The 576,716-nt window shown below is 36.8% G+C and overlaps 2 protein-coding genes, 1 long non-coding RNA gene and 2 other non-coding genes across 5 annotated transcripts; 3 read left to right on the forward strand and 2 right to left on the reverse strand.

Moving 5' to 3' along the window:
- The first annotated feature begins 224,779 nt into the window (after window positions 1–224,779).
- On the forward strand, window positions 224,780–225,854 carry LOC128295311 (uncharacterized). Its single transcript, XR_008285670.1, has 2 exons — window positions 224,780–224,854; window positions 225,668–225,854. It is a non-coding gene; the product is annotated as an uncharacterized LOC128295311 (long non-coding RNA).
- A 53,812-nt stretch (window positions 225,855–279,666) lies between these two features.
- Window positions 279,667–279,774, forward strand: LOC128296153 (small nucleolar RNA R71). Its single transcript, XR_008286701.1, has one exon. It is a non-coding gene; the product is annotated as a small nucleolar RNA R71 (small nucleolar RNA).
- A 25,329-nt stretch (window positions 279,775–305,103) lies between these two features.
- Window positions 305,104–306,830, forward strand: LOC108469560 (F-box protein At3g07870-like). The gene has a single exon (XM_017770444.2). It carries the CDS (start codon window positions 305,404–305,406, stop codon window positions 306,676–306,678), a length of 1,275 nt encoding a protein of 424 aa, XP_017625933.1. The 5' UTR covers window positions 305,104–305,403; the 3' UTR covers window positions 306,679–306,830.
- A 67,749-nt stretch (window positions 306,831–374,579) lies between these two features.
- LOC108476363 (uncharacterized) lies at window positions 374,580–375,788 on the reverse strand. Its single transcript, XM_017778564.1, has 3 exons — window positions 375,599–375,788; window positions 374,853–374,995; window positions 374,580–374,768 (listed from the first exon to the last, which is right to left on the reverse strand). Exons 1-3 carry the CDS (start codon window positions 375,786–375,788, stop codon window positions 374,580–374,582), a joined length of 522 nt encoding a protein of 173 aa, XP_017634053.1.
- A 56,469-nt stretch (window positions 375,789–432,257) lies between these two features.
- LOC128295801 (small nucleolar RNA R71) lies at window positions 432,258–432,364 on the reverse strand. The gene has a single exon (XR_008286350.1). It is a non-coding gene; the product is annotated as a small nucleolar RNA R71 (small nucleolar RNA).
- Window positions 432,365–576,716: the final 144,352 nt, after the last annotated feature.

A 576,716-nucleotide genomic window follows, 5' to 3' on the forward strand; every position in this document is an offset into this window, starting at 1 on the left:
GAAAATATGCTTTTAAGAATTTACATAACATAAATCGCATATTTCATATATCACTTGTCACGTATCATCATTTTCTTGCACTTCATGTAACATTCTTTCATGTCATATTTCCACATCATAAACACCATTCCATCAACTTTTCCAATATATTAAATCATGCAATATATGCAATAATAGTAAGAATATAATTCAAACATAACATTGCATTATTATTATCATACTAACTTACCTCGATACAAAATATTAGCAATCGGGCCTATTCCTTGTAAACTTTGTTTTTCCCTCGATCACGACTTGAATCTCATTTCTCTTGATCTATAATACCAACTTAATTTATTTAATACATACATTCATCAAAACAGCCTTTAATACAAACTTTAGCAAAATTACCATTTTGCCCCTAAACTTTTGCATAATTAAACTTTTTCCCCTAGGCTCGGGAATTAAACTTCATCCCTTATTCTTATGTTTTATGACATGCTGATCATTTTTCCCTTCTATGACAACATCAAATTCTCACTCTAACATGCACTTATGACTATTAGGTATTTTTACCGATTAAGCCTTTTTACTCGTTTTCACTTAAAACCGAGTAGCACAAGTCTAACATAATTTAAAACCTCATATTCTATCATAAAACACCAAAATACACAAATTTCACCTATGGGTATTTTTCCAAATACGAACCCTAGGTTGAATTATTGCTAGCATAAGCTTAATCAAGTTACCGGGATTCCAAAAACGTAAAGAACTTGAAAAACGGGGCTAGAATGGACTTACTATTGAGCTTGGAAAGCTTGAAAACCCTAGAAATGGCTTCCCCCATGCTAATTTCGGCCTCCATATGGAGAAGATGACCATTTTGTGTTATTTTTCCCATTTTATTTCATTTAATATACAAATGACCAAAATGCCCTTACTACTTAACTTTCAAAAAAATTCCATCCATGTCCAATTTTTGTCCACAAACTTCAAAATGGTCTAATTACAATTTAAGGACCTTTTATTTAAAAACTCATAACAATTAAACACTTCTAACATGTAAAACTCAACTTTTGCACTTTTTACAATTTAGTCCTTTTGACCAAATTGAGTTCCCAAACGTCGAAATTTTTGAACGAAATTTTCATGAAATCATTCCGTGAAATCGTAGACCATAAAAATATAATAAAAATAAAATTTTCCTCGTCGAATTTGTGGTCCTGAAACCACTGTTCCGACTAAGCCCAAAATCAGGATGTTACACAATTTGGGTTTTTGAGTTAATTGTGAAAATAAGCCTATTTTGATATTAGGGACTACATTATGTAAAAGTGTAGGGCAATTGTGTAAAAATTTCATATAAGAAGTGATATGCTTTAAATTAAATTGTTTTAAAATGATTAGGGCTGATAATTGAAATAAAATATCGTATAGATCAAGAACTAGTGGAAAATCATGGAAAAGGGAAAGTTACTGAATAGTCCCTAAATTTTACTATCTCTGCAGTTTAGCCCTGGTAAGTTCATACGATTTAATTAGGTATGATTTATAATATTATATTGATTTCTGAGTTGTGGGATGTTAATAAATATATAGATGTCATTGAATTATAATACATTGGTTCAAGGTGAGAAAATGAACTGAATTATAAATTGTTATACGATAATGTATATCGAGCTTGGATAAACATAGGGTAGGATACAATTGGCATGCCAATAGGTTATATTACGCACTGTATAAGTTAGACTTGAGATGAAATAATGATTCCAAATTTACTCTTGTTCACTAAATTTACTATCGTGATATATTACAGTGTTTCTGGTGTGTTACTGGGGGTGATGTAAAGCCTTCGGGCTTGGCACTTGGTGTCGAGGTGTGTTGTAGAGGGATGTTAGCCTACAAGCTAGGCGGTGCCAAAGTGTGTTCTCGATTGGTTCAGCTCATATGAGCTTTCTGGCATGTTTCGGATAGATAACCGTGTATCCATATCAGTTTATACCGTTCATTGGGCTGAATTTTTAATGGTTAAATGACTTAATTATGATATGTAACTATTATTTTCTTATAATTTCTTTTGAAAGACCTGTGCATGTGTTCATGATTTTCGATATTATATCGTGACTTGATTAAGGTTGATAGTTTATAAATGATGTTATTAAATAACTCGTATTTACGAAACTCGCTTGTTGAATGGCTGTGATTGATAGAGTTAATGTTAGCTATTGTTTTTGTTAATTATGAAACTGTGATTATATAGTAAGTTATAATGTTTCAACCTGTGAACTTACTAAGCTCGAAAAATGTTACTTGTTTCATTTTCATGTTTCATTGTACATAACATTTTGCGGAATCGGGCAATTGGATCAACGCGAATACTATCTAGATTCTTTTTGGTAGATGTGAAAATGTTTAATTTAGGTATATGTGGCATATAATAGGAGTATCTTGTATATGTTTTTAGTATTTATTATAAGTGGTATGTTCTCTACTTCTTTGATGAATATAGGCCTTAGTTAATAATGTACTAGTTCGTGGTTTGGTATGAAAATTCAAATATGGTGTGGAACTTCACATGTAATAGGTGAAATTTGTATATGTTCTAATTGTGTATTATATGTGGTATTGGCTAGATTGATTAAGTGATGCTTATGTATATAACTAGTTTATATGTGATCATGTTTTCGAGCTTGGTAGGTCTATTGTAACACCTCTCACCCGTATCCCACACCAGGATAAGGTTCGAGGCATTACTGGGGCTTTACACTTGTAACACACTAATTTGGGTCACAAATTTTCACTCAAATTTAAAACCTTTCAATCATGAATATCTCGTCCCTTGTATAGGCCTTTGAGGCCTAATACATACCTAGAGGCAGTGCGAGACAAATTCGGGTACGTTCGATAAACCTTGAGCTCCTTAGAAAATTTCCCTTATCTTAAAGTGTCACACGTCCGTGTAGATGGGCCGTGTGGACTCACACGCCCGTGTGGCTTGGGGCACGCCCATGCCCTTTAGCCGTGGGTGAAACTGACTTATCAACACGGCCATGGTACACACCCGTGTTGCTGCCCGTGGACGACACTGTCTTTTTAACACGGTCATGGCACACGCCTGTGTGGCATACCCGTGTACAACTTTGAGCTAAAATTTTAAGTGCAAGGGACATACGGCCATAGCACACACCCACGAGAGGGAGCCGTGTGTCACACACGGCCTAGACACACGCCTGTGTCACACACGGCCTAGACACACGCCCATGTGTCTAACCATGTGGAATCTAATAGACTATTTTCCAAGCCTTTAGTCACCCCTTCCTACTACTTGTGCTTAGTGGTTGCTAAATTCAAAGTAAAACACAATGATACACTTGTAAATGATCTTGATAAAACTAGTTGTATGAAAACCTCATATCATTGGTTTCATACAAGATAGGTTATTTCCCATTTAGTGTTTATGGGCTTCTATGTCACTTTAATTCATCCGAAATTGGCTCGTTCATGTGACTCATTGCCAATTTGGTAACAACCCATCACTTGTAAATAAAACCATACATAAATTCGTAGGTCATAGCCTACTTCAATTAAGCCAATTTTTGTGGCCATATAAAAAGAGATAAACATATTTTTACATGCCTTCATTTGGCAAATCAAATGACACATATAACAAAATACTTAAAAATACTATACATGCCATTGAACAAAATAACGAAGTCTTTATACCAAAGCTTGTCTAGTTGATAGTGTGTTGACTCTCCAATCGTCTTCCAATCCTTTTGAATCCTCGAGCTTTGTGAGTCAGGGAAAAATAAAGGGGCAAGTATTTTCATGCTTTGTAAGCTCGAATAACCGGAAAGTAACTTACCGGGTAATTAGCATACATCCATATTTAAATCATGAAATCATCAATTATGAAATGATTCCCTATCACATGCACTCGATCAATGAGTTAGTCACATAACAAAGCATCATGTAATTTATGTAGATGAGCTTATCATTCATCGTCTTATTGACATATACCTCATGTCAATTTCATTGAGTTTCTAGGAAATCTTGATGGAATGCCCATTATTCGTCAATTCTTACGAATGATCATTTCACATATATGCACTCCCGCGAACCTCACATCTCAAGGCGGGATTACCAGTCCAGGCTAAATCCCTCATATCATGAACTTATAAGGTGACATCGGGATTACCAGTCCAGGCTAGATCCCTTATAGTGACAAACACCCTTAATGAGCTTAGACCTGAATTACCAATCCGGGCTAAATTTAGACCCTAATTAGATTACCCATCCGGGCTAAATCCTCAATGCACATATATTCTTCGGGAGGCTCGATCATTCAAGGAACACCTGTCCCGGCTAAATCCTTACTGCAACACATGCAAGATCTCAGTTCACATGTCAATCAGGGTTTGTTCATCAAATTCCCTTTTTCAACCTCAACCGAGACATTTTTCACATGTTAGTCATCAAATATGCATTTCTATGATATTTCATGCCAATAATAAATGCAATCATCATGAATTCATAAATCATTCAATTATGCATATTAGGGGTTTACTTTCAATTATCCGAACTTACCTGGTATTCTTTTCGGAGTTGTGTTTCGATTATTCCGAAACCTTGCGTTTACCACGATTGACTTTCGAAATTTGTTCCTCAGAGTCTATAACAACAAAATTATATCATTAATACCCCACATTATACATTACAAGTTTATTATCTACCCCCAGTCCAAATGACCGTTTTTCCCTTAACCTTTCACATTTTTACGATTTAGTCCCTAAGCTGGTATAATGAAACACATGGACTCTTTATCTTACCCAAGCCTAGCCGAACACTTTTCCTTCTTATGGTAGCCCACATTTTCCATTATTTTCTCATTTCTACCACACATTTACATATTTTGCAAAAATAGTCCCTATAAGGGTTTTTCATAAAAATCAACTAGGAAAAGATGTTTAATACACATTCATCTTTCATATTCCTCCATAATACATCAAGATACAAGCAACTCATGCATGGGTAAATTTTTAAACATGAAACCTAGCATGAAATATGGGTAGAAATGGAGAGAGCAAGCTACCGGGATTTCAAAAATACAAAGAGCACGAAAAACGGGGCTTGGGAGCACTTACTATTGAGCTTGGAAAGCTTGAAAACCCTAGCTATGGAAACCCTTGAAATTTTGGCTGGACAAGGAAGAGAATGGGCTGATTTTGATTCATTTTTCCCATTTAATTTCATTAAAATACCAAATGACCAAAATGTCCTTATGCCCTTTCCTTAAAATTCCATCCATGCAAGCCCATTTTTGTCCAAAAACTTAGAATTTGGGAATATTGCTCTCCAAGACCTTTTAATTCATAACCTAAAGCAATTTCATACAAATTGCTTCTAAAATTAAAGTTTTTCAATTTATTCAATTTAATCCCTAATTTCCAATTGAACACCTTACTCAAAGAATTTCTTCATGAAACTTTAACACATGCATATACTCATATTCTAGGCCTCACGATAATCATAAAATAAATATTTTGATGTCAGATTTGTGGTCCCGAAACCACCATTTCGACTAGGCCCTATTTCGGAATGTTACATCTATAGTCTTGATATGCTATTTGGTCACTTGATTAAACTCTTCAATGATATTGGATTTGTGGAAAAAATGAATGTGGTTGGATGAGTAAATGACATTATTTGATGAGTTAATGTTTGGTTTTAAGATTAAATGTGAAATAACTGATACATGATTGTGTCATGAATGTATATGCTTGGTTTGAATTTGTTTGGTATATGAATTGAGGTGCCAAATGAAGGCATCTTGGTTAGGCTTAGAATGATTGAATTTAGCATGTTTTAGGTGTCTTTTTCAAGTGTTTATATGCATGTAGAAATAGGTTGAAATGGTGTGTCACCTTGATTTTGTGTGTAGGATTTTCCACACTGCATCAGTGAGTTACATGGCCGTGTGACCCTATATACACGTAATCAGTATGTTATACGGGCTATGGGCATGTAACATCCCAAATTAGGGTTTAGTCAAAACTATGGTTTTGAGATCACAAATTCAAAGTAAAAATAATTATTTTATGATTATTTGATAATCCATGATATGATTGCATGTTTGTGTGAAATTTTCATGAAGAACTTTTATGCCTAAAGTGTCAAATTTGAAGTTAGGGACTAAATTGAATAAGTTGCAAAACTTGAGTTCTAGAAGCTTTTAGCATGAAATTGCTATGAATTATAAATTAGAAGATCTTAAATAACAATTTAGCCAAGTTCTAAAATTTTGGACAAAAATGGGCATGAATGGGAAAAATTTGAAAGAAAAGCCTTAAGGACATTTTGGTTATTTAGTAATTAAAAGAATAAAAGGGGAAAAAGAAGAAAAATTCATGTCCATCTTCTTCCCTAAGTGCCAAAATTTAGGTGGTCTCCATAGCCAGGGTTTTTCAACTTTTCAATATTTTGTATTGAAGTTTTTGATGATTTTGAGTAATTAGGACTAAATTGCAAAAATATTAATTTGATGGACTAACATGTGAAATAAATGAATTATATGGGCTTGTATGAGCAATAAGAACATTCTACCTAACATGGGTATTTTGAGATTTTGCATATTTTGTGTTTTGTGCAATAGGAACTAAATTGTAAAAATTGTAAATGTCAGGGGTAAAATGGTAATTTTCCCATTTATGTGTTTTTGGACTAAACTGAATGAAAATATGTTTGAATGAACTTAATTTGTATATGTTAGATCAAGAACCAAAGAAATCGAATTTGGATCGGGGAAAAACGAAAGTTGTCGACTAGTCGTCCTGTTCCGTTTTACATCGTCTGAGGTAAGTTTATAGGCAAATAGACGTGTTTAATTGTATATAAATGTTAAATATATATGCTGGTATGAAAAAAATATGAATTTATACATGCTTATGCCGAATGTGAATAAGCTTGGTAGCCATGTTCAAGTATTCATTTTGATCGAGTTACGATGTCCGAAAACCCCATATGAACCTTAGGAATAGTTAGGATACATATGTCATGACATAGGATTTTGATAAGTGATGTGCAAGTAAGACCATGGCATCGATATGTGACTCCGATATATGTGTACGAGTAAGACCCTGTCTGGGACAGTGGCATCGATATGTGCTTGCATGTAAGATCACGTCTGAGACGTTGGCATTGTACAATATATATGTGATTATCCAAGTGTCCTATCCAATTCCGAATGGTTCAACGGGCATCGATAAGTAGTGATCAAATGTGCAAAAGTGAGCTAAAATGATTAGGTATGAAATGGTTTATTACATATTTGAAACAAAGTGAGTAAGTTACTTAATATTTGTTGCAAAACATGCTTGAAGTAAAGTAAGAATATATGTGAATGTGAAAAAGGTATTCGGCCTTGTAAATAAATAATATGAACATTATCGAAATTATTTGTGAATATATGCAAATGGTGGTATATTCGACCATAGATAAATATATATATATGATTGTAATACTTTGACTTACAAGTATATGCATAAAAATGTATGAGTATTTGGTATGATAAAGATGTTTTGGCTTAGTCATTGAATGAAAATTTGTTAATGTACCTTTATATATGAAAGTGTTCATTCGATAATTGCTATGCTTATGCATAAAAAGCTATATTTTGATTCATGAGTACAAGTATATGTGTTCACATAATGATATTTAGCTTTGAAATTGGAGGATATTTTGCATATATATATGTGTGTGTGTGTGTGTACTCAGCCATATAATATAAATATGAATGTGATTATTATCCTTTGACCTATGAATTTATGCATATAAGAGTTTATGTACTAGTTATGATAAAGATATTTTGGTTTGGAAATTTAATGATAGTTTGTTAATATATATATATGTTCATTCGGCCATAAGTAATGTACATGTGAAAGTACATATAAATTACATGAAATTGAAAGCTTAAGATTTAAAGTAACTATGATAGTATAATCTGGTTTAGTTTAAATGATTTGATTATGTAACTAAGTTGTTTATTTGCTTATGACTTACTAAGCTATGAAAGCTTACTCTGTGTGTGTTCATGTTCACCTCTGTTTTATAGATTTTGGATTCATGTTTCGAGCTCGGGAATCGTCAGAGAAGCTTATCACACTATCGACTGTCTTCGGTATTTTATAAGCTGAATTTTCAAATATATGGCATGTATAGGCTAGATTATAGTTTGAAAGAAAGAATATTGGTTTTGTATAATTTAAGCCATGCGAAAATGGCCTAACTTCATTATTTAAATTCGGTTTTGTTTGTCTATGGTTTAGGTTCATTTTGGTTATTATGCTATTTGTTATGGATGAATATTATATGTGTTTGGGATATCTCTTTTGTGCATTGAAATTTGTCGATGATCTTAGATGTGTGTATATGATTAACGTGCTATATGTGATTTAGCATTAAAGGTTATTTGGCTATGTCCGAGCATGATATAAGTTTGTCTTGATATGTTCATTATATGGTATGGGAGATTCATGTTTTGAATACATATCTATTTGTAGATAATAACTTACTCTAGTGAAATATAAATTGTAGTATGAGTTGGTTTGGAAATTATACTATAATGTATTGTAAATTCGAATATAAGATAAAGGTTTATGAGATGGTTATGACTAAATTGTGATTCGACATTTGTTTATATAAATATTTATGCATATGATGAATTAACTTAATATGTATCTCATCTTGAGGTATATATGTTTATGTTGGTGTTGAACATGTGTTTCGGTTATGAGTTAATAGGGGACGTGTAACGTGTTATAACCGGTTATGCATTAGTAAATTAAAATGCATGTTATTTATATGAGATATATTCGGTGTAAGCTTATCAAGTTTAGTAAAAATGGGTATTGACTTATAAAGTGATTGAATAAAGTTAGAAGTGAACAATTGCTAAAGTATATTTGTTCAACACATTTGTATTCGGCTATATGCATTGAAAAACGACCAAATGAATAGTAACTTGTACAATATTAAATTATGAAAATTATATGAGTTTATATGTGATGTATAAATATCCTACTTGATAATAAATGAATGTCAAGTAGTATGTAAGTTAGTCCTTTAATTAAGGTTATAAGTTGACTGAACATGCATTAATATAAAAGTGTCGAATATGATATGGTCAAATTGAAATGATTAAGTGTACCTGTTTTTGTGAGTTCTATCTATATATGAATTGTTAGTTTGAAATCGAAGTATAATATAGTTTGTATGTTTGTGCATTCTATAAGTTGTATCCAAGTTATACTCAGCTATGTAGTTTTGAAGAAAAAAAAAAGAGAACTAAAAATTAATTCGACTATTTATATTAATAATTGATTGGTATAAAAGTTAGTGCAAGTCTATCTCTATGATTGTTTCAATTTGTGTCATGACTGGTAATACCTCATAACCCCAATTCGGTGACGGATATGGGCTAAGGGTGTTATATTTTATTGGTATCAGAGCTATGATTTAGTCGGTTCTAGAACTACTATAGTGTAATATCCCGAATTAGGGTCTAATCAGAATAGTGGTTTTGAGACCACAAATTCAAGATAGAAATAATTATTTTATTATCATTTTAAGGTCTATGGCATGATTTCATGATTGTGTGAAAATTTCGTTTAGAAATTTTATCGATAGAGGGTCCAATTTGATATTTAGGACTAAATTGCAAAAGTTGTAAAATGTGTGTTCTAGTTCACAAAGGTACAAGTACTTGTGAGTAATGGGTTTTCAAAGTGGAGGTCCTTGGATAGTAATTAGACCATTTATACTAGTTTGGATAAAAATACCTAAAGGAAGATAAAACACCATAGTTTTTAATTAAGGGAATTTCCGTCATTTAGTTATTAAAATGAATTAAAAACAAAATTGAAAGCCAATTTTTGTCCATCTTCAACCCCTTGGCCGAATTTCACATGAGAAAGACATAGATAGGGTTTTTCAAGCTTCCAAGCTCTATTGTAAGTCCATTTTAGCCCCGTTTTTAATGTTTTTTACGTTTTTGGAGTCCCATTAACTTGATTAAGCTTATTCTAGCAATAATTTAACCTAGGGTTTATATTTGGAAAAATACCCATAGGTGAAATGTGTTTATTTTGATGTTTTATGGTAGAATATGAAGCTTGAAATTGTGTTAAACAACTTTTGCTAAGCTATTTTACGTGAAAACGAGTAAAACGACAAAATCAGTAAAAATACCTAATGTTCATAAGTACATGTTAGAGTGAGAGTTTGATGTTGCCATAGAAGGGAAAACTGAGCAGCATGTCATAAAACATAAGAAAATAGGATGAAGTTTAATTTCCGAGCCTTGGGGAAAAAGTGTAAATATGTAAAAGTTTAGGGGCAAAAATATAATTTTGCCAAAGTTTGAGTCAAGGACTGTTTTAATAAATGTGAGTATTAAATAAGCTAAATTTGTTATTTTAGATCAAGAGAAACAAGATTCGAGTCGTGATCGAGGGAAAAATAAAGTTTACAAGGAATAGGCTCGATTTCTAACATTTTGTACCGAAGTAAGTTCATGTGTAAATGAGGTAACATAATTGACATTTTAAGTAACTTAATGTTATTTATATGATATAATGATTATTATCATGAAACATTATGCTTTGTGGATTATTATTTAGTAATATGCAAATTATGTGAGCTACTTGATGAATATGAAATGCTATCAAGTATCTGTTCCGACATTCCGTGGAAGACAGGAAAGATGTGTGATTGAGGAAAGTCACGTTTGAACCCTGGGAATAGATTAGGATACAAGTGACATGTCACTAGGATATTTGAGTTCTGAGCTTGTTGATTTGAGTCCGAGTTCGTGGGATGTAACTAGGCATCCGAGCTCATTGAGTTGAGTCCGAGTTCGCTTATGGGTGGGTTACATGGTAGCTTGGCTACATAATTTCTGCAGGCTATTGAGTTTGTCTAGCTGCGAGTATGGCACTTATGTGCATGCAATCCGTGTATCCAAATTATATTCCGATGTGTTCAACGGGTGAATCTTAAGTGAATAAGGAGAATACTTAAGACGAAGGTGACATGTTGGTAAGTGTGGTGAATGAGAAATTTGGACAGGTATGCACTTAAACCCTCGGGTTGAGAACTTGGTATGATGTTTTATGTTGGATTGCATGATTATGTTACTTGTTATTTACATGTGAACTTACTAAGCAATTAAACATACTCCCTCCTTTCCATTCTTTGTAGTTTTGACAAGCTAGTTTGGATATTGGGAACAGTCGGAGGCTCGCTCACACTATCCGTGGACCATTTTGGTATAGCGGCTTGTATATTTTGAGTATGGCATGTATAACATTATAATCATTTTGTGTATATGATCTTATGATATGGCTATTGGGTGGTAAGGAAATTTTTGGTAATGATTAGCCATTGGAATGGCTAATCAAGATCATATTTGGTGTTATGTATACTTAATGTGCTATCTAATCCATGGAAATTCATAAAAAGGTGAAATTTTCTATAAAACAATATCATACAGCAGCAATGATGTGAGTTTGAAAAATCTTTAAAAATATTAGAGATAGAATTAAATGATGAATAGAATATGAAATTGAAGCTTATTGAGTCTATTTTCATATGGTAGAAACAAAACAGGTAAATGAGATGTATTTTAAGAGAAATGTGAGTTTTGGTGTAATATGGTCAGAGTAATTTCTGAATCCCCTATTCTGACTTTATAAATTCACTAAAAATTGTACAAAATAATTAGAAGTCATACTTTATATGTATAGATTCCATATTGAGTCTAGATTTAAGGGAAACAAATGCCATAGTCATTTGAATTCTGTACAGAGAGAAAAATGATTCGTAGTGAACAGAGATCAGGGTAGTCGAACACTAAAATAGGGGAAACTTTAACTAATAAACTGTACTAATTGGCCCAACCAAAAATTCTGGAAAAAAATTAGTAAATATATATATGAGTCTAATTTTAGGGAAAATTTACGGATTTTAATTTCGAGTTTTGTAACTCGATATATAAATTTTTTTAGCTACAGTGACGAAGATGGGCAGTTTATTACGAAAGGTGAAAGAAATAGTTTGATATTGTTTAAGTGATAGTTTAAGTCTGTTAACACCTCGTGCTCGACTCCGACGACGGTCCCGACTAAGGGGTGTTACATTTGGTGGTATTAGAGCTACGGTTTAGTCGGTTCTCGAACTAAAATGGCGTATGTACGGGTTTTGCTATACATGTCATATATATATTGTGATAGTGTGACGACTCCTGACCTTTAAAATGATTTTTTTTTATAGTAAATGGATCCCGATCCAGCCATGGTCGATGATGTAGAGAGCAATGTACCAGCTCCTACTAAAAAGGCGGTGTCGACTGAAAATCGACCTCCTACTATTAGTCAAGGAGGAGGAGAAGGGGCTCGGGAAGCCTTTCTCTAGATGTTGAATGCATGGTACACCGAGTTCGTTCGTACGAACCTGAATCCTCAACAACCTCCCCCACCTCCCCTGATTCCTCAACTTGTATCCTCGATGCCTCAAGGTATGGATTTGATGAAATTTCATGGAGCCCCAGTTGATAGAATTCGCAAGCAAGGGGCTGAAGAATTCAAGGCAAATGTTGATGATGATGCCGGGAAAGCAGAATTTTGGCTTGAGAATTTTATTCGGGTATTTGATGAATTGTCTTGTACACCTGAAGAGTGTTTAAAATATGCTATATCCTTGATGAGAGATTCAGCCTATTATTGGTGAAAGACATTGATTTTAGTGGTACTGAAAGAGAAAGTGACTTGGGAGTTCTTTCAAGAAGAATTTTGGAAGAAATACATCAGTGAAAGATTTGTTGAACAAAAGCGTAAAGTGTTTCTCGAATTGAAACAAGGCAACATGACAGTTACTGAGCATGAAAAGGAGTTTGTTCGATTGAGTAAGTATGCTAGAGAATGTATTCCTTTAGAGGCTAAAATGTGCAGACGATTTGAAGACGGACTCAATGAAGACATCAAAGTATTTGTGGGAATTCCTGAGTTGAAAGAGTTCGTAGTACTTGTTGATCGGGCTTCCAAGGTTGAAGAACTAATTAAAGAAAAGAGAAAGGCAGAGGCTGAGACTAGAAATTTGAAGAAAAGACCGATGAGCAGTGCATTCCCACCGTAATCTAGAAAATCTAGAGATATGTATTCTCGTTCTCATGTTTCGGCCGGATATTCGTATGGGAATCGTAAGAAGAAAAATACGGGTTTTAAATCTCAAACTACTTCTGTGGCTAGTGTGGGGGATTCAAGATTTGTTAAACTTGAGTGCCAACGATGTGGTAGAAGTCACCTTGGTCCATGTAGAACTAATGAATGTTACCAGTGTTCTCCAGGTCATTTTATTAGAGACTGTCCCGAGAGAATTGAGAAAGAAAAATTTCAGAGTGCAAAAACTAGTGGTGCAGTTTCGAGAGAAAGATCTTCAGGAAATGCTGGGAATGAGGCAAGCTGCAAGAATGTAGTCAGAGATTCAGTGTTTAAATCTGAAGCTAGAGCTCCAGCTAGAGCTTATACCATAAGGGCACATGAAGATGCTTCATCTCCCGATGTGATCACTGGTATTTTCTCTCTTTATAATGTTAACATTATTGCTTTGATTGGCCCCGGTTCTACTTATTCATATGTGTGCATGAAATTGGTGTCTAATATGAGTATACCTGTTAAGTCTACGGAATTTATGATTAAAGTGTCAAACCCGTTAGGCAAATGTGTTATAGTTGATAAAGTATGCAAGAAATTTCCTTTGATGATTAGAGGTCATTATTTTTCGACCGACTTGATGTTGTTGCCGTTTGACGAATTTGATGTTATTTTGGGTATGGATTGGTTGACATTGCATGATGCTATAGTAAATTTTAAACAAAAGGTTATTGAATTAAAATGTGAAAATGGTAAAATTCTGCGGGTTGAATTAGACGAATCAGAGGCATTGCCTAGTGTGATTTCTTCGATGTCGGATCAAAGATATTTGAGGAAGGGTTATGAAGCTTATTTGGCGTATGTGTTCAATACAAAGGAATTTGAGAAGAAAATTGAATCAGTGCCGATTGTATGTGAATCCGCGGATGTATTCCCAGAAGAGTTGCCAGGTTTGCCTCCTGTCAGAGAAGTAGAATTTTGTATTGAGTTGATACCGGGAACAACTCCGATCTCGATTGCTCCATAGAGAATGGCAGCAACGGAGTTCAAAGAATTAAAGTCGCAGTTGCAAGAGTTGACTGACAAAGGCTTTGTGAGACCGAGTTTTTTACCTTGGGGTGCTCCTGTATTATTTGTAGAGAGATGGTTCTATGAGATTGTGTGTAGACTATCGACAGTTAAATAAGATAACAATCAAGAACAAGTATCTGTTGCCGAGAATTGACGATTTGTTTGATCAGTTGAAAGGAGCAACATGGTTTTCAAAGATTGAGTCCGAGATTTGTTAGATAGTATGAGATTATAGAACATATCAGGTCGGTTGCTTATAGACTATTATTGCCACCTAAGCTAGAAAAGATTCACAATCTATTCCATGTTTCAATGCTTCAAAGATATCAATCTGATCCCTCACATGTGATTAATTTGTCCGAGATTGAGATTAAGTCCGATATGACATACGAGGAAGAATTGATTTTTATTCTAGCTTACTAGATTAAAGAATTACGAAATGAGAAAATTTCGTTACTTAAAGTTCTGTGGCATAAACAGAGAGTTGAAGAAGCAACGTGGGAGCCAAAAGATGCAATGAAAGAATGTTATCCGAGCCTATTCATCGGTAAGATTTTCAGGGACGAAAATCCCTAGGGGGAAAGTTGTAACAGCCCGATTTAGACCCTAATCGAAACGGTGGTTTCGGGACCATAGACCTGAGTCAGAAAAATATTTAAAAATTATTTTCTGTATTTATTTTGTGTGAATTTATATCTGTGAATTTTTCGTGATTTAATTTTGTCGTTTAGATACCCGATTAAATAAAAGGACTTAATTGCGTAAAATGAAAATTGGGTCATTATTTCTAAAGAGGGCCTAATTACTATTGGCTTTATTAGTGGAAGCCTTTATGTTGCAATTAGCCCATTAAAAGAAAAAGTGGACGGTAATAGACAAAGACATGTGTTATATGATTTTTATATTATTTCATTAAAATTAATTTAATAAACTAATATAATATAACATATATCATAAAATAAAAAGCCATGTTCACTCTACTCTTTTTAACTGAAACTAAAATAAAGAAAAAGAAAGAAAACCAAGCTAGGTTTCGGCATGTATTCAAGCTCAATCAAGGTTCGTTTTTGTTCGATTTTTGATAATTTCTACGTTTTTGAGATCGTTGCTTAGTAATCTTCAAGACCCATGCTTTAATTTTTTATTTTGATGAATATTTTGAGTTGTGCCATTATTGATAGCTTGTGATTTTTGTTGTTTGATGATGAAATATGAAAGATATGTTTTAGATTAACATATTTTGTATTGGAGTTTTTGATGATTTTGAGTAATTAGGACTAAATTGCAAAAATAATAATTTTAGGGACTAAAATGTGAAATAAACGAATTATATGGGCTTGTATGAGCACTAGGAACATTTGGCCTAACATGGATATTTTGAGATTTTGCATATTTTGTGTTTTGTGAAATAGGGACTAAATTGTAAAAATTGTAAATGTCAGCTGTAAAATGGTAATTTTCCCATTTATGTGTTTTTGGACTAAATTGAATGAAAATATGTTTGAATGAGCTTAATTTGAATATGTTAGATCAAGAACGAAAGAAATCAGATCTGGATCGGGGAAAAACGAAAGTTGTTGACTAGTTGTCCTGTTTCGTTTTACATCGTCCAAGGTAAGTTTATAGGCAAATAGACGTGTTTAATTGTAGATAAATGTTAAATATATATGCTGGTATGAAAAAAATATGAATTTATATCAGCTTGTGCTGAATGTGAATTAGCTTGGTAGCCATGTTCAAGCATTCGTTTCAATCGAGTTACGACGTCCGAAAGCCCCGTATGAACCTTAGGAATAGTTAGGATACATATGTCATGACATAGGATTTCAATATGTGATGTGCGACTAAGACCATGGCATCGATATGTGACTCTGATATATGTGTGCGAGTAAGACCCTGTCTGGGATAGTGGCATCAATATGTGGTTACATGTAAAACCATGTCTGGGACGTTGGCATTGTACAATATATGTCTGATTATCCGAATATCCTATCCAATTCCGAATGGTTCAACGGGCATCAGAAAGTTGTGATCAAATGTGCAAAAGTGAGCTAAAATGATCAGGTATGAAATGGTTTATTACTTATTTGAAACAAAGTGAGTAGGTTACTTAATATTTGTTGCAAAACATGCATGAAATAAAGTAAGAATATATGTGAATGTGAAAAAGGTATTCGGCCTTGTAAATAAATAATATGAACATTATCGAACTTATTTGTGAATATATGCAAATGGTGGTATATTCGGCCATTGATAGATATTTATATGATTGTTATACTTTGACTTACGAGTATATGCATAAAAGTGTGTGTGTATTTGGTATGATAAAGATGTTTTGGCTTAGTTGTTGAATGAAAGTTTGTTAATGTACCTTTATATATGAAAGTGTTCATTCGGTCATTGCTATGCTTATGCATAAAAAGCTGTATTTTGATTCATGGGTATAAGTATATGTGTTCACATAATGATATTTAGCTTTGAAATTGAAGGATATTTTGCATATATATATATATATATATATATATATATATGTGTGTGTGTGTGTGTACTCGACCACATAATATAAATATGTATGTGATTATTATCCTTTGACCTATGAATTTATGCATATAAGAGTTTATGTACTAGTTATGATAAAGATATTTGGGTTTGGAAATTTAATGATAGTTTGTTAATATATATATGTTTATTCGGCCATAAGTAATGTACATGTGAAAGTACATATAAATTACATGAAATTGAAAGCTTAAGATTCAAAGTAACTATGATAGTATAATTTGGTTTAGTTTAAATGATTTGATTATGTAACTGAGTTGTTTATTTGCTTATGACTTACTAAGCTATGAAAGCTTACTCTATGTGTGTTCATGTTCACCTCTATTTTATAGATTTTGGATTCAAGTTTCGAGCTCGGGAATGTCAGAGAAGCTTATCACACTATTGACTATCTTCGGTATTTTATAAGCTGAATTTTTGAATCTATGGCATGTGTAGGCTAGATTATAGTTTGAAATAAAGAATATTGGTTTTGTTTAATTTAAGCCATGCGAAAATGGCCTAACTTCATTATTTAAACTCGGTTTTGTTTGTCTATGGTTTAGGTTCATTTTGGTTATTATGCTATTTGTTATGGATGAATATTATATGTGTTTGGGATATCTATTTTGTGCATTGAAATTTGTCGATGATCTTAGATGTGTGTATATGATTAACGTGCTATATGTGATTTAGCATTAAAGGTTGTTTGGCTATGTCCGAGCATGATATAAGTTTGTCTTGATATGTTCATTATATGGTATGGGAGATTCATGTTTTGAATACATATCTATTTGTAGATAATAACTTACTCTAGTGAAATATAAATTGTAGTATGAGTTGGTTTGGAAATTATACTATAATGTATTGTAAATTCGAATATAAGATAAAGGTTTATGAGATGGTTATGACTAAATTGTGATTCGGCATTTGTTTATATAAATATTTATTCATATGATGAATTAACTTAATATGTATCTCATCTTGAGGTATATATGTTTATGTTGGTGTTGAACATGTGTTTCGGTTATGAGTTAATAGGGGACGTGTAACGTGTTATACCAGGTTATACATTAGTAAATTAAAATTCAAGTTATTTATATGAGATATATTCGGTGTAAGCTTATCAAGTTTAGGAAAAATAGGTATTGACTTATAAAGTGATTGAATAAAGTTGGAAGTGAACAATTGCTAAGTATATTTGTTAAACATATTAGTATTCGACTATATACATTGAAAAATGACCAAATAAATAGTGACTTGCACAATAGTAAATTATGAAAATTATATGAGTTTATATGTGATGTATAAATATCCTACTTGATAATAAATGAATGTCAAGTAGTATGTAAGTTAGTCCTTTAATTATGGTTATAAGTTGACTGAACATGCATTAATATAAAAGTGCCGAATATGATATGGTCAAATTGAAATGATTAAGTGTACTTGTTTTTGTGAGTTCTATCTATATATGAATTGTTAGTTTGCAATCAAAGTATAATATAGTTTGTATGTTTGTACATTTTATCAGTTGTATCCAAGTTATACTCGGCTATGTAGTTTTGAAAAGAGAATTAAAATTTAATTTGACTATTTATATTAATAATTGATTGGTTTAAATGTTTGTGCAAGTCTATGTCTATGATTGTTTGAATTTGTGTCATGACTGGTAATACCTTGTAAACCCAATCCGGCGACGGATATAGATTAGGGGTGTTACATCAAATCACTCAAACCGATCCCTTAACAACTCAATTCAAATTCCCCTCAACCACTTTAGTATTTCGGTCAAACCACAACACTCCCATGGCACAGCAAAAAAATAAAACACTCCACTAGGTTCACCAGGATTCGAACCTCAATCCTTTGGCATAGATAACACGCCACTTGCCCCCTAGGACAGCAGGCCTATTCTGTCATGTTTTACCCATCTTTATTTAAAAGCCTACTGCTTAGAGACAGTGCTTATTCCTTTAAAAATAGAACTTTTTGCACCGGCCTAGGCTTGAACCCAAGACTTCTTAGACACTTCCCAAAACACTTAGCCACTGAAACAGATACACAGTTGTGTCACTTTCGTATACAACTAAACATTTATGTGAAGCTTCCTAACTGTTCCCATGCTCAAGACCTAATACTTCTAGCCCCAAAATTCGAGCCCTTACAATAAGTGAAAAGTGAGGGGTAAAAAGGTAATCTTACCAAGGTATGTATTATGGGTCATTCGAATAATGTATGTATTAAACAACTTAAATTTGACATTATAGATCAAGAAAAACGTGATTTGGATCTTGATCGGGCGAAAACAAAGTTTACGAAGAATAGGCTCATTTTCATCATTTTGTACCGAGGTAAGTTCATGTACAAATAATGTGATGTTATATTATATTTTCGATGCTTGAGTATTATGTGAATTCAAATTCTTTAATGCTATTATGAGTTATGCTTTGATTGTTCCATGAGTAAGTGATTGGTATTATGCACATTGAGATCGACATTACGAGCAAGCTCGACAGAGATGTAATATCGAAGAATCCCATTTAAACCTTAGGAATAGTTTAGGATACAAGTGACATGTCACTAGGAACCATGTGATTTATGAGTTCAAGAGATATGTGATATATGTTTATGTAGTTTCGGGTGCTAGTCTTGTACGTCATACCAGTGGCTAGGTAGTCCGGCATGTGTTACGGATACCTGACAGCTTGTGTGAGCAGCCCGTGTAGCTACGTCCCGACCGATAGCTTATGTGAGCAGACCCGTGAGTAGCTCGAGAATGAGCTTTTATGTGTTATGTGATATAAGGTAGCTTTAGCTACGTATGTGGCACTTATGTGTGAGCCTTCTGTGTATCCAATAGTATTTCGAGTGTTCAACGGGTAAATTATTGAGAAACTTGACAGAAGACCTAAGGGGTAAGTCAATGAGAAGAATGAGTAAGAGATTATGTTATAAATTGATACAGGTATGTATACCGAACTCATGAGTAAGGCCTTGGTATGTAACACCCCTAACTCGTATCCATTGCCTGAAATGGGGTTACGAGGCATTACCGATCATAAAACAATTCATAACAAACTTTCATTACAAGTTAGTCCTATAATATTTTTTTTAAACAACCTAACTAACACGTTTTGTTATTCCATATATCTTGTTAACTCAATATAAACATATAACTATAAAAATCAAATGCTTAAATTATAACCCACTATACTTCGTTTCATAAGTACATTACCAAACATTCCACACATATATATGTCTAAGTATATTCATATATACATATCAAAATAACCGAACCAATAAATTACTCACGAACCAATTAAACATGATCATATTATTTTGACCCAACCAAACATATATGTGTAACACCCATAACCTATAACCGTCACTGGATTAGGGTTATGAGGCATTTCTAATCAAAAACACAATTTCAAAACATTTATTAATATATATATCACTCAAGTCAAACACATTTATAAATAAAAATAAAATCCACTCACAGTTCAGAACATACATCGATTTACACCTTACAGATACAGGTTACAACAAATTTCAACTTGTTACTAACAGCATATAATGCATTTTGTAATGCCCCAATTTTCAGGTTTTCTGTGTTTCTGTGATTTTTAAAATTTGTGTGTGTTCTGGTTGGTTAAAATATATATTTTAGTAGGTTAATGGGCCTTTGGAAGGGCCAAACTTAAGTTAAATCCGTGGTAGTCTTCGGAATTTTAATTTTATGAACAGGTGATGCAATTTGCGTTTGGGCTTTTAAGAGTAAAGGGGTAAAAGATGTCACAAAAAGGAGTGTGGTGTAGTGGCAAGGTGGCGCCACTTAAGGGACAAGGAAGTGACTCCATAGAGGAAGCAAGGGGTCTAAGGTTCAAGTCTTGGCTCTTGCAATATATTTTGGTTTTTCTTTTTAATAAATCTGGAGGCAAGTAGGTGCGCTTTAAAGTTTAATGTGTTGGATTTATGACACAAATGAGTTGATGGCCTAGTGGTGGTAGCGTGAGTTGGCATGTGAGAGGACTTTGGTTCAAATCCCTTGGCACGCAAAGGTTGATTATTTTGCTATGTTGGGACGGCAAGAGTTGCTGTTGGTTTTAAACTCTGGTGATGAAGGGATCCCATATCAAGAAGCTAACATAAGAGTAGATGGAGAGCTGGCTTTAAATAGAGCAAACCATGAGGAGAGTAGGCATACCCTTCTTGTAGGATTATCGCGTGGGAGATATCGTCATCAATCGTCATCAACCAGGTGTGTAAACGGCACCTTCCCTTAGACTGAACCGGTAAAAGCTGAAATACCTAAACGTTGGTATTTTGTGAACTCGTGAGCATGCGAGCGCTCATGAGATAGTTGTTAATGAATATGGTGCATTTGGATTATTAGAGTGCAGAGTGTGCATTTTTGTGCACAACGGTATTTTTGGGCTTAATGGACCGAAAACGGGCCAATGGGCCAACGGGCCCACTTTGGTAAAAAGACGAGGTAAGTACTTCTGATTACTTGGTAAATTTTAGAATGAGCATGAAACCTTAACAATAGGTAATAATTACTAAAATACCCTTATGCATGTAAAATTACGATTTTACCCTTAGGGTTATTTTTTCCGAAAAGCATGATGTTCTATTTCTGTATACGTATACGTATGCCATGACATATTATTTCTGTTGCATGGGACATGGGTTTATATTGATGGAGGAAGCGTTACTGGCGACCTCATTTGCAATCTGGTGGCCTCGCCACATATATCTGATACGGTGACTTCGTGACCCAAAATTGACCCTAGTCGGAAGTGGTTTCGGACCGCCAAACCGAGGTATAAAAATAATCTAATATTCATTTTGATGCCTATAATATGTGTTAATTCGTGTGTGACATTTTTGATGTTTTGATTTAGGGTTTTAAATGTGAATTTCACTAAAAAGGACCTAGTAGTAAACTTTGAAAATAGGATAGGGAAATGTGTGATGACTAGTTGATCATGCATGCAAAAATGAGGGGTTTGCATGTCAAATTTCCCTAAACTAAAGCCTAGTGGCCGGCCATGACAAGGAAATATGGGCAAGACATGTCATGAAACATGTTTTGTAAGTGCATTATGTAAGGAGAAATAAAATAAGATGCATGGGTAAGAAAAAAATTAAAAAAAATTTGTGTGTGAAGGCTTCTCCCCCTCCCCATTGCCGTGAGTAGAGGAAAAGAGAAGAAAAAAATTGTTGTTCATCTTTTTTTTCATTTTCTTTGAGCTGAAATTCTAAGGAAGAAGGAAGGGGTTCTTGCTTCATGCTTGGTTTGGAGGGGGATTAGGAGGAAGTTTGGCCATACTTGTGTCAAGATTAAGGTAAGGTTGATGTTGTGCCATGAGACTCATGCATGTTTTTTTTGTTAGCTTGAGTTCTAATTAACCCATGGTTCAAATCCTTGCTATGTCATGGGGATGATATTCAGCCAAGGTGGATTTTGTGTTAATGCCTTTGCATGCTAAATATGAAGCTTGCTAATGATGCATGTGAAGGTGGATTGATGGCTCTTGGACTTTATTTTTAGCATTTTTGAGTGAGGTATTAAGTTCTTGTTTCAACCATGGCCAAAATTATAGTGTTGTGATGTATTCGGCCATAGTACATCCATAAGTATGATTTATGCTCATTGCATGATAAGTAAGATTTGTGTTTTGGATTTATGCTCATGTTTAGTATAATCAACTTGAGATTCGGCTCTTGCACATATGTATACATATATGATTTCACATGATGCATTAGTATGACATATATTCTATCTCAAGGTATATATTTACATATGATGATGTGTCGGTTATGAAGTAAATGATTGATGCGCATTGAGTTACGATATGTAATGCGTTAGTTAGTAAAATGTATGCTGTTTTTTTTGTGTGGTACTAAGTGTATAATTGGCCTCAACATGGACATGCATATTCAGCCACATGAGGGGAATTGGTGTGCATGCATTCAGTTAGAGGCAAGCATATTGATGCCTATTCTTGGCTTAGAAAATTCGGTTAAGGAGAGTACTAACTAATGTGTTGAGTTGATTCATGATTTCCGCACATATGTGCCTTTAATGTCTAATGAAAATATGTGGGCTAAGTACCTTGAATTCCTCTTCGATGCTTAAATGATTAAATCGATTTATTTGTTAAATTAAGCTCAAGAGCAAAGGGGAGCTAAATCTGATAAAGGGAAGGAAAAAGTAGTCGAATAGCCGTCGAAATCGTTCGACCACGTCCGAGGTAAGTCTTCGAGTAATGACCCTACTTGAATTATATTGAAATGATTTGTCATATTATGGCAGACAGCCGAATGTGCGTAGGGACTAAGTTATAAAGTCAACTGAAATCATGCTCTTTGTGTGTGGCTATTGAGCCGAAATTGAAAAGGTTTGATAAATGTTTTGTGTTTGAGCCTTAGTAACGAGAATGAAATATGGATGTGTTGTGATTATTGATATATGTGTACATGAGCATTTGAATGATACCCGGGCTAAGTCCCGAAGGCATTTATGCTAGTGATTATATCCGGGCTAAGACCCGAAGGCATTCGTGCGAGTTGTTATATCCGGGCTAAGACCCGAAGGCATTTGTGCAAGTTACCAAATCCGGGTTAAGACCCGAAGGCAATTGTGCTTGTGGTTATATCCGGTTAAATTCCGAAGAAGCTCGGTTGAAGGTGAGCGTTTTGGTGCTGTAATAAATTCAATTAATACGCTCGAAAAACCCATACGATAAGGTATGTTTACATGTGCATCGGAAAAGTCGATCCGTTTGAAATAGTATTCGTTCAATCGACTAACGAACTTTCGGCTCTTAGATAGGTTAATACCTTGTGTGTATATGTTGATGAAGTGTGAAGTAAGTATCATTATGAGAATGTGTATTAATAAAGTGATTCATTTAGCTATGTGAATGTAATACTTTAGTCAAAGCTGATTTCTTTACTTGAGACTTACTAAGCATTAAAATGCTTACCCCGTTGCTTTGGCTCTTTGTTTTATAGATTTTGCTCGTTAGCTATCGGATTCGGGATCATTGAAGTCGAAGTCATCCACACTATCAAAGCCCCCTTTTTGGTACAAATTTTGGTTGAACTTTGAAATGGCATGTATAGGACTACCCTTTTGTTGTAGGTCATGTACCTTTCGGTTTTGTGTAAACTTGGATAGCCATGCGAAAATGGCTTATATACGTTTTTAGCATAGTACTATAATCGTTTGTATGTTGATCATTATGAGGTATGGAATTGTTTTGAACGATTAGCCATTGGAATGGTTAATCATGATCACACTTTGTGCTATGTATGCAAAAAGGGCCAATGGAATCATGGAAATTATGAAATAGGTAAAGTCTACCTTAAAGGCAGATGCTGTCAGCAGCAGTGGTGTGGATGTGAAAAATCACTAAAAATAGCAGGAGTGGAATAAAGTAGTGAATAAATTATGTAAATGAACCTTGATGAATGTACTTTCATATGGAAGAAACGAAACGGTCATATGAGTTGTATGTTAAGAGATATTTAGGTTTTCGTGAGACAGGGCCAGAACGGTTTCTGGATCCCCTGTTCCGACTTTGGAAATTCATTGTAAATTAACCAGGGATAATTAGGAGTCATGCCATATATGTATAGATTCCTCTTTGAGTCTAGTTTCTATAGAACAAACGGCATCAGTATTGAAGCCCTGTACAGAGAGATATTCAAGTTGTAACGCGCGAAGGTCAGTGTAGTAGACCCTTGTCACTTGGGAGACTTTAACTAATAAACTGTACTAATTGGCCAGACCAAAAATTCTAGAAAAAAATATGTAGATGGAAATATGAGTCTAATTTTAGGGAAAAATTACGAAACTGATTTTCGAGCTTTGAAACTCAAGATATGATTTTTAAAGTGACAGTGACGCAGTAACCAGCTTGTCTGGAAATTTTTAAATGGACTGTGAAAATGATTAAATTGAGTTGTGTGCACCTTGTGTTCGACTCCGGTAACGGACTCGGGTACGGGGTGTTACAATTTTATTGGTATGAGAGCTACGGTTTAGTCGATTCTAGGACTACCGTAATGCGTTTGGGTCTAGCTATACATGCCATTTTATGTGATTATTTGATAGTGTGGTGATTTCTGACGTTTGAATTTGTGTTTATTTATAGTAATGGATCCCGATCCTAACCGAAGCGATAGCTGATGATGTGGAGAGTGTGGCGCTGCTCCCGCACAAGGGACGATCTTGGCGGACTCTCAACCTGTTGCTAGCAATCCGAATGATGAGGCTAGGCAAGCTTTCTATAGCGTGATGAATGATTGGTTCAACCAATACATTCGAACTAACACGGCTGTTCCACAACCTCCATTCCCGACTAATACAACCCCCGCACCTACAATGCCTCCTGTAACTGACCAAATAAGGTCGAATAAGCCCCCATTTGATAGAATCCGAAAACATGAGGCTACTAAATTTAAAGCTACGGATAGCGACGATGCCGAGCAAGCTAAATTTTGGTTGGACAACACTATCCGGGTACTCGATGAGCTATCTTGTACACCCGATGAATGCCTAAAGTGTACTATCTCCTTGCTACATGATTCTGCCTACTATTGGTGGAGCACTCTGACTTCTGTTGTGCCCCGAGAGCAAGTAACTTGGGAGTTTTTCCAAACTGAGTTTCGGAAAAAGTATATCATCCGATATTTGTTGATCAAAACGGAAGGAATTTCTTGAGCTTAAGCAAGGTTCTATGTCGCCATCGATTACGAGCGAAAATTTGTTAGACTTAGTAGATACGCCGGGAATGTATTTCGTCCGAGGCTACCATGTAAACGCTTCGAGGATGGGCTGAATGAAGATATAAAATGTTCGTTGGCATTCTTGAAATACGAGAGTTCGTAGTACTTGTCGAGCGAGCTTGTAAAGTCAAGAGCTTAGAAAAGAAAAACAAAAGTTGATGTGGGAACCGGAGAGTTTCGTAAAAGACCCTCGGAAAGTCTCTTCTACAGCATCAAAGAAATTTCGTGATGATGTGGGCGGTCTAGAGGCACTTCGGGCCTTTTAGACGAGATCGTGATCGACTTCTGTGGGTACACGAGGCACGATGCCGCCAGTGTTGGGAATGAACGTCGAGATAGAACGGAGTGTCAGCATTGTGGCAAATGGCATTCTGGAAGTTGTAGATTCCGTGACCGCTCCTGTTACAAGTGCGGATCAGTTGACCACTTCATTAAAGATTGCCCGAGGTTGTCTGAACAGAATGTAGATCAGAGTGGGAAACCGGGTGCTACCACTGCTCGAGGGAGACCATCTAAAAATACGGGCAATACTAGTGGTGGTCAGAGAGGATCTAGAGATGCTACGACCAGATCTGAGGCTCGTGCTCCTGCTAGGGCTTATGCTATACGCGTACGCGAGGATGCTTCCTCGCCAGATGTTATTACCGGTACTTTCACTCTCTTTGATACTAATGTGATTGCTTTAATTGACCCTGGTTCTACTCACTCTCATATATGCGAAACCTTAGCATCCAGTAAGACTTTACCTATTGAGTCTACTGAGTTCGTAATTCGGGTGTCAAATCCCTTGGGTCGTTACGTGCTAGTCGACAAAGTGTGTAAGAAATGCCCCCTAGTAATTCGAGGATCCTGTTTTCCGGCGGACTTGATGCTTCTGCCGTTCGATGAATTTGATGTTATTCTTGGGTTGGATTGGTTGACCGTGCATGATGCGGTTGTGAATTGAAAAAGCAAGACTATTGATTTGAGGTGCGCAAATAACGAAATGATCCGAGTTGAGTCTACGGACTTGAAGGGGTTGCCAGCTGTAATATCATCAATGTTGGCCCAGAAATGTGTAAGAAAAGGGTGCGAAGCATACCTTGCATATGTACTTGATGATAAGGAGCTAGAAATAGAACCCGAATCTGTGCCGGTGGTTTGTGAATACCCGGAAGTTTTTCCGAAGAATTACTGGGTTTGCCACTGTTCGGAGATAGAGTTTGGTATTGAGCTTGTACAGGACCACACCGATTTCGATAGCTCAGATCGTATGGCACCAACGGAATTAAAGGAGTTGAAAGCTCGGTTGCAAGAGTTGGTGGATAGAGGTTTTGCTCGCCGAGTTTTTCACCTTGGGTGCACCGGTGTTGTTTGTGAAAAGAAGGACGGAACCATGAGGTTGTGCATCGACTATCGTCGACTTAACAAAGTGACAATAAAGAACAAATATCTCATATCACAGATCGATGATTTGTTCGATCAACTGAAGGAGCCTCGGTGTTCTCAAAAATAGATTTGAGATCGGGCTATTATCGATTCATGAATCCGAGATTCAGACATACCCAAAACTGCCTTCAGAACAAGATATGGTCACTACGAGTTCTTAGTGATGCCGTTTGGGCTCACTAATGCCTCTGCGGTATTTATGGATTTGATGAATCAGATCTTCAGACCGTATTTGGATCGGTTTGTAGTTGTGTTTATCGATGATATTTTGGTCTATTCGAAAAATGAAACCGAACATGCTGAGCACCTGAGATTAGTGTTGCAGATTCTACGGGATAAGCAGTTATATGCTAAGTTTAGTAAATGTGAGTTCTGGTTGAGAGAAGTTAGCTTTTTGGGGCATGTGGTATCTCGTGACGGGTATTCGAGTTGATCCAAGCAAAATTTTAGCCATACTTAGCTGGAAGCCTCAGAAATATTTCGAGGTTCGAGCTTTTGGGACTTGCGAGTTACTACCGACGGTTTGTAAAAGGATTCTCGATGATAGCCACACCCATGACGTAAACCGCTTGTAAAGATGTCAAGTTCGAATGGACGGAAAAGTGTCAGAAAAGTTTCGATCAATTGAAAACTCATTTGACGGAAGCTCCAGTATTAGTGCAGCCCGAATCTGGCAAAGAGTTTGTCATCTATAGTGACGCCTCCCTACTTGGGTTGGGCTGCATATTGACGCAAGAAGGTCGAGTTGTGGCCTATGCGTCGAGACAATTAAAGCCACATGAGAAAAATTATCCGACCCATGATCTCGAATTGGCCGCCATCGTATTCGCCTTAAAGATATGGCGACATTACTTATTTGGTGAGAAGTGTCATGTGTATTCGGATTACAAAAGTCTCAAATATTTGATGACTCAAAGAGACTTAAATCTGCGACAAAGACGTTGGCTCTAGTTGTTAAAAGATTATGAGCTTGTCATTGATTATCACCCGGGAAAGGCTAATGTGGTTGCGGACGCCTTAAGTCAAAAATCACTGTTTGCTTTACGAGCGATGACTGTACACTTGTCTATTCTACCCGACAATGTGTTAGTAGCCGAATTAAAGGCCAAACCATCATTGATTCGTCAAATTCGTGAAGCTCAGAAAGTCGACGATAAGTTGGTTGCAAGACGGGCTGAATCTGTTCCGAATGTGGAATCAGAGTTTCAAGTTGATGATGACGATTATTTGAGGTTCAGAAATCGTTTGTGTATTCCAAGAAATTCAGAACTTATTTCGATAATTCTGAACGAAGCCCATTGTAGCCGAATGGCAATCCACCCGGGAAGTACGAAGATGTACAACGATTTGAAACGTCGATTTTGGTGGCATGGTATGAAACGAGACATCTCCGACTTTGTTTCGAGATGTTTAATATGTCAACAAGTGAAAGCAGAACATCAAGTGCCTTCAGGATTACTTCAGCCGATTACGATACCCGAGTGGAAATGGGATCGAGTCACAATGGACTTTGTGTCCGGACTGCCATTGTCAGCAAGTAAAAAGGATGTGATTTGGGTTGTTGTTGATAGACTGACTAAGTCGGCTTACTTTATCCCCGTACATACGGACTCTTCATTGGATAAACTTACTGAATTGTATGTTTCTCAGATTGTGAGATTACACGGGGTACCTATTTCTATCGTGTCGGACAGAGATCCGAGATTCACCTTGCGGTTTTGGAAGAAATTGCAAGAAGCTTTGAGTACCAAGTTGCATTTCAGCACCGCCTTTCACCCTCAAACCGATGGTTAATCCGAGCGGATAATTCAAATACTTGAGGATATGTTGAGATGTTGCATCCTCGAGTTCGATGGTTCATGGGAGCGGTATTTACCTTTGATTGAATTCGCCACAACAATAGTTTTCAATCAAGTATTAAAATGGCGCCTTACGAGGCCTTGTGCGGGCGTAAATGTTGTGCACCATTGTTTTGGACCGAGCTCGATGAAAGTAAAATTTTGGAGTGGATTTGATTAAAGATCTGAATGAAAGTAAAAGTAATCCATGAAAGTCGAAGATAGCCTCCGATCGTCGAAGTCGTGACGCGGATCTGAAACGAAAAGACATTGAGTATCGTGGGAGATAAAGTGTTTCTTAAAGTTTCGCCTTGGAAAAAGATACTCAGATTTGGCCGTAAAGGAAAATTGAGTCCGAGATTCATCGGGCCATATGAGATATCCGAACGAGTCGGTCCAGTTGCGTATCGCTTGATTTTGCCTCCTGAACTTGAAAAGATTCACGACGTCTTTCATGTTTCGATGCTTTGACGTTATAGATCTGATCCATCGCACGTGAGTTATGAAGAAGAACCGATTCGTATCCTAGCTCGTGAAGTGAAGGAGTTGCGAAACAAAAGGGTTCCGCTAGTGAAAGTGTTATGGCTCAAACACGGGATAGAAGAAGCTACCTGGGAACCCGAGAACTCTATGAAAGAGCAATACCCAAACCTATTTACCGGTAAGATTTTCGGGGACGAAAATTTCTTAAATGAGGGAGAGTTGTGACAGCCCAAAATTGACCCTAGTCGGGAAGTGGTTTCGGGACCACCAAACCGAGGTATAAAAATAATCTAATATTCATTTTGATGCCTATAATATGTGTTAATTCGTGTGTGACATTTTTGATGTTTTGATTTAGGGTTTTAAATGTGAATTTCACTAAAAAGGACCTAGTAGTAAACTTTGAAAATAGGATAGGGAAATGTGTGATGACTAGTTGATCATGCATGCAAAAATGAGGGGTTTGCATGTCAAATTTCCCTAAACTAAAGCCTAGTGGCCGGCCATGACAAGGAAATATGGGCAAGACATGTCATGAAACATGTTTTGTAAGTGCATTATGTAAGGAGAAATAAAATAAGATGCATGGGTAAGAAAAAATAAAAAAATTTGTGTGTGAAGGCTTCTCCCCCTCCCCATTGCCGTGAGTAGAGGAAAAGAGAAGAAAAAAATTGTTGTTCATCTTTTTTTCATTTTCTTTGAGCTGAAATTCTAAGGAAGAAGGAAGGGGTTCTTGCTTCATGCTTGGTTTGGAGGGGGATTAGGAGGAAGTTTGGCCATACTTGTGTCAAGATTAAGGTAAGGTTGATGTTGTGCCATGAGACTCATGCATGTTTTTTTTGTTAGCTTGAGTTCTAATTAACCCATGGTTCAAATCCTTGCTATGTCATGGGGATGATATTCACCAAGGTGGATTTTGTGTTAATGCCTTTGCATGCTAAATATGAAGCTTGCTAATGATGCATGTGAAGGTGGATTGATGGCTCTTGGACTTTATTTTAGCATTTTTGAGTGAGGTATTAAGTTCTTGTTTCAACCATGACCAAAATTATAGTGTTGTGATGTATTCGCCATAGTACATCCATAAGTATGATTTATGCTCATTGCATGATAAGTAAGATTTGTGTTTTGGATTTATGCTCATGTTTAGTATAATCAACTTGAGATTCGGCTCTTGCACATATGTATACATATATGATTTCACATGATGCATTAGTATGACATATATACTATCTCAAGGTATATATTTACATATGATGATGTTTACATTATGAAGTAAATGATTGATGCGCATTGAGTTACAATATGTAATCGTTAGTTAGTAAAATGTATGCTGTTTTTTGTGTGGTACTAAGTGTATAATTGGCCTCAACATGGACATGCATATTCGCCACATGAGGGAATTGGTGTGCATGCATTCGGTTAGAGGCAAGCATATTGATGCCTATTCTTGGCTTAGAAAATTCGGTTAAGGAGAGTACTAACTAATGTGTTGAGTTGATTCATGATTTCGTACATATGTGACTTTAATGTCTAATGAAAATATGTGGGCTAAGTACCTTGAATTCCTCTTCGATGCTTAAATGATTAAATCGATTTATTTGTTAAATTAAGCTCAAGAGCAAAGGGGAGCTAAATCCGATAAAGGGAAGGAAAAAGTAGTCGAATAGCCGTCGAAATCGTTCGACCACGTCCGAGGTAAGTCTTCGAGTAATGACCCTACTTGAATTATATTGAAATGATTTGTCATATTATGGCGGACAGCCGAATGTGCTAGGGACTAAGTTATAAAGTCAATTGAAATCATGCTCTTTGTGTGTGGCTATTGAGCCGAAATTGAAAAGGTTTGATAAATGTTTTGTGTTTGAGCCTTAGTAACGAGAATGAAATATGGATGTGTTGTGATTATTGATATATGTGTACATGAACATTTGAATGATACCGGGCTAAGTCCGAAGGCATTTATGCTAGTGATTATATCCGGGCTAAGACCGAAGGCATTCGTATGCGAGTTGTTATATCCGGGCTAAGACCAAGGCATTTGTGCAAGTTACCAAATCGGGTTAAGACCCGAAGGCAATTGTGCTTGTGGTTATATCCGGTTAAATTCCGAAGAAGCTCGGTTGAAGGTGAGCATTTTGGTGCTGTAATAAATTCAATTAATACGCTCGAAAAACCCATACGATAAGGTATGTTTACATGTGCATCGGAAAAGTCGATCCGTTTGAAATAGTATTCGTTCAATCGACTAACGAACTTTCGGCTCTTAGATAGGTTAATACCTTGTGTGTATATGTTGATGAAGTGTAAAGTAAGTATCATTATGAGAATGTGTATTAATAAAGTGATTCATTTAGCTATGTGAATGTAATACTTTAGTCAAAGCTGATTTCTTTACTTGAGACTTACTAAGCATTAAAATGCTTACCCCGTTGCTTTGGCTCTTTGTTTTATAGATTTTGCTCGTTAGCTATCGGATTCGGGATCATTGAAGTCGAAGTCATCCACACTATCAAAGCCCCCTTTTTGGTACAAATTTTGGTTGAACTTTGAAATGGCATGTATAGGACTACCCTTTTGTTGTAGGTCATGTACCTTTCGGTTTTGTGTAAACTTGGATAGCCATGCGAAAATGGCTTATATATCGTTTTAGCATAGTACTATAATCATTTGTATGTTGATCATTATGAGGTATGGAATTGTTTTGAACGATTAGCCATTGGAATGGTTAATCATGATCACACTTTGTGCTATGTATGCAAAAAGGGCCAATGGAATCATGGAAATTATGAAATAGGTAAAGTCTACCTTAAAGGCAGATGCTGTCAGCAGCAGTGGTGTGGATGTGAAAAATCACTAAAAATAGCAGGAGTGGAATAAATTAGTGAATAAATTATGTAAATGAACCTTGATGAATTTACTTTCATATGGAAGAAACGAAACGGTCATATGAGTTGTATGTTAAGAGATATTTAGGTTTTCGTGAGACAGGGCCAGAACGGTTTTTGGATCCCCTGTTCCGACTTTGGAAATTCATTGTAAATTAACCAGGGATAATTAGGAGTAATGCCATATATGTATAGATTCCTCTTGGAGTCTAGTTTCTATAGAAACAAATGAAATCAGTATTGAAGCCCTGTACAGAGAGATATTCAAGTTGTAACATGCGAAGGTCAGTGTAGTCGACCCTTGTCACTTGGGAGACTTTAACTAATAAACTGTACTAATTGGCCCGACCAAAAATTCTATAAAAAATATGTAGATGGAAATATGAGTCTAATTTCAGGGAAAAATTACGAAACTGATTTTCGAGCTTTGAAACTCAAGATATGATTTTTAAAGTGACGGTGATGCAGAACAAATTTTGTCTCGAAATTTTAAATGGATGTGAAAATGATTAAATTGAGTTGTGTGCACCTTGTGTTCGACTCCGGTAACGGACTCGGGTACGGGGTGTTACAATTTCATCACAATATCTGGCAGCCTCGCTGCAATGTGGTGGCTTCGCTACATATATATATATATCTGTTCTGGTGGCCTAGCCACAATATCTGTATCTGGTGACTTCGTCACAATATTTGGCAGCCTCACTACAATTTCTGTGGTGTGTAGCAGTTGGGTGGGTCGAGTAGTCTCCCCACATGGTGTAAGGCTGGTACGGGGGTGTTATGGATGGCTCTGGGTTGGGATTTCTGCATTCATGATATATTTGTTCTGTATCTGCTATGGGCCTATGGGTTTCATTCTAATTTCTGTACTAGGCCAAGGCCCAGATAAGTCTGACTTTGAGGTTTGATCTGTTTTGGGTTATGGTTGGGTTATGTTACACACTGAGTTTACCGAACTCACCCTTTATTTTCAACTCTGCAGGAAATCCCCAACCATAGTGGGCTTGGAGCTGTGAGGGTTTCGGAGTGGCCACATCATCTGCAAAGTTGGATTTTCTAAGTTAGTTTATTTTTATTATTTTATATTCTGATTTAATTTTGGGTTTTAAGTTGTAATAAGGCCGCTATTTAAATTTCTTTTTCCGCTATGGTTTTATTTTCTGATTATATTTATACTATGTCGAAACTGCTAGTGTTAGGCTGTGCGGGTTTTCAAAATTAATGAACGTTTTCCAAGACTCAACAAGCATAACAAATGGATAGCCTAAAGATTGATAAACCGGCTTTTCATTCAACCGCTGTTTTTACAAAGACCACCCCAATCACTTAAACCAACAAATGCATACTAAGTCGTAAGTCTATGTGAAACGTCAGATCTGGCCATAACGTCTAGGCTGGGTTTGGGGTGTTACACATTTAATTGAACAACATTTTCTATTACCAACATGGTTAAACATACTTCCATTACCACTTATGTACTTATGCATATAGCCACTAAATAATGTACACATTCTTATAATTTAATAAGCCATAATTCACATCTTAAACCACTTACTTATACGGTTTGGATCATAAGCAAATTAGTCTTGCATGTCTTTCACTTAATACTAATTAAAGCATTCATAAGGCAATAGTCTTGCATTTCTATATACTTTATTAAAAGTTAATAATCATTAATGTCTACATATACCATTTAATCATTAGATTTCTTTTTATGCATTTAACCTTAGTAAACTTAAATATTTTAAGCACACATCATAAAAAGGTACACTTATTACATATATTAGTTAATATCTCTAAATTTACTTACATATTAACAAAATGTTAGTCATTATTCAGACATCTTAAACTTTTAATCACATATTATCATTCTTGACCTAGCTCATACAACAATCTCATAGTAACCAAGTTTACACATACAAATATATTAAAGAATCTAATAAGCAATCATATATGTTTAATTCCATTATACCATAGTTGAACACGTAAATGAAGTACATATATAATATATACAAATTACCTAAAACAAAGGCCACATTTAACATGAAATACATACCAAACAATCAACCATATTTATCCATGAAGCATACACAGTATTTACCAACGATCAAGCTCAATGAATATTTAATCAAGTGCATATAAAACCGAATTGAGACATAACAAGAAACCATTTTTCAAAACACATAGTACTTAACATAAACATTATACATACATGGCACGTAACTATAAACCAAAGTGAACGTAAACCAAACTTAACATAACCGAATTTGAAAGATAAAAGTTTAGCTATTTTCGCATGGCTTATATACATAACAAACATTCAGCATTTTCAAAATATATTCCAGCCTATACATGCCATAATTTAAGTTTAGCTAATAAGGTACCAAAATAATAGATAGTGTGATGAACTTGGCTAACAGTCCCTGAGCTTGTAGCTTGACTCCAAAATTTATAAAACAGAGTAACATAATACACAGGGTAAGCTATCACAACTTAGTAAGTCATAAGCAAATAAACAACTTAATAATATATTCAACTTGTTTAAGCTAACCGAATTAAATTATCATTATCAATGCTTAACCTTATACCTACAAATAAGATAAAATAATACATTTCCATGCACCATTTTTACCTTGGTTGAATGCTCACCTAAATTAATTAATCAAATGTCATTTAACTTTCAAGCCAACATATCACTATATAATCACACATGCATATATACATTTAAATAAGCTCAAGAATCATAATATGACATTTTGCACACATATTTCTTATTTGGCCAAATATATACAGTCACACATATGTATATACACATAGTTAAAAATCACTTTAATGAAACTTAAGTTACTTATCTTCAAGGTCGAATTCATATACCATATTTGCACATATTCATTATTAGTTTCATACACAACTTGTAACATACATAAAATAGCTTACTTACTTTATTTCAATAGATAACAGACTATTTCATACCTGGCCCATCAGTTCAGATTTCGTATTTATTCACAATTTATCGTTGCCCGATGAACCATTTGGAATTGGGTAGGACACTCGGATAATCACACATATATCGTACAATGCCAACGTCCCAGACGTGGTCTTACATGTAATCACATATCGATGAATTATCCCAGACAGGGTCTTACTCACACACATATATCGGAGTCACATATCGATGCCATGGTCTTACCCGCACAATATATTGCATCCTATGTCATGACATATGTATCCTAACTATTCCTAATGTTCATATGGGCTTTCAGACGTCGTAACTCAATCGAAATGAATGCTTGAACATGGTTACCAAGCTTATACACATTCGGAAATTACATGTATAAATTCATACATTGCATACCAGCATATATATTTAGCATTTAACTACAATTAGGCACATCTGTTTGCTTATAAACTTACCTCAGCCGATGTAAAATGGAACAGGGCAACTAGTTGATGACTTTCGTTTTTCGCCGATCCAAATCTGATTTCTTTAGTTCTTGATCTAAACATATTCAAATTAAGCTCACTCAAACATATTTTCATTCATTTTAGTCCAAAAACACATAAATGTGTAAATTACCATTTTACCCCTAACATTTACACTTTTTACAATTTAGTCCCTATTGTACAAAACACAAAATATACAAAATTTCAAGATGCCCATGTTTGGTTGAATATTCCTAGTGTTCATACAAGTCCATAAATTTCATTTATTTCACATTTTAGTCCCTTAAATTATTATTTTTGTAATTTAGTCCTAATTACTCAAAATCATTAAAAACTCCAATACAAAATATGTTAATCTAAAACATATTTTTCATATTTCATAATCAAAGAACAAAAATCATAAGCTCTCAACAATGGCATAACTCAAAATATTCACTAAAATCAAAATTTTAAGCATGGGTTTTCTAGTACTCGAAGCAATGATCTCAAAAACGTAGAAATTATCAAAAACAAAGCTAACCACATACCTTAATCAAGCTTGAGAAGTAGCCGAACCCTAACTTTCTTTTTTATTTTCTTTTTTTTTAAGTTTCGGTCATGAAGATGATGATATAAAACCATATTATAAGCTTTTATGTTTTATTATACATATATTATTTCATGTTTTACTATTTTAACCTTTTATAATTTAATTAAGGAACCATATATATCATGCCCATTACCGTCCACCTAAAAACACAATGGTATAATTGCATTATAAAAACCTCCACTAACAAAGATAACAACAATTAAGCACTTTCACATTTAACTACCAAATTTTCATTTTACTCGATTAAGTCCTTTTATTTAATCGGGCACTCAAACGAAAAAATTAAACCACGAAAATTTTACAGATATAAATTCACATATAATAAACACAGAAAATAATTTTTAAATATTTTTTGGACTCAGATTTGTGGTCCTGAATCCACCATTCCGATTAGGGTCTAAATCGGGCTGTTACAACTCTCCCCCCTTAGGGATTTTCGTCCACAAAAATCTTACCGGTGAATAGGTTCGGATAGCATTCTCTCATTGCATGTTCTAGATCCCACGTTGCTTCTTCAACCTCGTGTTTATGCCACAGTACTTTAACTAACAAAATTTTCTTATTTCTCAACTTTTTAATCTCACGAGCCAGAATTCGAATCAGTTCTTCCACGTATGTCATATCGGGCTTAATCTAACTCAGATGGTAACAAGAGTCTGTTAGCAACCCGTCCAACATGCTCTATAATCTCATACGGCCTAATAAACCTCAGACTCAATTTGCCTTTGAGAACAAATCTGAGTATTTTTTTCCACGGTGAGACTTTCAAGAAAACTTTATCTCTGATCTGAAACTCTATATCTTTACGTTTCAAGTTTACGTATGATTTCTGATGATCTGATGCCGCTTTTAGACTTTTACGGATCACTTTCACTTTCTGTTTAGTTTCTCTGATCAAGTCAACTCTGTGTATCTTATTTTCACTGAGCTCAGTCTAGTACAACGGTGTACGACATTTATGACCGTACAAAGCCTCATAAGGTGCCATTTCGATACTCGACTAAAAGCTATTATTATATGCAAATTCAATTAGAGGTAGGTATCGTTCCCATGTACCTTCGAACTCGAGTATGCAACATCTCAACATATCTTCAAGGATCTGATTATTCGTTCAGACTAATCATCTATTTGCGGATGAAAAGTAGTGCTGAAATTTAACTTTGTACCTAATGTATTTTGCAGTTTCTTCCAAAACCACGATGTAAATCTCAGATCTCTATCCGAAATAATAGATATAGGCACACCATGTAATCTCACAATTTGAGAAATACACAATTCAGCTAGCTTATCAAGAGTGTAGTCTGTACATATCAGAACAAAATGAGCTGACTTAGTTAATCTATCCATAATAACCCAGATTTCATCTTTCTTGCTAGGTGTCAACGGTAAACCAGATACAAAATCCATAGTAACTCTGTCCCATTTCCACTCAGGTATCAAAATCGACTGAAGTAATCCGGAAGGTACCTGATGCTCTGTAACACCCCTCACCCGTATCCGATGACGGGATAGGGCTCGAGGCATTACCGGGATTTCACATTCATAAACATATTAAATCAAGTCACTAAGTTGAGCTCTAATTTAAAACTTTTCAAATATTTATATCCTTTCCCATAAACAGGCCTTCGAGACCTGAAACATGCCTTGAGGCGGTGTGGGACAAAACCGAGAATGTTTGATAAACTTTGGGAACCTTGGAAAATTTCTTTCAACTTGAAGTGTCACACGCTCGTGTGACTTGGGACACGCCCGTGCAATTACCCGTGTTCAAGACTTGAGCATTCTGTTAAATTCACACGGCCAAGGAACACACCCGTGTGTCTAGCCCGTGTTCATTTAACAGACTTACCATTTCAGATGCAGAGGACACACGACAATGCCAAACGCCCACGGGTGTGGCCCGTGTGTCACACACTGCCTAGGCACACGCCCGTGTACCCAACCATGTAGACCCTATTAGGCTATTTTCCAAGCCTATGGTCACCCCCTTTTAATACTTATACTTAAAAAATATTAAAAACAAAGTAAAACATAATTGTGCTCTCATAAATGATCTTTACAAAAACTCATTGCATGGAAACTGTAACATCCTGATTTTTCGGATTTATTCGTGGTTTGCAATATTTTATAAAGACTTTAAAATTTTGTATTTGAATGTGAAATTAATATTTTAAGTAAGTAAATGGGTTTGTGGAAGGCCCATGAGTTGGCCAAAACCCTGTTGAATTTTTGAAATTTTGGACTTTGGAGTTAGGGGTTCTGGCTAAGAGGCCTTAAGTAGAGTTGTGGGTAAATTGCATCACAAAAAGAGCCTTGGTAAAGTGGCAAGGGTGACGCCACTAGGCTCCTAGAAAAGTGGCGTGTGGAGCAGTGGGGAAGGCATGGGATCGATTCCCTGTGTTGACAAATATATGCATTTATTTTTAAGTGCAGGAGGGGTTAGTGTTAGAGTTCAGGTGGATTCTGCTAGAAGAGAGTTGGATCAGTTTAAATGCTTGGATTAAGGAGGGATAAGGGGAGAGATTTAAGGGATTTGGATGAGGCTAGGAGTTGGCCGAATTATGGGAATTGAAGAGGGAAAATCGGCAGGGGGTATTAGGTTGGATTTCGGCACTTAGGGTATTGACGGTGCCGTTTTCTTCTGCTTTTACACCTTAGGATTGTTCTTTTCTCTCTTTTTCCTCTCTAGCAAAACTACCACCTCCCTATTCTTCTTCTTCTATTTTTCTACTTCAAAACTATTCATCAAACACCTTATCATCAGCACCTTTGCTAAAATCAGAAAAGCCGAAAACCTGTGATCACTGCTTGTGTCGATTTCTTCAAAGCCAAGTTTTTTTTCTATGTTCTTTGTTTTTATTAATCTACGATTATCTTTTCTTAATCCTAGATACCTGACAGCAATTTTACTTCGAGGTTATAGCCCCACATTATCATCTCCTTCACCACTCAAAAGCTGAAAGTACCATTGGTTTAGGGACTTATTGCCAAAACTTCTTCAAACCCTTGGATTCGGGTTTGACCATTGTTCTAAGGTTAGATCTGCACCGGATTGTGAGGACATCAAGTAGGAGTAAGGGGTAAGTACTTATCATCTCAGATCTGTTCTTATTTTGCAAAGTTAAGAAAAGCCGAAATCCCTAAAATATAGAGAGGCTGTCGAATTGGGCATGTGGCTCTAAAGGTTTTTAACTGACGTTTTCTGTCAATGATTAGTGTCTTCTTAAGTATTGGATTGAAAGCGTGAATCATTGGAGCAATCAGATTCGGAGCTAGCTATCGATTTTGGCAAAAGGTAAGATTTCAAAGGCTTTGTAGGGACATGGTTCGATCATGGGTGAGTAAGTTTTGGGGTTTAGTGATTATGGTTTGTAAATAAGCACTATGCTAATCAATTGTAGGATATCGGAAGAGATCTCAGTAGCAGTCGTCACAAATCAGGTGTGTATCGAACACCCTTCCTTAGTTCAATTCGGCAAAAGCCGAAATGCCGAAATTCCGGCATTTCATAGGCTTGTGAGTATGCGAATGCTCTCAAGACATAGAGTAATTGTTAGATCTAGCACCGCAAAGTGGTAAAGAGGTTCGTGTGACATTTTAGCATATTTCGAAAAAAGGGGCCTCGATGGGCCAAAACTGGGCCCAATGGGCTTACGGACCAATATGGGTAAGAGATGGGCAAAGTAGCCTGTCAGTTAGAGGGTAGAATCAAATTGCATAAAATTGTTAAGAATTACTGGAATAGCTTATGTAGTTACGTAAGTTACAAAATTACCCCTCAAGAGCATAATTACCGAAATACCCCTAGGGTTTAAAATGGCTGAAATGCATGAATAATTGATCTTGTATTTTGCATATTATTCTTTTATTGATATCTCATTGCATGGGATTGGGGTATTGATGGAGGAATCTTGAAAGTGGTTCATCCACGTCTTGGAGGCTTTGCCTCAACTTATCGATATTTGAGCGTGCGTTCGCCACTATGGAGTGTAGAAATTTGGGTGGGTTGAGATATTCCCACATGGAGTGTAGGGCTAGTACGGGACCGTGTAGCGATTGGTGGGTTGAGTAGTCTCCCGGATGGGTTTGCATGCATTATTACTACTGTTACCTATGTTATTGGGCGGGCCTATGGGCCACATTGTTATGTAAAAAGGGCTAAGGCCTTGCTCATCAGATTCAAAAGGGCTTACATCCCTTGTGTAATCGTTATCTGAATAGGGCTTAGGCCCAATGGGCTCGAGCTGATTTGGGCTTTGGATGGGCTTCAGATACACCGAGTTTTCCCAAACTCACCCCTTCCTCTTCCATTCTTGCAGGTGAGCCCTAGTTGGTGGACTTGGAGCTGGGCGGGATTCAGAGTGGCCATGAAGATTGATTGCCGATTTTAAATAAGTTTAGCATTTAATTTGGATTATTTTTATTGTGCTCAAAGTTGTAATAAGGCCGCTCTTTTTAATTAATTTTATTTTGGGGATTATTAAACTAGTTAGCACTAGGGTTCGTTTTATAAAAACTACTTGTTTTTAAAAGATCACGATGACGCACAAAGTTTCCGCAAAGTAAATATTTTCCAAGAGAACAAATATTTTAAGCGAACGTTTTTCAACCTTAATCATTTTCTTAAGATGGGCATAATCACACGGTTTTCGCAAAAATTATACGAGATGTTAGAGTGTGGCAATGACGGTGTGCATGTCTAGGATTGGATCCGAAGGGAGCTTGGTACTTAAGCAGTCCGACGGACTCAACTCCTCTTCTTCCTGGTTTCCTACCTGGTGCACAGCTTCCGTTCACTTTAACCTACTTTTAAAAGTACCTTTTACAACACCAACTAAGTTTTTTCCAAACTAAGTAATACGGAATGTTTTGAACGCTTCGATGTGGCGCATCAGATCCGGTCATATCGTCTAGGCCGGGTTTGGGGTGTTACATTTAGTGGTATCAGAGCCTGGTTGCAACAACTCGGCTGTGGATCGGGTCCGAAAATCTTTTCAAAAAATTCAGGCCTAAGAAGGGTATTTTTGGAAATGGTAAGTTTTTCAAAGAATGTTCAAGTTTTTCCATTGTTAAACAGGGTTAAATCAATAGTTTTAAAATGAAAGTGTTTTCAAATGAAATCTTTTACTTTCGGTAAACAAAACATGGGTTTTTTATGGACTGATAAGGAAGTGGCACACTGAATCCCCGGCACCAAGTCTGTAAGTGTTCTTTTTCTACTTTAAATATTTATATGGGGCTGGATGGAAATAATCATGTAGATAATCTTGAGCCTTAGAGATAGTGCTATTGATAATGTAGTATTAGGGCTACAAAATGGGGACCGTAGCTAAACTGTGATTGCGCGAAAATAACTCTGAAACTCTATCTGTTCATAAGACATTCTGTAATAAATAGTGAAACCAGTAAACTAATGTCATAAAATTTGTAATCAGATAAATCGTTATGAGTACAAGGGCTACTCGAGGAAGAGGCCGTGGTCGAGGCCGAGGTAGCACTCAAGCTGGATCTGTGTCATCTGAACACATGCCAGCTGGCGTGGTATGTCCACCACCGGTTAATGAAAATGGGCCGTATGATCAGGCCGCAGGGGATGACGCTTTGTCTCAGGCCATGTTGAGGGTTTTGGAAAGGGTGGCCGGAGCTAACGTCGGGCCCATGAATAGGGGGTCCATTTCTGAACGACTTCGGGCCAATGGAGCTGAGATTTTTAAGGGCGTATCTAGAGTGGCCCCAAATGTGGCTGAGTACTGGTTGGAAGCCACAGAGCGGATCATGGACGACTGGACCTTTCGAGAGAGAAGAAGTTGAAAGGGCGTGTCGTTCTTTGCGGGATGAAGCGTATCAATGGTGGATTACTGTGAGAGAAGGTACCCCAGCTGAGAGGGTAACATGGGAGCTGTTCAAACAGACCTTTAAGGCAAAATATGTTGGAGCTAGCTATGTGGATGCACGCAGAAAGGAGTTCTTGAATCTGACTCAGGGAAATAAGACCATTGCTGAATATGATGCGGAGTTTTTATGATTGAGTCGGTACGCTAATGGCATCGTTTCTACCGAATACGAGTGCAGCGTTTGTTTTGAGGATGGCCTCAGAGATGAGTTAAGGGTGCTCATAGCTCCGCAAAGAGAGCGAGATTTATTTGACTTGGTAGAGAAGGCTAAGATAGCCGAGGAGGTGAAGCAAACTGAGCGGAGGAATCGTGATAAGGATCGAAATCGGTTCGGGAGGGATCTTTGGACCAGTGGTCTTTGCAAATCGAAATGTTAAGAGAGCTAGGGTGGAGGAACGGTTCGGCAGTTCAGTGAACACGGGTAGACCGCAAGTTTGTGGAGATTGCGGCGAATGCATCAAGGAGAGTGCTGGAAGCGGTCTGAAGCTTGTCTTCGTTGTGGGTCTAAGGAGCATAGGATTAAGGATTGTCCTAGGAGGGCCACTCAGGCTCAGGGGGCCGAGCAAGGGGCTGTGCGATCGGCTCAACCTGTAAGGGATGGACCACCGCTGCCAAGAGGTCGTGGACAAGGTCGCGGTGGTAATGGCCGTGGACGTGGGGCACCCGGCAGGGTATTAAAACGCGAATGCTCGTCGGCCCACTTTGGTGTATCTTGCTCGTCATGCATGAGGAGGGTGGCCTTTTGATGTCATAACTGTACGTTTTTATCTATGGTGTACCTTATATCGCTTCGATTGATGTGGGATCAACCCATTCATATGTGGCATATAACATTTCTAAGGCCTTTGGGTGTGCACTTGAGGAGGCTGTATGTGGGGTGTCGTGATAAGTCCTTTAGGTCGATCGGTTAAGGTAGAGAAACTCTTCAAGAAGGTGCCTCACGGAGATTCAAGGCAGGGTGTTCTGTGGAGATTTGATGGAGTTACCATTTGAAGAATTCGATTTGATACTAGGGATGGATTGGTTGACCGGGCATAAGGCAACTTTAGATTGTGCGACTAAGAGGATGGTGTTAAGGACGGCAATGACGAAGAGGTAATGATTATTGGAGAACGAAGGATTACTTATCCAATGTAGTATCGCATTGAGGGTCGAGAAACCGATGCGCAAGGGTGCGAGGCATATCGGCTTTGGTAAGCCAAAAAATCGAGGATCGATTGTGGAGACCATCAGAACTATTAGGGAATTCCGGGATGTTTTTCCGGAAGAGCTTTCTGGATTACCTCCGAATCGGGAAGTTGAGTTTGGAATCGATTTGTTGCCTGGAACAGCTCCAGTATCTATTGCACCCTATAGGATGGCACCGAAGGAGTTGGTAGAACTGAAGGCTCAAATTCAAGAGTTGTTAGATAGAGGCTTCATTAGGCCTAGTGTGTCTCCTTGGGGAGCACCGGTCCTGTTTGTGAAGAAAAAGGACGGAACGATGCGCATGTGCATCGATTATCGCCAGTTGAACAAACTGATGATTAAGAATAAGTATCCACTACCAAGGATTGACGATCTATTCGATCAACTGAGGGGAGCTTCGGTATTCTCCAAAATCGATCTTCGTTCTGGATACCATCAGCTAAGGGTAAAAGAAGGGGATATTCATAAGACAACATTTCGAACTCGATATGGACATTATGAGTTTGTGGTCATGCCGTTTGGGCTGACGAACGCACCTGCAGCTTTTATGGATCTGATGAATTGAGTATTCCAACCTTACTTGGATCGGTTCGTAGTCGTCTTTATCAACGATATCTTGGTATACTCTGAAACGGAGGCGAAGCATGATGAGCATCTCCGTATTGTGCTGCAAGTGTTAAGGGAAAAGGAGCTCTATGTGAAATTCAGCAAGTGTGAATTCTGGTTGAAGGAGGTAACTTTCCTAGGGCATGTGGTCTCTGCCGAGGGGATTAAGGTGGATCCTCGTAAAATTGAAGCGATTCTGGAATGGAAGCCATCTAGGTCAGTATCAGAAATTCGGAGTTTCCTAGGGTTGGCAGGTTACTACAGAAGGTTTGTGGAGGGTTTCTCGGTGATGGCGGCACCCTTAACAAAACTCATAAAGAAAGGAGCACCATTTGTCTGGACCGAGAAACAGCAAAAAGCTTTTGATTGGTTGAAAAAGGTATTGACATAAGCGCCAGTATTGATTCAACCAGTGTCTGGGAAGGACTTTACTGTATACAGCGATGCGTCGCATGTGGGGTTAGGTTGCATACTGATGCAAGAGGGCAAGGTGGTCGCTTATGCATCGCGACAGCTTAAGGCTCACGAGGTGAATTACCCTACGCATGATTTGGAGCTAGCAGCGGTGATTTTTGCGTTAAAAATTTGGAGACACTACTTATATGGGGAAAAGTGCATCATATACACAGATCATAAGAGCTTAAAGTATTTGTTGACTCAGAAGGAGTTGAATCTTAGGCAACGAAGATGGGTGGAGTTGCTTAAAGACTACGACTGTTCGATAAAGTACCACCCAGGAAAGGCTAATGTGGTGGCGGATGCATTAAGTCGAAGGGTAGTTACTGATTTGAGAGCCTTGTTCGCACGATTAAGTTTGTACGACGATGGAAGCTTGTTGGCAGAACTGCAAGTAAGGCCTACTTGGACCGAAAGCGAGTTAAGGAAAAGCAGTTGAAGGACGATTCATTAGCTCATCGGTTCCAGCAAGTTAAGAATGGTGAGAATGAGGATTTTGGGTTGAACACTGAAGGAGTTCTGTGCTTTCGTAGAAGGGTTTGTATTCCAAAGGACCCTGAATTGAGGTAGTTAATTCTGAAAGAGGCTCATGGTGGACTCTGTGCCATACATCCTGGAGGGAATAAGTTATATCGAGACTTGCGAGAGATGTACTGGTGGCTTGGATTAAAACGAGAGGTGACTGAATTTGTTGGGAAATGTATGACGTGCCAGCAGGTTAAGGCTGAGCACCAATTGCCTTCGGGATTATTGCAACCTGTGAAAATTCCGTTATGGAAGTGGGAAAGAGTAACAATGGACTTTGTGAGTGGGTTACCTTTGACACCCACCAAGAAAGATTCGGTGTGGGTAGTTGTGGATAGGTTAACAAAATCGCTCATTTCATACTGTTCGCACCGACTACTCACGCAAAAGTTGGCCAAGTTATATGTGGCGGAGGTAGTGCGACTGCATGGGGTGCCTGTGTCAATAATTTCTGATCGAGACCCTAGGTTTACATCTCGGTTTTGGCGGAAGTTGCAAGAAGCGTTGGGTACACGATTGGATTTCAGCACTGCTTTTCACCCACAGACAGATGGACAGTCAGAAAGGGTTATTCAGGTTCTGGAGGATATGTTGAGAGGATGTATCATTGATTTCCGTGGAAGTTGGGAGGACTACTTACCATTGGCGGAGTTTGCATACAATAACAGCTATCAAGCAAGTATTCAGATGGCACCATATGAAGCGCTTTATGGGCGAAGATGTCGTACGCCGACGTGTCGGACAGAGTTGGGTGAACGACGAGTGCTTGGACCGGAATTGGTGGCAGACACTGAAAGCAAGGTTAGGCTGATAAGGGATCGGTTAAATGAGGCATCCGATAGACAGAAGTCGTATGCGGATCTGAAGTGCAAAGAGATTGAGTTCGTTGTTGGGGATATGGTTTTCTTGAAGGTTTCCCCTTGGAAGAAAATTTTGAGATTTGGAAAGAAGGGTAAGTTGAGCCCACGGTTCATTGGGCCTTACCGAATTGTTAAGCGGGTTGGACCGGTGGCTTATCAGCTAGAGTTACCACGTAAGCGCATCGTATCCACGACGTTTTCATGTATCCATCTTTGGCGGTATCGATCGACCCAACTCATATCATACCGATTGCGTAAATCGAGGTACAATCGATTTAACTTTCAAGAGGAACTGTGCAAATACTTGATCGTGACGTCAAGATGTTGAGAAGGAAATCAGTTCCACTAGTGAAAGTACTTTGGAGAAACCATGGCAAAGAAGAAGCTACTTGGGAGACTGAGGAGGCTATGCGTCAACAGTACCCTCAACTGTTCTGATAAGGTAAAATTTCGAGGTCAAAATTTCTTTAAGGAGGGTAAAGTTGTAACATCCTGATTTTTCGAATTTATTTGTGGTTTGCAATATTTTATAAAGACTTTAAAATTTTGTATTTGGATATGAAATTAATATTTTGAGTAAGTAAATGGGTTTGTGGAAGGCCCATGAGTTGGCCAAAACCCTGTTGAATTTTTGAAATTTTGGACTTTGGAGTTAGGGGTTACGCTAAGAGGCCTTAAGTAGAGTTGTGGGTAAATTGCATCACAAAAGAGCCTTGGTAAAGTGGCAAGGGTGACGCCACTAGGCTCCTAGAAAAGTGGCGTGTGGAGCGATGGGAAGGCATGGGATCGATTCCTGTGTTGACAAATAGATGCATTTATTTTTAAGTGCGGGAGGGGTTAATGTTGGAGTTCGGTGGATTACGCTAGAAGAGAGTTGGATCGGTTTAAATGCTTGGATTAAGGAGGGATAAGGGAGAGATTTAAGGGATTTGGATGAGGCTAGGAGTTGGCGAATTATGGGAATTGAAGAGGAAAATCGGCAGGGGTATTAGGTTGGATTTCGCACTTAGGGTATTGATGGTGCCGTTTTCTTCGCTTTACACCTTAGGATTGTTCTTTTCTCTCTTTTCCTCTCTAGCCAAAACTACCACCTCCCTATTCTTCTTCTTTTATTTTTCTACTTCAAAACTATTCATCAAACTCGCTTATCATCAGCACCTTTCTTTGAAATCGTAAAAGCGAAAACCTGTGATCCTTTGCTTGCCGATTTCTTCAAAGCCTTTTTTTCTATGTTCTTTGTTTTTATTAATCTACGATTATCTTTTCTTAATCCTAGATACCTGACAGCAATTTTACTTCGAGGTTATAGCCCCACATTATCATCTCCTTCACCACCCAAAAGCCGAAAGTACCATTGGTTTAGGGGCTTATTGCCGAAACTTCTTCAAACCCTTGGATTCGGGTTTGACCATTGTTCTAAGGTTAGATCTGCACCGGATTGCGAGGAAATCAAGTAGGAGTAAGGGGTAAGTACTTATCATCTCAGATCTGTTCTTATTTTGCAAAGTTAAGAAAAGCCGAAATCCCTAAAATATAGAGAGGCTGTCGAATTGGGCATGTGGCTCTAAAGGTTTTTAATTGACGTTTTCTGTCAATGATTAGTGTCTTCTTATGTATTGGATTGAAAGCGTGAATCATTGGAGCAATCGGATTCAGAGCTAGCTATCGATTTTGGCAAAAGGTAAGATTTCAAAGGCTTGTAGGGACATGGTTCGATCATGGGTGAGTAAGTTTTGGGGTTTAGTGATTATGGTTTGTAAATAAGCACTGTGCTAATCAATTGTAGGATATCGGAAGAGATCTCAGTAGCAGTCGTCGCAAATCAGGTGTGTACCGAACACCCTTCCTTAGTTCAATTCGACAAAAGCCGAAATGCCGAAATTCCGGCATTTCATAGGCTTGTGAGTATGCGAATGCTCTCAAGACATAGAGTAATTGTTAGATCTAGCACTGCAAAGTGGTAAGGAGGTTCGTGTGACATTTTAGTGTATTTCAGAAAAAGGGGCCTCGATGGGCCAAAACTGGGCCCAATGGGCTTACGGACCAATATGGGTAAGAGATGGGCAAAGTAGCCTGTCAGTTAGAGGGTAGAATCAAATTGCATAAAATTGTTAAGAATTACTGGAATAGCTTATGTAGTTACGTAAGTTACGAAATTACCCTTCAAGAGCATAATTACCGAAATACCCCTAGGGTTTAAAATGGCTAAAATGCATGAATAATTGATACTGTATTTTGCATATTATGCTTTTATTGATATCTGTTGCATGGGATTGGGGTATTGATGGAGGAAGTACTGAAAGTGGTTCATCCACGTACTGGAGGCTTTGCCTCAACTTACTGATATTTGAGCAGCGTTGCTGCCACTGTGGAGTGTAGGGCTGGGTGGGTTGAGATATTCCCCACATGGAGTGTAGGGCTGGTACGGGGACTGTGTAGCGGTTGGTGGGTTGAGTAGTCTCCCCAGATGGGTTTGCATGCATTATTACTACTGTTACCTATGTTACTGAACTGGGCCTATGGGCCACACTGTTATGTAAAAATGGGCTAAGGCCTCTTGTATTCGAAAAGGGCTTACATCCCTTTGTGTAATCGTTATCTGAATAGGGCTTAGGCCCAATGGGCTCGAGCTAATTTGGGCTTTGGATGGGCTTCTGTATACACTGAGTTTTCCCAAACTCACCCCTTCCTTTTCCATCCTTGCAGGTGAGCCCTAGTTGGTGGACTTGGAGCTGGGCGGGATTCAGAGTGGCCATGAAGATTGATTGCCGATTTTAAATAAGTTTAGCATTTAATTTGGATTATTTTTATTGTGCTCAAAGTTGTAATAAGGCCGCTCTTTTTAATTAATTTTATTTTGGGGATTATTAAACTGGTTAGCACTAGGGTTCGTTTTATAAAAACTACTTGTTTTTAAAAGATCACGATGATGCACAAAGTTTCCGCAAAGTAAATGTTTTCCAAGAGAACAAATATTTTAAGCGAACATTTTTCAACCTTAATCATTTTCTTAAGATGGGCATAATCACACGGTTTTCGCAAAAATTATACGAGATGTTAGAGTGTGGCAATGGCGGTGTGCATTCTAGGATTGGATCCGAAGGGAGCTTGGTACTTAAGTAGTCTGACGGACTCACCTCCTCTTCTTCCTGGTTTCCTACCTGGTGCACAGCTTCCGTTCACTTTAACCTACTTTTAAAAGTACCTTTTACAACACCAACTAAGTTTTTTCCAAACTAAGTAATACGGAATGTTTTGAACGCTTCGATGTGGCGCATCAGATCCGGTCATATCGTCTAGGCCGGGTTTGGGGTGTTACAGAAACCTCATATCATTGGTTTTGTGCATGCTATGTTATTTCCCATCTTGTATTTATGTGTTGTCATACCACTTTAATACATTCAAGATTGGCTTGTTCTTATGACTCATTGCCAATTGGAATTTAACCATTGCACATAATTATAAACTTGCATGGAAATTTTGTAGATCATAGCCTACTTCAAAACAAGCTGATCTCTATGGCCATAAACAAAAAGATAGATTTATCTTTAAAAGCCTTCATTTGGAAAATCATTTAACAAAGTACTTAAAAAACCTATACATTCCATTGAACAATTTAGAAATGTCTTTATACCAAAGCTAGTCTATTTGATAGTATGCTGACTCTCCAACCGTCTTCCAATCTTTACAAGTCCTCGAACTCTGTGAGAGATAGGGAAAATAGAGGGGTAAGCATTTTCATGCTTACTAAGCTCGAATAATCGGAAAGTAAACTTACCAAGTAATTAGGATGCAATCAAATTGGGCAATAAATTCAATGAGCATAGGATGGCTTCCCTATCACTTACACTCAATCGATGAGTTTGTCACATAACAATGCACTATGAAAGTTATCTTAGATGAGCTCATCATTCAACATCTCATTTGTATATATATATCACATTAATCTCATTGAGCTTCTAGGAAATCTCGATGGAATATCCAATTACCGTCAATTCGTACAATGATGGTTTCAGATATGCACTCCCACGAACCTCACATCTTATCGCGGGATTACCAGTCCAGGCTAAATCCCCCATTTTATGAACTCATAAGGTGATGTCGGGATTACCAGTCCAGGCTAAATCCCTTATAAGAACAACACCTTTATTGAGCTTGGATCTGAATTACTAGTCCAGGCTTAATTCAGATCCTAATCGGATTACCCATCCGGGCTAAATCCATAATGTACACATATTCTTCGGGAGGCTCGACTGTTCAAAGGAACACCCGTCCGGGCTAGATCCTTTTTTAAATGAGATCAACGGATTACCCCTCTGGGCTAAATCCTTACTGCAACACATGCAGGACCTCATTACACATGTCAATCACGGTTTATCCATCGAATTCCCTTTTTAACCTCAACCGAGACATTTATCACAATTCATACTTAAACATGCATTTCATAGAATTTCATGTTATTAATAAATGCAATCATCATGCATTCATAAATCATATACTTAGGCACATTTGAGTATTACTTTAAGTTATCCGAACTTACTTGGTATTCGTTTCGGTGTCGTGTTTCGGTTATTTCGAAACTTTTTGTTTTCCTCGATCGACCTCCAGAATTTGTTCCTCAGGGTCTATAACAATAAAAATAAATCATTAACACTCCACATTATGCATTTCAAGTCTAAATTCCACCCCCGGTCCAAATGATCGTTTTACCCCTAACCTTTCACATTTTTATGATTTAGTCCCTAGGCTCGTATTGTGACAGCCCTAAAGTGACCCTAGTCGGAAAGCAGTTTCGGGACCGCTAAACCGAGTCACCAAATTATTTGAATATGATATTTATTGTCTAAAATATGTGAATATGAATGTGTGAAAGTTTTAAGCTTCGATTTAGTAAATTGCATGTGAATTTAGTCAATAGGACTTATGTGTGACACTTTTGAAATGTGATAGGTTAATCTATAAGGATCTATTAGTGCATGTAATCAAAAGGGTGGACTTGCATGTCAATTTTCCCCCCCTAATTAGTAGTGGCCGGCCATGAGCATGAGGGTGGACAAAATGTTATGGCTAAAAAAACATGTCATGAACATGTTGGGTTAATGCTTTATGTTAGGAAAAATAAAATAAGGAGTATGGGCAATAAAATAATAATGGGAAGGTAAATGATGATGAAAAAAGAAAAAAGAAAGAAAAAAAAAAGCTCTCATGTTGTTCTTGGCCGAATAGAAGAAAGAAAAAGAAAGAAAAAAAAAAGCTCTCATGTTGTTCTTGGTCGAATAGAAGAAAGAAAAAGAAGGAAAAAGAGCTTTGAGGAAATCGGCTATGGTGGTTTGCTAGACTAAGGTATGTTTAATGATGTTCCATGAGATGCATGCATGTTTTAGTTGTTAGCTTGAGTTCTACCTAGCCCATGGTCTAAATCTTGCTATGTGATGGAGATGACACTCGGCCATGGATGTATCATTCGTGCTTGGTGTTGATGTTGTGTTGATGAGATATCAAGTTATTTTTGTGACCCAAGTTGAGATTTGGATTTTGGAATGAGTAAGGTTTTCGGCTATGGTAATTATAAGGGTGATGGATGTTATTTCATGCTAAATCTAGATGAACAATGTTAGTGCTTATATCTCGATATTTATGAGTTTCTTTCTTGGTTTTACCTCAAACCCATGAAGTATTCTCAATTGGTGTTGTTAGAGGTTTCGGTCATGGGATTATAAGCTTGTTAGTTTTGATGGTGAAATTTATGCCTTGTAAGGGTAAATGGTTCAAAGGAACATTCGGCCATGATGTAAAAATTATGGTGGAGTGATGTTAAATGCTTTGAATATTGAATATATATATATTGTTATAAGTTGAATTTAAGGTTTGCTAAATTGTCTTTGTCATTGCGAATGTGTGTATAGTTAAAGAGAATTTGTTTAAGTGCTTAGTTAATTGATATTGAGTTAATGATATGTGTATTCGGTCATAAAGTTGCACATGAAGAAATGTTAGATTAATGGTATTAAATTGCTTAATGTGATTAAAAATGCGTATGACCATTTTGTATTTGAGCTAAAGGTGGCCATATGACCTATCAAATTCATTGTCATATTCGGCCATAAGCTAGCATAATGAGACTTTAATAAGTTAAAATTGTTTGAATTAGCTCAAGAGCTTAGAGGACCAAAGTTGGATAAGGGAAAGGAAAAAGTGATCGAATAGCCGTCGAAATCGTTCGACAACATCCGAGGTAAGTTTTCGATTAATGAAACTTAGATTATGATTCGATTAGATTATGTTATAAGCAAATCAAAATCATGCCCTTTGTATGTAGCTATTGAGCCGAAAATGATAATGCTTGATAAGTGAATTGTGTTTGAATTCTAGTTATGAAAATGAAATATTGATGTGTCATGATTTATTGATATGTGCATGGATATTCGGATTGATAACCGGGCTAAGTCCCGAAGGCATTTGTGCTAGTGGCTAATTCCGAGCTAAGCCCGAAGGCATTTGTGCGAGTTACCATATCCGGGCTAAGTCCCAAAGGCATTTGTGCGAGTTACTAGTTCCGGGCTAAGTCCCGAAGGCATTTGTGCGAGTTACTAGTTCCGGGCTAAGTCCCGAAGGCATTTGTGCGAGTTACTATATCCGGGCTATGTCCCGAAGGTATTCGAGTGAGTAGCTATATCCGGTTAAATCCCGAAGGTACTTGGCTTGGGAATGAGCGACCTTGCTATAATAGTTTCAATTAATACGCTCGTAAAATCCTAGCGATGAGGTATGTTTCGTATATGCTTTGAATTAGATGATCCCTTACAAATAGTATTCGCTCAGTCGATAAATGAGCTACCGGCCTTTGGCTAAGTTGATCTTTTGTGTATGAATATAAGGGTTGGTAATGTGAAGTAAGTATGATATTGAGAATTTGTGCATATGAAATTATCCATTTAGCCATATGAATGTTACACTTTAGTTGTGTCAAATTTTATGGCTCAAAACTTACTAAGCATTAAATGCTTACTCCGTTTCTTTTAATCTCTATTTTATAGATTTTGGTTCATCAGCTATCGGACTCGGGATTATCGAAGTCTAAGTCATCCACACTATCAAACCCCCTTTTTGGTACACTTTTGGTTGAACTTTGAAATGGCATGTATAGGACTACCCTTTTTGTTGTTGGTCATGTACCCTTGTGTTTTGTATAAATTTGGATAGCCATGCGAAAATGGCTTAAATATACTTTGATCATAACATTATAATCGTTTTGTATGTTGTTCGTTGAGAGGTATGGAAATGTTTGGTAACGATTAGCCATTGGAATGGTTAATCATGATCATTTTGATGCTATGTATGACAACCTCTAGTTGATTCATGGAAAACCATGAAATAGGAAAAGTTTACCTTAAAAACAGATGCTGATAGCAGCAGTGGTGTGGATTTGAAAAATCACTAAAAATAGTAGGAATGGAATTAATTAGTGAATAAATTATGTAATCGAACCTTGATGAATCTATTTTCATATGGAAGAAACGAAATGATCATATGAGTCGTATGTTAAGAGATATTTAAGTTTTTGTGAAACAGGGCCAGAACGATTTCTGGATTCCTTGTTCCGACTTTGGAAATTCATTATAAATTAACCAGAGATAATTAGAAGTCATGCCATATATGTATAGATTCCTTTTCTAGTCTAGCTTCTATAGAAACAAACAGAATCAGTATTGAAGCCCTGTATAGGGAGATGTCCAAGTCGTAATGTGTGAAGGTCAAAGTAGTCAAACCCTAAAACAGGGGAGACTTTAACTAATAAACTGTACTAATTGGCTCAACCAAAAATTCTAGAAAAAAATTTGTAGATTGATATATGAGTCTAGTTTCAGGAAACATTTACGAAACTGGTTTTCAAGTTTTGAAACTCAAGATATGATTTTTAAGGTGACAGTGATGCAGTAACCCGTTTGTCTGGAAATTTGTTTTAAATGGACTGTGGAAATAAATGTATTCTGTCTGTTAGCACCTCGTGTTCGACTCCGGCAACGGGCTCGGGTACGGGGTGTTACACGTATAATGAAACACATGCAATTTCTACCTTGCTCAAGCTTAGCCGAACATTTTTCCCTCTTATGGTAGCCCACATTTTCCATTATTATCACATTTCTACCACACATTTTACAACTTTTGCAAAAAGGTCCCTTTAGGGGTTTTTCATGAAAATCACCTATGAAAAGTTGTTTAACACACCTCAAACTTTCATTTTCCTCCATAAAACATCAAAATACAAGTAACTCATGCATGGGTAAATTTTTTAAACATGAACTCTAGCATGAAATATGGGTAGAAACGGAGAGAGTAAGCTACCGGGATCTCAAAATTACAAAGAACATTAAAAACGAGGCTTGGGAGCACTTACTAATGAGCTTGAAAAGCTTGGAAACCCTAGATATGGTGGCTTAGGAATTCTGGCTGAACAAGGGAGAAGAATGGCTGATTTTTGCCTTCTTTTTCCCATTTTATTTCATTAATATGCCAAATTACAAAAATGCCCTTAAGCCCTTTCTTTGAAATTTCATCCATGCAAGCCCATTTTTGTCCAAAACTTAGAAGTTGGGAAAATTTCTCCCCAAGACCTTCTATTTTATAATCTAAAGCAATTTCATGCAAATTGCTTCTAGAATCCAAGTTTTACAATTCATTCAATTTAGTCCTTAATTTTCCAATTAGGCACTTACTCCAAGAATTCCTTCATGAAATTTTAACACATGCATATTTTCATATTCTAAGCCTCGTAATAATTAAAAATAAATATTTTGATGTCAGATTTGTGGTCCCGAAATCACTGTTCCGACTAGGCCCTATTTTGGGATGTTACATTTCTCCCCCCTTAAGGACTTTCGTCCTCGAAAGTCTTACTAGTGAACAGATTTGGATATTGGCTTCTCATGGTTGCTTCTCATTCCCATGTAGCCTCTTCTACACCATGACGATGCCATAAAACTTTTACTAAGGCCACATCTTTATTCCTCAGCTGTTTAACCTCACAAGCCAATATCTTAACTGGTTCCTCTCCATAGATTATGTCCGGTCGAATTTCAATCTCCGTTGGTGAAATCATGTGAGAGGTGTCTGATCGGCATCGCCTTAACATAGATACGTGGAACACATCATGAATCTTTTCTAGTTTAGGTGGCAATGTCAGGTGATAGGCTAACGGTCCAACTCTTTTAATGATCTCGCACAATCTGATAAATCGCGGACTCAGTTTACCTTTCCGGCCAAACCTCAACACCTTTTTCCATGGAGACGGTTTCAAGAATACTCTATCTCCAACTTGAAACTCAATTTCCTTTCTTTTCAGATCAACATATGACATTTTCCTATCTGATGCCACTTTCAAATAGTCTCGTATCACTTTAACTTTCTCTTCAGTTTCTTTAATCAAATCTACTCCGTGAATCTAATTTTCCTTAAGTTCTGTCGAGTACAATGGAGTTCGGCACTTCTTGCCATAGAAAGCCTCATAAGGTGCCATATTCAAACTTTTCTAAAAACTGTTATTGTAGGCGAATTCTACTAGCAACAAATATTTTTCCCAGCTACCTTGAAATTCAAGGATGCAACATCACAACATATCCTCAAGAATCTGAATCATCCGCTCAGACTGACCATCTGTCTGAGGGTGAAAAGTTGTACTAAAGCTTAACTTCGTACCGAAGGCTTCTTGTAATTTCTTTCGGAATCTCGAAGTGAACCTCGGGTCTCTATCAGAAATAATCAACAGTGGTACCCCATACAATCTTACAATCTTAGAAATGTACAAGTCAACCAATCTATTGAGGGGGTAATCTGTCCTTACTGGAAAAAAATGAGCCAACTTCGTCAACTTATCTACTATGACCCATACAGCATGTTTTTTCTTCAGAGTCAATGGCAATCCTGTCGCCAAATCCATAGTAACTCTGTCCCACTTCCATTCGGGGACCATCACAGGCTGTAGAAAACCTGAAGGCACTTGATGTTTAGCTTTAACTTGCTGACATACTAGGCATTTCGACACAAATTCAGAAATATCTCTTTTCATGCCGCTCCACCAGTACATTTTCTTCAAATCATTGTACATCTTGGTACTTCCCGGGTGAATTGACAAACGGTTGTTATGTTCTTCTTGCAAAATTTTTTGAAGAAGTTCATTGTTTTTGGGTATACAAACCCTATCTCTGAACATCAAACATCCATCAGAACCAATCCGAAAATCTGATTCAATACCTGACTCACATTGAGTTCTTTTATCTTGCAAGTCATCATCATTAGTTTGAGCATTATAGATTTCCTGAAGGAATGTTGGCCTAGCCTCTAGCTCAGCCAAGACTAAACCATCATCAAGCAATGCCAAACAAGCATCCATGGCCCTTAATGAAAACAAGGATTTTCTGCTCAACGCATCAGCGACCACATTCGCCCTTCCCTGGTGATAGTCAATAATCAGTTCGTAATCCTTGAATAACTCTAGCCACCTCCGCTGCCTCAAATTTAATTCTTTTTGAGTCATCAAATACTTCAAATTCTTGTGGTCAGTGAATATGCGGCAAGTCTCACCATATAAATAATGCCTCCAAATTTTCAACGCAAAAATGATGGCAGCAAGTTCTAGGTTGTGTGTAGGATAGTTCTTCTCATGCGGCTTCAACTGTCGTGAAGCATAGACTATTACCTTGCCATCTTGCATAATTACACAACCCAGCCCATTTGAGGATTCGTCATTTTAGACTATAAATTCTTTTCCCGACTTAGGCAATACTAAAACAGGAGCTTCAGTTAACAATGTATTTAACTTCTCAAAACTTTGTTGACATTTTTCCGTCCATTCAAACTTAACATTTTCTATAATAATCTCGTCATCAGAGTTGCTATCTTGGAGAATCCTTTCAAAAATCTTCGATAGTAACCGGCTAAGCCCAAAAAGCTTCTAACCTCGGTTACATTTTTAGGTGGTTCCCAGCCAATTTGTTAACATACCACCGAGCCATTTTTTATTAACATAATGACACCGAGCCCTTATTGTAGCCCGCGCCACCGAATCAGCGGCTTTATTTTTGGTACCAACAATTAAGAATTGTTTTCCCTTTTCGATGATAGCAGATATCTTACTTGGATCGACTTGGATGCCTCCACCTAAAACAATATGACCCAAAAATCCAACTTCTTGAAGCCAAAACTCACTCTTGCTAAACTTAGCATACAGCTGCTTTTCCCGCAAAGTCTGCAACATAATTCTCAAGTGCTACGCATGTTCTGATTCATCTTTGGAATAAATCAAGATGTCATCAATGAACACAACGACAAACTTATCCAAATATGGTCGGAAGATCCTATTCATTAGATCCATGAATATGGCTGGTGCATTTGTTAACCCAAATGGCATGATGAGAAATTCGTAATGACCGTACCTTATTCTGAAAGTTGTCTTAGGTACATCCGATTCTTTAACTCGCAGCTGATAATAGCCAGACCTCAAATCTATTTTAGAGAACATGGTAGCTCCTCTCAACTGATCGAATAAATCGTCAGTCCTTGGTAAAGGTACTTATTCTTGATAGTTACCTTGTTCAGTTGGTGGTAATCTATACATAACCACATCGAACCATCTTTCTTCGTTACAAATAGATGGGAGCACCCCAAGGTTGTAACACCCCGATCCCGAGACCATCACCAGTGTCGGACACGAGGGGTTAACAAGTCAAGTCCACATATTTTGCCCACCAATTTGACATTTCCAGTCGGGCCGGAAAACTGCGTCACTGTCGCCTTAAAAATCATATCTCGAGTTTCAAAACTCGGAAACTGGTTTCGTAAATTTTCCCTGAATTTAGACTCATATATCCATTTATAGATTTATTTCTAGAATTTTTGGTCGGGCCAATTGGTACAGTTTATTAGTTAAAGTCACCCCTGTTATAGGGATCGACTGCTCTGACCTTCGCACGTTACAACTTGAATATCTCTCTGTACAGGGCTTTAATACTGATTCCGTTTGTTTCTAATGAAACTAGACTCAAAATGGAATCTGCACATATAAGGCATGACTCCTAATTCTTTCTGGATAATTTATAGTAAATTTTTAAAGTTGCGACAGGGGACCCAGAAACCATTCTGGCCCTGTCTCACAATAGCTTTAATATCTCTTAACAAGTAACTCCTATGACCATTTCGTTTCTTCCATATGAAAATAGACTCATCAAGGTTCATTTACATAGCTGATTCACTATTTAATACCATTCCTACAAATTTTGGTGATTTTTCACATTCACGTTACTGCAGCTGACAGCATCTGTTTTAAGGTAGGTCTTACTTATTTTGTAGTCTCCATGAACCAACTAGTCTTGCCATACATAGGTCCACATATGATCATTTTAACCATGCCAATGGCTGATCATGTGACCAACATTCCCATTTCCAATTCATAGTCACATCATGACACCATATATATATATACAAACCGCAAATAGTCTAAGTTCATTCTTCACTTTTACGAGCCGTTTTCGCATGGCCGTACACATATACATCACCACATTTTTAAACCAACAAGGGTAGTCCTATACATGCCATTTCAAAGTTCAACCAAAATTTATACCAAAATAGAGGCGTTGATAGTGTGGATGACTTCGACTTTAATGATCCCGAATCCGATTGCTATCGAGCAAAATCTATAAGACAGAGAGCCAAAGCAACGGGGTAAGCATTTTTATGCTTAGTAAGTCTCAAGGAATAAAATCAGCTTTAATTAAAGCATTACATTCACATAACCAAATACATCATTTCACTAATACACATTCACATAATCATACTTACTTCACCATCCCAACTCTTAGGTTCATACACAAATAACGGCTTCGTTAAGGCCGATAACTCGTTCCATCATAGGAGCGGATATGCATACGCTCTTACTCCTAGCGCGCAAAGCACACACCACACTTACCTTGTCATTGGGAAATTTCACAAGTGCATTAGCTAAAATTTTCCAGCAAGCTTATAATTTTCAAATCACATACCTTGAGTTTAACCGGATATCGCTACTCGTTCAATCGCCTTGGGACATAGCCGGTTATGGTAACCCGCACCAAGGCCTCACGGGACTTAACCCGGATATCACGATTTGCACAAATGCCTTGGTCTTAGCCGGATAGAATGACTCATACGAATTCCTTGGTCTTAGCCCGGATGTAGCCACTAGCACAATTGCCTTCGGGTCTTAACCCGGTTATAATTTCCAGCATAATTGTCTTCGGGGCTTAGCCCGGATATCATTCAATTTCTCATGCACACATACATCAATAATCATTGGACATACATATTTATTTTTGTTACTAAGGCTCAAACACAATTATAATCACTAGCATAATCGCCTTCGGGACTTAGCCCGGGTATCATTCGAATACTCATACACACATAAATCAATAATCAATACATCCATATTTCATTCCACATAATTCAAGTAAGGTCACTTCTTGAGGACTTACCTCGGATGTTGTCGAACGGCTTTTACGGCTATTCGATTACTTTTCCTTCCCTTGTCCAATTGTGGCCCTCTAAGCTCTTGAGCTAATTCAAACAAATTCAATTTATTAAAACCTCATTGTGCTAGCTTATGGCGAATATGACAAGGAGTTTAAATGGTCATATGGCCACCCTTTAGCTTGAATACACAATGGTCATGCACATTTTATACTACATCAAGCAATTCAATACAATTCATTCGAGCATCAAGGAAAAGCTAAGGCCATCAATAGGCTACCTAAGGCCGAATATACTTGTCCATGTTGAGGCCAATTATGCACTTAATACCACACAAAACAGCATGCATTTTACTAGTTAATGCTTTGCATATTGTAGCTCAAAACTTATAATATAGCATCAAGCACTCATATGTGTGCTAGGCGAATGTGCTTGCAATTTCACAATCATTCTTCAACATCTTCTTCTTTAAACAAACATATTCATCACTTACTTCATAACCAAAACATCATGTGCAAACATATATATACATATATGAGCATGGCCGAATTTCAAGGTGTCCATAGCCATCCAAAACACACACATTTTAACTAACATGCAAGAAGCATGAACCATGCTCATGAATGCATCATGGCGAATATGACAATCATGCCCCTTTTTCAACTTCAATCATGGTTAAACAAAAAGAAAACTCAAAGTCTTACTCAAGATGGCTACAAAGAAATCTCAAGAGTAGACAATCCATCATTGCATGCATCATCATCAAGCTTCACACTTAGCATGCAATGGCTTTATCACCATAACAACTTTGGCCAAATACCATTTCCATGGCATAACAAAGATTTGAGCCATGGCTAACATGCACATCAAGTTAGCAACCCAAAACATGCATGAAACTCCTAACACAACCTCATACATACCTTAATCTTGATGCCAATTTAGCCAAATCACCTTCTAGATCTCTTCTAAACCAAGCATGAAGCAAAAATCCTCTTTCTTCCTCCTTATGATTTTCAGCCAAAAGGATGAGAAAGGAAGAACACAACAAATTTTTTTCTTCCTTCTTTCTCAACTCACGGCAAGGGGGGGATTACCACACTCACACACATTTTTTTTTTTCATTTTTTTTATCACCCATACACCTTTGTTTATTATTTCACCCTAATGCACCAACAAAACATGTTTCATGACATGTTTAGCCCATCCTCCCTTGTCATGGCCGCCACCACCTATAAAGGGGAATTTGACATGCAAGTCCATTATTTTGCATGCATGCTTTAATTAGTCATCACACATTTCCCTATCATACTTTCAAAGTTCACTACTAAGTCCTTTCTTGTGGAATTCACCCTTATAACACTAAATCAATCATCATAAAATGTCATACATGAGCACACACATATTATAGGCATCAAAATAAATTTTAATTATTTTTATGCCTCGGTTTTTGTGGTCCCGAAACCACATTCCGACTAGGGTCAATTTTGGGCTGTCACAACTCTCCCCACTTAAGAAATTTTCGTCCCCGAAAATCTACCGGTAAATAGGTTTGGATATCGCTCCTTCATAGAGTTCTCGGTCTCCCAAGTAGCTTCTTCTATCCGTGCTTGAGCCATAACACTTTCACTAGCGGAACCCGCTTGTTTATAACTCTTTCACTTCTCGTGATAGGATACGAATCTGTTCTTCCTCATAACTCATATTAGCTTGAATTTCAATTTCGATGGACTAATCACGTGCAATGGATCGGATCTATCGTGTCGAAGCATCGAAGCGTGAAAGACATCGTGAACCTTTCGAGTTCGGGGCAAAATCAAGCGATATGCCACCGGACCGACTCGCTCGGATATCTCATATGGCCCAATGAACCTCGGGCTCAACTTGCCCTTACGGTAGAATCGAGTATCTTTTTCCAAGGTGATACCTTGAGAAACACTTTATCACCCACGATACTCGATATCCTTACGCTTCAGTCGCGCACGACTTCGACGATCGGAGGCTATCTTGAGACTTTCACGGATTACTTTCACTTTGTTCAGCATCCCTAATCAAATCCACCCGAAAATCTTGCTTTCACCAAGCTCGGTCCAAATCAATGGTGTACGGCATTTACGACCGTACAAGGCCTCGTGAGGTGCCATCTTAATACTTGATTGAAAGTTTGTTGTTGTAAGCGAATTCAATCAACGGCAAATACCGTTCCCATGAACCACTAAACTCGAGGACGCAACATCTTAACATATCCTCAAGTATCCGAATTATCCACTCGGATTGACCATCGGTTTGGGGGTGAAAGGCGGTCTTTGAAATGCAACTTGGTACCCAAAACTTCTTGCAACTTTTTCCAAAATCGCGAGGTAAATCTCGGATCTCTATTCGACACGATGGAAATAGGCACCCGTGTAATCTCACAATCCGAAAGCGCACGATTGGCTAATTTGTCCATTGAAAAATCCGTACGTACGGGGACAAAGTGAGCAGACTTAGTCAATCGATCTACCACGACCCAAACCGCATCCTTCTTACCTGCTGACAATGGCAGTCCGGATACAAAGTCCATTGTGACTCGATCCCATTTCCACTCGGGTATCGTGATTGGCTGAAGTAATCCTGAAGGCACCTGATGTTCCGCTTTCACTTGTTGACATATTAAACATCTCGAAACAAAGTCAGAGATGTCTCGCTTCATACCATGCCACCAAAACCGACGTTTCAAATCATTGTACATCTTCGTACTCCCCGGGTGGATTGCCATTCGGCTACAATGGGCTTCATTCAGAATTATCGAAATGAGTTCCGAATTCTTTGGAACACACAGACGACTTTTGAACCTCCAACAATCGTCATCATCAATTTGAAATTCCGAGTCCTTGTTCGGAACACACTCAGCCCGTTTTGCAGCCAACTCGTCGTCGACTTTCTGAGCTTCTCGAATTTGAGGTATCAATAGTGGTTTGGCTTTCAATTCAGCTACTAACACACTATCGGATCGAACAGACAAGTGCACGTTCATCGCTCGTAAAGCGAATAATGATTTACGACTCAAGGCATCCGCAACCACATTCACCTTTCCGGGGTGATAGTCAATGACCAGCTCATAATCCTTTAACAGTTCAAGCCAACGCCTTTGTCGCAGATTTAAGTCTCTTTGGGTCATCAAATATTTGAGACTTTTGTGATCCGAGTACACATGGCACCTTTCACCAAATAAGTAATGTCGCCAAATCTTTAAGGCGAACACGATGGCGGCCAATTCGAGATCATGGGTCGAATAATTTTTTTCTCGTGTGGCTTCAATTGCCTCGACACATAGGCTACAACTCGACCTTCTTGCATCAATATGCAACCTAACCCAAGGAGGGAGACGTCACTATAGATGACAAACTCTTTTCCAGATTCGGGTTGCACTAGAATTGGGGCTTTAGTCAAATAAGTCTTCAGTTGATCGAAACTTTTTTTGGCATTTCTCCGTCCATTCGAACTTAACATCCTTTTGGAGTAACCGTCATCGGCGTGGCTATCGTTGAGAAACCTTTACAAATCGTCGGTAATGACCAAGAAGCCCAAAAAGCTCGAACCTCAGTAATATTTCTGGAGGCTTCCAATTAAGTATGGCTGAAATTTTATTGAATTCGACTCGAATACCCGATGCGATACCACATGACCCAAGAAGCTAACCTCTCTTAACCAGAACTCACCCTTGCTGAACTTAGCATATAATTGCTTATCCCTTAAAATTTGTAGCACTAACCACAGGGGTTCAGCATGTTCGATCTCATTTCTTGAATAGACCAAGATGTCATCAATGAACACGACTACGAATCGATCCAAATATGGTGCGAAGATCCGATTCATTAAATCCATAAATACCGTGAGGGCATTAGTGAGCCCAAGCGGCATCACTAGGAACTCATAGTGACCATATCTCGTTCAAGGCGGTCTTGGGTACGTCCAGAATCTCGGATTCGCAATTGATAATAGCCCGATCTCAAATCTATTTTCGAGAACACCGAGGCTCCCTTCAGTTGATCGAACAAGTCATCGATACGTGGTAGCGGATATTTGTTCTTTATCGTCGCTTTATTAAGGCGACGATAGTCGATCTGCAACCGCATGGTTCCATCCTTCTTTTCACGAACAACACCGGCGCACCCAAGGCGAGAAACTCGGCGAGCAAAACCTCTATCCACCAATTCTTGCAACCGAGCTTTCAACTCCTTTAATTCGTTGGTGCCATACGATACGGAGCTATCGAAATTGGAGTGGTACGGTACCAATTCGATGCCAAATTCTATTTCCGAGCAGGTGGTAAACCGGCAATTCTTGAGGAAAACATCCGGGTATTCACAAACCACGCAGAGATTCGGGTTTCTTTTTCGATTCCTTGTCATCGAGCACATACGCAAGGTACGCCGCACCCTTTTCTTACATATTTCCGAGCCAACATTGCTGATATTACAGCTGGCAACCCCTTTAAGTCTGTAGACTCGACCCGAATTATCTCGTTATTCGCGCAGCTCAAATCGATAGTCTTGCTTTTGCAATTTACGACCGCATCGTGCATGGTCAACCCATCCAAACCAAGAATAACGTCAATTCATCGAGCGGCAAAAGCATCAAGTCTGCCGGAAACAAGAACCTCGGAACACTAGGGACTTTTCTTGCACACTTTGTTGACAAGCACGTAATGACCCAAGGGTTTGACACCGAATTACAAACTCATGAGACTCAATAGGCAAAGTCTTCTTTGGATGCTAAGGTTTCACATATATAAGATTGAGTAGAACCGGGGTCAATCAAAGCAATCACATTAGTATTGAAAAGAGTGAAAGCACCGGTAATGACATCGGAGAGGCGGCATCCTCGGCGTCGCGTATGGCATAAGTCCTCGCAGGAGCACGAGCCTCAGATCGATGGTAGCATCTCTAGATCCTCTCGACCGCCATCGACATTGCCCATATTTCTAGGTGGCCTACCTCGGCGATGGTAGCACCGGGTTTCCACTCGACTCACATTCATTCAAGCATCCTCGGGCAATCCTTCATAAAGTGGTCGGCCGATCCACACTTATAGCGGGAGCGATCACGAAACCAACACTCCCGAATGCCATTTGCCACAATGTTGACACTCCGCCCTCTCTCGGCGATCATTTCCACCATCTGGCGATCGAAGTGACTCGTGTGGTCACAAGGGTCGATCGCGTCCTCGTCTAGAAAAGCCCAAAGCGCCTCTAGACCGGTTCACATCATCTCGAAATCTCTTGATGCTGTTGAAGAGACTTTCCGAGGACCTCTTCGAATTCTCCGGTTCCCACATCAGCTTTTTGTTTCTCCTTTCTAAGCTCTTGACTTTACAAGCTCACTCAACAAGTACTACGATCTCGTATTTCGAGAATGCCAACGAACATCCTTATATCATCATTCAGCCCATCCTCGAAGCGTTTACACATAATAGCTTCGGACGAAATGCATTCTCGCGCGTATCGGCATCATCATCATCCGTAGCTTTAAATTCAGTGGCCCCATGTTTTCGAATCCTATCGACTGGGGGCTTACTTGACCTTATTTGGTCGATTCTCGGAGGTATTGTAAGTCTTGGGGTTGCATTTGTCGGGAATGGAGGTTGTGGAACAGCCGTGTTAGTTCGAATGTATTGGTTAAACCATTCGTTCATCACACTATAAAAGGCTTGCCTAGCCTCATCATTCGGATTGCTGGCCATAGGTTGAGAGTCCGCCGGCGCTGTCCCTTGTGCGGGAGCAGGCGCCACACTCTCCCCATCATCAGCTATTGCTCGGTTGGGATCGGGATCCATTGCTATAAACAAACTCAAAGTCAAATTGTCAGAAATCACCACACTATCGATTCATCATTTAATGGCATGTATAGCTAGACCCCAAACACCTCACGGTAGTCCTAGAATCGACTAAACCGTGGCTCTGATACCAATAAAATTGTAACACCCCGATCCCGAGACCATCACCGGTGTCGGACACGAGGGGTTAACAAGTCAAGTCCACATATTTTGCCCACCAATTTGACATTTCCAGTCGGGCTGGAAAACTGCGTCACTGTCGCCTTAAAAATCATATCTCGAGTTTCAAAACTCGGAAACTGGTTTCGTAAATTTTCCCTGAATTTAGACTCATATATCCATTTATAGATTTATTTCTAGAATTTTTGGTCGGGCCAATTGGTACAGTTTATTAGTTAAAGTCACCCCTGTTATAGGGATCGACTGCTCTGACCTTCGCACGTTACAACTTGAATATCTCTCTGTACAGGGCTTTAATACTGATTCCGTTTGTTTCTAATGAAACTAGACTCAAAATGGAATCTGCACATATAAGGCATGACTCCTAATTCTTTCTGGATAATTTATAGTAAATTTTTAAAGTTGCGACAGGGGACCCAGAAACCATTCTGGCCCTGTCTCACAATAGCTTTAATATCTCTTAACAAGTAACTCCTATGACCATTTCGTTTCTTCCATATGAAAATAGACTCATCAAGGTTCATTTACATAGCTGATTCACTATTTAATACCATTCCTACAAATTTTGGTGATTTTTCACATTCACGTTACTGCAGCTGACAGCATCTGTTTTTAAGGTAGGTCTTACTTATTTTGTAGTCTCCATGAACCAACTAGTCTTGCCATACATAGGTCCACATATGATCATTTTAACCATGCCAATGGCTGATCATGTGACCAACATTCCATTTCCAATTCATAGTCACATCATGACACCATATATATATATACAAACCGCAAATAGTCTAAGTTCATTCTTCACTTTTACGAGCCGTTTTGCATGGCCGTATACATATACATCACCACATTTTAAACCAACAAGGGTAGTCCTATACATGCCATTTCAAAGTTCAACCAAAATTTATACCAAAATAGAGGCGTTGATAGTGTGGATGACTTCGACTTTAATGATCCCGAATCCGATTGCTATCGAGCAAAATCTATAAGACAGAGAGCCAAAGCAGCGGGTAAGCATTTTTATGCTTAGTAAGTCTCAAGGAATAAAATCAGCTTTAATTAAAGCATTACATTCACATAACCAAATACATCATTTCACTAATACACATTCACATAATCATACTTACTTCACCATCCCAACTCTTAGGTTCATACACAAATAACGGCTTCGTTAAGGCCGATAACTCGTTCCATCATAGGAGCGGATATGCATACGCTCTTACTCCTAGCAGCAAAGCACACACCACACTTACCTTGTCATTGGGAAATTTCACAAGTGCATTAGCTAAAATTTTCCAGCAAGCTTATAATTTTCAAATCACATACCTTGAGTTTAACCGGATATCGCTACTCGTTCAATCGCCTTGGGACATAGCCGGTTATGGTAACCCGCACCAAGGCCTACGGGACTTAACCCGGATATCACGATTTGCACAAATGCCTTGGTCTTAGCCGGATAGAATGACTTCATACGAATTCCTTGGTCTTAGCCGGATGTAGCCACTAGCACAATTGCCTTGGTCTTAACCGGTTATAATTTCCAGCATAATTGTCTTGAGGCTTAGCCAGGATATCATTCAATTTCTCATGCACACATACATCAATAATCATTGGACATACATATTTATTTTTGTTACTAAGGCTCAAACACAATTATAATCACTAGCATAATCGCCTTGGGACTTAGCCGGGTATCATTCGAATACTCATACACACATAAATCAATAATCAATACATCCATATTTCATTCCACATAATTCAAGTAAGGTCACTTCTTGAGGACTTACCTCGGATGTTGTCGAGCGGCTTTTACGGCTATTCGATTACTTTTTCCTTCCCTTGTCCAATTGTGGCCCTCTAAGCTCTTGAGCTAATTCAAACAAATTCAATTTATTAAAACCTCATTGTGCTAGCTTATGGCGAATATGACAAGGAGTTTAAATGGTCATATGGCCACCCTTTAGCTTGAATACACAATGGTCATGCACATTTTATACTACATCAAGCAATTCAATACAATTCATTCGAGCATCAAGGAAAAGCTAAGGCCATCAATAGGCTACCTAAGGCCGAATATACTTGTCCATGTTGAGGCCAATTATGCATAATACCACACAAAACAGCATGCATTTTACTAGTTAATGCTTTGCATATTGTAGCTCAAAACTTATAATATAGCATCAAGCACTCATATGTGTGCTAGGCGAATGTGCTTGCAATTTCACAATCATTCTTCAACATCTTCTTCTTTAAACAAACATATTCATCACTTACTTCATAACCAAAACATCATGTGCAAACATATATATACATATATGAGCATGGCCGAATTTCAAGGTGTCCATAGCCATCCAAACACACACATTTTAACTAACATGCAAGAAGCATGAACCATGCTCATGAATGCATCATGGCGAATATGACAATCATGCCCTTTTTCAACTTCAATCATGGTTAAACAAAAGAAAACTCAAAGTCTTACTCAAGATGGCTACAAAGAAATCTCAAGAGTAGACAATCCATCATTGCATGCATCATCATCAAGCTTCACACTTAGCATGCAATGGCTTTATCACCATAACAACTTTGGCCAAATACCATTTCCATGGCATAACAAAGATTTGAGCCATGGCTAACATGCACATCAAGTTAGCAACCCAAAACATGCATGAAACTCCTAACACAACCTCATACATACCTTAATCTTGATGCCAATTTAGCCAAATCACCTTCTAGATCTCTTCTAAACCAAGCATGAAGCAAAAATCCTCTTTCTTCCTCCTTATGATTTTCAGCCAAAAGGATGAGAAAGGAAGAACACAACAAATTTTTTTCTTCCTTCTTTCTCAACTCACGGCAAGGGGGGGATTACCACACTCACACACATTTTTTTTTTCATTTTTTTTATCACCCATACACCTTTGTTTATTATTTCACCCTAATGCACCAACAAAACATGTTTCATGACATGTTTAGCCCATCCTCCCTTGTCATGGCCGGCCACCACCTATAAAAGGGGGAATTTGACATGCAAGTCCATTATTTTGCATGCATGCTTTAATTAGTCATCACACATTTCCCTATCATACTTTCAAAGTTCACTACTAAGTCCTTTCTTGTGGAATTCACCCTTATAACACTAAATCAATCATCATAAAATGTCATACATGAGCACACACATATTATAGGCATCAAAATAAATTTTTAATTATTTTTATGCCTCGGTTTTGTGGTCCCGAAACCACATTCCGACTAGGGTCAATTTTGGGCTGTCACAAAGGTGAAAAGCTTGGCCTTACAAAACCTTTATCCGTCAGCTCTTGTAACTGTGCTTTCAACTCTCTCAGTTCCGTTGGTGGCATCCTATACGGAGCAATTGAAATAGGAGCTGTCCCTGGCACCAGCTCAATACCAAATTCTATTTCCCTTTCAGGAGGTAATCTGGGTAATTCTTCTGGAAATACATCTGGGTACTCACATACTATAGGTACAGACTCAATCTTCAACTCTTTTTCCTTAGTGTTCAATACAATTGAAAAGTAGGCTTCATACCCTTTTCTCATATATCTCTGAGCAAACATTGCCATGATCACAACCGAAGGCGTACCCAACTATCTTGAATCAACCCTTAGAATCTCACCATTCGGGCATTTCAATTTAATATACTTACTACCACAATTTACAATTACATCATGCAGTGCTAACCAATCCATACAAAGTATTACATCAAATTCACCAAATGGTAACAACATAAGATTAGCCGAAAAACAATGACCTTGAATCGTCAAAGGACAATTCTTACAAACTTTATCAACCATGACTGATCTGCCTAGTGGGTTCGACACTTTAATAATAAATTTCGTAGGCTCAATGAGTATGTTCATTCTAGATACCAAGCTCATGCAAATGTATGAATGCATCAACCCAGGGTCAATTAAGGCAATAACACATGTATCGAAAAGAGAAAAAGTACCCGTTATAACATCAAGAGCAGAGGCTTTCTCTCGGGTGCGTATCGTATACGTTCTTACCAGGGCTCAAGCCTCTAGTTTTGTAACATCTTTAGCTCCAACTCGACTGCCACTAGCACTTCCAGGATATCTTGGAGGTCTACCTCGTGAAATGGGAGTACTTGACTTCAGGGCTACTTTCGCTTCTTTCTCGACTCCCTCTGGGCAGTCCCTGATAAAGTGGTCAATACATCTGAAACATGCACCGCTCTTAACTTGGCATTCTCCATAGTGAAATTTTTTGCAAGTCTTACACTTCAGCTTTTGAACATCTACACTTCCCAAACTAGTTACCATCGGGGAGTAAGAATTTTGGCTTCGTCGGTTAGAACCTTTCGCTTTACCCGAATACCCTACTGATGAAATGGAGCGTTCATGCTGGCTCCTTAATTACTTTGTGGGAAACGAGAGTTTTTTTCCACTGGACCACTTCCTTGCGACTCGAGCCTCTCTCTTTGCTTGCTTTCTCTCGTTGTTAAGCTCCTCGACCTTCTTGGCCCGATCAGCCAATGCGGAAAACTCCCGTATTTCTAGGATCCCAATCAATAACTTAATTTCCTTATTCAGACAGTCTTCGAAGCGTTTACACATTTCTGACTCAGATTGGACCCATTCAGTTGTGTACTGACTTAGCCTCACGAACTCTCATTCATATTCTGCTACAGTCTTGGTCCCTTGTTTGAGTTCTAGGAATTCCTTTCGCTTCAAGTCTAGAAATTGTTGGCTAATGTATTTCTTCCTAAACTCTGCTTGAAAGAAATCCCAAGTGATATTTTCCTTTGGCACTACCGTGGACACAGTCTTCCACCAATGATACGCAGTATCTTTCAGGAGGGACACATACTTCAAACACTTCTTAGGTGTGCACGACAAATCATCTAACACCTCTGTAGTGTTCTCGAGCCAAAACTTGGCTCTTTCAGCATCATCATCAATTTTAAAATTCCTCAGCCCCATACTTTCTAAGCTTACCAACAGGGGCTTTACCAATTCTTACCGGTGCCATACCTCGTGGCATATCCTCATCAGGTTGGTCAGGGGGCGGGGGAGGACTTGGCATGTTTGGGCGATATCTCAGGTAATCCCCAAACTATTCATCCATCATATCAAAGAAGGCAGCTCGGGCCTCTTCCGGCCTTCAGACATAAGCCTTCTACTACTACTAGATACAGCTCGTCGTACGAAAGCTGGAGCATGGCTCTCGGCTCACTCGGACTCATCTTGTGCTTGATTGGAAGACATTTACTATATTCAAAACAATTTGAACAGTCAGGAGACATCACACCATCAATATTCGAATAATGGCATGTATAGCAAACCTCAATACTCTCTACGATTGTCCTAGAACCGACTAAACCATAGCTCTGATACCACTAAATGTAACACCTCTCACCCGTATCTGATGCCGGGATAGGGCTCGATGTATTACCTGGATTTCACATTAATAAACATATTAAATTAAGTCACTTAGTTGCGCTTTAATTTAAAACTTTTCAAATATGTATATCTTTTCCAATAAACAGGCCTTTGAGACCTAAAACATGCCTTCAGGAGGTGCGGGACAAAATCGAGAATGTTTGATAAACTTTGGGCACCTTGGAAAATTTCTTTCAACTTGAAGTGTCACATGCCCGTGTGACTTGGGACACGCTCGTGCAATTACCTCGTGTTCGAGACTTGAGCATTCTGTTAAATTCACACGGCCAAGACATATGCCTGTGTGTCTAGCCCGTGTTCATTTAACAGGCTTACCATTTTAGATGCAGGGGACACACGACCATGCCACACGCCCACGGGTGTGGCCCGTGTGTCACACACGGCCTAGACACACGCCCGTGTACCCAACCGTGTAGACCCTATTAGGCTATTTTCCAAGCCTATGGTCACCCCCTTTAACACTTATACTTAACGAATATTAAAAACAAAGTAAAACATAATTGTGCTCTCATAAATGATCTTTGCAAAAACTCATTGCATAGAAACCTCATATCATTGGTTTCGTGCATGCTAGGTTATTTCCCTTCCTGTATTTATGTGTTGTCATACCACTTTAATACATTCACGATTGGCTCATTCTTATGACTCGTTGCCAATTGGAATTTAACCATCGCACATGATTATAAACTTGCATGGAAATTTTGTAGATCATAGCCTACTTCAAAACAAGCCGATCTCTATGGCCATAAACAAAAAGAAAGATTTATCCTTACAAGCCTTCATTTGGAAAATCAAATGACACATATAACAAAATACTCAAAAGACCTATACATTCCATTCAACAATTTAGAAATGTCTTTATAGCAAAGCTAGTCTATTTGATAGTATGCTAACTCTCTAATCGTTTTCCAATCTTTACGAGTCATCGAGCTCTATAAGAGATAAGGAAAAGAGAGGGGTAAGCATTTTCATGCTTAGTAAGCTCGAATAATTAAAAAGTAAACTTACCAAGTAATTAGGATGCAATCAAATTGAGTAATAAATTTAATTAGCATAGGATGGCTTCCCTATCACTTACACTCAATCAACGAGTTAGTCACATAACAATGCACTATGAAAGTTATCTTAGACGAGCTTATCATTCAACATCTCATTTGTATATATATATCACATTAATCTCGTTGAGTGTCTAGGAAATCTTGATGGAATATCCATTTACCGTCAATTCATACAATGATCGTTTCAGATATGCACTCCCGTGAACCTCACATCTTATGGCAGGATTACCAGTCCAGGCTAAATCCCCCATTTTATGAACTCATAAGGCGATGTCCAGATTACCACCAGTCCAAGCTAAATCCCTTATAACGACAACACCTTTATTGAGCTTGGATCTGAATTACCAGTCCAGGCTTAATTCAGATCCTAACCGGATTACCCGTCCGGGCTAAATCCATAATACACACATATTCTTCGGGAGGCTCGACCGTTCAAAGGAACACCCATCCGGGCTAGATCCTTTTTCAAATGAGATCAACAAATTACCCCTCTGGGCTAAATCCTTACTGCAACAAATGCAGGACCTCATTACACATGTCAATCATGGTTTATCCATCGAATTCCCTTTTTAACCTCAACCGAGACATTTATCACAATTCATACTTAAACATGCATTTCATAGAATTTCATGTTATTAATAATGCAATCATCATACATTCATAAATCATATAATTAGGCACATTTGAGTGTTTACTTTAAGCTATCCGAACTTACTTGGTATTCGTTTCGGTGTCGTGTTTTGGTTATTTCGAAACTTTTTGTTTTCCTCTATCGACCTCCGAAATTTGTTCCTCGGGGTCTATAACAATAAAAATAAATCATTAACACTCCACATTATACATTTCAAGTATAAATTCCACCCCTGGTCCAAATGACTGTTTTACCTCTAACCTTTCACATTTTTATGATTTAGTCCCTAGGCTCATATAATGAAATGCATGCAATTTCTACCTTACTCAAGCCTAGCCGAACACTTTTCCCTCTTATGGTAGCCCACATTTTCCATTATTATCACATTTCTACCACACATTTTACAACTTTTGCAAAAAGGTCCTTTTAGGGGTTTTTCATGAAAATCACCTAGGAAAAGTTGTTTAACACACCTCAAACTTTCATTTTCCTCCATAAAACATCAAAATACAAGTAACTCATGCATGGGTAAATTTTTTAAACATGAACTCTAGCATGAAATATGGGTAGAAACGGAGAGAGTAAGCTACCGGGATCTCAAAATTACAAAGAACATTAAAAACGAGGCTTGGGAGCACTTACTAATGAGCTTGAAAAGCTTGGAAACCCTAGCTATGGTGGCTTAGGAATTTTGGCTGAACAAGGGAGAAGAATGGCTGATTTTTGCCTTCTTTTTCCCATTTTATTTCATTAATATGCCAAATTACCAAAATGCCCTTAAGCCCTTTCTTTGAAATTTCATCCATGTAAGCCCATTTTTGTCCAAAAACTTAGAAATTGGGAAAATTGCTCCCCAAGACCTTCTATTTTATAATCTAAAGAAATTTCATGCAAATTGCTTCTAAAATCCAAGTTTTACAATTTATTCAATTTAGTCCCTAATTTTCGAATTGGGCACTTACTCCAAGAATTCCTTCATGAAATTTTAACACATACATCTCATATTCTAAGCCTCGTAATAATCATAAAATAAGTATTTTGATGTCAGATTTGTGGTCCCGAAACCACTGTTCTGACTAGGCCCTATTTTGGGATGTTACATGCTCGGCTTTTACTTGTTGACAGATTAAACATTTCAAAAAAAAGTAAAAAATGTCTCGTTTCATACCATGCCACCAATAAAGTTGTTTCAGATCATTATACATCTTCGTGCTACTTGGGTGAACAGATAACCGGCTGCTATGAGCCTCATTAAAAATCATCTAAATCAACTCCAAATTTCTTGGGATATATATTCGATTTCTGAATCTCAAACAAATATCAGCATCAACTCTGAATTCTGAATCAGAATCTATATTACACTGAGCTCGTTTTGCTAGTAATTCATTATGAACCTTCTAGGCATCACAAATTTGTTGAACAAATAATGATCTTGCCTTTAATTTAGCTATTATTGAACCATTATCAGACATAGCTATATGCGCATTCATTACACGCAAAGTAAGTAGTAATTTTTGGCTTAAAGTATCAGCAACAACATTAGCCTTTCCCGGGTGGTAGTCAATCACAAGCTCATAGTCTTTTAGCAATTCTAGCCATCGACGTTGTCTTAAATTCAAATCTTTCTGAGTCATCAAGTATTTCAGACTTTTATGATTAGAATAAACAAGACATTTCTCACCAAACAGATAATGACGCCATATCTTCAATGCAAATGCAATAGCTGCCAATTCCAAGTCATGTGTCAGATAGTTCCTTTCATGTGGCTTCAATTGTCTCGAGGCATAAGCTATAACTTTGCCTTCCTGCATCAAAACACAGCTCAACGCATTCAAAGATGCATCACTATAGATAACAAATTATTTACCCGATTCTGGCTGAATTAACACTAGAGCTTCGGTCAGAAGGGCTTTCAACTGATCAAAGCTTTTTTGGCACTTTTCTGACCACTTGAACTTAACATCTTTCTGTAATAGCTTCGTCATCGAGGCTGCAATCATAAAGAAACCTTTCACGAACCGTCTATAATAACTAGCAAGTCCTAGAAAGCTTCAGACTTTAGAAACATTCTTCGGAGGTTTCCAATCAAGTATAGCTGAAATTTTACTCGGATCAACCCGAATACCTGATGCTGATACCACATGACCCAGAAAACTGACTTCACTTAACCAGAACTCATATTTACTAAATTTCGCATACAACTGCTTATCTCGCAAAGTTTGTAGCACAAGTCTCAAATGTTTGGCATGTTCAGTTTCATCATGAGAATAGATCAAAATATCATCTATGAACACAACCACAAACTGATCCAGATACGGTCTGAAGATTCAATTCATCAAATCCCTGAAAACCAGCTACATTAGAAAGTCCGAATGGCATAACCAGAAACTCATAGTGTCCATACCTTGTTCGAAAAGAAATCTTTGGCACGTCTAAGTCTTTAACTCGCAACTGATAATAGCCTGACCTCAAATCTATTTTTGAAAACACTGTAGCCCCGTTCAGTTGATCCAACAGATCATCAATCTGTGGTAATGGATACTTATTTTTATAGTCACCTTTTTAAGCTGTCTATAATCAATGCACATTCTCATGGTTCCATCTTTCTTTTTCACAAATAGTACTGGTGCACCCCAAGGAGAGAAACTCGGTTGTGCAAAACCTCTATCTGTCAACTCTTGCAACTGAGCTTTCAATTCTTTTAATTCTGTAAGTTCCATTCTGTACGGAGCAATGGTTATCGGAGTTGTCCCAAGCATTAATTCAATTCCAAACTCTACCTCCCGAACAGGTGGTAAACCCGGTAATTCTCTAGGAAATACATCTGGATACTCACATACAACTGGTACTGATTCAATGTTTCTTTCAGTCACTTTACTGTCAAGCACGTAGGAAAAATGTAACATCCTGATTTTGGGCTTAGTCGGAACAGTGGTTTCAGGACCACAAATTTGACGAGGAAAATTTTATTTTTATTATATTTTTATGGTGTACGATTTCACGGAATGATTTCGTGAAAATTTCGTTCAAAAATTTCGACATTTGGCCACTCAAAATGGTCAAAAGGACTAAATTGTAAAAAGTGCAAAAGTTGAGTTTTACATGTTAAAAGTGTTTAATTGTTATGAATTTTTAAATGAAAGGTACTTAAATGGTAATTAGACCATTTTGAAGTTTGTGGACAAAAATTGGACATGGATGGAATTTTTTTGAAAGTTTAGTAGTAAGGGCATTTTGGTCATTTGTATATTAAATGAAATAAAATGGGAAAAATAACACAAAATGGTCATCTTCTCCATATGGAGGCCGAAATTAGCATGGGGGAAGCCATGGCTAGGGTTTTCAAGCTTTCCAAGCTCAATAGTAAGTCCGTTCTAGCCCCGTTTTTTAAGTTCTTTACGTTTTTGGAGTCCCGGTAACTTGATTTAGCTTATGCCAGCAATAATTCAACCTAGGGTTCATATTTGGAAAAATACCCATAGGTGAAATTTGTGTATTCTAGTGTTTTAGGATAGAATATGAGGTTTTAAATTATGTTAGACAACTTGTGCTACTCGGTTTTAAGTGAAAACGAGCAAAAGGGCTTAATCGGTAAAAATACCTAATAGTCATAAGTACATGTTAGAGTGAGAATTTGAGGTTGCCATAGAAGGGAAAAATGATCAGCATGTCATAAAACATAGGAAAATAGGATGAAGTTTAATTTCCGAACCTTGAGGAAAAAGTGCAAATATGCAAAAGTTTAGGGGTCAAAATAAAAATTTTTAAAAATATGATTTTTGGACCCGTATGAATAGTGTGACTAATTATTAGGCTAAATGTGATATTATAGATGAAGTAAATCGAGATTCGGGCTTAAATTGAGAAAATACAAGGTTATGGACTAAAATGGTAAATTGCTTTTTCTGGATCGAGGTAAGTTCGTATGATAATAATAATGCAATGTTATGTTTGAATTATATTTCTTACTATTATTGCATATATTCTATGATTTAATATATTGGAAAAGTTGATGGAATGGTGTTTATGATGTGGAAATATGACATGAAAGAATGTTACATGAAGTGCAAGAAAATGATGATACATGACAAGTGATATATGAAATATGTGATTTATGTTATGTAAATTCTTAAAAGCTGATTTTCTATTTGAGTTGTGTCTTATTATACTATGAATGGACAATTGGTACTATGGATAGTAAGATCGACACTTCGAGTAAGTTCGTATATAAATAATCTATCGATTCTTTTTATGTTAATATATTTTAATATCATATGAAATGTGGCTGCCTATCAAATGATTATTTGATGTAAATTATGAATTTAAATTGATTACGGACAATTTAGTAAAATGTTGAAAAGTGAGGAATTTCTCGGTTGAACCTTCGGAATAGAAATGATACGAATGAGCTATTGTGAGGTCACGTGTGTAGTACTAAGTGCAGGCTACTACGTGAACCAGATAATTGGTCGCATGTGTAGTACTAAGTGCAAGCTACTATGCATACCTGATAACTTCGATCATGTGTGTAGTACTAAGTGCAGGCTACTACGTGTATCAGATGGTTAGGTCACGTGTGTAGTACTAAGTGCAGGCTACTACGTGTACCGGATAATTGGTCGCATGTGTAGTACTAAGTGCAGGCTACTATGCATACCAGATAGCTTCGGCTACAAGTGTGGAAATGATAAAATGTGCAGGCTATTGTGTATCTGTTATTATTCCAATGAGTTCAACGGGAAATCGATTTAGTGAAAATAAATGTGAAAGTGATTATGTGATGTGTAACACCCCAAACCCGGCCTAGACGTTATGACCGGATCCAGTGCACCACATTGATGCGTACAAAACATTCCGTATCACTTAGTTTGGAAAACCTTATTGGTGATGTAAAGATACTTTTAATATAGGTTAAAGTGAATGGGAGCTGTGCACCGGTAGGAAACCGTAAAAGAGGAGGTGAGTCTGCTTGATTTGCTAAGTACCAAGCTCCTTCGGATCCAATCCTAGACATGCACACCGCCATTGCCACACTCTAACATCTCGTGTAATTTTGAGAAAACCATTTGGTTAAGTCCATCTTAATAACGTGATTAAGTTTGAAAATGTTTGCTTAGCGGAAGTCTTACTTGTAATCGAGTTATTTTGAAATCACTTAATGTTTTTGGAAACGCGTCCTAAAGCTAACCCATTTTCCTTAGTTATCATAGTTTTTTTCATCAAAATAAAATAAAATAATAAAAGTAAAACAAAACCATAAAAATAATTAAGCAGCCTTATTACACTTAAAACCCAAAACCATAAATGAAATTAAAAGGACGTCCAGTTCACCAGAAAGAAACCAGGTTCGTAGAAACATGTGGCCAGTCCGAATCCCTCACAGCTCCAAGCCTACTATGGTTGAGGATTACCTGCGAGGATGAAAATAAGGGGTGAGTTTTGGGAAACTCAGTGTGTAATTCAACCCAACCATAGCCTAAATCAGTTCAAACTATAGAGACAGAATAGTTGGCCTCAGCCCAGAACAGATATCAGAATAAAGCCCATAAGCCTAGAACAGATATATCATGCTTATGCAGAAACCCAACCATATCTAACCACATACACCCCCGCACCATCCTTTCACCATGTGGGAGACTACTCGACCCACCCAACCGCTACACATACGTAAATATGCAGCATGGTGCAGATCTGAAAATGTGACAGAGTCACCAGATCTGAGATATTTTGTGGCGGTGCCACGTATCAGATATATGTGGCGGGGCCACCGAGCAGATAATTTGTGGCATAGCCACTGTATGCTTCCTCCATAATATAACCCATGTCCCCATGCAATGAGATATACATTCATGGCATACATCATACAGATTTAATTCATCATGCTTTTCAGACAAAATTAACCCTAGGGGTATAGAGGTCATTTTGCATACATAGGGGTATAATGGTAATTTTGCATACATAGGGGTATTCTAGTACATCTAACTATTTCTAAGGTTTTCATGCATATCGTAGCCATTACGTTTAGCCAGAGACACTTGTTTTCATGCATATCGTAGCCATTACGTTTAGCCAGAGACACTTACCGAGTGTTCTTACCGAATTGGGCCCGTTGGCCCATTAACCCAGTTTTGGCCCATTAACCCAATTTTGGCCCATTAACCCAGTTTTGGCCCATTAACCCAGTTTTGGCCCATTAAGCCCAAAATATCAAAACGCACGAAATCGCGCGTACTGTAGTTTTATTACTTTCTAGTACCAGTAATAATTACCCATACGTCTTACGAGCATTCGCACACTCACAAGTGCCCAAAATAACGGCTTTTAAGATTTCGCTTTTCGCTTTGCCGATCTAGCCTATGAGAGGGTGTCAGTTACACACCTGTTTTTGGGATTTCCTCGACGAGATCTACACACGAACTGCCTACAATTGAATCACTTAATATTACTCCAAATATCGAAATAAGATTGAGTATATAGTCCCCTACCACATTCGGCCAAACATGCCTAACACCCTTATTGCTCTTACCTTACTGCCGAAAGATGGTTAACTCCAAAGATCCGATCGTTCCACCTGTCCAAGCCCTTGATCAACCGCCTCTAAATCACGCTATTACCAAAACAAAATAGTTATTACGACCCCTCAGGGTTACAAGTCCAAATCGACAACCTCCCTAACTTTTAGGGATTTCGGCTTTTCCTAAAATATGTAAGAAGACTAAGTTTTGGAGAAGACTTACCACTGATTCCCTAGTGAATGATTCCAATGAGTTTCCCACTCGATCCCGATGTAGATCTAAGCCCTCAGATGATAACAAAAGTCGAGCTTTCAGTGACTCCAGTATTCGGCCAAGTCCCTTTTAATGTGGGGTTTTCGGCTTTTTGCAACTTTTGTTTAGAAAGGTAAAACGAGTGGGTTTTGCTATGGTCTTGTCGTCAAAACTTTAGGTTGTAGAGGGCTGGTGAATCGGCCACAAATGATGAAGAGAAGAGATGTGGTTTTGGTTATAAGAAATCGGCACAAAAAGAAACAAGTTTTCAGGATTTCGGCTTTTTATGGCCAAAGGCTATGAAGGTTTTGAAACGTCTGAAGGGAAGGATGGAGATGAATAAAATAATGGAAGGATTTGGCTTTGGGGAAAGAATAAGGAAGATAGATGGAGAGAAAAAGAAAAGAAAAGAAAGGAAGAGAAGGAAGAATAGTCAGAAAAGAAAAAAAAACGGCACAACACTCCCAAATGCCGAATTTATACCTAGCTTTTGACCTAGCCGAAATTTACCCCCTAAAGAAACCCTTGGTCGGCCACCTCTTGTTCCTTGATAAGCTCCTAGATTTCCTCCTTTATCTGCTCCTAAATCCTATCCCTTATCAGCTCCTAAATCCTCTCCTGACAGACTTTCACTTCAGTTCCATTACTTACCTTTTCCATTCATAAAAATTAATCCCTTATTTGTTGTCATTGTGACTTGAACCTGGGTCCTCCCAATCATCCACACGCCACTTATAGCATTCCCAGTGGTGTCACTTAGCCACTTTACCACATGCTTCCTTGTGATTTATTTTACACAATTAATACCTAAAAGCCCAATTAACCAGAACCCCTTTTCTCTTATGGAATTAAAATTAATTAAAACTATCGGGTTTTATTCTAAGCTTGGGCCTTCTAGAAGCCCACTATCACAATTAAACCTACACTTAACAAGCAGAACACTGAATTTTTAATTTTACAAACTTTTACAGAATTCTCGAAAATTTGGGGCGTTACAACTCTACCCTCCTTAAAGAAATTTCGTCCTCGAAATTTACCTGATCCGAACAGATGAGGGTATTGTTGTTGCATTGCCTCCTCTGCCTCCCAAGTAGCTTCTTTCTCGCCATGGTTACGCCTAAAGCACTTTCACTAATGGTACAGATTGCCTCCTCGTAACCTTAACGTCTCGATCCAATATTTGTACAGCTCCTCCTCAAAGGTCAAATCAGTTCGCACCTCAATTTACGAAGCGGCACGACATAAGGTGGTCGAACGATAGCGCCTTAACATGGAGACATGAAAAACATCGTGAATCCTGTCTAACTCTGAAGGCAATTCCAACTGATAAGCCACTGGGCCTACTCGCTTCAAAACCCGATAAGGCCCAATGAACCGCGGACTCAACTTGCCCTTCTTACCAAACCTTAGTATCTTCTTCCAAGGTGAAACCTTCAAGAAGACCATATCGCCCACTGAGTATTCAATCTCCTTACGCTTCAGATCTGCATACGAATTTTGCCTATCAGACGCTTCCTTTAACCGATCTCTAATTAACCTGACCTTATCCTCAGTATCTGCCACCAACTCAGGTCCAAGAACTTGTCGCTCCCCCAGTTTAGTCCAACAACTAGGTGTTCGACACCTTCGCCCATACAGTGCTCCATAAGGTGCCATTCGAATACTCGACTGATAACTATTGTTGTATGCAAACTCTGCCAAAGGCAAGTAATCCTCCCAACTACCTCGGAAATCAATAACACATCCCCTCAACATGTCTTCCAGAATCTGAATAACTCTTTCTGACTGACCATCAGTTTGGGGATGGAAAGCCGTACTAAAGTTCAATCGCGTTCCCAACGCCTTATGCAACTTTTTCCAAAACCGAGATGTGAATCTAGGATCTTGATTAGAGATAATCAAAACCGAAACTCCATGCAGTCGCACAATCTCCGCCACATACAACTTGGCTAACTTCTGAAGAGAAAAGTCTGTGCGAACAGGTATAAAATGAGCCGACTTGGTCAACCTATCCACAATCACCCATATCGAGTCTTTCTTCGATGGTGTCAAGGGTAGCCCACTCACAAAGTCCATGGTTACCCTCTCCCACTTCCAAAGTGGTATTTTTACTGGCTGCAATAATCCAGAAGGTAACTGATGCTCAGCTTTCACTTGCTGGCATGTCAGACATTTCCCCACAAATTCCGTTACCTCTCGCTTAAGTCCAGGCCACCAATACAGTTCTCGCAAGTCATGGTACAACTTATTCCCTCCAGGATGCATGGCACAAAGTCCCCCATGAGCTTCCTTCAAAATTGACTGTCTCAAGTCAGAGTCCTTCGGAACACAAATTCTACCTCGAAAACACAGAACCCCATCATCATTTAACCCAAACTCAGAAGTTTCCCCTTCCTTAACTTGTTGAAAATGAGGGACCAAAGACTCATCTTTCAACTGCTTTTCCTTAATCTGATCCACCCAGGTTGGCTTTACTTGCAATTCAGCCAACAGACTTCCATCATCATACAAACTTAGACGAGAAAACATTGCTCTCAGATCAGATACAGCTCTACGACTTAGAGCATCGGCTACCACATTAGCCTTGCCTGGATGATATTCGATTGAACAATCATAATTCTTAAGCAGCTCGATCTATCTCCTTTGCCTAAGGTTCAGTTCCTTCTGAGTCAGCAAATACTTGAGACTCTTATGATCTGTGTATATGATACACCTTTCCCCATACAAGTAGTGTCTCCAAATCTTAAGCGCAAAGATCACTGCTGCCAACTCCAAATCATGAGTAGGATAGTTCCCTTCATGAGGCTTAAGTTGTTGAGACGCATAAGCAACCACCTTACCGTCTTGCATCAACACACAACCCAAACCTACGAGTGATACATCACTGTACACAGTAAAATCTTTCCCAGACTCTGGTTGAATTAACACAGGTGCTTCAGTCAAAACTTTCTTCAACCTCTCAAAAGCTTCTTGCTGCTTCTCCGTCCATACAAACGGTACTCCTTTCCTTATGAGTTTTGTGAGAGGTGCTGCCATCACAGAAAAACCTTCCACAAACCTTCTGTAGTATCCTGCCAACCCTAGGAAACTTTGAATTTCTGAAACCAACCTAGGTGGCTTCCATTCCAAAATTGCTTTAATCTTTTGAGGATCCACTCTAATCCCCTCTGCAGAGACCACATGCCCCAAAAAGGTTACCTCCCTCAACCAGAACTCACACTTGCTGAACTTCGCATAAAGTTCCTTCTCCCTTAACACTTGCAACACAGTGCGGAGATGCTTATCATGTTTTGCTTCGGTCTCAGAATATACCAGAATATCGTCAATAAAGACGACCACGAACCGATCTAGAAAAGGTTGGAACACACAATTCATCAGATCCATAAACGCTGCAGGAGAGTTTGTTAGTCCAAATGGCATAACCAGAAACTCATAATGACCATAACGAGTCCTGAATGCTGTCTTATGAATATCTGCCTCCTTGACCCTTAACTGATGATATCCAGATCAAAGATCGATCTTGGAAAATACAGAAGCTCCTTTAAGCTGGTCGAACAGATCGTCAATCCTTGGCAGAGGGTACTTATTCTTAATCGTCAGTTTATTCAACTGGCGATAATCAATGCACATGCGCATCGTCCCATCCTTCTTCTTCACGAATAGCACCGGTGCTCCCTATGGAGACACACTTGGCCTAATAAAGCCCCTATCCAACAATTCTTGAATTTGCGCCTTTAACTCCACTAACTCCTTCGGTGCCATCCTATATGGTGCAATAGACACTGGTGTTGTCCTAAGCAACAGGTCGATTCCAAATTTGACTTCTCGGTTGGGAGGCAATCCCGGAAGCTCCTCCGAAAAGACATCTTGGAACTCTTTTACAGTTCTAACCTTATCCACTATCAGCCCCTCTACATATGTTTGACTTACAAATGCCCATAACCTTTCCGAATCCACTTTTCAGCCCTCAATGCCAATATCACATTAGACAAATAGTCCCTTCATTCACCTATCACCATAACCTCATCCCCTTCCGTGGTCCTTAGCACCATTCGCTTAGCAGCATAGTCCAGAGTCGTCTTATGCTTAACAAGCCAGTCCATTCCCAGAATGAGATCAAACTCTCCAAACGGCAACTCCATTAGATCGCCAGGAAAGATCTTACCTTGAGTTTCAAAGGGTACATCCTTATACAGCTTGTCTACCCTAACCGAGTGACCCAAGGGACTTAGCACAGATACCCCACTCACTATCTTCTCATAATGCACTCCCAAAGACCCAGATATGGCACACGCAACATAAGAATGAGTAGATCCAATATCCACCAAGGCAGTATACGGCATATTAGAAACTAAGAACGTACCAGTTATGACATCAGGTGCATCGCCCTCCTCTCGACGACAAGCTGCATACACCAACGCTGGCTGTCAAGCCTCAGCATTTCTGGCTCCCCTACCAGGTGCCCCTTGACCTCGACCATTTCCATTCCCATTTTCGCCCCTACCTTGTCCACGTCCTCTCGGTGGTTGTGGTCCACCTCTCATGGGTTGAACAACCCTCAGACAAAGAACTCGAGCCTGATCACTCTCCGTGGACGATCCTTAACTCGTGCTCCATAGATCCGATTGAAACAAGCACCGTAACGCTTCCTACACTCACCTGTGTACCTTACCATAGTCCCCACAGATTGGCGGCCTAACCACATTCATCGAACGGCTCGAACTGGCTCCTCCACTCTCGCCCTTTTGGCATTCTTGTTTGCTCCACCAAGGTCCGAATCCTCCAAAGCAGTTCCGATCTTTCTCACGGTTCGCCTCAAGACGCTTTTACCTCCTCGCGATCTTAGCTTTTTCCACCGTAACATCAAGTCACGCTCCCTCTGCGGAGCAATCAGACCTTAAGGTCATCTCGAGTCCATCCTCAAAGCAAACGCTACGCTCATACTCGTAGAAACTATTCCACAAAGATACCTACTCACCTCGAAATTCACCTCGTACTCAGCAACAGTTTTGCCTCCTTGGACCAGATTCAGGAATTCTTTCCTATGAGCGTCCACATAACTTGCCCCGACGTACTTTCCTTTAAAGGTTGTCTTAAACAGCTCCCAAGTAACCCTATCCGCTGGGGTTCCATCCCTCACGGTGAGCCACCACTGATAAGCCTCATCTCGCAGCAATGATACGTCCCCTTTCAGCTTCTGCTCCACAAAACAGTCCAAGTCATCCATAATTCGTTCCGTGGCCTCCAACCAATATTCCGCCACATTCGGGGCTACACCAGATACACCCCTAAAGATCTCCGCTCCGTTAGCCCAGAGTCGTTCAGAAATCAATCCTCAAATTCCGTTGCCCGAACTTGCCCCCACAACCCTTTCCAGAACTCGAAGCATTGCCTGCGACAGGGCTTCATCCCCAGACCATGATCATGAGATTCCACTTCCGTTGCCGAAGGTACCGGTGCTTCTGCCGCTGGCATATGTCCTGAAGACGAAGATCCCGCTCGACCTCTTCCTCGGCCTCGTCCATGGCCTCTACCTCGAGCTGCTCGCGTACTCATATCGTATTATTTTATTACAAATTTTATACATTAATTTTAGCATTCCAGTGATTATTACAGATGTTTTATGATTCAAACAGTAATTCAGAGATGGTTTTCGTAGAATCGACATCTAGCTACAGTTTCAGTCTTTTAGCAAGCTTTTCTAGGGTTTCAGTAGCATCCTATCTAGAGTATTCTAGTAAAGTTTCAGTACAGACAGATAATTCAGAATATATTCAGAAAAATTTAGAATACTTACAGGCTTGGGCTAGAGATTTGGAATGCCACCTTCAGAAGTCCAGATTTAAATACCAATTTTTTTTTTGAAAATCTTCGTTTTTGTAAACCCATTCCACAGCCGAGTTGTTCCAACTTGGCTCTGATACCACTAAATGTAACATCTCAAACCCGGCCTTGACGTTATGACCGGATCCTGTGCGCCACATTGATGCGTACAAAACATTCCGTATTACTTAGTTTGGAAAACCTTATTGGTGATGTAAAAGATACTTTTAGTATATGTTAAAGTGAATGGAGTCAGTGCACGGTAGGAAACCGTAAAAGAGGAGGTGAGTCTATCGAATCGCTTAAGTACCAAGCTCTCTTCGGATCCAATCCTAGACATGCACACCACCATTGCCACACTCTAACATCTTGTGTAATTGTGAGAAAACCATTTGGTTAAGTCCATCTTAATAACGTGATTAAGTTTGAAAACATTTTCTTAGCGGAAGTCTTACTTGTAATCGAGTTATTTTGAAATCATTTAATGTTTTTGGAAACGCGTCCTAAAGCTAACCCATTTTCCTTAGTTATCATAGTTTTTTCATCATAATAAAATAAAATAATAAAAGTAAAACAAAACCATAAAAATAATTAAGCGGCCTTATTACACTTAAAACCCAAAACCATAAATGAAATTAAAAGGACGCCGATTCACCGTAAAGAAACCAGTTCAGAGAAACATGTGGCGATCCGAATCCTCACAGCTCCAAGCCTACTATGGTTGAGGATTACCTGCGAGGATGAAAATAAGGGTGAGTTTTGGGAAACTCGGTGTGTAATTCAACCCAACCATAGCCTAAATCAGTTCAAACCACGAGATGTAATAAGTTGGCCTCAAATTCGAACAAATATCGAATAAAGCCCATAGGCCCGTAATGCACTGTAACAGATATATCATGCTTATGCGTAAACCCAACCATATCCAACTACATACACCCCGTACCATCCTTTCACCATGTGGGAGACTACTCGACCCACCCAACCGCTACACGCCACAGAAATATGCAGCATGGCTGCCAGATACAGAAAATGTGACAGAGTCACCAGATACAGATATTTTGTGGCGGTGCCACCGTATCAGATATATATGGCGGTGGCCACCGTATCAGATAATTTGTGGCATAGCCACCGGACGCTTCCTCCATAATATAACCCATGTCCCCATGCAATGATATACATTCATGGCATACATCATACGATTTAATTCATCCTGCTGCAGACAAAATTAACCCTAGGGTTATAAAGGTCATTTTGCATACATAGGGGTATAATGGTAATTTTGCATACATAGGGGTATTCTAGTACATCTAACTATTTCTAAGGTTTTCATGCATATTGTAGCCATTACGTTTAGCCAGAAACACTTACCGAGTGTTCTTATCGAATTAGGCCCGTTGGCCCATTAACCCAGTTTTGGCCCATTAAGCCCAAAATATCAAAACGCACGAACTCGCGCGTACTACAATTTTATCACTTTCGATTACCAGTAATAATTACCCATACGTCTTACGAGCATTCGCACACTCGCAAGTGCCCAAAATACCGGCTTTTCGGCATTTCGGCTTTTCGGCTTTTGCCGATCTAGCCTATGAGAGGGTGTCAATTACACACCTGTTTTTGGGATTTCCTCGACGAGATCTACACACGAATTGCCTACAATTGAATCACTTAATATTACTCCAAATATCGAAATAAGATTGAGTATATAGTCCCTACCACATTCGCCAAACATGCCTAACACCATTATTGCTCTTACTCATCGCCGAAAGATGGTTAACTCCAAAGATCCGATCGTTCCACCTGTCCAAGCCCTTGATCAACCGCCTCTAAATCACGCTATTACCACAAAATAGTTATTACGACCCCTCAGGGTTACAAGTCCAAATCGACAACCTCCCTAACTTTTAAGGATTTCGGCTTTTCCTAAAATATGTAAGAAGACTAAGTTTTGGAGAAGACTTACCACCGATTCCTTAGTGAATGATTCCAATGAGTTTCCCACTCGATCCCGATGTAGATCTAAGCCCTCAGATGATAACAAAAGTCGAGCTTTCAGTGACTCCAGTATTCGGCCAAGTCCCTTTTAATGTGGGGTTTTCGGCTTTTTGCAACTTGTGTTTAGAAAGGTAAAACGAGAGGGTTTTGCTATGGTCTTGTCGTCAAAACTTTAGGTTTTAGAGGGCTGGTGAATCAGCCACAAATGATGAAGAGAAGAGATGTGGTTTTGGTTATAAGAAATCGGCACAAAAAGAAACAAGCTTTCGGGATTTCGGCTTTTTATGGCCAAAGGCTATGAAGGTTTTGAAACGTCTGAAGGGAAGGATGGAGATGAATAGAATAATGGAAGGATTCGGCTTTGGGAAAAGAAGAAGGAAGATAGATGGAGAGAAAAAGAAACGAAAAGAAAGGAAGAGAAGGAAGAATGGTCAGAAAAGAAAAAAAAAACGGCACAACACTCCCAAATGCCGAATTTGTACCTAGCTTTTGACCTAGCCAAAATTTACCCCCTAAAGAAACCCTTGGTCGGCCACCTCTTGTTCCTTGATCAGCTCCTAGATTTCCTCCCTTATCTGCTCCTAAATCCTATCCCTTATCAGCTCCTAAATCCTCTCTGATGACTTTCACTTGGGCCCATTACTTACCTTTTCCATTCATAAAAATTAATCCCTTATTTTGTCATTGTGACTTGAACCTGGTCCTCCCAATCATCCACACGCCACTTATAGCATTCCCAAGTGGCGCCACTTAGCCACTTTACCACATGCTTCCTTGTGATTTATTTTACACAATTAATACCTAAAAGCCCAATTAACCAGAACCCCTTTTCTCTTATGGAATTAAAATTAATTAAAACTATCGGTTTTTATCCTAAGCTTGGGCCTTCTAGAGGCCCACTATCACAATTAAACCTACACTTAATAAGCAGAACACTGAATTTTTAATTTTACAAACTTTTACAGAATTCCCGAAAATTTGGGGCGTTACATGATGAACAAGTGCAAGTATATGTTTATTTGAATTTATGAGCAATATGCTCGATATTTGAGCGAACCTTGGTAAAATGAAAGGGATTAAGTGAAATTGTGCAAAAGTGAACTTTAGTAGTAAAATAGCATTGGACAGCAACAGTGCATGAATTTGAAAATTTACCAAAAATTGTGTAAGTTGAATTAAATTTCAAATAAAATATTTAATTAAATTTTATTGAGTCTATTTTCACATAAAAGAAACAGGGGAAGCAAAAGAATTACATATTATGTGATATTTGAATTCTTGTGAGACAGTGTCTGAATGAATTCGAGATCCCCTATTCTGACTAGGAAAAATTGTTAAAAATTATATAAAAATAAGTTTTGGGTACAATTTATGTGCCTAGAATCTGGTATGAGTCTACTTTTAATAAAAACAAACGAGAACATCATCCGAGTTTTGTACTATGAGATAAATAAATTTTAGTGAAGAAAGGTCGAAGCTGTTAAACAGCAAAACAGGGGAGATTTTGAATAATAAAATGTACTTATTGGCTGGACTAAAAATTCTGAAAATATTATGGTGGAAATATATATAAGTCTAGTTTTTGGGAAAATTTACGGATCTTAATTTTAAGTTCCGTAAGTCTAAATATAAATGATTTAGTGACTATTACTCAAGAAAACAGGTTAACCAGAACATGTGTAAATGTACAAATGAGTTAGTTTTATTGTGGGAAGCATGTTAGTAAATTGCTTATTATTATTTCCTGTGAGCTTACTAAGCATAAAGCTTACCCCCTCCTTTCTATTTCTTTTGGTGTTTTCATGTTAGCTCAGGGTTGGAGACCGTCGGAGGCAGCATCACACTATCAAGCCAACACCTTGACAGTATAAACACATATGCTAGATTTATCAAGTGAGTGGCATGTATAGGGACCTAATTTTATAACATGTGTTATTATTATTTGGCCAAATATATTGGTCTTTAGTAAGCTAATGATTCTGACTTTTAAATCTAGCTATTTATGTTATGTTTGATATTGGTGATGTGCATATGCTTGGTTGTCATGCATGGTTGGTAATAAGTTGTTTAAGTTGTTTAATTGATGAATTAAGTTTAGTAACACTTCGTGCTTGACTCCAGTGATGGTACCGGGTATGGGGGCGTTACATTTAGTGGTACCAGAGCTATGGTTTAGTCAATTCTCGGACTAATCTAGCATGTGTAAAAGTCCAACTATACATGTCACCGATCCGTGATAGTGTGATGTCTCCTGACGCGTATGAGAGCCACTTTGTTTAGACAAAGGTACTCTCCAACCGAGCTACACCGACCATGTTGAATGTGATGCTAAAATATTCGAGTAAAGAATAGTCATGATGAACTGAAACTTGGAAAGGTACGAATGAGGATTCATGAAATGTGTACATGGTGAAATGAGTTTATCTATGATTAATAGATAATTCCATGATGTATATGATGGATTTATTTGAACAAATGCATGTGTTTGAGTAACTTATCAAAAATATTGATGAGATGAATATTCATATATATTGGTTGGGATGATTATGATTGGTAAGCTCGTATAACTTGAGTAAATGTATTAAATTGCTTGGATTGATATATATATAATTGAATGATATGTATATGATGATGTGTAAGATAAAAATTTAGATTGTGATATACTTATCCATGTTTGTTTGGCCCTTATATGATATTATGTGCTTGACTTGTTTGATTTAATAAATGAATAAGTAATATTATCTAGGAAACATTGAAATACATGTATAAGTACACTTATTTAAATGAGATAACTAAAAAGTGAGTGTAAAATCAATATGAATGTTAGTTCCTCGAAATGAATGACATGATTGCTATAATGAAAACTGTGTTACATTTGTATATGAGAGTTGAGTCAGAGGCCCTACGACCCCTCCCCCTTACCAAAGTGGTGTTTTATAAGGGAAATTCCTGAGATTTATGTTGAATGAGTTTCCAGGTGAGAAACCAAAGAGTTCAATGATGGAATGGTTATAAGTATGATTAGAGATTGAGAATGGGTTGATAAGTACATACATGAGCTAGAAAGATATCGGATTGACCGAAAGATTGTTTAATTTTCGCAACATCCCAGTTAGTGGAAAAGTTAATTTTGGTAAAACGATCTATCCTAGTATGATGTCTAGAAATGTATTGATTGAAATTCCCCCATGAACTGGTTTTCTTAGTGAAGGGAATATTATGGAATTTGGGATGGTAGAAATAGTTAAAGGAATAATGTTCGAAATAAGGAAATGTTCCCTGATCTTAACGTTAGATGAATGTGTTGTTAGTCTAATTGAATTATAATCTACATGGTTCTGTTTTTCTCTAGTATTTTGTTATATTCCGCCTATTGGGAATCAATGAGAAATTGTGTATGGTGCCATGATTCTATTTCTACCGATCATTGCTCTGATTGATTTTATATATATACGAAAAGCATATAGTTCCGGTTGTATTTGTTGTCAGTGGTTTGGAATGATGTTATTCTGGATTTCTTTTCTTTGAAAAAAAAACTATTGGGGACTTTCATATTTTTATGAGTCCGGTTCTCGGTCTTCCGATGCAAAGGTCTTTGTAAATTGGATTCTCGTATCATGGATTTCTTTATCTTGGATTTCTTTATTCTTGGCTTCTCTGTTTCAGAATTCTCTATCTTGGTTTTTCTGGATATTTTATCTTGTAACTTGTTGATCATGGCTTGCATTTAGAGCATGTCCTTCAGCTTGTGATTGATGTATATAAAGAACAAATATGACTATACCTCTGAATTGATCCTGATAATGTGGTGAATTTTCAAGTTCCAATGTGTATGGTGAATTTCCTTTTTCAAGTAAGTTAATCAGAGTTAATGTATTCAGTTGAGGTATCAGTATTACTTATGCTAATGCATTGGTTATGGTCTTCGATTAGCATGATGAGTGAATTTGGAATGATGTATGTTGAATCGTTCTGTTGACTAGAAGAGAGAATTTCTTAAAATATCAATTACGAATGAATAAGGTCGACTTGATTGTTCAATCTGTATGGAGTATATGTCTAGAACTTAATGAGATGTGCATACTTGAGAATAATAAGATCTGATATTGATAATATGAAGATAATCTGGGTATAAAAAAAATGCTGAAAAGATCATTGTTTATCTTTGAGTACAAATTCTTGAAATGTTGAAAGTTTAAAGATGTATACTAAGAATCATCAGAATTATTTTTACCGTCTGGGAATTAGAATGGAAATAGAAAAGGTTAATATGGATTTTCTTATATGAGTCGTTCCTGTCCTTGAAAGAGGAAAGTAATATGTAGTTTTGTTAAACGTTATGAGATATGCAAATTATGTTGGTATACCCAAATGTCTACTCACCAGATTTATAGTATTTCATGTCTTTATGAATGTTAGATATCATGGAATTTTAATCTCCACTAATCGGATTGAGATCCGAGTTTCATATCATGATTTCTTTGGAATGCCAGAAGAGGCTTGAAATAAAAAGTAACTGAGGGTTGAATTGACAAAAAATTGGACTGTGTGAAATTATAAAGAATATGAGGTCGAGATGAATTGACTAGTTTTCTATTTGAATCCGAAAAGATTCTGGTACGAATGTATATGTAACATAATGGTATGGATCGGACATTTGAGTACATAAGATTTTTAGTAGAGATTAAGTTTCAGAAAAAGTATTGTAAAGTGAATACCACTTACGACTTTTGTTTGTAAAATTTAAAGAGAGAGGTAGTAAAAGTTTAGCCTAAGTGAAAGTTCTTTAACATCGATTATAGGATTGAGTAATCCAATTGAAAAACCAAAACCACTTTTTTTGGTAAGATTTTCGGGGACGAAAATCCCTAAAAGGGGGGAGAAATGTAACATCCTGATTTTGGGCTTAGTCGGAATAGTGGTTTTAGGACCACAAATTCGATGAGGAAAATTTTATTTTTATTATATTTTTATGGCCTACGATTTCACAGAATGATTTCGTGAAAATTTCGTTCAAAAATATCGACGTTTGGGCACTCAATTTGGTCAAAAGGACTAAATTGTAAAAAGTGAAAAAGTTGAGTTTTACATGTTAGAAGTGTTTAATTGTTATGAGTTTTTAAATCAAAGGTCCTTAAATGGTAATTAGACCATTTTGAAGTTTGTGGACAAAAATTGGACATGGATGGAATTTTTTTGAAAGTTTAGTAGTAAGGGCATTTTGGTCATTTGTATATTAAATGAAATAAAATGGGAAAAATAACACAAAATGGTCATCTTCTCCATATGGAGGCCGAATTAGCATGGGGGAAGCCATGGCTAGGGTTTTCAAGCTTTTCAAGCTCAATAGTAAGTCCGTTCTAGCCCCGTTTTTCAAGTTCTTTACGTTTTCGGAGTCCCGGTAACTTGATTTAGCTTATGCTAGCAATAATTCAACCTAGGGTTCATATTTGGAAAAATACCCATAGGTGAAATTTGTGTATTTTGGTGTTTTATGATAGAATATGAGGTTTTAAATTATGTTGGACATGTAACACCCCAAACTCGGCCCAGACGTTATGGCCGAATCTGACGTGCCACATTGGAGTTGAAAACCCACGTTTCGTTTTTAGTGTTTTAAAACCATATATTTTGTTATACATACGAAGTGTATGGAAGCTGGGCACCAGGTAGGTATCCGAGATAGAGGAGGTGAGCCATGAAGGCTGCTTAAGTACCAAGCTCTTTGATTGGATCCAATCCTAGACATGCCCACAACCATAGCCACACTTTGTTATATCGAGTTTAAATTTGTTTAAGTGAACGACTTTGATAAATCGATTAATCGTGGTGTTGAACTCTTTTGAAAACAAGTATCGTTTTGAAAACACGTCCTAAGTCTAGCCCATTTGAATAATTATCAACCAGGTTTGAAGTTATTAAAATTAAAATAATCCCGAAAAGAAATAAAAGGAAAGTTAAAATGGCCTTATTACAACCCAAAAATAAATAATAATTAAAGGGAAACTAATGAAAACCAACGCTTATTTAAAAGTCCAAAGACGATCATCGTGGCTACTCTGAATCCCCTCCGGCCCAAGTCCCCACATCAAGGCTCACCTGCAAGGTTAAGGAAAGGGGGTGAGTTTGGAAACTCAGTGTGCAACAAGCCCCTTTTAGAGCCCAAAACAATAACAGCCTGTTGGGTCTAAGCCCAAAACCAATCTCAAACATGTATCGGGCCATAGCCCTTTTATATTTCATAATTCATAACACCGGGCGAAGCCTTTTCATATTTCATATTATGGTCAAGCCTTTATCAGAAATGGTACGCCCAAAGGCCCATTTTATGTCACATGTAATGTCAATGAAAGAATGCAACCTATTTGGGAGGCTACTCAACCCACCATCCGCCGCTCTCCACCCGTACCAACCAACACACCATGTGGGATTAACTCGACCCACCCCGCCATAACTCTCCATGGCGGCAAGATAGTTGCTTTATCATATAACTAGAGGCCTAGCCTCTTTTAATAACTGGGCAAAGCCCTTTTTAATAATCTGGGCATAAGCCCTTTAATAACTGGGGCATAAGCCCTTTTAATAACTGGGGCATAAGCCCTTTTGCACTTCCTCCATCTGTATAAAAACCCAACCCAATGCATTTACGAACATCTCGTGTGCATATCATACATATCATGTGCATATCATACATGTCATGTGCATATCATACATATCATGTTTATCAAAATCCCATGCATTAAGTTCATATATAAACCCTAGGGGTATAATGGTCATTTTTACCTAGGGGCAAAACGGTCATTTTCATATTATAAGGGTAATCTTGTAATTTTACCAAAAATTAGGGTTTTCATGTTCATTAACGGTTACAAACAATGGTGCAAACAGTGATTCTGGCCCATTTTTAGCGAAAACGAGTTATTGGGCCAAAAACCCCTAATGGGCCCTACTTAGCCGATTCTGTCATCTAGGCCCATTTAGCCTATATCCATAACAAGATAACAGTTTTAACATGCAATTTAATGATTTCCATTTCCTACCAAATTTACCCAAATGGGCCCGAAAGCCTATTGGGCCCTAATTTAGCCCCTCGAGGCCCAACTTACCGTGAACGCCAAAAACACGTCCTTACCGTTTCCATTATTCCCTATCATCATCTCATCGATTCTAACTAACTAGTGAGCGTTCGCTTGCTCACAAGTCCTCGAAATGCCAGAATTTCGGCATTTCGGTATTTCGGCTTTTCGGCATTTATCGCTTTAAGCTATGAAAAGGGTTCGTTACACACCTGTTTGGCGATATTCCTCGACGAGATCTCCTACACGATTTCTCCTATAATCCATCATTAATAAATCAGCTTCCCATTAATTGAACCAAACCTTAAATCATCTAATACTAATACTTACACATTCGGCCACCATCCATAATGGCCTTAGGAATCTTACCTTTGTCGCGATTGATGACTAGGTTTAGCCACTCCGGTGATCCAAGCTACTCCAAGTCGACACTACACCTTGCTGCTCCTTCAATAAATAAACCAAAAATATTGAAAGAAGACCCCATAAGGCCTACACCCACATTCGGCCACCTCCCTAAACTAGAGGGGTTTCGGCTTTTGGCCAAAGTTACACTAGGAATTGTGTAGATTTTGAACACTTACCACAGTCTTTTTCCTCTTGAATCGAGATGCCTAAAAGGTAAAGGAATTGAATGCCAACTATTGAAAAGGAAAGAAAAGGGTTGCTGGTCACAAAGAATCGGCACCCACCTATCTTCACTGATTTCGGCTTTTTATGTATTTCGTGAAGTAGAGATTAAAGAAAGAAATAATAAATGAGTAGAGGAAAGTAATAGGCTGGATTTTGAAAACGAAAAGGAGAAAAGATGAGAGGAAGGATGGTAGATTCGCTAGGGAAGAAAAGAAGAGAAAACTAAAACAAAGGAGAAAACGGCACGCACTAAGACCCTAATGCCGAAATTACTAACCTAATACCCTTCGCCGAATTCCTCTCTAACCCCTTCCAAACGGCTAAGCTCTATCCTTCTCTCAAATCTCTAAAATCTCTCCCCTTATCCCTCCTTAATCCATGCGCTTGACTTGATCCAACTCTCCTCTTACAGAATCCACTTAGGTTCCAACACTTACCCTTCCCGCACATAAAATAAATACTCTTATTTGCCAACACAGGAATCGATCCTGTGTCTTCCCTTATGCTCCACACGCCACCTTTTTAGGAGCTTAGTGGCGTCACCCTTGCCATTCTACCAAAGCTCTTTTTGTGATACACTTTACCCACAACTTAATATAAGGGCACCTAGCCAGAACCCCTAACTCCTAAGTCCAAAATTTAAAAATTCAACCGGGTTTTGGCTAACTCATAAGCCTTCCATAAGCCCATTTACACACCCAAATTATGAATTCCATAATCACATACCAAATTTTAGAAAATTACTTAAAATATCAGGAATCGCGAAAAACCCAACAATTAGGATGTTACAAGACAACTTGTGCTACTCGGTTTTAAGTGAAAACGAGCAAAAGGGCTTAATCGATAAAAATACCTAATAGTCATAAGTACATGTTAGAGTGAGAATTTGATGTTGCCATAGAAGGGAAAAATTATCAGCATGTCATAAAAGATAAGAAAATAGGATGAAGTTTAATTTTCGAACCTTGGGGAAAAAGTGTAAATTTGCAAAAGTTTAGGGGTCAAAATAAAAATTTTTAAAAATATGATTTTTGGACCCGTATGAATAGTGTGACTAATTATTAGGCTAAATGTGATATTATAGATGAAGTAAATCGAGATTCGGGCTTAAATTGAGAAAATACAAGGTTATGGACTAAAATGGTAAATTGCTTTTTCTGGATCGAGGTAAGTTCGTATGATAATAATAATGCAATGTTATGTTTGAATTATATTTCTTACTATTATTGCATATATTTTATGATTTAATATATTGGAAAAGTTGATGGAATGGTGTTTATGATGTGAAAATATGACATGAAAGAATGTTACATGAAGTGCAAGAAAATGATGATACATGACAAGTGATATATGAAATATGTGATTTATGTTATGTAAATTCTTAAAAGCTTATTTTCTATTTGAGTTGTGTCTTATTATACTATGAATGGACAATTGGTACTATGGATAGTGAGATCGACACTTCGAGAAAGTTCGTATATAAATAATCTATCGATTCTTTTTATGTTAATATATTTTGTTATCATATGAAATGTGGCTGCCTATCAAATGATTATTTGATGTAAATTATGAATTTAAATTGATTACGGACAATTTAGTAAAATGTTGAAAAGTGAGGAATTTCCCGGTTGAACCTTCGGAATAGAAACGATACCAATGAGCTATTGTGAGGTCACGTGTGTAGTACTAAGTGCAGGCTACTACGTGTACCAAATAATTGGTCGTATGTGTAGTACTAAGTCCAGGCTACTCTGCGTACCTGATATCTTCGATCACGTGTGTAGTACTAAGTGCAGGCTACTACGTGTATCAGATGGTTAGGTCACGTGTGTAGTCCTAAGTGCAGGCTACTACATGTACTGGATAATTGGTCGCATGTGTAGTACTAAGTGCAGGCTACTATGCGTACCAGATAGCTTCGGCTACAAGTGTGGAAATGAGAAAATGTGCAGGCAATTGTGTATCTGTTATTATTCCGATGAGTTCAACGGGAAATCGATTAAGTGAAAATAAATGTGAAAGTGATTATGTGATGAACAAGTGCAAGTATATGTTTATTTGAATTTATGAGCAATATGCTCGATATTTGAGCGAACCTCGGTAAAATGGAAGGGATTAAGTGAAATTGTGCAAAAGTGAACTTTAGTAGTAAAATAGTGTTGGACAGCAACAGTGCATGAATTTGAAAATTTACCAAAAATTGTGTAAGTTGAATTAAATTTCAAATAAAATATGTAATTAAATTTTGTTGAGTCTATTTTCACATAAAAAAAACATGGGAAGCAAAAGAATTCCGTATTATGTGATATTTGAATTCTTGTGAGACAGTGTCTGAATGAATTCGAGATCCCCTATTTTGACTTGGAAATATTTTTAAAAATTATAGAAAAATAATTTTGGGGTATAATTTATATGCCTAGAATCTTGGATGAGTCTAATTTTAATAAAAACAAACGAGAACATCACCCGAGTTTTTTACTATGAGATAAGTAAATTTTAGTGAAGAAATGTCGAAGCTGTTAAACAGCAAAATGGGGAGATTTTGAATAATCAACTGTACTTATTGGCTGGACTAAAAATTCTGAAATTCTTATGGTGGAAATATATATGAGTCTAGTTTTTGGGAAAATTTATTGATATTAATTTGGAGTTCCGTAAGTCTAAATATAAATGATTTAGTGACTATTACTCAAGAAAACAGCTTAACCAGAACATGTGTAAATGTACAAATGAGTTAGTTTTATTGTGGGAAGTTAGTTTTATTGTGGGAAGCATGTTAGTAAATTGCTTATTATTATTTCATGTGAGCTTACTAAGCATAAAGCTTACCCCCCTCCTTTCCATTTCTTTTAGTGTTGTCAGTTTAGCTCAGGGTTGGAGATCGTCGAAGGCAGCATCACACTATCAAGTCAACACCTTGATAGTATAAACACATATGCTAGATTTATCAAGTGAGTGGCATGTATAGGGACCTAATTTTATAACATGTGTTATTATTATTTGGCCAAATATATTGGTCTTTAATGAACTAATGATTCTGACTTATAAATCTAGCTATTTATGTTATGTTTGATATTGGTGATGTGCATATGCTTGGTTGTCATGCATGGTTGGTAATAAGTTGTTTAAGTTGTTTAATTGATGAATTAAGTTTAGTAACACTTTGTGCTTGACTCCGGCGATGGTCTCGGGTACGGGGGCGTTACAAAAAATAAGCTTTACACCCTTTTTCTCACATATTTCTGAGCTAGCATCGAAGAGATTACTACTGGTAACCCATTCAAGTCATTAGATTAAATCTGGATAACCTCATCATTCTGGCACCGTCAATCAGTAATCTATCTTTTGCAGTTTACAACAGTATCATGCAAAGTCAACGAGTCCATACCCAAAATTATGTCAAACTTATCAAATGGCAACAACATCAAATCAGCTGGAAAGCACGAATCTCGAACCATCAAGGGGCAATTTTTACATACTTTGTTAACCATAACACACCGGCCTAAAAGGTTTGACACTCTAATCACAAACTGAGTAGACTCAATAGGCAGGGTCTTGCTAAATACTAATGTCTCATACATATAAGAATAAGTAGAAATAGGATCAACCAATGCAATAATATTAGTATCATAAAGAGTGAATGTACCAGTAATAACATTTGGGAATGAAGCCTCCTCTCGCGCGCTAATAGCATAGGCTATAGCAGGTGCACGAGCCTCAGATCTGACTGTTGTATCTTTAATTCCTCTCTGGCTACCACTTGCATTACCAGTATTTCTCGACATTCTACCCTGAGCCGCAGTATTACCTGATCTCGTGTTTCGCACTGGATTTTCTTCAGCCAACCCTAGGCAATCTCGAATGTAATGATCTGTCAATCCACATTTAAAGCCGGCCTGATCATGCAATCTGCAACTGGCGGGATGTCGTTTACCATAGTGTTTACACTTAGGTTGATTTGATCTGACATTCCCCACACTAGCTACTGAGGTAGCTCTCGAGCTCGCAGGTGATCTATTCTGATCCCGTTTGGAGTAAGCCAAAGTGGCTCTAGAACGATTGAAATCATCTCAGAACGATTGAAATCATCTCAGAACTTCTTTGGTGTAGACTGGACTGACTTATTGAATGATCTCTTACGCAAGTCTCTAGCTTCAAAATAGCTTTTCTCTTCTCTTTCCTGAGCTCTTCAGCTTTGCAGGCTTGCTCAACCAGTACTACGAAGTCTTTTATCTGAAGTATGCCAACTAACAGTTTAATGTCTTCATTCAGCCCATCTTCGAATCTTTTACACATTATGGCTTCGGTAGAAACACATTCTTGGGCATACCGACTGAGTCTCACAAATTTCCGCTCATACTCTGTCACGGTTATTCGACCCTGTTTCAACTCCAAAAATTCTTCTTGCTTCTGATTAATAAATCTCTGGCTGATATATTTCTTACGAAACTCAGTATGGAAGAACTCCCAAGTCACTCGTTCTTTTGGAACCACTGATACTAGGGTATTCCACCAGTGATATGTTGTATCTCGAAGCAATGATATGACACACTTCAAACATTCATATGGGGTACAGGACAACTCATCAAACAAACAGATAGTATTATCAAGCTAGAACTCAGCCCACTAAACATCACCATCATCAGTAGCTTTAAACTCTTCAGCCCCATGTTTTTTGATTTTATCAACATGTGGCTTATACGATCTCAACAAATCACTTACTTGAGGTACAACAGGTATCGAAGATGGATTAGTCGGGGGTGGAGGTTGTTGTGTAGCTAGGTTAGTCTGGATATACTGAGTAAACTAGTCATTCATCATTTGATAAAAGGTTTGTCTAGCCTCTCCTTCCTAGTTAATCGAAACCGGTCGAGAATAAACCAGTGCTGTCCCTTGTGTGGGAGCAGGCGCTACACTCTCGACATCATCAGCTACAGTTTTGTTGGGATCCATTTACAATATGAAAACATATTTCCAATGTCTAAAGTCATCACACTATCGCAGTATATAATTATAGCATGTATAGCTAGACTCACACACACTACGTTAGTCCTAGAATCGACTAAACTATGGCTTTGATACCAATAAAATATAACACCTCTATTCTATAACCGTCGCCGAATTAGGGTTACGAGGCATTTCTGATCAAAAACACAATTTCAAAACATTAATTAATATATATATAATCACTCGAGTCAAACTCATTTATAAATAAAAATACAATCAACTCATAATTCAGAACATACATCGATTTACACCTTGCATAAACAGGTCACAACAAATTTCAACTTGTTACTAACAGCATATAATGCATTTAATTGCACAGCATTTTCTATTATCAACATGGTTAAACATACTTCCATTACCACTTATGTACTTATGCATATAGCCGCTAAATCATGTACACATTCTTATAATTTGATAAGCCATAATTCACATCTTAAACCACTTACTTATACGATTTGGATCATAAGCAAATTAGTCTTGCATGCCTTTCACTTAATACTAATTAAACCATTCATGCGGCAATAGTCTTGCATTTCTATATACTTTATTGAAAGTAAATAATCATTAATGTCTACACATACCATTTAATCATTAGAATTTTTTTTTATGCATTTGACCTTAAAAAACTTAACTATTTTAAGCACGTTATTAAAAGGTAAACTTATTACATATATTAGTTAATATGTCTAAATTTACTTACATATTAACAAAAATGTTAGTCCTTATTCAGACATCTTAAACTTTTAATCACATATTATCATTCTTGACCTAGCTCATACAGCAATCTCATAGTAACCAAGTTTACGCAAACAAATATATTAAAGAATCTAATAAGCAATCATATATGTTTAATTCCATTATACCATAGCCGAACCTGTAAATGAAGTACATATATAATATATACAACTTACCTAACACAAAGACCACATTTAACATAAAACACATACCAAATAATCAACCATATTTATCCACGAAGCATACACAGTATTTACCAACAATCAAGCCCAATGAATATTTAATCAAGAGCATATAAAATCGAATTGAGACATAACAAGCAACCATTTTTCAAAACACATGGTACTTAACAAAAACATTATACATACATGGCACGTAACTATAAACCAAAGTGAACGTAAACCGAACTTAACATAACTAAATTTGAAAGATAAAAGTTTAGCCATTTTCGCATGGCTTATATACATAACAAACATTCAGCATTTTCAAAATATATTCCAGCCTATACATGCCATAATTTAAGTTTAGCTAATAAGGCACCAAAATAGTAGATAGTGTAATGAACTTGGTTGACAGTCCCTGAGCTTGTAGGTTGACTCTAAAATCTATAAGACAGAGTAACATAATACACAGGGTAAGCTATCACATCTTAGTAAGTCAGAAGAAAATAAACAGCTTAATAATATATTCAACTTGTTTAAGCTAACCGAATTAAATTATCATTATCAATGCTTAACCTTATACCTACAAATGAGATAAAATAATACATTTCCATGCACCATTTTTACCTTGGCCGAATGCTAACCTAAATTAATTAATCAAATGTCATTTAACTTTCAAGCCAAAATATCACTATATAATCACACATACATATATACATTTAAATAAGCTCAAGAATCATAATATGACATTTTGCATACATATTTCTTATTTGGCCAGATATACACAGTCACGCATATGTATATACACATAGTTAAAAATCACTTTAATGAAACTTAAGTTACTTATCTTCAAGGTCAAATTCACATACCATATTCGCACATATTCATTATTAGTTTCATACACAACTTGTCACATACATAAAATAGCTTACTAATTACTTTATTTCAATAGATAACAAACTATTTCATACCTGGTCCTTCAGTTTAGATTTCGTATTTATTCACAATTTATCGTTGCTTGATGAACCATTCGGAATTAGGTAGGACACTCGGATAATCACACATATATCGTACAATGCCAACGTCTCAAACGTGGGCTTACTCACACACATATATCGTAGTCACATATCGATGCCATGGTCTTACTCGCACACATATATCGGAATCCTATGTCGTGACATATGTATCTTAACTATTCCTAAGGTTCATACGGGGCTTTTGGACGTCGTAACTCGATCGAAACGAATGCTTGAACATGGTTACCAAGCTTATACACATTCAGCAATTACATGTATAAATTCATACATTGCATACCGACATATATATTTAGCATTTAACTACACTTAGGCACGTCTATTTGCTTATAAACTTACCTCGACTGATGTAAAACGAAACAGGGTAGCTAGTCGACGGCTTTCGTTTTTCCCCGATCCAAATCTGATTTATTTAGTTCTTGATCTAAACATATTCAAATTAATCCCACTCAAACATATTTTCATTCAATTTAGTCCAAAAACACATAAATGGGCAAATTACCATTTTACCCCTGACATTTACACTTTTTACAATTTAGTCCCTATTGCACAAAACACAAAATATACAAAATTTCAAGATACCCATGTTTGGCCGAATATTCCTAGTGTTCATACAAGTCCATATATTTCATTTATTTCACATTTTAGTCCCTCAAATTATTATTTTTGTAATTTAGTTCTAATTACTCAAAATCATCAAAAACTTCAACACAAAATATGTTAATCTAAAACATATCTTTCATATTTCATCATCAAACAACAAAAATCACAAGCTCTCAACAATGGCATAACTCAAAATATTCACCAAAATTAAAATTTTAAGCATGGGTTTTGTAGTACTCGAAGCAACGATCTCAAAAACGTAGAAATTATCAAAAACCGATCTAACCTCATATCTTAATCAAGCTTGAGAAGTAGCCGAACCCTAATTTTCTTTTCTCTTTTCTTTTGTTTAAAATTCGGTCATGAAGATGATGATATAAAACCATATTATAAGTTTTTATGTTTTATTATACATATATTATTTCATGTTTTACTATTTTACCCTTTTATAATTTAATTAAGAAACAATATATATCATGCCCATTACCGTCCACCTAAAAACACAATAGTTTAGGGTTTACCCTAATCCGATGACAGAGATAGGTGAGGGGATGTTACATAGCTAAGTATCCAAATTATGTTATTATAGTTCGTTAAGCCAACTATCAAAAGAAAGTATATTGATTGACTTCGAGAATTTTAATTGATGAACTTACGTAAATGATGCGTATGTGTTTAATTTTTTTTTGAAACAATATCAAAATGACTGAAAAGTTTATAGTTTATGTGTATGAAATGGTTTATTTATAAATGTGATATGTTGTGACAGAGTTATATGCTTAAAAGAAACGGTATATGATTGTTAATTTATATTGACATGATCAATTGGTTAATTTGATTCAAATGTTGGATCTTTTCTGTTGAAAGATGCGAAAACATGTTATACTGATTGATTGAGAGATTATATGATTGATACATGAAATGTTACCTTGTTGTTGTAAATGTCTTAACAGAAAATCGTATTAGATTAGTTACATTTTGTTTACTTATTTGTAAATTGAGGTAAGAATTTTGTCGAAGTACTTATGAACTTACTAAGCTATACAAGCTTACTCTGTTTCATTTATTACTTTTTGTAGTTGACGTTTTACGAAACTAGGAAATCGGATCAACTTCAAGGCTCACACTATCAAGCTTTAGTATTAGTAGTTTCGACTCATTTATTTCGATTTTTTGACATATATATATGTTAATTTGAGTTGATGGTTTGAAGTTATAAGTTTAAGTTTTAATGTATTTTAATAGTTGACATGTAATAAGTTGAATATAATGGTTAAAATGGTATGCATTTCTGGTATATTGATGAAAGCATGTTTGGAAATAGTATGCTTGGTCTTAGATTTAAAGATGGTTGTGTAATGGTTAAACTTGGATGATATGTTTGGTATATGTGTTAATTTATACTTGTAGTATATGTAATTGTGGTACTAAGTTGTTTTATAGATTGGCAAGTTGTGATTATGGACCAACGTATTTGTAAGCTTGAGATTTGTTTATGGATAATGCTGGTATGATTTAAAAAGGTAAAGTTTGGATTGTATTTATGATAGAATGCACAATGGGGTTTATATATGCTTGTATGGATGGTTATGTTGGATGTCTTGTAGTGGTTTTGATGGTGCCAAAATGGCACATTGGTTAGACCCTTTTAGGTTGGCATGTACCATGTTCTAGTTTGATTAGTTTATAGATGATTGTGAATTGAACTAGGATATAGGTTTGGCATGTAATGAACTTTCAACTTGTAGTTTTTCACTATCTGAGAAAAAAGTATTGATATGTAGAACCTAGAGTATCGATACTTTACCAAATGAATATTTTTCAAATTGCCAGAATATAGATTTGGTATCAATAATGTTTTCGTATCGATATTTGTTAGAAAATATTGATACTTCTTTATTCAATATCGATACTTTATCCAAAGTTTTAAATTTTTATAATGAGTCCTTATTTATGTTCAATTCTAATTTTAAAGTGCTTTAAAGGTAAATTTAGTCATGTTTTCAATTGCTATAGTATAATGTGTATATGAGTATGATAAATCAACGTTTCAAATAGTCCTTGTATTATTTTCATGATTGTTTTTATGTTCTCGTAAGCTCGATTAACTCCGATCATGTGTGAGTAGCATGTTTTTGATTAAATGATTGATTAATGATTATGATTTAGAGAAATATGAATTGATATAGCATGATTGTAACACCCTCATCGGTATTCGTCATTGAAATAGGGTTACGGAGCATTATCGGACTTATTATACAATCAAACATTCATTTCTCATACAATTATTAAATTCAATTACAAGTCATTCATAATCATTCATCAAGCCCCTAATACGAGCCTACGAGGCCCAAAACATGCTTTAGAAGTGGTTCGGGACTAAGCTGATAACTTGGGAAACTTTTAGAAAACTTAGGAAATTTTTGAAAATACAGGGGACAGATGGCCAAAGACATGCCCATGTCACAAGCTGTGTGGACATTCGAATTGGGATCACATGGCCATTTCCGGGCCCATGTCTGACCTTGTGTAACTCTCTAACCTGGGTCACACGGCCAACTACACGCCCATGTGACTAGCCTTGTGCCCTTCGAAATAGCCTCACACGCCTATGTGCCAAGCCGTGTGATAGGCCGTGCCAAACCTGTAGGGTTTACTGACTTATATCACATGGCTAAGGCAAACGCCCGTGTAACATCCTGAATTTGGGGCCTAGAAGAGTTGGGTTTTGAGTCTGGGATTGAATAGAAGAAAACCGAATAATTAGGAAGTTTTAAATATTATCGTTTAGAAAAAAAATTATTTTATTAAATTACCACTAGAAAATTTTTATGTATTTATTATTACGGATATTTTAAATTTTATGAAATTTTAATTAGTATTATTATTATTAGAAAAATATTATCGTATGTATGTTTGAAAATTTTATGAAAATTTTTATTATTTACTGTATTATTGATATTTGAAATTTTTATTATTAGATATATTTATAAAATTATTATTATTATCGGAAAGGAAAAAAATATATATATTAGTTGTAATGCCTTGATTTTCGGGATTTTTTTGGGTTTTTGTGATTTTTAGTGAATCTTGAAATTTTCATGTTCTAAATATTGGAATTATGTTTAAATGTGTTAGTAGACCTTTAGAAGGCCCAAGACTAAGCTAAACACGGTAAAATATCAAGGTGGGATTTTTAAGTGAATAGGAGATTTGGTTAAGTGGGCTTTTAAGAAGAACTGCGTAAGTTATGACACAAATAAGGCCTTGGTGAAGTGGCAAGGTGACGCCACTAAGTTCCTAAAAAAAGTGGCGCCTGGGAAGGAATTGGAGGTCCAGGGTTCAAGTTGTAAGGTAGGCATATTGTTTTTCTTTTAATTTTTAGGCATGTACTAGGCATGTGATCACACAAGTAAATTTCGACAAGGGCCTTAGAGAGATGGGCCGATTGCTCTAATTTAATATTAGGGTTAGGTTCTTTTCTTTTCTATCTTGGAGAATTAGGGTTAGCCACCTGAAAGCTTTCTTTCATCTTTTCGAATTCTCACAAAAGCCGAAAACACAAGTCTATTTCTCATTGTGCGAATTTTCTTCTTCTCTTTTCCTCCATGTTTTCTCTTCCTTTATGCTTCTCCTTCTAGCTGAAACCTTCTGGCCATCTTATTCACCTTCTTTGTCGATCCCATCTTCCATTAAACCTTCATCACCAATCGCCATTAAAAGGTCGAAATCTCAAAACTCACTACTTGTGCCGATTTCTCCAAAGCCAAATCCTTCAGATTTTTGTTCCTTGTGATCAACATTCATCTTCTCTAAACCCTTAATATCCGTCTGCAACGTTACTCCAAGGTTATAGCCTCAAACCATCATCTTCTTCATCACCTAAAAAGCCGAAATACCATAGATTTAGGGACTTATAGCCGAAACTTCAGATCTTCTAGATTCGAGTTCTACCATCGTTTAGAGGATAAACCTGCATCAGATCTACGTAGAAATCAAAGAGGAACAAGTGGTAAGTGCTCATCACTTCAGATCTAGTCTTATTTTACAACTTCGAAAAAGCCGAAATCCCTAAAATCTAGGGAGGCTGTCGATTTGGGCATATGGCTTTAAGGGATTGTAACTGATGTTTTCTTTCAGTTATTAGAGTCTTCCTAAGTGTTGGATCAAAAGCGTGAATCATTGGAGCAATCGGATTCGGAGCTAGCTATCGATTTTGGCAAAAAGGTAAGGTTTTGAAGGCTTTTTAGGGATATGGTTCGACCATGGATAAGTAAGTTTTGGGGGTTTAGTGATTATGGTTTGTAAATAAGAACTGTGCTAATAAATTGTAGGACATCGAAGGGATCTCGTAAGCGATCGTCATAAATCGTGTGTACCGAACACCCTTTCTTAGTTCAATTCGGCAAAAGCCGAAATGCCGAAATTCTGGCATTTCATGGTCATGTGAGTATGTGAATGCTCTCAAGTCATAGGGTAATTGTTAGATCTGGCACCGCAAGGTGGTAAGCACGTTCGCGTGACGTTTTAGTGTATTTCGGAAAAAGGGGGCTCGACGGGCCAAAACTGGGCCCAATGGGCTTACGGACCAATATGGGTAAGGGATGGGCAAATTAGCCTGTTAGGTAGATGGTGGAATCAAATTGCATAAATCTGTTAAAAATTACTGAATTAGCTTGTGTAGTAGCGTAGATCACGAAATTACCCCTAAAGAGCAAAATTACCGAAATTACCCCTAAAGAGTAAAATTACCGATATACCCCTAGGGTTTAAATTGGTGAACGCATGATTGATCAATGTTGTATTTTACATGATATGCTTTTATTAATATCATTGCATGGGGTTGGGGTATTAATGGAGGAAGTCTTGAAAGTGGTTCAACCACGTCTTCGGAGGCTTTGCCTCAATCGACTGAAATTTGAGTGCGTTCTGTCAACAACTGTGGTGTGTAGGGTGAGTGGGTTGAGATATTCCCCACATGGTGTGTAGGGTTGGTGCAGGCGGTGTAGCGGTTGGTGGGTTGAGTAGTCTCCCGGATGGGCTTGCATTCATTATTCTTGTTGTTACTCATGTTATTGAATTGGGCCTATGGGCCACCTTGTTATGTAAAAAGGGCTAAGGCCTTGCTATCGTGATTCGAAAAGGGCTTGACCATCTGTATCTTGTTATCTGAATAGGGCTTAGGCCCAATGGGCTCGAGCTGATTTGGGCTTTGGATGGGTTTCTCAGATACACCGAGTTTCCAAACTCACCCCCTTTCCTTAACCTTGCGGTGAGCCTTGATGTCGGGACTTGGGTAGGAGAGGATTGAGTGGCCACGGTGATCATCTTTGGGCTTTTAAATAAGTGTTGGTTTTCATTTAATTTCCTTTAATTATTATTTATTTTGGGTTGTAATAAGGCCAATTTTAACTTTCCTTTTATTTCTTTTTGAATTATTTTAATTTTAATAACTTTAAAAATTGGTTAATAATTATTCAAATGGGCTAGACTTAGGACGTGTTTTCAAAATGATACTTGTTTTCAAAATATCTCAACACCACGATTAATCGATTTATCAAAGACGTCCACTTAAACAAATTTAAACTCGATATAACAAAGTGTGGCTATGGTTGTGGGCATGTCTAGGATTGGATCCAATTAAAGAGCTTGGTACTTAAGCGACCTTCATGGCTCACCTCCTCTCTCGGATACCTACACGGTGCCCACTTCCATACACTTTGTTAACTCAATAAAATGTATGGTTTTAAAACACTAAAACGGAACGTGGGTTTTCAACTCCAATGTGGCACGTCAGATTCGGCCATAACGTCTGGGCCGGGTTTGGGGTGTTACAGCCCGTGTGTTGGGCCATGTGAAGCATATTGGCTTGGTTTCTAATTAAACACCAAGGGACACACGGCTGAGACACACGTCCATGTCTCTGCTAGTGTGGACAAAAATAGGCTATTTCCCAAACCATTTTGTTCACCCAATTGTCATACACCTACACCAAACCAAATGGCACAACACAAAGCATAAATAGGCATTTAAACCAAACATAACCAAGCCTAATTCATGCTAAATCCATACCATCAAGCATAAGACACTTATGTGTCAAGATAAGTCATACACTTTCATACCAAATTCACATTCATAAATCACCCTAATGGTTACTTTCAATTAAACATCATTGTACGTAAAACCACAAGCATACCAATCTCAATTTATCAAACATTTGATGATCAAACTACCAATTCACAAGCAACCAATCATAACAAGCATTCACATGGCAATTACCAAACTCATAACAAAGGCCATTTACACATATACCAAATTAAGCCAAATCACATGGCCAAAAACATAACAAACCATTCATCATTTACAAGCCAACTCAAATGGCTAAATCCATTACCAAACTATACCAAAATGACCATAACTCCTATACATGCCATACAACCAAAACATATGCTCAAAAGTACCAAAGTAAAAGCTCGATAGTGTGATGCAATCTCTGACGACTTCCAATCTAAGCTAGCTTTGAAATTCACTATAAAACATGGAAAAGTAAATAAAGAAAGCAATAAAGCTTAGTAAGCTCGTATGCTAAATAAGTAAACTTACCAACCAAAAATTCAATAACATAAATATCAAACTTACCAACCAAAAATTCAATAACATAAATATCAAACTTGCCAACCAACAATTCGATAACATAAATATCATATATAATGCACTTCAAATTTGAAGCATAACTAAACACATGAATTCAATCCAAGGATTAAACATAATTTCCATCAACTTCTTCGATTTTATGATTGTATAGTTCACATACATACCTGTACAAGCTGGTATCAATCTCATACTGATCTATATCTTTAATATACCCATTGAACCATTTGGAATACTATCAGATACTTGAAAAATCTTGCACCCTAAGTGTCAATACATAGCCGAAGCAATCTCAATCTCATTTCACATATAATGCTCACTCTCGAGCTATCAACGGGTCTACTCACACAAGCTGACGGTCATGACGTTGCTACACGGTGCTGCTCACACAAGCTGACGAGAATCCGCAACACATGCCAAATAACTCAGCCACCGGTAGGACATACGAACCAACACCCAAATCACATAACCCCTAATGACATTTCATTCATATCCTAATCTATTCCTAAGGTTCAACTGGGATTTCTTAATGCCGAATCTTCGTTGAATATATCTGCAAGGTCGTATTCACAAATAATTCAATAATAAAGCATTTAAAACACAATTATATCAATGTTTACTAACATATGAACTTACCTCGAATGCAAAAATGATGAAATCAATCGATTAGTCAAACACTTTGTTTTTCCCCGATCTAAATTTGAACTTCACTTTTCTTGATCTATATATAATCAAATTTAGCTTATTTAATTATCATTCTAGTCAATTTAGCCCAAATTGCATATTATGGCAACTTTACACTTTTGCCCATAATATTTCAACATTTTTACAATTTAGTCCTTAGCTCATAAAAATAAAAATTCATGCAATTAAGTCCCTGCCCGTGCTAGTCAAATTTCATATAAACCCATAGCAACCGATATTTTTCATTTATTTCACAATTTAACCACAAAATTTACACATTTCACAATTTAATCCCTAATTGACAATTTTACTAAAAATCACTTTACAAATGTTGTTTATCTAACAACAACCATACATTTTCTACCATCAAACATCAAAATACACCTATATTCATCAATGGAAAAACCCAAAATCTTTAAAAAATTTCAAATTAGTCCCTGGGCTAGCTAGATTAAGTTACAATGACTCCAAAAATATAAAAATCATTAAAAATCGAGTCAAAATCACTTACATGCAAGCTAGGGAAAGTGTCGAAAGCTTCAAGCTATTTCAATGGATTTTTCACCCTAATTTTCAGTTGTAAAAATGGAGAAGAAAGATGATATCTTTCTTTTGTTTTATTTAATTCATATTGTTTTATTCATTTACCAAATTAACCTTTATTATAAACCATTAAAAACACTTAAAAGATGTCCATCTTTGTCCACTCATATTAATCATGGTCTAATTGCAACATAAGGACTTATAATTTAAGGTTTCATAGCAATTTGACACCTTTAACCAATAGAACTCCACTTTTGCACTTTACGCGATGTAGTCTTTTTTATCAAATTGACCATTCAAATGATAAAATTTCTTCACGAAATTTTCACACCATCACACTATCATGTTGAAGACATTAAAATAATAATAAAATAAATATTTTGATCTCATATTTGTGGTCCTGAAACTACTGTTTTGATTTGACTAAAAACGGGTTGTTATAATTATTCTGTTTTGTCATCTGTTGTACCATCCTTAACCTAGTCCGATGACAGGGACAGGTGAGGGCGTTACATTTAGTGGTTTCAGAGCTACGATTTAGTTTATCTAGGACTAACGTAAAGCGTATTGAGTCTAGAATATACATTCCATATATACCTACAATGTGATGCTTTTGATCCAATCTGACCTTATTTTCTTTTGATCTAAAAGATGTTTGCCAGTCCTAATTGTGTCGTTATTCATGAAATCAAAAGTAATGTTTTGGATCCTAAGCAAAGAGTGAGTATTTAGTGTGCCAGTTCCGTAGATGTTCAAAAATGAGCTCAAAATGTTCTTTTTTCTGATTTAATAGGCTATTGTATTAACGAAACTCTAGTAAGTTAGGTCTGTGGCTCCACAACCTCTGCCCCCTACAATGCCTACCCGACATCCTCTGGTCCTCAAAATTCCACTCCCGTATGTGTATATAGACTTCCCATAGATAATATTCATAAATGTAGGGTCAATGAGTTCAGAGACAAGACAAATAACGATGCAACTAGAGTGGAATTCTGGTTAGAAAATATTTAGAGAGTATTTGATGAATTGACATGTTCACTCGATAAATATTTGAGATGTGTCATATTACTGTTGAAAGATGAAATGTATCAATAGTGGTACGTTATTAGCTGTTGAATTGAAAGAGAAAGTTAGTTGGGACTTTTTTCGAGCTAAATTTAAAAAAGAAATATGTTACCAAATGGTACTTGGATATGAGAAGAAAGAGTTTCTAGAGTTGAAATAGGAAAACAAGTCTATATTAGATTATGAACGAGAGTTTGTACAACTTAGTTAGTATACTTGCAAGATTGTACCGACTGAAAAAGAGATGTGTGTTCGTTTTATAGATGGATTGAATTATAAAATTTAAATGTTGGTTTAAGCAATCGAAATATTAGAATTCGTAGTTTTGTTTGATTGACGTAGTAAATGGAAGTGATTTGTAACAGTAAGAAAAAGATTGAAATGAAATTTTTTTGACTCTAGTAAAAGAAATGTATCTAAATCATTTTCAACTCCACTCTCAAAGAAATTGAGATACTTTTAGTTACAATGTCACGTCATCTGGATTCATAGGAAGAAATAAGTCGAGATAGAATGATTCAAGACTCTAGTCGACATTGGTAGTCAGTATTGACAATATCTATAATTATGGTAAATTTGTTTATGGTCATTGTGGAAAGTTTTCCAGGGATGTGTGTAAAGTTATAACAAGGCCTGTAACACCCCTAACTCGTATTTGTCGCCGGAGTAGGGTTACGAGGTATTACCGATCAATATACATCATTTAACTTACATAACTCATACATTTATGCATTTATACTCATAAATCATTCAACACAATCATATTGTCCCTTATAAGGGCCTACAAGGCCTTAAACATGCTTTAGAAGTGGTTCAGGACTAAACCTGTAACACCCCGAACCCGAGACCGTCGCCGGAGTCGAACACGAGGTGTTAACAGACTTCAAACCACTTATTAAAAATTTCCCAGACAAGCTGCCAATCTGTGTACTAGTCGCTTCAAAAATCATATCTTGAGTTCTAAAACTCAAAATCCAGTTCCGTAAACTTTCCCTGGAACTAGACTCCTATATCTATATGGTAGAATTTTTGTAGAATTTTTGGTTTGGCCAATTGGTACAGTTTATTAGTTAAAGTCACCCCTGTTTCAGGGTTCGACTACTCTGACCTTCATGCATTACGACTTAGATATTTCCCTTTACAGAGCTTAAATGCTTATGCCGATTGTTTCTAATGAAACTAGACTCAAAAGGGAATCTATACATATAAGGCATGACTTCTAATTGTCTCTGATTAATTTATGGTGAATTTCTAAATTCGGAACAGGGGATCCAGAATTCGCTCTGGCCCTGTTTCACAAGAGTTTAATTATCTCCTAACATACAGCTCATATGGTCGTTTCGTTTCTTCCATATGAAAATAGACTCATCAAGCTTCGATTACATAATTTATTCCTTATTTAATTCCATTCCTACTATTTTTAGAGTTTTTTTCAATCTCACATCACTGCTGCTACCAGCATCTGTTACTAAAGCAAACTATGCCTATTTTGTGATTTTTTTCTTAAACTAACTAATAATTCATCATACATATCATGAATTTAACACCGAGAATAATCAGCCATGACAACATTATCAAACCAATTTTTACTAAGACTTATGACGAAGTATCATAGGACCAAAATTCAACTTAATATTTATGCCATTTTCGCATGGCTAAAGTTTACATACCAAAGTTCAACAAAACATAATAGCCTATACATGCCGAAATGTTCTCCTAGACCAACTAAGAAGAAGATACCCCAAAAAGTTGCAATCCGTGTGATGACTTAGATGACGGTCCGAGCACGCAAAAAAGACGAGTCCAAGGAACCTAAAATAGGTGACAAGCAAACACCGAATGAGTATATAACTCAAGAAGTCATAAGCAATGCACTACCATCCATTAATAACATTATCACAAGAGGAAACAAAATGGAACGAGGCTAATTACTCCATCCAAACCGAACTATACCATAGTTCCTTAGACCTTCGATTCAATCTCATACCAAGTTACACATTCACATTCCATATACTAATCAATAGGATATTTGAGGCATTTTATACATCATTTTGTTTTCGTTACAATCATACAACTAAATGACCTTTCACTTATTCCACGATAATTCTTATGTACGTGACTTCAATTAAAATTGTCACATAGGTTCAAAACTTACCAAGCTCAACTCCAAATATAAACATAGCGCCTATTAGCCATGAACTCAAGGTACTTACCCGATCCGCTGTCCGTGATCAACTCAATAATGTCGCACACTCAGTGTCAATAGTGATTGAAAAGCATATAGTGAGTCCGCACACTTAGTGCTATATAATCAACTCGCACACTTAGTGCTATATAATCAAACTCGCACACTTAGTGCTGTACAAATTTTAAACCCGCACACTTAGTGCCAATCTCATGATCATAAATGTTTATACCCGCACACTTAGTGCCGAAATCAACAACTCAATACATCTCACCTCTTTTCTTTTCATTCAATACTTTCATCACCACATACATACATGTATATAAATTTATCATTCCTTTCGGCATAATTACATAGACATTATGTCTATTTAAATCAATACAAAATATATGCTTAGTGACCTACCTTGTGTTGGGTAAAATAGTTCCAAGTCGGCTACTCGATGACCTTCGTCTTTCCCTTGCTTGATTCTCCTCCTTTAACTCCTTGAGCTTAATCAATAAATCAACTAGTTTAACCATCTTGCTAAACATTCATAATTCAATTACACATGCATATGTATGTTTGTATATTCGGCAACCATCCTCACTAATTACCCATTTAGTTGATTATACACATAATTAAAGGTAACATCACGAACGGGCATACTTATGTATATTTATATATATATATATACACTTCCAAATGGGCATCACAATTAGATTTAACACCACCTTCATACTCAATTAGATGGCCGAATGTATGTATATATATACAATGTCAACTATAACATCTTTTAACACCTAATTTCGTCTCATGAACACTTAATCAAATTTTCCTAATCTAGCATATATTTTCACATCTATTTGTAACATCATGTAAATTCACATATAACTACATTTCTTAAGTTCTACATCTTAATGCCAATTATAGCCACTCCCATGGTCTAAATCTAACAATCGGCAACACCTACCTTTTCACTATGTTAGTCGAATACTCATTCTCTTCTTAGTCCTAAATTCGGCACTTCCAACAAATTAGCTTAACAATTCCAACTTTCATGCTAACATCCCAAGCAACTTAACACATCCATATAACTAGCATGCTAATAGCATCAAGGTATCAACCAAAATTTTTAGGCTCCTTAGCCAAATTCTAACTCTCCATCAACCCCAAATCCAACCATGAGATAGATAGAATTTAGACTCATCACCCAAAGGTTGTATATACTTCCAAAGATACCCTTGAACATACCTTAATCTAGAGGACCACCTTGGCCGAATCTTCCTTCTTCCCCTTCTTTCTTCCCCTTCCTCTAGTTACGGCAATTGCAAAAGAAAGAAAACATGAACACTCCTTCTTCTTCTCAAGTCACGGCAATGGAGAAGAGAGATGAGCATTTTTTCTTTTCCTTCTTTACTAACATTATTTTATTTCCAATAACCCAATTTCTTATTATAATATCTAATTAAACATATGTATTGCCCATCAACATTCCATCTTGGCCGGCCACTATAAAGAAATTGGGCAACTTGACATGCAAGTCCACCTTTGTGTTAACATGCACTAATAAGCCATTTAAAATTAGCCTATCATATTTCACTATGTCTCATATTGATCCCTATTTAATAATTTCTCATGCAATTGGCAAAATTAGAGAATGAAACTTCCACATACTCATGTACACACATAATAAGCATACAATATAGCAATTAATTAGTTTTAGGACACACTGACTTGTATCACATGGCCAAAGACACACCCGTGTGCTAGACTGTGTGAAAATTGGAGGGTATACTGACTTATGCAACACGGCCAAGTTACACGCTTGTATGCTAGACCATGTGCCAATTAGGGGGTATACTAACTTGTACCATACGGCCTGACACATGCCCGTGTGTAAGACCGTGTGGAGCATACTGACTTCAATTTAATTTCAATACCAGGGGACACACGGCCGTGTAACCTAACCGTGTCTCACACACGGCTGAGACACACGCTCGTGTCTCTGCCCATGTGGACAAAAATAGGCCATTCGTAAGGCTAATTTGCCACCCTAACTTCAATGTACCTACACAAGATAAAATGTACCATTTCCATACACAAAGGGGCAGCCAAATCAATCCCAATTCATGCATAATTCATGCAATACAAATACAACCATATCACTTACTCAAATACGTACCAAAACATACCAAAACATATACATTTACAAACCATTTCTAATAGCCAAACACACATCAATATTGACATCATTTACAAGCCAAATCTCATAGCTATAATCACAACCAAAATACCACATCTAGCCTATACATGCCATATACCATAAATGTATAATCCAAAAGTACCACCTTAGATGTTTGATGGTGTGATGATGTTCCTCACGATTCCCGAACCCTAGCTAGCCTTGATTTACTATAAAACATAAAAAAAAATAAACAAAGTAAGCTATTAAGCTTAGTAAGCTCGTATGAGATAAACTTAATACAATCACATAAACATAAATCAATATGTTCATTCATTAACTATCAAACCTTTCAAGTACTCATTCACAAAACTATATACTCTCATCATCATTTCTTCGGTTCAAGGCTAAAATGGTTTATTCACATACCTTACCATCTTGTACCAATCTCATATACGTTCTCATCTTTCATTTACCCATTGAACCATTCAAAATAGAATTTGGATACTCAAGGGTCTCATACAATAAGTACCTATACCATGGGCAGAAGCCAAATCAAGGTAACTTATACAAAATTCAAATATCATGGCCCGAAGCCAAATCAGTCGATATGCATGGCCCAAAGCCAAATTGGTATCTCTCGTACCCAAAGTGCTATATCATGGCCCGAAGCTAACTCAATTATACCTAATGACATGTCACTAGCATCCTAAACTATTCCTCAGGTTCAACCGGGATTTTAACTGTCGAATCTTTGTCGAATCATTTTCGAACTTGTCCGTAATCACAAAATCACAATTCATACTATATCAAAGCACATAAAATACTTTAAAATGAAATTATAACATACGAACTTACCTCGTATTCGGAATTGACAAATCGGATCGACTACTCGATAACCTTCCTTTTTCCCCGATCTAAATCTGAATTCTTTCTTTCTTGATCTATATGAATTCAGAATTAACTTATTTAATCAACCATTCATTCAATTTAGTCCAAAACATAAATTTAGGCCTATTTCACATTAACCCTTAAACTTTCACATTTAATCAATTTAGTCCCTATTTCACAAATACACAAAATTCACACAATTGAACAAAACCCATGCTTGGTCGAATTATATATAGGTCCTTAGTAGCTCAAAACTTTCATTTATTTCACATTTCAACCACACAATTTGCACATTCACAATTTAATCCCTATTATGCATTTTTATCAAAAATCACTTTACAAAGCATGTAAAACTGTCAACAAACTTTCATATTTCATCTTCAAACACCAAATAACAAATAAACTTATCAATGGAAACTCTTAAAATCTTTAATAGTTTTGAAATTAAAGGTACGGGCTAGCTAGATTGAGCTGCAACGATTACAAAAACATAGAAATCATTAAAAACTGAGTCCAAAACACTTACAATTGAAGCATGCATTAGCCGAACCTTCAAAGCTTATCGATGGCTTCTTTCTTTCTTAATTTCGCTTAGGAAGAAAGATGAATGACATTTTTTTCTTTTGTTTTAATTATTTAACCTTTATTTAATGAATTACCATATTAACCTTATAAAAATCATTTAAAACACCTTAATATATGTCCATATATGTCTACTCATGCTATTAATGGTCTAATTGCAACATAAGGACCTTAACTTAAAGGTTCTATAGCTATTAGATACTTTTACCTAATAGAACTCCACTTTTACGCTTTACGCGATTTAGTCCTTTTTATCAAATTGACCAACTAAACGATAAAATTAGCTCACGAAATTTTCATACATATCAAATAACATGCTGTAAATACCGAAAATAATATTAAAATAATTTTCCAATATCATATTTGTGATTCTGAAACCACTGTTCTGATTTAGCCAAAACTGGGTTGTTACAATGCCTATTTTAAAGGCGGATATACTGAACATTTAATGAAAGATTGGCTAAGAAAGTCAGGAATTAATGAAAACCATGTTGTTAGGCAGATGTCTGTTTCTAAGAGAGGAAGAAGACCAAGAAAGAGCGGTAATGCTAGAACTACTCGAGGTAGAACAAAGGATAAGACATAAAGATCTAAGATTAAAGCATCTTCTAGACACATTGCTGAAAGAATCAACTTAATCTGATTAACAAATCTCTATTAATTTTAAAAACAAGTGTTTTAAGGACCACATTGAAAGAATGAAAAATCTCAAAATAAAAGTATTAAAACATTATCCATTGATTTACAAAAGTAGACATTTAAATTTTAGATATGTATGTTTTCCAAAGCACTTTATTGTATGTTTTAGGGACCACATTGAAAGAATGAAAAATCTCAAAATAAAAGTATTAAAAAATTATGCTTTGATTTACAAAAGTAGGCATTTAAATCTTAGATATGTATGTTTTCCAAAGCACTTTATTGTATTTTAGCCCCTAATTCATTGCCTAAAACTTAGGACTAAATTGTAAAGTTAGAAAAACAAACCCAAAACAGAAAGTATGTCACGTCACAGCAACACGACTTACCACATTGCAACAAGGCCTGAAGAAGCCACCTCATCACGACGATGCAATTTGTAGCGTCCCAATGACGTCCGAACATCGTCACTACATCACCTATACTTTTCTACAGAAACAAATTAAAATTTGTAGCTTTTAACTTTGAACATTACCATACAGACTATTTTGTACATTTAAGCCTATTCCTCATTTCTAACAAGACATATTTACCTCAAAAACTATTTAAAACATGCTCAAAAACATACTATACCATTCAATAGCATAATTTGACACCTCAACTCACCTCACATTCTAGCAATCAAACCATTAGACTCACAATTCATTTACCAAGCATACCATATCAACATATCTTAGTTTTCTAAGGATTCTATATGTTATTTTTGAACAATTTTGTCATTTTAAACATGCCAAAGTTTCAAAAACCAAGTTTAGCCTATGTTGCCTTTATTTAAGGTTCAAAAACAATATCACCTACTCAAACACTTATGCCTTGTAGGATCACTTCGCTTGCCCACTTTGCACTTCTCCATAGCATTATCTCTCTGCAAAACATTCAAAACATGAGTGTGAGCTTAACCAAGCTTAGTGAATATTCAAAATCACCAAAATGAATACACAACATTAAGGGTTAAACAAAAGCATGCTAAAGACAAACACTCATGACACATTTAAGCATAATTTCATCATTTCAACATAGATATATTGGCTCCTTCAGATTCATATAACATATATAAACACAATATAACACATTGGATAAACGAATCTCCAACATACCAATCATTCAAAGAGTCTATCATGTCCCGAATAAAGTGAAGCATTAAGCTAACACTCTCCAACACAGCAATCATATCCCGATGAATTGATTTTAGCTCAACTTTCCCTTATCTTTCTAACATATCCCAGGGCCTCAACACCCATACAAAAAGAACATATACGAGTACTCGATCCTATATCATGATACTTTATCCAATGGTTTCAGAAAAATCATAAGGCCAATATATCCACATTTACACATGATTTGTTAATATTTTGTGCACATTTTCTCTATCTTTCACACATCACTATCACATTCATTCATGATGCACTAACAAGTGGCACTATAATGCTCAATGAGCCATAATCATTTAGTTCACATAGGTGTGCATTAAACCAATTAATTTATTATCACATATTGACATATTATATATGCTCACTATATTATCACATGAACAATATTTTGCAAATTAATGCAAAAGTGAATAAGGAGGCTTCAACTCAAAACTAAGGATAGGTGTTTAGGCTAACCTAAGTTTCTTATTAATTAAATAAATCATTCATACAAGCAACTACTCTAAAACATTCAATGAATCATCATTCGCTTGCTTTGAAAGCTTAAATGGGCTTCACCTTACCTTTCGCCTTACTTGTAAAGGGCTCTAATGGATCCGAAACTTCACATGCACATTACATAAAATACAAAATGATTATTAACACCCACAAACACATAAGAAACTCAACAAAAATGTAGATCCAAGCTACTCTCTCTTAAACTGAAAATCTAACTAGATTAGTAAAAAAGCTTAGATTTCCTAATCAATTCTTGCTTCCTCAGATTAAACCTAATTCAAATCATCTTGTTAATCAATTTAGATTAGATCTAACTCACTTTGAACACTTAAAATCTTAAATTCAAGTTTTCCAAAAAAAATCGTTACATATAAACATTTGAGAGAGAAAATCATCAAATCTCTAACATCTCGTAATAATTTGTTAAAATAAGATTATAAATCTCTTAATCATATCAAAATAAGATGAATAATGCTTAGAAATAAAGATTTAACTTAGAAATTTGAATTTCACCATCTTCTATCTTAATTTTAGCTTAAATATTTAGATCCATAAAATCTCATTTTATAGGATCAAATTTTGATTTGAAATAGCAACATGTATGGAAATATAGTCAAGAAACAAAATCTCACCTTGATTGGAGAAGAAAAATGAACTAGAAATTTTGACTTCTTAAAAATATTTTTAGAAAAGAATGATAAAATTGGTGAAGATTTTGAAAGATTTCTTGACAATTAAGAGTAGATTTGGTGTTCTTGAGGAGAGGAAATCAAAGAGGTTAGTTTGTTTGGAGAGAAAATGTATGAATTTCTTTTTTTCAGAATTTTCAAATGTAGAGAATGAGGGAGGGAAGAACGTGACTGGGGTTTTTAAATCTACAAGGAAACAACGAATTTTAAAAGAAGGTATATTTTCTTTTGGGAAACACTCAAGTTTGACCCTTTTACAAGTTAGTCCCCCTTTCTAATTAAAAGCCTTTCTTTTCTAATTCTTTTTAAAATCTAATTTATTTTTAAAATCCATTTTAAGGTAACTGATTTTCGGTCACTTAATTCTAATTTCTTGAACCTAATATTAGGCCCACAATTTTTGAAATTAATTCTGGGATCCAAATCGAATACCCAACCCACTAACTTGAATGTACTAGACCAAATTTTAGGGTGTGACATATTTAGTTGGTATGTGAATTAGAAATACATTATTTGGAAATGGTTGTTACTTAGTTCAAATGGTATATCTTCTTGTTATGCTTGAGATATGTACTAGTAAATTACTTAGTTCAAATGGTATATCTTGTTGTTATGCTTGAGATATGTACTAGTGAATGGTTCATTTGGCTAATGATTTATGTATTAAAAGTGTTGATGAATGAATTTTGTAAGCATTGAAAGTGAAATGACATGTCTTGACAGATTTGATATTGGTAAGGTTAGGCATTTGAATATTTTTGTTGATATTCCTAAATGGTTTTGAAATGCTAAAGTTTAATTGGTGAAAATGTGTTGAACATCTTTTTATGAAGTTAATTATGGGTGTTGAGCTTGTTTGGTATGTGCTTAGTGTTTTTTTCTTCTAATGAATTTGGTAATTGATGCATAAATTGATAGGTTTTGTAACACCCCTAACCCGTTTCCATCGCTGGAATGGGTTACGAGATATTACCGAAGCAAATACTTATTCGTAAAATTTCCATGCATTTACTTCTATCATCTTCATTGCGTTAAGTTCATCTATAATAATGCATAATTCATTATACTACCATATACGATCCTTATTCATACATAGCTGGAACACATAGTTAATCATTATCAAGTTCAATCAAAACTATTACATAAGTTTACATCATATAACAACCATATCATACGATTGCATGTTATGTTCAGACATAACAAGACGACCCATTATGCTATCTCAATTTAAATACTAAGATCATATACAATAGCCAAATTGCAATTAATCACTTATATAAATGTGTCATAATCGAACCACCCCAAAAACACATAGTCAAGATTTCTTAGCATTATCAACCCTCAAGCATATGTATAATTTTTATAGATATATATATTTATCATTCATTAATAGCATTAAACATTATAGCCAAGACAAATTATACCATGATTAAATATAACCAAATTCAAACTTAGTATTTAAGCCATATTTGCATGGCTAAAAGTATACATATCAAAGTTCAAACAAATACATATTAGCCTATACATGCCGAAATGTTCACTTAGACCAACTAAGAAGAGGGTACCAAAATGTTGCAAGCTGGTGTGATGACTTCAACGATGGTCCCAAGCACACAAAATGGATCGAAGAAATCTAAATAAAAGACAAGTAAACACACCAAATGAGTATCCAACTCAGTAAGTCATAAGCAATATAATACATTCCATTGATAAAAGATGATAAGAAAAATAATGTAAGATCTATTACTCCATCCATACCGAACTATGCCATAATTACTCAGATTATTGGTTCAATCTTAAGCTAAGTCCTTCTATCCAATCAAATATCAAAATAACCCAATTGATCTAGATCCATTTCCTCAAAGCATGAAACAATGATGCACTAGATAAATTCATACATATAAATTTCATGTCTCAAATTTGATATTTTAGTTAATAGTTCTATCACTTTATTCTTTTCCTGCATATATTATATTATCAACCGAATTCGCACACATAGTGCTAATAAAGCTCGCACACATAGTTCCATACTAAACCGCACACATAGTGCTTGAAATTTTCACTCATGCATCGACATTCAAATCTGTACACATAATGCCATTTAATTCCGCACACATAGTGCCAATGTTAACTCCTTATAATAAGGCAATTTACTTAATTCAAATAGCATATAAAATCTGCACACAAAGTGACATTTAATTTTGCACATAGTGCCAATGTTAACTCATTATAATAAGGCAATTTACTTAATTCAAATAGCATATAAAATTTGCACACAAAGTGACATTTAATTCTGCACACATAGTGCCAATGTTAACTCATTATAATATGGCAACTTACTTAATTCAAATAGCATATACGGTCACATTAATAATATATATATCGCTTCAAAAAAACACCTAACAAAAGGTATTCTTTCATGATTCACTAGTATTATTTATGCACAAACTAATCAACCTTACAAAATGCTTAAGGACTTACCTTGTGTTGGGTAAAACGGTTCCAACTCGGCTACTCGATGTTCTTTGCTTTGCCCTTGCGTGATTCCCCTCCTTTAAGTTCTTGAGCTTAATCAAATAAATTAACTAGTTTAACCGTCTTGCTAGATATTTATATCAAAATATTAATGATTTTATATCATAAGAAACACATGGTAAAATTTTATCTTTCTACCTTATGCTTTTGAGCTATTCGGCTAATAACCATATAATATCACCTTACTATCAATAATCCAATTACACATACATATATAACACATATATATTTGTATATACGGTAACCACCCTTGCTAATTACTCACATATATAGTCTAATAATTTTCATTACATTTTACAACCGTAATTGTTCAATACATTAAAACTTCAACAAATATTCATCTATTACCTTGAGGCCGAATGCATCGTCACTTCTCAACATAACATTATCTCAAACAGGTTTACATTCAAATATATATATAATCATGAATCAAACTCAACTTATAAGCCAACATCACTCATTTAGTCGATTATATACAATCAAAGGTAATATCACAAATGGGCATACCTATATAGCTGAATGTGCAAAAAAAATTAAATTCAACATCACCTATGTACTTAATTAGATGGCCGAATATACAATATCAATTATAATATCATTTTTAATTCATTTACACACATAGTTTCATCTCATGAACACTTGACCGAATTTTTCCTAAACTAGCATAGCTTCACATCTATTTATAACATCATATAAATCCACATATATCTACATATCTACCCTAATTTTCTTTCACCTTTCTACTATTTCCATTCACAACATCAAAAGCACCATACTCTTAGCATTTACCTCCCTCTAACCGTATGCCATTTAGTCACCTATTTAGGTAGAAAATTAACATATGGGATATAATAAGACATTGGCTACTAACTAGATTTTCACAAAAATTTAATAAAATTAACATGAGTCCTACCTTAATCAACCCCTTAGGATGGTCGAATGTCTTAGAAATTTTCCTCCTTCTTTCCTTAGCTTACGGCATTTGCAAGAGGAAGAAGATGAATACTTTCTCTCCCTTTCTTATTTTATTCATATTTTTCCTATTAATTCCTTTCTTTAATTTATTTTAACCATTAACTAATATAAAAAAAATTACAATAAAATTCAACTTAGTGGAAGAAGCATCATTGCTTGGCCGGCCACTACTTGAATTTTGGGCAATTTGACATGCAAACCTAAGCTTTCTCACCTTGTTGTTATTTGATCCTTACGATTTACCTATCATCTTTTCTAAGTTTCTCAACTAAGTCCTTTCAAGAAAATTCACATTCCTAAGACTAAATTAAAACATTAAATTTTCATACACACACTATCACACATTAAATATATGCAATAAAAATTAAAGTAAATTTTTATGACTTGGTTTTGTGGTCCCGAAACCACATTCCGACTAGGGTAAAATTAGGACTGTCACAACTCTCCCCCACTTAAAAATTTTCGTCCCCGAAAATCTTACCAGCGAATAAATTCGGGTAACGTTCTTTCATAGATTCTTCAAGCTCCCCAGTAGCTTTTTCAACCCCATGTTTAAGCCACAGTACCTTCACTAATGAGATTTTTTTATTTCGTAATTCTTTTACTTCACGTGCTAAAATGCGAACCGGTTCTTTTTCGTAACTCAAATTAGATTGAATCTCGATATCAGATGGATTAATTATGTGCAATGGATCGGATCTATAACGTCGAAGCATCGAAACATTAAAATGTTGTGAATCTTTTCAAGCTCAGGGGGTAAAATCAATCGGTATGCGACTGGTCCAACTCGTTCGGATATTTAATACGGCCCGATGAATCTCGGACTCAATTTGCCCTTACGGCCAAATCTGAGCACCTTTTTCCAAGGTGAAACTTTAAGAAACACTTTGTCTCCAACCTGATATTCAATATCTTTTCTTATTAAATCCGCATACGACTTCTGACGATTCGAAGCTGCTTTCAAACTTTTACGGATCGCTTTTACTTTCTGTTCAGCATCTTTAATTAAATCAACCCCGAAGATTTTACTTTCACTAAGTTCAGTCCAAAACAACGGTGTACGGCATTTACGACCGTACAAAGCCTCGTAAGGTGCCATCTTAATGCTTGATTGAAAACTATTGTTGTAAGCGAATTCAATCAAAGGAAAATACCTTTCCCATGAACCACAAAACTCTAGGATACAACATCTCAACATATCCTCGAGTATCTGAATTATCCGCTCAGATTGACCATTAGTCTGGGGATGAAAATCGGTGCTAAAATGCAACTTGGTACCCAATGCTTTTTGCAATTTCTTCCAAAATCGCGATGTAAATCTCGGATCTCTATCCGACACAATAGAAATAGGTACTCCATGCAATCGGACAATTTGGGAGACATATAATTCTGCCAATTTATCGAGCGAGAAATCCGTACAGACAGGGATAAAATGAGCAGACTTCGTCAATCTATCAACAATAACCCAGATTGAGTCTTTCTTACTCTGTGTCAACCATAAACCAGATACAAAGTCCATCGTTGCTCGATCCCATTTCCATTCGGGTATCATGATCGGCTGAAGTAATCCTGAAGGCACTTGATGTTTTGCTTTCACTTGTTGACATATCAAACACCTTGAAACAAAGTTAGAAATATCTCATTTCATACCAGGCCACCAAAATTGACGTTTCAGATCATTGTACATTTTTGTACTCCCCGGGTGGACTGACATTCGACTACTATGAGCCTCGCTCAAAATCATCAAAATAAGTTCTGAATTTCTTGGATCACATAATCGACTCTTGAACGTCAAGCAATCATTGTTGTCAATCTAAAACTCTGAGTCTATATTTGAAACACATTCAACTCGTTTAGCAACCAATTCATCGTCGACTTTCTGGGATTCAAGTATTTGATGAATCAATAATGGTTTGGCCTTTAATTCTGCTACTAGCACATTATCAGATGAAATGGACAGGTGAACATTCATCGCTCTTAAAGCAAACAGTGATTTACGACTTAAAGCATCGGCAACCACGTTAGCCTTTCCCGAGTGATAATCAATGATGAGTTCATAATCTTTCAACAACTCAAGCCAACGCCTTTGTCACAGATTCAAATCTCTTTGAGTCATCAAATATTTGAGGCTTTTATGGTCCGAATAAATATGACACCTCTCTCCAAACAAGTAGTGTCGCCATATTTTCAAGGCGAATACAATGGCCGCTAATTCAAGATCATGGGTCAGATAGTTTTTCTCATGCTTCTTTAATTGCCTCAACGCGTAAGCCACAACTCGACCTTCTTGCATCAACACACAACCCAGCCCAAGTAAGGATGCATCACTGTAAATAACAAACTCTTTATCGGATTACATTTGTACAAGCCTTTGGAGCTTCAGTTAAGCAGTTTTTAATCGGTGAAACTTTTTCGACATTTTTTGAGCATTCAAACTCAACATCTTTTTGAAGTAGTTTCGTCACCGGTGTAGCTATCATCGAAAAACCCTTTACAAACCGTCGGTAGTAACCAGCAAGTCCCAAAAAGCTCCTAACTTCAGAACATTCCTGTAACACCCCAAACCCGGCCCAGACGTTATGGCCGAATCTGACGTGCCACATTGGAGTTGAAAACCCACGTTCCGTTTTTAGTGTTTTAAAACCATATATTTTGTTGAGTTAACAAAGTGTATGGAAGTCGAGCACCAGTAGGTATCCGAGATAGAGGAGGTGAGCCATGAAGGTCGCTAAGTACCAAGCTCTTTAATTGGATCCAATCCTAGACATGCCCACAACCATAGCCACACTTTGTCATATCGAGTTTAAATTTGTTTAAGTGGACGTCTTTGATAAATCGATTAATCGTGGTGTTGAGATATTTTGAAAATAAGTATCATTTTGAAAACACGTCCTAAGTCTAGCCCATTTGAACAATTATCAACCAGGTTTGAAGTTATTAAAATAAAATAATCCCAGAAGAAATAAAAGAAAAGTTAAAATGGCCTTATTACAACCCAAAATAAATAATAATTAAAGGAAATTTAATGAAAACCAACGCTTGTTTAAAAGCCAAAAGACGATCACCGTGGCTACTCAATCCTTTCGCCCAAGTCCCCACATCAAGGCTCACCGCAAGGTTAAGGAAAGGGGTGAGTTTGGAAACTCAGTGTGCAACAAGCCCCTTCAGAGCCCAAAACAATAATAAACTGTTGGGTCTAAGCCCAAATCCAATCTCAAACATGTCTTGGGCCATAGCCCTTTTCATATTTCATATTTCATAACACCGGGCAAGCCTTTTCAAACTTCATATTCTTGGGCGAAGCCTTTACAGAAACAGTATGGCCCATAGGCCCATTTCAATATCACATATAATGTCAATGAAAGAATGCAAACCCATCTGGGAGACTACTCAACCCACCATCCGCTACTCTCCACCCGTACCAACCAACACACCATGTGGGATTAACTCGACCCACCCCGCCATAACTCTCCTTTGGCGGCTTAGTGCTTTATCATATAACCGAGGCCTAGCCTCTTTTAATAATCAGGGCAAAAGCCCTTTTTATAATCGGGGCATAAGCCCTTTGATAATCGGGCGTAAGCCCTTTTGATAATCGGGCATAAGCCCTTTTGATAATCGGGCATAAGCCCTTTAATAATCGGGGCATAAGCCCTTTTCACTTCCTCCATTCATATAAAAACCCAACCCAATGCATTTATGAACATCTCGTGTGCATATCATACATATCATGTGCATATCATACATGTCATGTGCATATCATACATATCATGTGCATATCATACATATCATGTTTATCAAAATCCCATGCGTTAAGTTCATATATAAACCCTAGGGGTATAATGGTTATTTTTACCTAGGGGCAAAACGGTCATTTTCATATTATAAGGGTAATCTTGTAATTTTACCAAAATTAGGGTTTCCATGTTCATTAACGGTTACAAACAATTCATGGGTGCATACAGTGATTCTGGCCCACTTTTAGCGAAAACGAGTTATTGGGCCAAAAAACCCCTGATGGGCCCTACTCAGCTGATTTTGTCATCTAGGCCCATTTAGCCTATATCCATAACAGAGATAACGGTCTTAACATGCAATTTAACATATTTCCATTTTCTACCAATTTTACCCAAATGGGCTGAAAGCCCAATGGGCCCCACTTCCCTCGAGGCCCAACTTACCAAGAACGCCAAAATCACATTCTTACTGTTTCCATCATTCTCGATCATCGTCTCATCGATTCTAACTAACTAGTGAGCGTTAAGCTTGCTCACAAGTCCTCGAAATGCCGAATTTGGCATTTCGACTTTTCGCATTTTATCGCTTTAAGCTATGAAAAGGGTTAGTTTACACCGATTTGCGATATTCCTTGACGAGATCTCCTATGCGATTTCTCCTATAATCAACCACTTATAGATTAGACCATGTTAATATTAAACCAAATCGAAAACTACCTATTATCATCACTTATACATTCGCCACCATCCACAATGGCCCTTGGGTTCATACCTTTGCCGAAGTTGATGACTAGATTTAGTCACTCCGATGATCCAAGCTTTTCACACACTCCTCGATCGGTAGCTTTTAATCCTCACTAGTACCAACAAACCAAATAACACCAAAACCCTTTTAGCCTTAGTCGACGGAGGGTTTTCACTTTTCTTAAACCACAAGATACAAATGGAAAGAAGGTTGAATACTTACCAAGAGATCTACTCGTTGAAGAACGTTCCAAATACCTTCCTACCCCATATCCGTTGTGAATCCAACTTAAAGCGTCGTGAAAATAGATCTAAATATTAATTCCGAATCACTAAAATATGAAGCTTTCGGCTTTTCATCAAATATTAATCTAAGCTATTACGAGGGTTAGTACACACCTGTTACGGGTTAAAGTTGAAACGTTTCCAAAATCAATCGCCTACGATAACCACCACCTGTCACTCAAACTTAACTAATCCAATATCAATATATGTAAATCCTAAGCACATTAGTCATACAAAACATAAGGGCATATTCGTCATTTTACTATACAGGGGTATTACGGTCACTTTACCCTACAGGGGCTTTACGATCTTTTTACCTAATAGAGGTATTTTAGTCATTTCATCCTACAAGGGTGTTTTGGTAAATCTACAACTAAGGGTATTTCAGTAATTTTGTAAACCAATGGTATTTCTATAATTTTTAGAAAGTCAAGGGTATTTCTGTAACTTTGTAAATCAGGGGTATTTTGGTAATTTTACAAATTGAGGGTATTTCGATAATTTCACAAACTAAGGGTATTTTGGTAATTTTAGAAACTAGGGGTATTTTGGTAATTTTACAAACTAAGGGTATTTTAGTAATTTTGTAAATCGAGGGTAAAACAGTAATTCTATAAATCAAGGGTAAAATAGTAATTCTATAAATCGAGGGTAAAACGGTAATTCTGTAAATCGAGGGTAAAACGGTAATTCTGTAAGTCGAGGGTAAAACGATAATTATGTAAATCAGGGGTAAAACGGTAATTATGTAAATCGGGGGTAAAATGCTAATTCTGTAAATCGGGGGTACTTTGGTAATTTTACAAGTCGAAGGTATTTCAATAATTTTACAAATCGAGGTATTTCAAAGATTTTTACAAACTAAGGGTATTTGGTAATTTTAGTAAACTTAAGTATTCTAAACATGGATAACAATACTAATGGCTCTAAAGCCCATTCTCTACCAAATGGGCCCACACTCGTGTGGCCCTTTTAGCCCAAATCGCCACAAATATTAGATTCACCTAGCCTAGCCCAATATTTACTACACAATCAAACAACTTATCCAATTGGGCTCAGAGGCCGATTAGGCCCACATGACCCCTTTCGCCCATCGCGTTCAAGTAGCCATCCTACACTAGAGTAGTAAGAAATACACACCGATAGGAGATGGAATTAATCCACGCCCGAGCACTCTTAGCCGACGCCCAACCCAAACGAGCACGTCATACAAAGAAAAGGGATCACCAAGAAAGGTACATTTACTCTCTTCATGGTTCCTCTATTTAAAGCCGACTTCACAACCACTCTTATATTAGCTTTCGATGTGGGATCCTCCAACATTAGAGTTTAAATTCAACACCAACTCTTGCCGCCCCCTGTTAGCAAAATAAATGCTCCTTGCTTGCCATGGGATTCGAACACATGCCTCCCCTTAAATGCTCCACAAGCTACTTGCCACTAAACCACAAGGCTTTTTGTGTCATATTTTATCCCCAATTAATTATAAGGTCTAGAGGCCAAAGTCCAGGTTCTCTTTAAAAAGCCCAAAATAAATTGCAAGAGCCAAGGCTTGAACCCAGGCTCCCATACAACCTTAATGACGCCACAACCACTAGACTACAAGATTCCTTGTGTCATTTATTTAACACAATAATTTAAAAACCCTCATCCAAGCATCCGGTTTTTTCACTTAATACCAAAATTTTGCTAAAGCCCAAGTTTGAACCCAAGATTTCTCTAACACTTCTCAGGGCCATTAACCACCAAAGCGGACATTTAATTGTGTCATTTCATTACACAATTAAATACCTATATAAAACCTCCTTACGGACCCACACTCAAGGCCCAATACTTCTAGGCCCAAATTCGGGGTGTTACAATTCCTTACAGGCTTCCAATCGAGTATGGCCGAAATTTTGCTCAGATCAACTCTAATACCCGATGCGGATACTACATGCCCCAAAAAGCTAACCTCTCTCAACCAAAACTCGCATTTACTGAATTTCGCGTATAACTGCTTGTCTAGTAAAATCTATAATACCAATATCAAAATTGGCATGTTCAGTTCCATCTCGTGAATAAATCAAGATGTCATCTATAAACACAACCACAATCCTGCCCAAATATTGTCTGAAAATTCGATTCATTAAGTCCATAAATACCGCAGGGGCATTAGTGAGCCCAAATGGCATCACCAAGAACTCGTAGTGACCGTATCTCGTTCTAAAAGCAGTTTTGGGTATGTCTGAGTCTCGAACTCGCAACTGATAATAACCCGATCTCAAATCTATCTTCGAAAATACTGATGCTCCCTTTAACTGATCAAACAAATCATCAATACATGGTAACGGATATTTATTCTTTATTGTTGCTTGATTCAATTGACGATAGTCGATGTACATTCTCATGGTTCCATCTTTTTTTTTTCACGAATAATACTGGTGCACCCCAAGGTGAGAAACTCGGTTGAGCAAAACCTCTATCCGTCAACTCTTGCAACTGAGTTTTCAATTCTTTCAATTCTGTTGGTGCCATACGATACTGAGCTATCGAAATTGGTGTGGTACCAGGTGCAAGTTCGATGCCAAATTCTACCTCTCGAACGGGTGGTAATCCCAGTAACTCCTCAGGAAAAACATCTGAATACTCACAAACCACTGGTACTGATTCAAGTTTCTTTTCTGACTCTTTGCTATCAAGTACGTACGCAAGATATGCTTCACACCCCTTTCTCACATATTTCTGAGCGATCATCGAGGATATTATTGCTGGCACTCCCTTCAAGTCAGTAGACTCAACTCGGACTATCTCATTATTTGCACACCTCAAATCAATGGTCTTTCTTTTGCAATTCACCACTGCATCATGTACGGTCAACCAATCCATACCAAGAATAACATCAAATTCATCAAACGATAAAAGCATCAAATCAGCCGAAAAACAGGAATCTCAGATTATCAGAGGGCATTTCTTACAAACTTTGTCAACAAGTACATATCGACCCAAGGGATTTGACACTCGAATTACGAACTCAGTAGACTCAACGGGTAGAGTCTTACTGGATGCTAAAGTCTCACATACATATGAATGAGTAGAGCCAGGGTCAATCAATGCAATCACATCAGTATCAAAGAGAGTGAAAGTACCAGTGATAACATCAGGAGAGGATGGTGCACGGATGGCATAAGCTTTGGCAGGAGCACGAGTCTCAGATCGAACAGCCGTATCAGAAATCCTTCTCTGAGTACCACCCCTACCTCCTGTAATTCTCGGTGGTCTTCCTCTAGTTGTTGTACCACTAGGTCTCGCACCTTGCATCTTATTTTTATCGTCAAGTTTCATGCAATCTCGAATGAAATGATCCTTCGAACCGCATCTGTAACAGGCTCTGTTAGTAGACTTACCCCAACATTCACCTACGTGTCGTCTTCCACATTGTGGACATTCAGGTTTTTCTTGGCGATTGTTACCTATACTAGCAACCGAAGTAGCTCGAGAGTCCGTTGATGGTCGCTCTCTAATAGAAATTCCTGCAATCGTCTTCGATTTATTAGTATCGTCCTTGAACTTCTTTACAGCCGAGAATGAAGTTTTACCCGCCGATCTTTTACGAAAGTCTCTAGCTTCAAATTCAGCTTTCTTTTTCTCCTTTCCAAGTTCTTCAGCCTTGCAAGCTCGTTCAACTAGTATTACAAATTCTTTTATCTCTAAAATACCCACTAGTAGCTTTAAATCTTCATTCAATCCTTCTTCAAATCTTTTACACATTGCAATTTCATCAGCTACACACTCTCGAGCATATCGACTGAGTCTTACAAACTCACGTTCGTATTCGGATACTGTCAAACAGCCTTGTTTAAGCTCCAAAAATTCTTTACGCTTTTGATCGATGAATCGTTGACTAATATACTTTTTTCGAAACTCCGTCTGAAAGAAATCCTAAGTAACTTCCTTCGGGACAATAATAATCAAGGTTCTCCACCAATAGTAGGCTGAGGCTCATAACAAAGATATGGCACACTTTAAACACTCATTAGGTGTGCAAGACAGCTCATCAAAAATCCGGATGGTGTTATTGTAACACCCCGAACCCGAGACCGTTGCCGGTGTCGGACACGAGGGGTTAACAAGCCAAAACCACTTATGGCACCGACCAATTTGACATTCCAGGCAAGCTGGAAAACTGCGTTGCTGTCGCCTTAAAAAAAGCATATCTCGAGTTTCACAACTCGGAAACTGATTCCGTAAATTTTCCCTGAATTTAGACTCATATATCCATCCACGGATTTATTTCTAGAATTTTTGGTCGGGGAAATTGGTACAGTTTATTAGTTAAAGTCACCCATGTTACAGGGGTCGACTACACTGACCTTCGCGAGTTACAACTTGAATATCTCTCTGTACAGGGTTTCAATACTGATGCCGTTTATTTCTAATGAAACTAGACTCAAAAAGGAATCTGCACATATTAGGCATGACTTCTAATTCATTCTGGATAATTTATGGTAAATTTTCAAAGTCGCAACAGGGGACCCAGAAACCGTTCTGGCCCTGTCTCATGATAACTTTAATATCTCTTAACACGTAACTCCTATGACCGTTTCGTTTCTTCCATATGAAAGTAGACTCATCAAGGTTAATTTACATAATTCTTTCACTATTTAATACCATCCCTACAATTTTTGGTGATTTTTCACATTCCCGTCACTGCAGCTGGCAGCACCTGTTTTTAAGGTAGGTCTTACCTATTTTGTAGTCTCCATGAACCAACTAGTCTTGCCATACATAGGTTCACCTATGATCATTTTTAGCCATTCCAATGGCTGATCATGTGACCAACACTCCCATTTCCAATCCATAATCACATCATGAAACCATATATATATATACAAATCACAAATGGTCTAAGTTCGTACTTTACTTCTACGAGCCATTTTCGCATGGCCGTACACATGTACATCACAACACATTTGAACCAACAAGGGGTAGTCCTATACATGCCATTTCAAAGTTCAACCAAAATCATACCAAAATGGAGGCTTTGATAGTGTGGATGACTTCGACTTCAATGATCCCATATCCGATCGCTAACGAACAAAATCTATAAAGCAGAGAGCCAAAGCAACGGGGTAAGCATTTTTATGCTTAGTAAGTCTCAAGCAATAAAATCAGCTTTAACTAAAGCATTACATTCACATAGCCAAATGAATCATTTCATTAATACACATTCACATAATCATACTTACTTCACACTTCATCATTGTATACTTTCACAAGATATCAACCAATTCAATAGCTGAAAATTCGTTAGTCGATTGAACGAATGTTACTCAAACATATCGACTTTTCCAATGCACATATAAACATACCTTATCCTTTGGGCTTTTCGAGCGTACTAATTAAATTTATTACAGCAACCAACGCTCACCTTCAGCCCAAGCTTCTTCGGAATACAACCGGATATAACCACATGCACGAATGCCTTCGGGTCTTAGCCCGGATAGAACGACTTGCACAAATGCCTTCGGGTATTAGCCCGGATTTAACAACTTGCACGAATGCCTTCGGGTCTTAGCCCGGATTTAGTCACTAGCATAATTGCCTTCGGGTCTTAACCCGGATTTAACTACTAGCATAAATGTCTTCGGGACTTAGCCCGGATATCATTTAATTGCTCATGCACACACATACATCAATAGTCATTACACATCCATGTTTCGTTTTCGTTACTAAGGCTCAAACACAAACATATCACTAGCATAATCGCCTTGGGACTTAGCCCGGTATCATTCAAATACTCATACACACATAAATCAATAATCATTACACATCCATATTTCATTTCACATAATTCGAGTAGGGTCATTTCTTGAGGACTTACCTCGGATGTTGTCGAACGGCTTCAACGGCTATTCGATCACTTTTTCCTTCCCCTTATCCAATTGTGGCCCTCTAAGCTCTCGAGCTTTATGTTAACAAGTAAATTGATTTAGTCGTTTGAATATCAAAGGGAATCCAAGGTACTTAGCCCTTATAAGGCAGCACACAATTATATTCACACACTTGAGCTCATTAATTATAACATAGCATCAAGCACTCATATGGCCGATTATACTTAGTCATACTTGCACCAAATCAACAATAATTTCAAGGTTTTTCATACTATACATGCACTAGGCCGAATGTACATGCAAATTTCACAACCATTCTTCAACAAATTTCTCCTTTAAAGAAACATATTTATCACTTTCTTCATAACCAAAACATCATGTGCAAACATATATACACATATAGGTGTAAGGTCAATTTCAAGGTATCCATAACCATCCAAAACACAAATTTTAACTAACATGCAAGAAGCATAAACCATGCTCATGAATGCATCATGGCGAATACATCACAATCATGCCCTTTCAACTTCGGTCATGGTTAAACAAAAAAACTCAATGTCTTACTCAAGATTGCTACAAAGAAATTTCAAGAGTAGTCAATCCATCATTGCATGCATCATTAGCAAGCTTCACATTTAGCATGCAATGGCTTTAACACAATAATAACCTTGGCCAAATACCATTTCCATGGCATAACAAGGATTTGAACCATGGCTAACATGAACATCAAGTTAGCAACCAAAACATGCATGAATCTCATGACACAACCTCATACATACCTTAATCTTGATGCAAGTTTAGCCAAATCTCCTTCTAGATCTCTTCTAAACAAAGAAAATGAAGCAAAATCTCTTCTTCCTCTTAAGAATTTCGCCAAAGGAAGGAGGGAAAAGATGAACAAATTTTTTGTTTTTCTTTATCACCTACACGGCAATGGGGGATGCTACACTCACACACATTTTTTTTTTGTTTCTCTTCCCACATTTTAATTATTAATCATTTCTCTCATGCTCCATTAACAAAACATGTTTCAACATGTTTTCTTTGCCCATAAACCATGTCATGGCCGGCCACCACCTATAAAAAGGGGGAATTTGACATGCAAGTCCATTGTTTTGCATGCATGCTTTAATTAGTCATCACACATTTCCCCATCATACTTTCAAAGTTTACTACTAGGTCCTTTCTAGTGAAATTCACATTTATAGCTCTAAATCAAAACATCAAAAATGTCACACATGAATACACACATATTATAGGCATCAAAATAAATTTTAGATTATTTTTTATGCCTCGGTTTTGTGGTCCTGAAACCACGTTCCGACTAGGGTCAATTTTGGGCTGTCACAGTTATCAAGCCAAAACTCGGCACTTTCAGCATCATCAGTAGCTGTGGCTCAAAATTCCTCAGCCCCGCGCTTCCTAATCAAATCCACAGGAGGTTTACTCGGCCTCACAAAATCAATAATTGGTGGTATTATAGGCACCTGAGGCAGATTATTTAAATTCGGGAATGGTTGAGCAGCCGGGTTAGTTCGGGCATATTGTGCGGCCCACTCGTTCATCATGGTAAAGAAGGCTTGTTTTTCCCCATCATCTTGATTATTCACGGATGATTGAGGTTCAACAGGCGGTGTCCCTTGCGCAGGAGCAGCCGCTACACTTTCAACGTCATCCACTAAGGTCCTCTCTAAATTGGGTTCCATTTACTAATCAAAACAATAATTCCAACCGTCAGAAGTCATCACACTATCAAATACTAACATTAAGGCATGTATAGCTAGACTCATACGCGCTATGGTAGTCCTAGAGTTGACTAAACCATAGCTCTGATACCAATAAAATGTAACACCCCTAACCCGTTTCTATCGCTGGAATGGGTTACGAGATATTACCGAAGCAAATACTTATTCATAAAATTTCCATGCATTTACTTCTATCATCTTCATTGCGTTAAGTTCATCTTTAATAATGCATAATTCATTATACTCCCATATACGATCCTTATTCATACATAGCCAGAACATATAGTTAATCATTATCAAGTTCAATCAAAACTATTACATAAGTTTACATCATATAACAACCATATCATACGATTGCATGTTATGTTCAGACATAACCAGACGACCCATTATGCTATCTCAATTTAAATACTAAGATCATATACAATAGCCACGTTGCAATTAATCACTTATATAAATGTGTCATAATCGAACCACCCCAAAAACACATAGTAAAGATTTCTTAGCATTATCAACCCTCAAGCATATGTATAATTTTTATAGATATATATATATATATATTTATCATTCATTAATAGCATTAAACATTATAGCCAAGACAAATTATACCATGATTAAATATAACCAAATTCAAACTTAGTATTTAAGCCATATTCGCATGGCTAGAGGTATACATATCAAAGTTCAAACAAATACATATTAGCCTATACATGCCGAAATGTTCACATAGACCAACTAAGAAGAGGGTACCAAAATGTTGCAAGCTGGTGTGATGACTTCAACGATGGTCCCGAGCACACAAAATGGATCGAAGAAATCTAAATAAAAGACAAGTAAACACACCAAATGAGTATCCAACTCAGTAAGTCACAAGCAATATAATACATTCCATTGATAAAAGATCATAAGAAAAATAATGTAAGATTTATTACTCCATCCATACCGAACTATGCCATAATTACTTAAATTATTGGTTCAATCTTAAGCCAAGTCCTTCTATCCAATCAAGTATCAACATAACCCAATTGATCTAGATCCATTTCCTCAAAGCATGAAACAATGATGCACTAGATAAATTCATACATACACATTTCATGTCTCAAATTTGATATTTTAGTTAATAGTTCTATCACTTTATTCTTTTCTTGCACATATTATACTATCAACCGAATTCGCACACATAGTGCTAATTAAGCTCGCACACATAGTGCCAATGTTAACTCATTATAATAAGGCAATTTACTTAATTCAAATAGCATATAAAATCTGCACACAAAGTGACATTTAATTCCGCACACATAGTGCCAATGTTAACTCATTATAATAAGGCAATTTACTTAATTCAAATAGCATATAAAATCTGCACACAAAGTGACATTTAATTCTGCACATATAGTGCCAATGTTAACTCATTATAATATGGCAACTTACTTAATTCAAATAGCATATACGGTCACATTAATATATATATATATATATATATCGCTTCAAAAGAACACCTAACAAAAGGTATTCTTTCATGATTCACTAGTATTATTTATGCACAAACTAATCAACCTTACAAAATGCTTAAGGACTTACCTTGTGTTGGGTAAAACGGTTCCAACTCGGCTACTCGATGTTCTTTGCTTTGCCCTTGCTTGATTCCCCTCCTTTAAGTTCTTGAGCTTAATCAAATAAATTAACTAGTTTAACCGTCTTGCTAGATATTTATATCAACATATTAATGATTTTATATCATAAGAAACACATGGTAAAATTTTATCTTTCTACCTTATGCTTTTGAGCTATTCGGCTAATAACCATATAATATCACCTTACTATCAATAATCCAATTACACATACATATATAACACATATATATTTGTATATACGGCAACCACCCTTGCTAATTACTCACATATATAGTCTAATAATTTTCATTACATTTTACAACCGTAATTGTTCGACACATTAAAACTTCAACAAATATTCATCTATTACCTCGAGGCCGAATGCATCGTCACTTCTCAACATAACATTATCTCAAATAGGTTTACATTCAAATATATATATAATCATGAATCAAACTCAACTTATAAGCCAACATCACTCATTTAGTCGATTATATACAATCAAAGGTAATATCACAAATGGGCATACCTATATAGCCGAATGTGCAAAAAAAATTAAATTCAACATCACCTATGTACTTAATTAGATGGCCGAATATACAATATCAATTATAATATCATTTTTAATTCATTTACACACATAGTTTCATCTCATGAACACTTGACCAAATTTTTCCTAAACTAGCATAGCTTCACATCTATTTATAACATCATATAAATCCACATATATCTACATATCTACCTTAATTTTCTTTCACTTTTCTACTATTTCCATTCACAACATCAAAAGCACCATGCTCTTAGCATTTACCTCCCTCTAACCGTATGCCATTTAGTCACCTATTTAGGTAGAAAATTAACATATGGGATATAATAAGACATTGGCTACTAACTAGATTTTCACAAAAAATTAATAAAATTAACATGAGTCCTACCTTAATCAACCCCTTAGGATGGCCGAATGTCTTAGAAATTTTCCTCCTTCTTTCCCTAGCTTACGGCATTTGTAAGAGGAAGAAGATGAATACTTTCTCTCCCTTTCTTATTTTATTCATATTTTTCCTATTAATTCCTTTCTTTAATTTATTTTAACCATTAACTAATATAAAAAAATTACAATAAAATTCAACTTAGTGGAAGAAGCATCATTGCTTGGCCGGCCACTACTTGAATTTTGGGCAATTTGACATGCAAACCTAAGCTTTCTCACCTTGTTGTTATTTGATCCTTACGATTTACCTATCATCTTTTCTAAGTTTCTCAACTAAGTCCTTTCAAGAAAATTCACATTCCTAAGACTAAATTAAAACATTAAATTTTCATACACACACTATCACACATTAAATATATGCAATAAAAATTAAAGTAAATTTTTATGACTCGATTTTGTGGTCCCGAAACCACATTCCGACTAGGGTCAAATTAGGACTATCACAGGTTTGGTTGAAGAGTATGAAGTAGGCATCAAATGGTTCATTTTTACCAAAAATAGGGGTCAGTCGCAACCTCAAATTTTGGACGTCGCAACGTTCCCATGATAATGGGTGACGTCATGGCGAGATAGGGCTTGTTGTCGATGTAACATACTAAGATTTCCACATCATGACGAGCACCAGATGAAGTCACAACGTCTATCCATACATTTTGAAAACTTTGCAGTTTGGTCCTATATCGTACTTGGGCTGACTAAGAGGTTTCGTAAGCACAATTAAGGATAATAATTGTTTATTTAACCTGAAATGAATGTGATTGAAAATGAATTACATGTTTAAATGGTTGTTTTAATGTGAATTTGATGGTACTTGCTCTTACAACGACTGTAGCGTCATGTAGCTTGAACCCGACGATTGGGTCGGGCGAGGGGTGTTACAATGTCATTCCTTCAAATTTAGTTTCGCCATTTATTTACCTATTCATGTCAATTTTTCTTATCTTAGTTCAACATTTGCATATCTAATCATTTTGAGTATCAAGAATCCATATGACCATGAAAAGAACCAAAGCAACCATAACTTTAACATGTGTTTCAAGCATAACCGTCAATTTTAACATATTACAAGCCATTTAGCAACCTAACCATTCAAACTATCATACTTATAATATTTATCATGCAAAACCTACCAATTGAGATCATTATGCATACAAGCATCACACAAGGTCAAAACATGCATCATTTTGATCACATACTAAACCTATTACACAAATCTAACCATTTTCACATTCTAACAAAGACATTAACTCCAAATTGACCATTTGCACAATCAAGGTCCTTATGTACATACCACAAAGTCTAGACTTAAAATGAACATATACTTATCATCTATTGGTAGTGTGTGTTTCTTCATTGATCCAACTCGGTAAGTTCTACAAGGGAATGATTTATAAGGAAATGAAACAACTAGAATAAACATTGGGAATGCTTGGTAAATTAATAATGGAAAAGCCATACTTACCTTAATCATTTAAAATCATATCATCAAAAATCATTTTGACATTCAACATGGCTATCCTTGGTACACAATGGATTAACTAGACACATATCAACATTTCCAATCAAGCATGTTAGTCATGTTTACATATCATGAGTAATATAACCAACATTAAGGAATTCACATATCATACATCAACCTATAAGCATATACTATTTCATTTCCATTTTATCTTCAAGTTTTTCCATTTCAATATTATTGAATATCATCTGATGGAACTATAGTAAATGAAATTGGATACACGGGTGAATAAGTTTATCACACAAGCTAACATTATATTGAGGTTACCTATTTTATCTAAACCTATTATATATATAACTTGAGAATATACAACAAATGCTAGACCTCATTATAACATATTGTAACACCCCTCACCCGTATCCAGCTCTGGAATAGGGTTCGAGGTGTTACCGGACTTAAACATTCACAAACATACAAAATCGGGTCACCAAATTCGCCTAAAATTAGAACTTTTCAAACACATGCATATCATCCCTTATACAGGCCTTTGAGACCTAAAACATACATCAAGGCGATTCGGGAAAAAACCAAAAACATTCGATAAACTTTGGGTAACTTAATAAATTTTCTTGCTGTAGAGAGTTACACGCCCGTGTGTGTGGGACCGTGTGGTCACACACGCTCATGTGGCTTGGGACATGCCCGTGTGGCTTAGGACACACCTGTGTCCTCAGCCCGTGTAACTCTCTGTTTATGATGTCAGCAAAATAATTTATACCACACGGCTAGGCCACAAGCTCGTGTACTATGCCGTGTCTTCCACACAGTTGAGACACATGGTCGTGTTTGTGCCCGTGTGGCTGACACTTAGGCTATTTTTAAAGCCTTATGTTGACCTTATTTTTCCCCCATACTTTTACACATCATAGGCACAAATTATAACATCAATTTAATGTTTAATCAACCTTTGGTGAAATTCAATTAAATAATTTGCATGTTGTCATACATGTGTTTATTACCCAACACTTAATCTCTAGACATTCAACAATTGTCCATGTTCAATCATTATCATCTTACTATCATGCCACACATTCACTCTATGGCCACGACCATCTCAAATGGTCCTGGGGCATTCATCATGTACATGTGCCATATACTTCTCATACATAGTGAGCAAGCATAATCACATAACCACATCATGTGACAGCCCAAAATTGACCCTAGTCGGGATGTGGTTTCGGGACCACAAAACCGAGGCATAAAAATAATTTAAAATTTATTTTGATGCCTATGATATGTGTTAATTTGTGTGTGACATTTTTGATGTTTCGATTTAGTGTTATAAATGCGAATTTCACTAGAAAGGACCTAGTAGTGAACTTTGAAAGTATGATGGGGAAATGTGTGATGACTAGTTGCTCATGCATGCAAAAATAAGGATTTGCATGTCAAATTTCCCCCAACATGAAGTGGCCGGCCATGGCAGAGAGGATGGGCAAAACATGTCATGAAACATGTTTTGTTGGTGCATTAGGAGAAATAATAAACAAAGGTGTATGGGTAAGAAAAGAATGAAAAAAAATGTGTGTGAGTGTGGTATTCCCCCATTGCCGTGAGTTGTAGAGAAAGAAAGAAAAATTTTGTTCATCCTTTCTTTGAGCCAAAACTAAGGAAGAAGGAGAATTTTGCTTCATGCTTGGTTTGGAAGAGATCTAGAAGGAGATTTGGCTAAGTTTGCATCAAGATTAAGGTATGTATGAGGTTGTGTTAGGAGTTTCATGCATGTTTTGGTTGCTAACTTGATGTGCATGTTAGCCATGGCTCAAATCTTTGTTATGCCATGGAAATGGTATTTGGCCAAAGTTGTTATGGTGATAAAGCCATTGCATGCTAAGTGTGAAGCTTGATGATGATGCATGCAATGATGGATTGTCTACTTTTGAGTAAGATTTTGAGTTTTCTTTTGTTTAATCATGATTGAAGTTGAAAAGGGCATGATTGTCATATTCGCCATGATGCATTCATGAGCATGGTTCATGCTTCTTGCATGTTAGTTAAAATTTGTGTTTTGGATGGCTATGGACACCTTGAAATTCGCCATGCTCATATATGTATATATATGTTTGCACATGATGTTTTGGTTATGAACTAAGTGATGAATATGGTTGTTTAAAGAAGAAGATGTTGAAGAATGATTGTGAAATTGCAAGCACATTCGCCTAGCACACATATGAGTGCTTGATGCTATATTATAAGTTTTGAGCTACAATATGCAAAGCATTAACTAGTAAAATGCATGCTGTTTTGTGAGGTATTAAGTGCATAATTGGCCTCAACATGTACATGAATATTCGGCCTTGGGTAGCCTATTGAAGGCCTTAGCTTTTCCTTGATGCTCGAATAAATTGTATTGAATTGCTTGATGTAGTATAAAATGTGCATGACCATTGTGTATTCAAGCTAAAGAGTGGCCATATGACCATTTAAACTCCTTGTCATATTCGCCATAAGCTAGCACAATGAGGTTTTAATAAATTGAATTTGTTTGAATTAGCTCAAGAGCTAAGAGGGCCACAATTGGACAAGGGAAGGAAAAAGTGATCGAATAGTAGTAAAAGCCGCTCGACAACATTCGAGGTAAGTCCTCAAGAAGTGACCTTACTTGAATTATGTGGAATGAAATATGGATGTATTGATTATTGATTTATGTGTGTATGAGTATTCGAATAATGCCCGGCTAAGTCCCGAAGGCGATTATGCTAGTGATTATAATTGTGTTTGAGCCTTAGTAACGAGAATGAAATATGTATGTCCAATGATTATTGATGTATGTGTGCATGAGAAATTGAATGATATCCGGCTAAACTCAAGACAATTATGCTGGAAATTATATCCGGTTAAGACCAAGGCAATTGTACTAGTGGCTACATCCGGCTAAGACCAAGGCATTCGTGCGAGACATTCTATCCGGGCTAAGACCAAGGCATTTGTGCACATGGTTATATCCGTTATATTCAAGAATCTTGGGCTGGAGGTGAGTGTTGGTTGCTGTAATAAATTCAATGAGTACACTCGAAAAGCCCAAAGAATGAGGTACGTCTATATGTGCATTGAAAGTCGACATGTTTGAGCAACATTCGCTCAATCGACTAATGAATTTCAGTTATTGAATTGATTGATACTTTGTGAAATTATATAATGATGAAGTGTGAAGTAAGAATGTGTATTAATGAAATGATGCATTTGGCTATGTGAATGTATTGCTGTAATTAGAGTTGATTATATTCCTTGAGACTTACTAAGCATAAAATGCTTACCCCGCTGCTTTGGCTCTCGGTTTTCTAGATTTCGTCAAGCAATCGGATTTGGGATCGTTGAAGTCGAAGTCATCCACACTATCAAGCCTCCATTTTGGTATAAATTTTGGTTGAACTTGAAATGGCATGTATAGGACTACCCCTTGTTGGTTAAATATGTTGTGATGTATATATGTACGGCCATGCTAAAATGGCTCAAAAAGGAAGCATGAACTTAGACTATTTGTGGTTTGTATGTATATATTTGGTGTCATGATGTGGCTATGGATTGGAAATGGGAATGTTGGTCACATGATCAGCCATTGGCATGGTTAAAATGATCATATATGAACCCATGTATGGCAAGACTAGTTGGTTCATGGAGACTACCAAATAGGTAAGACCTACCTTAAAACAGATGCTGCCAGCTGCAGTGACGTGAATGTGAAAATCACCAAAATTTGTAGGAATGGTATTAAATAGTGAATAAGCTATGTAAATGAACCTTGATGAGTCTATTTTCATATGGAAGAAACGAAATGGTCATAGGAGTTACATGTTAAGAGATATTAGGCTATTGTGAGACAGGGCCAGAACGGTTTCTGGGTGCCCTGTCGCAACTTTAAAAATTTGCTATAAATTATCCAGAAAGAATTATGAGTCATGCCTTATATTTACAGATTCCATTTTGAGTCTAGTTTCATTAGAAACAAACGGCACCAGAATTAAAGTCCTGTACAGTGAGATATTCAAGTTGTAACGCGCGAAGGTCAGAGCAGTCGATCCCTGTAACATGGGTGACTTTAACTAATAAACTGTACCAATTGGCCCGACCAAAATTCTAGAAATAAATCCATGGATGGATATATGAGTCTAAATTCAGGAAAATTTACGAAACCAGTTTCCGAGTTTTGAAACTCGAGATATGATTTTAAGGCGACGGTGACGCGGTTTTCCAGCCTTACTGGAAATGTCAAATTGGTGGGCAAAACATGTGAACTTGGCTTGTTAACCCCTCGTGTCCGATAATCGACGATGGTCTCGAGTTCGGGTGTTACAATTTTATTGGTATCGAGCCACAGTTTAGTCGATTCTAGGACTACCGTGATGTGTTTGGGGTCTAGCTATACATGCCATTAAATGATGACTCGATAGTGTGGTGATTTCGACAATTTGACTTTGTGTTTGTTTATAGCAATGGATCCCGATCCCAACCGAGCGATAGCTGATGATGTGGAGAGTGTGGCGCTTGCTCCGCAAGAAGGGACAGCGCCGCGGACTCTCAACCTATGGCCAGCAATCCGAATGACGAGGCTAGGCAAGCCTTTTATAGTGTGATGAACGAATGGTTTAATCAATACATTCGAACTAACACTACTGTTCCACAACCTCCATTCCCGACAAATGCAACCTCGCACCTACAATACCCCGGTGATGACCAAATAAGGTCAAGTAAGCCCTCATCGATAGGATTCAAAACATGGGGCCACTGAATTTAAGGCGACGGATGATGATGATGCCGAGCGAGCTGAATTTTGGTTGGATAACACTATCCGGTGCTCGATGAGCTATCCTCAGACACCCGATGAGTGCTTAAAGTGTACCATCTCCTTGCTACGTGAGTCCGCCTACTATTGGTGGAGTACTCGACTTCGTGGTACCTAGAGAGCAAGTGACTTGGGAATTCTTTCAAACCGAGTTCAAAAAGTATATCACCGAGATTCATCGACCAAAAGCGAAGGGAATTCCTTGACCTTAAGCAAGGTTCTATGTCGCCATCACTACTAACGAAAATTTGTGAGGCTTAGCCAGACGCAGCGAGAATGCATTTCGTCCGAAGCCATTATGTGTAAACGCTCGAGGATGGGCTGAATGATGATATAAGGATGTTCGTTGGCATTCTCGAGATACGAGAGTTCGTAGTACTTGTTGAGCGAGCTTGTAAAGTCAAGAGCTTAGAAAGGAGAAACAAAAGCTGATGTGGAACCGAGAATTCGAAGAGGTCCTCGGAAAGTCTCTTCAACAAGCATCAAGAGATTTCGAGATGATGCGAGCCGGTCTAGAGGCGTTTGGGCTTTTCTAGACGAGGACGCGATCGACCCCGTGACCACACGAGTCACTTCGACGCTGCTGGTGGAAATGATCGCCGAGAGAGGGCGGAGTGTCCACATTGTGGCAAATGGCATTCGGGAGCTGTTGGTTTCGTGATCGCTCCTGCTATAAGTGTGGGTCAGCCGACCACTTTATGAAGGATTGCCCGAGGATGCATGAACAGAATGTAAGTCAGAGTGGAAACCCGGGTGGTACCACTGCTCGAGGTAGGCCACCTAGAAATATGGGCAATGTCTGTGACATCCCTAAATTGACCCTAGTCGGAAAGTGGTTTCGGGACCACTAAACCGAGTCATAATAATAATTAACCATCATAATTGATGCTCATTATATGTATATATGCATGTGTGAAAATTTCATGTTTGGATTTTGTTAATTGTAAGTGAATTTTTATCAAATAGGACTTATGTGAGAAAATTTAGAAATGTGCTAGGCAAATGTAAGGTGGCCTATTAAAACATGTGGGAAAGTGTTGTCCTTGCATGTCAAATTAGCCAAAATGAAGCATGATGGCGGCCATGCTATGGGTGGAAACATGTCTCCAACATGTTAGACTAGTGATGCATGTAGGAAACAATAAACTAAGAAAGTTAGCATTAAAGAAATGGAAAAAGAAAATGATGATAGCAAAAAAAAAAAAAAGAGTGTGGATGCTTCCCCCTTGCCGTACATGAGAGAAACAAAACAAAGAAAGAAAGAAAAAAAAGTGTTCATTCTCTCATTTTCTCCTTGCTTGGCCGAATGTACTAAGAAGAAAGGGGGAAGCTTGAGAAAATCAGCCATGGAGTTTGCTAGACTAAGGTATGTTGATGTTATCCATGAGATTTATGCATGTTTTTAGTTGATAGTTTGAGTTCCACCTAACCCATGGTCTAAACCTTTACCATGAAATGGGGATGATATTCGCCATGGGTGTTGTCTTCTTGGTATCATTGATGTTTGATGTTTGATGTTGTGGTGGTGAGGCATGAAGATGAGTTAAGGTTCAACTAAGGTGGATTTGTGGATGTTATTTGCATGCTAAAAGTAAAGCTTGTAATGATGCATGGTATGGTGTTGTATGGCATTTGGCCATGGTAGGAAATAAAAGGAAACTATGTTCGTTGTTCATGTCATTTGAATGAGAAGTGCTAGTAAGGTGAAGTACAAATGTTAGTGTTTGATTTACTAGTGTATATATGCATACTAGCCTAGTTGTGAACTTGAATCAAATTGGTGTTAAGTCGATACAAGCGACCTTACTTGTTGAATGTATCAAGTGTGGAAATCGGCCTTAACATGAATGTGTATGTTCGCCACATGAACGAATACATATGTTGATGTGTATATTCGCCTTAGGTAGCCTATTGAGGGCCTTAGCTTTTCCTTGATGCTTGAATGAATTGTATTGAATTGCTTGATGTAATATAAAATGTGCATGACCAATGTGTATCCAAGCAAAAGGGTGGCCATATGACCATTTAAACTCCTTGTCATATTCGCCATAAGCTAGCATAATGAGGTTTTAATAAGTTAAATTTGTGTGAACTAGCTCAAGAACTCAAAGGATCAAAGTTGGACAAGGGAAAGACAAAGTAATTGAATAGCCATTGAAAACGCATGACAACATCGAGGTAAGTCATTAAGCATATATTTGGTATTGATTTAAATGATCATAATATATATGCAATTGTGTTTAATGAATTGATGTGTAAATGAAAATGTATGTGTATGGAATGATGCCATTGTTGAATGTATAAAGGCAGCAAAATGCATAAGGTATTGGTCACGGCACTAAGTGTGCGGGTATAAATGGACACGGTGACAAGATTGGCACTAAGTGTGCGGGTTTAAATTGTACAGCACTAAGTGTGCGAGTTTGATTCTATAGCACTAAGTGTGCGAGCTGAAAATATATAGCACTAAGTGTGCGGATTCACTATATGCTCTTGTATTACAATTGGCACTGAGTGTGCGACATTATCGAGTTAATCCGGACAGCGAATCGGGTAAGTACCTTGAGCTCATGACGATTAGGCAATATGTTCATGCTCGGGGTTGAGCTTGGTAAGCTTTAAATCTATGTGATGATTGCAATTGTGTGATTGTGGTGAAAATGAGTTAGTGTGTGAAAATGCCTCAAATATCTTATCGTATAAATATGAAATGTGGATGTCTGGCTTGGTATGAGATTGAACCGAAAGGTCCGAGGAATTATGGTATAGTTCGATATGGATGAAGTACCTAGCCTTGTTTCATTGTTTCACTTTGTGATGAATTTAGCTAATGGATAATTGTAAAGTGCTTATGACATACTGAGTTATAAACTCACTCGGTGTTTTCTTGTCACCCATTTTAGGTCTCTTGGACTCGTATTGTTGCGTTCGGAACCGTCGTTGAAGTCATCACACCGCTGAAATATTTTGGTATTGTCTTCGTTGTTGAAGAACATTTGGCATGTATAGGCTATTATATTTTGTTGAACTGTGGGTTGTAAACTTTAAGCCATGTGAAAATGGCCTATGTGGTCATCGAGTGGGATGCTAGAACCTATAGCCACGAGTCTTAGAAACTTTAATTTTGATAAGGTGGCCATAATTTGTGTCATGTTTGATGGATGATTAAGGCCAAGGAAAGATTCATGAAATTGGCATAGTCTACTGCAGTAACTGTTGCGGACAGCAGCAGTGAGGTGAGATTGAAAATCACTAAAATAGTAGAAGTGTAATTAAATAGTGAATAAATTATACAATTGAACCTTGATGAATCTAGTTTAATATGGATGGAACGAAACAACCATATGAGCAGTATATTGAGAGATATTAAAGTTCTCGTGAGACAGGGCCAGAACGGTTTCTGGGTCCCCTGTCGTGACTTTGAAAATTTACTATAAATTATCCAGAAAGAATTAGAAGTCATGCCTTATATGTGCAGATTCCATTTTGAGTCTAGTTTCATTAGAAACAAACGGCACCAGCATTAGAGCCCTGTACAGAGAGATATTCAAGTTTTAACGCGCAAAGGTCAGTGTAGTCGACTCCTGTAACATTGGTGACTTTAACTAATAAACTGTACCAATTGGCCCAACCAAAAATTCTAGAAATAAATCCATGGATAGATATATGAGTCTAAATTCAGGGAAAATTTACGGAATCAGTTTCCGAGTTTTGAAACTCGAGATATGATTTTTATGGCAACAGTGATGCAGTTTTCCAGCCTGTCTGGAAATGCCAAATTGGTTGGTACCTTGAGAAGATTTGGCCCATTAACCCCTCGTGTCCGACACCGGCGACGGTCACGGGTTCGGGGTGTTACAATGTCAGTGGCGGTCAGAGAGGATCTAGAGATGCTACCATCAGATCTGAGGCTCGTGCTCCTGCAAGGACTTATGCCATACGCGCACGTGAGGATGCTGCCTCTCCAGATGTCATTACCGGTACTTTCACTCTTTTCAATACAAATGTGATTGCTTTGATTGACCCTGGTTCTACTCATTCATATATATGTGAAACCTTAGCATCCAGTAAGACTTTGCCAATTGAGTCTACTGAGTTTGTAATTCGGGTGTCAAACCCCTTGGGTCATTACGTGCTGGTCAACAAAGTGTGCAAGAAAAGTCCCCTAGTGTTTCGAGGTTCTTGTTTTCTGGCGGACTTGATGCTTTTGCCGTTCGATGAGTTCGACGTTATTCTTGGTTTGGATTGGTTGACCATGCACGATACGGTTGTAAATTGTAAGAGCAAGACTATCGATTTGAGGAGCGCGAATAACAAGATAATACGGGTTGAGTCTACGGACTTAAAGGAGTTGCCAGCTGTAATATCAGCGATGTTGGCCCAGAAATATGTAAGAAAAGGGTGCGAAGTGTACCTTGCGTACGTGCTCGATGACAAGGAATCAGAAAAGAAACCCGAATGCGCTGCCGTGGTTGGTGAATACCGGATGTTTTCCCAAGAATTGCGGGTTTACCACCGTTCGGAGATAGAATTTGGCATCGAATTGGTACTGGTACCACTCCAATTTCGATAGCTCCGTATCGTATGGCACCAACGAATTAAAGGAGTTGAAAGCTCGGTTGCAAGAATTGGTGGATAGAGGTTTTGCTCGCCCGAGTTTTTCGCTTTGGGTGCGCCAAAGTGTTGTTCGTGAAGAAGAAGGATGGAACCATGCGGTTGCAGATCGACTATCGTCGACTTAATAAAGCGACGATAAAGAACAAATATCTGTTGCCACGTATTGATGACTTGTTCGATCATACAGGGTGCCTATTTCCATCGTGTCGGATAGAGATCCGAGATTTACCTCGCGATTTTGGAAAAAGTTGCAAGAAGCTTTGGGTACCAAGTTGCATTTAGCACCACCTTTCACCCACAAACCGATGGTCAATCCGGCGGATAATTCGGATACTTGAGGATATGTTAAGATGTTGCGTCCTCGAGTTTAGTGGTTCATGGGAGCGGTATTTGCCGTTGATTGAATTCGCTTACAACAACACTTTCAATCAAGTATTAAGATGGCACCCTCGAGGCCTTGTACGGTCGTAAATGCCGTACACCATTGTTTTGGATGAGCTCGGTGAAAGCAAGATTTTCGGTGGATTTGATTAGAGATGCTGAACAAAAGTGAAAGTAATCCGTGAAAGTCGAAGATAGCCTCCGATCGTCGAAGTCGTCGCGGATCTAAAGCGTAAGGATATCGAGTATCGGTGGGTGATAAAGTGTTTCTCAAGGTATCGCCTTGGAAAAAGATACTCGATTCGGTACGTAAGGGCAAGTGAGCCGAGGTTCATTGGGCCATATGAGATATCCGAAGCGAGTCGGTCCGTGGCATATCGTTTGATTTTGCCCCGAACTCAAAAGGTTCACGATGTCTTTCACGTTTGATGCTTGACGCTATAGATCCGATCCATCGCGTGATTAGTCCATCGAAATTGAAATTCAAGCTAATATGAGTTATGAGGAAGAACCGATTCGTATCCTATCACGAGAAGTGAAAGAGTTGCGAAACAAGCGGGTTCCATGGTGAAAGTGTTATGGCTCAAGCACGGATAGAAGAAGCTACTTGGGAGACCGAGAACTCTATGAAAGATCGATATCCAAACCTATTTACGGTAAGATTTTCGGGACGAAAATTTCTTAAGTGGGGAGAGTTGTGACAGCCAAAATTGACCCTAGTCGGGATGTGGTTTCGGGACCACAAAACCGAGGCATAAAAATAATTTAAAATTTATTTTGATGCCTATGATATGTGTTAATTTGTGTGTGACATTTTTGATGTTTCGATTTAGTGTTATAAATGCGAATTTCACTAGAAAGGACCTAGTAGTGAACTTTGAAAGTATGATGGGAAATGTGTGATGACTAGTTGCTCATGCATGCAAAAATAAGGGATTTGCATGTCAAATTTCCCCCAACATGAAGTGGCCGGCCATGGCAAGAGAGGATGGGCAAAACATGTCATGAAACATGTTTTGTTGGTGCATTAGGGAGAAATAATAAACAAAGGTGTATGGGTAAGAAAAGAATGAAAAAAAAATGTGTGTAGTGTGGTATTCCCCCATTGCCGTGAGTTGTAGAGAAGAAAGAAAAATTTTGTTCATCCTTTCTTTGAGCCAAAACTAAGGAAGAAGGAGGATTTTTGCTTCATGCTTGGTTTGGAAGAGATCTAGAAGGAGATTTGGCTAAGTTTGCATCAAGATTAAGGTATGTATGAGGTTGTGTTAGGAGTTTCATGCATGTTTTGGTTGCTAACTTGATGTGCATGTTAGCCATGGCTCAAATCTTTGTTATGCCATGGAAATGGTATTTGGCCAAAGTTGTTATGGTGATAAAGCCATTGCATGCTAAGTGTGAAGCTTGATGATGATGCATGCAATGATGGATTGTCTACTTTTGAGTAAGATTTTGAGTTTTCTTTTGTTTAATCATGATTGAAGTTGAAAAGGGCATGATTGTCATATTCGCCATGATGCATTCATGAGCATGGTTCATGCTTCTTGCATGTTAGTTAAAATTTGTGTTTTGGATGGCTATGGACACCTTGAAATTCGGCCATGCTCATATATGTATATATATGTTTGCACATGATGTTTTGGTTATGAACTAAGTGATGAATATGGTTGTTTAAAGAAGAAGATGTTGAAGAATGATTGTGAAATTGCAAGCACATTCGCCTAGCACACATATGAGTGCTTGATGCTATATTATAAGTTTTGAGCTACAATATGCAAAGCATTAACTAGTAAAATGCATGCTGTTTTTGTGAGGTATTAAGTGCATAATTGGCCTCAACATGTACATGAATATTCGGCCTTGGGTAGCCTATTGAAGGCCTTAGCTTTTCCTTGATGCTCGAATAAATTGTATTGAATTGCTTGATGTAGTATAAAATGTGCATGACCATTGTGTATTCAAGCTAAAGAGTGGCCATATGACCATTTAAACTCCTTGTCATATTCGGCCATAAGCTAGCACAATGAGGTTTTAATAAATTGAATTTGTTTGAATTAGCTCAAGAGCTAAGAGGGCCACAATTGGACAAGGGGAAGGAAAAAGTGATCGAATAGCCGTAAAAGCCGTTCGACAACATCCGAGGTAAGTCCTCAAGAAGTGACCTTACTTGAATTATGTGGAATGAAATATGGATGTATTGATTATTGATTTATGTGTATGAGTATTGAATAATGCCGGGCTAAGTCCCGAGGCGATTATGCTAGTGATTATAATTGTGTTTGAGCCTTAGTAACGAGAATGAAATATGTATGTCCAATGATTATTGATGTATGTGTGCATGAGAAATTGAATGATATCCGGGCTAAATCCCGAAGACAATTATGCTGGAAATTATATCCGGGTTAAGACCCGAAGGCAATTGTACTAGTGGCTACATCCGGCTAAGACCCGAAGGCATTCGTGCGAGACATTCTATCCGGGCTAAGACCCGAAGGCATTTGTGCACATGGTTATATCCGGTTATATTCCGAAGAATCTTGGGCTGGAGGTGAGTGTTGGTTGCTGTAATAAATTCAATGAGTACACTCGAAAAGCCCAAAGAATGAGGTACGTCTATATGTGCATTGGAAAGTCGACATGTTTGAGCAACATTCGCTCAATCGACTAATGAATTTCAGTTATTGAATTGATTGATACTTTGTGAAATTATATAATGATGAAGTGTGAAGTAAGAATGTGTATTAATGAAATGATGCATTTGGCTATGTGAATGTATTGCTGTAATTAGAGTTGATTATATTCCTTGAGACTTACTAAGCATAAAATGCTTACCCGTTGCTTTGGCTCTCGTTTTCTAGATTTCGCTCAAGCAATCGGATTTGGGATCGTTGAAGTCGAAGTCATCCACACTATCAAGCCTCCATTTTGGTATAAATTTTGGTTGAACTTGAAATGGCATGTATAGGACTACCCTTGTTGGTTAAATATGTTGTGATGTATATATTACGGCCATGCGAAAATGGCTCGAAAAAGGAAGCATGAACTTAGACTATTTGTGGTTTGTATGTATATATTTGGTGTCATGATGTGGCTATGGATTGGAAATGGGAATGTTGGTCACATGATCAGCCATTGGCATGGTTAAAATGATCATATATGAACCTATGTATGGCAAGACTAGTTGGTTCATGGAGACTACCAAATAGGTAAGACCTACCTTAAAACAGATGCTGCCAGCTGCAGTGACGTGAATGTGAAAAATCACCAAAATTTGTAGGAATGGTATTAAATAGTGAATAAGCTATGTAAATGAACCTTGATGAGTCTATTTTCATATGGAAGAAACGAAATGGTCATAGGAGTTACATGTTAAGAGATATTAAGCCTATTGTGAGACAGGGCCACAACGGTTTCTGGGTGCCCTGTCGCAACTTTAAAAATTTGCTATAAATTATCCAGAAAGAATTAGGAGTCATGCCTTATATGTACAGATTCCATTTTGAGTCTATTTTCATTAGAAACAAACAGCACCAGAATTAAAGTCCTGTACAGTGAGATATTCAAGTTGTAACGCGCGAAGGTCAGAGCAGTCAATCCCTGTAACATGGGTGACTTTAACTAATAAACTGTACCAATTGGCCCTACCAAAAATTCTAGAAATAAATCCATGGATGGATATATGAGTCTAAATTCAGAGAAAATTTACGAAACCAGTTTCCGAGTTTTGAAACTCGAGATATGATTTTAAGGCTACAGTGACGCAGTTTTCCAGCCTGACTGGAAATGTCAAATTGGTGGGCAAAACATGTGAACTTGGCTTGTTAACCTCGTGTCCGACACACGACGATGGTCTCGGGTTCGGGTGTTACATCATCAAGACATTATCACATACCATGGACAAATAGACTTACAAGCCAAAATCATTATAAGCCACATCTCATGGCTATTTAAAATGAATTAATATAAGCCAAATTCTTGGCCAAAACATAAAACCACATATCAACAATTAAGTCCCTATATATGCCACTCACTTGAAGAAATTAAGTTTCAACAATACTCCAAAGATGGTAGCTTGATAGTGTGAAGTTGCCTCCGACGATCTCCAACCCCGAGCCGACCTAAAGACACTAGAATAAATGGAAGAGGGAGTAAGCTTTACGCTTAGTAAGTCCATATGAATATAATAAGCATTATAACAACATGTTTCCTTAGGTAAAACAACTATAATTACACTTTTATTCATATTTTGGTCAAGCTATCTACTCGAGTCATAGTTGATAAATTATTTATATCTCGAGCTAAAGAACTCTAAATTAAAATTTGTTAATTTTCCCTAAAACTAGACTCATGTATCTTATTACTGTAAAATTTCCAAAATTTTGATCTATCCAATAAGTATAGTTTATTCTCTAAACTCTCTCATATTTTGTTGTTCAACAGCTTCAATCTCTATCTACTTAAAATCAAATATCTCATAGTACGAGACTCAGATAATGTTCTTGTCTCTTTCTCTTGAAAATTTACTCATTAAGAATTTTATTCATATGAATTTTAACTCATAATTATTTTTTACAATTTCTAGTGATTTTCCAAAGTTAAGCAGAGTCTAGAATCACTCCAACTCTGTCTCACAAGAATTCAAATATCTCATAATAAAAAATTCTTTTGCTTACAGTTTCCTTTATGTGAAATTGGACTCATTAAGATTTAATTTCATATATTATTCAGGCTGTAATTTGACTTACACCATTTATGGTGATTTTTCAAAGTCGGGCTACTGCTGCTATTCAACACTGTTTCGGTGCAAAATCACAATAGCTATCATAATTTCATTGTCACATTGATTATGGACTCATTGTTTCATAAATCTCATATTCAATTACACAATGTAAGTTAACATGATATTGCAATACAATTCACAATCATAAGCATAAGGATGGTTTGTCTTTCAAATCTTTTCACTTGTTAATCATGTATACACATACATATGCATAAATTTGCTTACTCATCATTTATCATATTTCAATAAGGCATCACTTATGAGTATAATGTACGTACTTGTACATATCCATAGCATATCGATTAAATTTACCTTTATCGCCACGCCCATCTCGAGACTTTCATTGCATTATTCATTATAATACCCGTTGAATTTCTCAAAAATCTCGATGGATAATCCATTTACTGTCAAGTCATACAAGTGATCATCTCAGGTACACACTCCCACGAACCTCACATCTTACGGCGGGATTACCAGTCCAGGCTAAATCCTCCGTAATATAAACTCATAGAGTATTGTCGGAATTACCAGCCCAGGCTAAATCCCCTACGATGACATATACTCAAATGAGATCAGATCTGAATTACCAGTCCAGGCTAAATTCAGATCCTAATCGAATTACCCATCCTGGCTAAATCCTTCATGCACACATATCCTTAGGGAGGCTTGATCAATCAAGGAACACCCGTCCGAGCTAGATCCTTTTCTATATTTGAGATCAATGGATTACCCGTCCGGGCTAAATCCTTTTCTGCAACACATACAGGATCTCAAGTCATGTAAGCCATGGTTTATCCATCAGATTTTCCTTTTTATTCAACCGGGATTTTTCCCTTTTCATCAAGTATCTTGTTATGCATAGTTGATCATGCAATGTGCATCCAATTCAAAAATTTCCATGTATATTTAGACATTAGTCCATGAAATAAACATGGTATTGCATACAATTTTATTTAGGCATTTGTTACAATATATAATCTTTATATCAACTAAATAAATATCCATCACACAATGCTAACACATCAATTTAAGTTCAAGTATGAACAATACTATCATTTCATTATCATTGACACATGAACTTACCTCGGTTTGAGTACGACTATTTATTTCGAGTTTGTGCTTAAACTTGTTCAACCTCGTTCTAAGCTTGAATCTTGTTTTCCTTGATTATTGAGCTTGGAAGCTTGGCCAAACCCTAACCATGGCTGCTCTTGGTACATTCGGCTGAAGCAAAAGAAAGAGACACATTTGGGTTTTAAAATTTGTCTTTTAATTCATTTTACCATTAAATGACCAAAATACCCTTTTTACTATTCTTTCAAATTTTACCCAACCAAGGCCATTTTTGTCCAAAAAGTTATACAATGGTCTAATTACCATTTAAGGACCTCCCATTTAAAATTTCATAACAATTAGACACCTCTAACATGTAGAACTCAACTTTTTCACTTTTTACAATTTAGTCCTTTTAAACAAATTGAGTGCCCAAACGTCGAAATTTTTGAACGCAATTTTCTCAAAATCATTCCGTGAAATTGTAGGCCATAAAAATATAATAAAAATAAATTTTATTACGTCAAATTTGTGGTCCCAAAACCATTGTTCTGACTAGGCCCTAATTCAGGATGTTACACATATAAACTCCTTGATCAGGCGTGTGTGTAACACTATTGGCATGCTAAACGTATACTAGCCTTTACTAAGTTCACATAGGCATCATTTCAATATATATACATCATTTCAAATCTCTATACCTAATCACGTAATTCATTTACATGTCCTATAATCAATCAATTTTCACATCCGTACCTTTAACTATGACATACTAACCAATAATCATATGTCATTTCAATTTAAGGTAACATTTTGGTTGAATGTGTTATTTTTCATGCTATGAAACATAAAATAAGGGCATTGTGGGATCTATGGCTATCAACCTTGACCATATTTAGGTTTATGATAGATTTGATTTGGGCTTTCTTGGTTAATACTTAAGGAAGCTTGGCTTATGCGATCTTTTTATTATTATTTTTTTTTGTTTAAAGAACCACATAATGTGTTAGAAATGTTCAGTTTTCGTTATGGTGAATGGAGTACAAGGTGAAGAGTTCTGCCCAATGGGTCTTGAAACAAGGCATTCCACTTTCTCCTATATTTTCCTATTTGTTGTGTTTTTCTTATCGACATTTTTTGTTTAAAAGGTGGTTCAAGATAAGCAATTTAAGAGGTTGAAGATTAATTATTCATTTCCATCTTTTTATCATCTTTTCTCTACTAATGACTATATTATCTTTAGTACAACTACTCAACAATGAGAAAAGTCGTTATGTTTAAAAAATTATACAAGCTAATAAATTACACCACCATAGTATTGTTGGATTCGTTGCCCTAAGTGTAGTGTTTTCATCTATGTAGACTTGTAATTTTTTGAATAGATTGATTAATAAAACTATTCATGGATTATATTAATATACTTTGTATAATGTCCTCATGTGGTTTTTGCATGTAAAGAAAAATACAAGTAAATGTTGGCTCACTAGTTGTCAAATGTTTAAACTAATACTACGTTGTATTACGTGGTCGGATCGTAAAACAGAAAGACAACTTGTATTAGTTGACGAAACTAAATATGTCCTTAGTCTAACCGAAAATGAGAAAACTGGTTGAAAGACTAATATTTCATTTATCAAGTTCAATTGGGGAGATGCTTTGTGATATCCCAATTAGGGCCTAATTAGAATAGTGGTTTGGACCACAAATCGAGATAGAAATAATCATTTTAGAATTATTTTTAGGTCTATGATATGATTGCATGATTATGTGAAAATTTCGTGAAGAAATTCTATGCATAAAGTGCTTAATTTGAAATTAGGGACTAAATTGAATAAGTTGCAAAACTTGCATTCTAGAAGCTTTTAGTATGAAATTTCTTTAGAATATAAATTAGGAGGTCTTAAATAGCAATTTAACCAATTTCTAAAATTTTGGACAAAATGGGCTTGTACATGAAAAATTACAAAGAAAGGCATTAAGGGAATTTTTGTCATTTAGTAAATATAGTCATTAAAAAGGGAAAAATAACACAAAAATGGACTCATCTTCTCCATAAGGGCTGCCAAATTTTGCTTGTCACCATAGCTAGGGTTTTCAACATTTTCAAGCCTTGATTGTAAGTGATTTTCATGCCTGTTTTAATGCTCTTTTCGACTTTAAAATCTAGAAAGCATGTTCTATCATTTTCTAGCAATATTTTGAGCTAGGATGCATTTATGAAAATTTACCCATGTGTGACATAATTGTATTTTGATGAATAATGCAGGAATATGATGGTTTGATGTGTGTTTAATAACTTTTACTTAGTAGTTTTATGTGAAAACACCTAAAAAGGGACTTAATTGTGAAAAAGGGTAAAATTGATGGTGAAACTCTATTTTTTGGTGTGAAATATGGGTTGTTATGGACACTAGGAAATTCGGCTATGCCTAGATGTCATGGGTAATGCATGTAACTCATTGTACAAACTTAAGGACTCAATTGTAAATAATTGAAAAGCTAGGGGTAAAATGGTAATTTTATCCAAGCCTATATTAGGGGCTATTCTGATGAATGTGTATATTGAATAAATTAATTTGGTATTTTAGATCGAGAGAAACGAGATTCGAGTTGTGATCGAGAGAAAAATAATGTTTACGAGGAATAGGCTTGATTTCTAACATTTTGTATCGAGGTAAGTTCATGTGTAAATGTGGTAACATAATTGTCATTTTAAGTAATTTAATGATATTTATATGATATGATGATTATTATCATGAAATATTATGCTTTGTGGTTATTATTGAGTAATATGCAAATTATGTGAGCTACTTGATAAATATCATTAAATTTATGAGTGACATAAAAGTTTGAGTTCAAATAAACAAGCAATCGAAAGTGGTGCATTGGATATACAACTTCAGTAGTATGTAGCATCATTCACAATAATGGAATTCATTGTAATAGCCCGATTTTTGACCCTATTCAAATGGTGGTTTTGAACTACAAATTTGAGTCAAAAAATATTTTTATATTATTTTATGTGTTTATTTTGTGAAAATTTGCATGTGTGAATTTTTGTGAATTAATTTTGTTGTTTGAGTGCTCGATCAAATAAAAGGGCTAAATAGAGTAAAATGAAAATTTGAAGGTTAAATGTGAAAGTGCCTAATTGTTGTTGTCTTTATAATATGAAACATTTATAATGCAATTAAACCATAATTATATGTAGTGGACGGTTGTAACCTTATGATATAATGGTTTCATAATTATAATAAAGGTTAAATATGTAAGTTAAATAATATGTTAATATATTTTATAATATAAAATAAAATACAAAAGCCATGCATCATTTTTCTTTAAGTCAAACTTCAAATAAAAAGAAAGAAAAGAGTTTGAGACATTCGACCATTTGAAAGCTAAATCAAGGTATGTTTTATTTTCAGCTTTTGATAATTTTACGTTTTGAGATTGTTGCTTTGAATACTACTGACCCATGCTTCAATTTCTAATTTTGATGAATATTTTGAGTTATGCCATTGATGAATAATTGTGTTTTGTGATGTTTGATGATGAATTATTGAAGATATGTTTTTGGTTAGTATGTTTTGTATTGGAAATTTTGATGAATTTGAGTAATTAGGGCTAAATTGCTAAAATGTGAAATAAATGAATTGTGTGGGCTTGTATGGGCATAATGAAGATTTGGCCAAAGCTTGATATGTGTAAATTTTGTATATTTTGTGTTTTACTTAAATTGGACTAAATTGTAAAAAGTATGAAATATCGGGTAAAATAGTATTTGTCCATTTATGTGTTTTTGGACTAAATTGAATGAAATTATATTGAATTAGTTTATTTTGAATCATTTAGATCAAGAACCAAAAAATTGGATTTTGATTGGAGGAAAACTAAAATCGTCGATTAGTCATCCCATTCTGATTACCATTGTCCGAGGTAAGTTTATAAGCAAATAAACGTAGTTATTTTTTTAAATAAAAATAAGTTACATGTGCTGAATTGATATATTGGAGAATGTATAAATGATAGCCAAATATGTGTACACTTGGGAACTATGTTTACGATTCGATTCGACCAAGATTCGACGCCCAAAAAGCCAGTACGAACCTTAGGAATAGCTAGGATACATATGTTATGACATAGGATTTCCGATATGTGTTCTCGTTTAAGACCACGTTTGGGACGTTGGCATCGATATGTGATTTCGAGTAAGACATGTCTGGGACATCAACATCGTAATTGTGATTCGTGTAAGACCCTATCTAGGACAGTGGCATCGACATGTGATTACATGTAAGACCATGTCTGGGACGTTGGCATTGTACGATATGTGTTATAATTCGAGTATCCTTTTTAATTCCGAATTGTTCAACGGGTAAGGATAAGTTACGAATGAATGTGGAAACAAGTTAAAGTGAATAGGTATGTGACAATTTATTACCTTTTTGGAAATAAGGTAAGTTGATTATTTGATATGTGATACAAGTTATAAATGACGTAATGGTAGTGATTGTATATATGAAAATCTATATGTGGATTAATGTATAAGTATGTGATATTAATGTTTGATTTTTGAGCTTATATTCGGCCTAATGTTACATGAGGAATAAATTGAAATGTGAAATTCATATTGATATTAAAGGAATAAATTTGAAATGTGAACCTTGAACGTGTTTATAGGGAAGTATATATATTCGCAAAATAAGGTTTATGTGTTATTAAACATGTTAATGAATCAATGTGTGTTTGGAAATGTTATAATTTATGTATAGATAAATGTTTGGTAATTAAATTTCATAAGTATGGCTTGGTTATGCCTTAATAAATTATCAATGCCATTGAGATAATATATGAATTAAGAATTGAGCTATGAATGAAGTGAATGAAATCATATGTTTAAGTATATGATTGGTTATATTTGGTTTAATGTTATATATATATATATGTATGATATGGAAATGTCAATTTCATACTTATGCCAAAGGTTATATGTGTATTTGTCTATATGGTAATTGAATGTGAAATTATGACTAAGGAAATGTGAATTGTATATATGTATTATAATAGTATGTATTCGGACAAGTGAAATTTTTATTGATATTGAGTATGAAAGATGATTTTGGATAAAGAACGAATGCATGTTTGGACAAAATTTAATTCATTTTTAGTTATATGTGGATATTTGAATTTACAAGTATGGTTTGGTTATGTCTTATTAAATTATTATTGTTATTGAGTTAATATTTGCTTATGACTTACTAAGCCAAGATAGCTTACTCTGTGTGTGTGTATTTTTACTTCTATTTATAGATTTTGGAGACTAGTTGCAGGCTTGGGGATCGTCAGTGAAGTCTATCTCACTATCGACTGCTTTTGGTACTTTTAAATGTTGAAGTAGAAACCTATGGCATGTATAGGCTATAATACTTTTCGAATATGGTTGAAGTTGTATATATATGTATAAGCCATGCAAAATGGCTTGTCCATTTGTTAATCTTGGGATTTATGCTTTGGCTTGATGATTATGTTTGGTTGGACTAAATTGAATAAGTTGCAAAACTTGCATTCTAGAAGCTTTTAGTATGAAATTTCTTTAGAATATAAATTAGGAGGTCTTAAATAGCAATTTAACCAATTTCTAAAATTTTGGACAAAATGGGCTTGTACATGAAAAATTACAAAGAAAGGCATTAAGGGAATTTTTGTCATTTAGTAAATATAGTCATTAAAAAGGGAAAAATAACACAAAAATGGACTCATCTTCTCCATAAGGGCTGCCAAATTTTGCTTGTCACCATAGCTAGGGTTTTCAACATTTTCAAGCCTTGATTGTAAGTGATTTTCATGCCTGTTTTTAATGCTCTTTTCGACTTTAAAATCTAGAAAGCATGTTCTATCATTTTCTAGCAATATTTTGAGCTAGGATGCATTTATGAAAATTTACCCATGTGTGACATAATTGTATTTTGATGAATAATGCAGAATATGATGGTTTGATGTGTTTAATAACTTTTACTTAGTAGTTTTATGTGAAAACACCTAAAAGGGACTTAATTGTGAAAAAGGGTAAAATTGATGGTGAAACTCTATTTTTGGTGTGAAATATGGGTTGTTATGGACACTAGGAAATTCGGCTATGCCTAGATGTCATGGGTAATGCATGTAACTCATTGTACAAACTTAAGGACTCAATTGTAAATAATTGAAAAGCTAGGGTAAAATGGTAATTTTATCCAAGCCTATATTAGGGCTATTCTGATGAATGTGTATATTGAATAAATTAATTTGGTATTTTAGATCGAGAGAAACGAGATTCGAGTTGTGATCGAGAGAAAAATAATGTTTACGAGGAATAGGCTTGATTTCTAACATTTTGTATCGAGGTAAGTTCATGTGTAAATGTGGTAACATAATTGTCATTTTAAGTAATTTAATGATATTTATATGATATGATGATTATTATCATGAAATATTATGCTTTGTGGTTATTATTGAGTAATATGCAAATTATGTGAGCTACTTGATAAATATCATTAAATTTATGAGTGACATAAAAGTTTGAGTTCAAATAAACAAGCAATCGAAAAGTCGGTGCATTGGATATACAACTTCAGAGTATGTAGCATCATTCACAATAATGGAATTCATTGTAATAGCCCGATTTTTGACCCTATTCAAATGGTGGTTTTAACTACAAATTTGAGTCAAAAAATATTTTATATTATTTTATGTGTTTATTTTGTGAAAATTTGCATGTGTGAATTTTTTGTGAATTAATTTTGTTGTTTGAGTGCTCGATCAAATAAAAGGGCTAAATAGAGTAAAATGAAAATTTGAAGGTTAAATGTGAAAGTGCCTAATTGTTGTTGTCTTTATAATATGAAACATTTATAATGCAATTAAACCATAATTATATGTAGTGGACTATTGTAACCTTATGATATAATGGTTTCATAATTATAATAAAGGTTAAATATGTAAGTTAAATAATATGTTAATATATTTTATAATATAAAATAAAATACAAAAGCCATGCATCATTTTTCTTAAGTGCTCAAACTTCAAATAAAAAGAAAGAAAAGAGTTTGAGACATTCGCCATTTGAAAGCTAAATCAAGGTATGTTTTATTTTCAGCTTTTGATAATTTTACGTTTGAGATTGTTGCTTTGAATACTACCTGACCCATGCTTCAATTTCTAATTTTGATGAATATTTTGAGTTATGCCATTGATGAATAATTGTGTTTTGTGATGTTTGATGATGAATTATTGAAGATATGTTTTTGGTTAGTATGTTTTGTATTGGAAATTTTGATGAATTTGAGTAATTAGGGCTAAATTGCTAAAATGTGAAATAAATGAATTGTGTGGGCTTGTATGGGCATAATGAAGATTTGGCCAAAGCTTGATATGTGTAAATTTTGTATATTTTGTGTTTTACGCAAATTGGACTAAATTGTAAAAAGTATGAAATATCAGGGGTAAAATAGTATTTGTCCATTTATGTGTTTTTGGACTAAATTGAATGAAATTATATTGAATTAGTTTATTTTGAATCATTTAGATCAAGAACCAAAAAATTGGATTTTGATTGGAGGAAAACTAAAATCGCCGATTAGTCATCCCATTTCGATTACCATTGTCCGAGGTAAGTTTATAAGCAAATAAACGTAGTTATTTTTTAAATAAAATAAGTTACATGTGCTGAATTGATATATTGAGAATGTATAAATGATAGCCAAATATGTGTACACTTGGGAACTATGTTTACGATTCGATTCGACCAAGATTGACGCCCAAAAGCCAAGACGAACCTTAGGAATAGCTAGGATACATATGTTATGACATAGGATTTCGATATGTGTTCTCGCTAAGACCACGCTTGGGACGCTGGCATCGATATGTGATTTCGAGTAAGACATGTCCTGGGACATCAACATCGTAATTGTGATTCGTAAGACCCTATCTAGGATAAGTGGCATCGACATGTGATTACATGTAAGACCATGTCCGGACGCTGGCATTGTACGATATGTGTTATAATTGAGTATCCTTTTAATTCAATTGTTCAACGGGTAAGGATAAGTTACGAATGAATGTGGAAACAAGTTAAAGTGAATAGGTATGTGACAATTTATTACCTTTTGGAAATAAGGTAAGTTGATTATTTGATATGTGATACAAGTTATAAATGACGAATGGTAGTGATTGTATATATGAAAATCTATATGTGGATTAATGTATAAGTATGTGATATTAATGTTTGATTTTGAGCTTATATTCGCCTAATGTTACATGAGGAATAAATTGAAATGTGAAATTCATATTGATATTAAAGGAATAAATTTGAAATGTGAACCTTGAACGTGTTTATAGGGAAGTATATATATTCGCAAAATAAGGTTTATGTGTTATTAAACATGTTAATGAATCAATGTGTGTTTGGAAATGTTATAATTTATGTATAGATAAATGTTTGGTAATTAAATTTCATAAGTATGGCTTGGTTATGCCTTAATAAATTATCAATGCCATTGAGATAATATATGAATTAAGAATTGAGCTATGAATGAAGTGAATGAAATCATATGTTTAAGTATATGATTGGTTATATTTGGTTTAATGTTATATATATATATATGTATGATATGGAAATGTCAATTTCATACTTATGCCAAAGGTTATATGTGTATTTGTCTATATGGTAATTGAATGTGAAATTATGACTAAGGAAATGTGAATTGTATATATGTATTATAATAGTATGTATTCGGACAAGTGAAATTTTTATTGATATTGAGTATGAAAGATGATTTTGGATAAAGAACTAATGCATGTTTGGACAAAATTTAATTCATTTTTAGTTATATGTGGATATTTGAATTTACAAGTATGGTTTGGTTATGTCTTATTAAATTATTATTGTTATTGAGTTAATATTTGCTTATGACTTACTAAGCCAAGATAGCTTACTCGTGTGTGTGTATTTTTACTTCTATTTATAGATTTTGGAGACTAGTTGTGTGCTTGGGGATCGTCAATGAAGTCTATCTCACTATCGAACGCTTTTGGTACTTTTAAATGTTGAAGTAGAAACCTATGGCATGTATAGGCTATAATACTTTTCTAATATGGTTGAAGTTGTATATATGTATAAGCCATGTAAAATGGCTTGTCCATTTGTTAATCTTGGGATTTATGCTTTGGCTTGATGATTATGTTTGGTTGTGGTTTTGGTTGATTTGGTTTTGGTATATATAAGTATGGTTATGTTTGATATTTTACTCATGAGTTTATTGATTCAAATATGTCTTGTATATGGTTTTATTGAGAAATGGGATTTTGTGCATATATGGCTAAAACTTTGGTTTTTATAATGATAGGTATAAAATTTGATTCATAGTGTAATTTCATTGAATAGCTGAATATAAAATAACTTAATATGGTCTTGTGATTTTGAAAAGGTATAATTCCTATATGTATCTTAAAGCATATGAATTTAACTTATTTATATTTGGCAATTGTATTTGGGTTTTGACCATTTGAATAGTAAATTTGGATGTTTTGTGGTGTGTTTTCAAATCATGTTAGTTTATTAATAATTATTGTTATGTAAGAGATATATGTTTAAGACATGATATTTATATATAATAGATGTGTTAGCTTATTAAAATTCTTTCATTAAGTAAAGAAATGGTTAAGAATTATGTTGGTAAATTAATCACAATTTGGTAAAAGTACATGAAGTGATGGGCTGATTTATATATAATTGTATGTGCTTAGTTGAATATGTATTTGTTGAATTGGTCTTGAATATGAAGTTTGTTACATTGCAAATACATAGTTGTAATTTTCTTAATGTGATATGAAAATTCGGATAATGTTTGGAATTAGTTCTATGTAAGAATATACGCTTGTAAAGGGATTTTATAAGTTAAAAGTGGACATTGAAATATGCATTACTATATTCGCTAAGGTTTTGTAAAGTGACTAAATGAATAGTGTAACACCCCAAACCCGCCCGAAGTTTGGCTCGAATCAGATATCACATTGAAGTGTTTTTCAAAACCATGTTTCCATTAAAACCCTTCTTAATAATTAAAACTTATACCCTTTTTAAACCTTGTTAGAAACCTCAATCAATAACATTCTTAACAACTTTGTAAAAATCTTGGCGCTTCGGAAGCTTGATTTAAAAACAATTGCGGATATGTGATGTTTTGAACAACAAGAGTTGCTTTGGAAAACCGTGTTCTAATACTAGAAATTATAAGAACAATAAGTAAAATTTCAAATTTGAAATCCGAAAATTACAACGGCTTTACTACAACCCACATAAAACATTTAAAAGTAATAATCAAAATTATAAAATAAACAAGTGTGTGGCTTCCTCCGAGCCCCTCGTAGTCTCGATCCGCCTAAGGTGGAAATTACCGAAGGTTAATAAACGGGTGAGTTTACAAAACTCTGCAGAAATCCCTACTATAAAAAGGAACAATACCATATAATAGAATTATAAGTCCGCCTCACCTTACTTACAGCCAGATCAATTGGGCCTTAGCCCACTATAACAGAATACCAGATGGGCCTTAGCCCATTACGTATCAAGAAACATTATCCGAACTAGAATCAAAATGAGAATCGTAATCGTAATCAGTGATGTAATCGTAATCGTAATCGTAATCGAATTAGGTGACGTAATTAGAATCGTAATCGATCGTGTAATGTAATCAAAATCGAATGTGAATGCAATCCCAACCCAATCCACCGTATACACCCCATACTAACCTTACACCATGTGGGGAGACTACTCGACCCACCCAACCGCTACACACCACAGAAATTGCAGAGAGGCTGCCAGATATTGTGACGAAGTCACCAGATACAGATATTGTGGCTAGGCCACCAAAACAGATATATATATATATATATATATATATATATATATAAATATATATATGTGGCGAAGCCACAAGATTGCATCGAGGCTACCAAATATTGTGACGAAGTCACCAGAACAGGTATATGTGGCGAGGCCACAGACAAAATGAGGTCGCCGTAACGCTTCCTCCATCAATATAACCTGTGTCCCATGCAACAAATATACATGTCATGGCATACAACATACAGAATCGTAATATCATACCCATATTTGAATCAAACAATACAAGCCAAGTCATTCAACTCACCAATATATATTCACAATCAAATCCACAACCACACAAATTAAGTCACCACTTGCCCACAAGGGCAAAACAATCATTTAACACCCTAGGGTAAAATGGTAATTTTATAAATTGAGGGTAAAACGGTAATTCTGTAAATCGAGGGTAAAACAGTAATTCTACAAATCGAGGGTAAAACGATAATTCTGTAAATCAAGGGTAAAATAGTAATTTTGTAAATCGAGGGTAAAACAGTAATTCTATAAATCGAGGATAAAATAGTATTTTTGTAAATCGAGGGTAAAACGATAATTCTATAAATCGAGGGTAAAACAGTAATTCTATAAATCGAGGGTAAAACGGTAATTCTATAAATCGAGGGTAAAACAGTAATTTTGTAAATCGAGGGTAAAACGGTAATTTTATAAATCGAGGGTAAAACGGTAATTTTGTAAATCAAGGGTAAAACAATAATTCTGTAAATCAAGGGTAAAACGGTAATTCTATAAATCGAGGGTACTTTGGTAATTTTACAAGTCAAAGGTATTTCAGTAATTTTACAGGTCGAGGGTATTTTAGTAATTTCACAAATCAGAGGTATTTTGGTAATTTTACAAAATAGGGGTATTTTGGTAATTTTACAAACTAGTGGTATTTTGGTAATTTTATAAACCAATGGTATTTTCGTAATTCTACCCTACAGGGGCATTTCAGTAATTCTACCCTACAATGGTATTTCAGTAATGCTAGCCTATAGATATGAGATTCACATAGTCCAACCCAATATTTACTACACAATCAAACAACTTATCCAATTGGGCCCGTAGGCCCATTAGGCCCACATGGCCCCTTTCGGCCCATCGTGACCCAAAGTAGCCATCCTATAGCTAGAGTAGTAAGAAATACACACGATAGGAGATTGAAGTTAATCCGCCCGAGCACTCTTAGCCGACGCCCAACCCAAACGAGCACGTTATAAAGCGAAAGGATCGTTAAGAAAGGTACCTTTACTCTCCTCATGGTTCTCTCTATTTAAAGCCACCAGATCCACTCTTATGTTAGCTTCCCGATGTGGGATCCTCCATCACCGAGTTTAAAGCCAACACCAACTCTTACCGTCCCAACATAGCAAAATAAATTCTCTTTGATTGCCATGAGTTTCGAACCCTGAACCTCCTTGCCAACTCTATGACGCCACCTTCCTGCCTCTTATGTGGCGCTACTTTGCCACTAGACCACAAGGCTTTTTGTGGAACAATTTCCCCAACAATATTCTTAAGGCCAACCTACTACACCCAGGGTTTGATTCACCTTAAACCAAAATTTTGCTAGAGTCCAGATTTGAACCTGTGACTTCTCCAACACTTCTTAGCACACTTAACCACTAAAACAAGCCTTCATTAACTAAATTTACATGCACAACAAAATGTTATAAGCTGCCTTCAACCGCTCCCATGCTCAAGGCCCAAAACTTCTAGGCCCAAATTGTGGTGTTACAACTCTACCTCCCTTAAAGAAATTTCTTCCGAAATTTCCATCTAACAGTAGTCGTAACATCTACCCACTACGCTATTGTCACAAGACTCGATCCTACTATCACTATCACACTTCAACTAGAACTTGAAACATCTCATACATACAACACTTATTCTCCCAAGGCACACATATTTATCACACATATATACAATTTCTATATCCAAACATCACATCCACATAAAATAAATACCAAATTTAAATTCGCACCAATATCTAAAGAATCCACAGATTTCAATTTCTAAACAGACAAAAGTATTCAAGACTTACGGATTCTGGCCGAGACTCAGTGTGCCACACTTTTAAGAGAAATACTTCAAACCGACCACGTGGTTGAAAGTAATTTTCAAAATTCAACCTTTGAAAACCCAATCCACACCGAGTTGTTGCAACTTGGCTCGATAACACTAAATATAACACCCCAAACTCGGCCCGAAGTTTGGCTCGAATCAGCATGTCACATTGAAGTGTTTTTCAAAACCATGTTTCCATTAAAACCCTTCTTAATAATTAAAACTTATACCCTTTTTAAACCTTGTTAGAAACCTCACTGAATAACATTCTTAACAACTTTGTAAAAATCTTGGCGCTTATGTAAGCTTGATTTAAAAACAATTACGGATACGTGATGTTTTGAACAATGAGTTGCTTTGGAAAATCGTGCTCTAATACTAGCAATTATAAGAACAATAAGTAAAATTTCAAATTTGAAATCCAGAAAATTACAACAGCTTTACTACAACCCACATAAAACATTTAAAAGTAATAATCAAAATTATAAAATAAACAATGTGTGTGTCGTAATATCTCGAATTAAGGCCTAATCGGAATAGTGGTTTCGTAACCACAATCCGAGATAGAAATAATTATTTTATAATTATTTTGATGATTATGATATGATTGAATGATTGTGTGAAAATTTCGTGATGAAATTCTATGCCTAAAGTGCTTAAATTGAAAGTAGGGACTAAATCGAATAAGTTGCAAAACTTGCATTCTAGAAGTTTTTAGTATGAAATTGTTTTGGAATATTAATGAGGAGGTCTTAAATAGAAATTTGACCAATTTTAAGTTCATGGAAAAAATTAGGACATGGAAGGAATTTTTGGAAAGTTTAGTAGTAAGGGTATTTTGGTCATTTAGTTATTAAAATGAATTAAAAACAAAATTAAAAGCCAATTTTTGTCCATCTTCTTCATTAGGCCGAAATTTCAAGGGTTCTCCATAGCTAGGGTTTGTTTCAAGCTTCTAAGCTCCATAGTAAGTGATTCCAAGCCCGCTTTTAATGATTTTTACGCTTTTGAGATCCCAGAACTCGATAAAGCTTATGTTAGCAATAATTTAACCTAGGGTTTATATTTGGAAAAATACCCATAGGTGAAATTTGTGTATTTTGATGTTTTATGATAGAATATGAAGTTTTAAATTATGTTAGACAACTTGTACTACTCGATTTTAAGCAAAAACGAGTAAAAGGGCTTAATCGGTAAAAATACCTAATAGTCACAAGTACTTGTTAGAGTGAGAATTTGCTGTTGCCATAGAAGAGAAAAGTGATCAGCATGTTGTAAAACATAAGAATAAGGAATAAAGTTTAATCCCGACCCTAGGGGCAAAAATGTAAATATGCAAAAGTTTAGGGGTAAAATTGTAATTTTTCCAAAATTTGAGTTAAGGATTAATTTGATAATGTGAGTATTAAATAAGCTAAATGTGTTATTTTATATCAAGAAAGACGTGGAATCGACCTCAATCGAGGAAAAGAAAAGATTGTGGACTAAATTGCAAAATCTTTGTATTTTGGTACCAAGGTAAGTTCATGTAAATAATGTAGCATAATGGTTATTTTAAGTTATTGATGTTAATTATATGTTATGCTGAATTTTATTATGAAATAAATAATATGTAAATTATGTGAACTACTTGTTAAATATAATTGTTACCGAGTATTGATTTGGCATTCTACTAAGATGGCAAGGATAAATGTTCGAGGAAAAGCCCGCTTGAACCTTAGGAATAGATTAGGATACAAGTGACATGTCACTAGGATGGTTGAGCATCCGAACTCGTTGAGTTGAGTCCGAGTTCACTTATGGATGCGAATGTCCGAACTCGCTGAGTTGAGTCCGAGTTCGAGAGATGTAACTAGGCATCCGAACTCGTTGAGTTGAGTCCGAGTTCACTTATGGATGCGAACGCCTCAACTCGTTGAGTTGAGTCCGAGTTCGCTTATGGGCGGTTACATGATTGCTTGATTGCATATATGGCACTTATGTGCAAGTTATCCATGTATCCAATTATATTCCGATGTGTTCAACTGCAAAGTTCTACTCAATGGAGGAATATTCGAGATGTAAAGAGAAGTATTGGTGAGTGATGTGAAATGGTTATTTTGGACAGGTATGTATTTAACCCTCGGGTTGAGTATTGATACAACCACTATAAGGTAATAAGATGATGAAAATGATCGAGATGTGATATGTGTTTTGGTGATGTATGCTAATGTTGATTGGTATAACTGCTTATTATGTTACTTATTATTTGCATATGAACTTACTGAGCATTTATGCTTACTCCTCCTTCTTACTCATTGTAGTTTTGGACAAGCCAGCTCGTGAGTCTGGATAGGTCAAGGCTCACCACACTATCCTAAGACTTTTGGTAATGGCTTGTAAATTTAAGTATGGCATGTATAGCAATATACCTATTTTGTGTAAATGATCTTATGGTATGGTTGTGGAATGGTTGAGGAAATGCTTGATAATGATAAATTATGAAAATGGTTAGTGTAGATTATGTTTGATGTTAAGGAAAACTATTAAGATACTTAGTGCATAAAAACTCATAAAAAGGATGAAATTTGCCATAAACAGAATACTGCAGCAACACTGACGCGAGTTTGAAAATTTACTAAAAATCATAGCAATTGAATTTGGTGATGGACTACATATAAAATTGAAGCTTATTATGTCTAGTTTCACATGAAACAAATGAAACAGGTAAAGGAATTATATGTTAGAAGATATTTGAATTTTAGTGAAACAGGGTCATAGCAGTTTTTGAATCCCCTGTTCCAACTTTAGAAATTCATCATAAATTATAAAGATATAATTAGGTGGTATATTTTATATCCTCAGAATCCTTATTGAGTTTAGTTTTAGTAGAAACAAATCTCATAGTCATATGAATTTTTTACAGAGAGAAATGTGGTTCGTAGTAAACAGAGGTCAGACCAATAGAGTCCTGAAACAGGGGTAACTTTAACTAATAAACTGTACTAATTGGCCCAACTAAAAATTCTATAAAAAAATTAGTAGATAGGTATATGAGTCTATTTTCAGATAAAATTTACGGATCTTGATTTCGAGTTTCGTAACTCGAGATATGATTTTCTTGTGACTATGATGCAAGTAGCTTAAAAGCTGTGAATGCGTAAACAATAATCCAAAGTTCTAAAATGTTAAACTAAGCTTAGTAACACCTCATACTCGACTCCCGATGGTCTCAAGCGTGGGGCGTTACATTTAGTGGTATCAGAGCAGGTTTAGTTGGTTATCGGACTACGTGTTGTATGTACGGATTTTGCTATACATGCCATATGTATGAATTGTGATAGTGTGACGACTTCTGACCTTTTTAAATGAATTTTTTTATATAGTAAATGGATCCCGATCCAGCTGTGGTAGATGAAGTAGAGAGTAATGCGCCAGCTCCGGCTGAAGGAGCAGGGCCGAATGAAAACCCACCCCTACTGTTGGTCAGGAGGAGGAGAAAGGATCGGAAGCCTTTCTCCAAATGATGAGTGCATGGTACATCGAGTTCATTCAGACGAACCCAAATGTACGACCTCCCCACCTCCCCAATTCCTCAACCTGCACTCGATGCCTCAAGGTATGGATATGATAAAATTTCACGTAACCCGGTTGATGAATTCGTAAACAAGGGATGAAGAATTTAGAGCAAATATTGATGATGATGCAGAGAAAGCAGAGTTCTGGCTTGAAAATTCTATCCGGGTATGTGATGAATTATCTTGTACACCTGAAGAATGTTTGAAATGTGCTACATCTTTGTTGAGAGATTCAGCCTATAATTGGTGGAAGACTTTGATTTCGGTGGTACCGAAAGAGAGGGTAACCTGGGAATTCTTTCAAGAAGAGTTTCGGAAGAAATATATTAGTGAAAGGTTTATTGATCAGAAATGTAAAGAGTTTCTTGAGCTAAAGCAAGGTAATATGACAGTCTCAGAATATGAAAGAGAGTTTGTTCGATTGAGTAAGTATGCCAGGGAATATGTTCCTACAGAAGCCAAGATGTGTCGACGATTTGAAGACGGGCTCAACGAAGACATTAAAGTATTTGTCGGGATCCTTGAACTAAAAGAAATGGTAGTACTGGTTGATCGAGCTTGCAAGGCTGAAGAACTACTTAAAGAAAAGAAAAGGTAGAGGCCGAGACTAGAAATTGGAAGAAATGACCGATGAGTAGTTCATTTTCACAAAGAACCTAGAAAGTCAAGGAATATGAATCCTTGTTCCCAAGCTTCACTGGACAATCATATGGGAATTATAAGAAGCAAAATGTGGGTCCTAAATCTCAAAATACTTCGCAGCGGTGTAGGGAACTCGAGATTTGTTAAACCCGAAAGTGCCAAAGAGTGGTAGAAATCATTTTGGTCCGTGCAGAGCAAATGAATGTTTTCGATGTGGTTCTCCTGATCATTTTATTAGAGACCCAGAGAGCCGAGAAAGAAAAATTTCAGAATGTAAAAGCTAGTGGTGCAGACTCGAGGGTAGGTATCCAGAAAAGCTGGAATTGAAATAAGCAAGAAGAATGTAGCCGTGGATGCAACGTTAGACCTCAAGGAAGGGCTCCGGCTAGAACTTATGCTATTAAAGCGCGTGAAGATGCTTCCTCACCGATGTGATTACCGTACATTTCTCTCTATAATGTTAATGTTATTGCTTTGATTGATCCGGTTCTACTCATTCATATGTGTGCATGAAATTGGTGTCTAGTATGAATATACCGTTGAGAACACGAATTTATGATTAGAGTGTCGAATCCATTAGGCAAATGTGACTGTTGATAAAGTATGTAAGAAATGTCCTTTAATGATTCGGGATCATTACTTTCCGCCGATTTGATGTTGTTGCCGTTTGATGAGTTTGATGTTATTTTGGGTATGGATTGGTTGACATTGCATGATGCTAAAATAAATTGCAAAGAAAAGGTTATAGAATTAAAGTGTGAAATGGTGAAACTCTCATGAGTTGAATCGATAAATCGAGGCATTGCCTAGTGTGATTTCTTCAATGTCGGCTCAAAGATATCTGAGAAAGGGTTATGAAGCTTATTTAGCGTATGTAATTAATACAAAAGAAGTTGAAAAGAAAGTTGAATCATTGCTGGTTGTGTGTGAATTTGCGGACGTATTTCCAGAAGAATTGCCGGGTTTGCCTCCAGTCAGGGAAGTAGAATTTGGTATTGATTTGATACCGGGAACAACTCCGATTTCGATTGCTCCGTATAGAATGGCACCAGCAGAGTTGAAGGAATTAAAGTCACAGTTGCAAGAGTTGACTGATAAAGGTTTTGTGTAACACCCCGAACCCGAGACCGTCGCCGTGTCGGACACGAGGGGTTAACAAGCCAAAACCACTTATGGCACCGACTAATTTGACATTTCCAGGCAAGCTGGAAAACTGCGTCATTGTCGCCTTTTAAAAGCGTATCTCGAGTTTCACAACTCAGAAACTGATTCCGTAAATTTTCCTGAATTTAGACTCATATATCCATCCATGGATTTATTTCTAGAATTTTGGTTGGGCCAATTGGTACAGTTTATTAGTTAAAGTCACCCATGTTACAGGGTCGACTACACTGACCTTCACGCGTTACAACTTGAATATCTCTTTGTACAGGGTTTCAATACTGATACCGTTTGTTTCTAATGAAACTAGACTCAAAAATGAATCTGTAAATATAAGGCATGACTTCTAATTCATTCTGGATAATTTATGGTAATTTTCAAAGTCACGACAGGGGACCCAGAAACCGTTCTGGCCCTGTCTCACGAGAACTTTAATATCTCTCGGTATACTGTTCATATGATCATTTCGTTACTTTCATATGAAAATAGACTCGTCAAGGTTCGATTGCATAATTTATTCACTAATTAAAACCATTCCTACAAATTTTGGTGATTTTCCACATCCACGTCACTGCAGCTGGCAGCATCTGTTTTAAGGTAGGCTTTACCTATATTGTAGTTCCCAAGGACCAACTATAGTCTAGTCATACTTAGGTCCAACATATGATCATATTTAGCCATTCCAATGGCTGATCATGTGACCAACTCTCTCATTCCAAACCATAATCACATCATGAAACCAAATATAATTACAAACCACATATGGTCAAATTCCATACTCCACTTTTACTTAACCATTTTCGCATGGCCGCACACATATACATCACAAGTACTTAAAACAACCGAGAGTAGTCCTATACATGCCATATCCAAAACTCAACTAAAGGAGTACCAAAAAGGGCTTTGATAGTGTGGTTGACTTCAACTTCTATGATCCCGAATCCGATCGCTAACGAGCAAAATCTATAAACAGAGAAACAAAGAAACGGAGTAAGCAATTTATGCTTAGTAAGTTTCGAGCCATAATATACACACAACCAAAGCATAGCATTCAAGTAGCTAAACAATAATTCATATGCACAATTTCTCAAAGACATGCTTACTTCACAATCCCAACTCTTATATTCATACACTAATAACGGCTTAGTCAAGGCCGATAACTCATTTATCATCGGAGCGAATACGCACATACACTTACTCATAGTGTGCAAAGCACACACTAAACGCACTTTGTTGTTGGGAATTTCACAAGTTTATTAACTGAAAATTTTTACAGCAAGTTCAAAGATCTCGAATCACATACCTTCGAGTTTATCCGGATATAGCTACTGCTCAAACGCCTCGACATAGCCCGTTATGGTAACCCGCACAAAGGCCTTCGGACTTAACCCGGATATCACAATTTGCATTAATTGCCTTCGGCTTAGCCCGGATATCATAACTCGCACAATTGCCTTCGGCTTAGCCCTGATATCACAATTTGCACAATTGCCTTCGGCTTAGCCCGGATATCACTCTAACATTCATACACATCTTTGTTTCAATTTCATAACACAACTTTTATGCACAATTCACTTAGCAAAATATCATTTCGCTCAATGGCCACATACAAGGGCACAAATTGATTGCTTATTACTTCATTCAATCGAATCAAAATCTAAGTTTCGATATCAAAACTTACCTCGGACGTGGTCGAACGATTTCGACGGCTATTCGACGACTTTTTCCTTCCCCTTATCGGATTTAGCTCCCCTTTGCTCTTGAGCTTAATTTAACAAATAAATTGGTTTTATCATTTGAGCATCGAAAGAGGAATTCAAGATACCTAGCCAATATCTATGCTCATTAGGCATCAAAGTCACATATGTACGAAATCACTAATCGAACTCAACACATTAGTTAATATTCCTCTTAGTCAATTTTCTAAGCCAAGAATAGGCATCAATATGCTTGCCTCTAACCGAATGCATGCACACCAATTTCCCCTCATGTGGCCGAATATGCATGTCCATGTTGAGGCCAATTATGCACTTAATACCACACAAAAACAGCATGCATTTTACTAACTAACGATTACATATTGTAGCTCAATACACATCTCTCATGTACTTCATAACCAAACATCATCACAAGCAAATATATACCTTGAAATAGTATATATGTCATGCCAATACATCATGTGCAAACATGTATACACATATAGGTGCAAGGTCAATCTCAAGGGGTTCATACCCATCCAAACACAAATTTTTACCAATCAAGTAACAAGCATAAATCATGCTCATGAATGCACCATGGCCGAATACATCACAACCATACTCTTTCAACTTCAGTCATGGTTAAACAAAGAATTCAATGTCTTACTCAAGATTGCTACAAAGAAATTTCAAGAGTAGTCAATCCATCATTGCATGCATCATTAGCAAGCTTCACATTTAGCATGCAATGGCTTCAACACAATAACAACCTTGGCCAAATACCATTTCCGTGGCATAACAAGGATTTGAACCATGGCTAACATGAACATCAAGTTAGCAACTAAAATATGCATGAATCTCATGACACAACCTCATACATACCTTAATCTTGATGCAAGTATAGCCAAAATCTCCTTCTAGATCTCTTCCAAACAAAAAAATGGAGCAAAATCCTCCTTCTTCCTTAGTTTTGGCTCAAAGAAAGGATGAACAAAATTTTTCTTTCTTTCTCTACAACTCACGGCAATGGAGGGGGAATACCACACTCACACACATTTTTTTTTCATTCTTTTCTTACCCATACACCTTTGTTTATTATTTCTTCCTAATGCACCAACAAAACATGTTTCATGACATGTTTTGCCCATCCTCTCTGCCATGGCCGGCCACTTCATGTTGGGGGAAATTTGACATGCAAATCCCTTATTTTTGCATGCATGAGCAACTAGTCATCACACATTTCCCCATCATACTTTCAAAGTTCACTACTAGGTCCTTTCTAGTGAAATTCACATTTATAACACTAAATCGAAACATCAAAAATGTCACACACAAATTAACACATATCATAGGCATCAAAATAAATTTTAAATTATTTTTATGCCTGCTTTTGTGGTCCCAAACCACATCCCGACTAGGGTCAATTTTGGTGTCACAACTCTCCCCACTTAAGAAATTTTCATCCCTCAAAATCTTACCGTAAATAGGGTTGGGTATCGCTCTTTCATAGAGTTCTCGGTTTCCCAAGTAGCTTCTTCTATCCCGTGTTTGAGCCATAACACTTTCACTAGCGGAACCCGCTTGTTTCGCAACTCTTTCACTTCACGTGATAGGATACGAATCGGTTCTTCCTCATAACTCATATTGGCTTGAATTTCAACCTCGATGGACTAATCTTGTGCGATGGATCGATCTATAGCGTCAAGCATCGAACATGAAAGACATCGTGAATCTTTTCGAGTTCGGGGGCAAAATCGATGATATGCCATCGACCGACTCGCCGGATATCTCATATGGCCCAATGAACCTCGGGCTCAACTTGCCCTTACGGCCGAATCCGAGTATCTTTTCCCAGCGTAAACCTTGAGAAACACTTTATCTCCCACCGACACTCGATGTCTTTTCGCTTTCAGACTGCAGACGACTTCTCGACGATCGGAGGCTATCTTCGACTTTCACGGATTACTTTCACTTTCTGCTCAAAGATCTCTAATCAAATCCACCTCAAAATTTTGCTTTCACCGAGCTCACCAAAAAATGGCGACGGCATTTACGAATCGCATAAAGCCTCGTAGGGTGCCATCTTAATACTTGATTGAAAACTATTGTTGTGTTTAATTCAATCAAAGGCAAATACCGCTCCCATGAACCATCGAACTCGAGGGTGCAACATCTTAACATATCCTCAAGTATCTCGAATTATCCGCCGGATTGACCATCGGTTTGGGGGTGAAAGGCGGTGCTGAAATGCAACTTGGTACCCAAAGCTTCTTGCAACTTCTTCCAAAATCGCGAGGTAAATCTCGGATCTCTATCCCACACGATGGAAATAGGCACCCTGTAATCTCACAACTGAGAAACATACAATTCGCTAGTTTGTCCATTGAAAACCCGCACGACAGGACAAAGTGAGCCGACTTAGTCAATCTATCTACGACGACCCAAATCGCATCCTTCTTACTTGTCGACAATGGCGGTCCGGATATAAAGTCTATTGTGACTCGATCCCATTTCCACTCGGGTATCGTGGATCGGTCAAGTAATCCTCAAGGCACTTGATGTTCCGCTTTCACTTGTTGACATATTAAACATCTCAAAACAAAGTCGAGATGTCTCGCTTCATACCATGTCACCAAACCGACGCTTCAAATCGTTGTACATCTTCGCACTCCCGTGGATTGCCATTCGGCTACAATGGGCTTCGCCCGTAATTATCAAATAAGTTCAATTCTTTGGAACACACAGATGACTTTTGAACCTCAAACAATCGTCATCATCGATTTGAAACTCCGAGTCCTTGTTCGAACACACTCACCCGCTTTTGCGTACCAACTCGTCGTCGACTTTTTGAGCTTCATTAATTTGATGTATCAATAATGGTTTGGCTTTCAATTCAGCTACTAACACATTGTCGGATCGAATGCATAAGTGCACATTCATCGTCAGAAAGCTTAATAATGATTTACGACTTAAGGCATCCGCAACCACATTAGCCTTTCCCGGTGATAATCAACGACGAGCTCATAATCTTTTAACAACTCAAGCCAACGCCTTTGTCGCAGATTTAAGTCTCTTTGGGTCATCAAATATTTGAGACTTTTGTGATCCGAATACACATGGCACTTCTCACCAAATAAGTAATATCGCTATATCTTTAAGGCGAATACGATGGCGCACCAATTCGAGATCATGGGTCGGATAATTTTTCTCATGTGGCTTTAATTGTCTCGACGATAGGCCACAACTCGCCTTTTCTTGCATCAATACGCAACCCAACCCAAGTAGGGATGCGCCACTATAAATGACAAACTCTTTGCCCGATTCGGGTTGCACTAGAATTGGGGCTTCACCAAATAAGTTTCCAGTTGATCAAACTTTTTCGACATTTCTCCATCCATTCAACTTAACATCCTTTTGGAGTAGCTTCGTCATTGGCGTGGCTATCGTTGAGAAACCTTTCACAAATCGTTTGTAATAACCCGCCAGCCCCAAAAGCTCCAAACCTCGTAATATTTCTGAGGCTTCCAGCTAAGTATGGCTGGAATTTTGTTCGGTCGATCGAATACCCGATGCGCAGATATCACATGCCCCAAGAAGCTAACCTCTTAACCGTAACTCACACTCTTTCAACTTAGCATATAATTGCTTATTCCGTAAAATTTGCAAAGACTAACCTCGTGTGTTCAAAGATGTTCGGTCTCATTTCTTGAATAGACCAAGATGTCATCAATGAACACGACTACGAACCGATCCAAATATGGTCTCAAGATCCGATTCATTAAATCCATAAATACCGCAGGGCATTAGTAAGCCCAAACGGCATCACTAGGAACTCAGAGTGACCATATCTCGCTCAAGATGTCTTGGGTACGTCCAATCTCAATTCAGAATTGATAATAGCCCGATCTCAAATCTATTTTCGAGAACACCAAGTTCTTCAGCTTGATCGAACAAATCGTCGATACGCTGTAACGGATATTTGTTCTTTATCGTCGCTTATTAAGTCGACGATAGTCGATGCACGCCTCATGGTTCCATCCTTCTTTTCACAAACAACACCGGCGCACCCCAAGGCAAGAAACTCAAGCAGCAAAACCTCTATCCACCAATTCTTGCAACCGAAGCTTAACTCCTTTAATTCGCTGGTGCCATACGATACGGAGCTATCGAATTGGAGTGGTACCAGTACCAATTCGATGCCAAATTCTATTTCCGAACAGTGGTAAACCCAATTCTTCGTGGAAAACATCCAGTATTCACAAACCACCGCATCGATTCGGTTTTTTCCGACTCCTTGTCATTGAGCACATACGCAAGGTACGCTTCGCACCATTTTCTTACATATTTCGGGCCAACATTGCGATATTATACCGGCAACCCTTTAAGTCCGTAGACTCATCCCAAATTATCTCGTTATTTGCGCACCTCAGATCAATAGTCTTGCTTTTGCAATTTACAACCGTGATCGCATGGTCAACCAATCCAAACCAAGAATATCGTCAATTCGCCGAACGGCAAAAGCATCAAGTCCGCCAAAAACAAGAACCCTAATACTAGGGACTTTTCTTACACACTTTGTTGACAAGCACGAATGACCCAAGGGTTTGACACCAATTACAAACTCAGAGACTCAATGGGCAAAGTCTTATCGATGCTAAGGTTTCGATATATAAGAATGAGTAGGACCAGGTCAATCAAAGCAATCACATTAGTGTAAAGGAGAGTAAAAGTACCGGTGACAACATCCGACGAGGAAGCATACTCACGCATGCAGTATGGCATAAGTCCTAGCAGAGCACGAGCCTCTGATCCGATGGTAGCATCTCTAGATCCTCTCCGACCGCCACTAGCATTGCCCATATTTCTAGGTGGCCTACCTCGAGTTGTGGTAGCACCCGGTTCCCACTTTGATTTACGCTTTGTTCAGATAAACTCTGCAATCCTTAATGAAATGATCGATCGATCCGCACTTGTAACAGAGCGGTCACGGAATCTACAACTCCTGTAATGCCATTTGCCACAATATTGGCACTCCGCTCGTCTCAACGATCATTGCCAACACCGGCGATCAAGTGACTCGTGTGCCCATAGGGGGCCGATCGCGTCTCGCCTAGAAAAGCCCAAGTGTCTCTAGACCGCCTAAGCCATCTCTAAATTTCTTTGATGATCGTGGGAAGGGCTTCAAGACCTCTTACTTAAACTCCCTTGCTCCCACTTCACTTTTCTTTTCTCCATATCGAGCTCCTCGGCTTTGCACGCCGCTCGACAAGAGCCACAAACTCTGATTTCCAAAATGCCAACATACCGCTTTATATCATCATTCAGTCCATCTTCAAGCGCTTACACATCACAGCCTTCAAGAAATACATTTCGCTGCATCGCCAAGCCTCACAAATTTTCGTCAGAGTCGGAATCGACATGGAACCTTGCTTAAGATCAAGGAATTCCTTTCGCTTTTGGTCCATAATCTCGATCGATATACTTTTTTCGAATTCAGTTTGAAGAACTCCAAGTTACTTGCTCTCTAGACACCACAAGTCGAGTACTCCACCAATAGTAGGCGAATCGCAGAGCAAGGAGATAGTACACTTTAAGCATTCATCGGTGTACATGATAACTCATCGAGCACTTGATAGTGTTGTCCAACCAAAATTCAGCTTGCTCGGCATCGCCGCTATCCGTAGCTTTAAATTCAGAGCCCCATGTTTTCAATTCGTCGATCGGGGCTTACTTGACCTTACTTGGTCAGTTACCGGAGGTATTGTAGGTGCGGGGGTTGCATTATTCGGGAATGGAGGTTGTGGAACAGCCGTGTTAGTTCGAATGTATTGGTTAAACCAATCATTCATCACACTATAAAAGGCTTGCTTAGCCTCATCATTCGGATTGCTGGCAATAGGTTGAGAGTACGCCGGCGCTGTCCCTTGCGCGGGAGCAGGCGCCACACTCTCCACATCATCAGCTATTGCTCGGTTGGGATCGGGATCCATTGCTATAAACAAACACAACCTCAAGTTGTCAGAAATCACCACACTATCAATTTATCACTTAATGGCATGTATAGCTAGACCCCAAACATATCACGGTAGTCCTAGGATCGACTAAACCTAGCTCTGATACCAATAAAATTGTAACACCCCGAACCCGAGACCGTTGCCGGTGTCGGACACGAGGGGTTAACAAGCTAAAACCACTTATGGCACCGACCAATTTGACATTTCCAGGCAAGCTGGAAAACTGCGTCGCTGTCGCCTTAAAAAGCGTATCTCGAGTTTCACAACTCAGAAACTGATTCTGTAAATTTTCCTGAATTTAGACTCATATATCCATCCATGGATTTATTTCTAGAATTTTTGGTCCGGCCAATTGGTACAGTTTATTAGTTAAAGTCACCCATGTTACAGGGGTCGACTACACTGACCTTTGCGCGTTACAACTTGAATATCTCTTTGTACAGGGTTGCAATACTGATGCCGTTTGTTTCTAATGAAACTAGACTCAAAAAGGAATCTGAACATATAAGGCATGACTTCTAATTCATTCTGGATAATTTATGGTAAATTTTCAAAGTCACGACAGGGGACCCAGAAACCGTTCTGGCCCTGTCTCACGAGAACTTTAATATCTCTCAGATACTGTTCATATGATCATTTCGTTACTTTCATATGAAAATAGACTCGTCAAGGTTCGATTGCATAATTTATTCACTTAATTAAAACCATTCTTACAAATTTTGGTGATTTTCCACATCCACGTCACTGCAGCTGGCAGCATCTGTTTTAAGGTAGGCTTTACCTATATTGTAGTTCCCAAGGACCAACTATAGTCTAGTCATACTTAGGTCCAACATATGATCATATTTAGCCATTCCAATGGCTGATCATGTGACCAACTCTCTCATTCCAAACCATAATCACATCATGAAACCAAATATAATTACAAACCACATATGGTCAAATTCCATACTCCACTTTTACTTAACCATTTTCGCATGGCCGCACACATATACATCACAAGTACTTAAAAACAACCGAGAGTAGTCCTATACATGCCATATCCAAAACTCAACTAAAGGAGTACCAAAAAGGGCTTTGATAGTGTGGTTGACTTCAACTTCTATGATCCCGAATCCGATCACGACGAGCAAAATCTATAAACAGAGAAACAAAGAAACGGAGTAAGCAATTTATGCTTAGTAAGTTTCGAGCCATAATATACACACAACCAAAGCATAGCATTCAAGTAGCTAAACAATAATTCATATGCACAATTTCTCAAAGACATGCTTACTTCACAATCCCAACTCTTATATTCATACACTAATAACGGCTTAGTCAAGGCCGATAACTCATTTATCATCGGAGCGAATACGCACATACACTTACTCATAGTGTGCAAAGCACACACTAAACGCACTTTGTTGTTGGGAATTTCAAGCGTATTAACTGAAAAATTTTACAGCAAGTTCAAAGATCTCGAATCACATACCTTCGGAGTTTATCCGGATATAGCTACTGCTCAAACGCCTCGACATAGCCCGCTATGGTAGCCCGCACAAAGGCCTTCGGACTTAACCCGGATATCACAATTTGCATTAATTGCCTTCGGCTTAGCCCGGATATCATAACTCGACAATTGCTTCTTGCTTAGCCCGGATATCACAATTTGCACAATTGCCTTCGGCTTAGCCCGGATATCACTCAACATTCATACACATCTTTGTTTCAATTTCATAACACAACTTTTATGCACAATTCACTTAGCAAAATATCATTTCTACCAATGGCCACATACAAGGGCACAAATTCAATTGCTTATTACTTCATTCAATCGAATCAAAATCTAAGTTTCGATACTCAAAACTTACTCGGACGTGGTCGAACGATTTCGACGGCTATTCGACGACTTTTTCCTTCCCCTTATCGGATTTAGCTCCCTTTGCTCTTGAGCTTAATTTAACAAATAAATTGGTTTTATCATTTGAGCATCAAAAGAGGAATTCAAGATACCTAGCCAATATCTATGCTCATTAGGCATCAAAGTCACATATGTACTAAATCACTTAATCGAACTCAACACATTAGTTAATATTCCTCTTAGCCAATTTTCTAAGCCAAGAATAGGCATCAATATGCTTGCCTCTAACCGAATGCATGCACACCAATTTCCCTCATGTGGCCGAATATGCATGTCCATGTTGAGGCCAATTATGCACTTAATACCACACAAAAACAGCATGCATTTTACTAACTAACGACATTACATATTGTAGCTCAATACACATCTCTCATGTACTTCATAACCAAACATCATCACAAGCAAATATATACCTTGAAATAGTATATATGTCATGCCAATACATCATGTGCAAACATGTATACACATATAGGTGCAAGGTCAATCTCAAGGGTTCATACCCATCCAAACACAAATTTTTACCAATCAAGTAACAAGCATAAATCATGCTCATGAATGCACCATGGTCAATACATCACAACCATACTCTTTCAACTTCACCATGGTTAAACAAAGAATTCAATGTCTTACTCAAGATTGCTACAAAGAAATTTCAAGAGAAGTCAATCCATCATTGCATGCATCATTAGCAAGCTTCACATTTAGCATGCAATGGCTTCAACACAATAACAACCTTGGCCAAATACCATTTCCGTGGCATAACAAGGATTTGAACCATGGCTAACATGAACATCAAGTTAGCAACTAAAATATGCATGAATCTCATGACACAACCTCATACATACCTTAATCTTGATGCAAGTATAGCCAAAATCTCCTTCTAGATCTCTTCCAAACAAAAAAATGGAGCAAAATCCTCCTTCTTCCTTAGTTTTGGCTCAAAGAAAGGATGAACAAAATTTTTCTTTCTTTCTCTACAACTCACTAAGCAATGGAGGGGAATACCACACTCACACACATTTTTTTTCATTCTTTTCTTACCCATACACCTTTGTTTATTATTTCTTCCTAATGCACCAACAAAACATGTTTCATGACATGTTTTGCCCATCCTCTCTTGCCATGGCCGGCCACTTCATGTTGGGGGGGAAATTTGACATGCAAATCCCTTATTTTTGCATGCATGAGCAACTAGTCATCACACATTTCCCCATCATACTTTCAAAGTTCACTACTAGGTCCTTTCTAGTGAAATTCACATTTATAACACTAAATCAAACATCAAAATGTCACACACAAATTAACACATATCATAGGCATCAAAATAAATTTTAAATTATTTTTATGCCTCGCTTTTGTGGTCCCGAAACCACATCCCGACTAGGGTCAATTTTGGGTGTCACAACTCTCCCCACTTAAGAAATTTTCGCCCTCAAAATCTTACCAGTAAATAGGGTTGGGTATCGCTCTTTCATAGAGTTCTCGGCTTCCCAAGTAGCTTCTTCTATCCCGTGTTTGAGCCATAACACTTTCACTAGCGGAACCCGCTTGTTTCGCAACTCTTTCACTTCACGTGATAGGATACGAATCGGTTCTTCCTCATAACTCATATTGGCTTGAATTTCAACCTCGATGGACTAATCTTGTGCGATGGATCGATCTATAGCGTCAAGCATCGAACATGAAAGACATCGTGAATCTTTTCGAGTTCGTGGGGCAAAATCGATGATATGCCACCGACCGACTCGCCGGATATCTCATATGGCCCAATGAACCTCGGCTCAACTTGCCCTTACTACCGAATCCGAGTATCTTTTTCCCAAAGTAAACCTTGAGAAACACTTTATCTCCCACCGATACTCGATGTCTTTTCGCTTCAGACCGCTGCATTTACTTCTCGACGATCGGAGGCTATCTTCGACTTTCACGGATTACTTTCACTTTCTGCTCAAAGATCTCTAATCAAATCCACCCCGAAAATTTTGCTTTCACCGAGCTCACCAAAAATGGCGACGGCATTTACGATCGCATAAAGCCTCGTAGGGTGCCATCTTAATACTTGATTGAAAACTATTGTTGTGCTTAATTCAATCAAAGGCAAATACCGCTCCCATGAACCATCGAACTCGAGGGTGCAACATCTTAACATATCCTCAAGTATCCGAATTATCCGCCGGATTGACCATCGGTTTGGGGTGAAAGGCGGTGCTGAAATGCAACTTGGTACCCAAAGCTTCTTGCAACTTCTTCCAAAATCGCGAGGTAAATCTCGGATCTCTATCCGACACGATGGAAATAGGCACCCCTGTAATCTCACAACTGAGAAACGCATAATTCGCTAGTTTGTCCATTGAAAACCCGCACGCACAGGGACAAAGTGAGCCGACTTAGTCAATCTATCTACGACGACCCAAATCGCATCCTTCTTACTTTCGACAATGGCGGTCCGGATATAAAGTCTATTGTGACTCGATCCCATTTCCACTCTGTATCGTGATCGGTCAAGTAATCCTCAAGGCACTTGATGTTCCGCTTTCACTTGTTGACATATTAAACATCTCAAAACAAAGTCTGAGATGTCTCGCTTCATACCATGTCACCAAAACCGACGCTTCAAATCGTTGTACATCTTCGTATTCTCGTGGATTGCCATTCGCTACAATGGGCTTCGCCCGTAATTATCAAATAAGTTCAATTCTTTGGAACACACAGATGACTTTTGAACCTCAAACAATCGTCATCATCGATTTGAAACTCCGAGTCCTTGTTCGAACACACTCAAATTTCGCTTTTGCGTACCAACTCGTCGTCGACTTTTTGAGCTTCACGAATTTGATGTATCAATAATGGTTTGGCTTTCAATTCAGCTACTAACACATTGTCGGATCGAATGCATAAGTGCACATTCATCGTCAGAAGCTTAATAATGATTTACTTACTTAAGGCATCCGCAACCACATTAGCCTTTCCGGTGATAATCAACGATTTAGCTCATAATCTTTTAACAACTCAAGCCAACGCCTTTGTCGCAGATTTAAGTCTCTTTGGGTCATCAAATATTTGAGACTTTTGTGATCCGAATACACATGGCACTTCTCACCAAATAAGTAATATCGCTATATCTTTAAGGCGTAATACGATGGCAACCAATTCGAGATCATGGGTCGGATAATTTTTCTCATGTGGCTTTAATTGTCTCGACGACAGGCCACAACTCGCCTTTCTTGCATCAATACGCAACCCAACCCAAGTAGGGATGCGCCACTATAAATGACAAACTCTTTGCCCGATTCGGGTTGCACTAGAATTGGGGCTTCACCAAATAAGTTTCATTGATCGAAACTTTTCTCGACATTTCTCCGCCCATTCAACTTAACATCCTTTTGGAGAAGCTTCACATTGCGGCTATCGTTGAGAAACCTTTCACAAATCGTCAGAATAACCGCCAAATTTCAAAAAGCTCCAAACCCTGTAATATTTCTGAGGCTTCCAGCTAAGTATGGCTGGAATTTTGTTCGGTCGACTCAATACCGATGCGTATATCACATGCCCCAAGAAGCTAACCTCTTAACCGTAACTCACACTTGTCTGAACTTAGCATATAATTGCTTATTCCGTAAAATTTGCAAAGACTAACCTCGTGTGTTCAAAGATGTTCGGTCTCATTTCTTGAATAGACCAAGATGTCATCAATGAACACGACTACGAACCGATCCAAATATGGTCTCAAGATCCGATTCATTAAATCCATAAATACCGCAGGGCATTAGTAAGCCCAAACGCATCACTAGGAACTCAGAGTGACCATATCTCGCTCAAGACAGCCTTTGGGTACGTCCAATCTCGAATTCAGAATTGATAATAGCCCGATCTCAAATCTATTTTCGAGAACACCAAGCTCCTTCGCTTGATCGAACAAATCGTCGATACGCTGTAACGGATATTTGTTCTTTATCGTCGCTTATTGTCGACGATAGTCGATGCACAAACCTCATGGTTCCATCCTTCTTTTCACAAACAACACCGGCGCACCCCAAGGCAAGAAACTCAAGCGAGCAAAACCTCTATCCACCAATTCTTGCAACCGAGCTTCAACTCCTTTAATTCCGCTGGTGTTATACGATACGGAGCTATCGAAATTGAGTGGTACCAGTACCAATTCGATGCCAAATTCTATTTCCTAACAGGTGGTAAACCCGGCAATTCTTCAGGGAAAACATCCAGGTATTCACAAACCACTGGCACTGATTCGGGTTTCTTTTCTGACTCCTTGTCATTGAGCACATACGCAAGGTACGCTTCGCACCATTTTCTTACATATTTCTGGGCCAACATTGCTGATATTACAGCTGGCAACCCTTTTAAGTCCGTAGACTCATCCCAAATTATCTCGTTATTTGCGCACCTCGGATCAATAGTCTTGCTTTTGCAATTTACAACCGTGATCGCATGGTCAACCAATCCAAACCAAGAATATCGTCAATTCGCCGAACGGCAAAAGCATCAAGTCCGCCAAAAACAAGAACCCTAATACTAGGGACTTTTCTTACACACTTTGTTGACAAGCACGTAATGACCCAAGGGTTTGACACCAATTACAAACTCAAGAGACTCAATGGGCAAAGTCTTACCGGATGCTAAGGTTTCGATATATAAGAATGAGTAGGACCAGGTCAATCAAAGCAATCACATTAGTGTAAAGGAGAGTAAAAGTACCGGTGACAACATCCGACGAGGAAGCATACTCACGCGCGCCAGATGGCATAAGTCCTAGCAGAGCACGAGCCTCTGATCCGATGGTAGCATCTCTAGATCCTCTCGACCGCCACTAGCATTGCCCATATTTCTAGGTGGCCTACCTCGAGTTGTGGTAGCACCCGGTTCCCACTTTGATTTACGCTTTGTTCAGATAAACTCGGGCAATCCTTAATGAAATGATCGACCGATCCGCACTTGTAACAGAGCGGTCACGAATCTACAACTCCTGTAATGCCATTTGCCACAATATTGGCACTGCTCGCCTCAACGATCATTGCCAACACCGGCGATCAAGTGACTCGTGTGCCCATAGGGGGCCGATCGCGGTCTCGCCTAGAAAAGCCCAAGTGTCTCTAGACCGCCTAAGCCATCTCTAAATTTCTTTGATGACGTGGGAAGGGCTTTCAAGACCTCTTACTTAAACTCCCTTGCTCCCACTTCAGCTTTTCTTTTCTCCATATCGAGCTCCTCGGCTTTGCACGCCGTCGACAAGAGCCACAAACTCTGATTTCCAAAATGCCAACATACCGCTTTATATCATCATTCACCCATCTTCGCGCTTACACATCATGCCTTCAAGAAATACATTCGCGCTGCATCGCCAAGCCTCACAAATTTTCGTCAGAGTCAGTAATCGACATGGAACCTTGCTTAAGATCAAGGAATTCCTTTCGCTTTTGGTCCATAATCTCGATCGATATACTTCTTTCTAATTCAGTTTGGAAGAACTCCCAAGTTACTTGCTCTCTAGACACCACGAAGTCGAGTACTCCACCAATAGTAGGCGGAATCGCAGAGCAAGGAGATAGTACACTTTAAGCATTCATCGGTGTACATGATAACTCATCGAGCACCGGATAGTGTTGTCCAACCAAAATTCAGCTTGCTCGGCATCGCCGCTATCCGTAGCTTTAAATTCAGTAGCCCCATGTTTTCAATTGCCGATCGGGGCTTACTTGACCTTACTTGGTCGGGCCATCGGAGGTATTGTAGGTGCGGGGTTGCATTATTCGGGAATGGAGGTTGTGGAACAACTGTGTTAGTTCGAATGTATTGGTTAAACCAATCATTCATCACACTATAAAAGGCTTGCTTAGCCTCATCATTCGGATTGTTGGCAATAGGTTGAGAGTACGCCGCGCTGTCCCTTGCGCGAGCAGCGCCACACTCTCCACATCATCAGCTATTGCTCGGTTGGGATCGGATCCATTGCTATAAACAAACACAACCTCAAGTTGTCGTAAATCACCACACTATCAATTTATCACTTAATGGCATGTATAGCTAGACCCCAAACATATCACGGTAGTCCTAGGATCGACTAAACCTAGCTCTGATACCAATAAAATTGTAACACCCCAAACCCGAGACCGCTGTTTGTGTCGGACACGAGGGGTTAACAAGCTAAAACCACTTATGGCAATCGATTAATTTGACATTTCCAGGCAAGCTGGAAAACTCAATGGGCCGTCCGAATTATCGAAATAAGTTCGAATTCTTTGGAACACACGATGACTTTTGAACCTCAAACAATCGTCATCATCGATTTGAAACTCCGAGTCCTTGTTGAAACACTCGCCGTTTTGCGACCAATGCTCGACTTTTTGAGCTTCACAATTTGATGTATCAATAATGGTTTGGCTTTCAATTCAGCTACTAACACATTGTCGGATCGAGCAGACAAGTGCATTCATCGCTCGTAAGCGAATAATGATTTCGACTTAAGGCATCCGCAACCATTAGCCTTTCGGGTGATAATCAACGCAGCTCATAATCTTTTAACAACTCAAGCCAACGTCTTTGTGAGATTTAAGTCTCTTTGGGTCATCAAATATTTGAGACTTTTGTGATCCGAATACACATGGCACTTCTCACCAAATAAGTAATATCGCTATATCTTTAAGGCGAATACGATGGCGCATAATTCGAGATCATGGGTGGATAATTTTTCTCATGTGGCTTTAATTGTCTCGCGCGCAGAGCCACAACTCGCCCTTCTTGCATCAATCGCAACCCAACCCAAGTAGGGATGCGTCACTATAAATAACAAACTCTTTGCCCGATTCGGGTTGCACTAGAATGGGGCTTATCAAATAAGTTTCGATTGATCGAAACTTTTCGACATTTCTCCGTCCATTCGAACTTAACATCCTTTGGAGTAACTTCGTCATTGGCGTGGCTATCGTTGAAAACCTTTCACAAATCGTCGGTAATACGAGCCCAAAAGCTCCAAACCTCGGTAATATTTCGGAGGCTTCGTTAAGTATGGCTGGAATTTTGTTGAGTCATTGGAATACCCGATGCAGATATCACATGCCCCAAGCTAACCTCTCTTAACCGAACTCACTTGCTGAACTTAGCATATAATTGCTTATTAGTAAAATTTGCAGCACTAACCTCGGTGTTCAGCATTTCGGTCTCATTTCTTGAATAGACCAAGATGTCATCAATGAACACGACTACGAACCGATCCAAATATGGTCTGAAGATCCGATTCATTAAATCCATAAATACCGCAGGGCATTAGTAAGCCAAACGGCATCACTAGGAACTCGTAGTGACCATATCTGTTCGAAGCATCTTGGTACGTCCGAATCTCGAATTCGTAATTGATAATAGCCCGATCTCAAATCTATTTTCGAGAACACTGACTCCTTGATTGATCGAACAAATCGTCGTCTGTGATAGCGGATATTTGTTCTTTATCGTCGCTTTATTAAGGGCGATAGTCGATCACAACCTCATGGTTCCATCCTTCTTTTCACAAACAACACTGGCGCCCAAGGCAAGAAACTTCGGCGAGCAAAACCTCTATCCACCAATTCTTGCAACTGAGCTTTCAACTCCTTTAATTCGTTGGTGCCATACGATACGAGCTATCGAAATTGGAGTGGTACCGGTACCAATTCGATGCCAAATTCTATTTCAGACAGGTGGTAAACCCGAATTCTTGGAAAACATCCGGTATTCACAAACCAGCGCGATTCGGGTTTCTTTTCGACTCCTTGTCATTGAGCACATCATAAGGTACGCTTCGCACCATTTTCTTACATATTTACGGGCCAACATTGCTGATATTACGGTGGCAACCCTTTAAGTCCGTAGACTCATCCCAAATTATCTCGTTATTTGCACTCGGATCAATAGTCTTGCTTTTGCAATTTACAACGCATCGTGCATGGTCAACCAATCCAAACCAAGAATATCGTCGAATTAGTCGAGCGGCAAAAGCATCAAGTCCGGAAAAACAAGAACCTCGGAATACTAGGGGACTTTTCTTACACTTTGTTGACAAGCACGTAATGACCCAAGGGTTTGACACCGAATTACAAACTCGAGTAGACTCAATGGGCAAAGTCTTCTTGGATGCTAAGGTTTCGCATATATAAGAATGAGTAGGACCGAGGGTCAATCAAAGCAATCACATTAGTGTAAAGGGAGTAAAAGTACGGTGACAACATCGGCGAGGAAGCATACTCACGTGCGCGTATGGCATAAGTCCTAGCGAGAGCCGAGCCTCGGATCGATGGTAGCATCTCTAGATCCTCTCGACCGCCACTAGCATTGCCCATATTTCTAGGTGGCCTACCTCGAGTTGTGGTAGCACCGGGTTCCCACTTTGATTTACGTTTTGTTCGGATAAACTCGGGCAATCCTTAATGAAATGATCGATGATCCGCACTTGTAACAGAGCGGTCACGGAATCTACAACTCGAATGCCATTTGCCACAATATTGGCACTCGTTCATCTCAACGATCATTGCCAACACGGCGATCGAAGTGACTCGTGTGCCCATAGGGGGCGATCGCGATCTCGTCTAGAAAAGCCCGAAGTGTCTCTAGACCGGCCTAAGCCATCTCTAAATTTCTTTGATGATTTGGGGGGAATAATCACAAATACTCTTTCAACTTATCATGGTTAAACAAAGAATTCTGTTTTGATTCACAAAGAAATTTAGAAGTCAATCCTCATTCACATCTTGAAGTTACATTTAGCATGCAAGGCTTCAACAAATAACCCTTGGCCAAAACCTTTCCTGGATAACGGATTTGAACCATGGTAACATAACTCAAGTTAGCAATAAAATTGCAAATTATGACACAACCTCATACAACCTTAATTTATCAATTAGCCAAAATTCCTTCAATTCTTAAACAAAAAAAGGGCAAAATTCCTTCTTTTATTTTTCAAAGAAAATCAAAATTTTCTTTTTTCTAAACTACGGCTGGGAATACCACCTACCACTTTTTTTTTTTTTCTTTTACCCTCCCTTTGTTTATTATTTTTTAACAAAAAAAATGTTTCATGACATGTTTTGCCCACCCTTCTTGCCATGGCCATTCATTTGGGGGAAATTTGACATGAAATCCCTTATTTTTGCATGCATAGCAACAGTCATCACAAATTTCCCTCATTTTCAAAGTTCCTTAGGCCTTTCTATAAACACATTTATAACACTAAATGAAACTCAAAATTCAACCAAAAAAATATCAAGGCAAAAATAAATTTTAAATTATTTTTATGCCTCTTTTGTGAAACCAATCCCACTAGGGTCAATTTTTGGGTCAACCCTCCCCACTTAAAAATTTTGTCCCCCAAAATCACCTAAATAGGGTTGGGATCGTCTTTCAAGATTCTCGTTTCCCAAGTAGCTTCTTCATCCCTGTTTAGCCATCACTTTACAGCGGAACCCACTTGCCAAATCCATTCAGTGATAGGATGAACGGTTCTTCCTCATAACTAATTGGCTTGAATTTCAACCTCATACTAATCTTGTGCAGGATCAATCTTAGCTCTCAACAAAAAATGGAATCTTTTCAGTTGGCAAAAAAGATGAACCCTTTTCCCTTTCCCAACTCAAGGCCCAATGAACCCCCCAACTTCCCTTACCCAACCGATATTTTTCCGGCAAACCAAAACATTTTTCCCAGAACCATGTTTTTCCCTTTGCCAGGTGACTTCAGTGGGAGGCTATCTTATTTCACGGAACTTTCACCTTTCCATCTCTTTCAAATCCACCAAAATTTTGTTTCACCCTTAAAAAATGGCCCATTTTAACCAAAACCTCTGGGGCCATCAATATTTTAAAATATTGTTTGGCGAACAATCAAAGGCAAATACCCTTCCCCACGAATAGGGTCAAATCTTAACATATCCTCAAGATCTGTTTCCCCGGATTCCATCGGTTTGGGGTAAACTTTAAATAACGGACCCAAAGTTTTCAACTTCTTCCAAAATCCGAGGTAAATCCGGTCTCTATACCAATGGAAATCACCCGTGTAATCTCCAACGAAAACGTCAAGCATTTGCCATTGAAAAACCCGGCCTGGGGACAAAGTGGCCGACTTATCAATCTATTTGAACCCTCCTCCTTCTTCTTGCGAAATCTCCGAACAAACTATTGTACTCGATCCCTTTTCGGGACGTGATGGGGAATCGAAGGCACTTGATTTCCGTTTACTTTTACAATTAAACATCTCAAAACAAATCGAATTTGTTTCCCAGTCCCAAAAGGCGTTTCCTTTACCCGTACCCCGGGGGTTGCCATTCGGTAAATGGGTTGTCGAATTATCAAAAATTCTGAACTTTGGAACCCGGGTGACTTTTAACCTCAAACAATCCCATCATCGTTTGAAACCCGGTCCTTTTGAAAAATTTCCCGTTTTGCCCAACTCTCTCGCGGTTAAATTTGATTATCAAAATGGTTTGGCTTTCAATTAGCTACAAACATTGTCGGACGAGCAGACAAGTGACATTATAAATTAAATTTGCGAAAAATCCTTTTAACCCAAGCCAACGTCTTTTCCGATTTTCCTTTGGGTATCAAATATTTGAGACTTTTGTTCCGTCATGGACTTTCACCAAAAAGTAATTCCTTATCTTTAAAAGGCGAAACGTGGGAATTCGGAATCGGGTGGATTTTTCCATTGGCTTTAATTGCTCGGATAACAATGTTTATTCGAACAACCCTGGGATGCTACTAAAATGCAAACTCTTTGCCCGATTCGGGTTGACAAATGGGGCTTACCAATAAGTTTAGTTACGAAATTTTGACATTTTCTCCATTCAACTTAACACCTTTTGGGTAAGTTTTTCGTGGCTATGTTGAAAACCCACAAATGTCGGTAATAACGGCCAGCCCCAAAAAACTCCAAACCTCGGTAATTTTTGGGCTTCAAATATTGGAATTTTGTTGGTCGATAAACCCCCAAATATAATAATAATCTTTAAAAACTCACATTCGAATTAGTATAATTTTTTCCGTAAAATTTGCGCATAACCTTGCCTTTGCTCATTTCGAAAACCAAGATGTCATAATGAAACGCTCGCCGATCCAAATATGGTTTCAAGATCCGATTCATTAAATCCATAAAAGGGGCTTAGTAACCCACCATCCTGGAACTTAGTCCAATCTCTTCGAAAGTCTTGGGTCGTCCGAATCTGTTAAATTGATAAACCCATCTCAAATCTATTTTGAGAACAGAAGCTCCCCGTTGATCGAACTCGTCGATACCCGTGGGATATTTGTTCTTTATTCGCATTGGCGCGATAGTCGATCAGCCTCATGGTTCCATCCTTCTTTTCAAAACAACACGGCGCACCCAAAAGGCGAGAAACTGGGCGGCAAAACCTCTATCCACCAATTCTTGCAACCCCCTTTAATTCCGTTGGGCCATACGATGGAGCTATCGAAATTGGAGTGGTACCGGTACCAATTCGATAAATTTTTTCCCGACATGGTAAACCCGCAATTCTTGGAAAACATCCGGGTATTCACAAACCAGCACGTTCGGGTTTTTTTCGACTCCTTGTCATTGAGCACATCGCAAGGTCGCTTGCACCTTTTCTTACATATTTCGGGCCAACATTGGATATTACGGCAACCCCTTTAAGTCCGTAGACTCATCCCGAATTATCTGTTATTTCGACCTCGGATCAATAGTCTTGCTTTTGCAATTTACAACCGCATCGTGCATGGTCAACCAATCCAAACCAAGAATAACATCGAATTTGACGGCAAAAGCATCAAGTCCGAAAAAACAAGAACCTCGAATACTGGGGACTTTTCTTACACACTTTGTTGACAACCGTAATAAAGGGGTTTGACACCGAATTACAAACTCAAGACTCAATGGGCAAAGTCTTCTTTGGATGCTAAGGTTTCATATAAAGAATGAGTAGGACCGGTCAATCAAAGCAATCACATTAGTGTAAAGGAGAGTAAAAGTCGGTAACAACATCGCGAGGAAGCATACTCACGCGCGTTGGCATAAGTCCTAGCGGAGCACGAGCCTCGGATCGATGGTAGCATCTCTAGATCCTCTACCGCCACTAGCATTGCCCATATTTCTAGGTGGCCTACCTCGAGTTGTGGTAGCACCCGGTTCCCACTTTGATTTACGTTTTGTTCGGATAAACCCAACCTTAATGAAATGATCGGGATCCGCACTTGTAACAGGCGGTCCGGAATCAACTCCCGAATGCCATTTGCCCTATTGGCACTTGTTTTCTCGCGATCATTGCCAACCTTTGGCGATCAAGTGACTCTGGGCCCATAGGGGGCCGATCGGGTCTCGTCTAGAAAAGCCAAGTGTCTTAGACCCTAAGCCATCTCTAAATTTCTTTGATAGTGGGAAGGGCTTCCCAAGACCTCTTCTAAACTCCCTTCCCCCACTTTTCTTTTCTCCATCTTCTTCCCTTTGCCCTCGCCCGGACCACAAACTCGGCAAAATGCCAACATCCGCTTTATATCATCATTGTCCATCTTGAGGTTTACATCACACGAAGAAATGCATTCCCGCCCAAGCCTCACAAATTTTTTCGTAGCAAACATGGAACCTTGCAAGATCAAGGAATTTTTCATTTTGGTCCATAATCTCGAATATTCTTTGAATTCGTTTAAGAACCCCTTACTTGCTCTTCCCACGAAGTCGAGTACTCCACCAATAGGCGAATCGTGAAGGAGATAGTACACTTTAAGCATTCATGGTGTACATGATAACTCATCGAGCACCGGATAGTATTGTCCAACCAAAATTCAGCTTTCGGCATTGCGCTATCCGTAGCTTTAAATTCATAGCCCCATGTTTTCGAATTCGTTTGGGGCTTACTTGACCTTACTTGGTCTTAGGAGGTATTGTAGGTCGGGGTTGCATTAGTGGAATGGAGGTTGTGGAACAAGTGTTAGTTCGAATGTATTGGTTAAACCAATCATTCATCACACTATAAAAGGCTTGCTTAGCCTCATCATTGGATTCTGGCAATAGGTTGAAATGCGGCCTGTCCCTTGCGGGAGCGGCGCCACACTCTCCACATCATCCTATTGCTCGGTTGGGATCGGGATCCATTGCTATAAACAAACACAACCTTTGTTAGAAATCACCACACTATCAATTTATCACTTAATGGCATGTATAGCTAGACCCCAAACATATCACGGTAGTCCTAGGATCGACTAAACCTGGCTCGATACCAATAAATTGTAACACCCGAACCGAGACCGTTCGGTTTGGGACACGAGGTTAACAAAAAACCACTTATGGCAGCCAATTTGACATTTCAGGCAAGCGGAAAACTGCGTCATTGTCGTCTTAAAAAGCGTATCTCGAGTTTCACAACTCGAAAACTGATTCTGTAAATTTTCCTGAATTTAGACTCATATATCCATCCATGGATTTATTTCTAGAATTTTAGTTGGGCCAATTGGTACAGTTTATTAGTTAAAGTCACCCATGTTACAGGGGTCGACTACACTGACCTTCGCGCGTTACAACTTGAATCTCTCTTTGTACAGGGTTTCAATACTGATGCCGTTTGTTTCTAATGAAACTAGACTCAAAAAGAAATCTGCACATATAAGGCATGACTTCTAATTCATTCTGGATAATTTATGGTAAATTTTCAAATTCACGAAAGGGACCCAGAAACCGTTCTGGCCCTTCTCACGAGAACTTTAATATCTCTCGGTATACTGTTCATATGATCATTTCGTTACTTTCATATGAAAATAGACTTATCAAGGTTCGATTGCATAATTTATTCACTTAATTAAAACCATTCCTACAAATTTTGGTGATTTTCCACATCCACGTCACTGCAGCTGGCAGCATCTGTTTTTAAGGTAGGCTTTACCTATATTGTAGTTCCCAAGGACCAACTATAGTCTAGTCATACTTAGGTCCAACATATGATCATATTTAGCCATTCCAATGGCTGATCATGTGACCAACTCTCTCATTCAAACCATAATCACATCATGAAACCAAATATAATTACAAACCACATATGGTCAAATTCCATACTCCACTTTTAACCATTTTCCATGGCACACACATATACATCACAAGTACTTAAAACAACCAGTGTAGTCCTATACATGCCATATCAAAACTCAACTAAAGGAGTACCAAAAGGGCTTTGATAGTGTGGTTGACCAACTTCTATGATCCCGAATCCGATCGCTAACGGAAAATCTATAAACAGAGAAACAAAGAAACGGGTAAGCAATTTATGCTTAGTAAGTTTGAGCCATAATATACACACAACCAAAGCATAGCATTCAAGTAGCTAAACAATAATTCATATGCACAATTTCTCAAAGACACTTCCACAATCCCAACTCTTATATTCATACACTAATAACGGTTAGTAAGGGATAACTCATTTATCATCGGCGAATACGCAATACACTTACTCATAGTGGCAAAGCACACACAAACGATTGTTGTTGGGAATTTCGGCGTATTAACTGAAAATTTTTACAGCAAGTTCAAAGATCTCGAATCACATACCTTGAGTTTATCCGGATATAGCTACTCGTTCCGCCCTCGGGACATGCCCGGTTATGGTAACCCCACAAAGGCCGGGACTTAACCGGATATCACAATTTGCACAATTGCCTTGGGCTTGGATATCATAACTCGCACAATTGCCTTGGGCTTAGCCGGATATCACAATTGCACAATTGCCTTGGGCAGCCCGATATCACTCGAACATTCATACACATCTTTGTTTCAATTTCATAACACAACTTTTATGCACAATTCACTTAGCAAAAATATCATTTCGGCTCAATGGCCACATACAAGGGCACAAATTCGATTGCTTAACTTCATTCAATCGAATCAAAATCTAAGTTATATCAAAACTTACCCGGCGGGTCGAACGATTTAGCTATTAATTTTTCCTTCCCTTATCGGATTTAGCTCCCTTTGCTCTTGAGCTTAATTTAACAAATAAATTGGTTTTATCATTTGAGCATCGAAGAGGAATTCAAGATACCTAGCCAATATCTATGCTCATTAGGCATCAAAGTCACATAACGAAATCACAATCGAACTCAACACATTAGTTAATATTCCTCTTAGCGAATTTTCTAAGCCAAGAATAGGCATCAATATGCTTGCCTCTAAGAATGCATACACCAATTTCTCCTCATGTGGCGAATATGCATGTCCATGTTGAGGCCAATTATAAATACCACACAAAAACAGCATGCATTTTACTAACTAACGATTAATATTGTAGCTCAATACACATCTCTCATGTACTTCATAACGAAACATCATCACAAGCAAATATATACCTTGAAATAGTATATATGTCATGCCAATACATCATGTGCAAACATTAACACATATAGGTGCAAGGCAATCTCAAGGGGTTCATACCCATCCAAACACAAATTTTACCAATCAAGTAACAAGCATAAATCATGCTCATGAATGCACCATGGCAATACATCACAACCATACTCTTTCAACCGGTCATGGTTAAACAAAGAATTCAATGTCTTACTCAAGATTGCTACAAAGAAATTTAAGGTTCAATCCATCATTGCATGCATCATTAGCAAGCTTCACATTTAGCATGCAATGGCTTCAACACAATAACAACCTTGGCCAAATACCATTTCCTTAGTTTTGGCTCAAAGAAAGGATGAACAAAATTTTTCTTTCTTTCTTACAACTCCGGCAATGGGGGGGAATACCACACTTTTTTTTTTCATTCTTTTCTTACCCATACACCTTTGTTTATTATTTCCCTAATGCACCAACAAAACATGTTTCATGACATGTTTTGCCCATCCTCTCTTGCCATGGCGGCCACTTCATGTTGGGGGGTTTGACATGCAAATCCCTTATTTTGCATGCATGAGCAACTAGTCATCACACATTTCCCATCATACTTTCAAAGTTCACTACTAGGTCCTTTCTAGTGAAATTCACATTTATAACACTAAATCGAAACATCAAAATGTCACACACAAATTAACACATATCATAGGATCAAAATAAATTTTAAATTATTTTTGCCTGTTTTTCAAACCACATGACTAGGGTCAATTTTGGGTGCACATTTTGTGGGATTTTTCACCTTGGGGTGCTCCTGTTATTTGTGAAAAAAGGATGGTTCTATGAGGTTGTGTGTTGATTATCGGCAGTTAAACAAGGTGACAATCAAAACAAGTATCCGTTACCAAGAATTGATGATTTGTTTGATCCTAAAAGGGCGACATGGTTTTCAAAGATTGACTTGAGATCGGGTATTACCAACGGGTAAAAGAGTCGGATGTGCCTAAACCTTTTAGAACAAGGTATGGTCATTATGAATTTTTAGTTATGCCATTGGATTGACAAATGCTCCTTTGTGTTTATGGATTTAATGAATGCATATTTGCCATACTTGGACAAATTTGTTGTGGTGTTTATAGATGATATTTTAATTTATTCAAAAGATGAGAAGGCATTGAGCATTTGAGGATAGTTTTGCAAATTTTGAGAAATAAGCATTTGTATGCTAAGTTTAGTAAAAGTGAATTTTGGCTCGGGAAGTTGGATTTTGGGTCATATTGTTTCGGGTGATGGTATACGGGTTGATCCTAGTAAACTTTCACCATTGTTGATTGGAAACCAGAAAAATGTAACGGTTAGAAGTTTCTTGGGGCTATGGGTATTATCGGCGGTTTGTAAATGGATTTTCTATAATTGGATCCTATAACTAGATTCCGAAAGGATGTTAAATTTGAATGGAAAAATGTCAACGAGTTTTGAAGAATTGAAAAGTTATTAACAGAGGCACCGGTTAGTGCCCGAATCGGGTAAAGAATTTGTGGTGTATAGTGATGCTTCTTAAATGGTTTGGGTGTGTGCTCATGCAAGAAGGAAAAGTGGGGCATATGCTTGGAGTTGAAACCTCATGAGGGAATTATCCTACCACGATTTGGAATTGGCTGCGGTGGTGTTTGCTTTGAAAATTTGGCGACATTATTTGTATGGTGAAAAATGTCGGGATATCGACCCAAAAGTCTTAAGTACTTGATGTCACAAAAGACTTGAATTTGAGACAAAAGATGGTTGGAGTTGTTGAAAGATTACGAGCTTGTTATTGATTATCATCCGGAAAAGCAAATGTGGTTGTTGATGCTTTGAGCGGGGTTTTGTTTGCTTTGAGAGTTATGAACACTCGGTTGAAAGTGTCGATGATGGTTCGATTCTAGCGAATTAAGAGCAAAACCAATGTTTTTGCAAGAGATTTAAGCTCAAAAGATGATCAAGATTTGCAAGCCAAGAGAAACAGTGAAGTTGATCGAGTCGATTTCAAAATGGGTTCTAATGGGTGCTTAATGTTTAAAGATCGGATTTGTGTAAAGAATGAAATTGATTCAAAAGATCCTAAAAGAACATAGTGGTTATTTTATTCATCCGGGTAGTCGAAAATGTATAATGACTTGAAGAAAATGTATTGGTGGAATGGAATGAAAAGAGATATATCGAGTTTGTGTCCAAATGCTTAATTTGTCAACGGTGGTGAACACCAAGTGCCTTTGGGATTACTTCACCTATTATGGTTCCTGAATGGAAATGGGATCGGATTACTATGGATTCTTTTGGATTACCATTGACCCGGAAAGAAAGATGCCATGGGCAATAGTTGAATTAACTAAGTCGGCTCATTTTATCCCAAAGTATGGATTATTCTCTTAACAAGTTGGCTGGTATATTAGAGAAATTGTTAGATTACAAATACCATTGTCGATTATTTCGATAGAGATCCAAGGTTTACCTCGCGGTTTTGGCAAAAGTTGCAAGACGCTTAGGTACAAAGTTGAATTTGATCGCTTTTCATCCACAAACCGATGGACAATCGGTAATTATTCTTGAAGACATGCACAGATGTTGTGTATTGGAATTTCAAGGAAGTTGGGAAAGATATTTGTTGGTAGAATTTGCTTACAACAATATTATTGAGGCTTGAAAATGGCACCTTATGAAGCATTGTATGGTCGTAAGTGTTGAACGCCTTTTATTGGATGAACTCAAGGAAAATCAGATTTATGGAGTTGATCTAATAAAAGAAAGAAGAAAAGTGAAGGTAATTCGAGATTGCTTGAAAGCGCGGATAGCGAAATCTTATCGATTTAAAAGAAAGGACATTGAATTTCAAGTTGGTGATAAAGTATTTTTAAAGGTGTCTGTGGAAGAAAGTCCTTAGATTTGGAGAAGGGCAAATTAAGTCCGCGTTTTATTGGGCGTATGAAATAATTAAAAAGTTGGGTAAGATTTTCGAGGCGAAAATCCTTAAAGGGGAGAAGTTGTAATATCCCAATTAGGGCCTAATCGGAATAGTGGTTTCGTAACCACAAAGAGATAGAAATAATTATTTTATAATTATTTTGATGATTATGATATGATTGCATGATTGTGGAAAATTTCGTGATGAAATTCTATGCCTAAAGTGCTTAAATTGAAAGTAGGGACTAAATCGAATAAGTTGCAAAACTTGCATTCTAGAAGTTTTAGTATGAAATTATTTTGGAATATTAATTAGGAGGTCTTAAATAGAAATTTGACCAATTTTAAATTCATGGACAAAATTAGGACATGGAAGGAATTTTTGAAAGTTTAGTAGTAAGGGTATTTTGGTCATTTAGTTATTAAAATGAATTAAAAACAAAATTAAAAGCCAATTTTGTCCATCTTCTTCATTAGGCCGAAATTTCAAGGGTTCTCCATAGCTAGGGTTTGTTTCAAGCTTCCAAGCTCCATAGTAAGTGTTTCCAAGCCCCATTTTTAATGATTTTTCGTTTTGAGATCCGTCTCGATAAAGCTTATGGTAGCAATAATTTAACCTAGGGTTTATATTTGGAAAAATACCCATAGGTGAAATTTGTGTATTTTGATGTTTTATGATAGAATATGAAGTTTTAAATTATGTTAGACAACTTGTACTACTGATTTTAAAAAAAGGTAAAAGGGCTTAATCGGTAAAAATACCTAATAGTCACAAGTACATGTTAGAGTGAGAATTTGATGTTTCCATAGAAGAAAAAGTGATCAGAATGTTGTAAAACATAAGAATAAGGAATAAAGTTTAATCCGAGCCTAGGGGCAAAAATGTAAATATGCAAAAGTTTAGGGTAAAATTGTAATTTTTCCAAAATTTGAGTTAAGGATTAATTTGATAATGTGAGTATTAAATAAGCTAAATGTTTATTTTAGATCAAGAAAGCGTGGAATCGACCTCAATCGAGGAAAAGAAAAGATTGTGGACTAAATTGCAAAATCTTTGTATTTTGGTACCAAGGTAAGTTCATGTTAAATAATGTAGCATAATGGTTATTTTTAAGTTATTGATGTTAATTATATGTTATGCTGAATTTTATTATGAAATGTATGCTTTGTGGTTAATTTCAAATAATATGTAAATTATGTGAACTACTTGTTAAATATAATTTTAAAGTATTGATTTGGCATTCTACGAAGATGGCAAGGATAAGTGTTAGGAAAAGCCCTTTGAACCTTAGGAATAGATTAGGATACAAGTGACATGTCACTAGGATGGTTGAGCATCCGAACTCGTTGAGTTGAGTCCGAGTTCACTTATGGGCGAATGTCCCTCGTTGAGTCCGGTTCGAGAGATGTAACTAGGCAGAACTCGTTGAGTTGAGTCCGAGTTCACTTATGGATCGAACCCCGAACTCGTTGAGTTGATTCCAGTTCCTTAGGGGGTTACATGATTGCTTGATTGCATATATGGCACTTATGTGCAAGTTATCCATGTATCCGAATTATATTCGTGTGTTCAGGTAAAGTTCTACTCAATGGAGGAATATTCGAGATGTAAAGAAAGTATTGGTGAGTGATGTGAAATGGTTATTTTGGACGGGTATGTATTTAACCCTCGGGTTGAGTATTGATACAACCACTATAAGGTAATAAGATGATGAAAATGATCAAAGATGTGATATGTGTTTTGGTGATGTATGCTAATGTTGATTGGTATAACTATTTGTTATGTTACTTATTATTTGCATATGAACTTACTAAGCATTTATGCTTACTCCCCTTCTTACTCATTGTAGTTTTGGACAAGCCATTTAGAGTCGGGATAGGTGAAAGTCCACTATTCGGAAGACTTTTGGTAATGGCTTGTAAATTTAAGTATGGCATGTATAGTATACCTATTTTGTGTAAATGATCTTATGGTATGGTTGTGGAATGGTTGAGGAAATGCTTTATAATGATAAATTATGAAAATGGTTAGTGTAGATTATGTTTGATGTTAAGGAAAACTATTAAGATACTTAGTGCATAAAAACTCATAAAAAGGATGAAATTTGCCATAACGAATCCGGCAACAACGCGAGTTTGAAAATTTACTAAAATCATAGAAATTGAATTTGGTGATGGACTACATATAAAATTGAAGCTTGTTATGTCTAGTTTCACATGAAACAAATGAAACAGGTAAAGGAATTATATGTTAGAAGATATTTGAATTTTAGTAAAACAGGGTCATAGTAGTTTTTGAATCCCTATTCCAACTTTAGAAATTCATCATAAATTATAAAGATATAATTAGGTGGTATATTTTATATCTTCAGAATCCTTATTGAGTTTAGTTTTAGAAAAGAAATCCCATAGTCATATGAATTTTTAAGAGAGAAATGTGGTTCGTAGTAACAGAGGTCAACCATCGAGTCCAAACAGGGTAACTTTAACTAATAAAATGTACTAATTGGCCCAACCAAAAATTCTATAAAAAATTAGTAGATAGGTATATGAGTCTATTTTCAGGAAAAATTTACGGATCTTGATTTTGAGTTTCGTAACTCGAGATATGATTTTCTTGTGACTGTGATGCAAGTAGCTTAAAAGCTGAATGGAAACAATAATCCAAAGTTCTAAAAATGTTAAACTAAGCTTAGTAACACCTCATACTGACTCGTGGTCTCGGGGGCGATAGTGGCTTCCTCCGAACCCCCGTAGCTCGATCCATCTAAGGCTGGAAATTACCGAAAGGTTAAAACGGGTGAGTTTACAAAACTCTTAAAATCCCCTACTTAAAAGGAACAAACCTTAATAATAAATTAAATTTGGAACTTTTAAATCAATTGGGCCTTCCCACAAAAAATAGTAAGATGGGCCTTAGCCCATTCGAATAAACATTATCGAACTAGAATCAAAATGAGAATCAATCGAATCGGTGATAGAATCGAATCAATCAATCGAATCAAAATCGAATGTGAATGGAATCCCAACCCAATCCAAATACACCCCTACCAACCTTACACCATGTGGGGAGACTACTGAACCCAACCCCACACCAGAAATTACAAAGGTTGCCGATATTGTGGAAGTCACCAGAATTGAATATTGTGGCTAGGCCACTAGAACAATATATATATGTTATATATTGGGAAGCCACAAGATTAAAATAGGCTACCAAATATTGTGAAAGTCACCAAAAAGTGAATCACATGAAATTTTATCTAACTCCATAGACCATATAATATATGTGGAATGTATGAAATATGAAATGTATGACGAAAGAAGAAAAATTATACTCAAATTTTAATTTATATTTATAACAAAACAGTTAAAAAAATTGGTAAATGCTATTTAGGCATGGAGTTTTGTTTTTTAGAATATAAAAATAATAATTCAATTTCTACCATTATTATGATAGTACATACCAATCCGATTATGTGGCGAGGCCAGGTTAGGGGTAAGCCCTCCATCAATATAACCCGTATCCCATGCAACAAATATACATGTCATGGCATACAACATACATAATCGAATATCATGCCCATATTTGAATCAAATAGTCACATCAAGTCATTCATATCACCAACATATATTCCAATCAAAAACAACCACAATCCAAGTCATTTGCCCACTAGGGCAAAACAATCATTTAACAAGGGGTAAAATGGAAAAAGGGTAAACGGTAATTCGTAAATCAAGGGTAAAACAGTAATTCTATAAATCAAGGGTAAAATAGTAATTCGTAAATTGAAGATAAAATAGTAATTTTGTAAATCGAGGAAAATAGTAATTCATAAATCGGGTAAAACAGTAATTTTGTAAATCGAGGTAAAACGATAATTTTGTAAATCGATGGTAAATTAGTAATTTAAATCGAGGTAAAATAGTAATTTTGCAAATCGGGGTAAAACGAATTTATAAATCGAGGGTAAATAATTCTATAAATCGGGTACTTTGGTAATTTTACAAGTCGAGGTATTTTAGTAATTTTACAAGTCGAGGTATTTTAATTTCACAAATCGAGGTATTTTGGTAATTTTACAAACTAGGGGTATGTTGGTAATTTTACAAACTAGGGTATTTTGGTAATTTTATAAACCAAGGGTATTTTGGTAATTCTACCCTACAAGGGTATTTCAAAATACTAGCCTTGAATGAGATTCCATAGTCCAACCCAATATTTACTACACAATCAAACAACTTATCCAATTGGGCCCAAGTAGGCCCATGGGCCCAATGGTTTTCCCCAGCGACCTAAAGTAGCCATCCTACGAGTAGTAAGAACTACACACCGATAGGAGGGAGTTAATCCCCGAGCACTTGCCGGCCCCCAAACGAGCACGATAAAGCGAAAGGATCACTAAGAAAGGTACCTTTTTCCCTCATGGTTCTCTCTATTTAAAGCCAGCATCCCTCTTATGTTAGCTTCCGATTGGGATCCTCCATCACCGAGTTTAAAGCCAACACCAACTCTTGCCCCCAACATAGCAAAATAAATTCTTTGATTGCCATGAGTTTGAACCCGAACCTCCTTGCCAACTCTATGCGCCACCTTCCGCCTCTTATGTGGGCTACTTTGCCACTAGACCACAAGGCTTTTGTGGAACAATTTCCCAACAATATTCTTAAGGCCAACCTACTACACCGGGTTTGATTCACCTTAAACCCAAATTTTTGAGTCCGATTTGAACCCGGACTTCTCCGACTTCTCAACAAACCACTAAAACAAGCCTTCATTAACAAATTTACATGCACAATAAAATATTATAAGCGCCTTCAACGCTCCCATGCTCAAAGCCCAAAACTTCTAAAATTGGGTGTTACAAATAGTACTTTAAGTTATAAGGAATTAAGTTTGTTATTTTCTAGATGGTGCCAAATGGAACTTGCCAAAAATGAGATGTGTTTGAATATCTTTATTTATTATGTCTTATATATGTGTTTATACATTGTAGTATTATATTATATTTATGATATGAACAAATACAATGTGATTAAATGATATGTTGCTTATTGCTTATGAATTATAAATCTAATTATGTGTTTTGAAAGTACTACAATATGATTTGCAAAGAGATCAATTTAGTTTTATTTATATTAATAATTATGTGTTTTAAGAGTTTCAATAAAATTACATATGATTATGGAATTATGTTTTGGTGGTAATACCTTGTAACCCCTTTCCGGGAGATCGGGTTAGGGGTGTTACATTTTATTATACTAGGGCTATGGTTTAGTCGGTTCTAGGACTACCATAGCATATGTGAGTCTAGCTATACATGCCATATTTAACTTTGCAATAGTGTGATATCTGACTGATGAAAGAAAATGTTTTGATGAGACAGATATGTCTTCCAAGAGCTCATTCTAATAGTATATAATGTGTATTCAAATGTTTGAATGAAAATATAAATATGTGATGAGTTGACACTCATAAAGGTATGGGTTAAAGTATATGACATTTTGGTTATTGATAAATGTTATAATTATATGAGTATATGAGTTATGACATTTGAGTTATGATGCTATATGAAAATTTCAATTGTGAATTAGTGATTTGAGTTGGCATATGAATTATTTGTTAAGAACAAAAGTGAATAAAAGCAAATGTTTATTAAATGTTTTGAGAATGTGAAATTAGAAATGAACTGGTTATTTGTGAAAGTATGTGTTATGTGCATTTATTGCAAGTTAAATTTGAGGCTTTACTACCCACCCCCTTATTAGTGAAAGGTTATAATGGAATCAAAATTTGAATTAAATAAACTCATGAGTGTAGACTTACAAATTCGGAAGATTAATAATGTGATCGAAAAGTGAATGAATCAAAAATGAAGGCGGATTAAAAGAGATATTGGATAGTTTTGAATACTATTCAAATTATGCAAAGTCATTTTCGAAGAAGTATCAAATTATGATCAATTCGGTATGTTATCTAAAAAAGTATCAACGGAAGCTTTTAAATTTACATTAGTGAAGAGATAATGTGAAAATTTCGATGGAAATTAGCTTGAATAGTGTTTGAATTGTATTGATGGTGGTCGATGATAATCGGGGTTTTATGACTTCTTCGGGTATTCTATTGTATATTTATCCTCAAAAGTATAGGTGACTATTTAATTACGAAAGGAATTCTTATCGTATGAGAACATTAGCTAAAATACTAATAAATGAAAACATCATTGGTTTGTTTGGGTTATGTTGACATTGTTCTATCTTTCTATGGTATATTATTCCCTTGTGAATATGTAAGGTAAAGTATGCCCAAGATCAATCATGGGATGGTTGTAATAACATACTTGATTTACCATGTTTATTTGTAACACGAAACTCGGCCCGGACATTATGGTTTGGATCCGATGTACATTGAAGTTTTAAGAAAACCCATGCCTCTTTCAACGTCCTTCTTAGTGTTTTAAGTACCAAGCTCTTGATTGGATCCAATCCTAGACATGCCCACAACCATTGCCACACTTTGGTGCTAGGTTAGGTTTTGAGAAAACGAGTTGGAATTCATTTAAGTAGATATTTTGATAAACCGATTAATTGTATCGTTGCATTATTTTGAAAACAATTATCATTTGGAAATGCACCCTAGGTCTAACTCATATTGTTTTAGAAAAATATAGGGTATAAAATAAAATAATCCCAAAAATAATTAAAATGGCCTTATTACAACCCAAAACGAAATAATAATATTAATAAGATAAAACTTATAAAGAAATAAATTGGCTTATTGCAATGAAAAGAAAAGAAGTATGGCCATCTCCGGTCCCCAGCTCCAAACCATCTAAGCTTAGGGATTACCCCGATTAGAAATAGGGTGAGTTTACAAAACTCATTTAATAATAACAAACAAAATGAAAACAAGTCGACAATTTGGGCCAAAGCCCATTTAGTCTTGAATATTTTAAGCCTTTTCATAAATCATATCATGGTCAAAGCCTTTCGAAGCAAATGGCCCTTAGGCCCATTTCAATATCACATGTAATGTCAATGGATGTATGCAAGCCCATTTCAATATCACATGAAATACCAATGAATGTATGCAAGCCCATTTGGGGACTACTCGACCCACCATCCGCCTCTCCACCGTACCAACCAAGCTCTCCATGGGGAAAACTTAAACCCAACCAAACTCTCCACGGGCATTTGCTTTATCATATAACCGAGGCCTAGCCTCTTTTAATAACGGGGCAAAGCCCTTTATAACGGAGCCCTTTTAGAACGGGGAGCCTTTAGCACTTCCTCCATCAATATAACCCATATCCCATGCAATATGTCATGTATCCGAATGTTGCCCATATTTGAATCAAACAATCACAGTCAAGTCACTCATATCACCAACATATATTCACAATCAAACACAACCAAATCAGTCACTTGCCCATAAGGGCAAAAAGGTCATTTTCATATTATAAGGGTATTTTTAATTTTACCAAACATCGGGTTTTCCATGTTCATTACAATTGTCAATATTTTAATGTTTAAACAATGATCTTTAACCCACTTTATCAAATTAGGGCTTTTGGGCCCAAAACCCTAATGGGCCCCTACAATCTTGATTTAGCCTACTTAACCCAAATTTTACAAAATACAAGTGTTAACGGTAACTTTTCAAATTCCATTTTTTATCAATTCTACCCAAATGGGCCTAAAGCCCATTGGGCCCAATTACCCATTTTAAAACCATTGTGCACAAAATTGAGTTCTTACCTATTCCATCGATCCAAAACCGATCTTATCGTATTTATGCATCTATACCCAAACGCAACATTACAAGTTCCAAATAGTGGTATTTTAGCATTTACTTCAAAAAATATTAATCTAAGCTATTACGAGGGTTAGTACACCATTACGGGTTAAAGTTGAAACATTTCCATAATCAATCACCTACGATAACCACCCCATCACTCAAACTTAACTATTCCAATATCAATATATGTAAATCCTAAGCACATTAGTCATACGGAACATAAGGCGTATTCATCATTTTACCATACAAGGGTATTACGGTCACTTTACCCTACAGGGGCTTTCGATCTTTTTACCTATTAGGGGTATTTTAGTCATTTCATCCTACAAGGGTATTTTTAAATCTACAAACCAAGGGTATTTTAGTAATTTTGTAAACTAATGGTGTTCTTATAATTTTTAAAAAAGTCAACGATATTTTTGTAATTTTGTAAATAAGGGTATTTTGGTAATTTTACAAATTGAGGATTTTGGTTTTCTCAAACCGGGTATTTTGGTAATTCTATCCTACATGGGTATTTCGTAATTTCACAATCGAGGGTAACGGTAATTTTGTAAATAGAGGGTAAAGTGGTAATTTTGTAAATCGAGGTAAAACGATAATTTTATAAATCGAGGTACTTTGGTAATTTTACAAGTTGAGGGTATTTCGGAATTTGGTAAACTAAAGTATTCTAAACATGGATAACAATACTAATGGCCCTAAAGCCCATTTTAAATGGGCCCCCGCTCCTTTTCCCAAATCTAGCCATAGATATGAGATTCACCTAGCCTAGTCCAATATTTACTCGGGTCAAACAACTTATCCAATGGGCTGGCCCATTGGGCCCAATATTTTTCCCATGGAAGTAGCATCCTCTAAAGTAGTGAAATAAACCATGGAGACGGGTTAATCCATGCTCCAGCACCTTAACCCCCCAAAACAACGCCATACTGAAAGGGATCGCCAAGAAAGGTTTTACTCCCTGGTTCCCTCTATTTAAAGCCACCAATCCACTCTTATTTAGCTTATGTGGGATCCTCCAACATCGAGTTTAAATTCAACACCAACTCTTTGGGTTAGTAAAATAAATACTCCTTGCTTGCCATGGGATTAATCCATGCCCCCTCGGATGCTCCACCCCTTGCCACTAAGCCACAAGGCTTTTTGTATCATATTTTATCCCCAATTAATTATGAGGTCTAAAGACCAAAGTCCAAGTTCCAAAAAACCAAAATAAATTGCAAGAGCCAAGGCTTGAACCGGGCTCCCATACAACCTTAATGCGCCACAACCACTAGACTACAAGCTTCCTTGTGTCATTTATTTAACACAATAATTTAAAAGCCCTCGCCAAGCATCCGTTTTTTCTCTTAATACCAAAATTTTAGCTAAAGCCTAAGTTTGAACCCAAATTTCTAACACTTCTCAAAGCCATTAACCACTAACAAACATTTAATTGTGTCATTTCATTGCACAATTAAATACCTATATAACCTCCTTACGGACCCACACTCAAGGCCCAATACTTTAGGCCCAAATTTGTTTTATTTATAAGGTTGCCATTATTATTTATTTCTTTTTTGTGTATAAATAAACTTTTTATAATAATTCCCGGAATAATATGATTATTCTTAAAAGGTCCTTAGTCAAGTATTATTGTTGACTAGGAAAACAATAATGCATTAAGACTAACATGTAGTTGGTTGATGATAAAGAGTTGTCATTGATATGGAGTGTCGAATCAATGCATGAATATGTGTGTTAGAGAACAACATATTGGGTGACCCACTATGGATTTTTATTATTAAATTGTTTTCATAGTGATTAATATTATATGATCCTCGGACTTGAGATCGTCATTATCCCAACATCGTGAGTTGTATATTCGATACAATCAAACTACACCATAAGGTTGATTTATAAAGGGATGTTTGATATACCACAATCTTGTAGAGGATATGGTTGATCAATATAGGATAAGTCCCTCCTACATAATAGGAGTAATATCTTAGGCCACTTGATTGAGTGAGACTAGAAATGCATGGCCATGCTCAAATAAATTGATATGAGATGTCATACTTATTTGTGTATCCAGTCTACTCAAGGTATCAAGAAACATGGGATGGACTATGCAAGTGTGACTATCCCATGACTTGTGTCCCAAATAAAGGACTTAAGGATTAATGCATAAAAATTAATCACAAAAGGTTATGTCGAATCATGACTTCTTGTAACTTAGGTAGCAATGATGCATTGCTAGATGCCACTCATTGTTTGTAACATTAGAATCGTTCTAGTATTACTAACGTTACAAGAACCTGGGTCACACCTATGGTTGAAATGAATGGAATAAAACATAGTTGGTATTGTGTTTGGTTGTCACATGAATTAAATTAATTATAGAATTAATTTAATTGGGCAAAATATCGGACATATTATATGTACAAGGATGTTGTACACATAAGGAGAACATGATTCTATTGATATATGAATTTGGTTCTTATATAAATTTAAATAAATATAGTTTAAAATATTTATTATAATTAATGTAATTATAATTTTCGATTAAAACATTATTATATTTATTTATTTTAATTATGATTATTATTTGGATTAAAATTTAATTCATATACATACCAATTATAAAGGAGTTATATTTAGAAAGGAGAAAAACCTAAAAGTGAATATATATATAAAAACCGAAGCTTTGCTATTAGATCTAGCATCCAAGCAAAATATCTCGAAAATAGTTTTTGGGATTTGTCCATTCTTTGTCAATGGGTGGATTGCGTAAAGGTCGGGATCATAAGGATTGCGGCTTGGATTGAAATCAAAAGTATTCTCATTGCCAAGGCTTCCTTGTCTCTCAGTTAAAATTTTGGTAATTTGAAATTTTCCCATTCATTCCACCCCATGGATCCATGGTTTGGGGAAAATTTTAAAATTTTTTTTTGGGGGGAAAATAATTATAAAATTTTTATATTAATGTTTATTTGAAATTTATTAAAAATTTGTATGATTGGTGAGAAACAAATATGAGCAACTAGTGTTCATGAATCCTTACTTTCATTACGGATCGAGATATGTTGGGAGTATGATCCTTTGGTAACTTATAGTTATTTCATTATTTATATGTGACTTAGTAAGCTTTGTGCTTACTTTCTTCTTCTGTTTCCTTGTAGTGCCGCCAAGTTAGTCCATGGATCAAAGAACGTCGAGGCCTTGTTCACACTATCATTTGAAGCACTTGGTATAGTTAGTTCTTTTATTTTGATTATGGCATGTATAGGATCTTGTCTTTGAGTTTTGAGTCATTGTTATTTGGCCAAATGTGTTAGCTTGGTTGAAACCCTTTATTTTGTATAAGACCAAGGATAATGGCTAATTGCTATCATGATTTATATACAAATGATGATGATTTCATAGATGAGTAAATTACATGACTAATCAAGTACTTGTTAGGTTGTTAAAGTGTAATATGGTTGTATTAGATATCTTGTTGTGGTTGAATTGGCTTTGTGTTGCTATGTGGCTTGGTGGTATGAGTTGTTTGGTAGGTTGATGTAAGTAAGGGTGGCAAAAGGCTTGGTAGATAGCCTTTTTTGCGACACGGCTAACATACGGGCTGTGCCTGGGTGTGACACAAGATCAACTTCATGGGCGGTTGTTTTGTTCCCACCTCAATTTGCAAGTCAAATGCATGGTAGTAAACACCGGGAACCATTGTCTCGCCTGTGGTGGACACGGCCTTTAGCCAGGCGGTGCCTTGGTGTGTGCCCCTAATTAGTTCTTGGCGGCAGAATGTCAAGGTTTTTACACAAGGGGTATAAACAGGCGCCATTGGAGGGCGTGGACTAGCCGGGCGGGTTGTTGTGAAATCCCGTAGGTTAATTAGAAAATAAATCCACGGGTAAGAGACACGATCATGTCTCCATTTTGCCCGGGTGTGAGTCACCGATCTTCAACTCGGCCATGTCAAAATGGTCCACGGCGCCCGCCGTGACAATTTTCAAAGTTTTCAAAGGTGTTGGATTAAACCCAAATCATTTTGTGTTTTGGGCCTCGTAATATTAAAATCTATAGTTTAAGAGTAAAAAGTTTTAAATTTGATCCGGTTTTGCAACTAAATGATTGTATGCATGCTTTAAGTCGGGTAATGCACGGTGCCCATCCCTCGGACTTGGGTAAGGGTGTTAATTTAATGGTATCGAGTTATGGTTTAGTTGATTCTAGGACTAACCTAGCGTGAGTATGAGTCTAGCTATACATGCCATAGTTGTGTATTGATAGGTGAGACTCTGAGATAAATTATGTTTTTATAATAGTAAATGGATCCTAATGTGGCTCCGGGATGATGTGGAAAGTAATTGTTGGCTCCCACTAAAGGGACTACCGGTAGATAGTGGGCTGTGACAATGAGTTAGGCGGAAGGGCTAAGAAGCTTACCTCCACATGATGGATGCATGGTACCGAGGTTTGCAATTTGAACACTCCACCTCCCCCCTCCTCGATTCCTCACTGGAATATGGCTCCTCATGGAGTAGAAATGGTTAGGAGAAAAACCCTTAGTGGATAGAATCAAAGCATGGCCCAAGGAATTCGGAAATTGATGATGACCGGAGAGGCGGAGTTTTGGTTGGAAAATACCATTAGGGTATTTGATGAGCTATCGGCACCGGAGGAGTGCATGAAGTGTGTAGTCACTCCATGAGACTCGGCCTATCAATGGTGGAATACTCGTGTCGGTGGTACCAAAGAGAGTAACTTGGGAGTTCTTCTAGGAAGAGTTCCGGTATATTAGCCAAAGGTTTATTGATCAAAGAGGAAAGAATTTTTTGAAGCAAGGTCATCGACAATGAGATCGAGCATGAGTTTGTGAAGCTCGCAAATATTTTGGAGTGCATATCTATAAAAGCCATTATTGTAAGAGGTTTGAGGATGGATTAAATAAAGACATCCGACTATTGGTTGGCATTTTATAGTTAAGAGAATTCGTGGTACTTGTTGGAGAGCTTACAAGGCCAAAAATTAGCCAGGAAAAAGAAGAAGCGGACATTGAGTCCCATGACTCAAGGAAGAACAGATGGGGAAGTCATGGACCTCATCTAGAATATCGAGAGAGTTTTTGCTCGATCAAATGCAAGTGGGGTTCTTGAGCAAGAGTAAGAATAAGCGTATGTGGTGACAAAAGCCCAAACCACTTCTATCGCGAGTGTTGGTAGGCTCGGGATCGACAGTGTCCTCGTCGGAGACATCATCTGGTGAATCCAAGAAGTGAAAAGGTTGTTTCAAAATCGGGTCCTTGACCATTTTATCCGTAGTTATCCGGAGATGGGCGGAAAAATAGGGATCGGGCTATGAGATTAGGTAACGCTACTTGAGGGGTAGAACGGAAGAACTTGAGAAGTGGGTCTAGTAGTAGAGGTGCACCAGATCCCTTGTGAGGTCAGGGAGCACCTACAAGGACTTAAGCCATTGCCCAAGAGGAGGCGAGTCTCCCGGTGTTCTGGTACCTTATCTATCCATGATATATTCGTTGTTTGATTGACCCGGGGTCTACCCATTCTTATATTTGTATGGAATTGATACCCCAATGAATATGCTAGTCAGTCCAAAATTGTGGTAAAAGTGTCCAACCTATTAGGCAAACATGTGTTAGTTGACCAAATATGTAGAAATTGTCCTTTGACAATTAGAGGTCATTGTTTTCCAACTAACTTGATGTTATTGTCATTTAATGAATTTGATGTAATCCTTGGGATGGATTAGTTAACTTCTCATGGTGTTGTATTTTAGAAGACAAGTTATCCAATTAAAATGTGGGAGGGGGATGTTCTTTGTGGATGTAAAAAGTTATCGAGTTAAAATGTGGGGCGGGGATGTTCTTGGGTTGAAACGGGTGAATTAGAAATTTGCTGTAGTGATATCGTCCATGTCAGTGAGATATTTGAAAAAGCAAAGCTTCGTGCTTTTGTATTGAATACTCAAGTATCTGAATTGAAGATCGAGTCATTACGGTGGTATGTGAGTTCAGATGTGTTTCGGAGGAATTACGGATTGCCTCTAGTAAAGGAAGTTGAATTTGGAATTGAGTTAATCCAGGGCACCCATCTCGATTGCTTTCGGATGGCACCAATAAATTAAAGGAGTTGAAATCACTACAAGAACTAAGGATAAGGGCTTTGCAAGACCAGCTATTCTCCTTGCATCGGTGCTTTTTGTGAAAAAAAGGCGGGTCGATAAGGCTATGATAGACTGATACCTTAACAAGGTGAAAAGAACAAGTATCCCTTGCCAAGGATAGATGATCTGTTTGGCCAATTGAAAGGAGCGACCTTGTTTTCCAAGATAGACTTAAGGTCCGTTATTACTAGTTTAGAATAAAGGAGCAAGATGTCTTGGCCTTTTAGGGCGACTCGACTTTCTTGTTATGCCTTTTGGTTTAATGAATTCCCTCGGTGTTTATAGACTTGATGAATCGTATTTTCGGCGCATTTGGATAAATTCATAGTGGTCTTTATCAATGATATATTGATTTATTCTAGAGATGCGGAACACGTAAGCATTTCGAATTATTTTGTGATTGAGGATAAAAGCTATATGCCAAGTTTAGTAAAAGTGAGTTTTGGTTCGAAAGGTGGATTCTTAGGACACATAGTGTCGGAGCGGAATTAGAGTTGACCGAGTAAGATCTCACTATTGTTGAGTGGAAACCGGGGAATGTGTCGAGATTAGAAGCTTTCGGGCTTGGTAGGGTACTAAGATGGTTTGTTAAAGGGTTTTCGATGATTGCTACTTTGATGACTAGACTACTACAAAAGAGGTCAAGTTAGGGAATGATAAGTGCCAGAGTTTTGAGACATTAAAGGCTTTTTGAAGCCTGGGTTTAGTGCAACTAGAGCCGGAAGGAATTTGTTGTATATAGCGACGCCCCTTGAATGGATTGGGGTGCGTACTCATGCAAAAGGAAGGTCATAGCTTATGCTTCAAGACAATTAAAGCTATAAGAAAAACTACTAGGACGATTTAGAGTTGGCTACCATTGTATTTGCATTGAAAATTTAGAGACACCACTTGTATGGTTAGAAATGGAGTGTTCACCGACCATAAAAGCCTCAAGTACTTGATGACATAGAAGGGTTGAACCTACAACAATGGAGATGGTTGGAGAATGACCCAAGGGTTTGACACCGAATTACAAACTCGAGAGACTCAATGGGCAAAGTCTTCTTTGGATGCTAAGGTTTCGCATATATAAGAATGAGTAGGACCAGGTCAATCAAAGCAATCACATTAGTGTAAAGGAGAGTAAAAGTACGGTAACAACATCGGCGAGGAAGCATACTCACGTGCGGCGTATGGCATAAGTCCTAGCAGAGCACGAGCCTCGGATCGATGGTAGCATCTCTAGATCCTCTCGACCGCCACTAGCATTGCCCATATTTCTAGGTGGCCTACCTCGAGTTGTGGTAGCACCGGGTTCCCACTTTGATTTACGTTTTGTTCAGATAAACTCGGGCAATCCTTAATGAAATGATCGACTGATCCGCACTTGTAACAGGAGCGGTCACGGAATCTACAACTCCCAGAATGCCATTTGCCACAATATTGGCACTCCGTTCTGTCTCAACGATCATTGCCAACACTGGCGATCGAAGTGACTCGTGTGCCCATAGGGGGGCCGATCGCGGTCTCGTCTAGAAAAGCCCGAAGTGTCTCTAGACCGGCCTAAGCCATCTCTAAATTTCTTTGATGATGTGGGAAGGGCTTCCCGAAGACCTCTTCTGAAACTCCCTTGCTCCCACTTCACTTTTCTTTTCTCCATCTTGAGCTCCTCGGCTTTGCCTTTCGCTCGACAAGAGCCACAAACTCTCGGATTTCAAAATGCCAACATACCGCTTTATATCATCATTGGTCCATCTTGAGCGTTTACATCACGACTTACGAAGAAATGCATTCAGCAGCGTCTGGCCAAGCCTCACAAATTTTCGTTCGTGAGTCGGTAACCGACATGGAACCTTGCTTAAGATCAAGGAATTCCTTTCATTTTGGTCCATAATCTCGATGATATACTTCTTTGAATTCAGTTTGGAAGAACTCCCAAGTTACTTGCTCTCTAGACACCACGAAGTCGAGTACTCCACCAATAGTAGGCGAATCGCGTAGCAAGGAGATAGTACACTTTAAGCATTCATCGGTGTACATGATAACTCATCGAGCACCGGATAGTATTGTCCAACCAAAATTCAGCTTGCTCGGCATAAATCGCTATCCGTAGCTTTAAATTCAGTAGCCCCATGTTTTTGAATTCGTCGATTGGGGCTTACTTGACCTTACTTGGTCGGCCACGGAGGTATTGTAGGTCTGGGGTTGCATTAGTCCGGAATGGAGGTTGTGGAACAGTAGTGTTAGTTCGAATGTATTGGTTAAACCAATCATTCATCACACTATAAAAGGCTTGCTTAGCCTCATCATTCGGATTGCTGGCAATAGGTTGAGAATACGCTTGGCTGTCCCTTGCTTGGCGGGGCAAGCGCCACACTCTCCACATCATCAGCTATTGCTCGGTTGGGATCGGGATCCATTGCTATAAACAAACACAACCTCAAATTGTTAGAAATCACCACACTATCAATTTATCACTTAATGGCATGTATAGCTAGACCCCAAACATATCACGGTAGTCCTAGGATCGACTAAACCTGGCTCTGATACCAATAAAATTGTAACACCCGAACCCGAGACCGTTGCGGTTGTCGGACACGAGGTTAACAAGCCAAAACCACTTATGGCACCGACCAATTTGACATTTCCAGGCAAGCTGGAAAACTGCGTCATTGTCGTCTTAAAAAGCGTATCTCGAGTTTCACAACTCGAAACTGATTCTGTAAATTTTCCTGAATTTAGACTCATATATCCATCCATGGATTTATTTCTAGAATTTTAGTTGGGCCAATTGGTACAGTTTATTAGTTAAAGTCACCCATGTTACAGGGTCGACTACACTGACCTTCGCGTTACAACTTGAATCTCTCTTTGTACAGGGTTTCAATACTGATGCCGTTTGTTTCTAATGAAACTAGACTCAAAAAGAAATCTGCACATATAAGGCATGACTTCTAATTCATTCTGGATAATTTATGGTAAATTTTCAAATTCACGAAAGGGGACCCAGAAACCGTTCTGGCCCTGTCTCACGAGAACTTTAATATCTCTCGGTATACTGTTCATATGATCATTTCGTTACTTTCATATGAAAATAGACTTATCAAGGTTCGATTGCATAATTTATTCACTTAATTAAAACCATTCCTACAAATTTTGGTGATTTTCCACATCCACGTCACTGCAGCTGGCAGCATCTGTTTTAAGGTAGGCTTTACCTATATTGTAGTTCCCAAGGACCAACTATAGTCTAGTCATACTTAGGTCCAACATATGATCATATTTAGCCATTCCAATGGCTGATCATGTGACCAACTCTCTCATTCCAAACCATAATCACATCATGAAACCAAATATAATTACAAACCACATATGGTCAAATTCCATACTCCACTTTTACGAACCATTTTCGCATGGCACACACATATACATCACAAGTACTTAAAACAACCGAGTGTAGTCCTATACATGCCATATCCAAAACTCAACTAAAGGAGTACCAAAAAGGGCTTTGATAGTGTGGTTGACTTCAACTTCTATGATCCCGAATCCGATCGCTAACGAGCAAAATCTATAAACAGAGAAACAAAGAAACGGAGTAAGCAATTTATGCTTAGTAAGTTTCGAGCCATAATATACACACAACCAAAGCATAGCATTCAAGTAGCTAAACAATAATTCATATGCACAATTTCTCAAAGACATGCTTACTTCACAATCCCAACTCTTATATTCATACACTAATAACGGCTTAGTCAAGGCCGATAACTCATTTATCATCGGAGCGAATACGCACATACACTTACTCATAGTGTGCAAAGCACACACGAAACGCACTTGTTGTTGGGAATTTCACAAGCGTATTAACTGAAAATTTTACAGCAAGTTCAAAGATCTCGAATCACATACCTTCGGAGTTTATCCGGATATAGCTACTCGTTCAAACGCCCTCGGGACATAGCCCGGTTATGGTAACCCGCACAAAGGCCTTCGGGACTTAACCCGGATATCACAATTTGCACAATTGCCTTCGGGCTTAGCCCGGATATCATAACTCGCACAATTGCCTTGGGCTTAGCCGGATATCACAATTTGCACAATTGCCTTCGGGCTTAGCCCGGATATCACTCGAACATTCATACACATCTTTGTTTCAATTTCATAACACAACTTTTATGCACAATTCACTTAGCAAAAATATCATTTCGGCTCAATGGCCACATACAAGGGCACAAATTCGATTGCTTATTACTTCATTCAATCGAATCAAAATCTAAGTTTCGATACTCGAAAACTTACCTCGGACGTGGTCGAACGATTTCGACGACTATTCGACGACTTTTTCCTTCCCTTATCGGATTTAGCTCCCTTTGCTCTTGAGCTTAATTTAACAAATAAATTGGTTTTATCATTTGAGCATCAAAAGAGGAATTCAAGATACCTAGCCAATATCTATGCTCATTAGGCATCAAAGTCACATATGTACGAAATCACGAATCGAACTCAACACATTAGTTAATATTCCTCTTAGCCGAATTTTCTAAGCCAAGAATAGGCATCAATATGCTTGCCTCTAACCGAATGCATGCACACCAATTTCTCCTCATGTGGCCGAATATGCATGTCCATGTTGAGGCCAATTATGCACTTAATACCACACAAAAACAGCATGCATTTTACTAACTAACGCATTACATATTGTAGCTCAATACACATCTCTCATGTACTTCATAACCGAAACATCATCACAAGCAAATATATACCTTGAAATAGTATATATGTCATGCCAATACATCATGTGCAAACATGTATACACATATAGGTGCAAGGTCAATCTCAAGGGGTTCATACCCATCCAAACACAAATTTTACCAATCAAGTAACAAGCATAAATCATGCTCATGAATGCACCATGGCCGAATACATCACAACCATACTCTTTCAACTTCGGTCATGGTTAAACAAAGAATTCAATGTCTTACTCAAGATTGCTACAAAGAAATTTCAAGAGTAGTCAATCCATCATTGCATGCATCATTAGCAAGCTTCACATTTAGCATGCAATGGCTTCAACACAATAACAACCTTGGCCAAATACCATTTCCTTAGTTTTGGCTCAAAGAAAGGATGAACAAAATTTTTCTTTCTTTCTCTACAACTCACGGCAATGGTGGGGGAATACCACACTCACACACATTTTTTTTTCATTCTTTTCTTACCCATACACCTTTGTTTATTATTTCTCCCTAATGCACCAACAAAACATGTTTCATGACATGTTTTGCCCATCCTCTCTTGCCATGGCGGCCACTTCATGTTGGGGGAAATTTGACATGCAAATCCCTTATTTTTGCATGCATGAGCAACTAGTCATCACACATTTCCCCATCATACTTTCAAAGTTCACTACTAGGTCCTTTCTAGTGAAATTCACATTTATAACACTAAATCGAAACATCAAAAATGTCACACACAAATTAACACATATCATAGGCATCAAAATAAATTTTAAATTATTTTTATGCCTCAGTTTTGTGGTCCTGAAACCACATCCCGACTAGGGTCAATTTTGGGCTGTCACATTTTGTGAGACTGAGTTTTTCACCTTGGGGTGCTCCCGTGTTATTTGTGAAAAAGAAGGATGGTTCTATGAGGTTGTGTGTTGATTATCGGCAGTTAAACAAGGTGACAATCAAAAACAAGTATCCGTTACCAAGAATTGATGATTTGTTTGATCAGCTAAAAGGAGCGACATGGTTTTCAAAGATTGACTTGAGATCTGGGTATTACCAACTGCGGGTAAAAGAGTCGGATGTGCCTAAAACTGCTTTTAGAACAAGGTATGGTCATTATGAATTTTTAGTTATGCCATTCGGATTGACAAATGCTCTGCGCTGTGTTTATGGATTTAATGAATCGCATATTTCGGCCATACTTGGACAAATTTGTTGTGGTGTTTATAGATGATATTTTAATTTATTCAAAAGATGAGACAGAGCATGCTGAGCATTTGAGGATAGTTTTGCAAATTTTGAGAAATAAGCAGCTGTATGCTAAGTTTAGTAAAAGTGAATTTTGGCTCTGGGAAGTTGGATTTTTGGGTCATATTGTTTCAGGTGATGGTATACGGGTTGATCCTAGTAAAATTTCAGCCATTGTTGATTGGAAACCACCGAAAAATGTAACTGAAGTTAGAAGTTTCTTGGGGCTAGCTGGGTATTATCGGCGGTTTGTAAATGGATTTTCTATAATTGCTGCTCCTATAACTAGATTACTCCGAAAGGATGTTAAATTTGAATGGACGGAAGAATGTCAACGAGTTTTGAAGAATTGAAAAGTTATTAACAGAGGCACCGGTGTTAGTACAGCCGAATCGTAAAGAATTTGTGGTGTATAGTGATGCTTCTCTAAATGGTTTGGGGTGTGTGCTCATGCAAGAAGGAAAAGTGGTGGCATATGCTTGAGGCGTTGAAACCTCATGAGAGGAATTATCCTACTCACGATTTGGAATTGGTGCGGTGGTGTTTGCTTTGAAAATTTGGCGACATTATTTGTATGGTGAAAATGTCGGGTATATACCGACCACAAAAGTCTTAAGTACTTGATGTCACAAAAAGACTTGAATTTGAGACAACGAAGATGGTTGGAGTTGTTGAAAGATTACGAGCTTGTTATTGATTATCATCCGGGAAAAGCAAATGTGGTTGTTGATGCTTTGAGCAGAAAGTTGTTGTTTGCTTTGAGAGTTATGAACACTCAGTTGAAAGTGTCAGATGATGGTTCGATTCTAGCAGAATTAAGAGCAAAACCAATGTTTTTGCAAGAGATTTGAAGCTCAAAAGATGATCAAGATTTGCAAGCCAAGAGAAAGCGATTGTGAAGTTGATCTGAGTCGATTTCAAAATGGGTTCTAATGGGTGCTTAATGTTTAAAGATCGGATTTGTGTATCGAAGAATGAGGAATTGATTCAAAAGATCCTACAGAAAGAACATAGTGGTTATTTCTCGATTCATCCGGGTAGTACGAAAATGTATAATGACTTGAAGAAAATGTATTGGTGGAATGGAATGAAAAGAGATATATCAGAGTTTGTGTCCAAATGCTTAATTTGTCAACAGGTGAAAGCTGAACACCAAGTGCCTTTGGGATTACTTCAGCCTATTATGGTTCCTGAATGGAAATGGGATCGGATTACTATGGATTCTGTTTCAGGATTACCATTGACTCCAGGAAAGAAAGATGCCATCTGGGCAATAGTTGACAGATTAACTAAGTCGGCTCATTTTATCCCAGTACGTATGGATTATTCTCTTAACAAGTTGGCTGAACTGTATATTAGAGAAATTGTTAGATTACACAGAATACCATTGTCGATTATTTCAGATAGAGATCCAAGGTTTACCTCGCGGTTTTGGCAAAAGTTGCAAGACGCGTTAGGTACAAAGTTGAATTTCAGTACTGCTTTTCATCCACAAACTGATGGACAATCAGAGAGAGTAATTCAGATTCTTGAAGACATGCACAGATGTTGTGTATTGGAATTTCAAGGAAGTTGGGAAAGATATTTGCCGTTGGTAGAATTTGCTTACAACAATAGTTATTAGACGAGCTTGAAAATGGCACCTTATGAAGCATTGTATGGTCGTAAGTGTTGAACGCCTTTGTATTGGACTGAACTCAAGGAAAATCAGATTTATGGAGTTGATCTAATAAAAGAAACTGAAGAAAAAGTGAAGGTAATTCGAGATTGCTTGAAAGCTGCTTCAGATAGACAGAAATCTTATGCAGATTTAAAACGAAAGGACATTGAATTTCAAGTTGGTGATAAAGTATTTTTAAAGGTGTCTCCGTGGAAGAAAGTCCTTAGATTTGGACAGAAGGGCAAATTAAGTCCGCGTTTTATTGGGCCGTATGAAATAATTAAAAAAGTTGGACCGGTAAGATTTTCGAGGACGAAAATCCTTAAAGGGGGAGAGAGTTGTAATATCCCGAATTAGGGCCTAATCGGAATAGTGGTTTCGTAACCACAAATTCGAGATAGAAATAATTATTTTATAATTATTTTGATGATTATGATATGATTGCATGATTGTGTGAAAATTTCGTGATGAAATTCTATGCCTAAAGTGCTTAAATTGAAAGTAGGGACTAAATCGAATAAGTTGCAAAACTTGCATTCTAGAAGTTTTTAGTATGAAATTATTTTGGAATATTAATTAGGAGGTCTTAAATAGAAATTTGACCAATTTTAAATTCATGGACAAAATTAGGACATGGAAGGAATTTTTGGAAAGTTTAGTAGTAAGGGTATTTTGGTCATTTAGTTATTAAAATGAATTAAAAACAAAATTAAAAGCCAATTTTTGTCCATCTTCTTCATTAGGCCGAAATTTCAAGGGTTCTCCATAGCTAGGGTTTGTTTCAAGCTTCCAAGCTCCATAGTAAGTGTTTCCAAGCCCCATTTTTAATGATTTTTACGTTTTTGAGATCCCGGTAACTCGATAAAGCTTATGGTAGCAATAATTTAACCTAGGGTTTATATTTGGAAAAATACCCATAGGTGAAATTTGTGTATTTTGATGTTTTATGATAGAATATGAAGTTTTAAATTATGTTAGACAACTTGTACTACTCGATTTTAAGCAAAAACGAGTAAAAGGGCTTAATCGGTAAAAATACCTAATAGTCACAAGTACATGTTAGAGTGAGAATTTGATGTTTCCATAGAAGAGAAAAGTGATCAGAATGTTGTAAAACATAAGAATAAGGAATAAAGTTTAATCCAGAGCCTAGGGGCAAAAATGTAAATATGCAAAAGTTTAGGGGTAAAATTGTAATTTTTCCAAAATTTGAGTTAAGGATTAATTTGATAATGTGAGTATTAAATAAGCTAAATGTGTTATTTTAGATCAAGAAAGGCGTGGAATCGACCTCAATCGAGGAAAAGAAAAGATTGTGGACTAAATTGCAAAATCTTTGTATTTTGGTACCAAGGTAAGTTCATGTGTAAATAATGTAGCATAATGGTTATTTTTAAGTTATTGATGTTAATTATATGTTATGCTGAATTTTATTATGAAATGTATGCTTTGTGGTTAATTTCAAATAATATGTAAATTATGTGAACTACTTGTTAAATATAATTGTTACCGAGTATTGATTTCGGCATTCTACAGAAGATGGCAAGGATAAGTGTTCGAGGAAAAAGCCCGTTTGAACCTTAGGAATAGATTAGGATACAAGTGACATGTCACTAGGATGGTTGAGCATCCGAACTCGTTGAGTTGAGTCCGAGTTCACTTATGGATGCGAATGTCCGAACTCGTTGAGTCCGAGTTCGAGAGATGTAACTAGGCATCCGAACTCGTTGAGTTGAGTCCGAGTTCACTTATGGATGCGAACGCCCGAACTCGTTGAGTTGATTCCGAGTTCGCTTATGGGCGGGTTACATGATTGCTTGATTGCATATATGGCACTTATGTGCAAGTTATCCATGTATCCGAATTATATTCCGATGTGTTCAACGGGTAAAGTTCTACTCAATGGAGGAATATTCGAGATGTAAAGAGAAGTATTGGTGAGTGATGTGAAATGGTTATTTTGGACAGGTATGTATTTAACCCTCGGGTTGAGTATTGATACAACCACTATAAGGTAATAAGATGATGAAAAATGATCAAAGATGTGATATGTGTTTTGGTGATGTATGCTAATGTTGATTGGTATAACTATTTGTTATGTTACTTATTATTTGCATATGAACTTACTAAGCATTTATGCTTACTCTCTCCTTCTTACTCATTGTAGTTTTGGACAAGCCAGCTCAGGAGTCGGGATAGGTCGAAAGCTCAGTCACACTATTCGGAAGACTTTTGGTAATGGCTTGTAAATTTAAGTATGGCATGTATAGCAATATACCTATTTTGTGTAAATGATCTTATGGTATGGTTGTGGAATGGTTGAGGAAATGCTTTATAATGATAAATTATGAAAATGGTTAGTGTAGATTATGTTTGATGTTAAGGAAAACTATTAAGATACTTAGTGCATAAAAACTCATAAAAAGGATGAAATTTGCCATAAGCGAATCTTGCAGCAACACGACGCGAGTTTGAAAATTTACTAAAATCATAGAAATTGAATTTGGTGATGGACTACATATAAAATTGAAGCTTGTTATGTCTAGTTTCACATGAAACAAATGAAACAGGTAAAGGAATTATATGTTAGAAGATATTTGAATTTTAGTAAAACAGGGTCATAGTAGTTTTTGAATCCCCTATTCCAACTTTAGAAATTCATCATAAATTATAAAGATATAATTAGGTGGTATATTTTATATCTTCAGAATCCTTATTGAGTTTAGTTTTAGTAGAAAGAAATCCCATAGTCATATGAATTTTTTACAGAGAGAAATGTGGTTCGTAGTAAACAGAGGTCAGACCAGTCGAGTCCTGAAACAGGGGTAACTTTAACTAATAAAATGTACTAATTGGCCCAACCAAAAATTCTATAAAAAAATTAGTAGATAGGTATATGAGTCTATTTTCAGGAAAAATTTACGGATCTTGATTTTGAGTTTCGTAACTCGAGATATGATTTTTCTTGTGACTGTGATGCAAGTAGCTTAAAAGCTGTGAATGCAGAAACAATAATCCAAAGTTCTAAAAATGTTAAACTAAGCTTAGTAACACCTCATACTCGACTCCGGCGATGGTCTCGGGCGTGGGGGCGTTATAGTGGCTTCCTCCGAACCCCTCGTAGCTCCGATCCATCTAAGGCTGGAAATTACCTGAAAGGTTAATAAACGGGGTGAGTTTACAAAAACTCAGTGTAAAATCCCCTACTATAAAAAGGAACAGCCAGTCATATAATAGAATTATAAGTCTGGCCCCAGCCTTACTTACAGTTTCAGTATCAATTGGGCCTTAGCCCACTATAACAAATAGTACCAGATGGGCCTTAGCCCATTACAGAATAAGAAACATTATCAGAACTAGAATCAAAATGAGAATCAGAATCAGAATCAGGTGATAGAATCAGAATCAGAATCAGAATCAGAATCAAAATCAGAATGTGAATGGAATCCCAACCCAATCCAGCCGTATACACCCCCGTACCAACCTTACACCATGTGGGGAGACTACTCGACCTACCCAACCGCTACACACCACAGAAATTACAGCGAGGCTGCCAGATATTGTGACGAAGTCACCAGATACAGATATTGTGGCTAGGCCACTAGAACAGATATATATATATGTATATATGTGGCGAAGCCACAAGATTGCAGCGAGGCTACCAAATATTGTGACGAAGTCACCAAAACAGGTGAATCACATGAAATTTTATCTAACTCCATAGACCATATAATATATGTGGAATGTATGAAATATGAAATGCGTATGAACGAAAGAAGAAAAATTATACTCAAATTTTAATTTATATTTATAACAAACAGATACAGAAAAGAATTGGTAAATGCTATTTAGCCGCATGGAGTTTTGTTTTTGTATAGAATATAAAAATAATAATTCAATTTCTACCATTATTATGATAGTACATACTCCAATCCGATTATGTGGCGAGGCCACCAGATTGCAGCGAGGCTGTCAGAACGCTTCCTCCATCAATATAACCCGTATCCCATGCAACAAATATACATGTCATGGCATACAACATACATAATCAGAATATCATGCCCATATTTGAATCAAATAGTCACAGTCAAGTCATTCATATCACCAACATATATTCACAATCAAATCCGTCAACCACACAGTCCAAGTCAGTCACTTGCCCACTAGGGCAAAACAATCATTTAACACCCTAGGGGTAAAATGGTAATTTTATAAATCGAGGGTAAAACGGTAATTCTGTAAATCAAGGGTAAAACAGTAATTCTATAAATCAAGGGTAAAATAGTAATTCTGTAAATTGAAGATAAAATAGTAATTTTGTAAATCGAGGGTAAAATAGTAATTCTATAAATCGAGGGTAAAACAGTAATTTTTGTAAATCGAGGGTAAAACGATAATTTTGTAAATCGATGGTAAATTAGTAATTCTGTAAATCGAGGGTAAAATAGTAATTTTGCAAATCGAGGGTAAAACAGTAATTCTATAAATCGAGGGTAAAACGGTAATTCTATAAATCGATGGTACTTTGGTAATTTTACAAGTCGAGGGTATTTTAGTAATTTTACAAGTCGAGGGTATTTCAGTAATTTCACAAATCAGAGGTATTTTGGTAATTTTACAAACTAGGGGTATGTTGGTAATTTTACAAACTAGGGGTATTTTGGTAATTTTATAAACCAAGGGTATTTTGGTAATTCTACCCTACAAGGGTATTTCAGTAATACTAGCCTACAGATATGAGATTCACATAGTCCAACCCAATATTTACTACACAATCAAACAACTTATCCAATTGGGCCCAGCCCGTAGGCCCATTAGGCCCAATGGCCCCTTTCGGCCCAACGCGACCTAAAGTAGCCATCCTACAGCTAGAGTAGTAAGAACTACACACCTGATAGGAGACTGGAGTTAATCCGCGCTCCGAGCACTCTTAGCCGACGCCCAACCCAAACGAGCACGTTATAAAGCGAAAGGGATCAGCTAAGAAAGGTACCTTTACTCTCCTCATGGTTCTCTCTATTTAAAGCCACAGCATCCACTCTTATGTTAGCTTCCGATGTGGGATCCTCCATCACCGAGTTTAAAGCCAACACCAACTCTTGCCGGCCCAACATAGCAAAATAAATGCTCTTTGATTGCCATGAGTTTCGAACCCTGAACCTCCTTGCCAACTCTATGACGCCACCTTCCTGCCTCTTATGTGGCGCTACTTTGCCACTAGACCACAAGGCTTTTTGTGGAACAATTTCCCCAACAATATTCTTAAGGCCAACCTACTACACCCAGGGTTTGATTCACCTTAAACCCAAATTTTCGCTAGAGTCCAGATTTGAACCCAGGACTTCTCCAGCACTTCTCAGCACACTTAACCACTAAAACAAGCCTTCATTAACGAAATTTACATGCACAATAAAATATTATAAGCTGCCTTCAACCGCTCCCATGCTCAAAGCCCAAAACTTCTAGGCCCAAATTCAGGGTGTTACAAATAGTACTTTAAGTTATAAGGAATTAAGTTTGTTATTTTCTAGATGGTGCCAAATGGAACTTGCCAAAAATGAGATGTGTTTGAATATCTTTATTTATTATGTCTTATATATGTGTTTATACATTGTAGTATTATATTATATTTATGATATGAACAAATACAATGTGATTAAATGATATGTTCAGTGCTTATTGCTTATGAATTATAAATCTAATTATGTGTTTTGAAAGTACTACAATATGATTTGCAAAGAGATCAATTTAGTTTTATTTATATTAATAATTATGTGTTTTAAGAGTTTCAATAAAATTATGCATATGATTACTCGGAAGTTATGTTTCGTGTGGTAATACCTTGTAACCCCTTTCCAGCGACAGATACGGGTTAGGGGTGTTACATTTTATTGGTACTAGGGCTATGGTTTAGTCAGTTCTAGGACTACCATAGCATATGTGAGTCTAGCTATACATGCCATATTTAACCTGCAATAGTGTGATATCTCGCGACTCTGATGAAAGAAAATGTTTTGATGAGACAGATATGTCTTCCAACTGAGCTCATTCTAATAGTATATAATGTGTATTCAAATGTTTGAATGAAAATATAAATATGTGATGAGTTGACACTCATAAAGGTATGGGTTAAAGTATATGACATTTTGGTTATTGATAAATGTTATAATTATATGAGTATATGAGTTATGACATTTGAGTTATGATGCTATATGAAAATTTCAATTGTGAATTAGTGATTTGAGTTGGCATATGAATTATTTGTTAAGAACAAAAGTGAATAAAAGCAAATGTTTATTAAATGTTTTGAGAATGTGAAATTAGAAATGAACTGGTTATTTGTGAAAGTATGTGTTATGTGCATTTATGTGCAAGTTAAATTTGAGGCTTTACTACCTCACCCCCCTTATTAGTGAAAGGTTATAATGGAATCTGTAAAATTTGAATTAAATAAACTCATGAGTGTAGACTTACAAATTCGGAAGATTAATAATGTGATCAGAAAAGTGAATGAATCAGCAAATGAAGGCAGTATTAAAAGAGATATTGGATAGTTTTGAATACTATTCAAATTATGCAAAGTCATTGTTACAGAAGAAGTATCAAATTATGATCAATTCAGGTATGTTATCTAAAGAAAGTATCAACTGGAAGCTTTTCTGAATTGATTTCTGTTAGTGAAGAGATAATGTGAAAATTTCTGATGACAGAATTAGACTGTTGAATAGTGTTTGAATTGTATTGATGGCTGAGTGCAGTAGTGATAATCGGGCAGTTATTATGACTTCTTCTGGGTATTCTATGTGTATATTTATCCTCAAAAGTATAGGTGACTATTTAATTACGAAAGGAATTCTTATCGTATGAGAACATTAGCTAAAAATACTAATAAATGAAAACATCATTGGTTTGTTTGGGTTATGTTCGACATTGTTCTATCTTTCTATGGTATATTATTCCCTATGTGAATATGTAAGTGTAAGAGTATGCCCAAGATCAATCATGGGATGGTTGTAATAACATACTTGATTTACCATGTTTATTTGTAACACCTGAAACTCGGCCCAGACATTATGGCTGGATCCGATGTGGCACATTGAAGTTTTTAAGAAAACCCATGCCTCTTTCAACGTCCTTCTTAGTGTTTTAAGTACCAAGCTCTTGATTGGATCCAATCCTAGACATGCCCACAACCATTGCCACACTTTGGTGCTAGGTTAGGTTTTGAGAAAAACGAGTTGGAATTCATTTAAGTAGATATTTTTGATAAACCGATTAATTGTATCGTTGCATTATTTTGAAAACAATTATCATTTTGGAAATGCACCCTAGGTCTAACTCATATTGTTATTAGAAAAATATAGGGTATAAAATAAAATAATCCCAGAAAAATAATTAAAATGGCCTTATTACAACCCAAAACGAAATAATAATATTAATAAGATAAAACTTATAAAGAAATAAATTGGTTACTTATTGCAATGAAAAGAAACAGAAACAGTAGTATGGCCATCTCCGAGTCCCTCGCAGCTCCAAACCATCTAAGCTTAGGGATTACCTGCACAGTTAGAAATAGGGTGAGTTTACGAAAACTCAGTGTGTAATCCCAATAACAAACAAACAGTGAAAACACAGTATCAGTACAATTTGGGCCAAAGCCCTATTTAGTCTTGACATATACTGGGCCGAAGCCTTTTCATAAATCATATCACTGGGTCAAAGCCTTTACTGTAAACAGTATGGCCCTTAGGCCCATTTCAATATCACATGTAATGTCAATGGATGTATGCAAGCCCATTTCAATATCACATGAAATACCAATGAATGTATGCAAGCCCATTTGGGGAGACTACTCGACCCACCATCCGCTACTCTCCACCAGTACCAACCAAGCTCTCCATGTGGGGAATAACTTAACCCACCCAACCAAACTCTCCTTTGGCAAGCATAGTTGCTTTATCATATAACTTGGAGGCCTAGCCTCTTTTAATAAGCGGGCAAAGCCCTTTCGATAAATCAAGCGAGCCCTTTTACGTAAAGGGAGAGCCCTTTAGCACTTCCTCCATCAATATAACCCATATCCCATGCAATATGTCATGTATCCAGAATGTCATGCCCATATTTGAATCAAACAATCACAGTCAAGTCACTCATATCACCAACATATATTCACAATCAAATCCGTCAACCACACAGTCCAAGTCAGTCACTTGCCCATAAGGGCAAAACAGTCATTTTTCATATTATAAGGGTATTTTCGTAATTTTACCAAACATCAGGGTTTTCCATGTTCATTACAATTGTCAATATTTTCGAATGTTTAAACAATGATCTTTAACCCACTTTATCAAATTCGGGCTTTTGGGCCCAAAACCCCTAATGGGCCCTACGAATGCTGATTTAGCCTACTTAACCCAAATTTTACAACAATACTAACCGTGTTAACGTGTAACTTTTCCAAATTCCATTTTTTTTATCAATTCTACCCAAATGGGCCTAAAAGCCCATTGGGCCCAATTTCAGCCCATTGAGGCCCAACTTACCATTGTGCACAAAATTGAGTTCTTACCTATTCCATCGATCCAAACACTGATCTTATCGTATTTATCGCATCTATACCCAAACGCAACATTACAAGTTCCCGAAATAGTGGTATTTTAGCATTTCGGCTTCTCAGCAAATATTAATCTAAGCTATTACGAGGGTTAGTACACACCTGTTACGGGTTAAAGTTGAAACATTTCCATAATCAATCACCTACGATAACCACCACCTGTCACTCAAACTTAACTATTCCAATATCAATATATGTAAATCCTAAGCACATTAGTCATACGGAACATAAGGGCGTATTCATCATTTTACCATACAAGGGTATTACGGTCACTTTACCCTACAGGGGCTTTACGATCTTTTTACCTATTAGGGGTATTTTAGTCATTTCATCCTACAAGGGTATTTTGGTAAATCTACAAACCAAGGGTATTTTAGTAATTTTGTAAACTAATGGTGTTCTTATAATTTTTAAAAAAAGTCAACGATATTTTTGTAATTTTGTAAATAAGGGGTATTTTGGTAATTTTACAAATTGAGGGTATTTCGGTAATTTCTCAAACCAGTGGTATTTTGGTAATTCTATCCTACATGGGTATTTCAGTAATTTCACAATCGAGGGTAAAACGGTAATTTTGTAAATAGAGGGTAAAGTGGTAATTTTGTAAATCGAGGGTAAAACGATAATTTTATAAATCGAGGGTACTTTGGTAATTTTACAAGTTGAGGGTATTTCAGTAATTTGGTAAACTAAAGTATTCTAAACATGGATAACAATACTAATGGCCCTAAAGCCCATTCTTGGCCCAAATGGGCCCACACGCTCGCGTGGCCCTTTTAGCCCAAATCTAGCCATAGATATGAGATTCACCTAGCCTAGTCCAATATTTACTACGTAGTCAAACAACTTATCCAATCGGGCCCGTAGGCCCATTGGGCCCACATAGCCCCTTTCGGCCCATCGCGGCCCGAAGTAGCCATCCTACAGCTAAAGTAGTGAGAAATACACACCTGATAGGAGACTGGAGTTAATCCATGCTCCGAGCACTCTTAGCCGACGCCCAACCCAAACGAGCACGCCATACAGCGAAAGGGATCAGCCAAGAAAGGTACCTTTACTCTCCTCATGGTTCCTCTATTTAAAGCCGACAGCATCCACTCTTATGTTAGCTTCCGATGTGGGATCCTCCAACATCGAGTTTAAATTCAACACCAACTCTTGCCCCCGTTAGTAAAATAAATACTCCTTGCTTGCCATGGGATTCGAATCCATGCCTCCCCTCAGATGCTCCACACGCTACTTGCCACTAAGCCACAAGGCTTTTTGTATCATATTTTATCCCCAATTAATTATGAGGTCTAAAGACCAAAGTCCAAGTTCCCTTAAAAAAAACCAAAATAAATTGCAAGAGCCAAGGCTTGAACCCAGGCTCCCATACAACCTTAATGACGCCACAACCACTAGACTACAAGCTTCCTTGTGTCATTTATTTAACACAATAATTTAAAAGCCCTCGTCCAAGCATCCAGGTTTTTTTTCTCTTAATACCAAAATTTTAGCTAAAGCCTAAGTTTGAACCCAAGATTTCTCTAACACTTCTCAAAGCCATTAACCACTAAAGCAAACATTTAATTGTGTCATTTCATTGCACAATTAAATACCTATATACAACCTCCTTACGGACCCACACTCAAGGCCCAATACTTCTAGGCCCAAATTCGGGGTGTTACATTATTAATATAAGGCGTTGCCATTATTATTTCAGTTTCTTTTTTGTGTGTATAAATAAACTGTTTTATAATAATGTCCTGAGAATAATATGATTATTCTTAAAAGGTCCTTAGTCAAGTATTATTGTTGACTAGGAAAACAATAATGCATTAAGACTAACATGTAGTTGGTTGATGATAAAGAGTTGTCATTGATATGGAGTGTCAGAATCAATGCATGAATATGTGTGTTAGAGAACAACATATTGGACTGACCCACTATGAGTATGTTTCTTGGATTATTATGTAATTGTCACAACATTACTCATAGTGATTAATATGTATATGATCCTCAGACTTGAGATCGTCATTATCCCAACATCGTGAGTTGTATATTCTGATACAATCAAACGTACACCATAACTGGTTGATTTATAAAGGCTGATGTTTGATATACCACAATCTATGTAGAGGGATATGGTTGATCAATATAGGATAAGTCCCTCCTACATAATAGGAGTAATATCTTAGGCCACTTGATTGAGTGAGACTAGAAATGCATGGCCATGCTCAAATAAATTGATATGAGATGTCATACTTATTTGTGTATCACAGTCTACTCAAGGTATCAAGAAACATGGGATGGACTATGCAAGTGTGACTATCCCATGACTTGTGTCCATTCCAGAGATAAAGGACTTAAGGATTAATGCATAAAAGATTAATCACAAAAGGTTATGTCGAATCATGACTTCTTGTAACTTAGGTAGCAATGATGCATTGCTAGATGCCACTCATTGTTTGTAACATTAGAATCGTTCTAGTATTACTGCTAACGTTACAAGAACCTACAGGGTCACACCCTATGGTTGAAATGAATGGAATAAAACATAGTTGGTATTGTGTTTGGTTGTCACATGAATTAAATTAATTATAGAATTAATTTAATTGGGCAGTCAAATATCGGACATATTATATGTACAAGGATGTTGTACACATAAGGAGAACATGATTCTATTGATATATGAATTTGGTTCTTATATAAATTTAAATAAATATAGTTTATAGAAATATTTATTATAATTAATGTAATTATAATTTTCGATTAAAACATTATTATATTTATTTATTTTAATTATGATTATTATGTTCGGATTAAAATTTAATTCGATATATACATACCAATTATAAAGGGAGTTATATTTAGAAAGGGAGAAAAACCCTAAAAAGTGAATATATATATAAAAACCCGAAGCTTTGCTATTAGATCTAGCAGCTGTCAAGCAAAATATCTCTGAAAATAGTTTTTGGGGATTTCGTCCATTCTTTGTCAACTGGGTGGATTGCGTAAAGGTCGGGATCATAAGGATTGCGGCTTGGATTCGAAATCAAAATAGTATTCTCATTGCCAAGGCTTCACTGTCTACTCAGATTAAAATTTTGGTAATTTCGAAACTTTTTCACCCCGATTCATTCCACCCACATGGATCCATGGTTTGGATCGCTGGAATGTATATATATATATTTTTTCGCTGTGCCATGGGGGTACCGGCGTTCCAACAGTAAGTTGACGGTAAAATTTGTTTGATATTAATAGTATGGCATATTATGAAATGTTAGTTCAAACCAATGTTGTATGATTGGTGAGAAACAAATATGAGCAACTAGTGTTCATGAATCCTTACTTTCATGTACAGATCGAGATATGTTGGGAGTATGATCCCTTATGGTAACTTATAGTTATTTCATTATTTATATGTGACTTAGTAAGCTTTGTGCTTACTTCTCTTCTTTTCTGTTTCCTTGTAGTGCCGCCAAGTTAGTCCGCGGATCAAAGAACGTCTGAGGCCTTGTTCACACTATCATTTGAAGCACTTGGTATAGTTAGTTCTTTTATTTTGATTATGGCATGTATAGGATCTTGTCTTTGAGTTTTGAGTCATTGTTATTTGGCCAAATGTGTTAGCTTCGGTTGAAACCCCTTTATTTTGTATAAGACCAAGGATAATGGCTAATTGCTATCATGATTTATATACAAATGATGATGATTTCATAGATGAGTAAATTACATGACTAATCAAGTACTTGTTAGGTTGTTAAAGTGTAATATGGTTGTATTAGATATCTTGTTGTGGTTGAATTGGCTTTGTGTTGCTATGTGGCTTGGTGGTATGAGTTGTTTGGTAGGTTGATGTAAGTAAGGGTGGCAAAAAGGCTTGGTAGATAGCCTATTTTTGTCGACACGGCTAGACATACGGGCGTGTGCCTAGGCCGTGTGTGACACAAGATCAACTTCATGGGCGTGTTGTTCGGCTGGGTGTTCCCTGCACCTCGAATTTGCAAGTCAAATGCATGGTAGTAAACACACGAGCAGAGACACGGCCGTGTGTCTCAGCCGTGTGGTGGACACGGCCTTTAGCCACGGGCGTGTGCCTTGGTCGTGTGCCCCTAATTAGTTGCTGACGTCAGAAACAGAATGTCAAGGTTTTTACACAAGGGGTATAACACGGGCGTCTCATGGCCGTGTGAGGGACGTGGACTATAGACACGGGCGTGTGCTTGGCTGTGTGAAATCCCCTGTAGGTTCGAATTAGAAAATAAATCCACACGGGTAAGAGACACGATCATGTCTCCATTTTGCTTAGGCCGTGTGAGTCACACAGATCTTCAACTCGGCCATGTCAAAATGGTCACACAGGCGTGTGCCCCTGCTTCAAGTGACAATTTTCAAAGTTTTCAAAGGTGTTCGGATTAAACCCAAATCATTTCCAAAGTGTGTTTTGGGCCTCGTAGGCCCATATTAAAAATCTATAGTTTAAGAGTAAAAAGTTTTAAATTTGATCCAGTTTTTGCAACTCGGAAATGATTGTATGCATGCGTTTAAGTCAGGTAATGCCTGGTGCCCAGTCCCGGCCTCGGACTTGGGTAAGGGGTGTTAATTTAATGGTATCAGAGTTATGGTTTAGTTGATTCTAGGACTAACCTAGCGTGAGTATGAGTCTAGCTATACATGCCATAGTTGTGTATTGATAGTGTGACGACTCCTGAGATAAATTATGTTTTTATATATAGTAAATGGATCCTAATGTGGCTACGGCAGATGATGTGGAAAGTAATGTGTTGGCTCCCACTAAAGGGACTACGCGGTAGATAGTGGGCCTGTGACAATGAGTTAGGGCAGAAGGGCTAGAGAAGCTTACCTCCACATGATGGATGCATGGTACTCGGAGTTCGTTTGTGCGAATTTGAACACTCCACCTCCCCCACCTCCTCTGATTCCTCACTCGGCCAATATGGCTCCTCATGGAGTAGAAATGGTTAGGAGAGAAAAACCCTTAGTGGATAGAATCCGAAAGCATGGCCCAAGGAATTCCGGGCGAATATTGATGATGACCTGGAGAGAGCAGAGTTTTGGTTGGAAAATACCATTAGGGTATTTGATGAGCTATCGTGCACACCGGAGGAGTGCATGAAGTGTGTAGTCACTCCTATGAGACTCGGCCTATCAATGGTGGAATACTCTCGTGTCGGTGGTACCAAGAGAGAGTAACTTGGGAGTTCTTCTAGGAAGAGTTCCGTAAAAAGTATATTAGCCAAAGGTTTATTGATCAAAAGAGGAAAGAATTCCTTGAACTGAAGCAAGGTCATCTGACAATGACGGAGTACGAGCATGAGTTTGTGAAGCTCAGCAAATATGTGCTGGAGTGCATATCTATAAAAGCCATTATGTGTAAGAGGTTTGAGGATGGATTAAATAAAGACATCCGACTATTGGTTGGCATTTTATAGTTAAGAGAATTCGTGGTACTTGTTGAGAGAGCTTACAAGGCCAAAGAATTAGCCAAGGAAAAGAGAAGAGCGGACATTGAGTCCCATGACTCAAGGAAGAAACAGATGGGGAAGTCATATCAGACCTCATCTAGAATATCGAGAGAGTTTCTTGCTCGATCAAATGCATTAGTGGGGTTCTTGAGCAAGAGTAAGAATAAGCAGTATGTGGTGACAAAAGCCCAAACCACTTCTATCGCGAGTGTTGGTAGTGCTCGCCCGGATCGACCAGAGTGTCCTCAGTACAGAGACATCATGCTGGTGAATGCCGAAGAAGTGAAAAAGGTTGTTTCAAAATCGGGTCACTTGACCATTTTATCCGTAGTTATCCAGAGATGGGCGAGAAAAATAGGGATCAGGCTATGAGATTAGGTAACGCTACTTCGAGGGGTAGACCACAGAAGAACTTGAGAAGTGGGTCTAGTAGTAGAGGTGCACCCAGAGATCCTACTGTGAGGTCCGAGGGCAGAGCACCTACAAGGACTTAAGCCATACGTGCCCAAGAGGAGGCAGAGTCTCCCGATGTGATTACGGGTACCTTATCTATCCATGATATATCTGTCGTTGCTTTGATTGACCCGGGGTCTACCCATTCTTATATTTGTATGGAATTGATACCCCATATGAATATGCTAGTCGAGTCCACTGAAATTGTGGTAAAAGTGTCCAACCTATTAGGCAAACATGTGTTAGTTGACCAAATATGTAGAAATTGTCCTTTGACAATTAGAGGTCATTGTTTTCCAACTAACTTGATGTTATTGTCATTTAATGAATTTGATGTAATCCTTGGGATGGATTAGTTAACTTCTCATGGTGTTGTAGTGGACTGTAGAAGACAAGTTATCCAATTAAAATGTGGGAGTGGGGATGTTCTTTGTGGACTGTAGACGAAAAGTTATCGAGTTAAAATGTGGGAGCGGGGATGTTCTTCGGGTTGAAACGGGTGAATTAGACAATTTGCCTGTAGTGATATCGTCCATGTCGGTAGTGAGATATTTGAAAAAAGCGTATGAAGCTTACCGTGCTTTTGTATTGAATACTCAAGTATCTGAATTGAAGATCGAGTCATTACCAGTGGTATGTGAGTTCACAGATGTGTTTCTGGAGGAATTACCCGGATTGCCTCTAGTAAAGGAAGTTGAATTTGGAATTGAGTTAATCCCTGGTACGGCACCCATCTCGATTGCTTCGTACAGGATGGCACCAATAGAATTAAAGGAGTTGAAAGTACAGCTACAAGAACTAACAGATAAGGGCTTTGCAAGACCGAGCTATTCTCCGTGGGGTGCATCGGTGCTTTTTGTGAAAAAAAAAAGACGGGTCGATAAGGCTATGTATAGACTACAGATACCTTAACAAGGTGACAGTAAAGAACAAGTATCCCTTGCCAAGGATAGATGATCTGTTTGGCCAATTGAAAGGAGCGACCTTGTTTTCCAAGATAGACTTAAGGTCCAGTTATTACTAGTTTAGAATAAAGGAGCAAGATGTACTGAAAACTGCTTTTAGGACGACTACGACTTTCTTGTTATGCCTTTTGGTTTAATGAATTCCCCTGCGGTGTTTATAGACTTGATGAATCGTATTTTCTGGCCGCATTTGGATAAATTCATAGTGGTCTTTATCAATGATATATTGATTTATTCTAGAGATGCAAGTGAACACGTAGAGCATTTGCGAATTATTTTGTAGACCTTGAGGGATAAACAGCTATATGCCAAGTTTAGTAAAAGTGAGTTTTGGTTCTGAAAGGTCGGATTCTTAGGACACATAGTGTCGGGAGACGGAATTAGAGTTGACCCGAGTAAGATCTCAGCTATTGTTGAGTGGAAACCGCTGAGGAATGTGTCAGAGATTAGAAGCTTTCTGGGCTTGGTAGGGTACTACAGATGGTTTGTTAAAGGGTTTTCGATGATTGCTACTTTGATGACTAGACTACTACAAAAAGAGGTCAAGTTCGAGTGGAATGATAAGTGCCAGCAGAGTTTTGAGACATTAAAGGCTTTTTTGACTGAAGCCTCAGTTTTAGTGCAACTAGAGCCTGGAAGGGAATTTGTTGTATATAGCGACGCCTCCTTGAATGGATTGGGGTACGTACTCATGCAAGAAGGTAAGGTCATAGCTTATGCTTCAAGACAATTAAAGCCGTATAAGAAAAACTACTAGACGCACGATTTAGAGTTGGCTACCATTGTATTTGCATTGAAAATTTAGAGACACCACTTGTATGGTTAGAAATGCCGAGTGTTCACCGACCATAAAAGCCTCAAGTACTTGATGACATAGAAGGAGTTGAACCTACAACAATGGAGATGGTTGGAGTTGATAAAAGACTACGAGTTGATAATCGACTACCACCCAGGAAAAGAAAACGTAGTCGCTGATGCTCTGAGTAGAAAGTCATTATTCGCCTTGGGGTCCATGAGCACTCAGTTTTCTGTGGCTAATGATGGTTCTGTTCTAGCAGAACTGAGAGCTAGATCGATGTTTTTTCAAGAGATCTGTGAAGCTCAGAAGGGTGATAAGGAATTACAAGCCAAGATGACTCAAAACAAGACAAATTGTGAATCATGCTTTTGAATTGGTACCGATGGGTGTATAATGTTCAAAGATAGGGTTTGTGTACCCAAGAACAATAAACTTATTCAAAGGATTTTATGAGAGGCACATAGTGGTTACTTGTCTATCCATCTGGGTAGTGTGAAAATGTATAATGACCTGAAGAAAATGTAGTGGTGGTTGGGAATGAAAAGTGACATTTCAGAGTTTGTTTCTAAGTGTCTAGTTTTTCACCAAGTGAAGGCTGAACACCAAGTACCTTTGGGTTTACTTTAACTTGTGATGGTTCCCGAATGGAAATAAGACCGTGTAACCATGGATTTTGTGTCAGGGTTGCCTTTGACACCAAGGAAAAAGGATTCCGTTTGGGTTGCTGTTGATAGGCTTACCAAGTCGGCACATTTTATACCGGTGCGTACCGACTATTCCCTTGAGAAATTGGCTGAATTGTATGTTTTCGAGATCATGAGACTTCATGGAGTATCCTTGTCGATTATTTCGGATAGAGACCCAAGGTTTACCTCACGATTTTAGAAGAAGTTACATGAGGCATTAGGAACAAAAGTGAATTTTAGCACTGCATTTCACCCGCAAACCGACGGTCAATCAGAAAGAGTGATTCAGACCTTAGAAGACATGTTGCGATGTTGTGTTCTCAAGTTTCAAGGCAGTTGGGAAAAGTACTTACCATTGGTTGAATTCACCTACAGCAATAGTTATCAATAAAATCTGTAAATGGCACCTTATGAGGCTTTATATGGACGCAAGTGTCCGACACCCTTATATTGGACCAAACTTAAAGAAAATCAGATTCATGGGGTTGACTTAGTCAAAGAAATCGAAGAGAAAGTTAAGGTGAGTAATGACTGTTTGAAGGCCGCTTCGTATAGACAGAAGTCCTACGTAGATTTGAAAGGAAAGGAAATTGAGTTTCAAGTCGGTGACAGGGTGTTTTTGAAAGTATCCCCATGGAGGAAAGTCCTCAGATTCTGTAGAAAAGGCAAGCTGAGTCCTTGTTTCATAGGACCTTATAAGATCATCGAGAAAGTAGGGCTTGTTGCCTATCTATTGGCTTTACCCTCATAGTTGGAAAATATCCATGACGTGTTTCATGTGGCCATGTTATGTCGATATAGATCAGACCCTTTGCATGTGATTGCGCCAACAGAGGTTGAGATTCATCTGGACATGACTTATGGCGAAGGGCTAGTTAAGATTTTGGCTCGAGAGGTCAAACAATTGAGGAATAAAAGTATAGCACTCGTGAAAGTTTTGTGGCATAGACATGGAGTCGAGGAAGCCACATGGGAACCTAAGGATACCGTGAGAGATCAATACCCCAACTTATTCACTGGTAAGATTTTCGGGGACAAAAATCCCGAAGGGGGAGAATTATAACAGCCCGATTTTGGGCCTAGTCAGAAAAATGGTTTTGGGACCACAAATATGAGGCCAAGAAATTATTTTTATTACTATTTTGGTTTCATAGTATGATTATATGAGTGCATGAAAAATTTGGTGAGTGAATTTTAGCAATTGCATGCTTAACTGTGAAAAAGGACTAAATCGCATAAAGGACAAAAGTCTTATTTTACTAGATAGATATACCAAATAGCTAGAGAACCAAAATTAAGGGTCTTTAAAGTGAAATTAGGCCTTTAAATGAGTGATGGTCGGCCATGAGGCAAGAAATTAAGATAGTCAAATGGTTAGATGAATTTTTGGTAACCAAATTGACTAGAAATACAATAAAACAAACAAAGAATGATATCATCTTTTTATCATCTTCTTCTTCATCAAAATTTCCAGCTATTCTAAGGGTTTTGGCAGCTTGAAACTTTCAGCCACTTATTCCTCTCTCAAGTAAGTGAATTAGATGGTTATTTTTGATGATTTTTGTGTTTTTAGAACCCCTAAAGCTTAATCTAGCTATTGAGGGGACTATTTTGCAAAAGGTTTGAGAGTCTAGGGTTTTTTCATGAAATCATATGTGTTGTTAACTGAAATTTTATAGAAGAATATGAGTTATGGTTGTGAGATAAACAACATTTGTAAAATGATTTTCATGGAAAACACCTAAAAAAACCATTTTTGTAAAAGTTACAAAATAGGTTGTAATTGTTTGAAATAGTGGAAATTTAGGGTTGTCATAAGAGTAATAAATGGTCGGTTAGGCTTGGCTAATAAGGAAATTAGATAAAACTTGATTTCTGGGCCTAGGGGTAAAATGGTCATTTTGTGCAAGTCTAGGGGCAAAATGTTCATTTTAACAAAAACGTGAATTTATGATTACCTAAATTTATTTAGTGGTTAAATGAGTGAATTTTTATTATTTTAGATCAAGAAATAAAAATCCGAACCTAGACTGGGGGAAGGCCAAGCAAGTAGATTAAATCGACTAGTCACCTGCGTTTTGAAATCTGAGGTAAGTTGTATGTTAATAATGCAACTATATTGTTATGATGTGTAATTCAATTGATATTGCATAAATTGTTTTGATTGTGAATATGAGTATGCATGTTGAGAAATTAATGTAATAAAGACTCTCGGTTGAACATTAGGAATAGATTTGGATATTCATGCCATGACATTAGGTGATATGAGTGCTAGTGTAAGACATGTCTGGGACATTTATCAGCCTTGAGATATACCAACCAGTGTAAGACATGTCTGGGACATGCATCGGTATTGAGACGAGAGCTAGTGTAAGACATGTCTAGGAAATGCATCAGCCTCGAGATATACAAGCTAGTGTAAGACCTGTCTGGGACATGGCGTCAGCTTGTTGAGTGTTTGTGTAAGACCTGTCTGGCACATGGCATCAACATTGATAGATGAGAGCCAGTGTGAAACCTATTTGGGACACAGCATCAGCCTCGATATATGAAAGTTAGTGTAAGACCTATCTGGGACATGGCATCGACTTTCATGTGCTAGCAAGTATAAGACCATGTCTGGGACATGGTGCCGGCTTCTTATCCCAAGTTTGGGGCTATTGAATATCCTGTAGTATTCCAAATGGTTCAATAGGAGATTTATGATTTATGTCGAAATGAGAGAACTTATGACCATGTGGTGAGTGGTACAAGTACTTAAATGAGAATTATGAAACACGAGCTTCAATTATGTTGTATGTTTAGTAAGAGAGGAAAGTGAGTAAGTTATGCTTACAACTTGTGTATTTTACACGAATTATGAAATGTGAGTTCAAACCAATGTTGTATGATTGGTGAGAAACAAATATGAGCAAGTAGTGTTCATGAATCCTTACTTTCATGTGCAAATTGAGATATGTTGGGAGTATGATCCCTTATGGTAACTTGTAGTTATTTCATTATTTACATGCGACTTACTAAGCTTTGTGTTTACTTCTCTTCCTTTCTGTTTCCTTGTAGTGCCGCCAAGTTAGTCCGTGGATCAAAGAACGTCAGAGGCCTTGTTCACACTATCATTTGAAACACTTGGTATAGTTAGTTCTTTTATTTTGATTATGGCATGTATAGGACCTTGTCTTCTAGTTTTGTGTCATTGTTATTTGGACAAATATGTTGGCTTGAGGTGAAACCCTTTGAATAAGACCATGGATAATGGCTAATTACTATCATGATTTATATACAAATGATGATGATTTCATAGATGAGTAAATTGCATGAGTAAATTAAGTACTTGTTAGGTTGTTAAAGTGTAATGTGTTTGTATTAGATATCTTGTTGTTGTTGAATTGGCCTTGTGTTGTTGTATGGCTTGGTGGTATGAGTTGTTTGGTAGGTTGATGCAAGTAAGGGTGGCAAAAAGGCTTGATAGATAGCTTATTTTTGTCCACACGGCTAGACACAAGGGCGTGTGCCTAGGCCGTGTGTGACACACGGTCAACTTCATGGGTGTGTTGTTCGGTCGAGTGTCCCCTGCACCTCGATTTTGCAAGTCAGTATGCACGGTAGTAAACACACGGGTAGAGAGACACGGCCATGTGTCTCAGCTGTGTAGAGAACATGGCCTCTAGCCATAGGCATGTGCCTTGGCCATGTACCCCTAATTGGTTGCTGACATCAGAAACAGAATATTAAGGTTTTTACACACGGGCTACAGCACGGGCGTGTCATAGCCATGTGAGGGACACTGGCTATAGACACGGACGTGTGCTTGGTCGTGTGAAAACTCCTGTAGTTTTGAACTAGAAAATAAATCCACACGGGTAAGGGACACGGGCATGTGCCCATTTTGCTTAGGCCGTGTGAGTCACACAGGACTTCAGCTCGGCCATGTCAAAATGGCCACACGAGCGTGTCGCCTTTCCACGCGGGCGTGTGCCCCTGTTTCAAGTGACATTTTTCAAAGTTTTCAAAGGTGCTCGGATTAAACCCAAATTGTTTCCAAAGTGTTTTTTGGGCCTCATAGGCCCATATTAAAAATTTCTAGTTTAAAAGTGAAGTTTTAAATTGATCCAGTTTTTGCAACTTGAAAACGATTGTATGCATGCGTTTAAGTCAGGTAATGCCTTGTGCCCAGTCCCGGCCTCAGACTTGGGTAAGGGTTGTTACAATATCATATAAGGGTAACACACTTATGAAAAGTTCATTAGATGAGCACTAATCAAGTTGCTTTCGTAATGGGATGCTATTGGCAGAGCTCAGTCACGATACCATAGTGGAATGATTTTGTGACTAAATGAGTTTATAATTAATAGTTGAATTTTCAAAACTTAATTATAAATCCTTTGAGTCCTAAGCACATATATCCAATCATTCCCTTTGATAGCTCGTTAAAACCAGAAATGAATTACACGATAAATCATATGAACAGAAATAGATAGAAATAGTGAAAATGGAGAAATGAGAAACATTTGGAAAGGATTATGATTTTCTCCAAAATGAAAGTGAAAATAGAGAAAAGAATTCATTTGGAAATGAATGTGATTTTCTCCAAAATCAAAATGAAAATGGCCTAAAAATGAATTTATGATTTTTGAATAAAATGAAGTCTGAAAATGGAAATAAATCATTTGGTCACAGTGAACCATTAAATGTAGAAATATTAAATATATTTTCTCATAGATTCTTTTACAGTAAGGTCGTCATAATTTTAACTGAATTAGAATTGGATTGAGAAGATTATTTAATTAAAAATAAATTGAGATGTTTATTTTGGGAAATAGAAAAACAAATATTGGGTTTGATCAAATTATAAAGTATTGTGTTAAATATCCAGGAAATACTTGTAATTGGACCCAATACGGAAGAGGCCCAAAAGCCCCTCATGTTAAAGGGAGGGATGACAATCCCTAGTATTAATAACTAGGATTTTTTCCCCCTTTACTACTAGTTAGACTGGGAGTTTGTTTTTCTAGTTGAAATAAACTTTTACAATTCAGCAAGTGTAACATCCCAATTTTAGGTTTAGTCAGAACAGTGGTTTCGGGACCACAAATCTGATGATTAAGATTTCATTGTCATTTCTTCCTCAAAAGGGAAGGGAAAGTGCACTAAGAAAGGTAAGGCTAAGCTCTTTGGGCCACCATACCTGGAAAGGAAGAGAACCAGAAAGCCTAAAGACTTATTTAAGTATAAATGCTTCTTCTACAGTAAGAAAGTGCACTTCAAGGTGAACTTTAAAGAGAGAAAGGAATACCTGGCTGCCAAAGAAAAAGATATGGAACTATTTATGATAGAAGCTTGTTTAGTGGAGGATTCAATAGAACTCTAGGTCATTGATTCAAGAGCCACTAATCAGTTATGTGTTTCTCTATAGGGTTTTGAGGAGACCAAAGATCTTTGAGATAAAAGTCTATTATTATGAACCAAAAATGGTACAACTGTGGCATCTAAAGCACTAGGAGATGTACTCTTTATTTTGATAATTTTAGGAAGATTATTTTCAAAGATGTTTTCTATGTACCAAGTTTGAAAAGAAACTTGATTTCTATTGCAAGTTTATATAAAGACGGCTTGATCGTGACTTTTAATAATAATATTGAAATATTTAGAACTCACAAACTTATCTATAATGAAGGAATATCAAATAATCTCTATTTTATCAAATCAAAGATGAACAGACTGCTTGAGACTAAAATATTTAATAAAAGACTTAAAAATTCTCTCTAATGAGTCGAACCTTTGGTATTTGAAACTTGGTCATATTAACCAAGAAAGAATGACTAAACTTGTGAAAGATGACATGTTAAGTTCGCCTAAAAATTTTGATCTTCCACAATGTGAATATTGCTTGGAAGATATGATGACTAAGCAATTTTTTAATGCAAAAGAAACAAGGGCCGTAAAACTACTAGAACTTATGCATGCTAACATGTGTGGCCCTATGAGCATCAGTGTAAGAGGTGGTTATGAGTAGTATTTAACATTTATTGATGATTATTCCTTTAACACCCCATACTCGGTCCAATCCTCAAACTCAATCTATAGAATTCCATATTAGCCATCTAAGTGACTCTTCATTTAAACACACTAGAATCTCCAACATACCACAAGTTAAAATATAAAATACGTATAGATTTAAGGAAAAACAAGCTCACGAACCCACTTCCCTTGCTTTCTAAAATGCAACAGAAAATAACATGTGAACCTACTTCGCTTGCATAAACTTATCTTACTCTTTTCCTAAAGTCATAGATACAAGAAAATGTATAGAGAAAATAAAATCCTAGACTAGAGAGAAGAGAAAACTAAACCCTAAAAGATGAAGAGAAAACCCCAAGAAAACTAAACTAAACTAAGGCTTATGTCTAATGTCTTTCTTTCAGCCAATTTTGGTTTCTTTTAGTAGTGTGCTGACCCAATGTTTTATGCCTAACATGCCCTTGAGCGTGTATTTTTTATTAATGGACATGTTGGACAAGGGCTACCCATCTACTCATTTTTTGTTTACCTTAGACGGTGATATTGAGATGCCCAAGGCTTGGTATCGCTATATCCTCGTCAATCTTGAAATAAGGTAATCCTTAGGAGTTGGGTATCGTGATACCACTAGAAAAGGCCTCGATCTTCTTCAATTTAGCACTGTCAAGGGTATCATGACTTCCAGGCTTCAATATCATTATACCCCCTCTAGACGATGTTCACTCATGTTCAGGCCTCCGACAACTCCTTATAACACTCAACCAATCATGGAACAGCCCGTTTTCAGTGGTGTCAAAAACTATGGTTTTGAGACCACAATTCCAATCAATGAGTCAATACTTTATTATTTATTTAATATCTATAGAATTATTAAAGTGTCATATTAAAATTTGTTTAGAAAATTTTAACGTTTAGATAGTTAATTATGTAAAAAGGATTAAATCGTAAAAGTTGTTAAAGTTAATAGCTATAAGTTTAATTATATTAAATAGTTATAAAATCATGAATTAAGGGCTTTATATGGTAAATCTACCAATTTTCTTTATGGTGGATGGTTAGGTGATAGTTTTATATGAAATTTGATTAATTAAAAAAGGTTAAAATGGTAAATTAATGAATAAATTAAAAACAAAAGATAACAAAACATGTTATCATCTTCATTTCACCAACACCACCAATTCTTGAAAGAGAAACATCATTGTTGAGCTATGCCACTATAACAATACGGATATAGCTAAACCCCAAAGAAACAAGATAAGGACAAAACACACTGATAGAAAGTATGATAAGGGAGGCGATAGTGTTTGACGGAATAATGGATGTAGTCAAAGATTGCATCAAAGGACAAACCCTAGGGATTTGTTTTACCAAGACTCTTCTAGATAAAGAGTTCTTCGAGAAACATATGGAGGGCATAAGAATGCGAAAAATGACTCATCTACTTCTCTAGGGAAAATAGAAGACTATTGGATCTGGTGTCCTAAGTGTAGTATTTTCGTCTATGTACACTTGTAATATTTTCGAACAAATTGGTTAATAAAACAATTCATGGATTACATTAATGTACTTTGTACAATATTCTTATGTGGTTTTTGCATGCAAAGAAAAATAGAAGCAAATGCTGACTCACAAGTTCTCTAATGTTTAAAGTAATACTAAGCGATATTACGCAGTTGGATCATAATATAGAAAGACAACTTGTATTAGTAGACAAACCTAAACATGTCAATAGTTTAATCAAAAATGAGAAAATTGATTGAAAGACTAATAACGAGTTATCGTTTATAGTAAAATTTAATACCAAAAATATATAAGAATTAAAACAACGGTGTCCGCAAGTGCACAGGTCAAACTGTAATATAGTTAGTACAATGAATACTTAGAAGTATTTTGAGGATCGTACCTAAGGGAAGATGAAATAAATTATAAAAAATCTACAATAATAATTCTAAGAAGTAGTGATTCATTTCTATATTAGGATGAACCATAAGATAGACTAATGAGATAAATTAAATAACAATAACAAGTAAATAAGACAAATAAAAAAAACTATAAAATTCAATAACCTACTTAGGAAGGCTAACTTGCTTAAGGGTTTGTAACTAACTTCAAATTAGGGTTTTAAGGTGGATTAGCTATCAATTAACCAATTATTGCCTCCTGCCCCTAATTAAATAATCGATTAGTTAATACTTGCTAATCTTCTGACCTCACTTTCTCAACCAGGATAAATTGTGATTTACTCAGTTCGGCTTATCTCCCAATCTTGTCTAGCCTATGATAAGTTCCTAGGGTTTTCAATCCTAGTGATTTAAGGACACATAATATACCAACTAATCCTCTCGAGAAAACTCTTAGTCCTCTATTAACCACTTCCTCATCCACTAGGTAATCTCCCCTAAGGGAATTAGTCACTCATATTATTCACAATCTCTATCTCAATTAAACAAGTCATGTGAAGAAAATGATTGATTCGGAAGAGAAATGAGATTTGAATAATCATAGATATGATATCGAATGGAGAACGAAGTAGCAAATTGATTGATTGGAATAAAGAAATAAACCAAATGCAAGAACAACTAAACTAAAATACTTCGATAAAATAAATAAACTCTTGGATCAAAACTTATTCCAAGAGGAAAAAAAAATAGTTATTAAAAAGCCGAAAGAAAATTAATCTACTCCTACTCCTAACCTACTAGGGTTTTTGAGTGCGTCTAGAACGACTTAGTTACATCAAACCCCCAATGTCTTATTTATAAAATTTTTGACAACCCAAATTCGGTCTTTGACACGTCCTAGGTCTTCATATAATGTTGACTTTACAAACGAAAATAACCTTAATATTCTTGGCCATCATGTCAACCTGTGTCGTGCCACACCATGTCTATAGCGCAAAACAACATGAAAATCCTGCCTTGTGTCATTCGTTTTGTGCTTTGACAGCTCGGGAAACTTATGCACCACCCGTGCTTTACTTCCATGTCAATTGGGCCTTTAATTCTTCATCTTACACACTCAATTACACATTAGTACTACCTAAGGCCTGTGTTGGCCTATTGGGTCACAACACTTATAAAATGTGTTAAAAGAATTATTTTATCAATATTTAATCCTAAGTCCTAAATACCAAAAATGTAATATAAAATCCTAAATTGCATAGAAAACAAGCTCCTTAAGTGCGTAGTTGACAGAAATGCAGTTCAAATACCTTGACACTTGAGTCTTTGCTTGTCCTCAAGCAAACTAAACCAAAATGAAATAAAAATATAGCTAAACAAGGTACTTGAGCCTAACTTGATACACTAGATTAGGTCGGAGCATCGACACTAGGAAAATTTGCTTAAATATATAACTCTAGCTAGAAATTTAAACAATTCATAGTTATTTACACCTAAACAGAATACGTAAATATATGAATACAGTATTTATTTTTGAAGGGTATAGTTAGTTCGAATATTTTTTTCCTAGTCAATTTATTTTTGCCCACGCTTTGAACTCTAATGCAGTAATATTTCCCTGTATAATCCCTTATGATTTTTTTTGCCAATACGATTGAAATTTTTCTTAGACACTTTCTTGTAAATGTTATATTAATCTTACTGCATCATTTCAATAATCATGGATTTTACCGAGTATTTCTTTTAATTCGAACATCCTATACTTTTACAAATTTAATTACATGTTCGCATATACCTTTATCAATTGGTATATTTAACCTCTTTTTCGTATTTACAATCTAATAAACTAAACTAATTAGTCTATATATAAACAACCTAAATTATTCAATTTTAGGCTAAATTTACAATTTAAATAAACAACCTAGGTATATGCTTCTAATGAATCACTTGTATTTCTACAAGCTCAAGCACATAGAAAACATACAATTAAAAATTAAAAATGAGAGAAAGAAAACAAAGTAACATAACAAAAAAAATTAGAAAATTTTTGAAGTCAACCCCGCACGTTATTCGGCACATTGCCCCTAATGTGCAATAAAAAATTTAAAGAAAAGAGGTTACCCAATTGGTGTGATTGTTGCAATACAATTGGTGGAACTGCTCCCCTCTCTAAATTTTAGCTCTATATTGTTGTGCCTTCAAAAATTGTGAGGTTCCTACAAAGAAAAATTAGAAACACACAAATATATAAAGAAAATACTAAATCTTAGCTAATTAAAAAAAAAAGAAAAAACTAAAAACCATCCCAAATAAAATTAGAGTACAAAGTCTCAAATATAAAAATAAAAATGTTCAGAATTAGTCATATTCATACTCTGACTCCTTTACTAGCTTCCAAATTCTCCTTTTCTTTTACTTGGCGTGATTGCCATTATTATTGTTCATCGGTATCGATGTGTGCTTGTTTTGCTACCTTGTTGTCAATTCCACCAAGTTAGTATCTCGAGTAATATTATTTTGCTTTGCAGTATGCCTACCATTCAATGTTGACCTCTTAACTGCACTCCTCATTTGGTTTGTCACATTCCCTTTTGCAGTGGTGTTTTTGAATGGTTGTGGGTATAGTGCCATCCACGAAGGTGTTTTTATGCCATACACTCAAGCATAGTGTTTCACAATTGGCCTGGTGTAGGCAATACCTTGCATCATATATTCAAGATGTGCTCAAATGTCGCCCTCCCTTGATGTAGTTTCATCTTCATTCTTATTGATATCTTACACTTGATTTGTGGGCTTGACATTCTTTGAAAAGTTTCCACTTGGAGGTGGTTGTGGCCATTGGAAATCTTTAATCCCATATTTCTTCATTGCTCGGGTTGTCAATTTCCCATGTTATTGATTGAATGCCATTTGATATTCCAAGTATTGTTGTATTTTCATGATTGTTTCTTCCAATATCTGCTTCTTTGGCTGTGCAACGATACTTATTGCTTGTAATGTCTTCATGTTTGGTTTGAATGGCTTGGAGTTTTCATCTGTACTCCGTCTTGCTGCCATTTAGTGTTATTTCATAAATAACTAATTTATTCTACGCTTGGGAGGGGAAGACCTATTTTCGAGAGAATATTTGATGTTGGAGGCTTGAAAGATATTTGTAACACCCCAAACCCGGCCTGGACGTTATGACCGGATCTGATGCGCCACATTGATGCGTTCAAAACATTCCGTATTACTTAGTTTGGAAAAGCTGAGTTGGTGTTGTAAAGACACTTTTAAAAGTAGGTTAAAGTGAATGGAAGCTGCGCACTGTAGGAAACCGGGAAGAAGAGGAGGTGAGTCCACGGACCGCTTAAGTACCAAGCTCTCTTGGATCCAATCCTAGACATGCACACCGCCATTGCCACACTCTAACATCTCGTATAATTTTGAGAAAACCGTTGATTATGACCAGCTTAAGAGAATGATTAAGGTTGCAAAATGTTTGCTTAAAGATATTTATTTTTCTTGGGAAAACATTTACTTTGCGGAAACTTTGCGCGTCATCGTGAACTTTTTTAAAAACAAGTAGATTTTATAAAACAAACCCTAGTTCTAGCCAGTTTAATAATCCCCAAAATATAAGTAATTAAAAAGAGCGACCTTATTACAACTTTAAGCATAATAAAAATAATCCAAAATAAATATTAAACTTATTTAAAATCGGCAATCAATCTTCATGGACACTCTGAATCCCTTGACTCCAAGTCCACCAATTCTAGGGCTCACCTGCAAGGATGGAAGAGGAAGGGGTGAGTTTGGGAAAACTCGGTGTATCAGAAACCCATCCAAAGCCCAATTCAGCTCGAGCCCATTGGGCCTAAGCCCTATTCAGATAACAAGATACAGAGGTCAAGCCCTTTTCGAATCTGAGCAAGGCCTTAGCCCCTTTTACATAACAGTGTGGCCCATAGGCCCAGTTCAGTAACATGAGTATCAACAGTAATAATGAATGCAAGCCCATCTGGGGAGACTACTCAACCCACCAACCGCTACACTGCCCCGTACCAACCCTACACACCATGTGGGGAATATCTCAACCCACCCAGCCCTACACACCACGATTGCTTGAAAGAACGCGCTCAAATTTCATCGATTGAGGCAAAGTTTCTAGTACGTGGATGAACCACTTTCAGCACTTCCTCCATTAATACCCCAATCCCATGCAACAGATATTAATAAATGCATATCATGCAAAATACAGTAGTAATCAATCATGCAGTTCAGCCAATTTAAACCCTAGGGGTATATTGGTAATTTTGCTCTTTAGGGGTAATTACGTGATCTATGCTACTACACAAGCTAATTCATAATTTTATCGGTTTTATGCAATTTGACTCCACCATCTACCTAATGAGCTAATTTGCCCATCTCTTACCCATGTTGGTCCGTAAGCCCATTGGGCCCAATTTTGGCCCATCGAGCCCCTTTTTCCGAAATACGCTAAAACGTCATGCGAACGTGCTTACCACCTTGCGGTGCCAGATCTAACAATTACTCTATGACTTGAGAGCATTCGCATACCCACATGACCATGAAATGCCAGAATTTCGGCATTTCGGCTTTTGCCGAATTGAACTAAAGAAGGGTGTTCGGTACACACCTGATTCGCGACGACTGCTACTGAGATATCTTTCAATATCCTACAATTGATTAGCACAATTCTTATTTACAAACCATAATCACTAAATTCCAAAACTTACTCACCCATGATCGAACCATGTCCCTAAAAGCCTTTGAAACCTTTTTGCCACAGTCGATAGCTAGCTCCGAATCTGATTGTTCCAATGATTCACGCTTTCAATCCAACACTTAAGAAGACACTAATCATTGACAGAAAACGTCAGTTAAAAACCCTTAGAGCCACATGCCCAATTCCACAGCCTCCCTATATTTTAGGGATTTTGGCTTTTCTTAACTTTGAAAAATAAGAACAGATCTGAGATGATAAGTACTTACCCTTTACTCCTACTTGATTTCCTCACAATCCGGTCCAGATTTATCCTTAGAACAATGGTAAAACCCGAATCCAGGAGTTTGAAGAAGTTCCGGCTACAAGCTCCTAAACCCGTGGTACTTTCGGCTTTTGGGTGGTGAAGAAGACGATAATGTGGGGCTATAACCTTGAAGTAGAATTGCTGTCGGTATCTAGGATTAAGAAAAGATAATTGTAAATAAAACAAAAGAACATAGGAGAAACGGCTTTGAAGAAATCGGCACAAGCAAGTGATCACAGGATTTCGACTTGTTGATATTCGGTTAGCAATGAAAAGAATATCGGTTCACTTTTACTATAAATGAAAGAGAGGAAGAATGAGAGGTAGAGAGTTTGTGGAAGAAATAACGAAAGAGAAAATAGAGGATTAGCTTAAGAACAATTGGCAAGAGGAGAAAGAAAAGAAAAGAGGGAATAGATGAGAGAAGGAAAGAAAATAATTAAAAAAAATGAGAAAATTGTTCACCTTTGGGAAAAATAGAAAAGAATAAGAGCAAAAAGAAATAAGATAAAGATTAGAATAAAATAAAATCCTTTTCCAATTTTAATTCCTTCCTTATCTCCTTAATTCATGGCCATAATCAAAGTTTGAATTTAATTCAAACTCCCTTCGCCGAGCAAGCAGTCCCCCACTCACCGACTCCTCCTGCGGTGGTACTGTTTCAATTCCATACGGTCCTTCCCACGCATGTTCAGCAAAAAGAATCACCCTTTTGCATAGCGCTGATCGAACTTAGGACCCCAGTTGCCAAAGACGCTGCTGGCCTTTGGGACGAGCATTTGTTTTCAATAATATACCGTCACCTTTTATCTTAAAGGTTACTCTGAAGTCCTGTTCATTTTAAAAATATAACATTAAAACATACCTTCGCTCGACTCGAACCCAGGACCTCCGTCCGCCTAGCGCCCACGCCCATCTTCAATTGACCCACGCACGAGCTTCCTTCCTTGCTAATATATGGTCACAATAAATTATAAACCTTACCGCTTGATTCGCCCACTTTAAAAATAAAACAGATTCGCTCACGCACGGAATCGAACTGCGACCTCTTTAACACACACATACGTTGCTTGTCAACTGCACCACAGGCTCTCTTTGTGTCAAACTTCATTCGTAACTTCCTTTAAGGCCTATTCCAACCGCAACCTTTGTATACTAAAAAAAACCCAATTTATGACGCATGCGATCGAACCTCGGTTCCTTTCTCTCGCCTAACACTCCTAACCATCGGGCGGACTCCTCCTTATGTCTAATCAGAAGTGGCACACTGAATCCCCGCACCAAGTCTGTAAGTACTTCTTTTCCTATCCTGTAATGTACTGAAATGATACTGTAGTTAGAATCGAGCCTTTTGATATGAAAATGTAGATAGGGTAGAACTAAAAACCCTAAAAGATTGAAACCTTGGTTAGGATATGATTCTATAAAAACAAAAACTTTAAAATACTATCTCTGCATAGAACATATGAAAAAGTACTGAAATTTTTGAATTGAGATCTTAGTAGTTATTGTATGCATGCTAATAATGTAGAGTGTTGATATGGATTCTGAGGGTAAGCGAAGTCTGCCAACTTCGGGTAGCGGTAACTCAGAGCTTGGTACTGAGGCACTGGCCGAGTTAGTAAGGAAAGTGGTAGAGGAAGTATTGGATACAAAAATTAAGGAAATTAGGGAAGCGCTTCAAGCAGGGTGCTTGGAGTGTAAGAAAAGGAAGGATTCTAGTTCTCAGAAAACCAAGCCTCGTTCTGTGAAACATGTTAACGCATACGACCAAACTATCCAATCTGCAAAGATCGCAGCGGACGTCATTCGGTGAATGCCATAGGAAGACAGGAGCATGTCGTAGATGTGGGTCCAAGGAGCATCGAGCTCGGGATTGCCAAGTTTGTTTTATTTAAATATATGTTACGAGTTGTATGCGTGCACGATAAACGTTTCTTTATTTGGTAATTGGATGTTCGGGTCGTACTAAGAATTATTTTTAATCGAGTCTTGTGATGAAAGCATAGTGGTTTGACTTGAGTAATACGGTTAGTTGATAGTTTGAAATTTCGAGGACGAAATTTTTTAATTTTATTTTTGAAATTTTAGAGTTGTAACATAAATAGTTTGGGGCCTAGATATAGTTGGGTTTTTTGCAGGATTGGATGAAACCTGAATAATTAAGAAGTTTTAATCCATTGTAATTTATTTAAAAATAAAACAATAATAATAATAATTACTATAATTAATGAATATTTTAAATTTTATGAAATTATATATAGTATTATTTCCTAATTAATTATTAAAATTTCCATAAATCTATTTTTATAGATTTATGGAAATTATAATTTCTAATAATAATAATATATATATATAATACTATTTAAATTTTCATTATTATTTAATTATTATTATTGTTTTAGTTTTTAAATATAGTACAATGGATTTCCTAGTAGTAAAAATTAGGACCAAGACCTAGCTTAAACGATAATAATTATACTTCTTAATTATTCGTTTTTTCTATCCTAATCCTGCACTAAAACCCAACTCTTCTAGGCCCCAAACTCAGGATGTTACAATATTGGTTGTTGATAAGGATATTATATAGAGGCATTCTAGGCCTTGACTTTCCATGTGAACTTAGGGGATATCTTTGAAGATCGCGTCGAACCAAAGTCAGAAAGTATTCGAAAATGGCTCGTGTGTCGCGCCATAGAGAGGGCATGGCATGACATGACACTAATTTTTCCTGTGTTCTAACATCCATCCAAGGTGTGTCTCCCTATGGGATTGTTATGTGGCGACATAGCTTTGGTTTGGCCCCCTACATGACTTGTAAAAGGTCATCATTGCTCGTGCATGCACCATACTAATGTATGGCTCCTTCATTGTACTTAAAAACTTGTTTCCTACTAATTCTAACACAAAATAAAAATTATAATCCCTAAATCTAATAATTCAAAAAAAAATGAGTATACAATATTTACAAACTAATTAAGTTCGATGGTTAAGAATCTATGTCATGCTATCGGAGGTAATTCCTTAAACTTTACCATCGACTTCATTCGTTGCTCTCGACCATCGTTGCTCTTCATATTGATTCCACTCCTTCTGATATCTCACCATTTATCTTGTTCTTTCGTAATCTAGTTTCCTGCACCAACATATCTGAAGGGATACCCTCAATTGAGGCTATTAAGGTTTAAATTAAGTAAGGCGAACACTCCTCCCTAGCTAATCCCTCACTTTGGGAATCACAGACACATTTGAACACTTCTATTTCTTCACCAATTTTTATGATTAACTCGTTCCGCTTGAGATTAATTATCAATTTAGAAGTGGCCAGAAATGGCCTACCTAATAGAATAGGGATTTCTCGATCTTCCTCAAAGTCAAGGATTATGAATCCCCGTACCTTGACCAACACAACCTCAAGTACACATTTTGGCTGCACCTAGGATTTATTGACAAGTTTAGTGTTATCGAGGTTTATTTAGATCCCCGAGTCTGAGTTTCTTATAGATTGATAGGGTATCTGTAATACCCCTTACCCGTATTCAATGCTAGAATAGGATACGAGGCATTATCGGACTTGCAAAGTGAGCAAACATACAATTCTGGGTCATACATTTTCATCCAAATTAGAACCATTCGCATTCAATCATAAAGTCTCTAATACGAGCCTATGAGGCCCAAAACATGCTTGAGAAGTGGTTCGAGACTAAATCGAGCACTTAGGAAATTTTTACAAAACTTAGAATTTTTTTGCTATGAACAGGGGTCACAAGCCCGTGTGGCTTGGGACACGCCCGTGTGGGCAGTCTATGTGGTCACATGCACCCGTGTCCCTAACCCATGTAACTCTTTGTTTTGCAATACATGAACAAATTGATGTCACACAGCCAAGTCACACGCACGTGTGCCAGGCCGTGTAGTAAATTATATTTTCATAAAATAGCTGTAGATTTCACACAGTCGGGACACACACCCGTGCCTGAGGCCATGTCCCTCACACGGCTGAGACACACGCCCGTGACTCTGCCTGTGTGCTCAATTCTGAGCATTCTGCTTCTCAAAATTAAGATACAGGGGACACACGGCCAGAACACATGCCCATGGGGCAGACCGTGTGTCACACACAGCCTAGACACACGTCTGTGTGTCTACCCGTGTGGACAAAATAAAGGTTATCTACCAAGTCATTTGTCACCCTCATTTACACCTACACAGACATAAGTTCAACAACATAATCCATGGCATGTTTAAGCAACCAAAACATCTATAATCAAGGCTAAATCATATCATTCATTACCAACACTTAACATATTTACTATAGCATAATTTACCAAATCAATTCATACCAAACTTACATTCACAAGTATCAACATGAACACTTTCATCATGCATAATTCTACTTAGATTTCCTAGCACACCAAAGGACCCATCTCATCCATTTCACAACAAGTCATTTAACCATAATAAACGTATGGCAGCCCATTACAAAAAAGGCATTAACACATTACTTATGTAAATGGGTTTACAATCATTTTAGCCAAAATAAGCCAATTACATGGCTAAATACCAAATCGCCTTAAACAAATATAAGCTAATACATTTGGCCAAATCAAATGACACATATAACAAAGTGACCAAGTCCCTATACATGTCATACTCTCAAAATGTTTTTAAATCATCGGTACCCAAAGAACAGTTTGATAGTCTGATGCGACTTCCAACGATCTCCAATCTCAAGCTAGCTTGGAAACACTATAAAACATTGAAAATAAAATGGAGTAAGCTATATAGCTTAGTAAGCGCATACGAAGAAATAAGCAACCTTACCATACATTAATTATGAAAGTAATATAACATAAGATAACATAATTTACCATAATCTCATGATCGTAATTCACTTCCATTACAACTTACCTTAAAATCTTCATTTCACGAATTTATAATCGTATGCTTTGAGTACATACCTATACCATCTCATAACAAACTTACACTTATTCTCATCTTTGACATACCTGTGAACCACTCGAAATAATAATGTCAGATACTTGGGAATCTTGCACACTAAGTGCCACATATGTAGCCAATGCTACCTCAATTTCATATCGCATAATTGCTCGCTTTCGACCTAATCAACGGGCCTACTCACACAAGCTGTCAGTCAAGACATAACAACTCGGTGTTGCTCACACAAGATGTCAAGTAACTGCAACATATGCCGGTATACTCAGCCACCGGTAGGACGTACGAGACCAGAACCCAGATCACATAATCACATAACACATAGTAACCTTAGTGACATGTCACTTGTATCCTAATCTATTCCTAAGGTTCAAACGAGATTTCTTGCTTATCGAACCGTCGTCGAACTCATCCGTAAAGTTAAACTCGTTCACACAATCAATCATACAGTTCATGCAATATTAAAGCATTTAAATACAATTATATTAAAGCTTACTTAACATATGAACTTACCTCGTATGCAAAAATAGCCAAACGAGTCTATTCGTAAATTACTTTGGTTTTCCCCTAATCTAGACCCGAACTTCATTTTTCTTGATCTATAATACCAAAATCATCTCATTTAATTATCACATTATTTAATTTAGCCCAAAAAATGCATTATAGAAAAAAATTATATTTTGCCACTTACTTTTTAACATTTTACAATTTAGTCCTTAGGCTCGTAAAATGAGTTTCATTCAATTTCTTCTCTACCCAAGCCTAGTCACAGCCCACAATTTTCATTTATTTACACTTTTCTACACATTTTACAACTTTTTACAAATAAGTCCCTAATCGACGTTTTTACTAAAAATCACTTTGTAAAAGTTGTTTAACAAATAATAAACATGTATTTTCTACCATTAAACATCAAAATACTAACATATTCATCATGGGTCAAATTTTAGACTTTAGTTTTCTTTCAAATTAGTCCTTGAAATAGCTAAATCAAGTTACAATGATCTTAAAAATGTAAAAATCGTTAAAAACGGGATAAGAACGGACTTACAATCGAGCTTGAAAGCTTGACCAAAACCCTAGCTATGGTCTCCCCAAAAATTTCAGCTATATGGACTAAATTGAAGAAGATGACATCTTTTATTTTAGTTATTTTGGCTTCATTTACTAGATTACCAAAATGCCCTTCACTTTAAACTTTGAATTTTTTCCTAACCATGTCCATTTTTGTCCATACTAAAGTATAACGGTCTAATTACCATTTAAGAACCTCTAATTTAGAATTTCATAATAATTATACACCTTTAACTTATAGAATTCAAGTTTTGCACCTATTGCAATTTAGTACTTCTAGAAAATTGAGTACTCAATCGATAAAATTTCTTAACGAAATTTTCACACAATTATTCTATCATACTGTAGACCTTAAAGAAATAATAAAATAAATATTTCTACTTTGAATTTATGGTCTAAGAACCACTATTCCAATTTGTCCCAAAAACAGGCTATTACAGCATCAAATTTATGCTAGCCCCTAAATCGCAAAGGGCTCTGCTAAAAATATCAATCCCCTATCTATATTTGGATTGTAAAGCTACCTATATCTTTTAACTTCGGGGGTGTCTTCTTTGCAATTAGAATGCCACATGAAGCATTAATGTTAATGTGCTCGCCCTTTTCATTTGCTTATGTTGTTTTATAATTTTCTTTAAATACTTGGCATATTTAAAGATTTTCTCGATTAATTTTAAGAGTAGTAAATTGACATTAAGGGATTTAAATAAATTAAGAAAAATTCTAAAATCTAATTTGTCCCTCTTTTGTTTGTCCTCCAATCTTGTCGAGAATGGTACCTTCATTGTGCTCAAGTTTGACATTACCGACTCAGACACCAATTCGATTACCTCTTCGATTGGCTCATGATGTTTGGCTTCTTCCTACTCCTATGTGGGTTTGTCGACCTTTTTGGGAAGCTCCTCATCTTCATGAATGGGTGTGGTTGATGACTTCAATGCCTTGCCTAAGCGCAATGCAATTGCCCTTACGTGCTGTAACACCCCTATCCTGTATCCGTCGCCGGAATAGGTAAAAGGGCATTACCGGACTTGAAACTCATATCAAAACAGTAAAAATTTTGAATTTTTTTTATTTTTTTAAAGAAATAAAGAACATTCCTTTAGATAAATACTAAAGACAACCAGGGATACAATTTAAACATCTATAAGTACACATTCAAAAGATGCCATTTTCGCATGGCTTATATACATTAACCAAAATATTCTTCTGCCACTAGTCTATTCTACACATGCCATAAAATAACCCAAAACATAACAGTACCAAGCAGTGGATAGTGATAATGTAACAAGTTGCTGACGATCCCCGAGTCTGTAGCTTCCAAATGAGATCTATAAAACAGAGGAAACAAAGTAAACGGAGTAAGCATTACAATGCTTAGTAAGTTTTAAGCAGTGTCAACAGATAACAATCAAATTATAATATGGTTGTTCATATTTTTTTTTTATTTCACTCTTCCTTTAGGTATATCATCCCTTTACCGAATATGCACATCTCATCATATACAATAGGCAGATAAACTTTCACCTAAAAGTGAGCTCATGTAACATAGATATATTGTATAATTTCACATAACCTTTCACACTGATCCGATGCCACATAATCATAGGAATAGTCTCGTAGATTGCTCACGTATGCGTCACATAATTACCTTATGATTTAGATCAAATCAAGCTCACATATAGACTCGGAGTACATACCTGTTTAACCTTTCGCATTGAATATATTTATAAGCAATTCTTATTGCGAAGTCTTATAGCTTTAAACTCTACTCGGATTATCGGCGAGACCTTTAGCTCAGATGAAATCTCCACACGAAGTCAGCGGGTCTTAACCCGGACATAGTCACCACATATAGTCATCGGGTCTTAAATCCCGGATTTACATCACAGAGTTTCATGCATATTTATTCACATGTTACAGCATTCACATCGACTATCATATTTGTAATTCATTTGCCTCATCAAATATCTAATAAAACACACCTTCCACAGTTTGTCATTTGGCCACAATATATATATACAATTTCACGTTCATCACATTGGCCATTCGGCCTTATCTCATATATACACATTCATATTCATCACATAAAATCCTGAATCAAAATATAAATTTTCATATATTCACATCACAATTATCCAAATATACTTCATATCCCACATATACTTTCATGTATACACTTTGTCTTGGCTGAATCTACATCTATTATTTTCCAATGAATAATTCAATTTCAAGCCATACTATCATTTCATATTCGAATACTTATAAACTTACAATTTCAAAATTTTTAATATCAAAAATCCATCTAACACTCATATATCATTTTATAATGTCACAAATTAGAATTCACATATGGGTTTAATCAATAGCTTATGAGCAACTAAAACAAGTTTTATCAATGTTTACAACATAATCACAAATTCTCTACAAGCTATTTTCCTAAGCAACAGTCGTTAAATTATTTGTAACTGGAGCTACGAAACTCCAAATGATGTGCCGTTAATTTTCCATGAAAATAGACTCGTATATCTTCTATCCACAAAATTTTCAGAATTTTTGGTTTGGTTAATCAATACCAGATTTTTCTTAAAGTTTCCCCTATTTTACTGCTTGACTATTCTGACTACTCTTCACTAAGAACTGAATTTCTCATTGTACAGAATTCAAAATATGTTTTCGTTTATTTTGTTTGAAACTAGACTCATTAAGGAGTCTAATCATATAAATCTTATCTTATAATCATTTTTGTACGATTTATAATGATTTTCCAAATACTGAACAGGGGATTTCGGAGCCATTTTGACTCTGTCTCACACAACTTTAAAAAAAATCTCATTATCGGCAACCCCTTTACTTACACGATTTCTTTTATACAAAACTAGACGCATCAAGCTTTAATTACATAATCTATTCAGCCTTTAACTCAATTCCCACAATTTATGGTAATTTTTCCAAAACACGCTACTGCTGCTGTCCCGAGCAGATTTATACAAATTTACTCTGTAAAGTTCTCATTCACATATTTAAAACATAATATCATATATGCCATCATTTAGAAAAGTTATTGACCTTAACGTATATACTTAATTCATATTCATCCCATTTAAAAACTTAAAACTTACAAAGGAATCAAACTCAAATACTTAAGAACTTACCTTGAAGTTGTCGAACGATTCTGATCGACTATTCGGTTAGGTAGCTTTTTCTCTTATCCGAATTAGACTCCCTAAGCTCTTGAGCTTGAATAAACAAATTTAATTTATTACAAACCAATTATACAAACTCATGGCCGAATACAACAAGAAGACTAACTAGATTCTACTAGCCACTCATTGCTCTATTATTAACCTTACTTAATTATAAACACATTCGGCAACTACCTCAACATTATTTAATACAATTAACACCGAATTCCTCATGTAAAAAGTACCATTGCCGAATATCATTTAGTTCACAAGGTCCTAATTTCAAAAATTTGACAAGCTCATACCCATTTCCTACTAATTCCATCATTTTAACTCAGGTACGGCAAAGCTAAATTCCATTCTTCCATTAGTTTACATTTAACTAAATCATGCCTTAATGTTAAGCACATTCGACAATGGTGCAAACATCAATTAACAAACAAACATTATCAACCCATTTTTTTATTACACGTTTTCCCCAATTTAACACCCCCAAATTATCAAACTTTAACAAGTTTAAAACTCATCTAATGACCATTTATAAACTAAAGCATCAATCATTCAAATTCAACTCATCACAACATGGCCGAATACACATTTCTCCTACTTCCATTCTAAATAAAATTTTATCAAGCTTCCATATTCATTTAACTATGTACCATTTAGAACTATCAATACTTTACACCCTTTAACAAATTATAATCAATTGCCAAATGCATTTTTTACAATTTAAACCACACAACTCAAATTCTTACAATTTAAGCTTAGAAATTTCTATTCATGTAAATTTTAGCAACATGGAGTCCATTAAACACTCCAAAATTCCATTTAAACAACAATTGTTCAACCTTCTAGCATAATTTCAATCTGGACAGCAAGCATTATTTAACATTCAGACATCAAAGAACGAATTTAATCCTCATCAATTCAATCAATATCAAGTGTCCTAATTTGGACATTAGTAGTCTTAAATAAAACCACAACAAATCAAACTTGAAAATTTTCACAGTTAATATCGTAAAGAAAAATTTAAAGAACCAACAAGCTTACCAAGATTTTCCCGCTTCTCCTACCTTCTACCTTCTACCGTCTCCATTTTTCTTTTTGTTGCAGCCCTCTTCTTCTTCTTTGATGGATTACTTAGTTACTTGAAATTTCAGTTACCTAACTAGCTAAAATCATAGTTTTTCCTGCATGCATGCGACACCAAGCCTTCTTCCAATCGATTTTCCAGCAGAACAAATATGGAAGAAAACTAAAACTCCATTCCCCCTTTCTTTCCAAACGGTGAAGAAAAATAAAGAAAGTGGAAGATGAGACCAGTTTTTATGTTTTATTCATTTCATATTATAAAACCAATTATCATTATTTTACTAATATAAAAAGCACAAAGATACAAATTTCCCTTCATCATTGCCGTCCACTAAAAAAAAAAAGGTCTAATTGACACGCAAGCCCCACATTTTAGCCATGTTAACAATTGGCCACTTTAAGAAAAAGACTTCTAAAATTTTCCTTTACACAATCAAATCCCAACTAAATAATTTAGCATCCAATTAACTAAATTAGACCACCCAACTTTCACAATAGGTAATTCACATAACAAAAACACTGAAATTAATATTTTACAAAATTTTTGACTAGGTTTTGTGGTACCGAAACCACTTCCCGACTAGGTTCAATTTAGGACTGTCACAACTCTCCCTCCCTTTAGGGATTTTCGTCCCCAAAAATCTTACCGGCAAATAGGATAGGGTAACTTTCTCTCGTTGAGTTCTCTAGATCCCACCTAGTTTCCTCAACTCTGAACTTACGCTTCAGTGCTTTAACTAACAAAACTTTCTTAGTTTGATCATAATAAATCACAGAGATCCACAGAATTGACATTTACTCACTTACTTTTCATTTCGGTAATAACGCACATAGGTATAACACAATTTAACCCACCGGTCTGAATCTACTAGGTATAGGCTCGAACCCCACACACAGGTTCTAAGCCTACTTAACCCAAAGTCCGAATAAACTTGACAGCCATCAACTAATTTGGCTATTAGCCTAGTATACAATTCACCGGTCCCAAACCTACTAGGCACAAGGCCTGAATAACTCAAATATATATATATATATATATATATATATTCATTTGGTTCATGACAACACTCATTTAACATCTTAAAAGTTTTTTTTTATATATACATATAACTTAGATAATCTTTCACACACCCATTCATCAATAAAACACTATCAATAAGAATTTAATACTATCATTTATCTTCGGCTATTTCAAGTAACCAACGATACAAGAGTCAAGGTTTTAAATTCTCAATTCAGCAACATATATAAGTGATACAAGATTATGTTAACATCTTGCATCAATATTTAACTTAACTTATTTCCAAAGGAAAAATCAACTTCCACGTACCTGAATATTTATTTCATTTAGCGCATTCTTTCATAGTTAACGCTGCCCGTATACAGTCAAATAAGCATAAAGCCTAATATAATATACTGGCATGAGATTTATTCTAGCACATAACTCAAATATCCAAAATTATCACCATTCATCAGAAATTCTTACCAACTTTCAAATGTCGAAACTTAATCGAAATAATTTCTTGAACATGATTAACAAAATAATGTTTATTCACAATAGCACATATAACTGCATATACCGAGAATCTCATATTTATAATGTATATATATATCACATACCTTGTCAATTTAATGTCTCGAACTTATTTCATTACCAATTTAGCACAATGTTGTATAATCTCCGACTCTAATTAGTTCACCAGTGTTTAGTCCGTTTAACGAATTTTCTCTTTAAGTCTTACTTACTATTACAAATCAATGCCATCATCTCACACAAGGTCATACATGAAACACACTTCGCATACACAGTGCCCACTGACTGATTTCGCACACATAGTGCTCGATTAAAGAACTCGCACACATAGTGCCTCAATTACCAATCTCGCACACATAGTGCTCGATTGAAGAACTCGCACACATAGTGCCTCAACTACTGATCTGGCACACATAGTGCTCGGTTGAAGAGCTTGCACACACAGTGCCTCATAATTCTAGCACGAATGCCTTCGAGGTTTAGCCCGGATATATCACTAGCACGAATGCTCTTCGGGACTTAGCCCGGATATAACACCAGCACGATTGCTCTTTGGGACTTAGCCCGGATATAACACCGGGACGAATGCTCTTCGGGACTTAGCCCGGATATAACACCAGCACGAATGCTCTTCGGGACTTAGCCCGGATATAACACCAGCACGAATGCTCTTCGGGACTTAGCCCGGATATATAACTCTCAATTCTCATGTACATATACATATATAACAATACACATTAGTATATCATTTACATTACTTGAATACAAGCACAACATGCTTATCGACCATTCAACTTCCAGTTCCATAGCCACATACAAAAATCACATTTATAGTCATAACACTCTTTCAAAATTGCATCACTTATACCCTTATAATTCAATCCAAATCAAAATTCAAATACGAGTACATGATACGTACCTGATCAACTTAATAATTTAGGCATATCCAAGTGAAGTTATATTGCAAATTCTCATAGTCAGAAGCTTGCTACAGCTCGATCGGGATCAGGATCCATTACAATACAACAAACACATTTTAATAGTCAAAAATCATCACACTATCATTTTATCACTTTATGGCATGTATAAATAGACTCACGCGTGCTACGTTAGTCCTAGAATCGACTAAATCGTAGCTCTGATACCAATAAAATGTAACACCCCTATCCCGTATCTGTCGCCGGAATAGGCAAAGGGGCATTACCGGACTTGAAACTCATATCAGAACAGTAAAAATTTTGAAATTTTTATTTTTATTTTTTTAAAGAAATAAAGAACATTCCTTTAGATAAATACTAAACACAGCCAGGGATATAATTTAAACTTCTATAAGTACACATTCAAAAGATGCCATTTTCGCATGGCTTATATACACTAACCAAAATATTCTTCTGCCACTAGTCTATTCTACACATGCCATAAAATAACCCAAAACATAACAGTACCAAGCAGTGGATAGTGATAGTGTAACAAGTTGCTGACGATCCCCGAGTCTGTAGCTTCCAAATGAGATCTATAAAATAGAGGAAACAAAGTAAACGGAGTAAGCATTACAATGCGTAGTAAGTTTTAAGTAGTGTCAACAGATAACAATCAAATTATAATATGGTTGTTCGTATTTTTTTTTTATTTCACTCTTCCTTTGGGCATATATCCCTTTACCGAATATGCATATCTCATCATATACAATAGGCAGATAAACTTTCACCTAAAAGTGAGCTCATGTAACATAGATATATTGTATAATTTCACATAACCTTTCACACTGATCCGATGCCACATAATCATAGGAATAGTCTCATAGATTGCTCACGTATGCGTCACATAATTACCTTATGATTTAAATCAAATCAAGCTCACATATAGACTCGGAGTACATACTTGTTTAACCTTTCGCATTGAATATATTTATAAGCAATTCTTATTATAAGTCTTATAGCTTTAAACTCTACTCGGATTATCGGCGAGACCTTTAGCTCGAGAAATCTCCACACGAAGTCGTGGGTCTTAACCGGACATAGTCACCACATATAGTCATCGGTCTTAAATCCGGATTTACATCACGAGTTTCATACATATTTATTCACATGTTACAGCATTCACATCGACTATCATATTTGTAATTCATTTGCCTCATCAAATATCTAATAAAACACACCTTCCACAGTTTGTCATTTGGCCACAATATATATATACACTTTCACGTTCATCACATTGGCCATTCGGCCTTATCTCATATATATACATTCATATTCATCACATAAAATCCTGAATCAAAATATAAATTTTCATATATTCACATCACAATTATCCAAATATACTTCATATTCCACATATACTTTCATGTATACACTTTGTCTTGGCTGAATCTACATCTATCATTTTCCAATGAATAATTCAATTTCAAGCCATACTATCATTTCATATTCGAATACTTATAAACTTACAATTTCATAATTTTAATATCAAAGATCCATCTAACACTCATATATCATTTTATAATGTCACAAATTAGAATTCACGTATGGGTTTAATCAATAGCTTATGAGCAACTAAAACAAGTTTTATCAATGTTTACAACATAATCACAAATTCTCTACAAGCTATTTTCCGAGCAACATCGTTAAATTATTTGTAACTGGAGCTACGAAACTCCAAATGATGTGCCGTTAATTTTCCATGAAAATAGACTCGTATATCTTCTATCCACAAAATTTTCAGAATTTTGGTTTGGCTAATCAATACCAGAGTTTTCTTAAATTTTCCCTATTTTACCGCTTGACTATTCGACTACTCTTCACTAAGAACTGAATTTCTCATTATACGTAATTCAAAATATGTTTTCGTTTTTTTTTTTTGAAACTAGACTCATTAAGGAGTCTAAGCATATAAATCTTATCTTATAATCATTTTTGTACGATTTATAATGATTTTCCAAATACTGAACAGGGGATTTGAGCCATTTTGACTCTGTCTCACACAACTTTAAAAAAAATCTCATTATCGGCAACCCCTTTACTTACACGATTTCTTTTATACGAAACTAGACGCATCAAGCTTTAATTACATAATCTATTCAGCCTTTAACTCAATTCCCACAATTTATGGTAATTTTTCCAAAACACGCTCATCTGCTGTTGTCCGAGCAGATTTATACAAATTTACTCAGAAAGTTCTCATTCACATATTTAAAACATAATATCATATATGCCATCATCTAGAAAAGTTATTGACCTTAATGTATATACTTAATTCATATTCATCCCATTTAAAAACTTAAAACTTACAAAGGAATCAAACTCAAATACTTAAGAACTTACCTCAGAAGTTGTCGAACGGTTACAGATCGACTATTCGGTTAGGTAGCTTTTTCTCTTATCCGAATTAGACTCCCTAAGCTCTTGAGCTTGAATAAACAAATTTAATTTATTATAAACCAATTATACAAACTCATGGCCGAATACAACAAGAAGACTAACTAGATTCTACTAGCCACTCATTGCTCTATTATTAACCTTACTTAATTATAAACACATTCGGCAACTACCTCAACCTTATTTAATACAACTAACATCGAATTCCTCATGCAAAAAGTACCATTGCCGAATACCATTTAGTTCACAAGGTCCTAATTTCAAAAATTTGACAAGCTCATACCCATTTCCTACTAATTCCATCATTTTAACTCAGGTACGGCAAAGCTAAATTCCATTCTTCCATTAGTTTACATTTAACTAAATCATGCCTTAATGTTAAGCACATTCGACAATGGTGCAAACATCAATTAACAAACAAACATTATCAACCCATTTTTTTATTACATGTTTTCTGTAACACCCCTATCCCGTAACCGTCGCCGGAATAGGTAAGGGGCATTACTGGACTTGTAACTCATATCAGAACAGTAAAATTTTGAACTTTTTCTTGTAATAAAGATCATTCATTTAAATAAGTACTAAGCACAGCCAGGGATAAAATTCAAACTTCTCTAAGTAAACATTCAAAAGATGCCATTTTCGCATGGCTTATATACATTAACCAAAAATATTCTTCCGCCACTAGTCTATTCTATACATGCCATAAAATAACTCAAAACATAACAAGAACAAGCGGTGGATAGTGATAGTGTGACTAGTTCTTCGACGATCCCCGAGCCTGTAGCTTCGAAGTGAGATCTATAAAACAGAGAAAACAAAGTAAACGGAGTAAGCATTACAATGCTTAGTAAGTTTTAAGCAGTGTCAACAGATAACAATCAAATTATAACATAGTTGTTCGTATTTATATTTCACTCTTCCTTCGGCCATACCATCCCTTTACCGAATATGCACATCTCATCATATACAATAGGCAGATAAACTTTCACATAAAAGTGAGCTCATGTGACAAAGATATACTGTAAAATTTCACATAACCTCTCACACTGATCCGATGTCACATAATCATAGGAATAGTCTCATAGATTGCTCACGTATGCATCACATAACTACCTTATGATTTAGTTCAAATCAAGCTCACATATAAACTTGGAGTACATACCTGTTTAACCTTTCGCATTGAATATATTTATAAGCAATTCTTATTACGAAGTCTTATAGCTTTAACCTCTACTCGGATTATCAGCGAGACCTTTAGCTCAGATGAAATCTCCACACGAAGTTATCGGGTCTTACCCGGACAAAATCTCCACACGTAGTCTTCGGGTCTTACCTGGAATATATTTCCAAGTTTCATGTACATTTAATCACATGTTATAACATTCACATCGACTGTCATATTTGTAATTCATTTGCCTCATCAAATATCTAATAATACACACCTTTCACATTTGGTCATTCGGCCACAATATACACACATCTCCTACATATTTCACACTAGCCTTTCGGCTTTACCACATATACATATCTCATACATATTTCACATTATCCATTCGGCTTTACCACATATACATATCTCATACATATTTCACATTAGCCATTCGGATTTACCACATATACATATATTTATCTTGGGCATCAATTTCAGCAATAGCTTATAAACAACTCAAATAGTTTCATCAATGTTTTCAACAAATTCACATATTCACTACAAGCTATTTTCCTGAGCAATAGTCACTAAATTATTTATAACTCGAGCTACAAAACTCAAAATCAATTGCCGTTAATTTTCCCTGAATATAGACACATATATCTTCCATCCATAAAATTTTCAGAATTTTAGGTTTGGCCAATCAATACCAGATTTTTCATAAAGTTTCCCCTGTTTCACTGTTTGACTAATCTGACCACTCTTCACTACAAATCAAATTTATCATTGTACAGAATTCAAAATATGTTCCATTTGATTTCATTTGAAACTAGACTCATTAAGGAGTCTAAGCATATAAATTTTATCTTATAGCCATTTTTGTACAAATTATAATGATTTCCTAAAAACAGAACAGGGGATTTCGGAGTCATTCCGACACTGTCTCACACAACTTTAAATATCTCTTTATAGGAAATTTCTTTGCTCACACGGTCTCTTTTACAAGAAACTTGACTGATTAAGCTTTGATTACATATTTTATTCAGCCTATAATTCCACACCAACAATTTATGGTGATTTTCTAAAACCACGTTACTGCTGCTGTCCAAAGCAAATTATTACAATTTGCTCTTAAATTTCCAAGTCCAAACACTTATGAACTTACCATTTGAATTTAAGACATATCATGGCCACATCATATCTTATTAAATCAACTCATTATGTCCTATTATGATTGAATTTACTCAACGTTTAATCACTTAAAACTTACCTCGGAAGTTGCCGAATGATTACGACGGCTATTCGATCACTTTTTCCTTCCCTTTATCGGATTTAGTTCCCCTTTGCTCTTGAGCTTAATTTAACAAATAAATTGATTTAATCATTTGAACATCAAAAAGAGAAACTCAAGGTACTTAACCCATATATACATTAGACATTAGAGTCATATATATATGAAATCATGAATCAACTCAACATATTAGCCCACACTCTCTTTTAGCCGATTATCTAAGCTAAGATAAAAGCACCAATATGCTTGCCTCTAACCGAATACATGCAACACCAATCTACCTCATGTGGCCGAATATGCATGTCTATGTTGAGGCCGATTATATGCTTAATACATTCTACAAATATGGTCACTTGTATTGACTAATTACCATTTTGTTTCAAGTTCAAAGCTCGTCTAAAACACCTATATACACTAGTAATCAAATACTAACATTTGCACTTCACCTTAATAGTTAACTTAGCAACCCTTAATTTAACATATAATTGTTCATAACAAAATTAGAGCGTCCTCTCCATTCCATCAATTCAAAACACATACATTACTCAATAATATTCAAAGGCACATTCGCCTTAGCACACAACTCTCTACTTCATCTAACATGAACAACAACTATATTTCTCTTCCACTTCTTACCATGGCCGAATGCTTCATGAAGTTGCTAAGACCTACCTTTTTCAAATTCTCACACACACTCACATCCAATCCTTTTTTGTTGAGCACTCAAACTCTATCATCTCCCTCACGTAGCAAAGATTTAAACCATGGGCCAGGTATAACTCAAGCTAACAACCAAAAATATACATGAATCTCATGGAGCAACATCAAACATACCTTAGCCTAGTTACATGCATGGCCGAACCTCTTCAACCTTTCTTCTTCCTTCCTCTTTAGAATTTTCGGCCAAGGATGTTAAAGGATGAACATTTTTTTTTTCTTTTCTTTGTCTAGTCACGGCAATGGGGAGTAAGGGGGGGACAACTTTGGTTTCTCCTCCCACTCACCTCATATTTTATCATTCTTAATTCACTATTTTATTTTCTAAACCCATAATGCTAATAGGAAATTCATATTATCATCTATGACCCATCCATGGCTGGCCACTACTCAAAATAAATGGATATTTGACATGCAAACCCTTCATTCTTATAACATGCATTAATAGGACACTTACATTTGCCTAGCACATTCTAAATTTTCTCACATAAGTCCTATTAACTAAATTCACATCCAATCGACTAAATCGAAGCTTAAAACTTTCACACATTCATATTCACATATTCTAGACAATAAATATCACATTCAAATGCTTCGGTGACTCGGTTTAGCGGTCCCGAAACACTTTTCGACTAGGGTCACTTTAGGGGTGTCACAACTCTTCCCCCCTTTAGGGATTTTCGTCCCTGAAAATTTCTACCGATGCATAGTTTAGGATAACGTCCTCTTATTGAATTATATTCATATAAACATTAGCTCATCGATAGCAATTGTAATTCATTATTGATTTCGCATCGATCTAAAAAAATCATTTTCTTATCTTAAAACAAATACGTAAACATTTCTACAAGTATGCACATATATCTCATTTTCTTGATTTCATAAGCAATAATCACTTAATTTAATTCACAAATGCATTTCAAACACATATTAAGCACATATTAACATGTATAATTCACATCATCAACCCACATATTTGAAACCCACATTTTCATTCATGTATAAGCTATAACCTGACCGAAAGTACACATATACTCAAACATCCCAATAAATGTCCTTTATAACTCCATCATATCTCACTATTCAACTTAACCTATTTCCAACAGAAAATCAACTTCCACATACCTGAACATTGAATTCATTTAGCACATTCAATCACCGTTAACGATACCCGTATACAATCGATTTGGCATAAAGCCTCATATAGTATACCGGCATGGGATATATTTTAGCACATAACCCATATATCCAAAATTATCAGCATCCATCAAAAATTCTTACAGACTTTCAAATGTCGAACTTAATCGAAATTATTTCTTGAACATGATTAACAAAAAAAATAGGGGTCATTTAGCAATAGCACATATGACTTCATATACCAAGCATCCCATAAACGAAATCTGTAACACATTTATAACATGAATTCATTTCTTAACAACATATCCACCATCTTAAATCAATGCCTTCATTCCATACGAGGTCTTACATGAATCTTGTTTTACTCATTTAATGTCTACTGACCGATCTCGCACACATAGTGCTCGGTTGAAGAACTCGCACTCTCAGTGCCTCTAATCATTTGCACACATAGTGCCCCTATTCATTTGTTGTTACACATTGAAATGACTTAACCAAGTCTATAAACATCATGTATGTACACTTTTAAACATATCATCTCATTTAAATTTGAATTCGTATAGTAATGAACACTTAAACTTTGCTCAAATTACCGGCACGAAGCCTACTAGGCACGAAGGCCCGAATACACGTCACCAGCATGATTGCTCTTCGGGACCTAGCCCGGATATAACACCAGCACGAATGCTCTTCGGGGTTTAGCACGGATATATCACTAGCACGAATGCTCTTCGGAACTTAGCCCGGATACATCACTAGCACGAATGCTCTTCGGGACTTAGCCCGTATACATCACTAGCACGAATGCTGTTCGGGACATAGCCCGGTTACATCACTAGCACGAATGCTCTTCGGGACTTAGCCCGGATACATCACTAGCACGAATGCTCTTCGGGACTTAGCCCGTATATATATAACTCTCAATTCTCATGTATATATACATATATAACAATACACATTAGTATATCATTTACGTTACTTGAATATAAACACATCATGCTTATCGACCATTCAACTTTCAGTTCCATAGCCACATATAAAGATCACATTTATAGTCGTACACTCTTTCAAAATTGCATCACTTATACCCTTATAATTCAATCCAATCAAAATTCAAATGCGAGTACATGATACGTACCTGATTAACTTAATAATTTAAGCATATCCAAGTGAAGTTATATCATAAATTCTCATAGTCAGAAGCTTGCTACAGCTCGATCGGGATCAAAATTCATTGCAATACAACAAACACATTTTAATAGTAAAAAATCATCACACTATCATTTTATCACTTTATGGCATGTATAAATAGACTCACGCGTGCTACGTTAGTCCTAGAATCGACTAAACCGTAGCTCTGATACCAATAAAATGTAACACCCCTATCCCGTAACCGTCGCCAGAATAGGTAAGGGGCATTACCGGACTTGTCACTCATATCAGAACAGTAAAATTTTGAACTTTTTCTTGAAATAAAGATCATTCATTTAGATAAGTACTAAGCACAACCAGGGATAAAATTCAAACTTCTCTAAGTAAACATTCAAAAGATGCCATTTTCGCATGGCTTATATACATTAACCAAAAATATTCTTCCGCCACTAGTCTATTCTATACATGCCATAAAATAACTCAAAACAAAACAATAACAAGCAGTGGATAGTGATAGTGTGACTAGTTGCTGACGATCCCCGAGCCTGTAGCTTCGAAGTGAGATCTATAAAACAGAGAAAACAAAGTAAACGGAGTAAGCATTACAATGCTTAGTAAGTTTTAAGCAGTGTCAACAGATAACAATCAAATTATAACATAGTTGTTCGTATTTTTATTTCACTCTTCCTTCGGGCATACCATCCCTTTACAGAATATGCACATCTCATCATATACAATAGGCAGATAAACTTTCACATAAAAGTAAGCTCATGTGACATAGATATACTGCAAAATTTCACATAACCTCTCACACTGATCCGATGTCACATAATCATAGGAATAGTCTCATAGATTGCTCACGTATGCATCACATAACTACCTTATGATTTAGTTCAAATCAAGCTCACATATAAACTTGGAGTACATACCTGTTTAACCTTTCGCATTGAATATATTTATAAGCAATTCTTATTACGAAGTCTTATAGCTTTAACCTCTACTCGGATTATCGGCGAGACCTTTAGCTCAGATGAAATCTCCACATGAAGTTATCGGGTCTTACCCGGACAAAATCTCCACACGTAGACTTCGGGTCTTACCCGGAATATATTTCCAAGTTTCATGTACATTTAATCACATGTTATAACATTCACATCGACTGTCATATTTGTAATTCATTTGCCTCATCAAATATCTAATAATACACACCTTTCACATTTGGTCATTCAGCCACAATATACACACATCTCCTACATATTTCACACTAGCCCTTCGGCTTTACCACATATACATATCTCATACATATTTCACATTAGCCATTCGGCTTTACCACATATACATATCTCATACATATTTCACATTAGCTATTCGGCTTTACCACATATACATATCTCATACATATTTCGCATTAGCCATTCGGCTTTACCACATATACATATATTTATCTTGTGCATCAATTTCAGCAATAGCTTATAAACAACTCAAATAGTTTCATCAATGTTTTCAACAAATTCACATATTCACTACAAGCTGTTTTCCTGAGCAATAGTCACTAAATTATTTATAACTGGAGCTACAAAACTCAAAATCAATTGCCGTTAATTTTCCCTGAATATAGACTCATATATCTTCCGTCCATAAAATTTTCAGAATTTTAGGTTTGGCCAATCAATACCAGATTTTTCTTAAAGTTTCCCCTGTTTCACTGTTTGACTAATCTGACCACTCTTCACTACGAATCAAATTTCTCATTGTACAGAATTCAAAATATGTTCCATTTGATTTCATTTGAAACTAGACTCATTAAGGAGTCTAAGCATATAAATTTTATCTTATAGCCATTTTTGTACAAATTATAATGATTTCCTAAAAACAGAACAGGGGATTTCGGAGTCATTCCGACACTGTCTCACACAACTTTAAATATCCCTTTATAGGAAATTTCTTTGCTCACACGGTCTATTTTACAAGAAACTTGACTAATTAAGCTTTGATTACATATTTTATTCAGCCTATAATTCCACACCAACAATTTATGGTGATTTTCTAAAACCACGTTACTACTGCTGTCCAAAGCAAATTATTACAATTTGCTCTTAAATTTCCAAGTCCAAACACTTATGAACTTACCATTTGAATTTAAGACATATCATGGCCACATCATATCTTATTAAATCAACTCATTATGTCCTATTATGATTGAATTTACTCAACGTTTAATCACTTAAAACTTACCTCGGAAGTTGCCGAATGATTACGACGGCTATTCGATCACTTTTTCCTTCCCTTTATCGGATTTAGTTCCCCTTTGCTCTTGAGCTTAATTTAACAAATAAATTGATTTAATCATTTGAACATCAAAAAGAGAAACTCAAGGTACTTAACCCATATATACATTAGACATTAGAGTCATATATATATGAAATCATGAATCAACTCAACATATTAGCCCACACTCTCTTTTAGCCGATTATCTAAGCCAAGATAAAAGCATCAATATGCTTGCCTCTAACCGAATACATGCAACACCAATCTACCTCATGTGGCCGAATATGCATGTCTATGTTGAGGCCGATTATATGCTTAATACATTCTACAAATATTGTCACTTGTATTGACTAATTACCATTTTGTTTCAAGTTCAAAGCTCGGCTAAAACACCTATATACACTAGTAATCAAATACTAACATTTGCACTTCACCTTAATAGTTAACTTAGCAACCCTTAATTTAACATATAATTGTTCATAACAAAATTAGAGCGTCCTCTCCATTCCATCAATTCAAAACACATACATTACTCAATAATATTCAAAGTCACATTCGGCCTTAGCACACAACTTCTCTACTTCATCTAACATGAACAACAACTATATTTCTCTTCCACTTCTTACCATGGTCGAATGCTTCATGAAGTTGCTAAGACCTACCTTTTTCAAATTCTCACACACACTCACATCCAATCCTTTTTTGTTGAGCACTCAAACTCTATCATCTCCCTCACGTAGCAAAGATTTAAACCATGGGCCAGGTATAACTCAAGCTAACAACCAAAAATATACATGAATCTCATGGAGCAACATCAAACATACCTTAGCCTAGTTACATGCATGGCCGAACCTCTTCAACCTTTCTTCTTCCTTCCTCTTTAGAATTTTCGGCCAAGGATGTTAAAGGATGAACATTTTTTTTCTTTTCTTTGTCTAGTCACGGCAATGGGGAGTAAGGGGGGGACAACTTTGGTTTCTCCTCCCACTCACCTCATGTTTTATCATTCTTAATTCACTATTTTATTTTCTAAACCCATAATGCTAATAGGAAATTCATATTATCATCTATGACCCATCCATGGCCGGCCACTACTCAAAATAAATGGATATTTGACATGCAAACCCTTCATTCTTATAACATGCATTAATAGGACACTTACATTTGCCTAGCACATTCTAAATTTTCTCACATAAGTCCTATTAACTAAATTCACATGCAATCGACTAAATCGAAGCTTAAAACTTTCACACATTCATATTCACATATTCTAGACAATAAATATCACATTCAAATGCTTCAGTGACTCGATTTAGCGGTCCCGAAACCACTTTCTGACTAGGGTCACTTTAGGGGTGTCACATTTTCCCCAATTTAACACCCCCAAATTATCAAACTTTAACAAGTTTAAAACTCATCTAATGACCATTTATAAACTAAAGCATCAATCATTCAAATTCAACTCATCACAACATGGCCGAATACACATTTCTCCTACTTCCATTCTAAATAAAATTTTATCAAGCTTCCATCTTCATTTAACTATGTACCATTTAGAACTATCAATACTTTACACCCTTTAACAAATTATAATCAATTACCAAATGCATCTTTGACAATTTAAACCACAAATTCTTACAATTTAAGCTTAGAAATTTCTATTCATGTAAATTTTAGCAACATGGAGTCCATTAAACACTCCAAAATTCCATTTGAACAACAATTGTTCAACCTTCTAGCATAATTTCAATTTGGACAGCAAGCATTATTTAACATTCAGACATCAAAGAACGAATTTAATCCTCATCAATTCAATCAATATCAAGTGTCCTAATTTGGACATTAGTAGTCTTAAATAAAACCACAACAAATCAAACTTGAAAATTTTCACAGTTAATATCGTAAAGAAAAATTTAAAGAACCAACAAGCTTACCAAGATTTTCCCGCTTCTCCTACCTTCTACCTTCTACTGTCTCCATTTTTCTTTTTGTTGCAGCCCTCTTCTTCTTCTTCGATGGATTACCGAGTTACTTGAAATTTCAGCTACCTAACTAGCTAAAATCATAGTTTTTCCTGCATGAATGCGACACCAAGCCTTCTTCCAATCGATTTTCCAGCAGAACAAATATGGAAGAAAACTAAAACTCCATTCCCCCTTTCTTTCCAAACGGTGAAGAAAAATAAAGAAAGTGGAAGATGAGACCAGTTTTTATGTTTTATTCATTTCATATTATAAAACCAATTATCATTATTTTACTAATATAAAAAGCACAAAGATACAAATTTCCCTTCATCATTGCCGTCCACTAAAAAAAAAGGGGTCTAATTGACATGCAAGCCCCACATTTTAGCCATGTTAACAATTGGCCACTTTAAGAAAAAGACTTCTAAAATTTTCCTTTATACAATCAAATCCCAACTAAATAATTTAGCATCCAATTAACTAAATTAGACCACCCAACTTTCACAATAGGTAATTCACATAACAAAAACACTGAAATTAATATTTTACAAAATTTTTGACTAGGTTTTATGGTCCCGAAACCACTTCCCGACTAGGGCAATTTAGGACAGTCACACGTGCTCCTTCCCATCTCTCCATCGGTTGTTCTCCACATTACTAGGGTGATGTTGACCATTTTTTTTGAAACATTGTCATCAATTGACTCGTTTTTTCATAGAGGCTATCTATTCGAGATTCGATTCGTTTGCATGTCTCTTGGACTTGTCGAATGTCCATCTTCATTGTTTGCATCTCCCCCTCTAGTTGATCAAATATTTGACCACATGCAGCATGGTTGTTCCCTATGGTTCATTGTTGAATTAGTATAGTTTGATAAGGAGGGTTTTGTCGGGTTTGTGCTTGGTTTGCACCTCCTTAATTACCTTCCCATTTAAAGTTTGGATAATCCCTCCAACAAGGATTATAGGTATTTGAATAGGGATATCAGCCCCTATTAACTATGTAACTCACCTCTTCCAGTTGGTTTTCAGAATATGGCTCCACCTTTGTTGACTTGATAGACGTCTCCAAATGGTTAAGTTTTTCAAGAATTTGTTGGAATCGATCATCACCATTATCTTCATTCACCACTTTCAACATTAGAGGCTTCGGTCTGTACATAAATCTCTCATTGGGCCACATGTATGAGTTCATGGCTATGTTTTCAATAATTTTGTAGGCTCGTTCGTACATGTGGAACATGAAAGATCTGCCGGATGCTTCATCTAAGCTACAATTGACGTGTTTGTCCACACCATTATAAAAAATTGTATTTGGAGCCACGCTTGCAGTCCATGGTGTGGGCATTTCCTTAGCATAGTCTTAAAATGTTCTCACGCCTTGTATAGGGACTCACCTTCGTAGTGTTTAAAGTTGGTAATTTCTCACCTAAGGAATGGTATGACTAATTAGGAAAAATTTATGGAGAATTTTTTTTGCTAGATCGTTCCATGTGGTGATGTAACTCGGTTCTAATGAGTTTAACCAATCAACCACGTTATGGCATAATGAGAATGGGAATAATTAAAGACGTAGAGCATCGTCGCATACTCTGTAATACTTGAAGGAGTCACAAATTTGTAGGAAACGCTTCAAGTGTTGGTTCATGTAACACCCCTAACTCGCGTCCGTCGCCGGCGGGGTTACGAGGTATTACCGAAGAAAAACATAGTATTCGTACATTCACATAATTCCATAGATCTTATTCGTAAAATAAAATATATTAAATTATTAATCACACTGTATGCACGAATTATAATCCCCAAGTTCAAACGAATTCAAATCAAATATTAAACCTTTGACTTCATAATTATTTACAAGTACTACTTAACCAAATAAAACATTTCACATAGCTTACTATTCAAATCATGTACAGCACTAAAATTGGCTATTATAAAGAAAAAATAAATAAATAAAATAAAACATACTAGGCAGTTCATTTAAAAACCAAACATGCCTATTTGCTAATTACAAAGCCATATGCATTTGACCATTTTAATATAACTAATTTTAAGAACACATACCAACTACTAGTGTATTAATTTCCATATCATCTATCATTTGTAGAGTATAACGCATAATTAAAACACCAATTATACCTTAAGAATAATTCACATCCTATAATAGCATATTAATACATCCAAATATCATAATAACTTGATATAACTCAATCAATTCATATATCAACAATGACATATGGGCAAATTTAAAAGTATATATGTTTTGTTAATTAACACCCTAAAGTAGAACATATATATATATATATATATATATATATATCAATTATGCAAATTATAATCTATACTTATCAAATGGATTAAAATCGCTACTAAACCATCAAACCAAACATATCAAAACATCTAACCAAGAAGATTTTAAACCAAGCATAACATATAATAACTAAGCCACTTTCGCATGGCTTAAATACACTTCTCATTCATATTGGATTCAAAAGATAGAATAGCTTATATATGCCATAAGTTTAAACTTAAGCTTTCAAGAGTACCAAAATATAAATGATAGTTTGATGAGCTTCACTGATGATCCCGAGCACATAACAATCTCTAAAATCTATAAAATTAAGACAAGTAAACACATTCTCCAAGTAAGCTATTTTAGCTTAGTAAGTTATAAGCAATTTAAACAATTTAAAAGACATTAATAGCTCAATTTGAGTAACCAAGTCTGTAACACCCTGAATTTGGGCCTAGAAGTTTTGCGCCTTAAGCATGGAAGCGTTTGAAGGTAGCTTATAATATTTTGTTGTGCATGTAAATTTCGTTAATGAAGGCTTGTTTTAGTGGTTAAGTGTGCTGAGAAGTGTTGGAGAAGTCCTGGGTTCAAACCTAGACTCTAGCAAAAATTTTGGTTTAAGGTGAATCAAACCCTGGGTGTAGTAGGTAGGCCTTAAGAATATTGGTAGGGAAATTGTGCCACAAAAAGCCTTGTGGTCTAGTGGCAAAGTAACGCCACATAAGAGGCAGGAAGGTGGCGTCATAGAGTTGGCAAGGAGGTCCAAGGTTCGAAACTCATGGCAATCAAAGAGCATTTATTTTGCTAACAAGGGGCGGTAAGAGTTGGTATTGAATTTAAACTCTGATGATGGAGGGATCTCACATCGGGAAGCTAACATAAGAATGGATGCGAAGCTGGCTTTAAATAGAGAGAACCATGAGGAGAGTAAATGTACCTTTCTTGGCTGATCCCTTTCGCTTTATGGTGTGCTCGTTTAGGTTGGGCGTCGGCTAAGAGTGCTCGGAGCGCGGATTAACTCCAGTTTCCTATCAGGTGTGTATTTCTCACTACTCTAGCTGTAGGATGGCTATTTCGGCAAATGATAATGAAAAGGGCCCATATGGGCCCAATGGGCCTACGGGCCCAATTGGATAAGTTATTTGATTGTGTAGTAAATATTGGACTAGGCTAGGTGAATCTCATATCTGTGGCTAGATTTGGGCTAAAAGGGCCACACGAGCGTGTCGGCCCATTTGGGCCGAGAAGGGCTTTAGGCCCATTCAAATTGTTATCCCTGTTTAGAATACTTTAATTTACTAAAATTACTGAAATACCCCCAGTTGTAAAATTACCAAAGTACCCCCGATTTATAAAATTACTGAAATACCATCGATTGTAAAATTACTGAAATACCCTCGACTTGTAAAATTACCAAAGTACCCCCGATTTATAAAATTACCGAAATACCGTCGATTGTAAAATTACTGAAATACCCTCGACTTGTAAAATTATTGAAATACCCTCAGTTTGCAAAATTACTAAAATACCCTCGATTTGTAAAATTACTGAAATACCCTCGTAGGGTAGAATTACTAAAATACCACTATAGGGTAGAATTACCGAAATACCCTTGTAGGGTAGAATTACCTAAATACCCTTTTAGGGTAGAAATACCGAAATACCCCTGTAGGGTAGAATTACTAAAATACCCCTGTAGGGTAAAATTACTGAAATACCCATGTAGAGTAGAAATACCAAAATACCCCTGTAGGGTAGAATTACTGAAATACGCCTGTAGGGTAGAATTACTGAAATACCCCTGTAGGGTAGAATTACTGAAATACCCTTGTAAGGTAGAATTACCAAAATACCCCTGTATGGTAGAATTACTGAAATACCCCTATAGGGTAGAATTACCGAGATACCCTTATGGGGTAAAATTACCATTTTACCCCTGGGGTGTTAAATAACTGTTTTGCCCTTGTGGGCAAGTGGTGACTTGATTTGTGTGGTTGTGGATTTGATTGTGAATATATGTTGGTGATATGAATGACTTGACTGTGATTGTTTGATTCAAATATGGGCATGACATTCTGATACTGTATGTTGTTTGCCATGACATGTATATCTGTTGCATGGGATATGGGTTATATTGATGGAGGAAGCTTTCTGGTGGCTATGCCACAAATATCTGTTCTGGTGGCTCTGCCACAATATCTGTTGACCGATCGATGGCTGAGTGCCGGTCATGTTACCGAAGGCTGTGTACCGTTATTGTGGGCTTCGTATCGATATTGTAGGCTTTGTGCCGATTATAGACCCATTATCAATGGCTGAGTGCCGATCATGTTACCGAAGGCTGTGTGCCGTTATTGTGGGCTTCGTGCCGATTATAGACTCATTATCGACGGCTTTGTGCCACATATTCTGTTAAGTGGCTTTGCCACATTATCTGATTCTGGTGGCTCTGCCACAATATCTATATCTGGTGACTCTGTCACAATATCAGTTCTGGTAGCCATGCTGCAAATTCTATGGCGTGTAGCGGATGGGTGGGTCGAGTTGTCTCCCCACATGGTGTAAGGTTGGTACGGGGGTGTGTACGGTTGGACATGGGTTGGGTTTTCTGCATACATGAAATATATGTTCTGTATCTGTTATGGGCCTATGGGCTTCATTCTGAATTTGATTCTGCGGTTTGATTCTGATTCTCATTTTGATTCTAGTTCTGATAATGTTTCTTATTCTGTAATGGGCTAAAGCCTATCTGGTACTGTCTGTTATAATGGGCTAAGGCCCAATTGATACTAAAACTGTAAGTAGGGCTGGGGCCAGACGTTTAATTCTTTTATATGCCTAACTGTTCCTTTTATATAGTAGGGGATTTCACACTGAGTTTTCGTAAACTCACCCCGTTTATTAACCTTTCAGGTAATTTCCAGCATTAGACGGATCGGAGCTGCGAGGGGCTCGAAGGAAGCCACACACACTGTTTATTTTATAATTTTGATTATTACTTTTAAATGTTTTATGTGGGTTGTAGTAAAGCCGTTGTAATTTTCTAGATTTCAAATTTGAAATTTTACTTATTGTTCTTATAATTGCTAGTATTAGAACACGGTTTTCCAAAGCAACTACTGTTGTTCAAAACATCACATATCCGTAATTGTTTTTAAATCAAGCTTCCGCAACTGCCAAGATTTTTACAAAGTTGTTAAGAATGTTATTCAGCTGAGGTTTCTAACAAGGTTTAAAAAGGGTATAAGTTTTTAATTATTAAGAAGGGTTTTTAATGGAAACATGGTTTTTGAAAAACATTTCAATGTGATATGCCAGATTTGAGCCAAACTTCCAGGCCGGGTTTGGGGTGTTACATTTAGTGGTATCAGAGCTTGGGTTGCAACAACTCGGCTGTGGATTGGGTTTTCAAAGGTTGAATTTCAGAAAATTATTTTCAACCACGTGGTCTGTTTGAAGTATTTCTCCTAAAAAGTGTGGCACACCGAGTCTCCGGCGCTGAATCTGTAAGTCTTCTGAATACTTTTGTCTATTTAGAAATTGAAATACTGCAGATTCCTTAGATATTGGTCTGAATTTAAATTTGGTATTTATTTTATGTGGATGTGATGTTTAGATATAGAAATTGTATATATGTGTGATAAATATGTGTCTGCTTCAGTGAATAAGTGTTGTATGTATGAGATGTTTCAAGTTCTAATTGAAGTGTGATAGTGATAGTAGGATCAGAGTGCGTAGTGGTAGCGTAGTGGGGTAGATGTTACACGACTACCCTGTTAGATGGAAATTTCGGGGACGAAATTTCTTTAAGAGAGGTAGAGTTGTAACACCCTGAATTTGGGCCTAAAAGTTTTGGGCCTTAAGCATGGAAGCGTTTGAAGGCAGCTTATAATATTTTGTTGTGCATGTAAATTTTGTTAATGAAGGCTTGTTTTAGTGGTTAAGTGTGTTGAGAAGTGTTGGAGAAGTCCTGGGTTCAAACCTGGACTCTAGCAAAAATTTTGGTTTAAGGTGAATCAAACCTTGGGTGTAGTAGGTAGGCCTTAAGAATATTGGCGGGGAAATTGTGCCATAAAAAGCCTTGTGGTCTAGTGGCAAAGTAGCGCCATATAAGAGGCCAGAAGGTGGCGTCATAGTGTTGGCAAGGAGGTCCAAGGTTCGAAACTCATGGCAATCAAAGAGCATTTATTTTGCTAACAAGGGGCGGCAAGAGTTAGTGTTGAATTTAAACTCTGATGATGGAGGGATCCCACATCGGGAAGCTAACATAAGAATGGATGCGAAGCTGGCTTTAAATAGAGAAAACCATGAGGAGAGTAAATGTACCTTTCTTGGCTGATCCCTTTCGCTTTATGGCGTGCTCGTTTGGGTTGGGCATCGGCTAAGAGTGCTTGGAGCACGGATTAACTCCAGTCTCCTATGAGGTGTGTATTTCTCACTACTCTAGCTGTAGGATGGCTACTTCGGGCCGCGATGGGCCAAAAGGGCCCATGTGGGCCTAGTGGGCCTATGGGCCCAATTGGATAAGTAGTTTGATTGTGTAGTAAATATTGGACTAGGCTAGGTGAATCTCATATCTGTAGGGTAGAATTACTGAAATACGCCTGTAGGGTAGAATTACTGAAATACCCCTGTAGGGTAGAATTACTGAAATACCCTTGTAAGGTAGAATTACCGAAATACCCCAGTATGGTAGAATTACTGAAATACCCCTGTAGGGTAGAATTACCGAGATACCCTTGTAGGGTAAAATTACCATTTTACCCTTAGGGTGTTAAATGACTGTTTTGCCCTTGTAGGCAAGTGACTGACTTGGACTGTGTGGTTGACAGATTTGATTGTGAATATATGTTGGTGATATGAATGACTTGACTGTGATTGTTTGATTCAAATATGGGCATGATATTCTGATTCTGTATGTTGTTTGCCATGACATGTATATCTGTTGCATGAGATATGGGTTTTATTAATAAGGAAACGTTCTGGTGGCTATGCCACAAATATCTGTTTTGGTGGCTCTGCCACAATATCTGTATCTGGTGACTTTGTCACAATATTTGTTGACCGATCGATGGCTGAGTTCCAATCATGTTACCGAAGGTTGTGTGCCGTTATTGTGGGCTTCGTATCGATATTGTAGGCTTCGTGCTGATTATTGACCCGTTATCAATGGCTGAGTGCCGATCATGTTACCGAAGGCTGTGTGCCGTTATTGTGGGCTTTGTATCGATATTGTGGGCTTCGTGCCGATTATAGACCCGTTATCGATGGCTTTGTGCCACTTATTCTGTTAAGTGGCTTTGCCACATTATCTGATTCTGGTGGCTCTGCCACAATATCTATATCTGGTGACTCTGTCACAATATCAGTTTTGGCAGCCATGCTACAAATTCTGTGGTGTGTAGCGGATGGGTGGGTCGAGTTGTCTCCCCACATAGTGTAAGGTTGGTATGGGGGTGTATACGGCTGGACATGGGTTGGGTTTTCTGCATACATGAAATATCTGTTCTGTATCTGTTATGGGCCTATGGGCTTCATTCTGAATTTGATTTTGCAGTTTGATTCTAATTCTCATTTTGATTCTAGTTCTGATAATGTTTCTTATTCTGTAATGGGCTAAAGCCTATCTGCACTTGCTCGTTATAATGGGCTAAGACCCAATTGATACTGAAACTAAGTAAGTAGGGTCAGGACATTTAATTCTTTTATATGGTGATTGTTACTTTTATATAGTAGGGATTTCACTGAGTTTTCATAAACTCACCCGCTTATTAACCTTTCGTAATTTCCACCTTAGACGGATCGAGTGCGAGGGGCTTGGAGGAAGCCACACACACTTGTTTATTTTATAGTTTTGATTATTACTTTTAAATGTTTTATGTGGGTTGTAGTAAAGCCGTTGTAATTTTCTGGATTTCAAATTTGAAATTTTACTTATTGTTCTTATAATTGCTAGTATTAGAACATGGTTTTCCAAAGCAACTACTGTTGTTCAAAACATCACGTATCCGCAATTGTTTTTAATTCAAGCTTCCGTAACTTCCAAGATTTTTACAAAGTTGTTAAGAATGTTATTCAGCTGAGGTTTCTAACAAGGTTTAAAAAGGGTATAAGTTTTTAATTATTAAGAAGGGTTTTTAATGGAAACATGGTTTTCGAAAAACACTTCAATGTGACATGCCAGATTCGAGCCAAACTTCCAGGCCGGGTTTGGGGTGTTACAAAGTTCTGCTACTAAAATCACATATTCAACCAAACTTGACTACCAATATATCTATCAATCAATCAAGTTTAATCCCTAACATGATCGAATATACATAAACTCTAAAAAAAAAAATTACTTATCACTTCCCATCTTACTAGTTAATACATAGTCGAATGTTCACTCACATATAAAATAAATAATCAAACATTATAACATATATATAAATCATATCATTATTATTATTATTATTATTATTATTATTATTATTATTATTATTATTATTTTATTCTTTTCAACTCATCCATCTCTCATTTTTCCAAATCTATCATACATATTATATTTATTACTACCAACCATATAATTTCAAGTTCAATAATATCAACCACAAAGGTTTGATTACGTACCTGCATTATTACGAACATAAATATTACACTACTTGTAACACCCCTTGCCCGTATCCCTCACCGGAAAAGGGTTCGAGGTGTTACCCGACTTAAACTCAGTCAATCACACAAAAACCCTGCCGAAAATTTTCAGTCTATTTAAAACCTTTCTTTTCACATGTAATCTGTCCCATATATGGGCTTACAAGGCCTAAAACATCACTAGCCAACATAAGCCAATTTACATAGCCAAAACACTTTATCAATACAAGCCACCAACTTTGGCTAACTTATAGTATCACATACTCAACATTTAAAACCATATACATGCCATAGACTCGAAATACTAGGATTTACTTACACCAATAGCGTGAGCTCGACAGTGTGATAATATCTCCGGTGAACTCCAACCCGAGCAAGTAACTAGAGCCAACAATCTATAAAACAAAGGAATGTAACAACGGAGTAAGCTTTCATAAGCTTAGTAAGTTTTAAGCAATGCAAACAAATAAACGCAATTATACTTCGATTATTCAATTTCTCAAGAGGCCATATTCTAAGTATATTGCCATCTGGCCGAATACATACAAACACATAACGCACGTTCAGCATTCTTATCACACTTAATCTGAATTCGTATAACATAATTAAATCAAATACTTTCACATACTTTCACACCCTGACCCAGTGTATCATGATCATAGATATAGTTATAACATTTATTCACGTATGTATCACATTACACACTTATGATTCACTTCAAATCAAACTCACATATGAGTACATAATGTGTACCTGGCCCACTTAACATATTAAATGTATTCATTTGTCAATCTAATACAAGGTACCTTAGTCTTAGATTTTTCTCAAATCACCGGCATTTCGCCTGCTAGGCTCGAGGCCCAATTATCATTTCACCGGCATTATAGCCTGCTAGGCTCAAAGGCCTAAATAATCAAATCAACAAGTTCCATATAACATATTCATATCAATTAAGTACTAACATCATTCGAACGTATATAATTATACATCTCAAACACTTTTCTTTCATCTTATTTTCACATTTAGCATTTGATAGCTTATGCATAACATTTCACTCACATTCATTTCAAACTTATCATTCGATTATAAAAGCACATTGCATATTTACCAACATGATTATACTAGCCATTAGACCATATAAGCATGATACAATACACTATCATTTCATCTTTAACATTCGGCTAAACCCTTATCTTACAAGGAACACCGAATTCACATAACATATCATTTCACCGGCATTACGCCTGCTAGGCACGAAGGCCAGAATACATATCACTGGCACGAAGCCTGCTAGGCACGAAGGCCCGAATACACATCATCGGCACGAAGCCTGCTAGGCACGAAGGCCCGAATACACATCATCGGCACGAAGCCTGCTAGGTACGAAGGCCCGAATATAATACCAGCACTAAGCCTGCGGGATTTAACCCGGATATATTACCAAAGCACGAAGCCTGTGGGATTTAACCGGATATATTACAAGACGAAGCTCGGGATTTAACCGGATATATTACCAAAGACGAAGCTCGGGATTTAACCCGGATATAATTCCAGCATATAGCCTGCGGGTCTTTAGGCCCGGATACACATCAAATATCATGCATATTTAATTATATATTAACACATCTCATTCATCATATCACATTTCCATTTCACCATTCAAACTTAACCCATAGTGACCATTCGACTATAAGTCATATGCATAAATTATTTATCGCGCAACTTAGTTCAAGTAGAACCAAAAGGTCACGATTCATCTAATATATACATATTGCTCACTGATTCGCACACAACCTTTCAAATTAGCAATTATAAGATGGTTCCGCACATAGCCCATCCTTATCGATAATTTATGATGGTTTTACCCTTACTCACATATATGTCATAGGCATTTTTACCTATGCTTCTCAATTCACATTCATGATTCAATTCCAATCGATTTAACATGCCTAAGTACATATCGCATACCGAATAATTTACTTTACGAACGAATCCACATATCGTATTAGCCCATAGTCTTATAGCACCACACTTTTAATGGTTTACCTCATCGAAGTTCACAATTAATCACTTTAGTGCCAAGCCATATTCGGCTATCACAAAGGACTAATAATAATAATTTTATACACATCATGGTTTCCTTTAGGTATTTAATAATCACAAATCGTGATATCTCCACCAGCACATATACGGCATAGTTTATTCATTGTAACACTCATTTAGTGCATCAAATTTCCAAATCCAATTCAACTTAAGCATAATAGCCATAATCGGCTTATAGCCTTAAATCATTACATATTCGGCACATTAACTAAATAAAATTTACATTCCCTTTACCATATTAATTTAACTCTTGGGCATATAAAAAGGAATCAAGCTTAAACACTTAAGAACTTATCTCGAATGTTGCCGAATGATTACAACAGCTATTCCATTACTTTCTCTTTTCTCTTATCCGAATTTGCCCCTCTATGCTCTTGAGCTTAAAATTTAAAGATTTTAAACTAGTCATTATTCGACTATTCAAGCATCACTTTCAAAATATAATATATATATATATATATATATATATATATTCAACTTTCACACCTACTGATCATAGTAAGCTTATAAGAAATCAATAAGCAACTCATTAACAAATTTTTGTCAATGTTTACCACATAATCATAATTTCACTGCAAGCTGTCTTCCTGAGCAACAGTCACTAAATCATTTATAACTGGAGCTACGAAACTCCAAATCAAGTTCTGTTAATTTTCTATGAAAATAGACCCATATATATTTTACCCATAAAATTTTCAGGATTTTTGGTTTGGCCAATAAATACCAGATTTTCTTAAAGTTTTCCTTATTTCACTGTTTGACTAATCTGACCACTCTTCACTACGAATCAAATTTCTCATTGTAAAAAATTCAAAATATGTTCTCGTTTATTTCATTTGAAACTAGACTCATTAAGGAGTCTAAGCATATAAACTTAATCTTATAACCATTTTTTTACAATTTATAATGATTTTATAAAAACAGAACAGAGGATCTAGAAGTCATTCTGACCCTGTCCCACATCACTTCAAATATCTCATCATCGGAAATTATTTTGCTTACACGGTTTCTTTTATAAGAAACTAAACTCATTAATCTTTAATTACATAATTTATTCAGCTTCTAACTCATCTTTCACAATTTATGGTGATTTTCTAAAATCACATTACTGCTGCTGTCCCAAGCAGATTTATTACCAATTCACTCTTTCACACATACCTTGCATGCATGTTATTTAAACATGCATATCACAAATCAATCATCACATACCTATAACTTCACTTAAGCATAATCTTCCTTTCATCATTTTAAAGCACAACATTACTCAATATTATCCAAGTTCACATTCGGCCATAATACACACAACATGTTAGCCAATTTTTCCCCTTAGCATCTAAGGCACATGCATGCTCATTTGCTTGGCTCAACTTCATCTATTCTCCATTTTTCATCAAAAGAACATGAAACAACAACCATTTCTCTCATTTCCATTCATGACCGAATGCTCACAACACAACCAAATATCAAAAATATGCTTCATGGGTTAAGGTAGAAACAAGAAAAACCCATGAACATCAAAATAGAAGCAAAGCACCATGAACTTACCTTGGATTTTCTTCCCCAAGTGACCGAACATTCAAGAGCTCTTTTCTTCTCCTTTCTCTTCCATTTTCGGCTACCATGAACAAGGATGGACAAAACTTTTCCTTCACTTCCTTTTGTTACTCTTATTATTCTAATTACCCAACAATTTATGACACAAAATGGCATATAATATTTGTGCCATACTCATGCCATAGTTTCAATAAAAAAATTTGCACATGTTGTCTACCACCAACATGATGGCCGGCCACTACATGTAAAATGGGAGGTTTGACATGCAAATCCTCTTATTTTACACTACAAACTATTTGGCCACTACAATTTGGCCTATAGCATTTTCAGAAATTTTCACATAGGTCCTATTTCATAATTTTACTCTCAAATGACAAAATAAAAGCATGAAATTTTCACACATGCACTTTCACATATAATAAACACAGAATATAACATTTAATTATTTTTGTGACTTGGTTTTGTGATCCCGAAACCACTTTTCGACTAGGGCCAAATTAGGGCTGTCACACTACTACTCTTGCATTTGATAATTAGATCGTCTGATCATTTTCCTTCACCTGTTGTATTCGCACACTTAGTGCTATTGTTTAACTAGAAAAGCCATGAAATCACACACTTAGTGCTTAATATTTTCCTTCGCACACTTAGTGCTCGATAATCAAACTCGCACACTTAGTGCTCATTAACCAAACTCGCATGCTTAGTGAAATTTTCATATTTATTATTTCTATTTGCGTTCGGTAACACCAAGATTTCATATATTTCAACTTGGCTTACACAAATATATAAATTATATTTATTTAAACCAACAATAAATATTTACTTAATGACTTACCTCGGATATCGATGGACAGTTGAATTCGACTACTCAACGATTTTTGATTTTCCCCGATTCACGTCCGATCTTTTTGGTTCTTGATCTAAAAATTTCCAAATTAATGTCATTCAAATAGAATTTCATTCATTTAGGTCCAAATACACATGATTGAGCAATTTACCAATTTACCCCTAACATTATGCACTTTTACAATTTAATCCAATTTTCTCAAAACACAAAATATGAAGAATTTGCATATACAATGCTAGGGCCGAATGTTCACTAAGCTTATATAAATCCTCCCATTTCACTAATTCACAATCTAGTCCTTCAATTTAGTATTTTTTCAATTTAACCCTAAATGCTCAAAATTACCAAAAATCCCAATACCAAAATGTTAATCTAACACATTTTTTTTTATTTTCTCGCATCAAACATAAACTTCATCAAACTATTAACAATGACACTTCATGAATATATTATCAATTTCAAAATTTCAAGCATGGGCTTTATAGTATTCAAAGCAAGTGTAAAAATGAACAAAAACCAAACTCAAATCACTTACCTAATTGAACATGAAAGTACCGAAAATATCAAAGATGAAACTTTCTTTTCTTTCTCTTAGTTTCAGGCAAAAAAAAATAAAAAGAAAGATGAACACTTTCATCTTTTATTAAATATAATATATTAACATATATTAAAGTATACCATAATGCCATAAAATATAATAAACAATTCAAGTCATTAATCCATGCATATTGGTCGACCACTAATTCCTATTTATGGCCAAATTGCAACCTTAATATTCCATAATATAAAAACAATCATAATTTGGCCCTTATACATTAACCCTTAAAATTTTCATTTTACGCGATTAAACCCTTTTTCATCAATCGACCTCCAAACACTAAAATTTTTAAACGAAACTTTCACAAAAGCAACTTCATACATTTTAAACATAGAAAATAATATTTAAATATTATTCTAACTCGGATTCGTGGTCCTGAAACCACCGTTCCAATTAGGGTCCAAATTGGGCTGTTACAGTTCAGGTCTTCTACCAAGTTTCCTTTTACTTGCAATGTGGTTTGGATCATCTAAATCATGGTCGTTTTTAGTTTGAAATTATTGGCATTAATCGCCAGCCATTCTATGCTACCTCACACAGTGTCTAGTGTAGGTTGGGCATACTCGCGCAACATCTGTTGACCCATTAGGACTTCTTCTCGAATGTTTCCTTATCACTCACGTGGATCTTCTACAATGGGTTTTCACAGGGTAAAATAATTATCATAGGTGGATTGGTAGTCATTTTTGGACGGTTGCATCTGAGTAGTTGCTCCAGATCTAGGTATGGTTCGATTGGAGTGGCGGAGTTTCAAGCCATAAATGATCTGAAAAGAGAATAAAAACAAAAAAAACAAAAATTACATATCCTATTTATAGGTCTTAACTTTCTTATCTTATTAATTGTAAAAAAAAAATATTTTCATGATTTATAGACGAAACCTTCTCTACAATGCTACCAACAACTTGATCGTCAATAAATAAGTTATCGTTTATAGTAACATATAACACCAAAAATATATAAAAATTAAAACGGTGGTGTCCGCAAGTGCACAGGTAAAATTTTAGTATAGTTAGTACAACAAAATACTTGAAAGTATTCTGAGGATCATACCCAAAGGAGGATAGAATAAATTATGAAAACCCTTTTACAACTATAAGCTAAAAAGTAGTAATTAATTCCTAATGAACCATAAAATAGATTAACGAGATAAATTAAATAAAATAAATAAATAAGAAAAATAAACAAATGATAAAAATCAATAAACTAATCAAGAAGATTAACTCACTTCAGGGTTTGTAACTAACTTTGGGTTAGGGTTTTGAGGTGGATTAGTTATCAATTAACCAATTATTACCTCCTGACCTCTAATTATTTAATTGATTGGTTGATACTTGCTTATCTCCTGACCTCACTTTCTCATCCAGGATAAATTACGATTTACTTGGTTCAACTTATCTCCCTATCTCGTCTAGCCTATGATAATTTCCTAGAGTTGTCAATTCTAGTGGTTTATGAATACGTAATCTATACCAACTAATCCTCTCAGGAAAACCCTAAATCCTTCGATAATCAATTCCTCATCCACTCGTTAATCTCCCTTAAAGGATTTATCCACTCATGTTATTCATAATCTCTATCTTAATTGAACAAGTCATGTGAAGAAAATGATTGATTTAGAAGGGAAAAAAAGATTTGATTAATCGTAGATTTGACATTGAATGGAGAACAGAGTAGCAAATCGATTGACTGAAATAAAGAAATAAGTTGAATACAAAAATAAGTAAAAGAAATACATCAATAAAATAAATAAACTCTTAGATTAAAACTTATTCCAAGAGGAAAAACATATAGTTATTGAAAAGCTGAAAGAAAATTAATCTACTCCTACTCCTATACTAGGGTTTTTAAGTGCCTTTACGATGACTTAGTTACATCAAACCCCTAATTTCTTATTTATAAAAGTGTTGGTAACCCAAATAAGGCCTTCATCACATCCTAGGTCTTCGTATAAAGTTGATTGCATGGATGAAAATAGAATTAATATTCTTGGGCATCGCGTCGACTTGTGTTGTGCCACACTATGTCTATGGCGCAGCACGACATGCAAATCTTGCCTTGTGTCGTTATTTTTTTGCATTGATGGCTTGGGAAACTTGTGCATCACTCGTCCCTTACTTCCACGTTAATTGGGCCTTTAATTCTTCACCCTACACCCTCAATTACACATATTTGTATTGCCTAAGGCTCGTGTCGGCCTATTGGATCACAACATTTATAAAATGTGTTAAAAACACTTATTTTTTTAATATTTAATCCTAAGGCCTAAATATTGGAAATTTAATATAAAATCATAAATTGCATAGAAAATAAGCTCCTTAAGTGTGAAATTGACACAAATTAACTAATACATTTGACGACAAGTCAACCATCTATTAAGTCCAATTTGGGAGATATTTTGTCTTGGGCATCAGAGCGGACGACTCCCAGAAGATAGATACATAGATGTGACTAACTGGACTGACTATACATCAGGCTGGACCTAAGAAAAATAGATATCGAATCTGTTAATGGATTTATTCACTTGTGACGTTTATAGTGTGGCATACCTAAATTCTGAGTGCATAACGGACTATGTATGTAACAACCTGTTTTTAGTGAAATCAAAATAGTGGTTTCGGGACCACAAAACTGACATGAAAATTTTATTTTAATATTATTTTAATGTCTACGTCATGTTAGTATTACCATATAAAAATTTCATTAAGAAATTTTATCATTTGCATGCTTAATTTGATAAAAATGACTAAATCGCATAAAGTGCAAAAGTTGAGTTCTAGTAGCTAAAGGTATTAAATGGCTATAGAACCTTAAAGTATGAGTCCTAATGTGGTAATTAAACCATTAATGAAGATGATGGATGTACATGACTTGGTATTAATGAAATTATTAATATTTTTTAAGGACAAAGTGGTAATTTGGTAAATAACGATAAATAAAATAAAACAAAATCAAGTTATCATCTTTTTAGTCTTTCTTCAACCAAAAATTTAAAGAAAAAGAATCCATGGAATCTTTCTAGGTTTGACCATGGAGTTTTTGTGTGCATGGTATGCATTTTAGTCTCATTTTAATAATTTCTATGTTTTCGGGATCGTTGTAGCTTAATCTAGCTAGCACGGGGACTAATTTGTAAAACTGTCAAAAGATTAGGGCTTTTCCATGAATGAATATAGGTTTTTTTTATTTTTAATGGAAGAAAATAGTTACCTATTGATAGATAAATAACTTTTGTTAAGTGATTTTTGATAAAATTGTCAATTAGGGATTAAATTGAAAAATAGAAGTTATACATGGTGAAATTGTGAAATAAATTAAATGTAAGGCTTGCTAAGGACCTATATGTAATTTGACTATGGTGGATTATGGGTGAATTGCATGAATTTTTATATTATTAGCTAGGGACTAAATTGTAATAAAATCAAAATTATAGGGCAAAAATGTAATTTTTCTAAAACATAAAATTTGATTGATTTGAATAAAATAATTATTGAATTGAGTTGAATTTATTCGTTTAGATCAAGACAAACCTCGTATGGCTTTAAATTGAAGCAAAGATAAAGTTTCGGAATAATCGTCTTCGTATCTATGTTTTATAGTCGAGGCAAGTTTATGTAATTATATTGCATTTATATGTCTCGTTTTGAAATATTTATGTAACATGGATCGTTATGTATAAATCTATCGTATATCCAACGATGTTACGTCAACTATCAAGCCCCATTTGAACTTTAGGAATGCGTAGGATACAAATGACATGTCATTAGGGTTTACATGATTCAGGTGCTGGTCTTGAACGTCCTACCGATGATTGAGGTTTGGCATGTGTTGCGGATACTCCACAGCTCATGTGAGTAGCATCGCATAGCTACGTTCCAACCCACAGATCGTGTGAGTAGGCCCATTTTTACAACTCGTGTGAGCATACTTATTCACAACTCGTGTGAGCATATATGTACAGGAATTGATGGATTATAGTTATATGAGTTAGGACACTTTGCGTAAGCTATCCCGGGTATCCAACGGTATTCTAAATGGCTCAACGGGCATTATTAGGAAAAGAAATGGTAAGAGAATGATATGAAAATCCTTGATATGGTGATACATGGTAATATTATAAGTTGAGATGAGCAATAAACTCATCTGATATATGTTGTGACTAAATGGCTATTCATGTTAAAATGCCTATGATTTATATCTTGTATGCTAACATGTTTGGTGTGGATGCTTAGGCTTTGGCCAATATTTGGTTGGATCATGCCATGTTAATTTAATAAATGTTTTGTGTTAAAACGGAAAGTTAAGTTTTATATTAGACGAACTTACTAAGCATTTATGCTTACTCTTTGTTATTTTTTTCCATGTTTTATAGTGTAACAGCCTAATTTTCAGTGGTATCGGGAATAGAGATTTGAGATCACTAAATCCGAAGAGTGAGTTGAAAATTTAATAAATTAATACCTATGAGTCAAATGTGAATATAAAAGCATTTTTGAATTAGTGAATTCGGTGATTTAAAAGAATTAATTAGGTAAATTGGGTCGAGAATGAGGTATCGAGACCTCGAATTCATAAATCGAGCCATAAATATTTTTAGAAATATTTATGGAGTGTTGGTAAGGTAGTAATAAAATTTAGTCAGAAAATTTTGACGTTTGGGTGGTTAATTAAATAAAAAGGACTAAGTTGAAAAAAGTGTAAAAGTTGCTAAAAGGATTAAATAGCTCAATTGTCAAATGAGGAAGGACCTAAAGTGCAAATAAGGCGAAAGGAGATATTTTGGGCGGCAATAGCTGAGAAAGGTGAAATAAGGGCAAAATTGGAAAATTGCCAAAATGGGCTAAATAAAAATGGGACTAAATTGGAATATCTAGAATTCTCTTCATTTCTCTTTATATTCATCAGCTGAAAAACAGCCATGGAGGAGGGTTAAAGCTGGTTTTCATACTCTAGCTTCATGTAAGTTTAATTCTTGCTTTCTCCTTGAAATTTTTATGTTTTTGGACCTTTACAATTGGGCCCAACTTACTATTTCATTAGTTTTTGATTCCATGGCCAATTTTTGAAGTTGTTATGGATGAGTGCTGGAAGTATATGATGATTTGGCATGGAATTAGGGCTTTAAATTGTTTATATTCTGATTTTATTGAAAGAATTTAATAGAAAGTGAATGTTTGGGACCTAATTGTAAAAGAGTTTGAAGTTAGAGTTTTATGTGGAAATTTTGAATTTCAATAGTTATGAAATAACTTATAATGTCCAGAAAAAGTATTAATTGAGAAATTTATCTTAATTGAGGGGTTAATTGAGCAAGGACTGAATTGTATAAATTGTGAAATTTGGGGCAAAATGGAAATCAACATTTTGCAATAAAACTGTTTTGGGCAGCAGCAGTAGTTTAACTTTGCAAAATAACCAAAAATTGTATAAATCGAATTATAGGATGAATAAAATATTAAATTAAATCTTATTGAGTCTAGTTTCTTATAAAAGAAATTATGTAAGCAATGGAACTGTAAATCATGAGATACAATAACTTTTGTGAGACAAGGTCAGAATGATTTCAGGTTCCCCTGTTTTGAATTTTGAAAATCATAAAAAATTGGATAAAAATAATTAAGGACTTAAATTTATATGTTTAGAATCTTGAATGAGTCTATTTTCAAGAGAAACAAACAATGACATCATTCGAATCCTTTACGAGAAGATAATTAATTTTTAGCTGTCAGACAGCAGAACAGGGGAGACTTCAATGAATAAACTATATTAATTGGCCTAACCAAAAATTATGAAATTTTTATAGGAAGAAGAAATATGAGTCTATTTTCTAGGAAAATTTATGGAACTTAATTTTGAGTTCTTTAGCTCAAGATAAAAATAATTTAGTGACTATGATATAGATGGACAGCTTGAATATTCACATAAGTAGATAGTGAAAATTATGGACAATGTTACCTACAAGTGTGTTGTTTATACTAAGGATGTGGATGGAGAGGAGGAGGAGGAAAATATACATATATATATGAATGACTTGTGTATAAATTGATCACATGCCCGATAATAATTGATAAATTTTGAATTAAAAATGATATAATGTTTTATTTGGAATATTTATTATGAAATTATGATTATCGTTATAATACAAAAATCATACTTGTGAGTTTGGATAACTAAATTTTAGTGGTCATTTGTTAATTTTATGAATTTCATGATGTGTTATTTCATATGAATTGATGATAACTTCGTGAATATTATGTGAACCACACGATCTGACCACACAGCCTGTGACCCCTTGTAGTGTTGAAATTTTTTAAATATTTTCAAAAAAATTTCTGAGTTCTTGGTTAAGTCCCAATATCTATATTCTGGGCCTCGATGGCTCACATAAGGGACACTATGATTAAATTTGATTGATTTTAGGTATGAATGTTATGTGAAGCAAAATTTTTGTTAAATGATCTGTAAATTTTGGTAATACTCCGAATCCTTATTCCGGCGACAGATACGGGTTAAGGGTGTTATATTTAGTGCATCAAAAGCTCGTTTGAGTTGGAAACTTATCAGAGTTATATCACACTATCCATCGGCTAAATCAGTAGATTTTGGTGTTTCTAAGTTTTGCTTATAATGGCATGTATAAGTGTTTTGGTTGTTGTTTTAACCATTTTGTTTTGGCTTGTAATTATGTTTTTTTTTTTGAATGACTAAAATGGTGGATATGTTGATATATGTAAGTGGCCTTATGATTGAATTGTTGTTGTGTTTGGCATATATATATATATATACATGTGGACTATAATGGTTGATACTATGACTTATGGTGCTTGATTGATGGAAGATGGAATGGTAGTTAAAATGTATGTTATGAGTTGTCCTTTGATATGCTTGAATGTAGTTATTTGGTATGGGTAATGTAGTTGACATTTATGGCTATTTATGGTAATGCTTGTAAATGAACATTGAATGGCCAAATTGGTATAATAAGTGTGACTATAATATGTGAATATGGAGATAAATGTTGGCATGAAATTGATTACAAGTTAGTTTTTTTGTGCCTAAATTATGCATCTATAAAGTACATGTTAGTTATTGTGATTGAGGTGCCCTTTGGGCATATTGGTTGTCTGAATATATGCCATATTAATTTAGCTTGGTTATGCATGTTTTAAGTGCAACTTGATGGCTTGTTTATATGTGGAAAAATTGATTGCAGGTATGTACATGAAAGGGTAAGAAAAATGGCTTATTTTTTATCCACATGGCCATAGACATGGGCGTGTGTCTCAGCTGTGTGTGACACATGGCCAAGCGACACGGCCATGTGTCCCCTGTAGCTTACTAAGGGTTGCCAGTCAGGCAGATACACGGCCTAGCACACGGCCTGGCACATGGGAGTGTGAGGCCATTTTGAAGGGTACACGGCCTGGTACCCGAGTGTGTGGCTTGGCTGTGTGACCCAAGTCAGAGAGTTACATAGGCACGGACATAAGCTGGGACACAGTTGTGTGCCCCTACTTCGAATGTCCACACAGCCTGAGACACAGGTGTGTGTCTCAACCGTGTGAGTCACATGGCCTGGCCACACAGCCATATGACCCCTACAATTTGAAAAATTTTCACCTTTTTTTGAAAAATTCTATATGTTTTTGATTTAGTCCCGATTTGTTTCTATTGTGTTTTTAGTGCCTCGAGGGCTCATTTAAGGGACAATATGTATGTTATTAATGGAAGTTTCAATGATTGATGTTGTGAAGTAAATGATTTAAATTTTTTATTATTTTGAAATGTAATCTCCTGTAATGCTCCATAACCCTATTCCAACGACGCACAGGTTAGGGGTGTTACAATGTATAATGATTCTATACTTTGATGTAAGTAAAATACTAAGCTCAAATAGACAAGGAACCAAAAGCTGGTGTGTTGGGTATATGATTTTTGTAGTATGTAACATCATTCACAATAGTGGAATTCATAACTCGAGACATGGGTAAATGATATCCTCTCATGGCATTACATAGTTAATGAAAAAGTAAACTAGTCACGAGTCATTCGTCTTTGTGATGAATGACTTGATTACTATTTAATAGTAATTGACTTTTCATGAAGGAAAATGTACTGGTAACAATGATATAAAATATGATCATATTGGGAGAACAAATATTATCCCAAAGAGATTAAGGATACCCTATAAGGGTAACACACTTATGACAAGGTCATTAGATAAGCACTGATAGAGTTGCTTTTGTAAGAGTATGCTATTAGGGAGAGCTCAGTCACGTTATTATAATGGAATGACTTCATGACTAAATGAGTTTATAATTAATAGGCAAAAAAAAGGAACTTAATTATAAATCATTTGAGCCCTAATTACATATGTCCAATTGGTCCTTCCACTAGCTCATTGAAACTAGAAATGAATTGCATGACAAATAAATGAACATAAATGGATAGAAATGGTGAAAATGGAGAAATGGAAAGTATTTGGAAATGATTATGGTTTTCTCCAAATGATAATGAAAATGGAGAAATGAAATCATTTGGAAATGAATGTCATTTTCTCCAAAAAGAAAATGACCTAGAAATGAATCTATGATTTTTAAATAAAATGAAGTTCAAAAATGGAAATAAGTCATTTGGTCATAGTGAACCGTTGAATATAGAAATATTAAATATATTTTCTCATAAATTCTTTTACGGTAAAGTCGTTATGATTTTAACGAAGAATTTCGTTGAGAATATTATTTAATTAGAAATAAATTGAGATGTTTATTTTGAGAAATAGAAAAAATATCAGGTTGGCTCGAACTATAAAGTACCAGGTTAAAAGTCCAGGAAGCACTTGTAATTGGATCCAATATGGGAGAGGCCCAAAAGCCCTTCATGTTAAAGGGAGGAACGACAAACCCTAGTATTAATAACTAAGGTTGTCACCCCCTATACTTCTAATTAGACTAGGTGTTAAACTAATCTTTATCTGATAAATGTTTTGTTATAAGAAAGATAATGTTTTTGAATAAAACTTAATGAATTTCAAAGTGACAATTTATTTCAAAATATTTCTAAGAGATAAAAAATTAAATCTACTCTTCAAAGAGTTAGAAAATATTTTGAATAAGTTCAAATTGTGTTAACAAAATTATTCAAACATTTTAAACAAGCAAAAAATTCTCCCTGACACAAAGTATTGATACTACTAAGTATCGAAACCAATTTGAATTTCAAAGTTTAGAAAAATCGAGCAAAAATCAAAAGTATCGATACCTTGCAAAAATTATCGATACCCTTTCCTGGTATCGATATCATTTTAAGCTTCAATGTTTTGAAAAATTGAACAAAAATCAAATGTATTAATACCCTTAACAAAGTATTGATACCCTGCCTGGTATCGATACCATTTTACAGTTAATAATACCTTATAGCAAATATTGATATTTTCTTTATTGTAATGATACTCTAGGCTTTAATGATCACTAAAATTAGGCATTAAATGCCCAAAGTATTAATACCCTTTCAAAGGTATCGATACCTATTGTTGCAGAAGACATCAATGCATTGGTTATTACATCTCCAACGGCTCTATTCAATTTCTCACCAACCCAAACAGTTGGAAATAAATTAGGAGGTATAAATACCAACTTCCAAAGCTTCCACAACAACAAGAGAGATTACAAAAGATCAAAAGTTATGAAGAAAGATCAACAATTCTTTTATCAACCTTTTGTGCTCCAATTCTTCATATTTTTCTTACAAACACTTGTGAGCGAGCAATTCTTTGTATTTTATCAACTCAAGTTTTTTTATTGTGTGAGTGCTTAATTGGCATACATCCTAATCTTATAAGGATTGTTTCTTTGTTTGCTCATTTGTCTACTCTTTTGAAAGGGTTTAAGTTTTAAGATTTGGGAAGAAATCTTAAGGGAATTATAAGGTTAAACATTGCCCTCAAAGGTTGGTCAAATTAATGAATTTTAGAAAATTCTTAGTTGTGGAAAGCTAAGGTAGTGGAGTAGGCAATTGAAGTTAAACCATTCTAAATTCTTGTGTTCATTGTCTTATCTTTTCATTCTTGCTTCCACAAGTTTTTAAAATACCAATTGGCCCCCCTCTTGGCTATCTCAATTGATTGATCGAGCTAACATTAGGAGTTCCTTTTTCTAGTTAAAATAAACTTCTATAATTCAACAATGGTTTTACTTCATCTCCCTATAAATAGACAGCACCAATATGGCTAAAAATACAACTTTAAGATATTGTTACTCTGCTCGAAAATAGTGAGTGTTTTTATTCTCTATATATTAAATTTATTTTTCGGAATAACAAATTTGACGGTTTCTATTGAAAAGAGATTTTCTTTTTCACACTAAAAGTTAAGAAAACTATTTTATGGTTTCATGTTTGATTCAAATTGTTCGAACCCATGCTCGAAGCAATTTGTGAAACAAGAATAGCGAAGAAGGTCGTTCAGTTGAAAGTAAGGAATGACAAGGATCTATCTAGCCAAAAACACAGATGCGATTTTGATAAAGGGTTTATTGCTATAAATATCACAAACCAGCGCAATTTTCAAAATTTTTATTTTTCGTTCTGTAAGAAAACCATTTTCAAACTGGATTTTTTCCAACAAGAATAGTAAGTGTAGGTATAGTTTTATAATAAGAAATTATACAAGCTAATAAATTTAGCTATCTTGCTAAAGAAAAGCCATTTAGTTGGTTTGTACTCTGGACTAAAGTGATTGGTTTCTTTATTCATTGTCCAACTTCAAGTTGATTAAAGTTATGGAAATGGAACGTTTGAAAATGTTAATAAAAATTAGAGTTTTGATCACAACTATGCCAACTATTTCCTAAAAGAACAAAATGAAACAATGTCCAAACGCAAGTTGTAAAATAGAATTTTGGACATGTTAGTATAAATTAATTATATTAAAGATTCAATCTCTAAAATAATGAATGTCTGACCAAATAAGTTTTTTTGACTAGTAGTACTACAACTAGAATGAATTTTGATCCTATCATAAGCCACCAATAATGGGGACCCAAAATTTTAATTAGCAATCACTAATTTTAAAGTTCAATGGGAAAAAACAAGTAATTGTTATGTGTTTGTGATGCACTAATAAAACTTATTCTAAAACAATTTTAATGGAAACTAGTGCGATCCATTATATATAGTTGATAACTTTTGAATCTTCTTAATGAGTTCATTATTTAATATTTAAATATCTAAAGAAAATGAAACATTAAATGAACTCTCTATATAAACCTAAAAAGTGGTTATGCTTCAACAAGTAGAGGTGAGGTATTTATTATAAATGTTTATCATAAACAAGATAGGCACATAATCATAATAGTGCTAAAAGTGAACAACCTCTAATAGTAATATAAATGAATATTATGTATGATATATTTCCATTTCTAATTCTAGGAGTTGTGGTTTAATCTTAATACCAAAAACTTCATTAGAACTTTGAAATACATCCACTAATTGATGGTTCAAATCGAGAAATACCATCTTGTATACATAATATTTGTTTGTGTAAAAGATAATAAATTAGTTTACCAATATTTTAAACTAAGGAGGGATTGTCAGTAGTTTATAATGTTGGTAGATAACAATATTTTGTTGTTTACAAAAGTCTAAAAATTATAACTATTAATGAATAGTTGTATTGTAAAGACATAACTTTTGTATGTAAAGTTATCTTATAAAATATAACTTTTATGTATGGTTGTTTTTAAAATAACACAATCATATAAAAAGGTCATGTCATTAAAAAATACGTCCCCATAAAAGGGTATCTCATGAAAATATATAAATATATATACATACTAGATGTCTATATAAATGATTTTTCTATAAATTATTTTCATTATTTTGCTTTGGAGGTTTAGGGACTTTATTGTATCTTAAAGCATTTTAAAGCCTTAAAAAAGTGTTTACGAAGTCTCAAAACCATTTTATTTTACTAATGTTATTTTATTTTCATCTCTCCTTATTAGCACTTCTTATTAGCTATGTAGCTTTCTTTAGGCAACTTGTTTACTCCTAGAACATGTTTACAACAAAAAAAAAAAAAAACACTAATTCAAATCAATTTTACAATATATATACCTAATGTAATATTTCAAGAAGCTAATTCCCCAACATGTTTCAAACTCTAGAATCCAACTCTTTTTTTCTTTTTCCATTAATTTAGTGCTTTCAGTTTTTTTTTCTTTCTAGACTTCATAACAAAAACACAAAATAAAGTAGAAAGTTATGGGAACTTTCCAGGCTCATTTCTCTATTGATTTACTTGCACCAAAATTTCTTGGTTTTTATGTCTCACTTTCCATAAAATCATGCCTTTTTTTTTTTTTTATCTTTGTTTATTTTTACCTTGAATTCATCGGCTTCGGTCTCTTATTTTGTATTTGTTTTTGGAGATTTATAATTAAATAAAATTATTTATATATATTATATATATACCTAAAAGGTAATAGTTCAAAATAAAAGAAAGGATTACTACATCCAAATTTTACACCAGTTGAATACCATATTTAATATAATTTTATCATCAAAACCCAATCCAAAATTGAATATATATATATATATATATATATAAAGTTTTGGTTTTTTTCTAATATTTTTATCTGATTGAATGTTGCAAGGTCACTATCAGTAGGGCCATCTTTGCATAGCCATGGAATTTATTCATAAGCTTTGCTTTTTCTACATTCATATTTCAGCAATCTATATGCTTAATTGGACGGTGCAGATTGTTGTGTCCATCAATTTCTTTATAACTTTGTCCCATTAATCAAAGGAAGAAAAAATAAAAAATCAAACCTTTCAATAAGGCTAAGGAGAGCCTATATTCAATGATAGTTTCCATACAAACACTATTCAATTTCCTTGTGGTTTCCGTCTCTCTCTCTCCTTTTTGTTTTTTTATTTTTTTATATTATTATTCGTTTGATCTTATAAAAAGTCTACCATGTTTATCTTCAACCTTCCATTTTGATCATCTCCCTAAAAACCCACTATTTTGTAATCCATGTGTGTTGTGAATCTCTTACTAACTATGGATTTAGACGATGAGAGGGTTGCAAAAAGAAGGAAAACCATGCTTGAAGATGATCATGGAGTTGGACAGCAGACGACAACTGAGATGGAAACCCTTCCCCATGAAATCATAGTCGACATACTGTCAAGGTTGCCGATCACATCTTTGGTGCAATTCAAGTTCGTATGCAAAGGATGGCGTGCTTTAGCTCAAGATCCTCTCCTTGCCGATATGCAACTTTCCTGGAAAGCTCCGACCACTAATCCATGTCTCATCCTTCACTGTGATTTTCCCATCCGAAACCAGCTCTATTTCGTTGATTTATCGGTTCACAATCACGACAAGGACAAGGTAAAAAGATTATATGTGCCTTTCCAACCATCGATGCCTGAATTCGATGTAGTTGGAACATGCAATGGTTTATTATGCTTGTCTGATTCATTATACAACGATGCACTTTATGTTTACAACCCTTTCACCATAGATTTCATGGAGCTGCCAAAGTCTAGACAATATTCAGATCAGGAAGTAGTGTTCGGGTTCGGATTCCATCCGAAAACGAAACAATACAAGGTAGTTAAGATAGTTTATTATAGGAACACTAGTAGTAGTAGCTACAGCCGTGCCAGAAGAGTGGTTTATCCACAATCAGATGTTCAGGTATTCACCCTTGGAACCTCTGCGTGGAGGAGTCTAGGGAAAGTAGCGTACCAGCTCATAAGGCGACCCTCTGAGGCTTTGGTTAACGGAAGGCTTCATTGGGTGAGTAGGCCCCGGAGATATTACCCAGCTCGCCGCCTTATGTCATTTGACTTAGAGGACGAACAATTCCGGGAGGTCCCGAAGCCTGATTGCGGTGGCCTAAACAGGTGTAACTTCCATTTGTGTGTTTTAAGAGGTTTTCTTGCAGCAGCTGTTTATGGGAATTATGGGAAATTAGAGATATGGGTTATGAAGGATTATAATGTGAAGGAGTCTTGGATAAAAGAGTTCAGCATTGGAGCTTATATGCCGAAATGTTTGAAACAAAATTTGGTACGAGATAGGCCATTGAAGATATGGAAGAATCCTTCAAATGGTAAAGTTGTTCGACTTCTTTGCTTACTAGACAACGGTGAAATCCTGTTGGAGTATAAGAACAGGGTTTTAGTCTCCTATGATCCCAAGAAAGGGAAATTTACGGATCTTGTATTTCAGGGAATTCCTCATTGGTTTCAAACAGTTGTTCATGAGGGAAGCTTCAATTGGATCAACACCCCTTCTTGATTTCTGAAAATTGCTGCAAATCAAAAAGTCTATATATTTCAATGTATGTTTGTACTTGTTGAATCTACATTTATTTCTTACCTTCATGCATCTCATTGTAATTTATGAATATTGTTAATATCCAATCCAAATTTAGCAACTTTAGATATGAATTTATGTTTGCAAAACACAAGGGATGAAATTTGAAGGAGTTCATCAAACAAATTTGAGAAATATACAATATCAAGGAAAAGAAAAAAGAAAAAAAGCTCAACCACCATCAGTACAGATAATTAAAATTATCTGATGCCTGTCAATAAACAAGTATTCAACGATATGAATCTGTTTCAAACCTTGGTTTTTTTTTTTTTTATATGCATGTGCAGTGCTCAGGGATTTGTCTTTCTCCCAACTCACCGGCATTATAAATTGTGACATTATAATAATGAAAACAATAGTTTGCAACCATTTAACTCTTTTTCTTACATTTTTTCTGAATTCTTCTTCTTCCAAGCTTGGATTGAATTTTCATGGCCAAAGCAAAGATAGTTGGGTGCTTAATTAATTTATAGCCTTTTTTTTTCTCTGAATGTCCTAAAGTGCTGCACAGGATTGGTAGTTGAACCACTTAAGTCTTGCACCTAAAAAAAGAGATAATGGGAAAAGAAAAAAAAAAGTCACCTCATCGTTGCTTTTTCGACTGCTCTAAAGTTGAATAAAATTGGCCTAAAGTCGAGTGACAAAAGGGGCCTATGATGTGTCATGTAGTGGCACATGCTGAGAGATTCCCCTCATAATACATCTCTCTAATTTGAAATTAAACTCATATAATTTTAAAAATAAGTATATATTTGTGAATGTAATAATAATGATTTCCTTTTTACATTGAAGTATTTAACTATTTCCACTATCTTGCGACCCATCCCTTGCATCTATATATCTATTTTTTTCTATAATGTATAAATGTATCTTAGGCGCTTTTCCATGACTATATGACATCAGTGGCAAACCAAGGCAAGCACATGCATGAACCATCCCTGACCACATTTAAAAATATATATCAATAATCAAAGTATGAATATAAAGTTTTTAAATTATTAACATTTATATAAATAAAAAATAATTTGTTATTTATACGAATAAAAAGTTTAAACATTATCCGATTCCCTTTGGTTTCGACCCCAAGACAATTTTTAGAAATAGTCCCTCTAGGCTTGTAGTGCAGCGGCTGAAACACTAGTTTTCGTTGGTTACTTGTTTGCACGTATTCGAAGTTTTTGAATTATGTATTTTCTGTTTTTGTATTCATTCTTACACTATTTTTAAAAATAATTTTTATTTATTTTATTATTAAGTGTTGATGTAGATGACATAATAATTAAATAGTAACATACAATATGTCATGTACACTTTATGTTGATGGCAATATTTTAAAATTTAAAAATTTTAAAACTAAATTATTTTATAATTATTTGAGTAAGTTATAATATACAGTATTAAAAATCTTTAAAAATCAAAATAAAAAAAATCTAAAAGCTTGGAAGTTTAAAATTCTTTAAAAGAATACTAGAACCTAAAAATCTTCAAATATCAAAATCAAGGATTTAAAAGCCTGAAAATCTAATATTTAAAAATCGTAAAATCTAAAAATTAAGATGTAAAATCTAAAAAAGGAATCCGTTCAAAATCTAACATTAGAAACCTAACTTCGAGTATCCAAAATCTAATTTTAAAAAGCTTTTAAAAATCTTAAAATAAAATCCCAAATTCTAATAAAAACCTAAACCAAACCTATAATATTTTAAATTGATCCTAAGTTCCTAAAATCTAATATCTAAACAACGAAATTAAAATATGTGAGCCTAAATATTGTACCTAAATCTACAAGCAACCAATAATCCAAGACATCGTAGGAATATCAATCCAAATTTTATATTGAAACAATGCTAAAATAAACCTAGGTCATACTCTTCAAATGTTTCATTTCAAAAAAAAAAAATTGAGCTTTTCTTATTTGATAATTATAATACTTTACAAAAATAAAAAAATTTTATCAATAGAGGAATAAGATCACCATTTTTGGTCAATAAGATACCAAAGTGGATGATTGACATGCTAAAAATAATTGCAATAAATCTTTTGATAACATAGATTCTTAATTCTCAATTATATCCCACGATCAAGACAATTGGTTGAATCTTGTGAAATCATTTTATAGAAGTTCATTGATATTTTTTTTTAAAAGCAAATTGACTTCGATTCTTGAATATTTCATAGCACTTCTTCTTTTATTGTAACAAAAGATTCTCTTTTTATGTGGAAAAGGCCCATATCAATAAATATGATTTTACATATGGACAATTCCTCAATATCTTGTTCAGTCACAAAAAAGTATTTTATTTGTGCGGTGATAAAAAAAAAATGCTTTTGGAGAGAGATTCTATTTCACCTTCATTATTCATATCGTAAGTATCTACCATATTCATATTCCTATCTCTATTTCTAAAATCCTATTTTGGAAATTCAAATTATAGAATTAATATAATAAATAGGATTTGGTTTGTTTACTTTATTATTTATCATTTAAATATATATAAATTTAAATACGTTAATAATATAAAATAATATGTAAATTGGTTTTTTTACCCAAGTAATATAAAAATAATAATAATTACGAAGAAAGTACGAAAAACAAATTAATTACGAAAATAGGCATTTGTTACAGTGTTCTAACGGTGCCACATACAAATTGGCGCCACCAGGCTGAAATGTGATGACCTAAAATATTCAGGGACCTGATATATAAATTTCTCATATTAGTTAGTAGTTGAAAAAAAAAAAGCTTTAAGGTGTCATCTGGTGGCACCAAACTTTAAATGTGTAAATTACTTCATAACCCCCATTGTTTATTATTTTATTTTATTCCCCTTTAACACCAAAAATAAATAAAATAATAATTTTTTTTTGAAATTCTTCAAGGTCTTCTAGTGATATTCATGGCTGCTTATGGGAGAAATTGAAGCGAGCAACGTTCATGCCAACCCTTAGTAGCTTCTCTATCATGGGTACCGATCGCATTGTCGGACTCAAAGTGCAAACAATTTTGGTTTTGGCGATACGAACATCATTTGGAAGCTCCTTCAAGATCCCATTGATGATTCACCATTTCTTTTTTTGTTTGCTCTTATTAAAAATTTGATCTTTTGCGCTTATTACCAATTAAAAAAAATATTAAAAGTCATCAATGAAAAAGATTAGGGAAGAAAATCTAGACAAAAAGAACATTGAGATAAACAAAATAAGGTTAAGGTAGGATTGGTGAGAGAAATCAAATGAAGTAAATAAAGAGATGGTTTTTAAGATATATATATATATATATATATATATATATATATATATAATCAAATATGAATAAATTACAAGCAAACAGAAACTAAAATAAAAATAAAGTCGCTTTATGTTGAGTACAATTGAGAAATGAAGTACTATACTTTATAAGCCAAAAACAAAGGAAAAAGAGTGAGTTTTGAAGAATAGAATAGTGAGAAAAAATATTTTTCAAAAAATAAATAAAACTTTTGGTGTTAAAAGAGAACAAAATAAAATAATAAACAATGGGGGTTTATGAAGAAGTTTACCCATTTAAAATTTGTTGTTGTCACACTATCAGATGACACCCTTAAAGCCTTTTTTTCAGTTTCCAACCAAAATAGAAAATCTACATATTAGGTCCCTAAATATTTTAGGTCATCACATTTCAGCCTGGTGTTGCCAAATTGTCATGTGGCACCGTCAAAATATTGTATTAAATACCTATTTTCATAATTAATCTATTTTCCATACATTTTTCGTAATTAAATATTTTTTATATTATTTGGGTAAAAAAACCTATGTAATAGGTATGAGAAAAAAGAAATGTAGTTGAAACAACAGTATGATACTTAAAGAAAATATCGTACTATGATTTGATTCTAAATGGAGTTAGAAATCATTGTATCACTTATTCTTATTGTTTATTGTTACTATAAATCTACATTGATTTATTATCTTGATTGCAAGGAAATCTTTCATGATTTGGCTTTGAGTTAGCAACTTTTTTTTTCATTCCTTTCTTTTTCGTTTTTGATCGGAAAATAGAAAAGTTCGGTGAATTAGAAACTCAAAGGAGGTTCATGGCCAAGAGTAAAGATGTCCAAGTAACAATTATTTTGGAATCTTCCAGTTGTGTTCGAAACAGTGTTATTAAGGAATCAACAGGTATTTCCAATTATATTACTAAAAAAAATCAATAAAATACGCCCAGTTGATTGGAATTGAAGAAATTTTGTCCCTATTGTTACAAATATACAATTCACAGGGAGATAAAGAAATAAATCGAATCAAGTGCTCATATGTCACCTGTAATATCCTGATTTTGGGCCTAGTCGGAATAGTGGTTTTGTGACCACAAAATCCGAGATAGAAATAATTATTTTATGATTATTTTTAGGTCTATGATATGATTGCATGATTGTGTGAAAATTTCGTGAAGAAATTTTATGCATAAAGTGCTTAAATTGAAATTATGGACTAAATCAAATAATTTGTAAAATTTGCATTCTAGAAGTTTCTAGTATGAAATTGTTTTGAAATATTAATTAGGAGGTCTTAAATAGCAATTTTACCAATTTCTAAGTCTATGGACAAAAATTGGACATGGATGGAATTTTTGAAAAGTTTAGTAGTAAGGGCATTTTGGTCATTTAGGGTAAAATGAATTAAAATACAAAATTAAAAGCCAATTTTGCTCATCTTCAACCCCATGGCCGAATATAGCAAGGAGAAACCATGGCTAGGGTTTTCAAGCTTCCAAGCTCGATTGTAAGTCCGTTCTAGCCTCGTTTTAATGATTTTACGTTTTTGGAGTCCCTAGCTCGATTAAGCTTATGCTAGCAATAATTCAACCTAGGGTTCATATTTGGAAAAATACCCATAGGTGAAATTTGTGTATTTTGGTGTTTTATGATAGAATATGAGGTTTTAAATTATGTTAGACAACTTGTACTACTCGGTTTTAAGTGAAAACGAGCAAAAGGGCTTAATCGGTAAAAATACCTAATAGTCATAAGTACATGTTAGAGTGAGAATTTGATGTTGCCATAGAAGGGAAAAATGATCAGCATGTCATAAAACATAAGAAAATAGGCTGAAGTTTAATTTACGAGCTTTGGGGAAAAAGTGTAAATATGCAAAAGTTTAGGGGCAAAACTATAATTTTTCCAAAATATGATTTTGGGTCAATTTGTATAATGTGAGTCCTAATTAGACTATATTTTAAATGATAGAGCAAGGAAAACTAAAATTCGGGCTAAAATGGGGAAAATACCAAGTTGTGGACGAAATGGTAAAAGTAGCCATTTTCGCATATGAGTTAAGTTCATGTGTAAATGTAGTAACATAATTGTCATTTTAAGCAATTTAATGTTGTTTATATGATATGATGCTGATTATTATCATGAAATATTATGCTTTGTGGTTATTGTTGAATAATATGTAATTATGTGAATTACTTGATGAGTATGAACTATCACCGAAGTATCAATTTCGATATTCCGTGGAAGATGGCAAAGATGTGTGATCGAGGAAAAGCCTGCTTGAACCTTAGGAATAGATTAGGATACAAGTGACATGTCACTAGGATATTTGGGCATCCGAACTCGTTGAGTTGAGTCCGAGTTCACTTATGGATGCGAATGTCCGAACTCGTTGAGTTGAGTCCGAGTTCGAGAGATGTAACTAGGCATCCGTGTAACACCCCGTAACCGAGTCCGTTACCGGAGTCGAACACAAGGTGCACACAGACTTAACTTAATCATTTCACAGTCCATTTAAAATTTTCCAGACGAGCTGGTTACTGCATCACTGTCACCTTAAAAATCATATCTTGAGTTTCAAAGCTCGAAAATAAGTTTCATAATTTTTCCCTGAAATTAGACTCATATTTTCATCTACATATTTTTTTCTATAATTTTTGGTCGGGCCAATTAGTACAGTTTATTAGTTAAAGTCTCCCATGTTACAGGGGTCGACTACACTGACCTTCGCGCGTTACTACTTGAATATCTCTCTGTACAGAGCTTCAATACTGATTCCGTTTGTTTCTATAGAAACTAGACTCAAAGAGGAATCTATACATATATGGCATGACTCCTAATTATCTCTGGTTAATTTAAAATGAATTTCCAAATCCGGAACAGGGAATCCAGAAACCGTTCTGGCCCTATCTCACGAAAACCTAAATATCTTTTAACATACAACTCATATGACCGTTTCGTTTCTTCCATATGAAAGTAGATTCATCAAGGTTCATTTAAATAATTTATTCACTAATTAATTTCATTCCTGCTATTTTTAGTGATTTTTCACATCCACACCACTGCTGCTGATAGCATCTGCCTTTAAGGTAGACTTTACCTATTTCATAATTTCCATGATTCAATTGGCCCTTTTTGCATACATAGCACAAAGTGTGATCATGATTAACCATTCCAATGGCTAATCGTTTCAAAACAATTCCATACCTCATAATGATCAACATACAAACGATTATAGTACTATGCTAAAAACGTATATAAGCCATTTTCGCATGGCTATCCAAGTTTACACAAAACCGAAAGGTACATGACCTACAACAAAAGGGTAGTCCTATACATGCCATTTCAAAGTTCAACCAAAATTGTACCAAAAAGGGGCTTTGATAGTGTGGATGACTTTGACTTCGATGATCCCGAGTCCGGTAGCTAACGAGCAAAATCTTTAAAACAGAGAGCCAAAGCAACGGGGTAAGCATTTTAATGCTTAGTAAGTCTCTAGTAATGAAATCGGCTTTGACTAAAGTATTACATTCACATAGCTAAATGAATCACTTTATTAATACACATTCTCATAATCATACTTACTTCACACTTCATCAACATATACACACAAGGTATCAACCTATCTAAGAGCCGAAAATTCGTTAGTCGATTGAACGAATACTATTTCAAACGGATCGACTTTTCCGATGCACATGTAAACATACCTTATCGTATGGGTTTTTCGAGCGTATTAATTGAATTTATTACAGCACCAAAACGCTCACCTTCAAACCGAGTCTCTTCGGAATTTAGCCGGATATAACCATAAGCACAATTGCCTTCGGGTCTTAACCCGGATTTGGTAACTTGCACAAATGCCTTCGGGTCTTAGCCCGGATATAACAACTCGCACGAATGCCTTCGGGTCTTAGCCCGGATATAATCACTAGCATAAATGCCTTCGGGACTTAGCCCGGATATCTTCACTAGCATAAATGCCTTCGGGACTTAGCTCGGGTATCATTCAAATGCTCATGTACACATATATCAATAATCATGACACATCCATATTTAATTTTCGTTACTAAGGCTCAAACACAAAATATTTATCAAACCTTTCCAATTTCGGCTCAATAGCCACACACAAAGAGCATAATTTCAATTAACTTTATAACTTAGTCCCTACGCACATCGGCTGTCCGCCATAATATGATAAATCATTTCAATATAATTCAAGTAGGGTCATTATCGAAGACTTACCTCGGACGTGGTCGAGCGATTTCGACGACTACTCGACTACCTTTTCCTTCCCTTTATCGGATTTAGCTCCCTTTGCTCTTGAGCTTAATTTAACAAATAAATTGATTTAATCATTTGAGCATCGAAGAGGAATTCAAGGTACTTAGCCAATATATATACTCATTAGGCATCAACGTCACATATGTACGAAATCATGAATCGAACTCAACACATTAGTTAATATTCCTCTTAGTCAATTTTCTAAGCCAAGAATAGGCATCAATATGCTTGCCCCTAACCGAATGCATGCACACTAATTCCCCTCATGTGGCGAATATGCATGTCCATGTTGAGGCCAATTATACACTTAATACCACACAAAAACAGCATACATTTTACTAACTAACGATTCCATATTGTAACTCAATACGCATCAATCATTTACTTCATAACCAAACACCATCATATGTAATTATATGCCTTGAGATAGTATATATGTCATACCAATACATCATGTGCAAACATATATATATATATATATATATATATATATATATATATATGCAAGAGCCGAATCATAAGGCTGATTATGACTATCTCATATATTTTCATTATGGCCGAATGCTCCTTCTACACCATTTACCTTCACAAAGCATGAATTTCATCATCCAACTTACAAGCTTACAATGTCATGAAGTTTAACCTCATAGTATCTATCAAACTCTCACTCAAAAGTGCTAAAAAGAATATTCAATAATCATCAATCCACCATCACATGCACCATTACAAAGCTTCACTTTTAGCATGCAAATGATATCAACACAATCTCACCTTAGCGAATATCATCTCCATGACATAGTAAGGATTTGAACCATGGCTAGTTAGAACTCAAGCTAACTACTAAAATATACATGAATCTCATGGCAAAACATCAAACTTACCTTAATAGTGACCTAGGATAGCCGAGTGCTTCACTCCCTTCTTCCTTTTTCCTTCAATTTTCGCCAAAAGATGTTCAAGGATGAACACACACATTTCTTTTTCTTCTTTGTATTTTCTTCCTAGTTTTGGCTCAAAGAAAGGATGAACAAATTTTTTCTTTCTTTCTCTTCAACTCACGGCAATGGGGGAATCACACCTTCTCTCCTTTTTTTTTCAATTCTTTATTCCTCACCTTAGTTTAATTTTTCCTCCCATATTGCACCAACAAAACATGTCTATGACATGTTTTGCCCATCCTCCTTGTCATGGCCGCCACCACTTATAAAAGGGGGTATTTGACATGCAAGACCATTGTTTTGCATGCATGCTTTAATTAGTCATCACACATTTCCCTATCCTACTTTCAAAGTTTACTACTAGGTCCTTTTTTAGTGAAATTCACATTTATGACCCTAAATCAAATCATCAAAAATGTCACACACAAATTAACACATATCAGAGGCATCAAAATGAATATTAAATTATTTTATGCCTCGGTTTTGTGGTCCCGAAACCACTTCCCGACTAGGGTCAATTTTGGGCTGTCACAATCCGAGCTCGTTGAGTTGAGTCCGAGTTTACTTATGGATGCGAACACCTGAGCTCGTTGAGTTGAGACCGAGTTCACTTATGGGCGGGTTACATGGTAGCTTGGCTACATATGTGGCACTTATGTGCAAACTTTCCATGTATCCGAATTATATTCTGATGTGTTCAACGGGTAAAATTCTACTCAAATGGAGGAATACTCGAGATGAAAGGGACGTATTGGTAAGTGTTGTGAAATGAATACTTTGAACAGGTATGTACTTAACCCTCGGGTTGAAAACTCGATATAACAACAATATGGTAAGATGATAAATGAAAATGTGATATGAATGTCTCGGTGATGATTATGCAAATGATGTTTTATATTTGCTTATATAGTTGTGTTACTTGCTATTTGCATGTGAGCTTACTAAGCATTTATGCTTTCTTCCTCCTTTTCATTCCTTGTAGTGTTGACAAGCCAGCTCAGAAATCGGGAACGGTCGGAGGCATGCTCACACTATATCCGTATACCATCTTGGCATAATGGCTTGCATATTTTGAGTATGGCATGTATAGCATTATAATCATTTTGTATATATGGTCTTATGATATGGTTATTGAGTGGTATGGAAATGCTTGGTAATGATTAGCCATTGGAATGGCTAATCATGATCATATTTGGTGTTATGTATGCTAAATTACTAGCTAATCCATGGAAAACATGAAATAGGTAAAATTTACCATAAAATAGATTCAGACAGCAGCAGTGACGTGAGTTTGAAAAATCATTAAAAATAGTAGAGATACAATTAGATGGTGAATAAAATATGGAATTGAAGAATTATGAGTCTATTTTCATATGGATGGAACAAAACAGGTATATGAGTTATATTTTATGAGATGTTTAAATTTTTGTGAAACAGGGCCAGAGCAATTTCTGGATCCCCTATTCTGACTTTGGAAATTCACCATAAATTGTTCAAAGATAATTAGAAGTCATGATTTATATTTGCAGATTCCTTATTGAGTCTAGTTTTATTAGAAACAAACGGCATAGTCATTGAAACTCTGTACAGGGAGATATCTGATTCGTAATACACAGAGGTCAGAGCAGTCAAACCCTGAAACAGGGGAGAATTTAACTAATAAACTGTACTAATTTGCTCGACCAAAAATTTTAGAAAAAAATTATATATGAGTCTAGTTTTAGGGAAAATTTACAGAATTGGATTTCGAGTTTTGGAACTCGAGATATGAATTTTTAAGCGACTGTGATGCAGATTGCTAGCTTGACTGAAAATTTTAAAAATAAATTGTTTGAGCTGTTTAAGTAGTGAATTAAGTCTGTTAACACCTCGTGTTCGACTCCGGAAACGGTATCGGTACGGGGCGTTACATCACCAACTCTTAATAATATAAAAAATATAACATTAAGTATGTAATATATTAAATATAAGTATATAATTAGTTATATATATAGCACATGTTTCTTTTGTTCCCTTCAGGCAATCAGAAAATAAAGAAATAGTTAATATATTCAAGATAATTACATATTTACAAAATGCTATCTGAATTCATCCTATTTCATCAGACTCAGGATGTGATATGGTTCTGAAGGATGAACTGGGGAGTTCCAATAAGATTTCATTCTTGAACAAAAATCTATTTTTTGATTTAATTCATCTATTCTATAACTAGAATAGAGGGGATACACGTTACACCACAATTTTGAATCAGATGAGAGATTTCAAGAAATGGTAGATCTATTCACTCTATCAATAATTGAATCGAATCTGGTGTATTATAAAGGATTCATCTTTTCTATTGATTCCTACGAATTAGACCAAAAACAATTCTTCAACGAGGTATATAAATACAAAAGTACATGGCAAATCATATTATGAAAGTGATAAAATAAGATGGAAATGCTAAAATGAAATCTAAAAATCATAAATGTTAAAAATAAAAAGGATAAATAAAGCAAAAATGAAATAAGAAATGCATGGAAATAAAATAAGGGTTAGTATTTGATACGCTATAGTATTTTTTATTTATTTCATAAGCGACATTAAAAAAGTGTCATGTGTCTCTTTTTTTTTTTTTTTAATATTTTACTATATCCTATATAAGACACTTGTCAACCCCTTCATTCTACTCGTAGAGTCTAAAAATTATACTGGTAGTGTACCAAATATTTTCTTATAAAATAATATATATATATATATATATATATATATGAAATTGAGTGAAAATGGTAAATGGAAAATCAAAATGAAAAGTAAAATGGAAATAAAATAAAATTTTAAAGGATTTATATTTTTTACTAAATTAAAGGAGTATGAAACAGAGGTACCAAATAAGCAATTAATTTATGCTCAAAAGTTAAAATTGTATTTTTTATAATAATAATATAAAAATTAATTGATTACGAAAATGGGTTGGGAGAGAAATTATTTACGGGGCTGGGTTGTTTGCTACAATTCATGTCGGTGTTGCCTGACACACCGAAGGCATCACCCCTCTTTTTTGGCCAATCATCATATAATCATTAGCTATTAAAAAAAATTTATTGGTACCACAACAATGTCAGGTGACATTCGTATATATTTTTCCATATACATGTGAGAGAAATAATAATAATGGTGTCGTCGATATGTCAGGCGACACCAATGATATTTTAAAAAATTCATTGTTAGGAAAAAAAGCTAAGACAAAAATAAAATATCTTTTAATTAGTGTCGCTGGTGTGTCAGGCGGCATTGTTGGATTTTTTAAAAAAAATTGGACTGAAAGAGGAAAAAAAAAGCTAGGAAAAAAGTATAAGTTGTTAGAGGGAAGCCCGTGACCTAATTTTTTTTCGGTTTTCTTTCTCTTCCCTCTTCTTTAAGCTATGGTGCCCCCTCCCCCAAACTCAATTCAAAATTGAGGTTGAAAAAGAATTTGTTGTTTTCTTTTGTTGGTTTGGTAGAAAATTGGTTTGTATTAATGTTTTAAGGAGAAAGTTTCATAATTTTAAGGTTTGTTTTTATTTTTATTATAATAATTTATATATTATATAAATGTTTTTAATTTATTAATATTTAGATTTAATTTTTATATTTAATATTTAAGATTATATTTTTGTTTGTAAAGATTATATTTGTGTTTAAGTTATAAGGATAGACTAAGATAGCTTTAATGTATATATTTTTTAGTTTGTAATAATAATTTGTATATTATTGTAACATCCGAAATTGGGTCTAGTCGGAATAGTAGTTTTGGGATCACAAATCTGACGTTAAAATAATTGTTTTATGATTATTATGAGGCCTAGGATATGAAAATAAGCATATGTTAAAGTTTCATGAAGAAATTCCAAGTATAAGGTGTCCAATTAGAAATTAGGGACCAAATTGAATAAATTGCAAAACTTGGGTTCTAGAAGTAATTTGTATGAATTGCTTTAAATTATTAATTAGGAGGTCTTAAATAGAAATTTTTCCAATTTCTAAGTTTTTGGACAAAAATGAGCATGCATGGAAAAATTTGAAAGCTTAGTATGGAGGGACATTTTGGTCATTTGGTAATAAAATTAATAAAAAGGGAAAATGAAAGCTAAAATCAGCCATCTTCTTCCCCATAGCTGCCAAAATTTGTATGTTCTCCATAGCTAGGGTTTTAACATTTTCAAGCTCAATAATAAGTGCTCCCTAGCCCCGTTTTTAATGTTCTTTGTATTTTTGAGATCCTCGTAACATGCTCTATCTATTTCTACCCATATTTTAAGCTAGGGTTCATGGTTAGAAATTTACCCATGCATGAGACGCTTGTGTTTTGATGATTTATGGAGGAGAGCTTAAAGGATAGTAAACAACTTTTACTAAGAAGATTTTCATGGAAATGGCTTAAAGGACCATTTTGTAAAATTCGTAAAAATGGGTAGAAAAATGTGAAATGAAGGAAAATGTTGGATGCTATAAGTATGAAAAATATTCGGCTAGGCTAGGGTAACCAAGAAAATCATGCATTTCATTATACGAACCTAGGGACTAATTTGTAAAAGTTGTAAAAGTGTAACACCCCTATCCCGTAACCGTCGCCGGAATAGGACGAGACGTTACCAGAAATTAGGAATCAGATTAGAACAGTAAAATTTTGAACCTTTTCTTAAATAAAAGATCATTTATTTATATAACTAATAGACACAAACTAAGATCGAAGTTTAAACTTATAAAAGTAAACTTCCATAAGATACCATATTCGCATGGCTTATATACAATAGCTAAAATATCATTCTATTTATAGTCTATCCTATACATGCCATAAGCTAAGTCCAAATCACATGATTACTACAATAGTAGATAGTGTGGCGAAGTGCTGACGATCCCCGAGCTAATAGTAAGAGTCAACGATCTACAAAAATAAACAGAGAAACATAACATTCAAAGTAAGCTTTCATAAGCTTAGTAAATCTTAAGCAATTTAAACAGTTGAACTTAAAAACAAACCAAATGTTCGAAATCACATAACACTTTCTGAGTACAATTTATTTGGCTGATTATGCACAAACACATATCATTTTACTCCGTTTATACTCAAACTCATATAAACATAGTATTTACAAGCTTCCGGATTAACTTTAATTCTTTCAAATTTCACTAGTGTATCATTTCTTACCCACACTTACTTTCAACATCCATAGTTAAATAGCATATTGAAAACTATCTTGTAACTTTGCATAATAACTGAATGCACACATATACAAATATACATATGAATTTACAACATCTTTTCATATGCTTCTCATTACACATTCTTAATTCCCGTCAGATCAATCTCACATATAATATATATATATATCACATACCTGAATCACTTAATGCGTAATACGAGTTCAATTTATCATCTTAGCATAGGATCTCGTAGTCATATACTTTATCAATTTCACTAACACTTGGCCTGCGAGGTATAAAACCCAAACATAACACCAGCACGAAGCCTACGAGACTTTAAACTCAGATATAATACTAGCACTAGGCCTATGGGATTTAACCCGGATATAATACCAGCATGAAGCTTGCGGGATTTAACCCGGATATATTACCAGCACAAAGCTTGCAGGATTTAACTCGGATATATTACCAGCACAAAGCCTGCGGGATTTAACCCGTATATAATTCCAGCATATAGCCTGCGGGTCTTTAAGCCTGGATACAATCTCAGCACAATTTATTTTATATACTTTTTACTATGGCCTCATCAAATATCTAGTAATACCCACTTTTCACAATTGGTCATTCGGCCCCACTATATACACATAAACATATGTACATTTCACACTTGCCCATTCGGTCGCACCACATACACAAGCACATATATAAGATAATGCTTTTATCATTACTTGCTAATACATCATATACTTTGCTTTCATTTAAATAACCGCTCAGCCATATTACATTTCTAAGTAACCATTCAGCCTCACTATACAAATAAGATAGCACACATTTTCATAAAGGCCCTTCAGATAACTTGCACACATTTAATATTAGCCATTTCGGCCTCACCACATATACATATCTTGTACATCAATTTCATCATATCAAAATCACTTATATATCATTTCCTAATGTCACAATTCAAAATTCACATATGGTTTTAATCAATATCTTATAAGCAACTCAAACAGTTTTATCATGTTTACAACATAATCACAAATTCACTACAAGCTGTCTTCCTGAGCAACAATCATTAAATTATTTGTAATTGGAGCTACGAAACTCCAAATCAAGTGCCATAAATTTTCCCTGAAAATAGACTCATATATCTTTCATCCATAAAATTTTCAGAATTTTTGGTTTGGCCAATCAATTCCAGATTTTTCTTAAAGTTTCCCCTATTTCACTGTTTGACTAATTTGACCACTCTTCACTTCGAATCAAATTTCTCATTGTAAAGAATTCAAAATATGTTCTCGTTGATTTCATTTGAAACTAGAGTCATTAAGATTTAATTACATATTTGTTTAGCCTCTAACTCAACTCCAACAATTTATGGTGATTTTCTAAAATCACGCTATTGCTGCTGTCCCAAGCAGATCTATTACAATTTACTCTTAAATTTCCAAAAGTTCAAACACTTAAGAACTTACTAAGATCTCAATTTCCCTTCTTCAATTTCCTAATCACATTAGTAGTTTCACTTACTTGTTAACATTAATCCACAATTCATCTCAGAATTCATTCGGTAATTTCATCACATAATTTATTAAAATACCATTTCCTTATATTGATTTCAAATACATTCAAGAATTTGAAGCATAATTTCATAGCCAAATGTAATCACTATTCGGCATTTACAAGAAATTCATAGTAATTTATTCGAGTCTTAACTCATGATACTTTCAATTATTCCATCTTATCTTATGTATTCAAAATACCATTCACGCATATTAGTTCATAAGACATTTGGCTATCACACAAAGTCCTCACTAAATTCATACTCATTCTATTTACCATTACTTAACCGAAACACAGAGATCATATATCATTCTCTAAAACTCTTTTAGCATATACCTCATTTCCATGCACAATTCAATCGAGTAAGTTAGCCATTTTCGGCTCATATTATGAACATTACTAATCATTCGAAAGTATATATATTTATATATCACATATACTAAAACTTTATTCTATATTCATTTAATCTTTACACACATAAATTCAACTTAATCGTTTAAGAGCTTACCTCAAAAGTTATTGTACGACTATATCAACTACACGACTACCTTCGTTTTTTTTTCCTCGATCCGAGTTTGTCCCCATAAGCTCTTGATGCTCAATCAACAATTTTTAACTTCAAATTTGCAAACAACAATGTCATCACTTTACATAATGAAATTAAATTTCATTACTTAAACTATCCACGACAATCACCTTCCGAGCACCTTAATTTTCTTTAAGCTAAACCACCTCATAGTATACATATACACATTCGGCTAATTATAAAACAAATCAGCACTCATAACTGAATCATTAACTAAAATCACATTTGGTAATATGCTTAAATAATTTCAATATTTATTAACATCTAAAACTAATTTGCTTGGGGTGCCATGAATTATTCAAATCGGCCGAATATCATTGAATTTCTAAAATCATACTTATAACCACTTGGCTGAATTTCACATATCAAAGCCACTTATATATATTATTCAAAGTATTTAACAACACTTAAAAATCCAAAACCATAAAACTCAATTCATATAACACCAAACTCAATGCTAAATCACCCTAGGCACATTCGGCACTAGCACAAGCACACACACATTTAACTTTTCTGAAATTCAACTTTTAACAAGCTCCCTATGCTTCCATGATAAAAATCGAATGCTCATCTTATCACCAACATGCATATTTAATTATCTCAAGCCTCTCTTAATCAATTTTATTCATAATAGCATGAACTCAACAATCCATTACTCATACAAAACAACATAACCGAAAATCCCTTCATGAACTAATCACTCACATGTAACATACTTTTCAAAAACAAGCTCATAAACATATGAATTTTGGTATCAAATTGTCCATTGAACATTCATTTACTATCTTCTATCCTCAACTCAAATTTCCTCACTCATTTTCACTAAGGCCGAATCTAAAATGCCTCATAAAAATTAAATTTATCAAGTGGGTTTCGCTAGAAAAAAAGAGAAACACAAATTCATCAACAATTTACAAAACCACATCAAATTACCTTCAAATTTGCCTCCAATTGACCGAATGGTCCCCAAAACCATCCTTCACTCTTCTTCTTTTATGAAATTGCTAGGTGAAGAAACAAAGATGAGTTCTTATTTTCTTCCCTATTCTTATTTTATTTTTATCAATAACTATATAATAATAAATATATCAATAAACTATTTAAAAAAAATATCAATTCATTATTATACATATAAAATATGCTTATTTTGCTCACCAAAACCATCATGGCCGGCCACTAACATTACAAGTGGCAATTTGACATGCAAACCCACTTATTTGCATCATTCAATAATTAATCACTTAAAATAAGCCACACATATATTCAAAGCTTCTCACATAAGTCCTTTTTATTTAGAAACACATTCAAATTAACAAAAATCAAAGCATTCAAATTTCACACATGCATGATCACATATTTTAGACATAAAATATTATATTCAAATTTATTTTTTCTATGACTTTAGCGGTCCCGAAACCACTTCCCGACTAGGGTCAGAATAGGGCTGTCACAAAAAGGTTAGGGGAAAAATGGTCATTTCGTCTGGGGTTGAGTTTTATGCTGAAAATGAGTAATGTGAGGTACTAATAATTTATTGTTGCTTATATAGACCCCGAGAGACCAATCCCGACGGTCGGCCTAGGAAAACAAAAGGTTTCGGAGGAACCAAAATTCAAATCCGAAACGATTACCAGGTAAGTTCGTGTAACTCGAATGTATACTATTTAAATACATTAAAAATGTATATTCATGTATGAATTATAATATTGCTATTCGTTGTGAGATACTGTATGAAAAATATTGTGTTAATGAAAAGTTGATAAACTGTCCCTGTTGAATAACAAGGATATCTGATGGATTTTTTCGGAAATGAATTGACGGTAAAAAAGATCTAGCCCGGACAGGTGATCCTAAAGTGATCTAGCCTCCTGAAGGATATGTGTGTTGAAATGGATTTATCCCGGACGGGTAATCCGATTAGGATCTGAATTTAGCCTGGACTGGTAATTCAGATCCAAGCTCATAGGAGTATATGTCGTTTTAAGGGATTTAGCCTGGACTGGTAATCCCGACATTACTCCATGAGTTTACATTACGGGGGATTTAGCCTGGATTGGTAATCCCACCGTAAGAGCGAGGTTCGCAGGAGTGCGTACTTAAAATGATCACTTGCATGAAATAATGGTAAATGGGATATCTATCGAGATTTCGAGAAATTCAATGGGGTTAAAATGAGAAATGAGAATGGAATTTCTTGAATCAATGAGCTAAACTAAGATTAATGCTGTAATGTATTGACATGAGACTAACTTGATGATTGAGTGTATGTGATAGAGAAATTATATTATACTTGTTAGAGTGAATATCAATATGGTTGTATGCTAAACAACTGGTAAGTTTACTTTCCAGTTATCCGAACTTACTACGCATGTTAATGCTTACCCCCTCTCTTTTCCCTTGTCTTACAGAGCTCGCGGACTCGTGAAGATTGGAAGGCAGTTAGAGCTTCGATCACACTATCAACTTCTTTTACTTTGGTATATAGAAACTTTTATTTTGTTATAATGGCATGTATAGGATTCTTGGTCATTTTTGTTATATGTGTCATTTGGCTAGCCAAAGTAAATGCTTAAATGATATGCTTATTCATTTTGTATATGGCCATGAGATATGACTCATATTGATATAGGTTGTAAACCTAATAATTGGGCATGTTTATGCTCGAATGTTTCATGTGATGGTTGATGCGATATACCATGAATGGCGTGTGTAATGTGGCCAAATCATTTGGAAATGGTTTATGTCACAATTGGCATGGGTTATAAATATGCCAAGTATAAAATGAGATTTTTGAAATGTTAACCCTAACACAAAGAGGTAATACTAATACAGGTTAAAAAGGGACATGAAGTAACATGTATGATGTAACAGTCCGGTTTTGAGCCTAGTCAAAATAGTAGTTTTGGGACCACAAATCTGAGTCCCAAAAATATTTTAATATTATTTTCTGTGTATGTGATATGTGAATTTACATCTGTGAAATTTTCGTGATTTAATTTGTCTGTTTCTGAGCTTAATTATGAAAAATGACTTAATTGTAGAGAATGCAAAAGTGGCCTTCTACTTGATTAAGTTCTTAATTGATTTGTCTTGTTAAATATGAGGTCTTTAAGATGCAAATAGACCACTGATATATTAAATGGACATTGTTGGACATCTATGATAAGCTTAAATGTTTATTATACTAAGGTTAATTTGGTAAAGAGGGGCATTATAATGTTTATAATAAAATAAAACATGTTTTTGGTTGAATCATTCATCTTTACTGCCAAAAATCACAAGAAAAAGAAAAGAGAAAAACTTATGATTAAGGTATGAATTTTCATCCATTTTTGATAATTTCTACGTTTCTGTGACCGTTGCTTCGTATTCTTCAAAGCCAATGTTTGAATTTCTGTTTCTGTTAAAGATTTCATGAAATGCCATTGTTGATATCATGAGTTTTGTGATGTTTTTGAATGAATTATGAAGGTTTTGTAGATGGTTCATAAGTTTTGTCTTTGAGTTTTTGATAAAATCGAGCTATTTGGACTAAATTGTGAAAATAAGGTTTTGAAGGACTAAATTATGAATTAAACATGTTGTATGGGCTTATATAGAAGTCATGAAAATTTGGCTAGCCCTTGTTGCAAATAAATTTTGCATATGTGTGATTTTGTGAAAAATGGACTAAATTGTCAAAGAGTGAAAATGTAAAGGCTAAAATGTAAAGTGCCCTAAATATGTGTATATGGATTAAATTGAATGTAATGAATGATTGAATGGTTGAATTTGTATTGTATTAGATCAAGAACAAAGAAAATCGGACTTAGATCGGGGGAAGTCCAAAATAGTTGAATAGTCGACTCGTTTTATCTGAAATTCGTCCGAGGTAAGTCAAATTAGAATTACGTGTTAATTGAAATAAATTCTGCACATATAAACTATAATCTGTATTGGATGGCCTTGAGGACCAGATAAATATATTTAGAGTAAAGTATGATAATATGTTAGTATCTGAAAAGCTCTGTATGTTTCTAAGAAAAGTTGACATCTGTTTGAGACATCATGTAAGACCGTGTTTGGGACACAGGCCTTGATTGAGATTTACGTATAAGACCATGTCTGGGACATTGGCATTGTATCTGATTTCATGTAAGACCCTATCTGGGATAGAGGCATCGATATTGAATTACATGTAAGACTACGTCCAAGACGTTGGCATTGTACTTGTTTATAAGCATCTGTATCATTTTTGATTCGTCTGATGATAGCATATGAAATCAGAGATTGAGCATATGAAATGTATAACCTATGCAGGTACGCTTGTATCGTACTAAATTTCTGAATATGAAAAACTCTGTCTCTGTGAAATATGTATAAAAATCAAGCATGGCATATATGCAAACAAAGGAGCATGGTTAAGTTTATGAATTATTCTATGAAATGGTTATGAATTTTTATGGTTGAATTGTACTTATATGCTTTAGTAGTTAGACCAATTTTATTTGGCTTACTAAGCTCTTTGTAGCTTACTCTGTATGTTTACTATTTGTTTTACAGTTATCGTAGCTACTGAAGGCTCGGGGATAGTCGAGGATCGTCACCACACTCTCGATCTCATTTTGGTATTTTTGAAAGTGTACATATTTTAAAGTATGGCATTTATAGGCTAGAAGGTCTATGTATATAAGTTTTGATGTGTATATATTATGCCATAGGAGTTGGTTAGCAAATGAAATGTTGTATATAGTTTTGGTATTTGATTGATGGTGCCAAATGATGTATGGTTGTAGTGTTTTATGAGCTAATATGTTTTTTGTTATAATGAAGCATGTTTTGAGCATGGAATTGGTTGGAAATTTTGGTATGAATGTTGTATATTATTGCTTGTAGGATTGAACCCAAAAAGTGGTGGCAAATTTGGCTTAAACCAAGCCTGCTTGGTGCCACACGGTCAGGGGACACGGGCGTGCCTTGTGGCCGTGTAAGAAAAGTAGTATTCTCCTAAGAACCACACGGTATTGACACATGGGCGTGTCATATGGCCGTGGGCTAAAGTCAGTAGCTAGCTAAGTATCACACGGCCATAGTACAAAGGTGTGCCTATTGGCCGTGTGAAAAAGTCAGTATAGGACCTATTTTTGGCACGACTGGTTCACATGGGCGTGTCTAGTGCCCGTGTGTGACACACGGCCTAGTCGTACGGGCGTGTGACTTTAACAATTTGAAAGAATTGGTTGAGTTCTGAAAGTTCTGAATGGGTTCGGTTTAGTTTCAGCCTTTCCTTAAATGTATGTTTTAGGTCTCGTAGACTATATTTAGAGATGATTGCTTTTGAAATGATGTCAAATAATATCTGTGATTCTGAATTGGTCTGAAATGTTCTGTCTATCTGGTAATGCCTCGTAACCCTAATTTGATGTCGGTTAAGGGTTAGGGGTGTTACATTTTATTGGTATCAGAGCTATGGTTTAGTCGGTTTTAGGACTACCATAGTGTATGTGAGTCTAGCTATACGTGCCATATATCTAAATCTGTGATAGTGTGATAACTCCTGACATTGAAATATGCTTTTATATAGCAAATGGATCTCGATAGAGCTGTAGCTGACGATGTAGAAAGTAATGCGCCTGCTCCTGCGCAAGGGATGGTGCAAGCTGATTCTAGACTGGTTACGAGTAGTCGTGATGGTGAGGCTAAGCATGCCTTCTATCAAATGATGAATGAATGGTTCACCCAATACATTAGAACCAATCCGACTGTACAACAACCTCCACCCCGGTTAATCCTTCTCAAAACTCCTGGTATGCCTCGAGTGAATTTGGTACAGTTGAGTAGACCACCGGTTGATAAGATTAGAAAGTATGGGGCTGAAGAGTTCCGAGCTACAACGAATGATGATGCTGGAGGAGCTGAATTCTGGTTGGAAAATACAAGAAGAGTGTTTGATAAGATGTCTCTAAGTCCTGAGGAATGTGTTAAATGTCCCGTTTCACTTCTGAGAGATACGGCGTATCATTGGTGGAAAACTTTAATATTTGTGGTTCCGAGTGAACGAGTTACGTGGGATTTCTTTCAATCTAAATTTCGGAAGAAATACATCAATCAAAGATTCATTGATCAGAAACGTAAAGAGTTTCTCGAGCTTAAACAGGGTCGTATGTCTATTACTGAATACAAACGTGAATTTGTGAGATTGAGCCAGTGTGCTCGAGAATGTGTATCGAATGAAGCAATAATGTGCAAAAGATTTGAAGATGGACTAAACGAAGATATCCATCTGTTAGTTGGGATTTTGGAAATTAAAGAAATGGTAGTGCTCGTTGAGCGAGCATGTAAAGCTGAAGAATTAAGTAAAGAGAAAAGAAAAGCTGATTCTGAACCCAGAGATGTTAGAAAGAGATCTTCGAGTAGATCATTTCAGTCTGTGCCAAAGAAATTTTGAGATGGCTATAGCTGTTCAAAGGCTGATTTAGGACATTTGAATCGAGATTGAGCTAGATCGCATTCTAATTTCAGAACTCTTGCTACTTCTGTTGCAAGTGTCGAGAATGTTTGATCTGAGAGATCTGAATGTAAACACTGTGGTAAAAGACATCCGAGAAATTATAGATTGAATAACCGAGCCTATTTTTGATGTGGATCTCTGGATCATTTTGTAAGAGATTGTTCTGAACCTGTTGAGCAAGAGAATGTACAGAATCAGAGACTGAGTAATACCTCAGCTAGAGGTAGACCTTCTAGAAATTTGAGAAATGCAAGTGGTGGTCAAAGAGCTACTGGGGATACTGCTGTTAGATCTGAGGCCAGAGCACCTGCCAGAGCCTATGCTATCCGAGCTCGTGAGGAAGCCTCATCTCTAGACGTGATTACTGGTATTTTTACTCTCTATGATACTCCTGTGATTGCATTGATAGATCCTGGATCAACTATTCTTATATTTGTATGAATTTAGTGCACAGTAAGACTTTTCCTGTAGAGTCTACTGAATTCGTAATTAGAGTATCAAACCCCTTAGGCAAAAGTGTTTTGGTTGATAAAGTCTGCAAGAATTGCGTGTTATTGATTCGAGATATCTATTTTGCTGCTGATCTAATGCTTTTGCCTTTCGACGAATTTGATATAATTCTGGGATTGGACTGGTTGACTTTGCACGATGCTATTGTGAATTGCAAACGAAAAGTCATTGATTTAAGGTGTAAGAATGATGAGATACTTCGAATTGATTCTAGTGATCTGAATGGACTGCCAGTTGTGATATCTGCAATGAAAGCACAGAGATATGTGAAGAAAGGTTGTGAAGCCTACTTAGCTTATGTGTTAGATTCAAAATTGAATGATAAGGAAGTTGAATTAGTGACTATTGTCTGTGAATTCTCTGATGTGTTTCCTGAAGAACTACCGGGTTTGCCTCCGATTTGAGAAGTTGAGTTTGACATTGAATTAGTACCTGGTACTACTCCGATTTCAATAGCTCCATATAGAATGGCTCCAGCCGAGTTAAAGGAATTAAAATCTCAGTTGCAAGAATTGACTGATCAAGGGTTTTCTAGACCGAGTTTTTCACCATGGGGTGCTCCTGTTCTGTTTGTGAAAAAGAAAGATGGCACAATAAGAATGTGTATTGATAATCGTCAACTTAATAAAGTGACTGTAAATAATAAATACCCTCTGCCTAGAATTGATGACTTATTCGATCAGTTGAAAGGTGCTACTGTGTTTTCTAAGATAGATTTGAGATCAGGTTACTACCAGTTACGAGTAAAGGATTCTAATATTCCGAAAACTACTTTCAGAATGAGGTACAGGCATTATGAATTTTTTGTTATGCCTTTTAGTTTAACAAATGCACTTGCTGTATTTATGGATGATCGTATCTAGATGAATTTGTTATTGTATTCATTGATGATATTTTGATTTATTCACGTGATGAATCTGAGCATGCTGAACATCTGAAAATAGTGCTACAGACTCTGCGAGATAAACAGTTGTATGCAAAGTTTAGTAAATGTGAATTCTGGTTGCGAGAAGTTGGTTTTTTGAGTCATATTGTGTCAGCTTCCGGTATCCGAGTTGATCCCAGTAAGATTTTAGCTATTTTGGATTAGAAGCCTCCGAGGAAAGTATCTAAAGTCTACAGTTTTCTGGGACTTACCGGTTACTACAGACAATTTGTAAAATATTTCTCTATGATAGTAACTCCGTTGACAAAATTGCTTTAGAAAGATGTGAAGTTTGAATGGTCTGAGAAATGTCAGAAAAGTTTTGAGCAAGCTCTGTTAACTGAAGCTTCAGTACTGGTACAACCTGAGTCGAGTAAAGAATTCGTTGTTTACAGTGATGCTTCGTTGAATGGACTCGGTTGTGTTTTAATGCAAGAAGGAAAAGTTGTTGCTTATGCTTCGAGGCAATTAAAGCCGCATGAGAAAAACTATCCAACACACGACCTTGAGTTAATTGCCATTGTATTTGCTTTGAAGATCTGGCGTCACTATCTATTTGGTGAGAAATGTCACGTGTTTTCTGATCATAAAAGTCTAAAGTATTTAATGACACAAAAAGATTTGAATCTGTGACAGAGAAGATGGTTAGAACTGTTAAAAGACTACGAACTCGTGATTGATTATCATCCGGGCAAAGCTAATGTTATTACTGATGCTCTGAGTAGGAAATTGTTGTCTGTGTTGCGTGCTATGAACGCCGATTTAGCACTGTCTGATGATACCTTGGTTTGTGCTGAACTGAAAGTAAAACCTTTGTTTATACAACAGATCTGCGAGGCTCAGAAATATGACAATGAATTGATAGCAAAACGAACTTTGTGTGATTTTGAATTTCGAATAGATGATGATGATTGTCTGAGGTTCAGAAATAGACTTTGTGTTCCAAGAAATCTAGATTTGATTCAAACGATTTTGAATGAAAGTCACAATAGTATATTTCTGTACATCCGGGAAGTACGAAAATGTATAACGATTTGAAACAACTATATTGGTGACCGGGAATGAAAAGAGATATTTCTAAATTTGTTTCAAGATGTTTAATCTGTCAGCAAGTTAAAGCTGAGCATCAGGTGCCATCTAGGTTATTACAAACGATTATGATTCTGGAGTGGAAATGGGATCTAGTGACCATGGATTTTGTTTCGGGTTTGCCTCTGTCTCCGAAAAAGAAAGACGCAATTTGGGTTGTAGTTGATCATTTGACGAAATCAGCTCATTTTATTCTGATTCAGTTTGATTATTCGCTAGATAAGCTAGTTGAGTTGTATATTTCTAATATTGTGAGATTGCATGGTGTGCCATTGTTAATAATATCTGATAGAGACCCAAGATTTACATCGCGATTCTGGAAGAAATTGCAAGATGCTCTGGGTATTAAATTGTATTTTAGCACCGCTTTTCATCCGCAAATAGATGGTCAATCAGAACGGATTATTCAGATACTTGAGGATATGTTGAGATGTTGCATTCTTGAGTTTGAAGGTACATGGGAACAATTGCTACCTCTGATTGAATTTGCTTATAATAATAGCTTTCAATTGAGCATCAAAATGGCACCGTACGAAGCCTTATATGGTAGAAAGTGTAGAACTCTGTTATACTGGTCTGAACTTAGTGAAAATAAGATTTACAGTATTGATTTGATAAAAGAAATAGAATAGAAAGTGAAAGTAATCTGAGATAGTTCGAAAGTTTCCTCTGATCGTCAAAAATCTTATGCGGATTTAAAACGAAAAGATATTGAATTTGAGATCGATGATAAAGTGTTTCTGAAAGTATCTCCGTGGAAGAAACTGTTCTGATTTGGTAAAAAAGGGAAGTTGAGTCCGAGGTTCATTGGACTGTATGAAATCACTGAGCGAGTTGGGCCAGTTGCTTATAGATTGAGGCTACCATCTGAGTTGGAAAAGATACATAATGTATTTCACGTATTTTAGCCTGCAAGATTAAAGAATTACGAAACAAGAAAATTCCTCTAGTTAAAGTGATGTGGCATCGTCACGGTGTTGAAGAGGCTAAGTGGGGGCCTGAAGATTCAATGAGACAACAATATCCGAATTTGTTTCACGCTAAGATTTTTGGGGACTAAAACCCCTAAAGGGGGAGAATTGTCACAGTCTAGTTTTGACCCTAGTTAGAATAGTGGTTTTAGGACTACAAATCCAGTCTAAAAAATATTTTAATATTATTTTCTATGCCTGTGGTATGTGAATTTACATCTGTGAAATTTCCGTGATTTAATTTTTCTGTTTCTGAGCTTAATTATGAAAAAGAACTTAATTACAAAAATGCAAAAGTGGCCGTCTATTTGATTAAGTACCTAATTGATTTGTCTTGTTAAATATGAGGTCTTTAAGATGCAAATAGACCATTGATATATTAAATGGACATTGTTGGACATCCATGATAAGCTTAAATGTTTATTATACTAAGGTTAATTTGGTAAAAGGGACATTATAATGTTTATAATAAAATAAAACATGTTTCTGGATGAATCATTCATCCTTATTACCGAAAATCACTAGAAAAAGAAAAGAGAAAAGCTTATGATTAAGGTATGAATTTTCGTCCATTTTTGATAATTTCTACGTTTTTGTGATCGTTGCTTCGTGCTCTTCAAAGCCCATGTTTGAATTTCTGTTTCTGTTAAAGATTTCATGAAATTCCATTGTTGATATCATGAGTTTTGTGATGTTTTTGAATGAATTATGAAGGTTTTGTAGATGGTTCATAAGTTTTGTCTTTGAGTTTTTGATAAAATCGAGCTATTTGGACTAAATTGTGAAAATAAGGTTTTAAAGGACTAAATTGTGAATTAAACATGTTGTATGGGCTTATATAGAAGTCATGAAAATTCGGCTAGCCCTTGTTGCAAATAAATTTTGCATATGTGTGATTTTGTGAAAAATGGACTAAATTGTCAAAGAGTGAAAATGTAAAGGCTAAAATGTAAAGTGCCCTAAATATGTGTATATGGATTAAATTGAATGTAATGAATGGTTGAATGGTTGAATTTGTATTGTATTAGATCAAGAACAAAGAAAATCGGACTTAGATCGGGGGAAGTCCAAAATAGTTGAATAGTCAACTCGTTTTATCTGAAATCCGTCCGAGGTAAGTCAAATTACAATTACGTGTTAATTGAAATAAATTCTGCACATATAAACTATAATCTGTATTGGATGGCCTTGAGGACCAGATAAATATATTTAGAGTAAAGTATGATAATATGTTAGTATCTGAAAAGCTCTGTATGTTTCTAAGAAAAGTTGACATCTGTTTGAGACATCATGTAAGACCGTGTTTGGGACACAGGCCTCGATTGAGATTTACGTATAAGACCATGTCTAGGACATCGGCATCGTATCTAATTTCGTGTAAGACCCTGTCTGGGACAGAGGCATCGATTTTGAATTACATGTAATACCACATCCAGAATGTCGGCATTGTACTTGTTTATGACCATCTGTATCGTTTCTGACCCATCTGATGATAGCATACAAAATCTGAGATTGAGTATATGAAATGTATAACCTATGCAGGTACATTTGTATCGTACTAAATTTCTGAATATGAAAAACTCTGTCTCTGTGAAATATGTATGGAAATGAAGCATGGCATATATGCAAACAAAAGAGCATGGTTAAGTTTATGAATTATTCTATGAAATGGTTATTACTTATATGCTTTAGTAGTTAGACCAATTGTATTTGGCTTACTAAGCTCTTTGTAGCTTACTCTCTGTGTTTACTGTTTGTTTTACAGTTATCGTAGCTACTGAAGGCTCGGGGATAGTCGAGGATCGTCACCACACTATCGATCCCATTTTGGTACTTTTGAAAGTGTACATATTTTAAAGTATGGCATTTATAGGCTAGAAGGTCTATGTATATAAGTTTTGATGTGTATATATTATGCCATAGGAGTTGGCTAGCAAATGAAATGTTGTATATAGTTTTGGTATTTGGTTGATGGTGCCAAATGATGTATGGTTGTAGTGTTTCATGAGCTAATATGTTTTTTTTTATAATGAAGCATGTTTTGAGCATGGAATTAGTTGGAAATTTTGGTATGAATGTTGTATATTATTGCTTGTAGGATTGGACCCAAAAAGGGGTGGCAAATTTGGCTTAAACCAAGCCTGCTTGGTGCCACACAGTCAGGGGACACGGGCGTGCCTTGTGGCCGTGTAAGAAAAGTAGTATTCTCCTAAGAACCACACGGTATTGACACACGGGCGTGTCATATGGCCGTGGGCTAAAGTCAGTAGCTAGCTAAGTATCACACGGCCATAGTACACGGGTGTTTCTATTGGCCGTGTGAAAAAGTCAGTATAGGACCTATTTTTGGCACGGCTGGTTCACATGGGCGTGTCTAGTGCCCAGTGTGACACACGGCGTAGTCGTACGGGCATGTGACTTTAACAGTTTGAAAGAATTGGTTGAGTTCTGAAAATTTTGAATGGGTTCGGTTTAGTTCCGACCTTTCCTTAAATGTATGTTTTAGGTCTCGTAGACTATATTTAGAGATGATTGCTTATGAAATGATGTTAAATAATATCTATGATTCTGAATTGGTCCGAAATGTTCTGTCTGTCTGGTAATGCCTCGTAACCCTAATCTGATGTTGGTTAAGCGTTAGGGGTGTTACATATGACCTTGGCCAAGAAGGTTTAAAGTGTACATTTATACCATGATAAATGTCCAAGAAGCATATCAGTGTGCATGGATGTTTGAGGGTGACCAAAGGCTTGGGAAATAGCCTCCAAAAAGGTCCACACGGGTAGACACACAGGCATGTGTCTAGGCCTTGTCTGACACACAATCAGTCCCCATGGGCATGTTGGATGGCCTTGGGTCCCCTGCACCTAGAATTTTTGGGCAATATGCATGGTAGTAAACACACGGGTAGAGACACGACCGTGTGTCTCAGCCGTGTGGAGGATACGGCCTCTAGCCACAGGTGTGTGCCTTGGCCGTGTGCTCCTAAATGAATGATGATGTCATTAACCGAATGTCCAGGTTTTTACACACGGGCTGTGACATGGGCGTGTCGTGGCCATGTGAAGGACACTGGCCAGGGACACGAGCGTGTTCCCAACCGTGTGAAAACCCCTGTAGGTTGAAATGAAAAATAATTCCACATAGGTATAGGACACGGGTGTGTGCATTACCTTCACACGATGTGTGAGGCTTAAACATGAAAATTTTTCAAAAATTTTTCAAAAATTTTCTTAAGTTCTCGGTTTAGTCCCGAACCACTTTTGACGCATGTTTTGGACCTCGTAGGCCCATAATAGGGACATTATGATTTTGTTCAATTGGTTTTTAAATTGGAATGAAATTGTATAACCTGTTTTTTCTGGAATGTTCACGGTTGTGTATGGTAATGCCTCGTAAATTGTCCCGGTCTTGGGTACGGGTAAGGGGTGTTACAATTATAATATTTTACATATAAGTTTTAATTTTAATGTTTAAGATTATAAAAATAATAAACTAATTAAATAATTATAAAAATGGGATAGGGAAATTTTAATTACAGGAATGGGTTGTTTGCTACAGTTGGTTAGTGTTTATATTTATATTTATAAATTTTTTAATGAAGATACTTAAATTTTATTTGAAAAAAATCGGGTTACTGTACTTTATTTTAATTAATTTTTTGTTTAGTTGGTGATTAAGTTTGTTTGTGCAGATATCGAAATGGGTTCTTTGATCAGAGCAACTGATCACATAACAATGATGATTAATCTGCCGATAAAAAAATTTGCTACTTATTATTCATGGGTATATTTATAAGGTTGCACATCATTATTTATTTATTTGGCATATTTAACTAATACAGTAGTTTATAATGGACAGGTGAGTATAGCACGTTGAGGGCATGTGTCAATGGTTCGAGCTACCGGCCAGACGAACATATTTTTCAATACTTGGATGCTGCCGAATTTGGAATAGCGACATTGATCAGGATGTTTGAGTTGAGGTCTAACTTAATATCTGTCTTAGTTTAGCAGTGGCACCTAGAGACCTACACATTTCATTTGCTGTGTCGGGAGTGCACCATCACCTTAGAAGATATTGTATTGCAACTCGGGCTCCTAGTTACGATGATACGATCATAGGTTCAAGTAAAGTGTTTGAACCTATGATACTCTACTATTAGTTTCTTGGACGATCACCCGGGGATAGTGAAGTTGGGTTTACCAATTTGAAATTTTCCTGGTTAAAGCAGAATTTCGAAACCTAATTGAGTAGTTCCATTGAGTAAGAGAAGATGTACATTGCTTGAGTATATATACTTTAGCTGATAGAGGGGGTACTTGTAACACCCTACAGCCGAGTCCTACAATGAGACGGGATACGAGGCGTTACCTTAATTAAACACATACATTCCAATGTTTTCGAATCATTAAGACTTGATCAAACTTAAAACTTTTTCAAACTTTGTTTAAATTCCTTAACATGGGCCTATGAGGCCTCAAATGTCCATTCAAAACCATTCGGGACCAGTTCCGGTCCTTAACCAACTTTAGAAAATTAACCTTTGAAAACAGGGCACACACTCGAGTTGAAGGGTAACACGCCCTGTGGCCTTTATGACATGGCCGTGCTGATGGCCCATGTGACACACATGGCCTAAGCATCTAGGGACACGCCCGTGTCCCATACCCTTGTGAATTTAATTCCAAATTCGAACCTACAGGGGTTTTCACATGGCCTGACACACGCTCGTGTCTATGGCCCATGTCCCTTACATGGCCATGGCACGCCCGTGTCCTAGCCAGTGTCAAAAAACCTTGAAATTTTGTTTCTGACGTCAGCATTCAATAAGGGGCACATGGCCAAGGCACACGCCTGTGGCCAGAGACGCACGGTCATGTCTCTGCCCGTGTCTTTACTACCATGCATATTGACTTGAAATTTGTACGTGCAGGAGACACATGGCTAGACAACATGCCCACTCGCCAGTATGCCTACCCATGTGTGTAACACCCCGTACCCGAGTCCGTCACCGGAGTCGAACACGAAGTGCTAACAGACATAAATAATTTATTTTCACAGTCCATTTAAAAAGTTCCAGCCAGCTGGCTAACTGTGTCACCGTCACCTTAAAAATCATATCTTGAGTTCCACAACTCAAAAATCAGTTTCGTGATTTTTCCCTGAAACTAGACTCATATATGCATCTACAAATTTTTTTCTAGAATTTTTGGTCGGGCCAATTAGTACAGTTTATTAGTTAAAGTCTCCCATGTTACAGGGATCGACTACACTGACCTTCGCGCATTAAAACTTGGATATCTCCCTGTACAGGGCTTTAATATTGATACCATTTGTTTCTATAGAAACTAGACTCAAAGAGGAATCTATACATATATGGAATGACTCCTAATTATCTCTGGTTAATTTACAATGAATTTCCAAAGTCGGAACAGGGGATCCAAAAACCGTTCTGGCCCTGTCTTGCGAAAACTTCAATATCTCTTAACATACTGTTCATATGATCGTTTTATTACTTTCCTATGAAAATAGATTCATCAAGGTTCATTTACACAATTTAGTCCTATAGCTGACGAGCCAAAATCTATAAAACAGAGAACAAAGAAACGGAGTAAGCAATTTATGCTTAGTAAGTTTTGAGCAAGGGATTCCAGCACAACAAAAGCGTAACATTCATATAGCTAACGGATAATTTCATATGCACACATTCTCAATATCATACTTACTTCACATTACCAACCCTTATGTTCATACACAAAGGATCAACTTAGCCAAAGGCGGTAGCTCGTTTATCAAGCGGCGAATACTTATTTGTAAGGGCTCAACTAATTCAAAGCACATACAAAACATACCTCATTCTTTGGAATTTTGCAAGCGTATTAAGCGAAAGTTTTACAGCAAGATTGCTCATTCTGAATCACGTACCTTCGGATTTTATCCGGATATAGCGACTTCGCTCAAAAGCCTTGGGACATAGCCGGTTATAATAGCTTCGCACAAATGCCTTCGGGACTTAACCCGGATTTGGGAACTCGCACAAATGCCTTCGGATCTTAGTCCGGATATGGTCACTTAGCACAAAGCCTTCGGGACTTAGCCCAGACATCATTTGAATAACCATGCACATTTAACACTAAATCATGACACATTCGTATTTCATTTTCATTAGCAAAACTCAAACACAAGACACTTATCACACTTGCAAATTCGGCTCAATATCCACACACAAAGAGCATGATTTCGATTTTGCTTAAAACATGATCTAATCAAATCATAATTTAAGCTCTATCACTCAAGAACTTACCTCAGACGTTGTCGAACGATTTCGATGGCTATTCGACCACTTTTTCCTTCCCTTTATCGGATTTAGATCCCCTTTGCTCTTGAGCTTAATTAAATAAATAAATCGATTTAATCATTTGAGCATCGAAAAGAGGAACACAAGGCACTTAGCCCACATTTATACATTAGACATTAAAGTCATATACATGTGAAATCATGCATCAACTCAAGATATTGACCCACACTCCCTTTTTAGCCGATTGTCCTAACCAAGATAAAGGCATCAATGTGCTTGCCTCTAACCGAATGCATGCACACCAATCCATCTCATGTGGCGAATATGCATGTTGATGTTGAGGCCAATTACATATTTAATACCACACATAAATGGCATACATTTTCTTGACTAATGCATTACATATTGTAGCTCAATACGCATCTATCATTTACTTCATAACCGAAACATCATCATAAGTAAATATATACCTTGAGATAGTATATATGTCATACCAATACATCATGTGCAAACATATATACATATAGGTGCAAGGGCCGAATCTCAAGTTGATTATAACCAAATATAAACATATATCCAAAACACAAATCTTACCTACCATGCAATAAGCATAAATTATACTTATGGATGTACCATGGCCGAATACATCACAACACCATACCATTTCAATTTTGGTCATGGTTAAACAAAGAACTTAGTGTCTCACTCAAAAATGCTAAAAAGAAAATCCAAGAGTCATCAACCCACCATCACATATATCATTAACAAGCTTCATATTTAGCATGCAATGGCATTAACACAAAATCCACCTTGGCCGAACATCATTCCCATGACATAGTAAAGATTTGAACCATGGGCTAATTAGAACTCAAGCTAGCAACTAAAAACATGCATGAATCTCATGGCACAACCTCATACCTTAATCTAGATACAAGTATGGCCAAACCTCTTCCTAATCCTCTTCCAAACCAAACATGAAGCAAGAACTCCCTCCTTCTTCCTTAGAATTTTCGGCCAAGAGAAGCAAAAATGATGAACACTTTTTTTTTTTGTTTTCTCCCTCAACTCACTGACAATGGGGGATCACACCTTCTCTCTTTTTTTTTTTTCCATTTCTTTATTCCTAACCTTAGTTTATTGTTTTTCCATAATGCACCAACAAAACATGTCTATGACATGTTTTGCCCATCATCCTTTGTCATGGCCGCCACCACTTATAAAAAGAGGGTATTTGACATGCAAAACCATTGTTTTGCATGCATGATTCAATTAGTCATCACACATTTCCTATCCTACTTTCAATGTTTACTACTAGGTCATTTTAGTGAAATTCATATTTATAACCCTAAATCAAAACATCAAAATGTCACACACAATTAACACATATTATAGGCATCAAAATGCATATTAAATTATTTTTATGCCTCGGTTTTGTGGTCCCGAAACCACATTCCGACTAGGGTCGTTTTAAGGCTGTCACAACTCTCCCCCACTTAAGAAATTTTCGTCCCCGAAAATCTTATCGGTAAATAGGTTTGGGTATCACTCTTTCATAGAGTTCTCAGGTTCCCAAGTAGCTTCTTCTATCCCGTGTTTGAGCCATAACACTTTCACTAGCGGAACCCTTTTGTTTCGCAACTCTTTCACTTCACGTGCTAGGATACGAATCGGTTCTTCTTCATAACTCATATTGGCTTGAATTTCAACCTCTGATGGACTAATTACGTGCGACGGATCAGATCTATAACGTCGAAGCATCGAAATTTGAAAGACGTCGTGAATCTTTTCGAGTTCAGGGGGCAAAATCAAACGATACGCAACTGGATCAACTAGTTTGGAGATTTCGTACGGCCCAATGAATCTCAGGCTCAACTTGCCCTTACGGCCAAATCTGAGTATCTTTTTCCAAGGCGAAACTTTAAGAAACACTTTATCTCCCACCTGATATTCAATGTCTTTTCGTTTCAAATCGCAGACGATTTACGACGATCGTGGCCGCCTTCGGACTTTCACCGATTACCTTTACTTTCATTCACATCTTTAATCAAATCAACTTCGAAAATTTTTCTTTCACCGAGCTCGGTCCAAAACAATGGTGTACGGCATTTACGCCCGTACAAGGCCTCGTAAGGTGCCATCTTAATACTTGATTGAAAACTATTGTTGTAAGCGAATTCAATCAAAGGTAAATACCGTTCCCATGAACCACTGAACTCGAGGATGCAACATTTCAACATATCCTCAAGTATCTGAATTATCCGCTCGGATTGACCATCGGTTTGGGGGTGAAAGGCGGTGCTGAAATGCAACTTGGTACCCAAAGCTTCTTGCAATTTCTTCCAAAATCGTGAGGTGAATCGCGGATCTCTATCCGACACAATAGAAATAGGTACCCCGTGTAATCTCACAACGAGAAACATACAATTCAGCTAGTTTGTCCAATGAAAACCCGACGACGGGGATAAAGTGAGCCGACTTAGTCAGTCTATCAACAACGACCCAAATCGTATCTTTCTTACTTGCCGACACTGGCAACCCAGATACAAAGTCCATCGTGACTCGTTCCCATTTCCATTCAGGTATCATGATCGGCTGAAGTAAACCCGTAGGCACTTGACGTTCTGCCTTTACTTGCTGACATATTAAACACTTCGAAACTAAATCGGAAATGTCTCGTTTCATACCATGCCACCAAAACTGACGTCTCAGATCGTTGTACATTTTCGTACTCCCCGGGTGAATTGACATTCGGCTACAATGAGCTTCGTTCAGAATCATCGAAATGAGTTCTGAATTTCTTGGAACACACAACCGATTTCTGTACCTCAAACAATTGTCATCATCAATTTGAAACTCCGATTCCAAATTCGGAACACATTCAGCCCGTCTTGCAACCAACTCATCGTTGACTTTCTGAGCTTCACGAATTTGATGAATCAATAATGGTTTGGCCTTTAATTCGGCTACTAACACATTGTCGGGTAGAAAAGACAAGTGTACATTCATCGCTCAGTAAAGCACGGTGATTTTCGCTTAAGGTGTCCGCAACCACATTAGCCTTTCGGGTGATAATCAATGACAAGCTCATAATCTTTTAACAACTCGAGCCAACGTCTTTGTCGCAGATTCAAGTCTCTTTGAGTCATCAAATATTTGAGACTTTTGTGATCCGAAAATACATGGCACTTCTCACCAAATAAGTAATGTCGCCATATTTTCAAGGCGAATACGATAGCAGCTAATTCGAGATCATGGGTCAGATAATTTTTCTCATGTGGCTTTAATTGTCTCGACGCATAGGCCAAAACTCGACCTTCTTGCATCAATACGCAACCTAACCCAAGTAGGAGGCGTCACTATAGATGACAAACTCTTTGCCCGATTCGTTTGCACTAAAATTGGAGCTTCAGTCAAATAAGTTTTCAGTTGATCAAAACTTTTCTGGCATTTTTCCGTCCATTCGAACTTAACATCTTTTTGAAGTAGCTTCGTCATGGGTGTGGCTATCATCGAGAAACCTTTTACAAACTGTCGGTAGTAACCGGCAAGTCCCAAAAAGCTCCGAACCTCAGTAATATTTCTCGGAGGCTTCCAGTTAAGTATGGCTGAAATTTTGCTCGGGTCGACTCGAATACCCGATGCAGATACCACATGACCCAAGAAGCTAACCTCTCTTAACCAGAACTCACACTTGCTGAACTTAGCATATAACTGCTTATCCCGTAAAATTTGCAACACTAGTCTCAGGTGTTCAGCATGTTCGGTCTCATCTCTTGAATAGACCAAGATGTCATCAATGAACTGTGACAACCCGAATTAGGGCCTAATCGGAATAGTGGTTTCGTGACCACAAATCCGAGATAGAAATAATTGTTTTATAATTATTTTGGGGTTTATGATATGATTGCATGATTGTGTGAAAATTTCGTGATGAAATTCTATGCCTAAAGTGCTTAAATTGAAAGTAGGGACTAGATCGAATAAGTTGCAAAATTTGCATCCCAGAAGTTTTTAGTATGAAATTGTTTTGGATTATTAATTAGGAGGTCTTAAATAGCAATTTGACCAATTTTAAGTTCATGGACAAAATTAGGACATGGAAGGAATTTTTGAAAGTTTAGTAAGGAGGGGCATTTTGGTCATTTGGATATTAAATGAAATAAAATGGGAAAAATAACACAAAATTGATCATCGTCCTCCTTAGTTCTTGAATTCTCCTCTCTCCATAGCTAGGGTTTCTTCAATTTTCAAGCTCCATAATCAAGAAAGACGCGAATTGATCTCGAGCGGGGAAGGAAAAAGTTTTGGACTAAATTGCAAAATTTCCACATTTTGCACCAAGGTAAGTTTGTATGTAAATATTACAATAATTTCATGTACATTCTTATATTTCAGCCTATTATATAAATATACTAGCCGATGTTAAAATATAAATCGACTATTGGAAGAATGGAAATAAATATAGAGAGAGATCCGGTTGAACATTGAGAGATCGAATGAAATAGAGGGCGTAGCTAGGTCACATGTATGATGCTGAGTGCACATCATGTGTACAAGAAAGCTACGAGACACCTGTAGTAGCTAGGTCACATGTGTGATACAAGATGTATCCCATGTAGACAAGAGAGCTACGTGAAAGATAAATGTAGCTAGGTCGCATGCGTGATTCCAAGTGAAGGACACCATGTAGACAAGAGAGCTATGAGACAAATCGGTTGGGTCGCATGAGTGGTACTAAGTGTTCACCATGTGTACAAGAGAGCCGAACTAAACGAAGTATGATGGTGGGGCTGTGTGCTGAAACCATTAAATATCGAGGATTGATCCGAATTGTTCAACGGGATGGTTTTGTGGTGATATTTTGGTTTGGACCTACACTTATGGTGAATGAAATGTGGTGAAAATGATTTGTGGTATATACATATATAAGATAAAATGAGGTTAGCATAAAGAATGTGTGAAAGAGTGAAATTAGCATTAAAACTGTTTTTAGATGGTAGCAGTGATGTGACTTTGAAAAATCACCAAAAATAGGAGGAATATAATTAGAGGTTGAATGAGATGTGAAATTAAAGTTTAATGAGTCTACTTTCATATAAAAGAAACAGAGCAAGCAAAGCAATTCTATATTTTGAGATATTTACAATTGTATGGGACTTGCTCAGGATGAATACGTGATCCCCTGTTCCAACTTTGAAAAATCATTAAAAATTGTACAAAGAAAATTAAGAAATATAGTTTACATGCCTAAATTCCTTATTGAGAGTAGTTTTAAATGAAACAGACTTCATGGTTGTTTGAATTGTGTACTGAGAGAAATTCAATTTGTAGTGAACAGAGGTCAGATCAGTCGAGCTGTGTAACAGGGGAAACTTTAACTAATAAACTGTACTAATCGGCTGAACCAAAAATTATAGAAAAAAATTATCAAAAATCTTTATGAGTCTAGATTCAGGTAAATTTTACGGATTTGAATTTCGAGTTTTGTAACTCGAGTTATGATTTATTTAGTGAATATGACGCAGCAGAGACAGCTTAATCAAAGTGGAATGAATAGTGAAGTTAAAGTAGATATACTTGAATTGTTGTGTAAACATGTTAGATTTTTTTTTAGTATTTACATACTTACTTACTAAGCTATAAGCTTACTTTGTTTCTCTCTTTTGTCTTATAGTGTTCTTCGGCTTGCTCAGGAGTTAAGGATCGTGAAGATCTACCCGCACTATCATACTTTAGGGTATTTGAACTAAACGTTTTGAATTATGGCATGTATAGTAGGCTTAATTATTTTGTTACGTGTCATATTTGTCTAGGTTTAAAATATTAGTTACAAGATTTCGACCAGCTAATTTGTACAAGCCATTAAAGTTGGCTAATATTGTTCAAGACATATATTATACGATGCACTATCAAATTGGATGACATATTTATATTTCGGTTATGTTTAATGGTATGTGTTATGTTCTGGTAATACCTTGTATCCTGTTCCGGCGACGGTAACGGGTAAGGGTTGTTACATGAACACAACTACGAACCGGTCCAAATACTGGCTGAAGATCCAATTCATCAAATCCATAAATACCGCAAGGGCATTAGTGAGCCCGAACGGCATTACTAAGAACTCGTAGTGACCGTACCTCGCTTAAAGCGGTTTTGGGTACATCCGAATCTCGAATCCGCAACTGATAATAACCCGATCTCAAATCTATCTTTGAAAACACTGAGGCTCCCTTTAGTTGATCAAACAAATCATCAATACGCGGTAACGGATATTTATTCTTTATCGTCACTTTATTCGGTGATGATAGTCAATGCACAACCTCATGGTTCCGTCCTTCTTTTCACAAACAATCTTGGTGCACCCCAAGGTGAGAAACTTGGTCAAGCGAAACCTTTGTCCGTCAATTCTTGCAATCGAGCTTTCAACTCTTTTAACTCGGTTGGTGCCATACGACACGGAGCTATCGAAATCGGCGTAGTCCGTGTACAAGCTCAATACCAAACTCTATCTCCGAACAGTGGCAAACCCGTAATTCTTCGGGAAAAACATCCGGGTATTCACAAACTATCGGCACATATTCGGGTTTTATTTCTAACTCCTTATCATCAAGTACATACGCAAGGTATGCTTCGCACCCCTTTCTTACATATTCTGGGCCAACATTGCTGATATTACAGCTGGCAACCCCTTTAAGTCTGTAGACTCAACTCGGATTATCTCGTTATTTGCGCATCTCAAATCAATAGTCTTGCCTTTGCAATTCACAACCACATCATGCATGGTCAACCAATCTAAACCGAGGATAACATCAAATTCGTCGAACGGAAAAAGCATCAAGTCCGCCAGAAAACAGGAACCTCGAATTACTAGGGGGCATTTCTTACACACTTTGTCAACAAGCACGTAACGACCCAAGGGATTTGACACCCGAATTACGAACTCAGTAGACTTAATAGGTAAAGTCTTACTGGATGCTAAGGTTTTGCATATATAAGAATGAGTAGAACCAGGGTCAATCAAAGCAATCACATTAGTATCAAAGAGAGTGAAAGTACCCGTAATAACATCTGGTGAGGAAGCATCCTCGCGCGCCGCGTATTGCATAAGCCCCAAAGAGGAGCGCGAGCCTCGGATCTGGTCGTAGCATCTCTAGATCCTCTCGACCACCACTAGCATTGCCCATATTTCTAGATGGTCTACCTCGGCAATGGTAGCGCCGGTTTCCCACTCTAATTTACATTCATTCAGCAACCTCGGGCAATCTTTAATGAAGTGGTCAACTGATCCGCACTTGTAACAGGCGGTCATGGAATCTACAACTTCGAATGCCATTTGCCACAATGTCGACACTCCGTTCTATCTCGACGTTCATTCCCAACACCTTGGCGATCAAGTGCCTCGTGTACCCATTGTGGGGTCGATCACGATCTCGTCTAAAAGGCCACAAGTGCCTCTAGACCGCCCACATCATCACGAAATTTCTTCGATGCTGTTGAAGAGACTTTCCGAGGATCTTTTACGAAACTCTCCAGTTCCCACATCAACTTTTGTTTTTCTTTTCTAAGCTCTTGACTTTACAAGCTCGCTCGACAAGTACTACAAACTCTCGTATTTCAAGAATGCCAACGAACATTTTATATCTTCATTCAGCCCATCCCGAAGCGTTTACACATGATAGCCTCGGACGAAATACATTCGGCGTATCTACTAAGTCTAACAAATTTTCGCTCGTAATCGAGAATCGACATAGAACCTTGCTTAAGCTCAAGAAATTCCTTCCATTTTGATCAACAAATCTCGATCGATATACTTTTTCCGAAACTCGGTTTGGAAAAACTCCCAAGTTACTTGCTCTCGGGCACTGTGAAGTCGAGTACTCCACTAATAGTAGGCAGAATCGCGTAGCAAGGAGATAGTACACTTTAGGCATTGATCGGGTGCACAAGATAGCTCATCAAGTACCCGGATAGTGTTGTCCAACCAAAATTCAGCTTGTTCGGCATCGTCGCTATCCGTAGCTTTAAATTCATTAGCCCCATGTTTTCGGATTCTGTCAACTGGGGGCTTATTTAACCTTATTTGGTCAGTTACCGGAGGCATTGTAGGTTCGGGGGTTGTGTTTGTTGGGAATGGAGGTTGTGGAGCAGCCGTATTAGTTCGAATGTATTGGTTGAACCAATCATTCATCACGCTATAGAAAGCTTGTCTAGCTTCATCATTTGGATTACTAGCATTAGGTTGAGAGTCTGCGGCGCTGTCCCTTGTCTTGGGAGCAGCGCTACACTCTCAAGATCATCACTACCGCTTCGGTCGGGATCGGGATCCATCACTATAAATAAACACATTTGCAATTGTCAGAAATCACCACACTATCAAATAATCACATAAAATGGCATGTATAGCTAGACCCAAACGCATTACGGTAGTCCTAGAATCAACTAAACCGTAGCTCGATACCAATAAAATTGTAACACCCGTGCACCGAGTCCGTCACGAGTCAAACACGAAGTGCTAATGAGACATAAATATATTTATTTTCACAATCCATTTAAAATTTCCAGCCAGTGGCTAACTGTGTCACTGTCACCTTAAAAATCATATCCTGAGTTCCACAACTCGAAAATTAGTTTCGTGATTTTTCCTGAAACTAGACTCATATATGCATCTACAAATTTTTTTCTAGAATTTTTGGTCGGGCCAATTAGTACAGTTTATTAGTTAAATTCTCCCATGTTACAGGGATCGACTACACTGACCTTCGCGCATTACAACTTGGATATCTCCCTGTACAGGGCTTCAATATTGATACCGTTTATTTCTATAGAAACTAGACTCAAAGAGGCATCTATACATATATGGAATGACTCCTAATTATCTCTGGTTAATTTACAATGAATTTTCAAAGTCGGAACAGGGGATCCAGAAACTGTTCTGGCCCCATCTCGCGAAAACTTCAATATCTCTTAACATACTGTTCATATGATCGTTTTATTACTTTCCTATGAAAATAGATTCATCAAGGTTCATTTACACAATTTATTCACTATTTAATTACATTCCTACATTTTTAGTGATTTTTTCACATCCACATCACTGCAGCTGTCAACCTCTATCTTTAAGGTAGATTTTACCTACTTCATAATTTCCTTGATTCAACTAGCCCTTTTAGCATACATGGCACAAAAGATGATCACGGTTAACCATTCCAAGGGCTAATCGATTCCAAACATTTCCACATCTCTTAATCAACAACATACAAAATGATTATGTTACCATGCCAAAGTGTATATAAGCCATTTTCGCATGGCTATCCAAATTTATACAAAATCAAAGGGTCTATGACCAACAAGCGAAAGAGTAGTCCTATACATGCCATTTCAATGTTCAACCAAAATTTGTACCAAAAGGGGGGGGCTTTGATAGTGTGGGAGACTTCGACTTCCAAAAATCCCGAGTCCGATAGCTGACGAGCCAAAATCTATAAAACAAAGAACAAAGAAACGGAGTAAGCAATTTATGCTTAGTAAGTTTTGAGCAAGGGATTCCAGCACAACAAAAGCGTAGCATTCATATAGCTAACGGATAATTTCATATGCACACATTCTCAATATCATACTTACTTCACATTACCAACCCTTATGTTCGTACACAAAGGATCAACTTAGCCAAAGGCCGGTAGCTCGTTTATCAACTGAGCGAATACTTATTTGTAAGGGCTCAACTAATTCAAAGCACATACGAAACATACCTCATTGCTGGAATTTTGCAAGTGTATTAACTGAAATTTTTACAGCAAGATTGTTCATTCCCGAATCACGTACCTTCGGATTTTATCCGGATATAGCGACTTCGCTCAAAAGCCTTTGGGACATAGCCGGTTATAATAGCTCGCACAAATGCCTTGGGACTTAACCCGGATTTGGGAACTCGCACAAATGCCTTCGGATCTTAGTCCGGATATGGTCACTTAGCACAAAGCCTTCAGGACTTAGCCCGGACATCATTTGAATAACCATGCACATTTAACACTAAATCATGACACATTCGTATTTCATTTTCATTAGCAAAACTCAAACACAAGACACTTATCACACTTGCAAATTCGGCTCAATATCCACACACAAAGAGCATGATTTCGATTTTGCTTAAAACATGATCTAATCAAATCATAATTTAAGCTCTATCACTCAAGAACTTACCTCGGATGTTGTCGAATGATTTCGATGGCTATTCGACCACTTTTTCCTTCCCTTTATCGGATTTAGATCCCCTTTGCTCTTGAGCTTAATTAAATAAATAAATCGATTTAATCATTTGAGCATCGAAAAGAGGAACACAAGGCACTTAGCCCACATTTATACATTAGACATTAAAGTCATATACATGTGAAATCATGCATCAACTCAAGATATTGACCCACACTCCCTTTTTAGCTGATTGTCCTAACCAAGATAAAGGCATCAATGTACTTGCCTCTAACCGAATGCATGCACACCAATCCATCTCATGTGGCCTAATATGCATGTTGATGTTGAGGGCAATTACATATTTAATACCACACATAAATGACATACATTTTGCTAACTAATGCATTACATATTGTAGCTCAATACGCATCTATCATTTACGTCATAATCGAAACATCATCATAAGTAAATATATACCTTGAGATAGTATATATGTCATACCAATACATCATGTGCAAACATATATACATATAGGTGCAAGGGCCGAATCTCAAGTTGATTATAACCAAATATAAACATATATCCAAAACACAAATCTTACCTACCATGCAATAAGCATAAATTATACTTATGGATGTACCATGGCTGAATACATCACAACACCATACCATTTCAATTTTGGTCATGGTTAAACAAAGAACTTAGTGTCTCACTCAAAAATGCTAAAAAGAAAATCCAAGAGTCATCAACCCACCATCACATATATCATTAACAAGCTTCATATTTAGCATGCAATGGCATTAACACAAAATCCACCTTGGCCGAACATCATTCCCATGACATAGCAAAGATTTGAACCATGGGCTAATTAGAACTCAAGCTAGCAACTAAAACATGCATGAATCTCATGGCACAACCTCAAACATAAATCTAGATACAAGTATGGCCAAACCTCTTCCTAATCCTCTTCCAAACCAAACATGAAGCAAGAACTCCCTCCTTCTTCCTTAGAATTTTCGGCCAAGAGAAGCAAAATGATGAACACTTTTTTTTTTTTTGTTTTCTCTCCCTCAACTCACGGCAATGGGGGGATCACACCTTCTCTCTTTTCTTTTTTTTTCCATTTCTTTATTCCTAACCTTAGTTTATTGTTTTTCCATAATGCACCAACAAAACATGTCTATGACATGTTTTGCCCATCATCCTTTGTCATGGCCGGCCACCACTTATAAAAAGAGGGGGTATTTGACATGCAAAACCATTGTTTTGCATGCATGATTCAATTAGTCATCACACATTTCCCTATCCTACTTTCAATGTTTACTACTAGGTCATTTTTAGTGAAATTCATATTTATAACCCTAAATCAAAACATCAAAAATGTCACACACGAATTAACACATATTATAGGCATCAAAATGCATATTAAATTATTTTTATGCCTCGGTTTTGTGGTCCCGAAACCACATTCCGACTAGGGTCGTTTTAAGGCTGTCACAATTCTCCCCCACTTAAGAAATCTTCGTCCCCGAAAATCTTATCGGTAAATAGGTTTGGGTATCGCTCTTTCATAGAGTTCTCGGGTTCCCAAGTAGCTTCTTCTATCCCGTGTTTGAGCCATAACACTTTCACTAGTGGAACCCTTTTGTTTCGCAACTCTTTCACTTCACGTGCTAGGATATGAATCGGTTCTTCTTCATAACTCATATTGGCTTGAATTTCAACCTCTGATGGACTAATTACGTGCGACGGATCAGATCTATAACGTCGAAGCATCGAAATTTGAAAGACGTCGTGAATCTTTTCGAGTTCGGGGCAAAATCAAACGATCATAAGCTGGATCAACTAGTTTGGAGATTTCGTACGGCCCAATGAATCTCAGGCTCAACTTGCCCTTACGGCCAAATCTGAGTATCTTTTTCCAAGGCGAAACTTTAAGAAACACTTTATCTCCCACGATATTCAATGTCTTTTCGTTTCAAATCCGCGTCGATTTACGACGATCTGTGGCGCCCGGACTTTCACCGATTACCTTTACTTTCATTCAGCATCTTTAATCAAATCAACTCGAAAATTTTTCTTTCACCGAGCTCGGTCCAAAACAATGGTGTACGGCATTTATGCCGTTACAAGGCCTCGTAAGGTGCCATCTTAATACTTGATTGAAAACTATTGTTGTGCGAATTCAATCAAAGGTAAATACCGTTCCCATGAACCACTGAACTCGAGGATGCAACATCTCAACATATCCTCAAGTATCTGAATTATCCGCTCGGATTGACCATCGGTTTGGGGGTGAAAGGCGGTGCTGAAATGCAACTTGGTACCTAAAGCTTCTTGCAATTTCTTCCAAAATCGTGAGGTGAATCGCGGATCTCTATCCGACACAATAGAAATAGGTACCCCGTGTAATCTCACAATCTGAGAAACATACAATTCAGCTAGTTTGTCCAATGAAAAACCCGTACGTACGGGGATAAAGTGAGCCGACTTAGTCAGTCTATCAACAACGACCCAAATCGTATCTTTCTTACTTGCCGACACTGGCAACCCAGATACAAAGTCCATCATGACTCGTTCCCATTTCCATTCAGGTATCATGATCGGCTGAAGTAAACCCGTAGGCACTTGACGTTCTGCCTTTACTTGCTGACATATTAAACACTTCGAAACTAAATCGGAAATGTCTCGTTTCATACCATGCCACCAAAACTGACGTCTCAGATCGTTGTACATTTTCGTACTCCCCGGGTGAATTGACATTCGGCTACAATGAGCTTCGTTCAGAATCATCGAAATGAGTTCTGAATTTCTTGGAACACACAACCGATTTCTGTACCTCAAACAATTGTCATCATCAATTTGAAACTCCGATTCCAAATTCGGAACACATTCAGCCCGTCTTGCAACCAACTCATCGTTGACTTTCTAAGCTTCACGAATTTGATGAATCAATAATGGTTTGGCCTTTAATTCGGCTACTAACACATTGTTGGGTAGAAAAGACAAGTGTACATTCATCGCTCGTAAAGCAAACAGTGATTTCCGGCTTAAGGTGTCCGCAACCACATTAGCCTTTCCCGGGTGATAATCAATGACAAGCTCATAATCTTTTAACAACTCGAGCCAACGTCTTTGTCGCAGATTCAAGTCTCTTTGAGTCATCAAATATTTGAGACTTTTGTGATCCGAAAATACATGGCACTTCTCACCAAATAAGTAATGTCGCCATATTTTCAAAGGCGAATACGATAGCGACTAATTCGAGATCATGGGTCGATAATTTTTCTCATGTGGCTTTAATTGTCTCGACGATAGGCCAAAACTTCGACCTTCTTGCATCAATACGCAACCTAACCCAAGTAGGGAGGCGTCACTATAGATGACAAACTCTTTGCACGATTCGGCTGCACTAAAATTGAGCTTAGTCAAATAAGTTTTCGATTGATCAAAACTTTTACGGCATTTTTTCGTCCATTCGAACTTAACATCTTTTGAAGTAACCGTCATGGGTGTGGCTATCATCGAGAAACCTTTTACAAAGCGTCGGTAGTGTAAGCAAGTCCCAAAAACTCGAACCTCAATAATATTTCTGAGGCTTCCAGTTAAGTATGGCTGAAATTTTGCTCTGTCGACTCGAATACCGTCTGAGATACCACATGACCCAAGAAGCTAACCTCTCTTAACCGAACTCACACTTCTTGAACTTAGCATATAATTGCTTATCCCGTAAAATTTGCAACACTAGTCTCAGGTGTTCAGCATGTTCGGTCTCATCTCTTGAATAGACCAAGATGTCATCAATGAACTGTGACAACCCGAATTAGGGCCTAATCGGAATAGTGGTTTCGTGACCACAAATCCGAGATAGAAATAATTGTTTTATAATTATTTTGGGGTTTATGATATGATTGCATGATTGTGTGAAAATTTCGTGATGAAATTCTATGCCTAAAGTGCTTAAATTGAAAGTAGGGACTAGATCGAATAAGTTGCAAAATTTGCATCCCGAAGTTTTAGTATGAAATTGTTTTGGAATATTAATTAGGAGGTCTTAAATAGCAATTTGACCAATTTTAAGTTCATGGACAAAATTAGGACATGGAAGGAATTTTTGAAAGTTTAGTAAGGAGGGCATTTTGGTCATTTGGATATTAAATGAAATAAAATGGGAAAAATAACACAAAATTGATCATCATCCTCCTTAGTTGCTGCCGAATTCTCCCTCTCTCCATAGCTAGGGTTTCTTCAATTTTCAAGCTCCATAATCAAGAAAGACGCGAATTGATCTCGAGCAGGGAAGGAAAAAGTTTTGGACTAAATTGCAAAATTTCCACATTTTGCACCAAGGTAAGTTTGTATGTAAATATTACAATAAATTCATGTACATTCTTATATTTCAGCCTATTATATAAATATACTAGCTGATGTTAAAATATAAATCGACTATTGGAAGAATGGAAATAAATATAGAGAGAGATCCGGTTGAACATTCGGAGAGATCGAATGAAATAGAGGGGCGTAGCTAGGTCACATGTATGATCTTGAGTGCACATCATGTGTACAAGAAAGCTACGAGACACCTGTAGTAGCTAGGTCACATGTGTGATACGAGATGTATCCCATGTAGACAAGAGAGCTACGTGAAAGATAAATGTAGCTAGGTCGCATGCGTGATTCCAAGTGAAGGACACCATGTAGACAAGAGAGCTACGTGAAAGATAAATGTAGCTAGGTGCATGCGTGATTCCAAGTGAAGGACACCATGTAGACAAGAGAGCTATGAGACAAATCGGTTGGGTCGCATGAGTGGTACTAAGTGTTCACCATGTGTACAAGAGAGCCGAACTAAGCGAAGTATGATGGTGGGGGTGTGTCTTTGAAACCATTAAATATCGAGGATTGATCCGAATTGTTCAACGGGATGGTTTTGTGGTGATATTGTGGTTTGGACCTACACTTATGGTGAATGAAATGTGGTGAAAATGATTTGTGGTATATACATATACAAGATAAAATGAGGTTAGCATAAAGAATGTGTGAAAGAGTGAAATTAGCATTAAAACTGTTTTTAGATGGTAGCAGTGATGTGACTTTGAAAAATCACCAAAATAGGAGGAATATAATTAGAGGTTGAATGAGATGTGAAATTAAAGTTTAATGAGTCTACTTTCATATAAAAGAAACAGAGCAAGCAAAGGAATTCTATATTTTGAGATATTTACAATTGTATGTGACTTGCTCAGGATGAATACGTGATCCCTGTTCCAACTTTGAAAAATCATTAAAAATTGTACAAAGAAAATTAAGAAATATAGTTTACATGCCTAAATTCCTTATTGAGACTAGTTTTAAATGAAACAGACTTCACGGTTGTTTGAATTGTGTACTGAGAGAAATTCAATTTGTAGTGAACAGAGGTCAGATCAGTCGAGCTGTGTAACAGGGGAAACTTTAACTAATAAACTGTACTAATCGGCTGAACCAAAAATTATAGAAAAAAATTAGCAAAAATCTTTATGAGTCTAGATTCAGGTAAATTTTACGGATTTGAATTTTGAGTTTTGTAACTCGAGTTATGATTTATTTAGTGAATATGACGCAGCAGAGACAGCTTAATCAAAGTGGAATGAATAGTGAAGTTAAAGTAGATATACTTGAATTGTTGTGTAAACATGTTAGATTTTTTTTAGTATTTACATACTTACTTACTAAGCTATAAGCTTACTTTGTTTCTCTCTTTTGTCTTATAGTGTTCTTCGGCTTGCTCAGGAGTTAAGGATCGTGAAGATCTACCCGCACTATCATACTTTAGGGTATTTGAACTAAACGTTTTGAATTATGGCATGTATAGTAGGCTTAATTATTTTGTTACGTGTCATATTTGTCTAGGTTTAAAATATTAGTTACAGTACTCGACCAGCTAATTTGTACAAGCCATTAAAGTTGGCTAATATTGTTCAAGACATATATTATACGATGCACTATCAAATTGGATGACATATTTATATTTCGGTTATGTTTAATGGTATGTGTTATGTTCTGGTAATACCTTGTATCCTGTTCCGGCGACGGTAACGGGTAAGGGTTGTTACATGAACACAACTACGAACCGGTCCAAATACTGGCTGAAGATCCGATTCATCAAATCCATAAATACCGCAGGGGCATTAGTGAGCCCGAACGGCATTACTAAGAACTCGTAGTGACCGTACCTCGTTCTGAAAGCAGTTTTGGGTACATCCGAATCTCGAATCCAGAATCGATAATAACCCGATCTCAAATCTATCTTTGAAAACACCGAGGCTCCCTTTAGTTGATCAAACAAATCATCAATACGTGATAGCGGATATTTATTCTTTATCGTCACTTTATTCGGTGATGATAGTCAATGCACAACCTCATGGTTCCGTCCTTCTTTTTCACAAACAATCTTGGTGCACCCCAAGGTGAGAAACTTGGTCAAGCGAAACCTTTGTCCGTCAATTCTTGCAACTCGAGCTTTCAACTCTTTTAACTTTCGGTTGGTGCCATACGACACGGAGCTATCGAAATCGGCGTAGTCCGTGTACAAGCCCAATACCAAACTCTATCTCCGAACAGTGGCAAACCCGTAATTCTTGGGAAAAACATCCGGTATTCACAAACTATCGGCACATATTCGGTTTTATTTCTAACTCCTTATCATCAAGTACATACGCAAGGTATGCTTCGCACCCTTTCTTACATATTTTCGGGCCAACATTGCTGATATTACGGTGGCAACCCCTTTAAGTCTCAGAGACTCAACTCGGATTATCTCGTTATTTAGCATCTCAAATCAATAGTCTTGCCTTTGCAATTCACAACCACATCATGCACGGTCAACCAATCTAAACCGAGGATAACATCAAATTAAATCGAGCGGAAAAGCATCAAGTCCGCCAGAAAAGCAGAACCTCGAATTACTAGGGGCATTTCTTACACACTTTGTCAACAAGCACGTAACGACCCAAGGGATTTGACACCGAATTACGAACTCGAGAGACTCAATAGGTAAAGTCTTCTTTGGATGCTAATGTTTTGCATATATAAGAATGAGTAGAACCAGGTCAATCAAAGCAATCACATTAGTATCAAAGAGAGTGAAAGTACCGTAATAACATCGGTGAGGAAGCATCCTCGGCGTCGCGTATTGCATAAGCCCTAGCAGAGCGCGAGCCTCGGATCTAGTCGTAGCATCTCTAGATCCTCTCTGACCACCACTAGCATTGCCCATATTTCTAGATGGTCTACCTCGAGCAGTGGTAGCGCCCGGTTTCCCACTCTAATTTACATTCATTCAGCAACCTCGGGCAATCTTTAATGAAGTGGTCAAGCGATCCGCACTTGTAACAGGAGCGGTCATGGAATCTACAACTTCCAGAATGCCATTTGCCACAATGCTGACACTCCGTTCTATCTCGACGTTCATTCCCAACACTGGCGATCGAAGTGCCTCGTGTACCCATTGTGGGGTCGATCACGATCTCGTCTCTAAAAGGCTGAAGTGCCTCTAGACCGCCCACATCATCACGAAATTTCTTGATGCTGTTGAAGAGACTTTCCGAGGATCTTTTACGAAACTCTCCAGTTCCCACATCAACTTTTGTTTTTCTTTTCTAAGCTCTTGACTTTACAAGCTCGCTCGACAAGTACTACGAACTCTCGTATTTCAAGAATGCCAACGAACATTTTATATCTTCATTCAGCCCATCCTCGAGCGTTTACACATGATAGCCTCGGACGAAATACATTCCGGCGTATCTACTAAGTCTAACAAATTTTCGCTCGTGAATCGAATCGACATAGAACCTTGCTTAAGCTCAAGAAATTCCTTCCATTTTGATCAACAAATCTCGGTGATATACTTTTTCCGAAACTCGGTTTGGAAAAACTCCCAAGTTACTTGCTCTCGGGGCTGTGAAGTCGAGTACTCCACCAATAGTAGGCAGAATCGCGTAGCAAGGAGATAGTACACTTTAGGCATTCATCGGGTGCACAAGATAGCTCATCAAGTACCCGGATAGTGTTGTCCAACCAAAATTCAGCTTGTTCGGCATCGTCGCTATCCGTAGCTTTAAATTCATTAGCCCCATGTTTTCGGATTCTGTCAACTGGGGGCTTATTTAACCTTATTTGGTCAGTTACCGGAGGCATTGTAGGTTCGGGGGTTGTGTTTGTTGGGAATGGAGGTTGTGGAACAGCCGTATTAGTTCGAATGTATTGGTTGAACCAATCATTCATCACGCTATAGAAAGCTTGTCTAGCTTCATCATTTGGATTACTAGCATTAGGTTGAGAGTCTGCGGCGCTGTCCCTTGTCAGCGGAGCAAAGCGCTACACTCTCAAGATCATCACTACCGCTTCGGTCGGGATCGGGATCCATCACTATAAATAAACACATTTGCAATTGTCAGAAATCACCACACTATCAAATAATCACATAAAATGGCATGTATAGCTAGACCCAAACGCATTACGGTAGTCCTAGAATCGACTAAACCGTAGCTCTGATACCAATAAAATTGTAACACCCCGTACCCGAGTCCGTCACCGGAGTCAAACACGAAGTGCTAACAGACATAAATATATTTATTTTCACAGTCCATTTAAAAATTTCCAGCCAGCTGGCTAACTGTGTCACTGTCACCTTAAAAATCATATCCTGAGTTCCACAACTCGAAAATTAGTTTCGTGATTTTTCCCTGAAACTAGACTCATATATGCATCTACAAATTTTTTTCTAGAATTTTTGGTCGGGCCAATTAGTACAGTTTATTAGTTAAATTCTCCCATGTTACAGGGATCGACTACACTGACCTTCGCGCATTACAACTTGGATATCTCCCTGTACAGGGCTTCAATATTGATACCGTTTATTTCTATAGAAACTAGACTCAAAGAGGCATCTATACATATATGGAATGACTCCTAATTATCTCTGGTTAATTTACAATGAATTTTCAAAGTCGGAATAGGGGATCCAGAAACTGTTCTGGCCCCATCTCGCGAAAACTTCAATATCTCTTAACATACTGTTCATATGATCGTTTTATTACTTTCCTATGAAAATAGATTCATCAAGGTTCATTTACACAATTTATTCACTATTTAATTACATTCCTACATTTTAGTGATTTTTCACATCCACATCACTGCAGCTGTCAACCTCTATCTTTAAGGTAGATTTTACCTACTTCATAATTTCCTTGATTCAACTAGCCCTTTTAGCATACATGGCACAAAAGATGATCACGGTTAACCATTCCAAGGGCTAATCGATTCCAAACATTTCCACATCTCTTAATCAACAACATACAAAATGATTATGTTACCATGCCAAAGTGTATATAAGCCATTTTCGCATGGCTATCAAATTTATACAAAATCAAAGGGTCTATGACCAACAAGCGAAAGAGTAGTCCTATACATGCCATTTCAATGTTCAACCAAAATTTGTACCAAAAGGGGGCTTTGATAGTGTGGGAGACTTGACTTCCAAAAATCCGAGTCCGATGGTGACGAGCCAAAATCTATAAAACAAAGAACAAAGAAAGCGGAGTAAGCAATTTATGCTTAGTAAGTTTTGAGCAAGGATTCAGCACAACAAAAGCGTAGCATTCATATAGCTAACGGATAATTTCATATGCACACATTCTCAATATCATACTTACTTCACATTACCAACCCTTATGTTCGTACACAAAGGATCAACTTAGCCAAAGGCGGTAGCTCGTTTATCAACCGGCGAATACTTATTTGTAAGGGCTCAACTAATTCAAAGCACATCTGAAACATACCTCATTGCTGGAATTTTGCAAGTGTATTAACTGAAATTTTACAGCAAGATTGTTCATTCGAATCACGTACCTTGGATTTTATCCGGATATAGCGACTTCGCTCAAAAGCCTTTGGGACATAGCCGGTTATAATAGCTCGCACAAATGCCTTCGGGACTTAACCCGGATTTGGGAACTCGCACAAATGCCTTCGGATCTTAGTCCGGATATGGTCACTTAGCACAAAGCCTTCAGGACTTAGCCCGGACATCATTTGAATAACCATGCACATTTAACACTAAATCATGACACATTCGTATTTCATTTTCATTAGCTAAACTCAAACACAAGACACTTATCACACTTGCAAATTCGGCTCAATATCCACACACAAAGAGCATGATTTCGATTTTGCTTAAAACATGATCTAATCAAATCATAATTTAAGCTCTATCACTCAAGAACTTACCTCGTGTGACATCCCGAAATTGACCATAGTCGGGATGTGGTTTCGGGACCACAAAACCGAGACACAAGAATAATTAATTATTATTTTCTATGTTTATTGTGCATGAACGTACATATGTGAAAATTTCGTGCCTTAATTTCGTCATTCGTAGGTGAAATTTATTAGAAAGGACTTATGTGAGGAAATTGAGAAATGTGCTAGGCTAATGTTAAAGTGGCCTATTGATACATATTAGAAAATGCTTGGACTTGCATGTCAAATTGCCAAATTTTCCTTATGGTGGCCGGCCAAGTTAGATTGATGATGGGCAATATATTTGTTTGCCTTAGATATTATAATAAGAAATTGGATTATGGGAGACAAACTAAAATAAAGAAAGGAATTAAAAAGAAAGGGGAATAAAATAAGAAAAAAAAAAGTGTGTGGATGCCTCCCCCCCCAATTTGCCGTGAATGGAGCAAAGAAAGAAAAAAAAAGAGAGCTTCATTTCCTTTGGTTCTCTCTTAGCCGAATTGAAGAAAGAAAGGGGAGGGAGATTTTGGTCAACTTTAAGCTCAAAACAAGGTTAGTAATTCATGTTAGATTTTGAAATTTCAGCTTAATGAAAGTTGATTACTAAGTTCTTTAACTAGCCCATGTTAAAATTTTGGATTTGGGTGGTGCATGAAGTATTCGGCCATGGTAGATAGTGAAGGGAGTTGATTATTTTCTTTGTGTTAAATGAGTGATTGTGGATGGGTGAAGTGTGAGCTAGTTAAATATTCATATAGTTAGGTTGGATGATAGGAAGAAAAAATCAGCTTGTGTATGTACACTAAGGCCGAATATGAAGTTGGAGATTTGTGGGAAATGTATGTGTCTTGAAGTGTTGGAATGGAGAGGATGCTTTAATTGTGTTATGAACAATTATGTGTTAGAAATTGTGATTTTGGGTTGACTAGGATTTTCGGCCATAGTGGTCATTGAGGATTAAGGTTATGTTTCATGCTAAACTTGATAAATCTTGGTGTATGGGTGTTTGAACTAAACTAATGATCAAATAGATGCATAAATACAAAGTAAGAAGAATCGGCTATTGTATGTAATATTATTGCCGAATGTGAAAATACTATACTTGAGTAATGAATGTGATTGGATTATTGATAGTATGGTAATTGCATAAGGCTATTAGTAGAATAGCTAAGAACGTAAGGTAGTAAGATAAAAATTTTACTATGTCGTTCGTATGTCATAAGATCATTAAAATGTGGATACCAATATATGTACCAAAGCGGTTGAATGAGCTAATTTATTTGTTTAAGCTCAAGATCCTAAAGGAGGCGTCCAACAAGGGAAATCGAAGATCATCGAGTAGTGACTTGGAATTATTTACGAACACAAGGTAAGTCATTAAGCACATATGTTTGATATTGCTTAAATGATTGGAAAATCTATGCAATTGTGTTTAATGGAATGCTATATATATGTATAAATGAAATTGTATGTGTATGGAATGAGGATAATTGTTGAATGTAAAAGAAATAGTGGAATGTGTAGAAAGTTTGCTTTCGGCACTATGTGTGCGGGCAATACGTGTGTATGGTGACGAGATTGGCACTAAGTGTGCGTGCTGGAAATATATGGCACTAAGTGTGCGTGCTGGAAATATATGGCACTAAGTGTGCAAGCTGGAAAAATACTGGCCTTTGGGTGTGCGAGCTCGGAGGGTATGGCTTGTGTGTGCGGGCTTAAATTACGTGGCACTAAGTGTGCGAAATCGAGTAGTAAGCACTGTGTGTGCGTACTCTATATATATATGGAGGGTGTGTCTCCATTGAATTGAGTATGGACAGCGGATCGGGTAAGTACCTCGAGCTCATGACGAATAGAGAATACGTTCATGCTTGGGGTTGAATTTGGTAAGCCTTAAATCTATGTGATGATTGAAATTGTATGGTTGTGCTGGAAAATGAGTTAATGTGTAAAAATGCTTGATTATCTTGTTGTGTAGAATATGAAATGTGGATGTATGAATTGGTGCGAGATTGGACCGAAGGTCCGAGGTATTATGGTATAGATTCGATATGGACGAGTACCTAGCCTCATTTGTTGTACATGTAGTAGTAACTTTATCGGTGGATTGATGAATGCTTATGACTTACTGAGTTGTAAACTCACTCGGTGTTTTCTTGTCACCCATTTTAGGTCTCTCGGACTCGTATTGTTTGCATGATCGGGACCGTCGTTGGAGTCATCACACGGCTGAAATCTTGTGGTATTGTTTTTGTTGTTGAAGAACATTTGGCATGTATAGGCTATTATATTTTGTCGAATTGTGGGTTGTAAACTTTAAGCCATGTGAAAATGGCCTATGTGGTCGTCGAGTGGGATGCTAGAACCTATAGCCACGAGTCTAAGAAACTCAAATTTTGATAAGGTGGCCATAATTTGTGTCATGTATGATGGATGATTAAGGCCAAGGAAAAATTCATGAAATTGGCATAGTCTACTGCAGTAACTGTTGCGGACAGCAGCAGTGAGATGAGATTGAAAATCACTAAAAATAGTAGAAGTAGAATTAAATAGTGAGTAAATTATGGAACTTAACCTTGATGAATCTATTTTTATATGGACGAAACGAAACGACCATATGAGCAGTATACTGAGAAATATTAAAGTTCTCGTGAGACAGGGCCAGAACGGTTTCTGGGTCCCCTGTCGCGACTTTGAAAATTTACCATAAATTATCCAGAAAGAATTAGGAGTCATGCCTTATATGTACAGATTCCATTTTGAGTCTAGTTTCATTAGAAACAAACGGCACCAGTATTAAAGCCCTGTACAGAGAGATATTCAAGTTGTAACGCGCGAAGGTCAGAGCAGTCGATCCCTGTAATATGGGTGACTTTAACTAATAAACTGTACCAATTGGCCCAACCAAAATTCTAAAATAAATCCATGGATGGGTATATGAGTCTAAATTCAGGAAAATTTATGAAACCAGTTTCCGAGTTTTGAAACTCGAGATATGATTTTTAAGGCGACGGTGATGCAGTTTTCCAGCCTGACTGGTAATGTCAAATTGGTTGGTATCTTGAGAGGATTTGGCCGTTAACCCCTCGTGTCCGACACCGGCGTCGGTCACGAGTTAGGGGTGTTACACCTCGGATGTTGTCGAATGATTTCGATGGCTATTCGACCACTTTTTCCTTCCCTTTATCGGATTTAGATCCCCTTTGCTCTTGAGCTTAATTAAATAAATAAATCGATTTAATCATTTGAGCATCGAAAAGAGGAACACAAGGCACTTAGCCCACATTTATACATTAGACATTAAAGTCATATACATGTGAAATCATGCATCAACTCAAGATATTGACCCACACTCCCTTTTTAGCTGATTGTCCTAACCAAGATAAAGGCATCAATGTACTTGCCTCTAACCGAATGCATGCACACCAATCCATCTCATGTGGCCTAATATGCATGTTGATGTTGAGGGCAATTACATATTTAATACCACACATAAATGACATACATTTTGCTAACTAATGCATTACATATTGTAGCTCAATACGCATCTATCATTTACTTCATAATCGAAACATCATCATAAGTAAATATATACCTTGAGATAGTATATATGTCATACCAATACATCATGTGCAAACATATATACATATAGGTGCAAGGGCCGAATCTCAAGTTGATTATAACCAAATATAAACATATATCCAAAACACAAATCTTACCTACCATGCAATAAGCATAAATTATACTTATGGATGTACCATGGCCGAATACATCACAACACCATACCATTTCAATTTTGGTCATGGTTAAACAAAGAACTTAGTGTCTCACTCAAAAATGCTAAAAAGAAAATCCAAGAGTCATCAACCCACCATCACATATATCATTAACAAGCTTCATATTTAGCATGCAATGGCATTAACACAAAATCCACCTTGGCCGAACATCATTCCCATGACATAGCAAAGATTTGAACCATGGGCTAATTAGAACTCAAGCTAGCAACTAAAAACATGCATGAATCTCATGGCACAACCTCAAACATAAATCTAGATACAAGTATGGCCAAACCTCTTCCTAATCCTCTTCCAAACCAAACATGAAGCAAGAACTCCCTCCTTCTTCCTTAGAATTTTCGGCCAAGAGAAGCAAAAATGATGAACACTTTTTTTTTTGTTTTCTCTCCCTCAACTCACGGCAATGGGGGGATCACACCTTCTCTCTTTTCTTTTCTTTTTTTTTTTCCATTTCTTTATTCTAACCTTAGTTTATTTTTTTTCCATAATGCACCAACAATTAGTTTATTTTTTTTCCATAATGCACCAACAAAACATGTCTATGACATGTTTTGCCCATCATCCTTTGTCATGGCCGGCCACCACTTATAAAAAGAGGGGGTATTTGACATGCAAAACCATTGTTTTGCATGCATGATTCAATTAGTCATCACACATTTCCCTATCCTACTTTCAATGTTTACTACTAGGTCATTTTTAGTGAAATTCATATTTATAACCCTAAATCAAAACATCAAAAATGTCACACACGAATTAACACATATTATAGGCATCAAAATGAATATTAAATTATTTTTATGCCTCAGTTTTGTGGTCCCGAAACCACATTCCGACTAGGGTCGTTTTAAGGCTGTCACAATGTGGATGATATAAAGCTATCTGCCAAGCCCTTGTCACCCCGAGACACAATTTAACACCAACCAATACATAAAAGTCTAAATTAATATGATTTCACAACCAAACAACATAGCGAGGCCTATATACAATTCATGTACTCAACCATACCAATAATATCACATTCATGAAGACTACTTTACATCCATATAATAACTTTCAATGTTAGCCATTTTTCATGGCCTTATACAAAATGAGTCAAATATTGAAGCAAGCCAACACATTTGGCCACAAAACAATGTGACACTAAAACAAAATCAAAGAGTCCTATACATGCCATAATCAAAATTTAAGAACTAATTATACCAAGTGCTTCAAATGATAGTGTGATCGATGCCTCTGATGTCTGTTGATCCACGAGCTAATTAGGTGGCATTATAAGAAAATGGGAAAGAAATAGGGTAAGCATAAAGCTTAGTAAGTTGCATGAAAATAAATATAACAACAACTTTACCATTCATCATCATGCTCATAAAACAAAAGTAGGCATAAGCACAACTTACTCATCCCTATTCAATAATTCACATAGCATATACTAAGCTCACATATCATACATTTCAAATAGGTACCTGTATCACTCACAACATGGTTATACTTTTCTCGTTTAACTTAAATTATAACTCTCATCGTTGAACCATTTGAAATACTATCGGATATTCTCTAAGCCTCAGACACAGGGTATAATGCCGATGCCATGTCCTAGACATGGCCTTACACTGTCTCTAACATATCTTCATCGAAGCCATGTCCCAGACATGGTCTTACACTAACACATCTTGTAACCAATGCAAGTCCGAAACATGTCTTACACTGGCTTACATCTCGAGGCCGATGCATGTCCCAGACATATCTTACACTAGCTCTCGTCTCAATGCCGATGCCATGTCCCAGACATGGTCTTACACTAGCTCTCATAATGTGGCCGATGCATGTCCCAGACATGTTTTACACTAGCACATAATTAACTCGAATGTCATGTAATACCCCTAACCCATATTCGTTGTCGAATTAGGGTTACGAAGTATTACCAGTCAAAAACACAAATTAAAATGATCATATACTCATACTTGAATTTCAATAGTTAATTTAATCTCTACTACCACATGGCTGAATATACTTTTAATTCAAAACTCATAATACATGCAAATAAACAGACTTCATCACACTTTAGTTGCATACTGTAACAAATGCAAATGGATTACACGAAATGTACTACTTATAATCATTTGATAAAAAAAATCATATCATATTCGATATTCATTTAATATTAACTTAAACACTTATACATCTCATAAAACATATATAATTTTCATAATTTATTATTGCACCTGTAACACCATATACATTTCCATTCACACATAACTGAAACACATCATTATACTTCATATAAATATCATGTGTCATAATGTCCATTTCACTTATCAATATTAACAAACCTTAATAACATATAATGTAACACCCCAAACCCGGCCCAGACGTTACGGCCGAATCTAGCTTGTCACATTGAAGCGTTACTAGAGAAGTCATGTTTTATCAAAAATCTTTCTTAGTGTTTAAAGAATATTTTCATTTTAAATTAAAGTGAATGGAAGCTGTGCACCAGGTAGGATTCAAGAAAAGAGGAGGTGAGTCAATTAGACTGCTTAAGTACCTAACTCTTCCATGATCCAATCCTAGACATGCACACATCCATTGCCACACTTTAAGCTTATTACTTGTGCACGAACAACAAGTTAAGTCTATTTAAAATATTTATTTCCTTTGAAAATATTTACGTTGTAGAAGCTTTGCTCAGTTATCGTGTTGTTTTGAAGCAAGTAATTTTTGATAAAAACACGCCCTAGAGCTAACCAATTTCAAGGAATCAATTTAAGTGATGTGAATCTCAAGTTGAAAACGATTTAAGTAATTTAAAAACCCAAAATAAAAATAATAGAGTGGCCTTATTACAACTTTAACCAAAATAGAAATAATCAAAAATAAATGCAAAATTTAAAAGGAAGCTAATTGAAACTTATTTAAAAACCAGAAATTTAATCTTCGTGGCCACTCTGAATCCCACCCAGCTCCAAGTCCACCAACTAGGGCTCACTGCAAGGATGGAAGAAAGGGGTGAGTTTGGAAAACTTCGGTGTGTATGGAAAACCCATCCAAAGCCCAAGTCAGCTCAAGCCCATTGGACCTAAGCCCTATTCGGATAACGGTAGTCTTGGGCGAAGCCCTTTTAAAATCTGATGGCGGGCCTTAGCCCTTTTAGTTAACAGTATGGCCCATAGGCCCATTCACGAACGTAACAGACATATTCGTGTATGCAAGCCCAACCCGACCTATAACCAACCGCTACACTCCACCGTACCAGCCCTACACTCCATGTGGGAATAGCTCAACCCATCCAGCCCTACACTCCACGATTGCAGCATTCTTTGCTCGAGATATCGATAAGTTGAGGCAAAGCCTCGATCGTCGTCAAGCCACTTTCGATACTTCCTCCATCAATAACCCGGTCCCATGCATCGATAATAATAACATGGCATGCAATAAATAGTAACGATCAAACATGCATTGGTCAACCTTATCGATAATAATAACATGGCATGCATAAATAGTAATGATCAAACATGCATTGGTCAACCTTAACCCTAGGGGTATATCGGTAATTTTGCTCCTAGGGTAAATCTGTAAATTTTCCACCTATAAAGGTATTTCAGTAAATTTATTAGTTTTAAGGGTTCTCACGAATGTTACTGTCCTTACTAGCCCATTTGACATCGCAATAATTTATTTGTCTCAATTTCACAATTTTAGCCATTGGGCCCTAAAACCCCTAATGGGCACTACAGTGTCCATTAGCTATTTAAGCCCATTTAACCCAAGTTTTATGACTAGTTTACCGGTTTAAGCAGTTTCGATTCTACAGTCTAACAGAACATACTTATTGCCTATTTTTTTATATTATATATTATTTTTTTTTATTAACCCATATGGGCCCGTGAGCCCATTGGGCCCAGCTTTAGCATATCGAGGCCCAATTATCGAAGTGCACGAAATTTCACACACGACTAACTTACCACTTTGCGATTTCAAATCTAATGATTTCTAAACGTCTCGTGAGCACTCGCACACTCACAAGCCCACGAAATACCGAAATTTTGGCATTTCTGCTTTTGTCGAATTGAACTATGAGAGGGTGTTTGATACACACCTGTTTCGCGATGACTGCTACTGAGATCCCTTACGATGTCCTATAATTGGTTACCACAATTCTTAGATTGCAACCCACAACAACCAATCCCAATATTCAGCAACCCATATTCGAACCATGCCCTTAAAGCCTTTAGAATCTTACCTTTTTGCCGAAAACCGATGACTAGATCTAAGTCTAGTTGTTCCAAAGATCCAAGGCTTCGATCAACCCTTTAGAAGACACTAATCACCAAAAGAAATCGTCGGTTAAAGACCCTTAAAGCCCTATGCCAAAATCGACAGCCTCCCTAGATTTTAGGGACTTCGGCTTTTCTAAATTGTAAAATAAGACTAGATCTGAGGTGATGAGCACTTACCAATTATTCCTCTTTGATTTCTACACAGATCTGATGCAGATCTATCCTCTAAATGATAATAGAACTCGAATCCAGGAGATCTGAAGTTTTGGCTATGAGTCCCTAAATCTATGGTATTTTGGCTTTTTAAGTGATGAAGAAGATGACGATTTGAAGCTATAACTTTGAAGTAGTGTTGCCGACAGATACTAAGGGTTTAGAGAAGATGAAAGTTGATCAAAAAGAACAAAAATAACTGAAGGATTTTGGCTTGGAGAAATCGGCACAAGAAGTGAGTTTTCGGGATTTCGGCTTTTATGGCAATCGGCTATGGAGGTTTGTGGAGGATGGGATTGACAAAAGAGGTGAGTAAGGTGATCAGAAGGTTTCAGCTAGAAGAAAAAGCAAAAAGGAAGAAAGAAAATAGAGGAAAAAGAGAGGAAGAAGAAATCGGCACCAAGGAGAAGGAATTTGCGTTTTCGGCTTTTGTGAGAACTCAGAAAGGATGAATGGAAGTGAAAGCTTTCAGATGGCTAACCCTAATTCTCCAAGATAGAAAAAGAAAAGAACCTAACCCTAATATCAACTAAAACAATCGGCCCAACCTCCCTAAGGCCCTTGCCGAAATTCACTTAAGTGATCATATGCCCGGCACATGCACAAAAAAAAAATAAAAGTAACAATACGCTTACCTTGTGACTTGAACTCTGGCTCCCCCTAAACATCCACACGTCACTCCCCAAACACCTAGGTGGCGCCACATGCCACTTTACCACAGATATTTTTGTGTCCTATTTTACCACCTCAACTTTAAAAGCCCATATCGCCAGAACCCTCTCTCCCAAAATTAAAATTCAAGAATTGCCTCGAATTAAATTTACTTTTGGGCCTTTTTTCCCACACCATAAACCCTTCGTAATTTATTTAATTACTAAACTAAACATACGAAATAATAATAATAACATCTAAATTATTCGAGCCGTTTTCCACCCGAACCTAGACTCAAGGCCCAATACTTCCAGGCCCCAAAATCGGGGCGTTACATATAATACTTAATTGTAAATATACAATACCTTACTTATAACATAAACATACAAGAGAACAAATAATGACCTAATTTAATCACATTCGCCCAACCCCATATAAAGCATATTGATAAGATTAAATAACATAATCTACTTGACTCTACTTAGCCAAATCATTACATTAATATTCATGACTTATGCACATATAAATATATGTACTCACTTAAATATATATATTCATATCAATACACAAATTTTACAAAATCATATAGAAAATATATTAAAATAGCTCCGGGCATATTCGGTTAATACAAGATATCCTTTAACACCAAATCATTTATAAACCTTAACTAGGTAAATTACCAAATTCTTTTATATACTTTATTTTCATATAAATCACATTCAAACCAATCAAAAATACCTATTCATATATTGTGGCCAATTCATTCATATCACATCCAAAATTCTTTAACCAACTTCAATGCACAAACACATATCATAAATACTAGTTATCCAAAGCACATAGCATTAAAGCCAAAAATGAACTTGAACCATAATAAAGTAAAGCCAAATTCAAACACATATCAAGCCATATTCGCATGGCTTAAATTATACATATCCAAGATCGGAAAAAATACATATTAGCCTATGCATGCCATAAGTTTGAAATAAGACTTTTAATAGTACCGAAGATTGACGATAGTGTGGATAACTTCACTGAAGGTCTTGAGCTTGTAGCAAACTCTCAAAAATCTATAAGAAAAAAGAATAAATATACTCATGATAGCTATCATAGCTTAGTAAGTTATAAGCAATTTAAGCAAATTAACAACCTCTTTATATATATAAAATAACCCGAATCAAACATATATTTATACATCAATATACCATGGCCAAACATACCATATATATAAATTATCAATATATTACGCAATTTCAAAGTCATAATATCATGATAATCAATTATACATATGTATTCATAAATATATAATCACATGAATCAAGCTCTTAAATCACATACTTATACTTATCATAAAACCGAATACATTACTCATAATTTCATATATTTTCAATATCATCACAAAACATTTATATCACATATCTTTCAATCAATTAACTTTCATTTCGAATAGAATAACCATATTCACATACCTGAATACTTTAGCTCACTTAACACATTTGATTGCTTTTACCGTTACTCACATATAATTCATTAGGCATAAAGCCTTGTATAAAACACTGGCATAGAGCACGCTAGGTAATAAACTCGATTCAATACACCGACATAAAGCACGCTGAGCAATAAGCACGATATCATACAAGCATCAAAGCACGCTGAGGCAATAAGCACGATATATCAACATTACAAAGTTGATCTTATTCATAATTCATATCTCAATTGAACCAAAAATATTCCCAAATCTCATAAACAATCATGCATTCGGCTATAACCATAGAAATTCATACAATTAAATTCAACATATAAAATCATACACATTCAAATTCAACAACGTTTATTGCTTATAAACTTACCTCGGATATCGACGAACGATGTAAATCGGCTATTCGACTATTTTTGTTTTTCCCCGATCCAAGTCCGAATTCTTTTGTTCTTGATCTATATAATTTCAAATTAACCTCATTTAAACACAATTTCATTCAATTTAATCCAACAACACATAAATGGTAAAATTACCATTTTACCCCTAATATTTCATACTTTTACAAATTAGTCCTAATTGCATAAAACACAAAATACACAAAATCTCACAACAATGTATTTGGGCCGAATTTTCCACATACTCATACTAGTCTATATATTTCATCTATTTCACATTTTAGTCCCTCAATTTATTATTTTTGCAATTTAGTCATAATTACTCAAAATCGTCAAAAACTCTAATACAAAACTTGTTAATCTAAAACATATCTTTAATATTTCATCATCAAATATCATAAAACACAAATATTCATCAATGGCATAACTCAAAACATGCGTCAAAATCAGAAATTCTAGCATGGGTCAGATAGTATTCGAAGCAAGGATCTCAAAAACGTAAAAATTATCAAAAACATAAACCAAACTAACCTTGAATTAAGCTTCCAAAGTGCCGAAATTTCAAAAGCTTTTAACTTCTTTTTTTTTTCTTTCTTAAGATTCGGCCAAAAACATGTATATAATGCATGTCTTTTAAAATTTGTTTTATTATAATACATAATATTTCATAATTTACTTTAATAACCTTTATAATAAAATAATAAACCATAATTTAATAAGGCTACAACCGTCCAATGCATATTATCATGGGAAATTTGCAACATAAATACCCCATATTAAAAAGCCACTAACAATTCAGCCTTTATGATTTAAACTATCAAGTTTTCAATTTACACGATTAAGTCCTTTTATCAAATTAAGCACTTAAACAATCAAATTTTCATACGAAACTTTCACACATGCAAATTCACATATAATAAACACAAAAAATAATATTTAAATATTTTTCTTACACGGATTCGTGGTCCCGAAACCACTGTTCCAATTAGGGTCTAAATCAGGCTGTTACATGTCATGGCATGAATATCTGATTTATTTCTTAAGTTTCAAACGGGAGTTCTACTATCTCAATATTCATCATACATAATTATTTCCACAAACAAGCATTTTATGCTATATCAATTCAAACACATATAATAACAATGTAGTTGTATTATTTACATACAACTTACCTTGGATTACAAATGTAGATGACTAGCTCGGCTTAGTCCATTTACTTCGCCTTTACCCGGTCTAGGCTCGAATTTTGTAATTCTTGATCTAAAATTATAGAAATTCATTTATCTCATCAGAAAATTACTCTAGACACTCGAAAATTCATAATTGGGCAAAATGGTCATTTTGCCCCTAAACTTTCATAAAATGACCATTTTACCCCTAGGTTCGAAAATCAATTTTTATCACATTTTCTCACTAACCAAGCCTAGACGATCACTTTTTATACTAAAAGTAGCCCACAATTCTCATTATTCCACTCATTTACCATGTAACAGCCCAAACCCAGCCTAGACGTTATGGTCGAATTTGGCGTGTCACATCTTAGCATTTTTAAACAAATTGATCTTTTCAGTAGGAATCTGTTACTGAATCTAGATCCTTTTATCAATATTTGACAAAAGTTCTCGATATACATTTATCAATTTGTTTACCTTTGGTATATTACTTCATTTTAAACCGCGGAAGCATTTTGAAAACTTTGTTGTTGAAAGATAGTGTTCTTTAGAAAAATCATGCTATTTTGAAACCTCGTGTTTTCCCAGACTAGCAGTTTAGTTTAAGAAATCAAAATCCAAATTAAAACTTAAAACCCACCAACGGCCTTATTACATAACATTTAACCCAAAATGAAATCTAATTGCAAATAAAAGAAACTGAAGCAGTAGTGTGGCCATCTCCGAGTCCCTCGCAGCTCCAAACCGTCTAAGGCGGTGGATTACCTGCAAAGTTAAAAGAAAGGGTAAGTTTGTGAAAACTCAGTGTGTAATCCCTTCTCAGACAATAGGAAACCGTGCATGCAGTAGCAGTATGGGCCTGAGCCCTGTTCAGTAACAGTGCTGTCTGGGCCTTAGCCCTAAACAAAAATAGTGTGGGCCTAAGCCCAATACAGAATCTGTACAGTACAAATATGCAACCCATCCCAATCCAACCAACACACCACTTCATACTAACCAACACACCATGTGGGGATAAAATCGACCCACCCAGTCAACACACCAATATTGTAGCAAAGCTGCCAATAATAGTATATGTAGCAAAGCCACCAGTATCAATAAATGTGGCAAACCCACCAGTAACAGTAATTATGACAGAGCCACCTGTACAGTACTTCCTCCAAATTAGAATCCTAATCCTCATGCAGTATATCATGTCATAAATATTACGTGTATGCAAAGTGTCATACTCAGTACAGTCATATAAATATCATACACTCATCAGTCAACCTACCTCTAGAGGTATAATGGTCATTTCCAACTATTAGGGGTAAAATAGTAATTTTACCCTTTAGGGTATTTTGATAATCTTACTTATTTTGGGGTCTCAGTACAGATAACGACCTCTTCGAAGGTTTACAGTTGCCTCGAGCGACTCAAATAACCCAACTGGTTGATACTGTGTAATGGGCACCCAGCCCAACATTCGGCCTAAGGGGGCCTACAGGCTCGTGTGGCCCATTTAGCCCAAATTTAGTCATGACTATGCGAATTCTATAGCCCAATCCAATATTTATCATATTTCGTGAATTTTAATCTGCGTGGGCCCATGAGCCTATATCGGCCTAAGCCCACGAGAACACTCGTGGTGGCCTCTACAGTTTACCCATGACTTGTGGGCTCGGCTCACCACACAAGCGATTACACGCACGTGAGGCCTCAAATGCCGAAGTTTCAGCTTTTTAGCTTTTGCCGATTCACAGTAAAGAGGGGTGTGAATACACCTTTCGGCTTTTGGTCAGTAACAGAAATGGTGTACGATTATACACCTTTTTGGAGAGAAAAACGTCGAACCTTGCGCGCTCAACCTAAGTCCAAAATAATGATCCCTTATCAGTTCTCAAACATTTGGGTTAACCACCCAACTATGTACTTATAAATTCCCAACAATATTCATCGCTTACCTTGCTAAGACAAGTAGGGCTTAAACCACCCTTATCCAACGATCACCCTCCTATAAACAACTATCAACATTAACATCCCATTTGTTTAGTAACTTAATAATACTTCATTAAAACCAAGTGCACTTCTTACCAAGACGTAAACTAAAAGCGAAAGGCAATAGCATTCGACCCACCCTCTTGGGTAACATCACGACCCCCTAGCACCATTTGAACGAGAAAGAAAACATTAGATGAACCTATCCTCACAACGGCCAAGAGGATTCAGCTCAAGAAATACCGAAATCGAACATGGATAAAGGAGCCTTCCACTATTCGGCTAGAGAAAACACTTACCCTCAATTAAAAGAGATTAATAATCGGTTAGGCCTCCACAATTTCAGTCACACAAGGAGAGAAGTAATCGGATAACTTCAGGAGAGAAAGAAACAATGAAAAGGAAAAATGAGGAGTTGGGTTTGGTTTCTTCGGCTTAGAAACAAGAAAAGAGACGTTTGAGACAACAAAAGGAAAAGGTTACCAATATCTGGCTAAAAGGATTCAGCAATCTTGACTCAAGGAAGAAGAGCAGAAGAAATTGAGAAGAGGAAAGAATCACTTACAGTTTGGCACAAAAGGGTAACAGAAAATAAAACCCAAAAGTTGAAGAGAAGAATTAGACACCTACTCCTAAACACCAATTGCCGAAATGCCTATCCCAAAACCCCTTGGCTGAATTTTGCACCAACAACTTACCTATTCGACTACAACTCTCCCCCCTCTCCAACTCCTTGAAACTCTCCTTAAAACCCTCCTTGATATCCTCCACAATCTTCTCCCAACAACTCAAGACCAATTCAAACTTCCACTACTTAGAAGTCTACTCCAACTCCACCACTTGCTGTCCACAAGTGCAAAATAAATGCTCCTTGTTTGCTATGGGATTCGAACCCTTGTTCTCCCCAATAGCTATGTCACGCCACTTCCACCAAGCCACAAGGCTTTTTGTGACATAACACAACCACAATTATTTATAAGGCACAAGTGCCAGTAACTAGGTTCTTTTAAGAGCAAAACAAAAATGCTACAAAAGCCGAAGCTTGACCCCAGGACTTGTCAGACCCTCCCAAACACACCCAAATCACTTAACCAACCCACCAAACGTGCAATTAGTGTCAACATAAGCAAAAAATTTCCAGACCTTAAATTTTGGGGCGTTACAACTCTACCCCTCTAAAAGAAATTTTGGCCTCGAAATTTACCTGATCAGAAAAAGTGAAGGTATTGATGTTGCATTGCCTCTTTCGGTTCCCTCGTGGTTTCTTCTACTCCATGATTATGCCAAAGTACTTTGACCAGTAGAACTGATTTCTTTCTTAGTACTTTAACGTCATCTGCACTGGTTGCTCCTCGATGGTTAGATCAAGCCTAACTTGAATTTCCTCAACTGGTACGACGTGTGAGAGATCAGAGCGGTACCGCCAAAGCATTGAAACGTGAAACACGTCGTGAATTCTTTCTAGCTCCAGAAGCAACTCAAGTTGATATGCAACCAGTCCTACACGCTTAAGTATCCGGTAAGGCCCAATAAATCTAGGGTTTAGCTTGCCCTTCCGTCCAAACCTCATAATTTTCTTCCTCGGTGATACCTTAAGAAAGACATAATCCTCCACAGAGTACTCGATCTCTTTACGCTTTAAGTTTGTATAGGACTTCTGCCTATCAAACGCTTCTTTCAATCGATCTCGAATCAGCTTCACCTTGTCTTCTATATCAGCAATTAGCTTCGGCCCTAGGATTCGTTGCTCACCCAGTTCAGTCCAACAAGTAGGAGTACGACACCTACGACCATATAATGCTTTGTACGGTGCCATTCGAATATTGGACTGATAGTTGTTGTTATATGCAAATTCCACCAACGGCAAATAATCCTCCCAGCTGCCCCTGAAATCCAATACACAACTTCTTAACATGTGTTCCAATATCTAAATTACTCTCTCAGACTGTCCATCCATCTGAGGATGAAACGCAGTACTGAAATCCAGTCGTGTACCCAACGCCTCGTGTAGTTTCTTCCAGAATCGAAATGTGAACCTAGGATCTCTGTCAGATATGATAGAAACCGGCACACCATGCAATCTTACAATTTCAGCCACATACAACTTGGCCAACTTCTGTAATGAATAATCAGTGCGGACCGGTATAAAATGGGCAGACTTAGTCAGTCGATCTACAATCACCCAAACCGAATCCTTCTTAGAAGGCGTTAAGGGTAACCCACTCACAAAATCCATGGTTGCCCTTTCCCACTTCCAGAGTGGAATCTTAACTTGCTGCAGTAATCCAGAGGGTAATTGATGCTCAGCCTTAACCTGCTGGCACGTCAAGCACTTACTCACATAATCGGTAACTTCGCGTTTTAACCCAGGCCACAAATACATCTCGCAAAGATGTCGATATAGCTTATTCCCACTAGGATGCATGGCATAAGGGCTACCATGTGCCTCTCGCAGAATAGACTGCCTCAGACCAGAATCATTCGGTATACACACTCTTCCATGGAAACATAACACCCCCTTCGCCATTCAGTCCAAAATCTGAAGTCTCACCATTTTCCACTTGCTGAAAACGAGAAACTAGTGACTCATCCAACAACTGCTTCTCCTTAATTTGATCAGTCTAAGTCAGTCTCACTTGTAGCTCAGCTAACAAACTAACATCATCAAATAGGCTAAGACGAGCAAACATTGCTCTTAAATCAGAAACAACTCTATGGCTCAGTGCGTCAGCTACTACATTAGCTTTGCCTGGATGGTACTCAATTAAACAATCATAATCTTTAAGTAACTCAATCCATCTTCGTTGCCTAAGGTATTTGAGGCTTTTATGGTCCGTAAAAATAATCGTTCTTTCCCCATATAAATAATGCCTCCAAATTTTTAGTGCAAACACCACTGTCGCCAATTCTAGATCATGAGTGGGATAATTCGCTTCATGAGGTTTAAGCTGCCGTGACGCATACATAACCACCTTTCCTTCTTGCATCAACACACACCCTAATTCAACGTGTGACTCATCACTGTAAACAATAAATTCCTTCCCAGACTTTGGCTGTATCAAAACAGGAGCCTCAGTTAAAACTTTCTTCAATTTCTCAAAACTCTCTTGCTGTTTATTGGACCAAACAAACAGCACCCCTTTTCGCAGCAATTTAGTCAAAGGTGCAGCTATCACTGAAAACCCTTCCACAAAATGTCTGTAATACCCAGCCAAACCCAGAAAACTTCAAATCTCAGATACAGTCTTTGGTGGTTTCCACCCCAATACGGCTTCAGTTGTTTGAGGATCAACCCTAATCCCCTCGACAGACACCACGTGACCCAGAAATGTCACATCTTGCAGCCAAAACTCACACTTACTGAATTTCGCATACAACTGCTTTTGCCTCAGAATTTGAAGAACGATCTGCAAATGTTCATTATGCTCCACCTCGATTTTTGAATAAACCAAAATATCGTTTATGAACACTACTATGAACCGATCCAGATAGGGTTGAAATACTTAGTTCATCATGTCCATGAAGGTAGCTGGTGCATTCGTTAACCCAAACGGCATTACAAGGTACTCATAGTGACCATAACGAGTCCTAAACGCTGTCTTATACACATCAGCTTCCTTAACTTTTAGCTGATGGTACCCAGATCGAAGATCTATTTTGGAGAATACCGCAGCTCCACGTAACTGATCAAATAGATCATCTATCCTCGGTAAAAGGGTACTTATTTTTTATGGTCAGCTTGTTCAGTTGACGATAGTCAATGCACATACGCATAGAGCCATCCTTCTTCTTCACAAACAATACTGGTGCTCCCCAAGGGGACACACTCGGTCGAATGAATCCTCAGTCTAACAGCTCTTGAATTTAAGCCTTTAGTTCCACTAGCTCCTTTAGTGCCATCCTATATGGGGCGATGGACACTGGAGCTGTTCCAGGTAAGATCTCAATTCTAAATTCAACCTCACGGTCTGGGGGCAAGCCAGAAAGCTCTTCTAGAAAAACATCTGGAAACTCCTTAACAGTTCTTACATCCTCAACAGAAAGACTCTTAGTCCCTGAATTGCTAGCATATGCTAGAAAAGCCTCACAACCTTTACGAACTAGCTTCTCGGCTCTTAACGCTGATATCACATTGGGCAAGTAATCTCTTCGCTCCTCTATTATGGCCACCTCCTCATCCTCTAAAGTCCTCACCACCAACCGCTTAGCAGCACAATCAATTTCGCACGATGCTTCACTGGCCAATCCATGCCTAAAATAATATCAAATTCCCTGAATGGCAGTTCCATCAAATTTGCAGGAAATATGACCCCTTAAACTTCTAAAGGCACTTCTTTGAACAACTTATCCACCCTAACCGATTGCCCTAGTGGACTTAACACCGTCACTTCCCTAGCAGTGCTCTCAAACTAAATACCCAACTTCTCAGACACAGTGCACGTAACATACGAATGCGTAGATACAATATCAATTAAAAGCAACAAATGGTGAATTATAAATCAAGAATGTACCGGTTATGACATCAAGCCCATCACCATCCTCTCGGCGACAAGCAGCATAAACCAAGGCTGGTTGTCTCGCCTTAGTATTACCCGTGCCTCTACCTGGTGCTTCACGACCTCGTCCAAACCCATTTCCACCTCTGGCCTGTCCACGACCTCTCAGTGGCTGACCACCTTTCACTGGTTGAACATGACCCTGTCCTGTAGCTTGTATCTGAGTAGGCCTTTGAGGACAATTCCTAACCTAATGATCTATAGACCAACATCTGAAGCACGCCCCAATCTTTTTCCAGCATTCACCCAAATAAGATCTCCCACAATCAGCACAGGGCTGCGGTCTTGTAGCAACAACAATATCTCCAGCTTGGATTGGCCCATTTGTGGCTTTTTGTGACATAACACAACCACAATTATTTATAAGGCACAAGTGCCAGTAACCAGGTTCTTTTAAGAGCAAAACAAAAATGCTGTAGAAGCCGAAGCTTGACCCCAGGACTTCTCAGACCTCTCCAAACACACCCAAATCATTTAACCAACCCACCAAATGTGTAATTAGTGTCAACATAAGCAAAAAAATTCCAGGCCCTAAATTTTGGGGCGTTACATATCACCTATTTTACAATTTATGCAAAATGGTCTTTAGTTAGGGATTTCATGGAAATTACTTCACAAAAGTTGTTTATTACACTACCATAACTCATTTTCTTCCATAAATCTTCAGAAAACAACATGAACACACTCATGGTAAAACCCTAGACTTTCAACCATTTTGCAAAATAGTCCCCTCATTTGAAAGCTCATGTTACGAGGGTTCTAAAAGTATAAAAATCATGAAGAAAACCCATTAAGATCACTTACTTGTAGAGAGATTAAGTGGTTGAAATTTTCAAGCTTCAAAATCCTCCTATGGCTGATGTTTTTCGTCAAGAAGAAGATAGGAAAAGGGATGATATCATCATATGTTTATTTTATTTTCTTTTTAGTCAAATAAGTCACCAACTTCACCTAACATTTGACTAAGTTAAAATCCTTGTCTCGTGGCCGGCCAAGCACTATTTTAGGGCCTAATTTCACTTTAAAGCGCCCTAATTATGATACATGGAAATTTAACTCCCTTATCAATCAAATTAAAACTTTTGAACTTTATCCGATTTAGTCTTATTTCGCGATTAAGCTCACAAACGCTAAAATTAATTCACCAAAATTTTCATTCATCTTTATAAACATGCCATCACACATAAAATAATATTAAAAATAATTTCTCTGACCTCAGTTTAGTGGTTTCGAAACCATTGTTCCGGCTAGGCCCAAAATCGGGCTGTTACAATTCTCCCCCTTAGAGATTTTCGTCCTCGAAAATCTTACCGGTGAATAGGTTTGAGCATTGGTCTCTCATAGTCTCTTCGGGTTCCCATGTGGCTTCTTTGATCCCATGTCTATGCCATAATACATTAACCAATGCTATGCTCTTATTCCTCAATTGCTTAATCTCTCGAGCCAAAATCTTAACCGACTTTTCGCTATAAGTCATATCTGGCTGAATCTCAACCTCAGGTGGCGCGATCACATGGGAAGGATCCGATCTATATTGACGTAATATGGACACATGAAACACGTCGTGAATCTCTTCCAATTCTGAGGGCAAAGCCAAACAGTAGGCAACGGGCCCTACTCTCTCGGTAATCTCATAAGGTCTAATAAATCGTGGACTTAGCTTGCCTTTTCTACTGAATCTAAGAACTTTCTTCCATAGGGACACTTTCAAAAACACTTTATCCGTGACTTGAAACTCGATTTCTTTCCATTTCAAATCCGCGTAGGATTTTTGTCTATCCGACGTGGCCTTTATTTTATCACGAATCATTTTAACCTTTCCTTCAGTTTCTCTAACTAAGTCCACCTCGTGAATTTGATTCTCTCTCAGCTCGGACCAATATGAAGGCGTTCGACACTTACGCCCATATAAAACCTCATAAGGCACCATTTTCAAACTTGACTGATAACTGTTATTGTAGGCGAATTTGACTAGTGGTAGATACCTCTCCCATCTGCTTTGAAACTCAAGAACACAACATCGTAACATGTCCTCTAATATCTGAATTACTCTCTTTGATTGACCATCAGTTTGTGGATGAAAAGTCGTGCTAAAATTCAGTTTCATTCCCAATGCCTCTTGCAACTTCCTCCAAAACCGCGATGTAAACCTTGGATCTCTATCTGAAATAATCGACAAGGGCACTCCATGAAGTCTCACTATCTCAGAAACATAAAGATCGGCCAATTTCTCAAGGGAATAGTCGGTACACACTGGTATAAAATGTGCCGACTTAGTAAGTCTATCAACAACGACCCACACTGAATCCTTTTTCCTTGGTGTCAAAGGCAACCCTGACACAAAATCCATGGTTACTCGGTCCCATTTCCACTCGGGAACCATCACAGGCTGAAGCAAATCTAAGGGTACTTGATGTTTAGCCTTCACTTGTGGACAAACTAGACATTTAGAAACAAACTCAGAAATGTCTCTTTTCATACCTGACCACCAATACATTCTCTTCAGGTCATTGTACATTTTACCCTACTCGGATGGATAGATAAGCAACCACTATGCGCCGCTCGTAAAATCTTCTGAATAAGCTCATTATCCTTGGGTACACAAACCCTATCTTGGAACATCAAATAGCCTTCGGTATTAATCCAAAAATCTGATTCATCACCCGACTATCTCTGAGCTATCTTAGCTTGTAAATCCATGTCACCCTTCTGAGTTTCACAAATCACTTGCAGGAACATTGGTTTAGCTTTCAACTCTGCCAGAACCAAACCATCATCAGTCATAGACAACTAAGCATTCATAGCCCTTAAGGGGAACAATGATTTCCTACTTAAAGCATCAGCTACTACATTAGCTTTCTGGGGTGGTAGTCAATCACCAATTCGTAGTCTTTTATCGACTCTAACCATTTCCTTTGACATAAATTCAACTCCTTCTGAGTCATCAAATACTTTAGACTTTTATGGTCGGTGAATACCCGACATCTCTGACCATACAAATGGTGTCTCCAAATCTTTAATGTGAACACTATAGCTGCTAGCTCCAAATCGTGGGTCGGGTAGTTTCTCTCGTATGGCTTTAGCTATCGCGAGGCATAGGCTATAACCTTACTTTCTTGCATTAGCACACATCCTAATCCATTCAAGGATGCATCACTATACACCACAAACTCTTTTCCCGATTCCGGTTGCACTAAAACTAGGGCTTCGATCAACAAAGCCTTTAGTTTCTCGAAACCCTGTTGGCACTTCTCTGTCCATTCAAACTTGACATCCTTTTGTAACAACCTTGTCATCGGACGATCATAGAGAATCCATTCACAAACCGTCTGTAGTATCCAACTAAACCCAAAAAGCTTCTCACCTCTGTCACACTCATCGGCGGTTTCCATTCAATAATAGCCAAGATCTTGCTTGGGTCAACTCTGATCCCATCACTAGACACAATGTTTCATAGGAATCCAACCTCTTTAAGCCAAAATTCGCTCTTACTGAACTTGGCGTATAACTGCTTATCTTTCAAGGTTTGTAAAACTGTCATCAAATGCTCTGCGTGCTCACTCTCATCACGTGAATAAATTAAAATGTCATCGATAAAAATGACAACAAACTTATCCAAATATGGTCGAAAAGTACGGTTTATTAAGTCCATAAAAATTACCGGGGCATTTGTTAAGCCAAAGGGTATGACAAAAAATTCGAAGTGCCCATACCTTGTCCTAAACACAGTGTTCAGTACATCTTGCTCCTTAACCCTTAACTGGTAGTAGCCCGACCTTAATTCGATCTTAGAAAACATGGTGGCCCCCTTCAACTGATTGAACAAATAATCGATCCTTGGCAAGGGATACTTGTTTCTCAGAATCACCTTGTTGAGTTGTCGGTAGTCTATGCACAATCTTATCGATCCGTCTTTCCTTTTTACAAAAGTACTGGAGCACCCCACAGTGAATAGCTCGGTCTTGCAAAGCCCTTGTCGGTTAATTCTTGCAACTGTACCTTCAACTCTTTTAATTTCTTCAGAGCTATCTTATACAGAGTGATCGAGATAGGCGTCGTACCAGGGACCAACTCGATACCAAACTCAACTTCTCTGGTTGGAGGCAACCCAGGTAACTCTTCTGGAAATACATCCGTGTATTCGCATACCACATGCACTATCTCAATTTTCACTTCAGACTCTTTGGTGTTCAACACAAATGCTAGGTAGGACTCATACCCTTTTTTCAAATTTTTCTCGGCAGTCAAAGACGATATCAGTATTGGTGAGTTATCCGTTCACCTGATTCAACCTGAATAATATCCCCATTCTCACATTTCATTTCAATTAACTTGCTACCACAATTCACTATCACATTATGAGCAGTCAACCAATCCATGCCAAGAATTAGATCAAATTCATCAAACGGTAGTAGCATGAGGTTACCCTAAAAACAATGACCTCTAATCATCAAAGGACAGTTTTTATACACTTTACCAACTATCACATGCCTGCCTAACGGGTTTGACACTTTTATCACAAATTCGGTAGACTCAACAGACATATTCATACTGAGTACTAATTTCATGCACACATAGGAATAAGTAGACCCCGAATCAATCAAAGCAGTAACAGAAATATCATGAAGAGAAAAAGTACTCGTCATAACATCTGGTGAAGATGCATCTTCGCGAGCGCGAATGGTATAAGTCCTTACAGGCGCTCCACCCTTGGACCTCACAGCCGAATCTCTAAGAGCTCCTCTACTGCTAGCCCCATTGCCCGGGTTTTTTCGTGGTTTACCCCTCGAAGGAGCACTATTCACCCTCACTTCTTGCTTTTTCTCTTTCTCATCTAATTCAGGGTAGTCTCGAATGAAGTGGTCTAGCGATCCACATTTGAAGCACCCCTCTCATTCCCTCGGCACTCGCCGAAATGAAACCTACCATACTGCGAACACTCTAGCCTATTTGGTCTAGCACTACCAACACTCACGACAGAAGTGGTCTGAGCTTTAGAAGTTGTGTTTTGCTTGTTCTTGTTCCTATTTGAGAACCCCACTGACGCGTTTGATCAGGTAGGAAACTCTCTCGATCTCTTACATAAGGTCTTCTGTGATTTCCCTATCTATTTTTTCCTTGAGTCTCAGGACTCGATGTCAGCTCTTCTCTTCTCTTTGGCCAATTCCTCAGCTTTGCATGCTTTTTCTATGAGCACCATAAATTCCTTCAATTCAAAAATGCCAACTAATAGAGGAAAATCTTCGTTTAGACCATCTTCAAATCACTTGCACATGATGGCTTCTATAGATACGCACTCCCGTGCATATTTGCTGAGTCTCACAAACTCACGCTCGTACTCCATCTCCGTCCTATGACTTTGCTTTAGCTCTAAAAATTCTTTCCTCATTTGGTCTATAAACCTCTGACCAATGCACTTCTTGCAGAACTCTTCCTGGAAGAATTCCCATGTTATCCTCTCTCTCGGTACAACAAACATGAAAGTATTCCACCATTGGTAGGCTGAGTCTCATATGAGTGACACTGCGCACTTCACGCACTCCTCAGGCATGTACAATAGCTCATCAAATATCCTAATGGTATTTTCCAACTAGAACTCTACTCTTTTTAGGTCATCATCCGGCCGCTTGCTTTTGTATTTTATCTACTAAGGGTTTCTCTATCCTAGCCATATCCACTTCTCGCGGAGCTACAGGGGCATACTGAGGAATCGGAGGAGGTGGGGGAGGTGGAATGTTTGGATTCGCACGAGCAAACTCTAAGAACCAGGCATCCATCATATGGAGGTAAGCTTCTCTAGCCTCTCCACCCTGACTTAGTGTCACGGGCCTACTATCTACTAGCGCGATCCTTCAGCGGGAACTGGCGCATTATTCTCCACATCATCCACCGTAGCTACGTCAGGATCCATTTACTATATGAAAACACAATTTATAATCATCAGGAGTCGTCACACTATCAATAGACAACTATGGCAAGTATAGCTAAACTCGTACTCATGCTAGGTTAGTCATAGAACCGACTAAACCATAGCTATGATACCACTAAATGTAACACCCCACACTCGATTCCTACACCAGGACGAGATACGAGGCGTTACCTCACTTAAACACAAGCATTCCAATGTTTTCGAATCATTTAAACTTGATCAAACTTAAAATTTTTTCAAACTTTGTTTAAATTCCTTAACATAGGCCTACGAGGCCTCAAACGTCCATTCGAAACCATTCAGGACTAGTTCGAGTTCTTAACCAACTTTATAAAATTAACCCTTGAAAATAAGGCACACGCCCATGTGGAAGGGTAACACACCTATGTGGTCTTTATGACATGGCCGTGCTGATGGCCCGTGTGACACACACGGCCTAAGCATTTAGGAACACTCCTGTGTCCCATACCCAAGTGAATTTAATTCCAAATTCAAACCTACAGGGGTTTTCACACGGCCTGACACACGCTCGTGTCTATGGCCCATGTCCCTCACACTGCCATGACACGCCCGTGTCCTATCCTGTGTCTAAAAACCTTGACATTCTGTTTCTGACGTCAGCATCCAATAAAGGGCACACAACCAAGGCACACGATCATGGCCATAGGCCGTATCCTCCACACAGCTGAGACACACGGCCGTGCCTCTGCTCGTGTGTTTACTACCATGCATATTGACTTGAAATTTTTACGTGCAGGGGACACACGACTGGACAACATGCCCATGGGGCTAGCCGTGTGTCTCACACGGCCTAGACACACGCTCGTGTGTCTACCTGTGTGGACAATATAAGGCTATCTACCAAGCCCTTACCACCCTGAGAGACAATTTAACACCAACCAACACATCAAAGTCTAAATTAATATGATTTCACAACCAAACAACATAGTTAAGGCCTATATACAATTCATGTACTCAACCATACCAATAATTTCACATTCATGAAAGACTACTTTGCATTCATATAATAACGTTCAATGTTAGCCATTTTCATGGCCTTATACAAAATGAGTCAAATATTGAAGCAAGCCAACACATTTGACCCTAAAATAATGTGACACTAAAACAAAATCAAAGAGTTCTATACATGCCATAATCAAAATTTAAGAACTAATTATACCAAGTGCTTCAAATGATAATGTGATCGATGCCTCTGACATTCGTTGATCCACGAGCTAATTAGCCGGCACTATAAGAAAATGGAAAGAAATGGGGTAAGCATAAAGCTTAGTAAGTTGCATGAAAATAAATATAATAACAACTTTAACATTCATCATCATGCTCATAAAACAAAAGTAGGCATAAGCACAACTTACTTATCCCTATTCAATAATTCACATAGCATATACTAAGCTCACATCTCATACATTTCAAATAGGTACATGTACCACTCACAACATAGTTATATTTTTCTCATTTAACTTAAACTATAATTCCTGCCATTGAACCATTTGAAATACTATCAGATATTCACTAAGCCTTAGACACAGGGTATAATGCCGATGCCATGTCCCAAACATGGTCTTACACTGACTCATCCATTAAGTCAATGCCATGTCCCAGACATGGTCTTACACTAACTCTCACATATCCATGCCGAAGCCATGTCCCAGGCATGGCCTTACACTGACACATCTTGTAGCCAATGCATGTCCCAAACATGTCTTACATTGGCTTACATCTCAAGGCCGATGCATGTCCTAGACATGTCTTACACTAGCTCTCATCTTAATGCCGATGCCATGTCCCAGACATCGTCTTACACTGGCTCTCATAATGTGGCCGATGCATGTCCCAGACATGTCTTACACTAGCACACAATTAACCCGAATGTCATGGCATGAATATCTGATTTATTTCCTAAGTTTCAAGTGGGAGTTCTACTATCTCAATATTCATCAAACATAATTATTTTAACAAACAAGCATTTTATGCTATATCAATTCAAACACATATAATAATAATGTAGTTGTATTATTTACATACAACTTACCTCGTATTACAAATGTAGACGACTAGCTCGGCTTAGTCCACTTGCTTCGCTTTTCCCCGGTCTAGGCCTGGATTTTGTAATTCTTGATCTAAAATTATAGAAATTCATTTATCTCATCAGCAATTACTCTAGGCACTCAAAAAATTATAATTAGGTAAAATGACCGTTTTGCCCCTAGACTTTCACAAAATGACCATTTTTCCCCTAAGTTCAAAAATCGATTTTTATCACATTTTCTCACTAACCAAGCCTAGACGATCACTTTTTATACTAAAAGCATCTCACAATTCTCATTATTCCACACATTTATCACCTATTTTACAACTTATGGAAAATGGTCCTTAGTTAGGGATTTCATGGAAACTACTTCATGAAAGTTGTTTATTACACCACCATTACTCATTTTATTCCATAAAATTTTAGAAAACAACATGAACACACTCATGGTAAAACCCTATACTTTCAACCGTTTTGCAAAATAGTTCCCCCATTTGAAAGCTCATGTTACAAAGGTTCTAAAAGTACAAAAATCATGAAGAAAAAACATCAAGAACACTTACTTGTAGAGAGATTAAGTAGCTAAAAGTTTTGAGCTTCAAAACCCTCCTATGGCTGATATTGTCGGTCAAGAAGAAGATGAGAAAAGGGATGATATCATCCTAAGTTAAAATCCTTGTCTCATGGCCGGCCAAGCACTATTTTAGAGCCTAATTTCACTTTAAAGACCCCCAATTTATGATACATGGCAATTTAACTCCCTTACCTATCAAATAAAAACTTTTAAACTTTATGCGATTTAGTCCTTTTTCGCGATTAAGCTCAGAAATGCTAAAATTAATTCACCAAGGTTTTCATGTATCTTTATAAACATACCATCAAAAATAAAATAATATTAAAAATAATTCTTCGACCTCGGGTTAGTGGTTCCAAAACCATTGTTCTGGCTAGGCCCAAAATTGGGCTGTTACAGTACTTATGTCAAACACAAATAATAATAAAGCCTTTTTCTCATATCCGATAAATCACAATTTGTGTGAATCAAACATGCTAAATCATAACTCAATTTGGCCCGAAAACCAATTACACGATCGCCAACTGAATTTACCATATATTTTGTACATCACAAGTATAGATCAATAATCACAAGGCTTTCACAAAAACATTCTCATGGAAACCATGAACTCACAATATCATGAAGTCAATGCTTATAAACTTTATGTACATACCTGTACAAATTCGTAATACTTACATGCTTTTTCTCTTCTTTGAAAAACCAATAAATTACCCGTTGAACCATTTGGAATACTAAAGGATACTCAGGAATCTCATACACACAGTACCGTACCAATGCCATATCCTAGATATGGTCTTACATGTAATCTCGTATCGATGCCAATAGCCCAGTTATGGTTTTACACGAAGTCTCATATCGATGACATATCCTAGATATAATCTTACACGTAATCTCAATAACCCTAATGTCATGAAATTTGTATCCTATCTATTTCTGAGGTTCAATCGGGATTTTCACTATATCGAATCTCTGTCGATCATCTCCGTAGTATCGTACTCAATAGCATTCACATTTCATTTCAATAATATAGCATTTACCACAATTATATCAATTAATCATTTATACATATATAATTTAATGCTTATTAAACATACGAACTTACCTCGACATAAAAATGGCGAAGAGGACCTAACTATCAAATACTCATTTTTCTCCCGTTCTAATTTCGAACCTTATTTTTCTTCAAGCTTGGAAGCTTGAAAAACCCTAGCCATGGTTTCTCCTTGTGAATTTTAGCCATGGAAGGAAGATGGACAAAAATTGGCTGTAATATCCTGATTTTTGGGTTTTTCGCGATTCTTGATATTTTAAGTAAGTTTCTAAAATTTGGTATGTGATTATGGAATTCATAATTTGGGTATGTAAATGGGCTTATGGAAGGCCCATGAGTTGGCCAAAACCCTATAGAATTTTTAAATTTTGGACTTAGGAGTTAGGGGTTCTGGCTAGGTGCCCTTATATAAAGTTGTGGGTAAAATGTATCACAAAAAGAGCTTTAGTAAAGTGGTAAGGGTGATGCCACTAAGCTCCTAAAAAGTTTGCGTGTGGATCATAAGGGAAGATAGGGGACCGATTCCCTGTGTTGGCAAGTAAGAGTATTTATTTTTATGTGCAGGAAGGGTAAGTGTTGGAATCCAAGTGGATTCTGTAAGAGGAGAGTTTGGATCAAGTAAAATGCATGGATTAAGGAGGAATAAGGGAAGAGATTTTAGGGATTTGATATGAAGATAGAGTTGGCCGAATAAGGGAGATTGGGGGGGGGGATTTTCGGCAGAGGGGTTTAGTTAGGGATTTTCGGCACTTAGGTATTTGTGTGCCATTTTCTCCTTAGAGGATTAGTCTTTTTCTCTCTTTTTCTTTTGCAGCCGAATCTACCATCTCTTCTTCCATCTTTTCTTCATTCTCTTTCTTTCAAACCATCCCACTATTCCCTCCATTCACCCATTGTTTCTTTCCTTTATCTCTATTTCTGCCGAAATACCGCAAAAAGCCGAAATCAGTGAAGATAGGGGGGTGCCGATTCTTTGTGACCAGCAACCTTTTCTTTCCTTTTCAATTGTTGGCATTCAATTCCTTTACCTTTTAGGCGTATGGATTCAAGAGAAGAAAGACTGTGGTAAGTGCTCGAACTCTAAACGATTCCTAGAGTAACTTTTGGCCAAAAGCCGAAACTCCTCTAGTTTAGGGAGGTGGCCGAATATGGGTATAGGCCTTATGGGGTCTTCTTTTAATATTTTTGTGGTTTATTTAGTGGAGGAGCAGCAAGGTGTAGTGTCGACTTGAAGTAGCTTGGATCACCGGAGTGGCTAGACCTAGTCATCAATCGCGGCAAGGCAAGATTCCTAAGGCCATTATGGATGGTGGCTGAATGTGTAAGTATTAATATTAGATGATTTTTGGTTTGGGTCAATTATGGGAAGCTGATTATTAATGATGGATTATAGGAGAAATCGTGTAGGAGATCTCGTCGAGGAATATCGCCAAACAGGTGTGTAACGAACCCTCTTTCATAAGCTTAAAGCGATAAATGCCGAAAAACTGAAATGCCGAAATTCTGGCATTTCGAGGACTCGTGAGCAAGCGAACGCTCATTAGTTAGTTAGATTCGTTGAGATGATGATCAGGAACATTGGAAATGGTAAGAACGTGATTTTTTGCATTCACGGTAAGTTGGGCCTCGAGGGGCTGCAATAGGGCCCAATAGGCTTTCGGGCCCATTTGGGTAAAATTGGTGAAAAGCGAAATCGTTAAATTGCATGTTAAGGCATTATCTTGTTATGGATATAGGCTAAATTGGCTTAGATGACAAAATCGGCTAAGTAGGGCCCATTAGGGTTTTAGGCCCAATAACTCGATTTCGCTAAAAGTGGGCGTAAGCATTTGTTTAAACAAATGAATAGTTAATGGCGATGATGAAAATGGAAAAATCCTAATTTTGGTAAAATTACGATATTACCCTTATAATAAGAAAATGACTGTTTTGCCCTAAGTAAAAATGACCATTATACCCCTAGGGTTTAAATGTAAATTTTGATACATGGGATTTTAGTAAACATGGTATGTATGATATGCACATGAGATGTATGCTATGCACATGATATGTATGATATGCACATGATGTATTCATAAATGTATTGGGTTGGGTTTTTATATGGATGGAGGAAGTGCAAAAGGGCTTATGCCCCAGTTATCAAAAGGGCTTATGCCCTAGTTATCAAAAGGGCTTATGCCCCAGTTATTATAGGGCTTATGCCCCAGTTATTAAAAGGGCTTTTGCCCCAGTTATTAAAAGAGGCTAGGCCTCCAGTGATACGATAAAGCAGCTATGCTGCTAGTGGTGTGTTGGTTGGGTGGGTTGAGTTATTCCCCACATGGTGTGTTGGTTGGTACGGGTGGAAAGTAGCGGATGGTGGGTCGAGTAGTCTCCCCAAATGGGCTTGCATTCTTTCATTGACATTACATGTGATATTGAAATGGGCTTATGGGCCATACCGTTTACAATAAAGGCTTCGGCCCAGTAATATGAAATATGAAAAGGCTTCGGCCCAGTGTTATGAAATATGAAGTATGAAAAAGGCTATGGCCCAGTAAATGTTGAGATTGGATTTGGGCTTAGGCCCAACAGGCTATTATTGTTTTGGGCTCTGAAAGGGGCTTGTTGCACACTGAGTTTCCAAACTCACCCCCTTTTCCTTAACCTTGCAGGTGAGCCTAGATGTGGGGACTTGGGCCGGAGGGGATTCAGAGTAGCCACGGTGATCGTCTTTGGGCTTTTAAATAAGTGTTGGTTTCTTTAAATTTATTTTAACTATTATTTATTTTTGGGTTGTAATAAGGCCATTTTAACTTTTCTTTTATTTCTTTTTGGGATTATTTTTTTAATAACTTAAAAAAAAAACTGGTTGGTAAGTATTCAAATGGGCTAGACTTAGGACGTGGTTTCAAAATGATACTTGATTTCAAAATATCGCAACACCACGATTTCTCGATTTAGCAAAGATGTCCTCTTAAACAAATTTAAACTCGATATAACAAAGTGTGGCAATGGTTGTGGGCATGTCTAGGATTGGATCCAATCGAAGAGCTTGGTACTTAAGCAGCCTTCATGGCTCACCTCCTCTGTTTCGGATACCTACCTGGTGCCCAGCTTCCATTCAGTTTGTTAACTCAACAAAACATATGGTTTTCGAAACACTAAAATGGAACGTGGGTTTTCAACTCCAATGTGGCACGTCGGATTCGGCCATAACATCTGGGCCAGGTTTGAGGTGTTACATTGGCTTTTAATTTGGCTTTTTAATTTATTTAATTACCAAATTACCAAAATGCCCTTAATGAAAAACTTTAGAAACATACCTAACTATGTCCATTTTTTCCACTAACTTAACAAATGGTCTAATTACCATTTAAGGACCTCCAATTTAAAATTTCATAATAATTACACACCTTTAACCTATAGAACTCACATTTTGTACTTTTTACAATTTAGTCCTTTTAACTAAATTGAGTGCCCAAACGTCAAATTTTTTTAGCAAAATTTTTACGAAATCATTCCATAAAATCAAAGACCATTAAAATATAATAAAAATAAATATTCTACTTCAGATATGTGGTCCCGAAACCACTATTCTGACTAGACCCAAAATCAGGCTGTTACAAAGACTTAATTCACAACAATTTTATAAATTTTAACCCCTTAATTTTTGAGGTGTTATAGACATCGCAATGTCATATAAGTGTCATGGCGACGATTTTTGGTTACCATTCTGTGCTGCAACGTCAGGCTTGGTCATCGTGACGAGGTTAAATTAACATGTCACATCACAATAAGGAACTCCCTACGTCACGACCTCAACTTGAAGTTTTTTCAACACTACAATTTATTCCTAATTCGACCTCAGGTTTGTATTAGAGCTTTCATAAGATCGTATAAGACTTGGGGATGATAATATGTCGTATCATATGCTTATATTACTTGTATTTTCATGTTAATTGATGTTAGTTTAATATAATTTGATTAATGTTTCTCTGACAATGAACGTAGTACCTTATGACTCGGACCCAATGATCGGGTCTAGGATGTTACACTCGTAGACCCGGGGCTACATAGGGTGCCCAAAGGTCGCCCGTACGTCACTAAGATTTATGGTAACATGGACTTGAGGGTGATGATCGAACCAAAATCTTGTAGTGTGCGCAGAATAGTTTTCCATAGTCAAAACAAGTGCCCGCATCAAAAGTAGTATCCTAGATAATTTTCACGGTAGGGGGAATATAAATTTATATACTCGATGTTCAAATGTATCTTAAATGTTTTCATAAATTGAACTTACTTTTCCCACTTTTAAATATCTTTTAGCCATTCAAGTGTTTATTGCGATTAGTGTTTCATTTTAAAATATATATATAGTATAACTTCGATGCAAATAAATAATCAAATCTATTCAAACTTGTTCTTACATGATGTGGAAATTTTGAAAATTAAAATATAAAATTACATGATCAGAAAATATGAAAATGAAAATATATCAAATTTGTTATTACATTTGTAAGTTTCACAAAAAATATAAAATTATGTATTCTAAATGTTGTATAAAATTTTGTAAATTATAAGCTATTTAAATATTACATTTTAATACTTTAAAAATGTTTATATTGTACATTATAAAAAATTATAATTGTTCATAATTACAAATAGCTATGTATACATGTATCAAAATTGATGGCTTGATGGAGTTATCCATGGAGTGAACCGTTGTGGTCCCCTTCGTTGATGTCTAGGTTGTTCGCAATGGTTAATGTTGTTCTCACCTGAACATGCATTCTCATCATCCATAGACGAACCTTGGGGTGTAGTGAACGAACTCAAAAAATTGTATGTCCCAAAGGTTTACCGTAAGGTAAAGTATTGGGGTGCAGAGCTAAACATATCAACCATCATTGATGACCTTGATTGTTAATAACCAGAACTGAAATTGGGCATCTTCGGAGGATATGCTTAGCCTTGGGACCCTGATGCAAAACTCTCAATGCACAACTCCAGATGATAAAAACTACCCTCTGATGGTGAATGCGTCCTTACAGGTTCGAGCTCGAGCTCGGCCTTGGGTTTGGGAGAAAGAGGCAGATGACCTAGGCAACGATGTGATTGACTCGGTCCACTATGTTGATGACCTCATCGGTGCATGTGTCTAAGGACTATTATTAACTGGCCACCAAATAAATACAACAACCTATTCTCTATGTACCAACATTGGTACTGGATCGAGGGCGTGAAATTCCACATACAAGACTGCACTCGAGGCCTCCTCTCCATCCGGGTGTTCTACAATGCAATAAATTGTTGTGGACATTGTCAAAGGTCTTTGGAATGGTCGGCTTGTGTGCACTCAAATTTTCGTATGTAGAATTTCACGCCCTCGATCTAGTACCAACGTTGGTACATAGAGAATAAGTTGTTGTATTTATTTGTGGGCCAGTTAATAATAGTCCTTAGACACATGCACCGATGAGGTCATCAACATAGTGGACCGAGTCAATCACATCGTTGCCTAGGTCATCTGCCTCTTTCTCCCAAACCCAAGGCCGAGCTCGAGCTAGAACCTGCAAGGACGCATTGACCATCAGAGGGTAGTTCTTATCATCTGGAGTTGTGCATTGAGAGTTTTTTGAGACATACAATTTTTGAGTTCGCTCACTACACCCCAAGGTTCGCCTATGGATGATGAGAATGCATGTTCAGTGAGAACAACATTAACCATTATGTAACAACCTAGACATCAACTAAGGGGACCACAACGGTTCACTCCATGGATAACTCCATCAAGCCATCAATTTTGATACATGTATACATAGCTATTTTTAATTATGAACAATTATAATTTTTATAATGTACAATATAAACATTTTTAAAGTATTAAAATGTAATATTTAAATAGCTTATAATTTACAAAATTTTATACAACATTTAGAATACATAATTTTATATTTTTTTGTGAAACTTTACAAATGTAATAACAAATTTGATATATTTTCATTTTCATATTTTCTCGATCATGTAATTTTATATTTTAATTTTCAAAATTTCCACATCATGTAAGAACAAGTTTGAATAGATTTGATTATTTATTTGCATCGGGTTATACTATATATATATTTTAAAATGAAACACTAATCGCAATAAACACTTGAATGGCTAAAAGATATTTAAAAGTGGGAAAAGTAAGTTCAATTGATGAAAACATTTAAGATACATTTGAACATCGAGTATATAAATTTATATTCCCCCTACCGTGAAAATTATCTAGGATACTACTTTTGATGCGGGCACTTGTTTTGACTATGGAAAACTATTCTGCGTACACTACAATATTTTGGTTCGATCATCACCCTCAAGTCCATGTTACCATAAATCTTATTGACGTGTGGGCGACCTTTGGGCACCCTATGTAGCCCCGGGTCTACGAGTGTAACATCCTAGACCTGATCATTGGGTCCGAGTCATAAGGTACTACGTTCATTGTCAGAGAAACATTAATCAAATTATATTAAACTAACATCAATTAACATGAAAATACAAGTAATATAAGCATATTATACTTATTATATTATCATCCCCAAGTCTTATACGATCTTATGAAAGCTCTAATACAAACCTGAGGTCGAATTAGGAATAAATTGTAGTGTTGAAAAAACTTCAAGTTGAGGTCGTGACGTACGGAGTTCCTTATTGTGATGTGACATGTTAATTTAACCTCGTCATGATGACCAAGCCTGACATTGCAGCACATAATGGTAACCAAAACTCGTCACCATGACACTTATATGACATTGCGATGTCTATAAAACCTCAAAAATTAAGGGGTTAAAATTTATAAAATTGTTATGAATTAAGTCTTTGTAACAACCTGATTTTGGGTCTAGTCAGAATAGTGGTTTCGGGACCACATATCTGAAGTAGAAAATTTATTTTTATTATATTTTAATGGTCTTTAATTTTATGGAATGATTTCGTAAAAATTTCGCTAAAAAATTTTGACATTTGGGCACTCAATTTAGTTAAAAGGACTAAATTGTAAAAAGTACAAAATGTCAGTTCTATAGGTTAAAGGTGTCTAATTGTTATGAAACTTTAAATTAGAGGTCCTTAAATGGTAATTAGACCATTTTTTAAGTTAGTGGAAAAAATGGACATGGTTAGGTATGTTTCTAAAGTTTTTCATTAAGGGCATTTTAGTAATTTGGTAATTAAATGAATTAAAAAGCCAAATTAAAAGCCAGTTTTTTTCCATCTTCCTTCCATGGCTAAAATTCACAAGGAGAAACCAGGGCTAGGGTTTTTCAAGCTTCTAAGCTCGAAGAAAAATAAGGTTCGAAATTAGAACGGGAGAAAAACGAGTATTTGATGGTTAGGTCCTCTTCGCCATTTTTATGTCGAGGTAAGTTCGTATGTTTAATAAGCATTAAATTATATATGTGTAAATGATTAATTGATATAATTGTGGTAAATGCTATATTATTGAAATGAAATGTGAATGCTGTTGAGTACGATACTACGGAGATGATCAACAGAGATTCAATATAGTGAAAATCCCGGTTGAACCTTAGAAATAGATAGGATACAAATTTCATGACATTAGGGTTATTGAGATTACGTGTAAGATTATATCTAGGATATGGCATCGATATGAGACTTCGTGTAAGACCATAACTGGGCTATTGGCATCGATACGAGATTACATGTAAGACCATATCTAGGATATGGCATTGGTACGGTACTGTGTGTATGAGATTCCTGAGTATCCTTTAGTATTCCAAATGGTTCAATGGGTAATTTATTGGGTATGTCAAAGAAGAGAAAAAACATGTAAGTATTACGAATTTGTACAGGTATGTACATAAAGTTTATAAGCATTGACTTCATGATATTGTGAGTTCATGGTTTCCATGAGAATGTTTTTGTGAAAGCCTTGTGATTATTGATCTATACTTGTGATGTACAAAATATATGGTAAATTCAGTTGGCGATCGTGTAATTGGATTTTGGGCCAAATTGAGTTATGATTTAGCTTGTTTGATTCACACAAATTGTGATTTATCAGATATGAGAAAAAGGAAAGATTGACATTATTGCCTATAAAAATGATTATGAGAAGATATGGGCTTTAAACAATGAAAGATGTTAGAATATATGCTTGAAAAGTGAAAACTCATAATTAATGTGCATGTTTATTATGAGGTTTGAAATGATTGGCTGATTGTGGTAAACGGTTATAATGGTGAGATTTTGGTTATTAGACTAATGTCAAGACATGTTAAATTTTGCTTGCAAATTGATAGAACAAACAATGTGACTGAATAAGTTATAACTGTGAGTTTTAATGCAATTTACATTATCTTGTGTTTATATCATTAGATTTGGTAAATGATTAGTAAGAGTTGCTTATTATGTTCATACAGACTTACTAAGCCATATAGCTTACCCCCCTTCCTTTCCCATGTTTTATAGTGTCGACAAGCTAACTCAGGTTGGAGATCACCGGAGATCCTATCACACTATCAAGCTATCATTTTGGGTATTGATGAATTCAAGTATTTTGAGTTATGGCATGTATAGGGACTTGGTCTTTTAATCATATGTGTTGGCTTATAATAGTTCATGGTTCATTTTGTATATTGCCTTGGAAGTTGGCTAATGTTGGTTATGAGTTTATTTATATTAATGTCATTTTTAAATGTGAAAACTTATATAATTTGATGTGGAGAGGTTGATGTTTTAAGCATGATTAATAATGGCATGAGAATGACATGTTATTGTCTTGGTTGTGATTGTTTGGCTGCTCTTACATGCTTGAATTTGTGTGATGTGATGTTGTGTAGATGTGTGCAAGTGAGAGTGGCAAAATGGCTTGGTAAATAGCCTTATTTTTTCCACATGGATAGACACACGGGCGTGTGTCTAGTCCATGTGCAAAACATGGTTACCCCATGGGCATGTGATCCGGTCGTGTATCCTATGCACCTAAATTGTTGCAAAATAGAATGCTCAGAATTGAGCACACGGGTATGAGACACGGCCGTGTGTCTCAGTCGTGTGAAGGACACGGGTGAAAAATAGAGAGTTACACGGGTTAGGGACACAGGTGTGTGTGACCATACAGGCTGCCCTGCCCACACGAGCGTGTCCCAAGCCACACGGTCATGTGACCATTGTTTTAGCCAAAGTTTTCTATGTGTTGTAGAATTTTCTAAGGTTCTCGATTTAGTCCCAAACCACTTCCAAAGCATGTTTTGGGCCTCATAGGCTTGCATTAGGGACCTTATGATTAAATGCAAAAATTTTGAATTTAATGCCAAATTTTATGGCTTGAAAGTGTATGTTTGCTTGTGTTTAAGTTCGGTAATGCCTAGTACCCTGTTCTGGCATCGAATATGGGTAAGGGGTGTTACATTTAGTGGTATCAGAGTTATGGTTTAGTTGATTCTCGGGCTAACCTAGCTTGTGTGAGAGTCTAGCTATACATGCCATATATAATCTGTGATAGTGTGATATCTCTCGACTCTGATGAAATTTTTTTGTTGAGACAGAGATGCTTTCCAACCGAGCTAGTTTCAAAAATGCTGAAAGTGATACTAAGATATTTGAAAATGTATTTTTGATAAGTCGTAACTTGGAAAGGTATGAATAAGAGTTGATGATATGTATGTGACGATGTACTAAATGAAATAACCATATGTTGAGAAATATGGGTAAAATGTCATTGTTTCGGTTGAACGTTGTGTTTCGATGGATTATGGTGATTTTATGAAACGAAATAAAATTTTATATTGTGATAAGCTCATCCATGTTTGTTTGTCATTCATATGATGTTATGTGCCTAACTTGTTTGATTAAGTCAATGCAATAAGTAAATTTACTCAAAAGTTATAGAATGTATGTATAAGTGCACTTGTTTGAATATATACTAGGAAAGTTTGTGTAACATAAATATGTATGTTAATTTGCCTCAAGTGAATTATATAACTATGATGATATTATGATGATGATGAATGTTAAGTCACATGTGTGCTTATATGAGAGTCAAGTTAGAGGCTTTACGACCTCACCCCTTTACCAATGTGGTATTTTACAACAAAATTTCACGAGATTTATGTTGAAAGAGCTCACAAGTGAGAGACTAAAAAGTTCAGTAGCAGAATAACTAATAATGTGGTCGGAGTTGAGAACAGTTTTGCAAGTGAATACAGTTTTGGAAAAGATGTTAGGTTATTCTAAAGATCATTCGGATTTCACAATGTCACGGTTAAAGAAAAAGTTAATCTCGACTAATCGACTCATTCAGGTATGATGTTTAAGGTATGTATTTGCTGGAATTTCTTCTGGATTGATTTTCTTTAGTGAATGGAATATTACAGGATTAGGGATAATAGAATTAGTTAGAGAAATGATTTTTGAATCGTAAAGATGTTTGAGTGTAACAATTGAAATTGAATAGATTATGATGATCTCTCCTGGGTATTTTATATATTCATTTATCCTCGAAGATATATGTGATTTTTCATTTTCTGATGAAATTCTTATCATATGAGAATGCTAGCTGATTATAATGTTAGATGAAAGCACTGTTGGTCTGGTTGGTTGATGATCAACATATCTTATCTCTCTCATTTTGGGGTTTTATTCTATTATATTTGGAATAAAAGTTGAAGGTGAAAATTTATGTGAGGCTATTCTTCTGTTTCTACTAGATGTTATTTTGTTATATATATATATTTGGAAAATATATTATCTCTATTACAATTGATTCCAGAGCGTGTAAGCATTGTTTTTCTTCTAGTTTTCTCTGAGGAATCATCAAGATCTTTATTATTTTCTTATGAGTTATGTTCTCAGACTTCCAGTATGGTATTCGCATCTTGGATTTCTTTATCTCGGCATTCTTATCATCCTTATTTCATAAATTTCCAATCATGGCTCATCTTTAAAGTGTGTTCTTTGGCTTGTGATAACTATGTCTATTATAGGTGTATTTCTAGTTCAATCATAGGAATGGAAACACAAAAATTTACACACTTTTTCATACATTTTTTTAACTTAAATTCATACAAATTCGGTTAAATTCTTGTCAAAAAATAATTAATTTATATAAAATAATTAAAATGCACTTAAAATATGAACATGTTGAATTTTAATGAATTTTATAATTATTTTTGATGAATTTTGCTTATTTTCTATAACACCCCTACCCCGTATCTGTCACCAGAATAGGGTTACGAGGCATTACCAGACTTATACACTAGCATTTGTACAAAACTGAGTCATAAATTTGCATTCCAAATCAAAACTTTTCATATTTCACCATAAAGTCCCTAATATGGGCCTACGGGGCCCAATACATGCTATAGAAGTGATTTGGAACTAAACCGGTAACTTTGGAAAACTTTGAAAAAATTTTCTTGAAGTTAAGGGCACATGCCCGTATGGCTCCCACGGCCGTATGGCCAGTCCGTGGGCAGTTCTGACTTGCAATTTCTTAAGCATCAAAGGGGCACACGGCCTGGGCACACACCCATGTGGCTAGGCCGTATGGTAAACTGATTTTTCACCATTTTTAAGCCATTTTCAAATGATTTTGACACACGACCATTCTCAAAACCTGTGTCCTTCACACGATCAAGACACATGGCTGTGTCTTTTACTTGTGTACTATCCTGACTTCATATTTAAGGATACGGGGGACACACGGTCATTTCACACACCTGTGGGCTGTCCATGTGTCACACATGGCCTAGACACACGCCTATGTGTCTTACCCATGTGGATGAAATAAATCCATTTCCTAGCCCTATTTCTTACCCAAACTTAACCATTTTCCTGCATGAAAACTTACAAGTATATACCATCCATTTCAACTAATTTCCAGTAGTCAAATTAATATGTTCCTATTTTCAATCATGCTTTTAAACCTACTCTTACATAAAATTTGACAATTTATGTTCATGGATGGTTTTACTTAACTTGATTAACCGAAAACAACTCATGATACAATACCATATCATATCATCATTAAAACATACATTACTAGCCACTCCAATGGCTAGATTACAAACCAACATTTTTAAGTATTACTTGTCTACATTAGTTTGTACATGCCATTATATCAAAATAAGTCTAACGTTTATACCGAAATCAAGGGATTGATACTGTGATGATAACTCCAACCCCAAATCCAACCTTCATGAGCTTTGAGCACTATAAAACAGGAAAAATAAATATAGTAAGCATTATTGCTTAGTAAGTTCATATAACCAATACTACCCCTACCCTTACCAATCATGTTTAATAACCAAATCACACATAAAGCAATTTATCCATCAACTTAGCAAGATAACAAATATGGCCTATTTTCAATCATTCAATCAAATTGATTTGTACAAAACATTAAAATGCATAGATGAGCTCATCATGCCATTTCTCTTTATATCACTATGTATGTCGTTACCGCTGAATTATTGAATTTCTGATGGACCTTTCCTTTTCCAGTTGTCCACTTGAGGTGTACATTCCTTCCAAGTGGTACACACAAAGTATACCTTTCCTTTTCATTTGGTATACACAAAGTATACCTAACCTTTTCCAAGTGTACACACAAAGTATACCTTTCCTTTTCATATGGTATACACAAAGTATACCTAACCTTTCCAAGTGTACACACAAAGTGTACGTTTCCTTTTCATATGGTATACACAAAGTATACCTAACCTTTACAAGTATACACACAAAGTTTACATAACCTTTTCAAGTTGTACCATTTGGGTATATAAGTCCTTTTCAAGTATTACCCTTTTGTGATACATTTCCTTTTCATAATGAGATCAAAAGATTATCCTTTAAGAACAACCTTTATTGCAACATATGCAAGATCTCATATTCACGATAATCACCTGTCCAATCGGAAATCAATATTCAAACAGATTCATACACCATTTCATCATTTATATAAGTCACAAATCAATAATTGTTTATTACATGTACTTACCAAATACAAGACATGATGCACATAGTTTAACAATCAATTAAACACATTTATATACTTAATTTAGTTATACGAACTTACCTCGACAATTGATCGTATCTACTAATCCGAAACTTTTTCTTTCCCTTGATCTTTTTATTTGTTGGACACTTCCTGTAACACCCCTATCTCGTAACCGTCACCGAAATAGGAAAGGGGCTTTACCATACAGACAGAACATTACAGATCAATACAGAATCATAGATATCACATAATATTAATGCATAAGCAAAACAACAATTCATCTCTTATGGAGGTCTCCAAGACCTAAGACATACTTTTAGAAAAGGTTGGGACTAAACCGAACACATTCAGAATTTTCAAAACTTAGAAAAAATTTTCCAATTCTGTTGAGGTCACACGCCCGTGTGACCAGGCCGTGTGCCTTACACGGGCACCAGACACGCCCATGTGATCCACTCGTGTCATACAGAGTATATATACTGACTTTTACACACGGCCAACAGACACGATTGTGTGCTATGGCTGTGTGATAATTAGCTAGCTACTGACTTAAGCCCACGGCCATATGACACGCCCATGTGTCTTAACCGTGGTCTTAAGAGGTTACTGCTTTGCATACACGGCCACAAGGCATGCCCGTGTTCACTGATCGTGTGGCACAATGCAGGCTTGGTTTAAGCCAACTTGCCACCCCTTTTTGGGTCATTCCTACAAGCAATATTAAACAACATTTATACTAAAATTTTGAGCCAATTCCATACTCAAAACATGCTTCATTATAACTAATCATCATCATTCAATAACCTATTCAAATCCATACCAAACGCATTAAAAATCTTATTACAACAACATGCCAAAATGCTTATTTCATAACTCACTTATGACACCTTTTAACTCATGCTTAAACTTACCATTTCCTCAACTTGGCATATTTCGAAATGACTGCCACATACAAGGCTATATAACTATTACAAGCATACACAATTTGGCATCACAATTCATTTACTAAAACTAAGTACAAACATACCATTTGCCAGCCAACTCTCATGGCATAACATATATGCGTATCAAAGCTTAAATACATAGACATTTTAGCCTATACATGCCATGCTTAAAAATATTTGCACTTTCAAGGTACCAAAATGAGTTCGATAATATGGTGATGATCCTTGACAGTCCTTGAGCTTGTAGTAGCTTCGATATCTATAAAATAATGCAAACACACACAAAGTAAGGTTTCAAAAGCTTAGTAAGCTCGTACTATATTCATCAATAGTATATAAAACATAAAACATCAACACATAAGTATTTACAAATTCTCAATCATCTATCTAATCTATACCAACCCAATCCATATGTTCATAAAAATTCAATGAACTTCACCTAGATAATATCATCTACCACAAAGCTATCATACATACCTGGTTCTTCCCATACTTACTCACTTTCATTCTCACCTCTTGTTTCAGTATTTCAAGACTTTATGTAAATTATTCATACTTTAACATCCGCACACTTAGTGCTGTAAAGGTTAGTTGAAGCTAAAATGATTCCGCACACTTAGTGCCATCTCAACTAGCCGAAACTAAGTCGGTATCGCACACTTAGTGCCTTTAATAGCCAAAGCTAGTTTAAATCGCACACTTAGTGCCAATGCTTTCAATTCATCATTATATCATCCAATTCAATTATATACAACCCATGTATAATAAAGGCATCAAAACTTACTTAACAATATATTTTAAGTATAAACTTACCTCGTACTCAGAATTTGTCGACTCGAATTGTTTATTTTACAATCTTCGATTTCCCTCGGTCTAAGTCTGAATTCCTCTTTTCTTGATCTAAATGTACTCAAAATTAACCCTTTTATTCACCAAATAATTCAAAACAATCCATATGTATACAATTAGGGCATTTTGCAAACTAGCCCTCACATTTTCGCATTTGACACTTTAGTCCCTATTTCACAAAATCACAAAATACACATAATTTGCATATATGCAAGCTTAGCTGAATTCTCCTAGTACTCATACTAGTCCAAGCATTTCATTTATTTCACATTTTAGTCCCTCAAAATAATATTTTCACAATTTAGCCCAAATTACTCAATTTCATCAAAAATCGAAAACCAAAACATTTAAACCCAACATCAAGCTTCCATAATTTATCAACTAACATCACAAAGCTCACATTTTTATCAATGGAACATTTCAAAATCATCACCAAAATTGTAAATTGAAGCATGGGTTCGATAGTATACGAAGCAACGATTACAAAAACATATAAATTATCAAAACCCGAGCAAAACACATACCTAATTCACCAATTCAAAGTGCCGAACCCTAAGTGAGTTTCTCTTTTCTTTTTCTTTGTATTTTCGGTGGAATAGCATGAACAAATGGCTAATTTCATGCTTTTGTTTTATTTTAATTACTTAATAAACATTTTTCCATTTTTCCCTTTTATAAACAACTATAAACCTTTTAATGAATGGTTGTTTTAGTCCATTAACATTCCCAATAAACAAATAACAACATAAGGACCCTTACTTTAGAAAGCCAACTCAAAAAGACACTTTAACATCTAACACATAGCTTTTACATTTTAAGCGATTTGGTCCTTTTTGCAAATTAAGCACACAAACTAATATTAAAATATTAAAATATTTTTTGATTAGGATATGTGGTCGTGAAACCACTATTTCAACTAGGGTCAAAACTGGATTGTTACACTTCCGAATCTATATAAATAAATTTAATCATCAATTTTATGATTTTTACATTCAATCAAGCCCATTTCACATTTTAGGCAAAAGTACCATTTTGCCACTAATTCCAATTTCGTCCCTAGGCTCAGAAATTGAAATTCATGCAATTTACTCCTTATTCCAAGTTTATTCAAAATTCCACTATAACTTTTACAGCACATGTATTTCATAAATTGTAGAATTTTTCCAAGAATTTCACTACTTTGCAATTTAATCCCTACACAGGCTTTCACTAAAAATCACTTTGTAAAAGTGGTTTATCTAACAATAATCTTTCATTTTCTATCAAAAACTGTAACATCCTGATTTTTGGGGTTTTTCGTAATTTTCGAGAATTTGGTTAAGTTTTTTAAAATTTGGTATTCGGTAGTGAAAAGTCATAGTTGGAATATGTAAATGGGCTTATGGAAGGCCCATGTGATGATCAAAACCCGGAAGAATTTTTGAACTTTGGACTTAGGGAGTTAGGGGCTTTGGATAGGTGGCTTTATTAAGTTGTGGGTAAAATGTAACACAAAGGAGCCCCTGGCAAAGTGGCTAAGTGACGCCACTAGGGAGCTAAAAAGGTTGCGTGTAAGTGGCTGGGGAGAGCCAAGGTTCGATTCTCTATGATGGCAAATGAGATGTTATTTTTATTGCTTGAGCATGCAGAAGTTGAAGCCGAATGGAACTCTGCTGGAGAGAGTTTGAATCAGTCAAACGCATGGATTAAGGAGTGATAAGGGGAGAGATTTTAGGGATTTGAAAGAGGGATTAGAGTTTGCCGAATAGGGGGGATTAGGGAGGAGAAATCGACTAGGGGGATTTTGAGGGTTGTATTTCGGCATTAGGCTATAGTTGTGCCGATTTTCCTCTATTTGAGCACCATAGAACCATTCTTTTCTTTTTATTTTTTTCTCTAACCGAAACTGTCACCGTTCCCATTCATCTTTCTTTCTTTTCTTTTTCTGAAACCAGTCCTCTATTCCCTTCACTTCATCTACTACTCCCTTTCTTATCTTCACTCTTGCCGAAAAGCCACAAAAGCCGAAACCTGTGAAGCTTGGTTGTGCCGATTCCATTGTAGACCAGCAACCTTCTTTTCCCTTCACTTTTTGGTGGCTAATTCCTTCATCTGCTAAGCTTTAATCGGTTTAAAAAGAAAGACGGTGGTAAGTATTCATACTTCAATCGATTTAGTAGTATAACGGTTGACAAAAGCCGAAACCCCAATAGTTTAGGGAGCTTGTCGATTTGAGATATAGGCCTTACTAGGATTCTTCATTTATTTTTATGGTTTTTATAGTGGAATAGATAATGTTGGAGGAGCAGCAAGGATTGGAGTGTCAGTGCTGGATATGTAACACCCCGAACCCGAGACCGTTGCCGGTGTCGGACACGAGGGGTTAACAAGCCAAGTCCACATATTTGCCCACCAATTTGACATTTCCAGTCAGGCTGGAAAACTGCGTCACCGTCGCCTTAAAAATCATATCTCGAGTTTCAAAACTCGGAAACTGATTTCGTAAATTTTCCCTGAATTTAGACTCATATATCCATCCATGGATTTATTTCTAGAATTTTTGGTCGGGCCAATTGGTACAGTTTATTAGTTAAAGTCACCCATGTTACAGGGATCGACTGCTCTGACCTTAGCACGTTATAACTTGAATATCTCTCTGTACAGGGCTTTAATACTGGTGCCGTTTATTTCTAATGAAACTAGACTCAAAATGGAATCTGTACATATAAGGCATGACTCCTAATTCTTTCTGGATAATTTATAGTAAATTTTTAAAGTTGCGACAGGGGACCCAGAAACCGTTCTGGCCCTGTCTCACAATAGCTTTCATATCTCTTAACATGTAGCTCCTATGACCATTTCGTTTCTTCCATATGAAAATAGACTCATCAAGGTTCATTTACATAGCTTATTCACTATTTAATACCATTCCTACAAATTTTGGTGATTTTTCACATTCACGTCACTGCAGCTGGCAGCTTCTGTTTTAAGGTAGGTCTTACCTATTTTGTAGTCTCCATGAACCAACTAGTCTTGCCATACATAGGTTCATATATGATCATTTTAACCATACCAATGGCTGATCATGTGACCAACACTCCCATTTCCAATCCATAATCACATCATGACACCATATATATATATATACAAACCACAAACGGTCTAAGTCCGTACTCTACTTTTACGAGCCATTTTCGCATGGCCGTACACATATACATCACAACATAATTGAACCAACAAGGGTAGTCCTATACATGCCATTTCAAATTCCAACCAAAATTATACCAAGATGGAGGCTTTGATAGTGTAGATGACTTCGACCTTAATGATCCCGAATCCGATTGCCATCGAGCAAAATCTGTAAAACTGAGAGCCAAAGCAACGGGGTAAGCATATTTATGCTTAGTAAGTCTCAAGCAATAAAATCAGCTTTAATTAAAGCAATACATTCACATAGCCAAATGCATCATTTCAATAATACACGTTCACATAATCATACTTACTTCACCATCCCAACTCTTATGTTCATACACAAATAACGGCTTCGTTAAGGCCGATAACTCGTTCCATCATAGGAGCGGATATTCATACGCTCTTACTCCTAGCGCATAAGCACACACCACACTTACCTTGTCATTGAGAAATTTCACAAGTGCATTAGCTGAAACTTTCCAGCAAGCTTATAATTTTCAAATCACATACCTTCGGAGTTTAACCGGATGTCGCTACTGTTCAAACGCCTTGGGACATAGCCCGGTTATGGTAACCCGCACCAAGGCCTCACGGACTTAACCCGAATATCACGATTTGCACAAATGCCTTGGTCTTAGCCGGATTTAACAACTTGCACGAATGCCTTGGTCTTAGCCCGAATATAATTACTAGCATAAATGTCCTCGGGACTTAGCCGGATGTAGCCACTAGCACAATTGCCTTGGTCTTAACCCGGATATAATTTCCAGCATTAACGTCTTGGGACTTAGCCGGATATCATTCAATTTCTCATGCGCACATACATCAATAATCATTGGACATACATATTTCATTTTCGTTACTAAGGCTCAAACACAATTATAATCACTAGCATAATCGCCGCCGGACTTAGCCCGGGTATCATTCAAATACTCATACACACATAGTCAATAATCAATACACATCCATACTTCATTTCACATAATTCAAGTAGGGTCACTTCTTGAGGACTTACCTCGGATGCTGTCGAACGGCTTTTACGGCTATTCGATCACTTTTTCCTTCCCCTTGTCCAATTGTAGCCCTCTAAGCTCTTGAGCTAATTCAAACAAATTCAATCTATTAAAACCTCATTGTGCTAGCTTATGGCCGAATATGACAAGGAGTTTAAATGGTCATATGGCCAACCTTTAGCTTGAATACACAATGGTCATGCACATTTTATACTACATCAAGCAATTCAATACAATTCATTCGAGCATCAAGGAAAAGCTAAGGCCTTCAATAGGCTACCCAAGGCCGAATATTCATGTCCATGTTGAGGCCAATTATGCACTTAATACCTCACAAAAACAGCATGCATTTTACTAGTTAATGCCTTGCATATTGTAGCTCAAAACTTATAATATAGCATCAAGCACTCATATGTGTGCTAGGCCGAATGTGCTTGCGATTTCACAATCATTCTTCAACATCTTCTTCTTTAAACCAACATATTCATCACTTAGTTCATAACCAAAACATCATGTGCAAACATATATATACATATATGAGCATGGCCGAATTTCAAGGTGTCCATAGCCATCCAAAACACAAATTTTAACTAACATACAAGAAGCATGAACCATGCTTATGAATGCATCATGGCCGAATATGACAATCATGCTCTTTTACAACTTCAGTCATGATTAAACAAAAAAGAAAACTCAAAATCTTACTCAAGAGTAGACAATCCATCATTGCATGCATCATCATCAAGCTTTACACTTAGCATGCAATGGCTTTATCACCATAACAACTTTGGCCAAATACCATTTCCATGGCATAACAAAGATTTGAGCCATGGCTAACATGCACATCAAGTTAGCAACCAAAACATGCATGAAACTCCTAACACAACCTCATACATACCTTAATCTTGATGCAAACTTAGCCAAATCTCCTTCTAGATCTCTTCCAAACCAAGCATGAAGCAAAATCCTCCTTCTTCCTTAGTTTTGGCTCAAAGAAAGGATGAACAAAATTTTTCTTTCTTTCTCTACAACTCACGGCAATGGGGGAATACCACACTCACACACATTTTTTTTCATTCTTTTCTTACCCATACACCTTTGTTTATTATTTCTCCCTAATGCACCAACAAAACATGTTTCATGACATGTTTTGCCCATCCTCTCTTGCCATGGCCGGCCACTTCATGTTGGGGGAAATTTGACATGCAAATCCCTTATTTTTGCATGCATGAGCAACTAGTCATCACACATTTCCCCATCATACTTTCAAAGTTCACTACTAGGTCCTTTCTAGTGAAATTCGCATTTATAACACTAAATCGAAACATCAAAAATGTCACACACAAATTAACACATATCATAGGCATCAAAATAAATTTTTAATTATTTTTATGCCTCGGTTTTGTGGTCCCGAAACTACATTCCAACTAGGGTCAATTTTGGGCTGTCACAGGATAGGCTTGAATCATATCGTCAGACCCTGTGAAGGTAAGTGAACTATGGCCATTAAGGGTTCTTTGGCCGATTTTGGTAAGGTAAAGATGTGGGTTTGATTAGCATGAACTGTAGACTAAGAATGGTGGTGAATAATTGTAGGTTTCTATGGGAGACTTCATTGGTGAACGTCACAAAATAGGTGTGTAACAAACCCTCTTTCGTAGCTTAAATCGATATATGCTGAAATTTCGGCATTTCAAGGACTCGTGAGCATGCGAACATTCATAAGTTAGTTAGATTTGCTAAGTCTAATGATTGGGATCATTGGAATAGGTAAGGGCACGATTTTCTGCATCAGGTAAGTTAGGCCTCGATGGGCTGAAATCGGGCCCAATGGGCTTTCGGGTCCATTTGGGTAAGTTTGGTAGAAAATGAAATCTAGATAAATTGCACCTTAAGACAGTTAATACAGTTATGGAATATAGGCTAAATGAGCCTAGATGACTAGTTCGGCCATACAGGGCCCATTAGGGGTTTCTGGCCCAATGACTCGGTTATGCTAGAATGGGCTAGAATCGCTGTTTAAACACTTGAAATTGTTGATAATTAATAATGAGCATGGAAAACCCTAATAATTGGTAAAATAATAAAGTAACCCCTATAATGTGAAAATAACCATTATACCCCTAGGGATATGTTATAATTAAGATGCATGTGATACTGTTTTATACATGATATGCCATGATATGCACATGATATGCCATGATATATTCATATATGCATGGGTTGGGTTTTATATGAATGGATGAAGTTCAAAAGGGCTTTGCCCCAGTTTACCGAAAAGGGCTTTGCCCCAGTTTATTAAAAAGGGCTTTGCTCCAGTTATTAAAAGAGGCTAGGCCTCCAGTTATATGATAAAGCAGCTATGCTTCCAGTGGAGAGTTTGGTTGGGTGGGTTGAGTTATTCCTCACATGGAGAGCTTGGTTGGTACGGGTGGAGAGTAGCGGATGGTGGGTTGAGTAGTCTTCCCAAATGGGCTTGCATATGTTTATTGATATTGCATGTGTTATTGAAATGGGCCTATGGGTCATACCATTTACAGTAAAGGCTTCAGCCTAGTGATATTAATTATGAAAAGGCTTCGGCCAAGTAACCGTTTAACTAAAGGCTTCAGGCCAGTATATGTTGAGACTGAATTTGGGCTTAGGCCCAGTATGCTGATATTGGTTTGGGCTCTGAAAAGGGCTTGTTGCACACTGAGTTTCCAAACTCACCCCCTTCCTTAACCTTGCAGGTGAGCCTTGATGCGGGGACTTGGAGCCAGAGGGGATTCAAAGTGGCCACGGTGATCGCTTTTGGACTTTAAAGAAGTAACCAGTTTTCTCTAGTTTATCTTAAATACTATTTATTTTTGGGTTGTAATAAGGCCATTTTAACTATTTTTCTGGGATTATTTTATTTTTTAATAACTCTAGATATTTCTAATAATAACTCAAATGGGCTAGACTAAGGGTACGTTTTCAAAATGATAGTCATTTTCAAAATAACGCAACGACACGATTAATTGGTTTTTCAAAGATGTCTACTCAAATAAATTTCAGCTCGCTATATCAAAGTGTGGCAATGGTTGTGGGCATGTCTAGGATTGGATCCAATCGAAGAGCTTGGTACTTAAGCAGCCTTCATGGCTAACCTCATCTGTTTTTGGATACCTACCTGGTGCACAGCTTCCATTCACTTGGTTAAGCTTAACAAAAGACGGTTTATTAGAACACTAAAACGAAACGTGGGTTTTTAACTTCAATGTGGCACGTCGGATTCGGCCATAACGTTTGGGCAAGGTTTGGGGTATTACGTTTAGTGGTATCAGAGCCAAGTTGCAACAACTCAGCTGTGGGTTCTAAACGGGTGTAAAATCAAGAATTTCAAAACAAAGGTATTTTGAATCAATTTTTAGGAAATTTCTATTTGTTGTGATCAAATACATGTTTTTGTTTTAAATGGTTTAGAGAAAGAAGTGACACACTGAATCCCTGGTACCAAGTTTGTAAGTATACTCTCTTTTTCGTTATGTAATATTGATATGATGCTCTGGATAGAACTGAGACCCTACTATGATACTTTCGATAGGGTAGAGTTGTAAAACAGTAGGAATAAGACTGTAGCTAGGCTACAACGTTGCGAAAACAATCTTTGAACTGTTATATTTCCATAAGACATCTCGTAATAAACAATTGAACATTAAACTGATGTCACAAAATTTGTAATCAGATAATTCGATATGAGTACAAGAGGAAATCATGGACGAGGCTGCGAACGTGGTCACAGAAGGGTGCAAGCTGAATCTTCATCCTCAGGGCATAGGCCAGCTGAGGAGGCATTCGTGCCACAGGCAACTGAGACTGGGTCATATGATCAGGCTGCGGAGGATGATGCTTTGTCCCAAGCAATGTTAAGGGTTTTGGAAAGGGTTGCTGGAGATAGCACCGGGACAGTAAATAGGGGATCCATCTCTGAGCGACTCCAAACTAATGGAGCAGAGGTGTTTAGGGGCGTATCTAGAGTAGTCCCAAATGTGGCTGAATATTGGCTGGAGGCAACAGAGCAGATTATGGATGACCTAGATTGCTCTGTGGAGCAAAAGCTGAAAGGGGCCGTGTCATTGCTGCGAGATGAGGCATATCGGTGGTGGATCACTGTAAGGGAGAGTACCCCAATCGAAAGAGTAACCTGGGAACTGTTCAAGACTACTTTTAAGGGGAGGTATGTTGGAGCTAGTTATGTGGATACCCGTCGAAAGGAATTTTTGAATCTGTCACAAGGAAATAAGACTGTTGCGGAGTACGAGGCAGAATTTTTAAGGCTGAGTCAATATGCTACCGAGATAGTTGCGATCAAATATGAGCATAGTGTTCGATTTGAGGATGGCCTCCGTGATGAACTTAGGGTACTGATAGCTCCACAGAGGGAGCGTGATTTCGTTGCACTGGTAGAAAAGGCTAAGATAGCCGATGAAGTAAAACAGACTGAACGGCAGAATCGTGAGAAGGATCGACCCAGACTTAGGAGGGATCCTGGACCCCCATGTGTTGTAAATAGGAATTCTAAAAGAGCTAGAATGGAAAAACCTATCCGAGCAGTTTCGGTGAATACCTTTAGACCGCAGGCTTGCAGAAACTGTGGTAGAGTACATATGGGAAAGTGCTGGAAACGAACTGGAGCATGTTTTTGATGTAGGTCAAAGGAATATAAGTTCAGAGAGTGTCCTCGGAGAGCAGCCCAGGATCTAGCTGCGGAGCAAAGAGGGGTCCAACCACAGCGAGGAGGACCACCACCACAGAGAGGCTGTGGGCAAGGTAGAGGTGGCAATGGTAATGGACGTGGACGTGGGGCACCTGGCAGGGGTGCTGGAAATGCTGAAGCTCGACAGTCGGTGTTGGTTTATGCTGCATGGCATCGTGAGGAGGGTGATGCTCCTGATGTTATAACCGGTACATTCTTCATTCATAGCACGCCTTACACTGCTTTGATTGATGTGGGTTCCACTCACTCGTATGTTGCTTGTGATGTATCTGGGGCATTGGGTGTGCTTCCTGAGGAGACTGTGAGTGGGGTATCGGTGATAAGCCCTTTAGGACACTCGGTTAAGATAGATAAACTCTTTAGGGCGGTGCCTTTGGAGACACAAGATAAGATATTTGTAGGAGATTTGATGGAGCTGCCATTTGGGGATTTTGATCTTATTTTGTGAATGGACTGGCTAACTAAGCATAAGGCGATGTTGGATTGTGCTACTAAGAGAATGGTGCTAAGAACTGCCAAGGATGAGGAGATAATGGTCATAGGGGAGCGAAAGAACTATTTATCCAATGTTGTCTCGGCTTTAAGGGCTGAGAAGTTGATCTGGAAGGGTTGTAAAGCGTTTTTAGCGTTTGTGAGTCAAGCTGAACCTGAGGGGATAACTGTGGAGTCAGTTAGGACAATCAAAGAATTTCAAGATGTACTTCCGAAGGAACTTCCTGGACTACCTCCAAACAGAGAAGTCGAATTTGGAATCGACTTGTTACCTGGAACAGCTCTAGTGTCCATTGCGCCTTATAGGATGGCACCAAAGGTGTTGGTGAAACTAAAAGCTCAGATTCAGGAACTATTGGATAGAGGGTTTATACGACCAAGTATTTCTTCGTGGGGCGCACCAGTGCTGTTCGTAAAGAAGAAAGATGGGACCATGCGGATGTGTATTGATTATCGACAATTGAACAAGCTGACGATCAAGAACAAGTATCCTTTGCCCAGAATCGACGATCTGTTCGACCAACTGAAAGGAGCTTCGATATTTACTAAGATTGACCTTTGGTCAGGATACCATCAGTTGAGAGTCAAAGAAGTGGATATTCATAAGACAACATTCAGAACTCGATATAGTCATTATGACTTTCTGGTTATGCCCTTTGGTTTGACTAATGCACCGGAAGCATTCATGGATTTAATGAATCGGGTGTTTCAGCCATACTTGGATCAGTTCGTAGTGGTTTTTATCGATGATATCTTAGTGTACTCGGAAACGGAAGAGAAGCATGATGAACATCTTCGTATTGTGCTGCAAGTGCTAAGGGAAAAGCAACTTTATGTAAAGTTTAGTAAGTGTAAGTTTTGGCTGAAAGAAGTAACTTTCTTGGGGCATGTTGTGTCTACTTAGGGGATCAAGGTAGACCCTCGAAAGATTGAGGCAATTCTGGAATGGAAGCCACCGAAGTCAGTAATAGAAATTCGAAGTTTTCTGGGTTTGGCAAGCTACTATAGAAGATTTGTGGAAGGATTTTCTGTGTTGGCAGCACCGTTAACTAAACTTATAAGGAAGGGAGCACCATTTGTTTGGACAAATAAGCAGCAAGAGGCTTTTGAGAAGTTAAATAAGGTTTTGACAGAAGCGCCAGTGTTGATTCAGCCAGACTCTGGTAAGGATTTCACTGTGTACAGTGACGCGTCACATGTAGGTTTGGGCTGCATATTGATGCAAGAGGGTAAAGTGGTCACTTATGCGTCACGACAGCTTAAGCCTCATGAGGTGAACTATCCTACTCATGACTTGGAGTTGGCAGCGGTGATTTTTGTGCTTAAGATATGGAGGCACTACTTGTGTGGGGAGAGATGCATTATCTATACAGATCACAAGAGTCTTAAGTACTTGCTAACTCAAAAGGAGCTAAATCTTAGACAGCGAAGGTGGATAGAGTTGTTAAAGGACTATGACTGTTTGATTGAGTACCATCCAGGTAAGGCAAATGTCATGGCTGATGCGTTAAGTCGAAGGACTGTGGTGGAATTGAAGGCAATGTTTGCTCGTTTAAGTTTGTATGACAATGGAAGCTTATTGGTAGAATTACAAGTGAGACCGACTTGGGTGAAGTAGATTAAGAAGCAATAGTTGGCGGATGAGACATTGGTTTCTCGGTTTCAGCAAGTTAAAAAGGGGGAGAATCCAGACTTTGGATTGAATAGTTGATACGAACCGCCTCGGGGAGAGTCGAGTCGTATGTGAGTTTGCTCGATCGTCTACGAGAAAGTATCGTTCAGTTTGTTCAAAAAAGATGTTTCTAAATAAATTATGCGGAAGCTATTCAAGGGGTTCAAATGAAGGGTTTAAAATATGAATATTAAGGTTCAGTTTAAAGTAAATGAAAGAATGGAAAGAAGGAACTCAAAAGCAAGCACGAACCAATATTAGAAAATATCGACCCAAATGCTTATAGGCTTTCAAGGCGAAAATGAAAATGATAGAACCTCGACCCACTACTTAACAAAGTAGGAACCTCGGTATATGGGTGAACGAAACAGGGTTGACGCCACTACTAGGTAGATAAGTCAACAAAGTCTCAAACAAAGTTTAGAGAAGAAAATTCTCACAAGATTAAATTCAATAAAAATTTTGGCAAAAAATTTCTTACAATTGAAAGAAAACAAATACTTATAGGCACATAGATGACCATTCAAATTCGGCATCTAGGTGTTCACACAATAATAAAACATTCACACTAATGTATTAAAATAGTTCATAAATTGGCAGATTCATGAACTAGTTGAATGGACACTTTCTTCCCCCTAAGTGTGTGCATGAATGCTTAATCATAAAGAAAGGCTTCAAGTGACTTGTATGTGCACCAAAGGTTGCATTCATCTCCTTGGGACGTTCATGCACTTGTATGGAACATGTATCCTCATAATTAAACTCTTTAATAGCATGTAGGTTCATAAATGGCAGCATGAACCTAGTAAATTCGTTCTCCCCTTTGTGCATACACTTAATTCAATCAATATGTTGAATTATTGAGTTAATTCCTTCCTTTGGACGTTCTTGAACCCATCCATGCATGTATAGTAGCTTATAGGTCAATTCAAAGTGTGAACAGCTACTTCTTGGCCGAATAAGTGCCTTGGAAAGTTAGGAGACAGCCACCATACATGCACTTAAGCCACTCATGCATTCTATCATCCCATGCATTTGATCCATTCATGGACTAGCCTTTAATGTCCATACATGCATTCGACACATGCATGAATTTGTAGAAACCTTGCATCTAGCCGTACATGCACCAACATTTAATACTTCTTCATTCATGAGTGTGGAATGCCCAAAAGAGATGTTTCTTCATCCATACATTGTACCGTCCAAAGGGATGCACCTACATGAAATAAACAAGTCATTAAGATATCTCATGGACACTCATAAATTCGGCATGATGTGAACACATTAATGTCATGCATTAATTCAGCTATGTGAACAAAATCAATTTATGTAATGACTATGGCATATTAATAACAAATATTAATATAAGACAAGTTTAATGCTTAAATAAATATGTGAAAATTTTTATTTAATGCATTAAAGACAAAATCGAGTTTAAACTAAAATGAGCTAAGCTTTAGCTTGTGAGCTAAAGTTGAGTTGAGGCTAAACTCCTAAGCTGAAGTTGAGCTAAGGTTTAGCTCGTGAGTTGAAAGTGAGCTAGGAGTGAGCTCGGTTTAGCTCAGGCAAGATGGATTGATCTCGAATAAGCTGGATTTGAGCTGGACGGAGCTCGTGGAGCTGGAAACGAGCTTGGATAAGCTTGCCAACATGTCATTGATCGGCTTGAAAGACTTGCTCGATAAAGTTCGCGGGGCGTGCTCGTATCATTCCCCCCCTCTTTTAGGCGACTTGTCCTCAAGTCAAGTTGTTTATCCATGGGAGAACTTTGACTCGTGCATGGTTTTCCTCGATCAAATGGGATGGAAGATGTCACACAAACCTGAAAAATTCTTACCATAGCCGGTAAAAAGAAACTCAAAGGAGTCAAATTCAAATGTGTTCGATAGTTCATAAAATATTCATTCAATCGAACATATGCCAAAAATCTCAATTGGACAAAGCAAGCATACATAAATTTATCAAAGAGTTTCGTTAGACCATCGTTACAAACATGAAAACTAAGTTGGATCAAGGGATAATTGGTTGAAAATGATGGTAGGCACATAAACACATTATTCCTCATCCAAAACATTTTAATTTCTTTAATCGAATATAGTAACTCATTTGGTCCCTTGTATTGCTCATGCAAGGTATGCCATGGCCAAAGGTATGCTAACTTTTCCTTTCCTTTTTGAACAATATGTGGGGAGTCTCCAAATTCCAACGTAATAATCACATCATCACAATGCCAAAAGGAAAAATCCATCACATCAAAGTATAAATAATTTCCAAACAACCAATCAATGGAATTTTCAACTTCAATCGAATTGAGCAAAGATATTTGAAAATTTTCAGATGACTTACCTTGACAAATATGAAGAGAAGACAATTGAGGATTGGGTTTACCTTTCTCGGTCAAAATGAATCTTCTCTCTTTGGATATATAACGAAGACAAACCTATTACTCCGATAAATTTGAATAGGTGGTGACGCACCATGACATGTCTTGCTCCTCGATGGGTGGAATTCACAAAATAAATTTGGTTAGTATTATCGAAAACTATGGACTTAAATGGAAAAGGAAAGTTACCATGGAAATTTGATTCAATTCCAAAAACATAGGTTGGCCTTACCTTCTCGAAATGAAACGAAAATTTCAGATGTGGCCAAACAAGGTGATTAATCAATGAATCAAAATTGAAACCGAAATCATTGAATTTCACCTTCTTATCAAAAGTTTGAACATCAAGCAAACATATTTTGATTGCAAATGATGCAAAGTGCTTAATGTTTCCATAAAATGAATTCATGTAGCAAATACCAGGCTTGAACACACGAACTTGTTTAGGAATTCCAACAAGCAACATATTAGAAAAAGTATAATCAACTCACCACACGAATTATATTTCACTAGTTTAAACACACATGTTGATTTGACAAACCGAGCATACCAAAATGCAAAGGTTTATACTTCACGAGTATTAATCGGGAATGCAAATCACTACATGGAAATTTCGCACAAAAACTCAAAGATTGTTCATGAAGAACACAATTGCACATATCATGTGAAGATCTTTTAACATGGATGCCAAACAAAGAATTTTTAACGAACATGCAGCTTTTCAAACAGGCAAATTTATCACAAATCAATTGAGCGGCATATTTAAACATAAAGATTTAACACATGAGTTCAAAAAGTTTGAGGTCAAACACATGAGAATTTTTACGTGACTGACTTTGATCAAACATGTTCAAAATTCGATTAGAGAAAACTAATCTAATGTTGTCAACAAATTTGCCAATGTAGTAATCGTCATAAGAAAAGTCAGATATGGCACCTTTTAAAACAAATTCGTTAAGAACGAAGAAGTGAACAAAATTATCCAAATCAAGTGACTTTGATTCGATAAACAAAGAATCCTTACCTTCCTTACCTTCGATCGCAAGTGGGTGGTAGTCATTCGCGAACTTACCTTTTTCGAACAACCTAAAACACCTCTCATTTGGAAGGTAATGTAGATGGAATTGGTCACACAAACTTCTAGGAACATGAAAAGTTAATTCACAAGAAGATCGAACAGGTGGGTTAGTAGAAATAATCCTCACTTGCTCACTTGTTTTCTCACTCGATTCTTTTTCTTCTGAATCACTCGTTTCTTTTGTTTCAATTTCTTTTTCATCTTCTTTTTCACTCTCAAATTTCTTTTCGTTCTCTTTTTCAATCTCATTTTCTTTTTCTTTTTCTTTTTGCTTTTCAAAGGCTTTTTCAAGTTCTCTCAAGATTCGCTCATTTTCTCTCTTACTTGCCTCTTGCCTCTCTTTTCTTTTTATTTCTTTTTCTTTTTCTTCTTTTGCTTTTTCTTTTCTTTTCTTTATTTTCTCTTTACAAGAATGTACAAAAGAACGATGAGAATACAAATCTTGTTCAAATGATGAAGAACTATTTGCGTATGATTCACAATCAAAACTTCGTGAAGAATACCCCGAGTAAGTTTTCTTTGAAGATCTAGCAGGAGTATGTCTTTCTCTTCGAATGCCATCTTGGAATGAATCAAAATCATAATCGGCTTCTCGTCTTCTCGTCTTCTCGAATTTCTTGATGAAAAGGACTTTCGATCAAAGTCACTTATCGAATTCGCTGATGAATATGAGTCATAGTATGAATCTCTTTGTCTCGAAGTAGATGACGAAAAGGAATCACGATTGGAACTTTTTTTCAGGTAGTAGTCGGGGGTATATCTCCGTGGGGTTCTTGGTTTCGTTTTACGACTTGAAGAAACTCGATCACTTTGGTCTCGTTTAGTCGCCATTCTTCGCATTTCTTGAATCAAGTATTGGTATTCTGATTCGGTGAACTCTTCGCGTGACATGATTTTTGTTGCTAAAAAGAAAATGTTAGATCACAAAACAAAAAAAAAAAAATTAAGTACCTCACCACAAACCTCACAATTTTGCTCGGAAAAAAGAAGAAAAAAGGTGTCACTCCCGCTCATGTTTACACTCATTTGGCTTTTACCTCCACTCGAATGATCTCACTCGCTCATGCCTTTTTCCGCTCCTTTCTCCTCTTATAACCTTGTAACAAAATTAGTATGACTTGATCTCTAGTATTGTGGGTCAGTTTCAAATGGTTTTACAAAGGATAACATATGAGGGTTACGGGTTGGCTAAAAGAAAAGGAAATTGGGTAAAAAAAGTGTGGCGTGGATGAGATTAGAATAGAAGATGAATCGAACGATATCAAACCAAGGGCTTTGACATTGAACAACAATCGAATTGCATTAAACACTTTTTTGTTGATTTTTTTCTTTTCAAATTTTTTGAATTTTTTCGAATTTTTTGACTTGTATAACTTTTTTTGTACTATATTGACAAACTAAATACAATAAAACACTTTTTGTACACGATTTATTTTTGTTCGGCTGCGTAGATTTTTGTTTTTATAGCAACAGCAGCTAACTAATCAAGATGAGAAAACTTCGGTATAAAATTTTTTTTCTATACTCTTTCTTTTTTTTATTTTTTTTTTGGATCCTACTTACTTGCGTTCACTTGGACTAGCCCGGGATTAATTTCGTCGCACGAACTCCTCATTTTAGTAGCTCTGATACCAAATGATACGAATCGCCTCGGGGAGAGTCGAGTTGTATGCGAGTTTGCCCGATCATCTACGAGAAAGTATCGTTCAGTTTGTTCAAAAAAAGATGTTTCTAAATAAATTATGCGGAAGCTATTCAAGGGGTTCAAATGAAGGGTTTAAAATATGAATATTAAGGTTCAGTTTAAAGTAAATGAAAGAATGGAAAGAAGGAACTCAAAAGCAAGCACGAACCAATATTAGAAAATATCGACCCAAATGCTTATAGGCTTTCAAGGCGAAAATGAAAATGATAGAACCTCGACCCACTACTTAACAAAGTAGGAACCTCGGTATATGGGTGAAGCAAGCAGGTTGACGCCACTACTAGGTAGATAAGTCAACAAAGTCTCAAACAAAGTTTAGAGAAGAAAATTCTCACAAGATTGAATTCAATAAAAATTTTGGCAAAAAGTTTCTTACAATTGAAAGAAAACAAATACTTATAGGCACATAGATGACCATTCAAATTCGGCATCTAGGTGTTCACACAATAATAAAAACATTCACACTAATGTATTAAAATAGTTCATAAATTCGGCAGATTCATGAGCTAGTTGAATGGACACTTTCTTCCCCCTAAGTGTGTGCATGAATGCTTAATCATAAAGAAAGGCTTCAAGTGACTTGTATGTGCACCAAAGGTTGCATTCATCTCCTTGGGACGTTCATGCACTTGTATGGAACATGTATCCTCATAATTAAACTCTTTAATAGCATGTAGGTTCATAAATGGCAGCATGAACCTAGTAAATTCGTTCTCCCCTTTGTGCATACACTTAATTCAATCAATGTGTTGAATTATTGAGTTAATTCCTTCCTTTGGACGTTCTTGAACCCATCCATGCATGTATAGTAGCTTATAGGTCAATTCAAAGTGTGAACAGCTACTTCTTGGCCGAATAAGTGCCTTGGAAAGTTAGGAGACAGCCACCATACATGCACTTAAGCCACTCATGCATTCTATCATCCCATGCATTTGATCCATTCATGGACTAGCCTTTAATGTCCATACATGCATTCGACACATGCATGAATTTGTAGAAACCTTGCATCTAGCCGTACATGCACCAACATTTAATACTTCTTCATTCATGAGTGTGGAATGCCCAAAAGAGATGTTTCTTCATCCATACATTGTACCGTCCAAAGGGATGTACCTACATGAAATAAACAAGTCATTAAGATATCTCATGGACACTCATAAATTCGGCATGATGTGAACACATTAATGTCATGCATTAATTCAACTATGTGAACAAAATCAATTTATGTAATGACTATGGCATATTAATAACAAATATTAATATAAGACAAGTTTAATGCTTAAATAAATATGTGAAAATTTTTATTTAATGCATTAAAGACAAAATCGAGTTTAAACTAAAATGAGCTAAGCTTTAGCTTGTGAGCTAAAGTTGAGTTGAGGCTAAACTCCTAAGCTGAAGTTGAGCTAAGGTTTAGCTCGTGAGTTGAAAGTGAGCTAGGAGTGAGCTCGGTTTAGCTCAGGCAAGATGGATTGATCTCGAATAAGCTGGATTTGAGCTGGACGGAGCTCGTGGAGCTGGAAACGAGCTTGGATCAGCTTGCCAACATGTCATTGATCGGCTTGAAAGACTTGCTCGATAAAGTTCGCGGGGCGTGCTCGTATCATTCCCCCCCTCTTTTAGGCGACTTGTCCTCAGGTCAAGTTGTTTATCCATGGGAGAACTTTGACTCGTGCATGGTTTTCCTCGATCAAATGGGATGGAAGATGTCACACAAACCTGAAAAATTCTTACCATAGCCGGTAAAAAGAAACTCAAAGGAGTCAAATTCAAATGTGTTCGATAGTTCATAAAATATTCATTCAATCGAACATATGCCAAAATTCTCAATTGGACAAAGCAAGCATACATAAATTTATCAAAGAGTTTCGTTAGACCATCGTTACAAACATGAAAACTAAGTTGGATCAAGGGATTATTGGTTGAAAATGATGGTAGGCACATAAACACATTATTCCTCATCCAAAACATTTTAATTTCTTTAATCGAATATAGTAACTCATTTGGTCCCTTGTCTTGCTCATGCAAGGTATGCCATGGCCAAAGGTATGCTAACTCTTCCTTTCGTTTTTGAACAATATGTGGGGAGTCTCCAAATTCCAACGTAATAATCACATCATCACAATGCCAAAAGGAAAAATCCATCACATCAAAGTATAAATAATTTCCAAACAACCAATCAATGGAATTTTCAACTTCAATCGAATTGAGCAAAGATATTTGAAAATTTTCAGATGACTTACCTTGACAAATATGAAGAGAAGACAATTGAGGATTGGGTTTACCTTTCTCGGTCAAAATGAATCTTCTCTCTTTGGATAGATAACGTAAGACAAACCTATTACTCCGATAAATTTGAATAGGTGGTGACGCACCATGACATGTCTTGCTCCTCGATGGGTGGAATTCACAAAAATAAGGCTGGTTAGTATTATCGAAAACTATGGACTTAAATGGAAAAGGAAAGTTACCATGGAAATTTGATTCAATTCCAAAAACATAGGTTGGCCTTACCTTCTCGAAATGAAACGAAAATTTCAGATGTGGCCAAACAAGGTGATTAATCAATGAATCAAAATTGAAACCGAAATCATTGAATTTCACCTTCTTATCAAAAGTTTGAACATCAAGCAAACATATTTTGATTGCAAATGATGCAAAGTGCTTAATGTTTCCATTAAATGAATTCATGTAGCAAATACCAGGCTTGAACACATGAACTTGTTTAGGAATTCCAACAAGCAACATATTAGAAAAAGTATAATCAACTCACCACACGAATTATATTTCACTAGTTTAAACACACATGTTGATTTGACAAAACTGAGCATACCAAAATGCAAAGGTTTATACTTCACGAGTATTAATTGGGAATGCAAATCACTACATGGAAATTTCGCACAAAAAGTCAAAGATTGTTCATGAAGAACACAATTGCACATATCATGTGAAGATCTTTTAACATGGATGCCAAACAAAGAATTTTTAACGAACATGCAACTTTTCAAACAGGCAAATTTATCACAAATCAATTGAGCAGGCATATTTAAACATAAAGATTTAACACATGAGTTCAAAAAGTTTGCAGGGTCAAACACATGAGAATTTTTACGTGACAGACTTTGATCAAACATGTTCAAAATTCGATTAGAGAAAACTAATCTAATGTTGTCAACAAATTTGCCAATGTAGTAATCGTCATAAGAAAAGCTGTATATGGCACCTTTTAAAACAAATTCGTTAAGAACAGTAAGTGAACAAAAATTATCCAAATCAAGTGACTTTGATTCGATAAACAAAGAATCCTTACCTTCCTTACCTTCGATCGCAAGTGGGTGGTAGTCATTCGCGAACTTACCTTTTTCAAACAACCTAAAACACCTCTCATTTGGAAGGTAATGTAGATGGAATTGGTCACACAAACTTCTAGGAACATGAAAAGTTAATTCACAAGAAGATCGAACAGGTGGGTTAGTAGAAATAATCCTCACTTGCTCACTTGTTTTCTCACTCGATTCTTTTCTTCCGAATCACTCGTTTCTTTTGTTTCAATTTCTTTTCATCTTCTTTTTCACTCTCAAATTTCTTTTCGTTCTCTTTTTCAATCTCTTTTCTTTTCTTTTTCTTTTGCTTTTCAAAGGCTTTTTCAAGTTCTCTCAAGATTCGCTCATTTTCTCTTACTTGCCTCTTGCCTCTCTTTTCTTTTTATTTCTTTTCTTTTCTTTTTTGCTTTTCTTTTCTTTTCTTTATTTTCTCTTTACAAGAATGTACAAAAGAACGATGAGAATACAAATCTTGTTCAAAAGATGAAGAACTATTTGCGTATGATTCACAATCAAAACTTCGTGAAGAATACTCCGAGTAAGTTTTCTTTGAAGATCTAGTAGGAGTATGTCTTTCTCTTCGAATGCCATCTTGGAATGAATCAAAATCATAATCGGCTTCTCGTCTTCTCGAATTTCTTGATGAAAAGGACTTTCGATCAAAGTCACTTATCGAATTCGCTGATGAATATGAGTCATAGTATGAATCTCTTTGTCTCGAAGTAGATGACGAAAAGGAATCACGATTGGAACTTTTTTTCAGGTAGTAGTCGGGGGTATATCTCCGTGGGGTTCTTGGTTTCGTTTTACGACTTGAAGAAACTCGATCACTTTGGTCTCGTTTAGTCGCCATTCTTCGCATTTCTTGAATCAAGTATTGGTATTCTGATTCGGTGAACTCTTCGCGTGACATGATTTTTGTTGCTAAAAAGAAAATGTTAGATCACAAAACAAAAAAAAAATTAAGTACCTCACCACAAACCTCACAATTTTGCTCGGAAAGAAGAAGAAAAAAGGTGTCACTCCCGCTCATGTTTACACTCATTTGGCTTTTACCTCCATTCGAATGATCTCACTCGCTCACGCCTTTTTCCGCTCCTTTCTCCTCTTATAACCTTGTAACAAAATTAGTATGACTTGATCTCTAGTATTGTGGGTCAGTTTCAAATGGTTTTACAAAGGATAACATATGAGGGGTTACGGGTTGGCTAAAAGAAAAAGGAAATTGGGTAAAAAAAAAGTGTGGCGTGGATGAGATTAGAATAGAAGATGAATCGGGAACGATATCAAACCAAGGGCTTTGACATTCGAACAACAATCGAATTTCATTAAACACTTTTTTGTTCGATTTTTTTCTTTTGAAATTTTTTGAATTTTTTCAAATTTTTTTTGACTTGTATAACTTTTTTGTACTATATTGACAAACTAAATACAATAAAACACTTTTGTACACGATTTATTTTTGTTAATTGCGTAGATTTTTGTTTTATATAACAATGACTAACTAATCAAGATGAGAAAACTTGGTATAAATTTTTTTTCTATACTCTTTCTTTTTTTTTTATTTTTTGGATCCTACTTACTTGCGTTCACTTGGACTAACCCGGGATTAATTTCGTCGCACGAACTCCTCATTTTCGTAGCTCGATGCGAATGATACGAACCGCCTCGGGAGAGTCGAGTCGTATCTTGAGTTTACCGATCGCTCACGAGAAAGTATCGTTCAGTTTGTTCAAAAAAGATGTTTCTAAATAAATTATGCGAAAGCTATTCAAGGGGTTCAAATGAAGGGTTTAAAATATGAATATTAAGGTTCAGTTTAAAGTAAATGTAAGAATGGAAAGAAGGAACTCAAAAGCAAGCACGAACCAATATTAGAAAATATCGACCCAAATGCTTATAGGCTTTCAAGGCAAAATGAAAATGATAGAACCTCGACCCACTACTTAACAAAGTAGGAACCTCGGTATATGGGTGAAGCAAACAGGTTGACGCCACTACTAGGTAGATAAGTCAACAAAGTCTCAAGCAAAGTTTAGAGAAGAAAATTCTCACAAGATTAAATTCAATAAAAATTTTGGCAAAAAGTTTCTTACAATTGAAAGAAAACAAATACTTATAGGCACATAGATGACCATTCAAATTTGACATCTAGGTGTTCACACAATAATAAAACGTTCACACTAATGTATTAAAATAGTTCATAAATTCGATGATTCATGAACTAGTTGAATGGACACTTTCTTCCCCTAAGTGTGTGCATGAATGCTTAATCATAAAGAAAGGCTTCAAGTGACTTGTATGTGCACCAAAGGTTGCATTCATCTCCTTGGGACGTTCATGCACTTGTATGGAACATGTATCCTCATAATTAAACTCTTTAATAGTATGTAGGTTCATAAATGGCAGCATGAACCTAGTAAATTCGTTCTCCCCTTTGTGCATACACTTAATTCAATCAATGTGTTGAATTATTGAGTTAATTCCTTCCTTTAGACGTTCTTGAACCCATCCATGCATGTGTAGTAGCTTATAGGTCAATTCAAAGTGTGAACAACTACTTCTTGGCCGAATAAGTGCCTTAGAAAGTTAGGAGACAGCCACCATACATGCACTTAAGCCATTCATGCATTCTATCATCCCATGCATTTGATCCATTCATGGACTAGCCTTTAATGTCCATACATGCATTCGACACATGCATGAATTTGTAGAAACCTTGCATCTAGCCGTACATGCACCAAACATTTAATACTTCTTCATTCATGAGTGTGGAATGCCCAAAAGAGATGTTTCTTCATCCATACATTGTACCGTCAAGGGATGTACCTACATGAAATAAACAAGTCATTAAGATATCTCATGGACACTCATAAATTTGGCATGATGTGAACACATTAATGTCATGCATTAATTCACTATGTGAACATAATCAATTTATGTAATGACTATGGCATATTAATAACAAATATTAATATAAGACAAGTTTAATGCTTAAATAAATATGTGAAAATTTTTATTTAATGCATTAAAGACAAAATCGAGTTTAAACTAAAATGAGCTAAGCTTTAGCTTGTGAGCTAAAGTTGAGTTGAGGCTAAACTCCTAAGCTGAAGTTGAGCTAAGGTTTAGCTCGTGAGTTGAAAGTGAGCTAGGAGTGAGCTTGGTTTAGCTCAGGTAAGATGGATTGAGCTCGAATAAGCTGAATTTGAGCTGGACAGAGCTCGTGGAGCTGGAAACGAGCTTGGATCAGCTTGCCAACATGTCATTGATCGGCTTGATAGACTTACTCGATAAAGTTCGCGGGGCGTGCTCGTATCAATAAGGATGGGGTTCTTTGTTTTCAAGGAAGAATTTGTGTGCCGAAAGACTTTGACTTGAGGTTGATGATCTTAAAAGAGGCACATAGTGGACCTTGTGCTATGCATCCAGGAGGGAGTAAGTTGTATCGAGACTTGCGAGAGCTATTTTGGTGGCCTGGGCTCAAGCTAGAAGTGACTGAATTTGTGGGGAAATGTTTGACGTGTCAGCAAGTAAAAGCCGAGCATCAACTGCCTTCAGGATTGTTACAGCCAGTAAAGATCCCACTTTGGAAGTGGGAAATGGTAACTATGGATTTTGTAAGTGGTTTGCCATTGACACCTTCTAAGAAGGACTCAGTTTGGGTGATTGTAGATAGGTTGACAAAATCTACCCATTTCATACCTGTCCGAACCGATTACTCACTTCAGAAGTTGGCTAAGTTGTATGTGGCAGAGCTAGTGCGATTGCATGGGGTGCCAGTATCGATAATTTCTGACCGAGACCCAAGGTTTACATCTCGATTTTGGCAGAAGTTGCATGAGACATTGGGAACGCGATTGGATTTTAGTACAACTTTTCACCCTCAGTCGGATGGGCAGTCAGAGAGGGTCATTCAGATTCTAAAAGTTGAGGGGTTGTGTTATCGACTTTAGGGGCAGTTGGGAGGATTACTTGCCATTGGCGGAGTTCGCGTATAACAACAGTTACCAAGCAAGTATTCAGATGGCTCCTTACGAGGCACTGAATGGGCGAAGGTGTCGTTCGCCTACTTGTTGGGCAGAGTTGGGGGAAAGGCAAGTACTTGGTCCAGAGTTGGTAGCAGATACTGAAGACAAGGTTAATGTGATCAGGAATCGGTTGAAGGAGGCAGCTGATCGACAAAAGTCTTATGCTGATCTAAAGCATAAGGATATTAAATATGCTGTAGGGGACATGGTCTTTTTGAAAGTTTCGCCTTGGAAGAAGATATTGAGGTTTGGTAAGAAGGGCAAGTTGAGTCCACGGTTCATTGGGCCTTATCGAATCCTTAAGCGGATAGGGCCGGTGGCTTATCAGCTAGACTTACCTCCGGAACTGGATTGTATTCATGACATTTTTCATGTGTCCATGCTAAGGCGATATCGTTCTGACCCAACTCATATCGTGCCAATTGCAGAAATTGAAGTATAGTCGGATTTGACCTTCGAAGAAGAACCTATTCAGATACTTGATCACGACGTCAAGGTACTAAGAAGGAAGTCAGTCCCATTGGTGAAGGTACTTTCGAGAAACCATGACAAAGAAGAAGCTACTTGGGAGTCTGAGGAGGCAATGCGTCAACAATATCCTCAACTGTTTGAATCAGGTAAAATTTTGAGGCCGAAATTTCTTTAAGGAGGGTAGAGTTGTAACATCCTGATTTTTTGGATTTTTCGTAATTTTTGAGAATTTGGTTAAGTTTTTTAAAATTTGGTATTTGGTAGTGAAAAGTCATAGTTGAGATATGTAAATGGGCTTATGGAAGGCCCATGTGATGATCAAAACCCGGAAGAATTTTTGAACTTTGGACTTAGGGAGTTAGGGGCTTTGGATAGGTGGCTTTTTTAAGTTGTGGGTAAAATGTAACACAAAGGAGCCCCTGGAAAAGTGGCTAAGTGATGCCACTAGGGAGCTAAAAAGGTGGCGTGTAAGTGGCTGGGGAGAGCCAAGGTTCGATTCTCTATGATGGCAAATGTGATGTTATTTTTATACCTTGAGCATGTAGAAGTTGAAGCCGAATGGAACTCTGTTGGAGAGAGTTTGAATTAGTCAAACTCATGGATTAAGGAGTGATAAGGGGAGAGATTTTTGGGATTTGAAAGAGGATTAGAGTTGGCCGAATAAGGGGGATTAGGGAGGAGAAATCGGCTAGGGGGATTTTGAGGGTTGTATTTCGGCATTAGGCTATAGTTGTGCCAGTTTTCCTCTGTTTGAGCACCATAGAACCATTCTATTCTTTTTATTTTTTTCTCTAACCGAAACTGTCACCCTTCCCATTCATCTTTCTTTCTTTTCTTTTTCCAAAACCAGTCCATTATTCCCTTTCGCTTCATCTACTACTCCCTTTCTTATCTTCACTCTTGCCGAAAAGCTACAAAAGCCGAAACCTGTGAAGCTTGGTTGTGCCGATTCCATTGTAGACTAGCAACTTCTTTTCCCTTCACCTTTTGGTGGCCAATTCCTTCATCTACTAAGCTTTAATCGGTTCAAAAAGGAAGACGGTGGTAAGTATTCATACTTCAATCGATTCAGTAGTATAACGGTTGACAAAAGCTGAAACCCCTCTAGTTTAGGGAGGTTTTCGATTTGAGATATAGGCCTTACTGGGCTTCTTCATTTGATTTTTATGGTTTGTATAGTGGAATAAATAACGTTGGAGGAGCAGCAAGGCTTGGAGTGTCAGTGCTGGATAGGCTTGAATCATATCGTCAGACCCTGTGAAGGTAAGTGAACTATGGCCATTAAGGGTTCTTTGGCTGATTTTGGTAAGGTAAAGATGTGGGTTTGATTAGCATGAACTGTAGACTAAGAATGGTGGTGAATAATTGTAAGTTTTCATGGGAGACTTTGTTGGTGAATGTCACAAAACAGGTGTGTAACGAACCCTCTTTCGCAGCTTAAATCGATATATGCCGAAAAGCCAAAATGACGAAATTCTGGCATTTCGAGGACTCGTGAGCATGCGAACGCTCATAAGTTATTTAGATTCACTAAGTCTAATGATTGGGATTGTTGGAACAGGTAAGGGCACGATTTTCTACATCATGGTAAGGTTGGCCTCGATGGGCTGAAATCGGGCCCAATGGGCTTTCGGGTCCATTTGGATAAGTTTGGTAGAAAATGAAATCCAGATAAATTGCACCTTAAGACAGTTAATACCGTTATGGAATATAGGCTAAATGGGCCTAAATGACTAGTTAGGCCATGCAGGGCCCATTAGGGGTTTTTGGCCCACTGACTCGGTTTTGCTAGAATGGGCTAGAATCGCTGTTTAAACACTTGAAATTGTTGATAATTAATAATGAGCATGGAAAACTCTAATAATTGGTAAAATAATGAAGTAACCCCTATAATGTGAAAATGACCATTTTGCCTCTAGGTAAAAAATGACCATTATACCCCTAGGGATATGTTATAATTAAGATGCATGTGATACTGTTTTATACATGATATGCCATGATATATTCATATATGCATGGGTTGGGTTTTATATGAATGGAGGAAGTGCAAAAGGGCTTTGCCCGGGCCACAAAAGGGCTTTGTCCCGATTTATCAAAAAGCGCTTTGCCCAGTTATTTAAAGAGGCTAGGCCTCGGTTATATGATAAAGACTATCTTTGCCGATGGAGAGTTTGGTTAGGTGGGTTGACTTATTCCCCACATGGAGAGCTTGGTTGGTACGGGTGGAGAGTAGTGAAAGGTGGGTTGAGTAGTCTCCCCAAATGGGTTTGCATATGTTCATTGATATTGCATGTGTTATTGAAATGGGCCTATGGGCCATACCGCTTCTGAGAAAGGCTTGACCCGATGATATGAATTATGAAAAGGCTTACGCCTTGAGAACTGTTTAACTAAAGGCTTCGGCCCAGTATATGTTGAGACTGAATTTGGGCTTAGGCCTAGTATGCTGATATTGGTTTGGGCTCTGAAAAGGGCTTGTTGCATACTGAGTTTCCAAACTCACCCTCTTCCTTAACCTTGCAGGTGAGCCTTGATGTGGGGACTTGGAGCCGGAGGGCATTCAGAGTGGCTACGGTGATCGCTTTTGGACTTTAAATAAGTAACCAGTTTTCTCTAGTTTATCTTAAATACTATTTATTTTTGGGTTGTAATAAGGCCATTTTAACTGTTTTTTCTGGGATTATTTTATTTTTTAATAACTCTAAATATTTCTGATAATAATTCAAATGGGTTAAACTTAGGGCGCATTTTCAAAATGATACTCATTTTCAAAATAACGCAACGACACGATTAATCAGTTTTTCAAAGATGTCTACTCAAATAAATTTCAACTCACTATATCAAAGTGTGGCAATGGTTGTGGGCATGTCTAGGATTGGATCCAATCGAAGAGCTTGGTACTTAAGCAGCCTTCATGGCTCACCTCCTCTGTTTTTGGATACCTACCTGGTGCACAGCTTCCATTCACTTGGTTAAGCTTAACAAAAGACGGTTTATTAGAACACTAAAATGAAACGTGGGTTTTTAACTTCAATGTGGCACGTCGGATTCGGCCATAACGTTTGGGCCGGGTTTGGGGTGTTACAAAAACTTTCATTTTACATCATATTCATCCATGGGTAATTTTCTAAACTTTGGTTTTCTTTCAATTTAATCGCCCAAATAAAGAAATTAAGCTTTCCCGATCTCAAAAATATAAAAATTACTAAAAACGGGACATAAAACTTACCAAATCAAGCTTGAGAAATTTCATTTTTCTCTCCTAGGGTTTCCATGTATTTTATGCAAAATGAGATGATATAAAATGGGTTTAATTCTATTTAATCATTTATCATACTTTATTTAATTTAATTTCCAATTTAGTCCTTAACCTTTTTCAATTTTTCCATGGATGACTCATTAAAAATGTCTACATGTTTTTCATCAATGGTCTAATTTCCATATAAGGACTTCTCACTTTTAATTCTATAGCTATTTAATCCTTATAACTACTAGAATTCAATTTTGACATTTTATTCAATTTAGTCCTTTTTGCAGTTAGACACATAATTGATAAAATTTTTCGATAAAAACTTTCATGCAATATTCCTATCATAATACCTATGATTTTATGAAATTTAAATAATTTCATTTTTCAGACTCGAATTTGTGGTCTCGAAACCACTATTCCGATTTCACTGAAATTGGGCTGTTACATTTTCAACAGATTTGCACAAATGGCGAAAATGGCTCGGCAAACACTACTAGAAGCATAAAATCGAGAAGCAATTTGAAGTATCGAGGCGAACTAAATTTTAGCCTAAGACGATCCAAAATTATATGTATTAATTCATAATATAATTAGTTTTAATTTATATCCAATTTAATTTGGGTTAATAAATTATGATTAATTAATTATGAAAAGTGGTCCGATTGAACCGAACCGAGTAAACCAAACAAGTCAAGAAAAGGACAGTCCAAAACCATCCGAGTGCTGACCCAATTCGGCTCATTTGCTGATTATTTAAGCTGCAAAGAAGCCCTGGAAGACTTGTTCAAATTGCAATTAAACCCTTCCATAATTGGTGGCTTTGTAGATTTGCCCCAAGCCATATTTAGCAAAGTTGAAGCCATCAACTTTACCACATAGGAGGCCAGCCAAGGGGTGGCTATTTGGCTGTTATTTTTAGCAAATTTTAGCTGCCACATTTAGCTATAAAACACCCCTTGGCTAATCATTCAGCACATCCCTCATTTATATCTCTTCTCTCACAATCTTTCTCTCCTTTTTCACTTTTTCTCTCATTTTCCCATTCAAAGTTCCTTGTTCTTTTACCAATTTCTCCTCTTGAGAAAAAGGTCTTCTTCAACCATTTTGGAGCAACAACTGAGTGTTCATAGCAGCCGTGATCAGCGAGGACAACAAATAAGGAGGAACGGAGCAACGGAGCAACCTAGTCAAGCCATGGGAAAACACAAGATTTGATTCTTGTTCCCTATCTGTTTAATTTTTGTTGTTTTTGTGATGAACATATCTATGAATATTTATGTTGTTGGAATGGTTAATTTAATCAGCTTACCTTGAATTTAATTTGTGTTGGGTTGATTGCATTTCGTCCTCTTAAATTATTAAAATTGTGTTTATGCTATTATAGGCCTCAGTAAAATGCTTGATTAAGTAAAATCATGCCTAAGTTATTCTTGCATTATAATTGTGAGGGAACTAATGAATTAATTATTTAAACCAATTGAAATTGTAATTAATTGACACAATATTTAATCAGTGCATGTTTATTCTTCTAAGGTAGCTGAAGGTTAAATTAGCATTGTATCTGGCGATACATTTGCCTTGCATAACTTGCATAATTATTGTGATTAAACTATTTCAAGGTAAGGATACCTTGTTACCTCACATAGTCTTTTATGTTCTTATTAGATTTAATTAATCGTTTGAATTGACATAGGGATATGTTAAGAGATGAATAGATTTGTGTAGGTGAGTATGTTCATAAGTTAGCAAATTACCAAGTTGATGTGAATTTTTTCGTAATGAGGTTGATAATTCTAAGTTAAGAAATTTAATTAATCTAACACAATTATATCGTGCATTTTAGATTTATTTATTTAGTTTACTTAGCTTAAAATCTTAGTTTTTAATCACCCTCTTCAAACAAAATATTTTTCTTCACCAAAGTGTTTTAAATAGCATTCATAAATAATTCTTTTCACAGCCTCTGTGGCTATGATAACTCGACACTTACTTGTCACTTTATTATTTGTTGATATTGTGTACACTTGCACATTTGCATCATTCCAAGTTTTAAGCGTCGTTGTCGGGGACTATTTTAAAAAGTCATTATTTATGAATTTGTTAGTTTTGCATTTTGGTTTAATTTTCTATTTAATTTTTAACTTAATTAATTTTTCTATGATTATTTCAGGTGTTTATTAGTATTGAACGAATTATTGACCTACTCCCTGTAGACCTTAAGATAGAACGAACTTTTCGACAGCGAAGAAGACAAGCAAATCAGAGAAGGACCAAAGAGATGAACTTCGAAAATCCAAATCAAGGAAACGGAGCAAACCCTGCTCAAAATCCTATCCTTATTACTGATGATAGGGATAGAGCTTTAAGACAGTATGTCATGCCAGTATTTCATGATCTTCATCTGGGTATTAGGAGACCCAAAATTGAGGCACAATAGTGCGAGCTGAAGCCGATCATGTTCCAGATGCTTCAGATAGTGGGCCAATTCAGTGGAATGCCTACCGAATATCCTCACCTACACTTAAGACTATTTGTGGAGGTGAACTATTCTTTCAAGTTAGCTGGAGTACCCGAAGATGCATTACGATTGAAGCTATTCCAATATTCACTAAAGGATAGAGCTCGAGCCTGGTTGAACTCATTGCCACCAAATTCAATTTCCACATGGCAAGAGTTAGCAGAAAGATTCCTTATGAAGTATTTCCCGCCAAGCAAGAATGCTAAGTTGAGGAATGAGATCACTACTTTCCAGCAAATGGATGATGAGTCCTTGTCTGAGGCATGTGAAAGGTACAAAGAATTATTACAGTAGTGCCCTCATCATAGAATACCACATTGCATCCTTGAGACATTTTATAATGGTCTCAATGCTCACACGAGGATGGTAGTGGACACTTCTGCTAATGGTGTTCCCCTTTCTAAGTCTTATAATAGGGATTATGAAATCATTGAGAGGATTTCCAGCAATAATTACCAATGGCCAACCAATCAAGCAGTGTCAGGAAGATGAGTTGCTGGAATACATGAAGTAGACGCTCTTACTTCACTCGCATCTCAAGTATCATCAATATCTTCAATGTTATAAAAGCTTACTACTAATGGGTCTAATAGTTTTGCAGCACAGCCATCAAATCAATTTGAAAGTATAGCCTGTGTTTATTATGGAGAAGGACATTTGTTCGAAGAATGTCTATCGAACCCAGAATCCGTGTATTACATGGGTAACCAGAACCAAAATCGAGGAAGGCAAGGACTGCAATCCAATTTCTATAACCCATCGTGGCGAAATCACCCCAATTTTTATTGGAGTAACCAAGGGGCTAGAACCAGTAACACTTATGCCCAACCTAGACCAACCCATTACTGCTTCCCCAATAATTTCGAAACCATTTCATTTGAATCATCCAATAGCTTAGAGAATTTATTAAAAGCGTACATGGCAAAAAACGATGCCACTTTAAAGAATTTGGAGAATCAAGTGGGCCAGCTTGCTACTTACTGAGCACAGAAACCGACCACAAGGTGCTTTACCTAGTGATATAGAGAATCTGAGGTATCCGGGGAAGGAGCATTGCAAAGCATTGACATTGAGGAGTGGAAAGATTTTAGAGCCCAATTTCGTCGAAGCTGAAAAGGAGCAAGCTCACGCTCAAGATTCAGAGGAAGTTCAACCGAGTGTTGGAATTCCAGTTTCACAAGATCCAGAATCTACAAAACCTGACAAGGTAATTTTAGAACCAGCTAATTCTGATCAACTAATAACTCTGTTAGATGTAGAATTGCCACAGAATATGAATCAACCAGTTCCAATAAAGAAACCACCACCACCCTACCCTCAGAGACTTTAGAAGCAGAAGCAGGAAATTTGATTCAAGAAGTTCCTAAACATACTCAAGCAACTTCATATCAACATCCCGTTGGTTGAAGCACTTGAGCAAATGCCGAACTATGTCAAATTCATAAAGGATATCCTGTCCAAAAATTGAAGACTTGGAGAATTTGAGATGGTAGCTCTGATGAAGGAATGCAGTGCATATCTTCAAGACAAACTACCCCCAAAGTTGAAGGATCCTGGATGTTTTACTATCCCTTGCAACATTGGAGCAACATATTGTGGTAAGGCATTATGTGACTTAGGTGCGAGTATTAACTTGATGCCTATGTCAATATTTAGAAAGGTGGGGATAGGTGAAGTTAGACCAACTACGGTTACACTTCAATTAGTGGATCGATCCTTAGCACATCCAGAAGGAAAAACTCGAGGATGTATTGGTACGTGTAGATAAATTTATCTTCCCTGTTAAAATTTTCATTTTAGACTTTGAAACAGACAAAGAAGTGCCAATTATCTTAGGAAGACCATTCTTAGCAATCGAAAAGACCTTTATTGATATACAGAAGGGCAAGCTTACTATGCGTGTTCAGGATGATTAGGTAACATTTAACGTTTTTAAGTCTATGCGATTTCTTGAAACAATTGATGATTGTTCTGTAATATCCGGTTTAGAGGATTTCATAGTGGAGAAGTATTTCAACTATGTTGAGGATCCTTGGAACAAATTTTGACATCAGATCCTCCGAATGATAAAGAGGAGGATGAATACTTAGCGTTGTTAGAAGCTAATCAAAAGGGGTTTAATACGCAATCCTATTTTTAATCTTTGGAATTAGAGAAAAGGAATTATACCTAACCAAAAGCGTCAATCGAGGAGCCACCTAAATTAGAACTGAAGGAACTTCCCTCACATTTGAAATATGTTTATTTAGGTAACTCTTCTACTTTCCCTGTGATTATTTCAACTGAATTAACTACTGAGCAAGAAGAGAAACTCATTCTAGTGTTGAAACAATTCAAGAAGGCTATCGGATGAAACATAGCCGATATTTGTGGAATTAGTTCATCTGAATGCATGCACAAGATCATACTAGAAGATGGTGAGAAAGGGACGATTAATGGACAACGAAGATTGAACCCCATTAAAGAAAGAAATCTTCAAGTGGTTAGATGCTGGTATAATTTACCCCATCTCAGACAATTTGTGACAGCCCAAAATTGACCCTAGTCGGGATGTGGTTTCGGGACCACAAAACCGAGGCATAAAAATAATTTAAAATTTATTTTGATGCCTATGATATGTGTTAATTTGTGTGTGACATTTTTGATGTTTCGATTTAGTGTTATAAATGCGAATTTCACTAGAAAGGACCTAGTAGTGAACTTTGAAAGTATGATGGGGAAATGTGTGATGACTAGTTGCTCATGCATGCAAAAATAAGGATTTGCATGTCAAATTTCCCCCAACATGAAGTGGCCGCCATGGCAAGAGAGGATGGGCAAAACATGTCATGAAACATGTTTTGTTGGTGCATTAGGGAGAAATAATAAACAAAGGTGTATGGGTAAGAAAAGAATGAAAAAAAACGTGTGAGTGTGGTATTCCCCCCATTGCCGTGAGTTGTAGAGAAAGAAAGAAAAAATTTTGTTCATCCTTTCTTTGAGCCAAAACTAAGGAAGAAGGAGGATTTTTGCTTCATGCTTGGTTTGGAAGAGATCTAGAAGGAGATTTGGCTAAGTTTGCATCAAGATTAAGGTATGTATGAGGTTGTGTTAGGAGTTTCATGCATGTTTTGGTTGCTAACTTGATGTGCATGTTAGCCATGGCTCAAATCTTTGTTATGCCATGGAAATGGTATTTGGCCAAAGTTGTTATGGTGATAAAGCCATTGCATGCTAAGTGTGAAGCTTGATGATGATGCATGCAATGATGGATTGTCTACTTTTGAGTAAGATTTTGAGTTTTCTTTTTGTTAAATCATGATTGAAGTTGAAAAGGAGCATGATTGTCATATTCGCCATGATGCATTCATAAGCATGGTTCATGCTTCTTGCATGTTAGTTAAAATTCGTGTTTTGGATGGCTATGGACACCTTGAAATTCGGCCATGCTCATATATGTATATATATGTTTGCACATGATGTTTGGTTATGAACTAAGTGATGAATATGTTTGTTTAAAGAAGAAGATGTTGAAGAATGAATGTGAAATTGCAAGCACATTCGGCCTAGCACATATATGAGTGCTCGATGCTATATTATAAGTTTTGAGCAACAATATGCAAAGCATTAACTAGTAAAATGCATGCTGTTTTGTGAGGTATTAAGTGCATAATTGGCCTCAACATGTACATGAATATTCGCCTTGGGTAGCCTATTGAAGGCCTTAGCTTTCCTTGATGCTCGAATAAATTGTATTGAATTGCTTGATGTAGTATAAAATGTGCATGACCATTGTGTATTCAAGCTAAAGAGTGGCCATATGACCATTTAAACTCCTTGTCATATTCGCCATAAGCTAGCACAATGAGGTTTTAATAGATTGAGTTTGTTTGAATTAGCTCAAGAGCTAAGAGGGCCACAATTGGACAAGGGAAGGAAAAAGTGATCGAATAGCCGTAAAAGCCGTTCGACAACATCCGAGGTAAGTCCTCAAGAAGTGGCCTTAATTGAATTATGTGGAATGACATATGGATGTATTGATTATTGATTTATGTGTGTATGAGTATTCGAATTCTACCGGGCTAAGTCCCAAGGCGATTATGCTAATGATTATAATTGTGTTTGAGCCTTAGTAACGAAAATGAAATATGTATGTCCAATGATTATTGATGTATGTGTGCATGAGAAGTTGAATGATATCCGGCTAAGCCCCAAGACAATTATGCTGGAAATTATACCCGGGTTAAGACCCGAAGGCAATTGTGCTAGTGGCTACATCCGGGCTAAGACCCGAAGGCATTCGTGCGAGACATTCTATCTGGGCTAAGACCCGAAGGCATTTGTGCACATGCTTATATCCGGTTATATTCCGAAGAATCTTGGGCTGGAGGTGAGTGTTGGTTGCTGTAATAAATTCAATTAGTACACTCGAGAAGCCCAAAGAATAAGGTACGTTTGTATGTGCATTGGAAAGTCGACATGTTTGAGCAACATTCGCTCAATCGACTAATGAATTTCAGTTATTGAATTGATTGATACTTTGTGAAAGTATATAACGATGAAGTCTGAAGTAAGAATGTGTATTAATGAAATGATGCATTTGGCTATGTGAATGTATTGCTGTAATTAGAGTTGATTATATTCCTTGAGACTTACTAAGCATAAAATGCTTACCCGTTGCTTTGGCTCTCTGTTTTATAGATTTCGCCGATAGCAATGGGATTCGGGATCAATAAAGTCGAAGTCATCCACACTATCAACGTCTCTATTTTGGTATAAATTTTTGGTTGAACTTTGAAATGGCATGTATAGGACTACCCCTTGTTGGTTAAATATGTTGTGATGTATTTGTGTACGGCCATGCGAAAATGGCTCGTAAAAGGAAGCATGAACTTAGACTATTTGTGGTTTGTATGTATATATATGGTGTCATGATGTGATTATGGATTGGAAATGGGAGTGTTGGTCACATGATCAGCCATTGGTATGGTTAAAATGATCATATATGAACCTATGTATGGCAAGACTAGTTGGTTCATGGAGACTACCAAATAGGTAAGACCTACCTTAAAAACAGATGCTGCCAGCTGCAGTGACGTGAATGTGAAAAATCACCAAAATTTGTAGGAATGGTATTAAATAGTGAATAAGCTATGTAAATGAACCTTGATGAGTCTATTTTCATATGGAAGAAACGAAATGGTCATAGGAGTTACATGTTAAGAGATATTAAAGCTATTGTGAGACAGGGCCAGAACGGTTTCTGGGTCCCCTGTCGCAACTTTAAAAATTTTCTATAAATTATCCAGAAAGAATTAGGAGTCATGCCTTATATGTACAGATTCCATTTTGAGTCTAGTTTCATTAGAAACAAACGGCACCAGTATTAAAGTTCTGTACAGTGAGATATTCAAGTTGTAACACGGGAAGGTAAGAGCAGTCGATCCCTGTAACATGGGTGACTTTAACTAATAAACTGTATCAAATGGCCCGACCAAAAATTCTAGAAATAAATACATGGATGGATACATGAGTCTAAATTCAGGGAAAATTTACGAAACCAGTTTCTGAGTTTTGAAACTCGAGATATGATTTTTAAGGCAACGGTGACGCAGTTTTCCAGCCTGACTGGAAATGTCAAATTGGTGGACAAAACAAGTGAACTTGGCTTGTTAACCCCTCGTGTCCGACACCGGCGATGGTCTCGGGTTCGGGGTGTTACACAATTTATGGGTAAGTCCAGTCCAGTGCGTGCCAAAGAAAGGAGGTATTACAGTAATAAAAAATGAGAATAACGAGTTGATACCGACTAAAATGGTTACAGGATGGAGAATTTGCATCGATTACTGGGAGCTAAACAAGGCATCTAGGAAAGATCACTTTCCTTTGCCATTTTTGGACCAGATGCTGGATAAACTCTCAGGGCGAGACTATTACTGTTTTCTTAATGGATACTCAGGGTATAATCAGATTACAGTAGCACAAGAAGATCAACACAAGGCAACATTAACCTACCCGTACGGTACATTTGCATTTAGGCGCATGCCATTTGGTTTATGTAATGTACCTACTACATTTCAAATATGTATGATGTCCGTTTTTACTGACATGGTTGAGAAATATTTGGAAGTCTTTATGGATGATTTTTGAGTATTTGGAGATATATATGATGATTGCCTAGCCAATCTAGCCAAGGTACTAAGGCGATGCGAAGAAACAAACCTTGTACTCAACTGGGAAAAGTGCCATTTCATGGTACGAGAAGGTATTGTGCTAGGGCATCGGATAACAAGATATGGAATAGAGGTTGATAAAGCAAAGGTAGATGTTATTGAGAAACTCCCACCTCTAACATCTGTAAAGGGTGTTAAGAGCTTTTTGCGCCATGCCGGTTTTTATCAAAGATTCATCAAAGACTTCTCCAAAATTGCTAAACCCTTATGCAAATTATTGAAGAAGGATGTGACGTTCAAATTTGATGAAGAGTGCTTAAGAGCTTTCAACGATTCAAAGAGTCGACTAGTTTTGACACCCATAATCGTTACACCAAACTGGGATTTGCCATTTGAATTGATGTGTGATGCAAGTGACTTGGCAATAGGAGCTGTCATGGATCAACAAAGGAACAAAGTTTTTCATCCCATCTACTATGCAAGTCAGACTCTGATAGGAGCTCAACTAAATTATACGGTAACAAAGAAAGAGTTACTTGCTATTGTGTTTGCTTTTGACAAGTTTCGATCTTATCTTGTAGGGATCAAGGTGACTGTCTATACGGACCACTCAACGATTAAGTATTTGCTTGCCAAGAAAGACATTAAGCTGAGACTGATCCAATGGGTACTTCTACTTCAAGAGTTTGATTTAGAAATTCAAGATCAAAAGGGAGTAGAAAATCAAGTAGCAGATCACTTGTCTAGGTTAGAGCCGTAAGAAGGGAATTCTCCATTTATACCCATTCAGGAAACATTTCCACATGAACACATATTGAAGGTAAATCATGTCTATAATGCCCCTTGGTTTGCTGATATTGCTAACTATTTAGCTTGTGGTTTGATGCCAATTGATAAGTCATATCATCAAAAGAAAAAGTTTCTCCACGATGTGAAGTACTATTTATAGGAAGAGTCGTATTTGTTTAAAACGTGTGCAATCAAATGATCAGGAGATGCGTGGTAGAAGATGAAGTAAATAAGATTTTATACCATTGTCACTTAGCTCCGAATGGAGGACACTTCGGAGGTACACTACTGTAGCCAAGGTATTGCAAGCTAGATTCTTTTGGCCAACACTATTCAAAGACATATATGCTTATGTAAAGAGTTGTGATCGATGTCAAATGGTCGAAAATGTCACCAGCAGAAATAAGATGCCTCGAACAAACATCATTGAGGTAGAATTATTTGATGTTTGGGGTATTAATTTTCTTGGTCCTTTCCCTCTGTCTTTGGGTCACAAGTACATATTAGTAGCAGTAGACTATGTGTCTAAGTGGGTTGAGGCAGAGGCATATCCGACAAGCGATGCTAAGGTTGTAATGAAGTTTTTACAGAAACATGTGTTCATAAGGTTTTGAACCCTAAGAGCCATCATCAATGATGAAGGGTCCCATTTTGTGAACAAGTGGTTGAAATGGTTATTAGATAAACATGGAGTGAAACACAAGGTCGCTACATTTTACCATCCACAGACGAATGGGCAAGCTGAACTGGAAAACAAGGAAATCAAAGGCATACTTGAGAAGGTAGTTTCGCCGAACCGACAAGATTGGTCCAAAAGACTGGATGATGCTTTTTAGGCTTACAGAGCAGCATACAAGACACCTTTAGGGATGTCACCCTGTAGGTTAGTCTTTGGGAAAGCCTACCATCTACACTTGGAGTTAAAACACAAAGCTTACTGGGCTTTCCGACAACTTAACTTGGATCTCATACAAAAATGCCAAATTGCTCAATAAGAGACTTAAAAAATGACATGACAAGACACTCGAGTTCGTGAATTTGAAGCAGGTCAGCAAGTTTTGTTATTTAATTCCAGACTAAAATTCTTTCCATGTAAGTTAAAATCACGTTGGTCCAGTCCATTTACGATTCATCGAGTCTATTCATACGGATTGTTGAACTTCAAGGTAAAGTAATTTTCGAGTTAATGCTCAACGCTTAAAACATTACTGGGGAGATAAATTTGAACAGAATCAAATCTTGTTCATTTTATCAGATATTTAATTTTTCTTGTTCTTCTTTTTGAATAAATGATTTAGGGTATATTTTCGGGATTAGTATGTTTAAATAAATTCTGTCTAAGAGATTGGAACTTAAGCGGGACCGCTTGTGACCCCTCCAATCTTTCCTGGGAATTGATTTTAACATAATTTTTTGAGAAATTATTCCCTAAATAGAAAATTAAATTTTTGGTTTTTCAAATAAAAGGGTCAATTTTGATTCAAGTTTTAAATTGCAACTCAATTTCAAATTTTCATTAAGTCTAGGGACTTAATTGAATTATTTTTTTGGTTGCTCTTTTTGTAAATAAAAAAATTTAGGTGTCTCTTTTGTAAATATTTTCGAAGGCATCTAGAATAAATGATTTTAACTACAAAAAAAAAGAGAAAATTTTCAAAATAATGACTATAAGATGATAATCTTTAATATATAATTATATCTATTATAATTTATATATTAATTTTTATCAACTTAGCATGGAATTAGGATTAGTTTAATTTTATTTTTATTTTAATAAATTAATAGCATTAATAATTTAATATGCATAAATTTGATTATTAATTGTTGTTAACTTTGAGTAGAATTAGAATTAGAATTTTTTAATTGTTAAATTATACTAAGAATTCTACTCTAATTCCTACTACCCTCACTATAAATTCCACCCTTTCTTCCCTTCATTCATTCATCACTCAAAACCCCAAAGCACCCAATCCCTTAAGTGTCGTAAGCCTCTAGCCACAAAATCACCTAGCAGTTGGCCAGCACACGTCCAGCAGACCTAACACATGCCTGCCCATCACGTGCTGCATTGCGCGCTTGGCTCTACTTAGCACCTGCTGCTTCAGCCCCAACTGCCCAGGCCATGTCCCGCACCTGTGCCTAGTGCCTGCACGCTCACACCAGGCTTGCTCGACGAGGCTCCACACGTTGCTCGCACAACCAGCCCAGCTCTGGCGCGCGCTGTTGCCTGCTCTTGCGCCCTTCCACCTGTGCACCTAGCAACGTTCCAACACTCGAGCGGCACACACCTTCACCCATCCTTAGCTAAATCCTTCAACCTATCTTAAATTGACCTCTTTTGATTTCTAACTATTTTTTTAGGAGTACTTAAAAAAAAGGTGGTTAATCATGCCTCGCAAGAGAACCCGTGCCTACGCCCAAATTGATGAAACACAGAACAAGTTCCATTGTGAAGTAGCCAAAACAAGATACGAGAATATATTTAGAAATCAACAGATGCATCCAGAGAAAGGCTTTACATTGAAAGAGAGCAACTACAAAGACTTTGTGGCACGTATTCATCAAGTTGCTGAAGCCCTCAATTGGGAATTGTTTTGTGAGAAGAGACCTAGTGTGGATAAGGAGTTAGTGGGTGAGTTCTATGCGAATTTAACCTCAAGCGAGTTGACGAAAGTTCTAGTTCGTGGAATCAAAGTATCAATAACTTTAAACGCTATTAATGAGTTATTTGAATTGCCTAATTTTGAAAACAACGAGTATTCTTCCTTGATGAGCAATATAGAGCCTGAAAATTTGCAAGAAATTCTCGAGGAACTTATAGTTCCAGGTTCTAAGTGGACTGTGTCAAAGCAAGGAATCCACACTTGTCGAAGAGAATATCTGACACCACTCGCAAAGGTATGGTTCTATTTCATCTGTTTCAGCCTTATGCTTAGCTCACATTGGACTACAATTTCATTAGAGCGAATGGTCTTATTTACTCGATTTTAACTAGAAAGACCATTGATGTGGGAAAAATCATCCTGAGAGAGATGCGAAATTGTGCCATTAGATGTTCTGGCCTAGCCTACTTTCATTTTACAATAACAATTCTATGCTTGAAAGCTAAAATTCTTGCAAACGTAAAGAAGACAGGCTATAGCCAGGGCACAATCACAGATTGGGACCTCTACCGAATAGATGAATAATCTATTCTACAACAACAAGTTGAAGAAAGTGAGGACCCCGAAGAAGAAGAAGAAGATCCCACAATGTAATCAACTGAAGTCCTAGATAAGGCGAAATGTAACACCCTGAATTTGGGCCTAGAAGTTTTGGGCCTTGAGCATGGGAGTGGTTGAAGGCAGCTTATAGTATTCTGTTGTGCGTGAAAATTTCATAGTTGAAGGCTTGTTTTAGTGGTTAAGTGTGCTGAAAAGTGTTGGAGAAGTCTTGGGTTCAAACCTGGACTTTAGTAAAAATTTTGGTTTAAGGTGAATCAAACCTTGGGTGTAGTAGGTAGGCCTTAAGAATATTATTGGAGAAATTGTGACACAAAAAGCCTTGTGGCTTAGTGGTAAGTAGCGTATGGAGCATTTAAGGGGAGGCATGGGTTCGAATCCCATGGCAAGCAAAGAGCATTTATTTTGCTAACAGGAGGCGGCAAGATTTGGTGTTGAATTTAAACTCTGATGATCGAGGGATCCCACATCGGGAAGCTAACATAAGAGTGGATCTGGTGGCTTTAAATAGAGAGAACCATGAGGAGAGTAAAGGTACCCTTCTTGGTGATCCCTTTCGCTTTGTGGCGGTTTCGGTTGGGTTGGGCGCGGCTAAGAGTGCTCGGAGCGAGATTAACTCCAATCTCCAATCAGGTGTGTATTTCTCACTACTCTAGCTGTAGGATGGCTACTTCGGGCCGCGATGGGCCGAAAGGGGCCATGTGGGCCCAATTGGGCCTACGAGCCCAATTGGATAAGTTGTTTGATTGTGTAATAAATATTGGACTAGGCTAGGTGAATCTTATACTGTGGCTAGATTTGGGCTAAAAGGGCCACACGAGCGTGTGGGCCCATTTGGACCGAGAAAGGGCTTTAGGCCCATTCGTATTGTTATCCCTGTTTAGAATATTTTAGTTTACCAAATTACCAAAATACCCCTGGTTTGTAAAATTACTAAAATACCCTTTGTTTATAAAATTGCCAAAATACCCCTGGTTTGTAAAATTACCAAAATACCCCTGGTTTGTAAAATTACCAAAATACCCCTGGTTTGTAAAATTATCAAAATACCCCTAGTTTGTAAAATTACCAAAATACCCCTGATTTGTGAAATTACTAAAATACCCTCGACCTGTAAAATTATTGAAATACCCTCGACTTGTAAAATTACCAAAGTACCCCTAATTTACAGAATTACCGTTTTACCCTCTATTTACAAAATTACCGAAATACCCTTGTAGGATAGAAATATTGAAATACCCTTGTAGGGTAGAAATATCGAAATACCCCTGTAGGGTAGAATTACTGAAATACCCCTGTAGGGTAGATTACCGAGATACCCTTGTGGGGTAAAATTACCATTTTACCCCTAGAGTGTTAAATGACTGTTTTGCCCTTGTGAGCAAGTGACTAACTTGGACTGTGTGGTTGACAGATTTGATTGTGAATATATGTTGGTGATATGAATGACTTAACTGTGATTGTTTGATTCAAATATGGACATGATATTCTGATTCTGTATGTTGTATGCGATGACATGTATATCTGTTGCATGGGATATGGGTTATATTGATGGAGGAAGCGTTACAGCGGCCTCATTTTGCAATCTGGTGGCCTCGCCACATATATTCGATACCGTGACTTCGTCACAATATCTAGCAGACCTCATTTGCAATTTGGTGGCGCCATATATATATATATATATATATATATATATATATATATATATATCTGCTTCGGTGGCCTAGCCACAATATTCGTATCTAGTGACTTCGTCACAATATCCGCGACCTCGCTGCAAATTTCTGTGGTGTGTAGCAGTTGGGTGGGTCGAGTAGTCTCCCCACATGGTGTAAGGTTGGTACGGGGTGTATACTTTGGATTGGGTTGGGATTGCATTCACATTCGATTTTGATTCGTTTCACGATCGATTTCGATTCTAATTTCATCTCCGATTCTAATTCTGATTCTAGTTCTGATAATGTTTCTTATCCTGTAATGGGTTAAATCCCATCTGATATTGTTCGTTATAATGGGCTAAGGCCTAATTGATCTTGGAAACCGTAAGTAGGGTGGGGCGGACTTTTAATTCTTTTATATGACTGATTGTTCCTTTTATATAGTAGGGATTTCACTGAGTTCGAAGTAAACTCACCCGCTTATTAACCTTTCGATAATTTCCACCTTAGACGAATCAGAGTGCGAGGGGCTCGGAGGAAGCCACACACACTGTTTATTTTATAGTTTTGATTATTACTTTTAAATGTTTTATGTGGGTTGTAGTAAAGCCGTTGTAATTTTCTGGATTTCAAATTTGAAATTTTACTTATTGTTCTTATAATTGCTAGTATTAGAACACGATTTTTCAAAGCAACTACTGTTGTTCAAAACATCACGTATCCGCAATTGTTTTTAAATCAAGCTTCCGCAACTGCCAAGATTTTTACAAAGTTGTTAAGAATGTTATTCAATTGAGGTTTCTAACAAGGTTTAAAAGGGTATAAGTTTTAATTATTAAGAAGGGTTTTTAATGGAAACATGGTTTTCGAAAAACACTTCAATGTGACATGCCAGATTCGAGCCAAACTTCCAGGCCGGGTTTGAGGTGTTACACGGAACCAATGGAATGAGAAGCTGAACCTGATGTCGAAACTTCAACGTTCAGAGCTCAATCACCTCGCCCAGATCTTCAAGATGAGCTGTCAAAGTTAATGGACATAATGCAACACATGCAGTGGCAACAACAAGCTTATTAGAGATACTCAAAAATAAGGGAGGACTCAAAGAGAAGCGCTTTTACGAAAATATACAATGACCTATTTATTTTTGTGCCTGAGTTTCCAGATTTCATATTTGAACGATGGAGTCCACTATCGAGGAAGGAGCGAAGCGATTCCTGCAAAGGAAATAATGATGGAGAAAAAGATGAGTCAAATACGGAAGGATCTGCAAACAAATAAAGGGGGGATCTTGCCTTTATTTTATTTCTATTCTTAGGTCATTTTAGGATTAAGTTTCATTAGGAAATTTTATGTTCGCATAATAAAGCAAGAGATGGAAATCATGAATAAAAATGAACTAGTCGCAACGTATAAAGTGTGGCAATAGGTGTATATACATGTCTAGGATTGTATCTAGAGAGAGCTTGGTACTTAAGCAGACAATTTGACTCACCTCCTCTTTTCTAGTATCTTACCTGGTGTATAGTATCTATTCATTTTAAACAATGAGGACATTGTTCACCTTAAGTTGGAGGGACTGAAAAATTGAATTATTTCCACTCAGAATAAAATTTTCTTTTAATTATGATTAGGATATATTTTGTTCAATAATTTGAAATTCTGTTAAGTATGATAAACTTCGGTATAAATAAAGTTCTATTATTTCAATAAATTGTTATGTTAGCTTAATAATGACATAAATGTATTTTAATAAAGCATACAAATCATACCATAAAATTTTTAGTTCCTTAGGAAAGTTAGGCATGCATGAAAGTTTAAGTCTTTAGAATTGACTTAGTACTTTCTTGAGGCGAAATCCTAGGAAGCATGGAATGTTGAAAATGATTTAGGCAACTATTGTTTGGACCGTTTGAGCCTTTCAAGCCAACCATGATGAAATTTTATCCCTTGAAACCTAACTTTGAGACTATATGGCCTAATTTTATTTGGACCCTTGCAATATTTAGCCATCACTTTTCTCTTAATTATCTTTAAATTGTCCCAAACACTAGACTCAGTACTATTCTTTGAAAATAAGTTTGGGGGAGTTGAAAGAAATATCAAATGCTCAAAAAAGTGTAGTACATGAAGCAAGTGCTCATATTGAAAAAAAAAAAACAACACATGTACTTAAAAGAAAATAGATGTATAAAAGAGCATGTGAAAGTTAAGTAAGTTGGTGCATCAAAGGTAAAAATTTCGAAGGTCCGATTAACACTGAGTCTAGGGTTTTAAGCCTAAAATTATCTATCTTTCACCTACCCCTAGCCTAGCCACGTTACAACCTTGCTAAAGAGCTATTGATTCAAGTTTCTATGCTACCTACATTAGTGGAGAGAAATTGCTATGATCAACATATGAAGACATAAGTTAAACTTAATGATTGCAGCTTAGTCTTGAATAAAGGAATAAAAATCAAATTGGTAAGGGTTAACATGTATTTTTTAAGGAAGCATTTCGTTTATTTTTGCTATTGTAATAGTTGTTGAGATTAATTTGAATGATATGTATGCTGAAGTAGCGTAACTATCAAATTTCTTATTCTTGAGCATAAGTATATTAAAATATAATTTTGAGAAAAATGTTGTTCTGAAGGAGTTTCTTAAAAGTTTTTTTGAGAAATTCTTTTTAAAATTCGTGCATTACTCGAGACGAGCAATGAATTAAGTTTGGGGGTGTAGAAACACAAAAATTTACACACTTTTTCATACCCTTTTTAACTTAAATTCATGCGAATTCGGTTAAATTCTTGTCAAAAAATAATTAATTTTTATAAAATAATTAAAGTGCACTTAAAATATGAACATGTTAAATTTTATTTAATTTTGTAATTATTTTTGATGAATTTTGGTTATTTTCGACAGATTTGTACAAAGGGCGAAAAATAGCTCGACTGACACTGCTAGAAGCATAAAACCGAGAAGCGATTTGAAGTATCGAGATGAACTAAATTTCAGCCTAAGACGGTCCAAAATTATATGTATTAATTCATAATATAATTAATTTTAATTTATATCCAATTTAATTTGGGTTAATAAATTCTGATTAATTAATTATGAAAAAGTGGTCCGATTGAACCGAACCGAGTAAACCGAACCGGCCAAGAAAAGGACAGCCCAAAACCGTCCTAGTGCTGACTCAATTCATCTCATTAGCTGGTTATTTAAGCTACAAAGAAGCCCTTGAAGACTTGTTCATTTTGCAATTAAATCCCTCTATAATTGGTGGCTTTGTAGATTTGCCCAAAGCCATATTTAGCAAAGTTGAAGCCATCAACTTTGCCACATAGGAGGCCAGCCAAGGGGTGGCTCTTTTGTAACACTCCTAACCCATATCCATCGCCGAATTAGGATTACGAGGCATTAACGAACAAAAATACATTTTCAAACAACCACACATTTATACAAGTCAAATTCATATATATATATAAAACATAAGTTCAATTAAAATAATAATTATGATTTTATTAATCATAATATAATATATAAATCATATTAAAATATAAGTCAATAATGAACCTCAACCAAAATACCTCGAACAACCATATTTATTCACTAAAATTAAATTCATATATTCAACATCATATTTATACACTTACATATATCAAACCGAAACATTATATACTTAATTACATAAGTGCAAAAGCCAAATCATCAATCAACATTTTCATTAACTAAATTCACATTCCATTGAATGCATTTACCAACAAAATTATACTACTCAAATAAACTAACTAGAATTTTAAAATAATATACCATTAGAGATCGATACAAAAACCATATTTATCTTTTGTTTATTAGGATAACAAAGTTTACCTATATAAATATATACCTTAAGATGAGTTTTATATATATATATATACCTTAAGATGAATTATATATATATAAAATCCATTCATAATGTGCATAATATTTTTTAAACAAATACCGAATTACAAGTTGTCATATATTCAAACATAAACCTTACAAGTAACCAACAAATTTATATAACTAAACCCTAAACATACCATCCATATTATAAGTACACATATATATATTATATGTTATCATGAAACATGGTTGAGTCAATTAAATGTACCTATGAATATGCATATATGTATATCATAGTAAATTTTTCATCCACAAATATATATATATGTAATCATCAACCAACTCCAAAGCAAATATCACAGGAAAATAATAACCGAATACCAAAATTAACATGACTAATTGTACAAACAACCATTAGCATTATAATCAACCACATTTCACAGGTATATATATATATACCAAACTAATATCCAAACATATATTCATTTTCTCATTTCAACAATTAACCGAATGAACTTGTCAACCAAATGAAATTATTATTATTACAAGTCATAGCCAAATCATTTTAATCAAGAGTAACATAGCAAATACAATTCATACTTATGGGTTTACTATAGCCGAATAATCCAAAACACAACCAAATTACTAATCAACTTCAATGCTCCACAAAATACATATCACAAATATTATTCATCCATAGCATAAGATACCATAGCCAAAATAAACTCAAAGCATAAGCAAACATATTCGAAATTAACATGGAAATCAAGCCATTTTCGCATGGCTCAAATTATACAAAACCAAAATCTAACATTTCAAAACATATTTCCAGCCTATACATGCCATAACTCGAGTTTGATTATTTAAATACCGAAGCTATAGATAGTGTGATAGACTTTGCTGACGATCCCTGAGCTTGTAACTTGAATCAAGAATCTATAAAATAGAAACACACATAAAAACACAGAGTAAGCTTTTGAAGCTTAGTAAGTCATAAGCAATTAAACATTCCAAAATTATTATCAACTTATTTAAACTAAACTAAATTATAGTATCATAATATATCAGATCCACATATATGTAATTCATTATAAATATATATTTTCATACTCAATTATCACCCTGGCAGAATACTCATGAAGCCAAATTATCATTATTACCATTTATATTCCACAACCAACTAGTCACTGTAACTTACTTCACTTACCCATTAACATATAAACTCATATGTAATCACATAGTTTCATATGTATATATTAACTATGAAGCCGAATACATATAATCATGCGTGCCTAATACTAAGTTTCATTTCAATAATAATTTCAAGGCCAATTACACTTGATTACGTAAGCCCCTGGATCAAAATAATTCATCATATTCATATATTAAATATATAATCGAAATTACCTAATCATATATGCACATGTTTAAAGATTATTCATGATAAACAAGTTACTAACTCACAAAGTCAAATACACATATCACATTCGCATATATTCTCCATCTGCACCCTTTCAAGATTTGCAACAATTAATCAAGGTACTTACTTACTTTACCTCAAATAGGTAAAGAGTTAAATCATACCTGGCATATAGCTCATTTTACACATTCAAAGTCAATTTACCTTTGATTGATGAACCATTCAGAATTGAATAGGACACTCAGATAATCACACAAATCATACAATGCCAATGTCCCAGACGTGGTCTTACATGTAGTCAAATATCGTTGCCACTGTCCCAGACAGGGTCTTACTTGTAAACACATATCGAAATCACATATCGATGCCATGGTCTTACTCGTACACATATATCGGAATCCTATGTCAATACATATGTATCCTAATTATTCCTAAGGTTCATACAGGGCTTTCAGATGTCGTAACTCGGTTGAAACGAATGCTTGAACATGGTTACCAAGCTTATACACATTCGGCAATAACATGAATAAATTCATACATTAAATACCAGCATATATATTTATCATTTAACGACAATTAGGCACGTCTACTCGCTTATAAACTTACCTCGGACGATCTAAAATGGAACGAAGCGGCTAGTCGACAACTTTCGTTTTTCCCCGATCCAAATCCGATTTCTTTGGTTCTTGATCTAAACATATTCAAATTAAACTCATTCAAACATATTTTCATTCAATTTAGTCCAAAAACACATAAATGGGCAAATTACCATTTTACCCCTAACATTTATACTTTTTACAATTTAGTCCTTTGTGAACAGAACACAAAATACACCAAATTTCAGCATACCTATGTTGAGCTGAATTTTTTCCACTCTAAAAAAAGTCCATATATTTAATTTATTTCACATTTTAGTCCCTCAAATTATTATTTTTGCAATTTAGTCCCAATAACTCAAAATCATCAAAAACTATAATACAAAATATGTTAATCTAAAACATGTCTTTCATATTTCATCATCAAACAACAAAAATCACAAGCTCTTTTACAATAGCATAACTCAAAATATTCACCAAAATAAAAAATTCAAGCATGGGTTTTGAAGTACTCGAAGAAACGATATCAAAAACGTAAAAATCATCAAAAACCGAGCTGAACTCTTACCTTGATTGAGCTTGAAAAGCAACCGAACCTAGGTTTTATTTTCTTTTTCTTCCTTTTTATAGTTTTGAAAATGATGAAAATAATATGAACATGGCTTTCTTTTTATTTTTATTTTATGTTTTATGTTATAATATATTTTATTAACTTATGATTTAATTTACTTATTTAACCATACTAAAATTATAACAAAACCATATAATATATGTCCACTACCGTTCATTTAATAAGTCAATGGGCTATTTACCACTTAAGGGCTTCCTTTGATAAAGCCAATAACAATTCGACCCTTTATACATTAAACTACCAATTTTTAATTTACGCGATTAAGTCCTTTTATTAAATCGGATACCTAAACGACAAAATTAAATTACGAAAATTTCATAAATATAAATTCACACAAAATAAACACAGAAAATAATTTTAAAATATTTTTCTAACTCAGATTTGTGGTCCTGAAACCACCGTTCTGATTAGGATCTAAATCGGGCTGTTACATCTTTGGCTGCTATTTTTAGCAAATTTCAGCTGCCACATTCAGCTATGAAAACCCCCTTGGCTGATCATTCAACACGTCCCTCATTCACATCTCTTCTCTCACAATCTTTCTCTCCTCTTCCACTTTTTCTCTCATTTTCCCATTCAAAGTTCCTTGCACTTTTGCCGATTTCTCCTCTTGAGAAAGGGGTCTTCTTCAGCCATTTTGGAGCAGTAATTGAGTGTTCATAGAAACCGTGATCAGTGAGGACAACAAAGAAGAAGGAACGGAGCAACCTAGTCAAGCCACGAAAAAACATCGGATTTGATTCTTGTCCCCTATCTCTTTAATTTTTGTTGTTTTTGTGATGAACATATCTATGAATATTTATGTTGTTGGAATGGTTAATTTAATTAGCTTAGCTTGAATTTAATTCGTGTTGGGTTGATTGCATTTCGTCCTCTTAAATTATTGAAATTGCGTTTATGTTGTTATAGGCCTTGGTAAAATGCTTGATTAAGTAAAATCATGCCTAAGTTATTCTTGCATTATAATTGTGAGGAAACCAATGAATTAATTATTTAAACGGGTTGAAATTATAATTAATTGACACAATACTTAATCAATGCATGCTTATTCTTCTAAGGTAGCTGAAGGTTAAATTAGCATTGTATCTGGCGATACATTTGCCTTGCATAACTTGCATGATTATTGTGATTAAATTGTTTCGAGGTAAGGATACCTTGTTACCTCACATAGTTTTTTATGTTCTTATTAGATTTAATTAATCGTTTGAATTGATATAGGAATATGCAATAGATTAGTTCAATATAATGAGTATGTATGTGCAATAATATGTTTGCTTATTAGAATCTGTTTAATCAATTGAATTGATATAGGGATATGTTAAGATATGAAAGGATTTGCGTAGGTGAGTATGTTCATAAGTTAGCAAATTATCGATTTGTCGTGAATTTATTCGTAACAGTATAAACATGAGTTTAATAATTTTAAGTTAAGAAATGTAATTAATCTAACACAATCATATCATCTTGATTAAAATCGTATTTTGAAATCATGCATTTGAGATTTATTTATTTAGTTTACTTAGTTTAAAATCTTAGTTTTTAATCACCCTCTTCAAACAAAATATTTTTCTTCACCAAAGTGTTTTAAATAACACTCATAAATAATTCTTTTCACAATCCCTGTGGGTATGATAACTCGACATTTACTTGTCACTTTATTACTTGTTACGATTATATACACTTGCACATTTCCATCGTTCCAAGGAACGTGGAGATTCTAGTATCAAGATTTCTCTAATTTTCGTGAAAGGAATTGACATTAGAAAAGGTATAGATAATGGAAGCTCAAGCTCAAATTGTATGATGGTTTCTTTTCTCAGGTAAGTTTGATTAAGGTGAATGAGTTCAATCAGGATATTTTGTTTCCTCGAGCTAATACAGTTGTAAAGATCTGTGATTAGCATGTTAAGGGAATTATAAAAGATTGTATGTTTGAGTTGTTTAACAGCATGAAGAAAGGAGTATTTTCATATGTTATTATTTGATAGTTGAAATCGACTCAGTTGATTTTATTTGAGCGAGTTGGTCAGTTGAAAGGTAATTTGAGTTATATGCATTTAAGTTTATCCCCAGGTAAGGAAATAAAATTTTGTACATTCATGGGTGAATAGACGGATAGTTTGAAGGAAGAATTCATATTCAAGAAAGTATGATACAGAGATATACCTATTAGATTTGTTCTAATCGAATGATGTCGTTATGAGTTAAAGTTGTTCTGATTGATGAGTTATCTTATTTGTGAAGGTTTGAATGGACTGTTGCATGTTAACAAAGTTGAAAACAGATGAAGATGTTATTAACCGAAACACTGACTCTGGGTTCTATTTGAATTGAGTAAAGAATTCATGATTTTTTTTAGTGATGCACTATCAAATGGATTCGAATGTGTTTTAATGTAAGAATCTAAAGTGACAGTTTATGCTTTCAGATGGTTAAAGTCTCATTAAAAGAATTGTTCGACGAGTGAATTAGAGTCAGTCGCTAGTATGTCTATATTCAGAAATTGATGACATCTTTTGTTCGATGAAAAATGTCATGTGCTTCTTGATTCCAAGAGTATAAAGTATCTAATGTTATAAAAAAAATCAAGACAATTGTGATGGCTTGAACTATTGAAAGATTATGAATAATTAACGATTAACCTTTGGGGAAGTAGATATATTACAGATGCTTAAATGGAAAGCCTTTGTTCATTTTGTGGGTGTTGGTTTCATGATTAATCTTATTTGATGGAAGTCTGAATTTAGCTAAATTAAAAAGCTAAAGCGATGTTTTCTTTGCAAGATTGAGAACCTTAGAAATGTGATAGTGAGTGGTAAACTAAACGAGTACAGTGTGAGACGACTTTTGATTTTGATTTCTATTATTATTACTCCGAGATAGAATTCGTGCAATGAATTATCCAGAGCTTATGCAGAAAATGTTGTACGAAACCCAGTAGTAGAGCTCGTTTGTTCATTCAGGGAGTAATAAATATGCAGTTATTTGAAGAAGATGTCTTGATTATCAGGAATATAATCTGAGTACACAGTTGCATCTTGGCAATGTAATTCATCTTTAGATTGACGGTAAGCCTGAGAGAGTAATTCAGATATTTGATGGTATGCTTCGACACTGTGTTTCAGAGTTCAAAGCTGATTGGAAAGAGAAATACAGGGTGGAATTGATTTGTGATTCTGAGAAAAAAGGTGAAAGTGATTCATGAAAGTTGAAAGCAACTTCAGACTGACATAAGTGGTATACAGATTTGAAAATTTAAGATATTGGATTACAGTTCGATGATAGGGTGCTTCTGAAAGTATTACCCTCGAAGAGGACTCTTCGATGACGTAGAAGGAACTACGAGAATGTTACCCTAATCTCTTTTCTAGTAAGATTTTTGAGGACGAAAATCCCTAAGGGGGGAGAGTTGTTACAACCCGATTTTGGGTCTAGTAAGAAAAATGGTTTTCGGACCACAAATCCGACATAGAAAATTTTATTTTTATTAAATTTTTATGGTCTACAATTTTATGGAATGATTTTGTGAAATTTCGTTCAAAAATTTTGACGTTTGGGCACTCAATTTATTCAAAAGGACTAAATTGTAAAAAGTGCAAAATGTGAGTTCTATAGGTTAAGTGTCTAATTGTTATGAAATTTTAAATTGGAGGTCCTTAAATGGAATTAGACCATTTTTTAAGTTAGTGGACAAAAATGGACATGGTTAGGTATGTTTCAAAAGTTTTTCGTTAAGGGCATTTTAGTAATTTGGTAATTAAATGAATTAAAAGGCAAATTAAAAGCCAATTTTTGTCCATCTTCCTTTGATGGCCGAAATTCACAAGGAGAAACCATGGCTATGGTTTCTCAAACTTCCAAGCTCGATTATCAAGAAAAAACAAGGTTTGAAATTAAAATGGGAGAAAAACGAGTATTTAACGGTTAGGTCCTTTTCGCCATTTTTATGTCGAGGTAAGTTCGTATGTGTAATAAGAATTAAATTATATATGTATAAATGCTTAATTGATATAATTGTTGTAAATGCTATATTATTGAAATGAAATGTGAATGCTATTGAGTACGATACTACGGAGATGATAGACAGAGATTTGATACAGTGAAAATCCCGGTTGAACCTTAGGAATAGATAGGATACAAATGTCATGACATTAGGGTTACTAAGATTACGTTTAAGACCATATTTGGGATATGGCATCGATATGAGACTTCGTGTAAAACCATAGCTGGGCTATTGGCATTGATACGAGATTACATGTAAGACCATATCTGGGATATGGCATTGGTACTGTACTGTGTGTACTAGATTTCGAGTATTCTTTAGTATTCCTAGTGGTTCAACGGGTAATTTATTGGGTATGTCAAAGAAGAGAAAGAGCATGTAAGTATTACGAATTTGTATAGGTCTGTACATAAAGTTTATAAGCATTGACTTCATGATATTCTGAGTTCATGATTTCCATGAGAATGTTTTTGCGAAAGCCTTGTGATTATTGATCTATACCTGTGATGTATGAAATATATAGTAAATTCAGTTGGCGATCATGTAATTGGCTTTCAAGCCAAATTGAGTTATGATCTAGCATGTTTGATTGACACAAATTACGATTTATCGGATATGAGAAAAAGGAAAGATTGACATAATTGCCTATTAAAATGATTATGAGAATATATGGGCTTTAAACAATTGAAAGATGTTAGAATATATGCTTGAAAAGTGAATACTCATAATTAATATGCATGTTTATTATAAGGTTTGAAATGATTGGTTGATTGTAGTAAACAGTTATAATGGAGAGATTTCGGTTATTGGGCTTGTAACACCCCATTCCTGATACCGTCGCCGGAGTCGGACACGAGGGGTTCTCAGACCAACTCTCATGTGTCACACAGACTATTTTTCACATTTCCAGTCCAGCTGGCAAACTGCGTCACTGTCACCTTAGAAATCATATCTCGAGTTCCAGAGCACAAAATCCAGTTCCGCAAATTTTCCCCGAATTTAGACTCATATATCCATCCATGGAGTTATTTCTAGAATTTTTGGTTGGGCCAATTGGTACAGTTTATTAGTTAAAGTCACCCCTGTTTCAGGGTTCGACTACACTGAAATTTGCGCATTACAACCTAGATATCATCTCTTACAGAGCTCCAATGCTCATGCCGTTTGTCTCTAATGAAACTAGACTCAAAGGGAATCTATGCATATAAGGCATGACTCCTAATTGTTTCTGGATAAGTTATGGTAAATTTTCAATGTCGAAATAGAGGATCCAGAAACCGTTCTGGCCCTGTCTCACGAAAACCTGAATATCTCTTAAAATACAGCTCATATGGTCATTTCGTTTCATCCATATGAAAATAGATTCATCAAGGTTCAATTTCATAATTTATTCACTATTTAATTCTACTTCTACTATTTTTGGTGATTTTTCGATCTCATATCACTGCTGCTGTCCATGACAGTTACTCGATGAGACTATGCCAATTTTATGAATCTTTCCTTGGCCTTACTAATCATTCACATACATGACACAAACTATGGCCACCTTATCAAAATTAAGGTTTCTAAGACCCGTGGCTATATGTTCTAGCATCCCACTCAAACGACCACATAGGCCATTTTCACATGGCTTAAAGTTTACAACCCAAAATTCAACAAAACAAAATAACCCATACATGCCAAATGTTCTCCTAGGTTGACTAAGAAGACAATACCAAAATTTCTCGCCGGTGTGATGACTTCAACGACGGTTCCAAGCACGCAAACGAGACGAATCCAAGGGACCTAAAATGGGTGACAAGAAAACACAGAGTGAGTTTATAACTCAGTAAGTCCTAAGCATTCGACAATCATCCATCAATAAAATTATCACAACATGAAATAATGTATGAGGCTAGGTACTCCATCCATATCGAAAATATACCATAGTTCCTCGGACCTTTCGGTTCATTCTCATACCAATTCACCCAATGACATTTTATATACTGTTCAATAGAATAATAGAGGCATTTCCATACATCATCTCATTTCGCAATAATCATGCAATCAAATGAACTTTCATCTATTCCATGATACTTTATTTACGGAATGCAATTGAAATCATCACATAGATTTAAAACTTACCAACTCAACCCCGAGCATGAACATAGCATCTATTGGCCATGAACTCAAGGTACTTACTTTTTCCGCTGTTCGTACTCAACTCGATAAAGTCACCCTTTCCGTATAAATATTCAATCGGAAATATATATATAGAGTTCGCACACATAGTGCTTAATACTCGATCACGCACACTTAGTGCCATATATTCAGCTCGCACACTTAGTGCTATATAATCAAACTCGCACACTTAGTGCTATACAAATTTTAAACCCGCACACTTAGTGCCAATCTTGTCACCATGCCCATTTAGACCCGCACACTTAGTGCCGAAATCAACAACTCAATACATCACACCTCTTTTCTTTTCATTCAATACCTTCATCACCACATACATACATGTATATAAATTTATCATTCCTTTCGGCATAATTACATAGACATTATGTCTATTTAAATCAATACCAAATACATGCTTAGTGACTTACCTCGGATGTTGTCGAACGTCTTCAACGGCTATTCAATTACTTTTTCTTTCCCCTTATCCAACTTCGATCCTTTAAGCTCTTGAGCTTGTTTAAGAACAATTGAATTCATTTAATTCCAATTCAAATAGACGATTTAATATAACACATGTATATTATAAGGTTGAGGTACATATGACTTGTTGGTTAACTATCAAACACCATACGCATATATACATATATTCTCTAGTCATGCACAACCCAACATCTTACTTGGGCATTAACAACTTTATAGATATATGCATATCTATGTTAAGGCGAATATATATATTTAACACATTTTACAATTACGGTTATTTATAATGACTAACACCGCTTTTATCTCAAGTCACACTCATAAACACATCCATCCAAATACATTCGTACTTAAACATTATTCGGACTTAACACTCATATCACATTTATAAAACTACGTTCGAATATACCTATACTTACATTACTTAAACATCAACCTCAATTGCTTTGACAAAGCACATTCCGGAAATGATAAGACAATATAACAGCCTTTAATCCAACTTATAATTCATTTACATCACATTCCAAGCATTCACTCTATTCTATCACTTAAAATACAAACATTACTCAATAACTTCCTAGTTCAAATTCGCAATTTCACATACACACACAAGCCGATTTCTTTTCCTACCAATTCAACCACCTATATGAACATTTAACTAACTCATACTTCACCCATCCACAATTACTCATTCAAACATGAAGAAGGTAATCAAATTTCTTCACTATCAACCATGGCCGAATGCTTCATTCACCACCCAAAACCAAAATTTTAGCATGGGCTAATTGAAGAACTTAGTAAATAACTTAAGTTAAGCTAAAATCCCAAAATCTAACAAGAATTACTAACCTTGTTTTTGAGCTTAAGATGACCGAATGCCATATCGCCCTTCCTTCTTTAACTTTCGGCTCCTAAGGTAGAAGATGAACACCAATATTTTTTTTTTTTCAATTTCCTTTCTTCTATTCGGCCAAGGCACCCAAGGATGAGCAACAAATTTTTCTTCCCCTCTTTTTTCTTTGTTTCTCACGGCAAAAGAGCATCCACACCCATTTTTTTCATCATTATCTTTTCTTTTTTTTTCCATTTCTTTATTCTCCCTTACATCATGCACTAGGCCAACATGTCTAGGACATGTTTTCCTTGCCCATCACCTAGTCATGGCCGGCCATTCACCTTAGGAAAAGGGGTTATTTGACATGCAAGGACAACCCTTTTCCCACATGTATTAATAGGCCACCTTACATTTGCCTAGCACATTTCTAAATTTTCTCACATAAGTCCTAATCACTAAAATTCACCTATAATTAAGCAAAAATTCAATAAAGAAATTATCACACATGCATATTCACATATTTAGACAAGAACTATCATACTCAAATAATTTAGTGACTCGGTTTAGCGGTCCCAAACCGGTTTCCGACTAGGGTCACTTTAGGGCTGTCACAACTCTCCCCACTTAAGAAATTTTCGTCCCGAAAATCTTACCGTAAATAGGCTCGGGTATCGCTCTTTCATAGAGTCCTCAAGTTCCCAAGTGGCTTCTTCCATTCCGTGTTTATGCCACAACACCTTCACTAATGGGATTTTCTTATTGCGCAACTCTTTTACTTCACGCATCGTAATGCGAACCGGCTCTTCTTCATAACTCAAATTAGGTGAACCTCGACCTCGGATGGAGTGATTACGCATGCATGTGTCGGACCTATACCGTCAAGCATCGAGACATGGAAAACGCCAGGATCTTTTCAAGCTCGATGGGTAAAATTAATCGGACGCCATTGGTCCAACTCGTTCGGATACTTCATACGGACCGATGAACCTCGGACTCAATTTGCCCTTACGGCCGTCGAGTATCTTTTCCAAGGCGCGACTTTAAGAAACACTTTATCTCCCACCTGATATCGATGTCTTTACGTTTCAGATCCGCGTACGACTTCTGACGATCGGAGGCTATCTTCAGACTCTCACGGATTACTTTCACTTTCTGTTCAGCATCTTTAATCAAATCCACCCCGAAAATTTTGCTTTCACCGAGCTCAGTCCAAAACAATGGTGTACGGCATTTACGACCGTACAAAGCCTCGTAAGGTGCCATCTTAATACTTGATTGAAAACTATTGTTGTAAGCGAATTCAATCAAAGGCAAATACCGTTCCCATGAATCACTGAACTCGAGGATGCAACATCTCAACATATCCTCAAGTATATGAATTATCCGCTCGGATTGACCATCGGTTTGGGGGTGAAAGGCGGTGCTGAAATGCAACTTGGTGCCCAAAGCTTCTTGCAACTTCTTCCAAAATCGCGAGGTAAATCTCGGATCTCTATCTGACACGATGGAAATAGGCACCCCGTGTAATCTCACAATCTGAGAAACGTACAATTCGGCTAGTTTGTCCATTGAAAAATCCGTACGTATGGGGACAAAGTGAGCCGACTTAGTTAATCTATCTACAATGACCCAAATCGCATCCTTCTTACTCGCTGACATTGGCAGTCCGGATACAAAGTCCATTGTGACTCGATTCCATTTCCACTCGGGTATCGTGATCGGCTGAAGTAATCCTGAAGGCACTTGATGTTCCGCTTTCACTTGTTGACATATGGAACATCTCGAAACAAAGTCGGAGATGTTTCGTTTCATACCATGCCACCAAAACTGACGTTTCAAATCGTTGTACATCTTCGTACTCCCCGGGTGAATTGCCATTCAACTACTATGAGCCTTGCTCAAAATCATCGAAACAAGTTCCGAATTCCTTGGAATACATAATCGTCCCTTGAGCGTCAAGCAATCATTGTCGTCAATCTGAAATTTCGATTCTTCATTCAAAACACATTCGGCTCGCTTAGCAACCAATTCAGCGTCGACCTTCTGAGACTCAAGTATTTGGTGAATCAACAACGGTTTGGCCTCTAATTCGACTACTAGCACCTCCTCGGGTGAAATGGATAGGTGAGCATCCATCACTCTCAAAGCAAACAGTGCTTTACGACTTAAAGCATCGGCCACCATGTTGGCCTTTCCCGGATGATAATCAATGATGAGTTCATAGTCTTTCAACAACTCAAGCCAACGTCTTTGTCGCAGGTTTAAATCTCTTTGAGTCATCAAATATTTAAGACTCTTGTGGTCCGAATAAACATGACACCTTTCTCCAAACAAGTAATGCCGCCATATTTTCAAGGCGAACACTATGGCTGCTAGTTCAAGGTCATGGGTCGGATAGTTTCTCTCATGCGGCTTTAGTTGTCTCGACGCGTAAGCCACAACTCGACCTTCTTGCATCAACACACAACCTAACCCAAGCAAGGATGCGTCACTGTATATGACAAACTCTTTACCGGACTCCGACTGTACTAGTACCGGGCCTCGGTTAAACAGTTTTATTCGATCGAAACTTTCTTGACAACGTTCGACCACTCGAACTTAACATCTTTTGGAGTAGTTTCGTCATCGGCGCAGCTATCATCGAAAAACCTTTCACAAATCGTCGATAGTATCCGCAAGCCCCAAAAGCTCCTAACTTCGGTAATATTCCTTGGAGGTTTCCAATCAACTATGGCTGAAATTTTGTTCGGGTCCACTCGACACCGACGCGGACACCACGTGCCCCAAAACGCTAACCTCTCTTAACCAAAATTCACATTCTTGAATTTTATGATAACTACTTCTCTCGTAAAATTTGCAACACTAGCCTCGTGTGTTCAAGATGTTCGTTTCATCTCTCAAATAGACCAAAATGTCATCGATAAATACAACTACGAACCGATCCAAGTATGGCCTGAAAATTCTATTCATTAAATCCATAAATACCATAGGGCATTAGTGAGCCCAAACGGCATCACTAAGAATTCGTAGTGACCGTACCTCGCTCTAAAAGCGTCTTGGGTATGTTCGATTCTCGGACCCTCAACCGATAGTACCCGACCTCAAATCTATCTTTGAAAACACCGAGGCTCCTTTAATTGATCAAACAAATCTTCAATTCGTGGCAACGGATATTTGTTCTTTATCGTCACTTTATTCAACTGACGATAGTCGATGCACAATCTCATAGTTCCATCCTTCTTCTTCACAAACAATACTGGTGCGCCCCATGGAGAAAAACTCGGTCGAGCGAAACCTCTATCCGTCAATTCTTGCAATTGAACCTTCAATTCCTTTAATTTCGTTAATGTCATACGATACGGGGCTATTGAGATCGGCATAGTACCCGGTACAACTTCGATGCCGAATTCTACTTCTCGAACCGGTGGCAATCCCGGTAACTCCTCAGGAAAAACATCTGAATACTCACAAACCACTGGTACCGATTCGAGTTTCCTTTCCATCTCTTTACTTTCAAACACATACGCAAGGTATGTTTCACACCTCTTTTTCACATATCTCTGAGCGGTCATAAAAGATATTATCGCTGGCACTCCCTTTAAATCAGTAGACTCGACTCGGACTACCTCATTATTTGCATTCCTCAGATCAATGGTTTTCTTTTTGCAGTTCACCACTGCTTCATGTACGGTGAGCCAATCCATTCCAAGAATAACATCAAATTCGTCAAACTGCAAAAGCATTAGATCGGCCGGAAAACAAGATTCTCGAATTATTAGGGGGCATCTCTTGCACACTTTCTCAACAAGTACGTATTGACCCAAAGGGTTTGACACCCGAATTACGAACTTAGTAGACTCAACAGGTAGAGTCTTACTGGATGCTAAGGTTTCACATACATATGAATGAGTAGAGCCGGGGTCAATCAATGCAATCACACTAGTATCAAAGAGAGTAAAAGTATCAGTGATAACGTCGGGAGGATGCCTCCTCTTGTGCGCGGATGGCATATGCTCTAGCAGAGCACGGGTCTCGGATCGAACAGCCGTGATCGAGGCTCCTCTCGATTACCACCCCTACCTCCGAAATTCTGGGGCCCTACCTCCAGCCGTCGCTCCACTAGGTCTTGCACTTTGCGCCTTATTCCTCTCATCTAGCTCCGCAATCTCTAATGAAGTGGTCCTTGAACCGCATCCATAACAGCCCTATTAATGAGACTTGCCCCAACATTCACCTAGGTGTCGTCTTCCACATTGGGGGCATTGTGTCTCTCTTGACGATTATTGCCCACACTAGCTACCAAGTAGCTCTGGAGTCCGTCAATGGTCGGGCTCGATGGAAATTCCCGCATCGCCTCGACTTATTAGTGTCCTCCCGAATTTCTTTACCGTCGAGAATGGAGCTTTACTCGCTGATCTTTTACGATAATCTCTAGCTTCAAATTCAGCTTTCTTCTTCTCCTTTCGAGTTCTTCCGCCTTGCGTGCTCGTTCAACTAGTGTTACAAATTCTTTTATCTCCAAAATACCCACCAAGAGCTTTACCTCTTCATTCAATCCTTCTTCAAATCTTTTGCACATAGCAACCTCATCAGCCACACACTCCGAGCATACCGACTAAGTCTTACGAACTCATGTTCAGATTCGATATCTGGCCATACGGCCTTGCTTGAGCTCCAAGAATTCCTTACGCTTCTGATCGATGAACCGTTGACTAATATATTTCTTTCGAAATTTTGTTTGAAAGAAATCCCAAGTAACTTGTTCCTTTGGGACTATGGAAATTATGGTCCTTCACCAATAGTAGGCTGAGTCTCGCAACAAGGATATAGCACACTTTAGACATTCATCGGGTGTGCATGATAGTTCATCGAACACCCGAATGGTGTTATCAAGCCAGAACTCGGCCCTTTTGGCATCATCAAGAACTATGGCCTTGAAATCCTCGCCCGCCCTTCCTAATCAAGTCTCTGTGGGGTTTACTCACCTCACCGGATCAAGAATCGATGGCATTACGGGCTCTTGGGGTGGATTATTTATATTCGGAATGGTTGGATAGCCGGATTGGTTCGGGCATATTGCGCGACCCACTCATTCATCATGGTGAAGAAGGCTTGTTTCGCCTTCATTTTGATTATTCGCGGATGACCGAGGCTCAACAGTGGTGTCCCTTGCGCGAACAGCCGCTACACTTTCAACGCCATCCGCCAAGGGTCTCTCTACCCGGGTTCTATTGCTAATCAAAACAAAAATTTCAACCGTCAAGTCATCACATTATTAAGCACTAACAATTTGGCATGTATAGCTAGACTCACACGCGCTATGGTAGTCCTAGAACCGACTAAACCATAGCTCGATACCAATTAAATGTAACGCCCATTCCCGATACCGTGCTTGAGTCGGACACGAGGGTTCTCGGACCAACTCTCATGTGTCACACAGACTATTTTTCACATTTCCATCCAGTGGCAAACCGCGCCACCTGTCACCTTAAAAATCATATCTCGAGTTCCAGAGCTCAAAATCCAGTTCCGCAAATTTTCCCGAATTTAGACTCATATATCCATCCATGGAGTTATTTCTAGAATTTTGGTTGGGCCAATTGGTACAGTTTATTAGTTAAAGTCACCCTGTTTCAGGTTCGACTACACCGACCTTTGCACATTACAACCTAGATATCATCTCTTACAGAGCTCCAATGCTCATGCCGTTTGTCTCTAATGAAACTAGACTCAAAGGGGAATCTATGCATATAAGGCATGACTCCTAATTTGTGACAGCCCAAAATTGACCCTAGTCGGGAAGTGGTTTCGGGACCGCTAAACCGAGTCACCGAAATGTTTGAACGTAATATTTATTGTCTAGAATAAGTAATTATGAATGTGTGAAAATTTCAAGCTTCGATTTAGCCGATAGCCTGTGAATTCAGTTAGTAGGACTTGTGTGACACTTTTGAAAAGTGATAGGCTAATCTATAAGGACCTAATAGTGCATGTAGTCAAAGGGGAGGACTTGCATGTCAAATTCCCCCTAATAGTTAGTGGCCGCCATGACAAGAGATTATGGGTAAAAACATGTCATAAAACATGTTGGGACAATGGTGTATGTAAGAAAAAATAAAATAGTGAGCATGGGAATTTAATAACGAAAGGAACAAAAAAAAGAAAAAAAATGGTCTCATGCATGCCCATTGCCGTGAGTGTGGAGAAGGAAAGAAGAATTTTTGTTCATCATTTTCATTTCCTTTGGGCTGAAAATTCTAAGGAAGAAGGAAGGAATTCTTGTTTCATGTTGGTTTGGAAGAGGTTTAGGAGGAGGTTTGGCCATACTTGTACCTAGATTAAGGTAAGTTTGATGTTTTGCCATGAGATTCATGTATATTTTAGTTGCTAGCTTGATGTTCTTGTTAGCCCATGGTTCAAATCTTTGTTATGTCATGGGAATGAAATTCGCCAAAGTGAATATGGTGTTAATGCCATTGCATGCTAAATATCAAGTTTGATAATGATTCATGTGATGGTGGATTGAGGATTCTTAGATTTTCTTTTAGCATTTTTGAATGAGATACTAAGTTCTTTGTTTAACCATGACCAAATTGAAACGGTATGGTGTTGTGGTATTCGCCATGTTATATCCATAAGTATGATTCATGCATGTTGCATGGTAAGTAAGATTTAAGCTTTGGATATGTGTGTATATTTGGATATAAGCCACTTGAGAATTCGCCATTGCACCTACATGAATATATGTTTGCACATGATGAATTGGTATGACATGTATACTATTTTAAGGTGTCTATTTGCTTGTGATGTTGTTTCGTTATGAAATAAATGAGAGATGTGTATAGAACTACAATAAGTAATGCGTTAATTAGGAAAATGTATGCTGTTTTTTTGTGTAGTATTAGTGTAAAATTGGCCTCCACATAGACATGCATATTCGCCAAAGGAAGTAGATTGGTGTGCATGTATTCGGTTAGAGGCAACCATATTGAAGCCTTATCTTGGCTTAGATTGTTGACCAAATGGGTAATAAGTGAGGATGGTTGCGAATATACAAACATACATATGCATGTGTAATTGAATTATGAATGTTTAGCAAGAGGGTTAAACTAGTTGATTTATTGATTAAGCTCAAGGAGTTAAAGAAGGAGAATCAAGCAAGGGAAAGACGAAGGTCATCGAGTAGCCGACTTGGACTGTTTTACCCAACACAAGGTAAGTCATTAAGCGTATATTTGGTGTTGATTTAAATGATCAATATATATATGCAAATGTGTTTAAATGAGTTGGTGTGTAAATGGAAATGTATGTGTATGGAATGATGCCATTGTTGAATGTATAAAGGTAGCAAAATACATAAGGTATTGGTCTCGGCACTAAGTGTGCGGGTATAAATGGACACGGTGACAAGATTGGCACTAAGTGTGCGGGTTTAAAATTGTACAGCACTAAGTGTGCGAGTTTGATTATATAGCACTAAGTGTGCGAGTTGAATACATATAGCACTAAGTGTGCGGATTCACTATATGCTCTTGCATTACAATTGGCACTGAGTGTACGACATCATCGAGCTAATCCCGGACAGCGGATCGGGTAAGTACCTCGAGCTCATGACGAATAGAAAATATGTTCATGCTCGGGGTTGAATTTGGTAAGCCTTAAATCTATGTGATGATTGAAATTGTATGATTGTGGTGGAAATGAGTTAGTGTGTGAAAATGCCTCAAATATCTTGTTGTGTAGAATATGAAATGTGGATGTATGACTTGGTATGAGATTGGACCGAAAGGTCCGAGGTATTATGGTATAGATTCGATATGGACGAGTACCTAGCCTCATTTGTTGTACATGTTGTAGTAACTTTATCAGTGGATTGATGAATGCTTATGACTTACTGAGTTGTAAACTCACTCGGTGTTTTTCTTGTCACCCATTTTAGGTCTCTCGGACTCGTATTGTTTGCGTGATCGGGACCGTCGTTGAAGTCATCACACCGGCTGAAATCTTGTGGTATTGTTTTTGTTGTTGAAGAACATTTGGCATGTATAGGCTATTATATTTTGTCAAATTGTGGGTTGTAAACTTTAAGCCATGTGAAAATGGCCTATGTGGTCGTCGAGTGGGATGCTAGAACCTATAGCCACGAGTCTTAGAAACTCAAATTTTGATAAGGTGGCCATAATTTGTGTCATGTATGGTGGATGATTAAGGCCAAGGAAAAATTCATGAAATTGGCATAGTCTACTGCAGTAACTGTTGCGGACAGCAGCAGTGAGATGAGATTGAAAAATCACTAAAAATAGTAGAAGTAGAATTAAATAGTGAGTAAATTATGGAACTGAACCTTGATGAATCTATTTTTATATGGACGAAACGAAACGACCATACGAGTGGTATACTGAGAAATATTAAGGTTCTCGTGAGACAGGGCCAGAACGGTTTCTGGGTCCCCTGTCGCGACTTTGAAAATTTACCATAAATTATCCAGAAATAATTAGGAGTCATGCCTTATATGTAAAGATTCAATTTTGAGTCTAGTTTCATTAGAAACAAACGGCACCAGTATTAAAGCCCTGTACAGGGAGATATTCAAGTTGTAACGCGCAAAGGTCAGAGCAGTCGGTCCCTGTAACATGGGTGACTTTAACTAATAAACTGTACCAATTGGCCCAACCAAAAATTCTAAAAATAAATCCATGGATGGGTATATGAGTCTAAATTCAGGGAAAATTTACGAAACCAGTTTCCGAGTTTTGAAACTCGAGATATGATTTTTAAGGCGACGGTGACGCAGTTTTCCAGCCTGACTGGTAACGTCAAATTGGTTGGTATCTAGAGAGGGTTTGGCCGTTAACCCCTCGTGTCCGACACCGGCGTCGGTCATGAGTTAGGGGTGTTACAATTTTATTGGTATCATAGCTATGGTTTAGTCGGTTCTAGGACTACCATAGCGCGTGTGAGTCTAGCTATACCGCCAAATTGTTAGCGCTTAATAATGTGATGACTTCGACGGTTGGAATTTTGTTTTGATTAGCAATGGAACCCGGTAGAGAGACCCTTGGCGGATGACGTTGAAAGTGTAGCGGCTGCTCCTGCGCAAGGGGCACCGCCCGCTGAGCCTCAATCATCCGCGAATAATCAAAATGAAGGCGAAACAAGCCTTCTTCACCATGATGAATGAGTGGGTCGCGCAATATGCCCGAACCAACCCTACTGTCCAACCATTCCCGAATTTAAATACTCCACCCCAAGAGCCCGCAATGCCTCCGAGCATCGATCCCGTGAGGCTGAGTAAACCACCGTGGACTTGATTAGGAAGCGTGGGGCGAGGAGTTCAAGGCCATAGTTATTGATGATGCCGAAAAGGCCGAAGTTCGCTCGATAACACCATTAGAGTGTTAGATGAACTGTCATGCACACCGATGAATGTCTTAAGTGTGCTATATCCTTGTTGTGAGACTCAGCTTACTATTGGTGGAGGACTTTAATTTCCATTAGAGCCCAACCATTGACGGACTCCCGAGCTACTTCAGTAGCTAGTGTGGGCAATAATCGTCAAGAGAGACCTGAATGCCCCAATGTGGAAGACGACACCTAGGTGAATGTTGGGGTAAGTCTCATTAATAGGGCTGTTATGGATGCGGTTCAAGGACCACTTCATTAGAGATTGCACGGAGCTAGATGAGAGGAATAAGACGCAAGGTGCAAGACCTAGTGGAACGACGGCTGGAGGTAGGCCCCCGAGAATCTCTGGAGGTAAGGGTGGTAATCAGAGAGGAGCCTCTAATACGGCTGTCCGATCCGAGACCCAGACTCTGCTAGAGCATATGCCATCCGCGCACGAGAGGAGGCATCCTCCCCTGACGTTATCACTGGTACTTTTACTCTCTTTGATACTATTGTGATTGCATTGATTGACCCCGGCTCTACTCACTCATATGTATGTGAAACCTTAGCATCCAGTAAGACTCTACCTATTGAGTCTACTGAGTTCGTAATTCGAGTGTCAAACCCTTTGGGTCAATACGTGCTCGTTGATAAAGTGTGCAAGAGATGCCCCCTAATAATTCGAGAGTCCTGTTTTCCGGCCGATCTGATACTTCTACCATTTAATGAATTGATGTTATTCTTGGTATGGATTGGTGATCAGTACATGATGCAAGTGGTGGATCGCAAAAGGAAAACCATTGATTTGAGGAGTGCAAATAATGAGGTAGTCCGAGTCGAGTCATCGATTTAAAAGGAGCGCCAATGATAATATCTTCTATGACCGCCGGAGGTATGTGAAAAAGGGGTGTGAAACATACCTTGCGTATGTGTTTGGAAGTAAAGAGACGGAAAGGAAACTCGAATCGGTACCAGTGGTTTGTGAGTATTCAGATGTTTTTCCTGAGGAGTTACCGGGATTGCCACCGGTTCGAGAAGTGGAATTCGCATCGGTTGTACCGGTACTACGCCGATTTCAATAGCCCCGTATCGTATGGCATTAACGGAATTAAAGGAATTGAAGGTTCAATTGCAAGAATTGACGGATAGAGGTTTCGCTCGATCGAAGTTTTTCTCCATGGGGCGCTTTTGTATTGTTTGTGAAGAAGAAGGACGGAACCATGAGGTTGTGCATCGACTATCGCCAACTCAATAAAGTGACGATAAAGAATAAATATCCATTGCCATGAATTGACGATTTGTTTGATCAATTAAAGGGAGCCTCGGTGTTTTCAAAGATAGATTTGAGGTCGGGGTACTATCAGTTAAGGGTCCGAGAATCGGACATACCCAAAACCACTTTTAGAACGAGGTACGGTCACTACGAATTCTTGGTGATGCCGTTTGGGCTCACTAATGCCCTGCGGTGTTTATGGATTTAATGAATAGAATTTTCAGCCATACTTGGATCGGTTCAGTAGTTGTATTTATCGATGACATTTTGGTCTATTCGAGAGATGAAACTGAGCATGCTAAACACCTGAGGCTAGTGTTGCAAATTTTACGAGATAAGCGATTATATGCAAAGTTCAAGAAATGTGAATTTTGGTTGAAAGAGGTTAGCTTTTTGGGGCACGTGGTGTCCGTGACGGTGTCGTGGTGGACCCGAACAAAATTCGCCATAGTCGATTGGAAACCACCAAGGAATGTTACCGGTTAGAGCTTTTTGGGGCTTGCGGTTATTACCGACGATTTGTAAAGGTTTCTCGACGATAGCCACGCCAATGACGGTTACTCCAAAAGGATGTTAAGTTCGAATGGACGGAGAAATGTCGAAAAGTTTCGATCAATCGAAAGCTTATTTGATCGAAGCCCCAATTCTAGTGCAACCCGAATCGGCAAAGAGTTTGTCATTTATAGTGACGCATCCCTACTTGGGTTGGGTTGCGTATTGATGCAAGAAGGGCGAGTTGTGGCCTATGCGCCGAGGCAATTAAAGCCACATGAGAAAAATTATCCGACCCATGATCTCGAATTGGTCGCCATCGATTCGCTTTTAAAGATATGGCGACATTACTTATTTGGTGAGAAGTGCCATGTGTATTCGGATCACAAAAGTCTCAAATATTTGATGACCCAAAGAGACTTAAATCATGACAAAGGCGATGGCTCGAGTTGTTAAAAGATTATGAGCTCGTCATTGATTATCACCCGAAGGGCTAATGTGGTTATGGATGCCTTAAGCCGAAATCACTATTTGCTTTATGACGATGAATGTACACTTGTCTATCCTACCCGACAATGTGTTAGTAGTGAATTGAAAGCCAAACCATTATTGATACGTCAAATTCGTGAAGCTCGTAAAGTCGACGATGAGTTGGTTGCAAATGGGATGAGTGTGTTCAACAAGGACTCGAATTTCAAATCGATGATTACAATTGTTTGAGGTTCGAAGTCGTCTGTGTGTCCCAAAGAATTGAACTTATTCCAATAATTTTGAACGAAGCCCATTGTAGCCGAATGGCAATCCACCCGGGGAGTACGAAGATGTACAACGATTTGAAACGTCGGTTTTGGTGGCATGGTATGAAACGGGACATCTCCGACTTTGTTTCGAGATGTTTAATATGTCAACAAGTGAAAGCGGAACATCAAGTGCCTTCAGGATTGCTTCAGCCGATCACGATACCCGAGTGGAAATGGGATCGAGTCACAATGGACTTTGTGTCCGGCCGCCATTGTCGACTAGTAAGAAGGATGCGATTTGGGTTGTTGTTGATAGACCGACTAAGTCGGCTCACTTTATCCCCGCATGCACGGATTTTCATTGGATAAACTAGCCGAATTGTACGTTTCTCGATTGTGAGATTACACGGGTATCGATTTCTATTGTGTCGGATAGAGATCGAGATTTACTCGCGATTTTGGAAGAAATTTCAAGAAGCTTTGGGTACCAAGTTGCATTTCAAAGACCGCTTTTCACCCCCAAACCGATGGTCAATCCGAACGGATAATTCAAATACTCGAGGATATGTTGAGATGTTGTATCCTTGAGTTTAGTGGTTCATGGGAACGGATTCGCCTTTGATTGAATTCGCACAACAATAGCTTTCAATCAAGTATTAAGATGGCGCCTTACAAGGCTTTATACGGTCGTAAATGCCGCACCCCATTATTCGGATCGAACTTAGTGAAGGTAAATTCTTCGGTTGATTTGGTTAAGGATGCCGAGCAAAGAGTTCGAGTAATTCGTGAAAGCTTGAAAGTCGCTTCGGATCGCCAAAAGTCGTATGCGGATTTGAAAAGAAAAGATATTGAATATCGGGTTGGAGACAAGGTCTTTTCAAAGTTTCACCTTGCAAGAAGGTGCTTAGATTTGGCCGTAAGGGAAAATTGAGCCCGAGGTTCATCGGGCCATATGAAATATCTGAACGAGTCGGTCCAATCGCAGTATCGCTTGATTTTGCCCCTAAACTTGAAAGGATTCACAACGTCTTCCATGTTTCGATGCTTCGACGTTATAGATCGACCCGTCACACGTAATTAGTCCATCGAGGTTGAAATTCAAGCCGATATGAGTTATGAAGAAGAACCGATTCAGATCCTAGCTCGTGAAGTGAAGGAGTTGCTAAACAAAAGAGTTCCATTAGTAAAAGTGTTATGGCTCAAACACGGATGGAAGAAGCTACTTGGGAACCCGAGAACTCTATGAAAGAGCGCTACCCAAACCTATTTACGGTAAGATTTTCGGGACGAAAATTTCTTAAGTGGGGAGAGTTGTGACAGCCCAAAATTGACCCTAGTCGGAAGTGGTTTCGGGACCACTAAACCGAGTCACGAAATGTTTGAACGTAATATTTATTGTCTAGAATAAGTAATTATGAATGTGTGAAAATTTCAAGCTTCGATTTAGCCGATAGCATGTGAATTCAGTTAGTAGGACTTGTGTGACACTTTTGAAAAGTGATAGGCTAATCTATAAGGACCTAATAGTGCATGTAGTCAAAGGGAGGACTTGCATGTCAAATTTCCCCTAATAGTTAGTGGCCAGCCATGACAAGAGATTATGGGTAAAACATGTCATAAAACATGTTGGGACAATGGTGTATGTAAGAAAAAATAAAATAGTGAGCATGGGAATTTAATAATGAAAGGAACAAAAAAAAGAGAAAAAATGGTCTCATGCATGCCCATTGTCGTGAGTGTGGAGAAGGAAAGAAGAATTTTGTTCATCATTTTCATTTCCTTTGGGCTGAAAATTCTAAGGAAGAAGGAAGGAATTCTTGTTTCATGTTGGTTTGGAAGAGGTTTAGGAGGAGGTTTGGCCATACTTGTACCTAGATTAAGGTAAGTTTGATGTTTTGCCATGAGATTCATGTATATTTTAGTTGCTAGCTTGATGTTCTTGTTAGCCCATGGTTCAAATCTTTGTTATGTCATGGGAATGAAATTCGCCAAAGTGAATATGGTGTTAATGCCATTGCATGCTAAATATCAAGCTTGATAATGATTCATGTGATGGTGGATTGAGGATTCTTAGATTTTCTTTTAGCATTTTTGAATGAGATACTAAGTTCTTTGTTTAACCATGACCAAATTGAAACGGTATGGTGTTGTGGTATTCGCCATGTTATATCCATAAGTATGATTCATGCATGTTGCATGGTAAGTAAGATTTAAGCTTTGGATATGTGTGTATATTTGGATATAAGCCACTTGAGAATTCGCCATTGCACCTACATGAATATATGTTTGCACATGATGAATTGGTATGACATGTATACTATTTTAAGGTGTCTATTTGCTTGTGATGTTGTTTGGTTATGAAATAAATGAGAGATGTGTATAGAACTACAATATGTAATGCGTTAATTAGGAAAATGTATGCTGTTTTTTTGTGTAGTATTAGTGTAAAATTGGCCTCCACATAGACAAGCATATTCGCCAAAGGAAGTAGATTGGTGTGCATGTATTCGGTTAGAGGCAACCATATTGAAGCCTTATCTTGGCTTAGATTGTTGACCAAATGGGTAATAAGTGAGGATGGTTGCGAATATACAAACATACATATGCATGTGTAATTGAATTATGAATGTTTAGCAAGAGGGTTAAACTAGTTGATTTATTGATTAAGCTCAAGGAGTTAAAGAAGGAGAATCAAGCAAGGGAAAGACGAAGGTCATCGAGTAGCCGACTTGGACTGCTTTTACCCAACACAAGGTAAGTCATTAAGCGTATATTTGGTGTTGATTTAAATGATCAATATATATATGCAAATGTGTTTAAATGAGTTGGTGTGTAAATGGAAATGTATGTGTATGGAATGATGCCATTGTTGAATGTATAAAGGTAGCAAAATACATAAGGTATTGGTCTCGCACTAAGTGTGCGGGTATAAATGGACACGGTGACAAGATTGGCACTAAGTGTGCGGGTTTAAAATTGTACAGCACTAAGTGTGCGAGTTTGATTATATAGCACTAAGTGTGCGAGTTGAATACATATAGCACTAAGTGTGCGGATTCACTATATGCTCTTGCATTACAATTGGCACCGAGTGTGCGACATCATCGAGCTAATCCCGGACAGCGGATCGGGTAAGTACCTCGAGCTCATGACGAATAGAAAATATGTTCATGCTCGGGGTTGAATTTGGTAAGCCTTAAATCTATGTGATGATTGAAATTGTATGATTGTGGTGGAAATGAGTTAGTGTGTGAAAATGCCTCAAATATCTTGTTGTGTAGAATATGAAATGTGGATGTATGACTTGGTATGAGATTGGACCAAAGGTCCAAGGTATTATGGTATAGATTCGATATGGACGAGTACCTAGCCTCATTTGTTGTACATGTTGTAGTAACTTTATCGATGGATTGATGAATGCTTATGACTTCTGAGTTGTAAACTCACTCGGTGTTTTCTTGTCACCCATTTTAGGTCTCTCGGACTCGTATTGTTTGCGTGATCGGGACCGTCGTTGAAGTCATCACACCGGCTGAAATCTTGTGGTATTGTTTTGTTGTTGAAGAACATTTGGCATGTATAGGCTATTATATTTTGTCGAATTGTGGGTTGTAAACTTTAAGCCATGTGAAAATGGCCTATGTGGTCGTCGAGTGGGATGCTAGAACCTATAGCCACGAGTCTTAGAAACTCAAATTTTGATAAGGTGGCCATAATTTGTGTCATGTATGGTGGATGATTAAGGCCAAGGAAAAATTCATGAAATTGGCATAGTCTCTGCAGTAACTGTTGCGGACAGCAGCAGTGAGATGAGATTGAAAATCACTAAAATAGTAGAAGTAGAATTAAATAGTGAGTAAATTATGGAACTGAACCTTGCTGAATCTATTTTTATATGGACGAAACGAAACTACCATACGAGCGGTATACTGAGAAATATTAAGTTTCTTGTGAGACAGGGCCAGAACGGTTTCTGGGTCCCCTTTTGCGACTTTGAAAATTTACCATAAATTATCCAGAAAGAATTAGGAGTCATGCCTTATATGTAAAGATTCCATTTTGAGTCTAGTTTCATTAGAAACAAACGACACCATTATTAAAGCCCTGTACAGGGAGATATTCAAGTTGTAACACACGAAGGTCAGAGGAGTCGGTCCCTGTAACATGGGTGACTTTAACTAATAAACTGTACCAATTGGCCCAACCAAAAATTCTAAAAATAAATCCATGGATGGGTATATGAGTCTAAATTCAGGAAAAATTTACGAAACCAGTTTCTGAGTTTTGAAACTCAAGATATGATTTTTAAGGCGACGGTGACGCAGTTTTCCAGCCTGACTGGTAACGTCAAATTGGTTGGTATCTAGAGAGGGTTTGGCCGTTAACCCCTCGTGTCCGACACCGGCGTCGGTCACGAGTTAGGGGTGTTACATAATTGTTTCTGGATAAGTTATGGTAAATTTTCAATGTCGAAACAGAGGATCCAGAAACCGTTCTGGCCCTGTCTCACGAAAACCTGAATATCTCTTAGAATACAGCTCATATGGTCATTTCGTTTCATCCATATGAAAATAGATTCATCAAGGTTCAATTTCATAATTTATTCACTATTTAATTCTACTTCTACTATTTTTGGTGATTTTTCGATCTCATATCACTGCTGCTGTCCGCATGACGATTCATCGAGAGACTATGCCAATTTCATGAATCTTTCCTTGGCCTTACTAATCATTCACATACATGACACAAACTATGGCCACCTTATCAAAATTAAGGTTTCTAAGACCCGTGGCTATATGTTCTAGCATCCCACTCAAACGACCACATAGGCCATTTTCACATGGCTTAAAGTTTACAACCCAAAATTCAACAAAACAAAATAACCCATACATGCCAAATGTTCTCCTAGGTTGACTAAGAAGACAATACCAAAATTTCTCACGGTGTGATGACTTCAACGACGGTTCCAAGCACGCAAACGAGACGAATCCAAGGGACCTAAAATGGGTGACAAGAAAACACAGAGTGAGTTTATAACTCAGTAAGTCCTAAGCATTCGACAATCATCCATCAATAAAATTATCACAACATGAAATAATGTACGAGGCTAGGTACTCCATCCATATCGAAAATATACCATAGTTCCTCGGACCTTTCGGTTCATTCTCATACCAATTCACCCAATGACATTTTATATCTTGTTCAATAGAATAATAGAGGCATTTCCATACATCATCTCATTTCCGCAATAATCATGCAATCAAATGAACTTTCATCTATTCCATGATACTTTATTTACGGGAATGCAATTGAAATCATCACATAGATTTAAAACTTACCAACTCAACCCCGAGCATGAACATAGCATCTATTGGCCATGAACTCAAGGTACTTACTTTTTCCGCTGTCCGTACTCAACTCGATAAAGTCACCCTTTCCGTATAAATATTCAATCGGAAATATATATATAGAGTTCGCACACATAGTGCTTAATACTCGATCACGCACACTTAGTGCCATATATTCAGCTCGCACACTTAGTGCTATATAATCAAACTCGCACACTTAGTGCTGTACAAATTTTAAACCCGCACACTTAGTGCCAATCTTGTCACCATGCCCATTTAGACCCGCACACTTAGTGCCGAAATCAACAACTCAATACATCACACCTCTTTTCTTTTCATTCAATACCTTCATCACCACATACATACATGTATATAAATTTATCATTCCTTTCGCATAATTACATAGACATTATGTCTATTTAAATCAATACCAAATACATGCTTAGTGACTTACCTCGGATGTTGTCGAACGTCTTCAACGGCTATTCAATTACTTTTTCTTTCCCCTTATCCAACTTCGATCCTTTAAGCTCTTGAGCTTGTTTAAGAACAATTGAATTCATTTAATTCCAATTCAAATAGACGATTTAATATAGCACATGTATATTATAAGGTTGAGGTACATATGACTTGTTGGTTAACTATCAAACACCATACGCATATATACATATATTCTCTAGTCATGCACAACCCAACATCTTACTTGGGCATTAACAACTTTATAGATATATGCATATCTATGTTAAGGCCGAATATATATATTTAACACATTTTACAATTATGGTTATTTATAATGACTAACACCGCTTTTATCTCAAGTCACACTCATAAACACATCCATCCAAATACATTCGTACTTAAACATTATTCGGACTTAACACTCATATCACATTTATAAAACTACAAGCGAATATACCTATACTTACATTACTTAAACATCAACCCTCAATTGCTTTGACAAAGCACATTCCAGGAAATGATAAGACAATATAATGCCTTTAATCCAACTTATAATTCATTTACATCACATTCCAAGCATTCACTCTATTCTATCACTTAAAATACAAACATTACTCAATAACTTCCTAGTTCAAATTCGCAATTTCACATACACACAAGCCGATTTCTTTTCCTACCACCCAAACCACCTATATGAACATTTAACTAACTCATACTTCACCCATCCACAATTACTCATTCAAACATGAAGAAGGTAATCAAATTTCTTCACTATCAACCATGGCCGAATGCTTCATTCACCACCCAAAACCAAAATTTTAGCATGGGCTAATTGAAGAACTTAGTAAATAACTTAAGTTAAGCTAAAATCCCAAAATCTAACAAGAATTACTAACCTTGTTTTTGAGCTTAAGATGACCGAATGCCATATCGCCTTCCTTCTTTAACTTTCGGCTCCTAAGGTAGAAGATGAACACCAATATTTTTTTTTTCAATTTCCTTTCTTCTATTCGCCAAGGCACCCAAGGATGAGCAACAAATTTTTCTTCCCTCTTTTTCTTTGTTTCTCACGGCAAAAGAGCATCCACACCCATTTTTTCATCATTATCTTTTCTTTTTTTCCATTTCTTTATTCTCCTTACATCATGCACTAGGCCAACATGTCTAGGACATGTTTTCCTTGCCCATCACCTAGTCATGGCCGGCCACTCACCTTAGGAAAAGGGGTTATTTGACATGCAAGGACAACCCTTTTCCCACATGTATTAATAGGCCACCTTACATTTGCCTAGCACATTTCTAAATTTTCTCACATAAGTCCTAATCACTAAAATTCACCTATAATTAAGCAAAAATTCAATAAAGAAATTATCACACATGCATATTCACATATTTAGACAGTAACTATCATACTCAAATAATTTAGTGACTCGGTTTAGCGGTCCCGAAACCGGTTTCCGACTAGGGTCACTTTAGGGCTGTCACAACTCTCCCCCACTTAAGAAATTTTCGTCCCCGAAAATCTTACCGGTAAATAGGCTCGGGTATCGCTCTTTCATAGAGTCCTCAAGTTCCCAAGTGGCTTCTTCCATTCCGTGTTTATGCCACAACACCTTCACTAATGGGATTTTCTTATTGCGCAACTCTTTTACTTCACGCATCAGAATGCGAACCGGCTCTTCTTCATAACTCAAATTAGGCTGAACCTCGACCTCAGATGGAGTGATTACGTGCGACGGGTCGGACCTATACCGTCGAAGCATCGAGACATGGAAAACGTTGTGGATCTTTTCAAGCTCAGTGGGTAAAATTAATCGGTACGCTACTGGTCCAACTCGTTCGGATACTTCAAACGGACCGATGAACCTCGGACTCAATTTGCCCTTACGGCCAAATCTGAGTATCTTTTTCCAAGGCGCGACTTTAAGAAACACTTTATCTCCCACCTGATACTGGATGTCTTTACGTTTCAGATCCGCGTACGACTTCTGACGATCGGAGGCTATCTTCAGACTCTCACGGATTACTTTCACTTTCTGTTCAGCATCTTTAATCAAATCCACCCCGAAAATTTTGCTTTCACCGAGCTCTCACCAAAACAATGGTGTACGGCATTTACGACCGCACAAAGCCTCGTAAGGTGCCATCTTAATACTTGATTGAAAACTATTGTTGTAAGTGAATTCAATCAAAGGCAAATACCGTTCCCATGAATCACTGAACTCGAGGATGCAACATCTCAACATATCCTCAAGTATCCGAATTATCCGCCGGATTGACCATCGGTTTGGGGGTGAAAGGCGGTCTGAAATGCAACTTGGTGCCCAAAGCTTCTTGCAACTTCTTCCAAAATCGCGAGGTAAATCTCGGATCTCTATCGACACGATGGAAATAGGCACCCGTGTAATCTCACAACTGAGAAACGCATAATTCGGCTAGTTTGTCCATTGAAAAATCCGTACGTACGGGGACAAAGTGAGCCGACTTAGTTAATCTATCTACAATGACCCAAATCGCATCCTTCTTACTCGCTGACATTGGCAGTCCGGATACAAAGTCCATTGTGACTCGATTCCATTTCCACTTGGGTATCGTGATCGGCTGAAGTAATCCTGAAGGCACTTGATGTTCCACTTTCACTTGTTGACATATTGAACATCTCGAAACAAAGTCGGAGATGTTTCGTTTCATACCATGCCACCAAAACTGACGTTTCAAATCGTTGTACATCTTCGTACTCCCCGGGTGAATTGCCATTCGACTACTATGAGCCTTGCTCAAAATCATCGAAACAAGTTCCGAATTCCTTGGAATACATAATTGTCCCTTGAACGTCAAGCAATCATTGTCGTCAATCTGAAATTCCGATTCTTCATTCGAAACACATTCGGCTCGCTTAGCAACCAATTCAGCGTCGACCTTCTGAGACTCAAGTATTTGATGAATCAACAACGGTTTGGCCTCTAATTCGACTACTAGCACCTCCTCGGGTGAAATGGATAGGTGAGCATCCATCGCTCTCAAAGCAAACAGTGCTTTACGACTTAAAGCATCGGCCGCCATGTTGGCCTTTCCCGGATGATAATCAATGATGAGTTCATAGTCTTTCAACAACTCAAGCCAACGTCTTTGTCGCAGGTTTAAATCTCTTTGAGTCATCAAATATTTAAGACTCTTGTGGTCCGAATAAACATGACACCTTTCTCCAAACAAGTAATGCCGCCATATTTTCAAGGCGAACACTATGGTCGCTAGTTCAAGGTCATGGGTCGGATAGTTTCTCTCATGCGGCTTTAGTTGTCTCAACGCGTAAGCCACAACTCGACCTTCTTGCATCAACACACAACCTAACCCAAGCAAGGATGCGCCATCAGATATGACAAACTCTTTACCGGACTCTACTGTACTAGTCGGGGCCTCGGTTAAACAGTTTTAGTCGATCGAAACTTTCTTGACAAACGTTCGACCACTCGAACTTAACATCTTTTGGAGTAGTTTAGTCATCGGCAGCTATCATCGAAAAACCTTTCACAAATCGTCGATAGTATCCGCAAGCCCCAAAAGCTCCTAACCGGTAATATTCCTTGGAGGTTTCCAATCAACTATGGCTGAAATTTTGTTCGGTCCACTCGACACCGATCGCGGACACCACGTGCCCCAAAAGCTAACCTCTCTTAACCAAAATTCACATTCTTTGAATTTTGCGATAACTACTTCTCTCGTAAAATTTGCAATACTAGCCTCGTGTGTTCAAGATGTTCGGTTTCATCTCTCAAATAGACCAAAATGTCATCGATAAATACAACTACGAACCGATCCAAGTATGGCCTGAAAATTCTATTCATTAAATCCATAAATACCACAGAGGGCATTAGTGAGCCCAAACGGCATCACTAAGAATTCAGAGTGACCGTACCTCGTTTTAAAAAGTCTTGGGTATGTCCGATTCTCGGACCTCAACTGATAGTACCACGCCTCAAATCTATCTTTGAAAACACCGAGGCTCCCTTTAATTGATCAAACAAATCTTCAATTCGTGGCAACGGATATTTGTTCTTTATCGTCACTTTATTCAATCGACGATAGTCGATGCACAATCTCATAGTTCCATCCTTCTTCTTCACAAACAATCTTGTGCGCCCATGGAGAAAAACTCGGTCGAGCGAAACCTCTATCCGTCAATTCTTGCAATTGAACCTTCAATTCCTTTAATTTCGTTAATGTCATACGATACGGGGCTATTGAGATCGGCATAGTACCCGGTACAACTTCAATGCCGAATTCTACTTCTCGAACCGGTGGCAATCTCGGTAACTCCTCAGGAAAAACATCTGAATACTCACAAACCACTGGTACCGATTCGAGTTTCCTTTCCATCTCTTTACTTTCAAACACATACGCAAGGTATGTTTCACACCTCTTTTTCACATATCTCTGAGCGGTCATAGAAGATATTATCGCTGGCACTCCCTTTAAATCAGTAGACTCGACTCGGACTACCTCATTATTTGCATTCCTCAGATCAATGGTTTTCTTTTTGCAGTTCACCACTGCTTCATGTACGGTGAGCCAATCCATTCCAAGAATAACATCAAATTCGTCAAACTACAAAAGCATTAGATCGGCCGGAAAACAAGATTCTCGAATTATTAGGGGGCATCTCTTGCACACTTTCTCAACAAGTACGATTGACCCAAAGGGTTTGACACCGAATTATGAACTTAGTAGACTCAACGGTAGAGTCTTCTATGGATGCTAAGGTTTCACATACATATGAATGAGTAGAGCCGGGTCAATCAATGCAATCACACTAGTATCAAAGAGAGTAAAAGTATCGGTGATAACGTCGGGGAGGATGCCTCCTCTCGCGCGGATGGCATATGCTCTAGCAGAGCACGGTCTCGGATCGAACAGCCGTATCGAGGCTCCTCTCGATTACCACCCCTACCTCCAAAATTCTGGGGCCCTACCTCCACCGTCGTTCCACTAGGTCTTGCACTTTGCGTCTTATTCCTCTCATCTAGCTCCGTGCAATCTCTAATGAAGTGGTCCTTCGAACCGCATCCATAACAGGCCCTATTAACAGACTTGCCCCAACATTCACCTAGGTGTCGTCTTCCACATTGGGGGCATTCAGGTCTCTCTTGACGATTATTGCCCACACTAGCTACCGAAGTAGCTCGGGAGTCCGTCAATGGTCGGGCTCTGATGGAAATTCCCGCAGTCGCCCTCGACTTATTAGTGTCCTCCCTGAATTTCTTTACCGTCGAGAATGGAGCTTTACTCGTTGATCTTTTACGATAATCTCTAGCTTCAAATTCAGCTTTCTTCTTCTCCCTTTCAAGTTCTTCCGCCTTGCAGGCTTGTTCAACTAGTGTTACAAATTCTTTTATCTCCAAAATACCCACCAGTAGCTTTACCTCTTCATTCAATCCTTCTTCAAATCTTTTGCACATAGCAACCTCATCAGCCACACACTCCCGAGCATACCGACTAAGTCTTACGAACTCATGTTCAGATTCGAGATCTGATCATACGGCCTTGCTTGAGCTCCAAGAATTCCTTACGCTCGATCGATGAACCGTTGACTAATATATTTCTTTCGAAATTGTTTGAAAGAAATCCCAAGTAACTTGTTCCTTTGGGACTATGGAAATTATGGTCCTTCACCAATAGTAGGCTGAGTCTCGCAACAAGGATATAGCACACTTTAGACATTCATCGGGTGTGCATGATAGTTCATCGAACACCCGAATGGTGTTATCAAGCCAGAACTCGGCCCTTTTGGCATCATCAGTAACTATGGCCTTGAACTCCTCGGCCCCGCGCTTCCTAATCAAGTCTACAGGGGGTTTACTCAGCCTCACCGGATCAGTAATTGATGGCATTACGGGCTCTTGGGGTGGATTATTTATATTCGGGAATGGTTGGACAGCCGGATTGGTTCGGGCATATTGCGCGACCCACTCATTCATCATGGTGAAGAAGGCTTGTTTCGCCCCTTCATTTTGATTATTCGCGGATGATCGAGGCTCAACAGCGGTGTCCCTTGCGCTGAACAGCCGCTACACTTTCAACGTCATCCGCCAAGGGTCTCTCTACCCCGGGTTCCATTGCTAATCAAAACAAAAATTTCAACCGTCAGAAGTCATCACATTATTAAGCACTAACAATTTGGCATGTATAGCTAGACTCACACGCGCTATGGTAGTCCTAGAACCGACTAAACCATAGCTCTGATACCAATTAAATGTAACGCCCCATTCCCGATACCGTCGCCGGAGTCGGACACGAGGGGTTCTCAGACCAACTCTCATGTGTCACACAGACTATTTTTCACATTTCCAGTCCAGCTGGCAAACTGCGTCACTGTCACCTTAAAAATCATATCTCGAGTTCCAGAGCTCAAAATCCAGTTCTGCAAATTTTCCCCGAATTTAGACTCATATATCCATCCATGGAGTTATTTCTAGAATTTTTGGTTGGGCCAATTGGTACAGTTTATTAGTTAAAGTCACCCCTGTTTCAGGGTTCGACTACACTGACCTTTGCACATTACAACCTAGATATCATCTCTTACAGAGCTCCAATGCTCATGCCGTTTGTATCTAATGAAACTAGACTCAAAGGGGAATCTATGCATATAAGCCATGACTCCTAATTGTTTCTGGATAAGTTATGGTAAATTTTCAATGTCGAAACAGAGGATCCAGAAACCGTTCTGGCCCTGTCTCACGAAAGCCTGAATATCTCTTAAAATACAGCTCATATGGTCATTTCGTTTCATCCATATGAAAATAGATTCATCAAGGTTCAATTTCATAATTTATTCACTATTTAATTCTACTTCTACTATTTTTGGTGATTTTTCGATCTCATATCACTGCTGCTGTCCGCGACAGTTACTGCAGTAGACTATGCCAATTTTATGAATCTTTCCTTGGCCTTACTAATCATTCACATACATGACACAAACTATGGCCACCTTATCAAAATTAAGGTTTCTAAGACCCGTGGCTATATGTTCTAGCATCCCACTCAAACGACCACATAGGCCATTTTCACATGGCTTAAAGTTTACAACCCAAAATTCAACAAAACAAAATAACCCATACATGCCAAATGTTCTCCTAGGTTGACTAAGAAGACAATACCAAAATTTCTCACGGTGTGATGACTTCAATGACGGTTCCAAGCACGCATAAGCGAGACGAATCCAAGGGACCTAAAATGGGTGACAAGAAAACACAGAGTGAGTTTATAACTCAAGAAGTCCTAAGCATTCGCAATCATCCATCAATAAAATTATCACAACATGAAATAATGTATGAGGCTAGGTACTCCATCCATATCGAACATATACCATAGTTCCTCGGACCTTTCGGTTCATTCTCATACCAATTCACCCAATGACATTTTATATACTGTTCAATAGAATAATAGAGGCATTTCCATACATCATCTCATTTCCGCAATAATCATGCAATCAAATGAACTTTCATCTATTCCATGATACTTTATTTACGGGAATGCAATTGAAATCATCACATAGATTTAAAACTTACCAACTCAACCCCGAGCATGAACATAGCATCTATTGGCCATGAACTCAAGGTACTTACTTTTTCCGCTGTCCGTACTCAACTCGATAAAGTCACCCTTTCCGTATAAATATTCAATCGGAAATATATATATAGAGTTCGCACACATAGTGCTTAATACTCGATCACGCACACTTAGTGCCATATATTCAGCTCGCACACTTAGTGCTATATAATCAAACTCGCACACTTAGTGCTGTACAAATTTTAAACCCGCACACTTAGTGCCAATCTTGTCACCATGCCCATTTAGACCCGCACACTTAGTGCCGAAATCAACAACTCAATACATCACACCTCTTTTCTTTTCAGTCAATACCTTCATCACCACATACATACATGTATATAAATTTATCATTCCTTTCGGCATAATTACATAGACATTATGTCTATTTAAATCAATACCAAATACATGCTTAGTGACTTACCTCGGATGTTGTCGAACGTCTTCAACGGCTATTCAATTACTTTTTCTTTCCCCTTATCCAACTTCGATCCTTTAAGCTCTTGAGCTTGTTTAAGAACAATTGAATTCATTTAATTCCAATTCAAATAGACGATTTAATATAACACATGTATATTATAAGGTTGAGGTACATATGACTTGTTGGTTAACTATCAAACACCATACGCATATATACATATATTCTCTAGTCATGCACAACCCAACATCTTACTTGGGCATTAACAACTTTATAGATATATGCATATCTATGTTAAGGCCGAATATATATATTTAACACATTTTACAATTATGGTTATTTATAATGACTAACACCGTTTTATCTCAAGTCACACTCATAAACACATCCATCCAAATACATTCGTACTTAAACATTATTCGGACTTAACACTCATATCACATTTATAAAACTACAAGCCGAATATACCTATACTTACATTACTTAAACATCAATCCTCAATTGCTTTGACAAAGCACATTCCCGGAAATGTTAAGACAATATAACAGCCTTTAATCCAACTTATAATTCATTTACATCACATTCCAAGCATTCACTCTATTCTATCACTTAAAATACAAACATTACTCAATAACTTCCTAGTTCAAATTCGGCAATTTCACATACACACACAAGCCGATTTCTTTTCCTACCACCCAAACCACCTATATGAACATTTAACTAACTCATACTTCACCCATCCACAATTACTCATTCAAACATGAAGAAGGTAATCAAATTTCTTCACTATCAACCATGGCCGAATGCTTCATTCACCACCCAAAACCAAAATTTTAGCATGGGCTAATTGAAGAACTTAGTAAATAACTTAAGTTAAGCTAAAATCCCAAAATCTAACAAGAATTACTAACCTTGTTTTTGAGCTTAAGATGACCGAATGCCATATCCGCCCTTCCTTCTTTAACTTTCGCTCCTAAGGTAGAAGATGAACACCAATATTTTTTTTTTCAATTTCCTTTCTTCTATTCAGCCAAGGCACCCAAGGATGAGCAACAAATTTTTCTTCCCCTTTTTTTCTTTGTTTCTCACGGCAAAAGAGCATCCACACCCATTTTTTTCATCATTATCTTTTCTTTTTTTTTCCATTTCTTTATTCTCCCTTACATCATGCACTAGGCCAACATGTCTAGGACATGTTTTCCTTGCCCATCACCTAGTCATGGCCGGCCACTCACCTTAGGAAAAGGGGTTATTTGACATGCAAGGACAACCCTTTTCCCACATGTATTAATAGGCCACCTTACATTTGCCTAGCACATTTCTAAATTTTCTCACATAAGTCCTAATCACTAAAATTCACCTATAATTAAACAAAAATTCAATAAAGAAATTATCACACATGCATATTCACATATTTAGATAGTAACTATCATACTCAAATAATTTAGTGACTCGGTTTAGCGGTCCCAAAACCGGTTTCCGACTAGGGTCACTTTAGGGCTGTCACAAGGCTAATGTCAAGACATGTTAAATTATGCTTGCAAATTGATAGAGCAAACAATGTGACTAAATAAGTTATAACTATGAGGTTTAATGCAATTTACATTATCTTGTGTTTATATCATTGGATTTGGTAAATGATTGGTAAGAGTTGCTTATTATGTTCATACGGATTTACTAAGCTATATAGCTTACCCCCTTCCTTTCCCATGTTTTATAGTGCCAACAAGCTAGCTCGGGTTAGAGATAGCCGGAGATCCTATCACACTATCAAGCTATCGTTTTGGCTATTGATGAATTCAAGTATTTTGAGTTATAGCATGTATAGGGACTTAGTCTTTTGGTCATATGTGTTGGCTTATACTCGTTCATGGTTCATTTTCTATATTGCCTTGGAAGTTGGCTAATGTTGGTATATTTATATTAATGTCATTTGTAAATGTGGAAACTTGCATAATTTGATGTGGAGAGGTTGATGTTTTAAGCATGATTAATAATGGCATGAGAATGAAATGTTATTGTCTTGTTTATGATTGTTTAGCTCCTCTTACATGCTTGAATTTGTGCCATGTGATGTTGTGTAAATGTGTGCAAGTAAGGGTGGCAAAATGGCTTAGTAAATAGCCTTGTTTTTGTCCACACGGGCAGACACATGGGCATGTGTCTAGGCCGTGTCTGACACACGGTCAGCTCCATGGGCCTGTGATCTGACCGTGTGTCCCCTTCAAATAAATTGTTACAAAAAAAATGCTCAAAATCAAACGCACAAGTATGAGACATGGCCATGTGCCTCACCCGTGTTAAGGACACGGCCTCGAGACACGGGCGTGTGCCATGGCCGTGTGACTTCAATTTGCTTTTGGGTGAGAAACAGAGAGTTACACAGGTTAGAGACACGGGCACGTGTGACCACACGGCCTGTCCACACGGGCGTGTCCCAAGCCACATGGGCATGTGACCCTTGTTTTAGCAAAAAAATTCTAAGTGTCGTAAAATTTTCTACAATTCTTGGTTTAGTTCCGAACCACTTCCAAAGCACGTTTTAGACCTCGTAAGCTTGTATTAGGGACCTTATGATTAATGCAAAAATTTTAAATTTGATGCCAAATTTTATGGCTCAGAAGTGTATGTTTGCTTGTGTTTAAGTTTGGTAATGCCTCATACCTTGTTCTGGTGTCTAATACGGGTAAAGGGTGTTACAGTCTTTGTGACAACCCGAATTAGGGCCTAATCGGAATAGTGGTTTCGTGACCACAAATCCGAGATAGAAATAATTGTTTTATAATTATTTTGGGGTTTATGATATGATTGCATGATTGTGTGAAAATTTCGTGATGAAATTCTATGCCTAAAGTGCTTAAATTGAAAGTAGGGACTAAATCGAATAAGTTGCAAAATTTGCATCCCAGAAGTTTTTAGTATGAAATTGTTTTGGAATATTAATTAGGAGGTCTTAAATAGCAATTTGACCAATTTTAAGTTCATGGACAAAATTAGGACATGGAAGGAATTTTTGAAAGTTTAGTAAGGAGGGCATTTTGGTCATTTGGATATTAAATGAAATAAAATGGGAAAAATAACACAAAATTGGTCATCATCCTCCTTAGTTGCTGCCGAATTCTCCTCTCTCCATAGCTAGGGTTTCTTCAATTTTCAAGCTCCATAGTAAGTGATTCCAAGCCCGCTTTTAATGTTCTTTACGTTTTTGGAATCCCGGAAGCTCGATTAAGCTTATGCTAGTAATAATTTAACCTAGGGTTCATATTTGGAAAAATACCCATAGGTGAAATTTGTGTATTTTGATGTTTTATGATAGAATATGAGGTTTTAAATTATGTTAAATAACTTGTGCTACTCGGTTTTAAGTGAAAACGAGTAAAAGCAAGATAATCGGTAAAAATACCTATTGTTCATAACTATATGATAGAGTGAGAATTTGATGTGGTTGTAGAAGAGAAAATGTTCAGCATATCATAAAACATAAGAATAAGGGCTGAAATTAATTCCGGGCCTAGGGGCAAAAATGTAATTTTGTAAAGTTAGGGGCAAAATGTAATTTTTCCATGATGTGATTTTTGGATTGAAATAAATAGTATGAGTATTAAATGAGCTAAATGTGTTATTATAGATCAAGAAAGACGCGAATTGATCTCGAGCGGGGAAGGAAAAAGTTTTGGATTAAATTGCAAAATTTTCACATTTTGCACCAAGGTAAGTTTGTATGTAAATATTACAATAATTTCATGTACATTCTTATATTTCAGCCTATTATATGTATATACTAGCTGATGTTGAAGTATAAATCGACTATTGGAAGAATGGAAATAAATAATAGAGAGAGATCCGGTTGAACATTCGGAAAAATCGAATAAAATAGATGGAGCGTAGCTAGGTCACATGTATGATGCCGAGTGCACATCATGTGTACAAGAAAGCTACGAGACACCCTGTAGTAGCTAGGTCACATGTGTGATACGAGATGTATCCCATGTAGACAAGAGAGCTACGTGAAAGATAAATGTAGCTAGGTCGCATGCGTGATTCCAAGTGAAGGACACCATGTAGACAAGAGAGCTACGTGAAAGATAAATGTAGCTGGGTGCATGCGTGATTCCAAGTGACGGACACCATGTAGACAAGAGAGCTACGAGACAAATCGGCTAGGTCGCATGAGTGGTACTAAGTGTTCACCATGTGTACAAGAGAGCCGAACTAAACGAAGTATGATGGTGGGGCGTGTCTGTGAAACCATTAAATATCGAGGATTGATCCGAATTGTTCAACGGGATGGTTTTGTGGTGACATTGTGGTTTGGACCTATACTTATGGTGAATGAAATATGGTGAAAATGATTTGTGGTATATACAAATATAAGATAAAATGAGGTTAGCATAAAGAATTTGTGAAAGAGTGAAATTAGCATTAAAACTGTTTTTAGATGGTAGCAGTGACGTGATTTTGAAAAATCACCAAAAATAGGAGGAATATAATTAGAGGTTGAATGAGATGTGAAATTAAAGTTTAATGAGTCTACTTTCATATAAAAGAAACAGAGCAAGCAAAGGAATTCTATATTTTGAGATATTTACAATTGTATGTGACTTGCTCAGGATGAATACGTGATCCCCTGTTCCAACTTTGAAAAATCATTAAAAATTGTACAAAGCAAATTAAGAAATATAGTTTACATGCCTAAATTCCTTATTGAGACTATTTTTAAATGAAACAGACTTCAGGGTTGTTTGAATTGTGTACTGAGAGAAATTCAATTTGTAGTGAACAGAGGTCAGATCAGTCGAGCTGTGTAACAGGGGAAACTTTAACTAATAAACTGTACTAATCGGCTGAACCAAAATTATAGAAAAAGTTAGCAAAAGCTTTATGAGTCTAGATTCAGGAAATTTTAAAGATTTGAATTTCGAGTTTGGTAACTCGAGTTATGATTTATTTAGTGAATATGACGCAGCAGAGACAGCTTAATCAAAGTGGAATGAATAGTGAAGTTAAAGTAGATGTACTTGAATTGTTGTGTAAACATGTTAGATTTTTTTTAATTAGCATTTACATACTTACTTACTAAGCTATAAGCTTACTTTGTTTCTCTCTTTTGTCTTATAGTGTTCTCGGCTTGCTCGGGAGTTAAGGATCGTGAAGATCTATCCGCACTATCCTACTTTAGGGTATTTGAACTAAACGTTTTGAATTATGGCATGTATAGTAGGCTTAATTATTTTGTTACGTGTCATATTTGTCTAGGTTTAAAATATTAGTTCTGAGACTCGACCAGCTAATTTGTACAAGCCATTAAAGTTGGCTAATATTGTTCAAGACATATTTATATTTCGATTATGTTTAATGGTAGGTATTATGTTACGGTAATACCTTGTATCCTGTTTTGATGACAGTAGCAGGTAAGGGTGTTACATTTAGTGGTATCGAGCTATGGTTTAGTCGGTTCTCGGACTAATAAAGTGTGTGTAAAAGTCTAGCTATACATGCCATAAAAATATTGTGATAGTGTGGTGACTCGATTATTCTAAAGCTGTGTTTTGTTTTAATATAGTAATGGATCCTGAAGGAAGGCTACGATGATGATCTTTGCTAATGCGCCGGCTCCCGCACAAGGGACCGCTGTGGAAAGTAGACTGAGACATTGAGACAAGGAGATGAGGCTCGGGATGCCTTTCTCCAAATGATGAACAATTGGTATCTTGAATTTATTCGAGCAAATCCAAATGCTCAACCTCCTCCACCCCTCCTATACCTCGACGATTCTGAGTGCTCAAGGTATAGATTTGGTAAGAATGAACAAGCCTCCGGTTGACAAGATTCGAAAACAAGGGGCTGAAGAGTTTAGAGCAAAGATCGATGATGATCCTGAGAAAGCGGAATTCTGGCTTGAAAATTCTACCCGTGTATTTGATGAGCTCTCATGTACACCCGAGGAATGCTTAAAGTGTGCTGTATCACTTTTGAGAGATTCGGCTTACCACTGGTGGAAGACTTTGGTTGCAGTGGTGCCAAAAGAAAAAGTTACTTGGGATTTCTTCCAGGAAGAATTTAGAAAGAAATACATAAGTCAGCGATTCATTGATCAAAAACGGAAGGAGTTCCTTGAATTGAAGCAGGGAAAATGTGCGTAGCGAGTATGAACGCGAATTTGTAAGACTCAAACAAGTATGCCTGAGAATGTGTGTCCACCGAGGCCATTATGTGTAGAAGATTTGAAGATGGGCTGAATGAGGACATTAAAGTGCTTGTAGGAATTTTGGAGTTGAAAGAATTTGTAGTATTGGTTGATCGAGCTCTTAAAGCCGAAGAATTGAACAAAGAAAGAAGAAAAGCTGCTATTGAGGCCCGAGATGTCAGAAAAAGACAGATAAGCAAGCCATTTCAATCTCAACCAAAGAGGTCCAAAGAGACAAACCCTCGAATGACAGTTTCAATTGGGGATTCACACAGAGATCGTGGTAGAGCATATTCGGGGTCTAAAGCTCAAGCTACTTGATGGCAAGTGTGGGTAATGTGCGACCTAGAAAGCCCGAGTGTCGACAATGTGGCGAGCAACATTATGGTGAGTGTTGGGGACCGAGCGAGCTTGTTTCAAAGTCGGTTCTCATGAGCATTTTATTAGAGATTGTCCGGAGAAAGTTAAAGAAGAAAGATTTCAAAGTGCTAGGCGAATACCACCGCTAGTAGAGGTAGACCACCGAGAAATCTTGGAGGTGGGACTAGTAGTAAAAGCGTGATGAAAGATTTAACGGCAAGATCGAAGCTAGAGCACTGCTAGAGCTTATGCTATACGTGCGAGAAGATGCATCATCTCCGATGTTATTCTTGGTACATTTCTCTCTATGATACTATTGTTATTGCATTGATTGATCCGGGTCCACTCATTCCTATATTTGCATGAATTTAGTATCCAATAAAAGTTGCTGTTGAATTTCTTGAGTTTACGATTAAAGTGTCGAACCCTTAGGCCAATATGTGCTAGTTGACAAGGTTTGCAAGAATTGCCCATTAATGATTCAAGGTCATTGTTTTTCCGCCAACTTGATGTTGTTACCATTTGGTGAGTTTGACGTTATCTTGGGAATGGACTGGTTAACATTGTATGATGTTAAGGTAGATTGTAAACAAAAGACACTAGAATTGAAATGTGAAAATGGAGAAATTTCGTGGGTTGAAACAGATGAATCAAATAAATTGCCTATGGTGATTTCGCACATGTCCGCACGAAATACATGAGAAAAGGGTGTGAAGCTTATCGGCTTATGTAATGAATATTGAGTTGCCCCAATGAAATTTGAATCGATCTTGATAGTCCGTGAGTTTCAGATGTATTTCGGAGGAATTGCAGGTTGCCTCGAATAGAGATAGATTTTGCTATTGATTTGTTGTCGGCACCTTGCCGATCTCGATTGCTCCATATAGAATGGCTCGATTGAATTAAAAGAATTGAAGGCTCGATTGCAGGAGTTAACGAGACAAGGGATTTGTGAGACCGAGTTTCTCTCCCCGGGTGCTCTGTATTATTCAGAAGAAGAAGGATGGTTCAATGAGACTTTGCATTGATTACCGTCGACAATAAGGTGACTATAAAGAACAAGTACCCATTGCCGAGGATTGATGATTTATTCGATCGGTTAAAGGGGGCCACAGTGTTTTCAAAGATTGATTTGAGGTCCGGTTACTACCGGTGAGAGTTAAGGAGTCGATGTCGAAAGCGCCTTTAGGACAAGGTATGGACATTATGAGTTTCTTGTGATGCCTTTCGCTTAACAAATGCTCCAGCTATATTTATGGACTTAATGAATCGGATCTTAGGCCATATTTGGATAAGTTTGTAGTAGTGTTTATAGATGACATTTTAATTTATTCTCGAGATGAGTCCGAACATGCGAACACTTGAGAACTATATTGCAAATCTTGAGAGAAAAGAAAGCTGTTTGCCAAGTTTAGTAAAAGTGAGTTCGCTTCGTGAAGTCGGATTTTTGGGGCATATAGTCTCGGTGATGGTATTGGTGGATCCAAGTAAGATTTCTGCGATCGTTGATTGGAAACCGCCAAGAATGTATCCGAGGTTAGAAGCTTTTTAGGCTTAGCGGGTATTATAGATGTTTTGTTGAAGGATTTTCGATGATTGCCTCTCCTATGACTAAGTTGTTGCAAAAGAATGTTAAATTTGAATGGACTGATAAATGTCAACAAAGTTTTGAAAAATTGAAAGCACGATTAGTGAAGCACCAATTTTAGTACTGACCGAGTCGGGAAAGGAGTTCGTAATTTCTGAGTGATGCATCATTGATGTGCCTTGGATGTGTGTTGATGCAAGAGGGTAAAGTGGTAGCTTATGCTTGAGGCAGTTAAAACCGCATGAGAAGAACTATCCTACACATGATTTGGGCGGCATTGTTGTTTTTGCCTTGAAGATTTGGCGACATTATTTGTACGGTGAAAAATGCCGAATTTTACTTGATCACAAAAGTTTGAAGTACTTGATGAATCAAAAGGATCTGAATCTGCGACGGCGAAGATGGCTTGAATTATTAAAGGATTATGATCTAGTGATTGATTATCATCCGGGAAAAGCAAATGTAGTTCTTGGCGCCTTGAGCGAAAATTTCTTTTTACTTTGAGAGCCATGAACACGGGGTTAGCATTGTCGATGATGGGTCAATCTTAGCGAAATGAGAGCTAAACCGTTATTTCTCCGATTAATTGGTGATGCTCAAAAGAATGATAGTGAGTTGCGGATCAAGAGAACTCAATGCGAATCGAGTTACGACTCAGATTTTCGAGTTGGACCGGATGATTGTTTGATGTTTCGAGCAGGATATGTGTGCGAAAAGCGATAAATTGATTGAGAAAATATTACATGAGGCGCACAATGGCGTTTATCAGTTCATCCTAGTAGCACAAAAATGTATAATGATTTAAAGAAGTCAGTATTGGTGGCGGTATGAAAAGGACATTTCGAATTTGTAACCAAGTGTTTGATCATCAACAAGTAAAAATTGAACATCAAGTGCCTTGAGATTACTTCAACCAAGTAATGGTGCACGAGTGGAAATGGGACAAGATTACCATGGATTTTGTAACGGTTTGCCTTTAACTCCTAAAAGAAGGATCTTTGTTTGGGTAGTGGTTGATAGATTAACAAAGTCAGCCCACTTTATACCGAAGACGTACCGATTACTCACTTGATAAATTAGCGAATTATATGTTGCTGAAATTGTGAAGTTGCACGGAGTACCTATGTCTATAATATCGAGATAGAGATCCAAGATTTACCTCGAGATTTTGGAAAAAGTTACAAGAAGCTTTGGGTACAAAATTGAACTTTAGTACCGCATTTCATCCACAAGCAGATGGTCAAGCAGAAAGAGTAATCCGGTACTCGAAGATATGCTTAGATCTTGTGTTTTAGAATTTGGAGGTAGTTGGGAGAAATATCTATCTTTGATTGAGTTTGCCTACAATAACAGTTATCAATCAAGTATACAAATGGCACCGCGTCTGAAGCCTTGTATGGTCGTAAGTGTCGGACTCCTTTATATTGGACCGAGCTTAGTGAGAAAGCAGATTCATGGAGTTGATCTAGTTAAAGAAACCAAGAGAAAATAAAAGTAATTGGGATTGCTTGAAAGTCGCTTCAGATCGACAAAAGTCATATCTGATTTAAAAGAAAAGAGATTGAATTTCGGTGGGTGATAAAGTGTTCTTGAAGGTGTCACCATGGAAAAAGATTTCGAGATTTAGTCGAAAAGGCAAGTTGAGTCCGCGTTTTATTGGGCCGTCTGAGATTCTTGAGAGAATTGGACCGATGGCATATCGGTTGGCCTTACCGCAGAGTTAGAAAGAATTCATAACGTGTTTCATGTATCAATGTTATGACGTTATCGTTCGATCCTTCACATGTGATTTCTCCAATGAAATTGAGATTCGATCGGATATGACCTATGAGGAGGAACCAATAAAGATTTTGGCTCGAGAGGTTAAGCAGTTAAGAAATAAAAGTATAGCTTTAGTGAAAGTATTGTGGCACAGACATGGGATAGAAGAGGCTACGTGGGAACTGAAGAAGCTATGAGGAAGCAGTACCCAAACCTCTTTCTGGGTAAGATTTTTGGGACGAAAATCTCAAAAGGGGGAGAATTGTGACAACCCGAATTAGGGCCTAATCGGAATAGTGGTTTCGTGACCACAAATCCGAGATAGAAATAATTGTTTTATAATTATTTTGGGGTTTATGATATGATTGCATGATTGTGTGAAAATTTCGTGATGAAATTCTATGCCTAAAGTGCTTAAATTGAAAGTAGGGACTAAATCGAATAAGTTGCAAAATTTGCATCCCAGAAGTTTTTAGTATGAAATTGTTTTGGAATATTAATTAGGAGGTCTTAAATAGCAATTTGACCAATTTTAAGTTCATGGACAAAATTAGGACATGGAAGGAATTTTGAAAGTTTAGTAAGGAGGGCATTTTGGTCATTTGGATATTAAATGAAATAAAATGGGAAAAATAACACAAAATTGGTCATCATCCTCCTTAGTTGCTGCGAATTCTCCTCTCTCCATAGCTAGGGTTTCTTCAATTTTCAAGCTCCATAGTAAGTGATTCCAAGCCCGTTTTAATGTTCTTTACGTTTTGGAATCCGGAAGCTCGATTAAGCTTATGCTAGTAATAATTTAACCTAGGGTTCATATTTGGAAAAATACCCATAGGTGAAATTTGTGTATTTTGATGTTTTATGATAGAATATGAGGTTTTAAATTATGTTAAATAACTTGTGCTACTCGGTTTTAAGTGAAAGCGAGTAAAAGCAGCATAATCGGTAAAAATACCTATTGTTCATAACTATATGATAGAGTGAGAATTTGATGTGGTTGTAGAAGAGAAAAATGTTCAGCATATCATAAAACATAAGAATAAGGGCTGAAATTAATTCCCGAGCCTAGGGGCAAAAATGTAATTTTGTAAAAGTTAGGGGGCAAAAATGTAATTTTTCCATGATGTGATTTTTGGATTGAAATAAATAGTATGAGTATTAAATGAGCTAAATGTGTTATTATAGATCAAGAAAGATGCGGAATTGATCTCGAACGGGGGAAGGAAAAAGTTTTGGATTAAATTGCAAAATTTTCACATTTTGCACCAAGGTAAGTTTGTATGTAAATATTACAATAATTTCATGTACATTCTTATATTTCAGCCTATTATATGTATATACTAGCTGATGTTGAAGTATAAATCGACTATTGGAAGAATGGAAATAAATAATAGAGAGAGATCCGGTTGAACATTGGAAAAATCGAATAAAATAGATGGAGCGTAGCTAGGTCACATGTATGATGCCGAGTGCACATCATGTGTACAAGAAAGCTACTGAGACACCTGTAGTAGCTAGGTCACATGTGTGATACGAGATGTATCCCATGTAGACAAGAGAGCTACGTGAAAGATAAATGTAGCTAGGTGCATGCGTGATTCCAAGTGAAGGACACCATGTAGACAAGAGAGCTACGTGAAAGATAAATGTAGCTGGGTGCATGCGTGATTCCAAGTGACGGACACCATGTAGACAAGAGAGCTACGAGACAAATCGGCTAGGTCGCATGAGTGGTACTAAGTGTTCACCATGTGTACAAGAGAGCCGAACTAAGCGAAGTATGATGGTGGGGTGTGTCTTTGAAACCATTAAATATCGAGGATTGATCCGAATTGTTCAACGGGATGGTTTTGTGGTGACATTGTGGTTTGGACCTATACTTATGGTGAATGAAATATGGTGAAAATGATTTGTGGTATATACAAATATAAGATAAAATGAGGTTAGCATAAAGAATTTGTGAAAGAGTGAAATTAGCATTAAAACTGTTTTTAGATGGTAGCAGTGACGTGATTTTGAAAAATCACCAAAAATAGGAGGAATATAATTAGAGGTTGAATGAGATGTGAAATTAAAGTTTAATGAGTCTACTTTCATATAAAAGAAACAGAGCAAGCAAAGGAATTCTATATTTTGAGATATTTACAATTGTATGTGACTTGCTCAGGATGAATACGTGATCCCCTGTTCCAACTTTGAAAAATCATTAAAAATTGTACAAAGCAAATTAAGAAATATAGTTTACATGCCTAAATTCCTTATTGAGACTATTTTTAAATGAAACAGACTTCAGGGTTGTTTGAATTGTGTACTGAGAGAAATTCAATTTGTAGTGAACAGAGGTCAGATCAGTCGAGCTGTGTAACAGGGGAAACTTTAACTAATAAACTGTACTAATCGGCTGAACCAAAAATTATAGAAAAAAGTTAGCAAAAAGCTTTATGAGTCTAGATTCAGGGAAATTTTAAAGATTTGAATTTCGAGTTTGGTAACTCGAGTTATGATTTATTTAGTGAATATGACGCAGCAGAGACAGCTTAATCAAAGTGGAATGAATAGTGAAGTTAAAGTAGATGTACTTGAATTGTTGTGTAAACATGTTAGATTTTTTTTTAATTAGCATTTACATACTTACTTACTAAGCTATAAGCTTACTTTGTTTCTCTCTTTTGTCTTATAGTGTTCTCCGGCTTGCTCAGGAGTTAAGGATCGTGAAGATCTATCCGCACTATCCTACTTTAGGGTATTTGAACTAAACGTTTTGAATTATGGCATGTATAGTAGGCTTAATTATTTTGTTACGTGTCATATTTGTCTAGGTTTAAAATATTAGTTACAAGATACTCGACCAGCTAATTTGTACAAGCCATTAAAGTTGGCTAATATTGTTCAAGACATATTTATATTTCGATTATGTTTAATGGTAGGTATTATGTTCGTAATACCTTGTATCTGTTTCGGCGATGTAGCAGGTAAGGGTGTTACATTTAGTGGTATCAGAGCTATGGTTTAGTCGGTTCTCGGACTAATAAAGTGTGTGTAAAAGTCTAGCTATACATGCCATAAAAATATTGTGATAGTGTGGTGACTCCTGATTATTCTAAACTGTGTTTTGTTTTAATATAGTAATGGATCCTGAAGAAGGCTGCGGTGATGATCTTTAGTAATGCGCATGGCTCCCGCACAAGGGACGCGCTTTGTGGAAAGTAGACCTGAGACATTGAGACAAGGAGATGAGGCTCGGGATGCCTTTCTCCAAATGATGAACAATTGGTATACTGAATTTATTCGAGCAAATCCAAATGCTCAACCTCCTCCACCCCCTCCTATACCTCAGACGATTCCTGTAGCTGCTCAAGGTATAGATTTGGTAAGAATGAACAAGCCTCCGGTTGACAAGATTCGAAAACAAGGGGCTGAAGAGTTTAGAGCAAAGATCGATGATGATCCTGAGAAAGCGGAATTCTGGCTTGAAAATTCTACCCGTGTATTTGATGAGCTCTCATGTACACCCGAGGAATGCTTAAAGTGTGCTGTATCACTTTTGAGAGATTGACGACACCACCGGTGGAAGACTTTGGTTGCGATGGTGCCAAAAGAAAAAGTTACTTGGGATTTCTTCCGGGAAGAATTTAGAAAGAAATACATAAGTCGTGATTCATTGATCAAAAACGGAAGGAGTTCCTTGAATTGAAGCGAGGGAAAATGTCATAGCGAGTATGAAGCGAATTTGTAAGACTCAAACAAGTATGCCCGAGGAATGTGTGTCCACCGAGGCCATTATGTGTAGAAGATTTGAAGATGGGCTGAATGAGGACATTAAAGTGCTTGTAGGAATTTTGGAGTTGAAAGAATTTGTAGTATTGGTTGATCGAGCTCTTAAAGTCAAGAATTGAACAAAGAAAGAAGAAAAGTCGCTATTGAGGCCCGAGATGTCGAAAAAGACAGATAAGCAAGCCATTTCAATCTCAACCAAAGAGGTCCAAAGAGACAAACCCTCGAATGACAGTTTCAATTGGGGATTCACACAGAGATCGTGGTAGAGCATATTCGGGTCTAAAGCTCAAGCTACTTGATGGCAAGTGTGGGTAATGTGCGACCTAGAAAGCCCGAGTGTCGACAATGTGGCGAGCAACATTATGGTGAGTGTTGGGGACCGAGCGAGCTTGTTTCAAAGTGGTTCTCATGAGCATTTTATTAGAGATTGTCCGGAGAAAGTTAAAGAAGAAAGATTTCAAAGTGCTAGACTGAATACCACCGCTAGTAGAGGTAGACCACCGAGAAATACTGGAGGTGGGACTAGTAGTAAAACTGTGATGAAAGATTTAACGGCAAGATCGAAGCTAGAGCACTGCTAGAGCTTATGCTATACGTGCGAGAAGATGCATCATCTCCGATGTTATTCTTGGTACATTTCTCTCTATGATACTATTGTTATTGCATTGATTGATCCCGGTCCACTCATTCCTATATTTGCATGAATTTAGTATCCAATAAAAAGTTGCTGTTGAATTTCTTGAGTTTACGATTAAAGTGTCGAACCCCTTAGGCCAATATGTGCTAGTTGACAAGGTTTGCAAGAATTGCCCATTAATGATTCAAGGTCCTTGTTTTCCGCCAACTTGATGTTGTTACCATTTGGTGAGTTTGACGTTATCTTGGGAATGGACTGGTTAACATTGTATGATGTTAAGGTAGATTGTAAACAAAAGACACTAGAATTGAAATGTGAAAATGGAGAAATTCTGTGGGTTGAAACAGATGAATCAAATAAATTGCCTATGGTGATTTCGCACATGTCTGCATGAAATACATGAGAAAAGGTGTGAAGCTTATCCGCTTATGTAATGAATATTGAGTTGCCCCAACAGAAATTTGAATCGGTCTTAGATAGTCGTGAGTTTCGGATGTATTTCGGAGGAATTGCACAGGTTGCCTCCGAATAGAGATAGATTTTGCTATTGATTTGTTGTCAGACCTTTGCACCGATCTCGATTGCTCCATATAGAATGGCTCATTGAATTAAAAGAATTGAAGGCTCGATTCAGGAGTTAACAGACAAGGGATTTGTGAGACGAGTTTCTCTCCCCGGGTGCTCTGTATTATTCAGTAAAGAAGAAGGATGGTTCAATGAGACTTTGCATTGATTACCGTCGACTTAATAAGGTGACTATAAAGAACAAGTACCCATTGCCGAGGATTGATGATTTATTCGATCGGTTAAAGGGGCCACAGTGTTTTCAAAGATTGATTTGAGGTCCGGTTACTACGGTTTGAGAGTTAAGGAGTCGGATGTGCAAAGCGCCTTTAGGACAAGGTATGGACATTATGAGTTTCTTGTGATGCCTTTCGACTTAACAAATGCTCCACTATATTTATGGACTTAATGAATCGGATCTTAGGCCATATTTGGATAAGTTTGTAGTAGTGTTTATAGATGACATTTTAATTTATTCTCGAGATGAGTCGAACATGCCGAACACTTGAGAACTATATTGCAAATCTTGAGAGAAAAGAAACTGTTTGCCAAGTTTAGTAAAAGTGAGTTCTGGCTTCGTGAAGTCGGATTTTTGGGGCATATAGTCTCAGGTGATGGTATTCGGGTGGATCCAAGTAAGATTTCTGCGATCGTTGATTGGAAACCGCCCAAGAATGTATCCGAGGTTAGAAGCTTTTTAGGCTTAGCCGGGTATTATAGATGTTTTGTTGAAGGATTTTCGATGATTGCCTCTCCTATGACTAAGTTGTTGCAAAAGAATGTTAAATTTGAATGGACTGATAAATGTCAACAAAGTTTTGAAAAATTGAAAGCACGATTGACTGAAGCACCAATTTTAGTACAGCCCGAGTCGGGAAAGGAGTTCAGTAATTCTGGTGATGCATCATTGACGGGCCTTGGATGTGTGTTGATGCAAGAGGGTAAAGTGGTAGCTTATGCTTGAGACAGTTAAAACCGCATGAGAAGAACTATCCTACACATGATTTGGAACCGGCATTGTTGTTTTTGCCTTGAAGATTTGGCGACATTATTTGTGCGGTGAAAATGCGAATTTTCTTGATCACAAAAGTTTGAAGTACTTGATGAATCAAAAGGATCTGAATCTGCGACAATGAAGATGGCTTGAATTATTAAAGGATTATGATCTAGTGATTGATTATCATCCGGGAAAAGCAAATGTAGTTCTTGGCGCCTTGAGCGAAAATTTCTTTTTACTTTGAGAGCCATGAACACGGGTTAGCATTGTCGATGATGGGTCAATCTTAGCGAAATGAGAGCTAAACCGTTATTTCTCCGATTAATTGGTGATGCTCAAAAGAATGATAGTGAGTTGCGGATCAAGAGAACTCAATGCGAATCGAGTTACGACTTCGATTTTCGAGTTGGACCAGATGATTGTTTGATGTTTCGAGACAGGATATGTGTCGAAAAACGATAAATTGATTGAGAAAATATTACATGAGGCGCACAATGGCTGTTTATCGTTCATCCTAGTAGCACAAAAATGTATAATGATTTAAAGAAGTTTGTATTGGTGGCGGTATGAAAAGGACATTTCGAATTTGTAACCAAGTGTTTGATCATCAACAAGTAAAAGTTGAACATCAAGTGCCTTGAGGATTACTTCAACCGATAATGGTGCACGAGTGGAAATGGGACAAGATTACCATGGATTTTGTAACGGTTTGCCTTTAACTCCTAAAAAGAAGGATCTTTGTTTGGGTAGTGGTTGATAGATTAACAAAGTCAGCCCACTTTATACCAAGACGTACCGATTACTCACTTGATAAATTAGCGAATTATATGTTCTTTGAAATTGTGAAGTTGCACGGAGTACCTATGTCTATAATATCAGATAGAGATCCAAGATTTACCTCGAGATTTTGGAAAAAGTTACAAGAAGCTTTGGGTACAAAATTGAACTTTAGTACCGCATTTCATCCACAAACAGATGGTCAAACAGAAAGAGTAATCCAGGTACTCGAAGATATGCTTAGATGCTGTGTTTTAGAATTTGGAGGTAGTTGGGAGAAATATCTATCTTTGATTGAGTTTGCCTACAATAACAGTTATCAATCAAGTATACAAATGGCACCGTACGAAGCCTTGTATGGTCGTAAGTGTCGGACTCCTTTATATTGGACCGAGCTTAGTGAGAAAGCAGATTCATGGAGTTGATCTAGTTAAAGAAACCAAGAGAAAATAAAAGTAATTCGGGATTGCTTGAAAGTCGCTTCAGATCGACAAAAGTCATATGCGATTTAAAAGAAAAGAGATTGAATTTCGGTGGGTGATAAAGTGTTCTTGAAGGTGTCACCATGGAAAAAGATTCGAGATTTAGTCGAAAAGGCAAGTTGAGTCCGCGTTTTATTGGGCCGTCTGAGATTCTGAGAGAATTGGACCATGGCATATCGGTTGGCCTTACCGCAGAGAGTTAGAAAGAATTCATAACGTGTTTCATGTATCAATGTTATGACGTTATCGTTCGATCCTTCACATGTGATTTCTCCAATGAAATTGAGATTCGATCGGATATGACCTATGAGGAGGAACCAATAAAGATTTTGGCTCGAGAGGTTAAACAGTTAAGAAATAAAAGTATAGCTTTAGTGAAAGTATTGTGGCACGACATGGGATAGAAGAGGCTACGTGGGAACTGAAGAAGCTATGAGGAAACAGTACCCAAACCTCTTCTGGGTAAGATTTTGGGACGAAAATCTCAAAAGGGGGGGAGAATTGTGACAACCCGAATTAGGGCCTAATCGGAATAGTGGTTTCGTGACCACAAATCCGAGATAGAAATAATTGTTTTATAATTATTTTGGGGTTTATGATATGATTGCATGATTGTGTGAAAATTTCGTGATGAAATTCTATGCCTAAAGTGCTTAAATTGAAAGTAGGGACTAAATCGAATAAGTTGCAAAATTTGCATCCCAGAAGTTTTAGTATGAAATTGTTTTGGAATATTAATTAGGAGGTCTTAAATAGCAATTTGACCAATTTTAAGTTCATGGACAAAATTAGGACATGGAAGGAATTTTTGAAAGTTTAGTAAGGAGGGGCATTTTGGTCATTTGGATATTAAATGAAATAAAATGGGAAAAATAACACAAAATTGGTCATCATCCTCCTTAGTTGCTGCCGAATTCTCCCTCTCTCCATAGCTAGGGTTTCTTCAATTTTCAAGCTCCATAGTAAGTGATTCCAAGCCCCGTTTTTAATGTTCTTTACGTTTTTGGAATCCCGGAAGCTCGATTAAGCTTATGCTAGTAATAATTTAACCTAGGGTTCATATTTGGAAAAATACCCATAGGTGAAATTTGTGTATTTTGATGTTTTATGATAGAATATGAGGTTTTAAATTATGTTAAATAACTTGTGCTACTCGGTTTTAAGTGAAAACGAGTAAAACCGGCATAATCGGTAAAAATACCTATTGTTCATAACTATATGATAGAGTGAGAATTTGATGTGGTTGTAGAAGAGAAAAATGTTCAGCATATCATAAAACATAAGAATAAGGGCTGAAATTAATTCCCGAGCCTAGGGGCAAAAATGTAATTTTGTAAAAGTTAGGGGGCAAAAATGTAATTTTTCCATGATGTGATTTTGGATTGAAATAAATAGTATGAGTATTAAATGAGCTAAATGTGTTATTATAGATCAAGAAAGATCGGAATTGATCTCGAGGGGAAGGAAAAAGTTTTGGATTAAATTGCAAAATTTTCACATTTTGCACCAAGGTAAGTTTGTATGTAAATATTACAATAATTTCATGTACATTCTTATATTTCAGCCTATTATATGTATATACTAGCTGATGTTGAAGTATAAATCGACTATTGGAAGAATGGAAATAAATAATAGAGAGAGAGATCCGGTTGAACATTGGAAAAATCGAATAAAATAGATGGAGCGTAGCTAGGTCACATGTATGATGCCGAGTGCACATCATGTGTACAAGAAAGCTACTGAGACACCTCAGTAGTAGCTAGGTCACATGTGTGATACGAGATGTATCCCATGTAGACAAGAGAGCTACGTGAAAGATAAATGTAGCTAGGTCGCATGCGTGATTCCAAGTGAAGGACACCATGTAGACAAGAGAGCTACGTGAAAGATAAATGTAGCTGGGTGCATGCGTGATTCCAAGTGACGGACACCATGTAGACAAGAGAGCTACGAGACAAATCGGCTAGGTCGCATGAGTGGTACTAAGTGTTCACCATGTGTACAAGAGAGCCGAACTAAGCGAAGTATGATGGTGGGGTGTGTCTTGAAACCATTAAATATCGAGGATTGATCCGAATTGTTCAACGGGATGGTTTTGTGGTGACATTGTGGTTTGGACCTATACTTATGGTGAATGAAATATGGTGAAAATGATTTGTGGTATATACAAATATAAGATAAAATGAGGTTAGCATAAAGAATTTGTGAAAGAGTGAAATTAGCATTAAAACTGTTTTTAGATGGTAGCAGTGACGTGATTTTGAAAATCACCAAAAATAGGAGGAATATAATTAGAGGTTGAATGAGATGTGAAATTAAAGTTTAATGAGTCTACTTTCATATAAAAGAAACAGAGCAAGCAAAGGAATTCTATATTTTGAGATATTTACAATTGTATGTGACTTGCTCAGGATGAATACGTGATCCCCTGTTCCAACTTTGAAAAATCATTAAAAATTGTACAAAGCAAATTAAGAAATATAGTTTACATGCCTAAATTCCTTATTGAGACTATTTTTAAATGAAACAGACTTCAGGGTTGTTTGAATTGTGTACTGAGAGAAATTCAATTTGTAGTGAACAGAGGTCAGATCAGTCGAGTTGTGTAACAGGGGAAACTTTAACTAATAAACTGTACTAATCGGCTGAACCAAAAATTATAGAAAAAAATTAGCAAAAAGCTTTATGAGTCTAGATTCAGGGAAATTTTAAAGATTTGAATTTCGAGTTTGGTAACTCGAGTTATGATTTATTTAGTGAATATGACGCAGCAGAGACAGCTTAATCAAAGTGGAATGAATAGTGAAGTTAAAGTAGATGTACTTGAATTGTTGTGTAAACATGTTAGATTTTTTTAATTAGCATTTACATACTTACTTACTAAGCTATAAGCTTACTTTGTTTCTCTCTTTTGTCTTATAGTGTTCTCCGCTTGCTCGGGAGTTAAGGATCGTGAAGATCTATCCGCACTATCCTACTTTAGGGTATTTGAACTAAACGTTTTGAATTATGGCATGTATAGTAGGCTTAATTATTTTGTTACGTGTCATATTTGTCTAGGTTTAAAATATTAGTTACAGTACTCGACCAGCTAATTTGTACAAGCCATTAAAGTTGGCTAATATTGTTCAAGACATATTTATATTTCGATTATGTTTAATGGTAGGTATTATGTTCTGGTAATACCTTGTATCCTGTTCCGGCGACGGTAACGGGTAAGGGGTGTTACAGTCTTGGTATTTGTAACACCCCTAACCCGTATCTGACACCAAAACAGGGTTATAGAGCATTACCAGACTTATAATTCAAACATTTCAAATTCATTTTACATTCCAAACAAAAACCATTCAAATTCATTCATATAGTCCCTAATATGAATTCTCGAGGCCCAAAATAGACATTAAAAGTGGTTTAGGACTAAACCGAGTACTTAAGGAATTTTTAAAAAAACATGGAAATTTTTCAAAATGCAGGGAACACATGCCCGTGTGGCCAGGCCATGTGGGCATTCGAAATGGGGACATACGACTGTGTCCCACCTGCGTCCTACCCTGTGTAACTCAATGACTTGGGTCACACGGCCAAACCACACGCCTGTGTGCCAGGCCGTGTGCCCTTCAAAATGGCCTCACATGCTCGTGTGTAGGCCGTGTGCTAGGCCGTGTGAAAGCTAGAGGGTATTGTAACACCCCAAACCCAGCCTAGAAGTTAGGCCCGAATCTGGCGTGTCACATTGTAGTGTTTTTTGAAAACTATGTTCTCATTGAAAACCTTTCTTACTACTCAAAACCTCTAGCCATTTTAAAACTTGTGAAACGTTAATTCCCTTAAAACCTTACTTGCTGCGGAAGCTTACTTTTAAACAATTACGGAAACATGATATTTTGAAAACCAGTTGTTGTTTTGGAAAATCGTGCCCTACTTCTAACAGATATTAAGCATACTAAATAAATTTCCCAAATAAAAAGTTATGAAAATAAAGAGGCCTTAATACAACCCAAATCAAAAACCAAAGTGATTAACTAAATAAATGAAATAGAAAAACATGTGCAGTTGTGTGGTCGTCTCCGAGTCCCTCTACGACACCGATCCACCTAACGCTGGGGATTACCTGCACAATTAATAAACGGGGTGAGTTTACGAAAAACTCAGTGTGTAATCCCCTTACTAGAGTAACAGTCAGTAAACAGACAGAATTCAGAATCAATCTGGGCCGGAGCCTATTACAGTAAAAGTACAGTCCAGTTTAGAGCATACGTGGGCCAAAGCCCGTTACAATATCATTTGGGTCACAGCCCATAACAGAATCAATTGGGCCTAGCCCATCTTAGCCTCAGTTGGGTCGAAGCCCACATCTCAATAATATCACAATAATATCATACATGCAATGCTGTGCAACCCACCCCAATAATCCAACCGCTACACACCAATTCTGTCCCCCGGTACACATCATGTGGGGATATAAATATCGACCCACCCATCTGATACACATCAATGGTAGCCCGGTTGTGGTACTACCTTCATTGCAGCAAGCTGCTAATCAAATATTAGGCTTAATAGCCATCGGTGGATCCACGGTCGTCAAGCAACCATGCGATCCTCATATACTTCCTCCGCTTCATAATTCCCAACCCATGCAAAATGTCGTGTATGTCATGCTCAATCATCACACGTGTATGCAGAATGGCCATACTCAGTAACAGTCTTTTAAACATATATTAAGAGCATATCAGTCATACAACCACAGTCAAGTCAATTAAAACGCAGTCATACATTCATAATCAAATCAGTCAAATTCGAAGTCTAAGCTGGTGATTTACCCTCAAGGGCAAAACATTCATTTTACCCTATAGGGGTATGTCGATCATTTTAAACTACAATGGTATTTTGGTAATTTTACAGTACAAGGGTATTTCGATAATTTTACAAATCAGGGGTGTTTCAGTAATTTTACAAATCGGGGGTGTTTTGGTAATTTTACATTACAAGGGTATTTCGATAATTTTACAAATCGGGGGTGTTTCGATAATTTTACAAATCAAGGGTATTTCGATAATTTTACAAATTGATGGTATTTCGGTAATTTTACAAATTGAGGGTATTTCAGTAATTTTACAAATTGAGGGTCTGTGGTAATTTTAAAAATCGAGTTATTTTGGCAATTTTACAAATCAAGGGTGTTTCGATAATTTCAAAAATTGAGGGTATTTAGGTAATTTTACAAATTGAGGGTGTTTCAGTAATTTTACAAATCGAGGGTGTTTCGGTAATTTTACAAATTGAAGGTGTTTTAGTAATTTCACAAATCGGGGGTATTTCAGTAATTTTACAAATTGAGAGTATTTCAGTAATTTCACAATCGAGGGTATTTTGGTAATTTTACAAATTGGGGGTACTTCGGTAATTTTACAAATCGAGGGTGTTTCGGTAATTTCACAAATTAGGGGTATTTCGGTAATTTCTCTTTATTATGGGTTTATTACTTACCTTGGCTCGTTAACAAGTCCTCGTTGGCTAAAGTGAACAGATACTATGCACCAGGTAGGATTCCAGATAAGAGGAGGTGAGTCATTAAGACCGCTTAAGTACCAAGCTCTCCCTAGATCCAATCCTAGACATGTATATACCCATTGCCACACCTTAACCTTATGACTCATCCACGATCGCGATTAATTAATTATTTAAGTTTTATGTCTGCTTGAGTAGTTACCAAGAACTAAGTCCACAACCCATTTACTAAACACTAACAGATCCACACTTATTCATTTGGCCCCTTTAGGCCCAATATCGTTCACATGGCCTATCAGGCCCAATCACATTCATATGGCCCATTAGGCCCAACTACTTCCCACCTAACAGTTAGATTTACACAAGCAGGCCCAAAGGCCTATCGAGGCCCAGAACAGCCCCAGCACAGGAGAATACTCGTGGCAGCTTTTAGCTTTTGCCAATTTCTAACAAACAAGGGCGTGAATACACATCACCAACCTTGTCACATCTTGCATTGGGTCTTAATCACCGTTTTCTCTTTCCCCAACTCATCTGGTTCGCTCTATTTAAAGCTAGCTTCTCACCAATTCCCATGTTAGCTTCCCGATGTGGGTTTACTTTCAACCATTAGGAAAATTCCTTATTTTCTTATGACCACCTCAACCATAGAGTTCCAATCCAACTCCACCTCCTACATAGCTCAAACAGTAGAATAAATACTACATTGCGTATCCTAATACTTGAACCTTAAACCTCACAGTTACACAACATGCCACCTTGCCACTCTACCACAGACTCTTTCTGTGTCATATTTTATCCTCAATTAAATATAAGGTCTATAGGCCAAAGTCCAGGTTCCTTTAAAAGAAAAACCAAAATAAATTGCAAGAGCCAAGACTTGAACCCTAGCTCCCTTGCAACCCTAATGACGCCACAACCACTAGACCACATGGTTCCTTGTGTCCTTTATTTACCACAATAATTTAAAAGGCCTTCATCTAAGCACCCAGGGTTTTATTCACTTAGTACCAAAATTTTTACTAAAGCCCAAGTTTGAACCCAAGATTTCTCCAACACTTCTCAAGGCCATTAACAACTAAAGCAGACATTTAATTGTGTCATTTCCTTGTACAATTAAATGCTTATATACAACCTTCTTACGGGCCCATACTAAAGGCCCAAATTCGGGGCGTTATAGGTATAATGACTTATGCCACACGGCCAAGCCACATGCCCGTGTGCTTGCTCATGTGAAGGTACTAACTTGAATTCTATAGAAGTATCAACGGACACAAGGCCGTGCCACTTTGTCGTGTGTCACACACGGTTGAGACACTCGCCCGTGTCTCTACCCGTGTGGACAAAAATAGGCCATTTTCCAAACGATATTTTCTCACCCAATGTAGTATCAACCTAAGCTCAACAATGTACATACAACCATGGCATAAATAGGCATTCAAAACCAACCAATATCAAATTTATAACATGTAATATCCACACAAACAACATGATATCCATCAACGCATTCATTGACCCCTTTAAAACATACCAATCTCACTTCCAAAATATACCTAATTGGTCAAACTCATATGTGAGACATTGTGCCTAACTTATCATGCATGCCACATCTCAATTTCAACCATTTGGTACCTTAAATACCAATTCACAAAACAAGGCATTCACATAGCAATTATACACCACATATCATAAGGCCATTTACACCTATTTACATATCAAAACATATACCATTTTCAAGCCAAGTCAATTGGCTAAATACAGAACAAACATATATTGCACATTAGCCAAAATACCTAGTACCAAAATAAGTGTTCGATAGTGTGACACAATCTTGACAACTTCTAAATCGAGCGAGCTTCTGAAGTAATATAAAACATAGAAAATAAATAGAGTAAGCAATTAAGCTTAGTAAGTTCGTAAAACATAGAATTAAACTTACCATATAGACTTACCATATAACCACAAATTTAGGTAAGTAACTCAATTCAATTTGGCCAAAGCCTATCACATACCCATTCACAATTTAGACATGTATACATAAAAAAAACCTAGAATCATGTATGAATTCAACAATTATTAACATTCCATGTACATGTAACGTTTATACTGTAACAACCCGTTTTTGGGTCAAATCGGAACAGTGATTTCGGGACCACAAATTCAAAGTAGAAATGTTAATTTTATTTTTTCTTTAACATTTACAGCATGATTGAATAATTGTGTGAAAATTTCTTTAAGAAATTTTATCAATAGAGTGTACAATTTGACTAATAGGACTAAATTGAAATAAGTGCAAAATGTGTGTTCTAGATACTAGAGGTGTCTAATTGAAATGAAATTTTAAATTTGAGGTCCTTAAATGGTAATTAGACCATTATACTTTAAGTTGGACAAAGATGGACATGGATAGGTGAAATTTCAAAGTTTGGCATTAAAAGCATTTTGGTCATTTGGTAAATAAAGACAAAATTAAACAAATAAAATATGTTCATCTTTCTAATTTCATCCTTCTTTTGCCAAATTTGAAGAGTCTCCATAGCTAGGGTTTTTCCATGTAACACCCCTTACCCGTACCCGTACCCGAGGCCGGGATAAGGTACGAGGCGTTACCGGACAAACATACAAACATTAAACTAAAATACGGGCCATAAAATTTCATTCATATTTCAAAACGTTCATTTACTTACACATAGTTCCTTATTTGAGTCTACGAAGCCCAAAACATACTTTAGAAAGGGTTTGGGACTAAACCGAGAACTTACAAAAATCTTGGAAATTTCATACTTTAAGGCTCCACATGCCCGTGCCCCAAAGTCGTATTCCATACATGACTGAGACACATGGTCGTGTCTCTGCCTGTGTGGAATATACCTAGGCTATTTTCCAAGCTTTGGTCAACCTTAATCTCTTACACACTTATACAAAATCAAAAGCATATAACATGGTATTCATTTAATGATTAAACATTCTCAATTAAACCACAAACATAGCATTTGTATGTCATTATACATGTGTCTCTCATACTCATTTTACCTTGTCTATTATAGTACCACTTACACATTTATACCAAGATTATCATCTTACCAAGTATCTTCAGCTTAATCATCAAGCATTCATATTTAAAGCTAGATCATATCTTTATAAAATACCACAATTTAGATGTGCAGAATAACATGTTTGCCTGAAACATTTCAATTCAACTCCATACCCAACAAGCATTACATTGAGACTAGTCATATATATACATATATATACATGTCATGATACATATCATTCTCTTTATGTTTTCTTATAAACACATATCATTTATTTCATTATATCAATATTTCATATACCATAGTTTCCATGTATTCCACATATATTTATTTTCCTCCTCCTCCTCTCCATTCCACATCCTTAATGTATATAGCATTCTTATAAGTATGATTTCACAATTTACTAATAAATTCTCACATCAAACTGTCCACACGAGTCATAGTCACTTACTTATTTATAATTCGAGCTAAAGAGCTCCAAATTAAGATCTGTAAATTTCCCCTGAAACTAGACTTATATATCTTTCCACCATAAAATTTTCATAATTTTTGGTTTAGCCAATTAGTACATTTTATTCATTAAAATTTCCCCTGTTTCACTCTCTGATAGTTCTGACCTCTCTTTACTAAAAATTAATTATCTCACAGTACATAACTCGGATAATGTTCTTATTGATTTATCTTGAAAATAAACTCATTAGGGATTTTAAAATATAAGTTTAAGCCTCTAATCATTTTTATCCAATTTTTTGTGATTTTCCAAAGTCAGAACAGGGGATCACGTAATCATTCTGAACCAGTCTCACAAAAACATAAATATCTCAAAATATAGAACTCCTTTTCTTGCTCTGTTTCTTTTATATGAAAATAGACTCATTAATCTTTAATTTTATATCTCATTAAGTCTATGATTCAATTTATACTATTTTTGGTGATTTTTCAAAATCACGTCACTGCTATTGTCCAAAACAGTTTTATTGCTAATTCACTCTTTCACACTTTCTTTGTATTAACCTCATTTTAACATACATATCACAAATCATTTTCACCACATTTCATACATCACAAGTATAGGCCCATGATCACAAGGTCACCATAAAATCATCCTCATGTATAACTTACTAATTTATAATCTTACCGCATCTTGGTCACTTAATGAACACATCATTCACATAACCAAGTTCCTACACTTATTCATCACAACACTCACAAAGCAATACATAGAGAGTCTCCCGTTGAACACTTCGGAATATAATTCGGATAAATGAAAAGTTTGCACATAAGTGCCACCTATGTAGCCAAACTATCTGGTACGCATAGTAGCCTGCACTTATTACTACACATGCGACCAATTATCCGTGTGACAGCCCTAAAGTGACCCTAGTCGGGAAGCGGATTCGGGACCTCTAAACCGAGTCACCAAATTATTTGAACATGATATTTATTTTCTAAAATATGTGATTATGAATGTGTGAAAGTTTTAGGCTTCGATTTAGTAAATTGCATGCGAATTTAGTCAAAAGGATTTATGTGAGAAAATTTAGAAATGTGCTAGGCAAATGTAAAGTGGCCTAATAATGCATGTTGTAGAAATGGTGGGTTTGCATGTCAAATTGCCCAATATTTGAGCTAATGGCCGGCCATGCTATGAGTGGAAACATGTCACAAACATGTTATATAGTGATGTATGTTAGGAACAATAAAATAATGAGTATGGGTAATAAAGAAATGGAAAAAGGAAAAAAAAATGTGTGTGGTTGCCCCCCCCCCCTCCATTGCCATGAATAGAAGAAAGAAAAAGAAAAAAAAAATGTGTCCATCCTTTTTTCATTCTTCTTGACCGAAAATTCAAAGGAAAGAAGGGAGGAAATGTTGAAGAGATCCGGCCATGCTTGTAGCTAGGTGAAGCTCAAGAGCTTAGAGGGCCACAGTTGGATAAGGGAAAGGAAAAAGTGATCGAATAGCCATTGAAGCCGTTCGACAACATCCGAGGTAAGTTTTTGAGTAATAGAACTTAGATTATGATTTGATTAGATCATGCTCTTTGTATGTGGCTATTGAGCTGAAATTGCAAGTGTGATAAGTGTCTTGTATTTGAGTTTTGCTAATGAAAATGAAATACGAATGTGTCATGATTTATTGTTAAATGTGCATGGTTATTCGAATGATGTCCGGGCTAAGTCCCGAAGGCTTTGTGCTAAGTGACTATATCCGGACTAAGATCCGAAGGCATTTGTGCGAGTTACTAATTCCGGGCTAAGCCCGAAGGCATGGTGCGAGTTATTAAATCCGGGTTAAGTCCCGAAGGCATTTGTGCGAGTTACTATAACCGGGCCATGTCCCGAAGGCATTTGAACGAGTAGCTATATCTGGTTAAACTCCGAAGGTACGTGATTCGGGAATGAATGATCTTGCTGTAAAAATTTCAGTTAATACGCTTGTGAAATCCCAACAATGAGGTATGTTTCGTATGTGCTTTGAATTAGTCGAGCCCTTACAAATAAGTATTCACTCAGTTGATAAATGAGCTACCGGCCTTTGGCTAAGTTGATCTTTGTGTATGAATATAAGGGTTGGTAATGTGAAGTAAGTATGATATTGAGAATTTGTGCATATGAAATTATCTGTTTAGCTACATGAATGCTATACTTTGGTTGTGTCTAAATTCATGACTCAAACTTACTAAGCATTAAATGCTTACTCCGTTTCTTTGATTCTCTGTTTTATAAATTTTGGTTCTTCAGCTATCGGACTCGGGATTTTTGAAGTCGAAGTCGCCCACACTGTCAAAGCTCCTTTTGGTATATTTTTGGTTGAACTTTGAAATGGCATGTATAGGATTACCCTTTTGTTGTAGGTCATGTACCTTTCGGTTTTGTGTAAATTTGGATAGCCATGCGAAAATGGCTTAAGTATACTTTGGGCATGGTATTATAATCATTGTATGTTGTTCATTAAGAGGCATGGAAATGTTTGGAAACGATTAGCCATTGGGATGGTTAATCATGATCATATTTTGTGCTATTTATGTTAAAGGGCTAGTTGAATCATGGAAACTATGAAATAGGTAAAGCCTACCTTAAAGACAGATGCTGACAGCTGCAGTGACGTGGATCTGAAAAATCACTAAAAATAGTAGGAATGGAATTAAATAGTGAATAAATTATGTAAACGAACCTTGACGAGTCTATTTTCATAGGAAAATAACGAAACGATCATATGAATAGTATGTTAAGAGATATTTAAGTTTTCGTTAGATAGGGCCAGAACGGTATCTGGAGTCCCTGTTCCGACTTTGGAAATTCATTATAAATTGACCAGAGATAATTAGAAGTCATTCCATATATGTACAGATTCCTTTTCAAGTCTAGTTTCTGTAAAAACAAACGGCATCAGTATTGAAGTCCTGTACAGGGAGATATCGAAGTCGTAATGGGAAAAGGTCAGTGTAGTCGATCCCTGTAACATGGGGGACTTTAACTAATAAACTGTACTAATTGGCCTGACCAAAAATTCTAGAAAAAAATTTTTAGATGTATATATGAGTCTAGTTTCAGGGAAAAATCACGAAACTGATTTTTTAGTTGTGGAGCTCAATATATGATTTTTAAGGTGATAGTGACACAGTTAGCCGACTGTCTGGAAATTTTTAAAATGAACTGTGCAAGTAAGTGGATTAAGCCCGTTAACCCCTCGTGTCCGACTCCGGCAACGGTCTCGGGTATGGGGTGTTACAGTTTTATTGGTATCAGAGCCACGGTTTAGTCGATTCTAGGACTACCGTAATGCATTGGGTTTAGCTATACATGCCATTTTACGTGATTATTTGATAGTGTGGTGATTTCTGACATTTGCAAATATGTTTATTTATAGTAATGGATCCCGATCCCGACCGAGCGGTAGCTGATGATCTTGAGAGTGTAGCGCCTGCTCCGGCACAAGGGACAGCACCGGCGGACTCTCAACCTATTGCTAGCAATCCGAATGATGAGGCTAGGCAAACTTTTTATAGCGTGATGAATGATTGGTTCAACCAATACATTCGAACTAATACGGCTGTTCCACAACCTCCATTCCCGACAAATACCACCCCCGCACCTACAATGCCTCCGAGAATCGACCAAATAAGGTCAAATAAGCCCCAGTTGATAGAATCCAAAACACGGGCTCTTGAATTTAAGGCTACGGATAGCGATGATGCCGAGCAAGTGAATTTTGGTTGGACAACACTATCCGTGTATTAGATGAACTATCTTGCACACGATGAGTGCCTAAAGTGTACTATCTCCTTGCTACGTGATTCTGCCTACTATTGGTGGAACACGTTGACTTTTGTCGTGCCCAGAGAGCAAGAAACTTGGGAGTTCTTCCAAATCGAGTTTGAAAGAAGTATATCGATCAAAGATTCATTGACCAAAAGCGGAAGGAATTTCTTGAACTCAAACAAGGTTCCATGTCGGCCATCGACTATGAGCGGAAATTTGTGAGGCTTAGCCAGATGCGACGAGAATGCATTTCCTCGAAGCCGTAATGTGCAAACGTTTGAGGATGGACTAAATGATGATATAAAGGCGTATGTTGGCATCTTGGAAATCCGAGAATTTGTGGTACTTGTTGAGCGAGCTTGCGAGCCGAGGAGCTCGATATGGAGAAAAGAAAAGGCGATATGGGAGCAAGGGAGTTTCAGTAAGAGGTCTTGGGAAGCCCTTCCCACGATCATCGAAGAAATTTAGAGATGGCTTAGGCCGATCTAGAGACACTACGGGCCTTTCTAGACGAGATCGCGATCGACCCCTGTGAGCACACGAGTCACTTGATCGCCGGTGTTGGAAATGACCGTCGTGATGAAGCGAATGCCGATATTGTGGTAAATGGCATTCGGGAGTTGTAGGTTCCATGACCGCTCTGTTACAAGTGCTGGTCGGTGACCACTTTATCAAAGATTACCCGAGGTGGTGCGAGCAGAATGCAAATCGAGTGGGAAACCGGTGCTACCATTGTTGGGGTAGACCATCTAGAAATACGGGCAATGCTAGTGGTGGTCGAGAGGATCTAGAGATGTTGCGACCAGATCCGAGGCTCGTGCTCTGCTAGGGCTTATGCTATCGCTGCACGCGAGGATGCTTCCTCGCCGGATGTTATTACCGGTACTTTTACTCTCTTTGATACTAATGTGATTGCTTTGATTGACCCCTGGTTCTACCCATTCTTATATATGTGAAACCTTAGCATCCGAGAAGACTTTACCTATTGAGTCTCCTGAGTTCGTAATTCGGGTGTCAAATCCCTTGGGTCGTTACGTGCTTGTCGACAAAGTGTGTAAGAAATGCCCCCTAGTAATTCGAGGTTCCTGTTTTCCGGCGGACTTGATGCTTTTTCCGTTTGATGAATTTGATGTTATCCTCGGTTTAGATTGGTTGACTGTGCATGATGCGGTTGTGAATTGCAAAAGCAAGACTATCGATTTGAGGTGTGTAAATAACGAGATAATCCGAGTTGAGTCTACAAACTTAAAGGGGTTACCAGCTGTAATATCAGCAATGTTGGCCCAGAAATATGTAAGAAAGGGGTGCGAAGCATACCTTGCGTATGTACTTGATGACAAAGAGTTAGAAAAGAAACCCGAATCTGTGCCGGTGGTTTGTGAATACCCGGATGTTTTTCCTGAAGAATTACCGGGTTTACCACCTGTTCGGGAGGTAGAGTTTGGTATTGAGCTTGTACCTGGGACTACGCCAATTTTGATAGCTCCGTATCGTATGGCAACAATCGAGTTAAAAGAGTTGAAAGCTCAGTTGCAAGAGTTGACGGATAGAGGTTTCGCTCGACCAAGTTTCTCACATTGGGGTGCACCAGTATTGTTTGTGAAAAAGAAGGACGGAACCATGAGGTTGTGCATTGACTATCGTCAGTTGAATAAAGTGACGATAAAGAATAAATATCCGTTACCGCGTATTGATGATTTGTTTGATCAACTAAAGGGAGCCTCGGTGTTTTCAAAGATAGATTTGAGATCGGGTATTACCGGCCATGAATTCGAGATTCGGATATACCCAAAGCGCTTTCGAGCGAGATACGGCCACTACGAGTTCTTAGTGATGCCGTTTGGGCTCACTAATGCCCTACGGTATTTATGGATTTGATGAATCGGATCTTGACGAGATTTGGACCGGTTCGTAGTTGTGTTCATTGACGACATTTTGGTCTATTCAAAAGATGAGACCGAACATCTTTGAGCACCTAAGATTAGTGTTGCAAATTTTACGGGATAAGCGGTTATATGCTAAGTTCATGAAGTGTGAGTTACGGTTAAGAGAGGTTAGCTTCTTGGGCCATGTGGTATCTGCGATCGGGTATTCGAGTTGACCGAGCAAAATTTCAGCCATACTTAGCTGGAAGCCTCAGAAATATTCTTGAGGTTTGGAGCTTTTGGGACTCATGGGTTACTACCGACGGTTTGTAAAAGGTTTCTCGATGATAGCCACACCCATGACGAAGCTACTTCAAAAAGATATTAAGTTCGAATGGACGGAAAAATGTCAGAAAAGTTTTGATCAACTGAAAACTTATTTGACTGAAGCCCCAATTTTAGTGCAGCCCGAATCAGGCAAAGAGTTTGTCATCTATAGTGACGCCTCCCTACTTGGGTTAGGTTGCGTATTGATGCAAGAAGGTCGAGTTGTGGCCTATGCGTCAAGACAATTAAAGCCACATGAGAAAGTTATTCGACCCATGATCTCGAATTAGCTGCCATCGTATTCGCCTTGAAAATATGGCGACATTACTTATTTGGTGAGAAGTGCCATGTATTTTCGGATCACAAAAGTCTCAAATATTTGATGACTCAAAGAGACTTGAATCTGCGACAAAGGCGTTGGCTTGAGCTTTTGAAAGATTATGAGCTGGTCATTGATTATCACCGGAAAGGCTAATGTGGTTGCGGACACCTTAAGCCGAAATCCTTTGTTTGCTTTTACGAGCAATGAATGTACACTTATGCTGTTTCTACCCGACAATGTGTTAGTGGCGAATTAAAGGCCAAACCATTATTGATTCATCAAATTCGTGAAGCTCGGAAGTCGACGATGAGTTGGTTGCAAAGCGGGCTGAATGTGTTCGAATGTGGAATCGAGTTTCAAATTGATGATGACGATTGTTTGAGGTACGAAATCGGTTGTGTGTTCCAAGAAATTGAGAACTCATTTCGATGATTACGAGCGAAGCTCATTGTAGCCGAATGTCAGTTCACCCGGGGAGTACGAAAATGTACCACGACCTAAGACGTCAATTTTGGTGGCATGGTATGAAACGAGACATTTCTGATTTTGTTTCGAAGTGTTTAATATGTCAGCAAGTGAAGGCAGAACATCAAGTGCCTACGGGTTTACTCCAACCGATCATGATACTTGAATGGAAATGGGATCGAGTAACGATGGATTTTGTATCTGGGTTGCCAGTGTCGGCAAGTAAGAAAGATGCGATTTGGGTCGTTGTTGATAGATTGACTAAGTCGGCTCACTTTATCCCCGTACGCACGGATTTTTCAATAGATAAATTAGCTGAATTGTATGTTTCTCAGATTGTGAGATTACACGGGGTACCTATTTCTATCGTGTCGGATAGAGATCCGAGATTCACCTCACGATTTTGGAAGAAATTGCAGGAAGCTTTGGGTACCAAGTCGCATTTTAGCACCGCTTTTCATCCACAAACAGATGGTCAATCCGGCGGATAATTGAGATACTTGAGGATATGTTGAGATGTTGCATCCTCGAGTTTAGTGGTTCATGGGAACGGTATTTACCTTTGATTGAATTCGCCACAACAATAGTTTTCAGTCAAGTATTAAGATGGCACCTTACGAGGCTTTATACGGTCGAAAATGCCGTACGCCATTGTTTTGGACCGAGCTCGGTGAAAGTAAAATTTTCGGAGTGGATTTGATTAAAGATGCTGAGCAGAAAGTAAAGGTAATCCGTGAAAGTCTGAAGGCAGCCACAGATCGTCAGAAATCGTATGCGGATTTGAAACGAAAAGATATTGAGTATCAGGTGGGAGACAAAGTGTTTCTTAAGGTCTCACCTTGGAAAAAGATACTCAGATTTGGCCGTAAGGGCAAGTTGAGTCCGAGATTCATTGGGCCATACGAAATCTCCGAACGAGTTGGTCTAGTTGCGTATAGATTGATTTTGCCCCCTGAACTTGAAAAGATTCACGACGTCTTTCATGTTTCGATGCTTCGACGTTATAGATCCGATCCGTCACACGTAATTAATTCATCAGAAGTTGAAATTCAATCTGACTTGAGTTATGAAGAGGAACCGATTCGTATCCTAGCTCGTGAAGTGAAAGAGTTGCGAAACAAAAGGGTTCCGTTGGTAAAAGTGTTATGGCTCAAACACGGAATCGAAGAAGCTACTTGGGAAACCGAGAACTCTATGAAAGAACGATACCCAAACCTGTTTACCGGTAAGATTTTCGGGGACGAAAATTTCTTAAGTGGGGGAGAGTTGTGACAGCCCTAAAGTGACCCTAGTCGGGAAGCGGATTCGGGACCGCTAAACCGAGTCACCAAATTATTTGAACATGATATTTATTGTCTAAAATATGTGATTATGAATGTGTGAAAGATTTAGGCTTCGATTTAGTAAATTGCATGCGAATTTAGTCAAAAGGATTTATGTGAGAAAATTTAGAAATGTGCTAGGCAAATGTAAAGTGGCCTAATAATGCATGTTGTAGAAATGGTGGGTTTGCATGTCAAATTGCCCAATATTTGAGCTAATGGTCGGCCATGCTATGAGTTGAAACATGTCACAAACATGTTATATAGTGATGTATGTTAGGAACAATAAAATAATGAGTATGGGTAATAAAGAAATGGAAAAAGGAAAAAAAAATGTGTGTGGTTGCCCCCCCTCCATTGCCGTGAATAGAAGAAAGAAAAAGAAAAAAAAAATGTGTCCATCCTTTTTTCATTCTTCTTGACCGAAAATTCAAAGGAAAGAAGGGAGGAAATGTTGAAGAGATTCGGCCATGCTTATAGCTAGGTGAAGCTCAAGAGCTTAGAGGGCCACAGTTGGATAAGGGAAAGGAAAAAGTGATCGAATAGCCGTTGAAGCCGTTCGACAACATCCGAGGTAAGTTTTTGAGTAATAGAACTTAGATTATGATTTGATTAGATCATGCTCTTTGTATGTGGCTATTGAGCCGAAATTGCAAGTGTGATAAGTGTCTTGTGTTTGAGTTTTGCTAATGAAAATGAAATACGAATGTGTCATGATTTATTGTTAAATGTGCATGGTTATTCGAATGATGTCCGGGCTAAGTCCCGAAGGCTTTGTGCTAAGTGACTATATCCGGACTAAGATCCGAAGGCATTTGTGCGAGTTACTAAATCCGGACTAAGATCCGAAGGCATTTGTGCGAGTTACTAATCCCGGGCTAAGCCTTAAGGCATTGGTGCGAGTTACTAAATCCGGGTTAAGTCCCGAAGGCATTTGTGCGAGCTACTATAACCGGGCTATGTCCCGAAGGCATTTGAACGAGTAGCTATATCCGGTTAAATTCTGAAGGTACGTGATTCGGGAATGAATGATCTTGCTGTAAAAATTTCAATTAATACGCTTGCGAAATCCCAACAATGAGGTATGTTTCGTATGTGCTCTGAATTAGTTGAGCCCTTACAAATAAGTATTCGCTCAGTTGATAAATGAGCTACCGGCCTTTGGCTAAGTTGATCTTTGTGCATGAATATAAGGGTTGGTATGTGAAGTAAGTATGATATGGAGAATTTGTGCATATGAAATTATCTGTTTAGCTACATGAATGCTATACTTTGGTTGTGTTTAAATTGATGGCTCAAACTTATTAAGCATTAAATGCTTACTCTGTTCTCTTTGATTTTCTGTTTTATAGATTTTGGTTCTTCAGCTATCGGACTCGGGATTTTGAAGTCGAAGTCGCCCACACTATCAAAGCTCCTTCTTGGTATACTATTTTGGTTGAACTTTGAAATGGCATGTATAGGACTACCCTTTTGTTGTAGGTCATGTACCTTTCAGTTTTGTGTAAATTTGGATAGCCATGCGAAAATGGCTTAAGTATACTTTGGGCATGGTATTATAATCATTGTATGTTGTTCATTAAGAGGTATGGAAATGTTTGGAAACAATTAGCCATTGGGATGGTTAATCATGATCATATTTTGTGCTATTTATGTTTAAGGGCTAGTTGAATCATGGAAACTATGAAATAGGTAAAGCCTACCTTAAAGACAGATGCTGACAGCTGCGGTGATGTGGATGTGAAAAATCACTAAAAATAGTAGGAATGGAATTAAATAGTGAATAAATTATGTAAACTAACCTTGACGAGTCTATTTTCATAGGAGAGTAACGAAACGATCATATGAACAGTATGTTAAGAGATATTTAAGTTTTCGTGAGACAGGGCCAGAACGGTTTCTGGAGTTCCTGTTCTGACTTTGGAAATTCGTTATAAATTGACCAGAGATAATTATAAGTCATGCCATATATTTACAGATTCCTTTTTGAGTCTAGTTTCCGTAGAAACAAACGGCATCAGTATTGAAGCCCTGTACAGGGAGATATCGAAATCGTAATGCAGGAAGGTTAGTGTAGTCGCACCCTGTAACAGGGGAAACTTTAACTAATAAACTGTACTAATTGGCCCAACCAAAAATTCTAGAAAAAAAATTTTAGATGCATATATGAGTCTAGTTTCAGGGAAAAAATCACGAAACTGATTTTCGAGTTGTGGAACTCAAGATATGATTTTTAAGGTGACAGTGACACAGTTAGCCGGCTGTCTGGAAATTTTTAAAATGAACTGTGCAAGTAAGTGGATTAAGCCCGTTAACCCCTCGTGTCCGACTCCGGCGACGGTCTCGGGTACGGGGTGTTACAATCTGGTACACGTAGTAGCCTGCACTTAGTACTACATACGTGACCTAACTATCTAATACACGTAGTAGCCTGCACTTAGTACTACACACGTGATCGAAGTTATCGGGTACGCATAGTAGCCTGAACTTAGTACTATCACATGCGACCTAGCTACATATATCCCGTAGCTCTCTTGTCTACATGGTGTACACATAGTATCACCCATGCGACCTAGCTACATCATAATGTCTTGTAGCTCTCTTGCACACATGATGTGCACTTAGCACTATACATGTGACCTAGCTACATACTATATGTATCATCCAATCTTTCCGAAGGTTCAACCGGGATCTCTCTCTTTTCCAACAATTTCACCAATCAAGTAATTATCCACAAACATATTTCCAATATTATTATAAAATATCATAATACAAGTAATATTGATGTATTACTTACATATAAACTTACATCTCATTTAATATCAAGGCAATAACATTAAATTACACATTGCCTTATTAAAAATCATATGAACTTACAATTTCCCATAATATCCATAATCATAGAAATCACATTTATGTATGATAATTCAATGCACTTCATGTACCGAGACATATTTTTAAATCAATTCATAAACTTGGCACCATAATAATTTAATTTAACATAATTCAATTAATTCACTAGATTTAACTTTCAAATATAAATTACAACATTATCATTTGTATTATTATCATACCAACTTACATACTTTCAACACCTTAGAAATCATAATAAATATATCAATTTTACATTGAAACATGCATAAATTAATGCTTATTATACATATGAACTTACCTCGATACTAAAACGGCAATTTTACCAACTTTCACAATTTTTGATTTTTCTCTCATTCTAGGTTCAAATCTCATTTTCCAGTATCTAAAACATCATATTTTACTTATTTAATTAATGTAATATTCAAAACAGTCCTTAACTCAAACTTTTAAAAATTTACAATTTTCCCCTAAACTTTTACATATTTACACTTTTGCCCCTAGCCTCGGGAATTAAACTTCATCCCTTATTCTTATGTTTTATGACATGCTAATCACTTTTCTCTTCTATGGAAACATCAAATTCTCACTCTAACATATACTTATGACTATTAGGTATTTTTATCGATTAAGCCCTTTTACTCGTTTTCACTCAAAACCGAGTAGCACAAGTTGTCTAACATAAATTAAAACCTCATATTCTATCATAAAACATCAAAATAAACACATTTCACCTATGGGTATTTTTCCAAATATGAACCCTAGCTTAAATTATTGCTAGAATAAGCTTAATCAAATTACCGGGATTCCAAAAACGTAAAGAACTTGAAAAACGGGGTTAGAACGGACTTACTATTGAGCTTGGAAAGCTTGAAAACCCTACTCATGGCTTCCCCCATTCTAATTTCGGCCTCCATGAAAAAGATGAGTCAATTTTGGCTTTATTTTCCCTTTTTATTTCTTTTAATTACCAAATGACCAAAATGCCCTTCCTTACTAAACTTTCAAAAATTCCATCCATGTCCAATTTTTTTCCATCACTTAGAAATTGGTCAAATTGCTATTTAAGACCTCCTAATTAATATTTCAAAGCAATTTCATACTAGAAACTTCTAGAATGCAAGTTTTGCAACTTATTCAATTTAGTCCCTAACTTCAAATTGAGCACTTTATGCATAGAATTTCTTCACGAAATTTTCACACAATCATGCAATCATATCATAGACCTCAAAATAAACATAAAATAATTATTTCTATCTAAAATTTTGTGGTCCCGAAACCTCTATTCCAACTAGACCCAATTTTGGGCTATTTATTCCAAGCTTTCAAGCTCAATTGTAAGTCTGTTCTTGTCCTGTTTTTAATGATTTTTATATTTTTGAGATCGGTGTAACCTAGTCTAGCTATTTCCAGGACTAATTTGAAAGAAATTCAAAGTTTAAAATTTTACCCATATTAGATATTTGTGTATTTTGATGTCTAATGGTAGAAAATGCATGTTAGATGTTAGGTAAACAATATTTACCAAGTGATTTTTTATGAAAATGTCAAATAGGGACCTATTTGTAAAAGTTGTAAAATGTGTGTAAAAATGCGAATAAATGAAAATTGTGGGCTGATATCTAGGCTTGGGTAATGAAGAAATCGAATGAAAATCATTTTATGAGCCTAAGGACTAAAATGTAAAAAGCTAAAATGTTAAGGCAAAAATGTAATTTTTTCCATAAGGTGTTTTCGGGATTAAATTGAATAATGTGATAATTGAATGAGTTAAATTTGATATTATAGATCAAGAAAGACGAGGTTCTGACCTAGACCGGGGAAAGAACAAAGTTGCGGACTAAGTCGAACTATTAGCCATTTTGTACCGAAGTAAGTTCATATATTAAAAATAAGCTTTAATATGATTGTATTTTATTGCTTTAATATTGCATGAATCTTATGTTTGATAAATATGGATGAGCTTAATCCTATGAATAAGTCCGAAGACGAATCAACAAGCAAGAAATCACGTTTGAACCTTAGGAATAGGGTAGGATAAAAGTGAAATGTCACTAGGGTCATTATGTGTTATGTGATTATGTGATCCGGGTGCTGGTATTGTACGTCCCACCGCTGGCTGAGTATACCGACATATGTTACAGATACTCAATAGCTTGTGTGAGCAGCACCGTGTAGCTATGTCTTGGCTAACAGCTTGTGTGAGTAGGCCCGTTGATAGCTCGAGAGCAAGCAACTATGTGATATGAGATTGAGGTAGTATTGGCTACATATGTGGCACTTAGTGTGCAAGAATCTCGAGTATCTGACATTATTATCCCGAGTGGTTCACGAGTATGTCAAAGATAAGATTATGTGTAAATTCTTTTCGAGATGGTACAGGTATGTACTTGAAGCTCATATCTATTAAATGCTTAAAATAATGAATATGAGGTAAGTTTTGTGATGGAATGAGTTATGATTATGAGACCATGGTAAATGTACATTTAATTATGTTATATTATTTGAATGTTATATGCATGGTAAGGTTGCTTATTTCTTGCATACGAGCTTACTGAGCTACATAGCTTACTCCGTTTATTTTCCATGTTTTTATAGTGTCGCTAAGCTAGCTCGGATCAGAGATCGTCGGAGATGCAAATCACACTATCAAACTTTCATTTTGGGTATTGAAGATCTTAGTATTTTGAAAGTATGGCATGTATAGGGACTTGGTCATTTTGTTATATGTGTCATTATGATTGGCCAAATGTATTGGCTTGTAATAGCTATTGGTTGATTTGGTACTTTGTCGTGTTAATTAGCTTATTTTGGCTAACATGGTTGTAAACCTAAGTATATTCATATATATACCAATGTCTTTGGTGATATGGTCATGGTATACTTGGTGAATGATGGAATGTGATTAATAGCATAAATGGAAATGTTTGGAAATGTGATATATTGATGAGATGATAAGATTGTGCATAATTAGATGTCTTGAAAGTAGTAAATTGAGGCTTAATGAATGTGAAATTTGCATGATTGACTTAGGGCATAATAAATGTTATGAGTATGATGGATGTTGCTATTGTATTGGCATATGTTGGTCATAATTGTGGATGTTTTGGTTGCCTAAGTATGCCATTAATTGTGCTATTGAGTTGGTGTAAGTGTAGGGGTAAATGGGGGTGGCAAATGGCTTGGTAAATAGGCTTTATTTTCTACACACGGGTAGACGCACAGGCGTGTGTCTAGGCCGTGTGTGACATACGGTCTGTCCCATGGGTATGTGTTTTGGCTGTGTGTCCTCTAGACCTTAATTTTGAGAAATAGAATGCTCAAAATTGAGCACACGGTCAGAGACACGGGCGTGTGTCTCAGCCGTGTGGACGACACGGCCTCGAATACGGGCGTGTGCCCTAGCCATGTGAAGTCTGCACTTATTTTGTGAAATTTTGATTATCAACATGGCCTACCACACAGGCCTGTGACTTGGCCGTGTGGCATCAATTTGTTCATGCATTACAAAACAAAGAGTTACATGGGTTAGGGACACAGGCGTGTGTGACCACTTGGCCTTCCCACACGAGTGTGTCTGAAACCACACGGGCGTGTGACCCCTGTTTATAGCAAAAATTTTCTAAGTTCCGTAAAAATTTTTAAAGTTCTCGGTTTAGTCTCGAACCATTTCCAAGGCATTTTGGGGCCTCGTAAGCTCGTACTTTGAAATTGTATGATTACTTGTGATGTGAGTCCGGTAATGCCTCTACCCTATTCCGGCATAGAATATGGGTAAGGGGTGTTACATTTAGTGGTATTAGAGCTATGGTTTAGTCGATTCTCGGCTAACGTTGCGTGTGTAAGAGTCTAGCTATACATGCCATATATAAATTTTGATAGTGTGATGATTCTTGACAATTTAAACTGTGTTTTCATATAGTAAATGGATCTCAACTGATAAGTAGCTGATGATGTAGAAAGTAAAGCGTCGGCTCCCGTCAAGGGACCGCGCCATCTAAAAGTAGACTGATCACAATTAGTCAAAGAGGAGAGTCTAGAGAATCCTTCTTCCAAAGAATGAATAAGTGGTTTGTCGAGTCTGTTTGGAGAAATTCTGCTACCCAACATCCTCCGCCCCTATCTAACCCTCAACCGGTTCCCGTAGCTCCCCAAGGTGTGGAATTGGTAAGACTAAATAAGCCTCCAGTTGATAAGATTCAAAAGCAAAGGACTGAAGAATTTAAAGCAAATATCGATGATGATCTCGAGAGAGCAGAATTCTGGCTAGAGAAATCTATTTGGCTATTTGACGAACTTTCCTGCACGTCGGATGAGTGCTTGAAATGTACTATGTCACTTCTGAGGGATACGACATATCTATAATAGCCTGGTTTAGACCCTAGTTAGAATAGTGGTTTCGAAACCATAAATCCTAGTCAAAAAATATTTTAATATTATTTTTCAGGCTTATTATACGTGAATTGATATATGTGAAAATTTCGTGATTTAGTTTGATCGTTTGTGTGCTTAATTTGATAAAATGACCAAATTGTAGAAATGCAAAGATGTGTTCTCTTTTCTAAAGTACCAAATTGCCATGCCTTTATATATGTGGAGTCCTTATGATGCAATTATACCATTGAATTAATGCATGGACATATTTGGTCATGAGATAATGGAATTTTTAATGAAAATAATAAGGTTAAAAATGTAAATGGCTTATTAATGTTTGTTTAATTAAAACAAAAGCATGAAAATTGGCCATTATCATTCATCTTATCCGAAAATCACAAGAAAAGAAAAGAAATAGGAGTTTTAGGGTTCGGCCATGCTAAAGCTCAATTGAAGATTCATTTTTGTTCCATTTTTTATGATTTTTACTTTTTTGTGATTTTTGCTTAGTAGTCTATCAAGCCCATGTCTCAATTTCTAAATTGGATGATGATTTTGAGATATGCCATTGATGAATTCATGTGTTTTATGATGTTTAATGATGAATTATGAAAGCTTAGTGCTTGATATACATGTTTTGTAAGGTGATTTTGAGTAAAAATGCATATAAGGGATTAAATTGAGAAAAGTGTAAAAGGAGGGGTTAATTTGTGAAATAAATGAAAGTTGTGGGTTGTTAGGAACCATAGGAAGATACGGCTAAGGCATGGTTTTGATGAATTTTGTATATTTTGGTGTTTTGTGTAATAAGGACTAAAATGTCAAAATGTGCAATTTTAGGGGCTAAATGTAAAATGCCCAAAGATGTGTTTGTGTGTTAAATTGAATGTGTTAGTGATTAAATGAGCTAATTTTTGAATACATATAAATCAAGAAAGGAGAAATTCGGACCTAGATCGAAGCAAAAACAAAGTGCTCGATTGATCGACTAATATCATCATTCTTACATTCGAGGTAAGTTCGTGTATAATACATATTGTTTAAAAAATGTTTATATGAGTTGAAATGATTAGAAATGTGATTGTGATGTTTGAGTATGTGAATTGTGGATCGAATATATGAGGCACTAAGTGTGCGAATAAAGAAATAATTACGACTATTAAAATGGCACTAAGTGTGCGAGATTAAAACAACGTTGGCTGAATAAATGGCACTATGTGTGGGATACTGATATTAATTTGGTTTATTGTAATGGCACTAAGTGTGCGATACTATTATAGCTTCGGCTGCTTAATTTGGCACTAAGTGTGCGAGTTCATTGAACGTTTAAGGATGATAGAAGGATTTAGTGCATCGAGCATTGAAGTGATAAATGTGATAGACAAGAACGTGATGGTACAAGTGTGTAAGGAACCTATGTGGTTGATGATATAGAGTATGAAATAGATGAAAGATTTTGTAAATGAATGATGAAATAAGTAATGTGATGAGTTGCGTTAAGTGTTAGTTAATTGATTGAATTATATTTTAATTGATGAGATAAATGTGTTATATATTGAACTTACTAAGCTTTAAAGCTTACTGTGTGAAATGTTCTCTGTTTTACAGTGTTTAAAGCTAGCTTGGATTCAGGGATCGTCGCGACTCAATCACACTATCAAACATCTATTTTGGTACCATTTTGAAAGTTGTATATATGGTATATGGCATGTATAGGCTAGAGTTATCCTGGTATGTTTTGTGATGTGAATATCTAACCATGTGATACTGTTTGGTTTTGGTTGTGTAAAAGAATAAAGTATGACTGTAATCTATGTGATGCAATATTGTATATATGCTATATTTTGATGTGTATAAAAGGGTCTTATGAGAAATGGTTGAATTGGTAAGTTAGAAATGTGAATTTGTTATGGAAATGGTATAATGATGTTATGTGAATGAATGAGTTAGTATAACTTTGGCTCATGATTTGGCATGTTTTGATTGTATATTAAGGATGAAATAAATGATTTGGCATGTTTTGATTGTATATTAAGGATGAAATAAGTCGATGAATATATGAATTGAATGATGAATGTTTTGTGATTGAAATTGGTTGGAAATGTGATACAATTGTTTTGGTTTTGATGCTTGTAGGGATGGCCTAAAATGGGTGGCAATTTGGCTTTGCAAATAGCCTATTTTTGTCCACACAGGCAGAGACATGGGCGTGTGTCTCAGTTGTGTTCGACACATGGTTTTGTTACATGACCGTGTGTCCCCTGGGGTACTCTACAATTTAAAGTTAGTATTCCCTATTGTTTTGACACTGCCTAGACACACGGGCGTGTCTAGTGTGTGTGGCCATTTTGAAAGGTACATGGCTAGACACACGGGTGTGTGGTCAACCGTGTGACCCAAGTTAGTAGCCTCCCTAATTTTCACACGACCTAGCACATAAGCGTGTCTTGTGGCCATGTGGATAAGTCAGTATGTATGCCCAGTTTTGCCACGGCCTTGACACATGGGCGTGTCTAATGCCGTGTGAGGCACACGAGCATGTGACCTTTGTAACTTAGAAAATGTTTAAGTTTTGAAAAATTTTGTATTTACTCGGTTTAGTCCCGACCTCTTTCTAAAGCATGTTTAAGGTCTCGTTGACCTAAGAAAGGGACCTTATGTTGATGTTAGACTATGATACTTTGATGTTTATGCGAAATGTTTCGATATGTCAGGTAATGCCTTTTAACCCTAGTACGGCATTGGATACCAGTTAGGAGTGTTACATTTGGTTGGTATCAGAGCTACGGTTTAGTCAATTCTAGGACTAACATAGCGTGCGAGAGTCTAGCTATACATGTCATATATATGAATTGCGATAGTACGATGATTCCTGACAGTTAAAATGAGTTTTTCATATAGCAAATTGATCCCGAACAAGCGATAGTAGATGATGTTGAAAGCAACGCACCTGCTCCCGCTCAAGGAGCAATGTCGGATGAATCTAGGCCAATATCTAGTAGTCAAGGAGGAGAGGCTAAGCAAGCCTTCTTCCAGATAATGAACAAGTGGTTTACAAAATTCGTTCAAACGAATCCGGCTGCTCAACAACCTCCAACCCCACCTGTTCCTCAACAAGTTCCGATTGTGTGATGCGATCCTGGCTGCATCATGTTTCGATACACCTCGACGACATCGAGATTGGCCTAAACTCGAGGGGCCCAATTGCAAAATGAGGCTTTTAATTTCAGTTTGTTAATAATTGAGTTGCTGAACTTTATTTTTAATTGAACTCATATTAGTTATTAAATTAAGTTGCTGGAATCAATATTCAACTTAGTTAATTAAATTGTTAGAATAAATGCTTATCTTAGTTAATTTAATTGCTGGAAAAATTAATTGCTACATGTGTTTTAAGTTTATTAATTAAGTTTCATGTGTTTAAAGTATTTAATGTGTTTAATGAGTTAAGTGTGTTTAATGTGTTTTTAATGTGTTTGTTAATGCTTGTAGGTGACTATTCAGTTGAAATAAGTTATGTCTAAGGGATCTGTTATAAACTGATAATGCGATTGTTACATTACTTAAAGAAAAGCATTATTCATCACTTAAAGGAGCTGTTACGTAATATAAAGGAGAGCATTATATATTCTTTAAATTCAACTGCCTTTTCTTCTTCTTCAAGTGCTCAAATATCAACAAGTTCTTTGGTGTCTATTAATTCTTTGAAGAATGAAACCTAAGCATTCAAATTCATTTAATCAGCTGAATTGGAGCAATAACTCATATTGCTGGTTGGAGTTGCTTAGGATTAGAGGAATTCAAGAGTTGTGTCTACTGAGTTGCCAAGAGTTGTGCTTATTAATTAAGCTTTATTTCATCCATTAATAGCTTATTTAAGCTGATACTTGTGACTATTCGGCTAGCCTTTGTCTAGCCCTATAAATATTTGTAATCAACTCATTGTGATGGACCTTTTGCTAAATATATGAAAATTGATATTTGTGAGATTTCCAAATCTCTTTGTTCTCTTGGGATTGTCTTGACTTATCAAGAATAGCTTGTGGTGTCATTTCCTTTCTATTGTTAACTAAACTTATCACTTTTGAGTGTAGCTTTCATATACCTTTGGTTTCTATCATTTTTTATAGCGGGTCAAGGTCTTTTGTTATTTTCTTAAACCATAAATCATCTAAGAACCAATTTGAGACTCGGGTCAACAATCCAATATTGTTGGTTCATTCTTGGTCTTAGCCAAATTATCCTTTATTTGTTTACCCATTTTGCCTACTATCATTGTTTGAAGCCATTTATTCTATTTTGTTTCAATTAACCCGAAAGAACTTATCCTTACTCAAATTCACGATTGGGTAACAAATACGACTCGAGACATCATCGAAACGAGTTCATATCATTTGGTATCAGAGCTAGCGAATTTGGAGTAAGAATCGATGTTCTCGGCATCACGGTATTGTATTTCATTTGAAAAAAAATCGAAAAAAATTGAATTTAAAAAAATTCAGCATCCATTCAACTTCAAGAAGTATATAACGAAGTATATATCAAGTGTTGAAAGAAAAAGAAAATCATGAAAAAAAGAAAGAGAAGAAGCTAGTTCAAAAATTCTGCTTACTGCCTAAAATCATCCATTTAATATCCTACTATTCAGCCACACCCAACCCTTCCCATTTCTTTGTTCAAACCTACCTTTTTTTGTCCTATAATATTCCATACCAAAATTAAACATCAATTTTGCCAACCGACCCACAACGACTGCTTGTAAGACTAAATAGTCCTTTAAGAACTTAAAGAGGCAGAGTGAGCGGAAAAAGGCACGAGGGTTGTGAGCTCATCTGAGTGAAGCAAAAGCCAAGTGAGTGTGATTTCTTTGTGAGAGAATTTGTGAGGTTTTGTTGTGAGTACCTAAAATGTCCCACATTCCAAAAAGAAACCCAAACGAGGGAGTTGGGATCCAACCTGTAAGAATTGTTGGAGGAAGTGTGCCAGATTTTACACTCCAGCTTTACACGTGAAATGGAGCATCTATTTGATCGAAGGCTCAAACCCATCAAGGAACGATTAGACCGAGTCAAGGAACGAGACCAATAGGAATGAGTTTCTTCAAGACGAGGGACAAAAATAAGATTGCCAAGGAGATGAACATCTAACAAATGTGTGAAAAGAGATCCTTATCGAGATTCCTATTCCTCAAGGAATTTGGGTCGAAGTAAAGCAAACTTTGAGTTTTAGTCCTTCCGAGATGACAAACAAGAAGGTAGATATATCTCTACAAGTGCATCAAGTCATTCATCCTAGGAGGATCGCTTACGAAGAGGCGAACGTGTTTCAAAAGCGTCAAAGTACTCGGTCACAGAGGATCTATCACTAAGAGATGATCGTCTTTTGTATGAAGACCCCTTATCTTATTCTCAATGAAAGGTTTCTCATTTTGATGATTCTTTTTTGTTGTCCTCTTTTTGTAATGAAATTGGAAAAACATGTAAAGAAGAAAAAAAGAATGAAAGAGAGCAAAAAGATATCGAGATTGAAAAAGAAAAAGAGTGTGAGCTGGAAAAGCATATTGAAAAAGAGAGCGAGAGAGTAAAAGAAACAAGTGACATTGAGTTTTCAAAAATAAAATAGATTGAGGTAAAAGAACGAGAGTTTGAAAATGAGCCAGAAAAAGAAACGAGTGAAAAGGAAGAAAATGAACAAGAAAAAGTGAAGAGTGTTTTTACTAACCATTCTGTGAGTTTTCCTTGTATTATTTCTTCTTTTCATGTTTTTGAAGATCCTATTGACAAATTCCAAGTTCAATATCTTCCGAAGGAGAAAAGATTCACATTGGTTGAAAAAGGTAACGTTATCAATGAATCTTGTTTGCCTATGCCAAAGGGTAAGCAAGGCATGGAATTTGAAGTTTTTAAGTTATATGAGCCCCATTCGATTGTTGAAGATTTGGTTTCTGAAAAACGTTTGAACTTTGACTTGGTTAATTATTCTTCCTTGATTAATAATGGTTTGTTTTCTTTAAAAGATCGCAAGGAGAGTACCATTATTGAAAATTATGGTATTGATGAGATTGTTGGTGAACTATTAATCAATTGGCAATTGCAACGATTGGATGTGCAAAACAATGAATCATATAAACCTTTCCATTTGCTTGATTGTGGTGAAAATCTACGGTTGAGATTTGAGGCATATGAATGTCTAGAAACATACATGCTTATTCAAATGAATTGTGATGGGTTTGACTATTTGAATGTTTGTATGTTCACATTTTCTTTGTTTGGCATATGTGGTAAACAGTTTTCGCATAAAATGTTTAATCTGTTTGATTGTGATGATCATGATAAATCTTTAAACCTATGTGCAAAATTTTCATGCTTTTGTCTACCTATTTGACTAAGATTTGAGAAGCTTGAATGTTTGCATGTTTGTTTGTCTAAATTATTTTTGTTTTTCTTTTGTGAATTTATTGATGAAAAAGGAATTATTGCTGTATTTTGGAAGAATTATCAAAATCATGTGTTTAATCCTGGAGTTTGTTATTATGGAACATCCATGAGAGAAAGTAAGCATCGTAAATTTTGTTTGAATGAATGTGTAAATAATTTTTGCTTATGTGATGCTTTATCTTTAAACCTAAAAACAAAGTTGTTGAATTGTGATAAGATGCAAATGCAAATTCTAACCTTTGATCTCTTTTAAGATTGTTCTATGTCATGGTTAAAAGGATTCACATATTCTTTGCATGATTACAAGTTTCACTTGCTTCATGTTCCTTCCATGATGCTGGTTATGAAATTTTCTAGTCAAATTGAAATGGTGAACAAAGACTCTGTCTTTGAACTCGGTGAATATTGTTTTATATCATTGTCCAAGGGACTTGAACCATGGAATTTTATCTTCCGAGATTATGGCTTTCGAATGATTTGTGACTCAGGATTGTCTCCATCAAAGAACAAGGTAAGACCAACGGTAAGATCAACTTTCATTTTTGATTCCAACACTAGATTAAGCGTTCAATTTTTGAATCATTATGAGAAGGTAAGGCCAAATCATGTTTTTGATCCCGGCATTGTTTCATTTGCTAAATTTTTTAATGAGATTTTAGGAAATTCTTTTGAGCTTATAATTTCTAGTGTCACTAATTTGTTTCATTTTTGTATAGCTGACAATCTGAAGTGGTACCCTTCTAAAAAGGGAAGGTATGAAAATAACCTGCTTCCCTTGCAAAACCATTTGTGGTTCTCATGTTTTTGGAAACGAATTTGTCAGATTCATGAACAAAGATGTTTGTGATGGTGAAATTTTTTTCTCGAGCAACTGGCCTGATTTGAGGACAAATCGTCTTCAAGAGGGAGGGTATGATGCGATCTCGGCCGCATCATATTTCAATACACCTCGACGACAATGAGATTGGCCTAAACTCGAGGGGCCCAATTGTAAAATGAGGCTTTTAATTTCAGTTTGTTAATAATTGAGTTGTTGAACTTTATTTTTAATTGAACTCATCTTAGTTATTAAATTAAGTCATTGGAATCAATATTCAACTTAGTTAATTGAGTTGTTAGAATAAATGCTTATCTTAGTTAATTTAATTGCTAGAATAATTTATTGTTACATGTGTTTTATGTTTATTAATTAAGTTAATTAAGTTTCATGTGTTTAAAGTATTTAATGTGTTTAATGAGTTAAGTGTGTTTAATTTGTTTTTAATGTGTTTGTTAATGCTTGTAGGTGACTATTCAGTTGAAATAAGTTATGTCTAAGGGAGCTGTTATAAAGTGATAATGCGGCTGTTACATTACTTCAAGAAGAGCATTATTCATCACTTAAAGAAGCTGATACATAATTTAAAGGAGAGCATTATATATTCTTTAAATTCAACTGCCTTTTCTTCTTCTTCAAGTGCTCAAATATCAACAAGTTGTTGGCGTCTATTCGACTATTCAAGAATGAAACCTAAGCATTCAAATTCATTTAATCAGCTGAATTGGAGCAATAACTCGTATTGATGGTTGGAGTTGCTTAGGATTAGAGGAATTCAAGTGTTGTATCTATTGAGTTGCCAAGAGTTGTGCTTATTAATTAAGCTTTATTTCAGCCATTAATAGCTTATTTAAGCTGATACTTGTGACTATTCAGCTAGCCTTTATCTAGCCCTATAAATATTTGTAATTAGCTTATTATGATGGACCTTTTTGCCAAATATATGGAAATTGATATTTGTGAGATTTCCAAATCTCTTTGTTCTCTTAGGACTGTATTGACTTATCAAGCATAGCTTGTGGCATCATTTCCTTTCCATTGTCAACCGAAGTTATCACTTTCGAGTGTGACATTCATATACCTTTGATTCCTATCATTTTTTTATTGCGGGTCAAGGTCCTTTGTTGTTTTCTTAAACCGTAAATCATCTAAGAACCATTTTGAGACTCGGGTCAACAATCCAATATTGTTGGTTTATTCTCGGTCTTAGCCAAATTATCCTTTATTTATTTACCCGTTTTGGTTACTATCATTGTTTAAAGCCATTTATTCTATTTTGTTTCAATTAACCCGAAAAGAACTTATCCTTACTCAAATTCATGATTGAGCAACAAATACGAACCGAGACATCATCAAAATGAGTTTGTATCATTGTGCCACAAGTAATAGATCCGATTCGATTGAATAAGCCACCTGTTGATAAGATTCGTAAACTTAGGGTTGAAGTGTTTCGGGCTACAATTGTTGATGACGCTGAGAGAGCTGAGTTCTGGCTTGAGAACACTATTTCAGTATTCGATGAATTGTCCTGTAATCCAGATGAATGTATCAAATGTGTAGTATCCTTACATAGAGATAATGCATATCATTGGTGGAAAACATTGACATCAGTGGTTCCTAGGGAAAGGGTTACCTGGGAATTCTTTCAGAGGAAGTTTCGGAAGAAGTACATAAGCCAGAGATTCCTCGATCATAAACATAAAGAGTTTCTAGAATTGAAGCAAGGTCGGATGACCGTTACTGAGTATGAAAGAGAATTTGTACATTTGAGCAAGTATGCTCGGGAATACGTGTCTGCTGAAGAGATCATATGTAAAAGATTTGTTGATGGATTGAATGAAGATATAAAGCTTTTAATCGGGATACTTGAATTGAAAGAATTCGTAGTATTGGTTGAGAAGGCCTGTAAAGCCGAGGATCTCAGCAAAGAAAAGAGAAAATTTGATTCAGAGGTGAGAGATTCAAGAAAGAGATCCATGAATAAATCTTATTATTCCTTGTCAAAGAAATCTAGAGACTATTTTAATCGATCGACAACTTCAATGGAATATCAGAATAGAGATTGGGGAAAGAAATATACCAACCCTAAAACTCAAACCACATCAGTATCAAGCGTTGGTAACACAAAAGATGTTAAGCCTAAGTGTCAACAATGTGGAAGACGACATTTTGGAGATTGTTGGGGGAAAAGCAATAATAGAGCTTGTTACAATTGTGGTTCACGAGATCACTTTATAAAAGATTGCCCTGAGTTAGCTGAAAAAGATAATGTTCATAATACGAGGCCGATTAACACTGCAGTTAAAGGTAGACCACTTAGTAACACGGGAAATGTGAGTAGTGGTAGAGATGTGACACAAGACACTGCTGCGAGATCTGATGCGAGAGCACCTGCACGAGCCTACGCTATTCGCGCTCGCTAAGAAGTGTCATCTCCAGATGTTATTACCTGTACTTTTACTCTCTATAATACCAAAGTTATTGCATTAATAGATCCAGGGTATTTATCTGTAAATTTAGTATCCAGTAAGACTTTGCCTTTAGAATCTATTGAATTTGTAATTTGAGTATCGAACCCCTTAGGCCGATGTGTTTTGGTTGACAAAGTATGCAAGAACTGTCCATTGATGATTTGAGATAATTGCTTTCCAGCTAATCTGATGCTATTACCTTTTAATGAGTTCGATATAATTCTGGGTATGGACTAGTTAACTTTACATGATGCTATTGTGAACTGCAAATGGAAAACTATTGATTTGAGATGCAAGAATGATGAAATAATCTGAATTGAATCTAGTGATTTGAATGGGTTACTAGCTGTGATTTCGTCGATGAAAGATCAGAATTATGTGAAAAAGGGTTGTGAAGCCTACTTTACTTATGTAATTGATTATAAAGTGACTAAAAAGAAATTTGAATCTATACCTATTTTTTGTGAATTCCATGATGTGTTTCCTGAAGAACTTTCGGGATTACCTCTTATTCAAGAGGTTGAGTTTGGCATTAAGTTAATGCCGGGGACTACTCCGATTTTGATAGCTCTGTATAGAATGGCTCCGGCCGAGTTAAAAAAATAGTTGCAAGAGTTGACTGATAAAGGATTTGCACGATCAAGCTTTTCTCCCTGGGGTGCTCCTGTTTTGTTTGTGAAAAAGAAAGACAGAACAATGAGAATGTGCATTGATTATCGTTAGTTGAACAAAGTGACTATCAAGAACGAGTATCCTCTGCCCCGAATTGACGATTTGTTTGATCAGTTGAAAGGAGCTACTGTGTTTTCAAAGATAGATCTGAGATTGGGATATTATCAGTTGCGAGTAAAAGATTCAGATATTCCGAAAATTGCTTTCCGAATGAGGTACGAACACTATGAGTTTTTAGTTATGCCTTCCAGATTAACAAATGCACCTGTTGTATTTATCGACTTAATGAACAGAATTTTGAGACCGTATTTAGATCGATTTATTGTCGTATTCATTGATGACATTTTGATTTATTCGCGTAATGAAACCAAACATGCTGAGCATTTGAAAATAGTGTTACAGACTTTGCATGATAAGCAGTTGTATGTGACGTTTAGAAAATGTGAATTTTGGTTATGAGAAGTCAGTTTTCTGGGACATATTGTATCATCTTCTGGTATCCGAGTTGATCCGAGCAAGGTTTTAGCTATTTTGGATTGGAAGCCTCCAAAAAATGTCTCTAAAGTCTGCAGTTTTCTGGAACTTACTGGTTATTACCGTTGGTTCGTAAAAGGCTTTTCTATGATTGCGACTCCATTGAAAAAATTGCTTTAGAAAGATGTGAAATTTGAATGGTCTGAAAAGTGCCAGAAAAGTTTTGATCAGTTGAAAGCTCTATGAACCGAAGCTCCAGTGTTAGTTCAGCCAGAATCGGGTAAAGAATTTGTGATTTATAGCGATGCATCTTTGAATGGTTCAGGTTGTGTTTTGATGCAGGAAGGAAAATTCATAGCTTATGCCTCGAGATAGTTAAAGCCTCATGAAAAGAACTATCTGACACATGACCTTGAATTAGCTGCGATTGTGTTCGCTTTGAAAATTTGGCGTCACTATCTATTTGGTGAGAAATACCATGTGTTTTCAAATCATAAAAGCCTGAAATATTTGATAACTCAGAAAGATTTGAATCTACGACAGAGAAGATGGCTAGAACTATTAAAAGATTACGAGCTTGTTATTGATTATCATTCGGGAAAAGTAAATGTGGTTGCTGATGCTCTAAGTCGAAAATCATTGTTTGTATTGCATGCAATGAATACTCAGTTAACTTTGTCTGATGATGGTTCAGTTTTAGCTGAGTTGAAATGAGACCGTTGTTTATTCAACAAATTTACGAAGCTCAGAAGGTTGATAATGAATTGTTAGCAAAACAGGCTCAGTGTGATCTGATTACTGATTCAGAATTTCGAGTTGATGTTAAAGGTTGTTTGAGATTTAGAGGCCGAATATGTGTTCCGAGGAATTTAGAGTTGATTCAGATGATTTTAAATGAAGCTCATAACAGTCGATTATTTGTTCATCCAGGTAGTACTAAAATGTATAATGATCTGAAACAGCTTTATTGGTGGCTTGGTCTGAAATGAGATATCTCGGAATTTGTTTCGAAATGCTTAATTTGTCAGTAAGTTAAAGCTGAGCATCAGGTTCCATCTGGATTACTTCAACTGATTATGATTCTAGAGTGGAAATGGGACAGAATCACGATGGATTTTGTATCGGGTTTACCACTGCCACCGAGTAAGAAAGATGCAATCTGGGTTGTTGATGATAGACTACTAAATCGGCTCATTTCAGTTTGGTTTGTACAGATTATTCACTTGATAAGCTTACTGAGTTGTACATTTATCAGATTGTGAGATTGCATAGAGTACCTATTTTTGTTGTTTCAGATAGAGATTCGAGGTTCACATCATGGTTTTGGAAGAAACTGTAAGATGCATTAGGTACAAAACTACACTTTAGCACTACCTTTCACCCACAGATGGATTGTAACACCCCGTTCCCGATACCGCCACCGGAGTCGGACACGAGGGGTTCTCAGACCAACTCTCATGCGTCACACAGACTATTTTTCACATTTCCAGTCCAGCTGGCAAACTGCGTCCCTGTCACCTTAAAAATCATATCTCGAGTTCCAGAACTCGAAAACCAGTTCCGTAAATTTTCCCCGAATTTAGACTCATATATCCATCCGTGGATTTATTTCTACAATTTTTGGTTGGGCCAATTGGTACAGTTTATTAGTTAAAATCACCCATGTTTCGGGGTTCAACTACACTGACCTTTGCGCATTACGACCTAGATATCATCTCGTACAGAGCTCCAATGCTCATGCCGTTTGTTTCTAATGAAACTAGACTCAAAGGGGAATCTATTCATATAAGGCATGACTTCTAATTGTTTCTGGATAATTTATGGTAAATTTTCAAAGTCGAAACATAGAATCCAGAAACCGTTCTGGCCCTGTCTCACGAAATCTTGAATATCTCTTAAAATACAGCTCATATGGTCATTTCGTTTTATCCATATGAAAATAGACCCATCAAGCTTCGAGTACGTAATTTTTTTTAGCAATTAATTCCACTTCTACTATTTTTAGTGATTTTTCGATCTCATATCACTGCTGCTGTCTGCAACAGTTACTGCAGTAGACTATGCCAATTTCATGAATCCTTCCTTAGCCTTACTAATCATCCATCATACATGACACAAATTATGGCCACCTTATCAAAATTAAGGTTTCTAAGACTCGTGGCTATAGGTTCTAGCATCCCACTCAAACGACCACATAGGCCATTTTCACATGGCTTAAAGTTTACAACCCAAAATTTAACAAAACAAAATAGCCCATACATGCCAAATGTTCTCCTAAGTTGACTAAGAAGACAATACCAAAAATTGCTCACGGTGTGATGACTTCGTTGACGGTTCCGAGCACCCAAAAGGAGACGAGTCCAAGAAACCTAAAATGGGTGACAAGAAAACACCGAGTGAGTTTATAACTCAAGAAGTCATAAGCATTCCACAACCATCCATTAATAAAATTATCATAAAATGAAATAATGAAACAAGGCCAAGTGTTCCACCATACCGAACTATACCATAGTTCCTTAGACCTTCGGATCAATCTCATACCAAGTCATACATTTACATTTCATATACTATTCAATAGGATATTTGAAGCAATTTCCATACATCATTTCATTTCCGCAACAATCATGCAATCAAATGAACTTTCATCTATTCCACGATACCTTATTTACGGTAATGCAATTGAAATCATCACATAGATTTAAATCTTACCAACTCCACCCGAGCATGAACATAGCATCTATTAGCCATGAACTCAAGGTACTTACTCTTTCCGCTGTCCATACTCATCTCGATAAAGTCACACCTCCATATAAATATTCAATCGGAGATATGTGTAGAGTTCGCACACATAGTGCTTAATACTTAATCACGCACACTTAGTGCCATGTGATTCAAGCCCGCACACATAGTGCCATATAGTCCAAACTCGCACACTTAGTGCCATACATTACAAGCTCGCACACTCAAGTGCCAATCTAAATCACCGTACACATCTATTTCTCGCACACTTAGTGCGAAGCAAACTTCCTACACATTTCACTATCTCTTTTACGTTCAACAATATCATCTTTTCATACACATACATTTGTATATATTTCATCTCATTAAACACAATTGCATAGATATTACAATCATTTAAGCAATATCAAATATATGCTTAATGACTTACCTTGTATTGGGTAAAATGGTTCCAACTCGGCTACTCGATGTTCTTTCCTTTGCCTTTGCTTGATTCTCCACCTCTAGCTTCTTGAGCTTAATCAATAAATTAACTAGTTTAACCGTCTTGCCACATATTTATACATGACATCAACTATACTATCATCATTAATTCATCAAATCACAAAATTTTATCTCATGAACATTTAACACTTAACATTTACCCCATCTAGGCCGACTTTGCTAGCACACAAGCCTTTGGCGAATGTCCTTGACCTATAGTCACCCAAAATTTCTTTGTTCTTTAAAATTCATCCAAGACCACATTCGGCACCTCCAACTAATAATTTAGATACTCTCAAGCTCATTCACAAGTACTATTATATATCACATTAAGCATTAATTATTTTGCAACATGAATTCTATAGCATGGCCGAATACTCATGCACATACACATATAACAACAAGAACTCAATGGCACAAAAATCTCCTTTTATTAAACATTCATCTCACTTATCTTCATGCTTCGTCACAACAACATTAAAATACCAACCAAGAAAGACAACCTCCATGGCCGAACTTCATCTCCATCAAATAGCAAAGAAATCTAAGCCATGGGCTAGGTAGGTTTCAAACTAACAACTAAAACATGCATGAATCTTAAGGAATGACATCAAACATACCTCAATCTAGTTGCAAGTATGGCCAAGCTTCTCCAAACCCCCCCTCTCCCTTACTCACGGCAATACAAAAATTTGAGAAAGGATGAGCACTTTTTTTTTGTTTTTCTTGTTCAATTCACGGCAAATGGGGGGGGGCATCCATGCTCATCATTTTTTTTTCAATTCTTTAATGCTAGCTTTTATTTTATGGCTTCCTACATACACCACTAACCTAACATGTTGGAAACATGTTCCCTTTGCCCATAATCTTGTCATGGCCAGCCACTATCCTTAGGAAATGGACTATTTGACATGCAACTCCATCTATTTTACTTCATTCTTTTACTAACCTCTTAAAATTAGCCACATATATTTAAATCCTTTCACATGAGTCCTTTTTCTTTCAATTCACGTTCAATTTAACTAAATCAAAGAATTAAAAATTCACACATGCATTTTCACATATATTTGGCATGGAATAAGGTATTTAAATGTTTTTGTGACCCAGTTTTGTGGTCCCGAAACCACTTCCCAACTAGGGTTAAATTAGGGATGTCACAACTCTCCCCCACTTAAGAAATTTTCGTCCCCGGAAATCTTACGGTAAATAGGCTCGGTATCGCTCTTTCATAGAGTCCTCAAGTTCCCAAGTGGCTTCTTCAATTCCGTGTTTATGCCACAACACCTTCACCAATGGGATTTTCTTATGCGCAACTCTTTTACTTGGCGCATCGAATGCGAATCGGCTCTTCTTCATAACTCAAATTAGGTGAACCTCGACCTCGGATGGAGTGATTACGTGTGTCGGGTCGACCTATATCGTCAAGCATCGAGACATGGAAAACGCCTGTGAATCCTTTCAAGCTCGGGGGTAAAATTAATCGACGCCATCGCCCAACTCGTTCGGATACTTCATACGGACCGATGAACCTCGGACTCAATTTGCCCTTACGACCAAATCTAAGCACCTTCTTCCGTGGTGAAACTTTGAGAAATACCTTGTCCCCAACCCGATATTCAATGTCTTTTCTTCTCAAATCAGCATCGACTTTTGGCGATCCGGCGACTTTCAAACTTTCACGAATTACTCGAACTTTCGCTCGGCATCCTTAATCAAATCAACCTCAAGATTTTACCTTTACTAAGTTCAATCCAGAATAATGGGGTACGGCATTTACGACCGTATAAAGCCTCGTAAGGCGCCATCTTAATACTTGATTGAAAACTGTTATTGTAAGCAAATTCAATCAAAGGTAAATACCGTTCCCATGAACCACTAAACTCAAGGATGCAACATCTCAACATATCCTCGAGTATTTGAATTATCCGTTCGGATTGACCATCGGTTTGGGGATGAAAAGCGGTGCTAAAATGCAGCTTGGTACCCAAAGCCTCTTGCAATTTCTTCCAAAATCGCGACGTAAATCTTGGGTCTCTATCCGACACGATAGAAGTAGGTACCCCATGCAATCGAACAATTTGGGAGATGTATAACTCTGCCAACTTATCGAGCGAAAAATCCGTGCGCACGGGGATAAAGTGAGCCGACTTAGTCAGTCTATCCACAACAACCCAAATCGCATCTTTCTTACCTGCCGACACTGGTAACCCATATACAAAATCCATTGTCACTCGATCCCATTTCCATTCAGGTATCATGATTGGCTGAAGTAATCCCGATGGCACTTGATGTTCCGCTTTCACTTGTTGACATATCAGACACCTTGAAACAAATTCAAAATGTCTCGTTTCATACTAGGGCCACCAAAATTGGCGTTTGAGGTTATTGTACATTTTAGTACTACCGGGTGGATCGACATTCGACTCATGTGAGCCTCGTCCAGAATCTTCGAAACAAGTTCCGAATCCCTCGGAATACATAATCGACCCTTGAACGTCAAGCAATCATTGTCGTCAATTTGAAATTTCGATTCCTCATTCGAAACACATTCGACTCGTTTAGCGACCAATTCAGCGTCGACCTTCTGAGATTCAAGTATTTGATGAATCAATAACGGTTTGGCCTCTAATTCGACTACTAGCACCTCATCGGGTGAAACGGATAGGTGAGCATCCATCGTTCTCAAAGCAAACAGTGCCTTGCGACTTAAAGCATCGGCCACCACGTTGGCCTTTCCCGGGTGATAATCAATGATGAGTTCATAGTCTTTCAACAACTCAAGCCAACGTCTTTGTCGCAGGTTTAAATCTCTTTGAGTCATCAAATATTTAAGACTTTTGTTGTCCAAATAAATATGACACCTTTCTCCAAACAAGTAATGCCGCCATATTTTCAAGGCGAACACTATGGCTGCTAGTTCAAGGTCATGGGTCGGATAGTTTCTCTCATGCGGCTTTAGTTGTCTCGACGCGTAAGCCACAACTCGACCTTCTTGCATTAACACACAACCTAACCCAAACAAGGATGCGTCATCAGATATGACAAACTCTTTACCGGACTCTACTGTACTAGTCTTTGGGGCCTCGGTTAAACAGGTTTTAGTCGATCGAAACTTTTTGACAAATGTTCGACCACTCGAACTTAACATCTTTTGGAGTAGTTTCGTCATCGGTGCAGCTATCATCGAAAAACCTTTCACAAATCGTCGATAGTATCCGCAAGCCCCAAAAGCTCCTAACTTCGGTAACATTCATTGAGGTTTCCAATCGACTATGGTCGAAATTTTGTTCGGTCCACCTCGACACCGTCGCGGACACCACGTGCCCCAAAAAGCTAACCTCTCTCAACCAAAATTCACATTTATGAACTTTACGATAATCGCTTATCTCGTAAAATTTGCAACACTAGCCTCGGTGTTCAAGATGTTCGATTTCATCTCGAATAGACCAAAATGTCATCGATAAATACAACTACGAACCGATCCAAGTATGGCCTGAAAATTCTATTCATTAAATCCATAAATACCGCGAGGGCATTAGTGAGCCCAAACGGCATCACTAAGAATTCAGAGTGGCCGTACCTCATTCTAAAAGCGTTTTGGGTATGTCCGATTCTTGGACCCTCAACCGATAGTACCCGACCTCAAATCTATCTTTGAAAACACCGAGGCTCCTTTAATTGATCAAACAAATCGTCAATTCGTGGCAACGGATATTTATTCCTTATCGTCACTTTATTCAACTGACGATAGTCGATGCACAATCTCATAGTTCCATCCTTCTTCTTCACAAACAATACTGGTGCTCCCCATGGAGAAAAACTCGGTCGAGCGAAACCTCTATCCGTCAATTCTTGCAATTGAACCTTCAATTCCTTTAATTCCGTTAATGCCATACGATACGGGGCTATTGAGATCGGCGTAGTACCCGGTACCACTTCGATGCCGAATTCCACTTCTCGAACCGGTGGCAATCCCGGTAACTCCTCAGGAAAAACATCTGAATACTCACAAACCACTGGTACCGATTCGAGTTTCCTTTCCGTCTCTTTACTCTCAAACACATACGCAAGGTATGTTTCACACCCCTTTTTCACATATCTCCGAGCGGTCATAGAAGATATTATCGCTGGCACTCCTCTTAAATTAGTAGACTCGACTCGGACTACCTCATTATTTGCACTCCTCAAATCAATGGTTTTCCTTTTGCGTCCACCCTTTGCATCATGTACGATCACCAATCCATACCAAGAATAACATCGAATTCATCAAATGGTAGAAGTATCGATCGGCCGGAAAACAGGATTCTCGAATTATTAGGGGGCATCTCTTGCACACTTTATCAACGAGTACGTATTAACCCAAAGGGTTTGACACTCGAATTACGAAGTCAGTAGACTCAACAGGTAGAGTCTTACTAGATGCTAAGGTTTCACATACATATGAATGAGTAGAGCCAGGGTCAGTCAATGCAATCACACTAGTATCAAAGAGAGTGAAAGTACCAGTGATAACGTTAGGGGAGGATGCCTCCTCTTGTGCGCAGATAAGCATATGCTCTAGCAGGAGCACGAGTCTCAGATCGAACAACCGTATCAGAGACCCCTCTCCGATTACCACCCCTACCTCCTGAAATCCTCGAGGGTCTACCTCTAGCCGTCGTCCCACTAGATCTTGCACCTTGCATCTTATTCTTCTCATCTAGCTCCGTGCAATCTCTAATGAAGTGGTCCTTCGAACCGCAACCATAATAGGCCCTATTAACAGACTTACCCCAACATTCACCTATCTGTCGTCTTCCACATTGGAGGCATTCGGGCTTTTCTTGACGATTATTGCCCACACTAGCTACTGAAGTAGCTCGTGAGTCCATCGATGGTCGTGCTCTAATGGAAATCCCCGCAGTCGCCCTCGACTTATTTGTGTCCTCTCTGAACTTCTTTACAGCCGAAAATGGAGCCTTGTCCATCGATCTTTTACGATAATCTCTAGCTTCAAATTCAGCCTTCCTCTTCTCCCTTCCGAGCTCTTCCGCCTTGCGTGCTCGTTCAACTAGTGTTACAAATTCTTTTATCTCCAAAATACCCACCAAGAGCTTTAACTCTTCATTCAATCCCTCTTCAAATCTTTTGCACATAGCAACCTCATCAGCCACACACTCTCGAGCATACCGACTAAGTCTTACGAACTCATGTTCAGATTCGTGATCTGAATCATACGACCTTGCTTGAGCTCCAAGAATTCCTTACGCTTTTGATCGATGAACTGCTGACTAATGTATTTCTTTCGAAATTCCATTTGGAAGAAATCCCAAGTAACTTGTTCCTTTGGGACTATGGAAATTAAGGTCCTCCACCAATAGTAGGTTGAGTCTCGCAACAAGGATATAGCACACTTAAGACATTCATCGGGTGTGCATGACAGTTCATCAAACACTCTAATGGTGTTATCAAGCCAGAACTCGGCCCTTTCGGCATCATCAGTAACTATGGCCTTAAACTCCTCGGCCCCACGCTTCCTAATCAAGTCCACGGTGGTTTACTCACCTCACAGGATCAAGAATCGATGGCATTACGGGCTCTTGGGGTGGATTATTTAAATTTGGGAATGGTTGGACAGCCGGATTGGTTCGGGCATATTGCGCGACCCACTCATTCATCATGGTGAAGAAGGCTTGTTTCGCCCTTCATCTTGATTATTCATGGATGACTGAGGTTCAACAGCGGTGTCCCTTGCGCAGAGCAGCCGCTACACTTTCAACGTCATCCGCCAAGGGTCTCTCTACCCCGGGTTCCATTTGCTAATCAAAACAAAAATTTCAACCGTCAGAAGTCATCACATTTTTAAGCACTAACACATTGGCATGTATAGCTAGACTCACACGCTACGGTAGTCCTAGAACCGACTAAACAATAGCTCGATACCAATAAAATTGTAACACCCCATTCCCGACATCGCCACGGAGTTGGACACGAGGGTTCTCGGACCAACTCTCATGTGTCACATAGACTATTTTCACATTTCCAGTCCGGTGGCAAACTGCGTCCCTGTCACCTTAAAAATCATATCTCGAGTTCCAGAACTCGAAAACCAGTTCCGTAAATTTTCCCCGAATTTAGACTCATATATCCATCCGTGGATTTATTTCTAAAATTTTTGGTCAGGCCAATTGGTACAGTTTATTAGTTAAAGTCACCCCTGTTTCGGGGTTCGACTACACTGACCTTTTCGCATTACGACCTAGATATCATCTCGTACAGAGCTCCAATGCTCATGCCGTTTGTTTCTAATGAAACTAGACTCAAAGGGGAATCTATGCATATAAGGCATGACTTCTAATTGTTTCTAGATAATTTATGGTAAATTTTCAAAGTCGAAACATAGAATCAAGAAACCGTTCTGGCCCTGTCTCACGAAATCTTGAATATCTCTTAAAATACAGCTCATATGGTCGTTTCGTTTCATCCATATGAAAATAGACCCATCAAGCTTCGAGTACATTTTTTTTAGCAATTAATTCTACTTATACTATTTTTAGTGATTTTTCGATCTCATATCACTGCTGCTGTCCGCAATAGCCATCTGCGATGAGACTATGCCAATTTCATGAATCCTTCCTTAGCCTTACTAATCATCCATCATACATGACACAAATTATGGCCACCTTATCAAAATTAAGGTTTCTAAGACTCGTGGCTATAGGTTCTAGCATCCCACTCAAACGACCACATAGGCCATTTTCACATGGCTTAAAGTTTACAACCCAAAATTTAACAAAACAAAATAGCCCATACATGCCAAATGTTCTCCTAAGTTGACTAAGAAGACAATACCAAAAATTGCTTGCCGGTGTGATGACTTCGTTGTGGTTCCGAGCACCCAAAAGGAGACGAGTCCAAGAAACCTAAAATGGGTGACAAGAAAACACCGAGTGAGTTTATAACTCAAGAAGTCATAAGCATTCCACAACCATCCATTAATAAAATTATCATAAAATGAAATAATGAAACAAGGCCAAGTGTTCCACCATACCGAACTATACCATAGTTCCTTAGACCTTCGGATCAATCTCATACCAAGTCATACATTTACATTTCATATACTATTCAATAGGATATTTGAAGCAATTTCCATACATCATTTCATTTCCGCAACAATCATGCAATCAAATGAACTTTCATCTATTCCACGATACCTTATTTACGGTAATGCAATTGAAATCATCACATAGATTTAAATCTTACCAACTCCACCCGAGCATGAACATAGCATCTATTAGCCATGAACTCAAGGTACTTACTCTTTCCGCTGTCCATACTCATCTCGATAAAGTCACACCTCCATATAAATATTCAATCGGAGATATGTGTAGAGTTCGCACACATAGTGCTTAATACTCAATCACGCACACTTAGTGCCATGTGATTCAAGCCCGCACACATAGTGCCATATAGTCCAAACTCGCACACTTAGTGCCATACATTACAAGCTCGCACACTCAAGTGCCAATCTAAATCACCGTACACATCTATTTCTCGCACACTTAGTGCCAAGCAAACTTCCTACACATTTCACTATCTCTTTTACGTTCAACAATATCATCTTTTCATACACATACATTTGTATATATTTCATCTCATTAAACACAATTGCATAGATATTACAATCATTTAAGCAATATCAAATATATGCTTAATGACTTACCTTGTATTGGGTAAAATGGTTCCAACTCGCTACTCGATGTTCTTTCCTTTGCCTTTGCTTGATTCTCCACCTCTAGCTTCTTGAGCTTAATCAATAAATTAACTAGTTTAACCGTCTTGCCACATATTTATACATGACATCAACTATACTATCATCATTAATTCATCAAATCACAAAAATTTTATCTCATGAACATTTAACACTTAACATTTACCCCATCTAGGCCGACTTTGCTAGCACACAAGCCTTTGGCCGAATGTCCTTGACCTATAGTCACCCAAAATTTCTTTGTTCTTTAAAATTCATCCAAGACCACATTCGCACCTCCAACTAATAATTTAGATACTCTCAAGCTCATTCACAAGTACTATTATATATCACATTAAGCATTAATTATTTTGCAACATGAATTCTATAGCATGGCGAATACTCATGCACATACACATATAACAACAAGAACTCAATGGCACAAAAATCTCCTTTTATTAAACATTCATCTCACTTCTCTTCATGCTTCGTCACAATAACATTAAAATACCAACCAAGAAAGACAACCTCCATGGCGAACTTCATCTCCATCAAATAGCAAAGAAATCTAAGCCATGGGCTAGGTAGGTTTCAAACTAACAACTAAAACATGCATGAATCTTAAGGAATGACATCAAACATACCTCAATCTAGTTGCAAGTATGGCCAAGCTTCTCCAAACCCCCTCTCCCTTACTCACGGCAATACAAAAATTTGAGAAAGGATGAGCACTTTTTTTTGTTTTTCTTGTTCAATTCACGGCAAATGGGGGCATCCATGCTCATCATTTTTTTTCAATTCTTTAATGCTAGCTTTTATTTTATGGCTTCCTACATACACCACTAACCTAACATGTTGGAAACATGTTCCCTTTTCCCATAATCTTGTCATGGCCGGCCACTATCCTTAGGAAATGGACTATTTGACATGCAACTCCATCTATTTTACTTCATTCTTTTACTAACCTCTTAAAATTAGCCACATATATTTAAATCCTTTCACATGAGTCCTTTTTCTTTCAATTCACGTTCAATTTAACTAAATCAAAGAATTAAAAATTCACACATGCATTTTCACATATATTTGGCATGGAATAAGGTATTTAAATGTTTTTGTGACCCAGTTTTGTGGTCCCGAAACCACTTCCCGACTAGGGTTAAATTAGGGATGTCACATGGATGATCAATCCAAGCAGATTATTCAGATTCTTGAGGATATGTTGAGATGTTGTATTCTTGAATTCGAAGGCATATGGGAACAATATTTGTCATTAATTGAATTCGCACACAATAATAGTTTTCAATCAAGCATCAAAATGGCACTGTATGAAGCCTTATATGGTAGAAAATGTCATACACCTTTGTATTGGTCAGAGCTCAATGAAAATAAGATTTACGGGGTTGATATGATTAAAGAGACTAAACGGAAAGTGAAAGTGATCCGAGATAGTTTGAAAGCAGCTTCTGATCGTTAGAAATCATATACAGATTTAAAACGAAAAGATATTGAATTTGATATCGGGGACAAAGTGTTTTTGAAAGTATCTCTGTGGAAGAAAATACTTTTATTTAGCAGAAAAGGCAAATTGAGTCCGAGATTCATCGGCCCGTATGAGATTATAAAGTATATCGGACCGATTGCATATAGATTTTTATTGCCATCTGAGCTAAAAAAGATTCACAATATGTTTCACGATCGATGCTTCGATGATACACATCCAATCCCTCGCATGTGATTTCTCCGTCTAAGATTGAGATTCAATCTGATATGACATATGAAGAAGAACCGATCCGTATCTTACCCGGCGAGGTTAAAAAATTGCGAAATAAGAAAATTTCGTTAGTAAAAGTAATGTGGCATCGACACGGTGTTGAAGAGGCTACGTGGGAGCCTAAAGATGCTATGGGACAACAATATCTGAATCTGTTTAACGGTAAGATTTTCGTGGGCGAAAATCCCTAAGGGGGAGAGTTGTAACAGCCCGATTTAGACCCTAGTCAGAATAGTGGTCTCGGGACCACAAATCCTAGTTAAAAAAATATTTTAATATTATTTAATGTGCTCATTATACGTGAATTGATATATGTGAAAATTTTGTGATTTAGTTTGATCGTTTGTATCCTTAATTTGATAAAATGACCTAATCGTAAAAATGCAAAAGATGTGTTCTATTTACTTTAGTACCAAATTGCCATGTCCTTATATATATGGAGTCCTTATGATACAATTATACCATTGAATTAATGCATGGACATATTTGGTCATGAGATAATGGAATTTTTAATGAAAATAATAAGGTAAAAAATGTAAATGGCTTATTATTGTTTGTTTAATTAAAAAAAAAGCATGAAAATTGGCCATTATCATTCATCTTAGCCGAAAATCATAAGAAAAGAAAATAAATAGGAGTTTTAGGGTTCGGCCATGCTAAAGCTCAATTGAAGGCTCATTTTTGTTTCATTTTTGATGATTTTTACGTTTTTGTGATTTTTGCTTAGTAATCTATCAAGCCCGTGTCTCAATTTCTAAATTGGATGATGATTTTGAAAGATGCCATTGATGAATTCATGTGTCTTATGATGTTTAATGATGAATTATGAAAGCTTAGTGCTTGATATACATGTTTTGTAAAGTGATTTTGAGTAAAAATGCATATTAGGGATTAAATTGAGAAAAGTGTAAATGGAGGGGTTAAATTGTGAAATTAATGAAAGTTATGGGTTGCTAGGGACCATAGGAAGATTTGGCTAAGGCATGGTTCTGATGAATTTTTTATATTTTGGTGTTTTGTGTAATAAGGACTAAAATGTCAAAATGAGTAATTTTAAGGGCTAAAGTGCAAAATGCGCAAAGATGTGTTTGTGTATTAGATTGAATGTGTTAGTAATTAAATGAGTTAATTTTGAATACATATAGATCAAGAAATGAGAAATTCAGACCTAGATCGAGACAAAAACAAAGTGCTCGATTGATCGACTAATATCGCCGTTCTTACGTTCAAGGTAAGTTCGTGTATAATACATATTGTTTAAACAATGTTTATATGAGTTGAAATGAATAGAAATGTGATTGTGAAGTTTGAGCATGTGAATTGTGGATTGAATATATGAGGCACTAAGTGTGCAAATAAAGAAATAATTACGACTATTAAAATGGCACTAAGTGTGTGAGATTAAAACAGCGTTGGCTGAATAAATGGCACTATGTATGCAATACCGATATTAATTCTATTTGTTGTAATGGCACTAAGTGTGCGATACTATTATAGCTTCAGCTGCTTAATTTGGCACTAAGTGTGCGAGTTCATTGAACATTTAAGGATGATCGAAGGATTTAGTGCATCGAGCATTGAAGTGATAAATGTGATAGATAAGAACGTGATGGTACAGGTATGTAAGGAACCTATGTGGTTGATGATATAGAGTATGAAATAGATGAAAGATTTTGTAAATGAATGATGAAATAAGTAATGTGATGAGTTGTGTCAAGTGTTAGTTAATTGATTGAATTTTAATTTAATTGATGAGATAAATGTGTTATATCATGGACTTACTAAGCTTTAAAGCTTACTGTGTGAAATGTTCTCTGTTTTACAGTGTTTAAAGCTAGCTCAGATTCAAGGATCGTCAGCGACTCATTCACACTATTGGACATCTCTTTTGGTACCATTTTGAAAGTTGTATATATGGTATATGGCATGTATAGGCTAGAGTTATTTTGGTATGTTTTGTGATGTGAATATCTAGCCATGTGATATGGCTTAGTTTTGGTTGTGTATAAGAATGAAGTATGGTTGTAATCTATGTGATGCAATATTGTATATATGCTATATTTTGATATGTCTAAAAGGGTCTTATGAGAAATGGTTGAATTGGTAAGTTAGAAATGTGAATTTGTTATGGAAATGGTATAATGATGTTATGTGAATGAATGAGTTGGTATGACTTTGGCTCATGATTTGGCATGTTTTGATTGTATATTAAGGATGAAATAATTCAATGAATATATAAAATGAATGATGAATGTTTTGTGATTGAAAATGGTTGGAAATGTGATACAATTGTTTCAGTTTTGATACTTATAGGGATGGCCCAAAATGGGTGGCAATTTGGCTTTGCAAATAGCCTATTTTTGTCTACACGTGTAATAGCCTGATTTAAACCCTAATCAAAACGGTGGTTTCAGGACCACGAATCTGAGTCAGAAAAGCATTTTAAAATTATTTTCTATGTTTATTTTGTGTGAGTTTATATCTGTGAAATTTTTGTGATTTAATTTTGTCGTTGAGTGTCTGATTAAATAAAAGGACTTAAAACACTTGATAAGCTAGCTAAATTATACATTGCTAAAATTGTTAGATTGCACGAGGTGCCTATTTCCATTATTTCGAATAGAGATCCGAGATTTACTTCACAATTTTGGAAAAAGTTGCAAGAAGCTTTGGGTACAAAGTTGAACTTTAGTATTGCATTTAATCCATAGACCAGCGGTCAATCTGAAAGGACGATTCAGGTACTCGAAGATATACTTCGCTGTTGTGTATTAGCATTCGAAAGTAGTTGGGAAAATATATATACCTTTAGTCGAATTTGCTTACAAAAACAGTTTTCAGTCAAGTATAAAGATGGCACCGTATGAGGCATTATATGGCCATAAGTGTCGAACTCTGTTGTACTAGACTGAGATTAGTGAGAGACAGATTCACGGGGTTGATTTGATTAGAGAAACTGAAGAAAAAGTGAAAGTAATTCGTGATTGTTTGAAAGCAGCTTCGGATAGAGAAAAATCATACGTGGATTTGAAACAAGAGGAAATTTAACTTCAAGTCAGTGATAAGGTATTTCTAAAAGTTTCTCCATGGAAGAAAATTCTTAGATTTGATCGCAAAGGCAAGCTGATTCCACGCTTTATTGATCCATATGAAGTTATTGAAAGAATAGGACCAGTGGTGTATTGTGACAGCCTTAAAACGACCCTAGTCTGAATGTGGTTTCGGGACCACAAAACCGAGGCATAAAAATAATTTAATATTCATTTTGATGCCTATAATATGTGTTAATTCGTGTGTGACATTTTTGATGTTTTGATTTAGGGTTATAAATGTGAATTTCACTAAAAAGGACCTAGTAGTAAACTTTGAAAGTAGGATAGGGAAATGTGTGATGACTAATTGAATCATGCATGCAAAACAATGGTTTTGCATGTCAAATACCCTTCTTTTTATAAGTGGTGGCTGCCATGATGGTCACATATATATAATATGTATTAAATCTTAATTAAATGACTATTATTTTATGCAAAAGAAAGGAAATCAATAAAAGAAAGAAAAGAAAAGGGTAATGAAAACAAAGCTTGTATCCTTGGTTCTAGCTTGGCGAAACTTAAAGGAAGAAAGGGATATAGCATTCGGTTGTCTTAAGCTCAAAACAAGGTTAGTAATTCATGTTAGATTTTGGAATTTTAGCTTAATTTAAGTTAATTACTAAGTTCTTTAATTAGCCTATGTTAAAATTTTGGACTTGGGTGGTGAATGAAGCATTCGCCATGGTTGTTAGTGAAGAAATTTGATTACCTTCTTCATGTTTTAATGAGTAAATGTGATATGGGTGTTAAGTTTTAATGATGTTTAAGTACTAATGTGTTTGGATGGATGTGCTTATGAGTATGACTTGAGATAAAATGGTGGTAATGTTGTATACACTTGATAAGTATGTTAGATGGTTTGAGATTTGAACTAGTTATCAAGTTCTTTAGGTAGCCCATGCTAGGAATTTTGATTTTGGCATGACTAGGACTTTCGCCATAGTAGCTATTGAGGGTTTAGGTTTGTGATTCATGTTAAATTGGATGATAGGAAGAAAATCGGCTTGTGTATGTGTAGTCATTTAATGTGAATTTAGGTAACATTTCTTGTAACATTGGCATTTTAAAAGTGATGGAATGGGGATTTAAGCTTGATAAGATTTTGTTAAGGATGAATGAAAAAAATGTGTATTCGGTTAGGGATGATATGATTGATTGGTGAAGTGGCTAATAGGGATTTTAATGCAATTATGCCAAGGCCGAATGTATCATGAAGTAAATAAAATGCTAAATGCGCATTATGTGCTTATACGATAATCGGCTAGGAGGTTTGATATGAAGCTTTGATAAGTTTGAGAGATGAATGACCGAATGAGCAATAGGTTATGTATGGATGAATTTTATGCATATGTTTATGTGTAGCATTAGTAATTTAATGGAATTCGACATTGTTTAATTAAAATTTGAAATGAATGCTTGGAAGATTAAATAGGTCGCTCTAATGACCAAATATGCTAAAAGCTAAAATATGGACAAATGATACGAATGAATTGGTTTTTGAATTGTATATGGTAGCCGTATGTATGTGTTTGATTGAGAAGTAAATTTGTTTGAATTAGCTCAAGAGCTTAGAGGACCAAAGTTGGATAAAGGGAAGGAAAAAGTGATCGAATAGCCGTCAAAATCGTTCGACAACATCCGAGGTAAGTCTTCGAGTAATGACCCTACTTGAATTATATTGAAATGATTTGTCATATTATGACGGATAGCCGAATGTTCGTAGGGACTACGTTATAAAGTTAATTGAAATCATGCTCTTTGTGTGTGGCTATTGAGCCGAAATTGGAAAGGTTTGATTTTGAGCCTCAAGAATCTAAAAATGAAATATGGATGTGTCATGATTATTGATATATGTGTGCATGAGCATTTGAATGATACCGGGCTAAGTCCCGAAGGCATTTATGCTAGTGATTATATCCTGCTAAGACCAAGGCATTTGTGTGAGTTGTTATATCCGGCTAAGACCAAGGCATTTGTACGAAGTTGTTATATCCTGCTAAGACCAAGGCATTTGTGCTAGTTGCTATACCCGGGTTAAGACCAAGGCAATTGTGCTTGTGGTTATATCCGCTAAATTCAAGAAACTTGGTTTGAAGGTGAGCGTTTTGTGCTGTAATAAATTCAATTAATACGCTCGAAAAAAAACCAAACGATAAGGTATGTTTGCATGTGCATCGAAAAAGTCGATTCGCTTAAAATAGTATTCGCTCAATCGACTAACGAACTTTCGGCTCTTAGATAGGTTGATACCTTGTGTGTGTATATGTTGATGAAGTGTGAAGTAAGTATGATTATGAGAATGTGTATTAACAAAGTGATTCATTTAGCTATGTGAACGTAATACTTTAGTCAAAGCCGATTTCATTACTTGAAACTTACTAAGCATTAAAATGCTTACCCGCTGTTTTGGCTCTTTGTTTTCTAGATTTTGTTCATTAGCTATCGGATTCGAGATCATCGAAGTCGAAGTCATCCACACTATCAAAGCCCTTTTGGTACTCTTTTAGTTGAACTCTGGATATGGCATGTATAGGACTACCCTTTGTTGTTTTTCAAGTACTTTTTGTGATGTATGTGTGTACAGCCATGCGAAAATGGCTCGTAGAAGTGGAGTATGGCATTAGACCATTTGTGTTTATGTATAAATATATGGTTTCATTGTAACACCCCAAACCCGTGACCGTCACCGGATTTGAACACGTGGTGTTACCGGGCTTACTTCCCTTATTTCTCTCTTTGTAAAATCTGATTACTGTTCTAGGCAGGCTAGCTAACTGCGTCACTGTCGCCTTAAAAATCATATCTCGAGTTTCAAAACTCGGAAACTGATTCTGTAAATTTTCCATGAATTTAGACTCATATATCTATCTATGGATTTATTTCTAGAATTTTTGGTTGGGCCAATTGGTACAGTTTATTAGTTAAAGTCACCAATGTTACAGGAGTCGACTACACTGATCTTCGCGCGTTAAAACTTGAATATCTCTCTGTACAGGGCATTAATACTGGTTCCGTTTGTTTCTAATGAAACTAGACTCAAAATGGAATCTGCACATATAAGGCATGACTTCTAATTATTTCTGGATAATTTATAGTAAATTTTCAAAATCACAAAAGGGAACCCAGAAACCGTTCTGGCCCTGTCTCACGAGAACTTTAATATCTCTCAGTATACTGCTCATATGGTTGTTTCGTTCCATCCATATTAAACTAGATTCATCAAGGTTCAATTGAATAATTTATTCACTATTTAATTCTATTTCTACTATTTTTAGAGATTTTTCAATCTCACCTCACTGCTGCTGTCCGTAACAGTTACTGCAGTAGACTATGCCAATTTCATGAATCTTTCCTTGGCCTTAATCATCCATCATACATGACACAAATTATGGCCACCTTATCAAAATTAAAGTTTCTATGACTCGTGGCTATAGGTTCTAGCATCCCACTCGACGACCACATAGGCCATTTTCACATGGCTTAAAGTTTACAACCCACAGTTCAACAAAATATAATAGCCTATACATGCCAAATGTTCTTCAACAACGAAGACAATACCAAAATATTTCAGCCGGTGTGATGACTTCAACGACGGTTCCGATCACGCAAACAATACGAGTCCGAGAGACCTAAAATGGGTGACAAGAAAACACCGAGTGAGTTTATAACTCAAGAAGTCATAAGCATTCATCAATCCACCGATAAAGTTACTACAACATGAACAATAAACGAGGTTAGGTACTCATCCATATCGAATCTATACCATAATTCCTCTGACCTTTTGGTCCAATCTCATACCAAGTCATACATCCACATTTCATATTCTACACAACGAGATATTTGAAGCATTTTCACACACTAACTCATTTCCACCACAATCATACAATTTCAATCATCACATAGATTTAAGGCTTACCAAATTCAACCCCGAGCATGAGCGTATTTTCTATTCGTCATGAGCTCGAGATACTTACCCGATCCGCTGTCCATACTCAACTCGATGGAGACACACCTCCATATATATAGAGTACGCACACAGTGCTTAATATTCGATTTCGCACACTTAGTGCCACGCGATTTAAGCCCGCACACATAGTGCCATACCCTTCGAGCTCGCACACCCAAAGGTCAGTATTTTTTTTCCAGCATGCACACTTAGTGCCATATATTTCCAGCATGCACACTTAGTGCCATATATTTCCAGCACGCACACTTAGTGCCTATCTCGTCACCATACACACGTATTGTTCAAGACACATAGTGCCGAAAGCAAACTTTCTACACATTTCACTATTTCTTTTACATTCAACAATTATCATCACTCCATACACATACAATTTCATTTATACATATATAGCATTCCATTAAACACAATTGCATAGATTTTCCAATCATTTAAGCAATATCAAACATATGTGCTTAATGACTTACCTTGTGTTGGGCAAAATGGTTCCAACTCGGCTACTCGATGTTCTTTCCTTTGCCTTTGCTTGTTTCTCCACCTCGAGCTTCTTGAGCTTAGTCAATAAATAAACTAGTTTAACCGTCTTGCCAAATATTTATACATATATACATGACATCAACTATACTATCATCATTAATACATCAATTCACAAAATTTTATCTCATGAGCATATGACCCATTTTTACCCCATATGGCCGAATGTATGTATATATATATATACAATGTCAACTATAACATCTTTTAATCACCTAATTTCATCTCAAATTCCCATGACCGATCACACCTATACTTACATTCCAATATTCGAATATTCAAAATCACGTTCTAAATACAATAGTCATGAACAATGCCGAATCCTTGTGTGTTCAAACATGAATTATTTTACTTAAATCAAAACGTATAAACATTCACAACTCGTATTCTTAGGAAGGCCGATTTATTTCCATAGTACATTCCTCATCAATACTTAGATGAACAACCAAAATCCCTCCCTTTATACCCTAGCCGAATGCTCCTATCATCCATAAAAATTACAAATTTTAGCATGGGCTAAGTAGGAATCATTTAACATGCAAATAAACTCCTATCTCCAACACTTAATCATTCGGCATATTGTCTAAATACACATGAGAAATCTCATCTTCCTTGACCTTACCAAGAGTGCACCCACACTTCAACTTAGCATATTACAAAACCAAATCAACAAATTCAATGCTTACCTCCTAGTAGCCAAAGATACTTGCCGAATTGACCTAGGTAAATCTTCCTTCCTTTCTCTTTTTTTTTTTTTTCAAGAACAACCAAAAGAATGAACAATGAATGAACAAAACCTTTTTTTTTTCTTTTCTTTCTCTCTAGCTACGGCACAATGGGGGGGGCATCCATGCTCATTTTTTTTCATTTCTTTAATGCTAGTTTTTATTTTATGGCTTCCTACATACACCACTAGCAAAACATGTTGGAAACATGTTTCCTTTGCCCATAATCTTGTCATGGCCGGCCACTCACCTTAGGAAAGGGGGTTATTTGACATGCAAGGACAACCATTTTCCCACATGTATTAATAGGCCACCTTACATTTGCCTAGCACATTTCTAAATTTTCTCACATAAGTCCTATTTGATAAAATTCACTTACAATTAACAAAATCCAAACATTCAATTTTTCACACATTCATATTCACATATTCTAGACAATAAATATTACGTTAGAACATTTCGGTGACTCGGTTTAGCGGTCCCAAACCGCTTCCGACTAGGGTCACTTTAGGGTGTCACAACTCTCCCCACTTAAGAAATTTTCGTCCCCAAAATCTTACCGATAAATAGGCTCGGGTATCGCTCTTTCATAGAGTCTTCAAGTTCCCAAGTAGCTTCTTCCATCCCGTGTTTATGCCACAACACCTTCACTAATGGGATTTTCTTGTTTCAGTAGCTCTTTTACTTCACGCATCGTAATGCGAACCGCTCTTCTTCATAACTCAAATTAGGGTGAACCTCGACCTCGGATGGAGTAATTACGTGTCGGGTCGACCTATATCGTCAAGCATTGAAACATGGAAAACGTTGTGAATCTTTTCGAGCTCGGGGTAAAATTAATCAGACGCCATCGGGTCCAACTCGTTCAGATACTTCATACGGACCGATGAACCTCGGACTCAATTTGCCCTTACGGCCAAATCTAAGCACCTTCTTCCGTGGTGAGACTTTGAGAAATACCTTGTCTCCAACCCGATATTCAATGTCTTTCCTTTTCAAATCCGATACGACTTTTGGCGATCCGGCGACCTTCAAACTTTCACGAATTACTCGAACTTTTGCTCGGCATCCTTAACCAAATCAACCTCAAGAATTTACCTTCACTAAGTTCACCCGAATAATGGGGTACGGCATTTACGATCGTATAAAGCCTCGTAAGGCGCCATCTTAATACTTGACTGAAAGCTATTGTTGTGCTTAATTCAATCAAAGGCAAATACCATTCCCATGAACCACTAAACTCAAGGATGCAACATCTCAACATATCCTCGAGTATTTGAATTATCCGCTCGGATTGACCATCGGTTTGGGGGTGAAAGGCGGTGCTGAAATGCAACTTGGTACCCAAAGCTTCTTGCAACTTCTTCCAAAATCGCGAGGTAAATCTCGGATCTCTATCCCACACGATGGAAATAGGCACCCGTGTAGTCTCACAACTGAGAACGTACAATTCGGCTAGTTTGTCCATTGAAAATCCGACGCACGGGGACAAAGTGAGCCGACTTAGTCAATCTATCTACAACGACCCAAATCGCATCCTTCTTACTAGCTGACAATGGCAGTCCGGATACAAAGTCCATTGTGACTCGATCCCATTTCCACTCGGGTATCGTGATCGGTGAAGTAATCTCAAGGCACTTGATGTTCCGCTTTCACTTGTTGACATATTAAACATCTCAAACAAAATCATAGATGTCTCGCTTCATACCATGCCACCAAAACCGACGTTTCAAATCGTTGTACATCTTCAGACTCTCGGGTGGATTGCCATTCGGCTACAATGGGCTTCATTGAATTATCGAAATAAGTCTCAATTCTTTGGAACACACAGACGACTTGAACCTCAAACAATCGTCATCATCGATTTGAAACTCGATTCCTTGTTCGTAACACACTCATTTCGCTTTTGCAAGCAACTCCTCATCAACTTTTCGAGCTTCCCGAATTTGATGAGCCAACAATGGTTTGGCCTTTAATTCGCTACTAACACATTGTCGGGTAGGATAGACAAGTGTACATTCATCGTCAGTAAAGCAACAAAGTGATTTCGCTTAAGGCATCCGCAACCACATTAGCCTTTCCCGGTGATAATCAATGACGAGCTCATAATCTTTTAACAACTCGAGCCATCGTCTTTGTCGCAGATTTAAGTCTCTTTGGGTCATCAAATATTTGAGACTTTTGTGATCCGAATACACACGGCACTTCTCACCAAATAAGTAGTGTCGCCATATCTTTAAGGCGAATACGATGGCACCAATTCGAGATCATGGGTCGATAATTTTTCTCATGTGGCTTTAATTGTCTCGACGATAGGCCACAACTCGCCTTCTTGCATCAATACGCAACCCAACCCAAGTAGGGATGCGTCACTATAAATGACAAACTCTTTGCCCGATTCGGGTTGCACTAGGATTGGGGCTTCATCAAATAAGTTTTCAGTTGATCGAAACTCTTCGACATTTCTCCGTCCATTCAACTTAACATCCTTTTGGAGTAGCCGTCATTAGCGTGGCTATCGTTGAGAAACCTTTTACAAATCGTCGGTAATAATAAGCAAGCCCCAAAAAGCTCGAACCTCAAGAATATTTCTGAGGCTTCCAATTAAGTATGGCTGAAATTTTATTCGGTCGACTCGAATACCGATGCAGATACCACATGACCCAAGAAGCTAACCTCCTCAACCGTAACTCACACTTGCTTGAACTTAGCATATAACCGCTATCCCGTAAAATTCGCAACACTATCCTCGGTGTTGGCGTGTTCGGTCTCATTTTGCGAATAGACCAAAATGTCATCAATGAAGACAACTACGAACCGATCCAAATATGGTCCAAGATCCGATTCATCAAATCCATAAATACCGCAGGGCATTAGTAAGCCCAAACGGATCACTAGGAACTCGTAGTGACCATATCTCGCTCAAGGCGTCTTGGGTACGTCCGAATCTCGAATTCAAGAATCGATAATAGCCCGATCTCGATCTATTTTCAAAACACCGAGGTTCTTCGCTTGATCGAACAAATCATCGATACGTGATAACGGATATTTGTTCTTTATCGCCGCTTATTAAGTCGACGATAGTCGATGCATGACCTCATGGTTCCATCTTTCTTTTCACAAACAACACCGGCGCACCCCAAGGCGAAAAACTCGGCAGCAAAACCTCTATCCACCAATTCTTGCAACCGAAGCTTTCAACTCCTTTAATTCCGTTGGTGCCATACGATACGGAGCTATCGAATTGGAGTGGTACCGGTACCAATTTGATGCCAAACTCTATTTCCGAACAGTGGCAAACCCGACAATTCTTCGTGGAAAACATCCGGTATTCACAAACCACCGCATGATTCGGTTTTTTTTTCGACTCCTTGTCATCGAGCACATACGCAAGGTACGCTTCGCACCCTTTTCTTACATATTTCTGGGCCAACATTGCTGATATTACAGCTGGCAACCCCTTTAAGTCCGTAGACTCAACTTGAATTATCTCGTTATTCGCGCACCTCAGATCGATAGTCTTGCTTTTGCAATTTACAACCGCATCATGCATGGTCAACCAATCCAAGCCAAGAATAACGTCGAATTCGTCGAACGGCAAAAGCATCAAGTCCGCCGGGAAACAAGAACCTCGAAATACTAGGGGACTTTTCTTACACACTTTGTTGACAAGCACGTAATGACCCAAGGGGTTTGACACCCGAATTACAAACTCAGTAGACTCAATAGGCAAAGTCTTACTAGATGCTAAGGTTTCGCATATATAAGAATGAGTAGAACCAGGGTCAATCAAAGCAATCACATTAGTATCGAAAAGAGTGAAAGTACCGGTGATAACGTCAGGGGAGGATGCCTCCTCTCGTGCGCGGATGGCATATGCTCTAGCAGAGCGCTGGCCTCGGATCGAACACCCGATCGAGGCTCCTCTCGATTGCCACCCCTACCTCCGTAAATTCTCGGGGCCTACCTCTAGCCATTGTTCCACTAGGTCTTGGACCTTGCATCTTATTCTTCTCATCTAGCTCAGTGCAATCTCTAATGAAGTGGTCCTTGAATCGCATCCATAACAGCCCTATTAATGACTTACCCCAACATTCACCTAGGTGTCGTCTTCCACATTGGGGGCATTCAGTCTCTCTCGATGATTATTGCCCACACTAGCTACCCAAGTAGCTCGGAGTCCGTCGACGGTCGGGCTCTAATGGAAATTCCCGCACGCCTCGACTTCTTGGTGTCCTCCCCGAACTTCTTTACCACGAGAATGGAGCTTTACTCACGATCTTTTACGATAATCTCTTGCTTCAAATTCAGCCTTCTTCTTTTCCTTTCCCAGTTCTTCCGCCTTGCAGTGCTCGTTCGACTAGTGTTACAAACTCCTTTATCTCCAAAATACCCACTAGCGACTTCAAATCTTCATTCAATCCTTCTTCAAATCTTTTGCACATAGCAACCTCATCAGCCACACACTCCGGGCATACCGACTAAGTCTTACGAACTCATGTTCAGATTCGAGATCTGGACATCCGCCTTGCTTGAGTTCCAAGAACTCCTTACGCTTCGATCGATGAACCGTTGATCGATGTATTTCTTTCGAAATCGGATTGAAAGAAATCCCAAGTAACTCGCTCATTTGGGACTATGGAAATTAAAGTCCTCCACCAATAGTAAGTCGAGTCTCGCAACAAGGATATAGCACACTTAAGACATTCATCGGTGTGCATGACAGTTCATCTAACACTCGAATGGTGTTATCGAGCGAACTTCGGCCTTTTCGGCATCATCAAGAACTATGGCCTTGAACTCTTCAGCCCCGCTTCCTAATCAGGTCTACAGTGGTTTACTCAGCCTCACAGATCAAGAATCAAGGCATTAAGGGCTCTTGGGTGGAGTATTTAAATTGTGAATGGTTGGACAACCGATTAGTTCGGGCATCTTCATGCGACCCACTCATTCATCATGGTGAAGAAGGCTTGTTTCGCCCTTCATTTTGATTATTCGCGGATGACCGAGGCTCAACAGCGGTGTCCCTTGCGCAGAGCAGCCACTACACTTTCAATGTCATCCGCCAAGGGTCTCTATCCCGGTTCCATCGCTAATCAAAACAAAAATTTCAATGTCAAGTCATCACATTATTAAGCACTAACAATTTGGCATGTATAGCTAGACTCACACGCCTATGGTAGTCCTAGAACCGACTAAACCATAGCTCGATACCAATAAAATTGTAACACCCCAAACCCGTGACCGTCACCGGATTTGAACACGTGGTGTTACCGGCTTACTTCCTTATTTCTCTCTTTGTAAAATCTGATTGCTGTTCTAGGCAGGCTAGCTAACTGCATCACTGTCGCCTTAAAAATCATATCTCGAGTTTCAAAACTCAGAAACTGATTCCGTAAATTTTCCCTGAATTTATACTCATATATCTATCCATGGATTTATTTCTAGAATTTTTGGTTGGGCCAATTGGTACAGTTTATTAGTTAAAGTCACCAATGTTACAGGAGTCGACTACACTGACCTTCGCGCGTTAAAACTTGAATATCTCTCTGTACAAGGCTTTAATACTGGTGCCGTTTGTTTCTAATGAAACTAGACTCAAAATGGAATCTGAAAATATAAGGCATGACTTCTAATTATTTCTGGATAATTTATAGTAAATTTTCAAAATCACGACAGGGGACCCAGAAACCGTTCTGGCCCTGTCTCACGAGAACTTTAATATCTCTCAGTATACTGCTCATATGGTTGTTTCGTTCCATCCATATTAAACTAGATTCATCAAGGTTAAATTGCATAATTTATTCACTATTTAATTCTACTTCTACTATTTTTAGTGATTTTTCAATCTCACCTCACTGCTGCTGTCCGCAACAGTTACTGCAGTAGACTATGCCAATTTCATGAATCTTTCCTTGGCCTTAATCATCCATCATACATGACACAAATTATGGCCACCTTATCAAAATTAAAGTTTCTAAGACTCGTGGCTATAGGTTCTAGCATCCCACTCGACGACCACATAGGCCATTTTCACATGGCTTAAAGTTTACAACCCACAGTTCAACAAAATATAATAGCCTATACATGCCAAATGTTCTTCAACAACGGAGACAATACCAAAATATTTCAGCCGGTGTGATGACTTCAACGACGGTTCCGATCACGCAAACAATACGAGTCCGAGAGACCTAAAATTGGTGTCAAGAAAACACCGAGTGAGTTTATAACTCAAGAAGTCATAAGCATTCATCAATCCATCGATAAAGTTACTACAACATGAACAATAAACGAGGTTAGGTACTCATCCATATCGAATCTATACCATAATTCCTCGGACCTTTTGGTCCAATCTCATACCAAGTCATACATCCACATTTCATATTCTACACAACGAGATATTTGAAGCATTTTCACACACTAACTCATTTCCACCACAATCATACAATTTCAATCATCACATAGATTTAAGGCTTACCAAATTCAACCCCGAGCATGAACGTATTTTCTATTCGTCATGAGCTCGAGATACTTACCCGATCCGCTGTCCATACTCAACTCGATGGAGACACACCCTCCATATATAGAGTACGCACACACAAAGGCTTAATATTCGATTTCGCACACTTAGTGCCACGCGATTTAAGCCCGCACACATAGTGCCATACCTTCGAGCTCGCACACCCAAAGGTCAGTATTTTTTTTTTCCAGCATGCACACTTAGTGCCATATATTTCCAGCATGCACACTTAGTGCCATATATTTCCAGCACGCACACTTAGTGCCTATCTCGTCACCATACACACGTATTGCCAAGACACATAGTGCCGAAAGCAAACTTTCTACACATTTCACTATTTCTTTTACATTCAACAATTATCATCACTCCATACACATACAATTTCATTTATACATATATAGCATTCCATTAAACACAATTGCATAGATTTTCCAATCATTTAAGCAATATCAAACATATGTGCTTAATGACTTACCTTGTGTTGGGCAAAATGGTTCCAACTCGGCTACTCGATGTTCTTTCCTTTGCCTTTGCTTGTTTCTCCACCTCGAGCTTCTTGAGCTTAGTCAATAAATAAACTAGTTTAACCGTCTTGCCAAATATTTATACATATATACATGACATCAACTATACTATCATCATTAATACATCAATTCACAAAATTTTATCTCATGAGCATATGACCCATTTTTACCCCATATGGCTGAATGTATGTATATATATATATACAATGTCAACTATAACATCTTTTAATCACCTAATTTCATCTCAAATTCCCATGACCGATCACACCTATACTTACATTCCAATATTCTAATACTCAAAATCACGTTCTAAATACAATAGTCATGAACAATGCCGAATCCTTGTGTGTTCAAACATGAATTATTTTACTTAAATCAAAACGTATAAACATTCACAACTCGTATTCTTAGGAAGGCCGATTTATTTCCATAGTACATTCCTCATCAATACTTAGATGAACAACCAAAATCCCTCCTTTATACCCTAGCCGAATGCTCCTATCATCCATAAAATTACAAATTTTAGCATGGGCTAAGTAGGAATCATTTAACATGCAAATAAACTCCTATCTCCAACACTTAATCATTCGGCATATTGTCTAAATACACATGAGAAATCTCATCTTCCTTGACCTTACCAAGAGTGCACCCACACTTCAACTTAGCATATTACAAAACCAAATCAACAAATTCAATGCTTACCTCCTAGTAGCCAAAGATACTTGCGAATTGACCTAGGTAAATCTTCCTTCCTTTCACTTTTTTTTTTCAAGAACAACCAAAAGAATGAACAATGAATGAACAAAACCTTTTTTTTTCTTTTCTTTCTCTCTAGCTACTAGCACAATGGGGGGCATCCATGCTCATTTTTTTCATTTCTTTAATGCTAGTTTTTATTTTATGGCTTCCTACATACACCACTAGCAAAACATGTTGGAAACATGTTTCCTTTGCCCATAATCTTGTCATGGCCGCCACTCACCTTAGGAAAGGGGTTATTTGACATGCAAGGACAACCATTTTCCCACATGTATTAATAGGCCACCTTACATTTGCCTAGCACATTTCTAAATTTTCTCACATAAGTCCTATTTGATAAAATTCACTTACAATTAACAAAATCCAAACATTCAATTTTTCACACATTCATATTCACATATTCTAGACAATAAATATTACGTTAGAACATTTCGGTGACTCGGTTTAGCGGTCCCGAAACCGCTTTCCGACTAGGGTCACTTTAGGGCTGTCACATTCATGATGTGACTATGGACTGGAATGGAAGTGTTGGGCAAATGATCAGCTATTGGAATGGCTAAAGATTATCATATGTGGACCTATGTATGACAAAACTCTAGTTGGTCCATGGAAACCACGAAATAGGTAAAGTTTACCTTGAAAACAGATGCTGACAGCAGCAGTGGTGTGGATTTGAAAAATCACTAAAATTTGTAGGAGTTAAATTAAATAGTGAATAAATTATGTAATCGAACCTTGATGAATCTATTTTCATATGAAAGTAACAAAACAATCATATGAATAGTATATTAAGAGATATTAAAGTTCTCATGAAACAGGGCCAGGACGGTTCTGGATCCCCTGTTTCGACTTTGAAAATTTACCATAAATTATACAGAGACAATTAGAAGTCATGCCTTATATGTATAGATTCCCCTTTGAGTCTAGTTTCATTATAAATAAACTGTATTAGTATTGAAGCTCTGTACAGGGAGATATCCAAGTCGTAATACATGAAGGTCAGAGTAGTCGAACCCAGAATCAGGGGAGACTTTAACTAATAAACTGTACAAATTGGCCCGACCAAAAATCTTAGAAATAAATCCACAGATGGATATATGAGTCTAATTTCAGGAAAAATTTACGGAATCAGTTTTCGAGTTTTGGAACTCGAGATATGATTTTTAAGGCGACTGTCTGGAATTTTTTTTTTAAAATGGACTGTGAAAACAAAGTAATTAAGTCTGTTAGCACCTCGCGTTCGACTCCGGCAATGGTATCAGGTACGGGTTCTTACAATTTTATTGGTATCAGAGCTACGGTTTAGTCGATTCTAGGACTACCGTAATGCGTTTGGGTCTAGCTATACATGCCATTTTATGTGATTATTTGATAGTGTGGTGATTTCTGACATTTGCAAATGTGTTTATTTATAGTAATGGATCCCGATCCCGACCGAAGCGGTAGTGATGATCTTGAGAGTGTAGCGCTGCTCCCAAGACAAGGGACAAAGACCGCGACTCTCAACCTAATGCTAGTAATCCAAATGATGAAGCTAGACAAGCTTTTATAGCGTGATGAATGATTGGTTCAACCAATACATTCGAACTAATACTACTGTTCCACAACCTCCATTCCCAACAAACACAACCCAAGACCTACAATGCCTCCCATGAATCGACCAAATAAGGTCAAATAAGCCCCATTGATAGAATCCAAAACACGGGGCTACTGAATTTAAGGCTACCGATAGTGATGATGCCGAGCAAGCTGAATTTTGGTTGGACAACACTATTCGGGTACTCGATAAACTATCTTGCACACCCGATGAGTGCCTAAAGTGTACTATCTCCTTGCTACGTGATTCTGCCTACTATTGGTGGAATACGTTGACTTCTGTTGTGCCTAGAGAGCAACTAACTTGGGAGTTCTTCCAAACCGAGTTTCGAAAGAAGTATATCAGTCAGAGATTCATTGACCAAAAACGGAAGGAATTTCTTGAACTCAAACAAGGTTCCATGTCGGTTACCGACTATGAACGAAAATTTGTGAGGCTTAGCCGGTACGCACGAGAATGCATTTCCTCAGAAGCCGTAATGTGTAAACGTTTCGAGGATGGACTAAATGATGATATAAAGCTATATGTTGGCATCTTGGAAGTCCGAGAATTTGTAGTACTTGTTGAGCGAGCTTGCAAGGCCGAGGAGCTCAGTATGGAGAAAAGAAAAGCTGAGGTGGGAGCAAGGGAGTTTCGTAAGAGGTCTTCGGGGAAGCCCTTCTCACAGTCATCGAAGAAATTTAGAGATGGCTTGGGCCAGTCTAGGGACACTTCGGGCTTTTCTAGACGAGATCGCAATCGACCCCCTATGAGCACACGAGTCACTTCGATCGCCAGTGTTGGAAATGATCGTCGAGATAGAACGGAGTGCCGTGATTGTGGCAAATGGCATTCGAAGTTGTAGATTCCATGACCGCTCTGTTATAAGTGCGGATCAGTTGACCACTTCATTAAAGATTGCCCGAGGTTGCCCGAGCAGAATGTAAATCGAGTGGGAACCGGGTGCTACCACCGCCGAGGTAGACCATCTAGAAATACGGGCGGTGCTAGTGGTGGTCGAGAGGATCTAGAGATGCTACGACCAGATCCGAGGCTCGCGCTCCCGCTAGGGCTTATGCAATCTGACGCGAGGATGCTTCCTCGCCGGATGTTATTACGGTACTTTCACTCTCTTTGATACTAATGTGATTGCTTTGATTGACCCCGGTTCTACTCATTCTTATATATGCGAAACCTTAGCATCCAAAGAAGACTTTACCTATTGAGTCTCTCGAGTTCGTAATTCGGTGTCAAATCCTTGGGTCGTTCGTGCTTGTTGACAAAGTGTGTAAGAAATGCCCCTAGTAATTCGAGGTTCTGCTTTTCCCGCGGACTTGATGTTATCCTCGGTTTAGATTGGTTGACCGTGCATGATGCGGTTGTGAATTGCAAAGGCAAGACTATTGATTTGAGATGCTAAATAACGAGATAATCCGAGTTGAGTCTACAGACTTAAAGGGTTGCCACCGTAATATCGCAATGTTGGCCCGTAAATATGTGAGAAAGGGTGCGAAGCATACCTTGCGTATGTACTTGATGACAAGGAATTGGAAAAGAAACCCGAATCAGTGCGGTGGTTTGTGAATACCGGATGTTTTTCCCGAAGAATTACGGGTTTACCATTGCTCGGAAGTAGAGTTTGGTATTGAGCTTGTACGGGACTACGCCAATTTCGATAGCTCCGCATCGTATGGCACCAACCGAGTTAAAAGAGTTGAAAGCTCGCTTGCAAGAACTAACGGATAGAGGTTTCGCTCGACCAAGTTTCTCACCTTGGGGTGCACCAGATTGTTTGTGAAAAAGAAGGACGGAACCATGAGGATGTGCATTGACTATCGTCAGCTGAATAAAGTGACGATAAAGAATAAATATTCGTTACCGCGTATTGATGATTTGTTTGATCAACTAAAGGGAGCCTCAGTGTTTTCAAAGATATATTTGAGATCGGGTTATTATCGATTGCGAATTCGAGATTCGGATATACCCAAAACCGCTTTAAGCGAGATACGGCCACTACGAGTTCATAGTGATGCCGCTTGGGCTCACTAATGCCCTGCGGTATTTATGGATTTGATGAATCAGATCTTGATAAAGATTTGGACCGGTTCGTAGTTGTGTTCATTGATGACATCTTGGTCTATTCAAGAGATGAGACCGAACATGCTGAATACGAGATTAGTGTTGCAAATTTTACGGGATAAGTAGTTATATGCTAAGTTCAAGAAGTGTGAGTTCGGTTAAGAGAGGTTAGCTTCTTGGGTCATGTGGTATCTCGCATCGTATTCGAGTTGACCCGAGCAAAATTTCAGCCATACTTAACTGGAAGCCTCCAGAAATATTACCGAGGTTCGAGCTTTTTGGGACTTGCTTACTACCGACGGTTTGTAAAAGGTTTCTCGATGATAGCCACACCCATGACGGCTACTTCAAAAGATGTTAAGTTCGAATGGACGGAAAAATGTCGAAAAGTTTTGATCAATGAAAACTTATTTGATGAAGCTCCAATGTTAGTGCAACCGAATCGTGCAAAGAGTTTGTCATCTATAGTGACGCCTCCCTACTTGGGTTAGGTTGCGTATTGATGCAAGAAGGTCGAGTTGTGGCCTATGCGCCGAGACAATTAAAGCCACATGAGAAAAATTATCCGACTCATGATCTCGAATTAGCGCCATCGTATTTGCTTTGAAAATATGGCGACATTATTTATTTGGCGAGAAGTGCCATGTGTATTCGGATCACAAAAGTCTCAAATATTTGATGACTCAAAGAGACTTAAATCTGCGACAAAGACGTTGGCTCGAGCTGTTAAAGGATTATGAGCTTGTCATTGACTATCACCCGGAAAGGCTAATGTGGTTGCGGATGCCTTAAGTCAGTAAATCACCGTTCGCTTTTACTGACGATGAATGTACACTTGTCCGTTTCTACCGACAATGTGTTAGTAGTGAATTAAAAGCCAAACCATTATTGATTCATCAAATTCATGAGGCTCAGAAAGTCGATGATGAATTGGTTGCAAAACGGGCTGAATGTGTTCCGAATGTGGAATCAGAGTTTCAAGTTGATGATGACGATTGTTTGAGGTTTAGAAATTGTTTGTGTATTCCAAGAAATTCAGAACTTATTTCGATAATTCTGAATGAAGCTCATTGTAGCCGAATGTCAGTCCACCCGGGGAGTAGGAAAATGTACAACGACCTAAGACGTCAGTTTTGGTGGTATGGTATGAAATGAGACATTTTCGATTTTGTTTCGAAGTGTTTAATATGTCAGCAAGTGAAGGCGGAACATCAAGTGCCTACGGGTTTACTCCAACCGGTCATGATACCTGAATGGAAATGGGATCGAGTAACGATGGATTTTGTATCTGGGTTGCCAGTGTCGGCAAGTAAGAAAGATGTGATATGGGTCGTTGTTGATAGATTGACTAAGTCGGCTCACTTTATCCCCGTACGCACAGATTTTTCAATGGATAAACTAGCTGAATTGTATGTTTCTCAGATTGTGAGATTACACGGGGTACCTATTTCTATCGTGTCAGATAGAGATCCGAGATTCACCTCACGATTTTGGAAGAAATTGCAAGAAGCTTTGGGTACCAAGTTGCATTTCAAAGACCGCTTTCACCCCAAACCGATGGTCAATCCGAGCGGATAATTCAGATACTTGAGGATATGTTGAGATGTTGCATCCTCGAGTTCAATGGTTCATGGAACGGTATTTACCTTTGATTGAATTCGCCACAACAATAGTTTTCAATCAAATATTAAGATGGCACCTTACGAGGCTTTGTACGGTCGTAAATGCCGTACACCATTGTTTTGGACCGAGCTCGGTGAAAGTAAAATTTTGGAGTTGATTTGATTAAAGATGCTGAATGAAAGTAAAGGTAATCCGTGAAAGTCCGAAGGCGCCACAGATCGTCGTAAATCGTGACGCGGATTTGAAACGAAAAGACATTGAATATCGTGGGAGATAAAGTGTTTCTTAAAGTTTCGCCTTGGAAAAAGATACTCAGATTTGGCCGTAAGGGCAAGTTGAGCCCGAGATTCATTAGGCCGTACGAAATCTCCAAACGAGTTGGTCCAGTTGCGTATCGTTTGATTTTGCCCCCTGAACTCGAAAAGATTCACGATGTCTTTCATGTTTCGATGCTTCGACGTATAGATCTGATCCGTCGCACGTAATTAATCCATCAGAGGTTGGAATTCAACCCGATATGAGTTATGAAGAAGAACCGATTCGTATCCTAGCTCGTGAAGGGAAAGAGTTGCAAAACAAAAGGGTTCCATTAGTGAAAGTGTTATGGCTCAAACACGGGATGGAAGAAGCTACTTGGGAACCCGAGAACTCTATGAAAGAGCGATACCCAAGCCTATTTATCGTAAGATTTTCGGGGCTAAAATTTCTAAAGAGGGGAGAGTTGTGATGACTTTAAAACGACCCTAGTCGGAATGTGGTTTCGGGACCACAAAACCGAGGCATAAAAATAATTTAATATTCATTTTGATGCCTATAATATGTGTTAATTCGTGTGTAACATTTTTGATGTTTTGATTTAGGGTTATAAATGTGAATTTCACTAAAAAGGACCTAGTAGTAAACTTTGAAAGTAGGATAGGGAAATGTGTGATGACTAATTGAATCATGCATGCAAAACAATGGTTTTGCATGTCAAATACCCCTTCTTTTTATAAGTGGTGGCCAGCCATGATGGTCACATATATATAATATGTATTAAATCTTAATTAAATGACTATTATTTTATGCAAAAGAAAGGAAATCAATAAAAGAAAGAAAAGAAAAGGGTAATGAAAACAAAGCTTGTATCCTTGGTTCTAGCTTGGCCGAAACTTAAAGGAAGAAAGGGATATAGCATTCGGTTGTCTTAAGCTCAAAACAAGGTTAGTAATTCATGTTAGATTTTGGAATTTTAGCTTAATTTAAGTTAATTACTAAGTTCTTTAATTAGCCTATGTTAAAATTTTGGACTTGGGTGGTGAATGAAGCATTCACCATGGTTGTTAGTGAAGAAATTTGATTACCTTCTTCATGTTTTAATGAGTAAATGTGATATGGGTGTTGCGGAATGATGTTTAAGTACGAATGTGTTTGGATGGATGTGCTTATGAGTATGACTTGAGATAAAATGGTGGTAATGTTGTATACACTTGATAAGTATGTTAGATGGTTTGAGATTTGAACTAGTTATCAAGTTCTTTAGGTAGCCCATGCTAGGAATTTTGATTTTGGCATGACTAGGACTTTCGGCCATAGTAGCTATTGAGGGTTTAGGTTTGTGATTCATTTTAAATTGGATGATAGGAAGAAAATCGGCTTGTGTATGTGTAGTTGCGAATGTGAATTTAGGTAACATTTCTTGTAACATTGGCATTTTAAAAGTGATGGAATGGGGATTTAAGCTTGATAAGATTTTGTTAAGGATGAATGAAAAAAATGTGTATTCGGCTAGGGATGATATGATTGATTGGTGAAGTGGCTAATAGGATTTTTAATGAAATTATGCCAAGGCCGAATGTATCATGAAGTAAATAAAATGCTAAATGCGCATTATGTGCTTATACGTATAATCGGCTAGGAGGTTTGATATGAAGCTTTGATAAGTTTGAGAGATGAATGACCGAATGAGCAATAGGTTATGTATGGATGAATTTTATGCATATGTTTATGTGTAGCATTAGTAATTTAATGGCATTCGACATTGTTTAATTAAAATTTGAAATGAATGCTTAGAAGATTAAATAGGTCGCTCTAATGACCAAATATGCTAAAAGCTAAAATATGGACAAATGATACGAATGAATTGGTTTTTGAATTGTATATGGTAGCCGTATGTATGTGTTTGATTGAGAAGTAAATTTGTTTGAATTAGCTCAAGAGCTTAGAGGACCAAAGATGGATAAAGGGAAGGAAAAGTGATCGAATAGCCGTTAAATCGCTCGACAACATCCGAGGTAAGTCTTGAGTAATAACCCTACTTGAATTATATTGAAATGATTTGTCATATTATGGCGGATAGCCGAATGTGCGTAGGGACTACGTTATAAAGTTAATTGAAATCATGCTCTTTGTGTGTGGCTATTGAGCCGAAATTGGAAAGGTTTGATTTTGAGCCTTAGTAACGAAAATAAAATATGGATGTGTCATGATTATTGATATATGTGTGCATGAGCATTTGAATGATACCCGGGCTAAGTCCCGAAGGCATTTATGCTAGTGATTATATCCGAGCTAAGACCCGAAGGCATTTGTGCGAGTTGTTATATCCGGGCTAAGACCCGAAGGCATTTGTGCGAGTTGTTATATCTGGGCTAAGACCCGAAGGCATTTGTGCGAGTTGCTATACCCGGGTTAAGACCCGAAGGCAATTGTGCTTGTGGTTATATCCGGCTAAATTCCGAAGAAACTTGGTTTGAAGGTGAGCGTTTTGTGCTGTAATAAATTCAATTAATATGCTCGAAAAAAAAAAAACCAAACGATAAGGTATGTTTGCATGTGCATCGGAAAAGTCGATTCGTTTGAAATAGTATTCGTCCAATCGACTAACGAACTTTCGGCTCTTAGATAGGTTGATACCTTGTGTGTGTATATGTTGATGAAGTGTGAAGTAAGTATGATTATGAGAATGTGTATTAATAAAGTGATTCATTTAGCTATGTGAACGTAATACTTTAGTCAAAGCCGATTTCATTACTTGAAACTTACTAAGCATTAAAATGCTTACCCGCTGCTTTGGCTCTTTGTTTTCTAGATTTTGTTCGTTAGCTATCGGATTCGGGATCATCAAGTCGAAGTCATCCACACTATCAAAGCCCTTTTGGTACTCTTTTAGTTGAACTCTGGATATGGCATGTATAGGACTACCCTTTGTTGTTTTTCAAGTACTTTTTGTGATGTATGTGTGTACAGCCATGCGAAAATGGCTCGTAGAAGTGGAGTATGGCATTAGACCATTTGTGTTTATGTATAAATATATGGTTTCATGATGTGACTATGGACTGGAATGGAAGTGTTGGGCAAATGATCAGCCATTGCAATGGCTAAATATTATCATATGTGGACCTATGTATGACAAAACTCTAGTTGGCCCATGGAAACCACGAAATAGGTAAAGTTTACCTTGAAAACAGATGCTGACAGCAGCAGTGGTGTGGATTTGAAAAATCACTAAAATTTATAGAAATGGAATTAAATAGTGAATAAATTATGTAATCGAACCTTGATTAATTTATTTTCATATGAAAGTAACGAAACAATCATATGATCAGTATATTAAGAGATATTAAAGTTCTCGTGAAACAGGGCCAGAACGGTTCTGGATCCCCTGTTTCGAGTTTGAAAATTTACCATAAATTATACAGAGCCAATTAGAAGTCATGCCTTATATGTATAGATTCCCCTTTGAGTGTAGTTTCATTAGAAACAAACGGCATGAGTATTGAAGTTCTGTACAGGGAGATATCCAAGTTGTAATACATGAAGGTCAGAGTAGTCGAACCCAGAATCAGGGGAGACTTTAACTAATAAACTGTACCAATTGGCCCAACCAAAAATCCTAGAAATAAATCCACAGATGGATATATGAGTCTAATTTCAGGAAAAATTTACGGAATCAGTTTTCGAGTTTTGGAACTCGAGATATGATTTTTAAGGCGACAGTGACGCTGTTAGCCAGCCTGTCTGGAATTTTTTTTTTTAAAATGGACTGTGAAAACAAAGTAATTAAGTCTGTTAGCACTCGCGTTCGACTCTGGCAACGGTATCGGGTACGGGTTCTTACAATTTTATTGGTATCAGAGCTACGGTTTAGTCGATTCTAGGACTACCGTAATGCGTTTGGGTCTAGCTATACATGCCATTTTATGTGATTATTTGATAGTGTGGTGATTTCTGACATTTGCAAATGTGTTTATTTATAGTATAGGACGACCGACGTTATGGCCGAATCTGACGTGCCACATTGGAGTTGAAAACCCACGTTCTGTTTTTAGTGTTTTAAAACCATATATTTTGTTGAGTTAACAAAGTGTATGGAAGCTGGGCACCAGGTAGGTATCCGAGATAGAGGAGGTGAGCCATGAAGGTTGCTTAAGTACCAAGCTCTTTAATTGGATCCAATCCGAGACATGCCCACAACCATAGCCACACTTTGTCATATCGAGTTTAAATTTGTTTAAGTGGACGTCTTTGATAAATCGATTAATCGTGGTGTTGAGATATTTTGAAAACCAAGATCATTTTGAAAACACGCCCTAAGTCTAGCCCATTTGAATAATTATCAACCGTGTTTAAGGTTATTAAAATTAAAGTAATCCCGAAAAGAAATAAAAGGAAAGTTAAAATGGCCTTATTACAACCCAAAAATAAATAATATTTAAAGGAAATTTAAAGAAAACCAACGCTTATTTAAAAGTCCAAAGACAATCACCGTGGCCACTCAATCCCTTCCTACCAAGTCCCCACATTAAGGCTCACCGCAAGGTTAAGGAAAGGGGTGAGTTTGGGAACTCGATGTGCAACAAGCCCTTTCGAGCCCAAAACAATAACAACTGTTGGGTCTAAGCCCAAATCCAATCTCAAACATGTACTGGGCCATAGCCCTTTTCATATTTCATATTTCATAACACTGGGCCGAAGCCTTTACGGTAAACGGTTTGGCCCATAGGCCCATTTCAATATCACATATAACGTCAATGAAAGAATGCAAACCCATCTGGGGAGACTACTCAACCCACCATCCGCTACTCTCCACCCGTACCAACCAACACACCATGTGGGGATTAACTCGACCCACCCCGCCATAACTCTCCACTGGCAGCATAGCTGCTTTATCATATAACTGGAGGCCTAGCCTCTTTTAACAACTGGGGCAAAGCCCTTTTAATAACTGGGGCATAAGCCCTTTTAATAACGGGGGCATAAGCCCTTTAATAATTGGGGCATAAGCCCTTTTTCACTTCCTCCATTCATATAAAAAACCCAACCCAATGCATTTATGAACATCTCGTGTGCATATCATACATATCATGTGCATATCATACATGTCATGTGCATATCATACATATCATGTGCATATCATACATATCATGTTTATCAAAATCCCATGCATTAAGTTCATATATAAACCCTAGGGGTATAATGGTTATTTTTACTTAGGGGCAAAATGGTCATTTTCATATTATAAGGGTAATCTTGTAATTTTACCAAAAATTAGGGTTTTCATGTTCATTAACGGTTACAAACAATTCATGGGTGCAAACAGTGATTCTGGCCCATTTTTTAGTGAAATCGAGTTATTGGGCCTAAAACCCCTAATGGCCCTACTTAGCCGATTTTGTCATCTAGGCCTATTCAGCCTATATTCCATAACGGTTTTATCAGTCTCTATGCGCAATTTAACAAGTTTCCATATTCTACCAATTTTACTCAAATGGGCCCGAATGCCCATCGGGCCCTGTTTCAGCCCCTCGAGGCCCAACTTACCGTGAATGCCCAAAAATCATGCTCTTACCTTTTCCAACCTTCCCGATCATCATCTCAACGAATCTAACTGACTAATGAGCGTTCGCTTGCTCACAAGTCCTCGAAATGCCAGAGTTTTGGCATTTCGGCTTTTCGGCATTTATCGCTTAAAGCTATGAAAAGGGTTCGTTACACACTGCTTGCGATATTCCTCGTCGAGATCTCCTATGTGATTTCTCCTATAATCAACCGTTAATAGATTAGACCATGTTAATATTAAACCAAATCGAAAACTACCTATTATCATCACTTACACATTCGCCACCATCCACCATGGCCCTTGGGTTCATACCTTTGCGAAGTTGATGACTAGATTTAGTCACTCCGATGATCCAAGCTTTTCACACACTCCTCGATCGGTAGCCTTTAATCCTCACTAGCACCAACAAACCAAATAACACCAAAAACCCTTTAGCCTTAGTCGACAGAGGGTTTTCACTTTTCTTAAACCACAAGATACAAATGGAAAGAAGGTTCAATACTTACCAAGAGATCTACTCGTTGAAGAACGTTCCAAATACCTTCCTACCCCATATCCGCTAGAATCCAACTTAAACGTCGCGAGAAAATATATCTAAATATTAATTCCGAATCACTAAAATATGAAGCTTTTGCTTTTCAAAGAAATATTAATCTAAGCTATTTAGAGGGTTAGTACACACTGTTATGGGTTGAAGTTGAAACATTTCCAAAATCAATCGCCACGATAACCACCACCATCACTCAAACTTAACTAATCCAATATCAATATATGTAAATCCTAAGCACATCAATCATACGGAACATAAGGGCATATTTGTCATTTTACCATACAGGGTATTACGGTCACTT

Source organism: Gossypium arboreum, chromosome 7, assembly GCF_025698485.1.
Source record: "Gossypium arboreum isolate Shixiya-1 chromosome 7, ASM2569848v2, whole genome shotgun sequence".
Classification (NCBI taxonomy): Eukaryota; Viridiplantae; Streptophyta; class Magnoliopsida; order Malvales; family Malvaceae; genus Gossypium; species Gossypium arboreum.

Excerpts from the sequence above, each read along its gene's own strand:
- LOC108469560 (XM_017770444.2), top strand. The coding sequence starts at position 305,404 with ATGTGTGTTGTGAATCTCTTACTAACTATGGATTTAGACGATGAGAGG.
- LOC108476363 (XM_017778564.1), bottom strand. The coding sequence starts at position 375,788 with ATGGCGAAGGGGGTGTTATGTTTCCATGGAAGAGTGTGTATACCGAAT. Across the intron at positions 374,996-375,598 it reads CGAAGTTACCGATTATGTGA|GGCCGAAGCTAATTGCTGAT; the intron begins GTAAGTGCTTGA and ends AACGAATCCTAG. Across the intron at positions 374,769-374,852 it reads AGGATTATGTCTTTCTTAAG|CGTGTAGGACTGGTTGCATA; the intron begins GTATCACCGAGG and ends CGGATACTTAAG.